Below are 576,716 nucleotides of genomic sequence, written 5' to 3'. Positions count from 1 at the left end.
AGGGCTTAGTAGGTAATTTTTGAAGGATGCAGGAAGGAGTCAATGGGGGATGGGAGATGGGGGGATAAAAACCTGCTAACAGTTTAATTGATATGCTTTCTTGAAAAAGTGAGTTTTCATTGATTTTTTGAATGAGTGGAAACTGGGTGAAAGTCTTACAGAGAAGGGAAGGGAGTTCAACAGAAGAGGTGCAGCCCTGGAGATAATAATGTAATCTCTGCCATCAATGGCCATCCTCTCTTGCCTCTTCAGCACTTGTATAGAGGACTTCATTCTAGTCTTCTGGCACTCTAAATTTTGCCTACATTCCTCTATCCATATATCATCTCACAAAACTTGTAACCCCATTATCTATTTTAACTCTTCCACCTACACTTACAGCTGCTTTAACATAACTTCATTAAGATAAGGGATCTATATTCTTACATATACTTTGTGTAGCTGGCAATTTATCTTGCCTACTTGACACATCATATTTTTTAAATTTGACATATTGTAATAATCACACAAGTTAGCTTTGAAGAAATCATTTATATGGTACATTTTAAGAAAAATGAAAGAAAAGAAAATAAAAAAATTGCCCACGAGTGAACAAAGGAAAATATATATATATATATATATGTATATATGAAAATAGAAAAGTAAAACCCAGTGAAATATGTAGATTGTCTGTCTTGAAAATTGTATACCAAATATTCCCAAAAGCACAATTTACCTACACAAGAATCATAATAACAAAAATATTCACAGCCATTTTATAAGAATTAGTTTTATTATGAAAGTCCACCACACCAGTGTCCTCTCAAGAACTGATGTGGCTAGTCACTTACATATTACCACAAGTATCCTGGACGTGTACCCTTGTTCTCATACAACGAATGAGTTCTATACTAAGAACTCTCCAGTCTGGTATATCACAGTTACTACACAACTTGGCTAACAATCACTCACTCTTGACTACACTAACCGTGATCCCACAATATAAAATAGTAATAACAGAGCCATAACAGCAGGTACTATGCAAAATATTCAGTAAAGAGAAAGAAAGGTTGCGCCAAAAAATAAAATAAATAAAAATAAAAATAAAAAATAAAAATAAAAAATATAAAATAAGTTAAAATAAAATAAAATGCAAAATAATGGGTAAGTTCCAATGAGTGTCAGGAGATAAGATGAGTAAAGTCACTAATTCCACTGTGGGGGTAAGTTTTCTTGTTGTAGTAGTTCACACCGTCTCGTGATATGGAAAACACAGAGAGAAAGAGGAAATAAAAGTCTGGCACCTGTAATGGCCAAAGTAAATTCAGTCAGATGACTGACGGATTGTATGGACAATAGTCCCACATCATGTAGTAAGTGAATGTGACATGCTAGCCTCCCAGACAGACAATTTGACAGGCCTCATGGCACTTGTAGCCAACCAACATATGCTGTACCATGGGGGTGTGCCAATAGGTGGAGGAGAGTGCAATGCCCTATGGGTCAGGGTAATGCCTAGAAGTTCAAGCAGGCATCTTTCTCGGCTACTGGACATGCCACCTCCTCCACCCCTATTTTGTATATTTTTATATCCCTTGTCTCGATATTTTAATTCTAGTCCAGTAATATGTTGTTATTTTTTCTCCTTGCTACATGTTTGCCCTCGGTTTACTTGTTTGGGTATATTAGCTTAAACAATAAGAGAGCAGTTACTCACCTGCTCTATCCTCTATTCCCTGCATACTGGACTAGAGGATTTACATTAATTCATCTTGAGTCCAGGGGACCCACTTATGCCCAGAAGTAAGGACCAGCCTAATGTTTCTCCAACTACTCATGTACAGTAGATGAGAGGTTGACTATAGGACTCCTTATTCAACCAAACCAAACTTCTTCTGTGACATTATAGCAAATCCAGCAATCACATTAGCGTTTTACATCAATCTACTAGAGGGTTTCAAAATGTGCACAGTAGAGCATAGTGAAGTTACCTGGATCTATATTGTTATTTGCACTCAAAATTTTGTTTTTTTTGTGTGGGTTTATGTTTGTTAATCACTACTGGTTTTCAAAGAATTTTCATTCTAGAGATTACTAGAAGGATGGGAGAGCAGAAAATTTAGAGTGATAACATTAGATTAGGTGAGCACACTGTCTTTGTTTTTACAGCAGGAGTAGCTAAAAGGTGGCCCCCTAGCTGTTGAAGAATTGCAACTATGTTTGTGCTTTGCAGGATTGAAATGTGATATGTGTTATAGACTAAATAGTGCCATACAACTGGACATCCATTATCACTATGGAGAATGGGAAGGGTACTATATGTGCAGCGAATCGGTGACCGCATATTTTTTTTTGGAAGGGGGACTATTTCATTGCACAGTATGTGAGAACTAGTCATCTACTAAACAGTGGGATGGAGTATTAATCATAATGAAATGAGATAGACCTGTCTCTAGTCCAAGTTAATTTCCCCACCTACGCCTGACTGGAGGAAAATTAAATAAACAAAATATGGTCTGGTCTCTATTACCCCATTCCTGTAGTTGTTGGACAGAGCTATCATTAATGTTCTGGATGGGACTGCCAGATAATGATAAAGAACTGTATTGTTGTGGAGAGTTGCCAAGCATGGGACAAGGTAGCACCCCATATCAGGAGGCTGAGATGATTAAATATTTACAATGGAGCAGCTTTTTTTCAGGAAACTTAGTATTTCCCAGGATCGAGATTTTTTTATCAACACAATTCTTTTTCAAATACTTGCGAACTGGGCATTCACTGGCACTGTATATACAGGGTCATATATTTAGCCACTGGAAATTATTAAAAGCCCTATGGAAATTATTTAAAAAGTCTGTCTGCTCACAAATGCAATGAGAGAGGAGAAGAATGATAATTATTTTAGAGGCAGTGGCGTAGCAAGGGGGGTAGTGGGGGAGGTCCACCCCGGGCAGCACTTATTTTGGGGCTGAAAGTTCCAGAAAGAAAAATAATTCCTCCTTCTGGGTGAGACCTGGCAGCGAGTCTGCACTGCTTGCCAGGTCTCCTCCGTGCGGTGCTCAGTATGAGGGGAAGAGGTGGGGCAGGAGGGATAGGAAGTGAGGTCACTTCCTGTGCTCTCCTGTCCTGTGAGTGCTCGGGAGAGAAGATGGAGAGCTGCCTTGTAGATACACCAGGTATGCTCTCCCCTGCACAGCCCCCTTCCTCCCTTCTGACAGCCTCCCTCCCGTCACAGACCCTCTCCCTCCCTGCACCCTGACAGCCCTCCCTCCCTTTTCACAGGCCTCCCTCCCTGCTCAGCCCTCTTCCCTTCACAGATCCTCTCTCTTCCTGTTCAGCACCCCCACCCTTCACAGACCCTCTCCCAACCTGCTCAGCCCCCCTCCCTTCACAGATCCCCTCCCTTCACCGATCCTCTCCCTTCCTGCTCAGCCCCCCTTTTCTTCACAGACCCTCTCCTTCCCTGCACAGCCCCTCCCACCTTCACAGATCCCCTCTCTCCTTTCCTTCACAGTCCACCCCTACCTTCACAGATCCCCCTCTCTCCCTGTCTGCGCCTTAGACACCTCACACTTGTCCTACAGGCCTTTCCATCTCGCTCATCTAATGAAGTTTTCCCAACGCCATCAGGTGTGGTCTCCAACCCTCAGAAGGTGCACTTCCAGCAGTGAAGACCACGTCGGCACAACTCAAGCCAGGCTGTGAACAGGCCTGCTCCGAAGCTCAGAGAGGCAAGCGCTGTTATTTCCAATCAGCCACCAAAGAGAAGAGGCGCACACAGGGAGTTGGTTAGACTGCTAACTTATCCTGTCACCATATCGACAGCTTTCTGGCCTGGCAGAACTACACCATCATGGAATCCAAGCAGTCTTGCCTTATTTCCCCTATGCATTGCATAGCTGGAGCCCTAGCATAATGATTCTCTACTCTGTTTATTTTTACTTGTGCCTTTCTCCCTATTCTTTTTTTTTTCTGATACTTGCTCTGGTCGATTATAATTCTCTTCTGGAGCTCTCGCTGGTTAAAAGTCACACAGGTCTCTGGATTGTTCTTTATTCTCTAGTTTCTCTTTGACAATGTTCGTGCATTTCTGATTCCTGCCACCAAGCTCAGACATTTTTGTCACTCTGTATTTTCATCCTGATAATGCCCCTCCTTTTCCAGGCTGTGTTTATTTATTGCTTTCATTGCTCAGTTTGAGGACAATTCCAGCTGAAAATTGAAGATTATATTAGCTTTAGTGTACTAATAATCTTAATTTTAGTAATGACAGGAGGCGAATATTTGCATATCTTTCTTTACTGAAAACTCCAGCAGCATAGAAACAGTAACAACCAATCAGAGAAAAGATATGCTGCCCATAAAAGGCCCTGTCTATGACATCACTTCCTCTTTCTTTGAAGCGAAACAATAAACAGCAACAATAAACATAATCATATTACGTCAACAGTTCAAAAAACATATTAGAATATCCAACTCCAGTAGTTCCGTGATGCAGAGGTATGGAAGGTGAATCTTTGTCTCGATGAGAAGACGTTCACGCTGCAAGAAGAAGAAAAAGGTGAAAGGTTTCTGGCGTGATAACTTGTCCGCATACAATAAGCATTAAGCATCTGACATACCAACGAACATTAGAGTGTGAAAACATATCAACATATATTAATACTAAAGCAATGGTATTTAAGAATCTATGAACACCACATAATTCAAGGTTCATGTCTAATATTCAACCTATACAAGACCCTCAAGATACGGGTCTAATTAACAAACATACAAACCATAACGTACTTACCTTCCTGAACATAAAGGGCATATTCTGTTCCACACGAGAAACATGGGAGGGATCCTATAGGGTGGGAAATATTCGCCTCCTGTCATTACTAAAATTAAGATTATTAGTACACTAAAGCTAATATAATCTTCAATTTTACCACATGACAGGAGGCTTCATATTTGCATTTTTAAAGCTTTGAATTGACCAATGTGAAGGAAGCATGAGATGTTGTCGGAATAGAACGTTCTAAACGTACTTTCTCGCGCCCAGACCGCGCAGCGTATAATGCCGGCTAGGGGAGTGTCAGCCCGAAAAGGCTTGTGAGGCCGCCGCTCCCCTGACCGAGTGGGCTCCGAAACCAGGTTCGACGCCCGCGAAAGACAATAGCCAGCAGACCCATCTGGTCAGTGTTGCGGTAGTCACCGGTCCATGAGGGTTCACGTAAGACGTCAGGAGGTGACCCGTCGAATGAGTTTGAAGGGGGATATTGATATCGGCATACCCATTAGCGTTCTGACCACGCATAGTGTGGTGTCTGACACCGAAGACGAATCGGACTTAGTTCGTCTCGACATGGTAAAGGCAACCCCGTCTGGTGTGAGAGAGAAACCATCCATATCGCAAGCCCTAACGTCCGCCAGACATCTAAATGACTCGAGGCATAATAGGAGGGCTAGTTTGGCTGAAGGTTGTTTCAGTGACAAACAAGGATTGTCCGATCATTCCCTAAGGGATCTCAGCACCACATCCACCTGTCAGAGGTGTGAGTACTTGGGTGCCAGGGGTCTCGATAATTCGGCACCCCGTAGTAGTCGACAAAACCAGTGGATATTGATCTACTGACCTGCCCTGTACCGGAACGTGCGCCGCCGATATGGTGGGTCAGATCACGTTGAGGGATCGATATGACCGACCCACGAGACCAGGTGTGACAGATAGTAAGGATCAGCGTGACAGGTGCGGTAAAGGGGTCGGAATCCCTTTCCACCCACCAATCACTCCAGGCCGACCAGGCAGAAATATAGCATTTCCTGGTGCCGGGAGTCTACGAGTCCCATAGAAGGACTTAGGTGATGCAATAGGTCGTGGACTGATCAGGAGCCCCTGAAACCGTCCAGGTCACTAGTGCCAGTAGTCCTTCCCTGACAAGGGAGTGAGCTTCCCCTCGCGGTCCCGTCGGAAGTAGAGGAAAGTCAGGGAGTAGTAGAGGGTCTTCGCACGACATCTCCAGGCGATACGGAAAACCGCGGTTGATCTGTCCGAGGGGTGTCATGAGCAGGAGCGATATCTTGTGGGTACGTGTGTATCGAAGCACCCTTGCTATTGTGGAGAACGGCTGGGGCACGTTTGTAGGGTACATCCACCGCTTCGCATCCGGAGGAAGAGTCAAGGATCGTTCAGCCAATTCAAGTTTGTATGTGAAGTAATCACTATCGAAATTCCGTCCTCATTTCTGCGGATAGTGAGATCCAGTGGTTGTAAGAGTGGCCGGTGCGTACGTATCTCGCCATCAGCTGTTGCATGGCCCTGAAGTGTAGTGGGCCAGGGAATATCGATTGTATGGAGGAGGAGAGGAATCCCGCAATCCGGCGAGTATCCTGGGAGGAATCGTATCCAACCTTAGGGTGTGTCTGACCTCTATCCTTATAGAGGTGATCTTTGCCCTAGACCGACGCGGAACGTGGTTCTCCAAGCCGATGTCGAAAAAACCGAGGAATTGGCCCAACTCAGATGGAGAAGCGATCATTGTTTGTGTACTACCAAAGGAGCAAACCAGTCGTTATCGCTTAGGAGGTCTTGTAGAAGATGCATTTTCTCTATCTTGAAGTGTTTGTGACATAGCCTTGTAGGGTCTGGAGAACCCCGGTGACTTAGGTAATAGTCTCCCAATTCCGTAAAACAGAGAGGGCTGCCGGTCGTAAAATTGGAAACAGTTAACTATGTAGGTCGACTCACTAGTAGAGAAGCGAGTAAGAAAATATATGAGGACTGTGTATACGACCTGGAACCTGTCGCCCAGAAGCGGCTGGCGGCTCGGTTCCGCTACCGACCAGTCCTCCCAAAAACATCCTTCCCCGTAGGGGAGACTTGAATAGATTTACGTGCTCCTTGAGTTCTGCCATGAACGCTACGTCAAATAGTAGGCCTTGTGCTTTTGGGCCGAATTCTTGTCTTTCCGAAGTCCCATAATGTGTTGTTGATGTGCACCAGAACAGAATTGCGTCTGTCGGTGTATAGTACGCCAGCTATTGGGCTCGGGCGCAACTACCACTTTGTCTGGGCATTTGGCCTTGAGGCGTGCGCATGCTTCCATCCCCAGAGGGTTGCGCAGCCAATAGCGTTCATCCAGGAACGGTCCGTCTACGGTCACTCTGGTTTAGTGCCGCTATTGCTACCTCTGCCTCGGCCGCTGTCACCGAGTCAGGTTTCCCTAACGTACTTCGAGGAAGTGTCCTCCATCAAGCGGTGTGTGGCAGAGCCCATAACAGAACCTTCTCCACTGAGGCCGCTAGAGCGGCGTTTGTCATTGCCTAAAAATCTTGGGAAGGTTGAGAGTGTCCACCATGACTCATTCCCATCCTGTTTGGAGACAGTGGTAGTCAGTGGGAGTAGTGGTTGAGGATCAGCACGTAGGAGTGCTAGACTCCTGGCAGAACTGGGGATCACCCGGGTAAAATGGTTTGAATTGCCTGTTTAGTTTGTCTGAGAGTATGAATACCTGTGGCAGGTGTAGAGGGGTCACCTCTATTAGTTTAATCTGGCTACTGAGAGCCGCGGTGCAGGCACGACTGACAGGTAGTGGTGTCTGGTCAGGTTAGCCGGGTCCACCACAAATGTACGCCAGAGCTGTATGTACGGTATTAAATTATACAGGCTGATTATAGAGGCGCGTGGGGCCTGTCTCCATAAGGTCTGCAACCGCAGGACCCACGTCTGTTCGGTTGGGTTCATCCCAGGTGGTGTGCCATGGTAACCCAGAGGACACCCACAGCAAAGGTAATGGTCTGTCAGTGACCTCGCATGCATATCTGGGGGGTCACCCCAGGTGGTGTGCCATGAAAAGTACCCCGTGGACACCCACATTATAATTATTGGTACCTTGCAAATATTGCATGCATATCTGGGGGTCACCCCAGGTGGTGTGCCATGTAAAAATAACCCAGAGGACACCCACGTTCAATATGTACACTAGGCACCGTAAATATACATATATGTATCCCTGTGAAGGGTACTACGCAGTACACTCAGTTTTCTTAGTGGTCCTGCCGTCAAACCGTATCCTGCATGGTACTGTTGCTTTAAAGTAACTGACAGGCCATGAGAGGGCTGTATATGCACGTAGTCAGTGAAATCAGGGCTGTATGTGTTTATCTCTTGAAAATACAGGCCCTTGTGCATATCATCGGGGTTCACCCCGGGTGGTGTGCCGTGGCAATCAGAGGACACCCACATCAATTGAAATGGGCCGTCAGCGCCCTTGCATGCATATCTGGGGGGTCACCCCAGGTGGTGTGCCATGAAAAAATACCCAGAGGACACCCACATAAATTTTGCACCCTTGGGTACAGTAATGTAATATAACCCTGTGCCGGGTAATCAGTATAATATTCCCTTTTGAAGGGTATAGCAGCATTTGAACCCCTGAGGGGAAATATAGTTGCATCCGTCCCTGCAGGGACCAGTGAGGCAGTATGTCAGTTAAGGTATGTATATCATATATAGTACAGCCTTCATACCAAGAAAACTCAATTGTGCCAGCATAGACTATCTTGTACCGAACAATAAAAAACAGGACCACCATCAGAATGTGATCATACCTACTGCCAGTAAAAAGACCTTGTTGGTTATGGGAACCGGTGATATATAAAAATTGTTTCACTTAATCCCATGTAAAACATTTTAATGAAAATCATTGAGTTTTTCATAGGTGCCCATATTGGGGCTCAAACATGCCTATAGCTAGAATAGCAGTCTGTTTGTTTGCAGGCAAACAGCATGACACCTAAACTGTGTGTGGTAGCTTTAAGTCAATAGCAGTGAGTGTTTAACCCCTTAAGGACACATGACATGTGTGACATGTCATGATTCCCTATTATTCCAGAAGTTTGGTCATTAAGGGGTTAAAGCCATCTTGCAAACATGGATTTTTAACCGATCTATACATAGCATGTGACAAGGGTTGAAAATGTGAAATAGTCCATATATTTTACTAGCATACTATTTAGCTGGTGGTCATATATTTATTAAATGGGTAACTTACTAAAAGGAACTAAGTAGTTTAGTTCCTCTGGAAGTAAAGGGGGGGTTGGGGGGTCCCTGAGGGGGGTCCCCCAACTCCGTTGCGGCGATCGGGTGATTCCCGAAGCGCCGAGTGAAGAGAGAGAAGGGCCGTCGCGGGTCTCGCGAGCCGCGAGAACCAAGATGGCCGCCGGCCGCGTGTGTGGGTGAGAGCTACCCGCTCGCGGCTGCGAGCGGGAAGGGAAAAAGAGCGGCAAGAGACAATTCTAACCCCGGCTACCCTCCACCCGTCCCTACCCAGCCCCCTGTGTCAGTCAGGGCAGGTCCGCGCGGCGAACGCGGCACGGACAGCCGTGACGCCCGCGGACCGTCAGCCCGAAAGAAGCGAGGTAACAGAGGCACAGAAACAAGCAGGGCGACTGAGTAAGTGAAAACAGGAGGGGGACAGGTATAGGTAGATAGGGGTGAATAAGGAAAAAAAAACAGTCATAATGCATTAAGAAAAATAAGAAAAACCAGTAATAATACATTGAGAAAATAAGAAAAAACAGTAATAATACATTGAGAAAATAAGAAAAACCAGTAATAATACATTAAGAAAAATAAGAAAAAACTGTAATAATACAATAATAAAAGTAAGAAAACGGGAATAGTGCAATATAAAAAGACAATATAAGTACATAAACCAGAGAGGTAAAATTACTCTGACCTGTTGAGGGCTGGAGCAGCAAAGAAAGAGGAAGTGATGTCATAGACAGGGCCTTTTATGGGCAGCATATCTTTTCTCTGATTGGTTGTTACTGTTTCTATGCTGCTGGAGTTTTCAGTAAAGAAAGATATGCAAATATGAAGCCTCCTGTCATGTGGTAAAATCCTAATATGCTCCAACTGTGCTTATCCAAAACATATATTGTGTTTGTGTTGTAGAAATGTACTCCAAGTTGGAGTTATATGTTTACATGTGGAAGAGCCTGAGTAGATGTTCTTGCTTTCAAACTTCTCATTTCAAAGTCTCCTGGAAAGAAAGGTAATTTCGCAACTGCTTGTGATTAGCAATATTTATTCAAACATCCAATGAGAGATTGTTTACATTCTGACCCCTTTGTCAAGTCTGGGTCATTAGTGCTACTTGCAATTAGTTGTAGTGAGACAAGGGAAGGATGTGACAGGAACTGTCATACAGTCTTATTCACTAAAGCGTGAAATGCTGGGGATTCAAAATGATGAGTTTCAAAAAATTGCTAAGCTCAACACAGCTAGCTTTGAGAATTGTTCCATTGTAGTTAGATAAGTATGCTATTTAAAATGAACTTAACTTTGACTTCACATCGACCCATACTTTAGTAAATAAATCTGATAATATGGAATTCATAAATTGCAAGCACAATAAATACAACAATTATAATACTACATAGAGACATTGGTTTTTAACCCCTTAAGGACCAAACTTCTGGAATAAAAGGGAATCATGACATGTCACACATGTCATGTGTTCTTAAGGGGTTAAAGTGCGTTTTTTTAAATGGACAGCATAAGGCTGCAAGATTGAACCTGAGACGATGTTTTGTAATTTGTGGCACCCTTGCTTGGCGCAGTTGTATAAGAAATGGGGACTCTGTCAAATGATCCTCACCTTTTACTGCATATCTGAATTGCAGAACATTGTGTTGGGCTGTTCACAATCTTTGATGCTTTTTTGTTACTGTGAAAAGTCTGGTTATGTGTCTTATAAGAGCAACCCACGTTTTGCATCAGAAATTTGTGAAACGTGCGTGGAAGAAATCTTTTTCGATCATGTGACAGTTATTCTGTGACTGACTGACTCGAAATGAGATTTTACATGCTAAAATATACACTTAGCTTTCGGATTCTCCGTACGCAATCTGACCCCAAGGTGGCCTGAGAGTTGTTTTGCTTAGGAAAAGAAAAAAGTTGAGAAGAATCTTCAGGTATATTGTACACATAAACCACCATTGATGCTCTTTCAGTCATTAATGGCCGTCGATAAGCAGAGGCTGAGGAAGATAGAAGCTTCTATTTTAAGTTACTGTCTTTAATGAAAATGTTATTTTATACATCCTAGTGATTTACATTGTATACTGAGATAAACAAAACAATTTAAGTAAACTCAGATAGGAATTTAGGTCTGTAATTACATTTAATCATTTGGATTACTTTTCTTGCACTCCAACATTTTTAAAAAACAAATTAAGAAACAAAGAAAACTGTTTTTATTTACAAGTAAAATCCCAAGACAACTTACAGCAAATGAAATTGTACATATATGTCACAGACACTTACTACCTAAATATGTGAAACAGGACAATCAACAATTAACTTGTGTGAGTATTTTTTGTATATTATGACTATATTAGGGGATGTGGGTTTTTTGTTTGTTTTGTTTTCCATTTTATCTGCATTACTCTAAAAAAAAAGATGAAACTATATCTGGAGCAGCTGAGAATAATCTGTGAGTCGGTATGTATACAAAATAAAAAAAAGTAAATAAACAGATATTTCATTTCGATTGGAATCCGCACATTTGCATTTTTTTTATTTGTCTTGTCATGTTCGTTCCATTGTTTCCAGATTTTCCATTTCAAAGTAACAATAGATGACACTTGTTAAAGATCAAAGATTCGTAAAATGATTTTGCAAGCCCTGGAATAGTAGATATTTCAAGCTAGCCCTAAAGCACTGGAGAATATATTTCTACGGCATATAAAGGGATGCTCCAGGCAATGTTTGATTTGTGTTGTTATTTGTAAAATACTTTGATTTTTGGCCATGGATGGCCCTGAGTGATTATATTAGATTATATAGTTTTAATTATAAAAACATGTTAGCATTTTATTTTTTATTTTTTTTAAAAACACAGGGTCTCAGGGAAAATATATTTTTTTTGTCTTAAATAAAACACTACACGCAGTATTCATGAATAATGTTGTAGAAAGGTTGTCAGGTTTTAACGTGATAAGGATATTTTATAGCATTTTCCTAAAATGCCAAAGGGTGTACATACATAAAGTAGATATTATCTTTTGAGCTATTATAATCTCAGTTACTGAAGTTTTGCTGTTAAATGCACATAAGACAGCAAGCAATTAAGATCTCTACCACGTTCCACAGTATGTAATTCTGGTAATTACGCTAACCCACAAATAAGTACAGCACTTGATAATAAATACAAAATTAATTACAGGCAAAGCTAATTCTCATATCAAATAACATTAACAAGATCGTGAAGGATTATATTGTTCTGATGTCACTACATTTTACACCTGTCATTATAATTTCTACAAGCACTTTTTATATTAAGTATTAAAATCATTAAAATAAAATTTCTATTTCACTGTTTGCTAGCGTTGCCTAATTATTTTCAGTTGCATTGTTGAATACCTTCATCATTATCTCAACAACTGATAAAAAAGATGTTAAAAAAAAACATTAAATAATAAAAACAAAAATAGAATGAATGCAAATTTATTGAACAACAAACACGTTTTGCTATATGAAATATATAACCATTATTGCGAGGATTGCTTATGACATAAGTGACCGAGTCTGGAAATTGGATTATAGAATGTGCATGCTTAGAAGGTATACTGTCAGAGCAGCAATATAGACTCATGGCAGTATACTGATGTACACATGCCTACCTAAACTATCTAACAGTCAGACCTTAGTCTAACATCCAGCTTCTCAACCCATAGTACGCATACCCTGAAGGTACATGCACCAAAGACAGGAGGTGCACCAAGAAGTGGCTGGGGGAGAATGGAGGCGAAGGCAGTGAGGACGCTGTAGTCTTCATGATCTTCTAGCACTACTCCCTTGCATGCCGAGTGCAGCTGGGTTATGACATCACTCCAGCCCCAGCTTCAGTAAACAGCGCATGAGTGAGCAGTACTGGAAGAGCACAAGCCCTACACTTGACCATTGGAAAGGATCCCCACTGTACCCAAGGGTAAGGATCCACTTCAGCTCTCCCATTTTAGGGAAGCTGGCTAGACTAAAAAAAAAAATAATAATAATAATAAAAAGATTATAATAATTTGTGAGTGTGCGTGAGAGAATGTGTATGTGTCTGTCAGTAATTGTGTATATGTCAGTGAATGTGTGTGTGTGTGTGTGTGTTTGTTAGTGTGTGTGTGTGTTTGTTAGTGTGTGTCTGTCAGTGAATGTGTGCGTCTGTCACTGTAAGAGGGTGTCTGTCAGTGCGTGTCAAATCAGCGAGTGTTTCCATCAGTGAGTGTGTTTGGGTCTGTCAGTGAATATGTGTGTGTGCCAGAAAGTGTGTTTGTCAGTGTGACTCAAGTCAGTGACAGTGTGTCTGTCAGAGTGTGTGTGTGTGTCAGTGTCCTCTGTGTGTAAATGTGTGTATGTGGTGTTAGAGAACTCTGTGTGTATGTGTGACAGTATCCTCTGTGTGCAAATGTGTGTGTGTGTCAGCTTCCTCTGTGTGTATATGTGTGTTTGTCAGATTAATAGTTCATGCACACCTCTTTAAATACAAAATATTCACCTTATGTCCATGGGCGTCCGCAGGGGCGGGCAAGGGGGGGCACTTGCCCCCCCCCCCTGGATTTTTCAGCTTGTTTGCTAATTTTCGTGTAAGATTTAAAATGGACTGCAATACCGGCGCCGGCCAGTAGGTGCTGTGTATGGAGAGAGACAGGGATAGGAAGCTGCATCTATCCCTGCTTCTCTCTGACTGACTGAAACCGCAGGGGAGCAACACATGCAGCCAGAGACAGCCTACAGATCAGGTAAGTGAGGGATGGGGGGTTTAAAATAGCCTATCGATTAGGGGAGTGAGGGATGGGGGGATATAGCCTATATATTAGGGGAGTAAGGCATGGGGGGGCAGCAGCCTATATATTAGGGGAGTAAGGCATGGGGGGCAGCAGCCTATATATTAGGGGAGTAAGGCATGGGGGCAGCCTATATATTAGGGGAGTAAGGCATGGGGGGGCAGCCTATATATTAGGGGAGTAAGGCATGGGGGGCAGCCTATATATTAGGGGAGTAAGGCATGGGGGGCAGCCTATATATTAGGGGAGAAAGGCATGGGGGGCAGCCTATATATTAGGGGAGTGAGGCATGGGGGGCAGCCTATGTATTAGGGGAGTGAGGCATGGGGGGCAGCCTATATATTAGGGGAGTGAGGCATGGGGGGCAGCCTATGTATTAGGGGGGTAAGGCATGGGGGCAGCCTATATATTAGGGGAGTAAGGCATGGGGGCAGCCTATATATTAGGGGAGTAAGGCGTGGGGGCAGCCTATATATTAGGGGAGTAAGGCATGAATGGGACAGCCTATATATTAGGGGAGTAAGGCATGGGGGGCAGCCTATATATTAGGGGAGTAAAGCATGGGGGGCAGCCTATATATTAGGGGAGTAAGGCATGGGGGGCAGCCTATATATTAGGGGAGTAAGGCATTGGGGGGGCAGCCTAAAGAGTAGGCCAGTGAGGCATGGGGGGCAGCCTATAGATTAGGCCAATGAAGCATGTGGGGGAGGCTATAGATTAGGCCAGTGAGGCATGGGGGGGAGGCTATTGATTAGGCAAGTGAGGCATGGGGGGTATAGACTAGGCAAGTGAGGCATGGTGGGGGGGGCAGCCTATAGATTAGGCAAGTGAGGCATGGGGGTGGAGGGGGGGGCTAAATGAAGAGATAGCAAGGAGCCGGAAGGGTCTGCAAGGAGCAGGGGCAGCAAGGAGCCGGAAGGGTCTGCAAGGAGCAGGAAGGGTCTGCAAGGAGCAGGGGCAGCAAGGGACAGAAGGAGCACAAAGGTAAAGGAGCAGAAAGAATCAGAAGGAGCACAAAGGTAAAGCTGAAGAAGGAGCAGAAAGGGACAGCAAGGAGCACAAAGCTAAAGTAGGAAAAGGAGCAGAACGGGTCTGCAAGGAGCAGAAAGGGCCTAGAAGGAGCAGAAAGGAATCAGAATGAGAAAGGAGCAGAAGGGCACAAAACAAGCAGAAAGGTAAAAGAGCAGAAGAAGCCAAATATAGAAGTGAACCCTCCACTTTATTCTGGACACCACATCATAAGGCTTTGGTACCTGGGCCTGGCAGGGAAACTCTGGACCTTCTCTTCTCCCCAGGTAAAAAAAAAATATTAGTGTTAATGTGTTCACTTTTATTTACTGAGTGTCAGGAAGCACAGAGTGCCGCTGGGTAGGGGTGTTGCTGATTGGCTAGAGAGGTCAGCTGGCACTCTAAGCCAATCAGTAGCTCCCCATTCATAAAAAAGTAAAAAAAAAAATATGAACCGGGAACTAGCGATTGGCTTAGAGCGTCAACTGTCAACTCTAGCCAATCAGCGGCACCCATGCCTGACGTAAGTCTGCACTTCCTGACACTCCGTTTCAGATGCCGAATACCACTGAGGGACCTAGAGCTGGAGGAAGCCTTTGGGGTTAAGCCATTTGAGAGCGTTTTAACCCCTTAAACAAAAGAGCACCCAGGGGCTTCCTGGCATCATAGCATTTTCATTTAGATGAAGTTGTTATGGTGACCAGAATGTTCCTTTAATTTGCTTAAAGGAACCCTATAGTGTCAGGAATACAAACATGTATTCCTGACACCATAGTTGTGAAAACGCTATTCACCCTGGCTTTATGTGATAATGACTATGCTCCTCCCCTTTATGACACTGTCAAAAAGGGGCCAAGCATAGATGTCATTACAATTATGCCCCCCCCCCTGGAAAAATTTCTGCGGACACCCATGCTTATGTCATGTTTATTTAAAAAAAAATACTCTTTTCTACCTTTAAACAGGTTTATACTCCAATATGGCAACAACTTGAATATCGGTGCCTACACATTTAATTTGGAATGTAAACCAATAGAAATTACTTTCTGGAAAAAGACCACTTAATTTTTTCAGACCTCCATAAAAGGTTGAGAAACACTGGTCTAACACAATCAAATAGGCACTCTGGTATAGGCTTTGAAAGTTTTTCATTTTATATGTATCTCTCATTATTCTAAAAATATGGGAGATAAAGGATATGGGAAAAAATATTGGAAATAATAAAGAGGTGCATATAATGGATCTGATTCTGTTTACATTTAATAGCATCTGTTTTCTCCTTGATAAATCTAGCCCTTAGTGAGAACTGTGTTTTTGCCAGTTGTTATATTACCTCGTTCAGCCTTTGCACATGTATTCAATGTAGAAGGAATGCACCTGGAAATACCACCAGTGCAGCTGCACCAGGACCTAAAAGCTCAGGGTCTATTGGGAGGCCCATTCAATTAGGGCAAACCAAAGGCCATCTATGATTAGGGGCCTGGTCAGGCACTGCATCCCTTTAACAGTGTGACCAGGTCCCTGCTTGCTCTGAAGGTGAGGTATATATAATTACCTGTCTATTACAGGTAATTTGCGGGTTTTATTCGATTACATTGACCAACACATTACTTAAGAAGCCCTATCACTAACAAAAAGCTGTTGACTGTCATTTCTACCGAGGACTATGGAGAGAATGGACAGATGGAATTGTGATGGGTCATGATGGTAATCAAATTCACAAAATAAATCGATATATTGGTCAATGGTAGAAACGAATAAATCTAGTTGTACCATTACAATGGGATGGTGAGTGAAAGCAACAAGTCTGAACAATGTATTTAATTTCCATTTATGTCGCTATATAATCCCTCCAACTCCTAGTTACCTTTGAACCTAGCACTTTGTGTTCTCGGAGTTTCTTGTTGGTGCCAGTTTTAAAAAAACAAACAAAAACAATTCATTAAAATATCTCTTTTTGATGTTCTGCAGCAGATTTAATCCTATTTTATTTTTTTATGAGTTGTATTTAATTTGTTCTTCTGAAAGAAATAATTGCTAATAATTGCTAATACCATCACAAACGAGCTTTTATCTCAGAGCTCATTAAAACACTTTCAGATGATGTTTCCCATCATGAAAAGTACCGATTTAGCGCTTTTCTTGACAGATAAAACAATTTGGTTATTATATTTTCCCTAGAACTGAAATAATCTGCAATAAAAGGTATTCCAAACAGAGAGAAAAAAAATTAATGCCTCTCATAACGTACCTAAGGCTGATAGGCTTTAAACTATTATTTGTGTTTTTCCTTTCTGTTCATAACATACACTGTAGTAAAAATGTCTTAAAGTTCTACTTCCATCAGGCAGACCAGATACAACTTATAATAGTAATAAAAAAATGGGTCATGTCAGGCTCTATACAACAACTCTTTTTATGGAGAGAGAATCATTCAAAATACTCAGTCACAGAGTCCTCCTTGCTAAATGACAGAGATTAACATTAAATTCTGATACTTTACTTTACCAACTATTGGATTCATTTACTGTTCCATCAATACTTATGGAAGTCTGCCAGTTTGTGGTCTGTGATAGATACTGCGAGCATCATTCATTTAAGTAAGATACATATAAAAATAAAATTCTCTGTATGGAATAAAAAACAAACAAACAAAAAAAAACAGTGTGATAATGCCAAGCACACTCCAATACACCAATATACTAAACAGCCAATTGAAAATACCATACGGCAATTCATATGATATGGGTAGATTTGAGTATAATATGAGCTCACTTAAAATAAAAGAATAAAAAAACAGAATAAGAAAAAGAAAAAGAAAATGGAACGCCAGCGCAATAATCTTCTATACAACATCTTGGAGTCTCTAATTTCATCCTACTTCTTGTCTCCCTATTTTTAAACAATCTAACCAAGGTTTTTAGTGCTTTTACTGTGCATATGCCGATAGGAGATACTGTAATGCGGCGTAAAGAACAAAAACATACCAAAAATTGTAGTCAGTATTACAGAAGGAATTCTCAGAGGCAGGGAGGTGGATCTACGCAAACAAACTGTTCTAAATTCTGACAAATCTGTCTCAACTGTGTTTAGAACAAAGGCCTAAAACATAGCAATCGCCAGTTAAACATCAAAACAATGTCAAAATTGTAACTTGGCCCCAGCTAACTTATATAAATATCTTGGTACGTCTGAAGACAAATCTGTTATTTTGATTTCATTTTGATAAACAGTCAAGAAAATGTTAACCATAAATAAGGGATACTGCTAGAAGTAAATCAGATTTAAATCCCGTGGTAAAGAATTAAATCATGCAACAATGGCTAATGCCAGTCAGCTACGTATATTACAAAGCATTGTTATGAAATGTGACAGCACAAATCATTGTAAAATGTTAAAGTATCTGAACTTATCAAGATGTGTGCTTCATCTTTCATGACTGTTACATTATACCTTTATTGGAAGGTTTCAGCACTACCTGAACTGCACGTTTACTTCGACTGCCCACAACTCCCACAATCTCTGGCGAACAGCTAGCAATTTACTCACTACTCCATATTTAGAAAATAAAAGTAGGTTGAAAAGCTTTCTCCTGCAAGAAATAACATCTCTCTCCAGCTATAACTGCCTGCTAACATCTGCCTCTTAAAAAGTTAACTTTTGTTTTGTAAGTTTATTCAAATATATATATCTTTTTTTTTTAAATAGCTTTTTTTCCCTCCTGAGCAGATACATAATAACAATACAATAAATAAAATAATTTGTAAAAATAGATAAATTAATTATGTATATCATTTTCTTACAATTGAAGCTGTGATTGGACTCCCTCTATGATGCCCAGGCGGTATTTTAAATATCACAGGAGGTTAAGTGAATAGATTTATCTACATAAGCAATAAATGGAGGAGACATAAAGAATAGTGCCAATTGGTTGAAGGAACCCTTTAAATGTAATAGTTTGATTCATTAAAGGGAAACAATAGTGCCAGGAACTATAGTGTCCCCCTCTGTCGCAAACTCCCCCCCCTCCCCCCCCCATCTGGTAGACAGCCACTAGAGGTGGAGGTAGCCACCAATTATTACCTTTACCTTTTACCTTTGAAGGGTTAAGGGACCTGGGGCTATGCACCCAGAGCACTTCAATGAGCTGAAGTGGTCTGGGTGCCTATAGTGTCTCTTTAACCAATTTTAATAGGTAACATTAATATGATTATTCTTTTAAGAACATAATATTGTATTGGATACTAAAAACTGGCTTAATTTAAAAGCCATTTTTATTTAGATCCAATACATTTAATAAGCCTTAGATTAGGTTGTTAGTTGTGAATTAAGCAATTAATATATAGATAAAGAGGTTTAAAGGAACACTCCACACACAAAAAGCAATTTAGCTTGCTTCTTACTAGTTTAGGTCAGTGAGGTCAAGCTAAGGGCAACTACCTACAGTACCTGCCTTGCAGAGACTTCTTATTGAGCAGCATTGGGTAGTCTGTGATTGGACAGTCACAGAAAGTCTGGGCGGGGTTAGAATGGGAGGGCTTGCAAAGGCTTCAGTGAAGAGATCAGCAGCCATTGCAAGTTGTTTTTAGATATACTCCCAATTTTTTTTAAAAATGCATGTATGTTTTCATTGGGGGTACATCTACTAAATTGTGATTTAAAAAAGAAAATGTGAGACTTCATATGTAATGGTAGAAGAGGTGCACCCTACCAATGCTCCATAGTCTTTATTATCGGTTAATTGCCTAGCCATAATATCTAATGGAACTTATATGTGCAATTAAAATGCTATATCATTGATGTTCCTGTCTATCGCATATCATATATAAATAAAGAATAAGAAAAAATGTGTGTGTGTGTTTGGGCAGTGGACTATCTCCAAATCAACTATAGTCACAGCTTGGCTGTTTAAGCCTGGATTATGCAAGTCTGGTTTCAAATCACTCATCTTACTGTTTTGTGAATAACCCCTATGGAGTGTTGAGGCAAAGTAACATCTCTGAAGGACAGCAATTTCCAGACATGTCCCTGCAGAGTAATATCTACCTATAAACATTTGTGGTTTCATTCTGTGAGTTTTATGTTAGTGGCAGTATGCTAAATATAGAATTATATTTGGTTATTCTGCAGAATGGTTGGCCCTGTATATTCTTCCCTTTTTGTGTGCTACAGTGAAGGAAAAAAGTATTTCTTCCCTTGCTGATTTTGAATGTTTGCCCACTGACAAAGAAATGATCAGTCTATAATTTTAATGGTAGGTGCATTGTAACAGTGAGAGACAGAGTAACAAAAGTCCAGAAAAACGCATGTCAAAAAGTTATAAATTGATTTGCATGCCAATGAGTGAAATAAGTATTTGATCCCTTCGACCTAGCACTTGGTGGCAAAACCCTTGTTGGCAATCACAGAGGTCTGACATTTCTTGTAGTTAGCCACCAGGTTTGCACACATCTCAGGAGGGATTTTGTCTCACTCCTCTTAGCAGATCCTCCTCAAGTCATCAAGGTTTCGAGGCAAATCGAACCTTCAGCTCCCTCCACAGATTTTTTATGGGATTAAATCCTGGAGACTGGTTAGGCCACTCCAGGACCTAAACGTGCTTCTTCTTGAGCCACTCCTTGGCTGTGTGTTTGGGTCATTGTCATGCTGGAATACCCATCCACGGCCCATTTTCAATGCCCTGGCTGAGGGAAGGAAGTTCTCAACCAAGATTTGACGGTACATGGCCACGTCCATCGTCCCCTTGATGCGGTGCAGTTGTCCTGTCCCCTTAGCAGAAAAACACCCCCAACGCATAATGTTTCCACCTCCATGTTTGACGGTGGGGATGGTGTTCTTGGGGTCATAGGCAGCATTCCTCGTCCTCCAAACACGCCGAGTTGAGCTGATACCAAAGAGCTCGATATTGGTTTCATCTGACCACAACATTTTCACCCAGTTCTCCTCTGAATCATTTAAATGTACATTGGGAAACCTGAGACGGGCCTGTACATGTGTTTTCTTGAGCAGGGTGACCTTACGTGTGCTGCAGGATTTCAGTCCTTCACAGTGTAGTGTGCCTTGAGATCATTAACAAGATCCTCCTGTGTAGTTCTGGGCTGATTCCTCACTGTTCTTATGATCATTGAAACTGTACAAGAAGAGATCTTGCATGGAGCACCAGACAGAGGGAGACTGACAGTTATTTTGTGTTTCTTCCATTTGCGAATAATCGCACCAACTGTTTTTACCTTCTCACCAAGCTGCTTGGCGATGGTTTTGTAGCCCATTCCAGCCTTGTTTAGGTCTACAGTCTTGTCCCTGGCATCCTTGGACAGCTCTTTGGTCTTCGCCATGGTGGAGAGTCTGGAATCTGATTGATTGATTGATTACTTCTGTGGACAGGTGTCTTTTATACAGGTTACAAGCTGACAAACGGAGCACTAAGCGAGTGCTATTAATCTCAGATTGTTAACTGTATAAAAGACACATGGGAGCCAGAATCTTGCTGATTGATAGGAGATCAAATACTTATTTCACTCATTGACATGTAAATCAATTTATAACTTTTTTGACATACGTTTTTCTTGATTTTTTTTTAATTCTGTCTCTCAAATACTTTTTTCCCTCACTGTACATTTTGCCTTCATCTAAAAGCAATAGTTGTCCGTGCTATCTCTAATAAGCTGTTTTCTCAGTGTTCTCTTGGAACAGCTGATGCATCCAATTCAGCGCAATTCTTATAAATGTATGTGTATATGTATGTGTATATGTGTATATATACATACCAATACAGTTGTTGTGGGGAAAAAAGTGTGGATAAAAACCCTTCCACCTGAAGTAAGTGAATGGTTAATACATTGCTAAACACACATACACATACAAGTCAAGCCATAAGACTTGCTTTTCCCACAGAAAGCTCACTTTAACAGTGCTCTCACTACTGCAAGGGATTCTGGGTAGGTGTATGCAAATGAGCTCAACAAAAAAAAAACATTTTTTGCCTCATAATTCCACTTTATACATGGATTCCTTGGAGTATGTGCCTGTTGTATACAACAGCTTTGAATATATATAACATTTTAACCCCTTAAGGACACATGACATGTGTGACATGTCATGATTCCCTTTTATTCCAGAAGTTTGGTCCTTAAGGGGTTAATTAGAAAAATATTTTAGTTTTTACATTGTTGCTTTTTTCTTATTTTGAGTTACTTTAACTCTTAACTGTGTCTGTTTATTTTGCCTTAGCTTGAACCTAACCTCAGAACTCAATATGCCACATCATATTCTATATCTTCCTGCTGTAACCCAATTTTTAAAGGAACACTCTGGACACCATAACAGCTTCATCTTAATTAAGTTGTTATGGTACCAGGAGGTCAGTGATGCTGGCGCACCTCAAGGGGTTAAACCCTTCTCTAACGATTTAACCCCTAACTGTGTTCCAGCACCAAATCTCCTTGTCTCTCTGTTCTTATGTTTTCTCAAAATTGGGAAATAGGAAGGCTCTTGCAGAATCGGGCAGTGGTGCCGCTGATCAGCTCAGAGCGGTCAGCTGATACTCTCAACCAATCAATGACTACCCATTCATAAAATTGGCTTGAAAATGTATCAATTGTAGTGCTCTAAAGAGAATTTTTCCTTATATGAATTAAGTCATTAGCTATATTTCTTAAATAGGAAGACATTGTCCACATTCTCGTGAAGTACAGCTGCCACCTGCATTTAAAATTCCTATTCCAAAAAGTATATAAGCAATGAAGCAATGGTTTATGTCTTGCCTTTGTTGTGTCTTAGTGAAATCTGATCTTTACAGCTGTAATATCATAACATGTGTTGGGGTCAAACTGGAATATTTAGCAATGATGCTGTATAAAGATAAATACTTTTATCTAGGTTTGAAGTGTAACCTTCAAACTCTGTGCAAGTTAATAGTTGTTAGATTTTGAAATCCTTTGGTTCTTCGGCTATACATCTCAGAGGGAACAATTACAAAAGTATCTAGGACTTTTAGTCTTATGATGTAGACAAGGTAAAGAATATACATTTATCAACAGAATATGAAGAATGGCTTGGTATATCCCTTCCAGCTGTAGAGATTGTCTTGTTCTGAGATGTACTCATATCCACTGGATGGACCTGGATACACCTGGTACTATTTTTGTAACTCAGAGGTGCATAGGATGGTCAGACTGGAAAGTTTTTGAGTGCAACCAGATCATCAGGTTTCTCTTCAAAAGAAAACTGGGTAAGTATGGACACTTTTATTTGTGCTTGTGCTAGCATTGTCTCTCTGATATCTATTTCCTGTTGGGTTTGGACAGAAGAATGAATCCTTCATCCATTGTTTTGATGGGATCATGTAATTACTTTCATAAGGTTATAATCCTAGAAGTAAACATGCAATATTCAGAACAACCAACATTACAACGAACAGTTGAACACTCTTGCAGTTTATTCACTAAGCACCAAATTTTGTCCGAATGTTCAAGATTCTATCAACATGACTGCTTCAAGACAATTTCAGTCAAAATGTGGTCGCTCTGACCGAATGAGATGATACAAAGGTTTCTAAAGCCTGAGGTCAGAATTATCTTTAGTGAAAGGGCAAAGTGTTAAGCACATATTACATCTGTATATATGCAAGCCTTTCCTTGCAATTATTCCTCCAAGGTTTACTCGTTATTTATTTTAACTTTGTTTGAATTTAACTTTAGACAATCTTAAGAATTTTATTTTTTCCAGTCAAAACTTTACATTTATTTTGTTGACAAGTCACTTGATCTTATTAAAGGGAGTGAATGTCTAACAAATAACTTCACATCGAGTATTTTTCTTTTAACTTTATTAAAGAGTTGATGATGTGGTAGAATAAATTAAGTCATTTGTAAAACATGGCTGGATATAATCCAAAAACGTATTTAAAGACTTATTTAAGATTGATATTGTTCACTGTGCACATGGGTGGTAGACCCACCATTAGCATGTACACAAGAGCAAATCAGTCTCTTTTTTTTCATCTCTTTTTCTTTCATTCCAAATCATAAATATGCCATTTTGTAATCTCAATTTTTAATATTGAGTTTTGCGAATTTTCTGTATAAAATAATTAAAACTCGAAAGTGATTCCTTTGGCTTAATTCATCTTAAGACTATCCAGTGTGGAACTGCGTTAACATTTTGATATAAGTAGGTTTTACAGATTCTGCTACTTATTGTTCTTGCATCAAGAATTTAAAATAAAATAAATGAATAACCAGTTGTCAAATATTAAAGTATGCCTTTGGGGTGGAAATTGGCATGTCTCCTACCCTCGTTAAATTATTAATGTATTACTATGAACAAATACTTTTTTTATGAACTTAGAGCCAAAACAAGTAAGCATTAAATTCCTACCAACATTAGCTCATATGAGCATTTTTTTTCATTTTCATCATTAGGTCTGTTCTACTGTACTGTACTTACTTAAGTAGTAAGTTGACAACCAACAAGCAAAATTAATGAGATGGAAAACAAAATGACGGTCTTTTTTCCATATGGGATGATTTCCAATCTATTATTACATATTAAACACATTTATGACTGCCAATGAGCCATTAATGGCATTTTGATTAAAATCTTTGTTTTGATATTTTTTTACAACAATTTTACCATTATCCTTTTGACTTAAAAGTGACCTAAACCTTACATTAAACACTTAAAGGAACATGTTACTCTTGTCAAGTATATTCTTTTTCAAATATGTTTTCACATTATATTAATATTTAATATCAGTTCCACCTATGTAATTAGTTTAATGTTTAATTTTAAAACACATACTTACCTTTATTTCATTAGCGTTTGAAGTCTTCCTGTGGGAGTTTGCTCTGCCCCCTTGCTCGTCATCATTTCTTTTCAGTCTGGTCCAATCAATGGCTTCTCATAGATAAGAAGTGCGGACTGTAGGGGAATGCATGGCACATACCTTGAACCGCCAATCAAATAATATTCATAAGGAATCAATTAATTTAATGATTGTCTATGAGAAATCACAAATGCTACACCTTGCATGTGCCCAGTGCGCATGTTCATGAGCGATGAGCTGAATGTCAGCTGAGCTCAACAATGTCCATATTTGTGAATCACATGCAAGTGCACTGGAGGAGGAAATTAAGGATCCCTCTGTGTTGGGGACAGAGCTTGCCTTAGAGGGGAGTGACATAAGATCTAGCAGCGCACACTACAGAGAACAAAAGCTCAGGGTTTAGGGGAGTGCTACCAGCTGCAGATTCAACCCCTATAACAAAATACCTGATTCAATTTTACCAAAAAGAAAAACATGAGCTGAAATGTTGACCTATAACAACTTCAATAAGATGAAGTTACTATAGTCAATAGAATGTTCATTTAACTTTCAGTGATTAGAATTCTTCTGAAGAAAAGTTAGCAATATGTTAACAAAACCATTGAACCATTGATTTGAATGAGCAGAACAAACACTACAAACAACTACCTTTGATATGTGGAAGCAACATTAACATTATCTAACTATTCCTTAAAGGACAAATAAGTACCGTATCTACAATATAACAATATAACTTAAATCGATAATATAGAAAAATAAATTTCAGCAACTGAAATTTCAATTCCTCAAAAAAATAATAATAATTGCAGTGTACATATTGAACATTATAGATTAATTACACACCTGCCACCATTAATGCACTTGGCTGTACATGACCTTTAACAAGTAATATAATTGAAAAGCCAATGAAGGTGCTGCTATTTTTATTACCCTCACATTATTGATCGATTGAGCTCCACATTACAAGCAACGCAAATCACGTGCCAATGAGGCATGAACACGATTTGATATCTTTTAACTTTGGCAGCAATACAGGTAGTGAAATGGTCTGTGAATTTTGATTGTGATCATTTTTTGTCACAATCCACCCTCAGTAACCAATATAATATTTTATGATTTTTTTTAATGGAGGCGTTTGATATACCTATTTTATCAAATCTCTAACTATTCTTTATTTAGTGAATTGACTCCAAAAGTTCCTCTTTTTGATATACCCTCAACAACATTTCCATCACAGTTAAACCAGTTTACTTATAGTAAATGATATGTTCATAGAAGAATTAAAATCATGTATTTACTTTAGAAAAATTATTCCTAATTCCGAAATTGCTAACTTTTCATTTAGCATAAGATTCAGAGTTAAGGGAATACTTCACCTTAAATAACTTATTTGGATCATCTATTTTTTTTTTTTTTTTTATGTATTGGCCCAAAATCATTCACTAATCTTAAGTTTCCTCCTAATAAGACAGAGATATATGCACACAAAGCAGGAAGTGTCCAAGGAATCATCCAACGTTTTCCGTATCAGACATCTGACATTTGGCAGCAAAGTTTTCCATAAAAAAATGACATTATCCTCCTATTATTACATTGATTTTCTCATGGTAAAAAAATCATGCAAACGCAGGTGGACAGCAAAGTTTCTTGAATACATTCTCACATTTACGCACAACGGAGAGACTCTTAACATATGCTTTTATTTTAGTGACAGTGAAGAGTTTTTATCGTATGTGCCCAGATTTCTGCAGAAATCAGTTAACTGATATGAAACTGCCCAAACTCATTTTTTGCTCACGTTGTCCTCATTTTAACATTCACTTCCCTATTATTTTTGGGGGTTTTTTTTGGTTCACCTTTCAACTTATTTAAGTTCCATTTTTTTGTCTATCCAACCTTTCATATTTCACCTGTCATCTGCACCTCCATCCCAGCATCCATTGCCCCATATATGTTGCTCCTTCTCTCCCATATATGTTGCTCCTATACCCACTCTTATTATTTTTTTTAATTCTTTATTTTTGCATGACACGTGAGAAAGCCCAACAGCAATGGTACATAATTATACCTTCCACATAGTAACAGATGTTTTTATAGGCGAAGGTATTTACAGGCTACAAACACAGTAAACATCCATATGTTACCATTAAGGTTTGCAAAATAGTAGTCATTGTTTTTAATATTAATTCCCTTAAGATAAAGGGAGATAGTAAGAAAGAAAATGAGAAAGTAGAGAGAGGGAGGGGAGGGAGGAGGTCCGCAGAGCTTAATATGCTGTGTCAGGTGTACCTTGATGATGAGGGGGATCAAGGGGTAGGGCTGTGTGTCCCGGGGGTGAAGGAAGTCATCAGGGTCAGCATTGAAAGTGTAGGAAAGCCATAAATGTGGTCATGTGATCTATTCACTCTGCTCTCATTGAGTTCCCAAAATACTCTTCTCCCAAGGTTCCCACATTTTTTGAAAAGCTTTAGTGGTTTCCTTCACTCTAGCTTACCCACTCTTATTATATTAGAGTCTCTAAAACAGATTCCCTCCCACCTGAAGCTCACTCCATCCGAACACCATTTTATTCACAATTCCCTTTACCTCAACTCAGTTTATCTATTTTTTTAATTCTGTCTCCTTCTTCCTTACCAGCTCCTAAATTAATTCTCCCAGTTCTTTTCAGAACTACTTCAGTATTCATTCCATACCAACTCTATATTAATCTTCTTCTCCCCCTACTATGTCCCTTCCCTTTCCACCGTCCCAGGCCCTTTTTCCCGTTGTTCAATCATTCGTTGTGTTGAGATATTTCAAATGCTTTTGTTTGATTTCTTCATTGCAAACAGCTGAAAGTCTGACAATAAACCTGATTTTCAGTGGGTGTTGAATAATTTTGATTACAACTGTAATGTTTAATATTTTTTAAACTATACATTTTCCCCTTTTCCCCATTACCTTGAGCCCATGCTAGCGATCAAACTGTCTTTTGGCCAGATTCTTATATATGTGTTAATCAACCAAAATAATCAAGCAAATACACTGAATCTCTCTATTTTACTGAACTGTGAAATCTATCCACTTAATGTTCCAATTCCGTAAATTAATGCCTCCAATTTTTTTTTTTCTGTTAGAAAATGACAAGAAAATGTGTAGCCGCCCCTCCATCCTGGTTTCATATGTACCAATTTTATAAGTTATGTACCACTTTAAAAAATAGTCATAGAGAATAATGACACTTATATTTGTTGAATTACTTAATATTTTCAAGTGTCTCGTGATATGCCTATTTTTCATGCAAATCAAAAATTAATATTAGCAGTAAAAAATACTATTCAGAGACCTTGACAAATACTTTTTGCTTAGCTTACAGTCAGCTTCTAATCAGAGGTGCTCATACATTATTTGGCATAAACCGAATTTGTAAACTGATTTGTGTGTCACTTCATTCCCCTTTGTGTTTCTCTGCACCCCTCACCCCTTGTGTGTCTCTCCTAACCCTTCTTAACCACTTATGTGTCTCTCCTAATCATCCTTAACCCCTTGTGTGTTTATCCTAACAGTTCTCACCCCCGTGTGTGTTTATCCTATCAATCCATACCCCCTTGTGTGTTTATCCGAACAATCCTTACCCCCTTGTGTGACTCTCAATACCCTCCTGTTTTGCTCTTATTCTCCCTAACTCGCTTGTGTGTCTCTCTTAAGTCTTTTTTACCTCACCTACCAATACTGTAGAGAGGACAAGTTGGACCACAGCAGTGACATTGCATGCGTCTCTGCCCAGTCTGTCATTAGAGCTCAGAGCAGAATACAGAGAGTGTGGCTACGACTGCAGGAAATTATGTTCAGTCATATCTCTCATAGATCTGCATTGACCAGACAACCTGCACTGATAGACATGCAGAGTCCCAGTTGCAATCCTGCTCAGCCACACTACAATCTAGCAACTGGGAGGGAGTGAAGTGTGAATCCCATTCTGGTTTTGTGTGCTGTGTATCAACAATAATTGCTTCCTTCAAGGATTTCAACAAAATCAAATAGAAGAAATAAAGATTTTTCCAGTAAACCTATTTGGATGAATTTAAACCTTAATGGCAACATTTAGCCTACCAAAGATGTGTCTATAGACAAGTATCACAATTTTTCGAAGTCAGGTATTTTGCCCAAATTTTGCAAATCATTTTTCAATGTAACCCAATACAGTTCAGTGTTTAGTGGATAAACCCAGCGTTTATCTTACGTTTGCATTGTTTAAGTTATAGGAAATAAGTACCTGTAATTCAAGTATGTAAGAAGAACAAGAATAAAATATATTACACGGTTGCTAGGAGTCCATAAAATTGATATAAATATACATAAACACTTTTTTTTATTTTATTTGTAAGTGTAATATGTGACAGTAAAATATATTGTGCCTTATAATGCATGTTCTACATAGCTTGCTGATAGAGCTAGTACATTTCTTATACATGCCAAGTAAAACACATTATTGACTTTGTCGTATGACTCATTTGGCTTCTTCTCTGTGTAAGATTATATTTACAGACCTTTATCCTCTTTTTATATTATGCAAAAATCGTATAGGTCCCCGAAGCACTCTAAATATGTAAAATTGTGAGGCTGGGGCACAAGTGTAAAGTAAGCCGGGAATAAAAGGAAATCAAAATACTGTGCCCTATACTAGATGAGGTTTCACTACAAAGATGCATAATTAAATTGAATGAAAAAACTTGTAGACCTGGCCCCTAATGTGGTGCCCGTAGGAAGAGATCCTTTCAAGGGCAAAGTATTGTTTTCGTATGAGAAATCTGGTTCTATCCAGCTCATTTTATTATAGAATTATATTACTCAAAGCTAGATATTCCAACTGCCCAATATCTTATCTTGTGTCATGAAAAGCTGGCCCCACAATGCTCAGTGGGAGCACACAATTAAACACACAGAGGGGCTGGCTGGTAGAACTAAAGATGGGCTGACACCCTCTTTCAAGACATGCCAGACATTGCATTTCACCAATGAAACAGATTTTGGCAATGACACAACCCTTGTTGGCTCTGCCCACACTTGCCCCCCATCCATCACTGTTTATTACCTCCCAGTGCAGGTATGTGACGACAGCCACCAAAACTGTAAAACAAAGAGGTATAGTGTACTGAGAAAAAAAAACCTGCATTTGCAAACATATGGCTGATTATTAGAAGATTAAGAATTGACCATCTATGCAAGAGAATGCCACTTTCAACTGCATGTATTTTATACAAAAACATCAGTCTATGATTGTGAGTATGCTACCCCTTTAAAGGCCATTTGTCCAATGTTACTTTAGGTTATGTCACATTATTATTCCTAATTCAGAGAAACTTTGTCAAACTACTCCATAGAGAGGAACACTGTCAATACTTAGTAGCCTTGAATGCTCCCTTCTTCAGCTTTGAGACCATAATTTTACACCTCTGGGAACAACGTGTCATGTGTGATTGATGACTAAAGAAAATCACAGCTGGAAGCTCGCACCGAGGGTCAGATTTTTTTGCCCAATTGCCAGATTTAAAGTACATTGTGATCTATTCATCAATAACATTAGCAAAATTTTCTGTGCCAGCAAAATTTACTGATAGTGATCTTTGGAAAAAAATGGAATTTTTTTGAATAGATAACGTGTATAATAAAAAGAGATAATGGTTAGTAAAAATGTATAGTGCTTTCCAATTGTATCATTCAGCACATATCACTCAGATTACAACTTACTGATAACATAATACTCCTCATTAGCCATGAACGCTGAGATGTATGACTGAATGCTGGGATAATTAGTTTGGGCAAATAAATGTCCCTTAGAACATTAGTTTTAGAAAATAAAAATTCTGTGCTAATGAATATTTCTTTGAATGTTTGCTGCATGGTTGTTTTTTTTATTTTATATAATATTTTCACTCTATGCAACATCTGATATTATTTAAAGGAATTCTACAAAAAACAAATAGATCTAAACAGAAAGCCAGCTATAATAGCACCAAATAACTGTAAGCTACCAATAATCATTACTTTATGATCTGTATATTGCTCTACCAAGTATGCCGCCTTTAGGGGACACTCTACTGCACAAATACATAGATAAATAAAATAAAAATCACTGTTTAGTAGATATATTACAATGAATACATGCATGCATTAATGACACAATTTTTACAGGGGTATAAAGAACTTGCGAAAGCTACATCTCTCTTTTATGCAGCCTTTGCAATCCCTCCCCTTCTAACCCCTCCCAGACTTTCTGTGGCTGTCCAATCATAGACTTCACAATGCAGCTCAATGAGAAGTCTTTACATCACTTCTTTATATAATTGGACACTATATTTGTAATCTCTATATTCTAACCAAAGTCATACATAAATGTTTGAAAATTAATATTAACTAAAGTATATCAATTTAAGGATACAGTCTGTTGGTGCTTTAAAATGAACAGACTGTCCATTATCTAGTACACGGTTCTGCAAACTCTGGCCCTTCAACTCCTACAACTCCTATGGCCCTCTGGCTATCTGTCTCATTCAAATAATCATGGGAGTTGTTGTTCAGCAACATCTGGAGGGTCAGAGTTTTGAAAACAATGATCAAGTATAAATATTACTGAATACATTGTATTTCTCTGCAGTTGCTTTCAGTACACCTCTACCATTGGCGATCTGGGTGCTAAGTGTCACCAATTGTTCATCAGAATAAATGGAATCCATTCAACCAGGAAAAAAAATGCTTTTGCAAGTACACCTGTTCCTGTTGCCTGGAATCATGCTATTCTGAAAAAGAAAATAGACGACTTTGTGAAAGCTGAATATCTTGCGATTTGACTTTCAGCCTGTGCATATCTGTAGAAATTAATATTAAAGGGACACTATAGTCACCTGAATAACTTTAGCTTAATGAAGCAGTTTTGGTGTATAGAACATGCCCCTGCAGCCTCACTGCTCAATCCTCTGCCATTTAGGAGTTAAATCCCTTTGTTTATGAACCCTAGTCACACCTCCCTGCATGTGACTTGCACAGCCTTCCATAAACACTTCCTGTAAAGAGAGCCATATTTAGGCTTTCTTCATTGCAAGTTCTTTTTAATTAAGATTTTCTTATCCCTTGCTATGTTAATAGCTTGCTAGAGCCTACAAGAGCCCCCTGTATGTGATTAAAGTTCAATTTAGAGATTGAGATACAATTATTTAAGGTAAATTACATCTGTTTGAAAGTGAAACCAGTTGTTTTTTTTCATGCAGGCTCTGTCAATCATAGCCAGGGGAGGTGTGGCTAGGGCTGCAGAAACAGAAACAAAGTGATTTAACTCCTAAATGACAGTGAATTGAGCAGTGAAATTGCAGGGGAATGATTGCAGGGGAATGATCTATACACTAAAACTGCTTTATTTAGCTAAAGTAATTTAGGTGACTATAGTGTTCCTTTAAACTAATTCATATCTGAAGGCCTGCAGGGAGAACAAACTCAGACGAAAAATATTTTTGTATGGTGATTGCGACCTAATGCTCAAGGTCATGCTCAATGTTTAATAGAAAAAAAAAAGTGTTTTACATTTTGGATTAACTGCAGAAATGTACCTGTTTAACGTTTCCATACAATACGATTTATATATACAAAACCTTTTTATACATCAGTATTAAAAATTAGTTTCACTAATGAACAGCAAAATATTTTTTTTCTGCTATAACTTTATCTGTCTCTCCAATCACAAGCTTTTTATTTCACATATTTTTTTTGTCCCTGAAATAATTAGAATCTAATTTAAAAATGATATGCAAGAGAGATCATAAAGGAACACTATAGTCACCTAAATTACCTTAGCTAAATAAAGCAGTTTTAGTGTATAGATCATTCCCCTGCAATTTCACTGCTCAATTCACTGTCATTTAGGAGTTAAATCACTTTGTTTCTGTTTATGCAGCCCTAGCCACACCTCCCCTGGCTATGATTGACAGAGCCCGCATAAAAAAAAAAACTGATTTCACTTTCAAACAGATGTAATTTACCTTAAATAATTGTATCTCAATCTCTAAATTGAACTTTAATCACATACAGGAGGCTCTTGCAGGGTCTAGCAAGCTATTAACATAGCAGGGGATAAAAAAAATCTTAATTAAACAGAACTTGCAATAAAGAAAGCCTAAATAGGGCTCTCTTTACAGGAAGTGTTTATGGAAGGCTATGCAAGTCAGGTGTGGCTAGGGTTCATAAACAAAGGGATTTAACTCCTAAATGGCAAAGAATTGAGCAGTGAGGCTGCAGGGGCATGAGCTATACACCAAAACTGCTTCATAAAGCTAAAGTTGTTCAGGTGACTATAGTGTCCCTTTAAAGTCTACTATAAAAATAGTATACATAACTATGAGAGAGGACAAAAGCATAACACCAGGGCCGGTGCAAGGATTTCTGCGACCCTAGGCAAAGATTTATTTTGCTGCCCCCTCATGAAAGCAAATACAATCTCACAGAAGTTTATTCACTAAACTCTGAATTGCAGTGAGATGAAAACCAAATTGCAAAGTTTAAGCAAAAACAGCTGAATTGTGACTGTAGCCGAATTGGAGAATTCTTCTAGATCAGCTATTTTGGCCTAAATTTTGCCACATGGTTTTCAATTAGGTCTGCCTAATACACACATACTGCTTAATACCTAAATCCATACACACATACTGCAAGAACCAGAATTTTAAATTGAGCTCTATATTTTATAGGAAGCCAATGTAGGGACTGACAGAAGGGTGAGGCATGGGAGGTGCGGGCGGACAGGAAGATGAGCCTCGCTGCCGCATTCATTATGGACTGTAACGGCACAAGTTGGGAGCACGTAAGACCACTGAGAAGCGGATTACAGTAGTCAAGGCGAGAAAGGATAGTGGAATGGACCAACACTTTAGTCGCATCTGGTGTTAAGTAGGGGCGGATGCGCGCAATGTTTTTGAGATGGAAATGACAGGATTTGGCGATAGATTGAACATGAGGCATGAAGGAGAGGTCGGAGTCAAAGAGAACACCTAGGCAGCGAGCCTGCGTGGTGGAGCTGATGGTAGCACCATTTACTTGGAGGGAGACAGACACAGGAGTAACAACACTTGAGGGAGGAAAGACCAGATTTTCAGTTTTGGTCAAGTTTAGTTTAAGGAAGTGGGCAGCCATCCAGTTAGAAACAGCAGAGAGGCAGTCAGAGACACTAGTCAAGAGGGATGGGGAGTGATCAGGGGATGTATGTAATGTGGGGTTTTATGTAATGTTAGGGTAGTTTTGGGGTGTATTAAAAAAAAGTATGTTTTTTCTGTGCTTGGAGATAATTGGATTAGATTAGTACAGTTCCTGATTCAATCCCAGAGGGGAGGGATTGTGTGTTTGTATATGGGAGTGCCATGCATTTAACCATTGTTGTTATTGGTCTGTGACTTGGTGCTGCAGTTCCCCACAAGGTCCAGGTGGGAGTGCCCCTTGCATGGGGACTTGCATATAAGGCCAGTGGTGGCTGCCATTAAAAAGAATGCTTTACCCCTTCATGAAGTCTTGGCTCATGTTTGGGGGATTGGAGAACTACATATTGCTATTGCTATATCACAATACTCCACTGAGTATAATCACTAGCTCTTCTATGAGCAGTTCCTGCTATGCTCTCTGGACTAGGAGAGATCTACCCACTGGAAGCTGGATCCTGGTCTTGGGTGCAGGGTCGGTGGAGGACGGCGAGACCCCAACCAAGCTGCAGCGGTTCGTGGGGTTACGGTAGTTATGGTGTTTCAGACAAGCCAAAGTTCGGTAATCAATTCATCAGAGAGAGTATAATGCGCTATTGGGTTAAACAAAGACCACAACAGGGCACTGAGACAAGGCAGAGGTTAACTTATATACACACAGGGTGTGTCTGATTTGCTAACCTCCTAGTTTCTTCCCTCTCTTGTGGTCTCTGAGGTCATCACTGTGTGCCGGGTCACATGACTGGGTCATGGATGCTGCTCTGGAACATGCAGCGTCAGAAACACTGTCAGTCCTGAGCACGGCGGCGGCGCTTGTGGTGACAGGGTAAGCAAGGCCGCTGCGAGCGGCGCGGAGACAGGAGACCTGACACCTAAGAAGTTGGGTCACATTCCTTCTCCTCCAATGTCAGCTGATAGGGGAACTAATGAATATGTGAGGTGCCTGCCACGCATGCATTGGGCGTTCCCCACATGAAAGCATTGACTTACTGCTTTTCTATGTGGTTTTCCTTGATGTGGAATGTCCTCATGCAGAGCATGAGATCATCCAGCATTGTTTCAAGTAGTAAAACTCTGTAGTACTGTGGGAAGCGCCTCTAGTGGCTGCCTGGTAAACAGGCACTAGAGGCAGTCTTAGTCCTGCAAGGTAATTGTTGCAATCTCTCTCAATGAGATGAAGTGGTTTGGGTGCCTGTAGTGTCCCTTTAAAAATTTGCATAATGGTCTTCTGTAAGCCATTTATGAGCTTACAGGCATTGGTTAACCAGAAAGCAAAGGTTGAAGAATATTTCTTCTGAACCAAAATGGCAGCTGAAGACTGGGCTTCACTTTCTTCTTTAGCGGGATACAGCACCATATTCTCTTTTGTCACATGACTTCCTACCTGACCTAGACTGAATGTAATTACAGCACACAATCACTAGATGGGGTGCAAACATATTAACTATATTGCATACAGTGCAATAACAGTTACCATTTGCTAATGTGCCTTCACATTACCTGTTAGTTACTAGGCACCTTCTCTGCATCCCTTTGCCACCTCCCTATGCTCTGCTGCTTCCATGTGCCTTTTTATTACACCACCGGTACTTCATCAATTTTGATGCAAGCATCTCTGCACCATACTTGCAACGCCTTAATTGTGCATTCTGGTGTTACAGTTCTGATCTAGCCTGGGCTTGAATGATCTAGAATCACTGAATTCTATTTGGAATTTTGAACTGACTATTAGACATCTGTCAAGCAAGGATTTTCCTTGAGGCTTTCAGACTTTTTCGCATGATCACATCCTACATGGATGAATATGCTTCCTAGATTGTATATGGCTTATAGGGATAATATGTGATGAATTGTATTTCGACTAGGAAACAAATAATACTTTTAAAACAGGTGTAGGCATATTTTTTCCCCAGTGGAGTAGGTTGGTTTGTGAATAGAATGGCACAAAAGTCCCATAAATGGGGATTAATAGAAACCATGATAAATGATGTAAACCTTGTTTTACCAGTTATACACGAGGAAAGACATACTGTAAAACATGTACAGGCTATGACTGTATTAGCAGCCATTAGATATCTAAGTATACAAATGTGTTGTACATCTGCAATAGAAATATCAGTTAAACATAACCAAGTCCTTGTGAGGATACATTATACTTGAATAACCTTAAATCGATAATTCAGTACATCCACTATAGCAGGACTGGACTTGGACACAAATATGGGCTGGGCATATAAAGCAAAAGCTGTCCTATAAGATGGGTTGGTTTGGAGGGGGGCATGTTATGCCATCATTTATGACTAGCACGCCCCCTCCCCAAATGAGTATGTTAGCTTGATGTACCTCCAGGGCAGCCCATGTGCAGAGCCCTGATTAAGTACTCTCAGATGGGGAAATAGCTTGCTCCACAAGTGCATTGTTGTACGCAGCGCACACTAATTTAATGACATGCATGCACTGCGTTTGATGGAGATTTGTGTTCCCATAAGTGGGATACCAGAGAATGAAAAGGACACGGCTGGTAAATAGTGCTGTGCATGTGTGCCTGTTGTGTTTGATGTGATTGGATGCTGCCTGTAGGATTGCATGTGTGTAGATGTGGCTGTTTGTAGTATAATGTGTGTAAAGGGTATGTTTGTGGTGTGTTTTGTATGGCTAGGAGCTGCAATGTGTGCATGTGCGCATGTACTGGGGCTGCAGAGATTTTGTGTACATTGTGTATTGTGTATTTAGGAGCTGTAGTGTGTGCATGTGTATATGACCTATAGTGTTTGTGTATAGATGTAGAGCGTGTGCGCATGTTTGTATAGGGACTATAGTGTGCATAATCCTTGGTTCTTACATTCCAGGCAGTTTACAGCTATCTACAGTACTGGCTGCATCACTGACAGTAATAAATGTATAAACTCATTTTGGAGACACCAGCTAAAAAGCTCCGCCTTCACTACCAGTCATTTCTGATTAATTGAATTGTTTTCTGTTCAAAACTGATTATCATTCTGCTTTGTTTGTATTTGTCTTTGATCATTTCTGTAACAGCAATGTATGCACAGTTGCCACTGTCTGTGTTTTGTTGCATTGCTATCCCCATATGTTTACTTAGAGCCATATGTGAGATCAAAAATAAATAAACATTATAAATAAATGGATTGTTAAAAAATATATATATGCTATCCGAATTTAATTTGTCTCCGAGGGGATATTTTCGAACTTTAAAAACTTGTAAAATGATGGTAGACATGCAGAATTGAAAACATAAAGAAATAAAAATAGTTGCCATTTAGAAATCTTTGTTTAAGAGGTTTTTGCTCAATATTTGCAGTAGGTAGGTTAAATAAAAAAGCTACTTTGTTATCTTTAATTGGATACCAACAGCAGATAGGGAGTAAGTCAATGTCTCTTATCTCGCCCATTACTGGTTTATATTTCTCACAGTTTTCAAGCTCCCTCTCTTTTTTTATTCGAGTTCTTTTTTTTTTTCTGGTTTAGTACCTTATCTGCTTTTCCCATTCCTACCTACAAACGCTTTGCATCTCCAAGCAACAGCAGTTAAGTAGCCTTTTTTGAAGCACGCAGGAGCTCTATAGGAGAACATGTGCCAAAAGTCACAGCCAGGAAGAAATACGGCAAAGCCTTTTTAATATTTTAAGAACGTGGTCATTTTTTATTGTAAAATATAGATCTAAAAAAAAATGTAAAAACATTACAAAATCGCTACCCTGTAAAATATACTAATAAATACTATTAAAAAAAAATGCATAGGAAACTGTGCATTAAATGTTTAGCTCATGGTACTGTCCAAATAGTTTACTTTAAAGTAAGTTTCTGTAAAGTTTGCCAAAAAAGGGAAGATGCTGTAAAAGATTCATAATGCCATCCTGTTCCAATTTCGACAAGTATGCTTCTGAGAAGTTTATGAATTGAGTTTTTATAGATTCGACACAGACCATAACCAAGCATTTTACTCAGCTGGAGTTCTGGAATGGGATTAAATTATAAATGCTCATAGCTACTTTGATCATAAAGAATGCAGTATACTTCTATTACTAAGAATAAATATTACCATGCATATTATCCCTCAAATAATATTGATACTATTAACTTATATAGTGCATTTCTTCTGCACATATTCAAAGAGTTTACCACGCTATATTTGCATGAGCTAATAACCTTGATACTATGTTTCACAATATAATTTAGACTTGTGCAAGGATAAAGATTTTAGTTCTTACAAAGCACTTCAGCAACAACAAAAAATAAACAAAAAAATAATAATTTTTTGTAGTTGACAGAATTCAGTTTTTGTTGCTGTTCGTTTTAGCAGGATTTTGGTAATTACAAATATTCAGCAAGGTCATTCGTACAGCCAGAAAAGCAGGAAAAAAGAGGACTATGACTATGCTGACATCCGAAAATGGCTACGGTATATTGCTTGGCCTGAAGGCTACTAAATATGAGCCATTGATGAAATTGTGATTCTGAGTTGCCAGAATTATATTATTAAGTATCTATATTAAAAAAAAAAATAGGAATGATCTTTACAATGATTGATTGCAATCGTTTTTTTTCTGCTATCTTTTATTATAAAAAAAAATGGGGAACAAGAGTCTTTTCAAGTTCAAAATTGAGGATATCAAAAAAGGGGAAAAAAGGTCAATATGAAATTGACCACTCACCCCTTCCACCTTGGCAAGAAGAAATCTTTCCAACACATCCAAAAAGAGGGTTTTCAAAAAATAAAAATCCCCTGCTTTCAAAAAAGCAGGGTCTCCCCTTTTTCAAATGTCTTTAATTGTAGTTTTTTTTTTTTTTATCACCCTGCCTGTCAAAGTCTCCGCAGATGCAGTCAGTATAGGGTGATAGGGCACCTTTGTATACACTGAAGGAAGATGGTCACTAATGTGACAGGACATGGATGGGGTGCTCAGGTGGTCAACTGCCAGTGTTTCCTCACTTTTTTTTACTCAGAAAACTGTCAGCTTTTCCCAAATGCATCTCTGGAGGTATCAAACGAGCACTGCAAGACCAACCAGGCAGAGCAAAACTACAAGGAAAGGTGTTTGTAAAAACATTGCAGCAGCCACAAGAGTAAGTTCATTTGTATTTAAAAAAAAAATGCGGGGTCGAGAATGAACAAGTGGATGACGACAAGAACTAACACCACGTTTTAGAATTCTAGAAAAAGTATTTTTTAAAAAAGGGATGTCACACTCGGTGCAGGCAGAGTTCACTTGTACAATAAAAGAAGCTTGTAATTTCCATAGCATGAGCAGGGTCACAGAAGCACACTGAGTTCTAAGTCAGTGAATGAAAGTGGGAGTACATGCCACTGGCAGTAGCAGCAAGACAAGAGGAACTTCTGTTTTTCTTTTTGAATTCTCTGGATAATGAGGGGTGCAGCTCCTCCTTTCCAACGTGCCTCTATCAGCTACTGGCACTATTCTCTCCATTCCTCCTGCTATAAGTAAGGGTGGTGGTAGTAGTAACGAAGGATGTACCACTGGCTGTAGCTTGTGACAAACGTACAGAATCAGATACGGCACAATGGACCTGCTGCCTGCCCTAGTACATTTTTCTTCCGCTTCTTCCTCAAGTACTTAAGACTAGTGGTATCTTTGCAGATGTTGCTTCATGTTGGAACTAGTTAGATGACCCTTCATTTAACCCTTACTCACTTTCTTGCCACACCATTTGCACTTTGCAACATGGCCTACTTGTAGGCCCTCAACGTGATCCCAAAGTTTGCTTTGTTGGTGCAAATCAGTACCCTCAATCCTTGCCTTGCATCTGCTGAAGATATGGTGGATATGCATTTGTGGCAGTGGGAGCTGGCACAACACTAACCTGTACACCAGCACTTAGTTGAGTAATGTTAATGGAAATGTTGATGGTGTATATGTGATGGTGATGTTGGTAGTATTGTTGGTTGTCACGGTGCTAGTAGCGGTGGTGGTGCTGGTAATGGTCATATTGACAGTGGGAGAACTACTTGCGTCAATGACAGAAGGTGCAGCTGATGTTTCAACTGTCTCCATTGGATGAGACAATTCTACAGATGATACAGATGGACGTGGAGAGGGTGGATAAGATGCAGGAGTTAAGTGCACATTGGCGGCCACAGAAATAATAAGCTGTCCTCTCCAGACTCTTCTCTACTAATTCCTCTGGCTCATCATACTTATTGCCAAGTAGCCCCTAGGTCAGAGATAAAAGTGCCGTGTCTGCAGTGTTGGGGAAGACAGAATTATCATCACTGTATTTATCACCACCACTACCACAAACACCAGACATTGAGGACTCTACTCCACTGTAAGTCCTCACTAAAGAGTGACTCTGATGACCTCTACAAAGTAGACTCTGCTGTGCTCTCCTTTAGTTGCTTCTTGGGGGGCACTAATAAGGTATAATACTTGAACTAGCTGTGGTAGAAAGAGCTGCAGTGCCATTGGAAGTGACTGCACAAGTTATTACAGCATAAAAAGGGTTGAAAAATATATATTTCCTCCTGGGTGGAATTGGATGTAAAAGACCTGCTGCTAAACCCACTATTCTAAGGCTAAATAGTGGTGGTGAAGGTGGTGGCGGAGGCAGCAGAGGTGTCAGAAGTTTTTGTGACCAAGGTCTTCCCACTGTCAGAAGCCATGGCACTTCTGCTCAGGGTGGATTAGGAAACAGGACATCTTTCCCTACCTTTCTTCAGTTTTGGCGTGGGAGTAGTAGGTGACATTGATGGTGGAGGGTTTGTTTTTCTAATTTAAGTAAATTAGGTATACAACTTATTGTGTACTCAGCAAAATAGGTGATTTACCACTGTGTAGCGTGTTAAGAAAAACTATTGCTCGTACACTTGCACAGTACACACTGTATGGAAAAAAGTAAGAAAAAAAATACAGTAAAATAGGATTTTCTCTCTACAAACAGTTAATAAAAAAAAGTTTAACATCTGACACTAGAATCGATGAACCAGACTAAGTAATAGAGAGCAAAAAAACATGTTGCAAGAGTAGCCTGCCCTTCGGTGGGTCCCCGCTCAGAACTCAAGCTGATTTTTGCTCATTTTGTGCCATTACAGAGAGAACATCTCTGAAACATATCAGACTGGTCTCACCCATACGGGCAGTCCAGATCTGAAATGCCAGCAAGTACCCTCTGCACGAGAGACACAGCAATCCCAGACGATCATGTCAGCTTTGTTAGGCATCATGATTTAGTTGCTGTCCGTTCGCAGAATACTCTTGCAACCCGTTTTTTTTTTTTTGCAGACTAAGTAATAGGACCTTTTTCTCCTACTACCACAGTGCCCAAGAGAAGGATTTTCTTTCCTACAAACAACAACAAAAATAACTTACCAACTGTAGATTAGTCTCACACTAGTATGAAAGACAAAATTCTTGTCAACCCAAGTGACAACCTCATATCTTCCACTCAAAATGTTCTCTAGTGCTTCTGGCAGGTCTACCTGCTAGATACACCATACAGCTAAAGTTAGCCTCCCACTAGAATCAATGACCAAGGCTATCTCCCACTCCCACATAGTCTTATCATTGATAAAAACACACTTTATAAATGCTGGTCTCCTTCAATAGCTGAAGTCAAATTATCTAGAATAGTCAAGCTTGGAGATATAGTCATTAGAAAAATATTATTAAATTGAAGCCAATACCCTACACTGATCATAGGCTTTAATTTAATAAGCTTCCCAAATGATTGTATACTGATAGAAACATTTTCAAATGATTTATCTGCAAAGATTCATAGACTTTAAAGGTGCCTGCTGTAGAAAAATCACATGGCAACTTTTCTAACAGTGTCAAAGCATTCTGAAAGCTTATTACATCGTGGTCATAATTAGATGCAATCCTCGGAGTTACGTTATGGTAGGTTATAGACTATAGAGTTTCTCCTAAGGTACCATGCTGTCCTTTATTTTGTTGGTTTTTTTTTTGAGGAACCGAACATTGAGTATTTTCTCAATGTAAGAAAGTACATGCACCTTTATTCATCCAGGAAATGACATAATAAATTAAGTAAAGTATAATATTTTCTTTGCTTCACAACAAAAGGTAGCACATTCATTCAATAAATCTAAATTAATTCACATCAAGAAACACGGTTCTTTACAGGAACTCAATGAGCAATTGAACTTGACATTTACTTGAAAGAACATATTTACAATATTTATACAGAACTTTTTGTGCAAAGTATTGTGAGATAAGAACAGTAACCATGAACCAGAATATTTTTTCTGGTTGGAGCCTCTCATCCTGGTGTGGGAGGGAGTCTGCCTGTAATTGCAGGCCAACTCACCAAGCAGTGCACTATAGGAACCTTTAATAAGTAATGTTATTAGATTTTTTGGCAATTTTTTTAATGCACCATAAAGTATATAATGCATTTAAAATAAAGGGTCACATTATACTTGTACAATGCCTTTAAGTGTGCACAAACCATGTATTTACTTTTATTTATTAAAGGTATTTATAATGCGCCAAACATATTCCGCAGCGCTGTACAATTGGGAAAAAGACAATACAATAAGTACAGACCATCATCAACTTTAGCGCAAAAATATTTTAAGACGTAACAAAGTGTCAACATCAATTTTGCATTTAATTATATATTTTTTTAAATCGCCTTTTTTTGAGTCTGATGGATTTTTTCATCTGTTGCTTTTTTTTGCACCGCAGAATTGGCAGAATTTTCTATAAAGAAAATTGTCACTTTTAAAACACATTCATAAATATGATCAAAATAATGGTGAAATTGAATTGGTTCTTTTCAGAACACTTATATAAATATCCTCTATATATTCCATAGTTATGTAGCTGAAAAGAGACATGCACCAAGTTCAGCCTTTCTCACATTTGTTTTTGATCCAAAAGAAGGCAAAAAAAAAAAAATCCTTCCTGACCCCAAAATGGCAGTGAGATATCTCCTTCGATCAAGAAGCTATTACCCCACTAATTAAAAATCATATCCCTGTGTATTATGTTTTTGCAAGTATTTATCCAATTGCTGTTTAAACATCTGTATAGTCTGATAAAACCACCTCTTCAGGCACATAATCCACATCCTTATAGTACTTTCTACTGTAAAAATAAAATGCCCTTATATTATTTAAATTAGCCTTTCTAAAATTATATGTTTTAGTATACCCTATGTGCTTTTGGAGTTTGTTTCAAAAGACACCATGTTGTGATGACTATTTTTCAAGTGCTCCCCTACTTGAATGTTTGTCAAAAGATCAACATTGTTTGTTATAACCAGATCCAGGCAAGCATCATGTCTAGTTGGTGCTTGTACCAATTTTTACATGAAAGTGAAATTTAACATATTCAAAAACCTGATTCCCCTTGCTGAACTACTAGTCCCTCTATCCCAATTTATGTCTGGGTAATTAAAATCTCCAATAATTAACGTGTTACCCAGATTTGCATCTTTCCCAATTTGCAGCTGTTCTTCCTCGTCAATATTAACATTAGGTGGTTTATGACATATCCCAACCAATACTTGATTCGCTTCTTTTGCCCCAAGGAGATATCTACCCATAAAGCTTTCACATTTTTAACGTCACCTTCCACTTGCTTAATATTTGGCTTTAAAACATGGTTGAACTACAAACATAGCCCACCACCTTTCCTGTTTTTCCTATCCTTCATAAATAATGTGTAGCCACTTAAGTAATTATATATTAAATTGCAAAAGGTGAAATTACCAGATCATATAATTTTGTTAGAGACGTATTTTTCAGAAAATTTGCTTTTTTTTTATTCTACACCGATGAGTGTTCACATTGCTACTACGAAAAGGTCAAGTTTAATACCTGATTGAGATGCAGATATCACACTTTTCTGGCGTCACAAATGTTTATACAAGGAGGAAAGTATAAATACAGTTTGAAACAAAAGAAAAAAGGTTTCTCTCTGAAGTGAACACAAATCATGCAGACAGCAATAGCTCACATTGCCTGTCACCTCCTTCACAGTTCCAGAAGTACCACTGGGAAATACAAAGTTAAAAAAAAATAATGAAAGAAAGAAACTTGTGTAAACCGTTATAAAAACCCATAGGTATTACTTACGTGCAAGGAATTATTCTTATGAATAAAATTAAGCTGCATGTTGGAAGAAAAAAAAACCTAAACTTTAAGATTCAGTAGATAAGTTACTGGCCACTAAAAAAAATCATAATATATGCGTGTGTACATAAAATCGTATTTTTTATTTGTTTAACTAGACTAGTTGAGATTGTTGGCTATTACATAGTACCTCGTCTTACATGTATTTCAAACTATTTCAAATAATTGAAGATAATTACAAAGATTACTTAAAGAAATATTAAGCTAAATATACAAAATGTTCAGATTCTGATTAATAATTTTATGCAAAAAGTTAGGTATATTTCTTCCCATAAAATAACTTCAAAATAGGTCTGTGTATGTGCTGCCCAATTGGGTACCTGGAAGTCAGAGTATCAGCACCAGATCTGGAACTGCACTTTGCTAGTATACATATCCTGTCTAAGTGAGTAGTTTTACCAATGATAAGAATTACCAATCTTCTAGACATTCCAGACCCCTAAAATATTTCAGCTTGATAAAGTGCATTATTTCTGAATAATAAGTCCTCTTTATTTAATTTTACAAAAAAGTGCAGATTTCAATTGAAATTGGCACTTTTTAAAATTAAACTTATACACCCATGGCTTTCAATTAGACATCAGACCCTGTTACTTCCTGGTTGTTTAGCTGAGTTGAGCTAAACCCACGAAGTAGGCAATTTCCCAAGGCAAAGACTTCACATCAAGCTTCATTGGGTAGTCTGTGATTGGACAGCCACAAAAAGTCTGGGCAGGGCTAGAAGGGGTGGGCTTGAATAAACCTCAGACAAGAAATCTGTTGTAAACTATTTTAGATGTACCACCAATTTAAAAAAAAATGCATAAGTAAATGCATGCATTTTCCATTGGGTTTATATCTACTAAACAGTAATTATTTGTATTTTATTTTAACTGAGCAGTGGAGTGTCCTTTTAAATACGATACAAACCCTGCACTGGATGTTTCTACATTTGAAGGTACCCAGGTAATGCAGACAGGCGTGTTTGTCCTCTTTATTTGACATTATCAAACTAGAAGACAATGTGCAAGATACATTATTTTCCTAACTACTGTTTTTTTTATAAATGTTTGAGCAACATGTTTAATACCAGGGTAATTAAAGGGAACTAGCAGGTTGTTTCTTTCACAAATCATGGTACTGAAAACAATAATCATTAATAAAAAATGAGGGTATCATTGTGATTACTCAAAGAGGAACCCACCAGGAGAGAGGATCATTCACAAACAACAAATGATACTGGTAAACCATATTGAAAAACCTGTCTCTTAGCAAACATGACAAGGAAACAAAATCATCCAAAATTTGAACAAATGCCTCTTAATACAAAATACTGCCTTGTTGGAATATCTCTGGTATGATGGTATGGATGACAAGAAGATGCACAAGATAAATTATTGCCCGAGCATTGTTTGCAGTATAATGACATTTGTATAGATTGTCCTTTAGCCGTAAGCAACCAATCGAGAAACTTTATTGTAACATAGAGCTGCACAGATGCAAATCTAATTTTGTCCTCATTGCTGTTACAATATTGAAAAAGAATCCTTAAGATGTGCAATGGAGCCATTCCATATGACAAATAAATTATCAATATAATGCTTAAATAATATAATATCTCCAAAGATGTGGGATTTGGTATACAATGTCGAAAATTTTGCTAAATCACAGACCTGTATCTTTAGAGGTAGAATTTCTATAACCAGCCAATAGTTATTCAAGATAAAACAGCTAAAACAAGTTTTATTTTTATATACGAAGATAAGAGAGTAAACAGAACACTTACCAAACATTATAGGTATAATAGTGTATTGATAGGTACATCACCTTTGTGTGCATCTTATGAAATGTTGGAAAGGAAGAGAGATCAATATTAGGGGGCAATAAACCTAAAAGGTATATTTCGGTCTCTAAACAAACAACACCATTGTGCAGAGCAGAGTCAATCAGACAAAACATTATTCTAAAATTTAGTGGTAGGGTCCATTTTTAGAATTATATAGGTATTAGTATCTGTAAGTTGATAATATGTTTCAGAATAGACTTGTGCACGACAAACAAAAATGTTTAGACTGAACCAGTTTCGTGCATGAGGTGGTTAGGCTCGTTAGAATTGTAGAATTGCATCCGCCCAAAAATACTTGGGAAAATAAATCAACAGAGATGATGTAAAACAAGATAATTGTCTAGGGTACAGCCACTAAATGTTTATTTTTTTCAACAGATCAAATTAGATGTAATCAATACACACAACTCTTTTTCTTTGTTATGCCATCTTGGGGCATGCTAGCTGCAGTTAATGAGGCACTGCCCAGAATCTCAACCTTCACAGAGACCAACAGGCTCATATATGTCACAGCATTAGTGATCCTCCAGTTGCTTGACTACAAGATCAGGCTCAAAGTGAAGCAATGCCCACCATAAGACTATGACTGGAAGCCAAGGTAAATACAACACAGAAGGAAGTTTGTACACTGGATGAACTTCATAGATGTGTAAAGATCACAGATAGATCCTGGTTACTGAGGAAGTACAAGGACAGGGCCGCCATCAGGGCATGACAACCGCAACGGTTGTCATGGGCCCGGCGGTCCTGGGGGGCCCGGACTGCTCAGGTCGTCCGGGCCTCACATTCAGTGGGAACATACCGGGTCGCAGGGGGCCCTGCGACCCCGGTATGTTCCCACTGGGCCAGCCTCTTCTCCTGGGGGGCCCAGCAGCCGGTCACCTCAGGGCCCCCCAGAGGCTGGCCCTGCTGACACCCGGCGGGCATGCGAGGGAGCACTCTCCTCTGAGTGCTTCCTCTTCAGCTCCCTCGCGCACCGTACTGATGCCGGAGCCGGAAGATGACGTCATCTTCCGGCTCCGGCATCAGTACGCGGCGCGCGAGGGAGCTGAAGAGGAAGCACTCAGAGGAGAGTGCTCCCTCGCGCGCCCGCCGGGTCACCGGGTGTCAGGAAATTTGAGTGGGTGGGGGTGGGGGGGGATTTGAATGAGTGGGGGGAGAGGGAAGGCAGGAAATTTGAGGGAGGGGGGGAGGGAGGAAATATGAATGAGTGGGGGGGAGAGGGAGGGGGGGAGGGAGGAAATATGAATGAGTGGGGGGGGAGAGGGAGGAAATTTGAATGAGTGGGGGGAGAGGGAGGGAAGGGAGGAAATTTGAGGAGTGGGGGGGGAGAGGGAGGGAGGAAATTTGGGGGGAGAGGAAGGAAATTTTGGGGGGGAGAGGAAGGTAGGAAATTTTGGGGGGAGAGGAAGGAAATTTGGGGGGGAGAGGAAGGAAATTTGGGGGGGAGAGGAAGGAAATTTGAGGGAGGGGAGGGAGAGGTAGGAATTTGAGGGAGAGGAGGGAGAGGTAGGAATTTGAGGGGGGAGAGGAAGGGAGGAAATTTGAGGGAGGGGGGAGAGGAAGGGAGGAAATTTGAGGGAGGGGGAGAGGAAGGGAGGAAATTTGAGGGAGGGGGAGAGGAAGGGAGGAAATTTGAGGGAGGGGGAGAGGAAGGGAGGACATTTGAGGGGGGAGAGGAAGGGAGGACATTTGAGGGGGGAGAGGAAGGGAGGAAATTTGAGGGGGGGAGGAAGGAAATTTGAGGGAGGGGGAGAGGAAGGAAATTTGAGGGATGGGGGAGAGGAAGGAAATTTGAGGGGGGGGAGAGGAAGGAAATTTGAGGGGGGGGAGGAAGGAAGGAAATTTGAGGGGGGAGGGAGGAAGGAAATTTGAGGGGGGAGGGAGGAAGGAAATTGGAGGGGGGAGGGAGGAAGTAAATTTGAGGGGGGAGGGAGGAAGGAAATTGGAGGGGGGAGAGGAAGGAAATTGGAGGGGGGAGAAGGAAGGAAATTGGAGGGGGGAGAAGGAAGGAAATTGGAGGGGGGAGAAGGAAGGAAATTAGAGGGGGGGAGAAGGAAGGAAATTGGAGGGGGGGAGAAGGAAGGAAATTGGAGGGGGAGAAGGAAGGAAATTGGAGGGGGGAGAAGGAAGGAAATTGGAGAGGGGGAGAAGGAAATGAGAGGGAGGGGGAGAAGAATGAAATGAGAGGGAGGGGGGGAAGAAGGAAATGAGAGGGAGGGGGAGAAGAAGGAAATGAGAGGGAGGGGGAGAAGAAGGAAATGAGAGGGGGAGAAGAAGGAAATGAGAGGGAGGGGGAGAAGAAGGAAATGAGAGGGAGGGGGAGAAGAAGGAAATTGGAGGGGGGGGAGAAGAAGGAAATTGACGGGGGTAGGGGGAGAGATTGACATCCATCACACACACACACACAATGCACCCCTTGCACACAGAAAAACACACAATGCATTACACACAGACACACATACACAAGCAATGCATCCCTTACACACAGCAACACACAATGCACCCCTTACACACACTCAGTGCATCCCTTACAGACACACACACTGCATCCCATACATACACAAACTCACCTTGCAACCCTTACACATACAAACACAATGCATTCCTTACACACATCAGGACACCCCCCCCCCCCACACACACACACACACACCCCTGTGAACAAACTCATTGGTGGAACATGAAGGGACCCAGACCTTGAGCTGTGTAAAGGGCCCTCAAAAAATGGAGCTGCTTCTCGTTCTCCCAGAACATTGATTTTTGTGACCACAGTTACAAACCGCCTCCAGAGAGCCTGTTCTACACCAGACCAGTGGAGCCAGACGGCAGCTGAAGCCCATCATCATCCTCATCTGGTTGTAAGTAGGCAATCTAGTATATTATTCGTGGCACTAATCTTTAATTTACCTCACATTAAAGGGACACTATAGTCCCCAGAACCACTGCAGCTTAATGTAGTGGTTCTGGTGTCTATAGCCTGTCCCTGCAGGCCTTTTATTGTAAACACGGCGGCACTGCAGCACTGTGTTAGTTAACATGGCAGATCATATGGGTGGGGCACTGTGATGTCACATGGGGGGGCGGCAAACTTTACTTTTGCCTAGGGTGGCAAAAATCCTTGCACCGGCCCTGCAGACACTGCATCCCTGTGGGCGGACTCAGGGGGGGGGGGGACTCGGGTGCAGGCCCCGGGGGGCCCAGACCTTGAGCTGTGTCAGGGGCCCCAAAATTTCTGATGGCAGCCCTGTACAAGGATATGCCCATAACAGCTAAGCAAAGATTGACAGCACTGGCAACTAGACTGGGCAGATACACTAGAGAAGCAGAGGCTAACAGAATCAATGCCCTGTTTAGCAAAGAGCCATCCAATGTGCATGCACAGCTGCAGGATAGCCAACAATTATCCACCCAAGATCCACCCAGAGCAGTGATTGAATAGGAGTAGAAAAATATCTAGGAGATAGAAGCATTGGATAACACCAAGGCCCTGTAATCAGACCACTGTATGCTGCCAGAACAGGAACTGGTCACTATCACAGTGGGATATATCCAGCAAAGAGTAGCCCACATAAAAAGTTGGTCAGCCCCAGGACCTGACATGATCCACACCTACTAGATACAGAAATTATCAATGCTGCATGGACGCCTAGCTCCCAGCCTGACCCAGAACAATACTGGTCATGAAGGACCCTCACAAGGGAGCAACACCATCTAACTACTGACCAATAATTACCTGCCTCCCCACAACATGGATGGTCCTGTCAGGCATCATATCCTCCAAGCTCAATCTGCATATAAATCAGAATATGAGCAATGCTCAGATTTGGATTGGAAACAACACCAGAGAATCAAAACACCAACCACTGATAGATCAAGCAGTCACACAGGATTCTAAGACCAGACAGACCAATCTGTGCACAGCCTGGATTGACTACAAGAAAGCTTATGACACATTGTCACACACATGGATACTGCAATGCTTGGCTCTCTACAAGGTCAACAAGACAATTAGAGCCTTCACCAAGAACTCAATGGACAAGTGGAAAACAGCTCTAAAAGCCAATTCCAGGACAATAACACAAGTAAACGCTATCTCCAATGCTGTTCTGCATAGGCCTTGGCCCTCTTAGCCAGATCATCATGAAGAGTAGATAGGGACACAGATTCAAGAGTGGTGCTACCATCAGCCACCTAACCTATATGACGACATAAAACTGTGCGCCAAAAATGAGGGGGACATTGACACACTAATCCACCTAACTAGGATATGCAGCAAGAACATCAAAATTTCATTTGGTCTAGATAAGTGTGGGCCGATGATAGCAAAAAGAAGGAAGATGATCAGGACAGAAGGAAGTCAAGTTCCAGAAGGCCAAATAGTAGATGTAAAGAACATGTACAAGTACTTGGTGGTACCCCAAAAACATGGCAACCATGTCATTATCTGCTTAGCCATCTGGACTTAGCCAGGAAGAGGCAAGGAGGAAGAGGCAAGGAGGATAGCAACATTCAAGTACCTCCAGAGAGTCACACAGGTCCTGAAGCCCCAGTTAAATGGCAAGAACAAGATCCAAGCCATCAACACATATGCCCTACCAGTCATCAGCTGGAATAATAACCTGCCAAGAGGAAAACTGGTGAACCATAGATGTTAAGACTAGAAAGTACTCACTATGAATTCAGGATTCCACATGAAATCCAGCACTCAGAGACTGTACACCAGCAGGAAGGAAGGAGGTCGAGGCCTGATGAGTGACCTGGCTAAGTCCAGTTGGGTAGTTGAGAATGACATGGCTAAGCTCCTATGGGACTTTCAGACAGATAAGCAAGTACTGGCCAACCAACTTGACATTATGGTGGTTGACAAACAACGGAAGACTGCAGTTATGGTGGTTATGGCATTACCCAGTGACTATAACATCAGGAAGAAGGATCAAGAAAAGATGGACACATACCAAGGGTTGAAAGAAGAGCTAGAAAGGATGTGGAAAGTGAAGGCAGTAGTCACTCCAGGAGGAGTGAGAAAATACATTTCTTTTTTCATATTTATATTAAAAAAATAAGATAGATAGAAACCTATACTACAAAAATGTAGCTCTGCACTTTCTCACACATGAATGTTGAGGGTTTCCCATACTTTCTTCCGGCAGATCTTGAGGCAAGGCTTGTGCATCATCGTCTCATTTGTTTCCCATTTTGCCATTTATATATCCGTCCAGCAGGCTTCCCTTAAGGATTCTTTTACTCTCTTTATTCTAGAGTCAAGCATAGAAGCGATTGATGAAACCGCCTCAGCACTCAAATCCAAACCAACAACATATGTGTCACTAAAATTTACACTTTTAGATTGTGATTGTCTTAAAATTGGTTCTATAGGAGACCGAGCTTTCCAGGAAACTTTATGTGACACCGTGACCTGCTGATAATGCGCATTTATTTAACTGAATATGCAATTTAAAACAATTCTAAAGTAGCTGATTTTCACACACTAATCTAGAAAGATATTCTAAAAAATAGATATATAAGACTGTCATAGGTATTTGGATAAAAATAGTGACCATCCCTCCTAAACAGGGATGTTTGAAAAGTATGTGCTAGTTATTCCACAAGATGTATATAAGTGGTAATTTAACTGTATATGTTAAGAAGCATAACAAATCTCAAGTTAAACGTTGTAATAGTTGTAAAGTTGAATCACAGCATTATATAAGCAGTGAGAAGGAACACACTTTGCATATAATGAGATGAATGTATATAAATCTTAGCATTAAAAATAATCGCTGCACTGCATTTTTCAAAAGATTCTCGCTATAAAAATGTCATGCATAAGAAGGATTTGATTAGGCTGATTGCATTCACATGGTTTTGATATGATAAGGGTTAGATTTTACAACAGCCATAAAGCATAACCCCCAGAGCTGCTACAACAGAAGCTAGCCAGTTTTCTTAGAATTTTCTTTAATAAAAGACAACAATAAAATGAGATACAATCATTCAAATTGACCATGTGCAATTTCCAATTAAAGGAACAATCCAAAACCCTTAAAAAAAAAAGTGTTTTTTGTTTCTTTATATAAGTAGAGTTTTCAAGAGATTGGCTTTTTTGTACAGTTTTTATTTTGCACCCTCCAGACTGTCAAACAGACAGTTGCTAAAATGTTTTCCTCACTTAACTTGAATGTCTAATCAGGTTAGAAGTGAGAGTTTCTCGTGGAGAAAAACAGGTTACAAAGAGAAGCAGTGCAGTCTCAGTGCATATATGTAGCTTCTCTATGAGTGGAGTGATGCTATTGTGAGGAGACCCTTTTGTCGCTTAATTAGAGGTAAGTAAACCTTTTTTAGTAGTCGTGCTGAAATCAAGAAATCTAAACAGACTTGCCAACAATCCAGCTCAGTAAATAAATGTACTTATTTATAAGACTGGAGTGTTTCTTTAAAGGACCACTATAGGCACCCAGACCACTTCAGCTCAATGAAGTGGTCTGGGTGCCAGGTGCCTCAAGTTTTAACCCTGCAGCTGAAAACATAGCAGTTTCAGATAAACTGCTATGTTTCACTGAGGGTTAATCCAGCCTCTAGTGGCTGTCTCCTGGACAGCCACTAGAGGCCGCTTCCGCGATTCTCACTGTGAAAATCACAGTGAGACGACGCTGACGTCCATAGGAAAGCATTGAGTAATGCTTTCCTATGGGCGGTTTGAATGCGCGCGTGGCTCTTGCCACGCATGCGCATTCGGTGATGACGCCGGCAGGAGGAGGAGAGTTCCCCAGCGCCGAGTTCCCCAAAAGAGCACTGGGGAACTCTCCTCCTCCTGCTGGCGTCATCACCGAATGCGCATGCGCGGCAAGAGCCACGCGCGCATTCAAACCGCCCATGCGCATTCGGTGATGACGCCGGCAGGAGGAGGAGAGTTCCCCAGCGCAGAGGAAGCCTGGCGTGGTAGAGAGGTAAGTGGCTGAAGGGGTTTTAACCCCTTCAGACCAGCGGGAGGGTGGCCCTGAGGGTGGGGGGACCTAAGGTCTACATAGTGCCAGGAAAACGTGTTTGTTTTCCTGGCACTATAGTTGTCCTTTAACATGTTTCTCTATTCTCTTTACCCATTGTAAGCAAACTTCCTGGCTTCTTCTAGCATTAAAATGTATAACAGCAGCAAAATGGTTACGTATTGGACTGTTCTTATACAGACTAACCGTGGAATTGTTACATAATGCACCTACATACTATAAATGGATTTCTTTCATTGTGCTATTTGTTACATGACATTGATAATACTATGACTAGTATTCTTTCACACATCATACAATGCTTTCTGTCGTCAACCAAACTCACATCCTATTAAATGATAGATAACATACTGGAGATAGCATTAAAAAAAATCCCTTAAAAAATATCTACATTCAAATATTAAGTGTCATTATATAGAAATCTACAAAGGACAAAGGATTTCTGAACTAAATAGTGTTGGCATTATTATTATTACAATTATTATTACTATGTAATGCACAAATTGATGACCTTTTCAGGTTTTGACGATCTTCATAAAACTGTACAATTTAAACCAATGGAATTGGCAGCAAAAATAAAATTGTTTGTCTGAGTTTTTGTGCTGTTGGTACAACTTGCATTGCTTTGACTTGCAAGATGCAACTCTTACAAAAATTAAAAGATTTGCTTTAGCAAGTGCGAAAATATTGACAGCTTTAATATATATCAGAGAATATTAGTTAAAGTATGTTTGATAAATTGCTTCACTAGAAGTAAAACAGAGCTTAACATTCAAGGAAGAAAACACTCAACAGCAGAGATTCCCCGATAATTTAGAAATTAGCAGCTAAAAAGGGTTACAGGTGAATACATACAGTTACCAAATGGCAATAATGATACACAAGTTTAAGAGTTAAGAATACAAACATATTCTTAATGCTATAGTATATTCTTCCCTATTTGGATTAGAGACCCCCTCCTGATATAATTAAAAGAAAGAGGAAAAGGTTACTTACCATTTTTCCCGTGCGCCTCCCACGATGTCATCCAGCAGACGTCACTATCATTATTATTATTTTTTTCAATCCAATGCTTCTCACATAGGGAAGCATTAGGGAGAAGATGTGCGTTGAATACAATGCTTCCTGTGCTGAGCATTTGATGGCATTCAATGCCTTAATGCAATACATGAGGACATCGAACGTCACATGACCAATTCAAACTTGGTCAGGAAGACAACTACTTGAGACATGTTTAACCTACTAAACAACAATGCTTTAGAGTTCAGGTCTAAAACTCCAGAGGCTCTGTACTCAGACCAAATCATTAAGATATTGTTTCTAGCAATTCCAATGTAGACCATAATGTGAGATCACACATATTTTAATAGCACACACAGCACTAAAGATTCTTCCCTGATATAAAAGCATTATTAACATACATTTCACCTGACATGATCAGCACCATTTTTGCTTTGATTATTAAGCATGGTGGAGACTAGGGGTCTTTAGTATGTCCCCCATTTTTTTTACACAGCCAAAATGCATGCTGGCCTCATTTGTGGCCATGGTGGTGAACAGTTTAATTTTAATCCCCCACCCAATGCCCATGGGTGGGAATGGATGGTTCTTGTGGCATCCATTTTTGGTATTACAAACTAGTTAGTCACTAGTTTTCAATTACAGTTAACAGTCACTGGCTACTCACTGTTTGCTAGACATGCCCCACCCATGGCAAGGCTGGTGGAGCTGTAAGGGTTTTTTATACCATTTTATACTATGTGGATCATATTGCTCTACACAGGTGGGTTTTCTGTGTTTAAGTGTGAACTTTCATGGTTGTATGCATGAAAATTAATTTACCAACAACTGTTACCTAACAAATTCAATAAGTCCATCTCTCGGTTGATAATGCATCTGATAAGTGGAATTGAATCACTGAAGTCTGATATTTTCAATGAAAAGCATATGTATCAACATTTACAAACTTCTGATATTCAAACCAATATTTAGCTAATCCTGATAAGCCTTTAGCGGCACTTATTTAATTAATTTGTGCTGGTATATGTTCTATGTTCTAAACAAGATTGGCTCTAGTTAAATCTAGTCCTTAGTAGAATAACTCCAGAATTATATAGAAAGATAGTGGTGTATTTTTAATATGCATTATAGCATCAAAATAAATGAAAATAAAGTGCTTACTCCTCATTCTTCACGCACTATGAGATTGTATTCTTATTTCCAATGGATGATAATTAATTATGTTTCCCATATTACATCTACATCTGTATATTGCCTTTAAAAAACCTGGTTACTGCTTATTTTCTGCTTTTATTGAAGTATCTACATTAGAATGCCATTTGGAGACCAAGCAAGCCAGATCCCTTTGAAGCTGTTTGTAAAGAAATTAAACAGATTTCCCATTAAATGTGATGAACATTTTATGAGCAGTAGACTGTCTCATTCAGTCTAATTAATACACAGTGAAAATGTGCTAGTCTAGGAGGTATCATAATAGCCTATTTGGACCATCGTGAGTTTAAGAATTTCATATCCTCCATATGATAAAAAAGAGTCCATGTATGTCTCTACATATAACTTCACTCTGAGAATAGCCAGTGAAGGACAACATCCTCAGACAGTCTAATAAATCAAGATTGCACTCTTCAAAATCTACTGAGATTCAAAACCAGTATGACAGTAAATCACTTGTTGGCACTTTATAAGTGTTCCAGTATATCTATGACATGTCAACAAGTATCAATTTATCATGTTGACTCCCCTGCCTGAACCAGAAATCCAGCTTTCATTCATATTTGAGTACATTCTACCACTATGTATAAGATGCACATTTATATGTTCTAGAGAACATTTCCATGTCATAAAAGATTATATATTGAAGAATATTTTAATGTTTCTTAATTGGTTTGATACTTTTAAAGCAAATTGAGAAATGTCAGGTTCTCTCCAATATGGTGGTATGTGATATAGAATATTCCCAAGTAAAATATAAAGTTTGTGTATATTTTTGTGAGAATTATATATACGGCGTCCACTAAACTAAGTAATTCCGATTGGCTAACGACTTGCTTCCACTATTGTTGACACTTTTTACAGCCAGTCCTACTCACCAGAATTCCTGTCGCTACTTTTAGCAAGTAGTGATTGTTTACCACCGGTAAAATGTTATCAGTAGCGACAGGGGATTACTGGATATTGCTATCTAAAGAAATTTGCTAAGTAGGACCTAAAAGCTCAGATTATTCTCTATGGCGGCAACTAACCGCTCCATAGTGGCTAGTTTCCAGCCCTATCATTACTGTTTAATGGCTGCCACTAACGCTCAAAACATCAGCCTCTTTCCTGGTGCAAAGAAGTGAATGACAGCTAATTCCTTAAACATTTGTAGGTAAAATACCTGCTCGCTATATGGCATTGCATTGAATCCCTAAAGCATATGTCAAAGCATATTCCATCATATAATACTGCAAAAACTAAATTAAGAAATGTTACCGACATGATATATGAAGATAAAATTATTTTATAAAACTTAAATCTCACACAGTGGGATAACATACATTACCTGTGAGCAGCATATCTGTGAGTGGTCACTAAATTTGTAAGCAGACGTCATTGGCAGACATAGTTACATAGTTACATAGTTACATAGGCTAAAAAGATATATGTGTCCATCAATTTTAGCCTTACTCACATCTGCTTTTGTTGTTGATCCAAAAGAAGGCAAAATACCCAGTTTGAAGCACTTGCAATCCTGCAACAAACTAGGAAAAAATCCTTCTTGACCTCAGATTGGCTTATTGGATCAATATTCTCTTACCCCATTAATTACAAATCACATCCCTGTATATTATGTTTTTGCAGGTATGCATCCAGTTGCTGTTTAAACATTTGTACAGACTCTGATAAAACCACCTCTTCAGGCAGAGAATTCCACATCCTTATTGTTCTTACTGTAAAAAAAAAAAAATTCTTTTGCCTTAGACTAAATCTCCTTTCTTCCAGTCTAAACATGTGACCTCGTGTCCTATGTATAGTCCTGCTTATGAATAGATTTCCAGATAACCGGTTAAAAATAGCTACAAGTTTGTAATTCTGTCTGTAAATACTAGCTGCTGGCTGTGGTTAATAGTAATGGCTTGCAGTAGCTAATTATCAACAAAGATGTATCAAAAACAGTGATATGACTTATGTGTCATGCTTTCCAAGAAATATATGTTTGATTAATTGTGATACATGTCAAGGAAAACACAAAACAATATTCAAAAAAAAAAAATACATTCATAAGATTATATTGTCTGCAATTGCTATAGTAAGTAATCACTAGCTCACTATACATTGCTATTAAAATATATATGCACAATGAGTATATAGTCATCTGGAGAAATCTGTAGACATGTGAATAATTTGGATCCTGGACTGAGTGCTGACTCTTGTAGAAACATAGAATGTGACGGCAGATAAGAATCATTCGGCCCATCTAGTCTGCCCAGTTTTCTAAATACTTTCATTAGTCCCTGGCCTTATCTTAGATCTAGGATAGCCTTATGCCTATCCCACGCATGCTTAAACCTCCTCACTGTGTTACCCTCTACCACTTCAGTTGGTCGGCTATTCCATGCGTCCACTACCCTCTCTGTAAAGTAATACTTCCCGAAATTATTTTTAAACCTTTGTAGCCTTCTGCATGGCTCACTAGATCTCTTATCGATTATTTGTGTTTAGAAGATTTTGAAGAATTTGTGGGATCTTCGTCATAAAATGTATTTAATAAAACAAATTGTAACATCTTAAGAGCAAGAGTTGCTATGAATAGTCAAGTTTGAGGGTAGAGTATTTAATTATAGCAATTATTAACGGACCTTAAACAAACTATTTTATTATCCTCATAAATACTTTTGTATTAGACTAGCAGTAAACTAGTACTAATATTTTCTCTTCATATATACTGCATGTTCTTCAAAAGCTCTTCCACACTGTAACAACAACCTAATTAATGTTTAGTGAATTCACAGCTACTTTACCAGGCTCAGATTACCCATAAACTGCATGTTTAACTTTCCTAAAGTATCTCTTTTTAAGACAGCTGCAGGAGTTAAATAGGTGCAGCTCATTCTTGACATTTAAGCCAATATTCCTCGTTTCATTTATTTTTAAAGCCTGGGTTGTATCTGTATATACGTCAACCACAGAACTCACCAAGGAGAAAAAAAGTTAAATATATAGAATTGAATTTAAAAAAAATGCTACTTTAAAAAAAAGTAAATGCAGAAGAGTTTCTTGAGATTGCGAAACACTCTCAAAACTTTCCATTCTGGATTTTGACAATTCATCTGATTTCCATCAAAAGCCTCTATAAAAGTTTTCATTAAACTCTTACCAATTTCAATTTGACTTCGTCACAACACGTTCTAGACTAAATGATGGATTTCATTCAGTCCCAAACAGATTATAAGCCTTTTTATCTGCATGAGTTCTTAAAAATAATATCTATACAATCCTAAATCAAGATGCATATCCATATCTCACTATATAACGTGCTCATAGGTAAAACTGTCATAGAAACAAGGTAAAACTGTCATAGAAACAAACTTTGGAGTAGTCTAGAATGACTCTTTGCTGGAGATATGGTAGTTTTCATTGTCATAGTAATGATTAAGATTCTGACAGCTGGCAATCTATTTTCGAAGGGATTTTATTCAAATTCCTCTTGTTTGATCTAACTGCTGTGGCTGTTTCTTTGGCACTCCGAAAATCTCCTTAGACTGTTATCTTATCTATTGAGTACCGACTAGTAAAACCCGTACATTTTATGAGTATCTTGTGTAGGACAGGAATATGCACTTATAAGCCCATAAAGATGATTTACTCATTTTATATTCATTTCACATATTATGGCACCTATTTAAATAATAATGTCTTTTTGGCACGTACGCTATCCTGGTACCATTATTCATAGTGTTTCCCATTATAATGATGTCTCTATACTGACAACAATCTGTTTTTTAAACAGTATTTTTAACGTATATTTTTAACTAGCTCAACTCAAAAAAATTATATAAAATATAAAGCAGGGCATTTGCTCATTAATACATTTATTAACATGCTATTTCCCTATTAAATTATAGCATAATATTCAATTATGTGGGTCAGGGCTTGACCTCCATTTGAGCTGGTCGCGTTTTGTGAAAGCTCCTTGTATGATCTTTATATATTTATTATATATGAGGATTAATAATTGCATTTACCGCTCCAAGCGAGTTTTACAGTGACCTAACTAACCCTAAGCAAGCTGATCCACCGTGGAGTGGCTGCCAACGATATTTTGGGTCAGTTCGACAGCTTTAGCAGTTTGGCCTGGGAGGCATACAGGATGTTAGAGGAGTCCGATCTTCTGATCTAGAGCAATCCGAGCCCCAACAAATCCACTTTTTGCCTATTTCCCCCCTCCCCTTTGAACTGGTGGGGGTGATCCCAGTCTGCACCTGATGGGAGGCTACTCGGCAGTGATGGGCCAAAGACGTGTTGCCGAGCAAGCAGGCAGCTGGCATTGAGACATGAAGCTTGACATCATGCACAAGCTGGACAGCATATTTGCAGATATTTGAAGAAAATTGGAACTCAGAGTGTAGCAGGCCACTCATCTATGGTGTTCTCGTCATTAGTGATGTCCCGAACAGTTCGCCGGGAACCGTTCGCCGGCGAACATAGCGTGTTTGCGGTCGTGAACACGCGCGATGTTCGGTCCGCCCCCTATTCGTCATGGAGGTGGGAGGGTCTGGGAGGGAGGGTCTGCTGCTGATTGGCTGGAATGTGTCTGCTGACTATGAGATACAGGGTCAAAGTTTACTCAATGATGACGAATAGGGGGCGGACCGAACATCGCGCGTGTTCGCAACCGCGAACACGCTATGTTCACTGGCGAACGGTTCCCGGTGAACTGTTCGGGACATCACTACTCGTCATGCTTCCATCGAAGGCCTGCAGTTAATGCCTTAATAGAAATATACATTGCCAAAACCAGGACCGGCTAGAACCCACCACAAGAGATTGTTACCCATCCAGTATCCTGCTAACTACTATTGCCCAAATGGAGAACTGTGGTACCTACAGGAAAACCGGTGGTGACATGGATTATCTGCAAGCGCCTGCACTGGGCTGGTCTGAATTACCTCTCCAAAATGTCAACCTCTCCTTGAGATCATAGACTGAGATGGGCTTTGTGGTATGACTCTTTGGGATTCATGGCCAATTATCTTTTCCTCATGTCTTGGATATAATTTCTAAACTCTTGAGAACTTTTCCCTTTTGAATATTTTTTTTTCTTATCCATGGTCCTGATGGTCTTCATACTATTTTCCTGCCCTCAATTCATAGTGTCTATTTATGCCTTGTCAGGGAGCCTTCTGGGAGGATAACACTTATAGTTACTCGACAATATATATCTTGTTTTTTATATTACCTTTCTAAACGGGAATCAACTCATTTAAGCATGTTTTATTATAGTATTACTTGTCTACTATTATTCCTATTATTACTTGTCTGCTATTATTACTATTATTCCTTAATCATGTCTTGATTGTCTTATATGCATATTAGCTTAGCTCCTGTCCAGCAATGGTGCACTACTCTTGAAAGCCACATGTCTGTTATACTGTGTACTTTGAAGTGCTTGCTTAAGCTCTTGGGGCATTGCAGTCTTATATGTACCTCTATGCACTGCAAAAATAAGGATTTATATAAAAATAAATATCCAATCCCATCAAAGCACTGTCAATGCACAAAAAGGCTGCTACAATAAACAAAGAATAAATAAGGAGTGACCATTAGAGATATAAAAAAAATCTTCTTAGTATAGTAAAATAGATTCATATGAAATTGATCATTTCAAATATCCAACCCCAGTCAACCCGATTAAAGCTTAATGTGCGTCAAAGGCATATTTCAAGCAGCACTGGACCATTTTTCCAATAGGTTCAAATAACCTTCCTTTAATCTTATGTTTAAACATATGTGATAAAGTCATGGTGAGTTGTTTTATAAACAGCAAAGCTGTATCTAAGTTAAGTGCAGTAATCAGTACAATACATCAATCACCATGGAGATTACTTGCAAATAATACAAAACAAGACAACATAATCAAATCTGATCAAGATGTTTCTTCACTTCAGAGAAATTTGTATTAATTAGGGGATTGAATAGACATGTGGCTGATGAAGCCCAATATAAATAAATGCAAAGTTATGCATTTTGGGATGAGGGTTAAACATGCAAATACAATTCTAAAATTGGACGAGTTAAGATTATTATTAAACCAGAAAGACTTGAGAATATTTTTATAAAACAGACGAACCATTAGACTTCTGCAGGGAAATTTTATTCTTATGTGAAAAATTGTCCGAACAAAACATTTTGCTCAGTGCCTCTAATGTATGTAGAGGTGTCTGTTCAGTTCGGCAGAAAAGATTTTGAAAAATTGAAAATCAACTGAACTGGACACCTCCACGGAGCTGTGAGAGTAAATTATGTGGCAACTGGCCATTGTTTGCTAGCCAGCTAACACATTAAATAGTTAAAAAAAAATGTTTAAAGAATAAGTCTATGGGGGTCTTATACCTAATCATACCCCCACTCGCCGCAAGCGAAGTCATGTCTGCTAAACAGGGAGCAGACAGTAGCTCCTTGTTGTAGTAAAAGAATAGTGACTGGGCAGCTAATGATGACCAATTCATAGTAATCTACCCCCATGCCCCCATGCTTCAAATTAAATAATGGGGAGGGCAGACCACAGTCCACCCCCAAACCTACATGGTAGGGCTTTAAATAAAATGATGAAGTTGGAGTTATACAGTGTCTCCCCTGTCACCCCGAGGTGGTGCTACTATTTAATAATAATGTCACCTCTGTGCCTCATCCATGGCCAGCAAGTAGAGACTAAAATGAAAATGAATTGGGGGCTTAGTGTCTTTACAGTTCCCACTCGGTTTGGGGATCTACTAAATAAACAGGGGGACCTAATATCTCCCATCAATAGCTGCCCATCTATTGATAAATAGCGTTATTACAGCGACCAGCTTTTGTCTCAGGTAGAGTTAAATTATTTTTTAAGAAAGAACAATAAATATGTGGAATTCCCTGCTTAGTGAGACCAGTCTATTAGAGGTAGCAGACATATCATAGCTTTAGATGGTTTTTGACAAAGTAAGATACTTAGAGCTACTGCATCAGACTCAAGAAAAAACAGGGAGTTCCTTATGAACCCTGACAAACACTGATACATATTGCATACGTTCTAACTGACCCTATTTAACAGGGACAGTTTTTGGCTCAAATCCCTCTATTCTCTTTTCTAGGAGCTCCATATTGTTAGTGTGTTTACTGTATGACTTTAAGTAAGCCTGTGTGTCTTACTTTGTGGTTTTGCTCATGTCTGTGTTTTGATTTGTGGTTTTCAGTGGATCTATTTTTTTCCCTGTGAGATTGTCTTTTACTATTGGTAGATCTGTATGTTTAAAATATCTGCATAAGCATGAATAACAGTCATATTCAACAGGAATTATATACATAAAAAGATACACACCATACTCAGCATATTAAATGATAGCCATGCTTGACAAGGTGCATAGAGTAACCTTTTTTGGTATCGAATACCACCTAGTATACATATATTTTACTCAGCAGGTAGGCCTATAAAATAGGCCGATTGAATAAAAAAATAATATATATATATTTTTTTTTGCTACTCTTCACATGCTCTTGCTTAAGTATGGAAACTTAAGAGGGACGAGGGGAACAAAACTTGGGTAAACTGACTGATAATGAAATTAGTTAAGGTAAATCTGACTTTGCGCACTATGCATATACTCTTGCTGCTTCGGTCTCTCTAACATTGTGGTATATTTCCTTCTACACTGACTAGATACACTTTTCCTCTGTTCCAGACTATATACTAGGAGCTTCTGCCTGGTAGTAAGATGGTAAGGAAAGGAGTAAATAAGTGATTGCTAGGGTGCAGACCTCAGAAAGTGTGGAGTGAGTGCATCATTAAACTCATTTATGCCAAGCTCAGGGTGTTGTCTGCATAGTAGGCCCTTAGTTGGTAAACCTGAATGATTGGAAGGCAACATTTATGCCAGGCTGACCTTCCTTTTTTTGGGCATGTTCACCCCTTTGGGCTGTTCTGGTAACAGGATTCAGTGGCCCACCCTTTTACCACGGCCATCGACATCCTGCCATCGACACTGCTGTTAGGGGGTATGGATTTGCTTGAAAGATGAAAGCGGGAGGTTAGCATCACCAGATACATGCCGCTTGGAAGGTATGACTGTTTTAGTGTATTCTGTTGATAAGATTCTGTAATTAGGCCCATCAGAATTGTCAGCACCAGACCCAATGGACTCATAATCTGGCCCTGTCAGCAGGCAGAGATACACATATTACAGTATTAAAGGGACACATCTTACCAGCTTAATGAAGCAATTTGGTGTATAGACTGTGCCCCTGCAGTATCACTTCTCAATTATCTGCAATTTAGGAATTAAACCACTTTTATTTCTGTGCAAGCAGCCCAAGCCACACCTCAAATGGCGGTGACTCACACAGCCTGCATGAACCAAATGGTTTCATTTTCAATCAGATGTTAACTTGCTTTAGAAGTTTATATCTCCTGCTCTGTACATTGAACTTTAATCACACACAGGAGGCTCCTGCAGGGTCTAGACGGCCATTAACAGGCAAGAGATGAGAAAATCTAAATTAAACAGAGTGTGCAATGAAGAGAGTTTAAACATTGGATCTCTCTTTCAAGGAAGTGGTTTGGAAGGCTGTTTAAGTCACATATAGGGAGGTGTGATTAGGGCTGCATAAACAAAGTGATTTAACTCCTCAAAGGCAGCGAATTGAGCAGTGAGACTACAGGGGCATGATTTATACACCAAAACCACTCCATTAAGCTAAAGTTGTTTTGATGCCTATAATATCCCTTTAACAATTCTCTCCCTATAAATGTCGATAATTTATTATGTTACATCATTGTTTGAGATATGACTGGGCCACCACAAAGCCTATCTAAAATATCAGGTTTACTGCCCACCCAAGGAAATATATGTGCAGGCATGCTCTACAATAGCTACAGATAAGTGTTCTTTGTGTTTCTTTTGTTTTGTGTTTACATTTTTTGAATTCTCGTTGCTATAGTTGACTGTTTAAAATAAGCATTTTTTTCCAGGATTTCAAAGACCCCGCTTGGTTCCGTAGATCCAGATGTGCTCGTATGAAAATAAGGACAGAGTTAGTATTGTTGTTCTGAATGCCAGCCTTTCAGCTGATGTCTATTCTGTCTTTTGTAAACCCGGGCACGCTGCCATTGGAATCGTGTTTGTTTCAGTGGGCTTTTCACTGTGAAATTATGGGTAAGAAAAACAGAAGGAGCAAAAAACAAAAAAAAAATAAGCTAATCCGATCAAAGCATGAAACATGAGAGAAAAACGGAATAATGAAATAACCAAGAAAGGGACTTCCACGCACATCTGTTTTGTTTTTTGGAATAATACCAAACAGTACACTAGTGGGGATATATCTCTATAAGAAACAAATAAGTGCATACAGTTTGTGGTCCAGCCTTCAAACGCTAATTAGCCTGTGATTTATTATGTAGAGAAGCATTTACACATCATACGCGTTCCTCTTTGTAATACAGTCATTCCTTACAAAGTGCTATTGAATCTTGAAATATGCTGAAGCTGGGTTTTGTGAATGCCTATATGTTGAAATCGAGCTTTGCTTGCATACATTAAATTAATAATCCATACAATTTAATGTTTCTCCTCTCAATTTCAATCAATGCAAAAGTATTTTTGCAGTGAGGGTTTTGTGTAAAGAGTAATTCTGGGGCAAAGTTTCAACAGTGGAGAAATCAACTGAAACATTCCTTTTGTTTCACTTATTTTAAAGCTTTGCTCCAGAATTGCCCTTCATACATATAGCAGGTTTGATGGAAATGAAAAATACAATTTGACGCATCTGTGCTAAACCAGGAATATCATGAAATTCTGACCTGTTTTTGGATTCTGACTGGTGTAAAAAAAAAAAAAACTCCAGAATCTCCATGACTTGTGTTAAATTAACGTTCTCATCTTGTTCCCTCTGAGGATAAAGGAAGAAGTTGGGGCAGCTTGCTAGTGCCTGTCTTTGCTACTTTCAAACCCTTGCACACTCAATAGGACAAGACGTGCAGAATATGTATGGTTTTCAATGTGGAGTTAATTGTTTAGATTTTTGTACAACCCAATAGTGAACTAAAAGTGGATTGTGCTATTGACCATTCACAGAGGCGGAATGGGATTCCATCTGCTACTTCACACACCACTGCTTGACACACAGCAGAACCCAAGAGACAGTCTATAAACTATTGACACATTGGTATAAAACATCACACCTAATGCACAAAATCGACACAGACCACACAGAGATGTGCTGGAGATGTGAGAGAGAGGTGGGCACCATACTACACATTTGGTGGGAATGTGACATGATCAAACCCTACTGGACAAGGATACATGAGATATTAGAGAAGTTTTCTGACGCCCCCCCCCCCCCCCCCCCCCTCCTGGGACCGGCCGAAATTCTATTACACCATATACCCATCCCGAGATCAAAGTATAAGAAATCCATTACGGTTAGAATACTAAACTTGGCTAACAACTCCTCCACCAATTTTGGAAACAAAAGATAACCCCCCCCCCCCTCTTAAAGCCTGGTTCGACCAGATGGAGGAGCTCAGATCTATAGAGGAGCTGAATATGACAGCCTCGGCAACTCCCACGAAATACACAGACATATGGACACACTGAATCCTAGAGACGGCAAAGGAAGACTTTCAATAGAGACTCCGACAGAACAACTAGACGATAGATACTGACCACCCACTACCACCACTCCCCCCTCCCACCCCACCCCCCCGCAATACTACCCGTCCCTACTATCCCCAAGGTTAACGCTTAACAAATGCAATAGGACACAACAGAGACCATACATTCACACTGCACTGTCAACAGACGAATTACAGGAAAATAAAATGGAGAAACCCAAAACAGACAACAGAGCCAGGGAAGTCAATGGAAATAAGACCCAAATGGCATAGACCATCCAACCAAAGGAACCGGTTAGCCCTACTATACCCCAGAAGGTGACAGACCGACAGGGTCACGTAAGTGCCCAAACAACATGCGCAGATACAGACTGGAAGAAGGGAATGAGACCGAACACAATAGAATAACACACAAGTACCACAGCAATAGCAGCACTGATAAACCCTACAAACACAGACCTAAGTGAGCCTAGCGGCCACAGGGCCCGTGAAACCAAAATAAAAGACAGGGAACAGATGGGGAGGGCTATATCCCAGTAGAGTAATGAGGAAAGAAAGAAAGAAAGAGAGATCCCTGGAAGGGAACACGTAGATAGAGACCCAGACCAAAGGTCGTGACACAAAGGTTTACACCCCTGAAAACAAAATGTAAGGACCTGCATGTCCATCAAACATGTGGGCCTGCGAGCCCGAACATATCTATGCATAAACGTAACCTACTGCAACCCAAAGTAATATGAATACATGCGAAAATGTGGCCTGCGAGCCACGTTATACACTGCTGAAAGAAAAACGAATAAAAAAATTATATTTACAAAAAACAAATATGTATATAAATAATACATTTACATTGGAAGCTTGGTTTTCCTGGCACAGCCAGGGCATACAATGCTAATTAACTTAGGGGAAGGCGTATATATGCCAGTGTTATATATGGCATTTTTTGCTGCAGATGCCCATGTGCGCATAAACATTTCCAAAGCCTAAGCAACATTATGTATAGAGCAATGATAAGTACCTGTGAAACAATTCAAACTTTTCGGAGCGTTTAGTATGGACCGTGATTCAGTGGTCAGTGGCGCAAGTCTAGGATACAGTTGTCCAGGAGGCAAGTACCGTATATATAATACAAATGCCTAAAAATAAAATATAGAAAATCGCAGGTCCAGCACATACAAGAAGGTATCCGATATAAAATTTATAATAAAAAAAAATCCTTCCTCTTTTTTAAACCCTTAGGGCTTTAAAATTAATATGAATTGCACTCAGCACCTCTCCAAGTGCAGCAGATAGTGTAGAGGTCTCACTGCTTGTCTCTTAGTATATTACATAATGCAAATGCAAAGAGATGACAGAGAGGTAAAAAATCTAGAATACAGGTTTTCTTAGTTGGCAATGGATGTTAGTGAATGTTTGAGCTATTGAAAATGTACATGGGCAACAGATATGTCATGCTTGTTTAAAAAAAAAAAAAAAGCAATACATTTCTGGAGAAGGGTTGGAAAAAATTTGTGCAAATTGAAAAATGTCCTGTTATATTAAATAAAGCTGTGTAAGTGAACACATGTATACATATAAACATATGAGAGCTATTTTTCAGTCCACTGTTTTTATCCCACAATGTTTTGATAAATTGTTTTAAAATATTCTAGTGCTACATAAATGTAAAACAGAAAAGAGCAAAAGTGCAGCCTACAGTGGATGAAGGACAAAGAGTGTTGATTTGCACGCAAGGTTTATGATCAAATAAATAACATGGTCGACACATGTAGACTTGCCAACATTTGCCCACCTCGATAGCAAACATTGGCAAACCAGCCAATTCCTGTGATGTTCAATTGAATTGCTGTGACATCACAGTGAACTATAATCACAGAATGCCATCACCCTCGACTTTTTGCATTTGCGCAAAAGCCTATTTCAGTGGAAACTGAAATATTTTAGTGGATATATTATTTGGGATGACAGATCGAATTGATCTAATTGTCCATCTAAATAGGGACGCTTGGATATTAGGCAAATTAAAGCCATGGTTCTTGCTTGACTGAAGTCTGCCAAAAAATATTTTTCAAAAGGGTTAATAAACAATTAATAAGGAAAATGTATTCAAAACTTACCGTAATTTTCTTTTGTTGGCTATATTTGATAGCAGCATGACTTATGGGTAGCTCCTCCCCAATTATCACACGACAGATAGCACAGATCAGACTATTAGGGATAAAAGGGTTCCTCCTTCCTTTACCCCACAGTCAAATTATCAAACTAAAGTGCACTATGGGTGGGATCCTGATGTTGTCAGGAAAAATAGCCAGGAAAAGATTTTCCTTATTCCTGGCTAATCATGGCAGCCTCACTTATGGATAATACCCAAGCTATACATTTACAGTAAGGGTAATGCTAGGAAGTAATGCTGCATATCAAAATTTTAATGCATTTTAATGAATACCAAAGACAAAACACCTCTGCCAAAAGAGGTGGCAGGAGAGGCCACATCGAGCGTATAATGTTTAATAAAGGTCATAGGAGCAAACAAGGTTGCAGCCCTGCAGATTTCATCGTATGGAACCAAGGCTGGATTAACATAGGGGCTGATAGAGCTGCAGCTCCAGGCCCATGCTTATAGAACAGGCCCATAATATATAAACAAAAAGAGAGAGGAATACCGCACACTTATTAAAATCCTAGTGCAACCAGACCTGGGGTTGACTACCCTTCCTATGATACTTGAACAAAAATTGTAGTCCAGGCATTCAAGGGTCAATTCAGCAGGTTTATTGGAACAGAGTGCAATGTGTTGATCCCACAGGGGATCTTTCTCAAGCCTGCTAGTGAGAAGGTTAGGAGAGGAGTGGACCAGCAAGTGCTAGGGGACAGACCTTAGAAAGCATATTTATGCCAAGCTCAGGGTGCTGTCTGCACAGTATGCCCTTGGTTAGTCATCCTGCATGATTGGCAGGAAGCCTGACCTGCATTCACGCCAGGCTGACCATCTAATTCTTTGTTTAGACACACACCCTTTTAGGATATAATTGCCCCTTTGGGAGGTTCTGTTACTTGATTCGTGTCAGTGGCCCACCCTTTTATCCCACCCACTGAAAATCTGCTTAACTGGACACTGCTGATAGGGGGTATGGATTTACTTGAACGATGAAAGTGAGAGATTAGAGTAGGGTATGTGTTTTCTGATAGTCCCGCAGAGTTTTAGTGTTTTCTGACACTGGACAGAATTTTAGAATTCTTAAAGCAATAAAAAAACGAATAAAAGCTCCAGCCAAACCTTAAAGGAGCATTATAGTGCCAAGAAAACAAACGCATTTTACTGGCACTGTAGGGTTATTAAGTCCACCCCCTCTCCCTCAGGGTCCCCCTACCGCTGGGCTGAAGGGGTTAAAACCACTTCAGCCACTTACCTTAATCCAGCGCCGGGCTCCCTTGGCGCTGGTGACCTCTCCTCCCACTGCCGAAGTACGCTCCAAACGAGCATGCGTGGCAAGAGCTGCACGCACATTCAAACCGCCCATAGGAAAGCATTACTCAATGCTTTCCTATGGACGTCCAGTGTGCCCTCAATGCGATTTTCGCATTGAGGATTGCGGAAGCGGCTTCTAGTGGTTGTCACGGAGACAGCCACTAGAGGCTGGATTAACCCTCAATGTAAACTGCTATGTTTACATCTGCAGGGTTAAAACTAGGGGGACGGCCACACAGACCACTTCATTGAGCTGAAGTGCTCTGGGTGCCTATAGTGGTCCTTTGACCAAATAATAATAGAATCCAAACTTTAGATTTAAAAAATTGCTATTGCTTCTCCAAAATACTACCACATTTTAAGGGAATACAACCCATACTATAGAGGTAAATAATAAAGGGGATATTTAAGGTAATCATCAACCCCTGGATAGTCTCAGTAATTCATTGTAGATTGATATTTCCTATGCTGCAGTTCAGTTCCCAAACTGAACCTAATTCAGTTAGTCCTGCTCCTGCAGGCTGTTTACGGAATTCTTCAAATGAAGAGAGGCTTGAACTTTGTTTGGTAAACCTATGGTAAATGCGGGAGGCAGCCAAAATATTTTTTATTTATTTATTTATTAGGAAATAAAATTCTTGTTTGTTCGACTGAGGACAGGAAAAAATACTGTGGGGTGAAGGGAGGAGGGACCTTTAATCTCTAATTAATTAAACTAATCCATTCCTGTCCTGTGACGACTGGGGAGTAGCTACCCATAAGTAATGCTGCCATGATTAGCCAGGAATACCTCTTTGGAAATTACACAATTGAATAAAACACTGAAAATCACCCATAACGTGTGGTACCCTCTATTTTATGTAATTCTCTCTTTTCTTTTAATCTGTAGTAAAGATTTTGCAAAATTATCTCTAAGTATTTCATAAAGATAAAATCTACATTTACCTTAAAGCGGCACTGTCATGCCGAACTTACCTTTCCTCAATCTCTTCCTCTTCTCCCCCTCTCTCAGGATCTTTTCTTCCTGTCTTCTTTAGTTTTCTTTAAAATCATAAGACAAAGTAGGGACTCTTTGCCTTATGGAGGATTCCTCCGCTTGACCAGCTCTGACCAGCGGAGGAGCAAAGTGTGCTTCATTTCCGCTGGTCAGAGCAATTTTCCCATAATCCTTACCTTTCCTCTGTGTTCCCGCGATGCTTCCTGTCATTTTAGACGAAACTGAACTGAATGAGAACAGTATGTTCGTTTCTTTTAGAACGCAATTCGGCACTTTGTTCGTATCGGAATTTCATTCTAATGAATGAAACTCCAATCCTATTCATTGCCGCGGCTGCATCTTGCAGCCGCTTAGTAGATAACTCCCTAATTCCCACGGTATTAGGGAGCTATCTACTAAAAGGCTGAAAGACCTAAATTGGTCTTTCAGCCACATTTACTAATACTAAGTAAAGATTACTTAGTATTAGTAAATAATATGCCCCTACTCGCTATATCGCGAGTAGGGGCATGTGTAGTAAGCAGTGAGCAGCTGCTCACTGTAAAAAAAAAACAAAAAAAAACTAATAAACTCCCCCCCCCACGCGGCTGGTGACCTGCCCCCACCCCTGCCCTAAATAAAGATGGGGGGACCTACCGCCCTCCCCCTCGGCCCCCACCCCTAAACGGTGGGTGGGGGCCCTAAAAAAACAATAAGGGGGGACCTACTGTCCTCCCCCCCGGCCTCCACCCCTGCGCGGTGGGTGGGGTCCCTAATAAAACAATAAGGGGGGACCTACTGTCCTCCCCCCCTGGCCCCCACCCCTGAATGGTGGGTGGGGGCCCTAAATAAAGATATGGGGGAGACCTACTGTCCTCCCCCCGGCCCCCACCCCTGAGCGGTGGGTGGGGGCCCTAAAAAAACAATAAGGGGGGAGACCTACTGTCCTCCCCCCTGGCCCCCACCCCTGCGCGGTGGGTGGGGGCCCTAATAAAACAATAAGGGGGGGACCTACTGTCCTCCCCCCCTGGGCCCCACCCCTGAGCGGTGGGTGGGGGCCCTAAATAAAGATAGGGGGGACCTACCGCCTTCCCCCCGGCCCCTACCCCTGAGCGGTGGGTGGGGGCCCTAAAAAAACAATAAGGGGGGACCTGCTGTCCCCCCCTGGCCCCCACCCCTGTGCAGTGGGTGGGGTCCCTAATAAAACAATAAGGGGGGGACCTACTGTCCTCCCCCCTGGCCCCCACCCCTGAGCAGTGGGTGGGGGCCCTAAATAAAGATAGGGGGGACCTACTGTCCTCCCCCCGGCCCCCACCCCTGAGCGGTGGGTGGGGGCCCTAAAAAAACAATAAGGGGGGGACCTACTGACCTCCCCCACCCGGCCCCCACCCCTGAGCGGTGGGTGGGGGCACTAAAGAAAGATAGGGGGATAGGGGGTCCAAAACTTTATTGGACACAAGAATTGGAGCGGACTTAATCTTCTCCTTTGATCAAGGAAAGTCAAGCATAGGAAAAATACATAAGACAAAATAGTCCCTTCTTTGTTTTATGTGGTCAAGAAAACTACATGAGAAATAATTAAAAATAAAAGAATAAATGATTCTGAGAAAGGAAGAGAAAATGAAACAGGAGACGGGTACGTTCGGCATGACAGTGCCGCTTTAATTACTTGAAACGGCTCAAATGCTCTTCTACTGCCTTTTTTTAATCAGCTTGACAACAGTTAGGGAGATATTAAGTAGAATTTTTGCACATGATGAAATTTATGCTGTTTTATGATAGGTGAGAGACATTGTTTTCTTTTTACAAATGCAGATTAATTGTAGGTTGTTATATTTGCAGTAAAGTCCCTTGCAGAAAAAAAATTATAGGATACAGCAAATTCTAAAACTTACGTAGAGATGTCCCGAACAGTTCGCCGGGAACTGTTCGCCAGCGAACATAGCTTGTTCGCAGTCGCCGCGATGGGCGAACATATGCGATGTTCGGTCCACCCCCTATTCGTCATGTAGGTGGGAGGGTATGGGAGGGAGGGTCTGCTGCTGATTGGCTGGAATGTGTCTGCTGACTGTGAGGTACAGGGTCAAAGTTTACTCAATGATGACGAATAGGGGGCGGACCGAACATCGCATATGTTTGCCCGCCGCGGCGAACGCGAACAAGCTATGTTCGCTGGCGAATAGTTCCCGTCGAACTGTTCGGGACATCTCTAAGCTTACGTATTTTTCTTTATATATGCTGTCAATTACAGGATGGTTTAGAAAAGTGTAGAACGCAAGATTACCGTAAAAACTTCTACTTTGGAGAATGAAGTAGATAAATAAGTAGAGTTCTGTTGCTATAAAAATGGCTTGTGCATCTGTCATATCAACTCACAGAAACAATCAATGAAAATGTAGGATAACATTGTAGAATTTAAGTTTTTTATGTTTTATTTGAATAAATGAAGCATATCTGTATTAGGGATTGTTATAAAAATAGTGAACTCTTCAGATGTATTTTTACAGTAAACCTCAAATGCTGAAAACCAGGATTAATTTTTTTCAAGATCCTACACCCCTACCCAAACCACAGTAGATGGATGGACATGCTAGGAAAAATAGTCAAACCTGCTTGGCTGAGATCATCGAAATTGGTAATAACCAATCCAATGCTTTCCCTTCGAAAAGTATTGGGAGCAACAGAATGTTGCACTGCCCCAATAAGATGGTGTTGTGAGATGTTCTACTCTGCTATGTCCTTGAAAGCATCTCTTGTGGATGTCTGAGTGAGAGCTACTACAGTCTCTTTAACCCTGTAGTAAAAACATTGCGTTCTGCAGAGCAGGAATGTTTTCGGGAGGGCCGAGGGAGGGGGAGTATATGGCACCCTGACCTCTTAATTAAGCTGAACTTGTCTTGGTGCCTATAATGTCCCTTTCAGCCAATCAAAAAATACATTGCAGTCTACATATTACGTCTTCTTATGGCTCCTGCAGTTAGAGACACATAAAATCATTAGCAAAACTACAAGGTAGGGATCAGTAAAAAGTAAAATGTTTAGGGTTATTTACTAGTGTGATAGGTCGGCCATTCAAAAAATTAACTTCACATTGTTCAGAATTGTAAAACAAAATCAGCTATGTTTCATTTTGCCTATTTATACCTGTTTATCATACTAAAAATCCCATGAGATATATTAAGTAGGGGTACTGTGAAATATACTCTCCCTAAAATGTGTGCGATTCTCAGGCAGCCTCTGGTACTGGCTACAGACAGGAACTAGCTACTGGCTAATAATGAGAGAAGCCTCCGAATTATCAGTTCCAGTCCATAGTGTACATTAACCTAATGTAGTGACGAAATGTGTTTCTAATGATTTTATGCTATTACTAAATTCCAATAGCTACTCCTTAAAGAGGAACTGTTACTTCTTCAATTTAAAAAAAAAAAAGAAAAGTCTAAAAGTTATGCTAACTTTTTAAAATACATTTTTGGAGATTGACAAGAGGTTAGGGGAGATGAGAGACAGAGAGAGAGAGAGAGGGAGATTGTGAACCAGAGAGGCACACAATGAGGTTAGGGAGATGGAGAGAGAGACAAGGGGTTAGGATAGATATATGGAAAGCGTTAAATACAAGGACCGTTATCCAGGGCCAATACAAACCATTGTGTGGAAATCTATTCACAAACCAGACTATACATAGGACACAAAGTCATGCGTTTACACTGGAAGGCAGAAAATTTGGTCTAAGGCAAAGAAAAGTTTTGTTTTCCGTGAGAACAATAAGAATGTGGAATTATCTGCCTGAAGAAGTGGTTTTGTCAGAGTCCGTACAAATGTTAAACAGCTACTAGATGCATACTTGCAAAAACAGAATATTCAATGATGTAATTTTTCAACTGTAGAGTAATAGCTTCTTGATCCAAGGATAAATCTGACTGCCATTCTAGGGTCAAGAGGGAATTTTATTCCTTGTTTGTTGCACAATTGCAAGTGCTTCAAACTGGGTTTTTTTTTACCTTCTTTTGGATCAACAGCAAAAAAACAAATGTGAGGAAGACTGAACTTGATGGACACATGTCTCATTTAACTATGTAACTATGTAACTATGTTGGGGTAGAAGAGGAGTGTGAGAGACAAAGGTGGTTGGAGATAGACAGATACAAAGCTTATGAAGATTGGGGCACAAGAAGGGTGATTTCGGTGCGGAATTTAGAGAGGGGACATTGTGTTGTGCTTTGTTAAAAGTCCCAGGGAGTTTTGGTACTTAGAAAAGCTCCTGTCCACCAGTGAGACAATGGAGTAATCTTCTTCATTGGTGAAATAAATATAATAATAAATAAAATAATAACCCATCTGCTGAAATTTGAAATACCAGTGTGTACTCCTTCATGTCCATCAACCCCAGGGTGTTCAGTCGGTTCAGAATTAAATTGAAATTAATAAGCAAGGTTTGCACAATTTTAAGATTTTTTAAAATGTATATTTAGTTGGAAAGTGCTAGCAGATTTAGTAGTTCTATACAATAGAATATCTTGGAATTATAAAAGCATTACAAAGCATTGCATGACATATGGCATAAAATTAATTTAGAATAATAGAAAATGATGTATTGTCCGAGTTTGAGATTTACAAGTGAAAATACAGTGTGATAATATCTAATTAAAGAAGGTCAAAAGATCAGATATTTTGGAGAACAATTATATTGAAAAGATTGTCACTTTGAGAAATCTGTATAGGAAACTAGTAATTATACGTTTTAAGCTAAAAACAGGGGGCAGGGAAGGACTTTGTCAGGAACAAATTCCTCAGGTCAATAACTAATTCTCAGAAGCATCATGACCAGACTAGTTCTGTGGGTATTACTGCATTGCTGTATTAGTCATTGGGTAATCCTGTTCCTAGGATTACATTCTGATGGTGTCTAACATTAAGCATTCACTGGGGGAATTGACAACACCCATTTTATCCTGCTGTGAACTTTCTGTAGTCAGCCTGTGCAAACCCTAGGTGGACATGATCTTCTATCTAGAAAGTGAGTGTATAAGAAGTAATTTTTGTACTGATCACATGCTATGTATAATCATTACTTTTATCTCTAGTAAAACATTCCTGCCACTGTACTTGACTGATGAATGCTATCTGCCTTATTTTCTTTAGATTCAGATATTTGATTTTGCTTATGCATTTGTGACTTTATTCGGTTTATGGTCTCCAGGATCGAGCTGTACAGCTATGTGCCCAGAATACTGGTCAACCATCGTGATGTGGATTGATGCCATCAGCTTCTGTATTCCATTCATCTCCAGAGGAAATAAGGATCAAGCTGCAAGTCATCATAATCTTGCTTTGCCAGCTCCGTGACTCCAGAGATCACACATTGTGAATTTCCTGGAACTTGTTACACTTCAATAGGCAACAAGCCAAGGTGATTACTGGTTGAATCAAACATTCACACCTTTGTCCCTAGGATACTTATTTTATATTATAACCTTCCTGTGCATTTTAAGATACCTTGTTTATGGGTGACTGCTACATTTCAGTGTGTGTTACACTTCAACAATATAAAGACCTGCATTTTCTACACAACTAAAATGCAGTAACAAAGTTTAAAGTCCTTGCCCAAGAATTCATAACTGTTCTACTGTCCATTTATGAATGTTTCAGCATAGAGATATTTGAATTTGCCATGTTAGTTTTGTTTTGTTTTTGTTTAAGCTGATTTTCTTCCAGCGTATGTACATGTTGAATCTATTTTCTACTACCAAAAATCTTCTGTTTTATCCTCTTCTACTGTATTTGTTTTATAACATAGTATTTCATTGAATACCTTTCAGCGATCTCTAACTACTCTGCTGATATTTATTTATTTGCCAACTTCATCTAGATTAGTTGTACATACTGTGTTTCAATTGGCTATCATTCATTGGTTCAAACGTCTTTGGACTGTTAATCCAAAAGTTCAAAATAAAAAAAACAAAAATAACCCAACACAACTTTGTAAAACTAGTGACTCTGAAATGTTTATTTACCCTTTTAAGTCTGTGTTGGGTCCTTAACATATTATAGTTTAGATTTTAAGAGTCAAGTGCATCACATGATTTACCAGTTCAGTCCCATTTTCTAGAATGCAGTCTTCTCACAATGATTTACGGAACTGTAGCCTGACGGGCTTACACAAGTCATGACAAAATTTCAGAGGACAGATACAACATAATGCAAGGTGATGAGAAAAGAAGAGAGTCACAAGTCATAGGGGAACAAAAAAATCTATTTTGGATGGAATTTTGGAAAATATTTAGAAGCAACTGTCACGAACGCACCCTACTCCAAGAGTGTGCGTGACGTAGTTGTGGTGGTGAAAGGGTTAAAGTACACTATTTGTCTTCACTGGACCGGAAATAATGACAAAACCCCCCTTTTTAACACCACCATAATATAAACATAATAATATAACCATTACTAATTTAACGCTGCCACCACCAAGACAATTTATAAATGGGGTGCCTTGGTCAACAATAAAACCCACCAAATATTACTTAGTACAATATTTAAGGAATTACAAAAATATTAACTAGTCTCTTCAGGTAACGTCAATCTTAACCAGACAAAGGCAGAACTTAATAAATTAATGTTTATTATGAACAAAGAATAGTCACAGTGCATATAACAATATATGATAAACAAGTTATTTATACCAAAAACAGATAAAAACAAAAAGGATAAAATACATAAGTCCTAATTACTCACTGTAGCGGAGTAGCAGTATAATCACAGTATCTCCGCTGGTAGTCAGGATAAAAAACAGGTAAAACACAGGCAGCGTAATAATAATCCCTCTTCCCCAAGGACTAGACGACACCAAGTCTGGGAGCCAACTGTCAACTGTCAACTGTCAACTTCTGTGGGGGTCCCAGCTTCAAAAGATGTAACCCCTGTTGACCTCAGCAATAACATCTCTGTAATTTGTGCCATTTACTACACAAATTACATTAAAGGATAATATTCCAAGGGTGTAATAATAAATTATACACCCTTGCCGTGACACCTCCCCCAAATAAGAGAAGCAATGGGAGGAGGCTCCTATGCCTTGACCTTGCGCATTAGGTGGAGTCTTCCCCCTGGCGGGACAAACCATCAGCATTGCCATGTGTACTTCCCTTCTTGTGCTGTATGGTAAACTCATATTTACGTGATACACCTTTTTCCTCCTTCCCCCCTCATCCAGGGATACCACACAGTTTACATAATTGATCCGCTGCAGAATAGTAAATGGACCACCCCACGCTGCCTGCACTTTGATCTGCTTTGTGGGTATCAGCACAAGAACCTTTTGACCCACTCCATAAACTCTTTCTCGGGCATCACGATCATACCAACCCTTCTGCTTGGTTTGGGCAGCTCTCAGATTCTCACACATCTCCCCCATGAAAGTCTGCATTTTGTCCCTAAACCGGAGTACATAATCTACAATAGAGGTCTTTGGGGCCCCCAACTCTCCTTCCCACCCCCCTCGGATCAGAGCTAGGGGGCCGCGCACTCTACGTCCATAGAGGAGCTCAAATGGGGAAAAGCCTGTGGATTCCTGCGGCACCTCCCTGTAAGTGAAGAGGAGATGTGGCAGGTATCGCTCCCAATCCTTCCCCTGTGACTCTACAAAGGTCCTCAGCATCTGCTTGAGGGTCCCATTAAACCTCTCACACAAGCCATTTGTTTGGGGGTGGTAGGGGCTGGTCACTAGATGTTTTACCTGCACAATTTTGCAGAGGGACTGCATCAGATCAGAGGTGAACTGGGGGCCTTGATCGGTTAGCATTTCTCTGGGAAATCCCACACGGGAGAATATGCTTAACAGAGCATCAGCCACCTTGTCAGCCCTGATGGATGATAGGGCTACTGCCTCTGGGTAGCGAGTGGTGTAATCTACCACGGTTAATATATATTGCTTGCCCGAACTACTGGGAATGGCAAGGGGACCGACAATATCCACAGGTATTCTCTCAAATGGTTCCCCAACTATAGGAAGGGGTATTAGGGGGCCTTACCCACTTCCCCAGGCTTTCCCACCCTCTGACACTCAGGGCAGGAACGGCAATAATTTGCCACATCTGTGCCTATACCAGGCCAATAAAAATGGTGGGACAAGCGAGACTTAGTCCGCGCTACCCCTAGGTGCCCAGCCATGGGGATGGCGTGAGCCACATTCAGCAGCTGGTCCCGGTACCTCTGAGGTACCACCAGCTGCCTTTCTGTTACCCAAGGCTCTTGCCCCATAGTAGGAATGGTTTCTCTGTATAACCTCTCATTATCCCAGTACACTCTCTCCCTATCCCTGTCTGTGAGTGGCTGCCTAGCACGTTCCCTCAATACCTCTAACGTGGGATCTGTCCGTTGGGCCTGCTGGAATTCAGGACACCGCGCCTCAGTCTCACAGTCAATAGGGGGCTCAGACACAGATTCCTGTGCCTGGACTACAGGAGGGGATTATAACAAGGTGCAAGACTCCCTGGTTCCCCCATCTGGGTGCTCTCCTGTTGACATATGCTTTGAGTCTGCAGGCTGCGGCAGGACCTGCTCCCTACTCGGGTAAGACTGCTGCCGGGTTACCACAGCTACAGTGGAAACCTCTGTCTCCCCCGACCCGTGATTTGCACTTGGCACATCCTCACATCGTATTGCAGACATATCTGGTTCTGGCACAGACTGGCACACATGCTCGCTCTGCCCTCCCTCCCAGCACAATTGTCTACACACCTTGTTACACGATTCCACAGACACCCTGGGCTCTGGCACAGACTGACATACATTCTGACCTCCCTCCAAGCACAGTAATTTACATAAACATTTGCACCCTGTCCTTTCCACAGCAGGGCCCCTACAGGGCTTTGGTTGATAACACATATCACTCTCAGGCACATACTGGGATAACAACCTACCTACGTCGGTACCAAGCAATACATTTGTAGGAATATTATCTGATACCCCCACATCCCTCAGACCCCTGCCCGCTCCCCAATCCAAATACACACGTGCCATTGGCACTGCAGGACGTATTCCCCCAATCCCTTTTACAGCTAAAGTCCTACCAGGAATGAAGTCCTCAGAGCGCACTAGCTCTGGACGCACAAGAGTCACATCTGCCCCAGTGTCCCTGAGTCCCACAGTTTCCTTCTCTCCCACTGTAACAGGCTGCAGGTTCACATTGTTGTTGCCCTCTGACTTGGTCACGAACAACACAGAAGATGGGGCTCTTGCAGGTTGAACTCCTCCGGATGAGGGTGCTGGCCTCCTTTTCTCTGGGCAGGTATTACTCAAGTGCCCCATTCGGTTGCAAATAAAACATCTGCGACTATCTCCTTGCGCAGACATGGCACTAGCTCCCCCTCTCCCTGAGGTAGGAGCTGAAACAAAAGATGGCCCGCTAGGCCTGGTGATGGGGAGTCATGGTGGTGTGATCCTCCAGCTGGATGTTCCCTTGGCAAAACCTCTGCTCCGGTACACTGTTGCTCGATTGGCAGTGTGGAAATCTGCCAGCTCACCCGCCTCCAATGCCGTTTGGGGGTTCTGGTCCAGCAACAATTCCTGTACATCGGCTGGGCAGAGCTGCAAAAACTGTTCTTTTATTAACAAGTCTTGCAAACTTTCCAAAGTGGTAATCTCCAGCCCTGTAGTCCACTGTCGGAATGCTGTCGCCGGGTGCCCCACAACTGCTGCATAACTTTCTGTGGGATGCTTTTGCAAAGTCCTGAATTTCTTTCGGTACACCTCAGGAGTAAGGTTGTACCGTTTTTGCAAGGCCTTAATCACATCATAGTCCTGGTCAAATTCTGCTGGAAGCGCAGCAAATGCCTTCAGTGCAGGACCTCTGAGACCAGGGGTGAGGTATTTTGCCCACTGGTCCTTTGGTAGCTGGTACTGCCTGCAAACTTTTTTCAAAACTGTGCAGGAAAACATCCAAATCACCATCTTTGTCCAAAGTTGGAAAATTCTCTGCACGTGGTTTGGGTGCAGAAGAGTCTCTGGAATTAATACTTATAAGGGAGGCAGTCAACTTTTTTTAGCTCATGCTCTCTGGCAGCTTGTCGCTCCGCGGCCTCTCTCTCAGCCTGCCGCTCTGCAGCCTCTCTCTCCCTCTCAGCGGCCTCTCTCTCCCTCTCAGCAGCCTCTCTCTCCCTCTCAGATTGGCGCTCAGCAGCCTCTCTCTCTCAGCCTCCTGATATTGAAGGATAAGCTGTAGTCTTTGCGTCTGCTGAGTCCACATATTTTAACACCGTTTGTAAGTAACAATCCAAAGGATCTCCAGATCTCGGTACATCACGGACAAAAGCTACAGGTATCTCCTGTGCAGAGTTTGAGGCATCACTTTGCACCGCTTGTTGCATATCATAGTCCACCAGTGCTTGCAATAGTTCCTCTTTTGTTTTTCCCCGACAGGGAATAGATCTCTCCCGGCAAAGCTGATCTAGCGCTGCCTTGGATTGCGCCTGGTACTCCATTTGGTAAATAAAAGATAGCAAAGAAAAAACAGAGATGGGGGGGGGGGGGGGTACTGTTGAGGTGTAAATATATTATATATACACTGAGTTCAGCCTTGTACAAAAAGATGAAAAATCTTTTTAATTATCCCAGCACTGCCACCAATTTATCATGAACGCACCCTACTCCAAGAGTGTGCATGACGTAGTTGTGGTGGTGAAAGGGTTAGTACACTATTTGTCTTCACTAGACCGGAAATAATGATAAAATCCCCCTTTTTAACACCACCCACACTTAAACATAATAATATAACCATTGCTATTTTAACGCTGCCACCACCCAGACAATTTATAAATGGGGTGCCTTGGTCCCCCAGGTAAATCAACAATAAAACCCACCAAATATTACTTAGTACAATATTTAAGGAATTACAAAAATATTAACTAGTCTCTTCAGGTAACGTCATTCTTAACCAGACAAAGGCAGAACTTAATAAATTAATGTTTATTATGAACAAAGAATAGTCACAGTGCATATAACAATATATGATAAACAAGTTATTTATACCAAAAACAGATAAAAACAAAAAGGATAAAATACAGAGTAGCGGAGTAGCAGTATAATCACAGTATCTCTGCTGGTAGTCAGGATAAAAAACAGGTAAAACACAGGCAGCGTAATAATAATCCCTCTTCCCCAAGGACTAGATGACACCAAGTCTGGGAGCCAACTGTCAACTGTCAACTGTCAACTGTCAACCTCTGTGGGGGTCCCAGCTTCAAAAGATGTAACCCCTGTTGACCTCAGCATTAACATCTCTGTAATTTGTGCCATTTACTACACAAATTAAATTAAAGGATAATATTCCAAGGGTGTAATAATAAATTATACACCCTTGCCGTGACAGCAACAGTAGAGAAAAATGTTCTCTCTTAAAGTTGGGTTCTGTAAGTAATATGCTTTATTAAGTTGTTGGGGTGGTGGCTCAGCAAACGAAAGAGCAAGCTGGCTATAACTCAGGAGCAAGCTTGAGATGTTGTGGAGGACATAGCTATCAACTACGAAGGAAACATATAATCATTGAGGTTGAAGATTAAGTGGGAGAAACACAAGACATTTGGGATAAACACTTTCTAGTGCAAGTTAATAAAAAGTAGGTTAAGTCTGGGGAAGAATAGTAGTGTATTTTCAGCATATAAATTGCGACAATACACATAGAACATGGCATTTTTGCCATTAGAAAATAAGTAGATCTACGAAAAAAGATAGGGATGGTAGGGATGGGGCCCGAGCCCAACCACCCCCCCACCCAAAAAACAAAAGGGACATTTCTTTATAACAGGACAGTTTAATTGTACTTATACAATAACTATAGGTCCTTTAAGAGTAGCGAGGTTCTATTAACATTAATAAATAATCCTAGATGACCAAAGCTGCAGGTGGTGTTAGAGAGGAGCTTTATGGGTTAACATTTTTCCCTATATCATATTATTTAAAGATGAACATGATATTGGAAAGTTGTGTCATATTTTGCTAAACGTATCTGTATGTTCACTTCATTTTTAGGTAATATATATTGAGGACAAAAAAAAAATGCGAGCATGGATTACGGAAAAAAACACGTCAGCAGACATGCAATCATATACAGTGTATGTGTAATATTGTTTTGATGGCAAGTAAGTGTTTTTATGACAAGTGGACTTTGGGATCATTCACAGGTCATTGCAGATTTCCACTACAGAGAAACTGGAGAATTTAATATGGGGCCAAACCACATGCTTCATTTTTGTTTTCAAGCCGTGTTAAAGTCAAGAGATGCTTATTACGCTGAGAGTCTGGAAAGTCTATTAAGCCTACAACATTGGTGATAACGTATTTGTATCATTCCCCAGTTCCTGTCTGACTAAGACGGATAATTATAAGTACAATCTAAGTACAAATGAAGAGTGAATGGAAATTATAAATATTATGTAGGGGAGAGAGACTGGTTTTATGACTATCGTATATATATATATATATATACGTTTTTACATTGTGTTTGTTGTAGCAGAAAAATTTATAAAGAGCTCAATAATGAAAATAGAGCAGCAATGTGGATAATTTAGAAGTTAGGTAACTGCGAAATCAGAGGAACAAAAATTATGGATGGCTGGCCACTTGATGGGTTTTCGTGTTTGCTGGTTTGTTTGTTACATTAGCCATGCAACTTAGAGTCATTAAATATGGATTTCTGTTTTATGTGTTTTGCGAGACAAAGCAACTCTGGATTTCCACTCTGCACCTATAAAGCACTTAGGCTGAGGAGTATCCCATTAAAAAGGCACTTAATAAAAATGTGGACTTCGATGAGAAAGCTGTGTTTTTAATATTAAGTAAAACACCCCCTGGATGTCAAACAAACAGCCAAGGAGGTCTGCTCTCTACTTGAGCACACTTTAGTTTGCCTCCTCCCTGCATACCTACTCCTCAGACCAGTGTTCTTCCTGAATGCCGTTTAGTGTGTGCATGCGCATGTGTGCACATGACACAGCTTCAGAGGTTTCTCAATCAGAAGGCTGTTTCCCCATGAAGAGACTATCAGTCTCTTTTGGGGGAAAGAGGAGAGGGCTTGCAAAGGCCCATTGTTAAAAAAATAATATATTTTTTTTTTTTTTTTTTACTTTTTTTCACATGTGGATGTAGGGAAACAAAACTGGTGTGGACTGGCTGATAATGAAATTAGTTAAGGTAAAGTTGACTTTGCGCACTATGCAAATACTCTCGCTGCTTCAATCTCTCTAACACTGTGGCATGTTCCCTTTCTTCTACACACACACTACATACACTTTTTCTCTGTCCCAGACTGTGTAACAGGAGCTTCTGCCTGCTAGTTAGAAGGCTAGGAGAGGAAGTGACAGGTGAGTGTTATGGGACAGTCCTTGGAAACCGTGCAGCAAGTGCATTATTAGACGCATTTATGCCGAGCTTAGGGTGCTGTCTGCGTAGTATGCCCTTAGTTGGTCATCCTGCATGACTTGCAGGCAGCCTGACATGCATTCACACCAGGCTGTCCTAATTCCTCTGCAGATTTTTTTCTGGTTATGTGATTCGCGTCAGTGGCCCACCCTTATATCCCGCCCACCGAAATCCTGCTTCACCGGACACTGCTGTTAGGGGGGTGTAGATTTACTTGAAAGATGAAAGAGAGAGATTAGCATAGGGTATGTGTTTTTTTAAAGCTATATCCTATGAATTTCCCTACAGCACCACCTCCAGTAGATACATGACATATACGATTCTATAATTATGCCCATCATTATTGTCAGCACCAGGCCCAATAAACTGTGAATCTGGCCCTGTTATTATTATTATTATTTATAAAGCGCCAACAAATTCCGTAGCGCTGTACAATGGGTGGACTAACAGACACGTATTTGTAACCAGATAAGTTTGACGCAGGAACAGGGATTGAGGGGCCTGCTCAATGAGCTTATATGCTAGAGGGAGTGGGGTATAGTGACACAAAAGGTAAGGGTAGGGCAGAAAAGTAGGTTGCTAGGATAGTATTCATTGAACGCTTAGTGTTTTGTTATGACGGCAGTTTCAGGAGAGAAATCAGGGTGTGGGGACGGAAAGCTGTTCACAATTTAATTAATATGTCTAACAGAGAGGGGAAGGGCATTCCATAGGAACGGTGCAGCCCTAGAGAAGTCTTTAAGGTGAGCATCAGAGGTAGGAGTATGAACAGAGGTTAGTTGTAGGTCTCCGGCAGAGCGTAGGGGCCTAGAGGGGACATATTTGTGTATTAGTGAGGATAAGTAGGTCAGAGGAGCATTGTGTAGAGATTATGTACATAATAATAAATAATAATAAATACCATAATAATAATAGTTTGTAAGCAAGTGTCAGGATCTCAAATTGAGTCCTATGTCTTACGGGAAGCCAATGGAGGGACTGACAAAGGGTGGAGGCGTGGGAGGTGTGGGCAGACAGGAAGATGAGCCTCGCCGTCGCATTCATTATAGACTGTAACGGGGCAAACTGGGAACATGTAAGATCACTGAGAAGCAGATTACAGTAGTCAAGATGAGAGAGGACAGCAGCAGAGACAAGCACCTTTGCCGTATCAGGTGTTAAATAGGGTCGGATGCGCGCAATGTTTTTGAGATGGAAGCGACAGGATTTGGCGATTGATTGGACATAATGGGTGAAGGAGAGGTCCGAGTCAAAGAGAACATCTAGGCAGCGAGCCTTACAGGTAGAGCGGATGGTAGCGCCATTGACTTGGAGGGACACAGACAAGGGAGTAGCAACACTTGAGGGAGAGAAGACAAGAAGTTCTGTTTTGGACAGGTTCAGTTTAAGGAAATGAGCAACCATTCAGTTGGAAATAGCAGAGAGGCAATCAGAGACATGAGTCAAGAGGGGTGGTGAGAAATCTGGGGAGGACAGATACATTTGTGTGTCATCCGCAAAGAAATAATACTGGAAGCAAAAATTGCTGATGAGTTTACCAAGGGAGGCAGTGTAGAACAATAGGGGACCATGCATAAAGCACTTCAGCAATTAATGAGACCACAGCATGTAGGTTTAGTCTTATACCCACTGCTCCAACGGCTGCCTCACGTTAAGGATAGATATTGTGTGACATATGTGTTTACATTTGTAAATGGTGTGCATTTGTGGGGAAAGTATACTGGAAAGTATGAGCATCAAATAAAATTAGCGAGACTGTAATTTAGTTCCATAATGTCACAAAAAATATGCAAAGATATGTATGGGGGATATATTTATGCACTCAGAAGATATACTGTTTACGAAATAGACAGTAAAATTCCAAACAGCAAAAAAAAAGGTAACAAATTAGCCCTTCTATAAAGCTCTAAATACATCATCTCGATTGTGTTCTCATGGGAATAGGGTGCTCAGATCCTCCTGTATTAGTTTGTCAAGTTTTGTATTGTCTCTTAGATGTATTGTACCTTTGGCTTTTTACTTGTACCCATTGAACTTATAAAAAAAAGTATTATAGTACTAACCCTGGAAAAAAGTCTACATGTATGGATTAATTGAATGTGTGAACAGCTAATGTGATCCAACATCAATATTTAAGTGTTTTTGCATAGCAAGACCATTTACTATTATCTCACATATATATTATTCTTATTATAGCCAAATTTACCACCCTAACTCCTCCCACAGTTTTTACACTAGTTAGACAGTAATATACCGAAACGTGCAGATTGTTCCCGATTGGTGTGCTATTACTTTGTGGAAATGTTCAAAACTAGAGGGGGAGCTGACAAAAGCTAGAGAGTGAGCTGAAAAATCAGGACATGATTTCTAAACTGCCACCACTCCCTCATTTTCAAGCCCACCTACACAAATCTTATATCAATACGTTCAGCTATCCCTGCTGCCACTAAACATGTCCACGGCTAAGCCATAGTCCTGATAGTTTTCACAATATGACCATTTGTTTGCAACTCACGCCATCCATTGACATTCATTGAAACTCCACTCTAGCCACCTCAAATTTGAAGGGCAATATCTAAACTGCGACTGTGCCTTCATTTTTAATATTTCAGAGACATACTATGCATCAAAGTGTAGGTCTGGGTCTTGTGATTCTCACAATATAAAGCTCTTCGCTGATGTATAGTTTTTAAAATACGACCGTTTGAAGATGGCAACCGCCAGTGAAGTGAGCAATTTGGAGCAGTTTGTTTTTAACCGCTCTTCTCTGCCCTATTTGAAATCTATTAGTTCCTGTTGGCAGTTGGTGGAATGTTCGAGGGATTTGAAAGATTTGAAAGCTCTTATCTGCCTATTTGAAATCTATTAGTCCCTGTTGGCAGTTGGTGGAATGTTCAAGGGATTTGAAAGATTTGAAAGCTCTTCTCTGCCCTATTTAAAATGTATTAGTTCCTGTTGGCAGTTGATGGAATGTTCGAGGGATTTGAAAGATTTGAAAGCTCTTCTCTGCCCTTGCTGTAGAGTGAGTGAACCACACTCCAACCTTTCCACAGTTACTCCAGCCACTCCAACCACAAAACAGTTACTCAAGCCACTCCACCCAGTTACTCCGCCCACTCCAGTTGTAGACAACTGGTGGAGGCAAGAACACTTCACACAATTTCCCCAGAAATTGTAGCTTTTCTGGTCTATTTTGCTATTGTAATATCAAATATGCTCGACTTTGGACATAATTTATTAGCTGAGTGTTAGCCAACCTCTCAGCCAATTGATTAAGAAAATTGACATAGCGAAAGCAGAATAGGAACTTATAATTAAATTTATTTATATTGAAGAAAAAAGAATCTTCATTAACAGGTTTATGCAGGGGATTCACTGTGTGTCTGTGTGTGCTAGGGATGCTGTTTGTCTGTGATTGCACTGGGGATGCAATTTGTGTGTGCTGGGATGCAGTGTGTGTGTGTGTGTGTGTGTGTGTTGGGGATGCAGTGTCTGTGTATGTGCATGGGATTCAGTGTATCTGTGCGTGTGCTGGGGATGCAGTGTATCAGTGTGTGTGTGCAGGGGATGCAGTGTGTATGTGTGTGTGCTGGTGATGCAATATATCAGTGTCTGTGCTCGAGATGCAGCGTGTCTGTGTTTGTGCTGAGGATGCAGTGTGTTTGTGCTGAGGATGCAGTGTGTTTGTGCTGAGGATGCAGTGTGTTTGTGCTGGGGATGCAGTGTGCATCTGTGTGTGTTCTAGGGATGCAGGGGATTGCTTCCTATGTCAGCACGCTGTGTGTGCACTGCAAGGTACTTACTTGTGATATCCGCGGTGGTTTGGCTTTTGTCTGGAGACTGAACTGACTCCTAGCAGCTCTGTTCTTTTACCCACCGCTGCTTGCTCCTACCCTGCTCCTGGCTGCTGACTGAATCAGGGAGATCTGTGTATGTGACGCCTGTGCTGCCCTTTGGGTGACCAGTTTGCACATCGCCAGATAAGGAGGTGGACTTTGCCACTCTGACCTGTGCCCTGTGTGCCGCAAAGTGCTGTAAGTAATGTACAGCTGAAGTTCCGGCAGTGCAAGTGATGTCAGAGCGCCAGAACTTCGGTGGAAAAAATGAGCACAACAAGTCCACGGCCAACTTTAGCTCAGCCTCCTTCCTCCTCTCTTGACGCCCAGGATTATTTTGAATTTATAGCCAACATTCCAGCCTACACCAGCGGAGGTGCCGATCAGGGAAAACGAGGGCACTTACATGAAGGACTTCCTCTTGCAGGCATTGCTTTCCGTTGAATTCAATTAGGAGGTACCATTTTAGACTGGTTTAACTTCTTACTGGGGTTTGCTGTGCACCACTTCCCACTTCCACTACACTCAACAGAGAGTTTGATGTGCCTGCTTAGGAACTTCCCTTAGGTCTCGACAGCTGATCGCTCTCAGCCAATCTGCTAAGCCCTCCTCTGCTCTGTAGTGCTGCCATGGAACAGCGACCAGTGGACCACAGGTGGCAAGTCAAACTATTGGGGTTCCTAGTACAATAACCATGCTGTAGTGGCTCTGGTGTTTGAAATATGTAGTGAATGGGCCATGGAGTTGTTTTGCAATGAGAGAACATGAGAGACAAAACAAATATTTTCTTTTAATTTTATTTATTTATTTATAGTGAAGAAAATAAATCTTCATGAACGGTTTATTCATTAAATTCTGATTTGTAGCAAATTAAAGTCTGATGTCAAAATGTGGGCAAAATAACAAGTCACAAATTGCCTGTTTTTGCTTGAATTTGAATATTCACAGAGTTATTCATAACATATGCAGACCAGCTTATAGGACCTATCTGTGATAAAAGAGGTGTTTACAAGAAAATAATGAATAATAGAAAGATACATCTAATAAGCTTCTACAACACTTTGGTTTGTTCTTTCCTTACACCACACCAGAAATGTACAAAAAGATCTTATACTGTGTGACCTGATAACTAGACTCTAACACCAGTAAACGAGTGGAGTGCTTGCTGGTTAGTATATGTTATCATTCAAAAAATCATTGAAAACTCACTTCTTCAAGAAAGCATATCAATTAAACTGTTAGCAGGTTTTCATCCCCCACCCTCCATGACTCCTCTCCTGCAACTGTCAAAAATTACCTATTAAGCCCTACTAAGCCCTCAGCGAATACTTTTCTAACATCTTACTTCGTACCCCTACTTTTACCCTTTTTTTTCACTATACCACACTCCCTCTAGAATGTAAGCTCATTGAGCAGGGCCCTCCACCTCTCTGTTCCTGTACGTCCAGTTGTCTGGTTACAATTAAATGTCTGTTAGTCCACCCTTTGTACAGCGCTATGGAATCTAATGGCGCTATATAAATAATAAAATAATAATATTATTATCACTATGCAATTAATCACCCTTTATCACCCTTCACCCAGGGAAGCTTTCTATTACCATGGCCTCTTTGGCCTCTTTTCTGTCTCTAGGACTGTGGTATTCAGGCAGACTTTATGTAGCCAGGATATCCATTATAAGCACTCTTTTGTGAAATGCATCATTGCATTATTAGCACTCTTTTTGTAAACTGCATCATTGCATTATCAGCACTCTTTTTGTAAATTGCATCATTGCATTATAAGCACTCTTTTTGTAAATTGCATCATTGCATTATCAGCACTCTTTTTGTAAAATGCATCATTGCATTATAAGCACTCTTTTGTAAAATGCATCATTGCATTATTAGCACTCTTTTTGTATAATGCATCATTAACAGATTCACGAGGAAGTTATGTTTAAAAAGGTTTTTTAATAAAAATGACACATTAGAAAATATCACAGAGAATAATGAAAACTTGGAACTAGTGGACAATAATGTAATTAGGCATACTAATTTTAAGAAAAAAATCTACGTTTTACCCCCAACATCTCAAATCACAGAGTATGCGGGTATTCGAAAAGGCGTGCCTTGAAGAGTTATATAAAATAAAACCCCTCACAAAATATCAACAAAATGGGGGCGGAGCCAGCGCCTGAGCGAGCAAGTCGCCATACACGACAGCTCCGAGTTCGGGACCCGCTAAACCTTGCATTTCTGCGGTCAGAACAAACTCTGGGACCTGCAAACTGGTCCCCCGGTCCCCTACACCATGGGGAAGAAGGCAAAGAAAAGCCGAGCCAATCCGGGCCCCGGTTCCCAAGATATTGGCACTTTTCTGCGTCAGGCACAACGGCAAGTGCCTGCCAAGATGGCGCCGAGAGAGGCCTATGCCTCCCAATCCTCGGATGAGGATAGCGTACCTGACTCTGTTCCCGCTCCCGGGATGACACAAATCATATCCCTGCCGCCTCACGAGCTAGGGGACGCGGCTCCAGCTACAAAGGCCGACATCAAGGCGCTAATGCAGGATATTAAGGCGAAGTTCGACGCGGACATGGCACAAGTTCGAGGTGAGGTCTCGACGCTCACTGGCCGCGTAGGGTCAATCGAAGAGTCCCTTAAGGGCACCAGGGTGGTGCAAGCGGCCAAGGATGCCACACTGGGATCCTTGCAAAAGCAGTGTGCAACGCTGTCGACCCAAATAGCCAGCATGGAAGACAAGGCTAAAGCTAGGAATTTGCGGATCAGAGGTGTTCCCGAAACGATCACCAACATGGAACTGACACATTATTGCAGGAGGCTCATAGCCACGTTACTGGTCCCAAAGCAGGCAAAGCAAGTAGGGATGGACTCCTGCTTTCGTCTCCCCAAAGCGACCAAGGCACACCAGGAAGCTCCAAGGGACGTGCTCATTAAATTTATTCGGGACTCAGACCGAGGGGCCCTAATGGGAGATGCAAAAGGCTCACCTACAGTTACCTTTGAGGGTGATACCCTAATGTTATACAGAGACCTATCCAGACAGACCCTCACGTGGCGTAGGTCCCTCCGTCCCGTTACCCTGCAACTAAGGGAGAACTCCATCACTTATAAATGGGGCCCGCACCGCCTCACGACGGAACATGCCGGGAAGCAGATCTCCATGTCTCATGTCTCTGAGGCATCTACCTTCTTACAGTCGTTGGGACTTTCACTGCCGGCAGCATCTATGGGCACCCGCCCGATATGGAACGTGGAAGACATCACCCCGTTTGCACCCAGAGACATGGCACGGAAGGCAACAGGCTCCCTGACCTGAGACTCACCTAGTGGACATGTTACCTACAATTGGCCTTCGCTAACCATCAATGCAGGCCTACGAATAGGACTTTTAGTACAAACTCATGTACCTGGTATATCCGTTGATTTTATGTGTGTCTATTGTGTTTTTAGTTTAGTTCACTTTTACAGTTTACTTTCATAACATAATTCCTAAAAATACTTGTATATTGCTGATAGCTTGCAAAGTTTTTAGCTTATGTAAACTATTGCATCTGGCTCCATAAGCAAATAGCCTGCAATTCTGTTTAAGACGACCTCCCCCTCCCCCTCCTCACCCCCTACTCAACTGTCTAAGCGGCCACAGGCCACGTACCCATGTACTCCCATAACATCAACCAAGAGCTTGCGCGCATTATTAGTCCCCACATCCTTAAGCTGAGCTCAAATAGCTGGTCACAAGCGCCCTCCAAATACGCAGCATCGAATAAATATGCCTAGCAAGTGGGGGTTTTGAGGCGAATCTCTAAATAAAACCGGGTGGATTGGCAAGGGTGCAAATATCTCCAACATGTGAAGTCTCTGTTAAATGTATTGTATACATCTGTTCCTCTATATGCACCTGATGTAAAACAAGTTTGAATTCTGCATACCCACAAAAATAAAGAATAAAAAAAAAAAATGTCAACAAAATATGGCTCTGAAAGAGAAACAAATGTTAAAAGGCTTGAAACAAGACCCAATGATTGTAATTAAAGCAGCCGATAAAGGGGGTGGGGTAGTAATACTTGATAAAGAAGCTTACTTAAATGAGATAAGAAGACAACTTCAAGACACTACTACCTATAAAAAGCTGAATAAAAATCCTACTACTGAAATTAAAATAAAATATGAGTACCTTCTGGCAGAAGGTCTCAATAATGAGGTATTAGACAAATATGAGTTTGCATTTCTTCAGACAAAATATCCCAAAATACCAGTTTTATATGTCTTGCCTAAAATACATAAAAGTTTGGAGAATCCACCAGGCAGACCGATTGTCTCTGGGATAGATTCCATTTTATCTGTTTTATCTCAATTTATTGATTATTTTCTTCAACCTTTGGTTAAAACATGTCCCTCACATTTGCAGGACTCTATGAGCCTTTTAAAAATTTTAGAACAACAAAAATGGGAAGAAGACCTTTTATTAATTACTTGTGATGTTACAAGCTTATATACAATAATTGAACATACAAAATGAATAGAGGCAGTCACTTTTTTCTTAAATCAGTCTAATGAATTTTTAGATATTCAAATTGATTTTATTATCAAAGGAATACAGATGATTTTAACCAATAATTTTTTTGGGTTTGATGGCGATTTTTATTTGCAAACTCGAGGCAGTGCCATGGGGACCAGGTTTGCCCCTAGTTATGCTAATTTGTTTATGTCCCATTGGGAACATTCATTCATATACCAGGGACATAGCTGGGGAGCAAACCTGGTCCTATATAGATTATATTTTTATTTGTTTTTACAGAAAGGCTACTGTGAAAAGAATCTTCAGAAAGACATAGATAATATAAAAGATCTAGACAGGCCACAACTATTAAACTATAAAAAGAGAAATCAAAATATACAAGCGGAACAAATTCCATTGATTTTTAACTATTGTAGTGATATTGGGACATTAAAAATAATTATAAACAAAAATTGGAATATTTTAAAACAAGATCATGATATCCATAATTTTATTGGTGATAACCCTAAGTTCATTTTTAGAGGGGCAAAAAAATGTAAACAGATTTTAACGTCCAACTATGTAGAAAAACAAAAAGAGAGTAGCAATTTTCTAACAAATTGGACGAAAACAGTGAAGGGATTCCATCATTGTGGTAATTGTTACGCTTGCAAAAATTCAAATGTAAGCACTAAAAAGAAAGAAGATTTTGTATCTAACATAACTTAAAAAAGGTTCAACATCACTAGTTTTATTACATGTGACTCTAGTAATGTCATATATTTGCTACAATGTACATGTGGATTGCAGTACATAGGGAAAACGTCTAGACCCCTGAAAACTAGAATATACGAACATGTTAGAAACATAAAGAATGGTTTTATAAATCACAGTGTGTCCAATCACTTTTTAGTTAAACATAATTCTAATCCTAGAGACTTAGAATTTATAGCAATCCAACAAGTCCAAACCCATTGGAGAGGGGGGAATTGTAACGAATATATACCCCAACTCGCAGGATTCAACTCTACAAAAGACAACACAGAGGAGAGATACGTCTACCAGACCTTAGAATGGCCGGACTCGACGTATATGAGAGGAGACAGAGTCAGGAACGATCTGAGGTCAAGGGCACAGAGAGACAGCATAAACTAAGACTAGCCGGGGTCTGGTACACAGTAAACAGCAAGCCGGCAAACAAAACAGATAAGGATAAAGAGATAACGTAGTCAGAAACAAAGCCAAGGTCAATACGAAGGAACACAACTGAACACAACAAGCGCTAAAGGGAACTGAAACAGAAACCACGATAGGGCAGGGAGTAAAGGCAGAGGTAAGTTTAAATAGCTTCTAAACTAATGTGATTGGCTCCTGTCATATCCATACCCCCAACAGGTAAGTGTATGGGGAGTGTGGCATGACAGGGGCCAATGGGAGCCTTTTGACAATTTAGGCTCCCACTGCCTCTTTAAGAGCGCGCCCGAGACCCGCGGCGCGCTCTTAGATTCAGGCAGGACACGTGACTGCTTCTCGCGGTCACTGCCCGCCTTCCTAGTGAAGCCGTCGCATGAGCCGTGCGCGGCTCGTGCAGCAGGACCGAGCACGGCTCGAAGAGAGGACTGCAACCGGCCCCTGGATAAGGTAACTAACGCTACAGGAATACAGCACTTAATCTGAATAAAAAAGAATCTAGTTGGATTTTTGAGCTGCAAACATTATGCCCCAAAGGGATGAACATTGATTTCGAGATAGGTCCCATATTATAATATGTCTTTTTATTAGATTAAAATTATATAGTGTGTTTTAACCTAATATGTTTTTTATGTATAATGAATACATCTGTTACCTTTTATTGACAAATATAGGATTTTAACATTTGAACCTTTTTATTCTAGATTATAATTAATTTTCTATCTTTCACTGTGTTATTTCTTACTGCCCTTATGTTTTCCCTTTTCCAATATGGCTCCCACATGGACTTAATACTATTATGGAGCTGCTCGGACTTGCCCCTCCTTCCCTGATGAATTGCAGAAATGAAAAACACGCCCCCGTTCGGCCGCTGAAAATGGCGCCTAAATGACGAAACCGGAAATGACGATTTTCGGCAATGATGAAAAAACGGAAAATGACGTATCGGAATTAGCCGGTACGCACGACCATGTTGAAAAGGTCAAGACGAATACACAGCAATGAAGGACAACAACGGACATATTGGAGGAGGCGGAAACAAGTCGGAAACACTCCATATAAGGAGAATAAGGAGGGATTATTGTCACACACTGTTGCGGTCACCGGCCCGCCGAGCCTCACGGTCGTGCCCGACCGGCACGACCGCTCCGACTACACGAGCTTACCTGCTCGTCGGCGAGCCGGGAACCGCACACGTAGTTCTTCCGGGCATCACGCCCGAATCCAATATGGCGCCGACCACGTGGTCGCGTCTATGGATAGCCCCGCCCCCGAGAATTATACTAACGTGTGCGTGGTCGCCCTCTGACCAATCATAGCTTAGAGAGGGGTATTTAAACCCCTAATTCACCCTAGTACTTTGCCATGTCGTGGTTTCAGTTTCCTGGTTCCCTGAAAGTGCTATTCTCGTGTTTCTGATTTCCTGGTATCCTGATCCTTGGCGTTTCCCTGGTTATTCTGATCTCTGGTTTCCCTGACTTGGCTTGTCTTATCGGTATTGAGTATTTTCTGGCTTCCTTGACCTCGGCTTTCCCTTTGACCATTCTCTGTCTCTAGCGTATTAGTCCGGCCATTCTAAGGTCCGGTTTACGCTCTATCCTGTTATTTTCCTTTTCTTTCTTATGTATATATTTACATAGTTTCTGCGTGCTGGACCACATTACTAGTCGTGACATTACGACATGGCCATGGATCCTGCAGAACTATGCAAACATATGATCGCCTGTGAAAATAGGGTGGAGGATATGGACCACAGGTTAGACCAATTTGCCCAGGCATTTCAGACCTTGCTCCAGAGGACTGCCTATTTAGAGGTCCCTCCTGTACCACCTGTGGTTCCGCCACCTGTAGTGGTTCCCGTACCACATAAACCACCGTCCATAACCTTGTCACCGCCCCCTCGTTATGGAGGTGATTCTAAGGAATTCAGAGGTTTTTTAAACCAAATAGAATACCACTTTGAGGCCTCCCCAGGTTCATTCCCAACAGATAGATCTAAAATAGGCTATCTGATGAACCAATTAACTGGAAAAGCCTTGACTTGGGCTAACCCCTTATGGGTAAGTGGTGACGCAGTAGCCCGTGATTACAGTACCTTTCTTACGGCCTTTAAGGCTACATTTGAACCTAAAGGCAGGGAGAAGAACGCTGCCAAAGCCCTTATGAGAATCAAGCAAGGCAGTCGTTCTGTATCCGATTATGCAATAGAGTTCAGGACATTAGCGTCTGAGGTTGATTGGACCAATAGCGGTCTGGTGGCTGCTTTCTCTGAAGGTTTAGCTGAGAATATACAAGATGAGACTGCAGCTAGAGACCTTCCGGTTAATCTTAATGAGTTTATTGCCTACATGATAGACATTGATAACCGGCTCAGAGAGAGAGAGAAAAACAAACAACGTAATAGACGTTCTAATTTGTCCATAGCTCCTCGTTTCTCTAACCCAGTGGTGAGTAGCCAAACGCCTCTTCCAGAACCTGAACCCATGCAATTGGGTAGTGCTAAACTCACTGAGGCAGAGAGACAACACAGACGTAACAAGGGGTTATGTATGTATTGTGGCAAGAAGGGACATCTAAGATCGTCATGCCCGGTTCGGCCGGAAAACTTGCACACCTAAGGCACGTACGGGGACCGACCTTAGGTGTGATGTATATGTCCCCTAAATTGACTAAGAACCGTTTCCTTATCAAAGTAACCTTATCTTTCGAGAACACTGCTGTTCAGTGTGAGGCTATGATTGACTCTGGGGCAGCGGAGAATTTCCTAGACAAAGAATTCTCTGCAAAACATCTCCTGCCCTTAAGACATAAAGAGAAACCTATAGCAGTCAAGGCCATTGATGGAAGGCCTCTTACCCAGCCTTTCATCACACACGAAACTCTGCCAATCACTGTTTCAGTGGGTATTCTCCACTCTGAAGAAATGACCTTTCAAATCATATCTTCACCTACAGTTCCGATAATACTCGGTTTCTCTTGGCTCCTGAAACACAATCCACGTTTGGATTGGATTGAAGGAGAGATTGTGAGTTGGGGTGAGAGATGCAAAGGTGTTTGCTTTAAGCAAATCCCACAACCTATTGGCACCATTAATGTTCCTGTTACACCTCCCTTGACCACACAAATTCCACAGCAGTATATGGATTTGAAAGAGGTATTTAACAAGGTCCAGTCAGAAGGGTTACCTCCTCATAGACCTTATGACTGTACTATAAACTTATTACCAGGGACTATGCCTCCCAAGGGAGGAGTCTATGCCTTGTCCCCCCAGGAAAATCTTTGTTTGGAGGAATATATTAAGGATGCTCTCAGAAAGGGTCATATCCGTAGGTCCTCCTCACCAGCCGGGGCTGGATTCTTCTTTGTCTCTAAAAAAGAAGGAGACCTACGCCCTTGTATTGATTATAGGGGTTTGAATAGGATTACCATAAAAAATGCCTACCCTATTCCCCTTATATCAGAGCTATTTGACAGATTGAAGGGAGCTCGAGTCTTTACCAAGCTCGATCTCCGAAGTGCATACAATCTAGTCAGGATTAAGGATGGTCACGAATGGAAGACCGCATTTAACACCAGAATGGGACATTACGAATACCTGGTTATGCCGTTTGGATTATGTAACGCTCCAGCGGTATTCCAGGATTTTATTAACGATGTCCTAAGAGAGTACCTTCACATGTTCGTTCTAGTGTATTTGGACGACATTCTCATCTATTCCCCAGACCTAGAGACACATCACGAACATGTGAGAATTGTACTGAAAACCCTGTTACAGAACGGCCTTTACTGTAAACTGGAGAAATGCCAGTTTGACCAAACGGAGATACAATTCCTTGGATACGTTATATCTCCGTCTGGTTTCCAGATGGATCCTCGCAAACTGGAGGCAGTCTTACAGTGGCCATTACTCAAGGGCCTTAAAGCTACTCAACGCTTTATAGGTTTTGCGAATTACTACCGCAAATTCATAAGGGGATTTTCCTCCGTGATTTCCCCTATAACCAATTTAACAAAAAAAGGAGCAAATTGTATATCTTGGCCCAAAGAAGCAAGAGAGGCATTTGAACGATTAAAATCTTTATTTTCCTCAGCACCTGTCCTGACCCATCCTGATCCATCCAAACCATTTATCCTAGAGGTGGATGCATCAGAGACAGGAGTTGGAGCCATTCTGTCTCAAAGAGAAAGTCCTGATACGCCTTTACATCCCTGTGGATTTTACTCTCGCAAACTCACACCTGCAGAGAGGAATTACGACATAGGGAATAGGGAACTTTTGGCCATTGTACTTGCCCTTAAGGAATGGAGGCATCTCTTGGAAGGTTCCAAAGAGCCACTTTTGATCTTTACTGATCATAAGAATTTGGCTTATATTGGGGACGCTAAGAGACTGTCCTCTCGTCAGGCTAGGTGGTCATTGTTCCTCTCCCGATTCAATTTCGTAATTACATACAGACCTGGTACTAAAAACACCAAGGCAGATGCACTTTCTCGGCAGTTTGAGACAGATGAAGTTCCGGAACAGGTGATATATCCTATTGTACCTCCTGAATGCCTCATTGCCACTACAGTTTCCGAAGTGTCTTCTCCACTCTTCTGTGCCATAATAGCAGATCAAACTCAGGCACCTGTGAGAAAACCTCCGGACAAACTGTATGTGTCACCTCAGTTTCGAAAGAAGGTACTAGATTTGTTCCATGACAACCTCACAGCAGGCCATCCTGGAGTCCATAAAACTCTCTCTGCCGTCTCCAGGAGATTTTGGTGGCCTGCTCTTAGAAACGATATCAAAGATTATGTTGGGGCATGTCAAATATGTGCCGTTTCTAAAGTTCCTCCTAGGTCACCTCCTGGACTGTTACAACCACTGCCCATACCTAGTGCTCCATGGACCCACTTGGCCATGGATTTCATTGTGGATCTACCCAGTTCAAACGGGTTTAACCCCTTAAGGACCAAACTTCTGGAATAAAAGGGAATCATGACATGTCACACACGTCATGTGTCCTTAAGGGGTTAATACAGTCCTTATGGTTATTGATAGATTCACGAAGATGGCACATTTCGTCCCACTTAAAAAATTACCATCTGCTCAAGATCTAGTTCAAATATTCTTGAGAGAGATCTTTCGGTTGCACGGTGTACCCAAAAGCATAGTATCTGACAGAGGTACCCAGTTTGTTTCTAGGTTTTGGCGTTCCTTTTGCAAACAATTGGGCGTCGAACTCTCCTTTTCGTCAGCATATCACCCTCAAACAAATGGAGCAGCAGAGAGGGCGAATCAGTCTTTAGAAGCCTATTTACGTTGCTTTATAAATGCCAATCAATCTAACTGGTATGAGCTCTTACCCATGGCTGAGTTCACCAGAAACAACGCTACTCATGAATCTTCTAATCACAGTCCATTCTTTGTTAATCAGGGTTATCACCCCACTGTTTTACCTTCTGCATTCTCAGACACAGAAATCCCTGCTTTGAACACCCGTTTAGAATCGATTCATGATACCTGGGATTCCGTCCATTCAGCTCTGCAAAAAGCCTCATTACGAGCAAAGGTCCAAGCTGACAAGAAACGGGGCGCTAATCCTGTCTATCTTCCAGGTGACAGGGTGTGGCTCTCCACAAGACATATCAAGCTTAAGGTCCCGTCCATGAAATTTGCCCCTCGGTACATTGGCCCCTTTTCGAGTTACCCAACGTATTAATCCAGTGACCTATACTTTAGCACTACCGGCTCATATGAGAATAGCGAATACTTTCCATGTGTCTCTGCTCAAGCCCCTTACTTGCAATCGCTACACCAGGGTATCCACTCCTCCTCCGCCCTTGGTAGTGGGTGATCAAGAAGAATACGAAGTCCGTTCTATCATGGACTCCAAATTATCCAGAGGTGTCTTGTCCTATCTCGTTGACTGGAAGGGTTATGGTCCCGAGGAACGTTGTTGGGTTCCTGCTGACCGGGTCCATGCGCCCCGTCTTATCCGATCATTTCACAACCGCTTTCCTCTTAAGCCGGGTCCTTCCCGCCCGGTGCGCGGTCTTCGAGTGGGGGGTACTGTTGCGGTCACCGGCCCGCCGAGCCTCACGGTCGTGCCCGACCGGCACGACCGCTCCGACTACACGAGCTTACCTGCTCGTCGGCGAGCCGGGAACCGCGCACGTAGTTCTTCCGGGCATCACGCCCGAATCCAATATGGCGCCGACCACGTGGTCGCGTCTATGAATAGCCCCGCCCCCTAGAATTATACTAACGTGTGCGTGACGTCACGACGTTAACGCACACGCACGTTCTGGGGTCAGAGGTCGCCCTCTGACCAATCATAGCTTAGAGAGGGGTATTTAAACCCCTAATTCACCCTAGTACTTTGCCATGTCGTGGTTTCAGTTTCCTGGTTCCCTGAAAGTGCTATTCTCGTGTTTCTGATTTCCTGGTATCCTGATCCTTGGCGTTTCCCTGGTTATTCTGATCTCTGGTTTCCCTGACTTGGCTTGTCTTATCGGTATTGAGTATTTTCTGGCTTCCTTGACCTCGGCTTTCCCTTTGACCATTCTCTGTCTCTAGCGTATTAGTCCGGCCATTCTAAGGTCCGGTTTAAGCTCTATCCTGTTATTTTCCTTTTCTTTCTTATGTATATATTTACATAGTTTCTGCGTGCTGGACCACATTACTAGTCGTGACACACACCTGTAATTGTTTGTTAAATTGTTTGCCATATATAAATGCCCACTGATGCAGTTGTAACTATACATGCACCTGAGGAAGACCCATTGCATTGGGTCGAAACGCGTTGTGCTACTTAGTATTTTATTATCTTTTTATTTTCAATAAAAGTATTTTACTTTAATTTTATCTGGTTACCTGGTTACTCTACAGAGGACTGCAAACACCTCCTGAGGGGACCAAGTACAGATACCTGCACATCTGATTGATGTATCCTGCCTTCATAGTTTAGAGCAAACTCAGAAATGCTCTAAATATTGTGAGTTTTTCTAAGTCTCTCACTTACATTACTTAGTGTCAAAACGTATTACCCTATGTTGGTTTTCTGTATTCACAGAGCCTAGAGATTATCTACAAAATCTGGGTATTATACAAAAATTGCGCAATCACCTTTCCTTCCATTTTATTGCATCATAGCATGTATAAACTTATCTAAACCTCACCACACAAACTTCCTAAATGTGACATATTTGTTATAAGGAAGTCTAATGAAGTCATGGAGTTTGGCGCTGCAGCCCTTCGACTTCACCATACATTACCACCCAGGGAAACAAAACGGTAACGCCGACGGGTTATCCAGACAAACTGAACTTGAGAAGTGATCTGTGAGTACTCTCCCGGACATCCCCAAGCCGATCCGTTGGGATCAGACTGTGTATGCCGGCTTGGTTCTGGGGGAGCATTGTGGCAAACCTAGCCACTTCTGGACTATACTGTATAAAGGTTGTCCGTGGGCTGTATGGGGTACTGAGTATATTTTGTGTTGTATGTATTATATTATGGCCGTTCGCATGCTGGCAGCCGTAAGCTACCAGCATGCAAACACTTCGTTTGACGAACCGCGGCTATCCGGGCCGTTCGCCAAACGAATACGGGCTCCCCAGGTGGACCACACACTTAGAGTCGTGTGGCGCTCATTAACCGATTGCAACAATGTTGCAATCGGTAATTAAAGGCTCTCCTAGGTGGCCGTCGTTCGACTACCGACCATGCGGCGGTCGCCCATCTTGGATCCTTTGTCTCTGCAGCGGTGTTCGGTCGTCGAGAGCCTGGAACTGAAAACGGCTACTCGATGATACGAACACCGCTGAACTTCCAGAGCGTTTGGGAGTTCCGCTCTCATCACATTTTGTTCCCCATCGATGTTCGGTAGATTCAAACCGAACTCGATGGTTAAATGTATTTTGTGCGGCGTTCGGTTAGTTTAGCTGGGATCTGAGCGGTATTCTCACTAAATGTGCCCGCGGACCCCAGCTATCTACCGAACGGTTGTTCGTATAAAAGTGAGGAATATTATGCGAAATATGGATTTTCATGTGAATTGGCAGTTTGGCTGCACGAGGGGATAATCCACTTAATCGTCCATTTTAGTGGGAGTATCCCTCTCGTGCAGCAATGCCTGTTGGGATAATTACACTGCCTGATGGGAGAAATCCCCTGTAACATCTGTACGGAAACCCCTTGCAAGGGGAACTGCATAAATATGGAAGTCTGTGAATAAAGCAAGTTAGTTGACTCCCAAACTGTGTTTCGTCCGGTTATTGGGAGGATTGGGATATTGCCATACTTTTCAGCGCTGACTGTGGATTTACCTGTTATACCAGCGGATATCGTGGATTTTAATATTGCAGTCCGCTACACCATCTACTAGCCCAGGTACCCAGCGGTGATCACATAAGGAGGAACCTTAACCCCCCTTCAACATCGTGGGGAGGCACCTATAAAACGCTCTGATCATCTGGAATTTGTGAGTGTAACATCTTCTGTACATCTTCAGGGCTTAGAGGCTGAACCCTGGCTGACTCTCATATATGCCGTGGATCCCTCTCATCCCCTGAGGGAGAGAGTCAGGTCAGACCCTCGATCACTAAAGTAGGTACCAAGGCTGGCAACTCATAAAGATGTGCTGTTGCTGTGTCTTTAGGGATTAGAGGCTGAACCCTGGCAGGGCTACAAAAATATTGGCATGCTTAAGCAGACTCCTTCCAAACTGCTGTGAAAGACAGGAAATAAGACTGCCTGATGGGGAGAAGGTGGATCTATTTCAGAGTTCTATTTCCTGCCCTTCCTGCTGTGAAGGGAGGAGCTAAGTCATGAGTAAATGGTGCCATGTTTGATCAGGAAAAATATGTGGTTTAACCCCTTCAGGACGGAGTCAATAGTGCACGTTCTGATCAAAACAAAACGTAAACAAAAACTGGAATTTGCGCTACATGTCTGTTAAACCGTAATTCACCGCTGTCACATTAAGTGCACCCACACTTATTATATATCATTTTGTTCAGGAGAAACAGGGCTTTTTTCTCAATTTTGTTCATTTTGTTCAGGAGAAACAGGGCTTTAATTTATCAGTAACTATTCATATATGGAGCATAATTTATTATGAATACAATTTTAAAAAATGTGAGAAAATAAGATTTAAAAAAAAAAATTTAGCTGTAAATGTCATAATACTGTTTTACTGCAAAAAAATGCACATATTTGTAATTAGCAATGTCTCACGAGTACAACAGTACCCCCTATTAACAGGTTTTATGGTGTTTTGTAAAGTTACAGGGTCAAATATAGAACGTTCCATTTTCAAATTGAAATTTACCAGATTAGTAATGTTACCTTTGAGACGGTGTGATAGCCCAGGAATGAGAATTACCCCCATAATGGCATACCATTTGAAAAAGTAGACAACCCAAGGTATTGAAAGTCGGGTATGTTTAGTCTTTTTTAGTAGCCACTTAGTCACAAACACTGGCCAAAGTTAGCGTGGGGGTAATTCTCATTCCTGGGCTACCACACCGTCTCAAAGGTAAGATTACTAATCTGGCAAATTTCAATTTGAAAATGGAACGTTCTATATTTGACCCTGTAACTTTACAAAACACCATAAAACCTGTTAATAGGGGGTACTGTTGTACTCGTGAAACATTGCTAATTACAAATATGTGCATTTTTTTTTCATTTTTGTTTTTGTGTGAAAAAAGCAAAAAACTAATATTTGGCCAGTGTTTGTGACTAAGTGGCTACTAAGAAAGACTGGACATACCCCACTTGCAATACCTTGGGTTGTCTACTTTTGCAAATGGTATGCCATCATGGGGGTAATTCTCATTCCTGAGCTACCATATGCTCTCAAAGGCAATATAACCAATCTGGCAAATTTCAATGTCAAAAAATGGAATGCAAGCCTTATATGTGACTCTCTAACTTTCCAAAACACCATAAAACCTGTACATAGGGGGTACTGTTATTCTCGGGAGACTTCACTAAACACAAATATTGGTGTTTTAAAACACTATAACATATTACAACAATATTATAGTCCATAAAAGTCCTGTTTGTTTGTAAAAAAAATGCAAAAAAACTCACTTTTACTTAAAATATCATCGTTGTAATACAATTTACCAGTTTGAAACACTAATATTTGAGTTCATCGAGGTCTCCCGAGTAGTGATGTCGCGAACACAACATTTTCGGTTTGCGCACGGCGAACGGGAACTTCCGCAAACGTTCGCGAACCGGCGAACCGGGCGAACCGCCATTGACTTCAATGGGCAGGCGAATTTTAAGACCCACAGGGACTGTTTCTGGCCACAAAAGTGATGGAAAAGTTGTTTCAAGGGGACTAACACCTGGACTGTGGCATGCCGGAGGGGGATCCATGGCAAAACTCCCATGGAAAATTACACAGTTGATGCAGAGTCTGGTTTTAATACATAAAGGGCAGAAATCACCTAACATTCCTAAATCACAATGGATATGGATTGACACCTGACATATGACATATTGACAGTTTCACATATGGATTGACACCTGTCCTCAGAGACCCTGATACACACTGACACAGAGCAGAATAGGGACTGTTCCCCCTACATAGGATCACTTGGCAGGTATGGATTGACAGCTGTCCTCAGAGACCATGATACACACTGACACAGAGCAGAATAGAGACTGTTCCCCCTACATAGGGTCACTTGGCAGATATGGCGTGGTCGTGGGAGGAGGAGGATGACTTTCACCTCTTCCCCTGTTAGATTCCCGTTGTGCTGTGACATCACCCTTATACGCTGTGTAAAGCATACTTTTTAATTTATTTTGCAAATGCTGCATCCTTTCCGACTTGTAATTCGGTAACATTTCCGCCACTGTCTGCTTATACCGGGGGTCTAGTAGCGTGGACACCCAGCACAGGTCGTTCTCCTTCAGCCGTTTTATACGAGGGTCCCTCAACAGGCACGACAGCATGAAAGACCCCATTTGCACAAGGTTGGATGCCAAGCTACTCATTTCCTGTTCCTCCTCCTCACACAGAGCAGAATAGGGACTGTTCCCCCTACATAGGGTCACTTGGCAGATATGGATTGACACCTGTCCTCAGAGACCATGATACACACTGACACAGAGCAGAATAGAGACTGTTCCCCCTACATAGGGTCACTTGGCAGATATGGATTGACACCTGTCCTCAGAGACCATGATACACACTGACACAGAGCAGAATAGAGACTGTCCCCCCTACATAGGGTCACTTGGCAGATATGGATTGACACCTGTCCTACGGATCCCTGATACACACTGACAAAGAGCAGAATAGGGACTGTTCCTCCTACCTAGGGTCACTTGGCAGATATGGATTGACACCTGTCCTCAGAGCCCCTGATACACACTGACACAGATCAGAATAGGGACTGTTCCCCCTACATAGGGTCACTTGGCAGATATGGATTGACACCTATCCTAAGGATCCCTGATACACACTGACACAGAGCAGAATATAGACTGTTCCCCCTACATAGGGTCACTTGGCAGATATGGATTGACACCTATCCTAAGGATCCCTGATACACACTGACAAAGAGCAGAATAGAGACTGTTCCCCCTACATAGGGTCACTTGGCAGGTATGGATTGACGCCTGTCCTCAGAGACCATGATACACACTGACACAGAGCAGAATAGAGACTGTTACCCCTACATAGGGTCACTTGGCAGGTATGGATTGACACCTGTCCTCAAAACCCCTGATACACACTGACACAGAGCAGAATAGGGACTGTTCCCCCTATATAGGGTCACTTGGCAGATATGGATTGACACCTATCCTGAGGATCCCTGATACACACTGACACAGAGCAGAATAGAGACTGTTCCTCCTACATAGGGTCACTTTGCAGATATGGCGTGGTCAGTGGGAGGAGGAGGGTGATTTTCACCTCTTCCCCAGTTAGATTCCCGTTGTGCTGTGACATCACCCTTATACGCTGTGTAAAGCATACTTTTTTATTTATTTTGCAAATGCTGCATCCTTTCCGACTTGTAATTCCGTAACATTTCCGCCACTGTCTGGTTATACCGGGGGTCTAGTAGCATGGACACCCAGCACAGGTCGTTCTCTTCAGCCTTTTTATACGAGGGTCCCTCAACAGGCACGACAGCATGAAAGACCCCATTTGCACAAGGTTGGATGCCGAGCTACTCATTTCCCGTTCCTCCTCCTCACACAGAGCAGAATAGGGACTGTTCCCCCTACATAGGGTCACTTGGCAGGTATGGATTGACACCTGTCCTCAGAGACCATGATACACACTGACACAGAGCAGAATAGAGACTGTTACCCCTACATAGGGTCACTTGGCAGATATGGATTGACACCTGTCCTCAAAGCCCCTGATACACACTGACACAGAGCAGAATAGGGACTGTTCCCCCTACATAGGGTCACTTGGCTGATATGGATTGACACCTATCCTAAGGATCCCTGATACACACTGACACAGAGCAGAATAGAGACTGTTCCCCCTACATAAGGTCACTTGGCAGATATGGATTGACACCTGTCCTAAGGATCCCTGATACACACTGACACAGAGCAGAATAGGGACTGTTCCTTCTACATAGGGTCACTTGGCAGATATGGATTGACACCTGTCCTCAAAGCACCTGATACACACTGACACAGAGCAGAATAGGGACTGTTCCACCTACATAGGGTCACTTGGCAGGTATGGATTGACACCTGTCCTCAAAGCCCCTGATACACACTGACACCGAGCAGAATAGAGACTGTTCCCCCTACATAGGGTCACTTGACAGATATGGCGTGGTCGTGGGATGAGGAGGATGACTTTCACCTCTTCCCCTGTTAGATTCCCGTTGTGCTGTGACATCACCCTTATACGCTGTGTAAAGCATACTTTTTAATTTATTTTGCAAATGCTGCATCCTTTCCGACTTGTAATTCGATAACATTTCCGCCACTGTCTGCTTATACCGGGGGTCTAGTAGCGTGGACACCCAGCACAGGTTGTTCTCCTTCAGCCTTTTTATACGAGGGTCCCTCAACAGACACGACAGCATGAAAGACCACATTTGCACAAGGTTGGATGCCGAGCTACTCATTTCCCGTTCCTCCTCCTCACACAGAGCAGAATAGGGACTGTTCCCCCTACATAGAGTCACTTGGCAGATATGGATTGACACCTGTCCTCAGAGACCATGATACACACTGACACAGAGCAGAATAGAGACTGTTCCCCCTACATAGGGTCACTTGGAAGATATGGATTGACACCTGTCCTCAAAGCCCCTGATACACACTGACACAGAGCAGAATAGAGACTGTTCCCCCTACATAGAGTCACTTGGCAGATATGGATTGACACCTGTCCTCAGAGACCATGATACACACTGACACAGAGCAGAATAGAGACTGTTCCCCCTACATAGGGTCACTTGGCAGGTATGGATTGACACCTGTCCTAAGGATCCCTGATACACACTGACACAGAGCAGAATAGGGACTGTTCCTCCTACATAGGGTCACTTGGCAGATATGGATTGACACCTGTCCTCAAAGCCCCTGATACACACTGACACAGAGCAGAATAGAGACTGTTCCCCCTACATAGGGTCACTTGATAGATATGGATTGACACCTATCCTAAGAATCCCTGATACACACTGACAAAGAGCAGAATAGAGACTGTTCCCCCTACATAGGGTCACTTGGCAGATATGGATTGACACCTATTCTAAGGATCCCTGATACACACTGACACAGAGCAGAATAGAGACTGTTTCCCCTACATAGGGTCACCTGGCAGATATGGATTGACACCTATCCTAAGGATCCCTGATACACACGGACAAAGAGCAGAATAGAGACTGTTCCCCCTACATAGGGTCACTTGACAGGTATGGATTGACACCTGTCCTCAGATACCATGATACACACTGACACAGAGCAGAATAGAGACTGTTACCCCTATATAGGGTCACTTGGCAGGTATGGATTGACACCTGTCCTCAAAGCCCCTGATACACACTGACACAGAGCAGAATAGAGACTGTTCCCCCTACATAGGGTCACTTGGAAGATATGGATTGACACCTGTCCTCAAAGCCCCTGATACACACTGACACAGAGCAGAATAAGGTCTGTTCCCCCTACATAGGGTCACTTGGAAGGTATGGATTGACACCTGTCCTCAAAGCCCCTGATACACACTGACACCGAGCAGAATAGAGACTGTTCCCCTTACATAGGGTCACTTGGCAGATATGGATTGACACCTTTCCTCAAAGCCCCTGATACACACTGACACAGAGCAGAATAGGGACTGTTCCCCCTACATAGGGTCACTTGGCAGGTATGGATTGACACCTATCCTAAGGATCCCTGATACAAACTGACACAGAGCAGAATAGGGATGTGGAATAGTACCTGGGGAGCTGGGGGGGGCGGTTGATGTGGAGCAAGATGCAGCAGCAGAAGAGGACTCAGCCGAGGAGGTTATGGAAGAGGATGGAGTAGGAGGAGTAGAGGAGGTGGCAGCAGGCCTGCCTGCAAGTCGTGGCGGTGTCACCAACTCCTCTGCAGAGCCACGCATTCCATGCTTGGCAGCCGTCAACGGGTTTACCCAATGTGCAGTGTAGGTGATATACAGGAAAAAAGGGGAGAAAAGGCTGCGCCAAGAGATACAATAAAATAAGTCCCAATAAAAATATAAAAAGGATATATATAAATATATATAAAAGTCAATATAAAAAACAGTATAAAAATCAAAAGAGGATAAATGTCTATGTTGCGCTGGTGTTCTCTCTTCTTATGATGCTTTAGATCCTCCCGTGATATGTAAAATATAAAAGGGAAAAGGACCAATGGTGCAGATTGTGGGGTACGTGGAAAATGAAGAATAAAGATGTAATAAACTCACATTTGTATGAGCTATAACCAGCTCAGGTGGAATGGGCGTTCTGCAGTATAATCCCTGCTAGTAGGATATCAGGAAATTCTGATCCACTGATGCTGTCCAATTCTCAGGAGAAGGGAGAAAAATATATAACAGATAGTGCTCTCTGAAGATAAGATGTGGTATATATAAAACAAAATAAATATTCTCACAGTATACAGTGCAGATGACACTGCACTTGAGATATGGCGTGGGTGGTATAATCCCCACCTTAGGATATATAAAATGCCAGGAAAGGATAATATAAAATTGGAGTGATAAAAATATATATAATAAAAATATGAATGGCACAAAGATAAAGCCAAACGTAATTTATTATTAAAAGTATACAATAAAATCCATTAACGCGTTTCACCTCAAGGGTTTTATCATTTTGATAAAACCCTTGAGGTGAAACGCGTTAATGGATTTTATTGTATACTTTTAATAATAAATTACGTTTGGCTTTATCTTTGTGCCATTCATATTTTTATTATATATATTTTTATCACTCCAATTTTATATTATCCTTTCCTGGCATTTTATATATCCTAAGGTGGGGATTATACCACCCACGCCATATCTCAAGTGCAGTGTCATCTGCACTGTATACTGTGAGTATATTTATTTTGTTTTATATATACCACATCTTATCTTCAGAGAGCACTATCTGTTATATATTTTTCTCCCTTCTCCTGAGAATTGGACAGCATCAGTGGATCAGAATTTCCTGATATCCTACTAGCAGGGATTATACTGCAGAACGCCCATTCCACCTGAGCTGGTTATAGCTCATACAAATGTGAGTTTATTACATCTTTATTCTTCATTTTCCACGTACCCCACAATCTGCACCATTGGTCCTTTTCCCTTTTATATTTTACATATCACGGGAGGATCTAAAGCATCATAAGAAGAGAGAACACCAGCGCAACATAGACATTTATCCTCTTTTGATTTTTATACTGTTTTTTATATTGACTTTTATATATATTTATATATATCCTTTTTATATTTTTATTGGGACTTATTTTATTGTATCTCTTGGCGCAGCCTTTTCTCCCCTTTTTTCCTGTATATCCTTACCCCAGAGGGTTAGAGGGTGACCCTCTGTAAGGTTGCTGCCTCCTTTGTATATTATTAGCGCTAACCTACTCCACACTTTTTTTAGTGTAGGTGATATACCTGCCCTGAACATGCTTTGCAGACCAAGTATCAGTGGTCAGATGGACCCTTGCCCCAACACTGTGTGCCAGACATGCCATTACTTCCTTTTGCACAGTCGAGTACAGGTTGGGGATTGCCTTTTGTGCAAAGAAATTTTGGCCGGGTACCTTCCACTGCGGTGTCCCAATAGCTTCAAATTTTTTAAACGCCTCTGACTCCACCAGCTTGTATGGTAAAAGCTGGCAGGCTAATAGTTCAGACAAGCCAGGTGTCAGACGCCGGGCAAGGGGGTTAGTTTCTGACGCTTGCAGACAACTAACTGCTATTCAATCTATAACAGTGAAAAAAGTTTTTGGGTTTTAATTGCACGCTATTGTGACACCAGATATGAGTGGCAATGTGCACTGGCAGAGGTCTGCAGAGTACACGCTGTAGGCCTGACACCCGCTTGAAGACAACTAACTGCTATTCAATCTATAACAGTGAAAAAAGTTTTTGGGTTTTAAATGCACGCTATTGTGACACCAGATATGAGTGGCAATGTGCACTGGCAGAGGTCTGCAGAGTACACGCTGTAGGCCTGACACCCGCTTGAAGACAACTAACTGCTATTCAATCTATAACAGTGAAAAAAGTTTTTGGGTTTTAAATGCACGCTATTGTGACACCAGATATGAGTGGCAAAGTACACTTGTTGAGGTTGGCACAGCACACGCTGAAGGCCTGACACGCGCTTTAACCCCTTAAGGACACATGACATGTGTGGCATGCCATGATTCCCTTTTATTCCAGAAGTTTGGTCCTCAAGGGGTTAAGGACACTGACTGCTATTAGCTTACACTGAAAAACTTTTTTTTCTTTGTAAAGGCACGCTGTAGAGACACCAGATATGATTGGCAAAGTACACTTGCTGAGTTTGGCAGAGCACACGCTGAAGGCCTGACACCCGCTTTAAGGACACTGACTGCTATTAGCTTACACTCAAAAACTTTTTTTCTTTGTAAAAGCACGCTATACAGACACCAGATATAAGTGGCAAATTACACTTGCTGAGGTTGGCAGAGCACACGCTGAAGGCCTGACACCCGCTTTAAGGACACTGACTGCTATTAGCTTACACTCAAAAACTTTTTTTCTTTGTAAAAGCACGCTATACAGACACCAGATATGAGTGGCAAATTACACTTGCTGAGGTTGGCAGAGCACACGCTGAAGGCCTGACACCCGCTTTAAGGACACTGACTGCTATTAGCTTACACTCAAAAACTTTTTTTCTTTGTAAAAGCACGCTATAGAGACACCAGATATGAGTGGCAAAGTAAACTTGCTGAGGTTGGCAGAGCACACGCTGAAGGCCTGACACCCGCTTTAAGGACACTGACTGCTATTAGCTTACACTCAAAAACTTTTTTTCTTTGTAAAAGCACGCTATACAGACACCAGATATGAGTGGCAAATTACACTTGCTGAGGTTGGCAGAGCACACGCTGAAGGCCTGACACCCGCTTTAAGGACACTGACTGCTATTAGCTTACACTCAGAAACTTTTTTCTTTGTAAAAGCACGCTATACAGACACCAGATATGAGTGGCAAAGTAAACTTGCTGAGGTTGGCAGAGCACACGCTGAAGGCCTGACACCCGCTTTAAGGACACTGACTGCTATTAGCTTACACTCAGAAACTTTTTTCTTTGTAAAAGCACGCTATACAGACACCAGATATGAGTGGCAAATTACACTTGCTGAGGTTGGCAGAGCACACGCTGAAGGCCTGACACCCGCTTTAAGGACACTGACTGCTATTAGCTTACACTGAAAAACTTTTTTTCTTTGTAAAAGCACGCTATACAGACACCAGATATGAGTGGCAAATTACACTTGCTGAGGTTGGCAGAGCCCACGCTGAAGGCCTGACACCCGCTTTAAGGACACTGACTGCTATTAGCTTACACTCAGAAACTTTTTTCTTTGTAAAAGCACGCTGTAGAGACACCAGATATGATTGGCAAAGTAAACTTGCTGAGGTTGGCAGAGCACACGCTGAAGGCCTGACACCCGCTTTAAGGACACTGACTGCTATTAGCTTACACTCAAAAACTTTTTTTCTTTGTAAAAGCACGCTATACAGACACCAGATATAAGTGGCAAATTACACTTGCTGAGGTTGGCAGAGCACACGCTGAAGGCCTGACACCCGCTTTAAGGACACTGACTGCTATTAGCTTACACTGAAAACTTTTTTTCTTTGTAAAAGCACGCTATACAGACACCAGATATGAGTGGCAAATTACATTTGCTGAGGTTGGCAGAGCACACGCTGAAGGCCTGACACTCGCTTTAAGGACACTGACTGCTATTAGCTTACAGTGAAAAACTTTTTTTGTTTTTAAAGACACGCTATAGTCACACCAGATATGAGTGGTGGCACTGGGCAAGTAGGCACAGTATCCACTGTGAGCCTTACACAGAAGCTGGCAGACAACTAACTGCTCTTCAATCTATTACAGTGAAAAAAAATATTTTGCTTTTTAAATGCAAGCTTTAGCTATTGTGACACCAGATATGAGTGGTGTCACTGGGCAAGTGGGCACAGTATCCACTGTGAGCCTGACACAGAAGCTGGCAGGCAGGCAACTGCAATTACATTACACAGAGAAAAAACAATGCAGACTGATGTTCTAGCCCTAAAAAGGGCTTTTTGGGGTGCTGTTCTTACAGCAGAGATCAGATGAGTCCTTCAGGACTGTAGTGGACACTGAATACCCTAGCCTAGCTATCAATTTCCCTATACAATGAGCAGCAGCTACACTTTCCCTCCTCTCACTAAGAATGCAGCTTCAGAATGAATCTAAAATGGATGCTGGGAGGGAGGTGGGAGGGTCTGGAAGGGAGGGTCTGCTGCTAATTTGCTGGAATGTGTCTGCTGACCGTGAGGCACAGGGTCAAAGTTTGCTCAATGATGACGAATAGGGGGCGGATTGAACCGCGCATGTGTTCGCCAGCGGCGGCGAACGCGAACACGCTATGTTCGCCAGGAACTATTCGCCAGTGAACAGTTCGGTACATCACTACTCCCGAGTAAAACAGTACCCCCTACAGGTTTTATGGTGTCTTGGAGAGTTACAGGGTCAAATATAGTGCTTGTGAATTAAATTCTCTGCACTTTCTCCCTGTGTTGTCAGGCATGTCAATAAAATTTTAATTAATCAAATCACATAATTATGTTAAAAGAAGACTTAAATATACATGTAGAATTTTAATATATATGCATTTATAGGTATTTAAATTCTATGTGTATACTAATGTGATCTTTTATGTAATTATATGTATTTATCTATATATATTTGCGGTTATTTTTATTTTATATATAGATATATATATATATATATATATATATATAGAATGTCATTCTTAGTGTGTTTTGTTACCAATATATATAGATATTAATAACAAAATACAGTTAGAATGAAATGACATATGAATATATAATTTATATTAAATTTTGTTTATATATATATAAAATATATATATATATATATTGTATGTATTGTATATATTGTATTATATATATAATATATATTGTATTATATATATAATATATATACATATTATATATAGGTAACGTCATTCTAAGAGTATTTTAATACTAATATATGTATTTATATTAGTATTAAAATACACTTTGTATGACGTTACATATATATACAGTGCTACGGAATTTGTTGGCGCTATATAAATAATAAAATAATAATAATAATAATATATATATACATATATTATATATATATATATATATATATAAAGTAACTTGGACCTCCAGGGGCTGCAAGCAGTTACGGCGTTCTATGCTGCCGCAACGGCTTTAAAGCCCTTTAACCCCTTAAGGACCAAACTTCTGGAATAAAAGGGAATCATGACATGTCACACATGTCATGTGTCCTTAAGGGGTTAAATGCGGGACGGCATAGAACGCTGTAACGGCGTTAAGGGGTTAAAATGTGATGAGATGTAGTCAGAATGGACTTATTAGTTGTTTTCTCTATTATAAGTTATAATATGCTTTCCCCCTAAAATTGGCACTCTATTTGTGACTACATACTTATTAAAGAAGAAAGAGTAGAATATATATTTAGTGTCAGTTATATATGGTAATTCCTCAATTACATTTTATTTAACCTTTTTTAGTTGTTTCGAATTAATCTTAAGGAACAATATCTGTAAGATATTCTTTATCTTTGTAGTTTTATATCCTGCATAATTAGAGTATTTATCTTTTATAAATTTGTACCAAGTGAATAACCCGGTCAGACTGTAATTTACTTCAAAATTTCAATATTTAGTGAATAAGTGATCCAGAGGAAGGCGAAAAAACTTGGACATGCCATGGATAATATGTCCAAGTAAAAAATTCCTCCCTGACCCCATATTAAGGCGATCGGTTACAATACTGTCCCTGGATCTGAATTAAATGTATTTTATATGAATCTTGCTCATTTACCCCATACATTACCATCCTCTTCAGATCCTGTTTAGGTCCATGCAGCAGATTATCCAGAAGGTTTTGGTTTGTTCTGATGAGTTCCTGTTTACCCTGTAGTCCCAGCTCCACACTGACTGGCTTCAGATTGTTCAAGCTCTTTTTACAAACTCTGATCTTATTATGATGCATGATGACATCACTGTTTAGTTGTCACCTTATAAGGTAAATAGGCATATCAAATGTTTTGGGTTTATTTATCCTTAAAGGATGTCAATTGCTACAGATTGTATATAAAAATAAGTCTGTACAATATTTTTTTATTGTTGTTTTTTTTTTTATTTTAGTTTTATTTCTCAGTGACAATTTAATTAAAATTACTCTAATTGTTTTAAATGGTTTGGGAGAGGAGCACTGCTATACGTATTCAAAGACAAATAGCTTTACCAATCACAACTGCTGTGAGACCTATATAGAGTAAAATCATGTCTTTATTAAGATGCCCTATGTGAATCTGTCCTAATTTTGATTGACAGCTTATCTAATTCACAAGACATTCAGCTAATATCATGTGAAATAGTATATATTTGTTACATAGATTTTCAGCATTATTCACTAAAGCAAGAACCATTACACCATTAAAAAAACATTGAAAGCACCCGTTACTTGTTTTAAACCTTTTGTTACATTTATAACAATGATATACAGGGTGTTAGGATGGAGGCGCCTAGTTTTAAGTTAGATTCAAAAACATTTAATGCTATTTCTCCTAACACTTTTTTTTTGTATGGTGTGCCCACATCTGTGAATGTAGATGTATTGTGTGCTATGTGAATGTAGATGTATTGTGTACTGTATGTGAATGTAGAGGGACTATACACTGTGTGTGAATGTAGACAGACTGTGTACTGTGTGTGAATGTAGACAGACTGTGTACTGTGTGTGAATGTAGACAGACTGTGTACTGTGTGTGATGTAGATGTATTGTGTACTGTGTATGAATGTAGATGGACTATACACTGTGTGTGAATGTAGACAGACTGTGTACTGTGTGTGAATGTAGACAGACTGTGTACTGTGTGTGATGTAGATGTATTGTGTACTGTGTATGAATGTAGATGGACTATACACTGTGTGTGAATGTAGACAGACTGTGTACTGTGTGTGAATGTAGACAGACTGTGTACTGTATGTGAATGCAGATGGATTGCGTAATGTATGCTATATATCTGCCACGTTCCCCAAAACATTTGTCCTTTATAACATAATAGGAGTACCTCCCCTAATATGCCCACTTCCCGTGTGTCACTTCATCCCCGAACCTGATAATGTATCTGTGCAACTCCCCTTGTCCCTCGTGTGTGTCTGCAGTCCCTTATGTATCTCTGAAATTTCATGTCACTCACCCATCTTATCACCCCCATCCTTATGTCTCCCTTTTGTATCTGTGCAGAGTTTGGTTCAGTTAAACCAAATAAAGCCCGACCTATAAGCTTCTGATTCCAGAGGAGGCGGCGAAAATTGCTCAGAAGACACAAGGTAAGTTAACAAACTGTTCTTAAATGATTTCCCTACACACTATCGGAGGTACTGTATTGATTATGGTGCTTGTAATGTTCCTTTAACACACACTATAAATGTATGCCTTTACATGTACACATTCACATAATCCCACACTTTTAAAATCACAATCAGTAATACTGACTGCCCGTATTTGTTTAGTTAGTATAGGGGACCATCCGGAACAAGATGTAACTGCAAATGTTACACTTCACGCAAGAGCACATAGGGTGCATTTTAGAATGATTCCATTCTGAATTCATACAATATAGACACAACATGAGCTACTTGCCCTAGTTTCAGTCTCGCTCCACTCTGGCATTAATAAAACAATTTAACTTCTATTTTAATAACTATAAATCACTGGCATCTTCTCAGATGTCATCTGCAGTCCAGCTTGAAGCACACTTCCTTTTTATGATGTGAATATCATTTTATCTCCAGGAGAGAAATCAGAATAAGTAAGGGATACACAAAGTAGCCGTGTGCCTTGACTTTCCTCTCTCCATTACTGCCGAAGCCTGGTTCCGTGGTGAAATAATTCTAAATCTGGGATCTTCTCTCATAAGGCCTGGCAATTCAGTATTTAAAAAAATAAATAAAAAAAAAGTATAGTCTTTTTTTTTTTAACTGTGCTGGAAAGGCTCCATGCATCCATCTTCTCTTTCCTTTGAACACGATGCACTTGTGTCACTTTGAGATTGTTAAAAATGATATGTACTATAAAAGCCATACATCAAAGTCACCCTTGTGAAAGCAAACAAAAAATGGTTCAGTGTTTGTACTCCTTCCCAGTTGTAGTGGGTATCCCAGTTTTAGTAGCTACAACAAATAAACAAATAACCCTGCGTTCGTAATTTCTTGGTTTTTCATTCTATTTTGAAAGTGTCTCTTTATACTGACTATTTACATTATAGTGGCGATAGTTCAAAAAATTCTTTAGGGGTGACTTTTAATGTTAGACACCCCAGTGAGTTCAAACAATGGACTAACAATTATATATACTTCAGTTACTGAATTTTTCTCAACTCAAATTGAAATTTGAGAATTTATTTATTTTCTTTAAAAAGACACATTATTGTGTAAAAAAAACAAACAAACTTATATAAAGTGTTTCGCATGGCCACCATATAGTATTTTTTCACAAAAAATCCCAGTAAATCTAAAGATAAAAAAAAGAGGTGCAGAGAAAGCAGACTCCCAAAAAATAAAAAATAAAAATGTGCGATTATGAATTCGTGGAAGAAATGCCACCAAAATCAAATAGGTGAAAGAAGTTGTGGTCCGGGCACTCAAGGGTTAATTTTCCAGCAGACTTTATTGAAAAAAGTTCAACGTTTCGTTCTCAATGAGATCTTTCTCAAGCTTTCTTAAAAATTAACCCTTGGCTGCCTGGACCACAACGTCTTACAACTATTGCAGTGGGGGTAGCCAGCCCCAAGTCAGTAAGAGTGCGGTATTCCCTTTCTTTTTGATACCAAAATCAAATAGTGAAAAGTAATACCGCATAGTTGTCAAAGCAGATCTCATTTTAGCTTCCAAAACGTCTGTCATATAGAATCAATCATAGAAAAATTGAAAAACGATATAGTGCAGTAATGTATTACAATAATAAAGGCATAAAAGGCAAGATTTAATTAAAACTCACTAACACATATGCACACTAAAACAGTATCTGTGCCATAGCGCACGTGTCTGTTAGTCCACCCATTGTACAGCGCTACGGAATTTGCTAGTGCTATATACATAATATAATAATAATGTGCCATTAACTGGCCGTTTAAGTCTGACAATTAGTCTGTCAATGTGAAGTTGAGATGTCCAGGATCCCTCCGGTCGTGACTCCAGATAATCATCCATTCCTTTTTCAGTAGAGGATCACGTATGAACACAATACTTCCAGTTTACTTGTCAACGCGTTTCATCCACTTCTACATGCCAACATGTATTCATTTATTTCATACACATTTAAATTATATAAATACAATTAAAAAAAAAAAAAAAAAAAAAACAACTGAATAATATTTTTATTTTAATCAAAAGAAAAAAACTGTTAACATTTTTCGAAGTATAAACCTGTTGGAGCACCAAGCATAGTTTACTCTTTTATTTTTTATTTTTTATTATTACTGTTTGCATTGACCCTCACATATATCTTCTATATCATATGTCACTTACTGCTTTAAACCTGTTTATTGATGCTTGCTCATGCTGCTGTGGCATAGTAAGTTTGACTGTACTCTTTCCTTTATGCACAACCAAAATAAAGAATATTAAAAAAAAAAATAGATTTGTAATGTTAATAATCTATTTAACTGTATAAGCACTAACTTGGTACATCTATTTCGATCTCAAGGAGATCTTTCTCAAGTTTGAGAATAATTCAGACAATAAGAAAATTGCATGAATGGCTCTTGGGACATCAATATAGTATTAGAAAAAGAGTGTAAAGCATCATGCCCCGAGACATTGTTGCATTTTGTGTATTTTGTGATCTTGAACTTTTCGATAGGTATTGATAAAGTGGACACAGATTGGAGAGGAATAGATTTAACACAATCCCTCTCTAAACGAGAAACATGGTGGATCCACAGATTAAAAACAGATTAAAAACTCTGATACCATATGGATTAAACACAGAGCTAGATGTTTTGGCTTTGTAAATGAATTGGAAATATATCCCTCCACTCTTTTTTTGTTTTTGTAAGTGCATCATTTTATCAAACAAAAAGTGTCTCTGGTGCAAACGTGTGTGTGCAAAACACAATGTAGTGAACCATGAATAACCCAAACTGGGTACACTGTTAACCTTAAAGGGACACTATAGTCACCAGAACAACTACAGCTTATTGAATTTGTTCTGGTGAGTAGAATAATTCCCTTCAGGCTTTTTGCTGTAAACACTGTCTTTTCAGAGAAAATGCAGTGTTTACATTACAGCCTAGTGATAACTTCACTGGCCACTCCTCAGATAGCTGTTAGAGATCCTTCCTGGGTCATGGCTGTCCAAAATGCATCCAAACATTCAGTATCTCCTCCCTCTGCATGCAGACACTGAACTTTCCTCATAGAGATTCATTGATTCAATGCATCTCTATGAGGAGATGCTGATTGGCCAGGGCTGTGTTTGAATCATGTTGGCTCTGCCCCTGATCCAGACAAAAGAAATTAGCTTACTATATAATACACTAGAAAGACCCCCAAAAAGTGTACCTCACACACACTATATAAAATATGCACAAAAGCGTGTATAAAACCCCAAGGGTGATATACACAGGTAGAGGGTGGTCCAAAACAATACAACCTGTCCCTGATCTGCCTCTTTGTCAGCCTCAGCCAATCCTATGGGGATGCATTGTGATTGGTCAGGCTACCACTTCTGACGATGTCAGCAGACTGCTTGTTTTTCCGAGTCTAACAGCATGCAGATTTACAGCTTCAGGCTTGAATACAGTAAGATTTTGCTATATTTATAGAGGCATGATGGGTCCAGGGGGGGCTAGATGGTGGTTTTAACACTATAGGGCCAGGAATATATGCTTGTGTTCCTGACCCTATAGTGATCCTTTAAGTTTCAGCAAATTATCATAGAAATAAAAGAGGGAGAAAAATGCATATATAATTTAGTATGTTGATACAAATCAATAATAACAAAAGCACAATAAACACTCACAAAAAACACTCACAACAAAAGTGTGCTAATAGTATTTTGCCACCAGAGCCTCTTAGCCCCCAATTAGTCCCTCAATATGCTGTACTGCTACCCTACCGGATCCTCCACCTAGAAGATCTGGGTCCTGGCTTGAGAAAGTTGGAAACAACAAGAGTATAAGATTCAGATGTTTCGTCTATTATACTTCCTCAGCAGATGCCAGACGCTAAATTAAAAAGGTTAAATAAATAAGCAAAAAAAAAACCCTATTGGGGTTAATATATCTTATATTATATATTTAAAACCTCCCTATGCAATACAGCAGGTGAGGGCATATTTAACCCTCATAGTTTTAACTATTTGCCTGCTGGATTTTTGCCTGGATTTTAAGTATTCAAGCCTGGATTTCAGCCGTCCGTCAGTTTTCGGGTCCAGCTAAAAACCGGACCAAATTCAAGCTCAATTTGAGGCATGAATTGCAAAATCTGGACATTGTTAAATAGTATAAACAATTCCTGGATTTGCAGTCCAAGTGGTTTTGCTTCATTTGGCATGCACCATATGGACTTTGGTGAATAATTCACAAAACTGTTTTAGAGTGCATATGTGTTTGTGAATGTTTTCAAATAGTTTTCATTGAAAGATTTAGCATTTTTATAATAAAATGAACAATCAATATGGAACAAGTGAAATTTTGATACAACAAACCGGGGTGAATGTAATAGATAATTATCCAGTAATAGTAAATTATTAATAAATCAATAATAGGATATTATGGTACAAATAATCACCTTATAAATAATATTTTGGTCAGGTGGGGTCAATAATATAAGTTATACCGCTGTCTGATGTCTTTTTCTCTGATATCCCAATCGTGTTTAAGAAGGTCGATTGTAGGATGGTAATCTGAGCACAATTTCACATCTCATACTTTCAAACAATTTATTAATAACGTCTTTAATATCCAGAACTACAGCAGACTTAAAGTGACGCGGAGGAGACATAGTGGCTGAGATTAGAATATGGCCTAAAATTATGCGTATGTGCTTAGGTGAATTATCAGGAATCTTTTTGAACAAACACAATCCAAGTGTTAGTATGATTATGGAGTTGCCAATAAGTCTAATCAAAGAATGTAATCCCAGGTTTAGGGCATGTCCACAGCGTGGTGGCACAGGAAACCCACCTGACCACACTCTTTCCAACACTTGTTGGTAGGTGACAATTGTAGCTTATAAAAGCCTGGAGGGAGTGTAATACCATCTGTATAGAATCTTGTAGTGGGATTCCAAATGTCACACACACTGTGTGATTCCCCTTAAAGCAGATGTCAAATCTAACCATTCATTCAGCTCATATTCCTTACCTAATTCACTTACCCATTTAGTCAGTTCAAACTTGTGTGTCAGCATTCCAGCCAACAAACCATAGCATATGTAAATTGTCCTATTCTGAGCAGGGTCCGAGAAATAGACTCTTTCAATGAGAGACATGTCTAGTTTATAAACACTGGGACCCTGTCCAGAAATGCCACACTTATCAATCACAGAGTCAATCATTCTCTCATGAATTAATTTGTCTGAACTGTCCAAATCATACTTAGTTTTCAATTGAGAAAAGGAAAGAAGTGTTAGAGGTAAATGAATGTTCAATATGCGTTAATGAATGAGATAATCAATAGTCTATGTTAAAATTGGGAATATCTGTTTTCAACACTGATATGGGAGATGCTCTGGACCATAATGAAGAGTGTCTAATTTTCCTGTACGTAGTATCCCAAGCTTTGATTGCAGTTTTTGTGGACAGAAACGTGTTTGCAAAATGCGGTCTTTGAGGTGAGGGCAGCCACAGCACCTCTTTCATAAGATGTTGAAAAATCTTGGCTGCCTCCATCTCAAGTCAATGTGGTTGTTCAGAATCTAGATTAAATTTGATGGCAGCTGCGGTATTGGTAGCATGGAAGTAATGAATGAAGTCTGGCAAACCCTGGGCTTTTGCAATATAGGCAGCTTGATTCTGCTTGGTTGCTTCTTCCAAACAAACGTTAAATGGGCAGAATGAACCTTTCTAAAAAAAAAGATAAAGGAATATTGAGGAGGATAGCTCTGATAAAATACAAGATTTTCGGAAATACATACAATTTTAACAGAATTTATTCTTCCTATCCAGGAGATTTCGAGATCACACCACCACTCCAAGTCATTTGTAAAAGTAGAGCAGAACTCAGGTTATAATCATGCATCTTAGACAGGTTCTTGCATAAGTCGATACCTAAGTAAGACATGTAAGAGTCCCTCCAGTCAAACTTCAAATAATTTTTTAGAGTGTCCAATTCAAACCACGGGACAAAGAAAGCAAGGGCTTGAGTTTTACTTAATTTTTTTAAATTTAATTTATAGTATGGCATTTCACTGAATTTGTGCAGGATTGACATTAGAGGCAAACTTGAGGACATGGGATTTTTCAAAGACAGCATAATGTCATCCGCAAAAAGACCAATACGCAAAAAAACCCAACTGCAATGCCCTCTATCTCTGTACAATTGCTTATCATTTCAGCTAAGGGTTCCATTGCCAGCACAAAGAGAAGCGGCGATAATGGACACCTCTGTCTGGTCCTGTTAGACAATGCGAAACTATCCAATGTAAAACCTGTAGCAGAGACCTTTGCTGTTGGAGAGCAATAAAGAGCAAACACTGATCTGATGTAGGGTTCTAGTAAGCCAAATTGCAACATAACTTCTTTTAAGAAGTCCCAATGGATTCTATCAAATGCCTTCTCCGCATCCAAAGAAAGGAGCAGATAAGGCATTCTATTAAGCTTAATGTTTTTGTGAATGTTAATAATTTTTTTTTTTATGGCAGTATTATAATAATAGGGTACTACACTATAATGCTTTTTTCATATTTCTCATTGTAATTTCATATGAGAGACCTGTTTGGAACCCACAAATAGATTTGCTTGAAGGTCTATTTAATGTAAGTTTGTATCATTATTTGGTTTTGGTGGTATTTATTTCATAAGTTTTATAAGCACATATATTTATTTCACTTCTGGGAGTGTGTTTTTTCTGTGCCTCTTGTTTTATTTTAACCTAAATTTCTGACATGCATGGTTTGGACACAGTAGCCATTTGATGAAATTTCCTTTTTTTATGAAATATTAAAAAAAAAAACTGTTAGTCACCAAACTAACTTTCCCAAATTCCAGTTCCTATCTCACAGCACTAAGTCAACAATTATTATTAAAAAGGTAGCTATTATACATATATATATATATATATATATATATAGAGAGAGAGAGAGAGAGAGAGAGAGATGATAACAAGACACAAACACTTTATCAGTTCACATAAAATATCAAAAATGCCCCAGCTTTAAATTAAAAATTCAACTTTTCTTGATTGCAGTATACAAACTAATGTAAATGTGGAACTGGTACACTCAGAGTATTAAAGGGGCACTATAGTGTCAGGAACACAAATGTGTATTCTTGACACTATAGTTCTAAAACCACCTTACCTCGAGTTAGAAAGGTAGCCCCGCCACTGATCCGCCTCCTTGGCTGACATAATCAGAATTGCAATCCCAATGCATTCCCCATAAAGCATACTTGGTGAAAATATGTCCTAAACGAGATCATTGAAACATAGAATGTGATGGCAGATAAGAACCAGTCGGCCCATCTAGTCTGCCCAATTTTCTTATAGTTATGATAGCCTTATGCCTATCCCAAACATGCATAAACTCTTTTACTGTGTTAACCTCTACCACTTGAGCTGGAAGGCCCATGCATCCACTACCCTCTCAGTAAAGTAATACTTCCTGATATTATTTTTAAACCTGTGCCCCTCTAATTTAAGACTATGTCTTCTTGTTGTGGTAGTTTTTCTTCTTTTAAATATAGTCTCCTTATTTATTGTGTGGATTCCCTTTATGTATTTACATGTTTCTATCATATCCCCCCGTCTTGTCTTTTCTTCAATTAATACATGTTAAGTTTCTTTAACCTTTCCTTGTAAGTTTTATCCTGCAATCCATGAACCAGTTTAGAAGCCCTTCTGTGTACTCTCTCTAAAGTATCAATATCCTTCTGAAGATACGGTCTCCAGTACTGTGCACAATACTCCAAGTGAGGTCTCACCAGTGTTCTGTACAATGGCATGAGCACTTCCCTCTTTCTACTTCTAATACCTCTCCCTATACAACCAAGAATTCTGCTAGCATTCTCTGCTGCTCTATTACATTGTCTGCCTACATTTAAGTCCTCAGAAATAATCAACCCTAAATCCTTTTCCTCAGATGTTGAGGTTAGGACTCTATCAAATATTCTGTACTCTGCCTTTGGATTTTACATTCGAGATGCATTATCTTGCATTTATCCACATTAAATGTCAGTTGCCACAACTCTGACCATTTTTCTAGTTTACCTAAATCATTTGCCATTTTGCTTATCCCTCCTAGAACATCAACCATGTTACATATTTCTGTATCATCAGCAAAAAGACATACCTTACCATCAAGACCTTCTGCAATATCACTAATAAAAATATTAAAGAGAATGGATCCAAGTACAGATCCCTGAGGTACCCCACTAGTGACAAGCCCATGCTTCAAATATACTCCATTGACTCTGTTGCCTGTCACTCAGCCACTGCCTTACCTATTCAACAATATTGGAATCCAAACTTAAAGATTGCAGTTTATTGATAAGTCTTCTATCTGCAACAATGTCAAAAGCCTTACTGAAATCCAGGTAAGCAATGTCTACTGCACCACCCTGATCTATTATTTTAGTTACCCAATCAAAAAAATCAATAAGATTAGTTTGGCATGATCTCCCTGAAGTAAACCCATGTTGTCTCTGATCTTGAAATCCATGTGATTTTAGATGTTCAACAATCCTATCCTTTAACATGGTTTCCATTACTTTCCCCACTACTGAAGTAAGGATTACCGGCCTATAGTTGCCTGACTCCTCCCTGCTACCTTTCTTGTGAATGGGCACAACATTCGCTAACTTCCAATCTTCTGGGACTACTCCTGTTAACAATGATTGGTTAAATAAATCTGTTAATGGTTTTGCTAGTACACCACTAAGCTCTTTTAATAACTTTGGGTGTATTCCATCAGGTCCAATTGACTTATTTGTCTTTACTTTAGACAGTTGAAATAGAATCTCTTCTTCTCTAAACTCGCATGTAACAAATTACTCCTTTTTCCTAACTGAGGCCCCTTTCCTTCATTTTCATTTGTAAATACGGAACAAAAATATTCATTGAGGTAGTCAGCTAGAAATGTATCCTCTTCTACATACCTTCCTTCTTTTGTTTTTAATCTTACTAATCCTTGTTTTACTTCCCTTTTTCTCATTTATGTATCTAAAAAATGTGTTGTCCCTTTTTTTTTACTGACTGTGCTATTTTCTCTTCTGTGTGTAATTTGGACGCTCTTATAACCTGCTTAGCCTCTTTCTGCCTAATCTTATAGATCATTCTGTCTCCCTCACTCTGTTTATGTTTTATAATTACTAAATGTTATCTTTTTGTTTTTTTACTATTTTGGCCACATCTGCGGAGTACCACAGTGGTTTCTTGAATGTTTTGCTTTTACTGACAAGCCTAATGCAATTTTCTGTTTCCTTCAGAAGTGCAACTTTTAAATAATCTCCTTTCTCTTGGACTCCATTTAAATTGCTCCAGTCTGATAATGACTCCTTTACCTATATTCTAATTTTAGAAAAGTCTGTTCTTCTAAAGTCTGAAACTTTTGTTTTTGAGTGGTGTGACTCAGTCACTATTCTTATATTAAACCACACTGACTGATGATCACTGGATCCTAAACTTTCACCTACAGTATTATCTGATACTAAATCTCCATTTGTTAAAACTTAATCTAGTATGGCCTCTTTACGAGTTGGATCCCCAACGACTTGTTTTAGAGACAATCCCAGTAGGGAGTTTAGAATATGTGTGCTCATGGCACAAGCATCTATTTGGGTTTTCCAGTTCACATCAGGAAGATTAAAGTCACCCATGATGATAACTTCCCCCTTCATTGTCATTTTTGCTATTTCCTTAACTAGTAGGGGGCCTCTAAATCACACCTACACGAGTTAAGGTGTGAATACCAAATTGTAACGTTACCCAAACGGACTCTATATTCGCCTCACTAACATTTATTAGGTTAGATTTTATGCTATCCTTCACATACAGTGCCACACCTCCCCCTTTCTTGCCTCCCCTGTCTTTTCTATATAAAGAGTACCCTGGTATTGCTATGTCCCAGTCATTTTCTCATTATACCATGTCTCAGTAACAGCGACTAAATCTACATTATCAGTTGCCATTATTGCCACAAGTTCATGGATCTCATTCCCTAAACTGTGAGCATTTGTAGACATGACTTTAAGCTTATAATTTTTTAACACATTTTCTACAGGCAACTTCTGTCCTTGTTTTGGGGGGCAATTGGATTGATGTTTTATCACCCTTTTGCCCCCCTCCTAGTTTTAACACTTTCTAGCAAAACCTCTGAACTGCTCACTGAGAATATTTGTTCCCTTTTGAGAAAGATGCAAACCATTCCAAACAGAGCTACCATGAGAAATGAAGCCAAATCCTTGCTCCCGACACCATTCACCAAGCCACAAGTTTAAGTCCCTAATACGCATCTGCCTGTCATTCTGAGTGTTATGCACAGGCAGAACTTCAGAGAATGACAGTGTGGAAGCAACCTACCATATATCATTGGCAAAAACACAAAAAACTTCCTTTACCTCTGAAACCTCATTGCAAGCCAAGTAATTTGTCCCTAGATGGACAAGTACATACAATTCCCCTTCCTGCTTTGCTCACTTAACAATATTACAAATACGTCTCCTGTCTCTGTGAGCAGTAGCTGCCATATATCATTGGCAAAAACACAAAAAACTTCCTTTACCTCTGAAACCTCATTGCAAGCCAAGTCATTTGTCCCTAGATGGACAAGTACATCCAATTCCCCTTCCTGCTTTGCTCACTTAACAATATTACAAATACGTCTCCTGTCTCTGTGAGCAGTAGCTCCAGGAAGACATCTCACAAGACCACTATTGTCCAGCTCCACACCTTTATGATAGAATCCCCAACAACAATTGCTTTCTATCAGGCCTCAACATAGTCTCCAAGCCTGTCTCCATAATACCACTGCACTTGGTGCCTGAGCCTGTCTCAACAACATCACAACCCCCAGTGCCTGAGCCTGTCTCAACAACATCACAACCCCCAGTGCCTGAGCCTGTCTCAACAACATCACAACCCCCAGTGCCTGAGCCTGTCTCCATAACACCACTACACTTGGTGCCGGAGCCTGTCTCCATAACACCATTACACTCAGAAAGTGCTGAAAATTAATTATGTAGAGCAACAGACTGTGCAATATGCCTTTTATCCACAACTCTACGTCTACCAGAACCTACAGTAATCATCTGCCATTCCTAGTACGTCTCTGCGGCAGTGGCTTTGCAGCAGTTCCAGCCTGAGTTTGTTTACCAGATAATTTACAAATCTCAAACTTCAAAAATACAATCTCCTGCCGCAATATAGAGAACTGTCTACGGATTAGACAGCATCCAAACCTCCAAAAAGTGGAACGTGAAACAAATGTATAACAACTATTACACCGAACTAAGTCTGCCATTTTAATGAGGTTAATAATTTAAAGGACCACTTTAGTGCCAGGAAAACATACTCGTTTTTTTTGCACTATAGTGCCCTGAGGGTGCCCCCACCCTCAGGGACCCCCTCCCGCCGGGCTCTGGGGTGAGGAAGGGGTTAAAATCTTACCTTTCTCCAGCGCCGGGCGGGGAGCTCTCCTCCTCCTCTCCGCCTCTTCTCCTCCTCTTCGGCTGAATGCGCATGCGTGGCAGGAGCTGCGCGCGCATTCAGCCAGTCTCATAGGCCAGTCTCGTGAGAAGCACGCAAGCGCCTCTAGCGGCTGTCAAGAGACAGCCACTGGAGGCTGGATTAACCCTAACATAAACATAGCAGTTTCTCTGAAACTGCTACGTTTATAGAAAAATGGGTTAATCCTAGATGGACCTGGCACCCAGACCACTTCATTAAGCTGAAGTGGTCTGGGCACCTAGAGTGGAAAAAACTTATAGAAAACGGTACATGCAGTGATAACTCCACAAATAAATCAGTAAATGAATAAAAAAGAAGAGTAGCAGCTACACACCCACTCTAGCGACTTGATGAGTTATATACTCAGAAATGGAAAATAGGGTGTGTGCGCTTAAGATTATAAAACTAGATAAATAGTATAAAAATTATCAAAAATAATTTATTAATTAAGTAAAAAATAAATCAGCAAAGGACTAATTCCGATCACCACTGTTATACCTTAACCGGACAATTAAATACAAAAATCTCATAAAACAGAATAACAAAAAAAAAAAAAAAAAAAAAATAAATTAAATGACACCAAATGTATCCACAAACTAACTGCACTGAATGGCCAAAAAGATGGAATAACCTCAATATAAAGAATATATATATAGAGGTCCGATCACTAAGTGAAGGTAGGGTGGATACAAAAAAAAAAAAAAAAAAAGCAAAAAAATTATATACCAATAAACACAATAGTAATAATAAAAGGGAAAAAATATATATCTGTCCTCGGTGTGGGCTCCCACCTGAGGTAGATATAACCAGAAGATGAATAAATGAGATATATAAAAATAAAAGACAAGAGACAAGAAACAATAATACTAAGTGAAATAAAATAAAATGAAAAAAACCAGTCCGGAAGTCCTCCCTGGGTAGGCAGAATAAAGGTGATGTTGGGCGGATCAAAGAGCAACCAGATAAACCCTCGTTATGGGAACTCCAACTCTCTCACACTGCGGTCGGGATCTTCAAAAAAGACCACAGTGGAGGTGAAGCCGTGAAGATGGACAAAGTAGGTGCAGAGTGGTACAGCAACCGCCCAGACAGCAACCAGCAGATAGAAACCGCGGTCGGTATTTTCAAAAAAGACTGCGGTATTCAGCCAAAGATGAAGACAGGACGTCAAACCCAGGGGAAATGGAAAGAAAGGAACAGCCAGCAGCCCACAGATCAACGCGTTTCGTCCCAAACTGTGGGACTTTATCAAGATCAGTACTTGTGCCTAGATCACCACCCAGGGTTTAAATACCTGCTCAAGATAAAACCAGCAGGTGAACCCCGGAGTGGATAATTATCAGTAATCAAGCTACATCAGTGAAACCTGTTAAACATAGAACAGGTGCTAATGATACATACACTAAACTGACAGTTTAACACACAGGTAAACAGTTTAACAAATTAGTTCCACACAATCTGATTTAACATTAGCATATAAACAAAAAAATTTTTAGCGAATTATTTCCACACAATCTGATTTAATATTAACATATAAAGCTCCATTAAAACTATACACATAATATAAAAGAAATTTATAATAAATTCTATTAGACAGCAAAAATCTAGGTCAGGGGAAAAAAACATCTCCATACAAAGAGAATGCAGTGCAGATGCCCCCTATATTATTGTTACATCTCAATAATATAGCTATATAATTTTCCTCAATGAACCAACTAGATATAGAAAAGGGACCTCAAACTAAAAAAGTTCTATCTCCTCGTTTAGGCCATTGGGTGTGAGGGAGTCTAACCTAAAAATCCATAAGGACTCAGCCCTGATCAGGTGTCTTTTCCTAATAGCAAAATCCCTAGTGGGAGGTATAAACTCTATTCCCATCACTTTAATAGATGCCGGGTCACTATTATGAAACAACTCAAAATGTCGAGCAACCGAAGATCTCCTATCTTTGTTCAATATAGCCAGTCTATGCTCTCTAAATCTAGATTTCAGGGGTCTGGTGGTCTGTCCCACATAATGCTGATTACACGGACAAATCAAAAGGTATACAACAAAGGGGGTACTACATGTAATCCTATGGTTAACCACAAAAGTTTCTTCTCCCCTATATGATTTAAAGGTGGACGTATTATGACAAATAAACCCACAGGTCAGGCATCTGCTCCGCCCGCAACGTAAATTGTTGACACCATTCTTACTAGTAGCTGGCCCCTCCACATTGTCCCTTAGTTTAGAGGGGGCTAATATATTTTTCAGGTTTGGGGCTCTCCTAAAGGTAATCTTCGGGAGTTCTGGAATACTAAAACAAAGTAAAGGGTCCTTTCTAAGGATAGGCCAGTATTTATAAACGACACTAATAATATCATCATAACATTTGTTGAAAACCGTAGTAAAGACAGGAGAAATCCCCACCCCCACATCCTTAGTACTGATATTGTATTTAGCTCTCCTCTTTTGTGGACAGTTATATTCATCCAAAAGGTTAAGGATAAGTTCGTGATTGTTACTGTGTGACACCCTAATCAAGTGTGACTCTTTTTGGCCATTCAGTGCAGTTAGTTTGTGGATACATTTGGTGTCATTTAATTTATTTATTTATTTATTTATTTTGTTATTCTGTTTTATGAGATTTTTGCACCTAGAGTGGTCCTTTAAATCAAACAACTCTTAACTGTTTTTTTTTGTCCTCCTGTATACCTCCCACTACCTCCAGTTTATCTCCATAATATCTACAATTACACTCTTAGAAGCAGCACTTAGATGTAGCAACCAAGCTATATCTGTCACATTTTCTAATCGTACTTAATTAGAAGGCAGTGATTGATGGACATCCCTGTGCAGGATACGGTATTTACTCTGAGGTATAAACAATGTAAACTGACTTTATGGAGTATGAATCCAGGTGTGAGGCATTTGTCAAATCAGTGTCTATTGTATTTGTAACATTTTAAAAGTAGATTATCATAAAGCTTTGGCATTACATGCAATTTTCCAAACTGGCTTTCTAGATAATTATTATATTTCTATTTTTCCACAATTGTTCTGCTCTCTTTGGACTTGTTTTTTCTCATGGTCATTAAACTAAACAGTAGAATGCCAAGAATAAAAGATTTTTGGCCAAAAAAAAAAGATATCAAATTTGAGAATGTCTCCAACTGTTTTTTTTTTTTTTAGCTAAGTGATTTCAGTCCCTTATTTACAGACATTGGTTTTTAGGATATAATATACCTGAACGTTCCCATTGACAATTTCTCCTTCACAAGTGTAATTATTATGTTTGCATTTCCAATAGTGTATTTAATTTATTGTTACATTTATTCAAAAGTCACTCTTAGCTTTTAACCCTATTTGCATGTAAAGTTAAATAAAAGAAAATGAGTAAACTTGTGACAGCAGGGTGCTCATTGTCACTTGTTGCCATTTTAATAAACTTGTCATTAAATTTATATAATTCGTTCACCAGCTATTACGACCTGATTAATAATTTAAAGATTCAAAAAACTATTGACAAAAATGAACAGGAAATACCACTTCCCTAAATTTTTAATCTTATTTTTAGTGTTTTTTGTATAACAAATATATATTTGGAAAGTGTAAAATATTAAATTAAATGTAGAAATCGGCATACTGTTATGAGCTCCATCCCTTGCACCTTGCACCTTGTAGTGAACATAAAGCATACAGACAAGAGAAGAAATGAAACAATGTCTGTTTCATCTAATTTGCAATGCGTACTCTGACTTTGTCTTGTCTAAACTGCAATATAAAATATTTAGCTACATTTTTATTATAAAATTAAAAGAAAACAGAGCATTTTGTAAAAACAAGGTTAACACAGGTTCCAGGTGATTTCCAGTCTTTTATTCAATGCTATAAATTCCAGAGAAATGACAGTTCCCCTTTAACCCCTTAACGCCGTTACGGCGTTCTATGCCGTCCCGCATTAAATGGGCTTTAAAGCCGCTGCGGCGGCATAGAATGCCGTAACGGCTTTGAGCCCTGGAGCCGCTGGGATACTTACCTCCGCCATGATCCTCTTTGGGAAGACTTCTTGACAGCCCAGTGAAGTCTCCCAAGAACAACAGTACCCCCTATGTACAGGTTTTATGGTGTTTTGGAATGTTAGAGAGTCAAATATAAGGCTTGCATTTCATTTTTTTCACATTGAAATTTGCCAGTTTGGTAATGTTGCCGTTGAGACCGTATGGTAGCCCAGGAATGAGAATTACCCCCACGCTAACTTTGGCCAGTGTTTGTGACTAAGTGGCTACTAAAAAAGACTGGACATACCCCACTTGCAATACCTTGGGATGTGTACTTTTACAAATGGTATGCCATCATGGGGGTAATTCTCATTCCCGGGCTACCACACGGTCTCAAAGGTAACATTACTAATCTGGCAAATTTTTAAGTGAAAAAAACGAAAAATAGAATGTGCTATATTTGACCCTGTAACTTTCCAAAACATCGTAAAATCTGTTAATGGGGGGTACTGTTTTACACGTGAGACTTTGCTGAATACAAATATATGCATTTTATTGCAGCAAAAGCAAACAGTATCATGACATTTACAGCTAAAATGTCAGGCAGAACTACAATTTTTTTTTTTAAATCTTAATTTCTCACAGTTTTTATTTTATTTTATTCATAATAAGTTATGTTTCATATATGAATAGCTCATGATAAGTTAAAGCCCTGTTTCTTGATATATAATAAGTGTCGGTGCACTTAATATGAAAGAGGTGAATTACGGTTGAACAGACATATAGCGCAAATTCCAGTTTTTGTTTACATTTTGTTTTGATCAGAATGTGTACTATTGACTCCGTCCTGGAGGGGTTAATAAGATCATTATAGCGCTGTATTAAAAGTAAATAAAAAATAGGGTTGCCATTCTAGTATGACTTATCTGAGGTGGATTTCTTAACTTCAAATTAATCCCATTTTCATTCAGCCACTAGTTCAAGTTACAACAGATAGTGTGGGTATTAGGGGAGGTTTGTAGTGGTGAGAAGGTTACTTATTTGTAACTGCTGATGTCACCCAACTATTTATGTATATAAAACACCATAGAAGGGGTAAGACTGAAAACAAACAATATACAACATAAATGTAAACATCTGGAGATGGTTAATAGATTGTGATTGTTATATGTCAAGGAGATTTGGAGTCTGTCAATGAATTTCCGATTCAGAATAAAGTGGAATAAAGTTTATAATAAAGTAATCAATTTTTTTTAGATATTACTTTTTTCATTACGACAGGGAGAGTAAAATGAAAGGCTTTCTTTAATAAGGTAGATTCCAATATATATATATATATATCTATGAAAAAGTCACCATAAACGACAGTGGATTGCATGTACTAAAAAGTTAATTTGGCCGTGTTCATAGAAAATGTACTGGCGTTAAAGATTTTATCGGGCAATGGCATATTGGACATATTCATAGACAAGACGTAAGACCAAAATTTATTAAGGAAAACACAGGATGACATTCTACATTTTCAAAGTTTACCTATTTTAATGGATGAGAGGAAGGAGGTAAGACAGGGTTGTTCAGATGTTAGAAGCAAACTCCTACCTTTTGGGTGCAGGAGGGTGGCTTCCCTTAAATTCTGTTGGCAGGCTGACATTCTCCCAGTCGGCACTCCCCTCCAATGTGCCTGCTCCTCCAATGTGCTCAGTGCTGGCTGGCAGGAATTGACCGGTTGCATCATGCCAACTGCACGGGCGTTAGTTCCGCAGCTGGTCCCTTTGTATTTGCATTTGTGTTTTAAGGGGTTGCTCGCTTACATCTTTTGGGGTTTTAGAGTCGTGTTACACATAGTAGTTTTACATTATTTAGCTATTGCTGACCCTACTGATTTTTTTTGGGGGGGGGTGGGGGGTATGACATAACCTTCCTTTCTACATCACACTTGAAGAAGCCCTTGTGGTGAAACGCATTCTGTTTTAATCTAAATAAAAGTATATTTTTTCTGACTACCTAATATTTTGGTTAGTCTCTTTAATTTTAAATACTTTTATATTTATCCTAATTTTTTTACCTGGCATATCCGAACATCTGAAGCTTTTATACCATCCAAAGAATCCATGGTGGGGATTGTTCCACCCAGGCGCTTTACACAGAGCGGTTTGTCTGCTCTGTAAATTGTAAGTACATCTCCTATTTTATCCAGCACTTTTTTTAATATAGAGAGCACTATGGGCCTTCTCTTGGGTTTTTATTTCATATGACCTGCACTGAAAATATCGTCAGAGGAATATCCTACATGTGGGGATTTGAAATACCACTGTATGCTGTTTTAACTCGAGCTGGTTATAGCTCCCATAAATGTGTGTTGGCATTTCTTAACCTCAGTGTTGTCTGTGGCCATACTCCTTTAAGTTACTTCACCATTGGTCCCCTCTGTGTGTTTTTTTCTTTCATATATGCTGATGAGGATTTGACCCAAGACGTCTTGAGAATTTCTATTATTTATTTTATTTATTCACTTTGTTCTTGGCGCACCCTGTACTTGTTGTTTTCTGTTTTTCCAGTCCTTTGAAGGGTTTTGAGGGTTACCCTTCCTTTCAGGTGTGCAGCGTCCCCCTCCCCGTTGTGTTCAGTTTCGATAGCGCTGTTCCATCCCTCTTTTTTCTTTATTTTTATATTTTAATATATGCCTCTCAATATATTCTGTTCTTGAATTATTATGCCGTACACGTTAATTGAATTTTACAATATGGATTGAAGAAAGAACATCCAATGCATATAAATTGTGCAAAGATAGGGAGATATTTGAATATAACTATCTCACTGGTTCAGCAGCAAGGTATAGTTAACCTTCACAGCCAGTCTAAGATAGTTTTAAAAGTCTTGTTTTTAGCAATGTTTATCAAAGAACAGAGCTTCCTAGTTAACTGAAAATATTGTCTGTATCATCATTTAAAAACTGCCTTGTGTATAAAGTATCCTAAAATATCTTTCTAAGGACAGTGGGACAAATGCAGAGAGACCAACAGTGCAGTTGGGAACAGATTCTATACTCTGAACGGGCCAACGTATGTGTGATAAAGCTCTTATACTCAGAATAGATACCTCTGCCGGGTCCAGAGGCAGATATACGGCCAGCTGCACCAGAGCCCGCAGGCTTTACGGGCCCATTGGGTAGTCTATGCACTAAGGGTAAAACTGATAGGCAGGCAGGCCCGGTCGGATGCTTTGGCCCTCTAGTACTGTGACTGGGCCCTTTTAATGTTGGCACCCAGTGCTTGGAGGAAGTGATTGCATGTAATTTCCTTCCCGCTTACATACCACACAGAGACAGCCTCAGACTCCTATCATCCAAAGCCAGACCAGGAAGGATGCTTTCCAATAGTATTAGTGTTGTCCCTATAAATATATGCCTCTTTCTTAGGATCATTGCCCTATCGAGGTTTATTTTTACCCAAGATTGCATACTTATTACTTTGTGTTGCTTGTTATTGATGCAACTTCGTATTGACCATTGTGATTTTCTATCTCCTTGTCCCTGGCTTGTTTAATTGTGTTTTGAGTACCTCTGGAATCCTTGACCTTGGCTTATATACTGACTCTGTATTTTCATCTGTCTAGTGCACATGTTAAGCCCAGCCACTATAAGGTCCAATATATAACTTGACAGGAGTCTTTGAGACCTTCTTCCACCCTGGACCAGCTCTCTTCTTCCAAGCAAGTATCATCCCCTCTGCCTTTGCCTCTTCAGCTCCTCTACCAGGCAGGTATCCACACCTCAGTCTAGACTGTGTTAAGCTACTGTCTTTACAAAGGCACTTAAGGGCTCTCAGGCCTAGCTCTCTTTTTAACTTTTCTTGGGATACAGGGACCAAGCAGCAAGCCAACAGGTCCGAAGACTCTGTTACAGGGATCCCTGAATAAATCAACCAGGACACAGAGTTCTAAAAGGAAGTGACATGCAATTCTTTATTTTGGACAAGGACTAACTAGCCTTTGGGGACTCGTCCTTGAACACGTGGTGACAAGCATTTAAAATACAAATATACAGACAAAGCTATTACAATTAATACATTAACTATTTAATACTAGTAAGATTTTCAAACACAATAAAAAACAACAATCTATGCATTTAACTATGTATTTGGTTGCCCTGGTTTGCATATCAACATTATGTACATGTCTCACTTCCATTCAGTTATCTTTGCAGAGGGGATCATAGCCCTTTCCTTCAAACCATTAGCCAAGGCTTAATTAAAGGGTAAAACAGAACAGCTTTATTGAGCACATACGTATTTATAAACCTAAGATTAAAATTCACCCTGCGGGTGGTGGTCCATACAAGCAAATACGATTCCACGCTGTCCAGAGTTAATTAAATCCCACCCTGCTTTGTACTTCCTTCCCAGAGAGGGCAACAAGGAATCAGAGCCCCAAAACTCCTTTTCCATTTCAATCTTTTAGAGGGTCCTGGGACAGTGTCCATAGTCTGTGGGCAGTAGGTTGGCTGCCCCTCCATGAGCCAGGGGCACAGAGGATAATGGTCATTGTATGTTAAGTAGCATGTTAAGGTTTATTTACTAAACAGTGAATTCTAAATAATTGAACTGCAAATTCTATGTTAATTTATCTTGAACTTCAGAAGACTGTAGAATTGAAGAAGACTGCAATGTTAATGCTATGCTCACCTACCGTCTATCTCACCTACCTTATGCTGAGCTAACCTATCTTCTATCTCACCTACTTGCCATCAGTCCAGGATTTTCCATAGCACGAACAGCCACCCAATATTTCTTACCTCCATAGCAAGCAGAGACTTCCATGAATCAAGTACTGAATTCAATGGCTGCCATCTTCCGCCTCATTGATGTAACATCCATCACAGCACTTCTCTTCCTTTGGCAGTTTCTGTTACCAGTACTACCACCCAACTCTCTGTCAATGCAATATGCTGCAGAGACTTTACAATATGATATATTACACATTAAAGGATCACTATAGGGTCAGGAACCCAAACATCTTTCCTGACCCTATAGTGTTAAAACCACCATCTAGCCCCCCTGGGCCCCTCATGCCTCCCTAAATATAGGGAATATATGTATTCAAGCCTGAAGCTGTAGATCTGCATGCTGTTTGCCTCAGAAAAACAAGCAGTCTGCTGACATCATCAGAAGTGGTAGCCTGATCCAATCACAATGCTTCCCCATAGGATTGGCTGAGACTGACAAAGAGGCAGATCAGGAGCAGAGCCAGCATGATTCAAACACAGCCCTGGCCAATCAGCATCTCCTCATATAGATGAATTGTCATTGTCATTGTCTGCATGCAGAGGGAGGAGATACTGAATGTTTGGATGCATTTTAGGCAGCCATGACCCAGGAAGGATCTCTAACAGCCATCTAAGGAGTGGCCAACCCCTGGAGCGTATAGAGCGTATTTGGTTGATGACGAAGGACAGGCTGAAGAGGCTCTGGAAGAAGTTTAAAGTGTACCTGTCTGCTGGGTAAAACCAGCAGCTGACAGTATTTGGTTATGCTGGTTTAAATAAAGCTGTGGCCGTTGCCCTTACCCACTTAACATGGTGTTGCGTTACTTATTGGGAATGGAAGGGTAAAGGGATTTGGTGATGGAAGGAGTCAGCAGTCAAGTGTTTACAGCAAAAAGCCTGAATGTAATGATTCTACTCACCAGAACAAATTCAATAAGCTGTAGTTGTTCTGGTGACTACAGTGTCCCTTTAAGCTACTCCAGAAAACATGAGTTAGCACATAAATATTTACTATCTTTATATTCTAACTCAACTCTCTCACATCCAGATGAACTGAGAATATCAGACAAAACTGCTTCTGTATCTCTCCAAGCCAAGATTTCTCTGTGACTGCCAGAGACAGTGGCGGACCTATCATGGTCGCAGGAGGCCCATGTGACCGTGGACTGCCAACATACATTCAGGGCCAGTGCACAGCCCTGGGACACATAAAGGGGCTGTGGATGGGGTGTGGGGGGAGGAATGAGACACATGGGGGTGTTCGAAGGCGATGAGACATATGGAGGGGGGGCAGGGCAATTTGGTGGTTTCTAGTCACGGTGGTGGCCAGAGAAGCTACTTTTCTTTATTTTCCTTAATCTGAGAAAAAGCCCCAAGAATGGCTCCTCAGGTACAGCCAAATACAACAAAATGTTTACTATTGAAACAACCAAACAATCCCAGACTGATACTAATCTTCTTTTTAAGCAAAACTCTCAACTTAAAAACGACTGACAGCTATCCTTCAGGACAATATAGAAAATGTAAAGAACAGAAGTCAAAAGGAACAACCCTCATCTAACAGGATTTACTGAATCTGTCAGAGCCGGTGCTATACTTCAAAACACTTCAATAGTGGTTTACAGGCACAATACTGCTACTGACCACTTCTGACACTTCCATTCTGATTGAATGAGCACATCAGGTGGGCACTGACAAATCCACTTAGAAGACAAGTCTATGATATTGAAAGCCTATAGACAAAAGAAAAGAGTTCAATTTCAAAAACATCACACCCTCATCTTCCAGAATCAGGACTATTCCTTAATCTCACAGAAACACACAGCATTTAGTCTGATGTGCACAAGGCATAGGCAGGATAATATTCTCCATACTGTATCCAGCAAAATGGCAGTTCACCGCAGGTGATAAATGCCTTATGTAGTCTTTGCAAGCTACCGTTTATTTATATTCATTATTCGTGAGTGATTTAAATAGTATGTTTAAACCCAACAGTGTGAGTGTAGCTTAAAAGTCAATATGTATAAGTGACCAGATGTGATGATCTAAAATACATAAAAACAGTGAGAAATCTAGTGCGGCATTGAAGTACACAGAAATTATATATAAAACCCTGTTGAAAATAAACTCACAAATTTGGTCACTTAAGTATTGACTTTTAATCTACACTCACGCTGTTTGGTTTACATTTCGATTGTGCACCTATAAATTAGATTTACTTGTTGTTGGGAATTTTTATATCAGGGTTCCATATAGCCTGCTGCACGTGTCTATAAGTTAAGACTTCGTTTGGGTGTTGTTAATTGCACTTTATAAGTTATTAAATAAAATATGCTATTTTTATTCATTTTAAGATTATTGTTTTAAATAGTATATTGTTTACTACATTTTGCATTATTGGTTTATTTTTCTACTCAATGGTGGATTTTTTTAAATTTTTTTTTGTCAATCTTTATTTTATTTGTGCATAAAGAGAACAAACACGTTTGCACTGCCACGACAACTGGTGCAAACAATTATGCAGTCATAGTTTAACATTGGTATGGCATTTAGAAACTTTGCACATTTTTTGTTTTTGAGAATCAGAATATGGAACAAGTTGAGTATTAAACAATAAGCATAACCAGACTGATCTATGTTCCGCTTATAAGGGTTAAAGAGAACTTATGTAGAGTCAAAGGGTAAGTTGTGTGTGTTAGAGTAGTTAACCTGCCTAAGCAAGTCTTGTCAGAGGTGGAGATGTCAGTAAGCACAGCATATACATATTGATTAGTCTGACAGTAACGTCCACATAGGAGAAAACTTGTAATATGTTGATCTAGGAGTATTTCCGTAGCTTAGTAGTCGTTAGGTGCTAGCCATAAGGTTAAGGCACAGTTTGCTTTTTTATATTATTTAAACATTGTCATACATGCTAGGTTCAGCTGTAGCGTATTAGTACGTATATTAACATATATTAACATATTGCTTAAACTGCACTTGTTTGTACACCCGTAATGAGGGGTAAGCGTGGTAGCTGGGGGCACAGGTCTACGCTGTACATCCAACCGAAAAGCTGTGCCTAAAAAAAAACCCCCCCAAAAAAAACCATGCTATTCTGTAGTGTCACATCTATGTACATACTATTAAAAGTGAGTGCCTTAGGTCAGCTGATTAATATTATATGCAAACAGACATAAACAGTAAGTGCTCAGGAAAGCCGGATCAGAACAGTTATGTCCTTACAACTATTTGCCTGCTGTATTGTCCACCAAGAGTCCATAACTGCGGGCGGCCTGTGGTGGGGCTGCGGGCTTACAGGCCATCTATCAGCCAATACCCCTGCTGGGAAGGTCTGAGCCATGTGCCGGACGGGTTAGTGTTTCGCAGTCCCGGTTAGGAGCTTCTGCCTCTTTTCCACTGCTTGGGTACAGGCTTGGTAGGTGAGCTCGGTCCCTGGGGCCCTGTGAAGCAGCAGTGTCGCTCCCCTCCTGTTGTGGCCCTGGCGTTGTGCTTGCATGGAGTCGGTGTTCGTGGCGGACCCCTGTACCTCTTATCTTGTACGGGTGTCGATAATTGGTGGGGGTCGTATGGCGTTGTGGTGGTGGGTGGTCCCCTCTGCCCCGGGGCTGTGTTGGAGCTAGCGTCTTCTTGCCACTGACCTGGGATCCGTAATGGCCCATGGTCGTCCCTGTCGGGAACTGGCGGAGAGTTGCAGATCTTTGCGTGTGTCTTCGGGTGGCATCTTTCCGCTGGTGTGGTCGACGCTTGCGGGGTATGCCCCTGGTTGCTCCCAGCCCGGGAGGGTCTCTTTTGTGGGAGATCGCTTTTGGCCTTTTCTTCGTGCCCTGAGGAGGAGGCTCCATTTCCCCCCCGCCATAGTCTTTCGCCTGTGAAGACGGCGTGGGTTGGGCTGTCCCTGCTTGTAAACGCTTCAGCCACTTTGCCCAGAAGCGGTCAAACAGCACATCGATGGGGTCATCAGCAGTGGCAGTGGTGTCTGGGGTTGGATCTGGTCGTCGCTGACCTCGCTTATCTGGTTCTAGCAGAGCTGCCATCTTGGGGGCCCTCACTACCGCGTTGCTTGGAAGGCTGGCGGGAACCGTTGTTCGGTGCGGCGTGTGGGGTTGACCCCCACCGGTCCATAGGGGGGGGGAAAGCGATTTTCGAACGCTTGGGGGCCTTTGAGTAGGGCGGGAAGGCGGCCGTCCTTCCCCCTCACCTCCTCCAGTAGGCCCTAGCCAGCTGTAGCGGTTCCCGGGCATGTCGGGGTTCGATATGGGTATCGTTGTTTGCACAAGCTCAGTGTGAGTCCAATTGTCTTGGTTGCTCGTTTCTCTTGTTGCCTTGTCTCGATTTGGCAATGTTATGGAGCCCAGAAAGCTGGAGCCCATGCGATGTGCGACCAGCCAGCTTGCTTGCTCGGCTCCGCCCCCCAATGGTGGATTTTTGACCCCTTAAGGACTGAGGCAATTATCCAAGTTCTGAATCAAAACAAAACCTCAAATTTGAGCTATATGTCTGTTCAACCATAATTTACCTCTTTCAAAATTTACCTCTTTGCACCCACACTTATTATTTCTAATTTTTTTCAGGAGAATTAAGGCTTTCATTCCATCACATTTAATATATGGAAAACTATTTTATTTAAATAAAATCTAAAAAAAAGCTTGAGAAATTAAGAATTGTTATTTTCCACACATATTTGTATGCTGTTATGTTCCACGAGTACAACGATGCTCCCCCCCCCCCCCCCCCACCCCTGTGTACAAGTTTCATGGTGTTTTGGAAAGTTATAGGGTCAAATATAGAGCTTATCCAATTTGCCAGATTGGTTTGCTGAGCTTATGTTGCCTTTGAGACCATATGGAAGCCCTAGGAATGAAACTTACCCCCCTAATTTGCACACCTGGACAACCCAGGGTATTTAACATGGGATATATCCTGTCTTTTTTAGTAGCCACAAACCCTGGCCAAATTAAGTGTTCCACTGGTGATATCATTGTCACTATACGTTTTCCTGCTGTAAAACACTCATATTTGTGATCAGCAAAGTCTCACGAGTACAACAGTACCCCCATGTACAGGTTTTATGCAGTTTTGGAAAGTTATAGGGACAAATATCGGGCTTGCTAATTAAATTCTCTGGTACTTCTGTTTAAATATATATATATAATTTTCTCTAATTGTACTTTCATATTAAAATATTATTATTAATATTATTGGCATTTATATAGCGCCAACTTATTCCACTGCCCTTTACAATATTATAAAGGGGGAAAATTAATAATAAATAAGACCATTTCAAAATTTTACAGGAACAATAGTTTGATGAGGACTCCCAGAATCCTTTGCGGTAGTAACATCACTGCAGATTTGTGATTTCTGTGGGAAAAGCAAGTCTTATGGCTTGACTGGTGTGCAGATTTTTGTTTAACATTGTATTAACTATTTATATATAAAACTATATATATTAATATCACAATACATTTCTTTATGTATTCATATATCATATGTGTGGTGTCATTGGGATCACATGACTCGGATCGGTTGGTTTGACTGCAGACGGACTGCCTGGGTTGTCAGACAGTCCCCCCAATCAGATCTAGTGATGAGGGTGAGTATTCAGGCCGCAGTGAGGGGCTGATAGGGCGAGCTATGCCGCACTAAGGCATTACAGACCTCCTTTTGCAGAATGGCATAGCACGCATTAACATTGGGAAAGTGTTAAGATTGTCTACCACTCATCGTACCAACTTATTTCTACAATTACATATACCACTCTGCTGCAATTGGAGCAGGTGTTGTTCCCTCTTAATTTCTACCAGCTGCCCATTATAACCCCAAGGGGAATAAGCTGAAAAATGTCTGCCCCACCAAATTCTATGACTTCTCCTAAATCAGATCATCGAGGTTTCAACACAACTGCTAAACAAAAGAGGTATCTAAACCACCTCAAATTGTTCTAACCCCATATTCTACTTCACGAAACTGGACCGGGACAAAAATTCCCTCCTTTACCATGCATGCCCCTTGGATCCAAGATTTAATTTCTGCTCCATCTTCTAAAGTAATGGGTGAAGCTTTAGTCTCACACTGTTCCCTAAAATACACTCTTCACTTTCAAATGTTTTGGCTAGAAAGAGTGATATATTCTTTTAGACTTCACTATACATAACCAATAGTATTAGCTCATAAACATCTATGCTCCTGATAAGTCCAATGCCAGACAATTTTTTACCACGATTACTGAATTTCACATCCTTATTGGATGAGATTTACTCACTATTATGGACCCTATTATGAGCAGATCTCCATTGGACTTGTGCACAAATTCCTTTCAGCTGTTACAAATAAATCAAATGCCTTTTAAACAGCACCCAAATGATTCAATCCATTTGGGCTGTATCTCTGAAGTCTCACTCACTGAATAAGACTCCACAGGCAAATCCCTTATGGAGCAATTCATTCGGGCAAAGATCAAAATGCATTTGTTTTATTCATCTCGGCTGAAACACATTTGTGCCTAAGTCTAATCTCCACATATTAACCTATTATCTCTATCACCCAGACACTGGTCTTCACCTCCTGGTATATATACATTTAACCGGCTCGATATTTCGCATATCCAACATTGTGAAGAGAAGGACTATTCCTTTTATTTAGGCTATATAACCATATTAACTTAAATTAATATAATTAGGCCTTACATATGCATATGTTATAATTAATACTTTTCTTTTTTTTTATATAAAGACACTATGGGATGGAAAAGATTTAAAAAACTGAATTGTTCCAATGTTATAGGTCATTTGTATAAAGAACCCTAATATTATATAGAATTACTGGTGATGTAACAAATAAAACGGTTATAGGTTTAAAATATACTGTTAAAGGGAGATATTATTGTTCATCTATGTCTAGTGGATGAATGGGTTAAGTATGATATTAAATCTAACATCAGTTATGAATCGTCTAATTAATAAGAGCTATCAATGGTACTATAATGTTTCTTTCCCCCCCTTTTTTACTGCATTGCAGAGTTGATGCACCAGGCAAAGTGGGACTCAAATCGGAAAATAAAATAGGCAACTCAGTGGAATGCATGTTGCGGCCGCCATGTTCGATGGCTGAACGCAAATGGTGGCTGCATGGAACGCAGGGGTCACTTCTGGCAGACGAGAAGGATCACACCAAAGTGATGCTTTAGACAAGACGAAAAACTGAATTTACTCGGGAAATACAAGGATTAAGAGAAGCCAGCTGGAAATACGGTTCCATCCACAGAACCACCGACTTATATATACCTGAACTTGGGGAGAGGGAGAACATGCGGATATTCCCTTTGGGCGGTATTAATGTGATTTTATTGGATTTCATTTTATGTTTTGATTCATTTTATTTTGTGGACCCTGAAGAAGTCCCATGTTGGAATGAAAAATGTAGGACCTGAGAGAGCTATCCCTGATGTGGTACCTACGAGAGGGAGCAGAAGTAGGAGGAGATCTTTGGAAATACCCCCAAGGGCAGGCACCCAAAGGCAATTATATTACCATCTATTTTCGAGCTTTGCAGTGTTTTACTTTTATTTCAACTATACTACACTGTTATCTTAATTTTCTCTTGTAGATCAGTCAGCTGTATTCCCATTCTATTGTATAATATTCTTTTTATGAGCTAGTACATTCTCACACAAGAATTTATTTATTTCTCTGGTGCCTTTTTTGTTTCTTATCTGGTCTGAAAATATCTTAAGTTCTGGTCCTGCACCCATGTGGTTTAAACTGAACTCCCATCTTGTATGGACTTACACATCGTATGGGTCTTTTCCAGACACTTTTCATAATGATAAATAACACCACTATATGGAAAGGAACTGAGCAGATTTGGTCAAAAACAGACTACATTTTGGGAAACCTCAACGCAGTCTCCTGACTGGATGGGAAAGTATTCTTGGATCTACACCTCTCAACCTCTCATGCAACATTCCTTCAAACTCCGACAAAGTCCAACAGAAAAGTCTACCTTCAGGATAAATATGTCCTAGAAACCTTTCTCTGAAAAGGTTCATAAATATCCTGAATGTATGCATCACAAATAGTGATGTACCGAACTGTTCGCCGGTGAATAGTTCCTGGTGAACATAGCGTGTTCGCGTTCGCCACGGCGGGCGAACACATGCGCGGTTCGATCCGCCCCCTATTCGGCATCATTGAGTAAACTTTGACCCTGTGCCTCACAGTCAGCAGACACATTCCAGCCAATCAGCAGCAGACCCTCCCTTCCAGACCCTCCCACCTCCAGTACAGCATCCATTTTAGATTCATTCTGAAGCTGCATTCTTAGATAGAGGAGGGAAAGTGTAGCTGCTGCTCATTTGATAGGGAAATGTATAGCTAGGCTAGTGTATTCAGTGTTCAATACAGTCCTGAAGGACTCATCTGATCTCTGCTGTAAGGACAGCATCCCAAAAAGCCCTTTTTAGGGCTAGAACATCAGTCTGCTTTTTTTCCTGTGTGATCTAAATGCAGTTGCCTGCCTGCCAGCTTCTGTGTCAGGCTCAGAGTGGATACTGTGCCCACTTGCCCAGTGCCACCACTCATATCTGGTGTCACAATAGCTTGCATTAAAAAAAACAAAAAAAATGTTTTCACTGTAATAGATTGAATAGCAGTTAGTTGTCTGCAAGCGTCTGTGTGTCAGGCCTACAGCGTGTACTCTGCCAACCTCTGCCAGTGCACAGTGCCACTCATATCTGGTGTCACAATAGCGTGCATTTAAAAACAAAAAAAATGTTTTCACTGTTATAGATTGAATAGCAGTTAGTTGTCTGCAAGCGTCTGTGTTTCAGGCCAACAGCGTGTACTCTGCCAACCTCTGCCAGTGCACATTGCCACTCATATCTGGTGTCACAATAGCGTGCATTTAAAACCAAAAAACTTTTTTCACTGTTATAGATTGAATAGCAGTTAGTTGTCTGCAAGCGGGTGTCAGGCCTACAGCGTGTACTCTGCCAACATCTGCCAGTGCACATTGCCACTCATATCTGGTGTCACAATAGCGTGCATTTAAAACCCCAAAACCTTTTTCACTGTTATAGATTGAATAGCAGTTACTTGTCTTCAAGCGGGTGTGTCAGGCCTACAGCGTGTACTCTGCCAACCTCTGCCAGTGCACATTGCCACTCATATCTGGTGTCACAATAGTGTGCATTTAAAACCCCCAAACTTTTTTCACTGTTATAGATTGAATAGCAGTTAGTTGTCTTCAAGCGGGTGTGTCAGGCCTACAGCGTGTACTCTGCCAACCTCTGCCAGTGCACATTGCCACTCATATCTGGTGTCACAATAGCGTGCATTTAAAACCAAAAAACTGTTTTCACTGTTATAGATTGAATAGCAGTTAGTTGTCTTCAAGCGGGTGTCAGGCCTACAGCGTGTACTCTGCCAACCTCTGCCAGTGCACAATCCATATCTGCCAAGTGACCCTATGTAGGGGAACAGTCCCTATTCTGCTCTGTGTCAGTGTGTATCAGGGATCCTTAGGATAGGTGTCAATCCATATCTGCCAAGTGACCCTATGTAGGGGGAACAGTCCCTATTCTGCTCTGTGTCAGTGTGTTTCAGGGTCCCTGAGGACAGATGTCAATCCATATCTGCCAAGTGACCCTATGTAGGGGGAACAGTCCCTATTCTGCTCTGTGTCACTGTGTATCAGGGTCCCTGAGGACAGGTGTCAATCCATATCTGCCAAGTGACCCTATGTAGGGGGAACAGTCCCTATTCTGCTCTGTGTCAGTGTGTATCAGGGTCTCTGAGGACAGGTGTCAATCCATATGTCAAGGTGTAAATCCATATGTCAAGGTGTCAATATGTCATATGTCAGGCGTCAATCCATATCCATTGTGATTTAGGAATGTTAGGTGATTTATGCCCTTTATGGATTAAAACCAGACTCTGCATCAACTGTGTAATTTTCCATGGGAGTTTTGCCATGGATCCCCCTCTGGCATGCCACAGTCCAGGTGTTAGTCCCGTTGAAACAACTTTTCCATCACTATTGTGGCCAGAAAGGGTCCCAGTGGGTTTTAAAATTCGCCTGCCCATTGAAGTCTATGGTGGTTCGCCCGGTTCGCCGGTTCGCGAACGTTTGCGGAAGTTCGCGTTCGCCGTTCGCGAACCGAAAATGTTATGTTTGCGACATCACTAATCACAAATATTACTATTGGAGCGACAGCTACCTAGCTCTAGAGAAAGTGTATTTTTACACCTGAAACACAACCAGCATATTTTTTCCTATTCATTATAAACATAAATATATGAGATAAAGCTAGATTTGTTTATATTATACAACAATCTAGGAATTTCAGTTCCAGATTGAGTGCAGCAACACATCTTTTCATTTCTACATATACAACAAACTACTGACAATACTAACAGCGGCAGCGAGAAAAAATATTTTGCATATCTGAATTAAACTAGCCCCCCTTGCTTACAACTTTTTAAAAAAGAAACTAGCACATGTGTTCCATTCGGGCTAGTTAGAGATACACTGAAACATTTTTCAAGCCATGGGAGCCATATACATAGCATCTCTTGACATTTCCACACAGCAAAACTACTTGTGAATGTAGCTTCTGGTATAGGCTCCAAATTTTATTACAAACGTCCCCAAGGCTTATTCTCACAACATAGTAGTGATGGTTGTTGTGCAAACTTTGCTACTACTGAATCCCCATTTCCTCCCATAGGACTTGTCCACTCCTTGTCTGAACTTGAGAGTTCCAAAAAAAACGAAAGAAAAGAAAATAGTCTGGTTTCATAAAAAGGAAAACTAAATGTTTAACCCCTAAAGGACCAAACTTCTGGAATAAAAGGGAATCATGACATGTCACACATGTCATGTGTCCTTAAGGGGTTAAACAGATTTTTTTTTTTTATCATTGCGTAAATATGCAGTATGGGTGTTTTTGACGTTTGTCATGTCGTTGCTACTCTGTAATGTCTAAATTGATGTATTTACTTTTCTTTGAAGAAAAAAATCCCCAAACAAAAAAGATACCTTGGAATAATGCTTCAATTCAGTTTGTTTTTTTTAATCCTGCGGAATTCACCACTTAGTTAATAAACCCCTTGGAGTATTCGCTAGCCATTTAGAAAGTACAATGTATAAAATGCAAACCATACGTGGGTTATCAGGTAATTGTAGTGAATCGGAATGCAAATTGCAAAATGTAGTCCAAAATAGCAGACTTGGAAAAATGCTATAGTTACAACTATTTTAGCCTCAATTTTGCTATTCCCTTTTTAGTTCTCTACAACCCATAGTTTGGTGAATGAAGCCTATAGAATTTAAATGGAACTTTATAATTTGTTGCATTACAGACTAATTCTGTTTCCCACGTTAGTCTAAACAAAATCTTCGGGTTTGCATGCTATAACATATGGAAAATATGTGTCCAAAAATTGCACGTTTATAAATCCAGATGGCATTGTGAAAGCCGTAACAAGTACTTTTGACACAATGCAAACATAATATAAATATTTGTCAAGATTTTATCAAGTGTATTTGCTTTGTATACAATGTTGACCTCGAGTTTCTCTGTTTTAGGTTATTTCTAGTCAGTAGTATGGAGAAACAAGAAATTGTCACTGCGATCATATACTAAATATTTAATTTCATTTTACTTATAAATTTCAGATCTGGCGTCTTAGCCTAGCATTTCCTTATATATTTCCAGTCTCAATGCCCATCAAATACTAAGCTAGGGGCTTAGAGTAGACAGGACAAGTGCTCTGAGCCAGTAGGTGAGATAGGTTGTTCACAGCAGCGCGGAGAACAGGCTCTGAGTATCCAGGTCCACATACACAGCACAAACCTATTCCTATATCTCTGTAGCTGGGAGGGTGTACTGTAAGTACTATAGGATATGGGTAAAGGCACATTGACACTGAGGACAAAAGATTGACAAAATTGATATTGTAAGCCAAAACAAAATAATTCTGGCTGGCTGACGATAGTATAAAGGACAACTCTACACAGAGAGGAAAAAAATATAAAAACTTTTTCCCTCGTAATTTAAAAATTTTTGGAAGGAAAGACTGAAAAACAGGGTTCTTGCACCGTAACCAAGTAAGAAAGTTGAAGTGGTTTTGTTGCTTAGAGTGACCTCTTATAGGGACATCAAGCACAAAAATCACTTCATCCCATTGAAGCAGTTTTGTTGAATTAACACTGACCTTTCTCTGATGATGTAGAATGTGCAGTTTAATTTTCAGCTTAATGTAGTTGTTCTGGTGAGTATTGTCAGTCCCTGCAGACATTTTCATGTAAATACTGCCTTTTCATAGAAAAGATAGTGGTTACATTGCTCCCAAGGGACACCTCCAGTGGCAGTCATTCATATAGCCACTAGAGGTGCTTCCTGGTCAGTGCTGCACAACATGCAGTACTTAAAGGGACACTATAGTCACCAGAACAACTACTGCTTAATGTAGTTGTTCTGGTGAGTATAATAGCTCACTTCAGGCTTTTTTCATGCAAACACTGCCTTTTCAGAGATAAGGCAGTGTTTACATTGCCCCTAGGGACACCTCCAAGTGGCCACTCATCAGATGGCTACGGGAAGTGCTTCTTGGCTCAGGGCTGCACAGTAAGCAGCCCTGACGTTCAGTGTCCCCACGCTCAGCATGGAGACGCTGAATTTTCCTCATAGAGATGCCTTGATTCAATGCATCTCTATGAGGAGGTCCTGATTGGCCAAAACTGCATTTGGCCCCGCCCCATGCCGATATTAGCCAATCCAATGCTTTCCCTTTTTTTTACAAAGTAGTATTTATCATATAATTATACCAGGTAATCTAATTGTTATTTTTTACTATGTTTGGAGGATACGTTTTTACATTTTATTTTAGTTTCTATTGAATTTACAAGGATGTAATGCAGCAGCAGAACTGATCCTACTATTAATCGAACCAACAAAACAGTTTAAGAAGGTTCTGCAGCTAACATTCAATTCACATCACAGATGTAGCCTATGATTAAAGGGACACTTTCGTCACTAAAACAACTTTAGCTTAATGTAGCATTTTTTGTGTATAGATCATGCCCATGCTGTCTCACTGCTAAATGTTCTGCCATTTAGAAGTTAAATCACTTTGTTTATACAGCACTAGTCACCCCTCCCTGCATGTGACTTGCACAGTCTTCCTAAAAACTTCCTGTAAAGGGTCATCTAATGTTTACACTTCCTTTATTGCAAATTCTGTTTGATTTAGAATTTCTTATCTCATGCTCTGTTAGCAGCATGCTAGACCCTGCGGCAGCCTCCTTCATGTAATAAAAGTTAAATTTACAGAGCAGGAGATAAAAACTTTCAATGTATGCTACATCTGATAGATTCATTAAGCTGTTTTGGTGACTATATTGTCTCTTTAATGTTTACTGCAGGCGTACCAGTATGTTTAAATGCACATAAAACATAGTAAATAACAAATTAAACACATATTGTGAAAATCCCTACATTCCCTTTTCTTAAAAACTGTGGCTAAACACCTACACGAGCAAGGTTAGATCATTTACATCATCATGACAGTCTAGACATATTATTGTTCCTAGGAGCCAGGACCTAGCAAGAAAACAAATTTGTTATACAGATTCTAGAATTACTATACCAAACAAATGTACTCAATGTACCAATATAGTTCAATACTGTACATAAAATAATGTTTTGCAGAGGTGCACCAGTATGTGTAAAAGCATGTAAAATATAATCATAAAGTACTTAAATGGAGACTCCAGGTATCTAAAGTGCTGAATTAATTCCAAACCCCCTCTGACTTATTTTATTAAAGTACTATGTTTAAGAGAAAGCAGCACTTCTATAAGTCTCCATAGTATCAGGGTTTCCTGCCTTGCATGATTTGAACTATAGTTCAAAGAGGAAGTGAGTTCTTAAAAAAAAAAAAAAAGGGGGGGGGGGGGGGGACTTAACAGAAGGATAATATGAGCTGCATTGAGGAGACTCTTTCAGCACTGAAGTAATGGAGAGTTTTTTTTAAAATTTTAAAAAGTTTAACCCCTTCAGGACCATGGTTTGTCAATTATTTTTATTACAATTCACCTTGCTGGTTTCGGCTAAAAGGCAAAAGCTCCAATTAGACATAAAGGGGTATTTTATGAACCCCTACACACTTATTAACGCTTAATAGGACACACACGGTGTCAGTTACAGCACAGTAACATGGTTATGTAACACAAAATCAAACAAAAACACACAGAAATAAGCTGTGCGCTCAAACTCAATGTATGCAGGTCATTTTTTTGTTTGTTTGTTTTGTTCTATATATTTGGGCTGTTAAATGATATAACCATTGCTGCTGACCAGAAGAAGTGGGAGTTTGAGCACAGGGCTTTGTTCTGTGTGGTTTTAAATTGATATTATTACAGTCTATACGTGTCATTGATAATTAAGGAGTTAAACCTGGTACAAAAGCCTGGGTACGAGTCTAGTGAGAAATGAACATCACCAATGGACTGTTTCTGTATTTCAAAGGCAGCTGGTGGATGTAATTAATGATGTCAATCGTAATGTTGAATTCTGAACAATTGCTAGACATTAATCTCATAATTTCATGTTTCGGATCAAAGATTTCTCGCTAAATAGGATGCTACCCACTAAATCACAGAAAATCCATTTTGCTTTTAAATATAAATATGAGGAGATCTCTGTCCTCTTGTTATTTAATTTCACAAATGAGTCTCATAGAGTTTATTTACATTTGAGTATTAGACCATGGCTTAAAAAGACTATTGAAAGAATGATATAGCAAAACAAACTGTGGAATGTCAAAAGTATTATAAATTTCATCGCCAGTATGAAGAACATCAAATAAAATCAGTGATACTCATATAAATATTTATAATATTTTAGAATCCATAAAAACAAACGATTCTGATGGAATCGCCCTGCAATCATCTAGTGGAATTTTACCCTCACTGTTAAGTAGTTTCCATTGTTTAAGTCGTTTATTGGAATGATTGATGCTATTATAATGAATTAAAAAAATAAAACCTCCTGTTCAGCTATAATCAAAGCTTGGCCAGTTTAGCCTGCATTTTGCAGGTCAGATTTCAATGCACTATAATTCAGAGATTAATGAAGAAAACCCTTTATTATAAAATCTTATGGATTTTCTCTCTGAATAGATCAATTTGTAACACTGTTGGCAAAGCAGGGGTACCCACCATCTGTAACTCCAGCTGTTGTGGACTTCATATCCCATGATGCTGAGCCCAGCACATGGAATCCTAGCCTAGAATAAGGAGCTGACTAAGGCTAGCTGTCACTGATCTGGTTAATGTAGTGGCAATGAGAGACTAGGATGGATAAGAAGAATAGAAGGAGGGGAGGTGCAGATGAGGAGGGGAGTAAGTGTACACCTGCGTACTGGGGGGGGGGGGGGGGGGGCAACCACTAGCCCCACGCGGCTGCTGCCAGTGTGCTTTTGGCCATTGCCTGTGATCCTTGTCAGTGCTGACAGTGTGCAGGCTGGGGCAGTAGGGTGTCATCGGTCAGTGAGTGAATAAGTCATTATGTTCCCCATTCTCAGCTGCAGCATTCTCATAGTGAACAATAGGAAAGTCATCTTTGTATTGCTGCAGCTCCAGCCTCCTCTCTGCCATGTGTTAGTACATCTCTCGGGAACGCGCAGGAAGGCTGTGTTTGGAGGGAGGGAGGCGAGGGAGGCTGAGTGTGGCTGCTAAAAGTCCTGAAAGGTCAATAAATCATTCCTGCATCTTATCATCCCTGCACCTAAAATCCTTAACTCCTGCTGCACAAAGCAGGCAGTCCCTTTAATGGCCATTACAATTAATAAAAAGCAAGTTTATATGTTTCTTCTCAACTCAATATTATTATCAGGCTGCTCTCTTTCACAATTTTTTGTATATTTTTAAACTATTTTTTAATATGTATTTATTTTTTGTTCTCTTTTACTATTTTTCTGTATATTGATTAACCCTTTCAGCCTCAGAAATAACACCACAGTTTGTCATTCCTATGGTACTGGAAGGGTTAATACATGAATTGATACATGACATTTCTGGGACCGATAGGGGTTAATATAAACACACTTTCCTGTGTTACATGCATGCTTTTATTAACAATTTTAGTCCTGCAGGAATCATCACATATTCTCCATGGGGCAGGCAGAATTAATACTGGAAATATGAATTTGAACTTATTTACATATGCCCACCCTTGAATCCCTTGCATTAGTAAGACCCCTGCAAATGTGAGATTTGTGTGGGAAAATCAGGTCTTAGGTCTTGTTTGACGTGTGCAGATCTGTGCTTAATAATGTATTTACTATCCACTGATTTTCAAGTGGACGGGCTTTCAATCACCTTTTAGCTCACCGTAAGTCAGCAGGTTTATCTATCTATCTATCTATCTATCTATCCTTCCATCTATCCATCTATCCATCTATCCATCTATCCATCTATCCATCTATCCATCCATCCATCCATCCATCCATCTCCTGCTCGTGAAAGTTTAAAGGACCACTATGGTGCCAGGAAAACAAACTCTCTCGCCAGGTTGAAGAGGGAAGAAGGGGTTAATCACTTACCTTTCTCCAGTGCCGGGCTCCCTCGGTGCTGGCGACTCTCATCCCTCTTCCGACGTCATCTGCCGAATGTGCATGCACGGCAAGAGCCGCTCGCGAATTCAATCAGGACGCAGGCGTCTTCTCACTGGGAAAATCACAGTGAGAAGCGCGGAAGTGCCTTTAGTGGCTGTCAATGAGACAGCCACTAGAGGCTGGATTAATCCTATTGTAAACATTGCAGTTTCTCTGAAACAGCTATGTTTACAGCTTCACGGGTAACCCCATTGAGCTGAAGTGGTCTGGGTGCCTATAGTGGTCCTTTAAGTAACACAAAATTACAGGTAATGCATTATTACAGTAATTTGTGAACGGCTTTTCTTCTAATCATATTCCACACATTTATACACATATTGCAAAAAACACAGTGTATGTATAGCATAGAAGGATGGCTTGCTCTTGGGAACTCAGGCAACCCAAAATTACAGGTAAATCCCAAAGGGACTGAAAGGATAATCCTTACAGTCTCAAACATGGCATGCATTAACCCTTCCATTATGGATGATAAAAAATAATGGTGATAGCTGTGGGGTTGAACGGGTTAGTCAAGACACACATGAGTAAAAGAGAGAGAGAAATAGAGTGTGTGTGTGTGTGTGTATATATATATATATATATATCACAGAAAGTTTATGCCATGTATTAACCTTTTCATTCCTGTATGGATGTTAAAAGGTGGTGATTTCTGTGAAACTGAAAGAGCTACTGAATACATTATCAGATAAGAATAAATTGGGGTGAGGGGGAAGACATGTTTTATTTGCAGATGGTGCTAAAAGAATAGTAAAAGGGAGCAGATTAATATTAATAATTATTATATTGTTTGGATATAATGCAGAATTGATTTTGCTTGATGGCAAGGGTCAGTAAAAGGACAGCTTGTTTTTTTGTTTTGTTTTTCCAGAAGGAAAGGGTAACTAAGGATTTAGGAAAGGCTGAGGATTTTAGTTGCAGAGAGGATAGTGATTTATTGACCTTTCAGGACTTCTAGCAGCCACACTCCTCCTCCCCTCCCTCCCTCCCTCCTCACTCCTCACTCAGCCTGCGTGCGCGTTCCCTCGGAGATGTGCTAACACATCTTTCCAGGGAACCAAGTTTATCACGGCTCCGGCACTGACAGAGCACCAGGGGCAGGGCAAGGAGCGCTCTGCCAGCCTTCCTCCATGGGCTGCGGGCGCTGATCCTGCCTGGGAGAGCCACACACAGAGCTGGGGGAGAGGAGCCCAGCCTGGGCGACACTGGAGGGGCTGCAGCAGGAGAGATGATTGCAGAGGTGCTGAGCAGCGCCCTGGGGCTTGTCCTGTATCTCAACACCCTGGGAGCTGATTTCTGCTATGATGACAGGTAAGAGGAATTCTTGGACCATCCTCACTGTGTGCGCGGAGTGTGCTGTCCTGGATACTGCATCCTTCCTGGTTACTTTGTATCCCTCGCCTCCAACTTTCCTGCTACCTGGTACCCTTTCTTTTTATGAATGAATGGAGGATGTCCATGCTGCATGCTGGGGATGTGCAGTGTGACAGACCATTCATTCACTGTTTTAGCAATCTGCCTGTGTGCAAGGCAGTAGGACTTACCTTGACATCCCTGGTGGCCAGGTGTGAGGGGAAGTTAAGTTCAGAAACATCTGGTGAGGTCATGATTAGTGGTCTCTGGTATAACGTATAATATGCCAACGTTCCATCCATCGAATGCTAAGCAGACTCTCATCAGTGTTTAGGATGAGGGGGGCATGCCCATAAAATAGAATTGTTTAATTGAATATACAAAATACACCACTGAGCAGCTCTTCATATTGTGTTCCAACTACAAATGAATGGGGATCATTTCAAATCTTCTGTCAGTTTAGAATTAGCTGCCAGCTTGGCAGCACTGGGAGTAGAGAGGAAGTTTGCAAACTTTGTCCTTGGAGCTAGTGATATTCTTACCTTTGGGACTTTGATATCTGTGTGTGTGCACATACCTACTGAATAGGTGAACTTTATAAACACACAGTGAACACCTATTTAAAGCTGTTTCTTTGCTGGTAGACTCGTTTTCTTGCTTTAGATAATAGTTTGGCTCTAGGTTAAACTGCTATTTTATTAATTTTTTTGTTTGTAATTTACATTAGTGACATTAGTTGCCACTACTGAGAAAATAACAAGCCATTAGGGAGAATCCCAGTCTGTGCCCATTTAGAGATTTTTAATCTGATCACAATTAAGACTGATGCATAATTAAAATATATTAGGGAGAACGGCACGCCTGGCTAAGCCTATTAACCGTCCTAGGGAGCTTCATGCTCCATTGAAATTAAACCATCCAAAAAGTGAGCATAGATTTAGTTTGGCAGCTTTCATCACACTTTTTTTTTTTTTCTATGGTGTGAATAGATCCCCTGGGTTTGTTTGTGTAGGTTACTGCCTTGTTCTTGCGGCTATTTGTGGCAAGCATATAAATGCGGGCTTCTGAGGGTAACATTTGTCACACATATTTCACTATTTTAATATTGCTCAGCATGAAAATAGAAAATAATGCACTCACTGCTGTGGGGACACTGGGTGACATCATGCAGTTTGAAGGTGTTTTCTTAACTATTCATGCTACAGACTGGGAGAGACTTGAAATTCAACAGATTGAAGTCCAATTCACACCCAGCTCCGAAGAAGACTGTTAGGCGCATTCACTAAACACCAAACTGTAGAGAATTGAAGACCAAATTGTAAAATTCAGGTTAAAAAAAAGTCTAAATGTGTCTATAGCTAAACTGAAGAATTTTTCCAAACTTGCACTTTGTCTAAATTTGCACTTCGGTTTAGAATGCACAAAAATTCTGCGTCTTGTTAATTTACCGTCTAAATAAATTACTTGGATAGATCCTTATGGAAAGGAAGTGTGCAGGAAAGGATCCAAGTAACCGCTTATCTTGGGACCTGCATCATCAATTACTGCTCAGTTTACACTGTCCTTGTAATCTTATATATTCCTTACAGCAGTTCTCAATAAAATCTATATTCAGGGATTTTCAAGGTGCCCTCAGCCCGTTGAGGACTAAGGTCACTTTAATAGGCAACCCCCCCCCCCCTTTTCCCTCCTCTTTGTTGGGGGGGGGGGGTGTAAGTTGAAATCTTATCGTATTGAATATTCCATTAGGGAACCCATTTCAATTATGTCATATTTAGCTCAGATTATTTTTATTTCCCATGGTCCTTTGGGTGTTTAAAACATATTAATATACTTTATTGTTCTTTATTATTGTTACAAAAATGTTCTTACATAGAACTCTTTATGCCAGAATTTAAAATAAACTTAGATTCCCAAAGCAGGATTCTGTCACTTAAACATTTGCTTCAATCTAATATGTGCATGCTGTTGGATTTAACTGTGCACTAGGGGGTTATCAGCTTAACCAGGGATTGCTGAGATTTTGTAAAACAAACAAAATTGCACATTTTAGACTAAAATAACTTAATTGGAAATGCTCTCAACTTCTAGATCTCAAATGCCAATTCCTGGTTCACTTAATAAATTCTTTAAAGACTGGTGGTAATATATTTGCTAAACTTCAAAATATTAGAATCTTAATCCAAATGACTTAGTTTAATATAGCCTATCTGTGACTGTAGATGACTTAAACAATTTTTCTACATCCGCCATTTTCATCTAAATTGTGCCATCCAAATTTCAATTCGTAATTTAGTGAATAAACCACTGATGTTATGTTCAGAAAGTATTTTAGTGTTTCGTTTTGCTATTGCTGCACCTAACTGGCATTGTAGATATGTAACTTATTTTATTTCAAATTTTTGCTCATTCCAATAGACTTCTAGTTGGCTCCCTCTTCAAACTGTAGTGTGTACAATATTTTGTGAAGTTCTTCTAAATCTTCGCAAGTTAAGCAAAGTGCCCTCTAAGGGTCGATTTTGTACAGATTTAAATCTAGTGCACACTAGCAGTGAGAACCCATGGCTTTGGCCATGTCAACACACACCCAATGATCCAAAAAGGCATGGAATCAAATATTTAATTGTGCATTATGTGTCGTAAAAATATTAGTAATTGAGAATTTCTGTAAAGTCGGTGGATGGTGGTCGGTCTCGGATTTAATGCGTAAACATTCTGCGGTTTAGCTTTTTGTACCTTCTAATTGATCTTTATTTAGAAGTTAGCGTTCATAATTAACCATTTGAGTGCTGTAAAGAGTGACAACAGGTGTAGCTGATTCTAAACGAGACGATTATAAATAATTTTGTGTGTCTACCAGTACAGTACTCACTGGAATTCTCGTATTATTTGGTCTTCCCTAAATCTTTAATATTTCTGCAATGAGTGTATTCTAGGGGGTTAACGTTTTATTATTTTCACTTGCTAATGTATTCTAGTAAGATTTTCTAAGAGTTCTGTTTTTGTACTTGTCATAAACAGTCATCCAGGTCAGCGAGAAATTCTGCGTTTTTGAAGAGTTCACAGACACTACTAGACACTTCATTGTAATCTAATTCAGAATGGTGGCAATCCATTTCTCCTGATTCATTCATAGTCACATTAGAAAAGCGCTTTGCTAAGGTCTTTTGACCTCACAAGTGCAGGTTCTACAGAGACTCTCAGAACATTACAGATTAACTGTTTGGTTGCAGAGTCTTGCATTGCACTTGCCTTTGGGTACAGAACAATACATTGCACACTTTCTGGGACTTGAAGTGTTAAACAATAAAACTGAAGGTGCTGTGGTTTTTGATGGAAGGGCTTATTTAGAAATGACTTTTCTATATTAGCACACATTGGACCAGTGAAACACTGACATGTTTTGCAGAAGAGAGCTGGCTTGCCTAAATGCATCTGAGTGCAGCCCCCTGTGGCAGCTTAAGTTATACAATCAAATGCACAGGGGCGTTCTAGTTTTACAAAATACTGAAACGGAATTTAAATTGTAACTTTGCTTCTTTTACCAATTTCATATTATGAAATTTTTTTTTTGGGGGGGGGGGGGGGATATAATTTAATATAAGTTTAAAAAAAATGGAAATTCTATTGGTTATGTTAATTTGATTTGTTTTTAAACCTGGGAATCATGTTACTATGGGGTCTGAATGAGTTCCATAATGGAAGTGCAATTGTTTCAGGATTTGGTATGGTTAATGCATGATGAATTAATTATTTCATCATAAATGAAGTGATTTTTTTATATTTTGATTTTAATTCCGGTATACTAATGTGTTTTTTATTTTGTGGTTTTTGTGGGATTTTTTTTTTTTTATTGAGAAAACTTAACTTAAAGCGCGTGTGTGGTGGAGGTGGGCTGAGGATAACACAACCCTTTTTTCATATTTTTCAAACTTTTCTGCAAAAAATTTTTATATAGAGGCAGAAATAAACCAAGCATCACATGAGAAATTGCCAATAGTTCAGAAGTCAGTAAATGAAAAAAAAAAAATAAATGTGATGAGCTTTGGGTGTGGGTGACATAAACATAGCACTCAAGTCAATTTGAAGGATACTGCAGGCAGCCCCCATTGAAATGACAACATTGAAATTAAATTACAGTTCATTATTTTCTACTTTCCATTATTTAAGGGCCATTACAGGTAGTTTTACTTGGTGAGTTAACATTATTTAAGATGCAATGAATGCATCGACACAGGGGCAACCTGTATGTTAGTTTGTAGTTGGAGATGCTTGGTGGAGTTGTTAATTCTATCTATTTTTTTTAATATAATATAGTTTATAGAATTAACTCAGCAGTTCTACTGTAGATTAGGTGTATAACAGTTTTCAATTACTGGTTTGCTACAATCTCACTACAGATGCTGTAAAGTTAGGCAAAACAGGAATAATTACTTTTGAGTACTATTTAGTCATGAGTTTTATTGCATAAGGGTATGTTCTCTATATTAGTGGTTTTCAACCCAGTTCTCATAGCACACTAACGGTTGTTGACAGGCATTTTCCAGTTCTGTTCCAGGAGGGATAATGAGAATACCTGAACTGAAGGGGAACTTTGAGGACTGGGCTAGCAACCTTTGATTTAAAAAAAATAAGAATGCATCTTCTCAATCTTACAATAATTGCAGCACCCAGCTGCTCCTCCTCCGGTGATGTCAGCGTCCAAGCTGGTGTCACCCACGATCTCCTCCAATAGATTTCTTCTGATAAAGGATCAATGAATTTTAACTAGGAATGTGTCGATGTGCTCCTCCAATCAAATGCTGCTATCAACAGTGTTTGATTCCAGGACTGTTTCATTCAGTTCTGGAGGAGAATGCACCTCTATTGGCTGTTAGGAAGGCCGCCTCCAGGCAGATATGTAGTCTTTGCAGGCAGACAGCCACACACGCACACGCAGGCAGACAGCCACACACGCACACGCAGGCAGACAGCCACACACGCACACGCAGGCAGACAGCCACACACGCACACACAGGCAGACAGCCACACACGCACACACAGGCAGACAGCCACACACGCACACGCAGGCAGACAGCCACACAGGCAGACAGCCACACACGCACACGCAGACAGCCACACACGCACACGCAGACAGCCACACACACACACACACACACACACACAAGCAGACAGCCACACACACACACACACACACACACAGGCAGACAGCCACACACACACACACACACACAAGCAGACAGCCACACACACACACACACAAGCAGACAGCCACACACACACACACACACACACACAGGCAGACAGACACACACACACACACACACACACACAGGCAGACAGCCACACACACACACACACAGGCAGACAGACACACACACACACACACACACACACAGGCAGACAGCCACACACACACACACACAGGCAGACAGCCACACACACACACACACAGGCAGACAGCCACACACACACACACACAGGCAGACAGCCACACACACACACACACACACACAGGCAGACAGCCACACACACACACACACAGGCAGACAGCCACACACACACACACACACACACAGGCAGACAGCCACACACACACACACACACACACACAGGCAGACATCCACACACACACACACACACAGGCAGACAGCCACACACACACACGCACGCAGGCAGACAGCCACACACACACACGCACGCAGGCAGACAGCCACACACACACACGCAGGCAGACAGGCACACACACACACACACACACACAGGCAGACAGCCACACACACACACACACACAGGCAGACAGCCACACACACACACACACACGCAGGCAGACAGCCACACACACACACACGCAGGCAGACAGCCACACACACACACACGCAGGCAGACAGCCACACACACACACACACGCAGGCAGACAGCCACACACACACACACACGCAGGCAGACAGCCACACACACACGCAGGCAGACAGCCACACACACACACACAGGCAGACAGCCACACACACACACACAGGCAGACAGCCACACACACACACACAGGCAGACAGCCACACACACACACACAGGCAGACAGCCACACACACACACAGGCAGACAGCCACACACACACAGACAGGCAGACAGCCACACACACACAGACAGGCAGACAGCCACACACACACAGACAGGCAGACAGCCACACACACACAGACAGGCAGACAGCCACACACACACAGACAGGCAGACAGCCACACACACACAGACAGGCAGACAGCCACACACACACACAGACAGACAGGCAGACAGCCACACACACACACACACACACACACACAGGCAGACAGCCACACACACACACACACACACACACACACACAGACAGGCAGACAGCCACACACACACACACACAGACAGGCAGACAGCCACACACACACACACACAGACAGGCAGACAGCCACACACACACACACACACACACACAGGCAGACAGCCACACACACACACACACACACACACACAGGCAGACAGCCACACACACACACACACACAGGCAGACAGCCACACACACACACACACACACACACAGGCAGACAGCCACACACACACACACACACACACACACAGGCAGACAGCCACACACACACACACACACAGACAGGCAGACAGCCACACACACACACACACACACACAGACAGGCAGACAGCCACACACACACACACACACACACACACACACAGACAGGCAGACAGCCACACACACACACACACACACACACAGGCAGACAGCCACACACACACACACACACACACACAGGCAGACAGCCACACACACACACACACACACACAGGCAGACAGCCACACACACACACACACACACACAGGCAGACAGCCACACACACACACACACACACGCAGACAGACACTCACAGGCAGTTACACACAGACACACTGACCTGCTTGGAGCTCCTGGAGGCTGGGTGTTGGGGAAGCAGGGACTCCTTCCTGCTTCCCATGCTGCATTAACCAGGCCCCCGCTGCACAGCAAGCCCCGCCTCGCCGCACAGCAAGCCCCGCCCCCGCCGCATGCTAAGTTCCGCCCCCGCCACATTTTTTATTTTTATTTTTTTAAATAATCACGGCCGGCCATGTGTGAGCTGTGCCGGCCGCCTGGCTCCCCCTACTCCCATGGGACCCTGTGCGGCCGCACAGCTCACACATGGCTGGCCAGGATCACAGGAGCCTGATCTTTGAATGGGGCTGTCAGCCCAGCCCCAGGTGCCGCGGCCCACCGGGAAATTTCCCGGTATCCCGGTGGGCCAGTCCGGCCCTGCGCACTGTACAATGTTTGTCACTATTGGTGTTATTCAGTTTGCCTGGAATTCAAAGTAAACTTCAAAATAAAAGCCAAAATAGCTAAATGTGGAAAATGATCCTACACAATTCTCTGTTCAATTTTGCTATTCGCTTTACCATCAAAGTGACTGCCAATGTTGTGTGTGTGTGTTTTTTTTTTTATTTATTTCCCCCCCTCCTCCCACTGTACACCCTGTAAGCACTCGGGCACCTAACATTCATAAATTAAAATTATTATATGGTACAGAAATAAATTTGTATTTTTCCCAGCTGCTTTCCAGGTCCACAATATGTGACAAAAATCTACTTTTTCATCTTAGATAGATGGTATTTGCATATATAGATCATTGCGTGTGTATGCAGGTATTTATCAAATACATGTAACAGAAGCCGTGTCCTTTTTAAAAGTTAACTCCCTACCAGTAAACAGAGTGACAAAACATGCCACATGCTGATTTGATTAAGCTCTGGTTGGAGGGAGGAATGTCACTGCAACTCTAAGGTTGTAAAGAGTCATGCTGCAGATCTTAGGAAATGCACCCATATAGGAAACTACTGGAATTCATTCAGTTACTGACCTCTGCATCGCACAGGGCAGAGCTGATGCCATGAACTGCTCTGAACTTCAAGCATGGCTTGATCATTATACGATAAAAGAAATTAGCACATGATGAGACTTCATCAGCAATTCTCTATACACTGTAATGTGGCTAAATAGGCTTAATTCATTCTGGGGCCTGTAATTACAGAGCTGATAACTGGATAACCTACAGAAAGCAATACAGTGGAAATTGCATTTAATTTTTTTAAACTTCTGCCTTTAATTCCAACCTGTGTAATATTTCTTTATTTTAATTTATTGAGGTGCACACCATTGGCATCAAAAAGTACAAGAGAATAAATGGCAATATAGTCGAAGCCTTGAATGCCGGGCAACATCATTAAAATAATAAAATAAATGCTTTATTTTTTGTAGGAATATTATCATTAAAATACACCTGTCAAAAGTTGTTTTGACTAATTTACATTTGAATATGTCATTATCTGAATTTCTTTGCAATGTGTGGATAGTGATTATTTTTTTTTTTCTATAATATTTTTAGACGCTACTGTTTTATCTCCACTTCATTAGAGAAGATGAATAGAGATTTTACAGCTTTTGCAAGTGCATGTACCAATTTACCTTTTGTTTATCATTTCAATTTCTGATGCTTTTTCGACGGAGGTTATTGTTATTCTTTTGATACCGGAGAAACTGACGGAAGCCAAGCACAGAGAGATGGACACAGGTTTCTTCAGGAAGGAAGAGATTCTTTATTGGATCACCGATCGGGACTCAGAGGGACTAGCGTCACCAAAATACAGCAAAGTCTGAGTACTGAATACATAGAGTACATTCCTTATATAGCACTGTAGCTCCTCCCACAATTAACTACACCCACACATACCCTTAACCTATTTAATGAATAGAGTCTAAACTCATCCATCCGGTCTAACCACGTGGCTCATCTGATACAAAGGAGAGGGACGCGTAATTCCAGTTCTTACATTCCTGCACCTGGTCAGTACAGTGATGACAGTATCTTAGCTACGTGTAATTAACTAACTGATACTACAAACACATATACATACATATGCCTTGTGGCAATCTTAGCCTGCTAAACTTGTATTTTACTGGAATTACATCACATTCCCCCCTTTGATGCCTCTGATATTTCACAATTACTTGAGGCATCACTTAACCTTGGTTTGCATATACCTCAGGTTACCATGAACCAGACCAGACTTTTCTTATGATGTGAATCTTTTCAACACTCATCTTCCTGCATAGTTTCTCCCTGATCTAAAGCCTTATACTTATATATGGCCATTATCTGTGCAGCAGCCTTCCTCTCTGCTATAGTTCCTATCAGGCTTTGCACAGACCTAACTACTAAGGGTATAAGACACGGCAGGAGTAGACACAACATTAAAATTAGTAGGACTCCACCTACCACTGCCTTAAGCCCTCCAAACCACTCATACCAGCTACCAAACCAACTACTTGGATTATACCCTTTCCATACCTGAGTAGGCACATGCGCTAGTTTAACCATATGGCTAGTAAGCTCAGCTATTGCTTGCCCTTCGTCATCTATTTGAAGACAGCAATTGCTTAGGTTAAACTTCCCACATACACCTCCCTCTACTGCCAAAAGGTAATCCAAGGCTAATCTATTTTGGTATACTGCTGTCCTCATCCTGGTGTTATGCTTCGCTAGAAGATTGAGTGCTTGTGAGGTCTCATTAGTAATAATCTCAACCACCGCCTGTAATCTTATAATACGGTTGAGCATATAAATTGGGGTTCTATAACCAAAGGTACCATCTTCCGCCCACGTGGCTGGCCCATAATAATCCATGATACGCTGGGGAGGCCATTCATTATCTTCCCAGGTGCCTATCTCTATGGGTCCCCTTTTCTTCCTATGATTCACATCATACACTTTAACACCTAAAGTCTCACCTGTTTCAATCGGTAACAAGAAGAAGGATGGTTTGAGCATACCTAACACACATGCCCCTTCCCAGTCCTGTGGCAACTCCGAATAGGCTTTCTTACCACAGATCCAGTACAAATTTGCTGGGGCTCTCCAGGTAGATGTGATGGATAGATCAAACCACACGTCCTTTAAATTGGCATATCTAGCAAACGGGTTAGATGGTTCTGAGACATTTGAAGCCGACCACCAAGTTGTATTCTTTGTATCATCATCATAAGCTTTTTGCCCTAGACAAGTTAATTCTCCTACAGAAGTATTATACATCATTCCTTTCCTTGCTATGCAAACATAACCTATGATGGAGGTCTTTAATCTCCACTCAGATTTACCTCTAACACTCATCTGATAATCGGCTTGTGAAGATATTAATTGTTGAACTGCCTCAGAACCGGACATTACCTCCTTTGCTTCCTAAGGCCATTGGTCTCCCATGTTAGTACCTCCACACACATAGCAGTTGGTAACATTAAGACTACCGGCAATACTTTCAGCTAGATCAATGAACAGGTTTTTAGCATTATGGGGGATCTTATTATCTATACTCATCTCTTCGTAAAAGGAATGGTATACTTGATGAGTCTGGGAGGATACCGTATCAGTCTCTATCCCTATAAATAATATTGTCCCAGGGTCTAAACCCGTCCCGTATATTTGAAACCCAAATAAATTACCATATTTATCTAAGAACTTGTCGGGGTTATTTATAAGAATATGGACTGGATTGCATTCCATAGACTTACAATAAGGGCTAGTCGGCAACTTAGTCACTATCATGTCTTTATCTACTGTCTGTCCCCAAGTCGCCCACCCCACACAAGACCAATATGGACAAAAGTTATAGTCTTTATTTGGGCATCTAGGACTCACATATTTATTTTTACCACTGGGACAAATATATTTATCATTAGACCCATACGTCCTCTCCCATCTAAGATCCCCACATACATTCCACGGTTTTCTACCACTTGATATCGCCTTACATGCATCAAATAGCAGAACACCCGAAGAATGTACGGATTCTAACACCGTCTTATTAATTAGGGTCCCCTGAGGATCTCCATTCCTGAGAGTCAACCAAATTGTACGAGGTTGATACTCTGGACTGAAGCACTTAGGTTCTCCTACTCCTAAATGGCACACACTATAATCTATATTTAAGTATCTACATCTCGATACATCTCCTTTACACTCGTATTGTGAATGCCAAATTAGGGTTTGGGAAATATGGTTACCTGTTCTCGTAGTCTTAATGCATACCTCACAGCTAGGAGTGTCGGTACCTCTACCTTCCTGAATATAAAAACACATGTAAATAAACACAATCAAAAGCACATCTTTCGCCGTCATCCTCAGTCTTCGTCCGTGCGATGGAACCTCAGCTTCCAGGATGTGAGGGCTGCAGGGAATGGAGTTCTGCTCGTCTTCACAGGTGTCCCTTCGAGACTTTCCTGGCTTATACACTATGTGATGGTAAGCGGACAGGCTTTATTATGGCCTTCTCACTCACACCTGTAACAATAAAATTTGTAATCCACAATAATTCCTCGTTACTCCGACTGAGTAGTACGTTTTAACCGGATCTTGCAGGGATTCTCTGGATCTGCTGTAATTTGCCAAGAATCGACTGCTGCTGGTTTAACCCTGGAGTGATGTATCCACGGAGTTACTTCGGCTACTTTTATCGCTGTAGGGGTAGACAAAAGAACAACATAAGGACCTCTCCACTTGGGCCCTAACGGTACATTATTCCACTCTTTAATCCACACTTGGTCTCCTGGATGATAACTATGAACAGGGGGATAAATATTCACAGGTAATCTATCTTGTACCCATTTCTGTACCTCCTCCATAGTCTTACCCAACTCTACAACCTGCTGCCGGGTAATTCCTTCTCCCAACTGACTCAAGTCCCCCCTTAAGTTACCAAGTACGGGAGGTGGTCGCCCATACATGATTTCAAAAGGAGAGAGGCCCATCCTTCTGGTAGGGGTACTGCGGATTCGCAATAAAGCTATGGGTAAGAGAACGTTCCACTTAAGTTGGGTTTCCTGACACATTTTAGCCAACTGGTTCTTTATAGTTCTATTCATTCTCTCTACCTTACCAGAACTCTGGGGTCTATATGCAGTATGAAGCCTCCACTTTATACCAAGCATATGAGTCAGTTGTTGTAGGCACTGATGAACAAAAGCTGGACCATTGTCCGATCCTATAGAACAGGGTAGTCCATATCGGGGTATTATTTCTCGTAGCAGGAATCTCACAACTTCTCCTGCTTTCTCTGTACGAGTAGGACATGCTTCTACCCAGCCTGAATAGGTGCACACAATTACCAGCAGGTAACGATGTCCACCCGACTTAGGCATCACTGTAAAGTCTATTTGTAGATCGGACATGGGGAGTCCCCCCATAAACTGGACTCCTGGTGGCTTTACTGGTCCTTGTCTTGCATTATTTTTAGCACACGTTACACATCTACGTACAATGGCCTGAGTCAAGTTGGACAATCTTGGTATGTAGAAATGTTTTCTAAGAGATTCTTCAGTACTGTCTCTCCCAGAATGTGTCCCGTTATGATAGTTTTGGACAATTTCTACTGCTAGTGATGCTGGTATAACTATTCTTCCATCTTCTAGCTGATACCACTTGTTCTCCAAATACTTTCCCGGTTCAGTCTTTAACCACTCCTCTTCTTGAGCTGTATAAACTGGAGTCCATTGGGACAGTGGAGTTGGTATAAGAGCAGCTATATGCCCCACATACTCCTGTCTTCCTGATTCAGCAGCACGCTTAGCTGCACTATCTGCCATCCGATTTCCCTTGGTTACATCACCATCTCCTCTCAGATGCGCTCGACAATGTATGATACCGACTTCTTTCGGCTCCCACACTGCTTCCAATAGTTGTAGGATTTCAGCTGCGTACTTGATTTCTTTGCCTTCTGAATTCAGTAGTCCTCTTTCTTTATACAAAGCTCCGTGGGCATGAGTGGTTAAAAACGCATACTTAGAGTCCGTATAGATATTCACTTTTAAACCTTCAGCCAATTGTAACGCTCGTGTCAGTGCTATCAATTCTGCCTTTTGTGCTGATGTTCCTTTCGCCAGTGGCCGAGCTTCTATCACCTTGTCTATGGTTGTTACTGCATATCCTGCATAGCGGATCCCTTCTTTCACATAACTACTGCCGTCTGTATAATATTGAACATCGGGGTTCTGGATGGAAAAATCACGAAGATCTGGTCTACTTGAGAATACTTCATCCATTACTTCCAGACAATCATGTTGACTTTCAGTAGGTTGTGGCAAAAGGGTAGCTGGATTTAGGGTGTTTACAGTCTCTAAATGCACTCTTGGGTTTTCACACAACATTGCTTGATACTTGGTCATACGGCTGTTACTAAACCAATGATTTCCTTTGTAATCCAACAACGTCTGTACTGCATGTGGGACTCGTACATAAAGTTCTTGACCCAGAGTGAGTTTATCGGCTTCAGCTACTAGCAGGGCGGCTGCAGCTACGGCTCTTAGACAAGGTGGAAGTCCGCTGGCCACTGCATCCAATTGTTTAGACATGTAGGCAACAGGTCTTTGCCATGATCCCAAGTACTGTGTCAATACTCCCACAGCCATTCTTCTTTGCTCGTGTACATACAGGTAGAATGGTCGTGTGTGATCAGGTAGACCTAATGCTGGGGCACTCATCAAAGCCTTCTTCACATCTTCAAATGCCGTTTGCTGTTCTTGGGTCCATAGGAAGGGGTCGTGCTCTGTACCTTTGATAGCTGCGTACAGAGGTTTTGCCAGTATCGCATAGCTGGGAATCCATATCCTACAGAAGCCTGCTGCCCCCAAGAATTCTCGCACTTGTCTTCTATTCTTGGGTATTGGTATTTGGCAGACAGCCTCTTTTCTCTCTGGCCCCATAATTCTTTGACCTTCAGAGATATGGAACCCCAGATACTTGACAGTTGGCAAACACAACTGAGCCTTCTTTCTAGACACCTTGTATCCTGCCTTCCAGAGAATGTGTAGTAGATCGTGCGTTGCTTGCTGACAGATTTCTTTTGTAACTGCTGCTATCAACAAGTCATCTACATATTGTAACAATACACACTCTCCTGGGATGGACTCGAAATCCAATAGATCTTGACTTAGGGCTGAACCAAATAGGGTAGGTGAATTTTTAAACCCTTGGGGCAGTCTTGTCCAAGTCATTTGGCGTTTTGAGCCCGTTACAGCGTTCTCCCATTGGAAAGCAAAAATACATTGACTTTCTGCGGCAATTCGGAGGCAAAAGAAGGCATCTTTGAGGTCTAAGACTGTGAAGTAAGTAGCCCCGCCCGGAATTAAAGCAAGCAGGTTATATGGATTGGGTACACTGGATGTATGCTAACAACCGCATCATTGACTGCTCTTAAGTCCTGTACAGGTCGATACTCATCTGTACCGGGCTTTTGAACAGGCAGCAATGGGGTGTTCCAGGGGGAAGTACAGAATTTTAGGATACCATACCGTATGAACTTATCCAGATAGGATTGGATGTTCTTCTTAGCCTTCTGCGGAATGTGATATTGTCTTAGGCTCACTGGATAAACCCCATGTTTCAGTTCAATTTTTATTGGTGGAATATTGCGGGCCAGTCCTGGTGGGTTGTTCTCTGCCCAAACTCCTGGTATGTTAAATAATGTCTCATCACTCCTAGGGTTTTGGCTAGTCAACACTGTATAAAGTCGCCACTCTTCTTCCTTTGGTACGGATAAAGTCATAATACCTGAAGGTCCATTAAACTTTAAAGATGTTGTTCCATCTGGTAGGAACGTAATCTGCGCTTGTAATTTGGATAGCATATCACGTCCCAGCAATTGGACTGGACATTCAGGCATATAAAGGAATTGGTGTTTTACTACGTGGCCTCCCAATGTACAGAGTCGACTTTTAAGAACCGGTTTTTCAGCACTTCTTCCAGTTGCTCCTATCACAGTAATAGTCCTTCCAGATGGAGGAGCAACTAGATTAGTCACCACTGAATGTTCAGCACCAGTGTCGATCATGAACGCACTCCTTTTCCCCCCTATTGATACATCGACCATAGGCTCCGCTCGACCAAGGGGGATGGAGCCCGGTCGGTATCAATAGTCCTCCATGACCGTGTCAGCCAATCCTACGAAGTCCCTACCTTCTCTATCGCGGGACCTTTGCGCTGCTGGAATATATCTGTCTTCCCTAACACTTCCTCTGTTCCCATTACTCCCTCTATAACCATTACTCCCTCCGGGGCCTCCTCTACCTCTCGCTCTGCCTCTAAAGTTTCCGTAGCCTGCCCTGGGTAGGACCCTCTCGTACTGCTCTCTTTGCGGACATTCGTTCCTCCAATGCCCTTCTTCCTTGCAATACGCGCATTGATCCCTACTCAAAGGCTCCCTACTCCATCTATTATTGCCTCTATCTGGGCCCCGTTTATCTACGCCTGCGATCGCTACCGCTAGCATATCAGCCTTTTTACGCATCTTGCGCTCTTCCTCTTTCTTACTTTCTGTATCCCTGTTCATATAGACCTTATTTGCTACCTCCATTAGTTGGGTGATGGACATACCTGCAAACCCTTCTAACTTTTGTAGCTTGCGCTTAATATCTCCGTATGCTTGGCTGACAAAGGCGGAGTTAACCATTCGGGAATTGTCTGCGTCTTCCGGATTAAAGGGGGTATACAAGCGGTATGCCTCCAATAATCGGTCATAAAAGACACTGGGCGCTTCATCGCTTTTCTGGATCACCTCAACTGTCTTTGACATATTAATAGCCTTCTTTCCTCCGGCTTTCATGCCAGCAATTATAGCGTCTCTATAGGCTCTGAGTTGAACCATATCAGCACCATTTACGTTCCAATCGGGATCAGTGTTGGGATAATGTGTTGCGGCCCATGCTGCTGGATTGGCTTGGTTCAAAGCACGGGCTCTATCCTCTAATGCTTTAATGGCTGCTTGATTTATTCTTGTCCTTTCCTCATTGTTAAATAAAGTCATTAGTAACTGCTGGCAATCAGCCCATGTCGGATTATGCGTCTGTACTATTGAGGTGAACAGATCAGTCATAGCTTGTGGTTTCTCAGTATACGAGGAATTATGGGTCTTCCAGTTTAAAAGATCGGTTGTGGTAAATGGGACATATACGAAGACTGGGTCAGCGTGTGCCATTTGACCTGCGGCATCGATATAAGCTGACCCGGGATTTAAGCGAAGAGGCATCTGATAGTGCTTTAATTGTTGGGCACCAGTCAACTGTCGGGTTTGGATGGGGCTACGTAGGGAAGCGTCAGTCATGGGTTCCGGTCGGGGAGAGATAGGGTATGGGGATGTGGGAGGTTGGTTTTGGGAAAAGGTAGTGAATAGAACACTTCGGGCCGAGCTAGATGAAGCTTGACCGGAAGTCTGAAGTGGCGCCAAATCAGGATATTCGTTTCTAATGGGGGTGGATTCTGGTTCCGGAAGGGGAGATTTAGTACGAGGGGGGGTGGATCCTGTACTGGAGGAGGAAGCGGAAGTGGATGAGGGTAATGAGGGGAGGGGTGCAGGACTTCCTGCGTTTGCGTCACTTCTTCTTAACGGAAAGTAAGGGGGCGGCAAAGGGATCTCGGACTCAGGGGGCGTGTCCAAAATGGGCCTAACACCAGTCCTAGTGGACGAACAAGTCCTAGCTACCATGAGGCGACACTGCTCCTCGTGGCATGTCCGGAGCCATTTTGGCGAGTCATTTACGGCCTGTCTCCAACAATCAATATAAGGAAACTGGCCGTAAAGTTCAGGCCTACCTGATACAGCCACGTGTAAGCGCTGTACCAGAGTTGGATCCAAACTGCCACGTGGCGGCCATGCCGCAACCAAAGTAGGCCACTCCCTAGTGCACAAAGTGACCAAACGTACAGGAGACATCTTTACCCCAAAATCACAAACTTTGAATCCCTTTTTAAAATTCTTAACCATACATCCTAAGGGATCCGGAATCGTTGACTGCGACGCACCCATACTTAACAATGGAACGTCGTCGACAACGAATACTATACACGCGTACTATTCAACAGTCACACCCGTTTCCTCTGGCAACAGCACCACGTGGTACGGTTACCAAGTGAAACGTACACAATAACAATAAACACTCAGGGAATTCCCGTACACACACAGCTGTTACACCAGTCACTATATAATCAATATTATGCCCTTTGGCGTAACTATACAGTCACCCACGCTATAATTCTCTATATACGAATTACCCGTCTATAACACACCCCAGTAACATCGTCTTTTACAAATAGCGGTTACAGTACGGTTAGCATAGGTCAAAGCACAAGTTAAGGTCACAATACAATTATTAGTGGTTATGGTGTTAAACATGCAATGGACGACAATGATTAGTACTTATTATATAATGTCAGTAAATATACAGGGTTATGGTACCGTGCACTATAATACAGCAACACACTATTAACACTCTCGCTAGACGGCTGAGCTCGCGCTATCTAACAAGATATACACTTTACTAAAACAATCGTTAACACATTTACAATTCCCAACTAAACTATTGGCCAGTACCTTGAATGGACTACCTAAAACTATATACACCCGTTTTGGTTAGCCACACTGCCCAATCACCACATATATAGCGAGCTAGAGAACCGAATTTACACAGGCGCCTCTTAGTCGCACTATCAAAAGTCTAGTGGGTTCCAAATTTACACGCCTTCCCACTTAGCCCAGATAGGATGAGAACTAGCGAACCGAATTTACACAGGCGCCGCTTAGTCTCCCGGTCCCTCCGACCTAGCGAACGTAATATACACCCTAGAACGCTAGTCTAGACAAGACACCGGTGTCCGGCTAGGGCTATCTTACACCAGGACCCCGCCTGACTAACCAAATCAAACGGTCTGACTAAAGAGCGTTCGATCGAGCGGTGCGCCTTCGCTCCTTCCCTCCGACAGAGGGGGCAGATACAGATTCAAAAACCCCTTTGGGCCTACCGCACAATCGGTATACCCCTAGCGGGTCCTGCCGTCTAAAACAGCAGTTATCTTACCTCCTCGTTCCTGAACCTGAGTTCACACTCATCGACGGGGACACCCCAGCACTTCTTACGTAGAGGCCGATGATCTCCTGGACAACAGACCAGTGGCGCCGAGACGAAGGGAGGTCCACGCAGAAGTTCAGGGGTGCAGCCGTAGAGAACGTGGGCAAAGATAGACCGTCTCACGCCTCTGCCTCTCAGCTACCGTTGAACGATGAGCTTCCCGGCCAATGCACCAAATGATACCGGAGAAACTGACGGAAGCCAAGCACAGAGAGATGGACACAGGTTTCTTCAGGAAGGAAGAGATTCTTTATTGGATCACCGATCGGGACTCAGAGGGACTAGCGTCACCAAAATACAGCAAAGTCTGAGTACTGAATACATAGAGTACATTCCTTATATAGCACTGTAGCTCCTCCCACAATTAACTACACCCACACATACCCTTAACCTATTTAATGAATAGAGTCTAAACTCATCCATCCGGTCTAACCACGTGGCTCATCTGATACAAAGGAGAGGGACGCGTAATTCCAGTTCTTACATTCCTGCACCTGGTCAGTACAGTGATGACAGTATCTTAGCTACGTGTAATTAACTAACTGATACTACAAACACATATACATACATATGCCTTGTGGCAATCTTAGCCTGCTAAACTTGTATTTTACTGGAATTACATCACACTTTAACGTACCAACTGTCTCTGCAGCACTGCATAATCAAACACAGGAGCCAGTACTGCTCAGCTGTTAAAATAACTAGTTGAGTTCATAAATGAATTATGTCATCTCGGTGGAACTTAAATGCCAAGAAAGACCCATTGCTTTTATCTCTGAATTTTAAAAAAAATTAGTGGTGTACGTTACTACTGAGGTTACCGGCACAGTCTATCCCTCTCGTGATTAATATTAATATCACCACTTTCTACCTGTTCCGCAAGCAAATCAAGTTATTGATTAAGGAAAGGAATTGCTCATTCTCTCCTTTAAGCGTGTAGGATTTGGTTAAAATCTCACCACCCAATCCATCAGAAATTAATTTTCATTAATATTATTTGGAATTATTTATTTCTTTTTTTTAGTACATGAAACAAATGTGATAAAAGTAGAACAAGCCTGCAACTATATTTGGATAGACTAAGGGTTTTATATTTTTTTTATTTTTTTTGTGTGTGTGTGTTTTTTTTCTTCCATCACTTTGTTTTCTCAATTATACCAAGTTATTTATAAAAGCACTTTTTTTTTTCATGCGCAATAAAATGTACATTTTATAATGCATATAAAACTGGGTACAATGTGCAAAGAAGGGTGGCTTCTACCACTGTATCTTGAACACAGATCGTGTTTTTGTTTTTTTTCACAATTGATTCCTTACATATTGCGAGCTGGAATGTTTGTGGCTGTCCTCCTTTGCAATGTTTTTGTTCTTTCTTTCCACCCATAAATTTAATTTTATGTGTAAAATTTACCAAAAAAAAAAAAATGTAGCCTCAGCCCACACCTGTTTTCACAACAATTTTTATTAAGGAACTATTTCAGACGTTTTACCGAAAGTTATATTAAAACGTTTCTGAACTGTTTTTTTAAAATCTAATGAAATATATAGCCTGTTAATTACTGAAACATATTCGACAGGTGAAATACCGGTAAGCCAAGGTATTTCTGTAACTTATATAAAGTTTTGAGTAATTCCAGAATGCTAATGACTTGTATGGCTTTCTGTAAACCACATAGAGATTTATCAGTAGAATGCTCTGCTAGCTGGTTATATTGTAACTAGAGTTTATTATACACTGTGTGCATATTAACCCTTTCACAGGCAAGGAGACTTGTAATGCACTCCTTTTGTATTCAATTTCTCTCAACATTAATGGAAACTATATAATTTTGCATACTTTAAAGAGACATTTTGGTCATACGGTATGATTTTTTTTTTGGCTCTTACAGAAGGATACTACCATCTTAATGGATGCATCATTCAATAATTCATGACAGGACAAGTGATATGTCTGAAAAATGTATTGAGGATTAACTGCAACAAAGATATTTGTTTTATAGCAACATATTTGTCTCCATCCATTACCATCAAAATGTGGACAATCCTTCTGCCGGTGAATTAGCAAATGCCACACATGCTATGCTATTTCTGCCACACCCATTGATTTTAGGTAGATCAAAAATGTTTTAGAATGACTAATAAAGCAGTTTTGATGTATCATGCGCCTGCATTCTCACTGTTCAATTCTCTGCCATTTAGGAGTTAAATTACTTTGTTTATGAAGCCTTGGCAACACCTCCAATGGCTCCATTGGAAAAAAAAATGAATTTTTCGGTTAGGTCTTACAGTACAATATATATTTCTTGTCAGAAATGTTTATTTCGTGCTCTGTTAAGTGATCTTTATTCATACACAAGAGGCTGTTGCGGGCCCTAGCAGGAGATAGGTAAGAGCTTCTAAATTAAACTCACAGAGCAATAAGGGATAATTTATACACATGAAAAAGGTACCTTCTTTATGAATGGGGAGCTACTCATTGGTTCAGAGCATCAGCGTACTGCTCTAGTCAATCAGCGGAGACCCTGCCCGGTGGCACTTCTTTGCATCCTGTAACTCAGATTCAGAAGCCGAATATCGCCTGGAGGACTTTGAGATCAGCGCTTGAGGCAACATTTTGGGTTAAAACATTTGAGAACGGTTTATTCCATTAGGAAAAGAGTACACTTGGGGGCCTCCTTGCACTATAACAACTTATTTTAGATTAAGTTGTTATGGTGTATGGAGTGTTGTTTTTTTGTTTTTTTTAAATACAATTTAGTTCATTGAGCAGTAGCACTATTTTTAATTTGCCTCCCACAATAAAATTAGTGAAGGACCCACCGATATTAATGTACTATAGAGTAGTGGTGGGCTTAACACTCTATGGCATATGGTGGAACTGAATCCCCATATTTGTTTGCTGAGAAGTGATTTTAAGTAACTTTTGTAAGATTTAAAACTGCGTTGTTCTTAATCTGTATGGTGTATAAATGTTGGTCCCTACAGCAGCACCATTGCAGAGAAATGCATGTTCCGGCTGTGCACCTGATTTATTTATATATTTGAATTCAATTAATTTTTTCATTATTTTACTTGTCCAGCGCTTGTTGACTTTCAATGTCTGTATATCCTGCCTATCACACATCATCCTTTTTGACATATCAGAGTTGCTCTTGCAAACTGGAAGTAGTGTTATTATGTGCTTTTAAATGAGCATCAACATCTGATTTGGAAAGTTATAGGCTGTACAAGGGGATTACTGTGTGCAGAAAAATTGTATGTCATTTTCGGCAACATGAAACAGGGGGGGAGGCTGCACTCACCTGAACATGCATAAATGGGGTGCTGCTCGGGGCCAAAATATACAATACATACACAAGATCCAGTGCACTCACCTATCCACTAAACAGCAACTTCAATGTTGACAGATTTTATTAGTTTTTATTTATTTATTTATTTATTTTTAAACACCTAATCTAGGCAAAAATAATGGGGATATTCGGCAACATGCACACGTAAATTGCAAAGTGCATCTGGAAGCAACAGGAGCCACACACACTTTTGACCAATGTGTGTGATGCCAAGAGTTACCAAGAGTTGTACAAAGCTTGCTGATATTGGTTTCTAGACAAGTAGAAAATTGTTCTCTGGATTATTGAATCTCACTTCACCATCTGGAAGCCAGATAGATTAAAATTATAGAGAATGCCAGGTGAGAATGAATTGTGCCAACTGTAAATGTGGTGGGGGAGAATAGTAGTATGAGGCTATGTTGCATAGGTTGTAGACATGTGCATTCGTTTTCGTACAAGTACGATTTCTTCTGAAATTTCAGACATTTTTGTATTCGTTTACTAAAACGTAAACGAAAGTCCTACATACGAAATATAAACTAAACAAAAGGGGCAAATGCCGAATGCATTACCTTTTCGTTTCAGTTCTTTTGTTTAATAGACTCGTGCTGCAGGGGAATAAACTGCTGGTTCTCCCTGCAGCCTGACACTTAACCTATGCAGGGCTGCAAGGAGACTCTTACAAGCACAGGTTAAGTGACTTAAGCTTGATGAAAATACCACTGCGCATGCGCAAAAAAAAATGACCATAAGGGGGGACCTATTGTCTTCCCTCCGGCCCCCACCCACAAGCGGCGGGTGGGGACTAAATATAAAAATACCTCCCCCACCTACAAGTGACTAGGGGTCCCCAAACCCCTAGTCACCCTGCTCCCCAATACAATTAAACCCTACCTACCCCCTCACCCTGAAAATAGTGAGGGGGAATAAAAAACACCTTGTAAAATAAAATAAAATTCTTACCATTAGATGTCCAAAAAAGGACAAATAAAAATCCATAATTGTCCCGTCGCAACTGTTAAAATAAAAAAGAAAACCCGAGCGCAAAAAAAATGCAGAGAAAAGGAAAACACAGTGTGGGAAATTCATTTACCTGTCAGCACTCAGATTGGTTGGCTTTGAATCAATCAATCAGAGTGCTCTGAGTCAAATTGCAGGCCATGGGAAGGCTTTATAAGCCTTTCCCCACCCTGCGGAGCTCAGTCTGCGCGGTGCCCTCGCTAAGTGAAGATGGATTTTTTTGAGGGGAGGATGATGGGTCGCCCCCCCCCCCATTGTCTGCTAAGGTCCCCACCGCTCATGGGTGGGGACCTGGGGGGACATTAGGTCCCCCTCATTAGTTATTTAATTAAAGTCCCCACCTGCCGGTTATGAGTGGGGACCTGGGGGGTACATTAGGTTCCCCCCATTATTTATTTAATTAAGGTCCCCACCCGCCGGTCATGGGTGGTGGCCTGGGGGGTCGGGCAACATTTCTTCTTAACCCCTTAAGGACCAAACTTCTGGAATAAAAGGGAATCATGACATGTCACACATGTCATGTTTCCTTAACCCCTTAACGACGCAGGACGGTTCAGGACCGTCATCGGCATTTTTCCCTTGCCGACCGACGACGGTCCTGAACCGTCCTAAATTTAAGAGGTACTTACCCGATCGCCGTCGTTCCCCCGGCGGCGATCGGCGGTGCTCCCGGTGTGGGGAGACTGCCTGCAGCCCAGACAGTCTCCCCATGGCGGATTAGGACCCCTGTGGCCATGTGATCGCCCAACAGGGCGACCACATGGTCACAATAGGTGTCCATGTGTCTGCCTGCAGGGGGACTGTCTGTGCTGACAGGCAGTCTCCCTGCAAGTGTAAAATCAAAAAAAAATTAAAGTTATAGTTAATAAAAAAAATGATTATTATATATGTGTATATATATATATATGATATATAGACATATATTATACCTATATAATGTCTATATATCATATATATATATATAATGTCATACTAAGTGTATTTTTATATTAATATGTACATATATTAATATAAAAATACACTTATAATTAAATTACACACGTGTGTGTGTGTATATATATATATATATATATATATATATATATATATATAATATATATAATATATATAATAACTATATATATTGTGTATATATATTAATATAAAATACAAATAAAAAGTAATTTAAATTAAACATGTAAAAATAATAATAAAAAATTTAAAAAAATTATATATCTATACGAAATTTTATTCTAACTGTATTTTGATATTAATATATATATTTATATCAAAATACACTTAGAATGAAATTGTATATATATCTGTATATATATAAATAAATAAAAAGAATACGAACTATTCATATGTCCATATACAAAATTACATAAATAATTATATAAATATACACGTAGACTTCAAATATATAAATATGCATATATATTTAAATTCTATGTGCGTATTTATGTAATATTTTTACATAATTAAGTTATTTTATTTGATTGCAATTTAAGGGACCTGCCTGCCAACCCAAGCCGAAAGTCCAGAGAATTTAATTTGCCGTAACTGTATTTTACCCTGTAACGTTCTACGACACCCTAAAACCTGTACATTGGGGGTACTGTTTTACTCGGGAGACTTTGCTGAACACAAATATTAGTGATTCAAAACAGTAAAACATATCACAGCGATGATATTGTCAGTGAAAGTGACTTTTTTTGCATTTTTCACACACAAACAGCACTTTTACTGATGATATAATTGTTGTGATACATTTTCCAGTTTTGAAACACTAATATTTGTGTTCAGCAAAGTCTCCTGAGTATAAAAGTACCCCCCATGTACAGGTTTTATAGCGTTTTTGAAAGTTACAGGGTCAAATATATGGGTCAAATATTTTTACATTGAAAATGGCCAGGTTGGTTACGTTGCCTTTGAGAGCGTATGGTAGCCCAGGAATGAGAATTACCCGCATGATGGCATACCATTTGCAAAAGAAGATAACCCAAGGTATTACAAATGGGGTATGTCCAGTCTTTTTTAGTAACCACTTAGTCACAAACACTGGCCAAAATTAGCGTTCAATTTAGTTTTTTTACTTTTTTCACACACAAACAAATATGAACGCTAACTTTGGCCAGTGTTTGCGACTAAGTGGCTACTAAAAAAGTCTGGACATACCCCATATTGAATACCCTGGGTTGTCTACTTTTAAAAAAATATGTACATGTGGGGTGTTATTCAGAGATTTATGACAGATAATAGTGTTACAATGTCACTATTGATACATTTTAAAAATGTATGTTTTGAAACCGCAATATCCTACTTGTACTTATAGCCCTATAACATGCAAAAAAGTAGCAAAAAGCATGTAAACACTGGGTATTTTTAAACTCAGGACAACATTTTGAATCTATTTAGCAGTTTTTTTCATTCGCTTTTGTAGATGAGTAAAAGATTTTTCACATAAAAGTAAAAAAAAACCATGTATTTTTTTCAATTTTTCATCATATTTTTTCATTTTTTAAAAATTAAATTACATGAGATTATATAAATAATGGTATGTAAAGAAAGTCCCTTTTGTCCTGAAAAAACCCAATATATAATTTGTATGGGAACAGTAAATGAGAGAGCGGAAAATTACAGCTAAACACAAACACCACAAAAGTGTAAAAAGATGCCTGGTCGCAAATGTACAACATCACAAAAACAGTCCGGTCCTTAAGGGGTTAAATTACTCTTTATCTGTTTTGTTTTTTTTCTAGCAGTTTGTGTTGCACAATATATAGATCTAGTTAGGATCACATTATGTCTGGATTACTGCAGTCCAGTATTGGGTGCATTTGTAACTTATCAGCCTTTTTCTGTAAGTTAATTGATAAGTTCTCTTGTAATGGACAATAATTTAAATAATGTAAAGACTGCAGGCACATTACTTTGTAGTATGATAATGGACTTCGGGAGAATAAAGGTGTGTTAAAAACCAGAAGGAAAAAAAAAAAACAACCGTTAATGATGTTTCTCCTTTAAATAGTGGTTCTGCTGGAACTATAAAAAAAACATCATTGCTTTTAAATTGTCCCTTTTAAACTCAATTTGTGAATACGTTTCTAGTATAAATATGTGTCCATCTCTATTATTATGTATAGTTTTTGTAATCCGTTCCCAGTGAATAATTGTTTGCACACCATCTGACAGCACTGTGATGTGACCGGTCTTAGTCCTACATTTGGCAATTGTATTATATGGCATGTTTTACATACCAAACCGTGAAGAAATGCACTGTATAAAAACAATATAATGCAATGCGTTAGTCCAGTTAACCTGTTTTTTACTTGAGAGCTGCCGATAGATTGCGTGTTTGCTGAAGCTTGGAATGATTCTTTGCTTTCTGTCCTAGTTGGCTGGTTAAGGTGAATTCCAACCGCATTATGTTTTGGCTGGAAACTAATGAAAATAAACACGTTATAATGGGATTCTCCTTATTGCAAGCCACAGGCACATTTTGTGTACTCTACTGCTGTTGGGTTATTTATTTCAGAACAGCAATCCTACTACCATAATCTCATTCTCCGTACAAAAAAACGTGTTTGTGTTTTTTTTTTTTTTGTTTTTTTTTTTTTTTATTATTATTATTTAGTTGTTGTGAGAGCAGTCTGGAATAATGTTCTTCTTTTAAAATGCAATTTGTGGATTTTTTTTTAACTTTTTACTGTAAGTCAGTTTGCAAGCGAGCAACTTTAAAATTCCATTTCCCTAAACAATAATGAACTTGATGCATGAATTAACAGTAGGACAGGCATCTAAGCCAAGGCATTTTTTGCATCAGAAGTCCCTTTTGGTTTGCCACTTGAGATCTAATCAAGCAAGTGACCCACATACACAAAGCCAAAGGAAAAGCAGACACACATTTGGGAAAAGGGTTTGCACCATCTGCCTGTGAATTGATGTATACATTTACATACCATTTATTCACTTACATGTTTGATTCATAAGGTGCTTGCTTTGCCAACTCCTTATAATCTTGATGGCAGTGAAGTCTCCTGGGCCCAGAAACTGCATCCTTACGGAAGTTTTTTTTTTTTTTCTTTTCTTCTTCTAATTTTTATGTGTTTCTTGAGTTTTGTTAAATCTTAATGAAGTTTTATATCCAAAATAAAGGTAACCCTTTCTATCACTATCTTGGTGTTATACTCGCAGAACACATTAAACCTTTCAGGTCATTGTGCTGAGATTTTTTTTTTTTTTCTTTCTTGCTAATGTGATCAGGTCATTATTTTAGTTAAAGGGACACTCCAGGCACCCAGACCACTTCTGCTTATTGGAGTGGTCTGGGTGCCAACTCCCACTACCCTTAACCCTGCAAGTGTAATTATTGCAGTTTTTCATAAACTGCAATAATTACATTGCAGGGTTAACTCCACCTCTAGTGGCTGTCTACTAGACAACCACTAGAGGTCACTTCCTAGTTTCTAGCACAGTAAACCTGTGCTAGAGCGTTGCTGGACGTCCTCACGCTGTGTGAGGACCTCCAGCGTCGCTCAAAACCCCATAGGAAAGCATTGAAATGATTTTTCAATGCTTTCCTGTGGGGAGAGGTAATGCGCATGCGCGGCATTTCCGCGCATGCGCATTAGGTCTCCTCGGCCGGTGGGCGAGATCAGTCTCGCCCACCGACCGACGCAATCACAAGGAGGAGCGTCACGGAGGCGGAGACAGCGGCGAGGGACATCGCCGCTGCCTCAGGTAAGTGACTGAAGGGGTTTTCACCCCTTCAGTAACCGGGGATTGGTGGGTGGGAGGGAGAGGGACCCTCCAGTGCCAGAAAAACGGATCGTTTTTCTGGCACTGGAGTTTCCCTTTAATTTTGGAGGGGGATATTTATTATAATTTATATTGCCAGTTGAGAGAGATAAAACAGAAGCAGAGGTTTTTCTATGGGTCCCAAGATACTCGGACAGCTTTTTTCTACATCCTGGGAAGTGTAGTCCATGGACACTGAAGTGCTGCGAAAGCTTTAATTTTTCCCCTTTTCAAATGTTTTATTTAATGGATTGTTGACTTTCTCCCAGTTTCCTACTTATACTCGGATGTAGCAAAGACCATGGGATAAGAAATAACTTGGCTTTCCATTCTGTATTTAATTATGCTTAATTAATGCGACCGATTATAGAATTCAAGTTTCATTAAAACTGCTACACATGAAGTACAGTGATAGTGAGCAATTGTCTGTACTTTGTGGCCTTATTTATTAATTATTAGAATCACACAATAAATTAAATGTTTCTTTTTCCTCGTATGCAACAGTGGGTCTGGATCAATACAATTCTGCATTCGCATTGTAAGAAACTTCTGCCCAATTAGAATGACCTACCACCTTTTATATTAACTTCTGTGTAATAATAATTATTACACACATATATATATTTTCTTTTTCTTTTATTATATATATATATTTTTATATGCATGTATATGTGTGTAGGTATTTAGTTAGTTTATGACTGTACTTGAAAGACTTGCAGTTAGTAAGCTAAACTTTTCTTTATCAGGATATGAGCTGTAATAACCCAACCTTTTGTAAATTCAGAGGGTTCCCAGTTAGACAGTACTTAAAGGACCACTCTAGTGCCAGGAAAACATACTCGTTTTCCTGGCACTAGAGTGCCCTGAGGGTGCCCCCACCCTCAGGGACCCCCTCCCGCCCGGCTCTGGAAAGGGGAAAGTGTTTAAAACGTACCTTTTTCCAGCGCTGGGCGGGGAGCTCTCCTCCTGCTCTCCTCCTCCGATCCTCCTCTTCTCCTCCCCGTCGGCTGAATGCGCACGCGCGGCAAGAGCTGCGCGCGCATTCAGCCGGTCACATAGGAAAGCATTCATAATGCTTTCCTATGGACGCTTGCGTGCTCTCACTGTGATTTTCACAGTGAGAATCACGCAAGCGCCTCTAGCGGCTGTCAATGAGACAGCCACTAGAGGAAATAGGGGAAGGCTTAACCCATTCACAAACATAGCAGTTTCTCTAAAACTGCTATGTTTATGAAAAAATGGGTTAACCCTAGCTGGACCTGGCACCCAGACCACTTCATTAAGCTGAAGTGGTCTGGGTGCCTAGAGTGGTCCTTTAAGCATTCTTAAAGGGAAACTATAGTGCTAGGAAAACAAAGTTGTTTTACTGGTACTATAGCTCCCTGTAGTGCCCCCTAGGTCATGGCCTCCCCCTTGTGATGCAGAAAAGGTGACTTACCCGAATCCAGCGCCTACGTCCCTCGGCTCTGGCTCGTGCTCGTGCTCCGCCAACGCAATGGCTGGGCTCACTTTAGTTCTATACAATGCTTTACTATGTGGTTTAGGGTGACGCTGGATGTCCTCATGCATAGCGTGAGTGTCCCTTTAATACAGAGCTGCTTAATGTTGGTAGACAGCCACTAGAGGTGGCGTTAACCCTCAAAGCAAATTATTGCAGTTTATTAAAAACTGCAATAATTACCTTTGCACAGTTAAAGGACCTGGGAATATGCACTCAGACCACTTCAATATGCTGAAGTGGTCTGGGTGCCTATAGTGTCCCTTTAATACAGAGCTGCTTAATGCGTTAGTTGAGAAGACATATATGTAGTGCTGAAACATGCTCTTATTTTAACCGCTTACTCATTATTCCTCTCAAACCTGGAAGAATTTGGCCTATCAAAATGAATACCTCACTTCTAAATGTCTTGCGGTGGCTCTGTCATCGGACATTTTCTTTGATATATTTATAAAGTGTGTTAATTAGGGGGTGCATACGTTATAAAATGGGACTATTTGGTAAAACATCTAGAATAAAGAGCACTGACAACTGCAAACTATCACAGTTGTATTAAAACCTTATTTAGGCAAATATCATGGGGATTTAGTGACAGTATCTGATCATACAGTGCATGAACCTGCCACAAAGCCTAATGCAGGCATAGGCAACCTTCGGTACTCCGGATGTTTTGGACTACACCTCCCATGATGCTTTGCCAGCATTATGGGTGTTAGAGCATTATGGGTTGTAGTCCACAACATCTGGAGTGCCGAAGATTGCCTATCCCTGGCCTAATGCCTGCTCTGTAGAGATTAACCCATTTACGTGAGATTATCTAAGTAAGTGGGTTAATCTCATAAGAACAAGCATTAAGATGCTAGAGAAGAACCTGCCAAAAATGGGGTGCATTGGCATTGTGGTAGGCTTATGTCATGTCTGATCATATGCTGCAATTAAATTCCATTTATTTTTGCCTTTTGTCATGTTTTTTTGTAAAAAAATAAAAATCTAACGATTATAACTAAGGACCAAACTTCTGGAATAAAAGGGAATCATGACATGTCACACATGTCATGTGTCCTTAAAGAAAATGTCTAGCTGTGGGGGTGACGTTTAAACGTTTAAAAATTGTTTAAAACGTTTAAAAACCTGTTACTACACTCTTTATACATTGGTGACTTTATTTGTCTTTTTTTATTGTAAAGCACCAAACTAATTAATCTTTCTGCCAGGTTTTCTCCCTCTTTGAAATTTAAATAAAAAAAAAATCAGTCAAATTAGTAATCTTACAGGGGGGGGGGGGGAGCTGCAACTCATTTTTATAATTTACACCCGCTGTGTTCTATCGACTAGTTTTTACTAACTAAATCCCCATTACTTTTGCCTAAGTTGGGTGTTTTTACAACCTGTGGGCTCTAAAGCTATTTTATAGTTACAGGAAAACTATAGTGTTAGAACACAGGCAAACCTGTATTCCTGACACTGTAGTGCTGGAGTGGCTATTTAGATTCCCTGCTCATCCTTCACTGTGTAGTGAAAATATTGTTTTACTTACCTTTTACCCGTCGCCTACCCGTGGTCACTGTGGCTGGCCCTGCCTCCTTGGTTGAGATCATCAATCTTAAGGTACTCAGCCAGTCCAATGCTTTCCCACAGTAAAGCATTCGGAGGTTATTGCACATGCGTGGGAAAACACAGCGCTGCGCCAATCCGCATCTCCTAGTAGAGGTGTATTGAATAAATGTATCTCTATGGGGAATGATGGCACCACCATGCAGAGCGTGGACATGTTGAACGTACATTCTCCACACTGTGCAGCACTGGACTAGGACGCACCTCTAGTGGTCGTCTGAGTGACTGCACCTTGAAGTGTTACTTGCCAGCAGTGTAAATGCTGCCTTTTCTGTTAAAAGGCAGTGTTTACAGTGCTAAGGTTGCAGCTGCAGTCTGCATGCAGTGGTTATGGTGTCTATATTGTCCCATTAAGTGAGCGCACTGGATTCTGTATGCTACTTATATATTTGTGTTTATTGTATTCCTTGCCAAGATGCTGGAGTGATCGTTTATTCTGCTAGGAATATTGTTTTGAGCTGATTAATATAAATAACATTTCAGGTGATAGAGCTGCATTAAATCAAACCTACTGCTCTCATAGAGCTGGTGAAATGTACAAATGAATGAGAGGGTCTGTAAGTGTATGAATTGGGTTTATGCCGAAATGTGTCCTGTAAATCCTTACATTGCAACCCTAGCTTCCAAACCTTCTTTTTTTATAAAAATGGTTTAGACAAGCACAGACTAATTCCACTGCTGTATATGGAATAAAAATAAATAATAAAAAAAAAAACTAGCATTCGCATTGACCTTTTTAAAAAATAAAATGTATATCCATTAAGATGCATTACCATAGTAATCAAGTGATATTTTTTGTTTTTATATAAAATGCTCTATTTCTTGCTGTTGGTTTTTATGGTCATTTGGTTCCTTTTATTACCCCTACTTATACCCTTTGTGTCACTATACCCCACTCCCTCTAGAATGTAAGCTCATTGAGCGGGGCCCTCCACCTCTGTCCCTGTGCGTCCATTTGTCTGGTTACAATTACGTGTCTGTTAGTCCACCCATTGTACAGCGCTACGGAATTTTGCTGGCGCTATATAAATAATAAAATTAATAATAGTAGTATCATTTTTTTTTCCTAAACTACTACGTTAAGTGTTTATGCATGTAGGGGCTTTTGTTATATAACCTTTTTATATGGTTGCAAATATTGTGATGGGGCACAGTATGAGTAAGGCATGTTTTTTTTTTGTACAGCCTGGAATGTGACTAAGCATGCTGGCTTCCTATTTGTCACAGTTAGAAACCTTAAACTCACTGTGCTTGTTTTGGTGCGTGATACATTATTGCTAATCATTTTCAAATCAAACAAATCAGGCCCTGTGATTCATTTGGTAATATTTCTGCATATTTATTCCAAATGTAGTAGAGCGGTGAGTGTTGGCAGCAGATGGATATCAAATTTAACCCCTTAAGGACCAAACTTCTGGAATAAAAGGGAATCATGACATGTCACACATGTCATGTGTCCTTAAAGAAAATGTCTAGCTGTGGGGGTGACGTTTAAACGTTTAAAAATTGTTTAAAACGTTTAAAAACCTGTTACTACACTCTTTATACATTGGTGACTTTATTTGTCTTTTTTTATTGTAAAGCACCAAACTAATTAATCTTTCTGCCAGGTTTTCTCCCTCTTTGAAATTTAAATAAAAAAAAAAATCAGTCAAATTAGTAATCTTACAGGGGGGGGGGGGGAGCTGCAACTCATTTTTATAATTTACACCCGCTGTGTTCTATCGACTAGTTTTTACTAACTAAATCCCCATTACTTTTGCCTAAGTTGGGTGTTTTTACAACCTGTGGGCTCTAAAGCTATTTTATAGTTACAGGAAAACTATAGTGTTAGAACACAGGCAAAGGGCCATAATATTATGGGGGGGGGGGGGGGGGGGGGTTAAAGGGCCATAATATGCAACATGAAAAGTACTCAAATGTTCTTCAGAAATGTCACCATCTGTAAAATATCTTGGGATCATAAATCCTAAAATTAGTGTCTAAACTAGTGCTTCCCTTGAAACAGTCTATTTGTTTTTTCAAGCTTCTTGAAATAAACCCTAAATCATATAAATTTCCCCCATAGAATGGAAAGCTATAGCGACTTCCTATTCAAATTCAACCCCTCCCCACCCTAAATCATAAATTAAAAATGTGAGTTTTTACTTACCTTAACTCTCTAACGACACTGGTCTTGACATGATGGACACCCTGCTTCCCTGTCTGAGATCTTTAAGAATGATGATCTCAGCCAATCCTATGCTTCCCTATAGGGTAGAATCGGAAGGCTAGTATGCATGCACTGTCAATGAGAATCATTTGATCTATTACAGAGTTTGGCACCAAGACTCCCTAGAATTTCAGTTAGTTGACAAAGTAAGATATCTGATCTTCATTGTATAAATTTAAAGGCATACAAGGTGTGTGTGTGTGTGTGTGTGTGTGTATGTATGTATGTATGTGTATACGGTATATATTTTTCTAAAAAATTTAGCACCCTTTTTATATTTTACATTTTCATCGGACAAGTCAATTTAAGAAAATCGGCAAATAAACGAGACAACGCCGAAAAAGCATCGAGCAATTTATCATACAGTAAGAGTATAACCTTGAACTGTCATCCCTTTATTTGGAAAGAAAGATTGAACTAAAATAGCCTGCAGTGTGGTGCTTAGGAGATGTTTAGAATAGGCAAATGTAGTTTTGAATACACAAGGAAAGGGATCAATGGATATTAGAAGAAAATGTACATTTAAAAAAAGAGGCAGAATGAAGACATTGGGGGCATATGAAAAGTTGGTCAATTAGTGCTTTAAGAAGATTGAATTATAGTAGAACATTAAAGGACCACTCTAGGCACCCAGACCACTTCAGCTTAATGAAGTGGTCTGGGTGCCAGGTCCAGCTAGGGTTAACCCATTTTTTTTCAGAGAAACTGCTATGTTTATAAATGGGTTAATCCAGCCTCCAAATCCTCTAGTGGCTGTCTCATTGACAGCCGCTAGAGGCGCTTGCGTGATTCTCACTGTGAAAATCCTATGACCATTCAGCCGTATGGGAGGAGAGGAGGTGGATCAGAGGAGAAGAGCTCCCCGCCCGGCGCTGGAGAAAGGCAAGTTTTAACCCCTTTCCTCTCCCCAGAGCCCGGCGGGAGGGGGTCCCTGAGGGTGGGGGCACCCCCAGTGCACTATAGTGCCAGGAAAACGAGTGTTTTCCTGGCATTATAGTGGTCCTTTAAGGTGCCCCAATAAGGACAATGTTTTCAAAAGATAAATAACTGGCCTATGAAGTTTGAAAAAATATCAAGTGACATAAGAAAGCAGCATTTAGTAGAAGTATAAAAGAAGAAAAAATCAATATTTGAAGGCTATATTAAAAGAGAGAATAGGAAGCATTGAAATGCTATTAAACATCTTGTATATTGAGTGGTAAAAGAACGGTTAAAAGGAAAAATTAATTATTAGAAAAATGTGTTGTTCGCTGTAATTTTTGTTTTTATATAAAACAAATTAAACACACATTCCGTGAATTAATTTTTTTATTTTTGAGTGCCCACACTAAACCAACTAATTAATACATTAAAATGTATTTTGTGGGCGGAGCCTGAACGCCGATGAAGACGGACATGTGATTCCTGAGCTCCCTCACCCCGAGCACTCAATCAGCCAGCATCAGCGGTAAAATTTAACCATCCGACCCTAAAACCGAGCATTGTACAACGCATACACTGCCCCCACAACATCTACACCATGGGAGGCACTAAAAAAAGAAAGGAACAAACCCCACGCTGTTCCGCGCCTCGGAGCAGGGGCGGCCATCTTTGACCCAATCTGCACAGCAATCCGACTCAGAATCGGACGACAGCGATGTCCCTGGAGATACCGCGGCCCCCATCACGATGGGCAACCTACGACGACTCCTTAAAGAAACGTCCGAAGACATCAAGGCCCACACAGCAGCGGAACTCGAAAAGCAAATGGCGGGCCTCAGAACAGACATAGACGCACTGGCAGAACGCACCGCGCAGGCTGAAACCGACATCTCAGACCTAACTGTGGCAACTAAATCACACGACCATGAACTATTACTCATGCAGGACAGAATAGTCCAATTGGAAGATGGCCTAGAGGATCTCAACAACAGATCCCGCCGGAGTAACATACGAATCCGGGGCCTACCAGAAACGGTCACCACGGATGCTATCCTCCCAGCCGTCAAAGAAATTTTCTCTAATCTTTGGCCAGAAGCCTCTGCCAACGACCTCCAGATAGAGAGAGCACACCGAGCACTTCGGCCTCCCACACCAACCCTAACTAGGGATGTAATCGTAAAACTGCTCCTATTCACCACGAAAGAGAAACTAATGGCTGCGGCCCGCACAAATCCACCAATGTACCAGGGACACCAGCTACAACTATTCCAGGATCTAACGCCAGTAACCCTGCGCAAACGGAGGGAACTTAAACCCCTCAAAACGGCCCTGGCACAAAATGGTTGGAAATATATGTGGGGCCACCCCTTCAAGTTAATGGTCCGAAAAGAAAATCACTCCTACACCCTCCACTACCCAGCAGACATGCTGGACTTCGCCAAGCATATCGGGGTGCAACTTACCCATGCAGCAGCTCCTACTACCAGAGCCGCCTCACAACAAGCCCGCCAAGCAACCGGAGACGACACTACAGCACATCGCCAGTCCCAGAGAAGCCGGTCGATGCAGACGCCCAGGAAGTGAGCAGGACGGGACTCATGAAGACACAGACCGGGGACACCGGTAACCTTACCTGGACTAACCTCCACACAGGACTGCAATACAGGTTTAAACCCCACTGAACTATATCCCCAACACATGGTCCCCCCCCCCCTCATTCCCGCTTCCCTGAACATCCAACCCCGTTGGAGACAATCGCCGACACAGGGGAACCAACCCTCCACCCAACAGAGACCACTCATGGGGGCCCAACAATCCTAGCCCTACACACCACCAGCCTAGCCTGGCAAACAATAGGCCGAAAACAAGATCCCCTGGACGAGCCCGAGAAGCAACGAGACCCCCCCCCCCACCCTCCCTCTCCACCCTCTTAGGCAACCAGTGGGCCTACTCGAGAGACGACCGAACACCCCCCCCCCCCCAGTTACCCCTCAAATCTTGGGGGACCCCCCCCCCCCCACTTACACCCAAACAGGACTGTCCCAGGAACCCGCCAGAACCCTGTACGCTATCATCCATGACACCCGGCCCTTGGTCTAACCACAGGCCGCATGCCAAACCTTCGTTTTGGGTAAAAGTATGTTAATGTATTCTGCATGAAATGTAAAAGGTTAACAGGGATTTACCGACATCCGACTCATAGCCTGGGTAATATTAGACAGGGGACGGAAGGCCTGACACAAACAGAAATTGCAGACACACAGGGGACTAGACATGGGTGGTTTCCCCCCGACAACATCAATCAACACCATAGCCTTACACAGAGCACCTACCTCACCCCAATGACCCACAGATGAGTACACATAAGATGGGCCCACAAACTATGCACCCAGGAACCAGGGACACACACTTAAAGGTATACGAGCCCCACGCCTACAAACCAACGACCTATTATCCCGACAGACCCCTAGGCAACACCCCCGAACCCGGGAGTTGGCACACACCCAAAACGAACGAAAATAGTGACCACCCGCACTTACTTGATGGGACAGGATCTCTCCCTTTACCCACGCTAGAGACCAAGAAACAGTCAGACCAAGGGGACACAGTTTGGAATGTATTATTTAATGTTGAAATGTTAATCTGTTAATACGTTACAATGTTGAATTGTCATATTGTTCTTTTGCACATGTACCATAACACAGAGATCGGCGCTGCCACTCACCTTCCACAGGCCGACTACCCACTACACCAAGGGAACCACAGGTCCTCCCGCACAAGGCGCTAGACAGGGAAACCCATCCTCACAGGAGGGGAGCACCGAACAGAGACGCAACACAAATGTAACAAGTAAGCACTACCAATGTCCCCCCCCATGATCAAAACACCCGACAACCAGAGGTACATCCCTAACTGCATCACCCCCTCCTTTTCCTAGAGAAAGAACAGAAAATCACCCTTGAGGTTAAGACCCGCTCCCCCACCCGACTCGCAACCCCCCTCAAAGACTGCACAGGCAGAATCCTACGACCCAAACAGAAACAAACACCGCACTATCATGATAACACCCAACGACCCCATCCCCACCCGTGACCAACACAGTTCACTTAGGCTCACAACTAGGGCGAACATAGACCTCCAGGAAGTCTTACCACGGACGGAACACATACAGACCCAACACAAATATGACAACCAGCAACCGAGGAACACGACTGGCACACATGGACCCATGACAAATCCAATAGGAGACGATTAAACAACCAAACTCCACCTAATATTATAAGCATAACGACCACAATTACACACCAATGCTCATTAACACTGCACAAGCAAACAATCAAACTCACCGTACACTTATGAGCTCGGGGGAAGGCTCGTGATCCACCGACCTTCTTGACCCCCACCACTTCCAAACCAGGCTCCAACACCCCATCCTTGACTTCCCGTTCCCTCAGCGAGTCAAGGAGACTAGCTCCGCTCCCAACACTCCTGGCCGGCGAACTGTAAGACCAGGAATCCCACACTACCCTCCATACTCACGCACTCCTGAACAACACCTCCACCCACACCAGACACATCACTACACCCCAACACTACACTACCCATCCCAATCCCCCCCACCCCAACTACCTGTACAGCTCACCCGCCTGGTCCTCATACACATAAATCAGGAACGTTAGACTCCTAATAAAACTAAGAGAGAGGAAGACCTAAAAATGACACCTCCGTTATCATGCATCTCAATCAATTGTAAGGGCCTCAATAACCCACTCAAAAGGCACCAAACGATGCGCTGGGCAAGCAGAACCCACGCACAAAGCATCCTACTACAAGAAACACACTTCCAACACAACAAGACGTTCCCGCTGCTAAATCGGAACTTTAATAGATATTTTTTAGCAAACTCACCGACTGGAAAGCAAAATGGGGTGGCAATCCTACTCCACAAAGCATGCCCCCTCACAGTCGACAAGACAATTGCTGACCCCCAGGGGACATATATAACGGTTGCAGGAAACATGGGCCCCCAGAAATTCGCATTCACATCGATCTATGCCCCCACGGTCCCCTCAGCCTCTTTTTTGCAAACACTACAGGCACACCTAGCGCTATTCTCCTCACACCACCACATCGTAGGGGGAGATTGCAACGCCACGCCTTCCCCGGCGATAGATAGGCACAGAAGGGACGCACACCCTCGAAATCGCGGACAGACTCCACAATCCGACAAACTGCTTCAAAGCTTCCTCGCACGTACTCGCCTAGTCGACGTGTGGAGGACCCAAAACCCGACCACACGGGACTATACTTTCTACTCCCATCCTCACCGATCCCACTCACGTATAGATCTATTCCTGACATCCCCATCCACTCTACCTCTAATCATAAACACCTCGATTGGATCAATCACATGGTCAGACCACGCTGAAATCTCACTCACACTGACCCCACCACTCACCACCCGCCAATGGTCCTGGCGCTTAAACCCTAAACTACTCCACGACCCCACAATTAGAAACACCACGTCTAAAGCCATCACAGACTACTTTACCCTAAATACGCACTCGGTCACCTCACCGGGCATCCTATGGGCAGCACATAAAACAGTGATTAGGGGCACCCTAATAAGTCAAGCCGCCCATCACAAAAAGCAACGTTTAGCAAAACTAGAACAAAATCTAAAAGAACTCCGCCAATTAGAAGGTGACTTCAAAATCCAACCCACACCGGACCTAGCGGCTAAAATACACCAACTCCAGACCGCGATAAAAGACTTCATGTCTACAGACACCACCAAAGCTCTCCAATGGACACGCCAACTTTTCTACGAAAAATCCAATAAAGCGGATACACTACTCACCCGCAAACTCAAATGTAGAACAGCCCGTAAAAATATCACTAAACTCAACGCAAAAGACGGGACACCACAAGAATCACCAGATAAAATAGCCACTATATTCCAAGAATACTTTACGGACCTATATGACCATAGCCCCCAACACAGACGCGACCCCACCCTCTTGACTACTAAAATTAACAAATACCTAGACGCACTTACCCTACCCTCACTAACACCCGAAGGAGCTCACCGACTGTCAACAGAAATCACAGCGGAAGAAATTGCAAACGCACTCAAAACTCTCAAACCCAACAAATGCCCAGGCCCAGACGGGTTCACAGGCCTTTACTATAAAACCTTTGCGACAGCACTCATCCCACAACTAAGTAAACTCTTCAACTCACTCATGCGAGGAGATCCCCTCCCTCCCGACATGCTACGAGCAAACATATGCCTTCTACCAAAACCTGGTAAGTCCCACCTTGACCCCGGACACTTTAGACCAATCTCCCTACTAAATGTCGACGTAAAACTATTCACAAAGGTAATGGCCGAGAGACTAAACCCCCTGCTTCCCCTCCTCATACATCCTGATCAAGTGGGATTTATCCCACACAGACAAGCCAGTGATAACACCCGACGCACCTTCGACCTCATCTGGTACGCTGACTACAGACGCCTCCCAACCCTCCTCTTATCCCTCGACGCAGAAAAAACCTTTGACAGATTACTCTGGCCCTTCCTTTTTGCAACATTACGAAAATTCGGCTTCCCAACACCCTTCATTGACGCACTAGGATCCCTTTACTCATCACCCACAGCCACCCTCCTCCTACACTCTACCACACCCCCCACCTTTCCCATTAAGAACGGCACGAGACAAGGATGCCCACTATCCCCAATACTATTCGCCCTCTCGCTCGAACCCCTCCTCCAGACCCTCAGACACCACCAAGAAATTCAAGGACTTAACATCAGGGGGGAAACATATAAAATCGCAGCATACGCAGATGATGTTCTCCTCACAATCACGGACCCACTACACTCCCTCCCACCCCTATCAATGGAACTAACGAACTACGCTGAAGTCTCGGGCTACAAACTCAATCTGGAGAAAACGGAGGCCCTTCCGATCCAAGTAGACAAACCTACACTCCAGAAACTCAAATCACGACACCCTTTCACTTACCAACACACAGCCATTAAATACCTGGGCATCACACTCCCAACAGACCTCGCACAAACCTACGACCTTAATTATACGCCCCTGATAGAAACCGCCTCACAAGAACTAGAAAAGTGGAACACCATGGCAATCTCATGGATAGGCAGAATGACGTCCATTAAAATGAACCTACTTCCTCGGTTCTTATACCTATTTCAAACACTTCCAATCCCGATCAACATCCCAGACTTCAAAAAATTGCAAACCAAGATAGATAAATTTATATGGGCAGGAAAAAGGGCAAGGATAGCTCGCAAGACTCTGTACATCCCAAACAAACAGGGAGGACTCGGACTCCCCAATCTCACCCAGTACTTCCAATCAACCCAACTGTCACAAACAATCCAAATCCACGCCAACCCAGGCAACAAGAGATGGGTAGACTTGGAACACATCATATTCGGATCAGATTTCCCCTCCCTACAAATATGGCTCCCAAAGGATGCCAGACCACCGATCCCCCCCACCTCCCCAGCGATAATAACCATGATCAAAACATGGGACAAAATCACTGAAAAGCACAAACTCATCTCACACCCCTCCCCATTAATGCCCATCCTCAGGAACACGAACTTCGCACCAGGTATGTCCCCGAGGGACTTCGCCCATTTCGAAGACAATAACCTGACACGCATCCACCACTTTTATAAAAACCAAACCATCGTACCCTTCGCAGACCTCCCCCGGCAAACCCCCCTCACAACTAAAGACCTGTTCCGATATCTACAAATCCGCACCGATGTAGAAACCCCACACATACGACAAGCAAGCATTACCCCACTCACGCCACTAGAAAATGCATGCATAAACCACCCACTCCAAAAGGGAAAATATACTCCTTACTGAGTAGACACACACGAGAAAGCTCTATGCCTTACGTTGCAGCCTGGGAAAGAGACCTGGGCCCCACAAGAGAACAAAGCGACTGGACAGACATATGGGAAGCCACTGCAACAATATCAATATGTGTCAATCACAAAGAACAAGCCTATAAAACCCTTTTTAGATGGTACCTCACCCCACTACGCTTAAAGCAAATGAAACAAACAAACTCAGACCTATGCTGGAAAGGCTGTGGGAGTAAAGGTACATACCTACACACATGGTGGGAATGCCCCAAGGTAACCATACTATGGCAGCAAATAGCACAAAAGGCGACACAAGCACTTCACACAACCATTCCGATGGACCCATGGCTTTGGCTATTATCCAGACCCCTAAGCGATATCCCTAGAGCACAGAATAAACTCATAGCCAAATTGGCACTAGCCACCAGGAGGGCAATAGCCGAAACGTGGGGAAGCCCAGACACCCCTACCATGACACAGATTGCACGGAAAATAAATGAAGCCATGACTATGGATAAACTCACAGCCCTCATACATGACACTACTAAATACTTCAACAAAATCTGGGATCCATGGTTATACGAATTTCCACCTAACTGAAACAACTCAACACAGTAATGGTGGACCAGGCGGGTGAGCCCACCCGAGGTGCATAACCCGGTATAAACCAAACCCCCCCCCCTACCTATGACCCGCAACGACTCACCCCTGACCCCACCCCATACCAAACCCCCCACCCTCTCACTTACATACACTATACTCACATCACACCCAACCTACCTCACTCCAGCACACTAGCTGCACACCTCCTGAAAAATCAATTCGACCACCTTAACTCGCAAATACACGTACCACATAACAGAAAAATCCCGAGACAACATGTCTAGGGAATCCCGGAGACAAACCTACACCCACGTCTCTCGACACACACACACACCCAGTCGGACATAGGATAATCACAACCCATATAAAACCATCAAACCCGACGAGGACGAAATTATCACCATGAACCCATAATCTCGACCAATAGAAACCACAAAGCACAAGGCTCACTTACTCAACACAAAGACTATCTAACCACACTGACCACCCCACCCCACTCCCTATACCCTTGTTCCACCCCTATTGGTACTCCCCCCCTCACGTTCTTCGTAGAGGAACACTACGAACCAAGACTGAGACAAAGCCCAGAAGACAAGAACCCTAGGGATACCCTAGAGCTCAATTTATGATTCATCTATCATACCAATAAGCTGACAAGTCACCACTAGAAGACATACACTACGAACTTGCCCACAACCAGAACAACAAAGTGGACTCACTCCCCCATAAAAACACTAGGACCTACCACACAAACAACAGACCAAGCAGACAGCAAAGTCACAAGTTATACAACTAAATACCTCACAAAACTCTTAGACTCAATTCAGGCTGAAGAGCTTATAACAACGGGGAGAAGTCCGAATATTGTCACGAAAGCAATATGGGTATGATAACAACTGTTAAAGTCGAACAATGGAATGGATGACTACCAAGTTTATATATGATGTCTGACTTATATAACTGTATATGTATATCCTGCAAACACAGTATTACGAACTAATCCCCAATATTTTTTTTTCTGTACCCCCACCCCCTATTACAAAACCTTTCAAAATAAAGAATTTATTTAAAAAAAAAAAATGTATTTTGTGGACACCATTTGCTGTCAGAATAATCCACTGCAATGCTTAATTTACAATTTTTAGACCTGGAGAATGTCTAAATTACCAGTAGAGATAAGGTATGGCGAGACTAGACAAGGTAGAGTCACTATAGACACAGGTTGAAATTAGACTAGAGTAGACAAAGACATTGGAACAAGACCACTGGACGTTGTCAGGTCATCATCCATGCAACAGCAACAACAGGTGGCTGGACAATGGATTCACCATTTAGAAGAGTGAACTTTCCACTTCATTTAAACTTAGGTTTCAAACCTCTCTTTCTTGAAAGACGAGAGGGATGTGATACCAAGCAGCATATGTCTACTACTAAGAGGGTTCTTCTATTAAAATCAGTCCGTCTACAGGTGATGGCTACATAGCAAAACACGCATGTGAAGGAACTGTTAACTCCCATTAATGTCCATTGTTTTAAAATGAATTTTAATGTTCCAACGGGAAATATACAGGTAAAAAGGACCTCTGAAGAATCCGACAGAATTTGCCTGCCCTAGCATCATGGGAGTTGCAATTTACAACTATTGAAAAGCTGAACATTTTAGATCGCCATTAAATTGCAATGTGTTGTCGATTTTCTTTAGCAATAAAATATTTATACATTTATTTAGTTAGTTGCATTTGGTATGACCCATACGGCAGTTGCATTTGATATGACCCATTCTGTGACTCATGAAGTACACAAGCTCCGTATATCTTTCTTGAGAAAACATTTACATGGACGTCTGAAAAAGATCAACTTGTACATGCTTTACTTTTCACTGTTAAAAAGCATACCATCCTCATTTCCTAATGTTCAGATTCGGTAATCTCTTTTCATTCAGTATTGTGAATGGAAGCTGCATGACAAGAATTCTTTTGTGAGTGGTCTTATCGACATTTTTGTTTAACTTGTTTTTTGTTTTCTTTTTTGCACAAGGGTAGGGACATGTGAAACAGGAGTTTCAATTGTCATAGAGCAGGCACTAAAACAATCGCCTCTCTGTTTCCACCTCTTGAAAAATGCACTTGCGGAATACAGTAGCTTACCACGCGGTAGCATTTTTACATTGATTTTCTTCCAGTGTCTTGGCCACAAGAATAATTGCGTTTTTAAATCCGAAGCATTGATTCATGGAAACAATGCTATTTTGCTAATGAAAAATTCAAAAAAGAATTTACAGCAGTCTATTTAAATTTGAATCTTTTAAAAAAAAAAAAATTCTCAAAACCGTTACATATTTATTGAAGCAATATTTTCCACCCTTCCTCTTACATTGCATCATTGTATTTTGTTTCCTTGGAATTTTGGTAAATGTTTTACAATAAAAAAAAAATAATTAATATATACAATATATTTTATTTATAAATTCAGTCCAACCTTATTTTGTGCACGTATTTTGTTCTTCTTAGCTTTCTTAGCTTTGTTGTTTTTCCATATACCCATTCAGTAGAGCTGTGGACCGTGTGCTGTATTGGTTATTATGCCAGTATTGTCCTGGCACCCCACTATGGTAAGTCTTCAAATTGTTTTCTAAAGACTTATCACATGGGGTCCAAAGAGAGCCATTCCCTGCCTTTATTCTTCAGGTCTAAGAGTCAGAAACTCTTGCAGTCAGCTGATTGCTCTCAATCAATGCTATGCTCTGCACCGTAGGGTTTAGCTCAAATCGAGAGCTTCTGGCTCTCTGATAGGTAGGGTAACCGAATTTGGTGGACATAAGGTAAGAAGTTAAACTATTGGAAACTTCACTGACCACTAACATTGGGGAGGTGCTTGAGCACTCTTGTTATCATAACAACTACAGTACACTGTAGTGGTTATGGTGCTTGGAGTGTGTTTTTTTTTGTTTTTTAAATGGAATCAGTTGCGTCCCAGAATTTGCAATATTATTAAGGTTAATAAAAAGTGATAATGCGGTTTTCCCACCAACTTTTAATATTTTCCTTCGTCTGTGTCACATCTTTCATATTCACATTCTTCGTGACCATTTTGTCCAATAGTTTTTCCCCACCTAACTATTCTGCCACATTTTTTTCCCCCATTAAGGAATGATAAAAATCCTTCCAACTGCAAAAGCAGGTAAGAAAAAATTAAGGAAAAAAGAGGAGCTAAACATCTGTAAGAGAAATAAAAATGGACATGGATAATTTTGTTACATTATAGAAAAGACAAAACAAATATCCATGATGTATAAAGCAAATGCAATAATTATTTATACATAACCTCCTCTATTTCTTATCTCTTTTGAAATGTTGGCCTTGACTTTGACTTTTCTGAGCAGGATTATGATGCAATTTTTAAAATCATTTAACATACTTTGTTTTTATTTTATATGGAGTATTTTATAGTAAAAAATAAATAAAAAAATGTTAACACAAGTTTTAGGACATTTTCAATGTTGCAATGTTTTATTGAATGGTGTAATGTCCAGAACAAAAGAACACTACCCCTTTAAGATTAATTTGAATTTAAGATTCTGTAACTTGTCCTGGCTCAGAAAATGACATGCAGAATATTGTACAAACTGATGTGTTTTTATTAATCACCTGCATTTTGTTTTCTAGCAATAGTATTTTGCTACACTAACTTCTATGAGCATCACTATAATATAATTTCTATTTTATTCTATTTATATGTGTGTGTGTGTGTGTGTGTGTGTGTGTGTGTATATATATATATATATATATATATATATATATATTTTACAAAATAAAAGGAATTCTACATCCTGACAGTTATCTTTTCAAGATCAATCTGTATGTACTGCAAAGCATGTGCAGTGCTACCTTGGGATCTTGTTACCATGCAAACACAATAAGTATGTAGAATATCTTATGATGTCACTGGAATGTATTCCAGGTGGAGAGGTAAGAAAAACTTTCACTTAATCGGCCCATGTGCTCGGATAGGTAACTAAGCAACACCACAGCCAGCTGTGTGTAAAGATAAACACTTGGCTAATAAGTAGGCAAGAAATCAGGCAGGGTTTTCTCCGACTTCTTTTTTTATTAGACCAAGCAGTGTTGGCCAGAGTGCTGAAAATAAATCTGTGCGGCATTTTATAAAACTTAAAGGAGCACTATAGTGTCAGGAATACAAACTTGTATTCCTGACACTCTAGTCCTGAAATGGCTGTTTAGGTGTCCGTCCCCCTCAGATCTTAGTAAACAAGGTTATTTTACTCACCTTTTCTTCCATGACAATCTTTAATGATCTCGGCCAATTCAATGCTTTTCCATATGAAGGCATTGGGAGGTTATTGCGCATGCACAGCAAAACGCCGCTGAGAATCAATGTCTCTCTATGGGGAAAGTTCAGCATCTCCATGCAGAGCGTGTAGATGCTGAATGTCAGTGTTGCCTGCTGTGCAGCACTGACACAGGAAGCACCTCTAGTGGCCATATGAGTGACTGCCACTAGAGGTGTTACTAGTAAGTAAAACATACAGGGACAGGCTGTAGATACCAGAACCACTGCATTAAGCTGTAGTTGTTCTGGTGACTATAGTGTCCCTTTAAGTCTAAAATTAAGATGCATTCAATAAACATGTTACACAACTTGTTTGTTTTTTTAAAGTTTTTTTTTTTAGTTTTTCTCTTTCTTTCATCATATCATGGGTATATTAGTAGATGTCCCCCGTAAAACATGTGTTGGTTCAAAACTGGCCTGACCCACATAAGTTGCTATCTAGGCACCCACCTATTTGCAGAGAACTGTAGCATTGTCTGAGCTTGCTGCAGGTGTTCTCAAGTAGCTACAAGCACGCTTATGGTTATACTTGATCTGTGAGAATATGAGGCACCTGTGGCATAACTTGGCACATTGAGACACTGGCCCCAAACTGGAACTTTACTGCCTTATCTGGAGTCTTTCATAGTTTGAGTGATCAAAATGGATGAGATAATAGCTGATTTTTCCTACTGTAAGAATGGTTTTGCATAGTATTTAACAAAGATCTCTATTATTACTTGTCATAAGACAAATCAAGTAATAGATGTAAACGGAAAACTGGGAGCCCTTTATGTATTAGTATTTTTGTCAATATGATTGTCATCCAGACATAATTCTATGTAATTTTCAAAAATTACTGTTTTTATAGCATTAGAACATCCTTCAGAAGTAGATTATAATTCTCTTACGTATAATACTTTCTAATAGTGTTCGTAATTTGTTATAGGACCAGGATTCACATTATTTTAAAGCATGCATTTGTTGCTTCTGTTTTCATATGCATCAAAATAAACAGACTTTGATTTTACGGCTCGATTTGTTTTCAAACATCTTACAAGAAAACTCCATCTGTTTCATTTGATCTTTAATGTTTGTTTTTGCAGTGTCTTATTTTTTTTGTCACAAGCTGTTCTTACAAATGTTTTAGTTTTTTTTTTTTGTGTGTGAAATAAACACTTTTAAATATTACTTGCATGAAAACATTCTATCATAGACATTTACACTAAGAATTGCATCAAGAGCCAGAACAAAATTCCATTCAATGAGCAAAAAATAGGGGTGGTATAAAGGTGTGACTTAAAAGGGACCCTTCAAATATCATAACCAGTTATGTTCGGTATAGCAGGAGTGATCTGGAAGTACCTCACCTACTTTTAGTTAGCCCAGTCTTCCACAATGCTTTACCACAATGCTTTACCAATCAAGGTCCTGATAAAGCAACATTGATGTTGTAATTCTGAAACAGCTGTTGAGCGATCACATGGCCACAGGGGTCTTAATCTGCCATGGGGAGACTGTCTGGGCTGCAGGCGGTCTCCCCACACCGGGACCAACGCCGATCACCGCCGGGGGAACGACGGCGATCGGGTAAGTAACTAAGACCGTTAGGACGGTTCAGGACCGTCAACGGTCGGCAAGGCAAAAATGCCGATGACGGTCCTGAACCGTCCTCGGTCCTTAAGGGGTTAAAAGAAGAAATAAATCCAAAACAGGACATAGTCTTAAATTGGAGAGACAAAGGTTTAAAAATAATATCAGGAAGTATTCCTTTACTGAGAGGGTAGTGGATGCATGGAATAGCCTTCCAGCAAGTGGTAGAAGTTAAAACCGTGAAGGAGCATGCTTGGGATAGGCATAAAGCTGTCCTAGATATAAGATAATGTCAGCGACTAATGAAATTATTCTCAAATTGTCACTTAACACAGTTGTAGTTTCATGTGGTATTGTAGGCATTGTGGCACCTTAATAAATAAACACATTCATTGCAAAACTTTCCTTATCAAAATTCCAGCATCTTTAGCTTTAATTGTATTTATTTAGGCCAAAGTTGGATTCCCCCCCCCTTGATTTAACCCCTTAAGGACACATGACCTGTCTGACATGTCATGATTCCCTTTTATTGCAGACATTTGATCCTTAAGGGGTTAAGCTAATCTGAAAATCCAGGCCTTAAATTCACTAACCATTATTCTTGCTTTTCAGTTTACATTACATTAGTTTTTTTAATGTTATTCTTCAATATTTGGATATACATTTACCGATGGTGCTCTGTTAAATTATTTAGCCGGGTGCAGGGAATTATGGGTTTAATTTACATTAGATGTCTGGCTGTTGTAGAAAAGCCTTGCATTTAATGAAAGTAAAATAATATTTCTAACGAACAGGTTATTGTTGCTATGCGTTGGGCACACCTGTGGGAATCAAAAGGTTAACAGAAAAGGAAATAAGAATACTATCAGACATTAACTGTTGGTTATTAGAATGAGCCATTATCTTCAAGGTGACAACTCCTAGTTTTAATGCAAATTCCACTGGTGGGAGTGGCAGGGAGAGGCACTATACCGTTGTTTACATTGTTCTTTGGAAAGTCCAAATCACTTATCTGTAAATGTGTTTTTTTTTTTAAAATAATGTGGCTTGTTGGACAGAATATTTAAATTTAAAAAAAAAAAAAAAGGCAGTTGACCGTTCGTAGTTTTGGTGGCCACACCCTCATAACATACAGTTTTAGAATATACAGCAGACTGTACGCATAACCTGTATACTATTTTATTTTCATTGAATGCAAAGCTTTTACTGGCACGTCCAGATATTTAACCAGTGTGGTGCATTGACAGAAGTGTGATTGAAAATGTATGGAGGTATGATTGGTCAATATTTATTGTCTAATTATGAAGTTTCCGGTTTGATATAAAATGTATTTTTATTGTGAAGATCATTATAATATTTTGCCTCTCTCTTTCAGCATCAGTGATCCTTAGCTGTGAAATCTGTGATCTCAATCTATGATGTCATAATGTTAGCTAGTGCTATAGCTGCTTAAACATTCTATTTTCTCAAAGAAACGTTTAAGGCTCTGAGATAATTATTCAACACAGGACTTGGAGATTTATGCTTTAACTGCTTGTGTCTGGCCTTGTAAATTGAAGGTTCTAATTAGTGATGTTATGTGTTTAGCTACTTGTATGCCGTTTACCAAATATTGGTGCTGCTTCAATGCGGATAGATTTATATAGTGTGTGTGTGTGCTGACTTGGCAGGTTCACAAGAGGTGAGGTGGAAGAAAACGTACCAAGCATGCTATTTATGTAAATGTATGTTTGTCTACTTGTTTAATTTTCTATCAATCTGATTTGAAATAATCCATCTATCATGCAAACATTTGCCATTTCCATTCTCACCTGTGTTCATTTCTTAATACCCAGAGAGAAGGGCAGCCTTTTAGTCTGGGTTTTCAAGAGGTTTCCACCACAGGTGCATTTTTATGAGCCCAAAGTTGCTGACATATTGGCTGGCTGGATGCCTGCCTGCCTGCCTGCCTGCCTGCCTCGCCAAATGTACAGTTATACCCAAACTTTATTTTGCCTCATATGTTGCCCTACATACTTGGCACAGAGTATACATATAATGCAGGGGTATTGCTAGGTAGTAAAAATACCAGGAGTTTGATAACCCTCTTACATTAAACATTAAACCTGTCCAATGCCCCACCAAAGCTGCACCCAATGCCTCGCCCCAATTTCTGCTGTAAAAAACAAACCAAACATTTTAGTATATAAAAGTGCACACTAAACTGACACACAATAATGCACAATCTTTTACGGGCTCACACACACACCGTTACACATATACAAATGATCATATAACTATTACACATACTCACAGATGAGCACAGGCACACACACACACTGTACCACACCTCTGCTTTTACAATGTCCCCTGCTCCTCTTTCTGTCCTTCATTTGTTAGTCTTCTCTCTTGTTGTTTTCTTTTCTAATTTTCGTCCCTCGTTACCTGGCGTCACACTCTGTTCTGTTCCCTTATCCATGGGGTGCCTGAGGTTCTGGATCACAGAGCAGCACAGCCATACTTCCACATGCTCTAAGCACAGCTTCTGTGACATCACACATAACTACGGTGGGAGAGCAAGCGGCTGGGATCTGTGCACAGTATGGAGCTACCCATGGCTGTGAGTAGGGGGGCAGAAAGGGCAGGGCGGCATTTTGTGGTATTTGTCATTCATTACTGCTAGTCCACTGTTCTGGCCAGGCATATAACAGGGACTCGGTGGTCACAGTAATATATGGCAATATTTAGACCTCGGGGCTTTTTGGGAGTCCACTCGAGGCTTTAGCCCACGGGTGCCCAGAGAGTACCGTAGATCCCCAGATGTTTTAAAACTGCAGCTTCCATGATGCTTTGTCCTTTCAAAGGCATGCAAAGCATCGTGGGTGTTGATCTACCTTTTGGGCACCCCTGCTCTAGCTATCGCAGCTCCTTGTGCCAATACCCCTATTATAATGTATATTATAATGTATGTGTTTTAGAAACAGTGGATCTGGAGGTAATGTAAAGGGCTTTTAAATCCTTCCAAAGGATTTGTGCAGGTAAGCAAGATTTGAAAATAATTTTAGACGCATAATGAAAAAAGTCCTCATATGATGCTTGAAGCCACGGGTGGTCTTTGTTGTGTGTGTATATATATATAAATAATAATAATAAAAAAATATATATATATATATTTTTTATTATTATTATTTTTTTTTTATTATTATTATTATTTTTGGTCAAACCAATGGTTTGACAAAATATGAAGAAAACGCACCGATAGCTGCTACAATAAGCTGTAGTGGGTATGATACTTTGTGTTCCCTTAACTTATTTGACAGCTTATTCTATTTCTTTAATACGAAAGAAGACACTGCAGTGGAAAACAAAAGTAAAGGATATGTTAATGAGACTAATTTCCACTTCTATACTCTCACACCTTCACGGTTAAAATGTTTCCGTTTGCAAGGACACATTTATTTTGACATCGGAAATATATATTAAAATATTTTTGCAGTTCTGAATACTAATGAATTATCATTTAATATTGAACTGCACACTACTATTTATAGTGCAAATTGATGTTATTTATTACATATTTATGTCATTTTTTTTATTTTATTTTTTTCATGAAAGCATTAGCCTGAAAGATTTCATGAATATATATATATATATATATATATATATATATATATATATATATATATATATATATATATTTCTGTTTAAAACCTGCAGGTTTGTTTTGTGGTTTTTAAACTAGTAATTATGTTTCCTATTCTCCAGAATAGCCTATTTATATCTGTCATTCGCTGCCATGTAATTAAAATAAGGGAACTTGCTGTAGATTTTCAGGTCACTGATTTCATGAGAACAATTGTTTGTTGAATAAAGCACCGAGTGTCTCTCTTGTCCATTTTTCCCTTAAACTGGGAATTGTGCAGAAGATTTGCATGTTTTATTCCAAAATAGCTGCATTTGACACATTCTCAATCTCTGCCATTCTTTTGTATTTTAGGTCTTCTGACAAATAATTTGCAGTTTTGTTGTTAGTTTCATTAAAGGGACACTATAGTCACTAGGCCAACTACAGCTTAATGTAGTTGTTCTGGTGTAAATAGCCTGTCCTTTCAGAGAAAAGGTGTGTTTACCTCCTCCAGTGGTAGTCATTCAGACAGCCATAAGAGGTGCTTCCTGGGTCAGTGCTGCACTGATGTTCAGCATCTCGGCTCTGCTGGAGGCGCTGAATTCTCCCCATAGAGATGTATTGTGTGATAGCCTCCCAAAGCTTTCCTATGGGAAATCATTGGATTGGCTTAGATCATCCAGTTTGATGATCTCAGCCAAGGGGGTGGAGCGTGGATGGAGCCAGCTGTAACCAGACCCACATGGTGCTGGAAAAAGGTGAGTAAAACACCTCTTTAACCTGAGGTAATGAAGAGCTTGGGGACTAAATGGTCATTTAGAACTATAGTGTTAGGAATACACATTTGTATTCCTGATGCTATAGTGTTCCTTTAAAGTGGCTGTCACCCCATATAAATAATTATTTCAAAAAGATACTCACATTAACGGTTTTGGGATTTTACTGAAAGAAATACTAAGACGCAGTCAGTGAGCGTTCAGCGCTGATGTTGACTCCTAGGAGCTGAAGAGGACCGGATGGAATAGAAAGGCGGCACAGTACCCACGAGGAAAAGGTCCAGGTATGTATAACTTGCTTTCCCCTGCCCTCCATGGTTGGTTACCTGATTCCAAGTGGCAATGTCACCGTTGGCAATGTCACCGTTTAGTGAATCTGCGAGTTTATAAAATACTATACGTTTTCTGAAACTTCTTTATCAAAACTCTCCATTCAAATGCAGCATGTTTGGTGACATATTTTGCTAAATGTTCATCTCGGTTACTTGAGATTTAATATTACATTACAGAGAATTCCCATCATTTGTATAATGCTGCAGCTTTTATTTAACATGATAAAGGTTTGGTTATGGTGCTGGGAGGTCCCTGACGCCAGCTTACATTTAGGGGTTAACTGTTCATAAACTGTTAACCCCAAAGTTCAGTATCCAGCACCCGATCACTCTCCCACTGCAGAATTGGACAGGGGCTCTGCTGATTTCGCCGAGGGCGTAAGACGATGCTCTAAACCAGGGATGTCGAACATGCGGCCCCCTAGATGTTGCTGAACTACAACTCCCATGATTCCCTGGCTATCTGTTTCATTGAAACAATCATGGGAGTTGTAGTTCAGCAACATCTGGGGGGCCGCATGTTCGACATCCCTGCTCTAAACCAATCAGTAGCTCCCCTTTCACATAACCAGTTGATAAAAATCTGTATGTTCCTTTTATGCTCGTCTGTAGGAAGGCATTCTTATTGGGGGTGGTCGGGTAATATAAGGTTTATACGTGAATGCCAGTCAGTTGATGTCTATGGTTACTATGTATTTTTTTTTTACCAGTTTCAACACTCAACCTCAATGGTTCATGATTTAAGAATCTTTGCAAACGTGTCCATTTGGAGAGTTTCAGAAGACTCTGTTCGCTGTATGATAAATCATGGAAAACTGAATGGCAAAATTAACACTAAAATAGTCAAAGTGTGATGCTATTGGGATTAGAGAATTTTTTCCAAAGCCGCTATTTTGGTCTAAATTATGCAATCTAGTATAAAGTTAAGGTTGAGTTAATAAACCACAAGGACTCTTAAAAAGCTCTGATTATCTGTATGGTATATTTAGCTCTCCACTGATACTGGCACTTGGTTGAGTTTATTCATTAAAAAAAGACACATGACGCATTGAGAAGGAAATTAAACATTTGAAAAATCTGAAAGCTCAAAAATAAACCCAGTTGAATTTTTTTTATTTTTTTTTTTTACAATCTCAATGTTTTGGCCTAAAATTTGCAATTTAATGTTATCTGCAAATTCTGACTTAATACATAATTCCAAAAGTGGCGCAGGGGGAATAGGAGAAAATCTTACTGTTGTATCACTGAAATTCTCTTAAACCACAGCTATTGAGGCTTATGATCACTTTACAAAATCCTATCCTATCCTCTCACTGACTCCCTCATTATCTTCCACAATAATTGCACATTTGATATATAGCAGGCAGTTGAAACATACTTATCTGGCATCATCACTTTCCTGTCTTCCAAACTTAAAAAAAAAAAAAGAGAGAAGTGTGCAGCTCAGCATCTGTAAATTGCTGAGTCAATACTTGGCAACAACACCTGACATTTGTCCACCGCAGTGTTTATGCTATTTAAAAAAAAAAAAAAAAAATTCAGTTCTCTAATTCATTAAGGATTTGGAAACTTTGACTTTCACTCAATCTAACCAGCAATGATGCAGACGATTTTTATTGATGTCTTTTTTACTGTTAAAGGAACACTATAGTCACCAGAACAACTACAGTTTTATGCAGTTGTTCTGGTGAGTAAAGACTGTCCCTGCAGGCATTTTAATGTAAGCACTGCTTTTTCAGAGAAGAGGCAGTGCTTACATTGCTTCCTAGGGATACTGGCTTAGACAGTCACGCAGCCAGCCACTGGAGGTGCTTCCTGGGTCAGTGCTGAACAATGTGCAGCACGGCCGTTCAGCATGTCCACAGTCTGCATGGTGGCGCTAAACGTTTCCCATAGAGATGAATTGAGAAAGCATCATTTTGGCTGATATTGTCAATTCTGATGATCTCGGCAACAAAGGTGGAGCAGGGGTGGAGCCAACGTCAGCAGCCCTGTGTGGCTCTGGAATAAAGGTGAGTTTTACACTCATCTAAGTGGGACAAGGGGGGTCTGGCGACCTGAATGGTGTTTTTAACACTATAGAGTCAGAAATACATGTTTGTATTCCAGACACTATTTTTATGAATTTTATATTTATTTTTGCCTTACTGACCAGTGCCACAATACCTTCCTTTTTCTCTTCACCATCAAAAGCACAAAGTATTGGTATAAAAGACTTCGATACCACAGACATGTTGGTCGTCTTTACCAGCCCCAATTTATTGATGGAGTTTTATAGGATAAGAGAGATGCTAACTTAGACTAATGATGCCTATATAACTAAGTTAAGAAAATGGATTGAGATTCATAGTTCCATAGTAATCTAGATTTTGAAAGAAAAAAAAAAAAACGACTCAAGGTCGTGGAGTTCCACCTTTAAAACACATCTTTTTTTATGCTGTTAATAAAAAATAATGTTAATAAAAAATAAGGCAAAAACAAACAAACAAAAAAAAAATCTAAAGCAATGCTCAATTATTATGCCACATAAAAGGGATGTGAGGGCTGATGACAGATACCAAATATACACAGAACTGAACTCTTGTTCTGGGCTGACTAATGACGCCTCAGATATACCACTGGAGGTGGAGTTACAACAGAGGGTTATTATTTTATTATTATTGCCATTTATATAGCGCCAACAGAGGGGTTAAACGCTGCACATACAGACTTTAACCACAATGACTACTTCAAATCCGTGACGTGGTCATGCTGTTTGGAGTAACCCTTTAAATATCTAATTGTTAGGAATAAACCATGACACCTCAACTTAAAAGTTAAACTAGCCGCACAACCCGCTGAGTGTTACACAGTATACATAACCATATCTCCGCTTTTGCAAGATCAACGTTGAGTTTAAGACCGATAATAAGACAATTTTTTTTTTCTTTATTTTCTGTATATCTTCGATGCCTAGCTCTGTGTTACTGGGCGTAAAATATGAATGGAATTGTAATTTGTGTTCTGCAAATGTTCTAGACACTATCCTATTGTTATTCATAGTCTATACTTGGCGTGCTCTTTTGCATATTTCCACATTTGTCCCAATTTTGTCCACTATTAATTTTGTGTTAGACATGCTAGAGAGAGAGTCCCCCTTACTTTTGCTCTTCTTTTTAGCTGGATTTACATTTTCAGCTTTTGCCACTCTCTGCGTCTTAGGCTAGTGATATAGTAAAGGAAATGTAACATTTATGGTTCTTTATTCATGGGCTATTTTAGGAAGAGCCCCGATACAAGTCTCTGCTTAAAGCTCTGCAATTAATTTTATTTAATGGAAATCATGTTGATGTATCTTTTTGCATAAATGGTCCCAGATCCTACTCTCATATGAATAATAATGCAGTCATTGCTAACACATAATGTGAAATACATGGTGTGTGTATAATGCATTATGATTTCTGTTCAGTTCATTATGTTGTTTTTTTTGTTGTTATCCCTGGCATCTCCTCCTTGCTTATTAGGTTTTAATGTCATCTCAGATATCTGCTTGGTTGGTGTAAGGGACATTGGTTATGCCAGGCTCGTATTTTATTTTTGGCCCCAATAAAATATATTTGTATATTTGCTGTTGACAGATAAGGTAGACAGATGGGCAATATTTATTTATTTTTTTAAGTTTTATTTTTTACCTCCTACAAACCATTGTACTTTTTTTGTGTTTTTTTTTTGTATGTAAAACCTCCTACCTGTCTATTTATTTATTTATTTGTCCTTACATGTTGTCATTCAGTTGAGAACATCTGTAGCGTGTACCAAACCAGGTACAGGCACTATTTTGGGCCCCTGTCCAATGATAAAGTACATTTAGCACTTTAGTATTTATGGAATTTATTACATTTTGTAGTTCAGTTAGGCAGTTCCAGGATATTTTTGCACATAAGCTCATTAGTGATTTTCTTTGCAAATGCAGTCCTGGATAGCTCCATGCTAGGCAACAAGTCAACCTGTCATGTATTGCTGGGAGTGCTTCTTTTAATGAAAATATCTTTGGATACCTTGCCAAATAAATCCAGTTATATGTTTACGATAATGCACCCAAGACCTTATTGACACATTCAAAACTTATGAGAGATCCTGTAAAGAGGTATGTTTGCTGGAGAGAGAAGGTTATTATGAAGCTCTGACTGTATTTGCCGACAAAATATAGTATAGGTCTTTATAATACCTTGTGTGTCCCTTTAATAGAAGTGGTTGTGTTTTTTTGTTTTTTTTTTTATTCTGTGCCTTCCAGATCCCAACACTGTTAATGTAAAATGTTAATAATTTTAAATAAATACAGCATGCAATACTTGCTAGAGAAGTTTTTTTTTTATTTGAATGCAGTTTGGCGATTTATTGCATAATAAATCATTTTGCTTGTGGCCATAACCACTTATGCTAATAGCATTTGATACCACCATAAAACACATAATGGCTCTTTACTGTTCCTTCAAAAGCAAACCGCCGTCTGTGTGTGCATTAACTTGTTGTACTTATTGGATCTGCAACTTGATCTTGGAACTCGGAACACATAATCAGAGACTTGTAAGGGGTCATTTCCAATAACCGGACATGCGTTATAAACCACTGCTTTGCATGTGAATGGCACTTTCTCCATACCTATATTACCTTCTACTGAATACAATAATTTATTTGGACTTGCATTATACATCTTTGTATGAAGTAATTAATTAAAATTTGGGAACAGAAAATAAGCACATATTTTTCACTGCTTTGTAAGTTTATTTAAATGTTGCCGTAAAAGACTTAAATAGTATTGCCATGCCTGAAGGAAGGATACGCTTTAGCCAGTTAATTCAAAAAAATTGGAATTGAGTCTGTAAAACTTTATTAAAAATGTGCTGAAAAAAACCCTGTATTCTGATTTGTTACAGAATTGGCCTCATATAACAGTCCAGCTAGAATATGCATTTTTTTGCAAACAAAAAATATTTCTATACTGATATTTTTATTTAATTTAATATTTTGATTTGTGATTAGATAAATGTTTAGCAAGTTGTGGTTGGAGAGTAATATCCTCATGGGATTGGATTGTGGCTTCGTATGAAACTCTATAACGGAGGACGTAACCCACAAACCACCCAGATAACTCTTGCCTTCTATTTATATTAATCATCTTCTTGTAGTATCTTCTTGGATTAAAGGTGACTATATGAGTTTAGTACATATGAGATAATACCACAAAATAAAATCAGAGGCTCCTACTGTCGACTGAATTTGTATTGATAAACATTACACTGTCCAGCGGGTGTATAAAGTGCCTCTGCCACCCTAGTGGGTTAGAAATTCAGCGTTGTGTGGATCCTGGCATAAACGTAAAGGGGTTAAAATGAGCAATGTCATAAAAACCCATTGTGCATCACATATTTATATTATGTTTTCTAAGCTGTCCTGTTCGATATTGATTTCCCATTCACAAAACATATGCTGATTATGTTACATGTTTGAGTAGTGGAGGTTTTTTCAAGGTTTGACATTAGAAATAGTGGTCATATTACATATCCAATGTGATGGTTAAGAGGCATATTTACACATCTTATAGAGAGTAAATACATGGTGAAATAAATGAAGCAAATTATTAGTAGCCAAGTCTGCATTAAAGAAACATTATAGAGTTATAAATACAGGTTAGTGTCTTGAGAGCGTTCTAGGCACCCCCCATGAGAGTGTTTGAAAGGCAAGTATAGCTTACCTTTCAGCCACCACCATGATGCTCTCTTTGCTGTAGTTCTACCTCTTTGGCTGTGATCAACAATGTTGACTATCTCAGCCAGGCCAATGCTTCCCTGGAGTCTTGTGCGCATGCCCAAAAAATGCTGTGCAGTGATAATGAAATGCTGCTCTAAGAACAGCATTTGGTCTATAACTGTTTTGCGCAGTGTGGTGGACCGCCTGACACCCTGACTGGGTGCTTATGCTAATCGATGCTTCCTAGTGCTCACGAGTACTCCCAAGCACTCCACCAGACACCATCAGAACTGTAGACCCTTAGCCGCAGCAGCTTGGCTGAGGTCTCGCTGTCCACCACTCACCCTGGACCCAAGTCAGGGATCCAGCTTCCAGTGGGTAGACCTCTCCTCCTCCAGAGAGTATAGCAGGATAGCTCTTACAAGAGCTAGTGATATAGCTGGTATAGCTGTCCCTACAATCACGAGACGAGGCTCTGTGTTGAGGGTAAAGTTGGACTCGTTAAAATGGCAGCCACAACTGGTCTTATATGCAGGTCCCCATGCAAGGGGATTTCCGGTTACATTTTCCAGGGGCATTCCCCACTGGACCTGAGAGTATACTACAGCAAAAACATACACATGATTACATTGGCTTATTACAAACATATGATTTCTATGGTACCCTTCCAGTTTTAATCCATTTGTTGCTAATAACATAATAGTTATTATAAATAACATAATCCCTCCCCTGTGTCTGGAAGATAATAGAGTCAGGAACTATGCTATATTCAATTATCTCCAGGCACAGAAAACATACATTTTACAATTCCCCAAAAGTACCCCCAAACCACAAGGAAACCCCACAAAAGTCATATCCTCTGATAGCGCCGATCTGGGGGATCAACATATCCAAAAATCACCCAGATCTGTTCAGGATTTCCATGGAAGTCATAATTTGACCAACTGCACATGAGGCTCCTGTCCAAAACACTTCCAGAGAATCAGAGCTTGCGGTCGGTCTAGTTTGGTAGTTTACAAACCGAACAAACTACCGAACATTGTCAATGGTTTTACCCTGGAGCTTTTTCCGCTCATCCAGATGAACGATTCCACCGAACAGTGCCCTTCTAAGTTGTGTACAACCGAACGCAGGCAATAATGGAAGTCCAGGGAGTTTCCATGTCTGATTTTAGTTCCAGGAACTCGACGACCAAACAATGCTGCCTGCGTTTGTGCGAACAAGATGGCCGCCACCTCGTGGTCATTCATGCGAACAGTGAACCCAGACAAACAATTAGAAAACTGCACTTAGAATCATTACCAAGTGTTAATGGGGTTTAACAGGCTCCTGGATCGTCTCTGGTTTGTGCGGCTGTTCGGTTCCCGAACCACATAAACCCAATTGCACAAACAGAGCCTTTTAAATCCTTTTAAAGTATTGTTAGAAAGGTCTATTGCAGGGGCCATAGTCTTGAGGCAGGAAGCAGGCCCCTCCAAGAACACATGGCAGAGGCATTTCTGCCACATGCAGTTATGGCAGAGAAAAATCCTCTACTGTCTGTCTTCCTGACATGCGCTAGAGGCGTGTAAACCTTGCAATATAAACATGACTGTTCCTACAGAGCGGCAGTGCTTTACATTGCAGGTTTAAAAAAAGAAAAAAGGGACACTGCACCCAGACCACTTCAATTTGTCATTGCCAGGTATATGTATGTGGTTCTCCACAACTACTATAATAAAGGCCAGAAAGGCATTGTAAAATGGGTTGACCTAGACGTTTTGACCACATCTTGCAATATAATTGCACAATTCTTGTTGATTGTATGTTTGTTTTTTGTTTAGGACATTCAGATGTCCAATGCGGATGAGATTATTCTTTGAGTATATGTTTATAGCCAATTTTCTGGATGCGAAAAATGCTGACTGTTGCAAATACCTAAATCTTTATAAATGTAGAAATTTCACTGTTGAAATGAAGGAGACAAAAAGATTATAGTGCCCCTGCCCCCACTACAACCTGGCTATCAGCAAGTGAGTATGTTCATTCAAATAACTGATGTTCTGTTTTGGATCATCCATTTGGAACAGACCGTTTATAGATAAGATATTTCATTCGGGATCAAAGGTACACAAGACCATTCTCATATTCCTGAACCTGCTGTAAATTGGATGAGTGATGTGTAACTATAAAAAAATAAACCAGTATAAATATGTTGGCAGTGCCGAGAGAAGATCACAATCAATCTTATCTTTCTCATTCAACCCAAAACACTGTTGGGGTTATTAAGTAAACGGGGGTTTGCAATTTTAAGACTAAAATAGCCAAAAAGGAAAATTGGTAAATTATTTCTCCAATTTGCTGTTATGGTCTAAAATGCAATGGTCGATTCTCCTCAGTCCTTGATTTGTGGATAACCAGTTTTGTTATTATTTTATTTGGTAAAATCACATCTCTTGGATGTTTTCGGTTTTGTAGTATAAATAACAGTGATGTGTCACCATTTGGGATTTGTAAGATTTTTTTATTTCTTGACTATTGACCTGTAGTTGAATTAGAAGAACAAAATTGAATTTACTTAACTAAACTAAACACAGTTTTTAAAATATACTTTTTACCAGCTATATGCTCCAAAATATCTTGACAAAGGGTAATATGTTAGATGGTACAATATTTAGATTGTCACCATGCACTAATTTGTAGTATATTTTAATGGTAAGTGTAGGTTAATAACACAGCAATAAATGCATTGTGATGTCCAATAAAATGCTTCTCAAATAGAAGCATTGTGGACACGGTGAGCAAATTTGGAGGCTTTAAAACATAGATGAAATGTCCTGCCATTTAGGAGTAAAATTAATAAGATGGGGAAAAAAATGAAATAATTGAATAATCGTAAAAGTAAAAAATGAAGGTTGTTTTTTTTGTTTGTTTTTTTGGAGGCTGTGAATGGAGGCTGGGTGAGCCACAGTCGGGGGAAGCAAGGCAAGAATTGCATAAATAAAGTAATTTAACTCCAACATGGAAAATAAATGAGCCTTGTAAGGGGTTGATCTACACACCAAAACCACTTTGTTAAGCTAAGACTGACAAATTAACTATTTAAAAATCACATTTTATAAATTATAGAATTTTAGATTGTATCTTTACATAAGTTTCTAAGTATGTGTGACATAAGCAAATCCACTTTTCAATTGTTTAACAAAGGCTTTGGTTTTCTTCTATTCAAATGCATTAGAGAACGATACTCCCAAGTGAATTTTATATCCTGGAACTGCTTTTGCTTGGACTGTTACTGTATTGATTTACACTGATTGCTGCTTCTTTTTGTGTCATCGAAAGTTATTTCATGGAAACAAAAGAGCTTACAAACTTGCAAGGGACAGACGTTAATTCCGGAGAATGGAAAGACCATTTTATCATTCAACATGCTGTCTGGTTTTACAAATCAATACCATTTAACAGCCATCAACTTCCACTTTAATTAGACATGTGTTTTCAGCTGGCACCATTTCTGTATTGTAACAATTTTTTTTCATTTTTTTGCTATAGTTGCAAAAGTCACAGCACTTATGACATTCCTCAATTTCTCAAAAAAATAAATAAAGTGTATACATGGCGTTGGAATTCCCAAAACAATATAAATATGAACTACGGGCACCAGCACAACTTAACTGCATTTGATAGGGTTTGGCCTCACATGCCACATTCATACTGTATTTTTCCCCACTGTCAAATGTCTTCAGTTTTTATTTTTTACTCTGTTAGTTGAAATGTAATTGTACAAACACATTTAATTGTTGCAGGCTCTAGCAGGTAATGTACAGAGCAGAGGATGAGATATTCTACGTTCAAACACACTGCAATAAGAGAAGCTAAAAACTGCTCGTGGAAAGTCTGTTACACTACCTAATATAGTTGTATATTCTGATTGTAAGATTATGTAGGATTTGTTCGATACTTCTATAAGTGTCACATATGGCCGTTTAGCAATCTAACAACTATCATTTCCAATCTAAGTGACCAGTGATCCTAGTTACATTTTATACTTAGCGGACTCAAGCTAAGTTAATTTATTTTCTGTAGCTATCAGAATTGACCTATCATGATTAAAGTCTATTATCTGTAGCTAATCAGTTACAAATTACTAGGATATTTAGAGGTGTGCCATTAAGGCCAGTATTTATACCCAATTCAGGTTTTTTGACAACCAATTTTGGTTATCTTTGCTATATTACCATTTCATCCTATCCTATTGAATTAATTTGGAATATCTTAATTCTACAATTCCAGCACATACTTTTGACATCTGGGTATTTTATCCAGATAGTCTAAGTATTTATTCATTTTTTTTGTTCTCTAAACAAGGGGTTAAGCCCCAGGACACCTCTGGAATGTCCATTTAGGTGTATTTCTACCAGTGGAGAGGGGTTCCAAGTTTTGGACCCACCGACAAGTGTAGAGAATTTTCTTATCTCGATACATTTTAAGCTTAGCCCAGAAGCAGACTGTTTCGAGATCTCTGTAGACTCATTCTCAGCATTGCACATGCAGGATGCTCTATATTAAAAATGTAATATTGAAATAAGTTGGAAATCCTATTGGCTTACATGAACTTTTCTATCAATCCCCCTGCCTTCCTTAATTTAAAAAGTGTTACAGACCTAACTGGCGATGAACTCCATTGCTATATATTTGTTTAGAATGAATGCTAAAGGAACACAATAGGAATACAATCATGTATTCCTAACGCTATAGTTTTGATCTATTGCTAGTAGTATCCTTCCTCCTCCCTCCACCCATGCCTCCTTGGCTGAGATTATCACAGTTAATGATCTCAGCGAATCCAATAATTTCCAAAACACAGTGAGGCAATGTAAATATTGCTTCAGAACAGCAATGCTTTCACTTCCAAGGTTAAACTTGAGAAGACATGGTCTGGGTTCCTATAGTGTTCCTTTAAAAAATAAAAATGATATATATATTCATGTTGAAGAATAAGCAGTGCTGCATATCCTGTCCCTATTTCCATGTATTTTATACACCATTATTTGTGTTAAAAAACCCAAACCGTTCTACTTCCCTCTTTATGTGACATATTATAAGTGGTACATTTTGGGGCTTTTAAATGACTGCTGTTAAAAAGTAATTGTTACTGTTAAAAAGTAATTGATAATGGAATCCCATGTCTCTGAATTAGTTTTACTTCATTTGTAGAATCTGTAAAAATGTATAATAGCTCGATATATCGGAAAATGTTTTGTACATTTTGACGGAGATTTCTTACAGCTCTTTAAAACTCAACAATTTTGTAAAAATGCTACAATACAATGAAACCTTGGGAACAGTAATACGTCTGCAGTGATTGAGTCTGATTAGTGAATTTATATTTGACAATGCTGTTAACTAGTTGGCAATAATTGAGTGACCACTGATGAAAACCTCTCGTGTGAAGCCATTCATCAGCTCTCCATTATTGCATTTTTTGATTAGCAAGGCACAGCAACTGTGAAATGTAGTCTTGCTCGTAGTACAGTATTTTTCTTCACTGAAATTTCCCAGTGTATTTAAAGGGGATATTTACAAAGTATTTTGAGGATGGCACACATAAAAAGGCAAGTGAGCACTCTTCTGGTTATACAGAGACATACCTAGGTCACTTGTCATCCATTGCCAAAATGTATGTTTCTCTCCTCTTTGAATTTTAAACTTTTGCATGTCTCTCCTGACCCTATTATGTGATTCTCCTACCCCACCTCCCACACCAACCCCCCCCCCATCCCCAAACACTTTACCTCATGTCTGTTTTCTGTTTCTTAACCTCTTTTTTGTCCCTCTAACATAAGTACACATAGACAAAAATGCATGCAAACATAGACATGCAGTCCTACACGCACACACATACAGACATGGTCATGCAGACATATACACACATAATCACAAACAGCATGCAGAATTGCACAATCATACACAGACAGTAATTTACGCATATGTATACCTAGACACAGTTGCATTAATGCACACAAATGCAAACAGTCATATGCACCCCTATAGTGACACACATACACAATCACTGGCACACAGTGACATAGTCACATACATTCAGTGACTCATCCAGGTGTAGAGTGGGGCAGTGATATGCACCAAGTCATACATACATTTGTCTCTTACAGCCACACGTGCAAACACACACCGCCAATGACACACAGGTACACTGTCACACATGCAGAAGCACATGTCCAGACACAGGCCCATAGTCACACACACAGTCACAGTTGGGGGATAGGGGGGCTGGAGATCAGTCCTTGGTGTATAGTGGTTGGGGTAGCAAGGACTCCTTCCTGCTTCCTCATTGACATCTAGCTATTACCAAGCAGTGGCGGCATATAACTTTGCCCCACTGCATGTATCAGTACTACAGCTCTGTCCTGGCTAGAACTAGTTACTGGAGGATGAAATATTCTACCCAGGTGACCATGCTACAAAGAGTGTCAAGCGGGGTGGGGTGGACGGCCACCCCGCACCCTTCTTTGTACACTACTGGGTTAATGCACCATCTACAAAACTTGTTTTTAATTGAGGGTTGCAGGATCAATTTAGCCTTGCACCCAGTAATATCAATATAGTGTGTTAAATTAAATTCTGTTTCTTGTCTATTAACCATTTGCCAGTTTGGCTTAATCTGAGAGCATGAGTTCATCTTGGTTCTAAAAAGAAAAGGGTAAATGTTAAAGGGGCACTCCATTGTCCAACATCCCAAACCATAAAAATCACTGTTTAGGCAGACACCCGAGCAGAGCAGACGCATGCCTTGCGAGCTCCTGCTCCAAGCAGTGATTTCAAGCATTAAACGCCCGCAAATCTGCAGATCAGACCTCACAAACAAAATCGCATAAACAGTGGCATCCTGGTGAACCTACCAACGTTAAAATCGTGTCGCTACCCACCGGATTGCCCGACCCCTGAATTTGCGGCCTACAGCCGGACCTGGCCTGGGAGAAACGGCCGCTCTCCTGACGTCCTGGTCGACTAAGCAGATTAAGCAGATTGGGCCCCCTCTGGACCGGTGGGGGATATCCCGGTCCCCTCCAGAGACCGGTACTACATCTCCCAGGCATACCAGCCTCTATTCACCTCAAGGATAAGAGGAGGGTGGCAAAGCCAAGATGGCCGCCGCACCAACCGAGCATATGCTACACTGGGAACTAAAGTTTCAGGCGGCTTTCGATGCCCTGTGTGCAGCATTCTGGACCCGGATTGAGTCCCGCCAGCAACAACTCACACTCACTGCAGCCGAGAACACGGAGGCCTCCAGCTCTGTACAGACAGCCTGTACCTCTCCTAGACTGAGAGCAAAAAAGAGCACGCAGCCTGCACCAGTGAAGAAGCCAACTCACAGGGCTCACACACGGAGAAACCCTGCCAGACGAAGATTTTGCCGACCTCACCTACCTGCATGCGGCTCCAGCACCCAGGCGGTCCAGCGCTCTATGGAACCTTGAAAACTCAGTCTGAACGCAGTGAGGAGAGTATATAACGGTGGGAGCTGGTGGACAGCTACAAGATATACAGCCCGTGATGGTCCTGAAGACCCCGATCACCCGCCTCAGCATGGCCCGCTGGCAACAGGCATTGGATGACCACAGGACTCAGTATAAACCATGGAGAGTAATGGGCTCTGTTTCCCTGTTCTCCTTAAATAATGCTAAGCACACTATTAAGCATACATAGTCTGTAGCCAGTAGAACTCCTATAGGTGCTACTACTCACTCATCAGCATGTCTCAATCTCAAATGTTTTTGTCTTCGTTATCTTTACCCTTTATTTTGATAGCTAGCTTTAAAGCTTTTCATGCAAGCACACAATGATTATCTTTTATTCGTGCACAAAAGCATACTGTTTTTACTATTCATGCTAGCCTAGCAACTGTTTAGCTTTGTATATTAGCCTGTATTTTTGCAAGCTCTACCAATGAGCATTATGTCTGCTTCACATAACATGCAGCAGCCTACTCCAAAGAACCCCACACCTGATATGCCTGGTCTCAGATACTTATGCTAACACAATCTTGTATATTGAGATATAACCTTGTTCACAGGTGTGAAGTAACAGTTAACCATGTATACGACACTAATATAGCAACAGGGATCTCAGCACTAGCGAGTTTCACATTTCATGTATAGGCTGTAATGGACCAGGTCTAAATAACCCTTGCATGTAAAATCTTGAATGATACCACCCTTTCATATACTAAAAATGTGCCAATTATCCTACTGCTCCTATTGTTAAGCTTACAAAGATGCTTGAGGATTGCTATTGGGGCACCACAAGCTTGTATGTATTTATCACTATGCACAATAAAAATACAGAATTTAAAATCACTGTTTAGTAGATATACCAATGGAAAAAATGCATGCATTTATTTATGCATTTTTAATTCTGAGTATATCTATAAACCACTTGAAAATAACGCGTATCCCTTGACTGAAGCCTTTGCAAGCATTTCCATTCTAACCCTGCCTAGACTTCCTGTGTCTGTCCAATCACACATTTCCCAATGCAGCTCAATGAGACGTGTGGGCAAGGCTCTAGGCATTGTCTGACTCTTGAGTTTAGCTTCTCAAATTTGACTTCCTAAGCAGTCAGGAAGTAACAGGACAGGTTGTCTGACAGCCTGGGGATGTAAATATGTCAATTTATAAAAGTGCCCATTTCTGTTGACATCTGCACTTTTTATAATGCGTGTCCCTTTAAATCTGCTTGAGACCCAATTATGGGCCGCTCTTAAAACAAGCGACCTTTACCGGGGACAGGGGTACGTAACTTTTTATAGTCATTTGATGTGGATCAACATTGTGCACTTTGTTTTGAAACATTAGAAGTTCAATTTCCTCACTAGAGCGCTCCTTTAAAAACGTTTTTTCTAAATCTAATCTAAGATTTGTAAATGTTATACAATAGTAAATAGATAGCAAATCTGATGAATAATGGTGAGTCATTCTTTTCAAAGTTCATTGACATCCACAGGGTATACGTTGGTAAAGGGCAAATCGTCTAATAGACATGGCCTGATATGCTTAAAGTCTTAGCCAGGATGTGCATGCTTCATTCACTGCTCCACACGGAGTAAATAATTCCCTTGCTTAAAAACTAGTTGTTCTTATTAGTATATTTGAAATATTGATCTTCTTAATGGATGGTGTGTGTGTGTGTTTTACTGTGTCTTTGAACGTCTAGAAATTGTAATTTGGAAGTTTAGAATATGAATTATTTTCTTAACTGTAGATAAATGCCTCTCTGAGATATTTTGCAAATACTTAAAGGAACACTTGGTGTTAAATGTTCGGCATACATCTTTGAATCCTAACACTAAAGTGTCCCCCTCGGTCCCCATGAAAGGGTTAAAAAAAACAACCAAAAGGGGGGGCGGGGCCTAACCGCCGACCAGACTGGTTGCACTAAGCCAGGGCTCTGTGCGAGAACCGGCAATCAAACTACGTATACCTCAAAATACTCCACCGAGCCCACCGAAACGACACAGCAGAGAAGCGGTGAGACCCCCGAGGCTCAATTTGCCGGATCGCCGGACTCGGAGAGGCGACCTGACGCAGAGATAGGGTTGCGGCCTACCAACGGGTGCAGGCGCGGGAGAGGCGGCCGACCTCCCCGCCAGCGGCTCAGCGGAAAACGCTGCAATCCCCAAGACCCCGTTCACCCCCCCTGGCCGGTGAGGGATATCCCGGCACAACCACACGACTGAACCAAGCACACTAAAACTGCGAGCAAGCTATACCGACCACACTACTCGCAATCCCACGAAGCACCAAAGGCCCAGCCAAAATGGCTGACCAGCTAGGACCAAGGAAAAAGAAGGAGGCCAGCTCTACCCCATCCCATCCTCTGGAAGCCCTAGATCAGCTATGCCTGAAATTCTGCACAACACTTTTGGACAGGGGGCTGACCTACCAGGGAGCAGCACAACTAGTGGCCTCGTGGATTAGGCCAACCACCCGCCGACGCCACTATGAGCACCCATCTCTGGCTTTCCAGGCGGCCGTGCAGACATTGAATGCCGGCATGGCAGGCCACGAGGCCAAACGAACTGGGTGCACACACCCGCCCCCGCTCACAATGGAGCGAGACAACCAGGCAGGCCGCCCTAAGACCCAGCACAAATCCCCACACCAGCAAGACCCCAAGCGTCACTCCAGGGCCACAACGGCAAGCCACGTCGGTACCCAGGAAATATTCCCACAGACCTGGGCCGGAGCGGGATCGGGACCCAGAAACCCACGCCGCTCGGGCATTAGTGAAGGCTCCCACGCACACGATACCTCTGGCGATCCACATAAGGACCCGTATTCCAGCAACACCATCCACGCACTTGGCATAGGATTACAACCGGGAAACCAGCAGCATGGACGCTACTATGCACCTCGACCACGGAGCTCCAGACGCCCACAGCAGGGGCAAAAACCTCCTGAAGCGATCTCCTTAAGCAGCCTGGCACACAAATCTGACAACCCTTGGAGGTCACAATCTTCCCCGGCTCCACACCGCACATGGAAAGTGCAAATAGGGAGAGCAGAGGTCCTTTCATCCAGATGGGGCTGTGAAATACCTTTGGAGGGAGTCGGCTGAACGGGACACTTGTACCAGCAGATGAGTCATTCATCTCAGGCCGCCCTTAGCAGCTATATACACCCGTTGAGGACTTGCCACTCTCCTGTGACTTTTGGCATTTTGCATTAATCATATGTACACTCCCTCACGAGCAATTACTTAGCCTGACCTCACCACTCATTCATTGTACATAACTTCTCTCACACTCCCCATTACCACACGTCCATATATCTATAAAATGTCATTGTTAACTCATGCCTGATGGGCCATACACTTTACGCTTCAAACAAAGCCTTTACATTTGCATACACACGTTGCCTATGTACTGTACATCAACAATGCACCATAATATGTACAATCTCACACTATCTGTGAATGCTCAGCGTGAATCACAGCATCTATTCAGCATAAGCTTTATGCCTTTACTTTCCATGTTCTGCTGTCGCTCTACTCATATCTCGCTATCACCCTCTGGTATAGACATAGATGATCTGCAGTGCCAATCTGCATTTATCAGACTAACATACACGGAACATAGGCCTAACTGTAAGACCACAACGGTATGATCCACCCGAATACCACTGTAACGTGTATTAATTGTTAGTTGGCTATAACTTCGCTAAACTGTTTATTGAGCCTTATGCATACGGAATTTAGGCTTATCTATCGGTCTATAGCTGTAGGACCTCTCTGAAGGCCTTTCCAAAGTGTTTTAAATGTTTGTTAACGAAACAGTTTACTCACTACTTTGTCACTCCTCTGAATACCCCTGACATACGCCTTCTACTAACCTACTTAACAAAACGAGTCACCAATCTGTTGTACTAATGATACCCTTTTAAAAAAAAATGTGCCTGACTAATCTGTGCCACAACCTGTAATACAACTGTTTGCTGTTTTACCCTGATGCCGCTGTCGTGGCGCATTGAGGTTACTTGTTATTTCTGCGCACAACTAAAATAAAGAATAAAAAAAAAAACAACCAAAAGCATCCTCAATCCGCCAAGGTCAAACTATGAGGGAGGGTGCACTAAATCGCATGCACGGTGAGAGCCATGTGCACCTTAGGCCTTCACCATAGGAAAACATTGAATCAAAACCACGAGCCCAGCACATCAAGGGAAAAAATATTTAATTATAATTTCAATGCGATCTGAGGGGAGCTAGTCACCTAAACAGCCACTCTAGGACTATAGTTTCAGGAATTCATGTTTGTATTCTTAACGCTATAGTGGTCCTTTAATCATTCTTGCACCGTACTTTTAATCATATTCATGATGCAGCCATTTGGAGTATGGCTTGCCCTGATCATCTTCATCGGCAATACTTGCCGGGATGACGCACCTCCTTTCTGGACGGCTGCATTTTATTTGTGTCATCAAAGAAGTGACAGCATACTGTATATTGTGTTTTGTGTTGGATTTTACTATAGAGGTTTTTTATTTTATTTTTTTGATAAGAAAATAATTTATAATGTCATTTTTGAATGAACTGTAATGGTACTGACAGGCTAGATATATTGTATTGAGTACGAATATCATAAATTATTTAGCACGTGAAAAATAGTTAATACAATTAATAGTTTGAAGAGCTCTGCTGCCTTCGTTGAGTGGGATGTCCACTTTAATTAGCTGAAGTGAATCTGTCAAATTCACTGAGATACTGAGTGATCAGCTTGTACCCTGGAGGATATCCTGACAATCTGTACTATAATTAGGGCATGCAGAGTGCAAGCTTTAAGTGCCTATGCATTACTATATATGAGAATATGTAGAATTACTCCTGTGGCTCCTTCCACATTTTCTCACCGAGAATAGATCGAAGTCTCATATCATGCATTAATAATAAACTTTTAGTATGTGGAAAACACCTATAAATTACCACTGGGAGCCCATGCTATAATTACATAGCTTGCTCTTTCTGCTCGCCGAGCTATGATTTCCTGAATGTAGTGATACATTGTTAGCAACATACTGCCCTTTTCTGTCCGTTCTGGGAAACTCACAACATTAAATCAGTTTCTTTTATTTTGTTCGATGCATGCCTGAATTTAGGAGCTTGAACTACTAGTAACATAAGAAAATATTAATTAAGGCTAAACCGATACAATGCTAGAGACAAAACGGCAAATATGGAGCAGACATTGAGGAAGCAAGTACAGTCTTTCTCAAGGCTTCTTGCCTTGATATGAATGGCCTATAACATACCTTCCCACAGTACTGAATTGATAGACAGGAAGACACATTCAGGACTATCTTAGTCTATACTGAGATTGATCCATTCTGTTCCAAGTGCGCGTGTAGCATGAAACTTAGGGCTTAGGGCTTGCGATCCGTATGAGAGTGCTTCATTGTACATGATTCTAGTGTGGCAAGCCAAATTGGATGCCAATCGGTCAGGTATTCATGCATGCCTGGCTGAATGCCCTTATTCTGGTTAGGACCCTCCCCGATTTTGAACAGGCCTGCTTCCTACCCAATCAGTAATGGCGGGCTCAATGTGATTGGCATGCCACCTGCCTGAATTGCCAGATTAAATAGATATTTTTGAAGATAGCGTGTGAATGTCAGCGTTAGGGCTATGAATAAAAATTCTTGTATTTGTTTATAGAATTCAAATGCTGGAGTGACATGACGTTCATAGTTCACAGCTGAAATCCCATAGCAATGGAATTAGGAATGCTATATAATCAGTCAACAGATCATTTAAACTGACCAAATTATTATTATTTTTTTTGTTTATTTGCCCACCATTCAATGATGGCTCAAATTGCTAATCTCCAAATTGAGTCAACAGATGGGGAATATGCAATGAGAGGAGTGCAATATAAGCAAAAGAAATCATATCTGTCAAATTTCCAAATGGAGCGTGGCTGTTACAAGACATTTCATGTGAATTACTGATATTGCTAATTACTAATAACCATTTATGCAACTAAAATGTAATTTAGAGCAAGAACAGTGTATCTTATTTAAGCCAACTGATTTTGAAACAGATTTATTGTTTTGTTTTTTGTTTTTGATTCTTTAAAGACACATTACTGTGAGTATTATTGCTGTAGAGCTCTGGTATACTCTGACACAGGATAGAAATTGTACAGCGCTACAGAATTTGTTGTCGCTATATAAATAAGAAATAAGAAATACGGAGGGACTTGGGTCCAAAATAGGGACTGCCCCTCTTAAATAGGGGCAATTGCTTTCTGCATATCTGAATCAATTAAGGGTAATTCCCATGTTTATTACTGTTTCATCCTCTACCAGGGGTTTGTAAGGTGATATATTGTTGCAACCTTTCTAAAAATATTGAAGAAACTCTGAAAGTTTAATTAGGTTCTTTGTTAACAGTAATGTGCATTGTGAGTTTCTTCCAGCAACAGACACAACCTGATTTTCTCGGAGCCGGCTTTCTGTACACATTCTAATATACATTACAATAGAATGGAGTTTTAACATTTACCAAGTACAGTTGTTTAAGCTTTCTATACTAGTTTGCTGATTTCTTACATAGATAAAACTAAATAGTGGAAATTATATAATTAACAAATTATGGTTTTAGCTAAAACTTCCCAAGGCTATGGACCTTAAAAAAAAAAAAAATAAAAAAAAAAAATATATATATATATATATATATATATATATATGTGTGTGTGTGTGTGTGTGTGTGTGTGTGTGTGTGTGTGTGTGTGTGTGTGTATATAGACATGCACTGTCATCATGCAAGCACCCCACCCCACTCCCTCCCCAAAGACAGACTGTAATTAACCCCATAATTGGCTTGTTCCATCAAAAAAACTAAATGGAAGAACTAAACATGGGTGCCACAGTCTCTTGTTTCAGTCTCTTGATTTTAACATATACACAGTATATTGTATTACATGGAGTCCCTACCAGTCCATATATTACAAGACCATGTAATGGCCAGGGTTCCTAAGACTCCTGACACTAATATTAGGAAGCTCTTCACTTATAAAGTACCAGGAGATGTCCCCAGTCCACTGGTCCTAATAACCTCACATTCATTCCTAGGGAATAGCCGCAGTGGGATATTTGGATTTTAGATTGTAAAGCACTGCGTAATATGTTGGCGCTATATAAACACCAATAATAATTATTTAAAGCCTTTTTCTAGAGATGGAAGATGAGAGATCTCATGGGCATTTACAGCATGTGCAGATAGCATCCTATAGGACTAGCAAGATAGCTTGCTTATCTATAAACTCAGCATTTGTATATACCACCCCACACGCCCATTTCATATGCCACTCACCCTGCTTGTCTACACCAATGTCAAATCTGCTACATATCAGATACTTGTATCTGAGCAACCACTTTTCTTTTCCGCATGCTAATTTATTCTTCATAAAGAAATAACTGTGACTTATTTGGGCCACTAGAATGGTCCCGAGTTTACAAAAAGAGAATTATTTTTTATTTTTTTCTCTCTTAATTCAAGATTTATTTTAATCTGTTCATGACGAAATGGTTTCTAGCAAGCTTTTGTTTCATAGTTTTCTATAAATTCCTCTCTCAGCACTAGGATTATTGCCTGTCAGACGTGTTTGTGAGAATGTTGACCTGTTATTGTAACCGTGCCCTGATTCCTCGCTGCTCTTGCTCCTTGCTGTTAAGGAATTAGAGAACATTAGGCAAATAGCTGCCTTCTTAAATTAATTCTAAATGATCTAACACTCCCAGTTTCAGCATCCACTCTCCCAGATATGCCCTGCAGTATGCAAGTGTTTTAGACTCCAGAGATATTCCGAACAGCTACAGCTAAGATGGTGCCTTCTACATGTGAATTGCAGAGACTAAAAGGGAGTCGTGTGCAAAATATTGGTATTCTGTTTTAAAAGGATGCCCCAGGCTTTATTTACCCTGCCCCCTCTTTTTAAAGCACTACATAAATAGTCATACAAAACAAACGGGAAAAAAAGTGTGCATTTAAGTTTCTATGTGTATTTTCTGTGATTTATATCCTCTGTAGTGGTTTATTACCAAATCGGTGGCTTTGGCGCTTCTATATCTTTATTTGGTTATCATGGGTTTCGTTCATGAAAACTGTCACAACATGAGGCTTATTGGCACAAAGAGGGATAACAGCAGGACCGGTGCTAGGATTTTTAGTTACACAGGCGAAGATGCATTTTGGTGCCCCCCACCCTAGTTTAAAATAAGGTTCATACAAACACAGAAATAATCATACAGAGACATACAGACACAGACAGAGACATACATGCAGGCATATAGACATACATACAGAGGCATACCGTCATACAGACACATACATACATAGACAGACATACAGAAACATACATACAGAGACATCCAGGCATACAGACACATACACGCATACAGAGACATACAGACACATACATATATACAGGTATACAGAGACATACAGGCATACAGACACATACGTACAAAGACATACAGGCATACAGACACATACATTTGTACATACAGAGACATACAGGCATACGGACACATACATTTGTATATACAGAGACATACAGGCATACAGAAACATACAGACACATACATGCATACAGAAACATACATACAAAGACATACAGGCATACAGAGACCTACATACATACATACAGAGACATACACAATTACATACTAGTTCAATCTTGTCCCCTGGATGCATGCTGTCTGGCTCCTTGGAGTCCTGTCCTGCAGCCCAGCCCCATCACAGGGCGCCAGCCGCGCTGTGTGGTACACAGGGAGCAGGGATATGATGTCATTCATATCCTCGCCCCCTCCAACACATGGCGGCGGGCACCTGGTCGCAGGGGTTGCAGGGCTGTGACCCCTGCGACCGCGGTATTTACGCCAGTGCATGCAGATGCACACACAATTAAAGGACCACTACAGACACCCAGATCACATCAGCTCAATGAAGTGGTCTGGGTGTCAGGTCCCTCTAGTTTTAACCCTGCAGCTGAAAACATAGCAGTTTCAGAGAAACTGCTATGTTTCACCGAGGGTTAATCCAGCCTCTAGTGGATGTCTCACTGACAGCCGCTAGAGGAGCTTCCGCTATTCGAAAACACTGAACGTCCATAGGAAAGCATTGAGTAATGCTTTCCTATGGGCGGTTTGAATGCATGCGCGGCAAGAGCATTCGGAGCTGAGAGGCGGAGGGATCCCCAGCGCCAAGGGAGTCCGGCGCTAGAGAAAGGTAAGTGCTGAAGACACACACACACTCTCACGAACAGATGCATACACACCAGCTAACAGACACACACATTTACTGACAGACACACTCAGCGACAGACATACATACACACTCACTTACAAAACATACACTCTCACTGACAAACCCTCACTAACAGACATCAAACAGACTCACTAATACACACACAAACACACTCAGTAAGAGACACAGTAACACACTGACACTCACTAGCAGACACACTCACTGACACTCACTAGCAGACACACTCACTGACACTCACTAGCAGACACACTCACTGACACTCACTAGCAGACACACTCACTGACACTCACTAGCAGACACACACACTGACACTCACTAGCAAACACACACACTGACACTCACTAGCAGACACACACACTGACACTAGCAGACACACTCACTGACACTAGCAGACACACTCACTGACACTAGCAGACACACTCACTGACACTAGCAGACACACTCACTGACACTAGCAGACACACTCACTGACACTAGCAGACACACTCACTGACACTAGCAGACACACTCACTGACACTAGCAGACACACTCACTGACACTCACTAGCAGACACACTCACTGACACTCACTAGCAGACACACACACTGACACTCACTAGCAGACACACACACTGACACTCACTAGCAGACACACACACTGACACTCACTAGCAGACACACACACTGACACTCACTAGCAGACACACACACTGACACTCACACTAACACATGTTTTTTTTTTTTTTTTATTTAATCCCTCCGCCTCCTTACCTTTTTGGAGTGCTGAAGGGATTCCCTGGGGTCCAGTGGTGCTGCTGGGCTCCTTGGCTGGCTGGCTGGCTGGCTTTTTACCTTGCTGGCTGGCTGGCTGGCTCCCGGGCGGGCGCGAGGGAGCACTCTCCCATGTGTGCTTCCTCTTCAGCTCCCTCGCGCACCGCGTAGGGATGCCGGCGCCGGAAGATGACGTCATCTTCCGGCTCCGGTATCAGTATGCGGCGCGCGAGGGAGCTGAAGAGGAAGCACACATGGGAGAGTGCTCCCTCGCGCGCCCGCAGAACCGGGCGCTCGGCCATGCTACAACAGGTCGTCGGTTGGAGGGGAGCGCAGTGCGCTTCCCTCCTTCCGGTCAGCCTGATTTTGCGCCCCCACGGCCGGTGCGCCCTAAGGCGGCCGCCTGGGCCGCCTTATGGTAGCGCCGGCCCTGGATAACAGGAATTGTAGTTGATCTGTCTGCTTTAATTGAAAACTGTCCAGCCTGTAATTGGCTTTAATTAAAGAAATCATGAATACAGATATTTGCATGGAGTATTACATTTAATGAATTAAGCTACTTGCTGATCTACTGAATTTCAACTTGCTCAGTCATAATGCTGTGCAGCCTCTCAGCAGTGTATCTATGTGCAACTCTACTATTAGAATAAAATGCTACAAACAAACGACATGGGTTTACGGAAAGAAACAACAGCAACAATGTGTAAATGCATGCGATGTTCTTGTAAGGAGACTCTAAGGTTGAAACTAGACTTTGTACCTAATGCCTCGTTTCCACTGAGCGGATCGGTTCGGGTCGGTACAGTTTGGAAGGTTTAGAATGGTCCAGCCTATTCTGGTGAGCGTTTCCACTGCAAGTCAGACCTTCAGGGGCCATGCAGGGTTTTGAAAAAATGCTCTTCCTGTCCACCAATCAATGGATTGTATAGTAGCTCTGCCCTAACCAAACCGTACCATTTCCTATGGCCCTACATCTGAAGCAGGACCCTGAATGGTGCGGTATGGCTCGGTTGTATGGGCCACTTTCATAATGGAAACACTCAAAATAGCGAACCGATCCGCTTAGTGGAAACGAGTGTTAGTGTCCCTATAAAGTAGACTATCTGCCCCTCCCCTTTTACAATAAAAAGCCATTAAGTCTGCTTGCAGCAGCTGCTCCTCCTCTTGAGATTATGATGACCAGAATAATCTCAGTCTAATCCATTGCTCTTATGGAAAAGCATCGGGGATGGGGGACCTATGGCGCATGAACGGCAATCACTGCACCCTGCCAGTCATAGGCCATGAATGCACGCCAGGCTGACTGTCTACCATATAGATTGGTCCAGTAAGGGCAGGCCCTGTAGGGAGCATTGTTTCAGACGGGTTCTAATATCCTAAGCATAGCATGAGTGAAGGACCCTAGTGAACCAAGTTGGCTCAACTGAACAGGATCTGTAGAGTGTGATGTGACTGTATCCCATGTGGGTTTAAAAATTGTAGTAACCAAATCCGCATTTTCATACGTTTCCACTGTCCAAAGCAGAATTAATGATCGGGTCAGTGAACTTGTTACGTTTTAGAACCGGCTGAATTCCACCATGCATAAACTCCTCTCCAGCAAGGATCAGCTATATGGTATTTCTGAGAAAGCCATGCAGTGACTATCAGATCAGCTCAGTTTTGTTACAGGTGTTTTACACGGGCTTAACCAGGAGCAGCCCAGCTAAAGGCTCTCTCAGAGGGGGGGCAGGTGAAGTGGGGGTACTGCAGGTGCATAACAATTTGAAAGCTGTAGACATTTTAGCAAAAAGTAAATATACTGAAAAATGACAGGAACAAAGCTCCTCATTTTAATCAATTGAGTGTAGATTGTATGGTGCTCGGAGTGGTGCTTTTAAACTGTACACATTGTGCTGTTACTGCCTATTATTCTGACACTGCAGTCAGGAACCGAAAAACTCTTCATTTTTAAATAGACTCATAATCGCATATTTTCAAATCGGTATAAGCAGATTACAGTAAAGAATCTAATGTTAGAAAGAAAACGTAATATGCATACTTCAACTTAAAAAAACCAAACCAAACTAGATGAAAAATACCAGGCCAATGGCTCGAGTACAGATATTATCACTGGTTCTTTAATAAAAAGACGATAACTGGCATAGGGAAACATAAAAGGGTTACTTTAACCCTTTGGAGCAGGCTAAAATGCCCTATTGTGTTTGTTTGTTTTTTTTGTTTTTTTTTACTTGCCTTGAATCCAGTGACAGGCGACACTCCGACCACTGACTCTTACCCCAACTGACATCACAGGGGCTGCGCGCAGTCTAATCACCGGCTTCTGATAGAAAAGGCTGGACCAATTGCCGGCTCGGAGTCCATATGCTCGGCCCAGGCCAGCAAGGGGAAGGAGGAAGTGGGGAAGCGGAGGGAGGAAGGGGAGAGCATGTTTCCTTCTGCGGGCACTCTGCCTGCAAGGGGAAGATTTTAAAGTAAAATGTGCCCAAACAGAGTGTGTTCTGGGCTGCCAATGTCAGGTGTGTTGGGGCTGCAACTAGCACCCTGCACACAGTTACTAATATCTCTGTATGTGCTGTGTTTCAAACCGAAACACTGCACATACTGACTCCTATCAACATGACCAACTGAAATTACTGAAGTGGTCATGGTGATTGGAGTAACCCTTTAAAAACTGTTTTACTTAATTTTTATATAAAAATCACTCACACACCGCTATCAGTAGTTTGTAACTGTTAGTGAATAGGGCAAGTCGATAAAATGACATATCTTATAAGTGTTTCCATCTCCCATCATAAATGGGTTCCTTTAATTTAAAAGATTTAAAAAAAACCCAAAAAAAAACATTGGTTGGCCTTTACAAAAATTAAATAAATAAAAACTCAGCGGGGTACTGCTCGCCAAATCATTTTGAGCCGTAATGGAATATGCTACTAGAAAGGGGTCTTGGATTCGTTTTGTGTTTAGCTAAGAGATCAGCCGCAGCACTGGGTAAATAACGATATTTCTCAGTTTGCTTATCAGCCATTAGAAAGCCTTCATTCTCGCCTCAGTGAAAGGTCAGTGATGGGAACTGCATGCAGAGAAGTTTCCTATTTAACTTTGCAGGATGTCTGTTTCCTTTACTCAGTCACTTTGACTTCCTGTTCGCTCTCTGGAAGGATAGCAAAGTGCCGGGGAATGTTAGCACTTGTTCTTAAGAACAGAAATAAATCTTAAATGTGCGTAGTGCGTTTGCATAATAGGACTTGCATCCTAGAGGAACACGTTATCAATGCTTTTAGCAGGTTGTAATTAGCAGTAAGCAGATATTAAATGGTATCTCTCAATTTGTTTACTGAAATACAGGTTTCCTCTGCCAATGTAATTATTATTATTATTATTTTTTATTTAATGTGAAGAAGACAGAAGGCTTTCTTTTTATATACATATATTTCTGAAACAAAATAGATGTTAAAAACCGATAAAGTCGCTCCAAACTACTTCTGTATATTATGTAAATTATGAGCAAATCTCCCAAGTATCCCTATTTAGGAGGGACAGTTCCTATCTTAGGCCCAAATCACTCTGTCCCTCTTTTCTATCATAATGTCCCTCTTTTCTAAGAGTTCCATATTGCTGGTGTGTCTGAGTATTGAACACATTATTGTGAGCAATAGTACCCACAATAATGTGTCTGGAAATCAGTTAAGCAAGATACATTGTTATTGTTCTAAATTACATTTTAGCTTCATACATTTTTATTAGTAAGTCACCTAAAATTTCCCAGAACAGCCCCGCTCCTGGCCTGCCCTAACTCACATTTCTAAAATGAAAGTGTCCCTCTTTGTCCATTTGAAATGTTGGGAAGCATATTTGGGGCTTATTAACTAAATAGTTAATTGGTAACAGACATGTAATATATGGACCAAAGTCATATTTTTTTTTTGGGGGGGGGGGGGAATTGCAGATTTTTTATATTTTCCCCCCTACATTTTCCAAGCCCATTGTCAACTCACCAGATCTTACAGTATAATGTTTATGTTCCCGATTCCACCGTGCTAACAGAAGAAGCAGATGGGCTTTGCTAGAGTGCGCCTGCCTTTGCCTCCAAATCACAGTGTGTCTGTGAGAGTGCGTATTTTACCTGCGTGTTTTTGGTTGGCTCATGCGTCCTTCCTGGCTCATTGCTTGCATGCTCTCAAGGGAATGCGCACACTTGCGGCTCAAAAGAGGAAGCTTCTCAATGAGAAGCCTCCGATTGGTCATTTCCCTGTCGCAGGCTAAATCTGGGATAGATCTACTAAATAGTGATTTTTCATTTTTTCCCTGTGCGTTCCTTTAAATATCTGTAGACATAAATTTCACAGCACCACTTTTCACTTTGTTGACTTCTATTTTAGACGCGCGTTTTATTCTTTCTTGTTTAAACCAAATCCGTAAAAAATGGTCTAAATGTTAATCAAAGAAAAAGTTAATTTGTTAATGCAATACATTTTTTTTGTTTAGAGTGTGAAAAAACGATTCTGTTAGGCCTAAGGCTATGCTTAAGAAAGGCAAAATGAAATTGAATCTACTTTGTTCCCTTTAAATGCTTTAATAGCTGGAAAATGACCACGTGTTTATGTAGCATGACTTTATAGCGGCACTTGTTTGTTACGGAAAGTGGGTAACAATCATGGTGTCTGCAAGCACATCAGATTTTTATTTGAGTAATAATAATCCGTACATTGGGTTGAGATAAACAATCAGCTTGGAATTGATTACATGTTAATTAGAAACTTCTAAGAGTCCGGCAGGATTATATCTTTAGAGCATAGAGTTTGCCAAGTGGTTATCTTTGTCAAAAAAGTGGACCCTTTGACATTGAAAAAGTCTGACACCAAATAAAATTGGCATTTAATTGTAAATTTTGAATCACATCTTGTACTGAACAGGTGAATTTCATATGTTGATTCTAGTTTTGCAATGTGTGCAGAAGAGGGGCTATTCATTAAATAGCGAAGATCAAGTTGTTCCATTTTTATATGGTAAATTCTGGAACATTTTCATTTTCTGCTGTTTGTTTTGTACCACAGTAGCCCCTAAAGATCTGATGCTTGTGTGCGTTTCTGAGTGGGTGTGAGACGAGGGATGGCAAAGAAAGATTAAAATAATCGCCTCCCACCTGAGCTTTAAAAATATGCAATGGTTTTACAAGTCAAAAAGATGAATAGGTTGTGACAGGTGATAAAACCTGTATATGTATGCTTACTTTACTGCTGAAGAGTTCTGGAAACAACTGCCTATGCATTCATCTGGAATCCCAGCGAAATAGCAATGCATATAAAAGTTATTTATAATACATTTTGTTGATGTTCCAGCTGCTTTGTATACAGTATATTTCCCATCAGCCTTCACAAAGGGTAGCTTGTGTCCTGGTCTTTTTCTCTTATAATGCACATTAGATTCCTGTGACATTTTCCTGTGCACGAGCAGGAATATTGTATGAAGAAACAACTGATACAATAAAAATAAAAAAGTGGGTGTGTATACATGTATGTATATGTGTTAACACTATATATATTTTTTTTTAATATAATTTTTTTTTAAATTTTAGAATTTTTTTTTTAAAAAATAAAAAAAATTTTTTAAGAAAATGACATTACAAATCTCTTGACCAGTTATCTGGAAGTTTGGGAGTATTGAAGGATATTCCTTCTTAAAAGGTTACTCCACTTCAGTGATTTGAAGTGGTCGTGGTGGTAGGGGTATACATGTGCAGTGTTTCACATTAAAACACAGCACATACTGTGTAATCTGCACTTTTTTTGTGCTGTAGGCTAGTTACGCCCTTGGCACACGTGACTTAGGCAGCCCAGAAGTGGCTTCTGTTCTTTCTAATATTGATTAACAATGTCAGTAGGGCATTTTACGTGAAAAATACAGAGCTCTGAAAAAAGAATGTGAGTAACCCTTTAAAGCAGGTGTTGGCAATCTTTAGCACTCAATGTTGACTACATCTCCCTAAGTGCTCTAACAATCATAATACTGGCAAAGCATCAGGGGAGAAGTAATCAACATCTGAAGTCCTGAAAGTTGCCTACCCTATCGTTAAAGGGACACACCAGTGCTAAGGCACTTAGTCTTGCTCAGGTTTTATATTGCCCTTGTTGACTACTCATTCACTGGTATAATAAAATGTCATATGGCATAGAAATATACATCTGTGCAATATATAGATTAATAGGATGCATATTTTGAAGCTTTAACGTATCTTTTGATTGGCAGAATCTATTTAAACAGCTCACGGTGTAGATTAAAGAAGGAATGTCCATGTCAAAGTGCAGTCAGGTAATGGTCGCTAAAAAATATGTGTAAGTTGAATAACATACTTAAAAGATAAAATGATCTAATTCCTGTAATTTTGACATTTTCACACGGTGTGTTTAACGAATATCTTTAAGCTGTGTCTGTGTATATTCAAAGGTGAATGTAGTATTCAGATATTTTCCGGTCAAATTGTTCCAAATATTGATGAAAAGTACAGCTAGATGGATGTTACCATAAACCAGTGAAATGTGTAATAGACAGCGCTAATTCGTTTGTCACCAGAGGGGTAATAATAATTATTCAATGACATTTAAAAAGGCACTTTGTCTTCTGATTATTGTGTAGATATATACTTTTTATGAAAACCTCATTTGTGGTGGGATTGCATTGAATTTCCAACACTATCAAATTATAAGACAAAGCATGGCCCAATGTGTCTTATGTACATGTAAAATACAACTAAAGAAAAATAAATCATTTTAAGCCACTTGCGTTTGCTGAATCGGGCTATGCACCATCATCTTTGATATCTCATTGCGCATGAAGACTCTCTATATATAGAATGCTGCTGTCTGGTGCACTTTTCTATAGGTCAACACTCAATAAATATTCAGCCCCTGATGTTTTCAGCTATTTGGGAATGGTAGAGGGTGGCACAAAGAGGGGGGACTCTCTTCTCTCCCTCAGGTACTAACAACTATGTAGACATGGGACTTGGGGGTGATCTACATAGGCATATCTAAGACCCACAATTCAGTTTCATTTTAACTTTATTTTAGGAAAATTATATATTTTTTATTACTGTGAATCATTGTGGAATCCTTACACATATAATTTTGGATTTCCATGCTATAGAGGTCTGTAATTGTGTGTGTGTTTTTTTTTGTTTTTGCTGACATTTACCCACACAGCACACATGACTGAGAGTTTTATTGCTGCGGAGTTCGGAGATGTTGAACTCTGTGACCTCACATTAACATTGTTGGAGAGTTCTGTGATATTGTCATGAAAAACCGCAAATAGCCACAAGTCACATTACTGGTAAGCCCCAAGAAATACCAATACACGCAACACATTTCTGTGAGATGTATGGCACCAGGCCCTGCAGTGATATTATTCACACTACACACTACACACTAGAAACATAGAATATAGAATGTGACGGCAGAGAAGAACCATTTGGTCCATCTAGTCTGCCAAATTTTTGAAACACACTCATTAGTCCCTGGCCTTATCTTCTAGTTAGGATAGCCTTATGCCCATCCCACGCATGCTTAAACTCTGTCACTGTGTTAACCTCTACCACTTCAGCTGGAAGGCTATTCCATGCATCCACTACCCTCTCAGTAAAGTAATACTTTCGGATATTATTTTTAAACCTTTGCCCCTCTAATTTAAGACTGTCCTCTTGTTGTGGTAGTTTTTCTTCTTTTAAATATAGTCTCCTCCTTTACCTGATTCCCTTTATGTATTTAAATGTTTCTATCATATCCCCCCTGTCTCATCTTTCCTCCAAGCTATACATGTTAAGATCCTTTAACCTTTCCTGGTAAGTTTTGTCCTGCAATCCATGAACCAGCTTAGTAGCTCTTCTCTGAACTCAACTCAAAGTATCACTATTCACTATTGTGAATTTTATTGACGTGGAGCTACGTGATATCTTTAAGGAAACCACTTAGTTATAACGGTGTAAGAAGATAATATAGACTATGTTCAACATACAGAATTAAAACATTGATACACTTAGAATGAGATAAAATGGAGGTAGCCTGATAGACAAAAAAAAATGTTAATATTAATTTTTTTTAAAATTATTTTTCTTATGTACCTTTCACTTTCTACAGTGTGTCATCTTACAGCAAATATGTTAGACACCCTGTCTGGTATTCTGTGTTCACTATATTGCTATATTGCTCTCACTTATACTAATGTAAACAGTGTCTCCCAGTGTAATTTGCGTAGAAGCATTTATAATTGTGTGTACACTTACTAGCGCTAACAGGGAAATGTAATCTGACAAATTGGTTTAAGATTTCAGGGTATTATCTTATTGCTCTGTGCCATTATGCATGCTTCAGCAGGCAACAGATTGTTCCTTTAGAAAAGGATATGCTTATTCCATTAAAATAAATTGTTTCAGTCCAGGTTTTTCTCATTGGTTTGATTTTCCATCACTATATGCCCATATCATTTATCTAAGCTTGGTGACTAGTAAACAAGTGGAAATAAGGTTGTAAAACGTACTAAAAAGAAATGGATGCTATAGAACATGTGCATTAGTTTTAGACATTTTTTTTTTATACATATGATCGTCATGTGTTCAGAAATTTTACTTTTATGTTAGTCCCCCCCCCCCCCCCCCACACACAAACAAAATTCCTGCTTATAATGAGTGAACCCCTGCTGCTGGCTGACCACCACTTTTCATATGTTTTGGATTTGGAAGTGTAGATGAGAGGCAGGAACCCATGCGGTCTTATAAAATGCAGGAGAGCCCTCTACTCTTTTCTAGGTTGGGGATGATGTGTTTTGACTTTTTTATCACAGTGCCCTCTGTCTACTACAATTGGAGGTGGAACAGGAGAGAACATGAAAGACATGTGTCTTCCCACTTTGCCTGAGATAACATCATGGAGAGAATAGATCACCGAGGTGTTAAATAGTGGAATCCTCCAAGATCCATTCGTAATTCCAACTTAATGTAGTGATTATGGTGCAAAGAGCCTCTGGGTGCAGTCATTCTGGTTTTTGTCAAAGCTGCGATCTCAGGGCTATCACCTTCTGTGGCTGTGAGCACTGGTGATTTGGCTATTCCAAACCTCCACAGCTCTTTTCAACACAGCCACATCACTATTAACAGTTTAAGCACCACGAAAGGCTAACGGAACATCGTTGTTAGACTTTTCTAATAGGGTTCTGTTATAGTTTATCAACTTCATTTTAGGCATTGCTGTCCTTTTAAGGTTTACCCATTCCTTTTGTTTATTTCTTGAGCGCACAAGCCTAGGATTGAGCTGTTGTCGACTAATCTCTTTTGATTACCATAGCGTGTATTTTTCTATGAGTGCATTGTGTGAAGCTGCATGCTTCTTTTTACTGATAATTAAAAGGATTTGTGCTGAAGTGAATCCAACTCGGTGCATTAGGAGGAAATCCCAGAACTACCCATTTGTTACACTTTATTTGATAGTTGGAAGGTTTCAATTACAAACATCTCCGGTTAGGTTGGTTCAACTCCTGGAAAAGGGCAACATTTGTGTCGTCTTGCAACAAAGACGTGCTGAAATATGGCACATGTTTTGGCAGCTTATGCTGTCATTTTTGTAAATTTTGTGATTAATAAAAAGGTGCGGGAACCAGTATGAGTAAAAAGTAACTGGCACACTTACAATGGTAATCTTCACATTAGTCAAGTCCTCAAATTGTCCTCCTTGTGTTAGTCAGACCTGCAGAAATGGAACCACTGTAGACTGCAAGACGATCAGAAGGGGAAAACTACTATTGGGACGTGCCAGCTTTAATAGTGACTAATGCACTTGCATCAACTGGTCCCTGTTATGGATTAAGTAAACTTGCATCATGTGAATTTTGTTTTTGATCTGTTTCCCTTCCTGGATATTAGTCACCAAAATAAAACACTTCATGATACTAAGCAGTACCGTCTGTATGGAATTATCGTGCTCTTGTTTTGAATACAAGGCTTGTCGGAAATCAGACTGAATATTCCAGCTCTCATTTATTTATTTTTTTTCCTCTCTATTTATTAATCCATATTTTTGCATAGAATGGTTCTTATAATTTTTTTTACCCGGTTTCACAAGGCTCTGGAGTCTGCCATCAATCCATTTGCCTGTCTGTCCATTTAGTTCTGCATGCTAAAGGGCCATTTTTGCTTTACTGAGTGGTCTTTCTCATCTGCTGGTAAATGGTACATCTACAGGGAAGGGACATGAAAGCAAAGTGCATGTAGTTGTAAACCGGTATACACTCTATAATCCTGCTTCCTGTGATCTCTCAAAATAACATGAGCCATACTCTGCTTAAAGGACCACTATAGTCACTCACACCACTTCATCTCAATGAAGGTGCATTGGTCTTGTCAATTTCACCATTCATGGTAAAACATTGCCCTTTAGCAGAAATGGCAGTGTTTACCTTGATGGATTAATCACACCTCTGATAACTGTTACACTGACAACCACTGGAGGCACATCTGCTGCACTGACAGAATAAAACTGTCACGCGATGCAGAATTTCAGTATCTTGGATGTGCGTGATGAGCATCAGATCCCAAATTCTCCTATATGAGGAGCATCTGGTCACTATGGAGAAGGAAGTTGTGTGATCAGCAGAGGTAAGCAAGTAAGAGGGAGCTTCCGCATTGGAAAAGCTAAGTCAAAAGTTTATTTTCATTATTTTTATGGGACACATGGGGGGAGAGACCTATATAACTAGGTACCGGGTCACTAAAACATGAGGAATACAGGTTTCTAGTCCTAACACTTTAGTGTTACTTTTAACACATCTTTGTTTTCATGAGAAGTTCCATGTAGAGTCTTTATTAACTTGAGTATTTATTAATTTAATCTTGTTTTTGATGAGGTTTTCCCAAGATGAGCGGCTGAGCAGAGTTGCTAACAAGTGTCTTTGAATTTTTCCATGTTAGACGGCTGACAATAGAATTTCCTTTGAACTAGGTCAAAATGTCCGTGGCAAGTTTACCCCACTAAATAGACTATAAAGTGAGGGTTGACACATTCTTGTAAAATTAAGTAGAAAACAGTCCCATTGTAAAGCCAGGCAGCTATGTTTATGAGCCTACCCAATTTATTTTTCTGAATGTAAGGTAGTCAACGTGAGTAAAACTTTATATAAAACACTCAGGAGCCAGTACCTGTGAGATTTGTGATTGCCTGGCTCCTATACGCTGAGATAATTATTCTCACAGTACATAATCTCAATAGTATACTCTGGACAAGTGCACTTAGTTAAGTAAAAACCTCTCTACGTTTTTAAAAAGCACTACAAATTTTTGTATAATACTAAAAATTGATAAAAATAAAATAGATAAAAAAACTCTCTCTATTGGTAAGTCACCATACATATGCACAAAACAGTCATAACTGCATGTGTTTCTGTGTACAAGCAGCATATGTCCTGGCCATTGCCCTTCACATGTAGCATTGCAAGAAAAAAACAAAACACTGCATACTTTTAGAAAATGTTTTCTGGTGAAGGGCAACTGTTACAGCTCTGATGGTAAGATCCAATTTTTATAGATCTATTTGAGGTTGCTAAAGGGTTATTCTGCAGCAAAGGTACATCCTTTTGCAGGGACATATTTAATTGGTTTCCTTGGTGACCGTACCACCTTTGCAAACGTTGCCCTGGAATCTGTATTGCTAGGATGTGTGTTTTCTTACACAATATTGCCCTTGTAGCATGGCAAGCATCACATAAAAGATACCATAAAAACAACAGACATTGCAACATTCTGCATGATGCTACAACTTCTTGGGGAATGATTTACAATAGTCCATATTTATATAGTCACCGTTAATGAAAATTAATAATAGTAATATTGTTTCTAGTTATGCGGTTGTAATTGTATAGTAAATTGTTTACTCATGAAATAACTCGTAAAAGGTTTTAGCAGAACATGAAATTCTTAGTCGCTTGGTCTTCATCACTATGGAAACAAATGCAACTGGAACATTGCTTGGCTAAATATAATAGAAGTCACAGACCGTTTTCTTTATATAAATTGATGTAATAAATTGATACTTACATGCTTTAACAAGCTACACTGTTTATTTGATCTTGTATTTTAACTGAGATTGCTTTAATATGGATTTTAGGCAGGCTTGGTATAGTCTTGTTTTTTCAAAGAGTTTTGAAACAGATTTCAGAAACCTGCTCTTTGCCAAACGTCAAGCCATTTTAAAAAAAACAAAAAGACTATTTAATTTAATATTTCTCAGTAGCATTTGACCTACATGAAGAGACTTTAGTGCATGAATGTTGTTAATGAGAAGTGTGCATAGAAAGCAAAGATTAAGCACTAAAGGATGGTATAAAATCAATATGAAATTTGCAATGTTATGCGTTTGTAAATTGTTATATGGGGCAAATGTTTATCTGAGCATACACTTTTATAAACTATAAGTATTTTTTTTTTTTGCTAAACAGATGGCTTTATTTTAAAGGAACATTATAGGTTTAGGAATAAAAACATGTGCTTTTATGTTCTCCTCAATTATTAGATGCAGGCCCTCCCAAAAACCGAGTGAAAAATAATTTTAACTTGTTTTTTTATAGCCTGCTTCTCCCCTCTGACATAATCCTGGAGTTGTCACTTCCCTGTTTCTTGTCCAATCCAATGAGTGCTGCATATGTCCAATCATGTGCTTCTCATAAGGATTCCAGTGCTTCTCTATGAGCTGTATTTGATGACTTTCGATTTTCCTATGGACAACAAAATCACATGACAGAGTCAAACTAGATAGTTGCAGAGGAAGCTCCCCTAGAGGCTGTCTGGAAGACAAAACTGCAATTTTTACACACTTCATTGAGACCAAGTGGTCTGGGTGCCTTAATGGTCCTTTTTATTAAATGAATTCCCCAGTGCCAGGAAAACAAACTTGTTTTCCTGGCACTAGAGAATCCTGGAGTGCCCCCCATCCCATGTTGCTGAAGGGGTTAAAACCCCTTCAGACACTTACCTGAATCAAGCATCAATGTCCCTCAGTGCTGGGTCAGGCTCTGCCCACGCTCCTCCCCCACCGATGTCCGCCGGCGGGGGAGACCTAATGCGAATGCTTTCCTATGAAGATTTCGACGACGCTGGAGGTCCTCATGCAAGACGGAAGTCCCTCTAGTGGCTGTATGATAGACAGCCACTAGAGGAGGACTTAACCCTGCAAGGTAATTATTGTAGTTTATAAAAACTGCAATAATTACACTTGCAGGCTTAAGGGTGATGGGAGTTGGCACCCAGACCACTTCAATGGTCTGGGTGCCTATAGTGTCCCTTTAATATTAATTTTTAGATTGTGGGAAACAGAATATGCAGGGTAGAAACATTATTTTAAGGTATATACTTTCATACAATTATAAATTATTTGTTAATTACATTGTTTCTTAAAAATACTATTACCATGTTATTCTCCTGTCTGAATGCGACAGCTAACAAACATTCATGGAATATCCCATGCCAGGGGGGTTGTACTGTACTTCCGACTTCAATTTCAATTGACGCCCCTGCTCATAGAAAGTTATGACCAAAAATATCTAAATATTACCCTATAACTTGCATGGGTATTTCACTGGTGCATGTGGTGTGCCTTTAATCACGTATTCCTGAGGTTTTCGCTAGCCTTGACAGTGTTGCCACTGTTTCCAAATGAAAAGTATTGACAATGTAACTGCTTGATCAGGAATGTTATTCAAGAGAGGAAAGCGCTGCATCCACCATTGATGAATGCACTTTGCACTGAGATGCCAGGAAGTCTGTGAGCTGCAATTTTCAAGCCTGGGAGAGGTAGATTACTGGTGAGATTCCGTTTGAGAATGGAGTTGCTTGACCTCCTCTTCAGTGTGCTGACCCTTGATGCCTTCCTATTCTTGAAGTGACTTGTCTAATGCTAATTAGGCTTGCAGACCACATGTTGTTTACAAGGGTGCGCATGTGGAATCAAAATCACAGCCAGTGCATCATTGGTGGTCCTGAATTCTGCCAAAAGAATACATAAAAGGCCCTACGTAAGATATAGAATGTAATCGGTGAAGTATTCTGAATAACTAGGAAGGATAAACTACATGAAGCATGAGACTGTTCTTTCAGTTGTTATATTGGGCCAGTTTACTGCTGCAGAATGGGTAATTGGCATTTGCAAATTTCTCCACTAAAACACATTAGACAGTTTATGCGAAATAAAGTATTCATGCCAAAGTGGCTGTATGAGATGAAAGTTCTAGTCTATATTGAAATAGATTGTAATGGTGACAGTGCTGCTCTTTTCACAGCTGAGCTATATATCTATTCATCTGTAGAAGGAATTAGAGCAGCATACTGTGTGTTACATGACTGAAGCAAAAAGGGCTACACCTATGAATGCACAAGGCCAAGGGGAATTGAATGATTAAAAGGACACCGTAGGCACTGTATCTGCTTCATCTCATTAAACTGGTTATTATGTCTGGAGTCCACATTTGCTTTAATTTAATTCCGCATTAAACAGTTTTTAATATTTTTATGTTACGAGTCTCCAGCAGCCCCTCCCCTCTGTTCTGCTTAGGCTATTGAGGAAGTATTAGCCTGAGCAGCAGTGGGTTGCTGTGATTGGCTGAGAGTGTCAGCTGACATCGGTATGACTCCAAGGAAGTGTGTAATCTCTGCCTTAGTCACACCTCCAGAAGGGGCCGGACTGTGTGTTGCGAAGGACACTTATTTATTGTTAAACTGCTATAACATGGTTTAACGCTGAATGGAGGGACGGTCCCAGTAGACTCCAGGCACCATAACCTATTCAAAAAGATGAAATGGTTATAGTGACTACAGTGTTCTTTAAGATGTGCTTATATCATGTGAGCAGGGCGGTTGTGCATCAAATTGTTATACTGCTGTCTCCAACAAAATATAATATCAACCCATGTGAATAGTTCCTACCTTTTAAGGATATTGGCACTCGAGTTCTTTTCCAGAACAAGGTATCCCAATTATGGTTTTACCAACTGTTCACAATGCACTCTATCCATGATAGAACATAGTAATGTTAACTCGTGGTGATTCTTTTAAACCCAGTAATGTAAATTGATGACTCTTAAGTGTAACTGCCAGCAAACAGCACTGAACTATTATATAGAGGATGCAGTGTCAGAGTTAGTACCCTAACAAGATAGGTCTAATTACAAGCATATGCTGATTTTTCACACTGTCTTGAAATTTTAGCTTAGCCTTTGACATTAAGCATCCACAACATTCTCTGCCACTTGGTGTACTAATTCTCCAGCCCTAGCACCACCTGGAATCAAGGATATCTCGCTTATGTATCACTGCATCCAATATATCTAACTTTAGTACCACATGGATTCTAGGATTTTAATTCTCCCATTTAAATGCTTGGAAGTAAGTCGCTGTAGGCCCTCACCTCTTAATACCATGTACCTGCAGGGATTCTAGCACCCGGCGTATCTTATATCATCGAGAGCTGGTTATATCAGTGTGATAAAGCGCTGACTGTCAAAAGCAATATATGATAGTATAAATATTGGATCGCAAGCATTACTGGATGGCAGGAGCAGAGGACCCACATGGACTCTTACAACAATACATTACTTTTGGATATTGTTGGAACACACTCCTATATGATCACCAGACCTCTGCCATGAACTTATAATGTACAGTTCTATCCAGACCGAACCATGACACGAGTACTTGTGGAACAATCAATTATTCCCATTGTACAGCGCTACGGAATTTGCTATATAAATAATAATAATAATTATACCACACAACGAAGTCAATGGAAAGGAAAGTATGTTCAATGTTTATTAAACAGAATAAAGGTTTTATAATAACATGCAATAAAGGGGGGTCTAGGGGGAGTATCATTAATTACAAATCAAATATTGTCAGCTATTAAACGTCATGAACAAGCTTGTGCATACAACATTGGTGAATGCATTTAACAATCATTAATATAAAACTTATCTAGGGGGGCATTATTAGGTAGGGTCTTCTTAGAATAAGAGGGTGTCCAGGTAGTGACGTCTTAGAAAAGGAGCGAACAAAGATGGTCATGTGTCAAGACTATGTATGTGACGTTCTGGCATTGTCAGGTACAAAAATGTGGAAAAGTGAAGTCCTTGCAGTTTACAAGGATGTTAGGGTTAATTTCTGTGTGTCTGAATGATAAGACACAATAAAGAGTAAAAAATACTTAAGTCACCAACTTAAAGCTACGGTTCTGGCATTTCCTACTGAACTCAAGTAACCAGTACAATCAGTAATCTGCTGTTTGTCATTACATGGGCATTCCAACATTCTCTTATTTGACTTGGCAACTGTGCTTTGCTCTTTGTAATGGTGGTAATAGAAGGGACACACACACACACACACACACTAGCCATCTGTTACCTCCATAGAATATCCACATTGAAATTCAGCCCTCACATTCCTACTTCATGGAGGGAAACAGACGACCCACCACAGAATGCTAGGCAGTAACAAAGCCTTATGAGAATTTCCAAAGACCATAGACAATGAGAGCATGACTGGTTGGTGTTTGCCTTTACAGGTGTTATCAATAAAACAATCCCTTTACCTGGTTATAACAGAACCATAATATCTGGTTTCTTTTTCTGTTAGAAGAAAAGAATTTGCCAGACGCTTTTAAGAATTTATGACTCTTCTAAACTCTGCATATATTTTCTGAAGTAAATTATAAGCAAAAAAAAAAAAACATGTCTCTTGAGTTTCTTTGTAGTAAAAAAATACATCTCAAGGAGATCAAGGATAGCGTTACAGTCCAGCCTCCCAAATTCATGTTTTGTCTTTGCTGGAAGTCTGTTTACAAGGTGGGATTTCCGACCAGAGAAATTGATTCCTTTTTAGATGTGGGCTTTTAAAAATGTCTGTTTCCAATCTTTGTTTTTTGTTTTGTATTTTTTTTTTCTTTCCGATGTGCTTTTGTGGTAGTATCCTGTTTATTTCTACAGATAAATACGACTGTGCATTGTCTGCCTTGTGAACATCCTCTTTAGTACATATACAAATATAGTACAAATAAAAATATGTAAGTTACTATCATAAATGTAACTCACCCTCTAATTCTGATGCCAGAGGAGCAGTCACTATTTGTAACACATGTTCTTTCTCTTTATTTATAGCGGTTCTCGGGTACTTCTTCTAAATCCCTAAATAGTGCAATGCAAGAATATTGCCCAATGCAGGGCATTTCTACTCGTGAGCCTTTGGTTGCTCTTAGTGTGTATTTGGCAACATTGAGTGGGTGGCTTGCTGTCAGGACTACCTGTCAACCGTGCAAGGGTGGCCTTTCCTCTTTATGACTGCCATGTAGAATCAATGGGACACTCTGTATTATTCTTTGGCTATATTGTTCACAATATGTGTGCTTTTTCAATACTTTTAAAAGACCCTGATATAGGACTCTACCGCTCCTGCATCCTCATTCCAAATTTGCCCATGACTTTTAAGAAGATAAAATGTGTTGAATTCTGTTTCACCTGAGTGTGATTTATTCATGTGCATCCATTTAAAAAAAATTGTAAAATTTTAAAAATTGTGGAACATTAGGAGCTGATGATCTCTATGATGGTATCTGGGAGTAAGCAAGTAGATTAATGTCCTTTTAAAACTGCCACCAATATGGAGTTGGCAAATGCTAAACTTTATAATTGTCAAAACAAAAAATAAAAACATGCCTTTGGGTAGTAGCTAGCTCCGGAGTAAAACCAGTAATTATGCAACTGAAGCTTTGTACGTTATTGTTTTTTTAATTTTTATGCTTTTAAAACAAACCTGAAGACTTTTATGTCACTACACCAGAATATTTATTTTTTTTTTTTACTAATTCTCTTGTGAATTATATTGGACTATGTCTCTGTATTTTCTTGCTGTACATTTAGTTAGTGTGCTGTTCTCCACTGACCGAGGAAAAAAATAAAATAATAATTAGAGCTATTTTTTTTAGACTATAGCTATAGCAACCATTGGAATTTTACATTTAAAAAGCTCTCAGAATAGGCATTCTGTCACTTTGCCCTATTCTGTGTATGTGAATGTCTTTTGCTCTGCACTGTCAAAAGTTGATTGCCGTTTTTGCAGGAGGAAAGTGTTTATCTCCTCTGGTGTTAGAAAAGAGGCCGTTGACGGATGATAATTAAGTTCACGTGGCTTGTACTTGGTGGTTTCCCATCAGAATTAGTTGCTGAGTGTGGGACAGGGCACAGTTGGCCTTGTTTGTACAGCTATTACCAGTTCTGAGTGGACCACTAAACTCAAGCTTTTGTTCCCTCTCTTTCTTTTCCTGTCACTTTGAAATTCAGCTTGTCCTTTGTGTGTTGGGTTACGAATGAGTCTCGTATTTTTTTTTTCCACCTTCCAACTTGCCATGCAATGAATTCTGCCCATTCACCAAGGAAATGACAAGCATTCAGGAGATATCTGTGAGAAAGAAGCGACATCCTAAACAAGGAGTTCTTACCACCTCCGTCCAATGTGATGGGAAAAAAGGATGTCCTGGGCTGCAGTTTTTGTTGAGCCTCATCTTCCTGTTCTTCGTTGTCTCTATAGAAACTGGACTCTGTACTATAAAGAACAATAGTAGGTTGCCACGGTGACTCGATGCTGCATGTGCTAAGGGGCATTCTTAAGTGAAGTTAAGTTTCTGGTTCCTTTTAAGAGAACTACAGAGGACCCTTTTTATTTTTCAGCATTTTGTTAAATTTGATTTGATAAATTGGAGCCATTTTTCATTTTATTCATGGTTTATATGCTGCTTGCCATCATAATCTGAGTCATAATAAATCCATTTTCTAATTTGGGTAATGCATAATGCTTTCATTTATAATGTATAATAAATAATTATGAGCTTTCGGTTATTGTGAATTCCTCTCAGGGTTCATGTTACCCATTACACTAATTGTTACTTATAAATTACGGAAAATCAAGTGTGTTTTGTTGTTTTCCCCCTCATTTGTCTACATTAGTATGGCGCTAGACAACCCATTTAGCCTGTCATTTGCATGGCTTTTGACTGTCACATTTTAACGGGAAGGCTTTAGTGCTTATGCATACATTAGAATTCAATTAGAGACATGTGGCAGATTTTATCTTTGCAGTATGTAGTCTTAACTCTAATTTTTTTTTTATATAAAATATATATATATATATATATATATATATATATATATATATTCCTTAGACCAGCATTTGATGGTTCTCAGATGTCAATGTTTTTTTTAGAAACATAAATAATAAAGATAGAAAAAAAATAAATTCACAGTCATCATTTTATTTGTGATCCACACACTGCTCAATAAATCTTATTGGTGATGATATACCAAAGGGCAGAACACAATCTGTGTTTGGTCCTAGAGTGCTATGAAACATATGTGGAGATCAAACAGGGCTACAAAGATTAATTGACATTTAGAATAATTCTGCTTGCTTGTGTGTTCAATACTTTGCCAGAGTTCCATTGCAGTTTAGACAATTTTATCATTGAGTACCTGGTTACAGGTCAAATATATGTTCAATCATTTGAGCCATATAAGTACACAATTTTTGATATGAGATGACTGATAAAGTGCAACTTAGTGGGTTATGTTATGTTGATAAAGTAAGACAGGTGTAAACGCAGGTACATATCTCAGATGTGCTACACCTACCATGATGCTATATTTAGCCTTAAGGCTTGCAGAGCATCATGGGTGTTTAATGCCTCCCAACACTCCTACTTTCAGTGGGACAGTCCTGACTTCGTGGTCCTTTATAATTTCCTGATGTCCCTCATCAGGGATCATTAGATGTGGTTGCATTAGGCACTATAACCATGTAGGGAGCGCTTCAGCAGTGCTCCTTGGTCCAAAAAGCTGGGCAATGGCCAGGCTGTCTATCAGTGGGTGAATCTGCCCCTTTTTTTTTTTTTTCAGGCTTGGTCATTATGGACATCTTTAGTGACACGGTATGTTACTGGCGATACCCCCTTGAGGCTCTGCTCACTTCATTCTGATTCCCCAGTTCAGATTGTTTGGAGGTATTTAAGTAAAGAAAAAGCTCTGCTTAAATCATGCTATTTCTATACAGTGAGGACAGTTTAGCCGTGGTACATATAACCAGAAAATGTAACGTCAGTTATAATAAGAATTTTAACAAAGAGGCTTATACATGTGTACATCATTGGTTAATTGACAACTATCATTTAGAGGTTTTTTTTTTCCCTGAGACATTATGACGAGAGGGCTTACAAGATATACAGCCTGGGGGACAAGTAGAAACAAATAGCCTTTTTACTGTACTTGTATTACCTAGATGCTAGGGGTATATCCCTGTTGGTCAGTACAGAGTGAAGAATTTGAATTCATGGGTTACCGGCCCAAGCACAAATCAACACCATTTTTATTGATTAAATGCCTTGCACAATTTCTGCCCGGTTCCTCACTCATGCAGTCTTCTTAAGAGACATCTTAATGCATCTCCAATTGCTTTTACCCTAAGAATGGTGCTATGATGCTGCAGCTCACAACTCGTCTATGCCAGTGCCTTACCTCCCCCCCCCCCCCTCGCCTCGTTACTTCGTTACACCCTCACCTGACCTCCTGTGCTAGCATTGCCAGCTCTCCCCCTGCTATTATTGCCAGCTCTTCCCTGCATTCTGAATGTACATTCCCATATTGCTTTAACATGTGCAGATCACTGTGGATTTCTTGTTTATTTTGAGTTCATCCTATTGAGAATCCGTCCAATTTATTCCTTCATCCAAATCGTAAAGCACTGGTTCTTGCTAGAAAAAAATTGGCAGCAAGTATAGTGATTCATCCTGGGGATAACTGGTACTCGTGGCATTCATGTGCAATATTCATCACATAATGTGTTGGCACAATGTCCTAAATAAACTTTTTTTTTAGTAACGTCTAAGATGGTTAATCGATTTCTATACTTTAGTGCAAATGTAAGTTTTACCTTTTCTATAGAACGGGAGTGTTTCATGTGAGTTTTTTTTGGGGGGGGGGAGGGGGGGGATTTGTGTAGAGATGTGTTGAGTAGTCTGCGATTTTAGAGCATATGTTTGTTTTGTAATATTCATATCCAGCTTTGCTTAGCAGAGCACAGAGTGAACAAGACCAAATTATCTTTTCTAATGTGAGTAGTGATGGTCTCCTGCCAACAAGCACACAGAGTGATTTGCTTCTCATCTGTCACTGCAGTGAGTTGGGCACCAAAAGCTTAACTCGGACCGGATTCACAATCACTTCTTTTTTGTTACTTCCTTTCATATTAAAAATCACTGTTTTATTGGAATTTTTACTTTGTTACACTTTGCATAAACTGGATTTTTTTGAGATGCATTATGCACCGTATCTAACAGATATTTCGGGTTTCCTTCCTGGCTAAAGTAACAGATGACAACCTGGGCTATTTAATATAGGCTATTTTATGTGGAGACTATCTGATCGTTTTTTTTGTTTTTTTTTATTGCCCTCTCATTTTCCAATTTTTGCCAGATGCAGTTATAAATTAAAAAAAAAATTCGCTTACAGATTGAACATTAATGGTTAGTTTAACAGACATTTAATTCTATTTAATCATATACTCCGTATTCTGTTGCATCTCCTGAGTACAGCAATACCCCATTACCATTGTCAAGATTTTGGAAAACCTATAGGGTCACATTACTGACATACCCTAAGTTTACCCTATTTTTAACCCTGTCAACGCTAGTTAACTCCAGCTGACACTGACTAATCCTAAGTAACCCTCATACCGACACTATTTATGATGCGGAAGGATTCTTTTAATTGATGTCAGTGTTGACATCAGCATAGAGAGATCCCCTGGTTGCAAAGTGCTCTGTGAGTATTGCATAATGTGTGATCACAACATCAGAGGGATGTCTTCTCCGCCATTGATCTTCATGCTTTCCCTGCTGAATAAATGGTGATTGGCATTGGGCAACAGACAGAGTCCAGTGCTAATCCGTTTCATGAGGGATGGTTGCAGGGTGACTTATCTGGTTCTTTTCGGACCTCCCTCTCTTCAAGGGAATCAGATCATCAATCACAATCACCAGTCCAAGGCTGACTGCCACCAGTCACCTATGGTAATTTAAATGCCTGTGTGCAGAGCTCACGTTGCGCATCAGTCAGTGTGGATCAACAAGCTTTCAATCTAATATCTACCAAGTAAACTTATAGAATGTAAGTTACATGATTGTAGAAAACCCAAATCCGAGTAATTGGCTAGTCAGCATATCTCAAAACAGAATGCACCGCTAATCATGGTTGATTACATTTCTTACCTGTTCTGTGCTAAGTTTATATGTGTATATTAATATTATTTAGTATTTTTAATTATATTGTAACAACTGAATGTTTGTGGGCCCAGGATATACTTGAAAATGAGAGAATCTCAATGAATCCTTCCTGGTAAAATATTTTATAAATAAAAAAAAATATTCTACTATAATGGGTGACAAAATGTGGATAGAGAGAAATTAAGATTTAATTAGAAGCCCTGGCCTCTGACCTGGCTGATCTAGTGTCTTTGGGGTAACAATTCATTAATATATGCCAGCAGGTTAATGATGTAAGAGTGAAATTAAGGCTATGAGTTCGAGACCTTTTTTTCTCCTGAGCTGTTGTGCCAAATTATTACTTACTTTTTTTTTCTCAAATCTAAGTATTTACACTTCTGCTAGTATAAGTTGAACATTGGACTCACTTTCCTCTAAATGGTCATTGAAATCAGGCCCCAGTGAAGACTAATGTCTGTTACGTTTATTTTTGCTTATCCGCTAGATTAGCTTTTCAGCGGCTGACATCATGAAGGGCCCACTAAAGAACAGGAATGATTTTTAACAGGTGTTTTCCGAAATTAACATGTCTTCAGTCAACATTCGCACAAAGCTTGAAAAAAGCCAGGTGCTACAATCAGTGAGGAATATCCGGAGGCAATTGTTTGAAGTGATTGGCCCCATTCAGCTACAGTGCCTTTGCCAAAAATATTCCTGTAGAACTGAAATGTGCATTTAACACTAAAGAAAACTTAGTTTATTGGATCTGTGGATTATAAACTCTGTTTTTCTTATGTATACTACCTAGAGTAGCAAAACTAGTGCCCAGGTATACATATTTATACTAAGTCGGGAATAGTGGAGAATTGATGAGGAATTTTCAAATTGGGGGTGGTATCTGATACCAGATACAAGCCAGTAGTTAATCGCAGTTAAGGTTAAACTCACTAATTATTTTTAAAGCTTTTTATTTTCTGTTTAAACCTGTGCTTTCTTCACTACACTTTCATCACTACCCTTTCCTTCCTTTTTGTCTCAATCCTAAACTTTGATCATGTGATCTGCTTATATGATGCAAAACATACATTATTCGTCCATAATGCATGCTCCTATGTTGTATCATCTCCCCGTCTGTCTGTCTATTACACATACCTGTTTATGGGGCACATTCATTTCATGCTGTTCGCAAATTTTTTTGATTAATAATTCACAGGAAGTGTGATTTTAGAACCTCATTCTATATAAATGGACACTTCCAGGAAAGGATCCTACTGGGAGCCTCTTAGTGATTTCAGACAGAAACAAACAGCAGTGTTAAAGGTCAACGTGATGGGGGATTTATTAAAAGCCAAGTAGTGGAACTAGATGGCCCCGGGCTTCCAGAGCTATTAATCCCGTAGACTTGCGTTGTCAGTGTTCCAGTGAGGCAGAAGGATACAGTATGATTAAACCTTTCATGATACAATTTGTCAATTTCTTTCAGTTACTATTATTTGTGCTTGTGTCGATAAATGGAATTTCAGAAGTAGAATGCTGTGTGAATACTGTAGAGGGCTGTAAATAAAAAAAAACTGCTCAAACCTGGTGTTAAAGGAGTATTTTTAAAGGAACACTGTAGTGTTAGGAATGCAAACATGTTCCTAACACTATAGTGCTTGGTTGGTTGTTTAGGTGACCGGCCCCCCTTTCTGTGAAATAAAGTTATTAAAACGTATCTTTTCTCCATCACCTCACTAGTCTAGCTGCAGCTGGCCCTGCCTCCATGGCTGAGATGATCACTCTTGGTTTTAGCTAATTCTATTGCGCATGCGCAGCAAAACTCACCTCTGCGCCAATCCGCATCTGCATTGAATCAATGCATCTCTATGGGGTGCGTTAAGCATCTCCATGTAGAGCATAGAGACTTTGAATGCAGGTCCTGCACACTGTACAGCACTGATACAGGAAGCACCTCTAGTGTCCGTCTGTGTGAAACTGTTCCGAGCAGGTGTTGTACTTCACCTCCAATAATTCTCTACCAGCTCGGGAGTGATGGGGGCTTGGGTGCACAATTAAGCACCTCTAATTTAAGATTGGATAAGGGTGGAACATGTTCCACTTGGCAAGTAACCAAGTGTTTTAACATTTTACACATTCCTTTTCATTGAAAGGTGTGAAATCGGAACTTGAGGAATTGTGCCAGTGCCTTGCCGCAGAAAGTGAGCCAGAGAAGGGAGTCCCTATTCTTGTGTGACAAACTAAAGGGTAATGGCTGCTAATGTTTTAGGTTGGTGGGGTTCCAGACTACGAATATGAAATTTGACACCAGACCCTCCCTCTCACCTACCTCCTGATCTGTTGAACTCAAATGTAATGAAAAATGGCTGTGGTGTATAAAACTTTTTTTTTTTTTTTTTCCTTGTGATTGCCAGAGATATATTTAGCCCTTTGCAAAGCAATGTATGTGGACACCGATTATACTAACAGGGTTTAAAACCTTTAGCAAATTATGTATTACTCAGTTTGCAGAAAAACGCTTTGTCTGAACAACACTATTTCTGCTGACACAATTAAGTGTGATGACATATAAAATTATTATAACTGTCAGCAAAGAAAAGTCCAATAAAATAAGAATTCGGGATATAGTACAAGACTATATTTGAATTGTTGAATTGTACCTGGGATCGTTTGGGAGTACTCTAAACACACATAGTTTATTATGTCACATGCCGTTAGTATATTAGTTTACTGTACTTGAGTCTAAACGAGTGAGTAAACCTATTTACTATTGCATGTTTACCTCAGTAAGTGAAGTTAATTTAGTTTGTCCAAGCATTAATAAGACCTTAAAAATAAATTGTTATGGTGCCTTCAGACCCTGGGCGTCAACTTGCTTTAAGGGGTTAAATGTTATAACCACAAAGTTGTTTAACTTGTGCCCATCTGCTCGGCCCCTCATTCCTCACCACAGTCTCCAGCTTTAATGAGAAGAGTTGGACTGGGGGACCTGTTATTAGGCTGAGAATGTCAGCTGACACTCTTGGCTTATCAATATCTCCACTAATCAACAGTATCACTTCAAAAATCCCCTCTAGATGCAGACTGGGCACGTCCTGCCTTGGCTGAGAGCACCGCAAATGACATAAGTTCTACACATTCCCTGCTGTTCTCAACAGCTGATCTATACATCCATCATTCATTACCAGTGAGTCAAAAGGAGAATGGAAATGATTTTACTGTACGGTGCCCCTATGGACGAGCAATCACAGGGCAGTAAATGGGTTCCTTGGACACCACCATACTATCCCTTGGTCAATAACTCCGCATTTAGTTACTTGATACCCGGGCAAAACTGATGCCATCTGATGGCAGTGAGAGAGTACAGAGCAGGATCTCTTATTGCTGGCACTTGTTATAAGAAGTATGTTTTATGGTAGAAAGGCACCATTGGGGCTTTCTGCTTGCAACTTTTCTTTTACAGCGAATGTGTTGATAGACGTTCTGTAAAGTAGCATCATAGCTCATTGCATCTTGGTAATCCCTAGCTTCAAATTGTGAATTCTTACAATACCACTTCTCTTTTTATTATGGGGGGGGGGGGGGGGGAAAGCACACAATAGGAAAAATAAAGCCGTTTCGCTGCAAAGGGTTTTAGAACTTGGAAGCCGTTCTATGCTAGTGGTTTTCAAAGAATATGCAATCCACTTATGCAATCAAGAGCAATAATTGTATTACTCAGAAAGCATTTAGTCTGTTTGTGTCTAGGTGCCATAGAAGGAGGCATGGAATAAAAAAGAATCAAGCGATAAAATAGCATCTGAGGTTTAAAATTGGAAAAGAAAATGAGAGACAAATTGTATTTCCTATCATAGCAATAACCACTTAAAACTCTGCAATTTCTGAGCAGAAGGTTAGAATCTTATTTGAAGAATAATTTACATCCTACCGCAAAACCTTTTTAAAGAAGTCTTTCTGGTTGGTCCGGATTTTTTTTTTTTTAACACATGGTTTGTACTTCAAAGAGACGCAGGCTCTTTAAATAGTCTGGTATATTTTGAGAGAACACATTCTTGCCTGCAGTCCATTGAAACCCTTTTTTTCACTTAGCTTGGTAGTGGAGAAGCGTACTTACAAGAATAAGTGTCAGGATTTGTTTTAGCTAAGCTGTAAAATCTGCACTGGCAGCTATCATTGCCATCTCAAATATAAACTGGTTGCCCGCCATAGTAATTAGTGACCTTTACCCTTATAGACATTTCATCTAGACTTTGGCCAACAGTCTTTGGCCTTGAGAAAGCATTATTTTTAATTGGATTATGACCCTATGTTTGTGAGAATAGTGCGTTCAAGATATTATAAAAAGAAGTTAGGAACCTCGTTCTTTTTATTATGTTTTCCTACTGCTTGAAAAAAGTAACTCTTGATACGTTAAAGCATTATTAATTTGCAGGTTTTTAATGGATGTCAATTTCAGATTACAATATACTGGGGATTTGGTAGTGGTTAATTATCCTACAGGAGATGACCTAACTACTTGGCGTACATTAACATAGCTGTCAACACTCCCAATTTTTGCCTGGACAGCCCAAAGATTTGGGCTCCTGTTCTGACTAAAAACGACTCCTTACTCATGACCCGCTTTCATAAATCTATTCAGCAGTTATTGTTTTTCCCTAGAAACATAGAATGTGACGGCAGATAAGAACCATTCGGTACATCTAATCTGCCCAATTTTCTAAATACTTTCATTAGTCCCTGGCCTTATCTTATATCTAGGATAGCCTTATGCCTATCCCACGCATGCTCAAACTCCTTTACTGTGTTAACCTCTACCACTTCAACTGGAAGGTTATTCCATACATCCACTACCCTCTCAGTAAAGTAATACTTCCTGATGTTATTTTTAAACCTTTGCCCCTCTAATTTAAGACTATGTACTCTTGTTGTGGTAGTTTTTCTTCTTTTAAATATAGTCTCCTCCTTTACTGTGTTGATTCCCTCTATGTATTTTAATGTTTTTATCGTATCCCCCCTGTCTCGCCTTCCCTCCAAGCTATACATGTTCCAGTCGATATTTCTAAATAATACCAGTTGCAACCTTAACAGTTAGACTTTAGTATTATGAACTCAATATAATGCTGGCTATAAGCGTCATTTTTGTGACATGACCCCAGAGCTGGCTCTGTTTGCCTACATCTGTCTCATTTTTATATTTTATACCAAAGGTGACGAGAATACATCAATATGTAGTATTTGTAGAGTTTTAATGGATATAGAATTCTATAATATTATATATTTTTTCTTCTTCTACAAACTCACTTGAGGACATTTCAGGGGAAAGAAAAATATCTATCAGTGAGCAGGCCAACCTCTGACCAGTGCAAAATACTCCGAAAACACAGTAGCTGAGACTGGAGGATGGAGAAGTAGCCTATCCCAAAACACCAATATCTTTTTAAACGAAAAAGCTACGGTTATTGCAACTTTGCTAAATATTTATTAACATACTGTCAAACATATAAACATTGTATTTTTATCCATCATAACTAAAGTAAAATTTGCTATGTTGACTGCACAAACCAGTTTGGTGTGAAGTTTGTGCTGCAAGTGTATGAAACTGCTTTAGGGCACAGTGAAACGTAGCTTATCTGTCAACATTTTCACTCTTCTTATGCGTTCAGAATATAGAATTTAACAGTAAGAGACCCTTCTGAATAGAGAGCCATTGTTTAGTTAGAATAAACATTTCTTGGAGTTTTGCTGTTTTGGTGCCTTGGGGTTAAAAAATAAAAATAAAAAATCTTTATGGATTGCTCTCTCCTATGGTTAATTTCTATTGGTATACATTGTGTGAATATGTAGTGTAGAGAAGGGAAATTACTTAGACCAGTGATCCTAGTCAATACTTCACTTCGCAACCTGAAGCTAAGCTTATCTACTGTCTGTAGCTATCAGAATTGACCTACCATGATTAAAGTCTAATATCTGTAGCTTTTTAAAGACTAATCTATAGGTACCCCATTGACTAAGACATTTTGAGGTGAGCCATTGAGGCTAGATTTTTTTACCCAATTCGGGTATTTGACCATCTATTTTGTTATACTTGCTAAATGACTCTTTATGTTCATATTATTAATTAATTTGGAAATCCCATCTCTCCTACTCCAGTACTTACTGTAGACTTCTGGGTTTGGTATCCAGATGGTCTAAGTAATTTCCCTTCTCTATTTTCTGTATAGGGGTTAAGCCCCAGGACACTTCTGGAGTGTCCAATCTAGGTGAATTTCTGCCAGTGTTGAGGAGTTCCATTAGCTGGACCCACCAACAAGGGTAGAGATCTATTTCATGATAGAATATGTAGTGGAACATGTTCTGCTTAGATACATAGCAAAAATTTACTATTTGAAGTTAAATGACCACGTTATCTATATCAACATAACTATTATAATTAATATACCTATTATAATTATATATATATATATATATGTGTTTATTATAGTGCATGCATAGGATTGTGCATGTTTGTGTATACATAGAATTTTCTCAAATATCTATTTGTGCGAATATTTTTGGACTTGTCATTATGTTCTGGATGTATCCATCTCATTGTATTTCTTTCTGCTGGGAATACCCGATACATGCTTGTGCCAGCATAACCAGATGTGCCATCTTAAAGGCTTATATTGGCTTAGAGCAATAGTCCGAGATCATGTTTAAAAACACTGTATCCACAGATCATGTATAAAGCATGCTATAAAACCTGATCCAGAATCGTATAATTTAACATGATTTTAATCGTTTTCACATGCATTTCGGCAACCACAAAAATTGTGTTAACTGAACCACAAGCTCAGAACACACTGGCTCCATGTTGATTATGTTTATGGTCCATTTATATCTGAAATGTAATTTTGTATTGAATATCATTTATATAACTAGTCACATGAGCCATTGCTTGAGTTTTCGGCTAATTTGTCGTTTGTTTTTTATTAAAGTTCTAATTGCAACCTGTTTGATATGACGTTGATGTTTATGTTAAGCTGAAAACATCAGAGAATTTGTAAAGGGATCATAGTACCAAAAATGTGTGTGAAACATGTCTCCAAGAAGGCATGCATTATATAGAGGATTATAAAATACATAACCAGCAACAGTGAGTAGAGTACTAAAAAAGGGGCCGTCACCAAGGCAACACATTTAATGTTCCTGCTGATCACTTCACTTTAAGATCTCTTACCATAATTCCTTTTTATACGCAAACCCTCATATTTCCAACTGATTAGTCAACAAATGTGTAGATGAAGGAATTAAAAAGGGCTTTACATATTTAATCTGTGCAGCATTTCTACATCGCCCAGCATTTTGCAAGATCTAGAAATTATCGGTTTTGAAAACTTTGAACTATAAGGATGATGTCAAAAAGACTAAATATAAACCACTGTTGGATTGACTGATTTGCAAATTTGTTTGGAAAAAAAATAAAAAAATGTATAATGCAAAAATCCTTAAAAGGGGGGAACACTTCCTGTAGTGTGCTCCAGAAAGAGAGGGCCAATCACTAAAGACATCAAATGTAAGAAAATAAATATCCAGGCACACCTGAAGTTACTTCTAAAAGGCAGTCTTTTTATTTGAAACAAAAAAGTGGAGAGAACGTTTCGGCTCCTCTCTGAGCTTATATCAAGTCTGTTAACCGACTTAATAAAAACACAGAGAGGAGCTGAAACGTTGTCTCTACTACCTTGTTTCAATAAAAAAAAATCTGCCTTTTAGAAGAAACTTCAACCTGGTTATTTCTTTTCTTCCACTTGATTTGCAAATTTGATGAGGTTCCGAGCAGTATTTCCAGATGTTTTGTTTTTTAGGCAAGTTTGATGTTTCAGTGGTTGAGGTAACGGTTCTCTTGATTTAACAGTGGACTATACTATGCTTTGTGGATTAAAGACAAAAGTTTATGGATTAAAGACAAAAGTTTAGTTATCATACATGATGTACAACAATGGCGGCTAAACTACATATCTGATCTAAAGTCTGTTTCTTGTTTTCTTTTTTAGCCGAGCCATCAAAACAAACCAAGATCTCCTTCCAGAAACTCCTTGGACCCAAATCTTCTTCAACGATTTCTGGGGAACTTTGCTGACTCACAGCGGCAGCCATAAATCATATCGACCACTATGCACTTTGTCTTTTCGCCTTAACTATACCTTTGGAGGTCTAGACCCATGGGGCTACCACCTTGTCAATGTCCTGTTGCACTCTGCAGTCACGGGTCTGTTCACAAACCTTTGTAAAGTACTATTTGGCAGTGGATGCTGGACTCTCATTGCTGGATTTTTATTTGCTTGCCATCCGATACACACAGAAGCTGTTGCAGGGATTGTTGGACGGGCTGACGTGGGAGCTGGACTCTTCTTTCTGCTTTCGTTACTGTGTTACGTGAAGCATTGTTCCACCAGAGGATATTCAATCAGGAGCTGGTGCTGGATCTTCTGTGCAGGACTATGTGCGATGTGTAGCATGCTATGGAAGGAGCAGGGAGTCACCGTTCTAGCAGTGTTAGCGGTGTACGATATATTTGTATTTCACAAGCTAAAAATTAAGGAGATTATCCTGGCATTGAATAAGGTGAGACTCATTTGGCTGAAGCAATGCATTATAAAAAATATGTTTTGCATGAAATCCTTATCCTGAAATACATGGTCACTATTTTTACCTCCCCACATTTTAGAAGATCGAAGAGGTACACTTTTGTTTTAGTAAAATTAGCTGGAGGTGAGGACAGAAAATGAAGATATTCCTGAACGGTTTAGGGGAACCATGGCCTACCATTAGCCATTTATGTAACTGGAAAAAAAAAAAAGACAGGAATATTTACTTACACAAGCTCATTCCTAACCAGATTTATTAGTTGTATTTCATTGGAGTTATGTGCATACATTCTACAATAGAAAATTAATATAAATTTGTGTTCCAAAGAAACTGTCTTTCCTAAAGAGGAAGTCATAATTCCAGAATAAATGTGTATACATACATCCAAACAGTTTAAATGGGCAAAGAGGGGCACTTTAATTTTAGGGGAGTGAGTGGGCCAGGGGCAGGCTGTTATGAGAAATTCTAGTTGTCTTCATAAAATAATGTATGCAGCTAAAATGTAATTTAGAATAATAACAATGTATCTTATTTAAAGAGACCCCTTTCTTAAAGAATTATTCTAGTTTGAATACATGTTATTGTTAGTATTGTTGCTGTGTGTGGACCTCTCTGTACAGCCAGACACCAACAATATGGAGCTCCCAGAAAAAAGGGACAAGAGTATTTGGGCCTAAAATAGAGACTGTCCTTCCTAAATAGGGACACTTGAGAGGTATATGCATATCTATTACATTGTATCGTTTAGAGATCACAGCTATGTTGTGGCCTAGAACAACTGAAAGCTCTACATAGGAGAATCTCAGACTAAACCATTCATAATATGGGACAGCATTACATTACTCTAAGCCTTGTTTTATATGCATTTGCTGTTACATTATAATGACTGTATTGTATACACTCAGATTTGGGTCTACATTCTGCATATGTTTGACTCACTCAGAGAAAACTTTAAGAATGTTTGGTGGCCATATACCTTTAAACAAAATTAAAACATTTCACTATAATTACTGGGATGGTCATTAATGCCTACTCTAAGTTATTTTGCAGAGGTTAGAGCCATTTGTATTTGTATTTGAGCACAGGGGTTGATAGTTTTCAGCATGCTTTTAAATACTCTCCCCTTCTCCAATTTATTTTGTCCTTTTTTTTCTTTTTTTTTTTTTTTCTTGAATTCTAGCGAAAAACAAAAAAAATATTAGAGGGATTGAAACAATTTATTTTCCTCCAAAATTGTGCATATTTAAAATTGATATATTTGTTATTAATATGATTTTTCTCTGGGCCTGTATTATTATTAATATGATAATTATAGAGCGTCGTCAAATTCCGCAGCGCTTTACAATGGGTGGACGAACAGACATGTAGTTGTAACCAGACAAGTTGGACACACAGGAACAGAGGGGTTGAGGGCCCTGCTCAATGAGCTTACATGCTAGAGGGAGTGGGGTAAAATGACACAAAAGGTAAGGATAGTATTAGACTAGTGACAGTTGCAGAAGAGGAATCAGTTGGGAGCTGTTAACAGTATTAGAAGTACTCTGTTGCATGGCATTTGTTTCTGTGCATGAGTTGGCGTATATTTTCTAAATGTGTTACGAAGCACCAACAAGTTGCAATTTATTTTTTAGTCATTGCACAAGGCTTCCATAAAACCTTAATTTCTATCTCTGTGACGAGCTTTAGATTTCTCCTGAAAGAACATGTCATGAAATAAATATATATATAATTAAAAACACAAGGATTATTCCCAAAATTATAAAAGCTTTGTTGCAATGCGCATGTTAACGTGTAAAACTGATTTTCACGCTGTCCTTGATGAGTTCTGAATAAAAAGGACAGTGCATTACTGGTTTAAAATAAACACATGTCCTTGTCCCATCACTAACCGTTCTGGCCATTAATTACTGAAGTATATAGCTTGCGGCCTCTTTGGAGATCATGGCTGAATAGTTTACTTTCATTTTAATTCTCCCTTGACCTTAATTCTCCTCCATCCCTGTGACCTGTTCAATAATCTCCTTTTATTTGTCCAGTCTTATCCAGCCTTGGATCAATCCCAGTTTTCTCCATTATACGCACAGCCAAAAACAATTCGAACATCTGGTTAAAAGTATGATTTGTTTGCTTTTGTTTGTTTTGTTTTAATAATGTTAAAGCATGTGCTAGGACATCATGCTTACCTAAGGTCTTAAGATTTCATAAGGTTTTGATGGGACCACTGTCTTTGTGCATGAGCATTTGGACTTTGTTACTCTTGAGTAATGTCACGAAGACACAATGTTCAGTTCTGATGATTGTATCTCATTGTCTACAAGGAAAAAAAATTGTGGTCGATCCTACTGAACGTGCTATTTGTGGCTTTTTAGAATGTTTTTTTTTTTTCTTCATTTCTGAAAAGGGCAGCAATGTAATTAGCAATGGCAAGTCCCACTGTGCATTAATTACTTGGTGTCAGCGCTTGTCACGTGCCAGTTGTTAGAAAGGGTAAAATGCCCTTGCTTTTTTGTAATGATTTGTCTCCAAAGCTTTATGTTACGCAGATGGCTACTGTGCGCTCTACTGGTTTGATTGCAGCTGTCATCTTTGAAAAAGTCAAATGTTTCTCTGTCATAGTTCTCCGATACTGGCTTTTATTATTCATTGGTAAAGGGACTAACACGTTCTGCGTTACTGCACAATAGAGTCACCAGTAATTTTATAAGCTGCAAAAAGTTGCTGAAGCAAAATTGCTAAGTGCTACGTTAATCAGAGATAAGCTCTCAAGAGCTTTGGTAAATCACTCTGTTGATGGAAACATGAGTGTACTGTTTGTAAATTAGATCTTAAAGGGACAGTAAATGTGACATGTGTACCCTTTATTACATTAATACCAATATGCATGTCTACGATCACCTTTATCTTTGTGAAAATCCCACGTTGTTTCTATTTCCACATAGGAAACGTATTATCAGTGCTCAATTTAAGAGACCCAGTCCCATACCCCCTTTTTATTATACAGTGATCATACATAAAGAAAAGAAAAAAAAAGTTGAAATTCTGAAAAGTTCTAAAAGAGTCTGCACAGACAACCCACCCCTCCCAGACCTGGAAGAGATTCTACTAGACTCTATCAGTCAGGAGCCACTTTAACCCCAGTCCAGCAGGTGTGTGGGTTTTTATCTTATTTTTTGGTTTTATTTACCAATGATTGCAACAGATGTGTGCAGGTTTAGTTTAAGAGCAATGGTCTCAAATCAAAACCTACAATTTGTTCCACCGTAATTTAAAGGTATCTTTTTTAAGTGTCCCCAGACACTTTTAAATATACAAAGGACTTTCTTGTTATATCCTATTTGTATACCTAACAAAACATTAAGTGTCAATAACATTTTAAAAACGGGGACATCTTTCCCCATTTTTGCTTATAATGTTTACATAACTAGTAATACATTTTTTTTTAAATATATTCACGTTGCAGACCTAATTGTTAAATGCCTTATTTGTCTATGATCTAATTTAGAATTTAAAAGAAAAAAGACCATAACAAGAGGACATAGTCTTAATTTAGAGGGGCAAAAATATCTTTACTGAGAGGGCTGTGTGTGCATGGAATAGCCTTCCAGCTGAAGTGGTAGAAATTAAAGGGACACTATAGTCACCTGAACAACTTTAGCTTAATGAAGCAGTTTTGGTGTATAGAACATGCCCCTGCAGCCTCACTGCTCAATCCTCTGCCATTTAGGTGTTAAATCCCTTTGTTTATGAACCCTAGTCACCCCTCCCCGCATGTGACTTGCACAGGCTTTCTTTATTGCAAGCTCTGTTTAATTAAGATTTCCTTATCCCCTGCTATGTTCATAGCTTGCTAGACCCTGCAAGAGCCTCCTGTATGTGATTAAAGTTCAATTTAGAGATTGAGATACCATTATTTAAGGTAAATTACATCTGTTTGAAAGTGAAACCAGTTTTGTTTTTTTTCATGCAGGCTGTGTCAATCATAGCCAGGGGAGGTGTGGCTAGGGCTGCATAAACAGAAACAAAGTGATTTAACTCCTAAATGACAGTGAATTGAGCAGTGAAATTGCAGGGGAATGATCTATACACTAAAACTGCTTTATTTAGCTAAAGTAATTTAGGTGACTATAGTGTTCCTTTAACACAGTGTGGGAGTTTAAGGGGACACTCTAGGCACCCATATCACTTTAGCTCATTGAAGTGGTCTGCGTGCAGTGTCACTATTGCACTTAGTGCTGCAATATTGAAGTTCCAGAGAAACTGCACTGTTTACATTGCAGCACTAAGCTTGCCTCCAGTGGCTGTCTCCTAGACAGCCACTTGAGGAGCTTCCTGGATCTAAACGGACCTTTGGTCCGCTAACTGTTGCTTCCTTGACACTTATAGTATCCCTTTAAGCATGCGTGGGATAGGCATAAGGCTATATTGATATACGATAAGGACATGGACTAATGAAAGTATTTTGAAAATTGGGCATACTTGATGGGCCGAATGGTTATTTGCCATCACATCCTATATTTCTATATTTCCGAGACCTAAGCCTCTGTTTACACGACTTCTAACTTAAATGACACACTACTCCTATCCCTAAAACTGCATTCATTCTAACCCAGCATTAATCTTTACCCTACATTGATGCTATCAACAGAGGAATTTCACTGCTAAAATAGTCCAAAGTAGTATGTGATCATCCACTGGCTGTTTTAAGCATGACAGGGAGAGCACCCTGTAATGCTGAAGCTCTGGCATGCTGTCCTTGAAAATTACACTGTGATTGGTGCCGAGACCCTGTCAAGGTCTTTTCAGATATGGAAAGTCTCCCTCAGACTGCGGGCAGTATATGACTCACAGTAGCTGAGCCAGGTAACTCAGTAAGTGCAGGGTTGCAAGCTGAAACATTGTACATACATACTCCTGCCACAATGGCCACTTCAGATCAATGAAGTGGTCATGGCAGTTAGAGTAACCCTTTGAAGCCTACTTTGATAGCATGGAACATCCTAATGTCGTTAAGGTGTTAATTTAGCATAGTCTAAAAGTTCCGAATTACAGGTTAAAGTGTATTGGATCAACAACAGGCTATATAGTACTAGAGAAATATTTTAATAATTTATGAAGAATCGATTAAAGGACCACTATAGGCACCCAGACAACTTCAGCTCTCTGACGTGGTCTGGGTGCCAGGTCCATCTAGTTTTAACCCTGCTATGTTTCACTGAGGGTTAATGCAGCCACTAGTGGTTGTCTCACTGACAGCTGCTAGAGGCGCTTCTGCGATTCTTACTGTGAAAATCACAGTGAGAAGACGCTGGACGTCCATAGGAAAGCATTGCGTAATGCTTTCAAATGGGCTGTATGAATGCGCGCACGGCTCTTGCCGCGCATGCGCATTCGAATCTGATGTTGGCAGGGGGTGGAGAGTTCCCCAGCACAGAGGGAGCCTGGCACTGGATAAAGGCAAGTGGCTGAAGGGGTTTTAACCCCTTCAACCCAGCGGGAGGGGGGCCCTGAGGGTGGGGGGACCTAATGACCTAATGACCCTATAGTGCCAGGAAAACTGGTGCTATAGTTCTCCTTTAAGTAATCTGATTTGCATAGATAAATGTCTTTATAATTTACATTGTTTTACAGGCAATTTGTTTTTTTCTTTTCAATTAATTATGTCCAGTTATTCTGCTTTTGGGCTCTCTGATTCTTTGAGAAGCAGCTGTGCGATACCATACTCTGAAAAAGAATTAACATTAGTTTTGGTCATATCTTATTTGATTGTAATTTGTTTTATTAACTGGACAGGTTGAGTTTTGAGGTTTTGAGGTCTGAAGGTAAAATGTAACACGTGAAGGTTCAAAGTGCTCTTCCGCTCTGTTTCTCTCATTGCACAGTACTACATAGGAAATTACCGAATTAAAATTACATCAGGCATCTCCGCAACACTGCAGTTATTACCTGATGCATGGCACCTTGGCTTACACCAGCGAATATGCCTGTTTGCTATTTGACGTAGCTGTGCTCGGCTTCGGGAGATGGACTCTGACGTGTTGCTAGTGTTATTCTCTGATGATCACCTACCTGCTGTATTCAGTTGTTTGCCACCTGTAACAACATATGATGTGTTGTATTATGCTGCCTTTCTTCGGTCTGTCTGTTTTTCAATCTACCTAGAAATGTGGATTCCACCTTAATCCTGTCTTGCTACTATTTACACTATGAGAGATAGACACTGTGTGATGTACCTATACATTTTGGGAGCCATGGTGATCATGCATCTGGAGTTAGTCAAGTGTTCTGCTATGCAGTTGGAATGTGGAGACCATTTCCAAAGGACCGTGAGAGAGACTGGGACTGCTTTTTATATATTTTTTATTATTATTAATTATATTGTTTACATTGTTCAGATCATCAACATGAGATTACCATGAATCATCCCAGAACCAACACTGAGTGGAAGCACCACTTTAAAGAAATTTGAGCACCCCTAGTGTCTTAAAGGGAAACTTTAGTGTTAGGAGTACAAAACCGTATTCCTATACTATTTCTTTAGGTCCCCCCACTATCTAGCGATTTCAAAGGTTAAAAACCCTTTTTTACACTTACCTCTTGCCAGCGCCTAGGTCCCTAGAAAATGTTTTTGGGGAAAAACAAAACATAAAAAAGGACATATATATATAACTCGCTGAACTTTTGCTGATCGTTCATTAGCTGGATGAAAATGTCCAATTACTGTTTAAGTGTTTTGAAAATGAAAGTGTGTGATTACTGCTTATGATAAAATGAGTTACACATGTAGATTTTTGAGCTGGGCAATGTCCAATCAACTAAATAGACCTTTCTATATCTGTTTTATTGTTTTATCTGTCTGAAGAGATGTGAGTAATGAGATATATATATATATATATATTTTTTTGTTGTCGTTTTTTTTTGTTTATCTATGAATGGAAGTGTAGGTTAGTACACATTAGTCTTTTTTTAATTTTTTTAATGCTAAAAGGACTTGCTGTCGCTGCTTCCCTTTAGCTAATCTGCCTCCACTTTCCACTAACTGACAGCTATTAGATGTGTGTTGCTAGTGTTAATTAATAAAATGAGCTAATTGGTACCTTTAGCCTATTCTCTCCAGCATCGCTGCACTGTTCTCGTATTGCTTACACAGTCTGTTGATATTTTATCTATGTAAAAGGCTATCTTATTTTAAATTAAGTGATGCCCGTTGGTGTTTTCTTGTAGACAAATGTACCTATTTCAATGATCAGCCTCAAGATTAAAACTACTGACCGCTGAAGTGAATAACATTGATTATATAGTTACAATGGGCGGAATATATTAGGCAGCAAGTGAACAGTCAGCTCTTGAATTTTATGTGTTGAAAGCAGGAAATATGAGCAAAGATCAAAATCAATGGTTAAAAGTCAAATAAAAAGTACCTTATTTTATAAAAAGTAAAAAAAAAAAAAAAACAATAAAAAGTCAGCCGTATAAAAGACACTTAACGCGTTTCACCACTGTAGAGCTTGATCAAAAGTGTAATACCTATTTACAGCCTTTCAATGTGTGTTTGAACATCAAGCTAAATTTTTTATTGTCCTCAAATTGTATAGCAAACCTTGTTGTAACTGGACTATCTAAACTGCTAGTCATTTTCACCAGATTGACTCTGGGAAGAAATGCATAGCTCCACACCCAACTGTCTGTGCATACTACAAGTTCTTATGAATTCCTTAATTGTAGTTGCTTTTAAAACTTACCACACTATCCTTTAAATGCGATTCCAGGTAATCATTAACCTTTTCATAAAGTCACACTTTCTCACGTTAACTCTAAGTCTTTCAGTCTTCCTTCCAAAATTAATCCATGCCCTTCGATAGCGCCTAGCAATGTGTGTCAAAGTCACAAGACTTGGTGTGCCCTCTAGTGGGGTTTGTCAGCAAGCATGTGCAGAAAAGCAAAGATGATAGTAAATTCTGTACTGACACTACATGTGTGGCTGGCTAGTTACTGTTCTTAATTAACTGCTTTGTTAAAGCACCATTCCAAACGCCATAACCACTACAACCCACTGTTGTGATTATGCTGCTAGGAATTTCCTTGCATCCAATATTAAGTAGCCAAATTGATTAAGAATTCTTTGACAACCTACCTTAGACCACCAGGCGCCCATACTACACCCAGCATCTCCTGCATGCATCCACTAAGCGGAGTATGGCCTGGCATAAGGCTGATGTTATTGGATGAGAACACTCCGCCAAAGCTCTCAGACAATAAGAGTGACCATTCACAGTCAAGCATTGTTTAGCAGAGATAACTTTTTAAATGGTGTAACCACTTTCTCTGGGTAGGTGCCAGAGCACTACTCACACTATAACTTTACAGTGTGCTCTAGTGGTTATGGTGCTTGGCTCCATATCCTGGCTCCACTTTCTCACTATGCTGGTATACACAAGTATCTGTTTAAATATCATCTTTTCCTGCAGTGTCCCAGAGTGGGCTACCTAGAAGTGGATTGTGGGATAGGATAACAAAATAAGGACTGTCCTACAGAAAGAGTGATACATGGGGGACACATGCTCTTTATTCTTTTATAAAATGTGTGTTAAGTTTGAAGCGTTGGCTTTCATTTTGTAATTCTGCATGTGACAGAAAATGAGCTGTGTTAATAGCTATTTATTATGGTTTCAATGAGAAAAGCTCTAAATTGTCGTCATCAATAGAGATGAAAGGAAGCCAAGCCAGTAAGCCCTAATTTGGTTTTATATCTGGATAACATGTATTTGTGATTTTGAATAATGCATCTCATGACTTAGCTTGTGGCTTGGCTACGGTTTTCCTTAAGCTAGCCAAGAAGTTTGAACATTTGCCACAAGTGACTTGTGAAGATATCCAACGACAAAAGTAAAATCTGCTATGGCATGTATGGCAAGTACTTTAAGGCATTACGTAAATGTTGGCTTAAAGTGAGTCTAGGTTAAAAAAAAAAAATGCTTATTTCGTATGTACTTGAACAAGGCAGTTAAAATATAGTTTAACTAAAGTGATATTGAAAAGTTAATTCAAAGTGATTTTTAAATTCAAGATAAAAAAATCCAAGGTGGAAACATCCTAAGCTAGCTATGCTTCCATGTCAGCTACTTTGGCCTTAAAGGGTACTCCAACCACCATGGCCACTTTTTGTTTTAGAAGTGGTCATGGTGCCAAGAGTCTGCATGGTCAAAGTTTCTGCTTGAAACGCTGTATACTGAGATATATTAGATATATTTTGTTACACCCCTAGCACACGTGACTTAGGCAGCCCGAAGCTCTGTTCCTGCTCGTTCCAATGCTAGTTTTTTTGGGGGGGGGGTTTGTCATTCCCCTCTCCACCCCCCTAATACACACCAAATCTCTCTACCTCACTCCCATGCACTCTGAGCTAGAAAAAGCTCCAAATAAGAGGCTTCTCTATGAGATGTCTTTGACTGGACTACGAGAGGCCCTGACTGATATCAGGTGGAGGCTTGGAAGGTAGTGCCAGGAGCTTAGCCAGGTGCTGGATTCCATCAATGTAAAATACGGATTTTGCAGGTTTATATATGGTGGGGGTGTAATTAATATAATTAATAGTGACCAATAAGGCATTTTACAGATTTTTTAAAAATAAAAAATAAAGTTGTTGTAACCCTTTAAAAAGTAAAATTCACTTTCAATTCTCACTCTGTAAAAACTTTATTTCCCTAAGTCCCTTTAAATACTACCTCTTACGCTAGTTCTGCTGCTGACCTGCCCTCTTTTAGAAACCTTCCTCGTTCATGTTGGGCAGTTTCCAAACAAATGCTTCTTAAGAAAGCAGAAAAATTGTAAACACAAATCTCAAATTTGAAAGCTCTAAAAAAACTTACATCAATATAGATTCTATTAAAAAAAAAAAATATTGCGGTATGTAATGATACCTTTTTCTACTGGACTAAGATATGTAAAATAATAATAAAGAGATTTCCTCTGTTCTTCAGGTCTGAAGAATTAGAGAAGGCCTTCTCCTTCTGTATGAACATATAATTGCTAATAATAGTTGGATACTTTTCAGCCCGCTATCAAGGCAGTGCTTGTAACTGTGGCAGATCCATTCTGTGCTACTTCTCTAGACTTGCTGTTCAGTTCATTCCGAGGGTAGAGTGTCTCCAGTTGTTTTGACTTGACTAAATAACTCTCGTAGTTGAATTTCTATTCAGGCTTCAATTTTCACCATCTTGCATTGTGTCAACATAGATTGTGTATATAATGCACAGAAATAGGTGGTAAAATCCACAGTGTTGTGTTTTCCAAGGTTCTAAGAAAATTAGTTTTCCTCTGAAGAAAGGAGGAAAACTCTTGAAATAAATATTTAAAATATAAATATATATAAAAAGAAAGAGAAATAATTTAACAATATATATATCAAATTACGTTTTTCGTTTAATAGATACATGGTGTTCCATTATATGTTTTTCTAGAATACAGCTTTGACTCATGGCCTGTGTAAAAAAAAGTATCTTAAATTAGTTTGGCATAGCTTGTTAAGGCTATTTAAAATCTGCATCCTTCACCTTCCCTTAAGCTAATTTGACAGGTGCATTAGTTCATTTTAGCAGTTATATGTTCATACTGGTAGAGCAGGCCTGCTCTAATTTGTTCTTCTAAGATTAGAAAAAGAAAAAAATAGAGCTCTAAATTGCACAAATGATACGGTCGAGCATTATGTGTGGTTTTAAAATATTTGCATTTGTCTCAACCATATGTGCTTTTTGGCTTCCTGTGAGTCAGAATAAAATCATGCTTTGTATCCACATTTAGGTGATTCATATTATACCCATTATTAAAAACAGAATCACTTGACTTACTAAAATTGCTTGCACTTCATGGTGTTAGCCACATACGTGCATTCTATAACAGCTCATCCTATAGACTGTAACCTCGTTTGAGCAGGGTCCTCTTCAATCTATTATTTCTGTAAGTTTTCTTGCAATTGTCCTATTTATAGCTAAATCCCCCCTCTTATAATATTGTAAAGCGCTGTGGAATCTGTTGCCGCTATATAAATGGCAATAATAATAATAATAACCCCTTATAACCCTTATGATTCGGATTTAACAGAGGATGCAATTTTGAGTTTTTCATTGAAATTCGGCTCTGGTCACTCTTTGGAAGTGGCTATTATTGAAACTACCTACTTTCTTTAAAACCACTGCTGCTTTGTTAAAGGACCAGTTTGAGCACCATAAAAACTTCATCAAAATGAAGTTATGGTGCCAGGAGGTTCCTGGCGCAGGCTCTCCTTAAGGGGTTTAACTGTTCTCGAGTGGTTTAACCCAAACATCTATGTTCCAGCACTGTATCTCCATGGTTATCTGCCCTTTCATTCTCTCAACATCTTTAAACCGGAAGGCTCTTGCAGAATTGTGCAGTGACACCGCTGATTGGCTGAGAGTGTTCAGCTGTCGCTCTCAACCAATCAGCGACTCCCTGGCTTAAAAAAGTATGTTTCTTTTCTAGCTAGTTTTATGAATGGGGAGTCACTGATTGATTGGCTGACAGGGTTTGACCACCAGGGGCGGGCTGGGCCAGGGGGCAGGGAGGCAATTGCCCCCCAGGCCGCCCTAAATAATTTTAAAACCGGCCGCTGCAGGGCCGGTCCTAATGCTGCAGCTGCCTGAGCGCTCTGTAAGGAGCCTCAGGCGGCTTCATCACAGCTTCTCCGTGTGCACTTGTGCACTTCCTGTCAGTCTGGCCGGGTACAGGAAACGGAAACTCCTGTTCCGCGCGGAGTTTCTGTTTCCTGTAACCGGCCGGACTGACAGGAAGTGCACACTGAGTGTGCACCTTCCTATCACTCTGGCCGGGAACCGCGGATCGGAGAGGAGCTCGGCCACGCTACAGGGGAGGGGAAGGATAAAGAATAAGGGGGTGGAGTAAAAAGAAGGGGGTGGAGTAAAAAGAAGGGGGTGGAGTAAAAAGAAGGGGGTGGGGTAAAAAAGAAGGGGGGTGGTAAAAAGAGGGGGGGTGGTAAAAAGAGGGGGGTGGTAAAAAGAGGGGGGTGGTAAAAAGATGGGGGGAGTAAGAAGAACAGGTGAGGGGTAAGAAGAACAGGTGAGGGGTAAGAAGAACAGGTGAGGGGTAAGAAGAACAGGTGAGGGGTAAGAAGAACAGGTGAGGGGTAAGAAGAACAGGTGAGGGGTAAGAAGAACAGGTGAGGGGTAAGAAGAACAGGTGAGGGGTAAGAAGAACAGGTGAGGGGTAAGAAGAACAGGTGAGGGGTAAGAAGAACAGGTGAGGGGTAAGAAGAACAGGTGAGGGGTAAGAAGAACAGGTGAGGGGTAAGAAGAACAGGTGAGGGGTAAGAAGAATAAAGGGGGGAAGTAAGAAGAATAAGGGGGGGAAGTAAGAAGAATAAGGGGGGGAAGTAAGAAGAATAAGGGGGGGAAGTAAGAAGAATAAGGGGGGGAAGTAAGAAGAATAAGGGGGGGAAGTAAGAAGAATAAGGGGGGGAAGTAAGAAGAATAAGGGGGGGAAGTAAGAAGAATAAGGGGGGAAGTAAGAAGAATAAGGGGGGGGAGTAAGAAGAATAAGGGGGGGAGTAAGAAGAATAAGGGGGGGGGAGTAAGAAGAATAAGGGGGGGGGAGTAAGAAGAATAAGGGGGGGAAGTAAGAAGAATAAGGGGGGGAAGTAAGAAGAATAAGGGGGGGAAGTAAGAAGAATAAGGGGGGGGAAGTAAGAAGAATAAGGGGGGGGAAGTAAGAAGAATAAGGGGGGGGAAGTAAGAAGAATAAGGGGGGGGGAAGTAAGAAGAACAAGGGGGGAGGGGGGGGAGTCATGGGGAGGAGAAGGGGAGATGAGGAGAACGGGGGGGACTGAGAAGAACACAGGGAGGGGAGAGGTGAGGAGAACACAGGGAGGGGGGAGGTGAAGAGAACACAGGGAGGGGGGAGGTGAAGAGAACACAGGGAGGGGGGAGGTGAAGAGAACACAGGGAGGGGGGAGGTGAAGAGAACACAGGGAGGAAACACACAATACATCCCTTATACACAAATGCACACTGCTTCCACTACACACAAACACACTGCATCACCTACACAAACTGGTATCCCTATACACTACATACCATAAGCACACATATTATATCCTCTACAATAACACATCCTCTACACACTCCACTCCCTGTGAGCGAACTCATGGGTGGGTGGAACATATAAGTGGACTTATGAGTGGGCCTTATGGGCATACTCACCGTCAGGCCCTGGGGCTCAAACCTTGAGCTGTGTAAGGGGCCCCCCAAAAATGGAGCTGCTTCAAATTCTCCCAGAACATGGAATTTTGTGACCACAGTTGCAAACAGCCTCCAGAGATCCTGTTCTACACCAGACAAGTGGAGCCAAACTGCAGCCCATCATCATCCTCATCTGGTTGTAAGTAGGCAATCTAGTATGATATTAGTGACACTAATCTATAATTTACCTCACATTAAAGGGACACTTAATGAAGGGAGCTTAATGAAGTGGTTCTGGTGTCTATAGCCGGTCCCTGCAGGCTTTTTAATGTAAACACACACTGTGTGCAGCACTGGTGTTAGTTCATATGGCAGATCATATGGGTGGGGCATTGTGATGTCACATGGGGGGCGGCAAATTTTGTATCTTGCCTAGGGCAAAAATCCTTGCACCGGCTCTGATCCTGGGCAGGTGCACCAGTCTACTATAAAGATTGCACTGCACTCTCCTCCTGCCCAGACCCATCTTTACTGCAGTGCAAGTGCCCTCTGCCCCTAATTTACAGTCGTTCACACTCACAACAAGTAGTGCCTGGAGCCCTTTGCAGAGACTGGAACAAAGAGGTTTTTGCGGCAGCTGGCCGTCCTGCAAGCATTACATTAACCAGCTGTTTCCCATGCAGCCACAGGTGGCGCTGTGCTGGGAGAATGTGATTACGCTTCACTTCCTCCCAGCCTACAGAGCAGCGCATGGGGGAGAGAGAGGAGGAAGCATGGTTTAATCTTACAACAAATCCACTAAGCAAATCTTTATAAATTTGGGGGGGATCAGCTCTGTTTCCATAGTTTATTGGTGTTTACTCTGATGTCTGTATTAATATTGAGGGATGTCTAAGTAGTAACGGCAGTGTGTGTCAGCAGGGCCAGCCGTTGGTGTGTGCAAGCTGTGCGGTCACGCAGGGTGCCATGACAACAGAGGCGCCCTGGCGGACAACACAGCTCACAAGTTGGGGACACCAGCATATTCAATTTAAACGATTCGCTGGTGGTCCACTGGTGTGCACCAGCAGTAGGTGCAGTCATATTATATCCTCTCCCTCGTGGTTCCAGGGCTCAGTTAGTGAGTCAGAGCACAGGCTCAGAGATTCTCAGCCTGTGCTCTGACAACATTGAAAGTCAGAGCCGTGAAGGAGCGGGTATTCGCATAACATCAATAACCATTCTAAAACCAGGAAAAGGTGGGCATGGATGGTAAACTGATTTGGTGGTGCGATGGGCCACTTGACTGGTTTTGTCCCCCAGGCCCAAGGCTGCCAGCCCTCCCCTGTTGACCACACAGGACGTGGCACATTGGAAAACATTGGAATTGCTATTATCTGGCTTTTATTTATTTCTACTTGAAATTGAACATTATCCTTAAAATCAAGGCAGTGTTTACAACTGCGGTGGATCCATGTTGTGCCCCTTCTCAAGGCTTTCTGTTCAGTTCAGTTATGCTATCTCCAATTTGTAAGTGCTAAGGAATATGTTGCAGAAGGTGTGGGGATTGTAGGAAATTGTATATCTGCCTAATGCACCACTGAAAACAATGCCTATATCAGATGCAGATTTCCCTGAGTACTTACAAAGTTGGGTACTTCATTTAAGACATTTATACACAGGCCATGAGCCAAAGCTGTATTCTAGAAACTGTACAGCACATATAATAGAACACCATGTATATAATATTTTTTCTTTTGTGTTTTAACATTTTCTTTTTTATTCTGTGGAACCTGAAATCACTTGATACTGGACGTTACGGTTTTAGTAAAAGTTTTTACAGCTGATGGCCTGGAGCTGTCCAATTTTTCATTTTATATGGTCCAATGTCTGCCTGAAAAATCTCTACGTACTATAGTTTTAAATCATTGTTTTCATTAGCCTGTGGATCCCATGCATGTGAGTTAAATGATGCATGGGGCTCTATTAAAATGCTGGGCAATGCCTTGTAAAAAAAAATGTAAAAAAAAGTGCAGCAAATCTTATAAATACCTATATGCTGTCATGATTTATATCACATCATGTGTCATTACTTATGTGTCTATCGCTGCGCTTCAAAAATAAAGAATGTTAAAAAATAAAATGCTGGGCAACAAAAAATATTTACATAATTTACCAGTTAAGTGTTCATAGGTAGAAAATGTGCAGTTTCAGAATTTTTTTTTATTTGTTTTTATCACAATTTATAGATACAATTGTATAGTTTTGGGTTTTATTCTGTCTTTTTGATGTGCTAAGACTGTCTGACAGGAAGAGATTAATCTCATTTTTTTTTTCTCTAATAAGATTACAGCTGAAGCAAGCTTTCGGTAGCATTTATTGTAATGAGACACGTGTTCTGGCAAACCCATTGCTGTTTCAGCATTCTTCAGGGATATCCAAGCATAAAGTCTCTAGTTACCTTGCTAAAATAACTGGATTTGCTTTCATCAGGCTGGTAAATGGAACGACTACATCACCTGAGATTGAGTGTTAATGTTAACTATGTGATTAGGTGGCAATTTGTATTGAATTTCACAGAAGTACTTTAGCATCCACCAAGTCATATTTTTAGAATGGGGGAAAGTATAATACTTGATAGACTCTTCCCCAGAATTTTTTTTTTTTCTCTACACAGATTATGCAGGAATAATTGCATTAAGTAATTGTAAATAGCCCCTTTATTGAAGGAATATAACCGCTGCAGATTTTTTGGGGGTTCTGGGCTCTTAAACGACTATTGGAATTCCAATAATGGGTGCCCAAACATCGGCACGTCATCTCTTATGTCATGCCAGAAGTTGTAGTGGTTGTATTGTTTGGAGTTTTAAGTATGGCTGTTTCAAGTACAATGTCCAACAAAGTAATTTGTGTATTAGTTTTTTTAAGGACAATTTAAGGATTTCAAGTTACCTGGTACAATAAGGGGTTGATTTGGGCCTTGTTAATCTTGTAATTATCTATTCTCACTCACATTCACACTCAGTCAGTAGACAAATATCTAAGAATAATAAAGTATTAAAATGGCCAAGCAGAGGGAGATTGTGTCTTTGTCACTGGGGCAGTTGATGGCCAGTGGGAGATTCGAACTGCTGGAGGTCTAAAAAATGGTATAGATATAAACTATTTTAACTTTTCATATTAACGTTCTATCCTACGAAAATAGGTTGGATAAACAAAAACTTTCTGTTAATAAATTAAGTACACTTCATTTTTATCTCTGGTGAATGGTGGATTAATGAAATATGAAGCCATCTCAGTAGATATTTATAAACCTTTTAACCTCCTGCATATAATAAAACCAAAATATTGGCATCTGTATCCAATTATACTCAACCAAACAAAAAGCTTAACCTAGCATATACAGTCACATTTCATACTTCTCATCATTGGGAGGTATGTAGTCAGGTAAGATGGACAGGTGTTCTGGGGGGTCTCACCAGTGACACAACTTGTGTTCCTGGCCACACCCAAAATAAGCAGACCTGCCCTTCAGTAGACGTGCACACCAATTAAGGGTAGCGTGACAGCTGGTGTTAAGCACAACAGGTCAATAGACAACCTCAAAACTGGTCACCTACCAGCAGGACCTACTCCCTACTTGCACGGTGATGCTGAAGCACTCTCTGAATTTTCCTAGTGCCTGCTTCCCAGCGTGAGCAAGTCTAATAAGGGCCGGATTTACCCTCTCTGTTCCTCCATGTTCAGTGTCCTCAATGCGCCTTAGCCCGTCATCTAAATGAAGCTTGGTGTGTGATTGGAAGGATGAATGTGACTAGTTTGAATTATGACTGTATGGTGATTATGACTTGGTAGGTAGCTGGATGGCAACAAGTGCAAGATGGGTGGGAGTAAATGACATGTTATGTGGCCAAGTGTGTGAATGTGATAGTGTGAGAGGGTGCGACAGGGAGGTAAGATGGGATTTATCTGACTGCGTGGATAGGGAATATGATAATTTTAGAGTATGCTGCTGCTTAATTCTTTGAATGGCAATGTGTGCGTAAGAGCATATGTGTGTGGAGTGTAAGTGAGTGCATGTGAATAACAGGTGTATTTGTGTAGAGTGCTAGTGTGTGAATTTAGTTGTGTGTTTTTAAAGATTGCCAGTGTGTGCATGCATGAGCATATTTGTGTGAAGTTTTAGTGTATGTATATAGGTGTGTTAGTGCACTATATTTCCAATTCCCATCTTTTATCACGTTTCTCTCCCTTACATGTGTTCCTCTACCCCTTTCATTAATTATGCCCCTCTCCCCATAACCCTCCCTTTTCCAAGTATTCCCCTCTTCTTGTCACTGCTTTCTTCCTTTTTTTCCAATAATTCCCCTCTTCTTTCTCCCCTTCACTTACTTGTCCCCACCCTTCTTTCTTCCATTCCCTCACTTGTTCCCCTCCCCTCACTTGTTCTCCTCTTCTTTATCCCTTAAAATATGTTCTGTTCTTCTGTCCCCCGGCTCACACAAATCTTCATCTATTGTTCTTCCCCACAGACAGCCAAAAGTACAGGAGGTTGTGCAGGTATATGATACTGACTTAATCTCCGCACACTCTCCTGCAGTTCCTTCGGTTGCCTGCTGTGGACAGAGGACCTGCTGTCACGGATGCCAGGCGAGAAGAGGAAACCTTCTCACCCGAGCACTCCTGCTGTACCACCACCGATACAGGGTCCAACAGTGCTTCTCCACTTACATGTGCCACTTTGAGGCCATATCCTCAGCTACCTTATGGAAATCTAGTCCTGCTGCCCCTAATGATGTGCTTACGTTGTGCTACCCAAGGACAGTTCCTGGTGTCCAGGGTGCTGATGCGGGACACCAGGGAACTATGACCTCAATTAATATTTTTGGATACGTTTTTTACAATGAATTAATATCGATAAATATTTTAATATTGATTTTAAGTTTTTGCTATATTGATATTTTTTCATTTATTGATATTTTTCATATAATATATTTATTATTTTTTTAATATTTAATATAGCTAAAACTATGAAGTCTTAAATGCTAAATTAGAGGCCTAAATCGGGACAACGGCACAGGACGCTGAAATCAGGAATGTCCCGCCAGAAGCAAGACTGTTGAGAGCCCTGAAGTTTGCTTTGAAAAATTGAAAAAGCATCTTGTGAAAAACAGTATTTCATTTCTTAATACTCTCTGTAGACTTGCTAACCGTTAAACAGTGCTTGAATAGACAAGCATTTGTGAATAATGCCAGCAGGGTATGAGAACATGGGTTTTAATGCTGAGCTTCTTGTAGTGTAGGATACTGCTGTTAGAAAAGTAAATTATATGTTCAAATAGAGTGCTCTGAAATGTATTTATTGAAGCATGGCAGTTTGTAGTTATTTTTAACTGACTGATATGTAGGTCACCTAGAATCTGTATAATGAAAAAAATAGAATTTCAGAAACCACTGTTTGATGTCTGCAGTAACAATTTAGCTGAGAAAGTGTTGGCTTATTCCCTGCTGCATGGTTATAGGGCAAAGATACCACACACATGGAGAGGAGATAGTCCTCTGCTGAACCTATGATACATACTGATTTCAAAGTGAATTTAGGTTTTGAAAGTTACGAGAAAGTAAAAGGTCTTTCACTAGTGCTGTAGTGCTCCGTGCCTCTTTGTGTATATACTTGTCAAAATTAAAGTTATGATGCCGGGAAGGACGGACTGGTATACATCCAAAGCAGTAGTAGTTTAGTAACCATTACGACTTTTCATATTTTTCCAACTCCACCGGACCCACCTCCAGTCACACACTCACTCACAAGCACATCGATACAGTCACACACATATGCCATGGGGCGTCAAGGGAATGCTATGAATGTATAAAATGCATAAACCTATTTAAAGTGAGTGTGCAGTAAACCCATAAACCTTGTATACCATGCCAATGATCAGTAAATACAAAAATTAGGTATACCATGCCAATGAAGCAATAAATACATAAACCAGGTATACCATGCCAATAAAAAATAAATGCAAAAACTCGGTATATCATGCCAATGAAGCAATAAATAGATAAACTAGGTATATCATGACAATGAGCAGTAAATACATAAATCCTGAATATCATGATCGTAAATTTGTGTGTGTGAGGGGGAATTGGGGCAGCAGATTATGTGTGAGGGGAACATGGGGCAGCAGTGTGCATGTGAGGGAGATATGGGGCAGTAGGGTGATTGTGAGAGGGACATGGTGTGGCAGTGTGTGTGAGGGGGCATGGGGTGACAGTATGTGTGAGGGGGACATGGTGTGGCAGTGTGTGTGAGGGGGCATGGGGTGACAGTATGTGTGAGGGGGACATGGTGTGGCAGTGTGTGTGAGGGGGCATGGGGTGACAGTATGTGTGAGGGGGACATGGTGTGGCAGTGTGTGTGAGGGGGCATGGGGTGACAGTATGTGTGAGGGGGACATGGTGTGGCAGTGTGTGTGAGGGGGCATGGGGTGGCAGTGTGTGTGAGGGGGCATGGGGTGACAGTATGTGTGAGGGGGACATGGTGTGGCAGTGTGTGTGAGGGTGCATGGGGTGACAGTATGTGTGAGGGGGACATGGTGTGGCAGGTGGCGTGCAGAGCAGGTGCAAGGATTTTAGTCTACACAGACGAAGATGCCTTTTGCCGACCACAAATTTCGTCTTCACCTGTCTGCCTAATATCCCCCTTTTGCCCCTTTTAGCCATACTTTTGTGCATCTTGCCACCTTTTTCTTTCTATTTTCCATTTTTGCATATTGTATCTCCTGTTTGTCATTCTTTTAACCCCTTAAGGACCAAATTTCTGGAATAAAAGGGAATCATGACATGTCACACATGTCATGTGTCCTTAAGGGGTTAAAGGACCACTATAGGCACCCAGACCACTTCAGCTTAATGAAGTGGTCTGGGTGCCAGGTCCATCTAGGGTTAACCCTGTCTGCTGTAAACATAGCAGTTTCAGAGAAACTGCTATGTTTACATATGGGTTAATTCAGCCTCTAGCGGCTGTCTCATTGACAGCCGCTAGAGGCGCTTCCGCGCTTCTCACTGTGATTTTCACAGTGAGAAGACGCCAGCGTCCATAGGAAACATTGGGAATGCTTTCCTATGGAACGGATGAATGTGTGCGCAGCTCCAGCCGCGCATGCGCATTCAGCCGGTGACGGCGATATGGAGAAGATGCCCGGCGGGAGGGGGGACCTGAGGGTGGGGGGGACCTAGAGACCCTATAGTGCCAGGAAAACAAGTATGTTTTCCAGGCACTATAGTGGTCCTTAAATGCATCTGTGTCTTTATCCCAATTTTGTGGTCTCTTAACCCCTTGGTGTCACACTCTCACTCACTCAGTGGCTAACACACAAAAACATTTACTCGTGTACACACACACACACACACACAAACATTTACTGACTTTTAAACACACACACACTTACTGGCACTTACACAAACACACACTGGCTCTAACGCATGATCCCTGGCTCCTACGCACACACACAAACTCACACACTGGCTCTTACACACTGGCTTTTACACACACACTCATGGCCAGTCCCAACACTAATAATTTTCTATTCTTACTCCCTTCTTTTATTCCCAATTGTCTAAACCCTTCATGTCCACTCTCTCCTTGGTTCTCAATCTCTGGCAGTGTTTCATATCTTTATATTTTAATTCCTATTTTTCCTGCTCTTTGTTTCCCAACATGGCTGGGGTCTGCATCCTGCTGCCAACTGCCAGGAATGCCTAGGGCCACCGAGGGGCCAGTCTGATAGCATACACATTCATTGCAGAGATCATGGGCAGCAGCAGGGTTAGTGGCTGAGGCACAGAGAGACACCTGTACGTTTCTAGAGTCTCAGTCTCAGTAACTCCCTGCCTAAGAGTAATGACTATTTAGAAGGAACAGTCCCAAATCCTTCTGTCCTTTTCTATTCTAATGTTCCTCTTTTCAAGGAGCTCCATGATGTTGGTGTGTCTGACTGTATAACAGAGCTCCAAAGATCAAAATAATACTCACAGTAATATGTCCTTAAATTAAAAAATATATGTTTAGTAACCAGTCTGTGTATATAAGTTACATTGCTCTTGTACTACATTACATTTAAGTTGCATAAAGTGTATTTAGAAATGTTTCTAATATACCTCAGAGCGTCCCAAACCTTGACCTCACCCCTAAAACGAGTGTCCCTCATTTGCTCATTGAAATGTTTGGAGGTATAAGGACAGGTATAGGCAGTTCAGCATTGGGGCAGTGACTCGATTAGAAAAATTGTCATTTTGTCCCAGTCAGTGCACATGCATTCCAAAATGATGGAGTAATGGTGACCTTGCAACGCAGCAGTATCGAAATGCTTCCTTATGACCACAAATACAATTCTGCAAGAACAATGATTAATTAATTAGAACATACCACTGCTTAGGTTACTTAAGAATAAAAATAAAGATATACACACTCCTGTTAAAAAAAATAAAAATATATATATAGGATGTAGTCTCTCCATAGAACCAGTGGTGTATCTTGATTTTGTGCTGCCCTAGGCAGGACAAAACTCAGGCGCCCCCCACCCAACTCTTCCCCCCCTGCTCCGCATTCTAAATACACACACACATTCACTGACTGAAACACATACTCACTAACAGACACACACTCACTCACTAACAGACACACTCACTAACAGACACACTCACTAACAGACTCACTCACTAACAGGCTCACTCACTAACAGACAAACTCACTCACTAACAGGCAAACACACTCACACACACTCACACGGACACACACACACACTAACAGACAGACACACTCACTCACATTAACACACTCACTTTTTTAAATTTATTTTTTTATTTAACCCCCCCAGCCTCCCTACCTTGCTGGGGTGGGGGGTTCTCCCTCTCCCTGGGGCTGATGGGCGGGCTGCTGGGCGGGCGAGGGAGCACTTTTCCCTGAGCTCTCTGCTCAGCTCCCTCGCTCGCCGCCCGCAGAGTGAGGCTGGGAGCCGGAATATGACGTCATATTCCGGCTCCCAGCTTCACTCTGCAGGCGGCACATGAGGGAGCTGAGCAGAGAGCTCAGGGGAAAGTGCTCTCTCGCCAGCGCCGCCCGACCGACCGACCGACCAGCAGCGAGCCCATCAGCCCGCCCAACATTTGCCCTGGGCATTTGGGGCGGCTTTTTTTGCCGCCCCCTGGAAAATGCCGCCCAAGGCAAATGCCTTGTTTGCCTCGCGGCTAAAGGTCCCTGCATACAACATTCTAGTGTTATCTACCTAAATGAACACCCAGTTTGTCCAACTGAATTTGTATTATTGTCTATAAGCTATTTAGAGCACAAAAATGTGACGTGTCCTATTAATGTTTTTCTCTTATCATTTAAAGTATATTTATTCATGTGCGCTACGGTTTATTTAAGCAAAAAACGCAATTCTCCTTTCATTGAGTCCTCTACTACTGCCATTTTTTTCAGCCTCCCTTTTACTTTCAAACCTGCTATGTCACATGATATCCTCTAAAATCCGATTTTAGATACAAATAAGCAAAGGTTTAACCCCTTAAGGACACATGACATGTGTGACATGTCATGATTCCCTTTTATTCCAGAAGTTTGGTCCTTAAGGGGTTAAATACTAGCAGTTTTAGTGGGTCCGTGTATTATGGCTGCACAGAAAGAAAAAAAAAAAAATGAACGAAAACATATTTTTGTTGATATAAATTTAGAATCTGATTCATGACCTGTATTGTTCTCCCTTGGTCCCCCTGTTTCTCCACTAATCGAGTTACAAGCTGATGCAGAAAAAAAAAAAAAATCCCAAAATTAGGACAAAATGCTTTCATGGTTTGAAGAAGAGAACGACCTCGACATGTTATTAAATGTTGGTCGTCCTATTCATCAGCTTTATTCACTGTGCAGGCACACGGTACATTTGTCTTCCTGCCGCCGTGACTCAGTGAACTTTTACAAATATGTTTTGAACATTATGCTTTCAACAACGTAATTGAACTTTCACATTACACTTACTAAAGACGAGCACAGATTCCATATACTGAAGATATTTATTTGCTTGGACTATTGATGACCAGTAACAAATGTTGACTTAAGAAAAATGGCTTATATTTGTATTATCCTGGACTTTTAATACAAAAATAATATGTTTAGCCAAATGTGAGTGGCCTTAAATTAACCCTGATGTAAAAACAAACGAATTAGAATAAAATAATTTCCTTGAACATATCGGGATCACTGCCTGTGTGGTAGGCCCAGAAATAGAAAGTAATCAGGTTTAATTCAGTATTTGTTTTCTTTTCTTATTCTCTCCTATGAGAGTCTTGATGAAGCCAGATCAAGGATGTAAAACATCTGTTTTTCTTAACCCTGTGTAGCTACTTATACGAGTTAAATTCCAGATTTGCCATGCCTGCCCATTCCACCCCATAGATCATTTTTTCTATAAAATAGTTGAAAAAAAAATATTTGATCTTTGCCATTTTTATTGCACACCATACAGTGCTTTAATTTGTAAGGATGTACATTCTATGTTTTGTTTTTGAATGGGGAGGGAATATAAAAAAAAAAGTTAGAACATACTTATAAAATTGTTATTTTTCGTGCTCTCCCCCCCCCCCCCCCCCCTTTTTTTTCTTGGCTATTTATATGTTCCTTATGTCCGCAGTGGCTCTAAAATGATCAGGATTTCCAGATAATCACTGGCACATTTCTAATATATATGGTTTTTCTGTTTTAAACGTGCACTAAATCAATGGTGAGGTTATTATCCTTTCGGACATATCGTTTGCTGCTTGTTGATTCTCATATTTACTTAGCTAGGCTAGTGATATTCTCCTGGGATTAACTTCCAGTCTCCGTAGTTAGCAGGAGAGACATTTATTTTATTTTAAATTTCATTTTGCAAGACATCCATTTTTAATTTTGTATTATATTACATAAAGTGTTTATGTTAAATTGTATGTAAATATAGTAGTTTGAGTGTAATATGTCGGTTTTTTTTATGCTTTAGGATATGTTGGCACTATAAATTATGATATTAATAAGTGGGCGTTCCAAATACATTATCTAGTTGTAATAAACTTCCCACTACATTTCTTAACTTTGTTGCAGTAATTTTAATTCACATACTGACACTACATATAAAACCCTCATATTCACACACTGACACCAAGCATAAATACAGTTACAGACTGCAGAAGAATACCCCCACACTTACACACTTACAGGTCACTGAAATGCACCAGCACATTTACACAATGACTCTCCAAATAAATATATTCCAGCATTAACACACTTATGCTCCAAAGAAAAACACCACCACATTTTGCAGAAATAGATCCCCAAATTCACACACTAATACTCTGCATAAATACATTTCCTTATTTATACACTGAAACTCCATAGAAATACTCCAGACATTAACACACACAGACAGGGCCCAAAACACACTCCACAAACACACAATGACACACTGTAGAAACACACCCTTACATATACACACACTCCACAGTAATATACCCACACAATAAAAAAATCGACACTTTACTCCTCCGAATTCATACTAGTACTCAGCAGAATTATACCTGTACTCTTACACACTGTCACTCCACAGAAATACATGTGTACACTACGTGTATGTATGTATATATGTTTGTGTGTGTGTGTGTGTGTGTGTGTGTGTGTATGTATGTATATATGTTTGTGTGTGTGTGTGTGTGTGTGTGTGTGTATGTATGTATGTATGTATGTGTATATATACAAGGAATCCATGTATAAAGTGGAATTATGAGGCAAAATGTAGTTCTTTGTTGAGCTCATTTGCATACGCCTACCCAGAATCCCTTGCAGTAGTGAGAGCACTGTTAAAGTAAGATTTCTGTGGGAAAAGCAAGTCTTATGGCTTGATTGGTGTCCGTATTTGTGTTTAGCAATGTATTAACTATCCACTTACTTCAGGTGGAAGGGGTTTTCATCCACACTTCTTTCTCCACCACAGCTCTGCTGGTATGTACTTTACAAGTAACACCAAGCCTCCATAGCAAGCTCATGCTGATGAGTTGCATTAACGACGAAACAGCTGTCCATGAGTGGTTTACTGTCTTTGCTCCTCTTCCTAAATTGTGTTTCAAAGCTGTTGTATACAGAAGACACATACTCCAAGGAATCCATGTAAAAAGTGGAATTATGAGGCCAAAATTTTGTTCTTTTTGAGCTACCGTATATACTCGAGTATAAGCCGAGTTTTTCAGCCCATTTTTTGGGCTGAAAAACCCCAACTCGGCTTATACTCGAGTCAGAGTCTGTATTATGGCAATTTGCATTGCCATAATACAGACTGGGGGGAGAGGGGGGCTGGCAGAGCTGTAATTACCTTTCCTGCAGCTCCTGTCAGCTCTCTCCTCCTCCGCGCCGTCCGTTCAGCACCTCGGTCAGCTCCCAGTGTAAGTCTCGCGAGAGCCGCGGCTCTCGCGAGACTTACACTGGGAGCTGACAGAGGGAGCTGCACAGACCGCGCGGAGGAGGAGAGAGCTGACAGGAGCTGCAGGAAAGGTAAGTACAGCTCTGCCAGCCCCCCTCTCCCCCCCACTGAACTGCCACTGGACCACCAGGGAAGGAGAGCCCCCCCCTCCCTGCCATATATCAAGCAGGGAGGGGGGACGAAAAAAAAAAAATATAAATAAAATAAGAAATAAAATAATAAAAAAAAATTAATAATAAAAAAAGGGGTATAAGGACCACTATGGGAGGGGGGGGGGTATAAGGACCACTATGGGAGGGAGGGGGTGGGTTAAGGACCACTATGGGAGGGAGGGGGGTATAAGGACCGCTATGGGAGGGAGGGGGGGGTATAAGGACCACTATGGGAGGGAGGGGGGGGATAAGGACCACTATGGGAGGGAGGGGAGTATAAGGACCACTATGGGAGGGAGGGGGGGGGATAAGGACCACTATTGGAGGGAGGGGGGTATAAGGACCACTATGGGAGGGAGGGGGTGGGATAAGGACCACTATGGGAGGGGGTGGGATAAGGACCACTATGGGAGGGAGGGGGGGTATAAGGACCACTATGGGAGGGGGTGGGATAAGGACCACTATGGGAGGGAGGGGGTATAAGGACCATTATGGGAGGGAGGGGGGGGGTATATGGACCACTATGGGAGGGATGGGGGGGGATAAGGAACACTATGGGAGGGAGAAGGGGGATAAGGACCACTATGGGAGGGATGGGGGGGGATAAGGAACACTATGGGAGGGAGGGGGTGGGATAAGGACCAATATGGGAGGGGAGGGGGAAGTAAGGACCACTAGGGGAGGGGAGGGTAAGGACCACTAGGGGAGGGGTGAGTCAGGACCACTGGGGGGGGGGAGTGAAGGAACACGGGGGTGGGGAGGTAAGGACCACTGAGGGAGGAGGAGGGGAAGTCAGGACATATGGGGGGGGGAGGGGGCGGCAAAAATTTTTTTGCCTACGGCGGCAAATATCCTTGCACCGGCCCTGCACACACTGCATTCACACACTGCATTCATGCACACACACACTGCATTCATGCACACACACACTGCATTCATGCACACACACACTGCACTCATACACACACGCTGCACTCATACACACACACATACACACACACTGCATTCATTATACACACACTGTAAATAAATATTCAATTAATATATTTTTTTTAGGATCTAATTTTATTTAGAAATTTACCAGTAGCTGCTGCATTTCCCACCCTAGTCTTATACTCGAGTCAATAAGTTTTCCCAGTTTTTTGGGATAAAATTAGGGGCCTCGGCTTATATTCGGGTCGGCTTATACTCGAGTATATACGGTAATTTGCATATGCCTACCCAGAACCCCTTGCAGTAGTGAGAGCACTGTTAAAGTGAGATTTCTGTGGGGAAAGCAAGTCTGATGGCTTGACTGATATATGATAAAAGTTGTTACAAGTTGTTACGCATCTTAAGCCCACCCCCTAGTCCGCCCACAAGGGTAAGTAAAGTGAATGCAATATGTGTTTGGGGTGTTAGATATGGGCTGTGGGGAGAGTATGAGCAGTTTTTGTTTTTCAAATTTTAATTTGTTTTTCATTTTTTAAATTTTAATCATTAATTATGTTCTCTGAAACTGCTATGTTTACAGCTGCAGGGTTAACCCTAGATGGACCTGGCACCCAGACCACTTCATCGAGCTGAAGTGGTCTGGGTGCCTATAGTGGTCCTTTAATCATAAGAATTGTCCTCATGAACACCTGTTTGACTGTGAAAATCCATTATATGAAGCTCCCAATGAACATTCGAGATGCAACTTCGATACTCTGTAGTTAGTGTTTAAAGCGATGCCAGATCATTTTAGTGTTGTTTATGTCAGCCCAATTCTGTGAGCTTTTGTGGCCAATCATTTTGAAGCTGACATCTACTTTACAAAATTAACACTTGCAAATGGGTTCAGGGCAAACATTTGGCAAACTGACTTGTCGGAAAGGTAATGTGTTTTTTTGGCAGTGCCATGCTATTAATCGCTGAGCTATACAATATGAGCCATTCTGCTGTCAGTGTTTGTAGAGACTACATTGTTTGAATTACACCCATTAGCAATGGATGTCAATGAGATGGCCTAAACCATTAATTAATAATTAGGACATCTACATATGTGTGGCCATGAAGGGTAGTTGAGGTGAGTGTGGTTGTAGTAGCTGAGGTAAATTCAGCTTCATCTCTGGAGACATGGCTTCTATTAATAAAATTATTCTGCATTTCTCCAGAGTATTTTCAGGAATCATTCATTGGGGCTGCTAATCATGCACAAAGCAGGAGCATAGGAAGGAAACTGTATAGCTTTTTAGTAAAACATGAATCAAATTATATTTCTCATTTTACTTTTCCAATTATTGTAATTGTTTTTGCTGTTGGGTATTGTAAGTGACAGTAATGATAATGAAAAAGCTACAGATTTATTGAAATAAATTGAGTCCGCCATTGCCAGTTCACCTTTTTTTGTTTTTTGTTTGGCATGTTTGGTATTTGTTTTCTGTTCTAGGTAAATTAACATTTTATTAGTTAATTAAGGTATGTTCTTTGTTTTTTTTTCCAGCAATTTATATAAAACAGCATATTTTTTTACATTTATTTATTTTCAGTCTTACTTTCAACATTATAATCTGGCTTTGATTAGAAATAAATATTTAAGGAAATCCATGTTCCAAAAATGCTAGGCTGGCCATTCAATTGCAGAAATCATTTAGTTTTTAAAAGAATATCACACTAGAAATAGTATTGCTAGGTCATTTTATTTGATTAGGTAATTAATATGTTTGCTTTATTTTTTAAAGGTTCAGAATTATTTGGACTGGATCACAATAATTTTTGTTAAATTCACATTGCATGCTATATGTGTTTTTTTGTGAGTATTTCATTATTCTTTTGTTTGATTTCAGAGAAAGAATGTGTCCTTCTTCTTCAGTGTTGGATTGCTTGTCGCCTGGGGAGTTTTTTTGCTGGGGGCTCGGTTTTACTGGATGGGGAATAGACCGCCAAGTTTCTCGAACTCTGACAACCCAGCTGCAGACTGCGACGTTCTTCTCACACGTACCCTGACCTTTCTGTACTTGCCAACTAAAAACCTGTGGCTGCTTTTTTGCCCGGACACACTCAGCTTTGATTGGTCGATGGATGCTGTGCCTCTCATTAAATCAGTCATTGACTGGAGGAATATACACACCGTGGCCTTTTACATTTTGCTCTTCCTCCTTGCCTACTCAAGTCTGAAGAGTCCGTCTACAAAAAGAGAAAGCAATGGGAAACTGTTCATGAATGGCAAGCAGAATACTAATGGTCATAGCTGTCAATCAGATGTAGATTACAAAAACTCAGAGCAAAGACCTACCATTGTCTCAAAACTTGAAAATGGTGTAAAAAACCATATTTCCCAAGAACTGCAACTTCCTTCAACAGAAAACATTGTTGTTTTAGCTTTATCCTTATTGATAGTACCCTTTGTGCCCGCTAGTAATCTATTTTTCTATGTTGGCTTTGTTATTGCAGAGCGTGTATTATATATACCCAGTATGGGTTTTTGTTTACTAATAACCGCAGGGCTAAGAGCCCTTTATATCAAGTCGCAAACAAGCTTTCTCAAAAGCCTAATTTTTTATGCTACTGCTGCGTTAATAGTTTTTTATGGACTAAAGACTGTTGTCAGGAACGAGGATTGGAAGAATGAAGAAATGCTTTATAGATCTGGAATACAAGTAAATCCAGCTAAAGGTAATAAATACATTTTGTCTGTTTGTGTGTGTCACTTATGTTGCTTGTCGTATATTATTCCAGCATCAACATGGCAACCCTTCTTCTTACTTCTGTTTATCTTTTCAAGGAAACAATATATTTTCTGCCGGGCCTCTCTGTATTCAGTAAGCATGAACACCTAGTCAAATTAGATGCACACATGTGCAATTCTGTGTTCAGTCTCTTTTGTCTGCATGGAAAATTTAGCCTGTCCTTGTAGCCTCGTTAAATTTGTTTAAACAAACTTATTCAAAGATGACTGGCATGTTTAGTGCTTGTTTGTGAAGCTCTTCACGCTTTTTTGCTCGTAAAATATGGTACAGCGCTCTCCGTTGTCATGATTCAGAATGTCACACTCACAGTTACGATTTGCAATGTCACGTACTTAATGGAGCTTTTTTTTTTTTTTCTTTTAAAAAAGTTTCTGTATAGCTAATGTTTTACTTTAATTCATTCTATAGAAAATAATTTGAACAAAAAAAGTTAAGTGAAAACGGGAAAAAAAACAAAAAACTTTTAATGCGCATTGTCAAAGAAACCTTGTTTTCCTTTATGCTGAGACTATTTGAGAACCTGGTGTTGGAAACTGTAATTATAAAATACTTTTATGTATCCCTCACTCCTTTGATGCAAAATATTAGTATGGAAATCTACGTATGAACTATTATACATAGAATTATTTTTTACAAAATATCATTAATAATTTCACATTTGATCTCTCCATCCTTTAGGTTCTATATTCCTTATCCACTTTATTAGTATGAAATTATATAGGCATACAACATCTAACATCTCAATATATGGATTAATAATACATATTGATCCCCATTTTAAGTATTAAATAATGTTAGTGATCAAAACATCAACAAAATGCAGATAAATAATATACATTCAATCTTTTCACTTAAAGAGCTTTATAGTCATCAAAACACTTTTAGCTTGTGCAGGTGGCATGCCTGGTGGTATGCCAGGTGGCTTTCCAGGTGCTGGTGAATACGCCAGTGGACCATCTGGTCCCACTATTAAAGAGGTTGACTAATCCTAACACTTTGTATTGGCTGTTAATAAGTAATTCCCATAAGCTGCCGTAAAGTTATTTTCTGGGGCATTAATACTTGCAGTCACTCCATAATGTAGGCAAAAAGAACACCATTGCACTTATTGTACTGTAACTTTATGGAACTAGACTAGGAGTGGGGAACATCCATCCCGTGGGCTGTATAAGGCCCGAAAAATCATTTGGTCTGGCCAGTGGAGAGCCGACTCTGCTGTGTGCCTTATTCAGGCCGGTAGGGAGTTCAAAGATCTCCCTCACCAGCCTCCTGGTGGTTTGTTAAGGGAGACGGAGGGAGCTAGGACCCGGGAGCCTGCTGGACAGGAGGAGGACCCGGGAGGCTGTGATCCTCCCGCGAGCAGGCAAGTCGGAGCGGTGCTGCGCGTTACCATGGCAATGCTCCGACAGTGCTGTTCTCGCGGGAAGAAAAGAGTAAAGTTGGCCTGCAGCCTGAGGAGTTACAGGCTAAGGTGCACGCGAACCCACTGGACTACCATGGCTTTCAGCAATAAGTCCCCTCCTTCCAGGCCAGAGGTAAAGAGTGGGGGACTGCATAAAGTTTCCCCTCCCCTCTTTTTTAAGTTAAAAAAATATACATTATATTTTCTCCCTGATCCCCCCATCACAATAGACCCTTCACACACAGCACTCCTCACACAAACACACTGTAACCCACCCACACAGAACCCCTTACACAAACACACACAGAGCACCCCTCACACAAACAGCATCCCTCACAAACACACTGCATCCCTCACACACTCACACTCTGCACTCCTCTCACACACGCACACACACTGTGAGTAGCAACATAATCAATATCAGCTAACATCACACCAAAGAGAAGCAGTTCCAGCCATCACATTAGGAGTGAGTTAATAAAATGTTTGACCAAATACAGCAGGCTAATTTTTAAGTTGATTATTTTGTATGTCCCGCGAATGATGTTTTAAATATGCAAATGGCCCTTGGCAGATAAAAGGTTCCCACCCCTAATATAGACAGATAAAGTCTTCTTAACTAGCAAATAAAAAGCAACTTTAGCTTAATGAAGCAGTTTTGGTGCACAGATCTTGCCCCTGCATTCTCACTGCTCAGTTCTCTGCCATTTTTTCTTTTGGAGAGGTGGGGGGAAGAGGGGGGCGGGGGGTCATATTAGTTTATCATGAAGAAGTACCTCTTGCGTTATTGGCATTCATACAGCGCCAACTTTATTTAGTGCCAACATGACTATAGTTGTTGGCATTTATACAGCGCCAACTTTATACAGTGCCAACTTGACTATATATAGATATATAATCTCCTGTAAAATAAACGTTCAACTTTCCTGGAGTCCAGCGCTGGGCGAAGCTCTTTTAAAGTAAATTTATTTATTAAATCTCCCCAAATTACATCAAGCTTTGCCAAGTCCAGAACATAGCATGCCAATCAGGATCATCTCATGCTAACCTATGGAACCTGACCCATTTGGTAGATTTAAACCACCACTGTAAGGTTTAAAATGTTGGATGGAATGAAAGAGCAACATTTCCATTCGGCTCAGTTCTGTTACACAGAAGTATATGGGACTCTTTGTATCAACTTTAAAACGTATCAGAACTGTTAGGTGAACTCCCAGTACTGTCTCCTGCTGATGTACAATTGTGTTATTGGACACTGGAGGTCATGATCGAGGCTCAGAGAGAAGGTGTAGGAACCAGCATGAAGGAAGTACTTTAGAATAAGAGGCAAAGGGGCAGAGGAGGCAAAGATCAGATTAAAAAAATGTGTAAAATACTTTGATTTTTCCAAAAATTTTACAAAATTGGGAATTCAGAAATGCCATAAAATGTATAAAAGTTGTGTTCTGCTTGGATTGTCCCTTTTAAAATGTGCTTTATTGGTTAGCAAGTTGTATTGTGTCTATAAGAGAAAACTGAGCCCCAGGGATTTTATGGCATTTCACTCAGAACCAATTTTCATATATTCTTTTCCAAAAAAAAAAAAAAAGAAGAAAAAAGTAATTTTATGTTCCTTTACTGTAACATGTGAACTTTAATTAAGATCTTCAATTAAATATATTAAATCTGAGCACTTCTAAACTGGAGTGAAAATAAATTGCATTTTTTTTAAAACATATAATACTCTATCAAACTTGAAATTAAAATCTATATTAAATATCTTAAACAAAATCAGCTGGGGAATACAATGACTTTTAAGTACATAAAGCTTAACAGATATTTTAATAATTTAACATGAAATGTATATTCGTTCCTATGCTTTACGATACTTTTAGGTGATCCGTGCAAGAGGTGGAGAAAAAAAGATAAGTTGTTATTGAATATCTTTATATAGTCTGGAATAAAAATATTTTTATATTTCCAAAAGTTTATGTATAAATACGAAGTAAAAACTAATCTGTTGGTAGTGCTGATCGAGAGCCAAGTTTTGAGCGTACAGAGTTTGAGAATTACTTTAAGCTTCTATGCATCCAACCATTTTATTCAGCATTTCACAGACTAATAACATGTACATATATTTTTAGTATGGTAACTCTAGACAACGATAGTAACATCTTGTTATTTCCAAGGCTGGGTTCATTTTCCAGTGGTATAAAACCAGAATTTAATCCAGGTTTTGTCCAGTAGAGAGACATTGCCTTCAACATCTGGAAGCCTGCTAAGTTCACTGGATGTTTAACCATCAGCCACTTGAGTTCATCACGAAGTGGGTTATGGTGACATTCTTTAATTTAGCTGTTTTACTCTGTTTCCATTGAAGTCAAACATGTGACTTTATGAGCAGTTTCTGGAGAATAAATTCACATTCTTATTGCATTTAAAAAACTATATAAATTATAGGTGATTTCAGCGATAGTTTTCCTTTAAGTAAAATTCAAGTTGCTCGGAGTTTCTTATAGCGAGCCTAAGTTAATATTCATGGATTAGTAAATGAGCCTTTGTGTTTTTATTGATTGCACTTAAGGTTGGTATTTTCAGACGTTATGCAATAGTAGACCTTGAGTTTGAAAACACAAAAAGCATTATTTGTATAGACAACTTTATGTCATTAAAAAAGCATTTCAAATTTAGATTAGAAATTCTTGAGCATTAACTGTGGCGCACAGACAGGATTTATCAGCCTGCTGAGTAAATCTTGTCTGACGAAAAATCTGCACTTCCTCGCACAGCCAGTATATGTGAGAACATTTTATTTAATGATGTTCATCTATCTCAACACATTTTTCTAATGATTTGTAGGAGGTAAAACGGCAAATCCATTAAAAGAAATCTCCGGAGAGATGAGAATTGTGATTTTACACTTTTCTTTAAATAGTTTAAAAAAAAAAAAAGTCATTTTCTATGTATTTATTATCATTAGATCTTTGAACTCATGCTGTGAAGCAGGATCAGTTTAAGAAAGACGTGAATATTGCAAACAATTAAGAAAAGCAGAGTTTGAGAAGTTTTCAAATTAATCTGTAGTAGGCCACCATTTGGAGTTTCATTGTGGATTGTTCACAATCTCCAGTTTAGTGAATAAGGACCGTAGTGCTTTATTCCCCTCAAACAAACATTTGTTCATCAGATAAACCGCTTTCATTTGAGATTAGATGTTATCAAAAAAAAGAGAAGTAATTTGAATTGCAAATCCCAGCGCCATGGCTTCTCAGAGCAGAGGCCTTTCTGGATATTATATTTATGAATGGCGGAAAGTATAATGTTTCATTATTTCAGTTCAAATTATTTCCTGTATTTTGTATGTGGTGTCAAGTTTTCATTACCACAAAAAAAAAATAAAAAAAAAATAAATCTGTAAATAGAAACTAACAAAATCCAGATGAATGAAACAATTAAAGAAGACTGGGAAAAAAAAAAAGTTTTGTGCATAACCCTTGGATATTAAAACATTGTTTTTCAATTTATTTTTCCACAAACCGTGCCAAAAACACTGTGTACAACAATTGAGTTAATCAGATATCCGTAGCCCATCAGACTCCTTAAAACAAAAAAAAAATATTAAAAGCCTTAAGGCAAGCCATGTCACCACCCACAAAGATAACTCGTTTTAAGATGATATGGTATTTTATAGTTGGGATAGCTGAGCAAGTCAGTAAACTGTTACTAATATCTTAGTGCTTAAAGGGCTTGGAACGCTTTTCTTAACAAAACCATAACTTTCCATTCGATTTAGAATGTAAGCCAGCAATGTTCCCGTCCAATTTGCATTTCCTTTGTAAAATAATGCTTCATTATTCACTGCAGATATTCAAAAGACATGCACTGTTGTTCACAGCGATCGTTGGGTTGACTTGCAAATTAGAAATATCTAGATATAAATGGATTAATTTATTCAGCCATAGGTTTAATTATATACCAGATATATAATACAGCACCGCTCTAATTGTGGAAGATGTCAAGAGCTGCTCTGCTTTTTCTCTCTGTTGAATAGAGCAACAAACACGTAAGAAAATTCAGTTGATGCTTGATCATGTATTGTTCAATATCATACACCATTTCATCAAAGTAAGCCTTTCGACTGAAAAATTCCGTTACTAATGAGTTGTAGACCAATCTACAAGATTGGTCGCGCCAAGTGTACTGAGGTCATTTATCTGCTCTCCTTTTAAATAGTAGTATAATCAAATGTTTGCTAGAAGTTGATACGTTTTATTCTTTAGTTTAGTCTGTGTTCACTTTTACATACAGTCAGATTTTTTTTTTTTTTATTGAAAAGTGAAAATGTGCTAATCATAATGGAATGAAAAAGTACAGACCCACATATAAACGAACGCTTGACATACATGTTCACATACAGAAATATGTTCATACATATAGATATATGTATGTCTGTGTGTGTCCTTCTATCTCTCTGTTTATGATATGTAAGTGTTAACTGATCTGCTCATTTCAACAGGCAGACAGAATTATGCTACCAGGCAACCACTGATATACTCTCTCCCCAGTGTCTATGCCAACTTATCACTATCTTTGGACATTATAGGAGCTGCAATGGTGCTTGGAGTCCTCTGACGCTATTCCTCCATTCAGCCATTTTTGAATGGTTTAATGTTAAACGAGTGTCTCCAGCAACTCAAACTCTAGTGAAGAAGCGTTCGCTCAAGCAGCTGTGGGTGGTTGTGATTGGCTGAAAGTTTCATCTGACCACTCTCCCTAGCGCAGCTGCCCATTGCTGGTATGAATTGGTACATACTGATATGGCTAAGGAAGAGTGTAATGCCTGCCTTAGACTTACCTCCAGTGAGAAGTGGACTGTGGGCCGCCAGAAACCCTCATTCAGCATTTAAACAATTTAGCACCAGGGGACTGTCGGTGCTGTGACCACTTCGTTGAGGTGAAATTGTTATAGTGCCTAGGGTGACCCTTTAATGGCAGAAGCTACAAATAATCATAGAGTATCACTAGAGGAACCCTGTTCCTAACCCTTAAAAATTGTATTTATCAAAATATATGAAGGGGAAGCATGTTTTAATGAGAAAATAATTACATATCTGAATCCTAGATATTTGTAAACCTCTTGACTTTTTGTCTCATGGCGTATTCTGTCTTTAGAACTACCATATTGGCAGTATTTCTCATTGTACCCACCGTGATAGCATTGTTTTCCCATCACAATTCTGAATTTACATGCTAATTTTTAAAAATTGTTTTACAAGATTTTATTTAGAAATTTGCCATGCTCCACCAGCTGCCGTGAAATGCAGTGCCGTGAGCATTTTAGAATCACATCTAGATCCTGAACTATGCACCACTTAGCTGCAGCAATAACATTAGTCACTTTAATTAAAAAAGATATGTTGCACCGATCTGCCTGTTCTTTTAACTGGCGATTAGTTTATAATTTTTTTATGAAACTGATAGCGTTTGGATAAAGTGTCATATCTGATCATTTTTGGTTTGGAAACCATGATCTGCCTGATAATCACTGCAGATTATTATGTGGTTGCGAGAAGACAGAAGCCAGGAATACCGTATTTCACCAGACTATTATGCGGTGGCGACTATTATGCGGTGAAATACGGTATTCTCTTCGTCTATCTTCTCGCAACCACATAATGGTCTCACCCCCATTTTTAAGGAAAGGAATTGGACATCAAATCTGCAACCATTATGCGGTGAAATACGGTATGGTTGGTAGGAGTAGATACAGTTTTTTAGGACTCGGGCATGGGATGATGTATAAAAGCGGGGTATAATGCGGGCATCTTGCAGACATAAGAGTGCTTGGAAAGTGCTCAAAAGTGCTCAAAGAAAGTGGTAGATTAAAGGTACAGGAATTACCCAAACTTTTGCCTTTTATTAACACCTTTTATGTGCCACGCAGTAAATCATTACATTTGCCTGGTCTACAGTTGTACGCAGTGTAATAACAGAGCTTTGGCATATGTTTGCAGGAGTGCCTTTACGTTTCGGGATTTTTTTTTTATATATATATATATATATATTCTCAGAATTTCCAAAGAGATATGACCCCTTTGAAGAAACCTGGGATGTCGGGACACAGGTTTAAAATCCAGACTCTCTCACCAGATCTGGGACAGTTCAGGGATGTACGCAGAGTGTGGGGCAAGACACCAAGAGTCCAGGAGAGCACACAGATGTTGAAGGCTGACTCTAATAATATATACTTGGAGTGCAAAAGTGCTAGAACACAGATGCTCTGCTTTTTCGAAAAGCTAGTTTATTTTTATTAGCCTTTTTCACATGTTCATCTCACATGAAATTAGTAATACGGTTTGTTTCAGCACTAGCTATTTTCAATAAACATCGCCAACCCTTTCTAATTCCTAAGGATGGAGCAATGCCTGTAACGGTAGGACAGATGTGGTTCATGACATGATCTATTTATCCCGCCTCTCCTACTGCCTGATTCAGAGTAGCTATTGTTTGAACTGCTCCGTTTGTTTAGACTTAAAGAAAAGCCCTTCCTGATTCAGCAGACACTTCCTGTGCTAAGGTAATTACAGTACCAGGCACATTTGTCACGATTAGTTGATCTTTGCAATACTGCATTATTCTTTGACAGCAGGGTAGCTGCGAAGTAACATTCTGTAATAAATGCTTACTGTGCAGATGGCTTGTACGTATACGAATGCATGTAACAATGAAAAGGCTTGTATCAAACCCATTCCTTTGTTCCCTTGCAAATCTATATTGCGAGGCAGTCGTACAAACAATTGTTGGGTTATAATGCTCTACAATGTATTAAATAGCAGGATAATTATCTCTTGTGTAAAAGTTGGTACTGCAGGGTTAATTTTCCAGGGAATAGACTGCAACTCCTATCATACCCAGCCTTCATTGGCTAAAAATATCTCGACCCTCGCTAGAAACCATGGGAATAGAACACTTTTCATTAAGGAGTTTTTTTGATGTGATTTTTGTGCATTACAATGAATGTGAAGAAATACAGACTATTTTTTCATTGACTAAACTGGGAATTGTCTGGTATTGACAAGGGAGTTGCATATTTCAGGATAAAAATAGCTGGATGGGAACTAATATATATTTTTTCCCCATCTTGGCTATTTTGGACGAAAATGACCAATTCCCTTGTTGGTTCTCCACAATTCCCATTTAAATGCATATAATTGAAATAATAAATTATACATATATTACTGTAGATCTCTGCGCCGTTGAGGTCAGAGAATGATAAACGGTATTACAATGAACTGAAGGTCACCTTGAATAAAACCAATCAGCTTTGAATATTTAAGGAGTGATTTACTTTGGACTCCCATATGTCATCATCTACCTAGGTTGCTGTCTCCTATTAATTAAAGTATTGTTAGGTCTTATTATGGTTTATCATGTTTTCTCTTTAGTTCATTCATTGACCAGTTTGAAAACATCTGTTTATTCTTATTGAGTATTTTCGCACAATCGTTTTATGTATGTGTTATTTTACACAATTATGTTTGGTCATAAAATAAAAAAAATGTGTACGGGTGACTAATGTTGAATATAAGTGACTAATTCATATATGTAGATCAATATGTTTCTATGTGCAAATTAATGTATCTGTTTATTTTCTCGGCAGCTTGGGGGAATCTTGGGAACGTCCTGAAGAGCCAGGGCAAAATTGCGGAAGCTGAGACTGCTTATAGAAATGCTTTGTACTACCGTAGCAACATGGCCGATATGCTGTATAATTTGTAAGTATATTCGATTAATTTGAGCTGATGTTCATGCATATTAAATTTTTGTCTCCTTGATCTTTATGGAGCTTTGTAATATTTTTATGAACAAAGATGAAAAATGTTTTTTTTTTTTTTTTTTTACATTTATTATTACTATTATTGTTATTATTTATTTATTTTTATGGAATCTATCACGGAATCCGGGCCGGTCTTAGGGGTGTGCGAGCTGTGCGGCCGCACAGGGCACCATGCCAGTAGGGGGTGCCATGCGGCTGACACAGCTCTCATACTCTCCCAGTGACAGCTGTGAAGGAGTGCTCAGAATTCTCCCATAATGCTGGTCGCGCAGCACAGCACAACCAGCATTATAGGAGTGCTCTGAGCACCCCTCAAACGGCACCCGGGTGGAGGATTTTATTATCCTCCACTCGGATCTATCAGAGATCCAGGGGCGGAGCTACGTCACAGGCAGGGGCGGGGCTACGCACGCTGAACCTTATGCCTGGTAAGTGAGAGGGGAAGCAGGAAGGAGTTCCTGCTCCCTCACTTGGCATCACACTGCCTCTTCTCCCCCCCACACAAAACTTTGTAAAATAAGAAAATGTGAGCAGAATATTGCTTTGCTGCAGAGAGATTTGGATAGATTGGGAGACTGCGCACTACAATGGTAGATGAAATTTAACGTAGAGAAATTAAAAGTTATGCACTTTCGTGGGTCAAGAATGCACAAACAACTTACACCCTAAATGGTAGTGAATGACGGATAACCACACACAAGAAGGATTTGGGAATTGTTATAGACAACAAATTAGGCAACAATATGCAATGCCAATCTGCAGTTGCTAAGGCCAGTAAGGTTTTGTCATGTATAAATAGGGGCATAAATTCTCGGGATGAAAATATTATTTTGCCGCTTTATAAATCACTGCTAAGACCACACCTTGAATAGGATATCACTATAAAAGTGCAGATATGTGCTACAAAATTGATCAAAGGAATGGAGCATTTTAGTTACGAATAAAGGTTAAAAAATATAAATCTCTTTAGTTTGGAAAAACAGTGCCTGAGAGGGGATATGATAACATTATACAAATATATTCGGGGCCAGTACAAACCATTCTCTGGAAATCTATTCATAAACATGGCTATACATAGGACACAAGGTCCTTTAGGCTGGAAGAAAAAGAAAGGCAAAGTAAAGTTTTTTTTACAGTAAGAACAATAAGGATATGGAATTCTCTGCCTGAAGAGGTGGTTTTATCAGAGTGAATACAGATGTTTAAACTGCATTTGGATAAATACTTAAAAACATAACATACAGGGATATAATTTCTAATTAGTGGGGTAATAGCTGCTTGATCCAAGGAGACATCTGACTGCTATTTTGGGGTCAAGAAGGATTTTTTTCCTAGTTTGTTACAAAATTGGAAGCGCTTCAGATTGATTTTCTTTTTGCCTTCTTTTGGATCAACAGCAAAAACATATGTGAGGAAGGCTGAACTTGATGGACGCAAGTCTCTTTTCAGCTATGTAACCTCCTCACTGTGCCCTTGCTCCCCCCACCTACCCACTGTGCCTCTGCTCCCTCAACTACCCACTGTGCCCCTGCTCCCCCCACCTACTGTGCTGTGATAATTTTTCGCACAGGGCGCCTAAAGGCCTAAGGCTGGCCCTGCAGGGAATGACTTAAGCACAGAATAAATATTTAAATGTGAGCATTCTGCTGCCTTGCTGTTAACCACTGTGGCAGTCTTTACTGTCCTGTTTTTTTTCTCATTGTTTGAGAACCTATTGTTTATCATAATGTACATTGTACACCGTGTCTTTAATATGGTTGAACCCTCCAATCAGGATTTAAACCCAGATACGAGAGCGGTGGAGAGTTGAACTGGCATGGGGGCATACAGTAGTTTAAAACATGTTAAGTTCAAGAATCCCTATAGACAATAGTTTTTTTTTTTTCCTCACAGTTGTCACTAGTGAAGGCTGGGGGAATTGTCAAAACGTGATGGCCATTGCTCAGCCTTTTATCAAGAGGAGGGAACATATATAGGAGGGGACAAAGAAGTCCCTATTTTGCATTATGATCTATTTCGACTTATTTGAAATATCAGTGACATTCCAACAAAGTCAATGTTTAACTATTTCATAAGGATTTTATTAATATGAGATACTCACTTTTTGGGGGTGTGGGATGGGTGACACTGACATTGTAAATAATAGAATCTTTTCCTAAAAAAAAATAAAAATTTGGAAAATAGACTTTCCATTATTGTTTAACAGTACCCATGTCTGTGTGATTTAAATAAACCAAAAGAATAATAAAAAAAAGCATATGACGTATGTTCAAAGTCCACCAGGGTGAACCTCTGTTGAGGAGAAAAGGTAGACCAAATATTTTGGAATATAACCTCATTCTCAGTGTGCAGTACCAACAAACACTTTTACTCAGTGATTGTACTCAAAATATTTGTATTTCCCCTTACACTTAAATGATAAATGTTTAAACGTGCTCTTACACCGTGTGCTCTCATTTTTCATTTTCTCTTGAGGGTGATCGGTTTTAAGAGACAACAATAAAGTGTAAATAGGAAATAGACAACAGTAATGGGAACTATTTCTAAATTTTTTTTTAGTGGTACGTTTTTTGTATTATTACCTCATGATGCTTCTTTAGTTCATGGTAGACATTTCCCCACAAAAGTTATTGTAGATCTGATTAAATGGTCTGGAATAGAGTGAGAATGGCTTGTAGCTTTTCAGATGCTTGCCTGACTGTCCGCAGTTTACAGAACATTTAGCAATTTTTGAAGTAGCACTGCTTTTTATTTGGAAATCAATCAGTACTTACAGGTGTGCTTATTATAAATAAGGAAAAGTTTCTCAGCAAGTGGAACATATATATAAAATACACATATCTAAGGGTCTACATACATATTTTTCGGCTACATAGAAGTTTTTTTCAAATATTTATTCAATTAAATAAAATATTTATTTTCATTTTTTTTGTCACAAAAACTGCATAATCTTGATCAAAAGTTGAAATCCAGTTTGGTAATATGCTATTGATTAGTTGAAATGAGCACTTAACCTTCTGTGTCCATAGCATTAGGTCACTATCAATTCATTGCATAATTTGTTCCATGTGAAAACACACAAAAATAATATGACATTTTTTCATGTGACCTTGTGGAACTGAAGATCAATACAAGTAAAGCAATCCTAGACTTAATTGCCTCCAGTTTTAGTCTAAATAGATTGTTCATTTGTGGCAGGTCTGTCTTTAGTTCTGTGATTATTTGTATGTTCAATTGATTAGTCAATATTCAAAATAACAAGATATAAATGGCTAATGCATTGACTTGACTAATTTTTCATTTCCTGCAATCAGCGGGTTCGAAAAAAATTCTACTTTCAAATGGTTGCACACCTCTATAGTCATGTACACATTCTATGACCCCCTTACGCAGATCATGGCAAATGCAATTTAAATGAAAAATAAAGGATGTATCTATAATTTATATCCACATATATTTATAAGAGGTGCAAGGAATAATGAATATGTTAAATATTTAATTTTAAAAAAAGAAGGCCAATATAAATTGTTATTATGGTCTAGAAGTGGAAACGTACCGTAAATGTGGAGAAGATAAATATATATGAGGTCTGTTTTTAGAGCAGTGTAAAAACAGCTTCTAGTTTAGGACATAGTAGACAATAACAGGCTCGCCCTGGATATAGCAGCTTATATGATTATTGCTGTGTTTATGTTTTATATTTCATCACACAGTTTTCTCATAGCGAAGAGCTCAGTTTGGGAGAATTATACAGGCTTCAATAAAAAAAGTAGGACAGAGTACTAAAAGTGGAGTAATCACTTTAGAAAATAATGGAACCAACGGCTAAATATTCTAGGATGTTCTAGGATGTACATGTTGCCTCATTTTCTATTTTTTTTCTTTTTTAATTTTTTTATATTTAAACTTTTACAATATGTCTGATTTGATAGTGTTGTCTGGTTGTCTGTGTTATTTAATCTCTTATGGACATATGGTGGAATAATGCCAACCTTTATTATCCTGTATCAAAATTTAATGTTCCGTTCTTTTCACAATGACCAGACTGAATAGTTCTGTAAATAATAAGTAGGACATCCGGTAATGGAATATGGCCTTTAAGGATCATAGTGTGACTACATCATGAAATTATATTGGTCATTTAGGGGTCAACATAGGCTTGGGTTTGAGTGGTGAAATAAATATTCCTGGGGTATATCTGCCATGTTATTATTTTTCTAATTTTCAAAAAAGGTCAGACATGTTTGTTTAGAGTTAGTGTTTTACAACCAGATCAATAATTTGTATGACATTTGGCTAGTGGTGAAGGACTATTGTGGAGTTGAGAATGTTAAGTATACCTTTGGTAGACCTATCCGGAAAAGTGAACATCTTTCTTCAACCTCCAAGCTCTAGCGACTGGGACGCAAGACAATTTCTTCAGAGAAACGCGAACAGACTGGAAGGAGGCAAGGAAGGTCGGGGAGTGTGCCAATGAGAACATATTTGACGTATTGCAAAGCTCCCCAGTAATAAACCTCAAGATAATGTGCATAATGCATGATAATATAAGAAACATGCACGTCCATATTAAAACAAAGTAATGCATGTGTAGATAGGATAACCCTTGATCTATTAGTGTATTTGCACATGCACAGCTAAACTGAGCTTCATATATGCATTCACACATTTTGGATTTTTTTTTTCTCTCATTTTGCTTTCTGACTTTTTGTATTGTATTTTTTCTTTTGTCCGGTTTTACCTGTGATTTTTATCTCCCTGGTTCATCTTGCTATTTTCTCTCTTTGATAGGTGGTTTGCAGCTCTTGTCTTTACTAAATGTTGCTGTGAGTGGAATTTGGGGCTGGCTTGAGTGTGTGTGTGTGTGTGTGCGCGCATCGATATCTGCTTAGTTACTGATGTGGAACAATCAATGGCAGACGGACAAATTATTCTGTTAGACTACCTTTAGCTCCCTCCATCCTAGTATTGCAAATTATTGTGTGTTTGTCTATCTCAGTGGTAGTCAACCTTTTTCTAACTACCGCCCACTAATGCATCTTTTTGGTTGAAAAATTTTCCTTACCGCCCACCACCTGTTTTCGCGCAAGTGCGGAATGTTTTTCGAAAGGAGCGTGTACGTTCATTTATCTTTTTATTTCCAATTAATGCATGTTTATAATGTTTTTAACTTTATAAAGTTTAATGATAAAACAATAAAGTAAATTGAAATTACCTTTACTAGTGATTAATGAGATCCTTGAGGTTGATGCTGCAAGACTAAATATTTGATATCTGGTTCGATTTTCGTAAGGAACAAACAAAGGTCTCCTCTTTCGGTGATATTCAGACGACTTCTCTGTTTGCGCATAATAGGATTTCTCATCTGTACGTCATCTCCCCTCTTATCCCTCCTCAATTCCCCTCCCCACCTTTTTTTTCCCCCTTTTTTAACCTTCCTTATAGCAATGCCCAGAAGGAAGGCTGAGCTAGGTATCCCAGTATAACAGATTGGCACACAGGGCCGCCATCAGGGCATGACAACCGTGACAATTGTCACGGGCCTGGCGGCCCTGGGGGCCCCACGTGTATCAGCGGAACTGCCGCCGGTGCATCTGCACCGGGGCCCACACGCTTATGGGGCCCATCAGGTGGCCCAAGCATTTAGGGCCACCAAATGGGCCCTATTATCTTCAGGGGCCCGGTCAGCGCGACCGGGCCCCTTTAAAAAAAAAAAAATGCAGCCGGAAGCAAGTGCTGCTGGGAGGAAGTGACGTCCGGTCACTTCCTCCCAGTTTACTCCGCGCGGGAAGGAGGAGAGAAAGGCCGCGAGGAGAGGCAGCCGACTCGCATCATCCCCAGCCTCCCTCCTGCGACGGTAAGGGGAGAGGAGGGTGGCTGAAAATGAGGTGTATGCCAGTGTGTGTGTATGCCAGTGTGTGTGTATGCCAGTGTGTGTGTATGCCAGTGTGTGTGTATGCCAGTGTGTGTGTATGCCAGTGTGTGTGTATGCCAGTGTATGTGTATGCCAGTGTATGCCAGTGTATGTGTGTGTGTATGTATGCCAGTGTATGTGTATATGCCAGTGTATGCGTATGCACTGTGTGTATGCCAGTGTGTATGCATGTGTGTATGTCTGTTTCAGTATTTGTATCTGTTAGTGTGTGTGTGTGTATTCCTGTGGACAGGATTTGGAGGCGGGCTTGAAGGGGGGCTAAGACCTTGAGCTGTGTTAGGGGCCCCAAAATTTCTGATGGCGGCCCTGCTGGCATACATACATACATACATACATACATACAGACAGACAGACAGACAGACAGACAGACAGACAGACAGGCGCACACACACATACAGACAGACACAAGAAACATATACATACAAAGACAAGACACACATACATACACACATATATACAGACAGACACACACACAAGACATACATACAAAAACAAGACACATACAAAGACACATACACACACAAGACATACATACAAAAACAAGACACATATATACAGACACATACACACACAAGACATACATACAAAAACAAGACACATATATACAGACACATACAAAGACACATACACACACAAGACATACATACAAAAACAAGACACATATATACAGACACATACAAGACATACATACAAAGACACATACACAAACAAACACACATTATATTTAAGTCACCCTCCTGTTTCCTACCTTTAAGGTGCAGGAGGGTGACTTTCCCTGGGGTCCAGTGGTGGCTCAGGTGGATGGGAGTCAGAGTTCCCACTCTGACTCCCTCCTCTTCCTTCCTCCCGCGCGGGCTCTCAGTATGCTGGGAGGAGTGACCGGGGAATCACTTCCTCCCAGCAGAGATGATGTCATCACAGGGGGCCGGTCGCGCTGTTAAAGCGCCCAGCGCTGACCGGGCCCCCTCACAATCCACATCCATCGGGTGGCCCTGACAGCATGGGCCACCCGATGGACCCCTCTATATGCGGCCCCGGCGGATTGCCGCCCGGGCCGGGGCCGCAAGTGGTGATGGCGGTACCCGATCGCAGGGGTACCGCCGTTTCACACCCGCCCGCCCGCTCACCCAATCCATAAAAAAATGTGAAAATCCCTACCGCCCACCTGGAATCCCGAAACGCCCACTAGTGGGCGGTAGGGACCAGGTTGACGACCCATGGTCTATCTAAACATATTGTGTGTATATATATGTAGTGTGTGCACGTGTATATATAGCACTGTATTGCCATCGTGATTAAGACCCTTAGGTCGAAATGTTGATGCTTATTGACAACATTTAATACATTTACTTATTTTGGAAATCCACTGAGTGCTCTCATCTTTATTATCTGTTTTCATAAATCCAGCGCAGAGCTGCACCTTGGTGTAAGTTTGTCTTATTACTTTATGGGCAGAGTACCAGACTTATTGCTTTTATATATATATATATATATATATATATATATATATATATATATACATACATACACATGTACAATGGGGTGTCAGTGTACAACTGACTCCATCCATAATCCAGTGCCAAGCCACCATGTGTGGGAATCACTGCACTTAGCCAAAATGTTATAAGATCGCGAACACTTTAAATTATTGAAAGCCTTCACAGGGACGTGCCTTTTATAACTGTGTGCTAGGCATAGTGACTGACAAATGTGAACATTGCTGTTTCTCACAGATGGCAAAGTTTACATCTGTCAGACTGCAGGGACAATGTAGTTGTTTTGGTGCTTAAAGTGTCACCTTAAGATAGAAAATCTATGCAATCTGTATAAAATGAATAAGAGTTACACAAAGATAGAAAGCATCCACATACCCTGCAGTTTATCCTTCTTTACCAACATTTAGTGTGCATTCTGGAACGCTCGTTCAGTCAGTAGTAATATTAAATCAATAGCTATACACGACCTTGTTATCTCTAACTTACTTAAGATATTGCCACTCACTGAGACCTGGCTGTCCCCCTCTGATACCGCTACTCCCGCTTCCTTGTTTCAGGGGACTAAAATTCTCCCACACTCCCATACTCGACTGCAGTGGCGTACACACAACCCATGGGGCCCCGGTGCGAAAACTGATCTGTGGGCCCCCCCCCCCCCGCTTACTCTGCGCGGGCTGGGGCCGCAACACATGGCGGGCGGGCACCTGGTCGCAGGGCTGCGACCCGTGCGACCGCGGTATGTACGCCAGTGCATGCATAAACACATACACTTAAAGGACCACTACAGACACCCAGATCAAATCAGCTCAATGAAGTGGTCTGGGTGCCAGGTCTCTCTAGTTTTAACCCTGCAGCTGAAAACAGCAGTTTCAGAGAAACTGCTATGTTTCACTGAGGGTTAATCCATCTCTAGTGGCTGTCTCATTGACAGCCGCTAGAGGATTTTCTGCGATTCTCACTGTGAAAATCACAGTGAGAAGACGCTGATCGTCCATAGGAAAGCATTGAGTAATGCTTTCCTATATGGGCGGTTTGAATGCGCGCGTGGCTCTTGCCACGCATGTGCATTCGGAGCTGAGAGGCGGATCGGGACGGAGAGATCCCCAGCGCCAAGGGAGCCCGGCGCTGGAGAAAGGTAAGTGCTTTAGACACACACACACACACTCTCATGAACAGACGCACACATTTACTGACAAACACACACTCAGTGACAGACGCACACAAACATACTCAGTAACAGACACACACACTAACACTAACACACTCTAAAACTAACACACTCACTAACACAATCACTAACTCACACTCACTAACTCACACTCACTAACTCACACTCACTAACTCACACTCACTAACTCACACTCACTCACTCACACTCACTCACTCACTCACACTCACTCACTCACACTCACTCACTCACTCACACTCACTCACTCACACTCACTCACTCACACTCACTCACTAACACACTCACACTAACACACTCACACTAACGCACTCACACTAACGCACTCACACTAACGCACTCACACTAACGCACTCACACTAACGCACTCACACTAACGCACTCACACTAACGCACTCACACTAACGCACTCACACTAACGCACTCACACTAACGCACTCACACTAACGCACTCACTAACACGCACTCACACTAACGCACTCACACTAACGCACTCACTAACACACTCTCTCACTAACACACACTAACACACTCTCTCACTAACACACACTAACACACTCTCTCACTAACACACACTAACACACTCTCTCACTAACACACACTAACACACTCACTAACACTAACACACTCACATTAACACACTCACTAACACACACACTCACTCACTTACTAACATTCACACACTCACATTAACACACTCACATTAACACACTCACATTAACACACTCACATTAACACACTCACTAACACACTCACTAACATTAACACACTCACTAACACACACACTCACTCACTAACACTCACACACTCACATTAACACACTCACATTAACACACTCACTAACACACTCACTCACTAACACGAACACACTCACATTAACACACTCACTCACTAACACACACACAAACTAACACTAACACACACTAACACACTCACTAACACACTCACTAACACTAACACACTCACATTAACACACTCACTAACACACACACTCACTCACTCACTAACACTCACACACTCACTAACACACGCACATTAACACACTCACTAACACTAACACACTCACTAACACACTCACTAACACTAACACACTCACACACACTCTCACTAACACACTCACTAACACTAACACACTCACATTAACACTCTCACTAACACTCTCACTAACACTCTCACTAACACTCTCACTAACACTCTCACTAACACACTCACTAACACACTCACTAACACTAACACACTCACTAACACACACTCACACACACACTAAACACACACACACGTTTTTTCTGTTTTTTTTTTTTTATTTAATCCCCCCAGCCTCCTTACCTGTGTGAGAGCTGGGGGGATTCCCTGGGGTCCAGTGGTGTTGCTGGTCACCCGGCTGGCTGGCGGGCGCGCGAGGGAGCACTGTCCCCTGGGTGCTCACTCTTCAGCTCCCTCGCGCGCCGCGTACTGATACCGGAGCCGGAAGATGACGTCATCTTCCGGCTCCGGTTTCAGTGCGGCGCGCGAGGGAGCTGAAGAGGGAGCACCCAGGGGACAGTGCTCCCTCGCGCGCCCGCCAGCCGGGTGACAGCAGGGCCAGCCTCGGGGGGCCCGGAGGTGGCCGGCTCCTGGGCCCCCCAGCAGAAGAGGCTGGCCCTGTGGGTACATACCGGGTCGCAGGGGCGGCCGGGCCCCCTGGTGGGCCGGGCCCGGTCGCAGCCGCGACCCCTGCGACCCTGGTATGTACGCCACTGCTCGACTGTAAATGAGGCGGTGTAGGCATCCTTCTGTCCCCTCAATGTACCTTTCAACCTATCCTCCCTGCCCTTTCATTTACTTCCTTTGAAGTTCACACTGTCCGCATTTTTAAGCCCACTACTTTAAGAATTGCCATTATGTATTGCCCTCCCACCGGTCATGCTAGACTATTCATTGAACACTTTTCTTCTTGGCTACCCCACTTTCTCTCCTCTAGCACTCCCTCCCTCATACTTGGGGACTTTAACATCCAAATTAACAACCTCAACTGCCCTAATGCCTCCCGCTTGCTCTCTGCAACCTTGTCCTTTGGCCTCAGGCAGTTGTCTTCTTCAGCACCTCATACAGCAGGAAACAATCTTGGCATCATCTTAACCAATCTCTGTATCACCTCTAATCTCTCCACTGTTCCATTTCCTTTGTCTGACCACCATCTGCTAACATTTGACATCAGCATACCCCGTACCCAAATTTCACCACCCTCAGCTCTCGAATCTCACAGAAACCTCAACTGCTTTGATCTCCAGGATTTCTCCACCAAACTCCAAACTCTCCTTTTACCCATCTCAAATCCAACTTGCCCTAACTCTGCAACCTCACTCTACAACTCAACTCTCTCCTCTCCTCTCAACATCATGGCACCTCCTACGATTAAACACAGCAAACGCCCCCAATTACAACCCAATTACACACAAAGCTGACCTGTTACTTCCAAAAATGTTCCAGAACTGCTGAACGCTGTTGGAGAAAGTCTCACTTTGCATCTGACTTCCTCCACTCTAAATTTATGCTGCGCTCTTACAGCCTGGCTCTTTCTGCTGCAAAAGTAAATTACTTTAACACCCTCATAAGTACACTGTCCCATCAACCCAAACACCTATTTCACACTTTTGATGCTCTTCTTTGCCCTTTTACTCCCCCTCCTTCTACCACCTTGTTCGCCACAAACTTTGCATCTCACTTCACTGAGAAGATCTGACTTCTCTAATTTCTTTCCTTCCCCTACCAATATATCCCCCATCCTACACTCATTCGCACCTGCTACAGCAGAAGAGGTTTCTGTTCTGCTTCGGTCCTCCCGCCTCACCACCTATTCCCTCGATCCTATTCCCTCGTATCTCATCCGCACTTTATCTCCCTCTCTTGCTCTTCCTCTCACTAAAATTTGTAATCTCTCCCTTTCCTCTGGTACATTTCCCTCACCCTTCAAACATGCAACTGTAACCCGATTCTGAAAAGGCCGAACCTTGACCCCAACTCCCCATCCAACTACTGCCCTATCTCGCTACTGCCATTTGCCTCCAAGATCCGAGAGAGAGTTGTGTACACCAGATTGACTGACTTTCTCGAATCCAACTTTCTGCTTGACTCCCTTCAGTCTGGATTCCGCGCTGGTCATTCTGTCAAAACTGCTGTGACCAAAGTATCCAACAATTTAATTGCTGCTAAATCTCATGGCCATTACTCTATCCTAATTTTCCTTGATCTTCTGCTGCCTTTGACACTGTTGATCATCAACAACTTCTTTGCGTTTGTAACGGACACCTTCCGTTGACGGATGCTCCTAGCTCTTCCTGAGGACTCCAAGCACTGCAGCAGACACCACAACCACCGCAGACTCCACAACCGCCCTAGCTTAACTGGAGTCTCGCCGTCTTCCTTCCACCTTGTATGAACCTCCAGCATCCAGGACCGTGTGGGAAAGACCTCTTCCTTCCACCCTGTATGAACCTCCAGCATCAAGGAATGTGTGGGGAAGACCTCTCCTCCAAGGAGAGCGTAACAGGAACAGCTCTTAAAAGAGCTAAGTGATTAAAGCCCAAGGGAGTATGCAGAGCATAGCAATCCCCAGTGTGAATATAGCTGTCCCCTCCAATCACGAAACAAGACTACGTGTTGAGGGTCAAGAAGAACTCTGTTTACTTGGCACCAAAGGGCCTTCTTTTATGCAGGTTTAACACATACAGGACCGCCCACAGGGGTTTACAGAACAACCAATAAACATGTAGTATACAGTACAAGCACTCCCATACATCTCCTCCCCTCTGCTTGGGAGATAATTGAGTTTCTTACTGTATCTACTCAATTATCTCCAAGCTGAAAAATCATACTTTGTATACATTTTTATAACTCCCTGATTTTACATCACATACAAATAAAACGTATATTTCTGTGATCAGCATAACTTGGGGAGCAACATATGTAAAAATCACATAAATCCGTCCAGGGGTTAAAAAGTTAGGTTGAGGTCCCTTTATTATCACTTGCAAGCATGGCTTTTCCTGCCCAAACCAGTTCCCACTGGTCTGGCAGTGTCCCTGGGACAACGCCCTGCTGGAGAACAATAGAGCTGGGGGAGAGGAAGAGCCTCACCTTCCCAGGGATTCAAAGGGGAAGAAAAAGTGTCCAAAAAGTTTCCATGTGTCCATACACTGTTTCTAAAAGGGCCAGCACTGTTCAATAAAAGTCCATAAGCCCAAATCAGTTCTTAAAGGGCAATACACCCCAGGGCCATAGTCGCAGGGCAGGAGGCTAGCAATCACTCCTCTCCAATGCCCAGTGGGAAATGGCAGTTTGTCACAGCGTTCTCTGTAATTTTGGTCTACGGGATGCTGCTCTCTCCTGGTGCTCCTCCTATCTCCCCCAGCACTCTTTCAGTGCTTCTTTCTCTGACTCTGCCTCTTCTCCCCCCCCCCCTACCACTCTCTGTAGGCGTCCCCCAAGGTTCTGTCCTTGGTCCCCTACTGTTCTCTATCTATACTGCCTCCCATGGTAAACTCATCAGCTCCTTTGGCTTATGTTATTATTTCTATGCAGATGACACGCAAATCTACCTGTCCTCTCCTGATCTCTCTCCGCCCATCTTGACTCATGTCTCTGGCTGCCTCTCTGCGATTTCCATCTGGATGGCTGCTCACTTCCTTAAACTCAACCTGTCCAAAACAAAACTTCTGGTCTTTCCTCCCTCAAGTGTTGCTACTTCAGTGTCTGTCTCCATCCAAGTCAATGGCGCCACCAGCACCTCTACCTCGCAGGCTCGCTGCCTGGGTGTTCTTTTTTACTCCAACCTCTCCTTCACCCCTCATGTACAATCAATCGCCAAATCCTGTCGCACCCATCTCAAAAACATAGCGCGTATCCGCCCCTATTTAATGCCAGGTGTGGCTAAGGTGCTGGTCCATGCTGTTGTTCTCTCTCGCCTTGACTACTGCATCCCCTTCTCAGTGGTCTTACGTGTTCCCAGATTGCACCGCTGCGATCTATAATAAGACGTGCCTCCCTGCTCTGTTAGTCCCTGCATTGGCTTCCAGTTAGATTTAGGGTTCAATTTAAAATTCTGGTGCTTGCTTACAAGTCCCTACATAATTGTGCTCCAACCTACCTATCCTCCCTAATACACAAGTATGTCCCGTCGAGACCCTTCGCTCTGCAAAAGACCTACGTCTATCTTCTGTCCGTATTCCCACCTCTGATGCTTGCCTCCAAGATTTCTCCAGGGCTGCACCTCTTCTGTGGAACTCCCTACCCTTCTCCGTAAGACTTTCACCCAGTCTCCACTCATTCAAAAAAATCATTGAAAACTCACTTCAAGAAAGCATATCAATTAAACTGTTAGCAGGTTTTTATCCCCCACCCCCCATGACTCCTCTCCTGCAACTGTCAAAATTACCTACTTTTACCCTTTGTGTCACTATTCCCCACTCCCTATAGAATATAAGCTCATTGAGCAGAGCCCTCCAACCCCTCTGTTCCTGTACGTCCAGTTGTCTGGTTACATTTACATGTCTGTTAGTCCACCCATTGTACAGCACTACGGAATCTGATGGTGCTATATAAATAATAAAATAATAATAATAATCGTTCAGTAGATTCCTTAATCTAACTTTCTCAATACAATGTTAAACTGTCATCACACTTTGCTATAGAAATGTGGTCTATTAAATCTATTAGTAATATAGTCATTATTTTATTTCGGCTTTTATCATATCTGCATGCTCTCTCTAGATGTGATACTTTGGTTCAATTCACATAGTTACTACCGGTCTGTGTGGTTGTGAAAGCATTGTTACTGACTGTTTTTCCATCTGTATAAATTAATGACTAGATTCTGAATGTCTATCAGGAAATTCATTTATAGATAGAAGCAGATGGAGTCATTTTACAATTGGAAAAATAATGTACACCACATGTTAATGCACACTTTGTCTTTATATCCCCTTTTAACTTGCAAGAATAAACCATAGAGAAAAAAATAATAATATGAAAAGTGTTCATAATGGCAAAATACTTTTTTCCTATTGCTGGGAACAATAATTGACTTTGGGGACAAAGTCTCCAAGTTGTTTTTTCACTTAAAGCAGTTAGCTGCAAACTCTTTTTGCATTTGATTTAAAGGAACACTACACAAAACTGTATTCCCAATATTATAATTCCCCCTGCCTCTGCACCTCTTCGGTAAAGAAAAGGTTAATAACCTCTCGTTCACTTGTCTTATTCTAGCGCCAAAGTCACTTGACACCGGATCCATCTCCTCTACTTGCGATGTCACAGGGCGAACGTTGCGTGCATTTGGAATCCCCTATAGGAAAGCATTGAATCAAGATGCCGAACGTCCTCATGCAAAGCGTGCGGACATGCAGCGTCATTTCCCGGAGTTAAACTCTTTGTGAATTGAAGTGCCTCTAGTGGGTGTCTGGAATACAGTTACTAGAGGCGGTGGTAACCATGAAATGTAAACATGACATGTTTTACATTAAATGGTCAAGGAGACAGGAACACTACACCCGCACCACTTCATGGATATGAAGTTGTCTGGGTGCCTGTAGTGCCTCTTTAAAGGGACACCCTAAGCACCAAAACAACTTTAGCTTAAGGAAGTGGTTTAAGAGTATAGCTTATGCTCCTTTAGTCTCAAGGCTGTTTAGGAGTTAACAAAAACTGAGAACACGAGAACTTACTCAGAAGGGAAAAAAGCTTAGAGAATCTCTGTATCTTGCCATTCAGTTAGTTCCGACTCAGGTCTCAGAAATGTTTTTGTTTACTTGTGCCATTACAAAGAGAACCTATAGCAGTTGCATTTCAGACTAATACCATCCATAAGGGCAGTCAAGAACTGAAATGCAGAAGTTCCCTCTGCAAGAGTGATACAGTTACCTTGGATGATCATTTCGGCCTTCTTTGGGACACTTCTTTGGGTCAGTGAGGTGTACTTCATACCCCTGTAGGCACAGTGAGCACTGTTTCCTCGTCTGGGTTAACTCTTTTAATTTAGGAATAACCAAAGCAAATGCATTGTAACAAAAACTGAGAATATGAGAACTCTAAGAATGGACACAATGTAGATTAAATCAGTGGCTTGCCCTTTAGTTAGTCCCCACTCAAGTCTCAAAAATGTGTTTGCTCACTGGTGCCATTAAAAAGAGAACAAATACCATTACACATCAGACTGATTCCACTCATAAGGGCAGTCCTCGTATTCTCAATTTTTGTTGCAATGCATTAGTTTGGCTCTCCCCAAGTTAAAAGGTAATCCGGATGTGGTCCCCTGCTCACTGTGCCTAAAGGGGTATCAGATACACCTCACTGACCAGGCCAAAAAAAGGCCAAAATGATTGGTCAGGTTTGCTGTATGTCTTGTGCAGAGAGAACTTGCTGGCATTTCAGTACTGGACTACCCTTATGGGTGGAGTGGTTCTGATATGCAACTGGTATAGGTTGCTGAGTGGAGATTTACCAAAAGGCAAACTTATGAGTCTCTAAGCTCTTGTCCACTCTCAGAGTTCTCATATTCTCTGTTTTTGTGGAGAAGTTAAATCAACTTAAAAATAATTTTAAAAATCACTTTTTAGGAGTATCTAATTGATCCTGTAAAACATGCATGTCAAACACCGGCCAAATAAACAAGGTTTAATTTTATGTGGGCCGCAAATTATAATTTTTTATAGAAATGTAGGTTTATTTTGAAAAGTACAGTATTAAAAACCCTACTAAACTACAGCACCCCCCTCTACTAAATCCCAGCACCACCCTCTAGCCAACAAGCAGACTCCGCTCACATTGCTGCTGCCGGAATGCAACTCTGGAGTCCGGCCTCTGGTATACCCCAAATGACGCCGTCTGCACCCTGTGCCAAAGCGGTTCCTCACGCTACTTCTTGAAGCCCTGTGAAGGTGGAGCACGTTGACGTCACTTCAGAATGTGATGTGGCGTTGCGTACCTCTGTGCACCTCCAGGTACTCCATTGTTCAGCCACGTTCGGCGCAAAACTGACCCCCCCCCACACACACACACACTGACTGACAGAGACACACACACTCACTGACAGACACACACACACACTGACAGACACACACACACACACACACACAGACATACTCACTGACAGACACACAGACACAGACACATATTTACACATTCTTGCATGCACTCACATCATCTTTACCTGGGGTCCAGTGGGGATCTTCTGTCTGGAGATCTCCTTCCTGCTCCTCACTGCTCCCTCGCGTGCAGTTTAGTTATGTCGGAATGAGGGAGCAGTGAGGAGCAGGAAGAATGAGCTCCCTTGCTGCCACCAGCGTCCTGCTTCCTCTCCGCCCGGGTAAATGTAAGCAGAGTAGACACCTGCAATGTGGAGAAAGCAGGTGCCTACTCTGTTTTAACACCAAGCATGTACTTGCGACTCGCCGGGCCACAAAGATGTTAATTGTGGGCTGAGAGTTTGACATGCTTGCTGTAAAAGGCTAAGGTTCATTACTATTCAACATTATGTTGCATATCTTCATATATTTTGCCTAATGTATAATTTGGCTGGCCAGGCAGATGTCTAACCAATTTCCTAGCCCTTGTAAAGGTTAATGCACAGCAGAATGCAATAAAGGAAAGGACACAATGTAAATTACATATTTGTTCTAATTTTGCAAATGCCTGGTTGGCACTTTCCTACAATTTATTACACAGGGAATTGCTGTGGAATTGACCTACAGATTGTAAGCGTGTTTGTAGATGCTGTAGACGGGGTACTAGGTTTTTTTTTTTGTTTTTTTGTTTTTTTTCAGTGATCCTTAACTGTGTAAATAAGGTACTCATTCGCCATGAGGGCAGCAATTATACTAGTACTTCCAATGTAATCTATTTCATACACGTCTCATTTTAATAGAACCTATAGGCTAGGAATAAAATTGTGTATTCAGAGTTTATAGTTTCCCTTTAAGTCAGCTGTCCTCAGCAGTTTATATCTAAAAAAGACATAAAGTTAATCGGCAAGCTTATAGATGTTAACTGTGGCAATGTGTGTGTGGCTGCAGTCTAATTTATATCCTAGGAAGCTAGAGAGAGTCTGTAATAGTTTAATATGATTTGTATTACTTGCAATACATACCCATTCCCCTATGATATTACAGGGGGAGCATTCAGTGACTTTATAATTCATCAAATAGATGGAAGCTGGGACAGGTTTGTGTCATGCTTCATAAACCATATGACAAGCTTAGGTAGCCATTTTGTTTCTAGTGTCCCTTTTAAATAAAACATATTTCTGAATGTGTGTCTTGGTGTTTACAAGAGCAATAATGCTGAGATTGCTATAATAAAGTTAAACCTACCAGTTGGCATTATAACTTACTAGTCGATTGTATGCAATTATGTATAAGTTTTCTGCACCAATAATACACTGATCAGCCACAACATTACAATACCACTGACAAGTGAATAACCTTGATTATATTGTTGTTATAGCACCTGTCAAGGGTTGAGATATATTAGGAAGCAAGTGAACTGGCAGTTCTTGAATTTCATGTGTTGGAAGCAGTAAAAATGTGCAAGCGAAAAAGATCTGAATGCCTTTGACAAGTGCCAAATAGTTATGGGTAGATGATTGGGTCACAGCATCTCCAAAATGACAAGTCTTGTGGGGTGTTCCGGTATGCAACGGTTAGTACCTACAAAAAATGGTGGAAAGGACAACTGGTGAACGGGCGCCAGGGTCATGGGTGTCTAAGGCTTATTGATGCACATGGGGAACGAAGACTAGCCCATTTTATCTGATCACATAGAAAAGCTACTGTAGCTCAATGTGCTGAAAAACTTAACGCTGGCCATGTTAGAAAGATGTCTGAACGCACAGTGCATCACAATTTGCTGCAGACCAATCAGAATGCCCATGATGACCCATGTCCACCACTGAAAGCTCCTTCAAAGGGGATGTGATTAGCAGAACTGGACCATGGAGCAATGGAAGAGGGTTGCCTGGTCTGATTAATTACTTTGTTTCCTTTAGATCAGGTGGATGGTCAGGTGCGTGTGTGTTGTTTACCTTGGGCTGAGATAGCAGCAGGATGCACTACGGGAAGATGGCAGTCCGGTGGAGGCAGTGTTATACTCTGGGCAATTTTCTGCTGGGAAACCTTGGGTTCTGTCATTCATGTGGATGTTACTTTGACACGTACCACCTCCCTAGAGATTGTTGCTTGCTACGTAAACCCCTTCATGGCAATGGTGTTCCCTGATGGCAGTGGCCCTTTTTCAAAAGGATAGTGCACGCTGTCACACTGCAAAAATGCTTGGGAATGGTTTAAGGAACATGACAAAGAGTTCAAGGTGTTGCCTAGGCCTCCAAATTTCTGTTATCTCAATCTGATTGAGCAGCTGTGGGATGTGCTAGAAGAAAAAGAAAATAATCCAATCCAAAAGAAAATAATCCAATCCATGGAAGTCTCACCTTGCAACTTGCAGGACTTAAAGTATCTCCTGGGAATATCTTGGTGCTAGATACAAACACATTCAGAGGTCTTGTGAAGTCCATGCCTCGCTGCATTAGAACTGTTTTGGCAGCACGAGAGGAACATGCAGGATATGATGCATGTGATTTTAAAGGACCACTATAGTGCCAGGAAATCACTTGTTTTCCTCAGGGCCGGATTAAGAGCACAGTGGGCCTGGTGCTGACAATTATGATGGGCCTAATTATGGAATCTTATCGACCAAAAACACTAAAACAGTAATACCTCCCAAGCGTCATGTATCTGATGGAGATGGTGCTGGAGGGAAACTCATAGGATGCAGCTATAAGAAAAGACATACTCTATGCTAATCTCTCTCTAACTTATGCTTTCATCTTTCAAGTAAATCCATAACCCCTAACAGCAGTGTCCAGTGAAGCAGGAAGTCAATGGGTGGGGTAAAAGGGTGTGCCACTGGCGCGAATCACGTTACCAGACCCGCCAAAAGGGGGGTGAACATGCCCAAAAAAGGGGCATGTTTGTCCAAAGAATTGGAAGGTCAGCCTGGCATGAATGCATGTCAGGCTGCCTGCCAATCCTGCAGGCTGTCTAACTAAGGGCATACTATGCAGGCAGCACCCTGAGCTTGACATAAATGCGTCTAATGATGCACTCACTCCATGCTTTCTAAGGACTGTACCCTAGCACTCGCTGGTCCACTTTTCTCCTTACCTTCTTACTAGCAGGCAGAAGTTCCTGGTATATTGTCTGAGACAGAGAAAAGGTGTATGTAGTGAGTATAGAAGAAAGGGGACATGCCACAGTGTTAGAGAGACCAACGTCGGCATTACCTAAACTAATTTTATTGTCAGCCAGTCCACACAAGTTTTGTTCCCATACATCCCTCTTAAGCTTCCAAACTTAAAGGGACACTATAGTCACCAGAACAACTACAGCTTATTGTATTTGTTCTGGTAAGTAGAATCATTCCATTCAGGCCTTTTGCAGTAAACACTGTCTTTTCAGAGAAAATAACTCCACTGTTATAATAACTCCACTTAGATGGCTGCTAGAGGTGCTTCCTGGGGCAGTACTGCCTAGTGTGCAGCACTGTCATTCAGTGTCTCCACCCTCTGCATGCAGACACTGAACTTTCCTCATAGAGATGCATTGATTCAATGTATCTTGATGAGGAGATGTTGATTGGCCAGGGCTATGTTGGACTTGTGCTGGCTCTGCCCCTGATCTGCCTAGTTGACAGTCTCAGACAATCCTATGGGGAAGTATTGTAATTTGCTCAGACCACCACTTCTGATGATGTCAGCAGACAGTCAGTTCAGAGGCAGAGCCAGCAGCTGCAGACTTGAATAAAAGTAATATTTTGCTATATTTAGGGAGGCAAGAAGGGGCCAGGGTGGTGGTTTTAACATAATAGGGTCAGAAATACATGATTGTGTTCCTGACCCTATAGTGCTCCTTTAAGCAAGAGTATGTGAAGAGTAGTTAAGGTTGCCACCTTTCTTGGAAAAAAAATACCAGCCTTAATCATTTGTATAATTAATTAGTTATGCGTGACATCACATGGTGTAAATCACAAGGAGTGACATCAGAGAAAATTCTGTAAAATCACCAAGAAACTACTCACAGTTTGATTCTGCTGTATAGATGGATTGCTCCCACTGTCTCCCTGTCTCCCAGTGTCTCAGTCTCGCAAGTCACCCAGTGTCTCAGTGTCCCTATGTATCACAGTGTCAGTGTCCTCATGTCGCCCAGTCCCCTAGTCTCCCAGTGTCTCAGTGTCCCCATTTCTCCCAGTGTCCTAATGTCTCAGTGTATCCCCATGTCACTAGGATACTGGGAACACAGTGAGACATGGGGACACTGATACATAGGGACACTGAGACATTTAGGGAAACTGGGAGAAATGGGGTCACTGAGACACTAGGGAAACAGACACTGGGAGACTAGGGGACACTGGGGACACTGGCTGGGAGACATACACTTGGGGACACTGGGAGACATGGGGACAGTTGTGGACATAGACATGGGGACACTGGGACATATAGGGACACTGGGAGACATGGGGACACTAGGCACACTGAGACACTAGGAACACAGACACTGGGAGGCATGGGGACACTGAAACATTTGGGGACACTAAGACACTAGGGACACAGAGACATTGGAACACAGACACTGGGAGACTAGGGGACAATGGGAGACTAGGGACACTGGCTGGGAGACCAACACTTGGGGACACTGGGAGACATGGGGACAGTTGTGGACATAGACATTGGGACACTGGGTCATATAGGGACACTGGGACACATGGGGACACTAGGCACACTGAGAGACATGGGACACAGACACTGGGAGACTTGGGGACACTAGGGACACTGGCTGGGGGACATGGGGACACTGGGAGACATGAGTGTCTCCGTGTCCCAATGTCTCAGTGTCTCCCAATGTCCCTATGTCTCACAGCATCCCCATGTGTCTCAGCATCCCCATGTGTCCCAGTGTCTCCATGTGTCTCAGTGTCCCCATGTTTTCCAGTGTCACCAAGTGTCTCAGTGTTCCCAGGTCTCCCAGTGTCTGTGTTCCCATGTGTCCTAGTGTCTCAGTGTCCCCTAGTGTCTGTGTCCCCATGTGTCCCCTAGTGTCTGTGTCCTCTAGTGTCTCAGTGTCCCCATATGTCCCCTAGTGTCTCAGTGTCACCTAGTGTCTCAGTGTCCCCATGTTTTCCAGTGTCCCCAAGTGTCTCATTGTTCCCAGGTCTCCCAGTGTCTGTGTCCCCATGTGTCCTAGTGTCTCAGTGTCCCCTAGTGTCTGTGTCCCCTAGTGTCTGTGTCCCCTAGTGTCTGTGTCCCCTAGTGTCTGTGTCCCCTAGTGTCTGTGTCCCCTAGGGCCTGTGTCCCCTAGTGTCTCAGTGTCCCCTAGTGTCTCAGTGTCCCCATATGTCCCCTAGTGTCTCAATGTCCCCTAGTGTTTCAGTGTCCCCATGTGTCCCCTAGTGTCTGTGTCCCCATGTGTCCCCTAGTGTCTCAGTGTCCCCATGTGTCCCTGCTGCCTTTTCCCCCTCTCTCACTTACCTGAGCTGTAGAGCTGCTGTCTGGACTCTGTGCTGTGTTGCTGCTCCCCCACGGATCAGTGGGTAGTAGAGAAAGGCTGGGATATGCTGTAACTTCCTATCCTTGCCTCTCTCCACACACAGTGACCCCTACTGGCTGGTGCTGGTATTGCAGAGTAATCTCCATTTATTCTGAGAAAAATACCTGCATTTGTATTGCCGGTATTACTGCAATACCGGCATGGCCAGGCAGCTTCAAATACCGGCTGTGACAGTAAAATACCAGTCAGGTGGCAAACCTAAGAGTAGTGTGTAAAAAAACAAAAAAACAATTTTTTATTTTTTTTTATTTTTTTAAATGGGCCTATTCCATGGGCCTGGAGCTGCAGCTCCATCAGCCCCTATGTTAATCCGGCCTTGGTTTTCCTGCCCCCACCCTCAGGGTCCCACTCCCACCGGACTGGATGGAGAGGAAGGGGTTAAACTTACCTCTTTTTCCAGCGCCTGGCAGGGAGCTCTCCTCCTCCACTCCTCCTCCTCTTCGGCTGAATGCGCATATATGCGCCTCGATATCTAAATTATTTTGCCAAATAAATTTGCATAACTAGGTGAGAACTTTGTCCCCATTGCCGTTCCACAAACCAGTTAATAAAAATCCCTGTTGAAGATAATAATTATTTAAATTACTTGCATTACTTCTATTACTTCTAATTAATCTAGTCTTATAAGTGCCAAAAGGGTTTTTTTTTTTCCGATATCATAAGTATAACTACTCTGTTATTGTTACTGTGTTAAACCAGATTTAGGGTGTGTGTGTGTGAGGAAGCTTGAGTGCAGCCTTGCTCCGTTGCCACATTGCACCATTCCAGAGTGCTGAGTGAGGCACAAATTGTCACTGAGGCTCCTTAAAAACATAGTCTCAATAAGGGTGCATGGTTCTATAATGAACCCCGATTATATGTATGGTTATGTATAATATATAATTTGGTTATTTATTGCATAGCATGAGAGATATATCAACTATATGCTTATACATATATTTTGAATGATTTATTTATTTTTAAAACTTCAGTATTGTTAAGCCTATCTACAAGAATTCAAAGCATCCATCAGCATTATCAGGAAATATAATGGCAGTATTCATAATACTTTTGATCAACAATTGGTCATAGAACTAGTTGTCCAGAGTTACCAGACTCTAAAAGATTGGGGGTGTTATTTTTTTTATTTATTGAAATGTAAGCCTTTTTTTCCCTGCATAAAAATAAGTCTCTATTGTGAAAGCACTTTTAAAGTTATATTTGTTCTGAGTCTGCATTAACATGCATATACTGGGGTGGCATAATCTGAAACTAAATACTTTCCCGGGCAGCTGCTCTGGCTGGTCATGGTGAGTGAAATTGCAATGTTTAAGCCACTGATGTTACTGATTACCGTGTAGGCAGGCATAATCTGCCTGTAATTTTAATTGTAGGGAAAACATCAAGCCATTTCTTAGAACAAATGTTTTTTTACCTACATCATAAGTCCCCAGGCTGCCCCATTTCCCTGTGTAGCTCTAGTCTAAACAGTAAAATACTCGATCTCTTTATTACAATGTATGTGTATATGTATAAGCAAATTGTAATCTTGTCCATGTAAACCAGTTTGCATCCCATCGAGAAAAACTTGTAATTGCCTCATTTATGTTGGCAGAACTTGCAGGAATATTTAGCAGTATTCTTCTGCGGGGTTCATTTGAAACGACGTATTGCACTATAATTGCGCGTGCTTGCCAAATTAAATATACTTGTCTTGGCTAGTAATTTATTTTTCTAATGAATGATTTTGGAACAGTGTATATAGATCGTAAATTAGCATGTTTTTACTATGTAATTGTTATACCTTCTTCCATCGTTTTTGCCTTGTCCCATTACCTATGTTTATAAAGTCCTGAACAGGTGGGGGAGATACTTATGACTGTGAAACATGCAAACATCTTAAAACCAGCTAAAATATGTTAACACATCCTATGGATGTTTGATTTCCTTTTTTTTTATGGTTTCCATGATACAATTCATTTTAGGCTTATGGCACTTATGGATATTTCTTTTATAATTTTGAAGCTACGATAAGATGTCAAAATGCCCGTGTAAAGATCACCTTTCATCTCTAGGAAATCAGGTGCCAATGGAGACCATTTATAACAAGAACGTATTATCTCCCCTTGCATTGCAATTCACCCTGCACTCCTATACTGCTCTACATACTGTGCGTGTACTTTTTAGCTCAGCTATGATAGCATCATTTTTGGTAGCACATATACATTCTTCGACAGAAATCTGAGAAGACAAGAGAACTGTCCACCAACTGGATGCATTCATGATGTGCAGCCGGCACTAGGACCATGTATGGAGCGTTTCAGCAGCACTCCCTGTATTGTCCTGGAGGCAGGTCAGAAACCCTTTCCCCATTAGATATCTCCCATTGTTGAGAGGAGTGTTGAGAGGTATATACAGGCCTCAATAGCAAGCCAGTAACCAACCTCATGCTGATGAGTTGCATTAACAATGAAACAGCTGTCCATGAGATGTTCACTGGCTTTGCATTGTTTCCCGAGTTGTGTTTCAAAGCTGTTATATACAGCAAACACAAACTCCAAGGAATCCATGTTTAAAACAGAATAATGAGGCAAAAATGTGATTATTTGTTGAACTAATTTGCATATACCCACTCAGAATCCGATATTGCAGTAATACCTGCAATACAAATGCCGGTATTTTTCTTAGTATAAACTGAGATTAGATGCAATATCGGCGCCGGCCAGCAGGTGTCGCTGTGTGTGTGGAGAGAGGCAGGGATAGGAAGTTACAGCATCTCCCTCCCTACCTCTCTTGACTCACTGATTTGTGGGGGGCAGCTCTGCCCATATAATCCAGCCTGCTGCTCAGGTAAGTGAGGGATGTAAGGGCAGTCTGTAACAGGTAACACAGGAGGCAGATGGAGACATGGGGACACAGGGGGATCAGAGACACATAGACTGGGGGACACAGAGACTGAGGGAGACACAGAGATATGTGGACACTGGGGGGGACACATAGACAATGGGGACACTGGGGGAGACACAGGGACATGGGGACACTGGGGGAGACACAGGGACATGGGGAGACATAGGGACATGGGGACACTGGGGGAGACACAGAGATATGGGGCACTAGGGGACACAGACAATAGGGACACAGGGGGATCCTGGGAGACATGGGGGACATGGGGACACGGGAGAATCCTGGGAGACATGGGGACACGGGAGAATCCTGGGAGACATGGGGACACGGGAAAATCCTGGGAGACATGGGGACACGGGAGAATCCTGGGAGACATGGGGACACGGGAGAATCCTGGGAGACATGGGGACACGGGAGAATCCTGGGAGACATGGGGACACGGGAGAATCCTGGGAGACATGGGGACACGGGAGAATCCTGGGAGACATGGGGACACGGGAGAATCCTGGGAGACATGGGGACACGGGAGAATCCTGGGAGACATGGGGACACGGGAGAATCCTGGGAGACATGGGGACACGGGAGAATCCTGGGAGACATCGGGACACGGGAGAATCCTGGGAGGCATGGGGATCCTGGGAGACATGGGGACACATTGGGATCCTGGGAGACATGGGGACACAGGGGGATCCTGTGGGACACAGAGACATGGGGATACAGGGGGTTCCTGGGAAACACATAGACATGGGAACACTGGGGGGACACTGTGGTATCCTCAGAGACATGGGGATACTGGGGTATCCTCAGAGACATGGGGACACTGGGGACAAAGAGACATGGAGGCACTGAAACACTAGGGGACACTGGAAGACATGGGGACAATAGGGGGCACTGAGACACTAGTGGAGACATGGGGACACTGTGGCACACAGAGAAATAGGGACACTGAGACACTTGGGGAACTGAGACACTTGAGGACACTGACACTTGGGATACTGAGACACTGGGAGACATGGGGATACTGAGACATTAGGGGACACTGGGAGACACAGGGACACTGAGACATTAGGGGACACTGGGAGACATCGTGATATTGAGACATTAGGGGACACTGGGAGACTAGGGGACATGGGGATACTGGAGTACACAGACATAGGGACACTGGGGGATCCTGGGAGACTTGGTGATAGAAACAAAGAATGTGATGGCAGGTAAGTACCATTCGACCCATCTAGTCTGCCCGATTTTCTAAATACTTTCATTAGTCCCTGGTCTTATCTTATAGCTACGATAGCCTTATGCCTATCCCATGCATGCTTAACCCCTTAAGGACCAAACTTCTGAAATAAAAGGGAATCATGACATGTCACACATGTCATGTGTCCTTAAGGGGTTAAGGGGTTAAACTCCTTCACTGTGTCCACCTCTACCACCTCAGCTGGAAGACTATTCCATGCATCCACTACCCTCTCCGTAAAAAAACACTCCCTGATATTATTTTTAAACCTTTTCCCTCTAATTAAAGACTATGTCCTCTTGTTGTGATAGTTTTTCTTCTTTTAAATATAGTCGCCTCCTTTACTATGTTGATTCCCTTTATGTATTAAAATGTTTATATCATATTTCCCCTGTCTCGTCTTTCCTCCAAGCTATACATATTAAGTTCCTTTAACCTTTCCTTGCAAGTTTTATCCTGCAATCCATGAACCCGTTTAGTAGCCCTTCTCTGAACGCTCTCTTTAAAGTATCAACATCCTTATTGTACTGCATACAATACTCCAAGTGAGGTCTCATTGGTGTTCTGTACAATGGCATGAGCACTTCGCTCTTTCTACTGCTAATACCTCTCCCTATACAACCAAGCATTCTGCTAGCATTTTCTGCTGCTGTAGTACATTGTCTGCCTACCTTTAAGAAGTCATCTGAAATGTAATTACCCCTAATTTTCTTTCCACGGATGTTGAGGTTAGGACTCTAGCAAATATAATATACTCTGCCCTTGGGTTTTTGCGTCCAAGATGCATTATCTTGCACTTATCCACATTAAATGTCAGCTGCCACAACTCTGATCATTTTTCTAGTTTACCTAAATAATTTGTCATTTGGCTTATCCTGGAACATCAACCCTGTTACATATCTTAGTATCATCAGCAAAAAGACATACCTTACCACCACCTTCTGCAATGTCACTAATAAAAATATTAAAGAGAATGGATCCAAGTACAGATCCCTGAAGTACCCCACTAGTGACAAGACCATGCTTAGAATATACTCCATTGACTAAAACCCTCTGTTGCCTGTCACTCAGCCACTGCCTTACCCATTCAACAATATAGGAATCAAAACTTAAAGATTGCAGTTTATTGATAAGCCTTCTATGTGCAACAGTGTCAAAAGCCTTACTGAAATCTAGGTAAGCAATGTCTACTGCACCACCCTGATCTATTATTTTAGTTGCCCAATCAAAAAAAGTCAATAAGATTAGTTTGGCATGATATCCCTGAAGTAAACCAATGTTGTCTCTAATCTTGAAATCCATGTAATTTTAGATGTTCAACAATCCTTTAACATGGTTTCCGTTACTTTACCCACTACTGAAGTAAGGCTTACTGGCCTGTAGTTGCCTGACTCCTCCCTACTACCTTTCTCTTGAATGGGCACAACATTTGCTAACTTCCATTCTTCTGGGACTACTCCTTGTAACAATGATTGGTTAAATAAATCTGTTAATGATTTTGCTAGTACACCACTAAGCTCTTTTAATAACTTTGGGTGTATTCCATCAGGTCCCATTGACTTATTTGTCTTTACTTTTGACAGTTAAAATAGAACCTCTTCCTCTGTAAACTCACATGTAATAAATTACTAATTTGTCCTTTTTCCTAACTGTCCATTTCCATTCATTTTCATATGTAAAAATCGAACAAAAATATTCACTAAGGCAGTCAGCTAGACCTGTATCCTCTTCTACATACCTTCCTTCTTTTGTTTTTAATCTAAGTAATCCTTGTTTTACTTTCCTTTTCTCATTTATGTATCTAAAAAATGTGTTGTCCCCTTTTTTTTACTGACTGTGCTATTTTCTCTTCTGTGTGTGATTTGGAAGCTCTTATAACTTGCTTAGCCTCTTTCTGCCTAATCGTATAGATCTGTCTATCTTCCTCACTCTGTTTTTTTTATAATTTACTAAATGCTACCTTTTTTTTTTTTTTTTTTTTTACTATTTTAGCCACATCTGCGGAGTACCACAGTGATTTCTTAAATTTTTTGCTTTTACTGACAAGCCTAATGCAATTTTCTGTTGCCTTCAGCAGTGCAGGTTTTAAATAATCCCATTTCTCTTGGACTCCATTTAAACTGCTCCAGTCTCGTAATGACTCCTTTACACATATTCTAATTTTATAAAAGTCTAAAACTTTAGTTTTTTTTGTGGTGTGACTCAGTCACTGTTCTTATATTGAACCACACTAACTGATGATCACTGGATCCAAAACCTTCACCTGCAGTAATATCTGACACCAAATCTCCATTTGTTAAGACTAAATCTAGTATGGCCTCTTTACGAGTTGGCTCCTCAATGACTTGTTTTAGAGACAATCCCAGTAGGGATTTTAGAATATGTGTGCTCCTGGCACAAGCAGCAATTTTGGTTTTCAAAAAAGTCACCCATGATGATAACGTCCACCTTTATTATCATTTTAATTATTTCCTCAACTAGTAGATTATCTAACTCTATTTGTCCTTTGGGCCTATAAATCACACCTACACGAATTACTGTGTGATTACCAAATTGTAATGTAACCCAAACGGACTCTATGTTCGCCACACTAACTTTTATTAGGCTAGATTTTATGCTATCCTTCACATACAGGGCCACCACTCCCCCTTTATTGCCTTCCCTGTCTTTTCTATATAAAGAGTACCCTGGTATTGCTATGTCTCAGTCATTTTACTCATTATACCATGTCTCAGTAATCGCGACTAAATGTACATTATCAGTTGCCATTATTGCCACAAGTTCATGGATCTTATGCCTTAAACTGCGAGCATTTGTAGACAGGACTCTAAGCTTGTCATTTTTTAACACACTTGCTGCAGGCACCTTTTGTCCTTGTTTTGGGAGGCAATTAGATTGATGTTTTATCACCCTTTTGCACCCCTCCTAGTTTAAATACATCCTAGCAAAACCTCTGAACTGCTCTCTGAGATCATTTGTTCCCTTTTGAGAAAGATGCAAACCATCTTTTTTGTACAGTTTATTTCCATTCCAAACAGAGCTACCATGAGATACTGGTGGACACAAAAACATGGGGACACAGACACTGAGAGACTAGGGTACACTGAGAGACTAGGGTACACTGAGAGACTAGGGTACACTGGGAGACTAGGGTACACTGGGAGACTAGGGTACACTGGGAGACTAGGGTACACTGGGAGACTAGGGTACACTGGGAGACTAGGGTACACTGGGAGACTAGGGTACACTGGGAGACTAGGGTACACTGGGAGACTAGGGTACACTGGGAGACTAGGGTACACTGGGAGACTAGGGTACACTGGGAGACAGAGAGACAGTGGGAGCAATCACTCTATACAGCAGAATCAAACTGTAAGTAGTTTTTTGGTGATTTTAAAGAATTTTCTGTTAGGTCACTCCTCGTAATTTACTTCTTGTGATGTCACGCATGCATAATTAATTATGCAAATGTGTATGGCCGGTATTTTTTTCCAAGAAAGTTGGCAACCCTAGACAAATACACCCACCACCCAAAAAAAAAAAAAAAAAGCAACATGATATTTTAATGGAGAGATCTTTTACATTTTCGCTAGGAAAATATATTGGTTAACTTTATATGGCTGCTAGTAGTACTCTGTAATCTTTGAAGAACATGTTTACTTTAAACTTGGCAAGTCAAAGCGCCTGGTTGTGTGATATTAGGACGATTCATGAGTTTCTATTTAAATGTTCTTTTACTAAATTGCTTTGCCAATAATCTCTGTGCCTGTAGAACCTGTACGGGGCTGAAAGTCTGATAAATTATTTTGCTTCTGATAGTTTTAACATCAGTACCTAGATCACGCTCATGCACAACGCACAAATGAAATGACTTTAAGTATTCCAAGGTTGCTGGACAGTGAAATGTGTTACAATATAACTTTGCTTCACTGGTTTCCCGTATCAACGTTTATTAGTAACTTGCTTCATCGGGCACATCACTATGAGTAAATGCCAGCATGAGGTTGTTATACAATCACTTTTGTCTGAAGATTATGTACCGTAATTACATGAAAAGGATTGCTGGCGATCTGGAGGTGGAAAAGAACTAAAGAAAACAAATAATTTCAGAAGGTCTTTGGAAGGCTAAGCAATTTATTGAATGTGTAGTCCTCACACTTGTGGCTTTCACTGTTGATAAAGAGCTAAATAGTTACACATCTCTATATATTAGAACTTTTTTTTTATTTTTTACATGCTTACACATACACATTTTGTTCTTTATGGTGGGTATGTGTTTTATGAATTCACATTTTTCTATATATGCAATATATTTTTCTATACATTTTTCATACAATGAACGTCCCACATTATCATGAATATTGATTTGTAACATTGCAAATGTTTCATGTGGATTATAACCAAAATTAAATAAATTACAATTTTGTAATCCATAAATAGAAATATGAAAATATAAATGTTTTGAAATTGTTTTACTAAAAAGAATCCTACCTTACAATATAAACGTATAAGTAGTTGTAAGTTCTTATCTCTTTCTCTGTTAATTGCACTTTAATCAAACTCAGAAAGCTGATGTAGGCTCTATCAGACAATTAACAGAGCAGGAGATATGAGATTCTAAATTAAACACATTGTGCAATAGGGAAAGTTTTAAAAAAAATATCTCTTTATTTACAGGAAGAGTGTAGAGAGGTTGTGAGATTCAGTCAGGGAGGTGTGGCTAGGGCTGCATAAACAAAGCATTAACTCCTTAATGGCAGATAATTCAGCAGTGACTTCATTATCTTTGCACCAAGACTACTTTGTTAAGCTAAAATTGTTTTGGTGCTTTGAGATTCCCTTTTTAAAGCTTTTTTGCGTCATGGTTTACTTTCCATTTTTTATTTTATTTTTTCGTTTTGTTATGAATTGCATTTTGTACGAACTGGGCCAACCTGGTGATAGTTCAAACCCCCGAACTCAATGCCAAAATGTGCCAAATCACAAACCAAATGAAACACACAATGACAGATCATTTTTGTTTTTATTCATGATTAGTGATGTCCCGAACGGTTCACTGGCGAATAGTTCCCGGTGAACACAGTGTGTTCGCGTTCGCCACAGATGGCGAACATATGCGATGTTCGGTCCGCCCCCTATTATTTTTTTGTGGTCTTTCAGCCAAATTTACTAATACTAAGTAAAAATTACTTAGTATTAGTAAATTGTGCCCCTACTCGCAATACCGCGAGTAGGGGCACGTCTATTAAACAGTGAGCAGCCTGAGCGGGTGGGGGCCCTAAAGTATAAAAAGGGGGAGGACTTATTGTCCTGGCCTCCACCCCTGAGTGGCGGGTGGGGGCCCTAAATACCAATTAGGGGGGACCTATTGTCCTCCCCCCAGGCCCCCACCCCTGAGCGGCAGGTGGGGGCCCTAAATACCAATAGGGGGGGACCTATTGTCCTCCCCCCAGGCCCCACCCCTGAGCGGCCGGTGGGGGCCCTAAATACCATAAGGAGGGGGACCTATTTTCCTCCCCCCCGGCCCCCACCCCTGAGCGGTGGGTGGGGGCCCTAAAAAAAAATGTCCCCCCAGGTGACTAGGGGTCCCCAAACCCCTAGTCACACCCTCCCCCCCCCCAAAAAAAATGATCCCCCTACCTACCCCCCTCACCCTAAAAATAATGAGGGGGGGACATTTAACTAAGAACCTGTAAAAAAAAAAAAATAATAACTTACCATTCTATGTTTTCTTTATTCTAAAATCTTCTTTTTTCAGCCCCAAAAAAGGGCAAATAAATATCCATAACAACCGACGCAATAAAAAAAAAAAACGAGCGCAAAAAAAAATCCATCTTCACCTGGCGAGGGCTCCGCACAGACTGAGCTCTGCAGGGCGGGGGAAGGCTTATAAAGCCTTGCCCCGCCCTGCAATTAGGCTCAGAGCACTCTGATTGGTGGGTTTAAGCCATCCAATCAGAATGCTCTGACAGGTAAATGAAGAGATTGACCGGATTGACCGGACAATCAGAGTGCTCTGTGTCATTTTACACAGCGTGGGAAAGTTCTGTGGAATTTTCCCACGCTGTGTAATTTGACTCATAACACTCTGGTGGATTAAGTACAGGGGAATATTCACTAAATACCAAACATTGTTATACAGGGGAATATTCACTAAATGCCAAACATTGTTATATAGGGGAATATTCATTACAATACACATACATACAATTGTTATACAATGGCTGGTTTAAGCCAATCAGAGTGCTCTTTGTCATTTTACACAGCGTGGGAAAATTCCAAAGAACCTTCCCACGCTGTGTAAAATGACAAAAAGCACTCTGATTGGGTGGCTTGAAATCCATCCAATCACAGTACTCTGTGTAATTTTACACAGCATGGGAGAATTCCACAGAACTTTACCACGATGTGTAAAATTACACAGAGCACTGTGATTGGATGGTTTTCAAGCCATCCAATCACAGTGCTCTGTGTCATTTTACACAGCGTGGGAAAATTCCAAAGAACTTTCCCACGCTGTGTAAAATGACAAAGAGCACTCTGATTGGCTTAAACCCACCAATCAGTGTTCTTAGCCTAATTGCAGGGTGGGGCAAGGCTTTATAAGCCTTCCCCCGCCCTGCGTAGCTCAGTCTGCGCGGAGCCCTCCATGGGTGAAGATGGATTATTTTTTTGCGCTCGGGTTTTTTCTTATTCGTCAGGTTTTTTTTTGCGTTCGTCGGGTATGATGGCTTTTTATTTGGCCTTTTTTGGGGCTGAAAAATGAAGATTTAAGAAAAAAGAAGACGTCAAATGGTAAGTTTAATTTTTTTTACAGGTTAGTTATTTTATTCCCCCCTCACTATTTTTACGGTGAGGGGGGTAGGTAAGGGATAGGTTGTATTTGGGTGGGGGGGGGGGGGGGTGACTAGGGGCTTGGGACCCCAAGTCACCTTGATTTGGGGGGGGGATTTTCATTTAGGGCCCCCTCAGGGGTGGGGGCCGGGGGGAGGACGGTAGGTCCCCCCCCACCATTATTATCTAGGGCCCCCACCCACCGCTCAGGGGTGGGGGACGGGGGGTCAGTAGGTCCCCCCTTATTGTTTTTTTAGGGCCCCCACCCACCGCTCAGGGCTGGGGGCCAGGGGGGTAGGCCCCCACCATTATTATCTAGGGCCCCCACCCACTGCTCAGGGGTGGGGGCTGGGGGGAGGACAGTAGGTCCCCCCCCTTATTGTTTTTTTTTTAGAGCCCCCACCCACCGCTCAGGTGTGGGGGCCAGGGGGGAGGACGGTAGATCCCCCCCCATTATTATCTAGGGCCCCCACCCACTGCTCAGGGGTGGGGGCCGGGGGGAGGACAGTAGGTCCCCCCTTTATTTAGGGCCCCCACCCACCACTAAGGGGTGGGGGCCTTTAGGGCTTTTTTGTAGGTTTTAAAATTCGCCTGCCTATTGAAGTCTATGGCGGTTCGCCAGGTTCAACCGATGGCGAACATTTGCAGAAGTTCGCGTTCGCCATTCGCAAACCAAAAATTTTATGTTCGCGACATCACTATTCATGATTCTAAATTCCGCCTATGATGCAAAGACACTGTATATATTGTGCAGTAAACTGGCCTTTTCACGCCTTTTGGTTCCTCTGATTATTTTCCTGAATCTTTTTCGTTAACTAAATGTTGCTGAGTCAAACCTCCATATGGCTGATTGTTTATTCTTGGCAGAAGTGATTTTGACCAAAACAAGTTTTTCTGCCGTGGAGAAGTCTAGTGTTGAGAAATTTTAAGATGTTGCTACTGTAGGTGAATTCAAATGAATGAATGAACAATTTCAAAGACCATCGGTAGATATAATCTAAGTGGCTTAAACATATAACCACAGTTAATGAGAAAATCATCAAATCAAACTGTGGTATTTTTCACTATATTGGAGTTTTGGTGCCCATTAAACCATCGTATTTTATTCTTGTCATTTAAGACCTTTAGTGCTTTCAGAATGTTCAACTCATTGGTATCTTTGCAACTTAGATTGTCCGTTTTAAAATAATCCGTGTCTCTGTTTTTCTGTTTATATTCTAGAGGATTGTTGCTTCAGGAAAACAACAAGTTTTCAGAGGCCCTACATTACTACACACTAGCAATTGGTAGCAGGCCTACGCTAGCATGTAAGTATTACATTTACATTTTTTATCTTCTACATCCACATCTGTAAACCATTATAATTAGAGTACTTTTTTTGAAATAAGATGAAGGTTCAAGTCCTCACCACAAAACCGTCATCAAAATGGGCACCTTAATTGGCAGTATTTGTAGAGATGAAAGGTTTTAAACAAGCATGTAGTCTGAACTGCCATTCGTCGATGGTGGTCCCTTTTTATGAAGAAATAAGAAATAGTTTGATAAACCATATGAGTTTGAAGAATTCCGTAAAGCTTTGGTTTTATTGCTGCTACAAATTAAGTTATCCACTACTTTTTTTTTTGTGTGTGGTTATTTTCCATAAATACTTATTGATCGCTATGATTATACCGTTACATTTTAATTGCATTTTCTTTCCATTCGTCCAGCTGCTTACTTGAATACAGGGATAATCCTCATGAATCAGGGAAGGACAGAAGATGCCAGGAAGACTTTTCTAAAGTGTTCAGAGATCCCAGATGAAAATCTAAAAGATCCAAATGCTCATAAAAGCTCTGTGACCAGTTGTCTTTACAACTTGGGAAAATTAATGCATGAACAAGGGCAGTATGAAGTAAGTTCATTCTTCTTTGTAGAATGCTGAATGTCAAGGTGTGTTAATGGAGCTTATAAAATAAGTTAGACTTTTTTGTCTTTAAAATCCCTAAGCACACTTTTTACCATGAAAAGTAGAGGAAATGTTTTTCACATTTGAAAAAAAACAAAACAAAAAAAATAGTTCAACCATGGTCAATAAAATAAAGCTAAAAAAATATTTGTAATTATGCAGCTTTCATTATTGCACATGGCTAGAGATTTATTTTCAAATATTTTTATTGAGTTTTTTTTAAATATATGTATACAGTAAAGTTTTCTAAACTTTGCTAGTTGAGATCAGTTGGATCTGCTTATGAAGGTCCAGTGTAACTGCAGTTGATTTCCATTCTTGTAAATGTGGTGTGCAGTGTGTTTGTTTAGTGTTGTATATTCTGTTGAGATCAATGGGAGATCAGAGATTGGCTGGGTTTTTCCAGGTACTTTCTGGTTGCTCTATCTATCTGGATTCGTTGGAAAACTTGCGTGACACATCTTGGTAACCAAATATTTCCTTTATAAAGTAAATGGCATTAGAGCATATTTTATTACATTATGTCATTAAGATAAAATAAACCAGAAAAATCCACCATGGAAGGTTGGATATTGTTTTTTTTTTTTTTTTTTTTATGACAAATCACAAGTAATGACGGCACTTGTTTTTTGCTGTCTAATGTTGGTTCATGATTCTTTTTCTTGTCACTGTTTATTGGACTTTCATAGATAATAATAAACACAGTAACCTCACTGCTTTCTTTTTAATGACAGGATGCTCTTGATGTATATAAAGAGGCAATGCAGAAAATGCCAAGACAATTTGCACCGCAGAGCTTATACAACATGATGGGTAAGAGCAGAAGCAACTCAATCAATTGACGTTGTTAATAGAGAACTTGTAATTCTGTACCAAACCTGATATGCTCTTTATAGGATATGGCTAGGATTTCTTTATCCATGATGTATTACTGAAACTAGGCCCTATTTTGCACATAGAGATGGTGCTGCTTCGTACTCTCCAACCTCACTCCATGGAATGCCAGTAAGCTGGATAAATAGATACGGGCCAGTGATGCAAATTGAGTCACTGGCACCACCCAAGGGGGCTGCACCTGGATGCCTGTCAATCGTGCAGACCAGCCCAATAAGGGCAGACCATGCAGAGAGCGCTGTTTCAGTGCATAGTGTGAGCATGTGTAATGATGCGGTTTTGCTATGCTCTCTGGGGATAGTTCACTGGTGTCCTGCTTTTTTTTGGGGGGGGGGGAGGGGATGGGATGCTCTCTTTTTGCTTGTGAACAAACCCAGCACAGTGGGACGGGACCCTAAAATAGGATTCTGTTGCATAAATGGGGCTGTTCGGGGACCTGCTGTTTAAATATTTACAGAAAAGTAGCCATATACGTTTAAATTAAATTTTTAAGACGAAAGAAAGACAAGGAAATCTAAGCAAAAATGTTATTCCACTTTCACTTCATATGTGAATGGACGATATAATCCCCATCAATCACCTCTACATCCTAGACAGTAAGTAAAAGTGCAAATTCAGCGATGCCATAAACACTCATTAACAGCTGACAAGACAAGAATCTTGGGGGAGTTTTATTAGAGTGTGTTTATTTGCAGTTTTTCAAAACTCTGTTTCGGTTTATTAAAGTATTTTAAAAGTAGTCTGAATACCGTATATACTCATCTATAAGTCAGTCTCGTCTACAAGTCGAGTGCAGTTTTTTGACCAACAATTGTGAAATATGCTATGACTTGTGGTTAAGTCGAGGGTACGTGCTCCCTTATTTGTACCTTGTTTTGTCTGATATCCCCCTGCTTTTAAATGGAATTGTTCCCCTTCTGTTCGGTTACCGGACAGACCCTTGTTAACACCTCGTAACCACCGACCACCCCTGGCTGTTAACCAGAAACAAGCATTCCCTGGGTGAACGCCATTCGTATATACGAATGCACGTGTTCAAACAATTGGCGGCCATCTTGTCTCCCAAACGCAGGCAGCGGTACATGGTCTTCGACGACATGGATCTCTGAGTTGGCTACGTAAGCCCGCGAACCCCGCTGAAACTTGTACACCTGCCCGTTCAACTTCCCGACCAGCTAGGAGAACGGCGATCGGGAGTCGACATAGCACCACATTCAATGTACAAAATTCTATCGAAACTAGCACTGACCCGTGGATAAGTCGACTCTGCGTTTTAAAATGAAGTTTACGACTAACATTTCTTGACCTATACACGAGTATAGACGATAGTTTCACCTTTTGCACTGTACTAATATTCTGCATTTCTCGCTATGTCAACATAAAAGTATTGTAAAAGTATCTTTATTTACATTTAAAAAATAAAAAAAATGTACACATTATTTTTAACGCTTTATGACGCAGTAAAATTAGTAAGTGGTCACTTTAACTATATTGTGTCTCTTTTAAGCTTTCATTGCTGCTATCTAGAATAAATTCAAAACCTGCTAATACTATTTCCAAATGTCTTCTATTCCTGCTATATGCATGAGAATTAATAGCCTGCTTATTGCTAAGCTTACTGCTAGCTTTACTTGAATTTTATTAACTTTGTAAAAACTCAGAATTTGAATTTCATTATGCTATGCAGCACTTTTTAAAATAATATTTTGCACCTTTGAAGTGTTAATCCTTAACATCATTCTTTTTCCATTGTTATTTTGTGTTTCCATTTTATTCCTCACTTTGCATTTATCGGATGGCTTATTTAATTGGCAAGCAAATTAATTCTGCTGCTTATGAGTTTTTCAAGACCTACATCTGTATTCCTTTATTAACCTTTTTGAATGATCAGAATTGCATTGCACATATCTATGGAATGCAGAGGACGTCACCAGAATACAGATTTTTCATATCCTTGTCCAAAGACCTCATGCTTGCCTTATATACGCATTATTTTCCATGAGTTCTTATATGGTTTGTCAAGGTCATGAATTCTTCACCTGTAGCATGAGGTTAAGACGGAGAAAGGGAGGGTGGCTTTAATAAAAAGGTTAAAAAAAAAAATGGCCAGTGGGCAAGTAAAGATTCTAGAGGATGTTAATAAGGTAAAGCCAGATTAAAAACAATTTATTATGAAAAGAATGTGAGAGTTGAAGTGTTTTAAAAAGTTGTAAATAAATAAAATTATATTCATATTCTCTACAACTCCTAAGGAGCATCAAACTAACCCCAAGGGACGTAATCTGTTCAGCACTCAGATCATTTCTCTAGGACTGGAATAAATTTACCATCTTGCCTTATACTCCCATAAAATACTTATTAAAGGATACACTGGTATATTCTCAATATTGTTTCCGTTTTTTTTCTTTAAACCATTACATCATACTCCCAGTACACAGATTGTTCATCCATATTTGTGTGCCTGATTCAATCAACACAAATATTGTTAAAAAAAAAAGTTGTTCACTATTACTAGAATTCATATAGCGCCAGCATATACCAGAGCGCTTTACAGTTTAGAAAGGGGAAGGCCCTGCTCAAATGAGTTTACAATCTGAGGATTTGAGATAGATGGATACACTGAACAAAATTATAAACGCAACACTTGTTTTTGCCCCCATTTTTCATGAGCTGAACTCAAAAATCTAAGACTTTTTCTATGTACACAAAAGGCCTATTTCTCTCAAATATTGTTCACAAATCTGTCTAAATCTGTGTTAGTAAGCACTTCTCCTTTGCCGAGATAATCCATCCACCTCACAGGTGTGGCATATCAAGATGCTGATTAGACAGCATGATTATTGCACAGGTGTGCCTTAGGCTGGCCACATTAAATGGCCATTCTAAAATTGATGAGATGTTCTGACTGGGTTTCCCAGCACTAAAGGATGTGATATTACCACTGCTTTAACAAGCAATGTTTATTCAGCACAGCTCGGTATCATTTACTGCCTTAAATTATAATAAGAGCAGGGTTCAGATACCATTGACCCCTAAGCTTGCTTAAAAACCACAACTTATATGTATGTTATCTGGATCTTACAACAGATATACTTGGGCACAGTACATCACTGTACTGTGTTACCCCAGGTATATTAACTTAAGTATCCTGTTTAGCATGACACATATGACTGGACCGATGTGCATCGTCTCTAACCCCGATAGTAATTCTATACAAAAGTGAATAATGATTTTACTAGTTGTAACTATGAGACTTAATTGTGACAGATAAGATTATTCCCATAATTTTGTCTAATCAACGAAAGACTGGGGTTGACTTTATCATGTTTTTTCTTTTTTTTTTTTCTTTGGGATCATTGTGGGGTAGCCGAGTGTTGTTGTTGTTGTTGTGTTTGATAAACTATATTTATGTTTGCCCATTCTGAATCTTTTTTATGCAAATCGTACCTGCAAAGCTTCAAAACCTACCATTTAGATAAATACCATTTAGATAAATGAACGTATTATCCCTAGAAAGGGGTGTTTAAATAAAAAAATAAAATGCTAGTAGATTTGGTGGGTTAAATACTTGAGGAATATTAAATATATAGTTTTCAAGTGTAACATAGTAACATTTTTATAAATAATAGCTATAATAACAGAGATCAAAATTAAATAGTTTAATATGGAGACTGATCCAAACAAATAAATCATCTAATCTTCGCATGCGTTCTATATTTAATTTTTCCTCCTTTAAAAGACAAAAATGAAATCCCCTGTCTGAAATGGGGGGATTTTACATTAAGATAAGCAATGCATTTGTGATCATGCTAGGAACATTTGGAAAAGATAGAAACATAGATGTCTGCTAAACAATATTGGAAATGAGGAAACAATTATCAAAATTAGAACAATGTCTGGAGCTACCCAGTACGCTATTTGTATTCTTTCGCTCAGTAGAAAACAATCCTATGTCGGTGAAGAAATGCCCTGGTTTCTGTGACATTAATCTTTAGAGTATAAATTAGACTCCGAACACTGAGGTTAGAGAGATTAATTTGTCTGGCATTACGACTTGTTACTACAAAGGTTAGACCCAGCTCTGCTGTAGTAGGAAAGAAATATATTTTGTTTAAAGTTTCAATTAAAACTTTTGAGTCAAAAGATATAATGATCCCTTTGGGAACTTGGATGCTTTAATGCCAAAATTAAGATTGCTTAAGGATCAAGTTCTGGTTTAGATGTATTTTCCTTCCCTGGAAATGTGATATTGTACAGTTTATTGTATTACATTGCTGTTAAAACCACATAGGCCCACCTGTTACAGTAATTTGTTCTCCAAAGAGTTTAGTGGTGTGAAACGTAAGCCTAATAGCAAAATTCTGAGATTTTACTTGTGGAATGTTAGATTGAATTTAAATACTGTTTCTTATATACACAATGTTGTTGTTTATATATACCCATTTCCAATGTCACAATGATTTGGCCAAATCTCTGCTGTAATTTGTTTGTCATATTTTTTCTTATTTTACTCATAGCAATTGGATTGACAATGCAACTTTAGGCTCTGTGTTATTCTCCCCATAAAAGCTGCAACATCATTTTTTGGGGCCCTAGTAAGGTCTTTGCTTTAATTTTTTGGGTTCTCTTGTTTGGGTACCAGTTTTGGTATTTTGTGATTCTTTGACCTGGCTTGTTACACTTTTATGATTTGAGGCTCCTTGTCTGACATATGATCTTTAAACACATACAAGTTATCATGACTCTAAGTTTACTCTCCTGATGGGGAACAGATAATGGGTTTAGATCTCTTATATGCTCAATTCATGTTCTGAACCAGTGGGAGGATCTTGTGAGTAGATCAACCCGTGAGCTCCTGTGCTGTATACAAACCTATTTTGTACCAAATCTGAATGTTCCCTTTGTTTTTGTTTCAGCAATTGTCACCCATTTTTTATGTTAATAGTATTTTTCTTTCTTTCTTTCAGTAGGTTTTTTTTTTTTTTAATTAATTTACTTTTGTTTAACACACTATAGCTAACTCTACCTGGATTTAACCCTATGAGTGTCCTTTGATAGGTTTCCCATCTCCCGGTATTTAAAAGACTTCAACTTATAATTAATATTAACCATTATTTTTGTTATGTATAAACATCAATCAAAAGGTCTTGCTTCAGAATGTATCTTTAAATTAAAAGGAACAGTTGAAATTAAGTTGTTATGGTGCCAGGACGTCCTTGGTGCTGGTTCAACTTAAGGGGTTAAACTGTTCTTGAACGATTTAACCCCTAAATCTTTTTAAAGTCAGCTATATGACTAGGGTTTCACTGATTGTCCGAGAGACTTTCAGGTTTATATATCTTTAGAAATCTTAAGGATGGAGAGGCAGGGAGATTCGGCGCTGGAACAAAGACTTCGGGGTTAATCCGCTTAAGAATGCTTTAACCCCTTAAGGCGAGCCAACTCAAGGGACCTGCTGGCACCATAACCACTTAATTTTTATGAAGTTGTTATGGGGTGCAAAGGGTTCCTTTAAATGTTAAACACAATACACAACTCTTTGTTGGGAAGCTATTTATAAGGAAAAAATGCATGGATGTTCCACCAAGTTTACAATGGCAGTCGTCCCTATTCATGTCTTGATGAAAAAATCGTATGGTACACGATCATGACCTCGGATTAAATAAGAACATTCCGTGGCATGGAGTAATGAAATTAATTACTGATGCCTGAAAATCACTGGGCTGATACGCGTTTTGTGTTTCGATTCATTATCCAGCTCCACGAAAATAAACAAGTCACTGTCAGACCCTAATTAACTTGTCTGGCTTTATATGACCACATGCCGCAACACTCAAAGATGATGCCCTGTAGGTATATTAGAGTTTCAATAGAACTAATTATAATGAGTTCGGTTTGATTGTACGTCAAACGTTATGCATCGTTTTGTGTAACTCGCTTTCAACCTCCGTGAAAAGCTGGGCTTCAGGTTTTTTTTGGCTATTTGTTCCTAGAGGGATTTCTGTTTTTGGAATTCTAGTTATTTAAACTTAGCACACTGCAGAGAGCAGCCAAAGTGTTGTGGCTGTACGACTTAAACAGAAAAGTTTTATCCAAGTTCATTGGTTTTCCAACTGTAGTTTTTCCACTTATTACATCGAAGTAACATTTTTCCATAAATCAATTACAACTGAGCCACTAGATGATTAAGCTAACTCTACGAGATATGGGACAATACTTGTAGGCTACTCGTATCAACGAGGTTTCCAGCCGCTGAAGCAGGGACAATGTGGTCATAAATTCTATGAGGAAGCAAATCTGACAAATCTGTCTAGTGGTTAATATTGCTATAGACCGTGGTTTCAGCCTTCACACGATTCAATATGTTGTTTTTTTGTACTCTCAGCATGAGCAGAGCTGTCTTAGCAAGAGAAAGATGCATTATGCTTTTTTATTTTTATACGTATTTAGATTTACAGGCTGTCACTATATATATCTGAGGGATTATTTTTCACAATAAGTTTTCAAAGAAACTCGAAGGAAAAGAAACTTGCGTTCTTGAACATGTTGAAATGTATTCCCATAAAAATAAATAAAATGTCTAGTATAAATTAAATTGGGAAGTATTATTATTATTTTTTTGAGCATTAAGTATGTTGTGGTATGTAGAACTATTGCATTTTTATTACTATGTTAATATTGTTTGCAACATAGAAATTACTTTTGCAAACCAAAAAAATGCATTAAATAATTTGCAGTTTCACAGATGATCTGCTTATCCATAATTCAAAATTCATAGGCAAAAGGGAAATGTATCTTATCTGCAAAGGCCTGTTTTACCGTTTATTACAGATTACAGTCGGCCTCCAGTGTGTCTGCAAATCCTCTCCCACACTCCAAAGCTCAGTCCCCCCCCCCCCTATGATTAAAGGAACACAAACCTGTATTCCTGACCCAATGTTTAACCCACCCTTTAGTTGGCTTGCCCCCCCCCCCTCCCCCTTAGCCTCCCTATAAAAGTTGAAAACTCACCTTATTTCCAGCGCCGTGTGGATCCGCCCCCTTTGTGACATCATCAAAATGACCGATTTTTAGCCAATCCAATGCTTTTCTCTATGAGGAAAATTCAGAGTCTCCATGCAGAGCGTGGGGACGCTGAACGGCAGGGCTGCTTACTGTGCAGCACTGAGCCAGGAAGCACCTCCCGTGGCCATCTGATGAGTGGCCACTTGGAGGTGTCCCTAGGGGCAATGTAAACACTGCCTTTTCTCTGAAAAGGCAGTGTTTACATAAAAAAATCCTGAAGGGAGCTATTATACTCACCAGAACAACTACATTAAGCTGTAGTTGTTCTGGTGACTATAGTGTCCCTTTAATAGTTTATGTCCCCAAGATATCTTCTTGATTAGTCCTTCTCATTATATCCGTTTCAGAGTGTGATTTGGAGAGCGGAGAAGTTATCTTGTATTTTTGTTGTTGTTTACTTTTTCCCCACCACTAGTTTGTATGTTTCCTATTTACATATTACGTTTTGTATGCATATGACTCATCTGTGGAGCTTTAAAGTATTTCTTACATAAAAACATGTTTATCGGCACTGTGTGTTTGATTTAATGTTATCTCAGTCTTTATGCTAATAGTAATTTCTCTGTAGCATATCGTTACCTTGGGATCTTAATCAAAATTCACAAAATCATTTGTCTATAGCTTCTAAACAATACACTATGTACCATAATGCATAAATATAAAGGTTCGGCCAGTTTATTTAGCTTGGTCAACGGTCAAAAAGAAGAAAAAAAGAGGTCTCTTAGAAGGGTAAATTCTCTCAAAAAATGCCTAACACTGGTGAATTTATGTACAAGGATGAGCCCCTCACTAAGGGACCGGAAAAATAGGAGAATCCCTTAATGTAAAGAGTATAATAGGAAGAAAATAAACCTGTGCTTTAAAGTAATAAGTTTAAACTAAATTGAAATTAAGCAAAACCCCATATGTTAAAATACATGCTATACGTAATATATCAAATGGTACAAGGTAATGCCACTTAAACACTTCCAATGCTATAAGTATTGGGAAAATTCCTTTTTTGTTGGCTCAGATATATGTACAGTTGCATGTCTACTAAATGGGAATGGAAGTGTTTGAATGGCATTACCTTATACCATTTGATATATTACATATAGGCTGTATTTAACACAAGGGTTTTGTTTAATTTAAAGCACAGATTTATTTTCTTCGTATTATACTCTTTATATTAAGGGATTCTCCCAATTTATTGGTCCCTTAGTGAGCGGTTCATTATTGTACATTACTCAAAGAGATACTCCCTAAAAACATATAAAAAATAAGCAAACAGAATGTATTCAGTTACACAACTTGATCAAAATTTATAGTGTTTCTGAATTAGATAGTTATGTTATTTGTCATAAATATTACCAAAGAGTGGAACCAATGGAAATATTTAATTCTGCCAACAGTCTAGTGAAAAACGTTTATTCTGATAAACTGCTAATAATATTTCTTGTTTTTAAAAACTGGTTCCAACTGTTTTCTGTTTGGAGGACGCATTAGTACATTAGATATTTTTTCAGATGGGTTCAGTGATGAAATGTTTATTCTTATGTTTAAATATTTTATTGAAAAAATAAGTAATCATCAGCAAATAATAAAATATTACAACTTGATTTTTTTTTTCCTGCTGAAATCTACAGTACTACGTTCAAAATAAGAATACGAATAATAAAATAACAAATCATACCTTATTTACAATAATTCCTTTCCCGTCTCTCTTACTGGACCCCCACTTCTCCCATTTAAAGTTTTTGATGCGGATCATGTTTATCCAAATGCAGTAATGACTTTACGAAATTGATAGTATCTTGAGATTCTGTCCTATTTATCTATGGGGAAATTGCAGTTTCAACAATCGAAAGTTAGTTGTGATTCCACGATTTCAATTTTCCTCATAATCATTCTATTGAAAATGAAATGTAATTCCAATTGTATTCTTTTGCTTCCCTATGAAAAAAAAGAAGAGGGAAAAAAAACCCCATACATGCCATTATTAGCGGATTAGTGTTAAACCGTTTACATATTCTAAAACTGTGTAGATGTAAAAGGTATATACGGTTAAATTTCATTTCTCTTAATTGGTGTCGTGTTTTTTTGCTTAATTTAATAGACCCAACGTGTAACACGTTCTTAAACGTAAATTTGTCTTGTTTTTTTCCTTTTTGTTTTTAGCCCTTGGGATATATGAATTTATAGCAAAAGCATGCTTTGCATTGTAAATCTCCCACGTGAAATTGGCTGAATTGAGGCTCTGTGAAGTTCAGTGTATCCGTTTTCAGATTAACTGCACTCACATCCACGTACAGAATGTTCCTCACCCTCCCTTCCAAGAGCCAACTTTTTATGTTCTTCCTTACTAACCAGAATGAATTACGGTTTAACTTATTCTTCAGCTACTATTTTTGTCCTTGGCAAATATTATGCCTTTTTAACTTCTATAAATTTGGAACAAGTCATTCTGAACCCTTATCTGATCTCTCTACAGGAGAAGCTTACATGAGGTTAAACAAGGTGCATGAAGCAGAACACTGGTACGTGGAGTCACTGAGATCAAAACCAGATCATATCCCAGCACATCTCACATATGGAAAGCTACTGGCCTTAACGGTGAGTGGAGATCCAATTACATTACAATTCTGCACATTGTCATTTCTATATATGATTACCAAGCAAGGATTTATTCGCTAAAACTTAGAAGATCTAGACGCTTTCCCTGCAGTGTGACAAATATAAACACTGCCGTTTGCGAGAAACAGCATTGTTTACATTTGCCATTCTGTGTTTTTCTTGTGGTTGTCATCAGATACTAACTGAAGGAACTTCCTTGTAAACACTGTAGAATATTTACAGTCTTCACAATGATTAAAGAATTCCGTTGGCATAGCGTGATAATTGCCAAGAACATACACCCCGATGATCTCAGATGGAGCGGCAGCCATGGCTAGACCGGACACCCTTGGACAAGAGATTAAGTAAAAGTTTTTTGGGGGGTTTTTAATACTTACAGGACGCCCAACAATCAAAATGGCACCAGAGACAGTCTAACGTTATAAACACCTTAGTTTATTTAAAATGTTAGTGCTCCTTTAACCCCTTAAGGACACATGACATGTGTGACATGTCATGATTCCCTTTTATTCCAGAAGTTTGGTCCTTAAGGGGTTAAGTTATTTTGTTCTTGTAATTCTACTGAGATAACATTAGATTTATCAACAACAGTATTTATTAAAACCTACTAAGGAAAATAACTCCAGGCTGGTGTTCCTAGTTAGTCAATGCACAAGGTATTAATGGCCCTAGCTCCTGAGCTCCTGTATCCATAATGTTATGTTTAAATATTGTGAAGACATTTGACTGAAGGCACAGCTGTCCAGTTTTCTCATTGATAAAAGGTTGATATAATAATTTATATGAAGTTTCCATCAAATAGAGGAGGGGAATCCTTGGTCAGTTAGAAAGTGATAGAGTTATCCAGTGGCGTCATCCCCATTTCTAATAACACTAGCCCAGAGCACTAAAAAACGTACAAACGTTTTAGGCCATTTGTGACATTTCTTTTTCTTCTAATACCATGTGCACCTTCTAATGCCAGTCTTGGTAATAAAGCTAGATGTGTATATTGCCCTTTCTTGAAACTCGAGTATAAAGTAAAAATATCACAAAGTATAAAATAAAAATCTCTGCAGGTTTAGCCCAATCTGCCAATACTTCATTATATATATATATATATATATATATATATATATATGTGTATGTGTACAAATGAAAACAAACAGAAAACATATTTGTACACTAGTAATTGTGGTGCATTGACCTTAGTGAATTATGATATTTAGCTCAGTATTTTCCTTATCATTGGAAATACACATATATCTGAAAAAAACTATAACAAGTCAATCTATGCCAAGCGCTCCTATAGTAGCTCTAAGTCTGCCCACAGTGGCTGTCTACCAGACATCCACCAGAGGGCTACCTGAGTCGAACCTTTGGTCCAGTATCTGACGCTGGGCGTCCTCACGCTCAACATGAGGTAATCCAGCATCAGATATTTCCCCATAGGAAATCATTGATTCAATGCTTTCCTATGGGGAGGTCTAATGTAACTGCTCGTCGCTGGCCATCGGAGGGGACAGAGTATTGACCCAGTGCCCAGGGACATCAGTGCCGGGCAGGGGATGTATAAATATACCATTTAGATTTTTTCATTGTATATGGAATGGAATTATTGGCTTTAAGACAAATTACTGTTTGATACATAATTAGTAATTACTAACAACCTCATATAGTTCATACATTTTGACCCTCTGTTTCTCTTCCATATAGTAAAATAATGATTCTTTACATAGTCCTTCTCAATCACAATCCTATACTTTATCAAGAAACAATCACTGCTGTTACCATTTGACTGAAAATGGTAGTGCTATTATTTGTGGAGGATAATTAAAAAAAATATATAAAAAATAATTATGGTAACTGTGGATATCCTTTCATTGAGAGATGATAAATGGCAAAATAAACATAAAACTAAATGTATTCAAGACTCATCAAAAATACTATCTTTTTGTGAACATAAAAAATGTAAAGCTCAAAATACGAGCCTTGGAACATCTAATAATGTTTCCATGTCTACTTGGCCTATGGTATCACCAGATGTGGGACACCAGAGGGCAAATCTCGAATGTGATGTTGGACCCTGAATTTGGGACAGTCTTGTTAAATACAAACTTTTGAAAGTTATGCATGAAGTACATCTTATCTTTTACATCCTAAGTTTATATGATAGTGTCTTCATAATATCATAAATGTTAGGTCATACCTTTTTAATGAAATAATATAGATAAAACATTTTAAAGATAAATGTATTAACATTAGAACATTATCTGTTACACAAACTTTCAAATTGATTAATCTACAGAGGCCACCATTAAAGAGTATGGGAATTTTTGCAGATAAATAGTTTGAAAAGTTTATCCAAAAATATTAAATCAAGTCCTAAGTGTTTCTTAAGCCTCTTATACATACATAAATAATACTCTACGGATGAAATATACTTAGACAATTAAGGGTTTCTCCAGCCCTAACAGCTAATCAGATGTTTTTACTTCATAATGCCCTATAGGGTATACCTATCCCTACCCCCACCCCCATTAAATGACTAAAAACGATTGTATTTAAAATAAATTTTATTTGTTTTTTACTAACCCGAAGCTTTGGTTGTGAATTCCTTAATCCATCCGGTATCACAGGGGGCCTTGCGTGGTCCAATCACAGGCTTCTCATAAAGTTTGCACCTTTTCATTGGCACCGAGAGCATGTGCACAATCTGAGCCGAAGTGGGTAGGTACAGAATAAGGGAGGGAAGGATTGGGGAGAAATAAAAACAGCTTTAGTGGAGGGAGACAGAGGGAGCATGGGCAGGAAGGGGGTGTACAAGGGAGGTGTGAGCAAATCTGGGCGCTAATAACAGATCCAACATATGCACAGAATTAGCATTTGGTAGCTGCATATCTCTAGATTTCTTCAAGCAGGCATGCTACACATCCTGACTCCTTTCACCATGCCCACTTCAAAGCACTGAAGTAGTCATGGTGGTTGGAGTAACATTTTAAGGTAAATTTACCTTGATTTCTCACTTTAGGGAATAACCCTGCAAATAACGAATTAAAAACCAAGAAGAAAGAAAACCTTATTTATTTTACAAGAACTGGTATGAAACACGCCTCCACCCAAACATGGTGTGGAGTACCAATGTCTCTTTACAGCTTTGCATAATTGGAAGTTAATTCAGCTTCCACATAAAGTTGTTTATATCCAAATATTTAAAGTCTGCAAGTTGTAATTTGGGCTCGAAGTGTGGTATGAAAATCCCAAGATTTAAAAATAAAATGAAATATAGTGACTTAATATAATATGCAAAGAATTAAAAAAATAAAAATAAGAGTTTGTGCGTTTACTTTTGAAAACATTTTTAACTTGGCTGCATTTGAATTTACAATGTTTTCTGTTACCATGACGAGACTCGAGATATCTTTCCATTTTGGAATTGCTCACTCAGTAGTTCTCCATGTTTTAGCCCACGTTTTGCACTTTCACACAATGTTTGCACTGGGTGGCCTGCTCGTCAAACCACCGAACCACAAACCGCCTTCAATATTTAACATTTTTTAGCACTTTATTTTTTATTTTTTTTAAATCAGGATTTGTTTTACCATACACAGAAAATCACTAGGTAGAGAAAATTGCATGAGTCGGTGGAATTGAAACTTTTAATATAGCCTTTTTTTTTTTTTTCTTTGGTAATTTCTCATACCAAAACGACTATGTGCCCAATAGATATACTTAGATTGCTTACCCAGGACATACTTGAAAATGAGAGAAATATCAATGTATCTTTCCTGGTAAAATATTTTGTAAATAATCTCTTGTCTGGAAAAAAAAAAATCAATTTTTTTTCAGGTAATGTGAGAATCCTAACAGCTTTCCTTATTCAAAACATGTTACCCAATAAAAAAAAAAAGGTTTCTTGCTATGTGTCAAACACTGTGGAAATCATAAAAGTGCAGCTCATAAGCCATTTTTTATTCCTCAAACTTTAATGCTATAATGTAGGTGTAACAGAAATCATTTACTAATCTGGAGTGAAAATGTTATACTACTCTTTGAAATTAATTCTGTAGTTTTTAATCATTTTGACCCTTAAAGATGGCTGTGACTATTCCATGTTTAATGTCTAAAAAAGTTAACAACTGATAGTCCATATCTCTTCTTGTACATATATTACACTGTAAAGTGTGACCCAATATTACTGCAGAGTGGCTGACAAGATATACACTCTATTATCTGAGTCATTTACTTATATAAAACACACCAGACTTAAAATGTGAATTCTGGAGAAATTAGCAATATGTTCATAAACTCATCTTAAGGGAACACTATAGGGTGAGGGAGACAAACCTGTATTCCTGAGCCTGTAGAGTTAAAAACACCATATAGCCCCCTATTGCCCTCCTCCTCCCACCCCCTCCCTCGTCCCCTAAATATAGTAAAATGTTACCTTTAGTGGCTGAGATTGAGGGGTAGGGGGAAAATGCCACACTCTGGCCAAAAGCATTCACTCGTAGAGATGCATTTAATCGATGCATCTCTGAGGAAAGTTCAGTGTCTCTGCAGAGGAAGCACTTCTAGTAGCCATCTGAGTAGTGGTCACTGGGGCTATGCCTAGACTGTAATGTAAACACTGCCTTTTCTCTAAAAAAAAAACTGTGTTTACAGCAAAAAGCCTGAAGGGAATGATACTCACCAGAACAAATACAATAAGGTGTAGTTGTTCTGGTGACTATAGTGTCCCTTTAAATAATTTTCTGAACATTTCGGGGCATGGTAATCTTTAAAAGATAATGCTTTTTATATTAATAATAAATGGTTTCTCACCTGTTACACCATGTAAAGCACTACAGAATGTGTTGGCACTTTGTAAATAAAGTATAATAATATATATATATATAATAATAATAATATATAAATTCTAATTCAGTGGTAACCAATTTTGTCTTCATCTGCTTCAAAATCTCCAACATTCTTAAACATCATGACAAGTATTTTAATTTTTGCTCCACTGTCTGAATTAAAGTTGAGCTAATACTGAAGCCTTAGCTGCGTAAAATATACTTTTTTTTTTTTTTCACCAGATATATGCTGTTTTACAATCCCTGTTGCTCGTCACTGTCTGAAAGCTAAGCAGACTGGGAGAGGAAGCCTTTTACATTAGTATGAGCCATAGCCAATTAGCAACTGCTCTCTTTGTTGAAGAGACACATTGCACATGCAACAGAAATAGAGGAACACTTAGAATTCTCGCTGCCTATTGGATGTGAAAATAAACACACTCACACTGGGACAGATTGCATACTTCCATGACAAGGAGTGATGCTGCCTACATAGGATAAAATGGCATGTATCTTAAATAGTATATCTCCATACTAAACGCAATGGTTTCATTTTTTTAAATTAAATAGGCAAATATTGAAAGTAAAAAGATTCAACGGCTCTTTAGATGAATACACTCTCTGTAACATTTGAAGTCCACTTAAGTGAATACATACAATCAGGGGCGGACTGAGAACCCTCAGGGCCCCCGGGCAAAATAAATCAAGGGCCCCCTTACAGGCCCCACCCATACTCCGCAGCAAGCGCCACCCATGTCCCGCCTCCATGCACCGCCTCCAGCCACACCCTACACAATCTTTAGACACAAGGAACAAAAGTGCAATAATCCCTTCAAGGCCCCAGTAGAGACTACAATTGAGGGCTAATGGGCCATGGAGGGGGGTCTTTCTAGCAGAGGCTATCTCAGTGTCCTTTAGAGAGTGTGTTAGAAAGAATCCCCTCCAGGCCCTATTAGAGACTACAATGGAGTCTAATAGGCTTGGAAGGGGGTCTTTCTAACAGAGGCCATCTCAGTGTCGCTGCTGGAAACAGTCGCCTCCAGGCCCCAGTAGAGACTACAATTGAGGGCTAATGGGCCATGGAGGGGGGGAGCATTCTAGCAGAGGCTATCTCAGTGTCCTTTAGAGAGTGTGTTAGAAAGAATTTCCTCCAGGTCCCATTAGAGACTACAATGGAGTCTAATGGGGCCTGGAGGGGGGTCTCTCCAACACTCTGGTTCCTATTCACAATATAGCAACACAACATAGCTGATACCTAGGCCAAGTTGGCTCCTCTTACCTTAATTACTGTTGCTGGCTGGCAGTCTGTGGGCTTGCTGGAAGGCTGTGGGCTTACTGGCTGCGGCTGGCAGGCTGTGGGCTTGCTGGCAGGCTGTGGGCTAGCTGGCTACTGCCGGCAGGCTGTGGGCTTGCTGGCTGCGGCTGGCAGGCTGAGGGCTTGCTGGAAGGCTGTGGGCTTACTGGCTGCGGCTGGCAGGCTGTGGGCTTGCTGGCAGGCTGTGGGCTTACTGGCTACTGCCGGCAGGCTGTGGGCTTGCTGGCTACTGCCGGCAGGCTGTGTGCTTGCTGGCTGCGGCTGGCAGGCTGTGGCTTGCTGGCTGGCAGGCTGTGGCTTGCTGGCTGCGGTTGGCAGGCTGTGGGGTTGCTGGCTTTAAGCCTAACTGGTGGCCTGTAGGCTGGCTGGCTGTCTACTGGCCAGCCTGTGGGCTGGCTGGCCTGTGGGTTGGCTGGCTTGCTGGCTACTGGGGCACTCGTAGATTATTTAAAGAAATAATCCATGCACAATAACCACTACTACTCTGTGTAGTCGTTATGGTGCCAGGAGGGCCGGGCCCCCCTCTCAGAGTAAGTAGTCAAACCGTTTAAGAACAGTTTGACAACTTACCTGGGGTCTGCTGGGATATGAGGCTGTAGTAGGGTATAGGAGCAGTGGTGCAATGTGTAAGGGGTGCAGTCTGTGTGAAAGGTTCAGTGTGTGTGAGGGGGTGTAGTGTGTGAATGTGTAGGGTGTGTGGGGCAATGTGTGTACGAGGGGGCTGTGTATGTGTGTGGCAATGTTAGTATGGGGGGCTGTGTGTGTATGGGTGGGCAGTGTATGTGTGTGTGTGTGAGGCAATGTGTGTAAATGTGTATGGTGTGTGTGGGGGCAGTGTGTGTGTATGGTGTGTGTGGGGGCAGTGTGTGTGTATGGGGGGCAGTGTGTGAATGTGTATGGTGTGGGGGCAGTGTGTTTATGGGGCTAAAGTTCACTCTCACCACTGCGACCACCAGGAATACCTGGTGGTCACAGTGTTGAGAGTGAACTCTAGCCCGTAGCTCCAGGGCTAGAGTTTACTCTTGCAAGAGCCGTAATGTTGCCGTGGTAACCGCGGCAACGATCTGTGCTCGCGCAAGAAGGACCCAGAGGAGCTGCAGGCTGAGCTCCCGGGTCCTCTCTTCCTCCCTCCCCTGCCGGCTGCCCGCACGGTGCCTGCGAACAGGGGAGGGGGCAATTGCCCTCCTCTTACTCCCCCCTCCCCCTCTTCTTACCCCCTTCTTACTCCCACTCTCTTCTTACCCCCATTCTTACTCTCCCCTCTTCTTACTCCCCCCTCCCCCTCTCCTTACTCCCCCTTCTTACTCTCCCCATCTTCTTACTCCCCCTCCCCCTCTTCTTACTCCCACCTCTTCTTACTCCTGCCTCTTCTTACCCCCTCCCCGCTCTTCTTACCCCCCTCCCCCCTCTTCTTACTCCCCCTTCCTCTTTTTACTCCCCCCTCCCCTCTTCTTACCCCCTTTACTCCCCCCTCTCTTCTTAATCTCCCCTCTTCTTACTCTCCCCTCCCCCTCTTCTTACTCCCCCCTTCCTCTTTTACTCCCCCTCCCCCTCTTCTTACTCCCCCCTCCCTCTTCTTACCCCCCCCTCCCTCTTCTTACCCCCTCCCTCTCTCTTTTTACCCCCCCTACTCCCCTCTCTCTTTTTACCCCCCTCCCTCTCTCTTTTTACCCTCCCTCCCTCTCTCTTTTAACCCCCTCTCTCTTTTAACCTCCCCTCTCTCTTTTAACCTCCCCTCCCTCTCTCTTTTAACCCCCCTCCCTCTCTCTTTTAACCCCCTCCCTCTTTTAAACCCCCTCCCTCTCTCTTTTAACAACCCCCCCTCTCTTTTAACCCCCCCTCCCTCTCTCTTTTAATCCCCCTCCCTCTTTTTTTTTACCCCCCTCCCTCTCTCTTTTTACCCCCCTCCCTCTCTCTTTTAACCCCCCCTCCCTCTCTCTTTTAACCCCCCTCCCTCTCTCTTTTTACCCCCCCCTCCCTCTCTCTTTTTACCCCCCTCCCTCTCTCTTTTAACCCCCCCTCCCTCTCTCTTTTAACCCCCCCTCCCTCTCTCTTTTAACCCCCCCTCTCTCTTTTAACTCCCCCACCCCCTCCCCGTAGCGTGGCCGAGAGGCTCTGCGTCCGCGGTGCCGACCGGATTGATAGGAAGGTGCACACACACTGAGTGTGCACCTTCCTGTCAGTCCGGCCGGGTACAGGAAACAGAAACTCCTGTTCCGCGCGGAACAGGAGTTTCTGTTTCCTGTACCCGGCCGGACTGACAGGAAGGTGCACACTCAGTGTGTGTGCACCTTCCTATGACTCCGGCCGGCACCGCGGACGCAGAGCAGCTCGGCCACGCTACGGGGAGGGGAGGTGAGAAGCTGCAGCCGCCTGAGCGCTCTTAAGAGAGCGCTCAGGCGGCTGCAGCATTTAAAGGGGCGGCCGGGCCCCCTGATGGCGGGCCCCCCTCCCGGCCGGGCCCTCGGACCATGTCCGAAGTGCCCGACCGGTCAGTCCGCCCCTGCATACAATTATCTCTGTGTTATATCTTCAATCTCTCACTTACACCAACACCATAAATGCCAAATAGAAAGAGCATGTCAGATATGTGATTGATGAGTTCTAACCAAAGATTGAGTCATTGTTGGTCAGTAATGGTTTGCTAAATTAGTATTGGAGTTATCGATTTCTCCTGACATCTGCGCCAAAGTTTATCATTCTCTAGCTAGAAATGTATAAAAGCATTTAGCATGGAATGAAATAGGTGATTTATATTGTTCTCGGTCTTGATTCTTCATTGAAATGCATTGTTTATTTTAGAAAGTGGTTGAGTTGTGCTCTCACATTTTTATTTTTTTTAAACCTCCTTTATTCTCCACTCCCTCCTGAGTGCATGCACTGTGAGCAGCCTATGATTAAACTGCAAAAGGCTCCTGTGATCAGCGCTGTACCTAGCGCGAGGCTGACAAGGCATTTGCCTTGGGTGACACTTGGGGCGGCAAAAAAAGCCACCCCCTAAACACCCTGGCAATTACCTTGCCAGCCTCTTGTCCTGGGGGACCCAAGAGCTGGCCGGCTGGCATCTCTTCAGGAGGAGGCAGGCGGTGACTAATATGACGTCACTCTGGCCCCGGCATCACTAAGAGGCGCACAAGGGAGCTGAACAGGGAAGAGCTCAGGGGACAGTGCTCCCTTGCCGCCCGCCTCCTCTGTTCACCTGCCTGCCCGACCACCCGCGCTTGCTGAGTATGCCCACCTGTGCCTGCCGAGTCAGCCCCACTAGACCTAATGGTACACTCTAGCAACTTAAAAAGCGAGTAAAAAAAATTGTGAGTGCGTTTGTGTTAGTTAGTGTGTTATTGTGTCTGTTAGTGAGAGTGTATACGTGTCTCACTGATTATGAATGTAAGCGTGTGTAACTAAATGAGTGAGTGTGAATGTCTGTGAATGTGTATGTTTTAGTGTATGTTGAAAGTGTGTGTTGGTTAAACAGTGTGTGTGTGACAATGATGGTGTATCTGTAAGTTAGTGTATGTCAGTGCATGTATCAGCGAGGGCGTGTCTGTCAGGAAGAGAAATTTGGAGGGGGAAGGGGGGTGCTCGAGTTTTGTCATGCCTAGGGCAGCACTAAACCAGAATACACCACTGCCTGTGTTGTTGCAGTGGGAGTGGAAGATCAGTGCTGGGAGCTATGCCCCTGCACTGGATTCTATTCCAAGTACATTTTATTATGCAGGTTATATTGCATATCGGTTAGGGGGGGGGGCTTCTCCATAGTGCCCAATAGGGCATATTATGCCTAAAAGGTCCCCCTTATCAAAAGGCGTGTAGCAACCTTTTAACAATTAAATGCTTCCTTTTACTAAAGGCACACTGTGGATTGGAGTTTATCCACCTTTTGTGAATGCTTCACATAAATGATGCATAAAATATGTTGCAAAAAAAATACCTCTTTTGATGTCCCCGCATTTTTGTCAAATTTAAAGACACAATTCAGAGGCAGATGTCCTCTTTGAACGTGCAAGTACATTGACTGCAAGTCCCTCTTCGGCAGCATTGATGTACCAGCTGACTGGTATGAGTTGGTATGGGAGCAATCTTCCCTGCCTACCTTCTGGAACAGGGATGGGCAGGGATTAGAGCTGGCTGCATAGAGCACAGTGTAGGGGTCTGGAGGACACATCAAGGGGATGGACCCACCAGTCAGCCTATTTACTGAAATATGCTGTGTATGGGCCTAGTGCCAAGTCCCAGCCTGCATCTCAAAATTGGTTTGCAGATTTGAAAATGCAGGCAAGGATTTATTTTTGCTGGGACAAAACCCCCAAAATATGGGACTGTCCCAACAAATGTGAGACTGTTGGCACTTATGACAAGTGTTATTTCTGCCTCTTTAATTGGCCGGGCTTCTAGGCAGTTTTGCGTGCTCCACTTTATAATTCTGTTCTGCCAAAATTAAATTGTAAGGTTGCAGGGATAGTGTCTTAGCACCATAACTACTTAAACTCAAATGTTTACTCTGTATAGAGTACCCCTGTTATTGGGCAGTCAAAGCACTACAATCATTACATACTGCTATAATTGGTGTTCTAGTACAACCAAATTGATATACCTAATACTGAAGTGAAACTTCTTGAGCAGAGATAATTCTATAAGTGCCTTGGGCATAACCCACATATTGGAAGGTACCTACAGCCTGCTAGCACCATAACCACTACTATGGCATGTAGTTGTTATGGTATTTAGACTGCCCCTTTAAGGAATGTTTTTTAATGGAGCTTGATTTTTTATTTTTTTTTAAGTGTCAATAAAGCAGGGTGCAGTCTTGTAGCAATGATATTCAATTAATATTTTCTATCTACTGATTTAAATATACAATATACTATTTGAGGAAATAGCAATATTCTAAATAATACAAAGCCTTTTATTAACTAAGCAAACAATTGTGTATTTAGTGATTTACATATAAAACATGTAGATCGTGGGATTATGACTGGGAATCTGACTGTTTTTACTTACAGGTATAAACATTGTACCAAGTGTAATAAAACCTCCTGATGACAGATTATGCAGGGATAAGTTGCTGTTGTTAAGAACACTGTGGTGTTCACCAAACAAGGGAATTTTACATTTCAGACTAAATTTACCAAATTGGGAAATGTCTCTGGCACACTTATATTTCTAATTCCACTATTTTCACTGAAATAATCTGTTCTTTGTTAAATGTCTATATTTACCTGTTAAGTAAATACATACCTTTATTAATAAATTAAAAGAAATTATGATTGATGACCATTTCTCTATAGCCAAAATGCAAAGTGTGCTGGTGTAGTGCACGATATGTATACAAAGTATAACAACCACATGCAGAAACAAAGTAAAATAATAACAGTAAAAAAAAAAAAGTATAGTAAGCTATATTGTTCTGTTTGGATATACATGTAAGTCCTAATAGTATTTTATTTAAAAGAACACTCTAAGCACTATAACCACTACAGCACACTTTAGGGTTGATGGTGCCAGGAGGACCGAGGCATCCCCCGAATGTAAGAAGTTAACCGTTTTCTAATGACTTGACTTCTCACCTGCCTCTATGAAAGCCGGCAGCTCTCCGCTCTGAACTAAGTCAGCATAGATCATTGGCTGAGTGTGATTGGCTGATGCTCTCCGTCAACGAGTTGGCCCTGCACAGCAAGGTTTAGCTCAATAGAGCTAACTGAAGCTCCTAGCAGTCAGTTCCAGCTCTTCTTGGCAGAGGTAACCGGCACAAGGTGTAAGTAGTCAAACCTTTAGCAAACAGCTTGACTACTTACCCCATGTAAGAAGTCAAACCTTTAGCAAACAGTTTGACTACTTAGACTGGAGGAGGGGTGTGCCAGGGCACTCCTGGTACCATAACCACTTTGAGTGCTCCACAACAGAGTTAAATATTGTTAATTTTTTTATTACTATTATTTCAAAGAAGTTATGTATAGAGGACAAAAAAGTACATGGTGAAAACTAGATGACCGCTAGTTTGGTTTAATTCAGCTATTTCTATACACACAAACTGTAAAATTGCAGATTATAGGTTATGTACAAAGTGAGGGTGGCAACAAAAGAAAAAAAAAAACAACTAAAAATATTCTTCTGTTTTCAGAGCCGCAAAAACAAAGCTGAGCGTTACTTTCTGAAGGCAATTGAACTGGATTCCACCAAAGGAAACTGTTATATGCATTACGGTGAGTATCTAAAAACCTGATTCCTACTAAATAATTTGGTATTTATATATTTTTTTTTTTATTTCTCAAAAAGCTCAAAATAACTTTTTATTTCTCATTTACTTCAGTGAATATTTTTTTGGGGCGGGGAGATAACTTTTCTATTTAGCATTTTTTCATATTTTTTGAATATTGCTATTTCAGTTTTGGTATTTTACATATTTATGATTTGCATTAATGGTGACTTTACTGGGAGTGATGCTTCCAACAGAGGGGAACTGATTCCAACAGAGGGGAACATCATGGAACATCAGAGGTATAAAGAAGTTACATTCATTCTGAGATCTGGTTGATTTCAGTCATTTAATTTAAAGTATCATGAATACCGTTCTTGCTGATTACTTCTTTGAAGATTGTTTTCCTTGTTATTGGAAAGCAATGTTGGCTCATGTCAGGTGATAAGTTCAAAGTGGTTTCTTACAGGAAAGTGTGAGAAAGCAGTAGTTTGTCTTGGGGCACTTGGAGGAGAGGGGTGCATAATTTTGTATAGTATGTTAGCATGCTGTGCTGAGGATCAAAACCTTTCAAGTGATTTGCAGTTAAAAAAACATCCTTTCAGTGTCACATAAGAGGTCTTCTGTAGACCTAACCTTGTCTGTGATGTCTGCTCTTTTTCACTGTGGGGTGTGTGGTGCCAAATGGGGAAAAAAAAAAACACCACCAGTTTCAGTTTTGCTCTCTCTGACATCTCTCTGACATTACCCTTCAAGATATTGGAGACTAATTCCGATCACACTCAGCCATTCTGTGTTTTCAACACAATTTACTGCTTTTGCTATAATCCTAGACTGTTTGCCATCATTCTGGAGTTTAGTATCTAAGGGTGGTTGGTGCTAAATCAAACTTTAATATTGAGGAAATGTAATCAATACATTATGGTAGCACAATGGGGAGATGAAATTGTATTATCTGAAAGGTGCCAACATGTCATTTTGACAAGTGCACATTAAGGGGTGCGTTAGTTAAAGGGGAACTGTCAATTATAGCATAATATATGAAACATTAAAAATCACCTATAACGTGTCTTAACCTTTGTTTTCCAATTTCTCTTTAATTTATATGGAAGACTTAGCAGTTACTAGCCAGTTCTGTCTAGGCACAGCCAGGGCACACATGGGTTTGGATGAAGAGAAACAGAAACACAAGGTGGGATTTATCAAAGTGTCATGTTCTTAAACATGGTGCAAACATGTAAGAAAGGGAAATAGTTTCCAATGGAATGTGCCTCCTAGTTCCATTAGTTCCCATGATGTAGTACTAGTTCTCTGCTTCATTTTTCAGAACACAATACTTTGATGAATCTCCCCCCATGCTTTCTGTATCTCACATGTTTTTTTTTTTTTTTTTTACTCCTCTTTGCTAAACGAGTAGAACAGAGGACAGAATTTCTAACCATGATTATCAAGATGGAAGCACTCTGCCCTTGGATAGAGCAGTGTCAATATCTACATTTAATTTTATTTCACAGACTTGGCAAACATACATATTGTTAGGGGGACCTTACTATGGATTCAGTTTCATTCTGTTGGTCGATAACAGTTGATAATTATGAAGAGACAATTATGGCCAATATATTTTATTGCTTTTTTTTTCTGTATTTAATGCCAATCAATATTGTAAGTATAACTAAATAGCTCAATTGGTTGGCTGACCGAAATAAAACCGTCAATACAATTACATGAAAGAAAGTCTTTAATGAAACCCTAATAGTGTTCTTTATAATAAAAAAAACCCTATGGGGGGAGGTGGGTCAATAAGACCCCCATAATAGTATAAAGTTATAAGGTTTCCCTTATGCCTCCACCTGACATGCTGTGGGTGGGGGCCTGTATACTAAACAGTGAACAGCAAACAGTGGATTGGACCTGCAAGAAGTAAAATGCAGAAAGGGGTGGGGGAAGGAGTCACATAACTAGTTGCAAGGGTGCTATTGCATTCAGAATACACGTTTGTAATCCTAGTTCTATAGTGTTTTTTTGAACAAGATCAGCTCTCCCAAGCAAGTATAAAGACAGATTCTCAGAGGCAGAAACACCACAGATTTAAAAAAAAGTGTGTAAATGACAAGAGATATGCAAAAACATTTCTGTATAAGCTGAAAATATCCCCAAAAACATTTCCATCATATTATCAAAAAAATAAAAAAAAATAAAAAAAATGGATATTTAAAGTAACATACACTGGGACATACACATAGAAATATTATAATCTGAATAATTTCTAGGTTTAAATGTAACAAACTAGTTCTCAAGGTACTGTATTACAATGAGAGACAACATATCTGCTTGTTGCTTCATTACCTTAGGAACATTAAAGGGTTATTTTCATAAAACACTGGTTTTGGTTAGAGCAAGCCTTGTTGTGATGGTACATCTGTTCCTCATCCTCCCGAGGAATGTAAAAAAATAAATACAGCTAAATATTAATTGATCCAGCACTGAGGCCTGTTCTCCCTGCAGCCCTATTATGCACGGTTAATGTCACACCCCCTCGCTGAAGAGGGAGGGAGCTGAGGCAGGGTAGGCTGAGGGAGGGACATGGGTGGCACTGAGGGAGACCGTGCCTTCTTTGGCTGGCTGGCACCGCGTGCTGGCGTCAGACACGAAATTTGTATCAAGCTCACATTGGCAACCGAAAACTCTGGTTTCCAGCAGGCTAATGATTCCCCAATAAAAATGGCCAGAAGTTGAGTTTCATCTCCCACAGATGTGGGGTTAAACTCTGTGCAACGTTACATAGTGAAATGCTGCCCACAGAGAATCCAGGTACCATCACTACTTCAAATCACTGAAGTTGTCATTGTTCTTGGTGTAAACCTTTAGCATCAGACAAGTACAGCTTATTGTTGTGCTTATGGTGTTAGGAAGCAGTTCCTGAAAATCTACCTTTTTAAAATAGTGTTGTTTTTGTACACAGCAAAATTACCAGCCTGGCCCTGTGAGTATCACTTTAAGGTGAGCAGGGAACTCTTATTTGTGTGCATGGTTTCAACATAGCTCCTGCAAGTAAAGGATGTAGTAGTAAAGGGACACTATGGTCACTAAAACAACTTTAACGTAATGAAGCAATGTTGGTGTATAGAGCATGCCCCAGAAGTCTAACTGCTCAATTATTTGCCATTTAGGAGTCAAATCACAATATGTATGCATCCCTGGGCCCACCTCACTGCATGTGACTTGCACAGCCTTTCTAAACACTTCCTGTAAAGGGTCTTCTAATGTTTACACTTCCTTTATTTCAAAATCTGTTTGCTTTAGAATGTCTTATCACGTGCTCTGTTAATAGCTTCCTAGACCCTTCAGGAGCCTCCTGTATGAAATTAAAATTCAATTTACAGAGAAGGAGATTAAAACCATTTATATTAAGTTTCACCTGATTGAAATTGAAACAGTGTTTTTCATGCAGGCTGTGTCAGCCAGGGGAGGTGTGGCTAGGGCTGCATAAAAAGTGAGGGCTGTGGGGTGTGTGGTGCCATCACAAAAGTGATTTAACTCCTAAATGGCAGAAAATTGAGTTGTAAGACTGCAGGGGCATGGTCTACACACAAAAACTGCTTGATTCAGCTAAAGTTGTTTTGGTGACTATAGTGTCTCTTTAAACAGTGCGAGTAAGCTGTGCATGCAACTTTTACTTTACTGAGAGGGTAGTGGATGCATGGAATAGCCTTCCAGCTGAAGTGGTAGAGGTTAACACAGTAAAGGAGTTTAAGCATGCGTGGGATAGGCATAAGGCTATCCTAACTATGAGATAAGGCCAGGGACTAATGAAAGTATTTAGAAAATTGGGCAGACTAGATGGGCCGAATGGTTCTTATCTGCCATCACATTCTATGTTTCTTTTTTTTTTTTTTTTATTCTTTATTTTTGTTGTGCATAAGCTTTTAACAATCGGTTGTGAGGTACCCCAACGGCATTCCTCCAACGCATAGTAGACAGTTTAACAGAGAGGTACATGCAATATCTAGCACAAATTTTGTGTTTAAAGGTAGTTGAGTATGGACATGGTAGGAGGCAAGCTTAGTTAACATTAAACTTTGTGTCGCTATTGTGTTCAGGCCTCTGAGTGCATATCTGTGGAGTGTATGAGTAAAGTGAGGTGAGATGCTATGCTGGGATGCACAATGTGTAATTATGCTAGGTCTAGACGATTTTCTTTAAAAGTGATTAGAGTTAAAAACAACAAAAAACTACAAAGGGTCATCCGGCCAGGTGCGCTCGGTACAGTGAGTAGGCTCGCTGTGCTACTGCCTGAGCTATACATGAGCAGTTGCCTTTTCCCCTTTTTTCTTTTTTAAGAGATTAAACATTTATCGCAATACAGTAACCTATCCATTAGTATGTGCGTTCGGGTGCTGAGTAATACAAAGGTCTAATCATGCGAGGCAAACTTCTCAGAACAATATATGCTGGCTATCAGCGATACTGTCTATACCTGAGGAGGATTAAGTATACATATGGAAAGCACAGTGCATATAAAAACAGAAAGAAAAAAGATTAAACAAAAATAGGGTATATGCATCAGGAGTAACTATAACTGAGAGTGACCCCTCGGAGGTCCCTAAGACTCTTCATTTGTGAGTCCAACTCATGCAAGACACAAAAAAAAAACCAGAAAGCTTCTGAGTCTGTTGCGGGTGCCTTTGGAACAACTTGCCAGGAGTGGGACAGTCCCCAGCTCTTCTTTGGAGCTAGCCAATTCCCTGTTGGAGCCAGACGAAGTTTTGCCATGAGAGTCCCGGTGTCAGGCCTAGCAGCCTGCAGGAGTGGAAGCAGGTAAGCTCAGAGTAGCATTCCGGCAAGGTGTTCGACGTCTGTCTGATCTTTGCTAGTGGCAGCAGTGACTTACTTGGTTTGTGGTGCAGCGCAGTTGTGCTGCGCCTTGATGGGTCACCAACCCTTCGCTCCACCTTGGGTCTCCTCCTGCATTGTTGTGCCACTCTAGCTTGATGGGCAACATCTGCAGCTTGGGAAGCTTCTCTGCACTGTTGTCCCGCAGCCGGCAATCTGCTTGGTGCAACGGGTCTCATACGCGCTTGTAACTGCGTCCCCCTCAATGGCTCCTTCTTCCGTGCTGCCTTGCACTGATGTTTAGATGGGGGATGCCACGCGCCTCTCCGCCATTTTGGGGCCTGTTCCACCGTATTTGACTCTGTCTTGGTATTCCTTCTAGGGGCTCTCTGCCCAGGTGGGCTTGTAGCGCATGGGTGATTCGCTTGTGGTGTCCGGTGGAAAGAAGACCTGGGTGGCCTCTGGGTTTGTTTCCGCGCTGCCCCGCACTTGGATGGGGTTTGCCTCCCGAGTGCCCCTGCTGCTTGTGGGGTTACGGGCTTTGGCAGAAAGCTATCCTGTGTTTGTGGCGGTGCCAATGGTCGGAGCCTGTATTCAAGTTGCTGCCAGAAATTATAGAAGTGCCTGTCCAGCCGGGTGAGTATGTCGCTGGGGTCGCTGTTTGCAGATGGGAGCCATGCTTCCTCCGCCATCTTGAGTGGGTCGTGTGTCGGTAGGCCCGAGTTTGTGGTTTGTCCACCTTAGCGTGTGCAAATCAGCTCACCGGTGGGGACCGGGATAACCCCCTCCGGTCCTATGGGGGGGGGACGGAGTTGCGGTAAGGTTTCTTGCCAGGTGTGCTCTCCGGATTGGGAGATTGGCCGTCTCCCCCACTTGCCGGGCACGCTAGGCCGCAGGTTTCTGTCGAGGTTAGTGCGTGTCAGACTGTTACGCTCCGGGCCCAGAACGGTACCAGGGGTGAGAGTGTCGGTCTGCAGCTGCAATAAGATTATTTCTGCGTTGCTTTTAGGCTATTTAGCACAGATTTCAGGCCTGAAGGGCCGGAGCTATTTGAAAGTGCGTCCAGCCATGGTGAGTGTCAGGCCCCGCCCCCCACATTCTATGTTTCTATGCTCATACTATAGAATACTTAGTTGGCTGAATGAGGAAGAGATGCCTGCCCATATGCCATCCATGGAAGGTGGTGAAGCCTCTCCATCATGCTTAAAAATAAATACCATGAAAACTATGAGGATTAAAAAAAATACATTTTCAGTGACCCATTTTTGGCACCACAGACAATACAATAAGCTGTAGTGGTTATAGGTTACAGAATGTATATTCAAATGTAAATATATTTTCCTTCTTTGCTTGCTAACCAAATCAGTTTTGCTTTTTTACCTCTGCAGTTCGCGATAAAGGTCTGAAAGCCTTTTTTTTTTTAACTGCACTGTCTTCCTTTCTATTGATGTGAACTTCTCAACTCCACCGCACCTGATATGAATTTTCTCCTTGTGCCTTAGGCTTATCTCTTCAGTCTATTAGCTGAATATATTTTTTTTCTTTTCTTTTTATATTTATAATGTATATTTTTATAGTGATGCATTTTTCATGTTTTTGATTATTAATATTTATAAAAAATACAATCACATGTACGGGGGAGATCAGCGTGTGAAGTGGCACCTTATCACCTTAGAGTGCAGATAATATACAAAATAAAACTATTAGAATATTTCAGAGGTGTCCAAGCCGTTTTTTTTTTTTTTTTTTTTTTTTTTACTTTATTTCCCAGCATTTTCTACCAGCCTTTTGTCTTTGAGCTATGCTTATTTTATTTTCCAGCAGAGGTGTTTTTGATCACTCACAGGGTATTTCACTAAAGTAGGAATTCAAAATGAATTTAAAATCTAAGGCCAGCGTTGCCTCACTGAAAACATAACTGACTTAGAGAATTTATCCAGTTCAGGTATTTTGACATTACATTTTAGATTCACTTTGAATTCTCACTAGTGAATAACCCTGTGACGTTTTATTATGTTTAGTTGTATATCTACATCATTATACATTTACGCCTAGTATGTAAACATTTCACCTGTGTTTGCTCTTTGCCATGCTATCTATAAGGAGGATTTATAATTCATTTAATTGGATTAAAACCGATTGTCCTAGAGTCACAGGAACACTCCAAACACCTAATGCACTCTAGCTTTATGAAGTGCTTTATGTATTGAGTGTGTCCTTTTTTCTTTGCACATTTCAATTGTAATTTGTGTCGTTTTATAAATTAACCTTGTAACATTGTTACAACCCCCTGGCTGTCAATCAGACTTTTACTGTTACTTCCTGATAGTTTAGCTCAGTGGGGTTAAACTGAAGAGGCAGCAATTGCTCAGAGCACCTGCCTTGCAAAGACTTCTCATTGAGCTGCATTGTGAAGTCTGTGATTGAACAGCCACAGTCTTGGTTGGGGAAGTAGCAGAGGGCTTGAAAAGACTCCATACAAGCGATCGGCAGCTTTTTCAATGAGAACATGTATAATTAAAGGCAAGCGTGTCTTCATTGGGGTGTATCTACTAAATAGTGACATATTTATTTGTATTTGGGCCGTGGGGTGTCAGTTTAAAAAAATAGAAGACAGTCTGCAAATTTAAGTTTTCTTTTCTATATTTTTCTTTGCATATGCTCAAGCTGTTTTCTTTTCTTCTATAGTGGTTATGGTGCCAGATGTCCATTGGTGCCATCTTACAGTAATTAGTAAAACAATTTATTAACACTTTGACACTTACCTGGGTCCACTGGGTGTCTATGGTCCTTCCAGCCTTCCCAATATTTCTAAGAGGAATTTCTCATTCAACTTTAGAGACATCAGTTTTATAAAATTATTTACTTTATACATTGGCTGAGAGTGTCCGTCTCATGTTCTACTTGATACACGTGTTATTTTTACAAAGTACAATATTAAAGCACACCTCTAAGTGATTGGTTTATGTAAGACATGTTTCCATTCCTTAGCACGTTGGTTCAAATGCTAGCATGAGTTCAGAATTATACTTTCCACGTTGCTTTGATGTATACTTTGTCCACTGACAGAACATGCTAATTAAGAGGGCACACCAGGTTGGATTTTAGAAATTTTTTTTTTTTTTAAAGCTTTATATCGAAATGCTTTTAAAAATATGCAAAACTCCAGGCTTTGCAGCTTCTGCATGATCAAGAGCCTCCCAGTTCAGGAAGTGACTCATCCAACCACAGTGCTACCTTAAGTTTTTCTTATAAGTGCTGAGCTTAACTCACGTATACTGGTACTTTATCAGTACGGTGGAGATTTGGGAGTTGTTGTAGAAAACAGCTTATAAAAAAACAAAACAAAGAGTAAACATAATTAACTGTAACTTAACCTATATGTTGAACTTAATGTGTGTGTATGGACTGGCTTTTTAATTAAATCATAAAGTTCTTTTGGGGATTATAGCACTGAGAAGCCAAATTTAAACCCCTGACTTCCCCCCCCCCCCTCAAAAAAAAAAAAGGATTTACAAAATAACAACCTTACATGCTTCAACATTATCGACTCCGTGTGTAATATTGGAAAGTAATCTGTGTTCATCTTTGGCATAGTAGCTGTAGCATTTTTTAGATTACATTTTCCATTATTTTGTCTATATGGTGTCTATAAAATGTCTATATGGTGAGACTAAACTTAAACACGAACGCATCCAGATCCAGCATGCTACATCCATATATCCATATTCTGTACAAAATTATTTCTTCTTCCATGCAAAAAATAACTAAAAATCTGTGAGTATTTTGAGTGGAATTTGACAGAACCATCAATCACATTTATATCTAAATGTGCCATAGGACATGCCAGCAATTTTCTGAGAATTTCAAATACCATGCAGTGTTTTTTTGTGCTTTCTGCTTTTCGTGCCGACATTTCCTCAGGAATGTTAACCTCCGGCATCGATTTAACCTTATTCCACTCATCTCAGGCCGTTTAATCTCAGAGAATTGTTTTCTTTATTTAAAGGTGATTGAACAATGTCCATTATTACAAAGAGACTGAGAAGAGATACTGGCTTTTATTTCAAGCTTAAATATAAATGTAATATTGCCAAAACTAACACAGAACATGAAACATTCTTAAATCAGCAGGAACGTAAGGAACTAGATCATTGACCACATGTTTGAGAGGAATTAATTCTACATAAGTTCATTGGACCGACCATTTACCTTACTCTGCAGTCTGTTGCCCATACAGCATGGAAATTCTTTGCATGGCACTTGTTTGAGACCACCCATAACTTCCTTGGAAGATGAACACAGTGCTTCAAATTCTCCACCATTTCAAAATCTAGTTAATTTGCAGGCTATTGTTCGGAAAAATGCAGACTTTTTGTTCAGGAGTATTGGGTATTGAGTATTGTGTGTGTGTGTGTGTGTGTAAATCCTGCAATATAATTTGTGTAGTGCCAGATAATATAATGCAGGCGTGTATGCAGCGTAAATGCATTGTTCTATGAGTGAGTAGAGCAGATATTTGTAAAAGCAGAAGTGTATTTGTATGCAATGTTTATGTGTGAATGTAAGGGTGTTATATGTTGAATGTGAATGCAGGAGTGTATTTTTGTGGAGGACTTGTGTGTGAACAAAGGGGAGTTTTGGTGTATAAATGCCAGTGTGTATTAGTGTGGTAAGTCTGCATATGAATGCCAGGATAGATTTATATGGAGTGTCAGCATGTGAACGCAGTATGTTTGAGCAGTGTGCATGTGAATGCTGGAGTGTATTTGTATGTGTGCAGAGTGTGAGCAGTGTGTATGTGAATGAGGGGTGTATCTAAAATCTGTGTCGGAGTATGCTGTTGTATTTGAAACTTGTATCAGTGTGTATGTGAATGAGGAGTACATCTGAAATCAGTGTCAGCATGTGTGTAATGAGGTATATTTAAATGCTCCAAGTGTTTTTGTTGTCTTTTGACTCTCCATCTTCTTCTGAGTTTGACTCTCTCGATCTTCACCAATCTGTATGTGTGTCTTCCCACTGACTCCCTCTTTTATATGTCACTCCTTGCCTCCCCTTTTGTTACTCTCTAACAGCAGTTGTCACCCATCTGATCAATTTCTGTCCCCCTCACAACCCACTCAGTTGTGCCTGTGCTGTACCTAACACTTCTTCCCAAATAACCCACATTTGTCTTCCATCTCAATTAAAGGGACACTATAGGCACCCAGACCACTTCAGCTTATATAAGTGGTCTGGGTGCACTGTCCCAGGTCCCTTAAAGGAATCCTATAGTGCCAGGAAAACAAACCCGTTTTCCTAGCACTATAGGTCCCTACAGTGCCCCCCCTCAGGCTCTGCCCACGCTTCTGACGTTGGCAGGGGAGACCTAATGTGCATGGTCGCACGCGCATTAAACCTCCCCTCAGGAAAACATGCAATGGGGAAAATCTGACACTGGAGGTCTGTGAGGATGTCCAGCGTCAGATAATGGACCAAAAGTCCGTTTGGATTCCAGAAGCCCTCTAGTGGCTGGTAGACAGCCACTGAGGGCAGACTTAGAGCTGCAATGTAAACATTTCAGTTCTATGGAACTGCGGTGTTTTACATTGCAGCACTAAGTGCAATAGGGAGACAGCACCCAGACCACTTTAATGAGCTATAGTGGTCTTGGTGCCTACAGTGTCCCTTTAAACCTGTAAAGGTAATTATTGCAGTATTTAGGAAACTGCAATAATTACCTTTGAGGGTTAACTCCACCTGTAGTGTCTGTCTACTAGATAGCCACTAGAGGGACTTCCGGGTTGTCAGGCGTCTTTTGGTCGCCTGACACTGGACGTCCTTACTCTATGCATGAGGACATCCAGCAACATGTAAAACCCTATAGAAAAGCATTATACATGCTTTCCTATGGGGAAAGTACTAATGCGAGCGCAGCCATTGCTGCACATGTGCCTTAGGTCTCAAGAGTGGAGGCGGAGCCTGAACTAGCGTCGAGTGACATAGGTGCTGGAATCAGGAAATTACAGGGTTGGAAACCCGACACTAAAGTTTCCCTTTAAATTTTTAACCCACCCCATTAATTTTTTATTTTTTTTATATTTTTTTTATTTCATCTTGATTGCATTTTATACAAAAAAAAATACATTCATGACACATTTAAATATTTATAAGCATAGGGAATACACTTAAACAGCAAAATAAGGAATATATAAAGGCTTGTACAAAAAATATTCTGTAAGCAGGCAAGCAATCAATATTAGGTAATGACACCTTAGTTAAATAATAAAATAAAATCCCCTATAAGTGGAAAACTTATGATAAAAACACACACAGCACAAAAAAATACAAAAACATTAAGAAAAACAACAACAAAATAAATAAACAAAAACAAACAAACCCCTGAGGTGTCTCACCAACATCTTACCCACACCTCTATAAACCCCTGTGTGCCTCTGCCCTGTCTCACCCCTACATCCTACATATGTTTCTGCACTTTTAACCCTTAGCCTGCTTACCTGCACCAGCTTGGGAGGATCTGCTGTGCCAGGCTCCTGTTCTCACTCTCCATCCATGCTGTGAGTGCTCCGTGTGAGAGGGGAGCAGGGGGTGTGATGTCACTTCCTGCCCCCTCCCATCCTCACACGGAGCACTGTGCAGCAGCTGCAGGGACAGAGCGAAGACCTAGCAGTGAGAGCAGGTATGCTGCCAGGTCTCACACTGAGTGGGGGGATTAATTTGCTGAGCGAAATGTTGCAGAGCCCCAGTGTACGATCCTGGGCCCCTGCAACCTTCTTTCTCACAGAAAGGTGAATATAGCCGGGCCCCTGACTGCCTCAGGCCCTCGGTCCATGACCGATCTGCCCGAGTGGTCAGTCCGCCCCTGTCTGTGTATAGGTTCTGTCTATGTAGGAGGATGTAGTGAGCGTGTACATACAGGCTGTAGTGTATGTGTGTGTTTATAGGGGATGTAGTGAATGTGTAGGGGTTGTAGAGAGTAAGGGAGTCTGTATAGGAGATCTAGTGTCTGTGTAGGGGTTACATAGTGTGTATCAGGGATGTACTGTATGTTTTAGGAATGTTGTGTTTGTAGGTGGTGCAGTGTGCATCTATAGGGGACCTAGTGTGTGTATGGAATGCATTGTGTAAATGGGATGTACACTGTGTGTCAGGTTGTTTGTGTGTGTGTGTGTAGGTGATGTAGTTTATGTCTGTAGGGGATCCAGTGTTTTGGAGGGGTGTGTGTGTGTTAGGCCTGTATTGTTTGTGTTGGGAGAGTTGGGGAGGGATGAGAGGGGAGCAATTTAAAAAATATATAAATATCTTTTTTTTTATTTTTTATAAGACTTTTTTTCCCCCTCTCCCTTCCTTTGGCTAGGGAGGGTGGACTTTGAAAGGCCTGGTGGTCCAGTGGTACGTGGTTACTGTAGACCTGCACTTTCATTAGGTGCAGGTCAAGATACCTCTTCTCACGAACTCTTGCTCTGGTCTGTGTCGGAACATTGCCAATGTATACTGCAGCAACACTCCAATCCACGCAGCTCACTGGAGGGATACTCTGCATGCACCTGTCTGAGGTACAGGTTAAAACCTACCTGGTCCTCCCTCTTTTCCATTATCCTGCCGATCAGCGCCGGCCCACCATGGGCTGGTAAGGAAGATCCTTTCATCTTGTAACGGTGTAATACACCAACAGGTAGAGTTTAGGATAGCAAGGGGCAAGACTAGGATATAATGTATTACTAGGCCTTAGAATTGCCGGACTAAACGTCAGACCGAGATAAAGCGTAATTAGAGACGAGCCAAGGTCAGGGTAAAGGAGAGACAGTGAAAACGAGAACTAGCCAGAATCAGGTACACGGTAATCAATCAGACGAGCAAACAAGACAGGAAAGGGTTAAAGATAAACTCAGAGTCAGGAACAAAGCCAAGGTCAATACCAGAACAAACACAATAGATCAAGGAATGCACTAAAGGGTACTGAAACCATGATAGGGCAAAGTGGATAGGGAAGTTTAAATATCCTTTAACTAACATTTGATTGGCCTATGTCCTCAAAACGTACATGTGGGGGTGCCGGAATGACGTGGGCCAAGGGGAGCCTGAATCCACTTGTGGCTCGCTCGTGATGCTAGCCGCACTCCTGGTGCCAGGCGGGCCGTGTGACCACTCACTGCGGTCAGCGCACGTGGCCTGCTCAGAAGAGGAGTTCGAGCTTGTGTGGAGGCAGGAGTGCTTGAGCCGCGCACCCCGGCCAGCCCCCGGATAAGGTAAGTACCACCACAGATCTCCCCTGTCTGCCTCTGCTCATGGCCATCATGCCCCACTAGACATTTGCCCAGTTTGCCCGATGACCAGTCCATGTTTGGTTATAGGTGCAAATCCCCTGGTCTTTATCTGGGGAATTGGAGCAACCAAATGTTTTTAATGTTTGTGAATGATGAGGTAACCCAAGTTATATGGAGATTCAACCAATTTAAACAGACAACTGAACTGCAGCTGTAGAGAAGTCAGAATTATTATTATTATTATTATTGCCATTTATATAGCGCCAACAGATTCCGTAGCGCTTTACAATATTTTGAGAGGGGGGGTGTAACAATAAATAAGACAATTACAAGAAAACTTACAGGAATAATAGGTTGAAGATGACCCTGCTGAAATGAGCTTACAGTCTATAGGAGGTGGGGTATTAGAAACATTAGGATAGGAAATATCAAGTAGGAGTGAAGCAGAGCTGGAGGAGAGAGCAAAGCGACAGGTATGTAAGGGAGAGATTACTCTGGGAGGCCATACACTTTCCTGAAGAGATGGGTTTTAAGGCCCTTCTTAAATGATTGAAGACTAATAACTGAATGCATGGCTAAATAGGTTAAAACAGGCAAATTGTGACAATTAAAAAGCATTTGTTGGGTTGACATTTTGATATTTTAAACAAAGAATCGCACAGCTAGTATTTAAATCTTTTTCAGTGATCAGAAAATATTAAGATGAGATAAAAAAACAAAGCAAAAACACTAAATGGCAGCATCCATAGGAGTACAAAGAGACATTGGGAAACTCTTGTTTCAGAGTTAAGTGTAGGGATGAATTACAATCTTATTCTGCCAGCTCTTGGGTTCAGGAAATGTGTGCAGCTGCACGTCGTTATAGCCATTCATTTTGACTTATTTAAAATTCAAAGTATGTTTTTTTTCCCATCATCGGTCTAATAGAAACAGCTCTTTAGACTCTTATAAAAACATTCTGTGAGACACTGTGAGTTTAGTCATTACAAGTTATCATTAAAAGGATGGGTGGCTTAAAATTTTTGATCTCATTCACTACTGAAACAATAGGACTACTTCCTAATATTCCGTGATTAAACAGTAACATTTTTTTTTTTGTTTATGAATCTTAAATGTAGTTAAAATTGATTTATGTTCTTTCACATCAAAGCCAAACTGTAGTATGATCAATTGCTGTTATTCCGAAAACATATAAAGTGGCCACTTAGCAAATTTGTTGCAAGTCATTTTCTCTGTAATCAGCTGCAAAGTGTTTGCATTTTCAGTGTTATAAACCACTACTAAGCTTTAAAAGCAACAGTTGCATTGTATGTTCTTTTAAAAAAAAATTTGACCAACGGTAGACGAATGCACCATTAACTAATGAAAACAATTGTTTACAATCCAAAATAAACTCAAAATCATTTTACATTGTATTCCTGTCTATTACTTTCAAGTGCTATATGATGTTTCTGAGACAAATACCAAATAGTTGTTGGTTTCACTCTTTTTGTATGCTTACAGCACCCCTGCAACATACAAATTGTTGGCTAGGATATGAGCTCAAATAACTCAACAAAAAAAGTTAGAGTGTTATAGTACAATGAATCTGATGTGTACACAAATGCATTGAACACGATAATATGGCATAAAATGCTATACAGGACGCTCTTCAGCAGCATATCTGATGTGTACGTGGAAAAATTACTTGATTGTCCTTTTTATTTTATTTTTTTATAACTGTTAAAGGGACACTCTAGGCATATACCGTTTCATCTCATTGAAGTGGTTATAGTGTGTGACGCCCTCCTTCCATTCAGTGTTTTCTATCAGTTTCCTAATTAATTATTGTCCCTGGCTGCTCCTAACCTACAATATAGAGTGTATTTAGAATTAAATGTGGGTGATTGATGACCTGAAAAAATAAGTAGGTTAAATAGAAATAGTTGAACATTTTTTTTAAGCACCAATGTAAATCTATAAATAGCAAACAAATATATCACCAAAGAATACAAATAGTGCAAAAGAATAAAATATAATAAACAATGTTACTTAGCTTTAAATGACGTATAACAGCCTCCCCAGGTCGTTACCCAAAAAATGACCTATATCATATATAGGAAACCACAACAAAAGCAATTCGGGAAATAGCTGTGTAAATCTACAGAGAAAACATCAAACAAAAACAAAACATAGTGTAATATTGTAACAAATATGTTATACTGTGCGCAGCAATCAGTTGCACTCACTAGAGGAGGTGAACAAAAGGATTGCTTGACCCCCCATTATACCTGGGGAGGCACCCTAAGAGCGTTTATACCTACTTCTATCTAGTGAGTGCAACTGATTGCTGCGCACAGTATAACATATTTGTTACAATATTACACTATGTTTTGTTTTTGTTTTATTTTTTCTCTGTAGATTTGCACAGCTATTTCCCGAATTGCTTTTGTTGTGGTAAACCTATAAATGTATTGAAGAAATGTAGTTTTGGTGGATTGAAATTTTTATGCACTTCTAAGACTATATCTACTTTCAAATAATGCAGATGTAACATAATTCACTCTATTTGGTTAAATCTGTACATTTCTGTATTGTCTTGCAGCTAAAGTGCGTTGTTGTTGTGCATTCTTATATATTTACATTATTTGGAGATTTAGCTTTTTCTATGATGATTCGCTTTTAAAGTTTTTGGAAACTACAATCTCATCTAGTAGTATTGGATTTTAAACTTGGAGTACCTTGCTTGAAGATTAATCAAGAATGGGAAAAAGAAGAGTGAAATTTGAACTACATTAAAAAATAATTTAGAATGTTCACAAGTGGCTCAATAAATGCATCATATGTAATCACACACTGAGTTTTAACCTATAATTTGTGGCATTTGGTATTACAAGGTGCTGAATGATGGTGCCAAACTGGAAATTCTTTAAGTCTTTTATTAACTTATTTACATGTATTATTGTTCCTAAGCAGGTATCGAATGACTGCAAATTACCGTTATTTCTGAGATGCTATTATTGTGCATATGGTTTTCATTGGTAAATGTGAGCTTTTACTGACTTAAAATAAATATATTTTAAATTGCACTATTGGCATTTGGATTTTTAAAAATAATTGTATTGATTGGTTTAATGGGCATCTAGGTTTTTGTACATAAACAAGTGGCCCAATACTAGATTTTTGATGAGTGCTTAATATCTGTTTCAGGTCAGTTCTTGCTTGAAGAAGGACGCCTCCTAGAAGCTGCAGAGATGGCAAAAAAAGCAGCAGAACTTGACCACTCTGAATTTGATGTTGTCTTCAATGCTGCTCACATGTTAAGGTATGTATATATTTATATTAGTTCTTATGGTGTTTATATAAATTATCTTGATGTAGAGCAGTAGTAGGTAACCTTAAGCACTCCCTCCGGGTGTTGTGGACTACATCAGTGTTTCTCAACCTTTTACAGATAGACAGCCACTAGAGGTGGAGTTAACCCCCTCCGAGTTGAAGTTTACCCTCAGAGGTGGAGTTAACCCTTAGAGGTAATTATTGCAGTTTTTCAGAGTGAGTGTGTATGTCTGTCAGAGAGTGTGTGTGTGTGTGTCTGTGTCTGTCATAGTGTGTGTTGGTCAGTGTTGCGATGGCTGCGGCTGGGCAGTGGAGGAACTGGAGCCACGGAGGCATGCAAGGCCACGTCATATTCCTACGTGACGTCAACGTGCTCCACCTTCACAGGGATTTAAGGAATAGCAGGAGGATCCGCTTTGGCACAGGGTGTGAACGGCACCATTGGGGGTATACCAGAGGCTGAACTCCGGAGTCGCATACTGGCAGAGTCAACGTGAGTGGAGTCTGCTTGTTGGCTAATATTTCTTTTTTTTTTTTTTTTTTTTTTAAACAAGGGGGTTTAGTAGAGGGGGGTGCTGGGACTTAGTAGGGGGGGTGGGAGGGGAGTGGGATTTAGTATAGAGAGGGGGACTCAGAATTAATATAGAGGGGGGCTGGGCTTTAGTATAGAGGGAGGGACTTGGGTTTAGTTGAGGGGATGCTTTTTTTTTTTCAATACAAACCTACGTTTCTATGAAAATGTAAGTTTTTTTTCTTTTTCTTTTTTTTTTGCGGCCCACATAAACATAAGCCTTGTTTTTTTGTCCCGTGCTAGCCTTTGAGTTTGACATGCTTGCTCTAGAATATTCATTCAAGAGAACTCAATTAACAAACATTTCATGAGACAAAAGATGTAGAGAGGGTCATGCTTTCTACAGTTTAGAGCTTAGCTAGATTGGTTGTGACTGGTGGTAGACAGCCTTCTGGTTGGATGCAATCTAGAATCCAGCTGGCTAGACATCTTAATCTACATGTAATCTAGAATCCAATTGAAGCCTGGAGAAGCTGCTGTAGAATTGTGAGTAAAAGCCAAAATGCAAAGTTATTTAACAAATTTCTGTTTGATGTACTAGATTTATCTCGCTTTCTTCTTCAGAATGGGCAACTGCTTCTTAAGGGAGTGATTTGCAAGTCAGAGGCTAGGCTGGCAAAATGTAATATATGTAATGTAATAAAGTATATAATCTAATCTAACATGTACAGCCATCTAACACCATTATGGCTTTGTGATGGCTGTAGGTTTAAATATTGACAATATGTGACATTGCCTCATGAATAGTTATTCCCTCATCTTTCATTATATTGATTTCCTGATGGATGAATAGCAGAGTCTTGTATAAATAGAAAAAAATACACATTTGGAATATTTGCATTGAGTACCAGTCTGAAATTTGCATACACCTGCATGTAACCTAGTCTTCTTGATTAAGTTTAAACTTGATTAAAAACATTTAAAGGGACACTCCGGGTCCATACATTGTAGGAATTATAGAGCATCATATAAATGAATAAAAAAGTCAGTTTGATATTTTATTTAATATCTTCCACCCTCCAAAGCCCCATTGGCTCCATTTTTTATGCTTTCAGCACCGCAACTCTGCAGTGAGTGATACTAAAACTTTTAGTACTACTAGATCGCTTTTGCTTGTTACCATGCGTAGCAGACCAGTTTGGGAGTAGAAAAATATGTTTGTTAATAGAAGCAGCCATCCGCTTTAATTTCAGGCACAACAGACCAGTTAGAGAGCATAAAAGAATTCATCCAAGTTCTCTGGAGGTCACTAAAAAAGAAAGGATTAAAGGTCTCCTGATGAATTAGATTTTTTTCTCCCTGTCCTATTAGCTATGAATGACAAGAACTACCCAACTGCGTATGCCCCTCTGGTTATCCAGGACTTAATTGATTGATTCTCATTGTGCAATTGATTACTAGTTAAATAATGCAGAATGCAGAAAAGTGATTTTATTTTTTGGGGGCTTTATGCCTTCATGTCACAAGTACACAAGTACACTAATGCTGCATTTTTTTTTTTATTCATTTTATTTATTTATTTTTAAATTTTATTTATTTTATAAAACGGACACACCAGCACTCCAGCTTGCTAAAGTACTTTGTGTGAAAAGTGTTTTTTTTGTTTTTGTTTTTGTTTTTTTAAACAAAAAGTGCAGATATAATGGGAAAACTGCACTTTTTTTCATCTGACCTTGTTACACCTTCCTGGTGGTCAATCTGGGATTTTTTTTTTTAGTCCAGCTATTTGTTTTAATTACTACTTACAGCAGCCCATTGAAAAAGGGGAGGTACTGGGAGAGGGGTGGGGGTGGGGGAGGGAGGGGGGATAGGGGTTAGAGGGTTGTCGTCACCAATAACAAGCACACCCCTTCCTAAATTGAGCATGTTGGTTCACTATTTTTCCAGAGCAGCCCATGTTCTGAGTCCTCCTGAAGAGTTCTTGCATGAGATAAAGGCTCTGTATTTGTTCTGCACAGCACCAGAAAATGTAAGGCATACTTGCACTGCATTTGCTTGTGACTTGTCTCTGGTGTTTCCATAAGTGGGAAACTAGAGATCAAATGGGCTAGGAAAATATATTGTGCCAGTAGAGAGTGAGTGTGTGTAGGTGCTGTAGTGTGTGTGTGTGTGCAGGGGTGCAGAGCGAAGTGGGGTGTGTGTGTGTGTGTGTGTGTAAAGGTTGCAGTGTGTGTCGTGCAAATTGTGACAGTGTTGATAAGTATAGGCCTATATTTTATGTGTGTGTGGGGGTGGGGGGGGAGAGGTGGAGCCAAATGGGATATCAAATATATTTCATATATATATAATTTAATATAGTTTACTTTAAACAAACTTTATATCCCATTTCAAGCACTGGTGGTAGGTACTAAGGTAGTTGCTGCAATGCTCTGAGCTCACAAGAGGCCATTCAGAAGCTGGTGGGGCTGCAGGTTAGAACCCAGTTTGCCCAAAGCCAGTCTGAGCCTGTCCCCAAGTTAAAAACTGCATAATTACATTTTAGAAATATGTTTTCATTGTCTATTTTTTTTATTTTATTTTTTTAAACAGTGGAGTGACCTTTCAATAAGAAAATAACTTCTTTTTTTCTAAGTGGTGGCTGCTGCTAAATTTGAAAGGGCAATGTTCAAAGATAGAAACATTCTACTTATCACGCATTCTGTGTCTATTCTATCAGCATAGAAAGTGTATACAAGCACTTCTTGGGTTAGAGCAATAGAGACGAATGCTATACCATCATTATCAGCAATGCCCAGATCTGTAATAATAGCTAATTGGTGGTGATTGGCAAGTATGTACTGTCCACACATAACCAAAGAGCTTAACAGGTAAAAAATAATATTCTGAGTGCTTTTGCAGAACGTCTTACAGGAAACCACAGTAAGGAAAAACTTATTGAAAGGAATATAATTGCACACTCATTTTTTTTCTGATTTCCATCTTCATTCTACTAAAAACATCTTGAACTTTTCCTATGTGTGCCTCTAAATAATACAACTGTGGATTTCATGTCACCAGCTAGCTGCGATCTTGCAACAGAATCAATATATTCTCTAGTGCCTTGTTTTTTAGCCTCCAAAGTGTTTTTTGTTTTTTTAAGTTGGTCTACAAAGACTTTATACAGAATTCCTTCACTGCTTTTCAAATGTTCTGTTCATTTCCACTGTGGCACATTGCTTTCATTGTCTGAAGTAAGGAAATTATTTCGGACAGATGAATGAGTTCAAATTTGGTGTGAATCACTATATGTGGTCAGTGGCTGTAAAAACATTACCTTAAGTGATGACTCCGATCACTGTGGTTCAAGAGGAAATATTTTGTCTCACAATATTATTTTTGGTCTGTGATATATGAACTACAACATATTTGTGATTTTTGGGGTATTTTAAAGGGCAAAAATCTCACCGCTATTTTATAGAACACTTTATCATTACTTGACAAACACATATGTATTATCAAGATCAGTTTAAATATTAGGCCTCCTTGTAATTTTCATAGACAGGATTAATTCTTAGTTTTGATCTCTTCATTAATGAGTTTCGCCCCCCCCCCCCCATGTTTAATGACAATGTTTTTCATTTTTTATTGTTATGTTAAAAACATACATTTCTCCTCTCTCTACCTCGCATACTGTAAGTATTTTTCCTGAAAGAATGTAGAATATTATATATTTTACAATATTTTATGAAATACAAAATTCAAAAAGTTATTCCTCCTTAAATTTAGAATTGCATTTAACAATGTCTGCTTATTTCTTTTTTCTTTTAACTTTAGTATTCACTTTATTCGAAACCATCAAATGTAAATGGTATAATACTTTCTCTCTTTTTTAAACACAAGAGAAAGAATGTAATATACAAACACACGCACACATTTTTTTTTTTTATTTGCCCTTCCGCACATCCTTTGCCATTTTTAAGTAACACTTTCAGTAAATGCTACAATTGTGAATGCTATCCTGAAATTCATAAATGAAATATTGAAGAAAAAAAAATGGGGGATATGAAAAATCAATATAACACCAGGAAAGGCTTTTTGTTTCTGTGTTTATCGTAATTGCACTGAACCATTCAGTCCGTGTCCAACTTCCTTAGGAGCTGAAAAGGGTGAGGGCTCATCAAACCCATTGACCCATTCACAAGACCCTTGTGGCTTGTAGAACTAACAAGAGGTCACTTTGTTTCTTGGATTTAGTTTTGAGCTCTACTCTTCTCTAAATGTAAATCAATAATATGTATAACTAACCATCATCCAAAGGGACAAAATAAACCCCATAATACCCAACATATATATATATATATATATATATTTTTTTTTTTTTTTTTTTTTTTTAAACATTTATAGTATAGCAATAAATTCTCATCCAGTGGTAGACTGAATATGGTAGACTGGATGGAATAAAAGTGTGTCAAAGATAGGGGAAGTTTACAATCTTGTTGCTACTTTATTTTATATATGAAATACATGCTTTTTGAAGTCACTTCCGCGCCAGTGTGCATTTTAAATAGTGAATTGTTCAAGGATTCCGATCAGAAATGTGTGACCTCACTAGGGAAAGTACAGTTTATTTTTAATTTATTATTTATGAATAGAATGAAATACATTTTAAATATGGTATTCTTGAAATTACGTAACTTATTGTTTAATGTCCAGTTCTAGTTTGTTACCTCTTAAATGGGTTATTCAATAAGACATATGTATCTTTCTAAAATAGGCCGAATAGATAGAATTGGTATAAAAATGTGTTAGTAGGTGCTTCGACATAACTGAAAAAAATTAACATTTACATTTATAAAGGAATTTTTCACTAACAGATTTGTCGCTGTTCACTTTTTTAGGCAGGCCAGTCTCAATGAAGCAGCAGAAGCGTATTACAAAATGGCAGCAGGGCTGAGACCCAATGTAAGTGTTTGTTTGTTTCTTGATTCCTAACTGCTCAGATTAATGTAATTAGTTTCTTTTATTAAAAAAGATATCACATCATAACTATGCTAAAGTGATTTTAAATCTAGAAGGGTTGATTTTAAAAAGCGGAGTGTCTCTCTGTCCATCCGTCCATTCATCTCCTTTACAATATTTTAAAGAAGCACTCAAAGCATCATAACTGTACGGTGTGCTATAGTGGTTGTGGTGCCAGGATTCCCTTAGCAACTTACAATGTAAGTTGTCATCTTGTTTGCTAATGGTTTGACTTCTTACCTGGGGTACTGCTGCCTGCCTCTCCTCTTCCACTATAGAGAGCAGGAAGCTCCTGTTTGGAGCATGCATTAGCTCTTCTGAGCGAAGTAGTTCAGTGCAAGTCCAGCTCACTGCCTTAGACCAGGGACATGGTGGGTTGAGCCCCAAGTCCCCAGGCTTACGCCACGAGTGGGCTTTTGAAAAGCCTTGGGATTCCTTTTAGTTAATGTAAATTCCTAGCCCTGAATTCCTTACCAGCTAACTAACAGGATAATGCAGTAGTGCATGAAATCACTGACGTTCCAGCAAAATATGAAACTGCTGAGTGACAGAGTTTTAAAGGGACACTATAGTCACCAGAACAACTACAGCGTAATGTTGTTGTTCTGGTGTCTATAGTCTGTCCCTGTTGGCATTTTTATGTATGCTCACATGTTTATGTATGCTCACATGCTCACATGTCCTCCTATGGACACAGTCCCTCAGACAGCCACTAGAGGTGCTTCCTGGGTCACTGCTTCACAATGTGCAGCACTGAAGTTCAGCATCTCCATGCTCTGTAAGGAGAGGCTGTACTTTCCCCACAGAGATGCATTGATTCAATGCATTTCCCTGAGGAGATGCTGATTGGCCAGTGCGGCATTTAGCTCTGCCCCTGACCTTGCTCCTTGGCTGAGATCATCTATTCTGACAATGTCAGCCAAGGTGACAAGTCATGGGTGTGGCCAGCGCCTGCAGTCTTGCGCGGCACTGGAAATAGTGTGAGTTTTAACACAATTTTAGGGAAGCAGGAGGCCTAAATAGTGTTAACGCTAAAGTGAAGGAAATAGTGTTTCTGGGAGAACATATATAGTTGGGAGAAAATATATATTTTTATTATTATGCTCTGTGCTGCCCCTAGCTAAGAATGGGCTGGGAAGGGGTGTGTGTGTGTGAGGGAGCTGGGAAGGGGTGTGTGTGAGGGAGATGGGCAGGGGTGTGTGTGTGAGGGAACTGTGGAAGGGGAATGTGTATGGTGTTGGGTGTGGACCTGATGCACGTGGAGGAGATATTGGACTCAGTGGTGGGAGTATGTGCAGATATGTGTATGGGGGCTGTGGAGAATTAATGTGTATGGGGCTTTGGGCGGGTTATGTATATTTGATTTGTTTAGGGCGAATGAGTATGGGGCTGTGGAGGGAGAATGTGTATGGCGGCATTTTGTCAAGGAAGACCATATGAACAGTGTGGGAGTGATAATCTGGGGACTTGACTAATGACATGAAAAAGGCAGAGAGCAGGAAACGGATATATTATTTTTATAGGGAGAGAGCATGGGGAAGATGAGACCGCTATTTTCTTTTTCATTTTGCACTATATCCTACATGTACCTCTGTATCTTGTACAGATGTGTATATCTGTGTGTGCGACTGTGTATGTATGCATCTGTGTGTGTCTCTTTATGTGTTTGTGTGTGCATCTGTGAGTGCATGTGTCTTTATTCACATATCTATATTTGTATAGGTGGCTGTGTGCATCTGACTCAAGGGTATATTGCAGGTGTCAAGGGGTTTGGGAGGGGCGGGGGGGACTGTAGTGATGGGCCGAAACAAATAGATTTGGGCTCAAGCCCCAGGTATTTCTCAATTCTAGCAATGCCCCTGGCTGAGAGGGTCAGCTGATCACGCTCAGCCAATAAGCTAATTCCTCTCTGGCTTAGCTCAGACCTGAGAGCCTCTGGATCTCATTGAGGTAGAAAGTAGTGTCCAGCAGACCCTACTGATTTGTTTTATATGGTAACGTTGGTAACTCTGCAACAAAATGTAAAATCCTATTTACAAAATGTCTAATTCTTTCATTTAATTTTATAACCCTTTCCAAGCAAATATTATCGATTGAAGTCATGCTTGTTGTTGCTGAAATACCTCTAAAACTCTCAAAATACATTTTGTGTGCAGTTCCAATTACAAATGTATAATCGTCCATGTTTTACAGAGCATAGAGCTATATAAAGAAAAACACTTTACCCTAAAATACTGTAGTCTGATAAAAATGCTATTATAGTTCAATAAATAAATAACTTTTTAAAGGGTTACTCCAGGCACCTTGTCCACTTCAGTGATTTAAAGTGGGCATGGTACTTGGAGTCTGTATGTGCAGTGTTTAACTGAGAGACTCTGCACATAAGGAGTTAAAGCCCTTTCTTGCCAGAGGTGTAACTACGCCCCTGGAAGCATCATTAGCCAGCCTGAAATGAGAGAATTATGTGCATATTTGGCATCTGTTGTTAGCACAGATATACATATACATAGCGTGTATATCTCCCTGCTGCCGCCCAAGTTCTCCCCAAATTATGTCCTTTGGGAGAGCTCTTCCTCTACAGTGAGGGGCATGGACATTAACAGAGGAGGATTGGGCTGAAGGAAAATGCACTTGACCTTGGCTTGGGATAGATAGGTGAGTGTATTGTTTCTTTCTTCTTCTTGTTTTTTTTCCCAAGAAGAGGAAGAGTTACTTTATTAAACCACTGTTTTTGTTTTTTTTGTTTAGATTAACCCTTTAAGTAATTTAGTACTTAAAGGTTTATTTATGCATTTATTTGAGCATTTCTTTTTGCATAGTATTACCTAAAAATACTTGGGTGAGAGAAAAATGGTTACATTTGGGTGAAATAATGCACGATATCTAGTTGTATATCAATTTTGAGTATCTAGGAGTAAAATCCACCTGTATAATTTACAGTTCTGTTGTTAACCGTGCATTTTCCATTTCTCCATTCCCCGTGTCTCTTAAAAGTAAAATAACCATTGTAAAAAATCCAGTTAAATCGAATCAGGAGATCTTCCAGTGAATTTAAAACGTTAAATATTCCTAATAAAACATTTTAATAAAAATATCAGATCTAAAGATCAGAACTTTATCTTAAACCCAAGCATTTGTTTAAAATAATAAATGCATGCTAGCCGTTTACTTTTCGTCTACAAAATAATTTGTGACAATAATTTTACAAATACCAGCATGAACTGTTTTACCAGAGATTTTTCAGCATTCGTCGAAATAGCACTAGAGTTGAAATGAACTGTTCAGGATTCCCTGTGGTGCTTTTATCTCCGACTTTGTATACACCAGACTATATTTAATGCTCCTGAAGGACACTTGTGGTGACCTCTGTGAGGAAGTGTCTCTGAAAATGTGTATTACTGCATTTTTCAGTTCAGGCATAATTTATTTAACGTGTTCAAACTTCTTAATTCTAAAGAGATCAGCAGCATACTGTATTACAAAGCCAATAATACTGTAGTATCAAGCCAAGCAGGCAAGTGTAGCCATGAAATAGTCCATAAAGATGTGTTATGACATCACTAGGTCAGGGATGACTGCATCACCCTGTGTTACTGTATTAATTTTGAACCATGTTTTTGCAGTTCCAATTCTCATTACTTTTAGAACTCTGTGCTTATTTGTCTTTTCTCTTTGTTCATTTGCTTTCACCAACATATAAATATACAGGCACATGGTATATTGTTTATATATGCTAATCTAGTGTGTAGTTGTAATTATTCAGACATTTTGCTCTGACATAATATAAGGCAACCAGTTGCATATAAATGTGCGAACTGTTTCCCAATTTTATTATAGTATAGAATCTCTGAAACTGAAGTTGAAATATGCGAAGCACATTTATATTTCAGATTTTATTTTTTTTATACCATCTGTTTGTCCGTTGTATTAATTTAATTTTGCTTCAGGTGTAAAATGTTCATAAAGTTTCCAAAAGAAAATAAAAACTCGGAATTAAACAATCTTTGACAAAAATAGCTTTGTGTGTCTCACATCTGGCTATGAACTAACAAAGAGAAGATACTTTGAAGTTTGGCCTTAAATATATTCAATAAAATCCCACAAAATCCTCGGTACGTGAACCACCATCTTGAGTTAGTTGACTCTTATATGTATTCGTCTAATAAAAATCTTGTGACCTGAAAGGCCTAAGTGTCTGACCTGGTAACAGCTCTGCTTATTTTCCTTAGTCTTTGTTAGGCATCACGATTACCTCAACTCGACCATCTGTATCCATTGTGCAACTTCAAAAGGATGTCATTGAATATTATATTGTAAAGGCTCTGTAAATGTTGTAGCAGCAAATCAGGGGGACTGCTGTATAAGTGTATTAGATTTATCATAAAATATTTGAAAATACACAAACTGAAACCTGAGTGTATGAAAGCAAAAGATGAATAATTACAAAAAAAAAAGTCTATACATTGTGTTTTGCCTAAAGAAACTTAAATGAAAGAGAGTTTGCACTTTTTCGTTACCAAATTGCAGATACCCAAAGTCTACGTTGGTAAATTATAAAAAAATAAAACAATATTTAGTTGTTCACAGTACATGCATTTTTAAAGTAGAATTATTCTGTAAGCAGGACATTTAACAAATGACAATAGAACATACTCTTTCTCAAGTAACACATTTATATGTGTTAATGTCCAGTGAAACCACATTAAACTAACTCTGATCAGTTGCACTAAACTCTGAACTGTAGTGACGTAAAATCCAAATGGCAAAATTTAGGCTCACTGAAGCGGCTGTTGAGAATTCCACAGGATTCCACCATGCAAAATCCGTATGACCCAACTAATGTTGGCCTTCTAAAACTGCCATTACCATATTCAACACCACTAAATTGAAACAGGGAGTTTGCGACAAGTCCGCAGCAGTAAAAGAGTTATTGGGATTTTCGCTCAGCTATGTCCTGCTGTATTTAAACAGATATTATAGATAAATAATTACGCTTCCTAATTAGGACACCACCAGCTGAGAGGGTGTGCTTTAAATGCAAGGGAAATCTCAAGATTTTATAAAAATATTTGAAAATTATCACAAAAGTAGTGGTAACTCCACCGACATCTTCCTTGCCCCATAACCGCTGCTGGTGGTTAAAAAGCTTAGAGTGTCCCTTACTACAAGGTTTATTCCTGTCTGATTCTCTTTACCAACTGTTATTTTTCATAATTGAGATTAAAACCTTAATTTATAGCTGTGTTTTCAAATAAAGATTAAAATAAACTTTCAGTGTACATCGTAGTCATTCAGAGACAATGCAGATCTCTAAAGAGATTCCATATCAGCAAGGCTTTTCTAATCCAGGTTTAAATGCTATATTTATTCAGCAATGCAGCTATTAGAAAAAGACGAGCTGCAATTGACAATGATGAGATGATGAACATCTGCCAAGCACAGAGTTTTTCCATGTATTGATTTATATTGGACGTAAACAGAGCAAGCACTGAGAGCATGAGCCAAGGCAGGCACCGTTTTCATAAATTCACATACAATCCACGTTCATTGCTAGGGTCAACAAATGTGGATGCAATCTAAGGTCAGAAAAGATTCCACGAGGACAAGTAAGAAATGTGTAAAAGAAATCGAATTTGCGAAATTGTGTAGAAAAAAAAAAGAAAAAAAAATTGGATGGATTTTTGAATCTTAAAGCGGCACTGTCAAGATAACGTTTACTCATACGGACGGTGTTGGAATTTCACTGAAATTACAACCCAGTCAAAAGTTTTACTTAGACAAAGTAGGACAACTTCCTAAGTGGGGATCTGGCTAGTTTAGGGCCTGCAGCTATGGTTTTTTCTCCTCACCTGCTGCTTGGCACAGACCGGGGGGGGCTGGTACAGAGCTTGCTGCTCACTTCCCACCCGACTTCCCCTTCTTGAGGGCCGAGAGGAAGTGAATTGATATAATTTAGTCCCAGTGCTGCCACACAGGATGGAAGAAGGTACTGTCAGTGCAGTCTATTAAAAGGCAATGTGATGAGATGCATGTGGGCCCTATGCTTGTACGGACCTTTTAGTAGAGTGGAAGTCTTAAAGCTGACTGAGCATGGGAAATATTCAGATTTTCTGGAGGTGTCCTCAAAGTTAACCATCACAGCTCTAAACATGTTTTTTTTTCTTCCAATAAATGTGTTCATTTTCTTTAATATCCTATTGTTGTTATCCACATACTATGGCGTAACCAGATAGTCCTTTGAATATGTTTGATTTATTTGATCTGCAATGCACTTTTTTATAGTTCCATCTGATTTTCCATTTATTTAAGATCCAGGATTGTGTAACACATGTAGACTTTACCAACAAATGCAACATCTACATCCAATTTATCTCCTGCACTTTATACACGTAAACTCAAGTGTTCTGAACTTTTGTACCTATTTTAATCTTTTATTATTTTATAACTTATGTACAATTTATGTATTAATTTATTATGTGATATAAAGCCAGCGAGTAGTTCTTAGAATTAAAATAAATCACCACTATGTTTTTCTATTATCTTTTCTTTTTCACGTTTATCTTACATTTGTTATATCATAAAGACAAAGATATGTATATGTAATTAGATAGTTGGGATCAAGGCAATGATATAAAAAAGCATTGCATAATGATGTTAGTGGTTTTTGAATGAAGCCCGTCTAGCAGCTGTTTTTCCAGAAATTACCTACAGTGTGTGTAATCCAGGTTTTAGCACAATCTCTTTTGCATTCAAGTAAATATAACTGTGGTTAGCACATGTTAAATGTACGTGATAATTATTAAAATATTTCACACTATTGTATGCTTTCACAGTATGCAATTGGCACCTCATCAATACTTGCTTACTCTCCTGATGAGTTGAGAAGTTTGGCTGGGTATATAGTATCCCCCAGACTGCATCCTTGTCAATCCAAATATACATTTTTGGGAGGAAACGAAGTGCAACTGCACCATATGCTAAGCTATTTTCCAAATACAATAAATCAGCAGAAACAAAGAAAAAAACAAAAAAAAACATGTATGATCTTGTATTGTGCTACATCGGCACGAGTTGAATTTTTATGAATTAGGTCATGCCATTAATTTGGTAACTTATAGCTTTAAAAAACATCATTTTTATCAGCAATATTCAGTTTAGAATGAAGATGAAATAATGTAAACATGCAATAATAATAAATGAAATATACTATTTCCACTATTTTTTGATTATCAAATGTTTCTTCAAGAGTAATCCCAATAGAATTTTGAGTTTTTTTTCCAACAGGTAATGAATTAAAATAGCATGCTGGTCTGTTACACAAAGTGTATTCCTTTGTCTCACCTGCTATGTTTCAAATCTTTTTATTTTTTATTTTTTTATTTTTTTAATATCAATTATATAATTAGAGGTAAAGTTAGTTTGACATTTGTTTGACCTACACCATTCTTGACTAGCCTCACAAGCAAATTAAAAGAAATAAAAAAGACAATCAGGGCAAACAATGGCCTAGAACAGGCATAGACAACCTTCGGCACTCCAGATGTTTTGGACCACATCTCCCATGATGCTTTGCCAGCATTACGGGTGTAAGAGCATTATGGGGGATAGGCAACCTTCAGAACATCTAGAGTTCTGAAGGTTGCCTATCCCTGGCCTAGAATCTAATATTTTTGGATAAGCTTTTCACATGATCACAGTCTATTAGAAAAACTTTAAAATGATTTATCTACAAACTTTTCATACACTTTAATGGTGGCATATGTAAATAAATCATTTGAAAAGTTTCTCAAACAGATTGTGATCATGTGAAAAGCTTATTCAAAAATACTAAATTGAGGCCAATTTGTCAAAAGCTGAATTGCATGCACAAATTTTCTTCCACCTGCCTTTAACCTTCTTTTCTTCGTGGCCTCCCTATAATGAGTTTAGCAGCCCTCTACATCATGTGATGTTATGTAGCATATCTAACCCTAAGGATCTAATATCTAACTCTAAGGATGAACTAATATATGACAGTTATCTCAACAGTCTTTAATTTTATTCCACATTTAAATCACAATGTATTGGCTGGATTTGATCAGCCTTATTGAGAATCAAATGCATTCTATTATTTACAGAAAGCAACAGTGGGATATACATAACTAAAAATCATATTATAACTCCCACTAATTGTGGGGAGACCAGGATATTATTATTTATATAGCGCCAACCTATTCCGCAGTGCTTTACAATGTTATAAAGGAGGATTTTGCAATAAATATATGCAAAATTTTACTTGTACAATAGGTTGATGAGAAACCAGCTCAAACGAGCTCACAATCTAGAGAATATGTATATGTCGGTTCTGCCCAGGTTTAGAGCCCATTAAAAAAATATATATTTTCTACTTACCCGGTCGCCGGCGATCCCACGCCGGCGATCGCGGTATGGGGGACTTACCTGGGAGCCCAGGGAGTCCCCCTCCGTCCTCTTCAGCCCCCAGGGCCATGTGATCGTGAGGTCCTTGCGAGGACCCCGCGATCACATGGACGGCATAGCCTGTAATGACAAGTACTCCCCCTGCTGCCCGAAAAAAATAATGTTAAAACAGTGTAAAAATAAGATTATATATGCTTAGATCATATATATATTTATTATATATGATCTAAGTATATAGATACACATACACATAAATATACATACTGTCTACGTGTATTTTAATATTAATATATACATAATTATATATATATATTTATATCAAAATACACGTACAATGATATTGATTAAATATATATATAATTTTCTTTATATATATATTTATATATAATAAAAAATAAATAAATATATAAATACATTAAAAAATAAAATTAAATAAATAGATAAAAAAAATATATAAACATGCGTAATTTCGTTCTAACTGTATTTTAAAGTTATATATATATATATTGATATCAAAATACATGTAGAACGACAACCCAAGCCGAAAGTTCAGGGAATTAAATTTTCTAGCACTATATTTAACCATGTAACTTTCCAAGACACCATAAAACCTGTACATGCGGGGTACTGTTTTGCTCGGAAGACTTAGCTGAACACAAATATTAGTGTTTCAAAACAGTAAAATATATTACAAAGACGATATGTCAGTGACCGTGACATTTTTTTAATTTTTCACACACAAATGGCTCTTACACTGACGATATAATTGTTGTGATACGTTTTACTGTTTTGAAACACTAATATTTGTGTTCAGCGAAGTCTCCTGAGTATAACAGTACCCCTCATGTACAGGTTTTATGGTGTTTTCAAAGGTTACAGAGTCAAATATAAGGTTTGTGTTTCAGTTTTATCACATTAAAATTTGCCAGGTTGCCTTTGAGACCGTATGGTAGCCCAGGAATGAAAATTATCCCCATGATGGCATACCATTTGCAATAGTAGACAACCCAGGGTATTGCAAATAGGGTATGTTCAGTTTTTTTAGTAGCCACTTAGTCACAAACACTGGCCAAAATTTGCGTTCAAATTAGTTTTTTGCATTTTCAAATATTAACACTAACTTTGGCCAGTGTTTGTGACCAAGTGGCTACTAAAAAAGACTGGACATACTCCATTTGCAATACCTTGGGTTGTCTACTTTTGCAAAGGCAACATAACCAATCTGGCAAATTTCAATGTGAAAAAAATGAACTATGTAACACGCTATATTTGACCCTGTAACTTCCCAAAACACCATAAAACCTGTACGTAGGGGGTACTGATTTACACGTGAGACATCGCTGAATACAAATATGTGTATTGTATTGCAGTAAAAGCAAACAGTATTTTGACATTCACAGTTAAAATGTCACATAGATCTAAAAAAATTAAAACAATTCTTATTTTCTCCCATTTTTTTATATTTTTTTCATATTAAATTATGTTCCATACCTAAATATTTGATGTTAAACGAAAGCCCTGTTTCCCCTGAATAAAATGATATATAATAAGTGTAGGTGCATTTAATATGAAAGAGGTGAATTACGGTTGGACAGACATATAGCGCAAATGCCAGGTTTTGTTTACAGTTTTTTTGGATCACAACTTGTACATTTGGCTGCGGTCTTAAGGGGTTAAAGGGATACTGTAGTGCCAGGAATACAAAGCTGTATTCCTTGCACTACTGATCCCTCTGCCTCCCTTGCCCCCCCCCTCCCAGTAAATAAAGGGTTAAAAACCCTTAATTTACTTACCTGATCCGCCCCCTCCTCCGTCCCGTGTTGAGCGGGGTCTTATGCGCATGCACGGCAAATGCTGCGCGCGCATTAGACATCCTCATAGGAATCAATGCTTTCCTATGGGAAAAATCTGACGCTGGAGGTCCTCATGCAGGGCGTGAGGATGTCCAGCTTCCGATAACGGACCAATAGTCAGTTTGGATTCTGGAAGCCCTCTAGTGGGGTTCTAGTAGACAGCCACTGAAAGCAGACTTAGAGCTGCAATGTGAACAACTGCCAAAGGAACACAGCACCCAGACCACTTCAATGAGCTGAAGTGGTCTGGGTGCCTACAGTGTCCTTTTAACTAATTTAATTAAAATATAAAGGACACATGCACACATCATCAAATGTGCTTATTTGCCCAAATAATTTTTATGGAGTTGTATATGTTCCTCTGTTAATTGATGATATGTTTAAGTCTTATTTTTTTAGACCGTTAAAATATTTTATTTTTACACCGTTCATATGTTGCGAACTGATTTATTAAGTGAAAAGTCTAACTACCAATAACAACTTTTTCATAATGAAGTGGGTATTATGCATACATTATGCACCTGTAATTGGCCTACTTAATTCTGTCATTTAGAAGCTAAAACCACTTTATTTATGCAGGCCAAGCCACACTTCCCCTGGCTGTTTCTCACACAGCCTCCCTACATACTTCTTGCAAAAAGGTTTCATTTGCCAACTCATGTCAGCAGAGCGTGTTTACTTTAGAAGTTTTAGTGCTAAGTTAAATTCCTGCTAGTGCATAGCAGCCATCTGATTATATGAAGAAAAAAAATAAGAAACAAACCTTTTTTTTTTTATTTACATAATATTTCAAATGTGCTGTATTTGATGATTTGCTTAGTTTTACTTATGCCCCTTTTCATGTATAGGTTTTATAGTTTCCAAAGGTGTTCATTGTTTCTACAATGTTTCTCTAGGACATTACCCTACATATATAAGTGAAGTAGTGCTGGTGGATTAGTTTAGTTACCAAACTTGCAGAAGTAGGATTTAACCATTTTTGAAAAAACAATGAATATATATGATTTTTTTTTGAAACCTTTAATAGATGATTTTTTTTTTCTCTTTAATGACATAGGAATACAAGTCCTCTGGGTATTGGTAGTTTAATTTAAGTGCCTCTCAAGTAGACCTTAACTTCCTAACTTGTAATCACTGTGTTATGTTTACATGTGATTGGTTTACAGGCATTTAAACAGATTGCTTTTACATAAACAGAAATTAGATTTCTTGATGATTTATGTGTGTGTGATTGCCGAAAAAATTAAACATAAATGAAAACTGGCTGTTATTGTAAAAACCTTTTAAAACTGCACTGCTAGACTTTTTTGTTGGCAAAATGTAAACATCATCAAATGTGCCAACTTCTTTAAATAATTTTTATGGAATTTTATATTTTTATTTTTCTCTTTTAATTGTGTTTTTCTTACTTTTTAGATAGTTATTTTATTTTTACACCTTTTTATATTTTGTGAAAATAATTTATTAAGTGAAAATTCCTTTTTCAAGAAAAAATACGCAATCTACAAAGAAGGAAATGAGAAGATATGGTGTTAGGAGACTGATGATGTGTTCTTAGATCAATTACAACTCATAGAGCTGAGGTGCTCACAGATTTGTATTAAATATACATTTTCTAAAGACCAGCAGTGATATTGGTAGAAGCATTTCACGTTTTGTCCTTGATTGTGAACCAAAACTTACATCTCACCATCATCACACAGCATATTTTGTTGCTATTGGTTTTGTTAACTATCCATTCATTTAATCCTAAGGGGTTTATTTAGTAAAGTGAGTTTGTCGTCAAATGGGCCAGGAGCGTAAATTGCTTGTCTGTGATAGAGTGAATAAGAAAGTTTCAAATCTGAAGAATAATGGTACCTTGTGAAGGAAAATAATTGTGTTTTTACATATCACAAATAACCTGCGAAGATTAAAAAATTATTTAATGTCTGAAGTATTAAAAAAAACAAAAAAACTGTAGTAATGATATTACTGTGAGGTTTGAAAGTTACATTTTTATTTTTGTAATATTTAAATACATTATTATTTAATATTTTCAGATATTTCTTAAAATAATCAAAACAGTATGAAATGTTTGGGTATCACCCCAAATTGCCCAAAGCCTTTTCCTTGTTTTTTTTTTTTTCTTCTATTCTTATGATCTGACCGTAAAACGATATTGTATGTGCATTTTTAAAGAGGATACATGCTTTGTAGTTGTAGCTTATATTTGTTGTATTTTTTATTTGTTGTATTTTTTTTGTATTTAGTATTTTTAAAGTACTGCAAATATTGTATTCTACATGGACACACGTTTGCTTGTTGAGCATCTTTTAAATCATTGGCACATACTTCCCAAGAGTACCAGATCTTTTGGAACAGTAATATTTTGGTAGGCATGCCGTATCATGATTTTTTTCTTGTAATGTTCCCGGTGTGGGAGAAGTAGGGCTCCACATGGCTGGAAATCTATTCTGGGCTTTTTTTTGCCAACGTAGGGCACACATCAGGTTGTGTGTCAAAAGTGATGCAATTTATGCCACTAAATCTTTTTAATTCTGACATTGTTATCCATTTAGCATTCCAGATCACCCTAAATGTGTTCTTCCACACAGCTAAAGACAGAAGACTCTTTTATAACATCAACACAATCTTGAAAAGATTTAACATTTCAATTCATGCTAAATGTATTCCTCCCTCATAGCTGAAGTCAGAACACTCTGCATGCCTTCGACTCCATCTTCAAAAGTCATTGAAACCATTTTTGCACAGAATGTTTTTGCACACATTGACATTTTCATGAAAAAATATGAAAGTACCTTACCTAAACTAATACTGAAAATGGAACTTTGCAGTCATCTAGAGCAGTGGTTCCCAACCCAGTCTTCAAGTACCCCCTACCAGTCCAGGATTTAGGGATTACCCTGTTGTGTCTAAAGTGTTTTTTTCTAAAAATACCTTAGACACAACTGGGTGATCCCTAAATCCTGTACTGTTAGGGGGTACTTGAGGACTGGGTTGGGAACTACTGATTTAGAGTATATTGTGTGATAACATTCCCCTGGAATTAAAGGAACACACTGGGCATCATAAGAACAGCATCAAAATGAAGTTGTTATGGTGCCATGGGGTCCTTAGTGCTGGCTCACCTTTAAGGGTTAAACTGTTCTCAAGGTTTGATAAATACGGTGGAGTTGGGATCAAACGCTGCTGTTTCCTACATGTGTAACGAATATCTGTTTTTGATGTTGTGGCTCCTTTCTTGTTTTATTTTTTTTCTCATATGTCGGGCGATTGGAGTTAATCTTGGACTTTGCACCAAAATCCTAACTAGTGGAGTTTTGGTCCTCCTTATTGTCTACATAGCTGAAGCAGCAGCGTACTACTCATTAAACATAACGTGTGCTTTTAGTGGCTCAATGGTCCCACATTTTCTAAGTCATCTACAACAAACAGACAAAGGAGAGGGCAACATAAATTAGAACAGCAAATTTATTACACAGTAAGAAGAAATTACACCATTAATTTGCAAATTCTATTTTTTTCTGGTTTGGTAGATAAAACTACCGAACACCGACCACCCACCTGGTTTATTAACTATAAAGAAAACTGCAAGATTATGTGCTCTCTCTGTTCATATGGCCGTACGCCACTTGTTGGAGAAAACGGCAGCCATCTTGTCGCACGAAAAGAGGCAGCGGGACTTGTTCGTGGAGTCTGGAACTCCAAATTGGACACTCAACTTCCCAAACGCCGGTCAACTTCACGAACGCCTGCTTCTTTTCACCGACCAGCCAGGAGAGCGCTGTTCAGTAGGTTTGTTCACACGAACAAGGTGAACAAATGCTACTCATGAGCCAGGGGAACCGTGGATTTGTTCAGTTTGAAACCCCAAAATAGACCTACCGCTACCTCTGAAACTGTGAAACTGTTTTGGGCACAGGACCATGTCCACGGCTGGTCAAATAAGTGCCTTCCAGGAAAATCCCGAACCTCTGAACTGATCTGGGTGAGTTTTGGATATGTTGGCCACCCAGATCGGTGTTATCAGGGGATGCGACTTGTGTAGGTTTTTTTGTGTATATCGGGGGTACTTGTGGGATGTTTTACATTGTAAATGTTCTTTACTGAGATTTAATTTTATTTGTTTGCTTGTAACTAGTCTCTTCTCAGGTCCAGCAGGGAATGTCCCTGTAATGTGATTTGGGAAACCCCTTTAATATGGGGAGTTGCATATAAGCCGGCCATTTGGCCTGAATAAAGCTATTTGTGTTTTACCCTTCATCTAGTCTAGGCTGATGCTTGGGTATGCGTCTGATTACTCGGTGGGTTTATTAGTATGCAGTACTTTTACTCTGAAGAACGTTCGAATCAACACCCGAACTGCTATAATCACTCCGCCTCTGTCAGTTCGGGAGAAAGCGAACGAACGGGTATCTGAAATACCAGCATTTGTAACACACCGCAAATATAAATGCTTAGACTTAGATGTTGTTCTTGAGCACACATGGCTGACTTGCCACTACCCACGCTGATTTCCGTGACACTGCTGTCGCCAATTAACAGAATATAATTGGATGTTTGTGTGATTACAGGATGGCACACTCACAATCCTTAATGCACAGATTTTGTACAGTAAGCCCATTATTTTGTTTATGTACAACTCATGTACAATTATCTCTGTATGCTTACACAAGTTACTGAAATTCTGTTGTATAAATTACAACAGATATATGTATATAAATGTATCCTGCTCTGGTCTATAGTTGCTTTTAGAGTAATGATGGTTTACTCATGTTTAGCTGTGTCTGCCAGAAAATCACAGATTGTATTACACTGGTGCTAGAGTCTCGGCATCTCTTAGTATGATATACAGCAACTAGACTGTCAGAAGGGAAAACAAACAACTGGAAATGTATTACATCACCTTTTCCTTCTCTTAATGCAATTCCAGAAACCTTAAATTGAGATGCATCTAGAGTGCAGTCTGGTTTTCAACATTTTGTTCATTCCTTACATTACCAAGTAATTGTATTTTCTCCATCTGTACACAAAAGGAACAAATACCAGTTTTAAGATGATTAACTAGAACAAATGTTAAATTGTTGTTGGCTTTGGCTTAGGTGCAAAAATGTCCTATATTTATTTATTTTTTCTGATTTAACATGGAAGATTTTTTTATTTTTTTTTAGTATCCACATTATCTGGAAATAAATAAAGATGGTTGCTATATACCTCAGCTGGCGTAGCGTCACTGGAAATAAAAGTAACGACAATTATGGTAATGTGTTGTACATAGTGGCGCCAGACTAATGTTATAGTATTTCAGAAATAATTTATGAGGTAAACAGAGCTAGGGCTGTTGCCTTAGTAATTACAGATCCGGAGCTGTACTCCTGTGTCTAGTCTTCACAAGGAACCTACAATTTTGTTCATTGTAGCTATGGTTGTTTGAATGCTTGATTGTACACTTGCGTTTAGTCCCATTTAAAGCCCAGAAGGTTAATTCTTAAATTACGTTATTCAGATGTTTAGAAGCAAAAGATCTAAATGGTAGACTTGTGCATTAGGTTTCAGACAGATTGCGTTCTGTCCAAATTTTGGGAGATCAGCGATTCCTCCTAAAACCCAAACTCCGAAACGGCATATGGACAAATCATGAAACACACGAAAAAATGGACAATGGAAGAACAGTCTTGTTTCACAGTTCCTTTCAGGGCACCCAAAAAAAAAGAAAGCAGATGATTGTTGGTTATCCGGGAACAAGTAAGAACAGTCTATTAGAAGAAATAAAAGGAGAAACCTCAAAAAAAATAAAAATCACTAATCTCAGAATATATTTAATATATAAATATTGTTTTTTCAGATCTCTTGAAACTGTGCGAAATGTACTGCAAAATATATGCATAATATTTATATTGTGTATATATTTTGCAGTACACTGATTGTTCAATTTTCATACCAATTTGGTTTGCCCGTATTTTTTTTTCCCCCAATACAATCACATGTACAAAATATGTCCGAACCAAATTTCCACATGGATGAAACCCTGATCATCCCAAAAACGTTTTTTTTTTTTTTGGACAAGGTTATCTGGACAAAACTGTTTTTTTCACAGTGCACAACTCTGCTAATTGTGAGCAAACCTACTTATTCTGTGAGCAAGTCTACTATTTAGCGTTGACTGCTTTTGGTAAAATTGCATATTTTAGCATTTCATCATTACATGAATAATATACCTTGTTCTAAAGCACAAATACAGGTATCCTGTTTCTCAGGCGGTTTAATCAAGGTGTACAGCTTTTTTTTGGGGGGTGGGGGGGGGGGTAGGAGGCAAGCGATTTCTACATACCGGAGCCTGTTCCTTGCAGGCACCGCCATCATCTTCCTCTTCTGCTCCTGGTGCTTCAGCTGATAGAAGCCAGCGTCACTGCTGTACTCTTGCGTATAGGCGAGAGTAGAAAATTTAAGACTATGGGTAGGGGGGCAGGGGTTATAGTGCCTCTTTAGGTATTTTTAAATTAACAATTTCTTCAATCAACATTAGTACCCTCAACTTAGCCTTTGGGCTAACCAAAGTGAGTGACATCTTTGAAGGCAATTGGGCCACAAGAAGAACTTGAGCTCAGCGTCTGATCCTAGGGAACTTTTATTCCTTCCTTCCTTGGTCACTACAACCAAAAATAGTGATTTAATAAAACACAATTTTTGGTTGAAGAAACCGTTTAATTTGAAGTGTTATCAATATTTTAAATTTATCTTTGTTTTATTACTTCCAAGTCCCAAAAGCTCACATTTCTGGTGGGGAGTGGAGAACCGCACTCTGTTTATTGTATGGTGGTATGTGTTAGCAGCATTTATAGCTCACAGCGTCGGAGCTGATATGATTGACATAGTGTTTGTCTTCTCTGAGTGTATGCCAGAGGGGCGAGACCTACACTAAATCTGAAAGCAGATAATCTTAAAACTCCCATCTTTGCCATGGATTGCAAGATATTTCATTACGTGCAGACGTAACCTGATGACATCTTATTTCAAAAAAGGAAGTGAGAACAATTTAATTTAAATCATTAAGGGGGGTAAGTGCATGTCTATTTTCTTTCTTTTTTTGTATATAATACATTTTTTCCCATTTAAAGTGGAGGATTGGCAGTGTTTTGATTGCTTATAAAACAAAACATTGTAAGCTTGATTTTCCAGAACTCATACCAATACCCTAGTTTATAAGTCAGATTTAAATGAAAAATAAAACTTAAATTATATATATTTTAATGCTTGATCTTTTTAATAAGCCTAATTGTGAACTCCCACAGCTCCTGTAAATTCCAGATCAGCTTGAACATGTGATTATTTTGGACAGTAATTCTTTGAAGGATTGAGCATTTCATTGTAGGACAATGGCTTCAGGCCATAACTGAAAAAAAAATAGTCAATTTTAAATGGAGAGAAGGCCGTTAAACCTGCAAGTAAATATCTAAAGAAAGATCACGTTTTACTTTGATGCTATGGAGGCTGATATTTGGTTACATGTTTGTTTAAAAAATAGTAACCTATATGAGCATTCAAAAACCCAACAATCTTAAATAGAATTTTTTTTTCTTCTTTTTTTTCTTCTTTAACCCCTTAAGGACCAAACTTCTGGAATAAAAGGGAATCATGACGTGTCAGACATGTCATGTGTCCTTAAGGGGTTAAAGCAAACCTCTGATTAAACATATTCTGTCCGTTATACACAACATGCTGTCAATTCTCATATATTACACTTGTTGTGCTCTTTCTTTTGGCGTTAATGGGGACGGTTTTCCTTCAACCTTCTGATTGTAGACTCTATTCCTCCTTCTGTTTACATGGATCTAAACGACACTTAATCCCATAGCGCTCCAAAATTAACAGTTTTTATATGAAATATAGAGATTTTTTTTGTATCTCTTTAATATGTGTAGTTTGTAATGTGTTTGACTATAGATGTGAATGAATTTACTTACTTGCACCTTCCTAGCTGCCTTTGAGTTTGCATTCTTTGATTGCAACTTGTTGTAGAGTTGAACTTTAAAGCATGGTTCGAGGTACCGGTAGACTATCCCTAAAGCATACAAACTATAGTTGTCTACTTCCCCATATCATCCCTATCCTTTTAGATATGTATATACATACATACACACAAATCAAGAGTTAAAAGCATAAGATCATAGCATAAGTGTGCCTTTAAATAAATCAAGTTCAGAAAGTCACAGGGTGTGTGAGCTAGATTCAGGAATTGCCAAAAGAGCTTTCCTATCAGTCAAAACAATTGATCACTTTGGGTGATTAGGCATTGTGACAAAATATCTTGAATGGAGGAGTTGGCGTTATGTTCTAATGCACCCTAATGACAGAATTTGGCTTTGCACAAACGCAATGTTTTAAGTATGATATCATGCTTAAAAGAGAAATTGACTGTTTTATGTTTCTTCAAATTTAAATGTCCCAAAATTACTGTCAGTCTTGTATCTTTTAGAATACTAATTATATAGGCTGGATGTACTACAAACACTTTAAAATATACAGCTTGCAGTTGCTTTGGAATTATTTTGTTATTGTTGCCAATTTAGTGAAATTAGAAAATATATCGTTTTAGACATGTAAACAAGTTTATTTTCCTTGACGTATATCATGGTTTGCATACCAGAGTGGCATAAGCTGTTTATTCTTTTTTAATGTTGTATTCTTATTTTTACCAGTATCCTGCTGCCTTGATGAATCTAGGAGCCATTCTTCATCTGAACGGGAAATTAGAAGAGGCAGAAGCAAACTATCTCCGGGCACTTCAGTTTAAACCAGACGATGTGATCACACAGTCGAACCTTCGCAAGTTGTGGAATATCATGGAGAAGCAAGGCCTAAAGACATCAAAAACGTGACACTAAAGTATTAGAGACTTTTGACCAAATGTCAGATTCTAAAATTGGACATGCGGGAAGCTGAATGTTGAGAGCTGGAAGCTAGGTTTCCTGCTAGTGTCTAGGAAGGTTTTAGTGCTGCTGTGAGAGGTCGACGCTTACTGGCATTGTAGTTCTATGTTTTAAAAAAAAGAAAAAAAAAAAGGGAATTGATGAATGGGGGTTAGAAAATCTCCGAAAGGGAATGTGCTTGCATTAGCCCTGGTAAAGAAAGGCACTTAAATGAAAGATCTGTCTGTATAGAACACACCATAATCGGTTGTGCACAACGCTTGAACAGGCTGAAATAAATAACAGCCTCTAAAACTATATAAAAAAGACTTATTGTCTTAAATAATTTCTTAATTATTACTAAAATAATTCATTTGAAATGAGTGGGTCTAGTCCGTTTCTCAAAGATAATTAACAAAATAAGATACATTAAGAAAATGTATTTCTTGAGAATGTAGCTCGGTAATCAGGCACCAAACCACTTTCTAGAATATTTCTTAATCTGATTGCGGTCAGTCTTAAGGAAGTAAACAAATGCATTTTAAATATAATTTATTTATAATTTTTACTAAATATTGTAACTTTTTTTAAAATGAACACTTTTAGTTTCAGGTGCCCTGGTAAAAAAAAGAAACAAATGAAACAAATATCTAAAAATAAAGTAATCCGTAGGAACCTTACTTTACCTTGGTTCCTCTGTAATTGCTAAATTGTAGCATTTTGCTCCAGATTTGTTTTTCTTCATGTTAAAACAGTGGTGCCTTAACCCCTTAAGGACACATGATATGTCTGACACGTCATGATTCCCTTTTATTCCAGAAGTTTGGTCCTTAAGGGGTTAAAGGTAGATCCACAGATGTTGTAGAACTACATTTACTATGACGCGTTGCATGCTTTTAGAATAACTCCAGAATGACAAAGCATCATGGAAGCTGAAGTTGTTTTTAAAACATCTGGGGATCTACCTTTTGGGCACCCATGTGTTAAAGAAACATTCCATGCACCATAACCACTACAGCATGTCCCGAGTGCACTGGTGTCTTACCTCAATGAAGTCATTGAAACAGTTTTAGAATGGTTTGAGTTCTTACCTAAGGTCCTCAAGGTTCTACTCCCTGCTTCTGAGCTGAGCCCAGGGGTGAAGGGTTTTGCTTACTGGCCGAGAGCAGTTACCCAAGAGCTGGCCCTTCACAGCAGGGTTTAGCTCAGAAGAAATAACGTTTAGTTAAGTCCACATTATTCGTAAAGCTTACATTTGCCATAAGAAGGGTTAGTGATAAACACCGAGATGTTTAATATGACTGCTCTTGAGGCCAAGCAAAATGCCAAAATTGTCAAATAATATGAATTAAATATATTAGTGCAGATCGTGCAGTCCTGGGTAGTAGATTTTTGTAAAAGGGCTATTATATGCAAAATATACAGTACTTTATAGATGCATTTTTATTTATTATTGCTGTTTTTAATATATATTTCCATTGATCAAGAGGACATTCCTTTTTAAAGGAAAATGTAACCGTGGAAAAAGGCTTTCATTCGATTATAAGTATCGATCTTTGTCTGAGGAATTGTGGTCAGTAATGTTGGTATTGGAGAAAAAAATTATGCAGGTGCCTATTTTAATGAAGAAAAAAAAGGAAAAAGCAAGACTTTTTATGGGCTTGGAAAAAATATGATTCTGTGTGAACCACTTTTTTTAACCTATAGAGTGGTACAATCATGACAAAATGACTTTAAATAAGTTATAGCATATACAATGTATGTTTGGTAGTAATGGTCATAGCCCTTTAGCTTAGATATTTGAGTTTTGGAATTAACTCCAATCTGACTTGATGTCTACTGACACTAGTGATCATGTCTCACTGTTTGGAACACTGTCAGAAGAGCCAGTTGTGTACTGCTTAGTGGTGGGCAAAGGTCCTTCCTCATCAGTTTCTTCAGTGTTCTCACCATGAATGATGAGAGGAGGAAGAAAAATTGGTAATTTTAAACTAGACAATGTAAAAGGCAAAGGAAAGTTTTTTTTTACTGTAAGAACAATCAGGATGTGGAATTCTCTGCCTGAAGAAGTGGTTTTATCAGAGTCCATACAGATGTTCAAACAGCTACTAGATGCATACTTGCAAAGACAGAATATTCAAGGATATAATCTTTCAATGTAGGGTAATAACTGCTTGATTCAAGGATAAATCTGACTGCCATTCTGGGGTCAAGAAGGAATTTTTTGTCCTAGCTTGTTGCAAAATTGTGCTTCAAACTGTTTTTTTTTTTTTTTTTGCCTTTTGGATCAACAGCAAAAAACAGGTGTGAGGAAGGCTGAACTTGATGGACGCAAGTCTCTTTTCAGCTATCTAACTATGTAACTATGTAACTATGTAAGAATATATACATATAATATACAATATACATGCTACAGCATTTGAACAGTTCATATTTTAACATTATACATTAAAGGACCAGTAATGATCTATTCCATCATCACAAGTCCAATTCCAGCAGTGAATGTCTTACTTATCCACTATTAGTTCCCCTACATCCCTACTACTACATGAAGAGAAAAAGTCATTTTTATAATAGTATCTTAAAGGACCTTGTTGTTTGGATTGGCTTCATAATGAGTTAAATACATTTGAATGTAGTCCCCGTGTGCTTATTTTGTAGCAGATTGTGAAGGTAAAAATAGCACAATTTGAAATATCTTATTGGCAAGCATGAGAAACTAACCGTGGATATATTGATATATGCCAATGTGCCCTAATGCATTGAATAAGGCAGCTGGCAAGCTTACAAAACCTAGCTTTACGTTGTGTTTTTAGGATTCCGGTTCATCCTTTTGCATCCTGTGGAGTGCCGTTGAGCTGTTGTCTTGCCATCTGTTGTATGGTTTTGCAGGCTTCTTATTTTTACAGCCAAAAGAAAATACAATAAGCTGCTCAAAACAAGACAAAGTACACAAGGCAACCTGCCAACTGCATCATTCACAATTTAATTTTGTTTGTTTATTCGAAAGCATTTCCCTTTATAAATCCTTAGCACTTTTTTGCATGTAATTAAATAAAACACACATGCCACGAAGCCAGATAAACATTCACCTTCTGTTTTTAAGACATTTTAAATGACTGCAATCTATTCATTAAAGGTTAAGTATCATTGATTATGTGAAACACATATTTCATTTCGTTCTGCCTGCCAAATAAAAAAAAATACTTTAATTATCCCCAAATCCTCTATTTCGATTGCACACTTAATGTGTTCATAAACCATTTTTTCCTTCTTCACTATAGAACATATAATATATTACATTAGTTTATAACAGTATATCATCTAAAGCCAGTATTATTTAGACATTTATTTTCAAATATTGTGATATTTATGTCCATACATTTATGCGGTTTTAAATGGGGGGATACAATCTATGACCGGATTCCACATTCAACACATTAATATATGGAAAATGTCATAGCAAACATTTGCACTACTGAGGACTAGAGCGTCTGCTGCAATTAGCATTATGTCAGTCATAATAATTATGCAGATTTTTCCATAAACATGTTCAATTTGGACTCGCATTAACTGGGTTATCATATATATTAACAGGGTTGTTTAAATCAAAGCAATTAGTAGGAAATGTAACACATATCAACTCACGCTGTTCATGTCATCATGTCATCGGTACAAACAAAACATATTACATGGCCCAATGCTTGGATGTTTTTATTTAGTATATTAAAATTGGATCTGATTAAACATTTCATTCTTAGCTGGATCAGCAAGATAATACAAAGCCCACTCAGACCCCAGATAAAGTATTTGGACATGATATTGTTTCAAAATCATCTATTACCGGGTGAGTTGTTAGAAGGTTGCTGACCTGGTCTGGAGTCCTGGTGGAGATCCTGAAAAGCCCAAGGTCTAACTGTGACACAAATTCACTGTTAGTCTCAAGTCCCCTGTAATACTGACAAATAACCTCTCCAATTGTATAATTTGTCACATTATTGGAGTTATTCTAGTGCGCAGTGTGGGTATACTGCTGTATTTTCATGTGTGAAGGTAGTTGGGATAGTGTAGGAAGAAACCCCTTTTACGTATAACAACTTACCCAGAATAACTTGACTCAAGACGTAAATGGTGACAAAACAGGCCACAGCTTTATTTAAAACAATACCATTATTAACAAAACACATGACATTCATTAACCGCAACTTGAATTACCAGATCCTTGCCAACCATTTAACATAACCTGGGCGCTTGCCTCCCCCCTCGTCCATACACCACAATTGGCCTTCCAACTGGCCTTCCAATACCACCCATGCTAACCACTGGCTTTTGCTCAGTGGGCACGTCCTTCACCATGACTTAACCATACCATCCATGCTAACCACTGGCTTTGGCTTAGTGGGCACATCCTTCATCATATCTTAATCCTGAGGCTAGGGGAGGGATCAGCCCTGAACCATTTCCACTGGAAAGCTGGTCCCATCCTGACTGGCAAGGACCTCTATCCGCCTGCTGTGACAAGAAAACACAATTGGCCCAACACAGAACTCCATCACAGAACATAACAAAGGGAGGGTTGGTGCGAAGCTGTTCCCAAACCGGATAATTAAGATAGCTGAGGGTAACAGAAAATGGCTCCCTACATATACATATATATATTTATATATATATATATATATATATATATATATATATATATATATATAGCCACTCCCCTTAACTTAGGCCTCTCCCTTTACCTAAAGCACCACCTTTCTTTGAACTTATTACACTCCCCCCCCACTCACACATGTCCCTGTTCCCAGCTAGCCCTTTGGTCTGCCTCCTCAGGGTCTGGATGTAATACAATAGGTTGAAGGGTTAATATAACAGAGCTTGGGGTAAATACAGCATTCATGTAGTTTCAGATTCAGTCAAAGATTTGATATCAAAATGTGATTTGGAAAACAGTTTAGGGTTGGGCTCAGGGTGTGATATAGTACTTGTTTTAGGAGAGGCTTAAGTTAATCTATGTGGGAAAGGCCATAAAACTTACCCTTGGGCTGAAGCCGCTTGTCTTTTTGCTAGCAATGCCTCTTATCTATTAGGTAATGTTTTAACATTGTATGATAAAGGATGATTATCCCCACCCCAATCAATTTACCAGGTTATATTACATACACATATAGACTTACATTTCTACCTATAGAATTATTTCTCCATTTTGTTAATGTTTCTATTTATTTGATGAAACCCTGACATTTTATTTTAATGTATCATTTTAATTTTAAAGCTATATAGCTGAATAATGTGACAATATCATTGATTTATAATCGTTTATGTGCGTTGAGGAACCTTCCATTATATTGATTTCATATCAAGACAGCGATGATCAATCTTTCTTGAAGGAATCTTAGTGTAGAATCAGGGATAGGCAACCTTCGGCACTCCAGATGTTGTGGACTACATCCCCCATAAATGCTCTTACACCCATAATACTGGCAAAGCATCATGGAAGGTGTAGTCCAAAACATCCGGAGTGCCAAATGTTGCCTTTGCCTGGTGTAGCTCATCTTCAATTCTACTGAATCACTGGAACTAAAAATGATTCCAGTCATTTTACCACTGTCAATAGACCACATCAGTACAATACTGTGACTTTTTCAGATTGTAGAGATCTAAATTGCAAATCAACTTGTACAATTAGTGTTAATAAAGGCTTCTTCGCGCTCCACCTGCAGTGTATAGTGAAACACATAATAGTCACAATAGGAACCAACCATAAATCCTATTTCACCAATATGCACCAAATTACACCAAATAACTTATACAAAAAAGAGGAAATGTGATAACACCTGCATCCCCAGATGTTTGATGTAATTTTAAGTAGCATGGACTTGCTGTGTAAGTTCTGTACTCCTGTACAATATTTTTGAAAAGAAAATGTCTAAATGTGTAATGTGCAGATTCTCATCTGTAAAAACCCCTTTCACACATCGTACCTCTATTTAAGGCAACCAAAAGTAATTGGACAAGGTAAAATTATATTTAAGATGATCACTATATTTTTCTTATTTGGTTGGATATCTTTTTAATTCAATGACTTCCTGAAATCTACAACCCATGTACCTGGTGTCCGACACCATCCCTAGTGTTAGTCTGCCAGATATTCACTGTAGTACAGACTATGTTCTGTGCAGTTTTCCATTTCTTCAGCAAGCATAAGGCATACTTGATTCCATATTGGATGATGACGGTGAGTCAAGAACAGTATGATTGTAGCTCTAAAACTTATTGTTTGGTTATTGTCCTGCTGCTGTGTAAGATGCCCTGTAATGGGGGCCATCACTAATATTGGTATAGTACGTTTGCTAATACATTGTTGAATTGTTCACCAGTGCATTGATCATTCTTCACATAGTGCTGCATGGTAAACCATGTATCACATTTTAAATATAATCATTAATATATATATATATATGTTTGACCTATTTATGCTGATTGTTCATACCTAAGCTTGCCTGCTCTATTAACTTTGATAGTTCTTTGCTACTCCTTGGCTCCAGATGCAAATACCACCTGGAATGCAAAATATAATGCATGGACACGCACCTGGCCAAAAAATAAATAGATAGATGTGCAGCAAATTGTCCATTTAATTCTAGTCTACAAAATTCTATGGACTTGGTCTAAAAAGAACTGTCAATCCTACACCGTTTATAGTTTACGGATGTTAAACAAATCCTTCAGTCTCCAGTCTCCCCTTAAATCCCATATGCTGGAGTACAGAGCCAAAAAAGTGTCCCTGTTTATATTCTAGTGGACAGCATTCTAAAACCACTTTCATCTCTACTGCAATGTTACTACAAAGTTATTTTTTTTCTAACTTAATATTTTTGTACATTTTGTTAAACTGACCTAGTTAAAACGCTTTAAAATTTGGAATTTCTCCTTTTGTTTTGAAAACCATCACCATATGTACTATATGATGTATTGTATGTCCACTACAGCCAAAAGTAAATACAGGCATGTCTTTGTAGGGTTAACACCATCACTACTGTCATAACACCTTTCTGTACTGTACACTATCAATATTCATATGTAATCACAGATATTAATGCCATTACTTTGTGTGTTTATACAGGGTATGTGTATATATAATTTATGTATGTGTGTATATATATTATATATAAATACACGCACGCATTTTGGACTATCCCTAAACATGGAATGTATAATGCTCTTTGTATGTATATTACATTGTTTTTTTTTCCTAGAGTTGCCTAGCAACAGCTAATGTAATAGAAGAAAAGTTGTCAATAGTGTGTATTTTAATTCTGTATATATGTCAATACCCCCAAACAAATGCATTATAATTACTTTTCTGTATATTAATGTTTTTTTGTAACTAATTTTAACATATACCAAATATAACGAATGATGGGAGATTTATCAAAGCACAAGTGGTGCTGTTCTGTGTGCAAAGTGATACATGATATGCTACTGATTTCAGTGGTGATTGGCCCTTATTTATCTTGTTACCCCAGAATAGAACGATTTGCCTTGATAAATCCCCTATGGTGTCAATGTTTATATAGATTAGCAGTGCGTTTCAACCAACAGGAAGAAATATTTACTAATCCCCCTTAACTGTCAGATCAACTTGGATTTTTAGTATGTGTAAGAATTTATATGGGCACGTTAAAGATTAAAGTAATACTAATCACATAGTCATATTGATAATTCTGCCTTTACTCATTGAACTGGTATGGAATTTTATGCACTAATCTTGCTCCCTAAGTATAACAGTACCAACAAAGGGGGATTGGGGTTTTGTTTTTTTGTTTTTTGTTTGTTTGTTTTTTATTGTAATATGTACAAAGCAGTGCATTAGATATATGCCTGTGCTCAGGGATTTATAGTTGATGAATGCAGACAGCATCAGCCAGTTTAACAATTTTTTGTATAAATTATCAATATTTTGTAGAACCTTTTATTATATTCAAATTTGTTTTATTTTAGAGATCTTCCTCTTTATTAAAGCAATGAAAACTACTCGTTGTTGTTGATGCTGTACCGTGGTTTATGATATTCTACTCTAAATCGAGATTTTTATTGTATGACTTAATATTAAAATGAACTTGGGACTACGTCATTGTTTGGGGCAGCAAAAATGGGAGACATAAATAGAAATGTATATGTCAAGTTAAATATTTAAATTATACAGACTGTCCTTTCTATATTTCTCTGCAATAATCAAATGGGTCTCTTATGCAAATTAGCTCCTCCAAAACATGATCATTAATTTTCGGATAACACTGGAAGGACCTCTCGGCATTTTAAATATTGTCTGGCTATCCTTTAGAAGCAATTAATTTTTTTCCTTGAAAACAGTCAGTCAATCACAACAGTCAATCAGGCACATCATGATATAGGGGCATAGGAATACCTAGTCTGCAAAGGCTCAAATGTTTTTATTCTGAGATAATGCTTTTATTTTCTGTCCCAGGAGTAACCTGGATAATGGTGTGTAGGTGTGTAATGTAGAAACATCAGTAATTAAGTTATAGTTCCTTTAAAACCGTTCAGAATGACCACCATTGTTGTGTGTTTTATAAATATCAGCACTTGAACAGAATAATTCCTGAGATCAGGGGTAGGCAATCTTCGGCATTCCATATGTTGTGGTCTACATCTCCCCTGATGCTTTGCCAGCTTTATGACTGTATGAGCTTCAAGGGCAGGGATAGGCAACTTTTGATTCTCAGCAACATCTGGAGTGTTGAAAGTTGTCTACCCCTGCCCTTGATCCTGGACTTCCGTATCCACTCAGAATTTCCTCCAGCAATGCTGGATGTGCACATGGATAGTGGGTAAGCCACTATGTGAATTAACTAAAATACACACCTTACCCGGGATCGGCTAAAAAAATATGTAAGTAAAGTAGAGAATTAAAAAAAGAAAAAAAAAAGTAGCACAACCGCTTGCTATTTAGTTGTGTTAAAATCAGCCAAGTGGCAGTCCCTAGAGCCTCCAGAGACCCAGCCATTAACTTGTGTCCTCTGTACGGGACATTTCATCCACATGGATCTCCTTTTATTCTTTTGAGCTACTCTATCAATCCCTGCTGTGTTGTAAAGAGGATATGTCCAGTGATATGTCATGTAATAGGCTGTGATGCTGGGAACTTCCACTTCCTTTATATCAAAAATGGAAAGAAATTAGAAGAATAATTTTTTCCTCGGTTCCCAGGAGGGAATGTTCTGAAAACAACAACAACAAAAAAAACCACAACAAGATTTCTACTTTAAATGAAGACACAGCAACACATTCAATTATACATTTTTAAGACAGTGCAAAAACGGTTTATTTTCAGAAATTTCAAATTCAGTAAGATGGTTAAAGTCATTTACACAATGCTGAGTCGTTGATAGTCTAAAACAGTTTGATTGTTTTTTTGTTTTGTTTTTTTTCTATAATTTTTAGTTCTACAATCTGATTCTTAACACTACAGTTGTGCTGGAGTAAAGAGTTCACTTGACTTTGAATTATATGGCAAAGCTGATATTACTAAGGTTTAGGAAAAATGTAAATTTTATGGACACAACAGTCCATAAATAGGCACTTTTGTTGCTCTGATTTTTTACTCCAGCACTTGATATGAAACAATGACTAAGTGAATAAAATACTAATACATTTAGTTTGACATTTTTTTTGTACATCCATGTGCAGTGGAATTCTCAAATAATTCTTAGTTTTCGGATACCAAAAGTTACTGGACCAGTCCACAGCCAGCTTTGTACAATTACATTGCTTTCTTTCGCCGGTGCCTCAGAACGTAACGGACAAAGAATTGTCAATGTCGGAAAAAGTAGTGATGCTGAAATATCTGAATAAAGTGATTATAATATAGACAAAATTGGATCTATGTGTTTTTTTTGTTTTTGCAAGGATTTATATAAGCTCAGTAAAAGCTAATAATCTGGATCAGAAGTCTACTATAGAAAGACACCCCTTTGCATTGTCTTACTCTAAAGATCATGGACACTCTCCAGAATGTCTTGTCTTATTGAGTCTTTTATGCCCTAATCATTTCTAAGATTTTTAAGCACTTTGAAAAGAGGTATACATACACACAATCAAAGAAAATACAGAATCTTCATTTCGAGGTATCCAAAAGCTAACTGAAGAGATCTGCAATCTTGTTAATCCAATGTTTAGGAGCATTTTTTGCATGTTTTCGGAATAAAACCAAATTAGTAGGTGATGTTCATAATCTAAGAACCCTTAAGAGTTATTAAAATTAGAATTGTTGAAAATGTAAAGTGAATTTCAAAACTAAGGTCAAAATAGCTAAACTGGAAAAGTTACCCAAGTCCGCAAAGCTTCCAATTCAGCTTTTCCTTAAATTTGAAATTGAATTTAAGTTTAATTTTAATAGACTGAACTGATCGGAAAAGTATCAATCGTTCTTTTACATATTGCACACTTATTTTTGGAAATTATATTTTTAGAACTCTATGTGCTTTATTCTGTTCTGCAGATGTCCTTCCAGCTACCAAATCCGTGTTGCATAATACTTACACGCTGTACGCAGTACTCTTTGAATGTCAGCTGCAAAAATAGACATAAATTACAACAGCAATAAAATGTCAACAGCCTGATAAAGAGTTAGACTTATCATGTTCCTTGGATTTAATGATATATTGTGTGGCTCCCATGGTGTGTTTTCTTTCTCATCACCACTGAAAAGAAATACGATTATTAATCATGTCGGTCTACTGTTTTCCACGCTAATTAATTGACCTTAAAATCAGAGCAAGATTTACTTTTCCAAATATTAAATGATGTAGTCGATCAAATAGATATTTTGTTTTCATCCTTGAAACTTTGCCGACTATTCTTGTAACACGAACAAGCTGCTTCTATATTATAGAATTGTGTTTTGTGGAAGCGCTTTTTTTCCTCTTTTTTTATTTTCAGTAGGTGAAAGGGCTAACACTAATGCATGAATGAAAATATAATCATTTAAAATACTATGATAATCTTTAGAAAAGTGTATCCGTGTTTTTTGAGATACAAAACTTTTTGAAATCACCTACGTTCTTAATTGGGCCCGGGACAAGTATCTGCTTCTGACCTTTCAAAATATTTTCTCCAAACCCCTTTCTCTTAATTGTCTACGCATCACAACTGCCATTTCTGCTATCTTCATGGCTCAAGGTAGCCATTTGTGATGAAACTCTTCCTGCGTGTATCAAAGTGGGCTAAAATCAAAGTTTGTCACTAGACATTAAAATTCCACTAGAAAGTCAAGTTCAGAATCAATAGTGATAATGAATAGGTAATTGATCAATGAGGTAACAGGGAATTGATCAGATAGGTTAAAACGGATTGCCCTTTTGCTTCTTTCTATTTAATAAAATCATTCAAGTTGCCCTCTCAAGAGTTTTATTTTAGATAGGATATTTATTAAAAACTCCTAAACACATTTTATTTCTGTGGCATTCAATAACTGAAATAAAATGCATTGACTGCTTCTGCAATAAATCTGATGTAGAAGTATTTAAAAAAACTGTGCTAGCGACACACCAAGGGACAAGATTTGTCTTTTGACATGACAACAGCACACTTGCTATTCAGACCAGAGTTGTTTACATCTGAGGGCCTTGTATGCGGAGGACACACATTAACCATTTGTATCTCTCAAAAGAACCATTGCATCTCAGCTAGAGTTCTAAAAATATTGATAGATACTATTGGTAAATGCAGTTCAATTTTCAGTGAGTGCTAAAAAAAACACGTAAGGCATCAGGAATGCATTTAAAGAGTATTATTTTGAGTATAAATTAAGGTGGTTTTGGCCAAAAGATAAACATTTAGCTGTTGAACTACAGCTCTCATCATGCTTTGCCAGTGTTTAATTTGCCAAAGCTTTACCGATATTATAGTTTGACAAGAGCGGAGTTCTGCCTTCTGGCTATCTTTGGATTAAGGGGCATAATTGAAGATTATGCTCGCTTTAGTGTACCTATAATCTTAATTTTAATAATGACAGGAGGTAAATATTTGCAGTAACTTTCTTTACTAACTCCATAGCAGCAAAAAAAGAATGACCAAGAAATAAAAATTGATTGATTGAGGGTACATAATGGAACACCTATGCGGAGCACTTCCTCTTGACAACTGCAACCTCACAAGTCTATAGGAAGCAGGAAGCATAGAACAACAGTCCAAAATCAGGCTTGAAACCAACAAGGCGAACAAATTCTTCCCATAATCCATGACGAGAACTTAAACTTTTTCCAAGCTTGAGCTCCAGAAACAATTCAAACTGAAATGAGAGAGAGTGTGATAGGTTGTTAGTCCAACAGTAGGCAACTTCTGAAGCATGTAACCTGGCTGAGCTATGCTAGGCATGTAAATGTACAATAAGCGATAATCCAGAAGAAAAAAACCCCACATAATGTAACTAAATAAATACGGCAATAAATCAGAATTCCACCATATAATGATTTAGCCAAACATTGGAGACTGATAACCCAGTCCCAGAGTATGAGGGACACACAGAGGACACCACCACTGAGTGCCATGCCCACTCAGTATTCATATGTTTGGTTTTATATTTTGTGTCCCCAATGTATATTGTGATGATTTTCCCTTGTTGGATATGTGTTTACCCTTGAACTGTACTTTTCAGCTATGCGGGGGTACACAAGGCCCCATGCACCGGACCACCCCGATACTACATTTAGAATGTGTGGTTAGAATGTTCACACCTCGCTAACGAAAAAAGGGCGGACCACAAGGGAACAAGCGGCGCATGCTTTCCCAGGGTGGCCGCGGGTTTGTATAGCTGAACACCACCAGGGGGCAGCATTCATATCCCGAACCGGCCTGTGCACCCTGTCTTCGGTCCCCATGTCGGGGACCGTCCTACCTGCTCCCCAATGGAACTATAGTCACTAGTCCCTTTGCCTTACCTGGGAGCTACGAGGCAAGGCTCGTGGCTGCCCAGGGAAGCGCTCTCTCCGGTGGATGCCTGCGTGGGGATATCCACCTGAGAGAGGGACGTGCGCCAGCAGGGAGTCTTTGGAGCTGTGAGTCGGTCTCACAGCGGCAGAGTTCCCACTGGCCGTATGGAAGTCCGTGCCAACCAATCGGAAACAGAACGCTTGTTCAAACTGGGTTTCGCGCCCTTTCTTCTGATTGGGCGGCGAAACCCCTCTCATCCCTGTGCACTGATTGGCGCGAATTGGTTTTGTGCCTTTCAGCGGATTGGTGCAATCTGTTTTCGCGCCCTTTCCCCTGATTGGGCAGCGAAACCCCTCTACTCCCCGAGCACCGATTGGTGCAGCCGAGTTTCGTGCCCTTTCTTTGGCTTGGGCGGCGACACTCCTTCCTCTCCTGAATGCTGATTGGTGCGATTTAGTTTGCGCCCATTCAGCTGATTGGTTGTTGCTTGGTTTAGGCGCGAAGTTTGAATTCGCCGGACGAAACCAAGCAACGCCATGGAACTAATTTCGGGGATGTACAGAGCCTCGAGCCCCAGACTTTTGACGCTGATGTCCTGGGCTCTGTACATCCGATCACCCTACTTTTTGCAGGTATCCCAGATGGGACCCAGGGCTATCTGTTGGTTTCAACCCTGCCTCTTCCCTTCCAGGGGTGCCGAGCCCCTGAATGTAATATGCTGTAATGTGTATCCCTGTGTACCAGTGGGGTACCTCAGGGATCTGTACTTGGAGCCATGCTCTTTAATATTTTTATTAGTGATATTGCAGAAGGTCTTGATGGTAAGGTATGTCTTTTTGCTGATGATACTAAGATATGTAACAGGTTGATGTTCCAGGAGGGATAAGCCAAATGGCTAATGATTTAGGTAAACTAGAAAAATTGTCAGAGTTGTGGCAACTGACATTTAATGTGGATAAGTGCAAGATAATGCATCTTGGACGTAAAAACCCAAGGGCAGAGTACAGAATATTTGATAGAGTCCTAACCTCAACATCTGAGGCAACTGATTTAGGGGTGATTATTTCTGATGACTTAAAGGTAGGCAGACAATGTAATAGAGCAGCAGGAAATGCTAGCAGAATGCTTTGTTGTATAGGGAGAGGCATTAGCAGTAGAAAGAGGGAAGTGCTCATGCCATTGTACAGAGCACTGGTGAGACCTCACTTGGAGTATTGTACGCAGTACTGGAGACCGTATCTTCAGAAGGATATTGATACCTTAGAGAGAGTTCAGAGAAGGGCTACTAAACTGGTTCATGGATTGCAGGATAAAACTTACCAGGAAAGGTTAAAGGATCTTAACGTGTATAGCTTGGAGGAAAGACAAGACAGGGGGAATATGATAGAAACATTTAAATACATAAAGGGAATCAATACAGTAAAGGAGGAGACTATATTTAAAAGAAGAAAAACTACCACAACAAGAGGACATAGTCTTAAATTAGAGGGACCAAGGTTTAAAAATATCAGGAAGTATTACTTTACTGAGAGGGTAGTGGATGCATGGAATAGTCTTCAAGCTGAAGTGGTAGAGGTTAACACAGTGAGGAGGTTTAAGCATGCGTGGGATAGGCATAAGGCTATCCTAACTATAAGATAAGGCCAGGGACTAATGAAAGTATTTAGAAAATTGGGCAGATTAGATGGGCCGAATGGTTCTTATCTGCTGTCACATTCTATGTTTCTATGTATCTCCCAGGGCCGGAGATGGCTCTCTGAAACCCAGCCCCCTCCTGCCATGTACTAAGGGAAGTGTATTGTGTAGAATGGAGACCCCCTGTGGGGGTCTGTGCATAAAAACAGCCTGTGTTCAATAAAGATTGTCAGAAGTCAGCCTGGCAGAGCTCAGTGCTTAAACCTCCAAGACTGTGTGTCGTCCTGTTATTGGAGGGAAGGAAGATTTAACCCCAGTGTCTGCTGTTCCAGCTTGCAGGGGAGGCATCTTTGTAAGGACTAAGAGCCTCCAGGGCTTAGTGTCGTCTCGGCCTGGGAGCGCGTTGAGCTAAGTCCCCTAACCATGCAAGAGTTCCTGACTGGCTGAAGGAAGGGAACTAACGGGAGGAAACCGAGTGGGTGAACCAGGAATAGTGACATCCCGTTACAAAGGGTAAGAATACAATGGAAAACATAGAACAAAGGGTGGGAAATATTCGCCTGTTGAGCGAAGCACCTTGACGACTCAGAGTTGTGGGTCAGCAGGGATAAACGGGTTGAAGACTGAGACCGAATCCGACTTAGTGCGGTGGGAAACACGAAAGGTAACTCCTTCGGGAGAAAAAGAGTGTGCATCCACATCGAAAGCACGCACATCTGAAACTCTCCGAAAGGAGTCCAAGCAAAGAAGGATGTAAACTTTGCCGCGAGTTGATGCAGCGAGAGTTAACCTATTGAAAGGACTGTGCCCTCAGAATGATGAAAAATCCTGAACCCCCCTCAAAATACCCCAACGAACAACCCCCCATGTCTAACAATTGGTAAAAGAGAGCCCAGGGAGCAGATGGAAGGGGAGGGGATGGACCACAACACCCCAAAAGGAAACTGAGAAAAAATGTTGAATGAAAGGGCACAGCAAAGAAACAAGGAAGATAGAACAAAGTAGGGAGAGAAACCCCACAAATATAGATGGAAAAAACACACAAAACCACAGTTGGCTAAACAAGTAGCTTGTAGGTAGTTAACTTGTGATGGAGCAGCAAAGAAAGAGGAAGTGCACCGCATATGTGTTCCATTATATACCCTCAGACTAATTCTAATTGGTTCGTTATTTCTTGGTCTTTTTTTCTTTGCTGCTATGGAGTTAGAAAAGAAAGTTAATGCAAATATGTAGCCTCCTGTCATGTTGTAAAAGTATGAATATTGCACAGTTTGATGCATGTACTAGAAATTTCTGCTCTTTTGCTTACATATGCAACAACAATGCTTTTTATCATCACTCTGTCATTGGTTTCTGCTGGAGAAGTATTATTCATTGTTGACTTACTGCTATCTGACCTGCGTCGAGATTAAGCTCTGCCACTGGAAGGAAGAAACTGCTGATAAGAAAGTTATCATGTGGATTGCCATTTAATCATACCAACAAAGACACCATACCGCTGACTAAAACTGCAAAATGTTTAAATTATAAGGAAGCAATGGGACAGAAAATCAAAATATCCTGTGCGAAGGGCGTGTTACAAAAAATAAAATATAACATTCAAAGAAAATAAACAAACATAATTTTGACCACTCATTTATTTCTTCTGAGAGCACGATGACTTAATTTAAACATAAAACTTAAAAGAGCACTCTAGCGTAAGGAATACAAAGCTATATTCCTAACAGAAGGGGTATCCAAAATGTAGGGCCCAAGATTTTTTTTTTTTTTTTTTAAACTACAGCTTCCATGATGTTTTGTCATTCTAAAGGCATGCTAATTGCATGCAAAGCATCATGGGAGTTGTAGTTTTACAACATCTGGTATGATTTACTACATAGGGATTCGTTTTATCACTGCCCCCACTTAATTTTCAGTAAGAAAAACTCCCACAGTGTCACCTGTCTCTCGCAGATGGTCTAATACAGGCTTCCCCAAACTCTGGCCCTCCAGATGTTGCTGAACTACAACTCCCATGATTCTCAGCCTACCTATTTAATTCATAGAATCATAGGAGTTGCAGTTCAGCAATATATGGAGGGCCGGAGTTTGAGGAAGCCTGGTCTAATACAATGCTCCTCGTAGAGACTGATGTGCATGAATGGAGAGTGTGTGCACATCCAAACGCTTCTCCTAGGAAAGCACTAAATTCAGTGATTTCCCATGGGCGGCAACGTCACATGACCAAGTTTTATTTTGTTGTTTCTCAGAAAGTGCCTCTAGTGCCTACAACAAAAATGACTACCTACAATGTCCAACAGGTTGTGTTATTAGAGTCCCTTCAATAGGGATATAACACTGACTCCATTTTAAAGCACTATCCCCAAATAAAAGCGAGAAATGGAAGAAACCAATAAATGTATTTTAACCCCTTAAGGACCAAACTTCTGGAATAAAAGGGAATCATGACGTGTCACACACGTCATGTGTCCTTAAGGGGTTAAAAAAAAAATGGGTTGAAGACTTTGTTGCAGTAACTACACCATGCAATAAGAAAAAATATCAAAACCCACTCTGTGTTCACTTATCTCAGAACTAAGTTGCAAAAAATCATTGTGTCCTATTAGTTAAACGACCGATATCATAGTGATACACTTTGTTCCAATTGTAGATTATTAAATGTTGTGTAAATCTCCTCGATTGGTATCAGAGACTGCATAACAGACAAAAAAAAAACACGAACTACAAAGCAGCCCAATTGTTTAACCAATTCTGCCTGCTCAGGCTGTTAAATAAAATAAAATAAACTGAGTGGGTGTCTCGCATCTTCCCCCAGGGTCACAGAAATGGCATTACAGCAGATTTGCCATGAATATGTGACTAGTAGGAAGGTGCCATGTCTGACACTGAAAAGCTACCTTCTATACCAAGGAACTCTGTTGCACATCTCATTGGAGTCCTGCAAAACCCAATAAACAGGTCCATCTATGTCCACAACTGGCTGAGCTAGTCTGGAAATAAGCAAAACTATATGCGTTACCTCAAAACTCGGTGAGATAGCCCAGTAGAATTCCTAATTTACCCAGTCTATTTGATTTCACTCATGATCTAGCTCCCTGCAAAAGCTCTCTCTCTACGAGCTGTTGCCATAAGTGGTTGAACTAGTTACCTCGAAACTCCATGAAGTAGCTCGCCAGAGTTCCTACATTAGCACTGCTTTCCATGACCCATCTAATTTTACAGTCTCCTCTTCCATGGTCCAATCATATGCTTCTCAGCTGGGAGTGGGGAGGGAGGGGATTTAAAAAAAATAAAGATCATTACATCTTATACCAGTGCACTGTGAACACTGAAAACGGACATCATTTTTGCACAGAATTGATATTAGCAGTCTGGAACAGAGGCTGCCCAAGTCACGTGTGCCGGGGCGCCACTAATCGCCAGTACAAAAGAATCTCTCAATACAGACACCGACCACCATGACCAAAGTGATCATAGTGGTTGTACTAACCATTCAAAGAAGTAACATGACTAAAAGCAAAAGTAATATAGTGTCACATCCCCCATGTGAAGTCCAAAACTATGTTTTACTCAAACTGCCAGTCAGAAGACAGCCTTTAAAGGTGTGTGTAGCCCTTTCTATAAAACTACAATGCTTTGCATTGAAGGGTTAAAACCACACGACCACTGCATTGAGATGACGTGGGATGGGTGACTTCTGGGGTTCTTTAAGCAGAACACGTCTGAGTCACCGGTTACTATGGGATATTTGGGGTCCATTATGAAGTTACCAGAGGCTGTGTGGATATCTGAACTATTTGTTAATAAAGTTTTTTTTATTTGTATGTGTAGGTTCTGTGTCACAGTGTATAGAGCTGTACATTGTTGTCCTTTTTAGCAACATTGAAATTCAATGCCAGTGATTACTTTTTTGATTTACAGGGGGGGTTGGAGGGTCCTTTTTATCTCCCTGCTGTGAAACTGCAAATGCTAGAAAAAAAGCACCTATCCCTAACAGTAGCTTCCTGTGTGAAATAAGATAGGTATTTTGTGTTAAACTGAAGAAATGTCTGTGTACACTTTTTTGTCCTTATTGCAGCCATACTGCTCTCCTGCCCGACCTCTTCAGTGTGTCTCGGCCGGGAGCCCAAGCAGAGCAAAATGCATTTTTATTTATAATGTGCTAATGTACTGCTTTCATTCCAGGGTGGATACTTTACAAGGAGACTCTGTAGGAGAGCAGCATCATCTAACTCTCCAAATTAGTAGTTCTACTTCTTGCCAGTAAGATGTGCTCGCCAGAAATGTTGTTGTAATTTAGTATATTGCCAAATCAGTAAATAAAGGTTTTGTAATTGGGGCTTGCAGGCTTTCCAGTGCCCCCCTTGACAGGTGGTACTCCAAGGTCCAGTCAACTTGGTAGTTCCACCACTGGTCAGGAACTAGATTCAACTCTAAGTCTCCTCCATACTCATGATCGTAGAGAAACGGTTTGAGACCTGAGCATTCTTGTAAGTACTGTATTTAGTTTTGTTTTCCAATGTGTTTCTGCTATATTCACGAATCTGTTATTTTTGAGCAAATGTTTATTATATATTGTATTATGCTTCCTGTGTCCACAATGCTTCTCCACGAGAATTTGACTGGTCACTGCCCAGCAGAAACACAGACATTTGTTTTGGGCAAAAGAGGGCACATTAGCACAGCTGTCGAGGAAAGTTCTGAATCTAAGAAAAGGTAAAAGAAAAGGATTTTAGGCAGTTTGGAAAGAAAAATTGAAATGTGCATAAATGCGTATTTTTGTAACTGAATTTTTCAAATGCATTAACAAATATAACCCTAATTAAACATACTTACCCAGTAATAAAGTAAAACATATATTCATGGAACCCACATATATATCACCTGCTGCTGTAAAACATCAACTCCTACCAGCTCCAATGCTCCCTGTGCATCAAATGAGTAGACCTATTAGAACAACTGGACATGTACAGTTAGGTAGCATTGCACAATAATGGTTCAAAGAACATTAAGAATTCCAACGGAAGCTTGGTTATATCCAATGTGAGTTTGAAGGCAATACGCTGGGAGATCATTTATGCCAGAGCTGAGAGGTTATGTGTTTTTTATTTTTTCATTAAAAGCAAGTCTCACTAGTGAACCATACAGATCTTGTAGAAGAAATACCCACACGTTTTTTGTTTTTACTTATGTTGCTTTGCTCCAACACTAGTAAAGACTTTCTTTTCTGTCCATAGAATTATATTAACAAATATTTAGCACTTTGTCAGTGGCACGAAATAAAATAATTCATGGTAATTTTTTATGGCTTTTTTTATGCTGATAGCAGAGTTGTAGCTGCTTTTCTTTCTTTTTTTCAGACTACCGTGTAAAATATTTTATCTTGTCTTTGCGATAGTCTATCAAAATCTTTATACATGAGTATCTTTCTAGGATTCATTAATGTGCAGCCTTTCTTCAAAACTCATGCTAAAATCATCCACTGTAAGAAATTGTTAGGCGCTAAGTAATGTAGATTTATTCACTAGGGAACTGAAAGTTTAACCCCTTCCCGACCGCGGACGTACTAGGTACGTCTGAAAAAAATAGTCCTTAATGACCTCGGACGTACCTAGTACATAGTAATCCTACCTACTTACCCGATTGCCGCCGTTCCACCACTGGCGATCAGTGTTCCTCTCCGTCTGGGGGGACTGTCTGAAAGGCGTCCATAGTGCTGTCTGCAGGGGGACTGCCTGAACTGACAGGCAGTCCCCCTGCTGGTGAAAAAGTAAAATAAAAATGTTAATAATAATAAAAAATACACTTAAAGTAAAATTACACATGTATATATAATATAATAACTATATATATTGTATATTTATATTATTATATAAAATAATTAATAAATAAAAAAATATATACATATATAATATATGGAAGGATGGGCCTATAGTTGTGGGAAGGGCATAATTCCCCTACTTAAGGATCGCCAGACCCCTCCTCATCACCGTTGTTGGTCTGGTGATTTGCATACCTGGACTTCCGGCTGCAGCAGATTGCCATTTTGCTTACCTTTCCTCGTGGATACCTCACCTGCTCTTAGAGTGTATTCCCGTTCCTGGTTTCAAGATTTTCAGCTGTCAAAGACCTCCGGGATATTTCCCCTCTCCTCCGGTCTGTCTCGAAGCTGCAGTAACAGTGAGTTGGTTGACCTTCGCAACCCTGTCGCAGGCGCACAGCGTCATCACGGGCCAACTCTATTCTCATACTTACCTCTATTTTGTATGCCTTTCGTGTAGTCTTTCGTTAACTTCCATACGAACATACGGTTCGGTAGTTTGTTTCATTATTTTACTGCTTGTCGGTTCGTAAACATTGGCTTCCATGAGGTTGCATTTACCTGCACCACCTGGATTGGTTACTCCAGAACCTACTGGTCTCTCAGGCACCCTGACTGGTAAGCTCATTGGTCCACTACAGAACCCTAATATTATCAACCCAGCACACATGGTACCAGCTAATATTAAGAATGATATCTTGGAAGGCAAGGATGTCAATCTAGTTTCGCTACTGATTGCCTCCCAAGATATTCTGGAGAACAAGACATATTCCTATGGCGATGTCTCCGCTGTACTGAAGGAAAGGCACCCCTGGTTGAATAGGAAGTTGTCAATTCCTGAGTTCGCCCTGGCCTTTGGTATTTATAGGGATGTGGTGTGCTCAGTTTATCCCGAGCACAGAGAGAAATTTGATCTGTATTTAAACAAGCTGGTGGACCTGGGGCATAAGTATGGAGATACATAATTTTATGATTACCACAGATCATTGTCTGCAAAGGCGTCTGCAGCTCTGGCTCAGTTCAATTTTTAGACAGACTGGAGCCAGTTGGACACGGAGCTGTTTTGCAGACACTTCGCGGGCCTCAGGTCCCCAGCTTGTGGTATTTGCTCTTCATCCTCATATACCACAAACCTATGTCCTAATACCCCAGAGCTGGGTGCTACCATTCCTTTCCCGACCTCCTCAGCTAAACCTGAGAAAGTGATTAAGGACAAGTTTGGTCATGATATTGTTTTTCTGGGTATATCCCAGATTTGCAATAACTTTAAGACAGGTTCCTGTGGATTTAGTGCTTCCCGGTTATTGAATGTATGTGTTCTCTTTGTTTTAGGGCACATGCCAAGACAATGTGTCCAAATAAATTGTTTCCCAAACCCTACATGGTCTCAATCAATGTGACTTGTTTTGCCGTCTTATTTAATAACCATCCCTCACCCCACTTGGTGGAGTTTTTGGTGACTGGATTCATGGAAGGGTTCCATACGCAAATCATTTACATGTCATTCGGCATTGTAGAATGTAATAACCTACTGTCGCCAATCCAATAGTGGTTAACAATCTGTTGCAGATTGAATTGCATCAAGGTTTCCTATTTGGGCCGTTCAGTTCCCCACCTTTCTCAGTATGGAGAACTAACCCTATAGGGGTGGTCTCTGGTAAAAGTTCAGCCAAGCAAAGGTTGATTGTCGACCTCTCTGCTCCCCACTCTTCCACGACCCCCAGCCTGAACTCTCTCATTCCTTTAGAGGAATTCTCCTTTCAGTATGCTACCATTGATATCCCAATTGACGCAATTATGACAGCAGGGAAGGGGGCATGACTCAGTAAGACTGACATCATTAACGCCTTCAAGCTCCTCCCAATCCATCCTTCTTTGTGGCATCTACACGATGTTAAGTGGCAGGTTTCTCACTATATTTTCTTGGTGCAAAAAGTTGCCCCAGGATTTCCAATACCTTCGCTGAGACTTTATGCTGGCTACTGCTCAATGTCTGTAGATGCCCCACAGTTATTCACTATCTAGATGACTTCTTGACTATTGAGAATGTCAATGTCCCCCCATTGGTATTTAGGGCCCCCACCCGCCGCTCAGAGGTGGGAGCCAGGGGGGAGGACAATAGGTCCCCCTATTGGTATTTATGGCCCCCATCCGCCGCTCAGGGGTGGGGGCCGGGGGGAGGACAATAGGTCCCCCCTATTGGTATTTAGGGCCCCCACCCGCCGCTCAGGGGTGGGGGCCGGGGGTGAGGACCATAGCCCCCCCATTGGTATTTAGGGGTGGGGGCCGCTCAGGGTTGGGGCCTAGGGGGAGGACAATAGGTCCCACCCTATTGGTATTTAGGGCCCCCACCCGCTGCTCAGGGGTGGGGGCCGGGGGAGGACAATAGGTCCCCCCTATTGGTATTTAGGGCCCCCACCCACCGCTCAGAGGTGGGGGCCAGGGGGGAGGACAATAGGTCCCCCTATTGGTATTTATGGCCCCCATCCGCCGCTCAGGGGTGGGGGCCGGGGGGAGGACAATAGGTCCCCCCTATTGGTATTTAGGGCCCCCACCCGCCGCTCAGGGGTGGGGGCCGGGGGGGAGGACCATAGCCCCCCCATTGGTATTTAGGGGTGGGGGCCACTCAGGGTTTGGGCCTAGGGGGAGGACAATAGGTCCCACCCTATTGGTATTTAGGGCCCCCACCCGCCGCTCAGGGGTGGAGGCCGGGGGGAGGACAATAGGTCCCCCCTATTGGTATTTAGGGCCCCCACCCACCGACAATAGGTCCTCCCCCCTTTTTTTACTTTAGGGCCCCCACCTGCTCAGGGAGGGGGGACCCCTTTTTTTTAACTGTGATTTAACTGCTCACTGTTTTATAGACATGCCCCTACTCGCGGTATTGCGAATAGGGGCACAATTTACTAATACTAAGTCATTTTTACTAAGTAGTAGTAAATTTGGCTGAAAGACCAAAAAAAATAAATAGGGGGCGGACCAAATATCGCATATGTTCGCCGTCCGTGGCGAACGCGAACATGCTATGGTCACCAGGAACTATTCGCCGGCGAACCGTTCGGGACATCACTATTGAGAATAACTCATTTCCACCCAGTAGCCAGAGAACCACGATCCAGCTTTTCCAATACCTGGGAGTCCCTTGCTACCCTAAAAAGACAGAAGGACCAGACACGTTTGTTAATTTCTTGGGTATCACGCTAGATTTGGTTAATATGCATGCCAGTTTGCCTAGAGATATGATTGAGCGCATCCTATCCAACATCGATCTATATCTCTCTGCGGGATCTTGTAATCGTACAGAATTACAGTCTCTACTAGGCTACCTTAACTTTGCCATGAAAATTATCCCTCAAAGCTTTTATATCTAGACTGCTCAATCTGTTTCCCCGCTTTCAGTCTGATATTTTCCCGCTTTTCAGTGGACGTTCCGGCTACCTCGGATTTACGCATATGGCAGGAATTTCTCATGAGATGGAATGGGAAAAGCATTTTTATCCCTTTACTTGCCTCTGACTCCCTTACTATTTTTACAGTCGCAGCTGCCACCCAAATGCTTTGCGGCTATTTTTGGTTATAATTGGCTTTGGGGGGTTTTGCCTATTGAAGTGTACAATGTACCTGTTTTTTCTACTACTTCTAACCTGTTTGAGCTTGATCCTATTGTAGCTGCTGCAGAAAGGTGGGGAACAGCATTGTCAGGTCAGGCGGTGAGATTTTTTTCAGACAACTTAGCCACCTGCCATATAATTAACAAAGGTCGTTCTAAATATCTGATCATCATGAGCTTTCTGAGGAAATTAACTTGGCTGGCAGCTAACTATAATTTCTTCTTGGTATGTGTGCATATTCCTGGCATTCAGAACATAGCAGTTGATCATTTGTCTCGCTCTCAATTTCAGGAATTCCATAAAGCGTTACCGACAGCAGCCCTAGTGGCTACCCTGGCTCCGTCATGGCAGGACATGACATTGGATTCGGAGATCTGTTAACTCATGGCAGACTACTTTCACACCTATACTTGTTAAGAACAGGGGTAATTGTCAGGAGGCTGTTGCCAGAAACTCCTGCCACAGTGCTAAGCCCCACCATGTAGAGCCTTGACCATTAGTTAAGAGCTTCAGGTAAGTGCTGTTAGCCAATGAGCCAGTCAGACAGGCATAGCTCAGTTGCATTAACCAGAATTTTCTTGCAGCAGGTGAGGTGGCAATGCATGTCTATCAGTACCTATGTGTGTAGTTTGCGTAGGGGGGGGGGGGAGGGGGAGGCAAAATGCATTTTTGCCTGTGCAGTCTAAGATCTTTGCACCGGCCCTGTTCAGGTTGTAAATAAATATTAAATGTAAACTATTCTAGTTTTCACTTATTTTTGCCACCTTAAATTAAAATTCTCTTACAACACCATCAAATTATATCTGACAACACCATATACTTACACATTGGCCAAACAACCACAGTTTCCTATCATCTTATCAAATCAAAACCATACTAAAAGGCATTAAGAATTCAAACCCCACATCACCATCTTCTAGATCACCTATTCATAGTCAACTCTTCCAATCATTATTGGACCTCATGGATGCAACCCCTTTCGAATCACACACTAATAATGTCATTAAAACCTATATCTACTAAGCTTTCTATGGGTTTCTCAGACCCGGAGAGTTTACCACTACAAACATCACATCCAAAGACGTCATTAAGAGATCCCAGATTGTAAAATACAAAATCACTACACACTACACGACACTAAAATCACACCAAAAAATTCAACTGGTAAAGATCCTCTATTACCCTATCGGCAACAAATGGTGCCCGGTACAAGTACTAGATAAATTCCTAACCATTGTTCCCCTGACCAACTTTTGTTTACCCTACGTGGCAATGCTCTCACCACTCGAAAATTCATGCTCTATATTAGAGTATTATTGGCAAGGTTAGGCCTTAATCAATCCCACTACTCAGGACACTCGTTCTGCATTGGAGCAGCCACCTCTGCTTCCAGGAGAAACATACCGGTACATATTATCAAGACATTGGGACGGTGGAATTCATCGGCATATACCAGTTACATACCCCAACCAATACAGGAAATACGTGAAGCTTTTTGTAACATGAACATGTGATATATGCTTTATGATTGTCACATTATAGGCTGAAATAAATCTTGTATGGCATACTCTTTTTGCCCTCTTTTATTACAGGCCTACCCTATCGTCGGTTTCGGCACACCACAACCAACTGTTCATATTTTTTGTTATATGGTAAAAGTTATACAACTTATTTACTGACATTATGGCTTTCTATGCCCTGAACACAAATGGAAGGCTGGGCCTGTAGTTTTGGGAGGGGCATGATTTCCCTACTTAAGGATCGCCAGACCCCTCCTCATTACCGTTGTTGGTCTGGCGATTTATCCCTCCCACCGCTCCCTTTACTAACAATAATACTTAGGGTGGGCCCTCTTTTATTACAGGCCTACTGCATCGTCGGTTTCGGCACACCACAACTGACTATTCATATTTTCTATTTTGTTATATGGTAAGTTATATACTGTCATTAGGGCTTTCTATGCCCTGAACACACACAAAAAATGAAAAATATTTATATATATATATATATATATATATATATATATTTATACACACACATATATTTATGTAACATGTTTACATAATTAAGTTAATTTATTGATTGCAATTTGAGGGACCTGCTTGACAAACCAGGCCGAAAGTCCAGAGAATTTAATTTGCTAGCACTGTATTTAACCTTGTAACTTGCCATGACACCCTAAAACCTGTACATGGGGGGGGTTACTGTTTTACTCGGGAGAATTAGCTGAACACAAATATTAGTGTTTCAAAAGAGTAAAACCTATCACAGCGATGATAAGCACTTTCAATGATGATATCATTGTTGTGATAAGCTTTATTGTTTTGAAACACTAATATTTGTGTTCAGCGAAGTCTCCCGAGTATAACTGAACCCCCCTTGTACAGGATTTATAGTGTTTTTGAAAGTTACAGGGTCAAATATAAGGCTTGATTTTCCGTTTTTTCACATTGAAGTTTGCCAGGTTATGTTGCCTTAGAGAGCTTATGGTAGCCCAGGAATGAGAATTACCCCCATGATGGCATATCATTTGCAAAAGAAAACAACCCAAGGTATTGCAAATGGGGTAGGTTCAGTCTTTTTTAGTAGCAATTAAGTCACAAACACTGGCCAAAGTTAGCGTTCATAATAGTTTTTTTGCATTTTTAACACACAAACAAATGTAAATGCTAACTTTGACCATTGTTTGTGACTAAGTGGCTACTAAAAAAGACTGGGCATACCCCATATTGAATACCCTGGCTGTCTACTGGAAAAAAAATATGTACATGTGAGGTGTGATTCAGAGATTTATGACAGATAACAGTGTTACAATGTCACTATTGATACATTTTAAAAATATATATCTTGAAACAGCAATGTCCTTCTTGTACTTATAGCCCTATAACTAGCAAAAAAAAAAAGCTAAGAACATGTTAACATTGGGTATTTCTAAACTCAGGGCAAAATTTAGAAATTATTTAGCAGGAGTGCTTTTTGGTGGTTGTAGATGTGTAACAGGGTTTAGGGATTAAAGTTATAAAAAGTGTGTTTTAAAAAAAATATTTCATCATATTTTATAATATTTAATATAGTAAATTATAGGATATGATGAAAATAATGGTATCTTTAGAAAGACCATTTAATGGTGATAAGAGCGGTATATAATATGTGTGGGAACATTAAATAAGTAATAGAAAAAGTACAACTAAACACAAAACACTGAAATATAAAAACAGCACTGGTCCTTAACAGTAAGAAAATTGAAAAATGGTCTGGTCACTAAGGGGTTAAATTATAGGTCAAAGCAGCCGATTTTTTTTTACATTCTCTTTATTTCAAGTTCAATTAACTTGTCCATAATTTTAAAATTCAGTTCGCATTCATGTCAATCCTCATTTTTAATGGCCTTACCTTAAACTATATTGCAATTGTTGACCCTCTCTCCTCTCCTCTCCTCTCTTCTTCCCTCTAATCTCCTCCCAATTTTCTTTACTCCTCTACCCTCGCCCTCTGTTCTCTGTTCTTCTCCCTCTTTTCTCCCTTTTCCTAATTATTTTACGTGTTTACAGAATTTTGGTCAGAAATTCAAAAACACAACTCACATTTCCTTTGGTATACAAATAACCCCCTTATTTGCTACTATAAACGTTTTCATCTTGAAAATTAATCTTCTAACTTAATTAAAGTCTGTTTAAAAAGCACATTGAACATACTCTAATTGCCTAAATCTTTTGATTAAATCCCACCCAGAATGTTTACCATATAAATGTAAATCTACAAGCTGGAATTTGTCTAATTTTATATAATATTGTTTGTAAGAGACCAACTGATGGTCCTAAGAAGAAACATTTGAAATTTGAGATAGCTTGTGGCCTGTGTCATGGTTTAATTAGTACTTTTTTTTTTTTTTTTTTTTTAACTAGGAAAAGAACCTTATAATAAAGCAAAGTAGACAACAAATTAATTATTGAATGTCTGTGTGGTTTAAATGGGACAGATCAGGGCAAACTAACCTTGTATTCTATTTTAAATGCATTAAAATATAAACTTAAGAAAATATAGTAGTTTCTGTTTATTTATAGCTTGCTAAATCCTTTGATTCTCTGCCATACAGAAAGTTTCGGAACAAATCAAAGAACATAAGAACAATATTTCAACAAGTCAGTTGAATGAGGTTTAGAAGGCTGTTTCAAATGGAGCCTTTGAAATGTGACTGATTTTATAACATGTGTACCCTAGCTGAACATTCGAAATTCAGGTCACTTTTCTGCTCAGCCTTTGGCGAAAAAAGTTAGATTGTCATTTCTTTGAAGCTAGTTGTAATGGTGCCTGAACCTTGGTTTTGGGTTTTATTTTGAATGTTATCTAGTATGCTCATCCAAATTTAACCAATTTATATGTATTAAGGCAATTTGGCCTGTATTTGTGAGAGGTGCTTGGTATCCACTCCTAGCCTACTTAAGGCACACCCCTTACCTTGCTCCTTACCGTTCGAGGTCAGCGTTGAATGAGGATCCACTTCCGGGTTCTCTCAGACACCTTCTTGGTTTTCATTATCCACAAGTTTTTTCCGTGGCAAGCTGTGTCCAGGAATCCTGTTTCAGGCCTTTCCGTCTGTCCAGCTTCTTCTGACCCCGGTCATCGTCGTAGATCGTGTCCCAGGGACTCCTAAACCGTAAGTTAGACCTACCTGTCATGCCAGGATCGGTTCCCATGGCGTCCGGTACAGCACGGGTCCTCGCTTTACGTTTTTTTCCCTGTTATGTCGCAAATTGAACAAGCCGTTCGCGGGTTTTCATTTCGTACGGTATTCGGCTAATCAGTATATTACTTAAAGGTTGTCATTTTGCATATAACTGTTCCGTGTTACAGTGATACAAGTTATCCTTTTGGTTGTTTCGCCGTTTGGAACTTATTCATGATATGCTTAAACACGCTTGCTTGTTCGCATATAAATTCAGTCGCCTCAGAGGAATTGTAGTGAGAAAAGGTGGGAGGGGAACAGCGCTACAGTACTGATCACAAGGGGGAAAAAAAGCTGCACACCTGAAAGTAAGGGCTACCCTCAAACCCTTCAGAAAATGGAGAAAACAAAAAACAACAAATACAGGGTGCGCTGGATAAAATAAACGAAAACGATAACACAAAAAGGAAAGTCTCTATAGGTACAGTGTAGACCTTGAGTAACTGTTCTTCTGTTCTCGCTTTGGAATCGCAGTGGTTGGATATGAAACACAAAAGCAGAGAAGGGGGGGACCAATAGTGCAAAACCATATGGTAGAGAGGATCACGAACAACACAGACGTAGAGAAATGCCAACTTACAATTTTTAGAGCTAAGCCCAGCTCTAGGTAAAACAGCTTACAGTGGTATTTGATACTCCCCACATATAGGATATAACTGGGCAATTGGGGTCTCCACACGATTCTTTAAAACTTCTGAGACAGACGTCAGCATATAAAATATATAAAAGAAAAAAAACCAATGGTGCAATAACTTAGGTAGTACTGCAACAACAGACAACACAGAGGTCCTAAGAGTGCCAACTTACAATTTAGAGAGCTATAACCAGCTCTGAGTAAAACAGCATACAGTGGTATTTAAACTCCCCACGTGTAGGATATTCCTCTAGTGATGCTTGTAGTGCCGGTCTTATGAAAAATAAAATCACAAGAGAGGGCCCATAGTGTTTTCCATATGTAAAAATGACAAAGTGATAAAAAGAAACGTACTTACAGTGTTCAGAGCAGCCACACTGCTCTATGAACCAAGCGTAGGTGGAATAATCCCCACCAGGGATTTCTTTTGCAGTACTGGATCTTGTTAAAAATGATGATAAAAAGATCAGCCAGGATAAAACAGCAGCATATAAAGTAAATTAACTAACCCAAAGTAAAAGGTAGTAACAAAATACTTTAATATAAAACAGAGTAAAAATACACAACGCGTTTCGCCAAACAGTAGGCTTTTTGAGAAATCCACCCAGCTATCCCAAACGTAGGGAGGCTGGGTGGATTTTAATACAAAAATTATAATAATAATTGTGAGTGTGGGGAAATGTGTGTGTCAGTGAGTGTGTGTTAGTGAATGTTAGTGTGTGTGTGTCAGTGAATGTGAGTGTGTGTGTCTGTCAGTGAGTGTGTGTGTCTGTCAGTGACTGTGTGTGTTTCAGTGAATGTGTGTGTCTGTCAGTGAGTGTATGTGTTTCAGTGAGTGTGTGTGTGTGTCTGTCAGTGAGTGTGTGTATTTCAGTGAATGTGTGTGTCTGTCAGTGAGTGTGTGTGTTTCAGTGAATGTGTGTGTGTCTGTCAGTGAGTGTGTGTGTTTCAGTGAATGTGTGTGTCAGTGAATTTGAGTGTGTGTGTCTGTCAGTGAATGTGTGTGTGTGTCAGTCAGTCAGTGTGAATGTGTCGGTCAGTCAGTGCCTGCGTCTGTCAGGCAGTGTGTATGTGTCGGTAAGTCAGTGTGTGCATCTGTCAGTCAGTGCGTGCATCTGTCAGTGAGACTGTGCGTCTGTCAGTGAGTCTGTCAGTGAGTGTGTGTCCGAGTAAGTGTATGTCTGTCTATCAGTGTGTCAAATCAGTAAGTGTGTGTCTGTCATTGTTTGTCAGTGTATATGAGAGTGTGTGTCTGTCAATGAGTGTATGCATCTATCAGTGAGTGTGTGCGTCTGTCAGTGAGTGTGCGTCTGTCAGTCAAAGTGCGGCCTTGACAGGAAGGGGTGGGGAAAATTTAACTTAGGGGTGGGGGGTTGCCCGAGCACCATCCTGCCTAGGGCAGCACAAAACCTAAATACACCACTGTTCCCAGTTCTTTATTGTTATTTTTAACCATGTAACTTGAAACCAAAGATCCACTTACTTGTGGCCCCGAGGCAGTAGGACTGCACCCTCTTAAAGCCAAGCTCCATACATCTGTCTGATCTCTTGTGTATGCTCCCCCTCTGCCCCCCGCCGCAGCCCCCTTGGTTAGGGGGTACTCTCACACGCAAGATGCTAGAAAAGTACAGACTTAGTGGCTTAAACCTGGCACTAGCCAACTTAAAGATGGCCAAAACATTTCGTCCTTAGGACAGCCTCGATGGCATGTTTAAGGGAGACAGTCACATCACCATGACAAGCTATTACCTAAATAGCTATTGCGACATGCACCTCAGAAGGACGTTTTTATCTTTTATTTTTCTCTTTCTTTATTTCATTGACCTCAAACAGCCGCGCTCCTCAGCTAAACTTTATTTCACAAGGTTACACGGTCACCCTATTTAAATACTGCCATACAGTCTTATGCCGCACATCACAGCCCACAGCAGTCAGACTGACCTTAAAGGTGCACGCTAGACTTCACTCAGCAGGTAAAGCAAAGCATACATACATTTTATACATAATACCAGCTGACTGACCACATTACCTGCAAGTTTGTAGACCACTTGACCTATGATAATTGTTATTGATTTTGTCTTATAAAAAAAAAAAAGTGCTAATGTTAATTAACCTATGCCAGTGTTCCAGGAGGGCAGATGCTGTTGTGGCTCTGCTCGCTCAGTTGTAAACTATATTTTGCATACCCAAAATAAAGAATTTATAAAAAAATAAAATAAATCTAATTATATTTGCTGAACAAGCTGGGTATGGGAGCTGCCATTTTGAAAAATAATGTTGAAATTTTGCCTTAGAGGGAAATTAATATAGTCTTCCTTGATTTTGTCTGTTCCTACAAACTATGGCATTCATTTAATATCAGCCAATAGATGATAATGGTGGCTTTTTGACTCTCCTTTTAATGGCTTGGAGCAAATTAATATACAATTTTAGGCTTATCAGGAAACAATACATTTAATTTCACATGCCTTTAACTTTTGGAAAATTTGGAAAACTTTTAAAACCATTCTGATAATTTCCATTCACCAACCCTGAAATGCGGTTATTGAATTTGACAGCAAAAGTTAATAAATGGGTTTTCATGCATAAAAACTCAGCTGAACAGTGTAAGCATGTCCTCTAAACAGTGAGTGCATATCTACCATTCAGTAAAAGCATGTTTGCGAAACAGTAAGGACATGCATACTAAATAGTGTGTACATGTCTACTAAACAGTGACATGTCTATGAAACAGTGAGGTCATGTCTACTACAAGTGAGCCGCCAGCATCTGCTCAATGTAATTAAAAACTAGTGACTGGGCAGCTTTTTCTGTAGAGAACCCCCCATGCTCAGTAATGAAACTATATATGGTGCAGACCATGGCAAGGGCAATAGTGACATCTTATTGTTGCCAATTCCATAACTATAATTAATGCATCATTAATCATCTATGCATGCACCAACATACTCCACAATGCTTTACAATTTTGTATAGTACTGGCTGGTGAGGTGGTCTGACTGGAACTTGAAACTTAGTTTCCCAGGTCTAAGGCAGTGACATCTAAGGTGTATCTAGGCATGGTTGTTGAGACCCAAGCCAATGCTTCAACGTAACATTTTGGCTCCCTATTTGAGACTTTATAAAGCTGCTTGATAAAGGCTTTCGTAGGGAGCCGAAACGTTGTTTTAAGCTGTAATATTGTCTGTGCACCATAACCTCTTCGTGTGCTCAGGCTTTCTTTTTCAGAAATAATGTGATGCCAAAGCTAGCTAATAATTTTCAAGTGGGTTTATCAAATAAAATATGTCAGTTCACTAGGATTTTGAAAGTTTCATGAGAAAATTTGCTCAAAGTCATGAAGCAACAATAATGCTATTCTTTTAGAAGTCAAAGGCTAAAACGATCGTCTGGGATTGCTGTGTCTCTCGTGCAGAGGGAACTTGCTGGCATTTCGGATCTGGACTGCCCGTATGGGTGAGACCAGTCTGATGTGTTTCAGAGTTGAGCTAAAACCAGCTTGAGATCTGAGCGGGGACCCACTGAAGGGTAGGCTATTTCAGCTGCTGCCCGTTCTCAGTGTACTCTTGCACCCCGTTTTTTTGCTCTCCACAAGTTTAAAGGGTAATCCAGACGTGGACCTCTTGCTCACAGTGCCTAGAGAGATATCAGCTATGCCTCACTGATGATGCCTAACAAGGCTGAAATGATCGTCTGGGGTTGCTGTGTCTCTCATGCAGAGGAACTTGCTGGCATTTGGATCTGGATTGCCCGTATGGGTGGGAGCAGTCTGATATGTTTCAGATATGTTCTCTCTGTAATGTCACAAGATGAGCTAAAATCAGCTTGAGATCTGAGCAGGGACCCACCGAAGGGCATGCTATTTCAGCTGCTGCTCGTTCTCAGTATACTCTTGTTCTTTTAGAAGTCAAATTTAATGTATAATATTAACTTAATAACTAAGAAAAAAATACTTGTAAAGAATGCAAAATAGAATACAAACAACCAACTGTCCTCATTCTAAACTAAGGTGTCATTCCACCATGTTACTCTGGACGCATCATTCTGCCCTGCCAGGAAATGAATGTTGCTGCATACCAAATACTAGCACTTTTCATGTACCACAGACTCTACAAGAGAAAAGTAGTTTGTGGTAAGCAATATGGCGGATTTAACATGCCAGTTTGCAAATCCGCTGCCTTAACTGTGGCACAATTTACTTTTAAATAAATACAGATCATATTATGTTCAGACAAAGTCCATGTACATATTTATAAAGAAATATATATTACATTTCTCTGCAAATAAAATTTCTGAATTAAATCAGCTTTATCCTTCAATCATTGTTGCTCGCTTTTAGTATAAAAATAAAATATGTCAATATTTCATGCATCAAAAGACCATGAATGCTTGTTAGTTTTTCTTCATCATCTCTGTGTTCCACGTCCTGTGGTGAGTAGCCTCTAAAACACTCTTTAGAATATAGATAAGAAAATTATGCTAAACGTTTTCATTATGTAAGTGAAATTGCTTTGAAAACACACAGCAAACATGTGATTCTCATCTATTTCGCATTCCTTGTGCTCATGTTTTAGAAAATGTTTCCTTTTATTTTTATATATACACAATATCATATCCTGCGTGCCAAGATGTATACTTCAGTGGAAACAATTTCATTAGTCTACCGTCTTCGTTTACGCCATCATAATCATGCAGATCTGGGAGCATTGAGGGATTTAAAGATCACTGGATTCATCATACTGCAGTGGGTGGTAAGGACCTGGAGAACATTTGTTCACGTGCAAAATGGGGTGCAAAATCAGGTCCAGTAATTATCCCTGTGAATCACCTGGAAGACCAGAGAAGTTGGGGAGTCTTATTCCAATGATATGGCATCAGCTGCACGCAGTAATATCTCAGGCTCAAAAATCATTTTATTGCATTGGTACAATAAAAATTATTTGGAATGGGATTAAAAATGCAATCTCTCCACCAGACAAATGTTAGATAAGAAATTGCTATTATGCATCCTTTTCGAGAGTCTTCAAAGCAAACACACCACTTTATGTGCAGAAAAACTACTATATACTTGTAAGGAAACCTATTAAGGATAATGCTACATAAAGTTTTATCTCCACTAAAGCTACTCATAGTACAGTTAGTGGAAGCAAATTTCAAATTCCTCACCCGTTGGTTTCTTACATCAATGATTCTTCACAAAATGTTTCCTAACTTGCCTGCAATATGGTGGTGTTGTCAACATGATCAAGGTTCCTTTAATCATATCTGGTGGTCATGCCCAGTATGCGTTCATTCTGGATAGCGATCCATACCAAGGTGGAATCGATAATGTCTGTTAAAAGTAATGCACATCAGAAAATATGATTTTACACCATACTGACATTCAATTCCATAGATATAAACACTCCTTAATGTTTAATTTACTGACTGCTGCTAAATCCCTTCTGGCACTTTATTGGAAACAATCATATGCTCCCCCAACAGAAGATTGGTATACATTTTTCAAAAAATTAATAGATATGAACAACTCAAATGGAAAAGGAATAGGACAAATACCTCTTATTTGGGAATACTGGGTCACCCATATCTCTAATCTAATTAATAGTCCAACCTATTAGGACTACCCCTCCCACTGAGGCATCACATTGATTACCCATTTTGTTGCAGATTCCTTTCACATTCATTATGCTACATTCATCCCCATTGATCACTTGCTCCCTAATCTGATGAATCATGACAAACTGCATGAAGTCTTGCTTTGGTCACTACCACATACGGGGCAGGTTACTTACTTTAGTTCCACATATTGGTTGTTTTTATATATTGGTTCTTTTTCAAATGATTTACATGTACTCAGCGACTATGTACCTACATAATATCTCAACACCTTTTATTCCATGCCTACTGATATATACACTGATCAACTTTCATGTGTTGGAAGTAGGAAAAATAGGCAAGCAAAAAGATATGAGTCACTTTGACATGGGCCAAATGGTGATGGATAGTTGACTAGGTCAGAGCATCTAAAAAAATGGAAAGTCTTGTGGGGTCCCCAAGCTCATTTACATGAGGAGTGAAGGCTAGCCCATCTGGTCCAGTCACACAGAAGAGCTACTGTAGCTCAAATAGCTGAAAACATAAAAAGGTGTCAGAACACACAGTTTATCATAGGTTGCTGCGTATGGGGCATAAGCGAAGACTTGTCCATGAGGACCCTTGTCCAGCGCCAAAAGCACCTTCATTGGGGATGTGAGTGTCAGAACTGGACCATGTAACAATGGAAGAAGATTGCCTGGTCTGATGAATTGCATTTTCTTTTAGATCATGAATGACTGGGTGCCTGAGCGTCATTTACCTGGGGAAGAGAGGGCAGCGGATGCACTATGGGAACAAAGTTATGCTCTGGTCATTATTCTGCTGGGATACCTAGGGTCCTGGCATTCCTGTGGATGTTACTTTGACACATAGCACGTGCCTAGAGAACTTTGCAGACTGGTTGTTCCTAATGGCAGTGGCCTCTCAAAGCAGGATAATGCTACACTGCAAGAAATGTTTAGAAAAAATTTGAGGAACATGACAAAGGGTTCAAAGTGTTTCCTTGGTCTCCTAATTCCCTAGATCTCAATCTAATTGAACATCTGTGAGATGTACTTGAATAAGAAATCTGATCCATGGAGCCCCCACCTTGCAACTTGCACGACATAAAGAATCTGTGGCTTGGTGCCAGACACCACAGGACACGTTCCGGGGTCATATGAAGTCCAAGCCATGCACCAGAGCTATTTTGGCAGCATGAGGGGAACCCACACAAAATTAGGCAGGTGGTTTTAATGTTTGGGCTGACCAGTGTACATAAATTGATTGTTGCTTTGCCATTATATATTGGAAACCCCTCAATGAAAAATATCATATACAAAAAAATAATAAAGTTTTAATATCTGGAGATTGGTCAGACATATGGAAACCAGACTGCAAGAAAAATCATATTATCAGATCTAGCTAAACTTCAAAATTGTGCAGATAACAGTCATCTAAGATGTACCTAAGATGCTAGGCTTATGCATATATTTGTTTCAGTCATATAACACTTAATCAGTTACATACAGACTTGTGCAAAATGTGTTTTAACCCCTTAAGGACACATGGCATGTGTGACATGTCATGATTCCCTTTTATTACAGAAGTTTTATCCTTAAGGGGTTAAACAGTTTGTCCAAATAGAAATCCACATCCAAACAATATAATTCACCTGATTTACCTTTAGAGTTAGGTCCTATTCATTGAACCTAACTCTAAAGGTAAATCTCAGACATATCAGTTTGTTTGGATGTAGTTTAAAATTAATTTGATTTGGACATTACAGATTAAGTGCTATCGCACCACATTAGATGTCTATATGAATGAGTACAACTACAAACTTTTTTGGTAAGATGCTATAAAACACTTGCTACACTTCATAAAACTAATCAATTGACTCATAACATGTGGAGGGAGTGCAGAGCAACAGATGGCTCATACGTCTCACCATGCTTAGCAACATCATCAAATATAACCAAACACCTTTTTCACCCAAAATACTTCAGTTTCATAAATCCCCCACTTCGTATCTTTAAAAATGAATCATAACATTACATCTCCTTAAGGCAGTGCAATTCCACATACACCTAAACTGGAAAAATACCTCCTTGCTTTGACTCAATGGTTTGAAAGAGTGGAAGGGGTCAGTTGCTTTGAAGAACCGTCATACTCGGATGACAAAAATACCTTAGTAAATGGTCCCCTTGGATTGTCTGTACACAAAACGTAAAATGTCTTTAACTTTACATTACTCTGTTCCTCTTGCCATACTTGGCTTATTTAACTGTATATATGACCTATTGCCACTTTTTGTTATATCTATGGTTAACATTATTTGGCTTATATCACAAAATAAACTACTTGAATGACTCCACACTCATGCCACTATCTGAAGTTATTGTTTGGACTTTTTTTTGCTACCTTTTTACTTCTCTTTATGTACAGAATGGTATTCGTGCATGGAATGCTTCTCGATTGAAATTCTCTACTGACACTATATACATAATATAGCATTATACAAATTTTTCAGGGCCAATACAAACCATTGTGTGGAAATCTATTCACAAACCGGACTTTACATATTACACGAGGCCATGCGTTTAGACTGGAAGAAAGAAGATTTCGTCTAAGGCAAAGGAAAGGTTTTTTTACTGTAAGAACAATCAGGATGTGGAATTATCTGCCTGGAGAAGTGGTTTTATCAGAGTCCATACAGATGTTCAAACAGCTACTAGATGCATACTTGCAAAAACAGAATATTCAAGGATATAATCTTTCAATGTAGGGTAATAACTGCTTGATCCAAGGATAAATCTGACTGCCATTCTGCGGTCAAGAAGGAATATTTTTCCTAGCTTGTTGCAAAATTGTGCTTCAAACTGTTTTTTTTTTTTTGCCTTCTTTTGGATTAACAGCAAAAAACAAATGTGAGGAAGGCTGAACTTGATGGACGCAAGTCTCTATTCAGGTATGTAATTGTGTAACTATGTTACTATATTTAAATCTATTTGTACCATTGCATGATTCATATGTGTAAGTTGGAAAGGCTTAACACTATAGTCAGTCAGTAACACTCAAGAAACTTTATATAGTTATACTTCATTTTATATTGATCAGTATCAACACATATTAAATTACATTTAGGTTATCAAGGTCTTAGTCAACATAACCTGTTCAAATTCTTGAATAAAGTGAGTTAAGCTGGGCAGACTGTTTGTGGAATCTCTTTGTTCCATTAGTTACTACCACTGCCTCAAGTTCTGCTGCAGGGACAGCTTATTTCTGTGTCTCAGAAAAAATACACTATTGTCACTTCTGACAAATCTTATAGCTGGTCAGCTCATTAAGCCAAAATATTGTATTTTGCTGGTTCCAAAGTTACAAACTTAATCAAGGCAAGTATTTCAACTAATGAAGCCTTTTATAGAAATTGCTTTTGCTATATAAATTTCTGTAACAAAAGAAGAAATAGATTACTGAAAAGATTTTTTTTCTCCAGTTGATATTCTTTTATTACAAAATCGATAAAACTCACAAACACATATACTTTGTTTTCATATACATGATATTAAACACACAGAGCCAAACATCTATGCTGCATGCATACGTGATGGTTCAAAGAGATCCCTTTAGAATTAAAGTGACTCTGTCACCTTCTATGGTCTTTGCATATTGCGATGGCCTAGGAGGGGGTAGTGGTGGATAGATATACTTACCTGTGAATGACCACCATCTTCTTTCTTCAGCTTCTAGCACTTTGTCCAATAAGAGACCAGGTCCATGCTGCACTCGTGTATGTACAAGAGTACAGCACTAATGGCAATGGAGGATCCCACAAGACCCTCCATATATATATTGTCTCACAATGAGCAAGAGAATGCCGTATTCCCCAGCCAACACTAGTGACTGAGGTAGCTACACTTTTTGTTAAGTTTCATCAAGCGGAGGAAAATACAAAGGAAATAAGCCCCTGCTTTCTAGTTTGAGTTAGGAAGAGAAGAGGAATACATTTAATCAAGGTACGTAGAGGGTCACAGATGCTTTAAATCAGTAGAGTATTTACCACTACCTTTCTGGGCATTATATCAAGAATTTTTGTTTCCCAGTTTTCTGTACTGAGCGGTTTGAGTCAATGCCATTAACTCCAATGATAATACACATGTGAATTACTTAATTTTGCATTGCACTGGCCCTCCTTAACAACCTCCAAGGAAAAGGAGGTTAGAAGACACATCAGTGCAAGAGCATTAGTGGTGGCAAAAGGTCAGGGCCTTTAGCCCAAGAGTAAATTTTATGACATCTTTTGCATATATTAAATTAAAAACTCACACCCTTTGTCCAGCATTAAACCCTAACATGTTCAATGAATCAATTACATTATAATACCAAATCTTTAAATGAATTCACAGTATTATAGAAAACCTATATATGTTAAAAAAAACACACACAAAACCCCCCCACACTTGATGTATTTACCCATCACCATGCTATATGAGTTCAACACCCACAACATTAACCCAGGCCTCCCAACAATCCCCATTTCTGTGAGACAGTCCCACCGTCCTGATTTTGTTCTCTGGTATCCCGGGATAACACATCACAAGCGAATACATGATGAGATGTACTTGCTCTGTCTTGCGGGGACTAGGACCATGCAGAGAGTACTTTACTATGGTCTTCTATGTTACTGTCATGACTTACCTCTACTCCCTTGCTGCTCCCACAGAGGTACGTGGGTCGCAGCAACCCGCGCGCATGCGGGAATGCAGGAGACAGACCGCGGCCCATGAACTCTGATCATGTCACGTCTCCTAGGCAACGATAGACGTCTGAGAGATGTGCATGATCGTTCCACGCTGCAAGACAGCGCAACTAGATCTAGTTAAAGCAACACTCACCTCCAGGACAACTCCAGGAGATTGACAGCTAAATAAACCAGTATGGTGCTATGGAGGCTTGTAAAGTAGGTGTGTCTTTTGTGTAGCACCCTATTTAAACCTGGAACAGCTGAGCGTTCATTGCTGATGAATTGTTCTTTGCTACCTCTCTGTTATTACCTGTGTTCCTGATCTCCTGAATACCTGTTTTACCTGACCTTGGACTGCCTATTCGTTATTGAACCTCTGCTGCCTGGATTTCGACCTTTGGATTGTCTGAGCTTGTTTCTGCCTTGCCCCTACTGTATTGTTTGCATCAGACTTTGCTTTATATTTTTTTCTGCAAGTACAAGTATTGCATCCTGAGTTTCATACAGGTTATACCTGACAGCTACGATGTAATCTGACCGTAGGCAGGGCTGCCAGTTATGGGCATTACCAGTTATGCATGTTGCACTACTGGCGATGACCCTCCAGTGGCCCACGCACCTGTTGCAATCTTATACTTCCTAATGTTGAGACACACATCAATACTCCCACACTGTGTTGTGTACACTACTCCAAATAAGGAACATTAAAATGACTGTCACAAATTATGTAACAAATTATTATTTATCTCTCAATGTTACAGGGTACTAAAGGCTAACAATGAATAAATGCTAAAATCCGATCCAGGGCTTTTTCATGACCTCACTTGGGGTACCACCCCTGCCAGACCCCTCTAAAGCAACATGCTTTCATTAATTTAAACAATTCATGTATTGTTAATGTATTTTGCTGGTGCCTATAGGTTTTTCTTTTAAAGACACTTGTAAATATGGTATTTGACTTTTGTTTCGTTCTGCATGCTTCAAAAATAGAATTTGTATTATTACACAAATTGTGGACTTCATCACAAGACACTACCTAAAAAGGCATAAGTCGGAACAGAATCCATGCTGGGACTGAAAAATGTTACCAGATACAAATGCAGAGAGCTTCTTATAAGATTCATCAAATAACTCAATCCAGTCTATTATATTATTATTATTGGTATTTATATAATGCCCACTTATTCCGCAGTACTTTACAATATTATAAAAGGGGAAATGTAACAAAACAATTACAAAATGTTATAGGAACAAGAGATTGATGAGGACCCTGCTCAAGCGTGTTTGTAGACTTGAGGCGGTGGAGTTTAAAATCACAATATGGCATCAAGGGAACAGCAAACAAGCAAGGTGGGAAAGTAGCAGAACTAGAGGGAAGAGTGGAGAGTCTCCCTTTAGGAGAGTGCAAGAGATAGGTTTGTAAGTTGAAGTTTGTAAGTAGAAGTTAAGGTTTGTAAGAAGAATTCTGGAAGGCTTTAAGCTTTTTTGAATAGATGGGTTTTGAGGGACTTCTTAAATAATTGAAGACTAGTGTAGAGTTTAATTTGGGTAGGCAGGCTGTTCCAAAAGAAAGGAGCCACCTGCGAGAAGTTCTGCAAACGTGAGTTAGCAGTAAAGGTGCGAGCAGCAGACAGAAGAAGGTCACCGGCAGAGCGGAGAGACTGAGAAGGGGCAAAGCTACAAATCAGTAAAGAAATATAACAGAGGCTAGAGTTGTTTATAAATAAAATAGTTTACCCTGTGGTACCATTGCTATGCAATAAAACAGATAAGACCCTATTACAGATATTTCGGAGATGTTAATACTGGGATGTTATTTACAATTTGGTTTCCCATCTGAATCCATGTAGGTGTGTTCATGCACAGGATGATGGCACTCTCTAGACATGACATGGCCATATGGACGATGCTGTTAAAACATGTCACAGCCCTCTATATGCCTCTGAGATAGTGGAGTACAGGAAGGACGTCTTGACGCAAATATGGGTGCCAGTAGGCCATGCCTACAGAGACTGTGAAGCCAGGATTTGAATGAGGGGTTCCTTTTTATAATATTGCATGCCTGCAGAGACAGTCTCACAGACAATAAGTTTTAGCTATTTTGGGGTTAGAGGGAGCAGTAACATCTGTGCACTACTAATCTTGTACCCGATCTTCTGTGTTTTTGTATTCATTTTAAGGTTTCATAGAAATTACCTGTCTATCCGTCGTGTCCTTATAAACTCTAAAATAAAGGTGGTTTTTTGAATCACCCATTATTCTACACTGACAGTTTGAGAACATTCAATTTGTGTTTGTAATCTCCAATGTCCTACGAAAGAATTGAACAAGACATCCAAACCCTAGCCTGTAATAAAGAATATTGCTTATAGCCAGTATTTCATTTTTAGTATAACAACTTCACCATATTTCCAAGCCTCCACTGGTTCCTTTTCTTTATTAGAAGATTTACTATCAGACCTAGGGACTCGAATCACAGGATTTTCCAGAACTAGCATAAAAAAATTACTACTGCTGTGAAAGGAACCTTTAGTGATATGATATGATATTCAACTGGTATCATAAAAAACACTCATGGGAGACATGTCTTGTTCTTAAAACAATTCAAGAAAATTGTATTTTACTGAATAGACAGTCAGATGTTTTATATGGATACGTCGAAGACTCATTAGGTAGGATCGGAAATAAAGAAGCAAATCTTGTAATTCTTCAATAGAATTTAGTGTTAGTGGTGATTGCAATTTTTGTACTCAGCACTATAAAATTGTTCTTAATGTTTTATTTTTGCATATTGTCTTTATGAATATGCTATTTATCCCTTTTTAGAATCATTTTTTTAATCCTTTCATTTTAAATATATTTTTTTTAGAGCATCGTTTCCTATCATTCTTTTTTTTCTTCCTTTTTTAAATTTATATCTACAAAGATTTTTGGAGCTTTTTGAATATTACCAATGCTATTTGAAAACGTGCTTATATTTTTATAGCAAATAGTCTATGATTTACAGAAGATAATTCCCCTCTAGCAGTAGCAAAGTTGCATTTGCAGACTAAAAATAAAAGGATGGATTATATTACAAAATAGACCTTTTTTAACGCATTGATCTCTATTTTATTTTTTTGTGCAACCAATATAAAACAAAGATTTGATCTGTATATACAGTATGTAGTTATACTGAAGACATTTTGCTTTAGCCAATATGAGCTAATATCAGCCTTATCTTATCTCCATATAATAAAATATTGACATTGAAAAGATATTTTACTTTGGATGACAGACACAATTCTGAATGTCATCCATTTAAAGCCTAGGTTTTAAATTGTAAATAACACTGAGACTGCTGGGTAAGGAATTAGCCACCTTTTTTAAGGCACCGTTATCATAACCCACCACCTTTCTATCTGCTCAGTGAGCTTCATGGGAATTTTAGCCAATAGCAATAATAATTACCGATAGCACTGAAAATATTTGTAGACTATTATACTAAACTAGCAAAAGCCTGTTAAAAAATGTAGCCCACAAACACCTTTTTAATCTATACATGTATCTAAGCTCCCACCATGTCTCTGCCTCTTGTGTTACAGCGTATATGTAATGCATATCACTTCTATGGGGGTTTATTGGCTAAACATTGTAATTGTAGTGAATTGGAAATTGATTTGTAAAATCTAGCTTATTTGGACAATGCTCTGATGTGAAAATATTCTCCAACCTAACTCATCTTACTGTAACAATTTTAATTTAATTTTGGGCTTATTGTATACTCCTATCTGTGTAGTTTGTGTATTTGACGCTGAGTCTGAATGTGTATGTAATTTATGAATGGGAGTCTTTGTGTATGTGACTGGGTTTAGCTGGCAGTGGTAGGTTACTTGGTTTGTGACTGGGTGTGTAGGAAAGTGTGAATGGATGGGTAGAAGTGTGTATATACAAATACAAAAAGAGAAGTCATGCGCTCACTTCCATTACTACTGGGCCGGCAGGAAGGACTACAATACACATCAGCCCCAATATATAGTAAAAACCAAAGAAAATAAAAAGTTACCTGTGCTCTCTCCTTAATCCCTATGTATATTTAGACAAATGGAGGTCATTTAGTTGTTCCAATGGCCATTGGAGGGAATGTCCGCCTGCCAACGTCAAGGCAGACCCCCCTAAGCGGGTCCTAACACTGACCCTTCAGCCTGCTTCCTTGAGCTTCTGGCAAAGATATCTCTAATGAGACAGAGAGGGGTATTTTTTTTATATACACCCCTATATACTTATTAACCCTTAATAGGGAACACATGGGATGAGCGGCAGCATTGTAACCAGGCTGTGTGATACAAAGTAAATACAAATACAAAAAGAGATGTCCTGCGCTCACTCCCATTACTACTGGGCCGGCAGCAAGGACTACAATACACATCAGCCCCAATATATAGTAAAAACCAAAGAAAAGAAAAAGTTACCTGCGCTCTCTCCTTAATCCCTATGTATATTTAGACAAATGGAGGTCATTTAGTTAATAAGTATATAGGGGTGTATATAAAAAATACCCCTCTCTGTCTCATTAGAAATATCTTTGCCAGAAGCTCAAGGAAGCAGGCTGAAGGGTCAGTGTTAGGACCCGCTTAGGGGGGTCTGCCTTGACGTTGGCAGGCGGGCATTCCCTCCAATGGCCATTGGAGCAACTGAATGACCTCCATTTGTCTAAATATACATAGGGATTAAGGAGAGAGGGCATGTAACTTTTTCTTTTCTTTGGTTTTTACTATATATTGGGGCTGATGTGTATTGTAGTCCTTGCTGCCGGCCCAGTAGTAATGGGAGTGAGCGCAGGACATCTCTTTTTGTATTTGTATTTACTTTGTATCACACAGCCTGGTTACAATGCTGCCGCCCATCCCATGTGTTCCCTATTAAGGGTTAATAAGTATATAGGGGTGCATATAAAAAATACCCCTCTCTGTCTCATTAGAGATATCTTTGCCAGAAGCTCAAGGAAGCAGGCTGAAGGGTCAGTGTTAGGACCCGCTTAGGAGGGTCTGCCTTGACGTTGGCAGGCGGACATTCCCTCCAATGGCCATTGGAGCAACTAAATGACCTCCATTTGTCTAAATATACATAGGGATTAAGGAGAGAGTGCAGGTAACTTTTTATTTTCTTTAGAAGTGTGTATATGATGGATAGGAATGTAACTGGATGAGTGTAAATGAGTTGTTAAGTGGGACTGGGTATGTGACGGGATCAATGAATGTTACCAGGTTGGGGTAAGTGATGACATGGGTGAATGTGACATGAATTTATGATTGGATATGCTTGGAAGGATGACTGGATGGGTGGATAAGAGTGTGACAACGTTTCAAGTTAGTTTATCACTTCTTCTGCAGGTTTATGAAAGGGGACCTAATTAATAATGCCCAGTAGGGCATTTTAGAGTAAAATAAAAAGTTCTCTTTTAAAAAGGGTTAGAGTAACCCTTTAAATCTACCATCCTATAAGTTATCTTTCATAATTAAAAAATATTTGCTTACCTATTTCTTTTTCATTCTCTTCTATTTTATTGATGAACTGATCACCCTCAAAGATCTAATTACATCTCTTTCTGCTCTTCATTTCTAATTCTAGAATAGAATAGCTCAGTTTCTGTTATAAATTAAATACCACTAAAACTCACGCATTAGTGATTTACAGTACAGCGTACCACACTAACTACCCTTTCAATGGATATCCTCCTTGACTGGAGCAGATGACTTTCTGTGCAAATAATTGAATCTGCAGAGCTCCCATTTGAAACTAACTTCCCACTCCTGTAGAGGACAATTCAATTCAATCATCAAGCCTGTTCAAACTTAGGCCTTAATTTAATAAGCTTTCCAAATAATCCAATGCAGTTATAAAAAATTCCAAATGATTTATATACCGAAATTCCTATAGACTTTAATGGTGACTTCTGCATGTACTGTAAAGTATTAGGAAGCTTTTCTAACAGTATTGAATCATTTGGAGAGCTCATTAGATAGAGGCCTTAATTCTCACAATGATGGAGATAAACATAGCAATTTAGAGGACAGTCATTCTGAAGCTTTTAAATCTATTTAGTTCTAACATGACCTATCCCGATACCTTTGCACTTCGTTAGAATAATCCAGGGTGATAAAAAGAAATACAAAAGATAGTATGATATACTGACACTCCTCACTTACCGACCGGGTTCCGTTCCTAAGACCCAGTCGTAGAACAAATTGGTCGGTAAGCGGGGAGTTAAGGGATTCCCTGCTTTGCTGCATTCTTCTATGTTCGGGGAAATGTCCCCGAACATAGACAAATGCAGCAGAGCAGGGAATCCCTCTAATCTATGTTAGGGGAAATGTCCCCGAACATAGATTAAGGGATTCCCCACTCTGGTGCGCATGTCTGTGTTCAGGGACATTTCCCTGAACATAGAAGAACACACAAGAGCAGGGAATCCCTCTAATCTATGCTCCGGGAAATTTCCCCGAACATAGATTAGAGGGATTCCTTGCACTGTTGCATTCGTCTATGTTCGGGGAAATATCCCCGAACATAGAAGAATGCAGTAGATCACGAAATCCCTCTAATTCCCACGACAGCTCGCACTTACCACCCGAGAGAGAGCTGGTCGTAAGTGCGAGCCATTGTAAAGCAGGTACGTCGTAAAACGAGGACCACCTGTAGTGCTTTGTGTAGGGGCAGGCAGCTAACAAATGCAAAAAAATTCCTTTTTGACTTTGTCACAGAGATACAAGTCTAGAATATCAAATTTTGTTGCTCCATAAAATTATGTAGCAAAGAAATCTTCCAGCAGGCAGACACAATTTTGGATACAAATAATATACAATGTTGAAATGTTAAAAAATGTGTTTAGTAGTCACTATCAGGAAATGCAGAGCTGTTATATATGCACCAGCGCTGTTATATAGGCACCAGCGTTTTTAAGTCTCTGATTTAGTTGAAAATATGACTTAAATTCACTAATGAAATGCAGCTTCCCATTCTGTAGCAGCAAGATTGAAATGCTTTGCAATGTCCTGCAGTTTGATTTCCCAGAGCCGTGCTGTACAATGACTTGCTGGACTACTGCAAACTCAGAAAGAAAGGGGGGGGGGGGGGGGGGGGAAACAGCCATAGTATACTGCAATGATTTGAAAAGTATATATTAGAAACAGCATATACTCACAGATTATTGAGCAAATAACCTTGCTCAAAGTTGAACAGCTTTAGGTGGTTTCTGCCCCCACCAAATGGATATAGATCCATGAGTTTGTATATCTTCACCACAGGAAAATAACAAAAACCGATGTCCCCACAATGTTGGCTATATAAACGGCGAACTGGTAATTTGGTCCATTTGTGATAATCCTGCCCAATTTTGACTCCCTTATGTACTCGGAGCAGTGTGGAACCAGGAGCGTTGCTGGAGGGGGCTCAGATGAGGTGGAGCCCTGAGTGGGGTCCTAAAAAACACCTGGTCTAATTGTGGCCCCATTGTATTGCTGGCCCCAATTCCCCTGTAATACTAAGAGAGAAAAAACTCCTCCGATTACACAATTATTGACAGTGCCACCTTAATGCACCATATTTGGAATTAATTATTCAGCACAGTGTGTGGTTCTTGCTGTCTAAGTTGATATAATATTCCAAATGAATTAAAATATTTGGTATCATAATGTGGATGGGGGTCAATATATGCAGGAAGGGCCATCAAATTTACCGTTGGTCTAGATCTTTCTGCCGAGCAACGCTCCTAGAACAAACAAACAAAAGGAGCAACCCGCACTCTTATACTGGTCCTGGTGCATCCAGATATGGGGCATTTAAGCAACACGACTAGGACTTATCTGTCAAATACTGTCTGCATATCTCTCAAATGTATGCTCATATACAGCCTGATAGCACTTCCACACTGATGACTGTGATTTCTAACTGCTGGAATAACCTGTTCTTCTTCCTCGATAGAATGATTTAGTTGAAAATATGACTTAAATTCACTAATGAAATGCAGCTTCCCATTCTGTAGCAGCAAGATTGAAATGCTTTGCAATGTCCTGCACTTTGATTTCCCAGAGCCGTGCTGTACAATGACTTGCTGGACTACTGCAAACTCAGAAAGAAAGGGGGGGGGGGAACAGCCATAGTATACTGCAATGATTTGAAAAGTATATATTAGAAACAGCATATACTCACAGATTATTGAGCAAATAACCTTGCTCAAAGTTGAACAGCTTTAGGTGGTTTCTGCCCCCACCAAATGGATATAGATCCATGAGTTTGTATATCTTCACCACAGGAAAATAACAAAAACCGATGTCCCCACAATGTTGGCTATATAAACGGCGAACTGGTAATTTGGTCCATTTGTGATAATCCTGCCCAATTTTGACTCCCTTATGTACTCGGAGCAGTGTGGAACCAGGAGCGTTTCTGGAGGGGGCTCAGATGAGGTGGAGCCCTGAGTGGGGTCCTAAAAAACACCTGGTCTAATTGTGGCCCCATTGTATTGCTGGCCCCAATTCCCCTGTAATACTAAGAGAGAAAAAACTCCTCCGATTACATAATTATTGACAGTGCCACCTTAATGCACCATATTTGGAATTAATTATTCAGCACAGTGTGTGGTTCTTGCTGTTTAAGTTGATATAATATTCCAAATGAATTAAAATATTTGGTATCATAATGTGGATGGGGGTCAATATATGCAGGAAGGGCCATCAAATTTACCGTTGGTCTAGATCTTTCTGCCGAGCAACGCTCCTAGAACAAACAAACAAAAGGAGCAACCCGCACTCTTATACTGGTCCTGGTGCATCCAGATATGGGGCATTTAAGCAACACGACTAGGACTTATCTGTCAAATACTGTCTGCATATCTCTCAAATGTATGCTCATATACAGCCTGATAGCACTTCCACACTGATGACTGTGATTTCTAACTGCTGGAATAACCTGTTCTTCTTCCTCGATAGAATGTATTGTTTCTCTGTTTTTCTATTGTGTTTGTAGATTACATTTTTGTGTCTCTGAAGCATATACACAGCTTACATCTTGCTAAACAATATATTTATTTGGAAACCTTACACATTCTTGATCCTGGAAAGAATAGCTGACTTAGAGATTTTTTTCGGTTTAGCTCTTTTAACCTTATATCTGAAATTCACTTTACTTCAAATTCTCACTGTAGTCCATAATCATGCATGTTTTATCACTTTCTATTTACTTCTAAAAGATTTCCTTTATATTACTTTTCATATGTTTTTGCTTATTATTTGTATTTACACGTAGCCATACATTTTTTAATGAGATTTAGATTGCCTTCCATTTCACGTTAATTTTCATAAAAATACACTATAAAAGTGATTTACCTTTTTACATTTTTAAAAAATATTCCAGTATACAAGTAGAAAATGGACATTCTGTAAATAGTCCCACCAAAATATAGTGTTTTTCCGGAGAGGCTATTGTCCCTGTTTCTCCACTCTTCTGTGCTTCTTTCTATTCCAGTCTTTATTTTCTTGTTTAAACAAACCCCCGAAGTCTCAGCTGGTAATTCGAATGCATATATTCTAAAAGCAAAAGCCTCTTATGAGACGAGAATTGTTTCTTGAAAGATAGAGGACAAAAAGGCAGATTGTTTCTTATTTGCAATGTGTACACATTAAAAAGCTGGCACCGATGGCATCGACCAGAATTACAAACAACATACGAAGAAAACAAACCCTGCTCTACAGAAAAATTGAAAGAGACCTTGAAGAAAAAGAATTATTCTTAGCTCGTGACTCACGGTTTCTGAATGGCATAATTCTCCCGATGACTTTGTATAAAATGGAACCACAGCTGCTCATACCAAGTGTATGAAACATCCAAGCATGAATTTGCAAAAACTATTTATGAAGAATAAGCTAATTATTTTTGATTAAAAACAAATGTAAGCATTACATAAAAAAAAAACAAATAAAACAAACGCGAGAATATAAGCATCTAAAAAAATACTCAGTCATAAATGTTCGTGTATCCATATTATTTTTCTTATTTTGAAAAAGTAAATGTTTCATTTTGCACAAGCTCTTGTTTAAGTTTATTTTAAATTGAAGTCTGCGTTTCAAATTTCTCTGAACAAGCAAGCCATTGGGTTGTCATCTGTCCCTTGACTTAAGGGTTTACTCTAATCATCATAACCATTACAGCCCATAATCACTATAATCACTACATTTTCTGGTAATGGCAGAAACATAGTACAATGGTTTTCCCTTTTACCCGGGTCACCGCTGGGCTCCTTTTCTCCTCTGTGATGACATCCGGTTTCTGCAGAGTGGTAAAAGCCTGAAGTTGATCCTACTGACCATCCATTGGCTGAGAGCAACAGCTGATCGCTCTCAGTCAAAGAGTGCAATTCTGTGTTTGGAAACATGCACATACACTGAATAAAATTCTAAATGCAACACTTTTGTTTTTGTTCCATTTTTCATGAGCTGAACTCCACTAACAGTTTAAACGATATGCTTTCCTGAAGAAGTGTGTTTTCAAAGGTTTTTTTTAAAGGAGTCAAGACTGGGTGAAACTCTAACGGATAAGGAAAGGGAGTTCCACAGAAAAAGTGCAACCCTCGAGAAGTCTTGGAGGTGAGCATTAGATGTGGGAGTACGAACAGAGGATCGACTGGACATACTTGTGTATTAGGGAGAATAGATAGGTTGGGGCAGCATTATTCAGGCACTTGTAAACAAGCACCAGAATCTAAAATTGAGCCCTATATCTAACTGGAAGCCAATGTAGGGGAGGGGGTGTGGGAGGTGCGGGCGGGCAGGAAAATGAGCCTTGCCGCCGCATTCAGAATAGATTGCAGAGGTGCAATCTAGGAACACCTAAGACCACTGAGAAGGGGATTGCAGTAGTCAAGACAAGAAATAACAGCATGGACCAGCACCTTAGCCATGGGCGTCCGCAGGAATTCTTCCAGGGAGGGGCATAAATGTAATGACATCTATGCTTGGCCCCTTTTTGACAGTGTCATGAAGGGGAGGAGCATAGTCATTATCACATAAAGCCAGGGTGAATAGCGTTTTCACAACTATGGTGTCAGGAATACATGTTTGTATTCCTGTCACTATAGTGTTCCTTTAAGTTCCTTTAAGCAAATTAAAGGAACATTCTGGTCACCATAACAACTTCATCTAAATGAAAATGCTATGATGCCTTCTGATTATTTCTGCTCCTTTACCTTTGTGCTCCTTCTGTCCCTTCCTGCTCCTTGCAGACCCTTCCTGCCCCTTGCTGCCCCTGCTCCTTGCAGACCCTTCATGCTCCATGCTGCCCCTGCTCCTTGCAGACCCTTCCTGCTCCTTGCTTCCTCTGCTCCTTGCAGACCCTTCCTGCTCCTTGCTGCCCCTGCTCCTTGCAGACCCTTCCTGCTCCTTGCTGACTCTTCATTTAGGCCCACCCCATCCCCCATGCCTCACTTGCCTAATCAATAGGCTGCCCCCCCATGCCTCACTTGCCTAATCTACAGGCTGCCCCCCACCCCCATGCCTCACTGGCCTAATCTATAGGCTGCCCCCCTTTGCCTCATCCCCGCCCCATGCCTCACTCCCCTAATATATGGGCTGCCCCCCCATGCCTCCCCTAATATATAGGCTGCCCCCCATGCCTTACTCCCCTAATATATAGGCTGCCCCCCCATGCCTCACTCCCCTAATATATAGGCTGCCCCCGATGCCTTACTCCCCTAATATATAGGCTGCCCCCCCATGCCTCACTCCCCTAATATATAGGCTGCCCCCCCCTTGCCTTATTCCCCTAATATATAGGCTGCCCCCATGCCTTACTCCCCTAATATACAGGCTGCCCCCATGCCTTACTCCCCTAATATATAGGTTGCCCCATGCCTTACTCCCCTAATATATAGGCTGCCCCCCCCATGCCTTACTCCCCTAATATATAGGCTGCCCCCCATGCCTTACTCCCCTAATATATAGGCTGCTACCCCCATGCCTTACGCCCCTAATATATAGGCTGCCCCCATGCCTTACTCCCCTAATATATAGGCTGCCCCCATGCCTTACTCCCCTAATATATAGGCTGCCTCCCATGCCTTACGCCCCTAATATATAGGCTGCTACCCCATGCCTTACACCACTAATATATAGGCTGCCCCCCATGCCTTACTCCCCTAATATATAGGCTGCCCCCCATGCCTTACTCCCCTAATATATAGGCTGCCCCCCCATGCCTCACTCCCCTAATATATAGGCTGCCCCCCATGCCTCACTCCCCTAATATATAGGCTGCCCCCCATGCCTCACTCCCCTAATATATAGGATGCCCCCCCATGCCTCACTCCCCTAATATATAGGCTGCCCCCCATGCCTTACTCCCCTAATATATAGGCTGCCCCCCAAGCCTCACTCCCCTAATATATAGGATGCCCCACCATGCCTTACTTCCCTAATATATAGGCTGCCCCCCCATGCCTCACTCCCCTAATATATAGGCTGCCCCCATGCCTTACTCCCCTAATATATAGGCTGCCCCCATGCCTTACTCCCCTAATATATAGGCTGCCCCCATGCATTACTCCCCTAATATATAGGCTGCCCCCCATGCCTTACGCCCCTAATATATAGGCTGCCCCCCATGCCTTACTCTCCCTAATATATAGGCTACCCCCATGCCTTACTCCCCTAATATATAGGCTGCCCCTACCATGCCTTACTCCCCTAATATATAGGCTGCCCCCCCATGCCTTACTCCCCTAATATATAGGCTGCCCCTACCATGCCTTACTCCCCTAATATATAGGCTGCCCCTCCATGCCTTACTCCCCTAATATATAGGCTGCCCACCCATGCCTTACTCCCCTAATATATAGGGTGCCCACCCATGCCTTACTCCCCTAATATATAGGCTGCCCACCCATGCCTTACTCCCCTAATATATAGGCTGCCCCCCCATGCCTTACTCCCCTAATATATAGGCTGCCCACCCATGCCTTACTCCCCTAATATAGAGGCTGCCCACCCATTTTAGTGAATAATCCCCTTGCTCTATTGAGTATGTACGATAAAGTTTGACTATTAGAAATGCTAATGAGTTGGTCAGAGTAACCAACCAAAGGACAGCATTTTCGGACTGTTTTGGGCAAACACGCCCTGTGTAAAAGCTTTAAAAGAGACTGTGATGGATTAGTGGGCAGATCTGATGAAGCCGAGCACGTCGGCGAAACGCGTCATCACGCCCTGACGTCATTACGTCCAACGGCCGTAAGCCCCGCCTCCCGGAACAAGTGTGAGAGATAGCAGCCCTGAGAGCCTGGAAAGGACCCACGGAATTGTTTGGGACTATATCACACCGGTGAGGAGAAGGACATACAGCCAGACAACTACTTTTAATGATTGGAGTGTCTAATAAAGGATTTTAACTACCATCACAGCCTCAAGCCTCTATATACCGAAATGCCTATACAGTTCAGAGCAGACTAAATTGCTCTACTCTTGTGAGTGTTTTGATTTATAATTTCAATATTTTAAATTTTATGCATATTGCCCTATGAGTTTTTTTCTGTTTTCTTTGAGCATATCACTGAATTATCAACAGAAGCAACTTTTAATAGTGAGTTTATTTTTTCAATTAGCACTTATGTGTTCTGACACTAATGCACTTTTAAGATATCACATATGTATGTGATATTCATATCACTTAAATTCATTTATAGAATTTAAACACAGTGCACGTTATATAACCTTTGAAAAGTCATTATTGTTAATTAATATTTGTGTGAATTATTCACTAATATTGGTCTTAAAGGCACAGCGCACTTTATTTTTGGTTCTTTGTATGTTATGTGAGAGGAGCTTTTTCACGATATATAGTGCTGCTTTATTTTTATATTGTACTGTACACATTAATTTTAGCGCCATTTTTACTTGTCTTTTTGTACTTTTGCCCACCCATGCCTCACTCCCCTAATATATAGGCTGACCCCCCCATGCCTTACTCCCCTAATATATAGGCTGCCTCTCCCCCCATGCCTCACTCCCCTAATATATAGGCTGCCTCTCCCCCATGCCTTACTCTCCTAATATATAGGCTGCCCCTACCATGCCTTACTCCCCTAATATATAGGCTGCCCCCCATGCCTTACTCCCCTAATATATAGGCTGCCCACCCATGCCTTACTCCCCTAATATATAGGCTGCCCCCCATGCCTTACTCCCCTAATATATAGGCTGCCCCCCATGCCTTACTCCCCTAATAAATAGGCTGCCCCCCATGCCTTACTCCCCTAATATATAGGCTGCCCCCATGCCTTACTCCCCTAATATATAGGCTGCCCCCCATGCCTTACTCCCCTAATATATAGGCTGCCCCCCATGCCTTACTCCCCTAATATATAGGCTGCCCCCCATGCCTTACTCCCCTAATATATAGGCTGCCCCCCATGCCTTACTCCCCTAATATATAGGCTGCCCCATGCCTTACTCCCCTAATATATAGGCTGCCCCCCCATGCCTTACTCCCCTAATATATAGGCTGCCCCCCCATGCCTTACTCCCCTAATATATAGGCTGCCCCTACCATGCCTTACTCCCCTAATATATAGGCTGCCCCCCATGCCTTACTCTCCCTAATATATAGGCTGCCCCCCATGCCTTACTCCCCTAATATATAGGCTGCCCCTACCATGCCTTACTCCCCTAATATATAGGCTGCTCCCATGCCTTGCTCCCCTAATATATAGGCTGCCCCTACCATGCCTTACTCCCCTAATATATAGGCTGCCCCTCCATGCCTTACTCCCCTAATATAGAGGCTGCCCACCCATGCCTTACTCCCCTAATATATAGGCTGCCCACCCATGCCTTACTCCCCTAATATATAGGCTGCCCACCCATGCCTTACTCCCCTAATATATAGGCTGCCCCCCATGCCTTACTCCCCTAATATATAGGCTGCCCACCCATGCCTTACTCCCCTAATATATAGGCTGCCCACCCATGCCTCACTCCCCTAATATATAGGCTGACCCCCCATGCCTTACTCCCCTAATATATAGGCTGCCTCTCCCCCCATGCCTCACTCCCCTAATATATAGGCTGCCTCTCCCCCATGCCTTACTCCCCTAATATATAGGCTGCCCGTACCATGCCTTACTCCCCTAATATATAGGCTGCCCCCCCCATGCCTCACTCCCCTAATATATAGGCTGCCTCTCCTCCATGCCTTACTCTCCTAATATATAGGCTTCCCCTACCATGCCTTACTCCCCTAATATATAGGCTGCCCCCCATGCCTTACTCCCCTAATATATAGGCTGCCCACCCATGCCTTACTCCCCTAATATATAGGCTGCCCCCCATGCCTTACTCCCCTAATATATAGGCTGCCCCCCATGCCTTACTCCCCTAATATATAGGCTGCCCCCATGCCTTACTCCCCTAATATACAGGCTGCCCCCCATGCCTTACTCCCCTAATATATAGGCTGCCCCCCATGCCTTACTCCCCTAATATATAGGCTGCCCCCCATGCCTTACTCCCCTAATATATAGGCTGCCCCCCATGCCTTACTCCCCTAATATATAGGCTGCCCCCATGCCTTACTCCCCTAATATATAGGCTGCCCCCCCATGCCTTACTCCCCTAATATATAGGCTGCCCCTACCATGCCTTACTCCCCTAATATATAGGCTGCCCCCCATGCCTTACTCTCCCTAATATATAGGCTGCCCCCCATGCCTTACTCCCCTAATATATAGGCTGCCCCTACCATGCCTTACTCCCCTAATATATAGGCTGCTCCCATGCCTTGCTCCCCTAATATATAGGCTGCCCCTACCATGCCTTACTCCCCTAATATATAGGCTGCCCCTCCATGCCTTACTCCCCTAATATATAGGCTGCCCACCCATGCCTTACTCCCCTAATATATAGGTTGCCCACCCATGCCTTACTTCCCTAATATATAGGCTGCCCACCCATGCCTTACTCCCCTAATATATAGGCTGCCCCCCATGCCTTACTCCCCTAATATATAGGCTGCCCACCCATGCCTTACTCCCCTAATATATAGGCTGCCCACCCATGCCTCACTCCCCTAATATATAGGCTGACCCCATGCCTTACTCCCCTAATATATAGGCTGCCTCTCCCCCCATGCCTCACTCCCCTAATATATAGGCTGCCTCTCCCCCATGCCTTACTCCCCTAATATATAGGCTGCCCGTACCATGCCTTACTCCCCTAATATATAGGCTGCCCCCCCATGCCTTACTCCCCTAATATATAGGCTGCCCACCCATGCCTTACTCCCCTAATATATAGGCTGCCTCTCCCCCATGCCTTACTCCCCTAATATATAGGCTGCCCCCCCATTCCTTACTCCCCTAATAAATAGGCTGCCCCCCCATGCCTTACTCCCCTAATATATAGGCTGCCCCCCATGCCTTACTCCCCTAATATATAGGCTGCCCCCCATGCCTTACTACCCTAATATATAGGCTGCCCCCCATGCCTTACTCCCCTAATATATAGTCTGCCCCCCCATGCCTTACTCCCCTAATATATAGGCTGCCCCATGCCTTACTCCCCTAATATATAGGCTGCCCCCCCATGCCTTACTCCCCTAATATATAGGCTGCCCCCCCCATCCCTCACTCCCCTAATCTATAGGCTATTTTAACCCCTCCCTCCCCCCCATCCCTCACTTACCTTATCTGTAGGCTGTCTCTGGCTGCATGTGTTGCTCCCCTGAGGTTTCACTCAGCAGAGAGAAGCAGGGATAGATGCAGCTTCCTATCCCTGTCTCTCTCCACCTACTGGCCGGCGTCGGTATTGCAGTCATTTTAAATCTCACACGAAAATTAGCAGAACAAGCTGAAAAATCCAGGGGGGTCCCCCCCCCCTGCCCCTCCCCCCCTGCAGACGCCCATGACCTTAGCCATGTCTGGTGTTAAATAGGGGCAGATGCAAGCTATGTTTTTGAGATGGAAACGGCATTATTTGACGATCGACTGGACATTAAGGGGTGAAGGAGAGGTAGGAGAACACCTAAGCAGTGGAGCCTATGAGGTAAAGGTGATGGTGGCATAGATTACTTGGAAGGAGACAGACATGGGAGTAGCATCACTTAAGGGAGGAAAGACCAGAAGTTCTGTTTTGGACAGGTTGAGTTTAAGGAAGTGAGCAACCTCCTAATTGGAAATCGCGGAGAGGCAGTCAGAGACACGAGTCAAGATGGGCGGAGAGAGATCAGAAGAGGACAGGTAGATTTTCGTGTAATCTCCATATAAATGATAATGAAAGCCAAAGTAGCTGATGAGTTTAACAAGGGAGGCAGTATAGATGGAGAACAGTAGGGGACCAAGGACTGAACCTTTGGGGACACCAACAGAGAGGGCTTGGGAAAAAGAGGCAGAGCCAGAGAAAGAAACACTGAAAAAGCGCTGGGAGAGGTAGGAGGAGTACCAGGGGAGAGCAGTGTCTCGTAGACCAAGATTATGGAGAATGAGAAGAAGCTGTTGATGATCAACAGTGTCAAAGGCAGCAGAAAAATCAAGTAGAATTAAGACAGAGTAATGGCCGCAAGATTTAGCAGCGATTAAATTGTTGGATACTTTGGTCATGCTGTTTCAACAGAGTGACGAGCGCGGAATCCAGACTGAAGCGGGTCAAGCAGAGAGTTGGGTTTTGAGGAAGTCTGTCAATCTCGCATACAGAAGTCTCTCAAGGATCTTGGAGGCAAATGGCAGTAGCGATATAGGGCGGTAGTTGGATGGGGAGTGGGGGTCAAGGTTGGACTTTTTCAGAATTGTCATTATGGTTGCATGCTTGAAGGTTGAAGGAAATGTGCAGGAGGAAAGGGAGAGATTAAAAACTTTTGTGAGAGGAAAAGCAAGAGAGGGAGACAGAGTGCTGATGAGATTTGAGGGAATTGGATCGAGGGAACAGGTGATGGGGCGGGAGGACCAGAGCAGAGCAGAAACCTCTTCTGTTGTAGTAGGTGCGAATGAGCATAGAACAGTGGAGTGAGTGGAGTTGGGTGATGTATTGGAATGGGAGGGAGAGAGATTAGATATATAGTGGGCATTGTTTCTCTTTGAGCCTGATTTTATAGTCAAGCACCTGGAGGATCACTAATGCTGTGACATATATGAGCCTGTTTGTCTCTGTGATGGTGCGGGCTGGATTTGCATTTATTAGCTAGCATACTGCTATTTAATTAATAATACTGTCTGGTGGCAGAGTACAGTGATCTTTGTTAGTCATGTCTGCTGGTCAATGATTGCTAACTTTTCTAGGATCATCTTTCATATATCTGTTGTTATGCATACTACCCAATATTGGGGCAGGGATTAAGGTTGGCAACACCTCTGTAAGTATGGATGTGGGTATGGAAAGTTCTTCCTCCTCATGGTGGATCCTTTGTGTAGACCATCTAATTCCAACTGTGACACTAGCTTCCTCGTGACAATGCTCAAACATTGTGCAACCAGCTGTTTTACCCATGCCATTGTTCCATCAAGCCATACTTCTAAAATGGATACTATAGCTTGTTAAAGTGGTCTGGGTGCATAGTCCTAGGTTCGTTAACCCTGCAAAGGCAATCATTTCCAATACAATGTATAGTACTATTTTAACACTATAACTCATATCCTTTAAATATATATGAAAATTGTAAATCCAACAAGATGCTAGTTATGTTAAGCAAATTTTGTCATTCTGCTTCTATTGTTCATCTCTATAATGTTAAAACTTACTTCATTTATAGACTGAAAATTTAGAGACAGCAGCTGCAGAGAATTATTAAGGTTGCATGTTTATTCATTTGACAGAACAGGCAATCCCAGATTCCTCTCATCGTGATGTCAGTCTTACTCTAGAGCCTCGAGAAACTGCACTTTGAAGATCGTAGGTTCGTTTAGTGTTGAGCGCCGTGACCTGGAGTTTGAGTTCATCAGTTAAGTTCTTGCTCAGATTAAATCAGAAATATTCACAAAATTCCAGGAAACAGTCACTGGATTGGTTTCAAAAGTGAAACAACTGTTTGACCTCATTCTACCGATTGCACTTAAAATGTATTTAAAAACGAGATGACGAAAAACAAGAACATTTTAATAAATAAATGCTGTTAACTCTGAAACTATTTGATGGCTGTACATTGTCAAACGGCTGTAGGGTTTAAACAAGCAATACTATTTATAGAACTGTTCCGTACAGAAATATATTCACATGCAAATTTAGAACTGAAACCACTAACAAAAGTATGGTTAACCACACAATTAAACGGTGATGTGAACTTGACGGAGGTGATTTATCAAAGTTTCTGGCTGCAAGAAGAAAGCGAACACACTGCAATAATGCTATTAATTCAGACAATCCCACTGACTGATTAATTGCTGTCATAATCCAGTGAGAAGCTGGCCCATTATCTTATCTGCGTAAAAGGCTAGCGCTTTGTTTAGTTGTATGAGCAATGGTGCCATACCATTTTTTTTTTAGGTTTTAATATGTAACTCAAAGAAAAGCTTTCACGAAAAATACATTTTTGTTGTAGTAGAATATGTTAATTTATGCAGTTGCAATGGTCGTAGCCCTTTAGTTTTCACTGTATTTAAATATCTTGCACTGGGTGATTGTCCTCCAGCCCATATAAGATGTGGTGTTTCTTGAATATTCCTCAGACAGAAGTCTGTCTAATTGATAAGAACACCGGTGGCAGCATGAGATGAGCTGTGTAGAGGAAAGAACATATTGCGAAATATTGAAATTAGTTTTTCATTATAGTTTCTCATTATTATTATTATTATTATTATTATTATTACTGGTATTTATATAGCGCCAGCATATTAAGTAGCGTTTTACAATATTATAAAAGAGGGAGATTTAACAATAAATGAGACAATTACAAAAACTTACAGGAACAATAGGTTGATGGGGGCCCTGCTCGAACGAGCTTACACCCTTTTAGGTATAGGTGAATAAAAAATTAATTTCAGTGAATACCTTTCCTAACAATCTTTTCATAACTAACATTATTTATTTATTTATTTATTTTTACAGCTAATCTAGTTTTAATATTAAATTGTAACGGTTTGATGGAATGTGCAGATAGAACATTCCATCACTTTTTAATGCACATATAAGCCATCTTCTACAACAAGAACTCTATCTGATAACTCATCTGAAAAGAATCTTACCTTTTTCAGGGAACATTATCAGTGCCAGACAGAGACAGTGTCTATGACTTTAGAGAAGGTCATATTAAATTGTATAATAAATAATATGGTTTTGCCAAATAGAGAAATACTGGTAAGAGGATAATACTGGTTATAGCCAATGTGCACACAGTTAACTATTATTATTATTTTATTATTTATATAACGCCATCAGATTCCATAGCGCTGTACAATGGGTGGGATAACAGACACGTAATTATAACCAGACAACTGGACATACAGGAACAGAGAGGTGGAGGGCCCTGCTCAATGAGCTTACATTCTGGAGGTAGTGGGGTATAGTGATACAAAGGGTAAAAGTAGGGATAAGAAATAGGTTGTTAGAAAAGTATTCATTGAGGGCTTAGTAGGTCATTTTTGGCAGTTGCAGGAGAGGAGTCATGGGTATGGGTGGATAAAAACCTGCTAACAGTTTAGTTGATATGCTTTCTTGAAGAAGTAAGTTTTCAGAGATTTTTTGAATGAGTGGAGACTGGGTGAAATTCTTACTGAGAAGGGAAGAGAGTTCCACAGAAGAGGTGCAGCACAGGAGAAATCTTGGAGGCGAGCATTAGAGGTGGGAGTATGGACAGAGGATATATGTAGGTCTTGGGCAGACTACAGGGTAGGTGTGCATCTCTAGACATCCATAAACTTTTTGAAGGTTGTAAGCGAAAATCTGTGTAGGTCTTAAGCTTAATAGAAGAATGGAAACTGCAGATATAATCATGACAGACAGATGGTTGTTTTTCTAACACACATAAATAAACAAACACAAACTAGGTGGCACAATGGACCAACCTTCACTGGTCTAATGATCTAATTTGACATATAATTTCACACTTCACCCTAGGATCCTATACACAAAAATAAATTTTAAATTCACATGACACTTTATAATACACACTTCTTATTCCTATTATGAGATCATATGCCATACCATTTCATATTTTACCACATGATATGCCACATTTTACCACATGATCATGTTATGTAATCCCATGTGCCATGTTTCAATTGCATACCTTCCCACATTGGGAAGTATCAACTCAGTACAAGGGGCAGGACAGGGCTGTAAAACAATTAGGAGGTATATCCACCTAAAAAGGATGCAATGGGCATCTTAGCTTAGTGTAATTCTAAGACAGCCTTTAAATCAAAGGAAATGTAATTTCCAGGAGGAGAACTTGCCCTATGTCTTTACATTACAGATCTATGATAACTGCCATGCTCTCTTCTATATCAGTGGCACAATCATTTTTGGGACCGAGGCCCACTTGATAAGGGAAACATTTCCTAGACACACATTTTTGTGTCTGAACCTTTAGAAGTATTTTCATAATTATCATATTTTCTTACAATCTTATCAGAGAGGGATACATACTTGTGTCTATATTGATTTGCTATTCCACAATAATTTTCAGGTGGCAATCACAATTTTAATGCATACACTTATTAAAAAAACACATAGTTAACGATTAACTTCATGTGATGTGTCTTCAGGCACACCAGTACTACAGACCACTTGCTGACAACCACTGTTCTATGATTATTTACATTAACACACTAAACAAGTACAAACATCAACACACTAAACAAATACTGGTTTATACAAAAAGGTCTTTTATTGAGCCTGTTCCAAACTTGAAGTAATTAAAACATTTGGATAATCTAAACACTGACTGCAAATAATTATGTTATTCTCATTTAATCTGAACACCTGGCAATATACTATAATTATTTATTTCTGGTTCCCTACAACAAGCATTTGCTTATATCCTCTATGCATCTAATGCTGAAGTACGTTATTTGCGTTTTTTGCTGTTCATGACTCAGAACAACCATACTGAACCTCACAAAGTCCCACTTTAGCACTCAAATTATGTCTCATTTGGTTTTTTTTTTGGTTTTTTTACTTGGAATTCAGAATTCTTTAATGTATTATATTTGCAGGTGATTTTTTTATTATTCTTTATTTTTGCAATGACATTAAATGTGATTTTTCAACATTATAAGGCTTGTGCAAAAGCCGTTTTATGGTATACACAGCTTTGTACATGTAATACAGAAAGGAGAAAAATATGTGGTTAATACATGCTGTACGTTATGTAATATTGGTTGGGTTGTTCACAGAGTGGTTGATAAAGGAAAAAAACCATAATTCAAAGCGTGTCATACTTTCTTGTGTGGGTTTGTTACAGTCTGTCAAAGTGTTTTGATTTTTAAGAAAAGAAAATTAACATGCAATAATACATAAAAGAGAAGATTGCTTAAGGTCAGCGTGGTTGCGCTTCTTTTAGCTTACAAAGGAAAATTAGTAGACCAGAAATCTCAGTCTAGTAGAGAGAGAGAGTTAGATAGTAGGGGTGTAGGAGGGTTTAGAAAGGTGGTGGAGAAGGGGGGGGAGGGGGGTTAGGATAGTGCCTTGGTCGGTGAGTCGTCTATTGGTGAGTTTTTCAGTACTAGTGTTCCGTTTGTTTTGTGTCAATGTAGTTTTCCCATGGTTCCCATGTCTTGGTGAATGTCTTCATGGAGCCTCATATTTGAGCCATCATTTTGTCCATGATATTGCATTCTTTCATTTTGTGGAGTACCGTGGTCATGGGGGTGTAGTGGGTTGTAGCCAGATTTGGGCTAAGGCCCGTCTAGCTGCTAGGGCAATTTTATTAAATAATTGTAGTTCTGGCCTAGACCAGTTATCAAAGGGTTTTGCCAGTAGGAATGCCCATGGGTCCAGTTCGACCGGTCAGGATAGTATCTGGGACGCTAGTGCCTGGATGTCCCCCTCAGAATTTTGTCACTCTGGGGCAGGTCCACCACATATGCACGTAGGTACCCTTGGCCCCGCAGTTTCGCCAGCAGAGATCTGTGAGTGTTTTTTTCATGTGATATAGTTGAACTGGTGTGGTGTACCACCTAAACATGGTTTTGTAAGATTGTTCTTGCATCGTGACACATATAGAGGTTTTTAAATTGGCCTCCCAGATATTTTGCCAGTCGATACCCTCTAGTGTTTCGCCTAGGTCTGATTTCCATTTATTAGTGTAGTGTAGGTCACCCCAGTCATTTGTGGTGGAACAGAGGTGGGAGTAGAGCATGGTAATCATGCCCTCTCAGTAGGTCTTCGTGTGGCAGATTTGTTCAAAGAACGTTGGTTTAGTTTTGGCGGCTGTTTTTACAGACTCTAGGTTAGCGTAGTTTCGAAGTTGGAGATATCAGAAAACATCCGAGGGGGTAAGATTCATTCTGCTTTGTAATTCTGGGAAGGAGACCACAGAGTCTCCTATGTATAGTTTGTGGACTCTCTGGAGGCCCGCATTCTCTAGTCCTCTAAAATCCCTGGGTCTCATGCCTGGAATAAAGGCTCTATTACAGTATATCCGGGTGAGGGTGAGGACATGAGTTTGTATTTCTGGGCGTATTTGTCCCATAGGTGGATCGAGTTGGTGATGAATGGGCATGCTGCTCGAGGTAGTGCTCTGTGTTCTCTCGGGGTCCAGATGTAGAATTGTGGAAGGTCTGATTTCATGAGTAGAGATTCTAGATCAACCCACAGTCTAGTTTCAGGTGGAATGTGCCATAGGGCGTTTTGTGTCATTTGGGCGGCTAGGTAGCAAAGGTGTAAGTGGGGTTTTCCCAGGTCCCCCTCGCTTTGGGGCGATAAAGGATTTTGCGCGACACTCTACGTCGCTTGTTCTGCCATATGAACCGGTCTATAGCCCGTTGTAAGGGGATGAGGTCCTGTTTTGTAATGGGGATGTGTAGGGCTTGAAATAGGAATAAAATACGGGGGAGTATGTTCATCTTAACGGAGTGTGTTCTCCCGATCCAGGATATTGGTTTATCTGCCCAGGTTTCCATGTCCAATATGAGCGTGTTTATCATTGGTGTGTAGTTTAGTTGATGTAGTGCATTGGGATCTGCTGGTAATATGTGATATATGTAGGCGAGACATGGATGTGGTAGTTCGTTTTGATTTGGGCGATGTCCGCCTCTGGGAGATTTCTGGGAAGTGCACTGGATTTCCCCATGTTGACTTTATATCCGGAGATATCGCCATAGGTCTTGAGGAGTAGGATCAATGCTCGCATGGATGGGACAGGGTTAGTTATGGCGAGAAGGACATCATCAGCATATCCTGAGACCAAGAATTCCTGGTCTTCTACTCTTACTCCTGAGATCATGAGGTGTTCTCTTATCGCCTTTAGATGTGGTTCGAGGGTCAAAACAAAGAATAAGGGGTATAGCGGACATCCTTGTCGGGTGCCGTTTCCTATAGTGAATAGTGGGCAGGTCGCTTCCATTATTTTTACTTGGTGCAGGTGATATTTTTAACACAACCTTTTTTCAGCCTATGAATTGTATTCACTACATTAGAAATAGTGGAAAACTATTAACAATTGATTAGGAAATTTTAGGTTATAATAGCCAGGCTACATAATAACTGAGCTGAAAAGGTTTTCTGCTTCATCTATTTTGTCCCAGATTTCACAGTTATCTTCTCAATTCTTGGTTTAGAGGAAAACAGTATTTTTTTAAATTAATACAGGAAAAAGATAATTTACAATATAGCCTCTTAGTGTATTAGTTTGCAATTAATGTATATATAAGTTTTCAATGCATTGACTAGTTAACAATTACTTTAATTCTCCTAGGTCAGATGCACCACTTAGCTTAGTATTGTAAAATGTAAAGGTCTGAAACCAAGCCGCAGTACATCTTTAATATGGCCTGTGCTTGTGCATATTAGGATTCATGAATGAACACTAGCTCTTGATTATCAACACGGTTTTGCTAAGAAGAACAATGCTTCAAAGAGGACTAAAGATGGCCATCATCAAATAACAAGGATAAACCACCTGAAAAGATGCTGTAACTAATATGTACGTATTTCAAAAAAATGCTATAACACATGTGATGTGCTTTTTTTGCATTTTAAATATTAAAAAAAAAGCTATTTAATTTGTCAAATTACTGTACTTTATTTACACTTTTCCCCCTTAGACTAGATCAGGCGTAGGCAACCTTCGGCACTCCAGATGTTTTGGACTATACCTACCATGATGCTTTACCAGCATTATAGGTGTAAGAGCATTATGGGGGATGTAGTCCACAACATCTGGAGTGCCAAGGGTTGCCTATCCCTGGACTAGATGATTCCTGAACTTTTTATAAGATTAAATATTTAGAAAATGAAAAATGTTAATATTTCTTGACATATACATTATCTTAAAAAAATACCATAAAATATTGAAGATTCATGATGAGAATTTCTATCTTGTAAGTTACTTTAAGTAATTCTGTAATGACTTCGTATTTCTGCGTGAATATGGAGTATTTCTCACAATGTATTTTATCGTTATTTTTGCAAAAGAAAAGAATAATATTAATAAACATAAACCATTAGATTTACAAGTAACACAACATTTTACTTCCTGCATTTGAACTAATTTATACGATACTATTTAATTTCATAATTTGCTAACTTTATTTTTAACACACATTTCTGTTTCTAGTCTTCCATCGTATTGTCATCGCGATAATGCTGTGTGCATCAACTAAAAAAATACACTTTACATATTATTATTACACAATATCATTGTGAAACGCATGTCTCTTTACACCTCCTGCTTTTGTATGTTTCATGCAGTTATTTTAATGAAAAGTTTAGTATAATTTTTTATTATTATTATTTAGTTATGTAAGCATATACTTAACTTTAAGTATACAACAAACAAAACCAGATAAAGTGAATACAATTTAAGAAACCTATATTGACCACATTTCTTATACTATATTTCATTGATATATGCTCTGTAATAAATATCAAACACAGCCGTGCTCTCTTTAAAAGAAATGTCTCTATGCCATAAGCTCTAGTAAGATTGCTGATGGTTTGTGGAATGTATTTTGTTATACAAGATTGATGCACATTAACAAACACTCTGGCTATAATTTAGGATTCAAAGTCCATGTTTATGCAAGTTTCACACTGTGCTGTAATTGTATCTTTATACTATCTTGTTTAAAGACATTCAGATTATTTCATATTCATCTAATATTTTACCTTATGTGACAGTAAAACACTGTTGCAAGATGTTCTTTTTAAAGTATTAATCAAATAGTCTGCCAGAATTAAAATTTTCCAATATGTTTTTCCAAATCCAATATGTTTCACCAGTAACATTATGATGTAAAATTAAATTAAAAGGACACTATATACACCATAATCACTTTTAACTTAATGAAGTAGGTTTGGTGTATAGATTATGGCCCTGCTCAATTCCATTTAGGAGTCAAATCACTTTATATATATATGCAACCCTAGTCACACCTCCCTGCATGTGACTTGCACAGATTTCCTAAACTCTTTCTGTAAATATCCTTTTTTGCACAGTCTGTTTAATTTAGAATTTATTATCTCCTGCTCTGTTAATAGTCTGCTTGACCCTGCAGAAGCCTCCTGTGTGTGATTAAAGTTCAATTTATAGAGCAGGAGATAAAAGATGCTAAAGCAAGTTTACATCTGTATGAAATTGGGGGTGGGGGTGGGGAGAAGGTGAGGGCATGGCTAGAGCCTCATGGCTGCTGGTCGTGTTTTTCAGGAGCTCCCGACTCGACACTCACTCTCAGCTGACTTTTCTGACTACCTGCTTATCTAAACGACTGAAACTGGGACTCACCTGTTTCTGGAGCCGCTAGAGGTGCCTGGAGCTGACTGATCCGACATTACCTTATCTTATGCAGCACTTGCCACACATGCGCATTCGGATCCTGTGACGTTGGATGGCTCTGCTGACGTCTGTGGGGGAGGAGAGGTCACCAGCGCCGAGGGAACCCGGCGCTGGAATAGGGTAAGCTGCTGAAGGGGTTTAAACCCCTTCATCGCCACGGGAGGGGACCCTGAGGGTTGGGGGGCACCCTCAGGGCACTATAGTGTTAGGAAAACGGCTTTGTTTTCCTGGCACTATAGTGATCATTTAAGTGAGAATACATAAAAAAATAGAGGGAAAAAGAGTAGTTGCAGTAAAAAATATCTATAGTTATAAATATAAAATCTGAATATGCAATATATAAATATAGATATTTTACTGCTCCTCCTTTTTTCCCCTGTATTGCTTATTTCTCACTTGATCCGTGAAGAAAAGCAACATTTAGTGGCTGTCTCTTAGCCATCAATCATCCTTTTTTACCCATCAATAATTTAATTTTTTGGCGCCACAAGCAGAATTGAGATTATTGCCCGTATTCTAAACATGTTCGGCATTGCATTGTTCATTTAGTATGACATTCGGTTAAAAATTTTAAAGTTTGACAGAATACCTGATCGGCCCAAATTTGGATATATCTCTAATGGAATTGTCTTAACCAAATTAGGTGAATCTGGTTGTAATTTAGCTATAGTTTGTCTGCTTGTGACTTAACCAAGTTACTTGGGGATTTTGCTGATTTTTATAAAAAACTGAACAGTACCCAATGAAATAAACATTTGAATGAAAGAACCAAAATTGTAATTTATTAATAGCCAAATGGGTTACAGTTTGTTATATAAGTAGAATTGTGAAAACTGATTGGCAATTGGCTGCCTTTTGTTTGTCGTTCAGCTTTTTGTGACTCAATGGATGAGTAAAACTGATGGTATCTTAGAGAATAGCAGTGAATATCAGAAATCACAATAATTTTTTGATGTTGTTTTGTAGCTCGCCAGCAGTTTAGTAGCTGCCCCATATCTTTTATTTCCATGCAGACTTTTCAAAGCATTATTCATCAACTAACATTCAAAGGTTTACAAAACGTATTTAAAATCTGCATTGTTTCTTGAATTTGAATTGTCACTGAAAAATAGTATTTGACCACGTTTATTGGAACATGAGGAAATCTGCAATGTTTGGACCCGAGGATTGGGTCTTTGTCAAAGACCCAATCTTTGGTCGAAACGTTGCACTGTTCCTCATTTTCCAATAAACATGTCTAAAGTTATAGGAGCGCCTTGACCTCTTCTATGTTACGGATATTTATTTTGGGCTTGTGCTGGCCCATGGTCTAGTATTAGCACCCTTAGCTTATGTGGATTGGGTGCAGTTCCTATTTGTATATTGTGAAAAATTGTATTTATCACTTTTCTAGCACATACAAATATACACAAGCTTCTATATTAAGTGGAAAATCCAGTATATTGAATCTGTTATACAAACCTATAATTAGATTGATATAGTCAAACCTCATTTATACAAAGTACTTTCAGCTCTTCTTACAATGTTACAGAACACTGGTGAGACCTCACTTGGAGTAATGTACACAGTACTGGAGACCATATCTTCTGAAGGATATTGATACCTTAGAGAGAGTTCAGAGAAGGGCTACTAAACTGGTTCATGGATTGCAGGATAAAACTTACCAGGAAAGGTTAAAGGATCTTAACATGTATAGCTTGGAGGAAAGACGAGACAAGGGGGATATGATAGAAACATTTAAATACATAAAGGGAATCAACACAGTAAAGGAGGAGACTATATTTAAAAGAAGAAAAACTACCACAACAAGGGGACATAGTCTTAAATTAGAGGGACAAAGGTTTAAAAATAACATCAGAAAGTATTACTTTACTGAGAGGGTAGTGGATGCATGGAATAGCCTTTCAGCTGAAGTGGTAGAGGGTAACACAGTGAGGAGGTTTAAGCATGCGTGGGATAGGCATAAGGCTATCCTAGATATAAGATAAGGCCAGGGACTAATGAAAGTATTTAGAAAACTGGGCAGACTAGATAGGCCGAATGGTTCTTATCTGACGTCACATTCTATGTTTCTATGTTTCTATGTTTCTATGTTATGAAGACCAACATTTTTAACATATTCACATGTAGAATAACTCTGTAGTGAAGGCTTTAATTCAAGGCTGCACCATGAATACATTTAATAAAAACATAGAGTTTCTATTGATTTATGTTTTATAATAAATTCAATAGATCTATTAAACATATAGAAACGTTTCTCAGCATCTATTTGATATTTAAATTGAAGATATATTTTTTTCCAGCATGAATATCTTCAGAGCAAACTCTCTAGTTCTTTATTCACAAAGGTGTGTTTGCTTAGTTGTACCAAGACTAATTCTCAGGGATGATAAAGGCCATATGTTATCAGTGATAACTGAGCACTATAGGTTTGAAAACAAAAAAAAATCAGGGTAAGTGAAGATTCAGGAGCCACCAAAAATTCCATCACTTTACTAAATCATTGCATTACATTGTATCCACATTATAAACTGTTATCATTATTCTTTAAACTTTTTTTTTTTTTTTTTGTGGCTCCTAATACGGAACTGACATTTTCCAGGATTTGTATTACTATGATTCCTCACCCTCAATATTTCCAAAGAAATGACTGGCCCCCTTAAATGAATTCCATTATATCTAATGGTCACCTTATCGGTTGATTTTTGACTTAGTCCTAGTACATATCACCTGAACGGCCATCTTACCACCTACATGCATGTGTCTGGATGTAACATTAACGATTAATGCTTTCTTTGCAAGTAAATTGTTATACTCTATTGGGACTTCCTGATAAAGATGACTACAAGCGTACAAGGTTTAAGTTTTATTCCAGATCTTGGTATCTAGTCTGCCAATTTTCTCACCTACTCTAAATCGTATTGTATGGCTCATGATATGTACTGCTTAGCCATAACTCTTTCCCAAACATGTCTATATTTGATTAATTCATTTTAACCCCTTCAGTACCAAGCAGTTAAAAAAAAACCCAAGAAAGTCATTCTTAAATGTATTGTTCGTTTCGCATGCATATATAGCATATTATTCAATGGAAACACAAACACAAATTTGGATGGGACAAAACATATGTACATATAACAAAATAGATTTTTTTTCCCCATACAGCCTATTATTTTTGGCATTTATATAGCGCCAACAAATTCCAATATTATAGGAGGGGGAGATTTAACAATAATGAGACAATTACAAAAACTTAAGGTTGAAGAGGACCCTGCTCAAACGAGCTTACATTATTTAATCATATATAGTATACACATACAGTAAAAAAAAAGCACAATAAATAAATATATATATATAAACAATATTAATCACTTGCATGGCTCTCAAGTTGGGGAAATCAAGTCTTGTCTTTCACAAGCAAATGAGCACAGACAGACATCGTGTTTCAGACTTCATACTTGATTTCTACAATAAATAATTGCTGGATATGGCTGCATACCTTTGGAATATGTGTACACGCGATTAACTGCATGAAGAGGTTAACCACTTCAGCTGAAAGTTTATTTCAAGTGGATATCTGCTATTCTTCTCTGCTCACAAAGGTGGGCAGGCAAGAAAAAAGTCTGCACAGGGCACAGTTCAAAGTTGGTTAAAGGGGCATGTCCACCCTCTCTGCATGGTTCTCGTGCCCAATTCCTTCTTGTATCTTAAAATCTGCCTCGTAATACCCCACAATGTAAGACTGTCCTTGCAAATTCAATACCCCAAGATGCAGGACTGTCCTGGCAAATTCAGGACTGTTAGCAGCTATAAGTATTATTGTAAACCATCCTTATGTAAAATCTAAGCCTCTTGACCTCCCATTTTAGACTGTGAACTTTGACTGTATTCACGGTAAAGAACATCCTGTACTTTGCTTAATCCCGTAATGTAAGTTAATGTTCCTATTATATTAAATCAAAACCATGCCTAGTATTAACAGCACTTGCCATATGCACATACCTTTGTTTGGCAAATATTACAAACACAGTTATTTAATTCATCGGGGCATTAACAGGGCATTGCAAATTGTCAGCCATAATTCCACTAGAAAAATAACTGATTTGGGATTTTCTTCTGTTAGCTATTTTGACCTAACGTTTTACATTTCTTGGTCAATTTCCAACAATCCCTGGTTGAGTAAATATCCATGACATTTTGTTTCACATCCCTGAAGCACAAATGGTACATACACATTTTGTTTTATATAATATTTTAACACATGGAACCTTAAAAACAATTCATTTTAAGTGACATTAGTTGGCTGTTGAGATTTTATTTAAAAGGGTATAAGGCAACCATACATGTCTGGTGCAATGTATAGATGCGGTTACATTCGTTATAATTCATTTTCCTCCCTTTTGACCTCTCCCTCCCAACCTATGGTGTTTCCATATTTGCTCCACAAATACTGCTGTACATAATGTTATGACTTCTACAGTAGAAAGACGATGCTTGATCTGTCCCTTGAGCATTACAAACCATGTAATGTCCATTAAAACTCAGCACTGCTTTAGAAAATTAAAGGGACCCTCCACTACCCCTCTCATCCCCCCCCAAAAAACTTGCTGTTTAGTAGATATAGCCTCAATTAAAATATGCATGCATTTAATTAAGTACTTTTTTCATTGCAGGTATATCTAAAAACATCTGGCAAATGCTGCAGTTCTCTGGTCTGCAGTCTTTGCACACCCTCCCCTTCTAACCCTGCCCAGACTTTCTGTGGCTATCCAATCATATACTTCCCAATGCAGCTCAATGATGTGACTTTGCAAAGTAGTCGCTCTGGGCAATTGTTGCCTCTTGAGTTTAGCTTTACTGAGCTGAACAACCAGGAAATAACAGGACCTTTTGTCTTATTGACAGCCAGGGGGTTGTAACAAGGTTAATGTATTAAAGTGTCAATTTCTATTGAAATCCGCATTTTTTGTAAAATGAGTTATACATTGAAAATGGGGAACATCGTTAATACAATAAAAAAACACTAACATTCTGCATATAGGTTAACTAAATGAATATTAATATACCAAAAATGTGTCTATATAGAACTATAAAAGATGGGTAAATGCCCTAATAACCCTACAAATCCCAGTATCAGTCTACTAATACATTTATCAGGAAAAGCCTAACAGTGTTCTTATGACAAATGTTGCAATAAAACATTGAGACCAGGAATAATAATCATTGCTAACTGAGAAAGCTTAATAAGCGAAACACATTTTTGCAGTTTGTATTGCTGGACTTTTGCTTTTAGCAAACTGTTATTGTTTTTATACTGTATGTTTTGTTTATAATACATTTTAAAGCTGCAGCACTGGTTCCAGCTGTTCTGTTATAGGATCCAGCCTTGTAGTAGGGGAGGTGTTGCCCCAGAATCTGACACCAGGCCTAACCTTAACTTTAGAGCCAAGAAATGTAGGCTCTAAATAAGGTGAACTTGCACTTTATAAATTATAAAGTTGATCCAGGAGGAACAAAAGGGAGTGTTGTCCCACCCAATGGGATATCCTAGGGTGAAACAAGATGTTTAGGTCACTCCCCCTGCACCTCCCAGATCAAAAGAAAAGTCACCTAAATAGTGCTTCCAATTAGGGGATAACCCTAAAGCTAAACTACTGACAATGAGAACAAAAATCCCAGTGTCACCCAAAATTGTGGGATACACTGAGAGGAAGCACAAAAGTATTATAAGTAGCCAAAAAAAAACAACCTTAAACTTTATTCTCAATGATACAAAAATAATGGTCCACTTAAAAAGAAAATATAAACAGTATTAAAACAGGGGTATAAGAGGTGGGTGGTGTCCACCTCTGGACAGGTAGGGAAGAGGGTATTTACAAAGAGAGATAGAAGGCCTGCATCCTTAAACTAGACTCATCCAAACCTCCCCTGTACACTGTGTCTTCCTCCCAGTGTATCCCACAATTCTGGGTGACACTGGGATTCTTTGTTCTCATTGTCAGGAATTTGCACTTTATCCTTTTCTATATTCATTGGATTTCTACTAGATGTACTGCTCTATGTTTCTGTCATTGATTTATCTCTGAGTTGGAAATCTCCAGGCAAGAAGAAAGGTGGGGTACCACCTTGTTAAGCACCACTGCACAATTTAAGGAGCCTATTCTGATTGGCTCTATACAATGTGAGTGAGCATATACCACATTATTTTCGTTATATATTTTTGGGTTGCTACCATCTACACTATTGTTTCTTTATTTGTATTTTTACATGCATTGCTGTTGCTACCCTTTATTGGCAAGAAGGTGAGAAATAATTTTATGTACATAGCACTCCACTTGAATTTCTACTAGATGTACTGCTCTATGTTGCTGTAATTTTTCTTTCTGAGTTGGAAGTCTCCACGTAAGTAGAAAGGTGGGGTGCCACATTAAGCACCACTGCACAATTTAAGGAGCCTATTCTGATTGGCTCTACTCAATGTGAGTGAGTATATACCACATTATTTTAGTTATATATTTTTTGGGTTGCTACCATCTATATTTGTAGGAGGGTTGCTACCTTCTTTATTTGTAGGAGGGTAAAAAATAATTTTATGCAGACTGCGTTCCCCTTTTATGGTATAAGTTTGTGCACTTGTAATATATTTTAATCATATATTGTTGTTTGGTGAGGCGAGTAAGGTACCCTTCACGAGTGTTTAGAGTCGATTTAATTTTTCCCTTTTGTTGCAAACTACTTGCTTTATTACAGTGGCTGATACATTGTTGACAGTGTCTCTGGACAAAGGGTGCAAGCTACTCGTCAGCTACAGTTTAATCTATTTTATGGACATTTAATCCATGGACTTTATTGGACATTGCTGGTGTAAATATCACTACCACTATCAGAGCACTTGTTTTACAACTACTCGTGATCTATTTCTTTGCACCTACATTTTTGTGTACCGCTTGCCCCCTTTTTTGCTTATTTTTTTTTTTTTTTTTTTTTTATAATTCTTTATTTTTGGTGCAAATATGATTAACAAACATTCCTGTGGTGCCACGACAGCAGACACAGGTGGAATAATGCTTACAGGGTCATGGCGATATACAGTTGCACATTTTTGTTATGAAGTAGGATAACATGCTAGTAACACTTATTGTAATACAAGAAACATGCGTATGGAAAGTTAACAAGAATCATCACTAAGAATATCATGTCGCTCAACGCTAGAGTGCTTAACATCTAATAGGTGGGCCTGCGCAGTACGTAACCAAAGAACAAGATGGTGGCTTGCATTGTGTGGGTAAAACACTAACGGCAGTCTATGTACTATGCAAGTACGTGCGCTATGTACTACCACTACATCGCGCTTAATAAAGTGATTAGTCTCAGCATTAGCAAAGTGCATTGCGTTAGTTATAGTGCCCCATCAACAGCTACCAGTTATAGGAGCTACGTCTACGAAAAACAATATGTCAGTTTTGGCAATATTATGCGCGGTTGATCTAATATCTGCAAGGCTGGTTGCAAACATGACTTAGGTATTTCTATTTAGGCTCAGACCATCCAATAGTTTAGGCACTGTGTCTGTAATTCCCTGAGGGAGGCTCCCAACTGACAGTTAAACATTAAAAGGGTGTATACTGGAGACACATAAACATTAAAGGAAAATAAACTAAATATAATGCATGCAGACACTAATAAGGCCTGTGGTAGGTGAGTTGCTTAGCCTTGTGGTGGTGGTCACTGAGTCCCAAGTGGGTGCGATTCACAGTTCGCGGGTCAACCTGTAGGTTACTGAGCTACAGCACTTCCCTGCCAGTCTATGGGACAGGTTGATCAGCCTATGCCCACGGCTGGTAGACCGCCGCTTCTGGGTGCCGGAGATGCCATGTTTTGGCAGGTGGATCCAAGGGGTTGGTAGAGTGGGTGCCCGTCTCCTGGGGTGGCTCTCTGTCCGTGTCGGTCCCCTGTAGAGGACTGTGATGTTTGGTAGGTCGCTTTTGTGTTCCCCACACCCTTCTGCATATCGGGTCTGTGTGGGTCTTGTGCCGTCTCCTGTCGACTGGATATCGGCGCGTGGGGTCTCCATCCCCCATGTCCTCGGCCCAAGGCCTTTTGGGGGGCCCGTGCCTGGTGTCCATTGATCCTTTCCGCGGGATCATGGGCCCATGGGTTCTCCGGGTGTCGGATGGCCCTCTGGGTATATGGACGGCTGTGAGGGGTTACCTCCGTTTGAGCCCCCGGCTCGGAAGAAGAGCAGGTGTGGGAGGCCCCAGTATCCTCAATCTGCACCGCAGGAGGCGTATATACATGTGTGCCGTTTCCCTTTTCAGTCTTCTGCTTGGGTGAGGGGTATGCTTCAACGATTTTGTTCTGGGACCGTTGTTTTGAGCGGGAGGGTTGCCTCTGAGCTCGGTCTTGGATCCGACTCCAGAATTTGTGACAGATGTCATCAAATCTCCGGTTGAATGCGGTGAGCCAGTCTTGTGTTGTTAGGCCTGGCAATGAGTGCTGGGTCGCTGAGGCGGCGGCCATGTTGCGTGCGCCGTGTGGGTCTTTAATGGGCCCCTTGCTTGATGCTGGAGAGCGAAAGTTCCACAGCCAGGACCGGGATATCCCCCCCGGTCCAGAGGGGGGGGGGGAACGGGGTGAGTGATCAAGTGGTAGATGTGTTGCAGCTGCTTATGGGTCGGGTGATCGGCCGTTTCACTCGCCCGGCAGCTGTGGTAGGCCGCAGTGTGGTCTCCGCTGGAGAGTCGAGTGGGTAAGTCCGCAAGGTGGCAGGAACTTCTCCCGGGATCATATATAGATGTGTGTATCTTTGTAGGGTGTCGGCGGCTGGCTGGGTGCCCGATATCAGGCAGATTGTGTGATCCAAGTCTGGAGCTCATGCGATGTGCAGCCAGCCGCCATGCTGCCCAGGCCCCGCCCCCCTTTTTTGCTTACTTTTAAACACCAACTGTGAATATATTGCAAACGTTTTCTCTTTCTTTTTTGCTTAGTTTCCAAATCTAATTTTAGAGGTGTGAATGGTAGCTCTTTTAGGAGGAGTAGAGAGGATTTGTGTGTTTTTTTCCATTTCTCATTGAGTTCATCATTTAAGTGTTCAGTTACCTTCTGATTTGGCGATATCTCAATTTAGAAGCTGTGAATGCTGGAGTTTTGCACCAAATACAGCAACTACTAATTTTTTATTTTTTTTTGTATTTAATCTTTATTGTTTTGCATATGTATTTCAAAGTATCATCTAAAGTAGGGCTGCCTAAAAGGTAGATCCTCAGATGTTTTCAAACTACAGCTTCCATGTTGCATTGTCATTTTAAAGGCATGCTAAATGCAGGCAAAGCATCATGGGAGTTATCATGGGAGTTATAGTTTTACAACATCTGTGATCTACCTTTTGAGCAGCCCTGACCTACAGGTATATAGCACATAAAATAGGGGTCACTGTCATTCTAGTGAATTCTAGAAAATTATTCACATGAATGATTTATTTCTGGTGGTAAAAATGATACTGCATATATGACCAGTCTGATAAAAAAGCAGATCATAGAATAGTGTAATCTGCATACAATAACATTATTATAATCATTTATGTAGTGCCAACTCATTCCCCAGCACTTTGCAATTATAGAAATGTATTAAGAAGCAAAGAAAGCCCTGCTTAAATAAGTTTACAATCTCTGAGGATTTGAGGTTGGAAAATATTTATCATTAGGTGTCTTGACCAAGGACGCTGGTGAGGTTCCTGGACCAGGATTTAAACCATAGTCTGTCAGTTCTAAGGTAGAGAAATTACTATTGCTTTAACCACACATAAATTATACTATGCCTCTGTTTATTTTACAGTGTGATAGAAATCATATTGTGAAAAATAGTATTATCGCTAATACTCAATGAAATAAGTATAAGATAAGTAATGCGGATGAATAAAAAAAAAAAAAATCTATATATATATATATATATATATATATATATTGTATGAGACATTTTTATTTGCAGCCAGCAACCTGCTCTCAGGCATTAAATTGCAATCAATTCTGCCAAATTACTGATGATGGAATAAAAGAATGAAATGAAAATTCCTTCCTTAATTTGTTGTAACACAAATCATTATTTATTTAAATTCTTGGCTGTACGTGTAGTATAACCCTTTACCTCTGGATAAACTTGCATGTTGGCCTGTAATGCTGCGGCTGGGAAGTATTTCTACTGAGGCAGTAGGATATTCAATGACAGGAGTGTATTTACCGCAATACATACTATTAGCTTTAAAGAAATCAATATGTCATAGTAACTAAAACTCCCCTATTCTACAAGAACTTGGGTTGATACATAGGTTCTTACTTTTCTATATATCTACTGAAAATACATCTTAATTCACCAATCATTCTGACAATGTAAATTTGTATTTAGCATTTTGCTATTTTTGTACATTCTTTATTTGGGTGATAGAGTTAGGACAACCTTTGTTCAAGAAACACTTTGTATAATAAATACATAATAATCATAATACACACTATCATGAATAATATACTAACCATTTCCTAGTTGTATGGTAATTTAGGTTGAGCAAAAGACTCCTGTCCAACCATCTCTACCTGTTACACATTGTTTTACATGTGATTTATGTTGTTGATTCTGATATAGAAAACCTTACGATAACCCAACATTGAAGCAGTTTCTAATACATTTCATAAAAACTAAAAATGTTCCTTCAGTCCTAAAAGCAGGAGCTGGAGTTCTCCCTATATCTATCCATTGAGTATCCATCGAAAACACTCTGGACAATGTGGGAAGAAGACATAATAATAAAAAAGTACAGTCTAGGGTGATACCCCCAGTCGACCAACATGATTTTTTTTAATGTATTGTTATTTTTATTATATAGCATTTCTATCTATTTCTATTATCTTCTGTACATATACTATGATATCCTACTAGTCTTTATATTTTATGTAAAAACACATATATATATATATATAACTGAAAAAAGAGTTGCACTCTGCGTTCTTCAATAAGTGAAATAGTATTTAATCCATAAAAGGTTTACATGTGTCCGATTGATGTTTCGACACATTCGGGTCTTCTTCAAGATCAATGTGTTACCCATTCGGGTCTTGAGAAAAAACGTCAATCGGACACATGTAAACCTTTTTATGGATTAAATTCAATTTCACTTATTGAAGACCGCAGAGTGCTTCTCTTTTTTCAGTATTATATTTTTTCAACGTGAGATTGCACCAGGGCAATAATCTTTATTTTTGTATGGGCAGAAAGGGTGAGTGCCAAGCCATCTATATATATATATATATATATATATATATATATATATATATTACAATATGGGGAAATAATTATAATATTATATTGAATATAGATTACAATATGGGGGAAATAATAAATATATACATCCATAATACTTAAGAGAAAAGATAAAATATATATATATATATATATATATATATATAATTTCCTATAATTTATTTATTTCTTTATTTATTATCTTTTCTCTTAAGTTTTATGGATGTATATATTATTATTATTTCCCCCATATTGTAATATATATTCAAATGAATTTACCATTTCTGTAACTTATGTCTTTTAAAACTCAATAAAAAAATATTTGAAAGGAAAACACTGTGGGCATTTTGCCACCATGGACATCTGTAGAAACAAATTCCATGAGTGAAAGTAAAATGTTAAACATATTCCCAAACCATTATTTCAGAGTGGTAATGGGGGAATATTAGGGTTATTTTCTAAAGTGAAAATTAAAAGTGAATTTCAAATTTAAGTCTAGAGGCACCAAACTAAGAGTATAGCTGTACAGCTATTTTGACCTTAAAGTTTAAATTCTCTTTGAATTTACTTTGAAACCTCACTTTAGTAAATACGCCCTTCTTTCAGGGTTATTCTCTAAAGTGTGAATTGCTGGGAGTCCAAACCCAAATTTAAAATTCAAACATATGTCAAAATAGCTTGCAGCTAAACTAGAAGCATATCTGACTTGAAGAATACCTCCAGTTGAGCTATTTTGACCTTACATTTGGAATTCACTTTTAATTCACTTTCATTTCACAACAATTCTTACTGTATTAAGGTTTTCCAGACCTTTTCCAGACCTTTGTTAAAGCAAACTACTTAATACTGCATTTATTCTATTACCTTAAATTATATACTTTACCTAAACCAAACCTTGTTATACTCATTTGTGATGACAAGTCTATTTTAAGCTCGCCTACCACCTAGCCCTTCTAGAAGAAGAATGCAAACAAGGAATCATGTTACATATTAAATTAATGTCTGTGAGTCAAAGAGAGAAAAAAAAATAATGTTGCACAATAAAATATTTAACCTTGAAAAACCACTTGATTGACTTCCCAGGTATAATGATGAGGAGATGGAATGTTCTTACAGACGCATCTTGCATCTTGACCGGTCATTTCTTCACAGAGTACAGAGTTAGCTATGGATAAATCTATACTGCAGGTGGTGTAGTAAAAAAAGAATACTTACAACACATAAAATTATACATAGTAATAGCTCTACGTTGCAGTAAAAAGCTACATTTGGGAGCTCTGATTTTATTGTATAGTCGCTATCCATCAGCATGAATAATGGAGTACCATAAATTTTCATAGGAAAGTCCATCTAGAATTGAGCTTTATGTTTGTTCAATTATAATTTACCTCTTTCATATTAAGTTCACTCACATTTATTATATATCATTTATTTTTCAGGAGCAATAGGGCTTTTATTTCACACCAAATATATATATAGGAAACATTATTTAATATAAATAAGCTTAAAAAGTGTGATAAATTAAGAAAAACTGTTATTTTCCAAGTTTTGCATGGCGTTTTATCTGTGAATGTCATAATACTGTTACTGCAATACAATACACATATTTGTATGCTGTGACGTCCCACGATTACAACGATGCCCCCATGTACAGATTTTATGGTGTTTTGCAAAGTTACAATATAAGGCTTGCCTATTTCAGTTTTTACACATTGACATTTGCCTTTGACAACAGGAATGAAAATTAACCTCATTTTATAGCATACCATTTGAAAAAGTAGACAACCCAAGGTATTGAAAACAGGGAATGTCCAGTCTTTAATAGCCACCTGACCAAAGTAAGTACTTATATTTATTTTTTCACATTTTTCACACAACAATTGCACTTTCACTGATGTTATCATAGTCATTATATGTTTTACTGCTCTAAAACGATATTTGTGTTCAGTGTTGTCACAAGTAAAACAGAACCCTCCATGTACAGGTTTTGTGGGGCTTTGGAAAATAACAGGGTCAAATATAGAACATGACATTTCAGTCTGTACACCTGAAAATTTGTCAAACTGATTTTCTGGGTCTTTGTTGCATGGGAGGCAGCCTAGGTAATACTATTTTCACCATTATGGCATACCATTTTCAAAAGTAGGCAACCCAGTACTTTGAGATTTTTGATCTAGCCACTTTATCACAAATACCCATTTAGTGGTTATACTTTTATTTGTCCCTTATCACACACACATGAATTCCATTTTCACTGGACATTTCATGATCCTGATGTGCGTTAGTGTAATAAAGTCTCAAGATTTTTATTTGGGACCAACAGTTCCCTCCATGTACTGGTTTGCTATTTTTTTAGGGGAAGTCACAAGGCCCAACATATTTGATGCCCTTTTTAGATTGGAAATGTGAAATTATTTTCTGGGCCTATGTCACCTTTGCGGCCGTGTGGCAGCCAAGGAAAGAAAATTAACTCCATGATGGCATATCATTTTTAAAAGTAGGCAACTCAGAGCATTTCAAATGGCATAATTTAAGTTGTTTTGTCTAGCCACTGTATCACAAATGCTGGCCACATTCAGTGGTTATATTTTCTTGTGTTTTTTTCACACATATGAATTCAATTTTCACAGGAAATTTCATAACTCTGATGTAAGTTAGTTCAATAAAGTGTCAGTTTTATTTAACATTGTTTCACAAATAAAAGAATGACACCATGTACTGTCTTTTCAGACTTTTACGGTAAGTCACACAGCAAAATATACTAGTTGCCCTTTTTAACTTGTAAAATTGACAATGTGATTTTTTGGGCCAAAGATAGAGCATGGCACCCGAGGAACAAGATTACCCTCATGACAGCATACAGTTTTAACAAGTATTCTAAATGTAGTATTTTGATTGTTTGGTATAGCCACTTTATAATGGCCAAGGTCAGGGGAATCCAGAAGTCAGTATACCAAACCAATAAATTGGAACAGGTAGCTAATGAAGAGCAATCAGGACAAGTTGAGGTCAGGAATCCAGAAGATGTACCTAAACAAATTTTCTTTTAAAAGGATTTACACATTTCAGGTTTATGAAATACACATGGTATTACACTATCTCTCCATTTCGGGATTTTACTATTTCCAAGAAATTTAACACTGAATAATGGTCAATGGCCACCGAGCACAGAGGAGATGGGAGGCTGTGGGCTCTCATTTAGAATTAAATCATAGAAAACAGTTTTACACTAAATGGAAATGTTGCCAGGGGACCCAGACACTATAACCACTTCAATAAGACTGTCATGGGCATGAAGGGGTGCTGCCCAGAGACAGCACTATCCCTTTAAATGTAGGAACCATTTAGCAAATAATAAATGCAAAAAGACACAATAAATAGTGCAAAAAAAAGAAAGATAACAAAACAACATAAATATATACAAAGTCACAGAACAAATGTATATAACAATATAGGATAAGCATGAATAGTGCTGGCAGTGAATACTTAAATAGTCCTTTGGTATGAAGGCAGGATTGTGCAGGCACCACTAGTAATAGGTAGGGCACAGATCCAAAGATCACAAGGCAGATATACCAGGAAGCAAGACCAGAGGCAAAATAAATGAACCAGGCTGCAGGGTCAGGATCACTGGAAATAAAGCAGAGATCACGGAACCAGAACACAGGAGCGTAGGGCACAGCAACGAAGGACCAGGAGGACACAGGACGAAGACCAGGAGGCACAGGAAACAGGACCAAGGAACAGTATGGAGGATCAAGGAGCCAGGAGCCAGAATCACAGGAAACCAGGAACCAGGGAAACAGGAGACAAGAAACAATGATCTGGCAAGGAGTGAGGGGAGAAACCAAACTATATAGGTGCTAAACAAGGACCAGGTGAAGTGCTAATGAAAATAAATTAGAAACAGTGCCAAACAGATAGTGGTGTGAATGCATACTGCACGAGGGAATATCAACTAAGGAGTGTGTCGTGACAGTACCCCCCTTTAAGGAGCGACTCCTGGCACTTTAAACCCCCAAGACCCCCAAGCCAGGTAACAGAAGAAAACCCAGGTCACCCAACCAGGTGGGGAAGACAAGGAGGAGGCTTAGGAGGAATGACAGGTGGAAAGTCCCAGGGGAGAAATCAACGAGGCAGAGTAGGAGTATAGAAAAAGCAAGGACCGTAGAGTAGCATGGAACACTAGGAGGGCAGACACATAAACAGGAATCAAGGACACATATGATAAGGAACTATCATTACCAGTGATTGACAAATGTGCCATCCAACTAGACCTGGGGCTATTGCTGAAAACAGAAGCATTACTCAGAAGTCCTGGGTCTGACTTGGTTTGTGGCCTGTATGATCCTCGGAATAAAGACTGCGATGCAACTTCTTCCTCTCCAAGATGCAGGAAAGTATTAAGGGACGGTTCTCTTGATTTCTCAGAATATGTGGTCTTGAGCATGTGGTCATCATTAACTGTAGAGAGTTCCATTTGTGGAGTTGCAGAAGAACATGATTCGGGTTCTCTTTCCCTTTCTTGTCCTTCCTGCACTTCAGCCTTTGTGAGGCACAAGTCGTCTTCCTGAGGTAAAGGTGAAGTGACAGACATCATGGCAACTGATGAGCCATAGAAGGAACTTCCCTCAGCAAGGGAACAGGTAACAGATATGGGAATGCTACCTTCTTGTCTGGTTTCACTCACTTCATTTGGAGTTTGGTTAAGCGGCTAATTGGAAGAATCTTCGATGCTTTGTTCAGGTACAAGTGTGGTAGTTTGTGTTTCCTCTTGCAGCAGAGAAATTGTTCTAACAGAGCATGTAATTTGAAGAACGGTATTAGACTTACATAGAACTATAGAGTCTTCTTCAGACTGTGGGTTCTGAACAAGCCCGGTCTCATTTAGATCCTTTTCTTGGGCTTGATCCCTCACGAGTTTGTCACATTGTACCAAGTCTGACTCTTTGTATTCCACTTGAGGATGACAGTCTTTACTTGGTGACAACTCGTCACAGTTGCAGTTGTAAGAGGGGTGCCAATCTTTGAACCCCCAAAGGCAGAAGGGTTAAATCGGAATCAAACCTCTCCACATCAAAGTCGTGAGCTGCCTTTGGCACATTCACTTCCTTTTCCACTGGTTGCTCTGAAGCTTTCACCTTGGGTTTTTCAGCATTTTCAGACAGTGTTTTGGAAGAACTAAGAGTAGGTCGTTTTCCACGTTTCCTCTTCTGGTGGTCTTTTGACAGGAGAATCACCTTCAACGAGATTGGTTTCTAACTTCAGTGGTCCAGCCTTGTCTTCACTTGCATCGCCTGGAGCAGAGTTTATAGGTGCCTCTTCCAGTTTAGAGTTTCCAGTATTAGATGACTCAAACATGTCTAGTTGATCTGAGTCAAATTTGTAGGATGACTGGGGAAGAGGATGTAAAATCTGGTTTGGACTCGATCGGTGTTAAAACTTCTTAATTTCTTCTTGTCTTCAGTTGATTGATATTTATACGTCTTTTGTATATATAGTCTTGGGCCAAAGGCTCGCCACAATAATATATGTCTGTTTTATTGAAAAGTACTTATACACAATCTGACTTACGGTTTCTTCAGGTTTATTCTTAGTTACGGATACATAATAAAACAACAAATGATGCTACAGGATAGTGGACATTCAACAGCAGATGGTAATTGCTGGACTTCTTTATATCCTTACATCGAGAGAGAGCCAAGAGCCAAGAGACAGAGACCACAAGAGACCTCGTGTCCCTCTGTTACTATATATATATATATATATATATATATGTGCCCATACTGACATCAGACTATAACTCTAGCCATATAAGGACAAGACCCCTAAATCCACATTCCAGAGCTCTCAGACAAAGAAAGCCTTGTGACTTATACCATCTGTTACTTATGCCAATCCAGACATCCATAAATAATCAATAGAAACATAGAATATGCAATATTCTACAGAGGAGGAGAACTTGAAACCTATAATTTGATAGATTCAGTATTAGGGTTGACACTTACAGTATCGACTGTATTGTCCTTTGTGGGGCAGACATCCAGATCAGATCCAGACACCTGGTCAAGGTTACTGGTGGTTGTCTCAGGTGAGTCTGTTTCTGCTTCATGGCTGGGCAGACTTTGCTTGAGACACTTTCTAACCTGACTTGTACCCTCCTGAACAGTGTCGAGAGCATTCCTCTTGATAGTCTGTATCCTCACCCTGGGAATAGGCGAGTGGATCTTGCAGAACAGAGACGGTGGTACAAGAGCATAGTGGGTCTCTTGTACTGAGATACTATAACCCCTCAATATCGTCTTCTGGAAAGCATTCAGCTTTAATTTCGTGAGGAACCTCGGTGGGAGGATCAACAAGCCATTTGCCCAAGTTAGAGTCAGGAGGATTAGGGATGCTGTGCAAATTAGGAAAGGAAACATAATCATCATTAGCAGACTTAAAGACACTCATCCTTTCCTGTACTAGATCAATAAGGAATTGAATTTCGGGTAACAAGGTAGTGAAATTATTGTACATTACTCTTAACTGCTTCTGTAAATTTGATAAGGATTTTTTACGTGATGTTTCTTTAAAATACACTCTGAGAAGTTCATACATCCTATTTATGACAGGAGGCTTTCTTTCAATTCTTTCAACAATCTTTCACAAATAGGTAACTGAGAAAGCAAAGAGTCACATATTTGTTTGTGGTAAGTTTGTTGTTCAGTCATAAGTCCAAATAATACAGATTTCTGGACTTGGCAAGAAACATCTATAGTGGATAAGCATAATGTAGATGCCTTTTCTATCTGCTGCTGAATTCTGTTTAACAGCTTATAACAGTGCTTAATAAGACCATACTCTTGCTGTGAAACATAATTATCAATAGCATTATTCATAGTGATCTTAGACATTTTTTCTGCTGGTTCCAAAAATGGCCAGATCATTCTGTCATGGGCATGAGGCGGTACTGCCCAGAGACAGCACTATCCCTTTAAATGTAGGAACCAATTTAGCAAAGAATAAATGCAAAAGACACAATGAATAGTGCAAATAAATAAATATATATTAAAGAGAATCAAAGTACAAAAAGATAACAAAACAACATTATAAATACATACACAGTCACAGAACAAATGTATATAACAATATAGGATAAGCATGAATAGTGCTGGCAGTGAATACTTAAATAGTCCTTTGGTATGAAGGCAGATAATAGGTAGGGCACAGATCCAAAGATCACAAAGCAGATATACCAGGAAGCAAGACCAGAGGCAAAATAAATGAACCAGGCTGCAGGGTCAGGATCACTGGAAATAAAGCAGAGATCACGGAACCAGAACATAGGAGCGTAGGGCACAGCAACGAAGGACCAGGAGGACACAGGACGAAGACCAGGAGGCACAGGAAACAGGACCAAGGAACAGTATGGAGGATCAAGGAGCCAGGAGCCAGAATCACAGGAAACCAGGAACCAGGGAAACAGGAGACAAGAAACAATGATCTGGCAAGGAGTGAGGGGAGAAACCAAACTATATAGGTGCTAAACAAGGACCAGGTGAAGTGCTAATGAAAATAAATTAGAAACAGTGCCAAACAGATAGTGGTGTGAATGCATACTGCACGAGGGAATATCAACTAAGGAGTGTGTCGTGACAAAGATAAACCAGTTACAGTGCCTACAGTGTCCCCGTGAGTACAAAACAAGCAAACTATATATATATATATATATATATATATATATATATATATATATATATTTGTGTGTTTCTGTGTGAATGTGCATGTAAATTTGTATTTACACACACACATTTATACATAATATTCATGCCCCATTCTCTCATGTTTCCTCATTCCTTCTCCTTATCCCCAACCCTATATCCATGATCACATTTTTGATTCTATTATACTGAACCTTAGTCCCCGACTAGCAACAAGCCCCTTCCCACATCCAATCGACCATGTCTCTCTTATTTCTTCATAAACTTTGAAAGACACAAAAGTCAGACATAAAAGCTATCCTTCATACTGTATAACCCAATCCCCATACTGCCTCCTCTCAGCCAACATCTAATATCACTTGCTTCCCAATATTCCCTGCTCTCTTCCTGTGTATCCATCACTCTGATCACTTTTTGTCCCCAGCTGCAACATCACCAGTTTTTATGATAATAGACATATGCTATTTCCATGTACTATATAACCATATTTTGTATAATTTATATATATATATATGTATATATATATATATATATATATATATATATATATATATATATATATATATATATATATATTCAGTCATATATATATATTCAGTCATAGAATAAATTATAAAAAATATGGTTATATAGTACATGGAAATAGTACATGGAAATATATATGTGTGTGTGTGTGTGTGTGTGTATGTGTGTGTGAAAGAGTTTATTCATGTGTACACATTTCTGAGAATATGCATGTGTCTGTGAATTTGTGTCTGTGTGCATATGTGTGAGTGTGTGCTGTGGGGGTACTGCTAAATGAGTTAAAAGAGGCCCATTGGTTTCAGATGGCAGCCCTAATCTCACTGTTTGCTGTCCAAGGTGCTACAGCCTGACCTTAGCATAAACAATGCAAATATGCCATTGCTGTCCATTCAGTTCTTTATATGATCCAAGCTCTTATAAATAAAAGGTAAATATTAAGGGTTTATACACAATGGACACATGTGCAAAACATTAGCATATGAACAGATTAGCCCTACTAGTATGATGCAGAGGTGAATAGTAAAACAGGCAGACAAATGTCAAGATCCCTCTCAATGTAATATCTCTCAACTTTTCTCAAATAGGGTTTGATATATTCCAGCTCTTCAAAAGAAATATACAGCACAGGAATACTAAGAAGAGACATTCACTAAATTGTCAAAAAAATATATATTCGTTATTTAGTTGATTAACATTACAAAGGGCTTCACAGCCTCAGATTTTACAAATACGAGAACCAGTAAAAATTAAAACATGATAAACCTTTAAGCTAGAATTATTTGTGATACATGTCAATAGGCACTACTGTGTTTAGATAATCTCTGCTTTTGGGTGACTTTTCTCCCCTTCTCTCTTACAGGGAGTGCAGAATTATTAGGCAAATTAGTATTTTGACCACATCATCCTCTTTATGCATGTTGTCTTACTCCAAGCTGTATAGGCTCGAAAGCCTACTACCAATTAAGCATATTAGGTGATGTGCATCTCTGTAATGAGAAGGGGTGTGGTCTAATGACATCAACACCCTATATCAGGTGTGCATAATTATTAGGCAACTTCCTTTCCTTTGGCAAAATGGGTCAAAAGAAGGACTTGACAGGCTCAGAAAAGTCAAAAATAGTGAGATATCTTGCAGAGGGATGCAGCACTCTTAAAATTGCAAAGCTTCTGAAGCGTGATCATCGAACAATCAAGCGTTTCATTCAAAATAGTCAACAGGGTCGCAAGAAGCGTGTGGAGAAACCAAGGCGCAAAATAACTGCCCATGAACTGAGAAAAGTCAAGCGTGCAGCTGCCAAGATGCCACTTGCCACCAGTTTGGCCATATTTGAGAGCTGCAACATCACTGGAGTGCCCAAAAGCACAAGGTGTGCAATACTCAGAGACATGGCCAAGGTAAGAAAGGCTGAAAGACGACCACCACTGAACAAGACACACAAGCTGAAACGTCAAGACTGGGCCAAGAAATATCTCAAGACTGATTTTTCTAAGGTTTTATGGACTGATGAAATGAGAGTGAGTCTTGATGGGCCAGATGGATGGATTGGTAAAGGGCAGAGAGCTCCAGTCCGACTCAGACGCCAGCAAGGTGGAGGTGAAGTACTGGTTTGGGCTGGTATCATCAAAGATGAGCTTGTGGGGCCTTTTCAGGTTGAGGATGGAGTCAAGCTCAACTCCCAGTCCTACTGCCAGTTTCTGGAAGACACCTTCTTCAAGCAGTGGTACAGGAAGAAGTCTGCATCCTTCAAGAAAAACATGATTTTCATGCAGGACAATGCTCCATCACATGCGTCCAAGTACTCCACAGCATGGCTGGCAAGAAAGGGTATAAAAGAAGAAAATCTAATGACATGGCCTCCTTGTTCACCTGATCTGAACCCCATTGAGAACCTGTGGTCCATCATAAAATGTGATATTTACAAGGAGGGAAAACAGTACACCTCTCTGAACAGTGTCTGGGAGGCTGTGGTTGCTGCTGCACGCAATGTTGATGGTGAACAGATCAAAACACTGACAGAATCCATGGATGGCAGGCTTTTGAGTGTCCTTGCAAAGAAAGGTGGCTATATTGGTCACTGATTTGTTTTGTTATGTTTTTGAATGTCAGAAATGTATATTTGTGAATGTTGAGATGTTATATTGGTTTCACTGGTAAAAATAAATAATTGAAATGGGTATATATTTGTTTTTTGTTAAGTTGCCTAATAATTATGCACAGTAATAGTCACCTGCACACACAGATATCCCCCTAAAATAGCTATAACTAAAAACAAACTAAAAACTACTTCCAAAAATATTCAGCTTTGATATTAATGAGTTTTTTGGGTTCATTGAGAACATGGTTGTTGTTCAATAATAAAATTAATCCTCAAAAATACAACTTGCCTAATAATTCTGCACTCCCTGTAGATCAAACTAGACAGTCCTCCCAAGGCCCCCACAATTTTTGATACTTGTTCATTGAATTACAAACCATCACTGTGAGCTTATCCATCAAATGCTTGTCCTCTATTTTAACTTTTATCTCTAATAAAGTTGGTGTCAATCTTTCAGTCATCACACTGCTAAAACTCTCTGGGCTGCTAGCACTATCATATTGATTTTTTTTTGTGAATGGGGGAGACCCTCAATAAGTTTAGACAGGAAGTATGCCCAGTTATCTAGGTTAAATTGTTGGAGAAATAGTCAGTCTAGTAACGACTGAACCATTTCCCAAAACCTCACGCGTGGGCATCCCCACCACATATGCTGGTATATCCCTTGTGTCCCACATCCCATCCAGCATTCGTCTGTTGGTATCCTATACACTTTCATTGGTGTTGTATAACACCACATGATGACTTTAAATATTTGCGCTTGTAGGTTCACACATATTGACACCTTTCTAGCATATGCCCACCCTCCCTCTTCTATCTCCTCTCCTAGATCTTTTTCCCACTGCTTCACATAGTTTAGGTTGCCCCAAATCTTTGAAGTGCAACAAAGGGTCAAGTAAATCTCTGAGATAAGGTCCTTGCGCCCTCCTGTGGATTCACATAGTCTCTCGAAGGTCAGGCCTCTAAAGACAACTACTCTTACCTTCTTGCTAGGTCATGGACCTGTATGTATCTAAAAAATCTTTTGGGTGAAGACAAGATTCCCTCTCTAGATCTATTTAAAATTCCTGGTATTGATAAAAATCTTTGTATCTTTGTAGATCTGCTGTCATCCCTGTCGGAAAACCTCTATTTCTCAAAATGGGAGTCATGGGTGTGGGGAAGGATATTAGCCCATACTTCACTGCTACTCTACCTCAAAGGCCAGAGAGTGTATGGTTGCTGTGCATTGGGTTCTCCAAAGGTCCCTATATTGCTTAGGTAAGTATGTAAAATTCTGGTAAGTCCAAAACCATTACCCCTACCTCCAAGTCTGCCCATCTTCGAGTCCCAGCAAGGACGTATCACAACACCACCTGGGTAAATTGTGCAGCCACATAGTGTAAATATAATTGTCGTAGACCCCCTGCCTGCCTAGGTCAGTACAATAGTTTATAGTTTCATGGAGATCCTATGTCTCCCCACCACACATAAATGAGTCAACTGCAAGTTGTAGACCATCCAGGTCCCACTGGGAATGGAAAGGCCTGGAATCAGAACAGCAGGACATTCACTTTTACAATTTGTCTTCTGCCCAGCCATGATATGGGCTTAGCATACTAATTCTCCAGATTGCACATCAGTGGTCTGTAAATTCCAAGGCCCATCCTCAATGGGTCTGCTGTAAGGCGCACACCCAAATATATAAATTAAGTTGTTTGTAGGCAAATACCAGATCACTTCTGATGCTGTGCCGTGTCCTGTCCCATCATATTAAGTAGAACAGCAATAGTTTTTTCAAAGTTTATCATTTAACCTGATATGGCTTCAAACCGTGACAGTAGGTCAAATACCACTGGTAATGTGAGGGTCAAAAGAATATTGTCTGCAGGGCTGTTTTGTAATCCCAGTCCTGACCTGTCAATCCCCCCTGTCAACTCGCTCCGAATGAGGAATGCTGGACCACCAAAATCTCTTGTCGGTTTTCCCGTTCAATTAAATAGAGAGAGAATCCATAGGAGGTAGTCTCTAAGAAAGCTTTTCGTATATTCTGGTTCCATTTAGAAAATGTTCCCACCTCCACACACTCCCTGGGGAGGTGTTGCAAAGTAGGGGTCCTAAGGTGGAATAATGTCTAGGGGTCTACGGAATCTTCTCATGTCTGATGTGGGCTGTAGTGTGATATTTTTTTCCTCCACAGAATGACAACATTTTCAAATAGTGACCACATGCAAATACTATATTGTGGCAATGTATGAAATCTGCATTGTAGTGGACGATGGTGCTGTGACTCATTTTCATTATAGCTTCTTTGGTATTTAAGCAGTGAAATCAGACAATTATGTTCCTTGGTTACTCCCCTTCTGACCTTCAGGCTTATTGTGCTCTGTGTGTCCTGTCTATGACCCACATATGGTCCGGAATGTCTGGAACTAAGGGCCAGATCTGCTCCAAAATCAGGGAGTTTAGCTGGCCCTCACCTGCCTTCTCAGGAAAGCTCCTGATGCACAAATAGTTTCTTCTTGAGTGATTGGAGAGATCTTCTAAGGTGTTTTCCACTTCATCAATGTAAGTCTGTAGGGCTTTAGATTAATCCACCACAGTGCTGTGGTTCTCCACCATGCTTTCCACTCTGGTTTCCAGTCCTGCAGTTCTCTGCCCCAGGGCCCGTATCTCGTGCCTTATCTCCTGTGATAGGTGGGTTTGCAGTTCCCCTATCAGAGTCAGTATGCGATCTGTATCTGTAGGGGAAAAAACAGAGCAAACAGAGCACCCAGCCTCCACCTCTCCGGAGCTCATGGGGATGTTCCGCTCCTCATTTTAAGTGCCATCTTGGCTCACCTCGTGGGTCCTCCACATCAAGTCAAAGAGATAGTCCACTGAGTCCTTTGCTTTCCTCTTTTGAGGACTGCTCATGTTGAACTTACTGTGCCTTTTCACACCCTCCAGGTCTGGAAAGTTACTCTTCTTTGGGTTATTTGTGCTTTTTACTGGGTGCCTGGAGTGGAACTACTCAGCCATTTCAGCTTCCACACTGCACCCCCTATTTTTCAGAATTTTAAAGTGAATTTAACCCCTTAAGGAGCAAACTTCTGGAATAAAAGGGAATCATGACATGTCACACATGTCATGTGTCCTTAAGGGGTTAAAATTACCTGTATTGTCAAATGCAACACATAACTGAGATGTATTACAATTTAACTATTTTGGCCTAAAACTTTAAATTTGCTCTGAATCCACTTTGAGCTCACATCTAAGTCATTGAAATGTCATTTATAATTGGAATTGCTTTTTAGTTCTCAATGAGTATATTATTTCTATTTTCAGTATTCTAAAAAGGACATTTTACATGATTAAAGCATTTTTTTTAGTCACAAACAAATGATTAGTTGCTGGATTAACTATGGTTTGTGCTGGGCTGCAAAAAATGTAATGTTTCTATGAAATAAATGTGCACAAAACAAAAACACATTCATTTTATTCACCTTGTGTGTGGTCTCATTTCTAAGCTAGAGATTTGTGTTTCACGGTTTGGAGATAATATTGAATGCAATCTGCCCTGTACAGGCTATCATTTTTATTTTCACAGGCTCAGAATCCAGTAGCTGTGTGCTCTCCGAAGGTGGCAAAATCTAGCCAGTGTATGTCACAATCACAAATGCCAGCCAACAGTAATTACGCATGCAGCTCATTTCTACCTGTAAGAAAATGTATGCTTCCTTTATCATGTTGCATAACTGTATCCCATCTGTTTAGATTGAAACCTTTTGTTCCTCTGAGTCAAACTTGTGAGTTGAACTTATGTATATGTTTTGCTAATCCATTTAATAGTTTTTTGGAAAAAATACTCTCTTTATAAATAATAATAACGATAATAATGTCCCACTATAACCCTACCCATCTTCTCTGTTTCCTCATTACTCACACTTTCTACCAAGCCTATATCCATGTTCTCCTTCTTGCTTCCTTTCTACTGAATCCTAGTTCCATAATTGCAACAAGCTCCCTCCACAAATCCAATCAACCACTTCTCACTTATTATTTCGTAAAGTTTTGAAGACACAAACATCAGACTTAAAAGCTACTCTTGATACGTCATAATTCAATCCCTATAATGCCTCCAACCAGTCAACATGTTCTAATCTCACACCTTTCCCAATATTCCCTTCCCACTCAGCTATCACTCCACCAGTTCTGATGATAGTAAGCACACAATATTTTCGTGTACTATGTAACGATAGATAGATAGATAGATAGATATTGTACTCAATCACATCACTGAATAAATACCAAACTTGGAATTGTTAGGTGTTGACCAGGGGACAATAGCTGAATTGAAAACAAAGCCTACAATTTAATATCTCTGATCAATTCTTGCTCATTCCAATTTAGGTCTTATTTCAATGATTGTTTCAATAATTTACTGACCATCTATTGCTAAAACTATTACTGAACATCCATGGCTAAGACCATTAATGACCATCCATTGTTAAAATGGCTGTTGATTACCAGATATTTCCAGACTACAAGACGTATAGTTTACAACTGATAATTTGCAGCTATCAACAGTTTTAACTTCTCTAACAGAGATTATTAGGACATATTAAACATAACACAATATAAAAACACTAAAAAGCACAACCTAAAAAGTACAAAGGGAGCCCAATAGTGCAGACTGTAAAATAAAAAACATACAATAAAAGAAAACTAAAATGCACTCACAAACAAAGGTATAAATAGGTAGGGTATAGTCAGTCTTCTTAAAATGCTTCTTCTCTTCTCAGTGTAGAGATGGATGCTTAAAACAAAGCACAGAGATAGACCATAGTGTATAGCTGTATAGTATTAAAAATGAAGCTTTATTGGATACACTTACAAAATAACAGTAGTAAAAGGGCTCTTCAAATCAAACTCGATGTCTTCCACCAAAGAAAAATATAACCATCAGGATATAGAGAGATATGGAGACAAGGGAGATGGAGAGATCCACAATAAAAAATATAAATATGAAACAAAGCTTGCCACCCTACACGTTTCGTCTCAATGACTTCATCAGGGGCTTGTGGCAGCAATATACACATAATACAAACATATAAACACTTAAATACCCTGCCTTAAAAACATTCAGCCAGTCCTGGAAGTTTCTTCAATCAGAAACATCTGCAGATAATCTCCTCCGTCGGGTTTCATTATCCTTTCGCGCTTCAAAAGGCGTGTGCGCTCCAAGCCTCATTTTCGCAATACCGGAAGTCCCAGTTCGTCTATGTCTGAAACGCAAATGCGTTCCACTCCGTCCGGAAACAGGAAAGAAAGGTCTAAATTGGGGCGCGGATGCGTATCAATTCCTCCAAAACCGGCAACAGAGTCAGAAATGGAACGCAAATGCGTTCCACTTCTTCTACAAAGGATGATGTCCAATTCTATAAATATGGAACGCAAATGCGCTCCGAAGGAAGAGAATATGTCACAGAAAAAATTTAAATGAATATGAATAAAAGTAAAATTAAAATAAATATAAGATAAGATAAAGTTGAAAATAAGTAGATCATATAAAAACTTGATCACAATCAATAAAAGTAATGATAATAACGAAAAAAGATAATCAAAATCATCATAAAAAATGTAAAATACAAAAACTAATTACAAAAAACATGCCATATCAAAATCTACATTCATACCTTCTGGTTGCATTGTTTTCAAAGTATGAATCCAAAAACCTTCTCTTTGTCTTAATTTAAGTACCAGATCTCCACCTCTCGCATCTAAAGACACCTTTTCAAATTATTTTTAGAAAAGGGAAAAGTTTTACAAATGTTTTGGCACCAAGCACCTTTAGAAATGGAGATAAACAAGAAGCTCAAAAACATGTGTGTTTCTACACATGTGAAAACAAGAAGAGAACGGAGTCTGTCCTATTTGTTATGGGGATATACCCCATATGTCAAAAGAAAACAGTTAAAAAGTTAATCTTTATTCGGTAACATAAACTGATTTATGTACACAGGGGGAGGGGGGAGGAGAAGGGAGACGATGAGGTGCTCAGCACCTTAATCAAACAATTTGAGTTAAAAATAACAATAACACTACCTAACCTTAAGGTGGTGTATAGTGAGATACTCAGTACTGGCCAGCGTTAGTGCTGGTTTTTGATGGTAACCGTGGTCACCTCTCGAAAAATAATAGAAAATGAGATAAATGGTAGCAAATCAATGGTCGTGATTTAAATGAAAAATGAAAAAGCCACCCGGTCTTAGGTAACCTGACCTGTCGGAGTTAGCAATAGATACCGCAAGCTCGTACAGCCCACTGTCAGCTGTAGGCTGGACTGTCCAGGGTTTTACTCGTAGGATCAGTGTATGTGTCAATTACTGTCCAAAGGGTGCTAACAACATCTCGTGTACAGGTTGGTGATACTCGTCGAGGGATATATGCCCCTAATTAGAGCCCACCGTGACCAGAGTGCTATGCCGCTTTGGTCAGAGTCGATTATAGCAGAGCGGGGTTTAGGGAGTACTGTAATTGCTTAAGGGCTAAGATATACGTGTACGGGGGTGTTGCTGAAAGGATCGATGAGATGAACACCCTTCAAATATGCAAACAAATCCCAGTACATAAATTAGCCAATTTAGCAAATACTGACTCACAATACGATATGGCTATTTAGGGAGTTCTGCGATTATCTCAGGGCTAAAGTGTATATGTCCGGGGAAGTTGCTAATAGGATCAGAGTAATGGACACTATTAGAATATACAACCAGAACCCAGTATACAAATTAACGGTGCTCGTGGAGAGAGATATCTCCTTAGTGAGAGCCTTAGGTTGAGAGAATGTAACAGAACTCGCCTGCCAGTCTGCATGTGGGAAGTACAATGCAGTGTGCTGTAACCCCTAATCTGTGCCTGTAAGGATTGAGTATCCTAGATATGCAAAATAGAGAGTAAGAAGGAATGGTGCCTTCGTGGGTACCGGTGATAGGAAAGAGAGAGGTAAGAAAAAAATAATAACGGAGAGGGTACAGTGCTGAGTGCACACGTAACCCGTCTGGGTAGTCAAAACACTGAGTTAAATGAATAACTTTGTAATAGTCGCCCAAAGGGCATCAGTGTAGGTTCTAGGTAATGGGAAGCCCAGCTGTATGGTCCAGTGGGGCGGGTGAGGGTCTCACCCGAGGTAAAGCCTAGGTCGGTTTGAGTGTCGGCAGAGTGGATATGATCTCCCGGTTGTCTTAGCCCGACGCGCGTTTCGCCTGAGTGTCACAGGCTCGTCAGGGGAAAAAAGACTCCCCAGATTGAGGAGTCTTAAATAGCCCTCTCCGAGACCTCATTGGTTGCGCGAGGCCTAAGGGGGAGGGGTTAGGGGACGGTGGCCGAAAAGGCTCAAAATGGATTGCCGGTACTCATTCAGAAATTCCGGAATGAGGTTTAAACAATAACATTGTGGAAATCAGGAAAAGAAAAGAAAGAGATTGAGAGTGGGTGCAAGTGTCTGCCCAGATGTATAAAGGTTATTTCCGGTTCTGGAAAGAAACAGATTCCAGTGTCAAGGTAGGATATTAGTAGGAATAATACTTATGACAACAATGACAGTAACCGTGTAGGTCACCTGTCAGAATGTTGCACGTTGGTGAGTTGGAGTGACAGAAAGTCATTCGGTTGGAGTGAGTTTGTCCATCGATTTAGGAGGACACTCTTGTAGGGGTACCCTACTGGGAGAATTAATGAGAGAAAATAAAGACTAGTGCATATAGTACCGGGAGTCTCCGAGGATAGGGGACATACAGTCGTATATAGGCACCAGAAATATGTACAGGATTCCAGGTGCGGAGGTCCTGGCAGTGAAGGGGATCCTCTCAGGGAGATTATTAGGTGTCTGATAGTTAGCTCGGATGGTACCTCAATGGATGAAGGGGGTATAGTTGAATTCCTCGTTCAAGCCCAATGGGGATAGGGTCTTGAATGAGAAAATCCATTGGGACTCCTTACGCAACAGGACCTTGTTAAAATCACCCTTTCTCGGATTTGGAGATAGTTTCTCGATGGCTTGGAAGGTTAAATTCTCAGGGTTGCCTCCATGGAATTTCTGGATATGCCGTGCTACCGGGGTGGGTGTAATCAAATTCTTAACTGACGTTACATGTTGGAGAATTCTACGTTTGAATTGTTGAAAAGTTTTTCCTATGTACTGCGTCCCGCAACTACAGGTGATCAGGTAAATAATTCTTGTAGTGCTGCAATTTACAAGTGCATTGGTTTCAACGGAGATGTGGGTTTGTGTAGATGTAACGTATTTAGATGGTCGAATGTAGCGACAGGCTTTACAGTGTCCACACCTGTATGTCCCTTTTGTGCCTGTTAGCCAGTTCGTGGCAGGTGGAGTGGTTGCCAAATGACTACGGACCAATTGGTCTTGGAGATTCCTAGGCCTTCGAGCTGTCAGTGGTGGGTAGTCCGGTAGTACCTTGGAGAGTACTGGATTATGTAGGAGAATCGGCCAGTTGTTCTTGAGGATCTTTGACATGGGTGACCAACCTTGGTCGAATGTAGCTATGCAGCGAGGGGCCACTTGTTCTTGTGATGGTCTGTGAGATGTCAGTGTGGATTTCCTGTCTAGTAGGCACACACGGTGGAAAGCGTTTTTCAGCACTCTGTTAGGGTATCCAAGTTGCCTGAAGCGTAATCTCAGCGTTTGGCATTCGTCAAGGAATCTCTGGTCCACCGAGCAGTTCCGTCTTGCGCGTAGGTACTGACCATACGGGATGGAGGCTTTTAATTTGAATGGATGGTGGCTGTCCCAGTGGAGTAAACTATTCGTTGAGGTGGATTTTCTGAATAGTTCCGTTTGTATTGTGCCATCCAATGTTAGCAGGATTTTGAGATCTAGGAAGACAAGTTCATGTTCGTCAATGACATAAGTTAGTTTCAAGTTAATGTCATTGTCATTAAGTCGCTTGACGAACTCCTGGAACAAGGGGACAGATCCTGACCACATTAGTAGCATATCGTCAATATACCTATGCCAACTGATGATATACTCATGGAAGTGGCAGAACTGTGGTGTCATGACAACACACTGTTCCCACCACCCCAGAAATAGGTTGGCATAGGTAGGTGCACAGGCCGTCCCCATCGCAGTTCCGGAGACCTGTAAGAAGAATTGCCCATTAAACATGAAATAATTATGAGTTAGGACGAATTCAAGGATGTTGATGATAAAGTTGGTCTGCCGGACGGTGTATGCCGTGTTTTCCAAGAAGTGCCTGCAGGCCCTTAGGCCTTTGTCGTGAGGAATATTAGTGTATAGTGCCACCACGTCTAAGCTTGCTAACTGCGTATAAGGTGGAACTGTTAGATCCTGGAGTTTCAACAGAGTGGATTTAGTGTCCTGTAGGTAAGATGGTAGGGTTACTACTAGGGGATGGAGGATCTTCTCAATGAACCTGCTTGGTGCTTCAGTCAAGCAATTGTTGCCGGAGACAATCGGTCTGCCTGGAGGAGGGCGGATGCCCTTGTGGATCTTTGGCAAACAATAAAACGTTGCGATGGTTGGGTTTCTGTGTGGTAAAAGGAAGCGGAACTCATCTTTATTAATTATTTGGGCATCCAAAGCGTCATTGAGGAGTTTATCCAGCTCGTTTGTAAAGATCTTAGTGGGGTCAGAGGGTAGGGCCCTGTAGTGGAGTGAGTCATCAAGGTGTGCCATACACATCCCAACGTATTCTGGTCTGTTCATGAGGACTATATTGCCCCCTTTATCTGCGGGTTTGATGACCACTGTAGTGAGTTGTTTGAGGTCTTTTAATGCTTTGCGTTCCATAAAGTTCAGGTTGTAGAAAGCTGGAGCTTGGTATGGTGTGGCCTCTAGTTCCTTTAATGACATTTGGATGAACAGATCCACGTGGGGTGTATCCCCGAAATTTGGGGTAAAGTAGCTTGAGGGTTTGAAGTCCGTCAGAGGTCTTGAAAGGTCGTTCTCAGCCAGGAGAGAGTCTAAGGTTTTTGAAAGTTCAAAGTCCTCCAGGGTAAGGCCCATTTCATTGGCCAGCAGTTGGTCCTTTTTCGCATGGAGAATATTCAGAGCTAATTTACGGCCAAATAGATTGACATCCTTGGACCAGTTAAATTTGTCACAGCTGGGGGTGGGTACAAAAGAAAGACCTCTGTTGAGTAGTGTGAGGTGGTGTTGTTCGAGGTGGAAGTCAGATAGGTTAATAACTTTGTTGGATACTACTGTCTTTGGGACCGATTCTGGTTCTTGTATCCCCATCGATCCCTGTCCCTCAGTCGGCCCCGTTGTTGGCGGTACTGATCCTGGTCTAAAAAAGGATTGAGTGAGGAGTTCGTAGTTGTCTGAGGGTTGCTGGTATCCGTAGGTATGGGGATATCCAGGAAAGAAACTACCTTATCTGTAGCCTTAAGGATGCTTTTATTGGTAGGGTTCTTATGGGTACTGGTATCTCTGGGACGGTCCGTATTCCGATTGGACGGGGATTTCCGTCTTTGTTGAGGTTGCTGGTCCTGGTCGGACCAGTCGGTTTCACCTGAGGAGGAACCGCGTTGATTGTATTGGCGTCTTTGGTACTTCGTGGACTGTCTAAATATTCTGCCGCTCTTGAAATCCTTGAAGTCTCTCTGGAATGTGTTGTGTTTTTTTACTTTCAGGTGATGTCGAAAATTACTGATATTCTGCTGTAACTTGTTCTCCATCTGGGTGTATAGAGTGTCAGTTTTGTAGTTTTTGATTACTACAATATCGTTTTTAAGTTTGGAATTGATTGTTTCAAAATTCATAGATTCAAGTCTGACCAGAAAGTCCATTAATCTGGAGGAACAGTCAAGTAAAATGGAGTTCCATTCACTCAACTGTTCCTCCGTCTGGACCTTATCTGGTAGTAAAATCTCAGGGCGAAGACCTCTGGGAACTAGTTTCTGTTCCAGATATTGTTTTAGACTGGTAATTTCCCAGAGGCTTCTAATCTGATCCTGATATGTTTTTTGGATACTGAAAAATGCAGTATTAATGTTATCACTAGTGACCTCATTGGATGTTAATGGGTTAGTTGAAAAGACATTAGTGATCTCGTCATGACCTAGGTTATGGTCACCTAATTGGTCCAAGAGGTCAGTCATTCAGGAGTGTATGGCAACACCGTAGTGTCAGTAGATGTTGGTAAACTGTTGAGGAATCGGAATGGTATCCGGAGGATAGATTGCGGCCGAGTGGTATTAAAACCTGGAGAACAAGTTACAGCAGAATATCAGTAATTTTCGACATCACCTGAAAGTAAAAAAACACAACACATTCCAGAGAGACTTCAAGGATTTCAAGAGCGGCAGAATATTTAGACAGTCCACGAAGTACCAAAGACGCCAATACAATCAACGCGGTTCCTCCTCAGGTGAAACCGACTGGTCCGACCAGGACCAGCAACCTCAACAAAGACGGAAATCCCCGTCCAATCGGAATACGGACCGTCCCAGAGATACCAGTACCCATAAGAACCCTACCAATAAAAGCATCCTTAAGGCTACAGATAAGGTAGTTTCTTTCCTGGATATCCCCATACCTACGGATACCAGCAACCCTCAGACAACTACGAACTCCTCACTCAATCCTTTTTTAGACCAGGATCAGTACCGCCAACAACGGGGCCGACTGAGGGACAGGGATCGATGGGGATACAAGAACCAGAATCGGTCCCAAAGACAGTAGTATCCAACAAAGTTATTAACCTATCTGACTTCCACCTCGAACAACACCACCTCACACTACTCAACAGAGGTCTTTCTTTTGTACCCACCCCCAGCTGTGACAAATTTAACTGGTCCAAGGATGTCAATCTATTTGGCCGTAAATTAGCTCTGAATATTCTCCATGCGAAAAAGGACCAACTGCTGGCCAATGAAATGGGCCTTACCCTGGAGGACTTTGAACTTTCAAAAACCTTAGACTCTCTCCTGGCTGAGAACGACCTTTCAAGACCTCTGACGGACTTCAAACCCTCAAGCTACTTTACCCCAAATTTCGGGGATACACCCCACGTGGATCTGTTCATCCAAATGTCATTAAAGGAACTAGAGGCCACACCATACCAAGCTCCAGCTTTCTACAACCTGAACTTTATGGAACGCAAAGCATTAAAAGACCTCAAACAACTCACTACAGTGGTCATCAAACCCGCAGATAAAGGGGGCAATATAGTCCTCATGAACAGACCAGAATACGTTGGGATGTGTATGGCACACCTTGATGACTCACTCCACTACAGGGCCCTACCCTCTGACCCCACTAAGATCTTTACAAACGAGCTGGATAAACTCCTCAATGACGCTTTGGATGCCCAAATAATTAATAAAGATGAGTTCCGCTTCCTTTTACCACACAGAAACCCAACCATCGCAACGTTTTATTGTTTGCCAAAGATCCACAAGGGCATCCGCCCTCCTCCAGGCAGACCGATTGTCTCCGGCAACAATTGCTTGACTGAAGCACCAAGCAGGTTCATTGAGAAGATCCTCCATCCCCTAGTAGTAACCCTACCATCTTACCTACAGGACACTAAATCCACTCTGTTGAAACTCCAGGATCTAACAGTTCCACCTTATACGCAGTTAGCAAGCTTAGACGTGGTGGCACTATACACTAATATTCCTCACGACAAAGGCCTAAGGGCCTGCAGGCACTTCTTGGAAAACACGGCATACACCGTCCGGCAGACCAACTTTATCATCAACATCCTTGAATTCGTCCTAACTCATAATTATTTCATGTTTAATGGGCAATTCTTCTTACAGGTCTCCGGAACTGCGATGGGGACGGCCTGTGCACCTACCTATGCCAACCTATTTCTGGGGTGGTGGGAACAGTGTGTTGTCATGACACCACAGTTCTGCCACTTCCATGAGTATATCATCAGTTGGCATAGGTATATTGACGATATGCTACTAATGTGGTCAGGATCTGTCCCCTTGTTCCAGGAGTTCGTCAAGCGACTTAATGACAATGACATTAACTTGAAACTAACTTATGTCATTGACGAACATGAACTTGTCTTCCTAGATCTCAAAATCCTGCTAACATTGGATGGCACAATACAAACGGAACTATTCAGAAAATCCACCTCAACGAATAGTTTACTCCACTGGGACAGCCACCATCCATTCAAATTAAAAGCCTCCATCCCGTATGGTCAGTACCTACGCGCAAGACGGAACTGCTCGGTGGACCAGAGATTCCTTGACGAATGCCAAACGCTGAGATTACGCTTCAGGCAACTTGGATACCCTAACAGAGTGCTGAAAAACGCTTTCCACCGTGTGTGCCTACTAGACAGGAAATCCACACTGACATCTCACAGACCATCACAAGAACAAGTGGCCCCTCGCTGCATAGCTACATTCGACCAAGGTTGGTCACCCATGTCAAAGATCCTCAAGAACAACTGGCCGATTCTCCTACATAATCCAGTACTCTCCAAGGTACTACCGGACTACCCACCACTGACAGCTCGAAGGCCTAGGAATCTCCAAGACCAATTGGTCCGTAGTCATTTGGCAACCACTCCACCTGCCACGAACTGGCTAACAGGCACAAAAGGGACATACAGGTGTGGACACTGTAAAGCCTGTCGCTACATTCGACCATCTAAATACGTTACATCTACACAAACCCACATCTCCGTTGAAACCAATGCACTTGTAAATTGCAGCACTACAAGAATTATTTACCTGATCACCTGTAGTTGCGGGACGCAGTACATAGGAAAAACTTTTCAACAATTCAAACGTAGAATTCTCCAACATGTAACGTCAGTTAAGAATTTGATTACACCCACCCCGGTAGCACGGCATATCCAGAAATTCCATGGAGGCAACCCTGAGAATTTAACCTTCCAAGCCATCGAGAAACTATCTCCAAATCCGAGAAAGGGTGATTTTAACAAGGTCCTGTTGCGTAAGGAGTCCCAATGGATTTTCTCATTCAAGACCCTATCCCCATTGGGCTTGAACGAGGAATTCAACTATACCCCCTTCATCCATTGAGGTACCATCCGAGCTAACTATCAGACACCTAATAATCTCCCTGAGAGGATCCCCTTCACTGCCAGGACCTCCGCACCTGGAATCCTGTACATATTTCTGGTGCCTATATACGACTGTATGTCCCCTATCCTCGGAGACTCCCGGTACTATATGCACTAGTCTTTATTTTCTCTCATTAATTCTCCCAGTAGGGTACCCCTACAAGAGTGTCCTCCTAAATCGATGGACAAACTCACTCCAACCGAATGACTTTCTGTCACTCCAACTCACCAACGTGCAACATTCTGACAGGTGACCTACACGGTTACTGTCATTGTTGTCATAAGTATTATTCCTACTAATATCCTACCTTGACACTGGAATCTGTTTCTTTCCAGAACCGGAAATAACCTTTATACATCTGGGCAGACACTTGCACCCACTCTCAATCTCTTTCTTTTCTTTTCCTGATTTCCACAATGTTATTGTTTAAACCTCATTCCGGAATTTCTGAATGAGTACCGGCAATCCATTTTGAGCCTTTTCGGCCACCGTCCCCTAACCCCTCCCCCTTAGGCCTCGCGCAACCAATGAGGTCTCGGAGAGGGCTATTTAAGACTCCTCAATCTGGGGAGTCTTTTTTCCCCTGACGAGCCTGTGACACTCAGGCGAAACGCGCGTCGGGCTAAGACAACCGGGAGATCATATCCACTCTGCCGACACTCAAACCGACCTAGGCTTTACCTCGGGTGAGACCCTCACCCGCCCCACTGGACCATACAGCTGGGCTTCCCATTACCTAGAACCTACACTGATGCCCTTTGGGCGACTATTACAAAGTTATTCATTTAACTCAGTGTTTTGACTACCCAGACGGGTTACGTGTGCACTCAGCACTGTACCCTCTCCGTTATTATTTTTTTCTTACCTCTCTCTTTCCTATCACCGGTACCCACGAAGGCACCATTCCTTCTTACTCTCTATTTTGCATATCTAGGATACTCAATCCTTACAGGCACAGATTAGGGGTTACAGCACACTGCATTGTACTTCCCACATGCAGACTGGCAGGCGAGTTCTGTTACATTCTCTCAACCTAAGGCTCTCACTAAGGAGATATCTCTCTCCACGAGCACCGTTAATTTGTATACTGGGTTCTGGTTGTATATTCTAATAGTGTCCATTACTCTGATCCTATTAGCAACTTCCCCGGACATATACACTTTAGCCCTGAGATAATCGCAGAACTCCCTAAATAGCCATATCGTATTGTGAGTCAGTATTTGCTAAATTGGCTAATTTATGTACTGGGATTTGTTTGCATATTTGAAGGGTGTTCATCTCATCGATCCTTTCAGCAACACCCCCGTACACGTATATCTTAGCCCTTAAGCAATTACAGTACTCCCTAAACCCCGCTCTGCTATAATCGACTCTGACCAAAGCGGCATAGCACTCTGGTCACGGTGGGCTCTAATTAGGGGCATATATCCCTCGACGAGTATCACCAACCTGTACACGAGATGTTGTTAGCACCCTTTGGACAGTAATTGACACATACACTGATCCTACGAGTAAAACCCTGGACAGTCCAGCCTACAGCTGACAGTGGGCTGTACGAGCTTGCGGTATCTATTGCTAACTCCGACAGGTCAGGTTACCTAAGACCGGGTGGCTTTTTCATTTTTCATTTAAATCACGACCATTGATTTACTACCATTTATCTCATTTTCTATTATTTTTCGAGAGGTGACCACGGTTACCATCAAAAACCAGCACTAACGCTGGCCAGTACTGAGTATCTCACTATACACCACCTTAAGGTTAGGTAGTGTTATTGTTATTTTTAACTCAAATTGTTTGATTAAGGTGCTGAGCACCTCATCGTCTCCCTTCTCCTCCCCCCTCCCCCTGTGTACATAAATCAGTTTATGTTACCGAATAAAGATTAACTTTTTAACTGTTTTCTTTTGACATATGGGGTATATCCCCATAACAAATAGGACAGACTCCGTTCTCTTCTTGTTTTCATTCCAATTACGTAGGGTTACCCCCTGTTCTGTCCTTTGGGACACACTATCCGGCCACCCCTCTTTATATTTCTACACATGTGGTTCATGCAAAAGCTGTCATTATAAGAACCAAAAATCCCACTATTTTTGTAGTTCAAGAACTAAAAAGAATTTTAAAATTAAAGAACATATTACATGTAATTCCACACATGTGGTTTATCTCCTAACATGTGGTTGTGGAATTCAATATGTTGGACGGACAATTAGACCAGTGAAAAAATGATTTTTAGAACATTTTAATAATATTAAAAATAAATTATTAACCCATTCAGTTCTCGTTCATTGCAATAGGTGTCAGAATTTCAATCCAAATACTTTTTCGTGTATTGGGATTGAAAAGGTGTCTTTAGATGCGAGAGGTGAAGATCTGGTACTTAAATTAAGACAAAGAGAAGGTTTTTGGATTCATACTTTGAAAACAATGCAACCAGAAGGTATGAATGTAGATTTTGATATGGCATGTTTTTTGTAATTAGTTTTTGTATTTTACATTTTTTATGATGATTTTGATTATCTTTTTTCGTTATTATCATTACTTTTATTGATTGTGATCAAGTTTTTATATGATCTACTTATTTTCAACTTTGTCTTATCTTATATTTATTTTAATTTTACTTTTATTCATATTCATTTAAATTTTTTCTGTGACATATTCTCTTCCTTCGGAGCGCATTTGCGTTCCATATTTATAGAATTGGACATCATCCTTTGTAGAAGAAGTGGAACGCATTTGCGTTCTTTCTTTCCTGTTTCCGGACGGAGTGGAACGCATTTGCGTTTCAGACATAGACGAACTGGGACTTCCGGTATTGCGAAAATGAGGCTTGGAGCGCACATGCCTTTTGAAGCGCGAAAGGATAATGAAACCCGACGGAGGAGATTATCTGCAGATGTTTCTGATTGAAGAAACTTCCAGGACTGGCTGAATGTTTTTAAGGCAGGGTATTTAAGTGTTTATATGTTTGTATTATGTGTATATTGTTGCCACAAGCCCCTGATGAAGTCATTGAGACGAAATGCGTAGGGTGGCAAGCTTTGTTATATATTTATATTTTTTATTGTGGATCTCTACATCTCCCTTGTCTCCATATATCTCTATATCCTGATGGTTATATTTTTCTTTGGTGGAAGACATTGAGTTTGATTTGAAGAGCCCTTTTACTACTGTTATTTTGTAAGTGTATCCAATAAAGCTTCATTTTTAATACTATACCGCTATACACTATGGTCTATCTCTGTGCTTTGTTTTAAGCATCCATCTCTACACTGAGAAGAGAAGAAGCATTTTAAGAAGACTGACTATACCCTGCCTATTTATACCTTTGTTTGTGAGTGCATTTTAGTTTTCTTTTTTTGTATGTTTTTTATTTTACAGTCTGCACTATTGGTCTCCCTTTGTACTTTTTAGGTTGTGCTTTTTAGTGTTTTTATATTTACGATATTGAAGACATTGAGGAGTCTTTGCACCTCCTAATTTGGGGTATTTATATTTTATATCTTTTCCCCATTTGATAGCCACAAGGGTTGTTTTGCATTGTTTGCAAATCACTATATTTTGTAAACATAACACAATGCCTGGATTCCATCCATTCAGTAAAAATTACCAAATGTTGCTATATGACTAAAAATGATGCCTGCCTCTTCTAGGTGTAAAGTTACATTAACATTGCAACAGCAAATTCGTAATACATCATACATTGAAACTTGTTTATTCTGTATTTACGTACTATAGCCTAGTTATGACTACAGTATGTAGTTTACAGTAAATGCCTGTGAAATTTGGCAAGTCAGGTATATGGATTAACAATGGTTAATGGCTGATTTTTATCGACAAGCATTATAGTCTGTAGTCAATAAGGCTAGTCTTAAGATGCAGTATTTGTTAAATGTATATATTGTTTACAGAAAACACAATTCATCATGATAACTTTTACTCTATTCATAGAGATTTTTTGCTTTTTCTCTGTTTATAGAAACTGCAAACTGTTTTCGTTTATGAGATTGTGTCCAAAGATGCATCATATGTAAACGTTTTTGAGAATTGAGAAGTGATAGGGATTTTAATGTTTTATGTACAGCAGTGGTTCTTAACTATTGAGTCAAGACCCAGATCTTGGTCCCATATTATTACAATTGGTTCACAGTGGTTTAATTGTTATAATAATTTGGTTTCTCTTTCATTTGCTCACAGTAACATGTTTACTGTCAGCAGTACCTCATTCAGAGTAACAAAGAACTTTACAATCAAATAAATATTCTTCTTTAACCCCTTAAGGACCAAACTTCTGGAATAAAAGGGAATCATGACATGTCACACATGTCATGTGTCCTTAAGGGGTTAAGTCTGACACTTTAAAAGGAAGTAAAATAACTTAAATTTTCTATACCCAAACTGATTTTCTTTTGGCAGGCCAGTCAATTGTGCGTACTCGTGAATATTGCTCTAGAAGATTTTATTACAAATGAATGTTTCAGTCATTTTACATTTTTGCTCACCCATTCAATCCTGCTTAATTTACCAAAGCCATTTGTATTTGCCTAACTCGGCAATCCCGTTCATTTTCGTAACATCAGCAGAATCTGGGTAATTGTATCATGTTAGAATAAAAATTGACAGAACTTCAGGACGCAGCAAAGAAAGTACATCGTGTTCAAGATTGTTTGGAACACTATCTTAAGCAGATGTGTAAACCCTGGCAAATATTCTGTATACTAGACTATGGAACTAAAACAGAAATATTAAAAGAGTGAGCCTAAATAAACCAAAATTCATAGTTTACTTTCCAAAAAATCCTCTACTTTGTGTGACCTTGTAAAGAAACTAAAAAAGAAAAGTAATCTAAACAACAGTAGAAAGGATTAGAGAGACAGATAGAATGTCCACTTGTTGGGAAATAGTACAACAACTTAATCTTTACTTATTATTCTTTGAGAAATTATTTATTTAACAGATTTTAGGTTTGTCATACACATGGTAATCAAATATTTACTTAACTGTGTGCATAGTAGCATTAAATATCTAAAAGAAGACATATAACAAAAGATGTCCATACCTATTTGTGGCAGCAACTGCATATTTGTTACAGGCGTTGAAGTAAAATAAGCTGATAAATGTCACAAATCTTTGTTGGTAATGGTAATGCTGAATTCAGCATACTATTATAATATTATTCATAGTTTAAAAAAAAAAATATTTACTAACTAAGATAACCTATTTGTTAGGAATGTAACCAGTATACAGTACGAATTCTATAAAATATACCAATTTAAATTCAGCACTATCGTAAGGCAGCATGGGCGGCCACCTTAGGATGCACGGGCCCTGGGGTGCAAAAGCCAGGTTACTGGCTGGAGGGGAACACAGTGGAACAAAAGGGCTAGGGGGTTAAAAAGACACAAAAGTATAGGGGGAGGGACATACAAAGGGGCAGTGAGGTTAAAGAGACAAAAAAAGGGGCTGGGGTGAAAAAGTCGAAGAAAAGGGGCTGAGGGAAGAAAAAGCCATACAAAGGGGCTGCGGAAGGGAGAAAGAACCACACAATGAGGCTTGTAAGGAGAAAGAGCCACACCAAGGGGCTGGTGGGCGGAGAAAGAGTCACACATAGAGGCTTAGAGGAGAAAGTGCTGCACAAAGGGACTGGGAGGGTTAAATAGGCAAACAAAGAGGATGGGGAGTGGAGAAAGAGACACACAATAGGGCTTCGGGGATAAAGAGTCATGTAAAGGAGCTGCAGGGGGAGTAAGAGCATCACAAAATGCCTGGGAGTGAGAAAGAGTCACACAAAAGGGGCTGGATAGGGGAGAACAAGCCACACAAAGGGGATGGTGGGGATTAAAAAAAGAGCCACACAAAGGGGCATGGGAGTGAGAAAGAGTCACACAAAGGGGCTGGAGAAGGGAGAAAGAGACACAAAAAGGGAATGAGTGGGGAAAGAGTGACACAAAGAGCCGTGGGGGAGGAACAGCAACATAAAGGAGCTGGTGGAGCAGTAAGAGCCACACGAAGGAGCTAGGGGGGGGGAGAAAGAGACACTCAAAGGGGCTGGTGGGAAGAAAGAGTCACACAAAAGGACTGGTGGGGAAAAAGAGCCACACAAAGCAGCTGGTGGGGAGAAAGAGTCACACAAAGTGGGTGCAGGGGGAGGGAAAGCCACAAATCCTTGCACCAGCTCTATAGGAATATGATAATTATCTTTTCTTTCCAAAAATATAAACTTGTACTGTAAAATGTGTAGGTGTTGCACAAGAATAATTCTTATTAATCAATATGCATTATCACAACATTCTAGATATGAGGTGAAAACCATGAATTATAGAGTTTATTCTCTGTAAACTCAGTTAGTCCCTAGGGGAACAGCAATGAACTTGACTGTGGTCATGTATTTATGAGTTAAGTAGTGCTAGGGATAGATAATAGTAAAAGGCTGAAAAGGAGGACTGCTAGTTTATTGCCCTCTTGGCCAATAACATACAGTATGTGCAGGCTGTAGACTAAAAGCACTATTTGTTTTCTTGTGAAATTAAATTGGAGGTGTGTTGGGATGCCTATTGTATTCTCATCTGTAGCCTTTACAAGCCCTGCCCCTGAAAGTCTGTGCTGGGGATTAGTCCAGTCAGGAGCCGTGAGTGTGCACTCAAGTGATCATAACTTTCCAGTGCTTTTCAATGAGCTGTAGAACAAAATAAAGAAATACATTGTGGGAATAAAAGAGCTCCGAAGAATACTGTAGAAACTACAAGGGTATTTACCATTCAATAATAACAACATTTTTTGGCTAATCGTACCAGGTCAAACTACAACACGTTCATGGGCATAAAAATTCTGATTCCTTAAGATGAAGAAGAGAAAACTATTATAGTTTAAATACTTAAGGAACAATGAGGCAAAAAAATTATTTCAAAAATATAGTCTTTTAAAATCCTTTATTGCAATGTAAGGTAGTACTCATTCAAGAATAGAAAAACTGGATAGAGCTCTAGGGGTGCGAAATAAGCCGGTCGATCTCATGTTGGCTTCAGTGCTTTATAGAACAGATTGTGAAGACAGTTTAAAATATCGCTGGACTTTAATGGGTTAATTTCATAATGTGATTTATATTTATAGCTATTAATATCAACACAATTTTATTTTTTGTGTGCTATGTTACTGATTTTCCTTTATCACAAACTGAATTTTAAATCGACACATGGATGCATCCTGCAAAGAACCCATCAAGTATTTTCTGAACAATGTGGAATCAAAATGATTTGTGATAATGTGCAAGGAAAAATCAGACATCCAACATGGTTGTTGAATACATTAGAAAATAATTGACACGCATCTTATGGCTGTTTTGAGCAGATAATGACAGGATGGTCTCACCAGGTGTATTATGAAAATGACACTGCAGGAAATCATTCTGAATTATGGTTCTAGAAGAACAGTTCAGAGATGCCCGTAGGTAATTTTAAATTATGCCAAAGGTTTTATGTCATAGTAAAAATGTTAATAGGATCTAATAATAGATAGCATTATATTATTTTTAACTGTGCTCAAACTGTCTGGAATACATTTAACAGTGGAAATGGATAGTATTTGTTCTAAAATTCATATTTATTAAACTTTGAAACTTTTTACATTGATTATTAGGGTACTAATTTAAATGTAAGAATATTTAACAACTTCTCATAGCAGTCGCTCATACTGTTGCTAATCCAATAAATCATTCTTCTTTATCGTTTTCTTTTAAAAATATTCCATTCTTTAGCTGAAAAATAGGATATTGGCACATAGACTTACACAAAATTATGAAGGACTCAGCACACTACTATCAATGTGTTTTGTACATACAAACGTACTTCCTCAAGTTTATTTACTGGTTGAAAATGGGATCTGATAGGAAGGAAAGTGTAACTTAGCATGTGAAATGTTTTCTCCTGTTGGCTACTTATTGATCTGTGAATAAAATCAATGTTTAGGGATTGTTCGCTGTCCATTAATCATTGGCATCATTGAATTCCAAATCACGAAACATTGTGCAAGTTGTTTGGTTCCTGATTCGGCTACATTTTGGCTTGGAGTTTGGGGATTCGAACAATTCCCTGATTGGCTCAAATTCAAATGAATTGTAGTTCGTAGCGAGACAAATCTCTAAGTCTACTTTAATCAAATGTATATAATATATACTATAAAGTGGCTCTGACAACCCCTGCAATGGATTTTCAATGAAATTTCAGCATACTCAAAAGATATTATAAGGCAAGGGAGTAACGACTTTGTCTTATGCTAAATTCTAAAGTTGATGCAACTAGACAAAAGACAGCTACCACTGTCAGGTTTTGTCTCTTCCCCCAACCATCGCTAGTGACGGCTCTGAGAATAAGTTTTTATCTTGCTCATCGAAAGATAATATTTATAAAGGCTCCTGTGGACTTGTGGACCCTCCGTAGACATTGGTGTTGTTTTCTCACTAATGTGTAACAGTACAGCACTGATGTGGGCTCCAGGTGGATGAAGTACTACAAACTAAAGTTTGACAAAGGCGGCGCCCACAGGGATAATATAAGGTAAGTACAACTCACCTCTGCTGTAACCCAGCAAAGACCCCAGAGGGTCACAGAGCCACTTTAACTTTTTGAATTGAAAAGCTAAATATAATTTTGATGTACGAATATGTCCCCCAACATGAATATGGGTAAGGAACCCCCCCTCCCCCACAAAATGTGGTTGTATATAGAGTGATAATACTAGAATTGGTACATTTTCTCTAAAAGTAGAAAAACTTTGATGCTTGATTGTCAATGCAATGTACCAAACACTGTGTTTAAATGTATACCCAGTAATTACTTACTTTTAATTTCCATTTATTGTAATGATGCTAACAATAGCATACTGATTAGCATATGTAATTGGCAGCTACTACAAGCTTTATCATAGAGACAATTGCTGTCAGTGGAGGAAAAAAATCTAGCCCATTCTGAGTTCATATATATATATATTTAAATTATTACTGTGCCAATCTGGCATATATCTCTCAACTTTAGAAGCAAACATTAAAATGTTAATGTGAGAAAAGTCAGTGAACATGTCTGATTCGATTTGACTGAATCTGTATCATTTGGTTGGAGGCGATTAATATCTGATTTAAAATCAATGCTTTAGTATCTGAACCCTATACAATGTATAGGATTCAAAATATGTGCAAAGCACCACTAAAATTGAGTCAGGACTAGATTTGGAGATTTTGTGCCAAATCAAAATTCATCAGCTGATCAGGATAATCAGCTGTTAAACAAAAAAATAAATTCTGAACCCTTCATTAACCTAATCCCGAGGCAACCAAAATAACCAATGGATGACCCCCATAGACTTTTTATTTATTTACCTTAAAAATAAAGTTCAAAAAGGGAGCCTATTGAGGTCAATATGAACACCATATTAGTATAAGAGAAGTGGGGTCATAACTACTACAAAATAACAGAGGTTAACTGTTCCCTCCTTGCTCCCACCTATGGATCAGTATGGGTGGCTAATTGTGGGCCTAGTCTGCTTTCCTGCCCCCACTTATAGGTGGAGAGTGTCTATTAATTTAATAACCAAGGAATGGCCTCAGGGCCGGTGCTAGGAATTTTAGTTACACAGGCAAAGATGCATTTTGGCGCCCCCAACCCTCATTTAAAAAAAAAAAATGCATCTTCACCTGTGTGTCTTTCCTCCCAAGCCACAGGCACACAGGCATTATTTTTCAGTCACACAGTCATACAGGTACACTGCCATACAAATACAGAAATAATCATACAGAGACATACAGACACATACAGTCAGAGACATACAAGCAGAGACATACATGCATACAGAGAGACGCAGGCATATAAAGACATACATGCATACCATCATACAGACACATACATACAGACAGGCATACAGAAACATACATACAGAGACATACAGGCATGCAGACACATACATACATACATACATACAGGCATACAAAGACATACACACATACAGATACATGCATGCATACAGAGACATAACGTCATACAGACACATACATATATACAGGCATACAGAGACATATAGGCATACAGACACATACATACATACAGAGGCATACCGTCATACAGACACATACATACATACAGAAACATGCATACAAAGACATACAGGCATACAGAGACACACAGACACACACATACGTACATGCAGAGACATAAAGGCATACAGTTACACACATGCATACAGAGACATATATACAGACATTCAGAGACAAACATACATCCAGTTACATACATGCATACAGAGACATACAGAAACATACGTACAAGACATACAGGCATACAGACACATACATACATACAGAGGCATACCGTCATACAGATACATACATACAGACAGGCATATAGAAACATACATACAAAGACATTCAGGCATATACATACAGAGACATACAGGCATGAAGAAACATACATACAGAGACATACAGGCATGCAGACACATACATACATACATGCATACATACAGGCATACAAAGACATACACACATACAGATACATGCATGCATACAGAGACATAACGTCATACAGATACATACATATATACAGGCATACAGAGTCATACATACAAAGACATTCAGGCACATACATACAAAGACATACAGACACATACATAGAAAGACATACAGACACATACATACAAAGACATACAGACACACACATACGTACATACAGAGACATAAAGGCATACAGTTACATACATGAATACAGAGACATATATACAGACATTCAGAGACAAACATACATCCAGTTACATACATGCATACAGAGACATACAGAAACATACGTACAAGACATACAGGCATACAGACACATACATACATACAGAGGCATACCGTCATACAGATACATACATACAGACAGGCATACATAAACATACATACAAAGACATTCAGGCACATACATACATACATACATACATACATACAGAGACATACAGGCATAAAGAAACATACATACAAAGACATTCAGGCACATACATACATACATACAGAGGCAACTGCCCCGGGCCCTGTCATTCCTAGGGGGCCCAAAGCAGCTGCCCCTTGAGCCCGCCGGTCGCTGTGGTACGTGTGGGCAGACCACTGCGGGCCGCACGATGATGGGCCCCATCGGGTGGCCCATGCTCTAAGGGCCACCCGATGGCAATGAGTCTGCAGGGGCCCGGTCAGTGCTGCAGCGCTTTAACAGCGCGACCGGGCCCCCAGTGATGAGGTCAGCGCTAGGAGAAAGTGCAGTCACTTCCTCCTAGCTAACACAGAGAATGCCGCGCGGGAGGGAGGAAGAGAGGAGGAGCGCGGACTGGGAGAGAGCTCAACACCCAACAGCCTCAGACAGCCACTGGACCACAGGTAAGTCACCCTCCTGCAGCCAAAAGGTAGGAAACAGGAGGGTGACTGAATTGTATATTTTCCATGTATGTCTGTTTGTGTGTGTATATCTCTCTGTATGTGGATGCGTCTGTTTGTTTGTGTATCTGTCTGTATGTGTATATGCATGTGGGTCTGTGTGTGTGTGTCTGTGTGTGTGTATCTGTCTGCATGTTTATTAGTCTGTGTGTGTATCTGACTGTATGTATATCTGTGTGTTTCTGTGTGTATATCTGTCTGTGCATGTGTCTGTTTGTGTGTGTATCTTTCTGTATGTGTAAATGCATGTGGGTCTGTGTGTCTGTGTGTGTATATCTGTTTGCATGTGTATCAGTCTTTGTGTATCTGACTGTATGTGTATCTGTGTGTTTGTGTGTGTTTATCTGTCTGTGCATGTGTCTGTTTGTGTGTTTATCTGTCTGTATGTGTATATGCATGCGGGTCTCTGTGTCTGTGTGTATATCTATCTGTATGTATATCTGTGTATCTGTTTGTGTGTTTCTGTGTTTATAGCTGTCTTTATGTGTGTATGCATGTGTCTGTGTATCTGTGTGTATTGGTCTATATGTGTATCTGTGTGTCTGTATGAGTCTCTGTATGCGTATTTGTGTATGTGTACCTGCATGTGTGCCAGTGTGTCTGTATGTGTGTCTGTGTATCTGCATGTGTGTCAGTGTGTGCCCCTGTGTATCTGTCTCTGTATCTGAATATGTGTCACTATGTGTGTCTGTATGTCTTAGTGTGTGTTTGTGTAACTGCATGTGTGTCCGTGTATGTATCTGTATATGTGTTATTGTGTGTATCTGCATATATGTCAGGGTGTTTTGTCTGTTTATCTGTGTTTTAGTGTGTGTCTGCATGTTTGTCAGTGAGTGTCTGTATATCTGTATGTGTGCCAGTGTGTATCTGTGTATGCACCTGTGTGTCTGTGTATCTGTCTGTGTATTTAGATGTATGTACCTGTGTATGTCTAAGCCTGTGCATGTGTGAGTCTGCATTTGTGTCAGTGTTTGCATCTGCATGTGTGTCTGTGTGTGTATTTTCACTAGGTAAAAAATAAGTGTGGCTAAGTCTACGATCTATGTGTGTGTTTTTTTTGTGTGTGTGTCTTTGGGTGGAAGGCTTGTTTTCATGCTAGAAGGTGGGCGGGAGGGGACCAGGGGGCCCAAGCTAATTCTTGCCCAGGGTCCAGTCAGCATTAAAGACGGCCATGCATACAGGCATGCAGACACATACATACATACATACAGGCATACAAAGACATACACACATACAGATACATGCATGCATACAGAGACATAACGTCATACAGACACATACATATATACAGGCATACAGAGACATACATACAAAGACATTCAGGCACATACATACAAAGACATACAGACACATACATACAAAGACATACAGACACACACATACCTACATACAGAGATATAAAGGCAGACAGTTACATACATGAATACAGAGACATATATACAGACATTCAGTGACAAACATACATCCAGTTACATACATGCATACAGAGACATACAAAATTACATACTTACATCTGTTAAAGCGTGTCCCTGGGGAGCTTGCTGTCCGGCACCTTGGAGTACTGTCCTGCAGCCCAGCCTCATCACTGTGCGCCAGCCGCACTGTGTGATACACAGGGAGCAGGGATATGATGTCATATCCCCGCCCCCTCCACACAGCCTGCGGCAGACAGCAGGGTAGGAGGTGGGCGGGCGGAGGCTGGGATCCGCAGGTGGAATGATAAGGGCAGCGCTCGGCCACGCTACAAATAGTAACAGGCGGGGAGTGCAGTGCATTTCCCTCCTTCCGGTCAGCCTGATTTTGCGCCCCCAGGGCCGGTGCGCCCTAAGGCGGCTGCTATTTGAAGCATCTAGGCACAGTGCTTAACAATCATTGTCCATATTTCAGCCATCCAGCAGCATTTGGTCTGAAATCCAGGCCAGATTTATTCAAAGCCTGTTCTGCAAAATGTGGACATTGTTAAATAGTGTGGACTATGTCCAGATTTTGCAGTCTGAACGCAGTCCATAATACATTAGATGATTTTTCCCTATTCAGTACTTTGATTAGGCTAAGCCAATGTAACTTCATGAGTATAATGGAAATCAGAAAGAATTTATAAAAACCTTGTTGCTTTGGGAAAAATCAAATCCTGGTGCTGATCCTTTCTGTAAATTCAAAATAACTTCGGCCTTACATATTCTCTCTTTAATCACATTATCTATCTATCTATCTATCTATCTATCTATCTATCTATCTATCTATCTATCTATCTATCTATCTATCTATCTATCTAACTGTCTGTCTGTCTGTCTGTCTGTCTGTTTGTCTGTCTGTCTGTCTGTCTGCCTGCCTGTCTGTCTGTCTATCTGTCTGTCTGTCTGTCTGTCTACCTATCTATCTAAGTGACCCGCAACAAATTAGCAAAACCATCTAGTGACATACATAACCTTTCTAACCTTTCTAGGGAATGGCAACGATGGCTGCCCATTCGCTAGTTTTAAAATTTAAGTAGGCATGCAGGTGGGGACATAGGGAGGTGAAATACCTCTCTTATGGAAATATAGGGATATACTGACACCCCGCCCCTACCCCCACCTCACCATAGGCTTTTAAAAAATATATATACATTCCATATAGTAATGAATCACCACATAATGAACCCTTGAGCTGCTGAGAGTTATTTAACTATTTGCCAGCTGGCTGCTACCACTATCAAAGGGCAAATAGTACTTAAAGGGACACTATTGTCACCTGATCAACTTCAGCTTAATGAGGTTGTTCAGGCGAGAACTATAGCTCCCTGCAGCCTTTCTCTTGTAAACACTGTATTTTCTGAGAAAATACAGTGTTACATTGAAAGCTAGGAACACCTCCAGTTGCAGTCACTCAGAGGGAACCAGAGGGACTTCGGAGTTGATGGAGGCATAATAATCAGCAGAGCACAGGACAGCACTGTGGTCAGCATCCTGTGATTCAGTATCTCCTCCCTCTGCATGCAGGCACTGAACGTTCCTCATAGAGATACATTGATTCAATTCATCTCTATGAGGAGATGCTGATTGGCCAGGGCTGTGTTTAAATCATGCTGGCTCTGCCCCTGATCTGTCTCTTTGTCAGTCTCAGCCAATCCTATGGGGAAGCACTGTGATTGGATCAGGCTACCACATGTCAGCAGACTGCTTGTTTTTCTGAGTCTAACAGCATGCAGATTTACAGGTTTAGGCTTGAATACAGTAAGATTTTTTACTATATGTATGGAGGCATGAGGGGTCCAGGGGGATGGGATGGTGGTGTTAACACTATAGGGTCAGGAATACATGTTTGTGTTCCTGACCCTATAGTGATCCTTTAAAATTCTCATTCACTTGCAAAAATCAAGAGAATCATAATTTATGAATGCATATTTTACAGAATGAAAACTTCTACTACTTTCTATAGGATTCAGATGCAAAAGCACCAATTTTATTCTGGACACATGCATCTGGGCGTATTATTCAAATGCAATTAGACCGACAGATTTCTGACAAGAATTGGCTTTAGTAAAGCTGCGAATTGCAAATGCGTTTGTAATTTTGAAATATATTTGTATTTTGTCCATATGGTGTTAAGCGAATAACCGAGTGTTTAGTGAATAACTCTGTGAGTAGAATAAGTCAAACCTCAAAGATAATGAATCTTCAAACGTAAATCTTAAATTATAGACAGCCAATACTTTTTTTACAAGAAGCCCCAAATGGGCTTAGTTTAGGGAAAGAAACAAAGTTAAAAGATGAGTGAGTGTAAATATGTTTATTAACACATTTCTAAAGTCATTGGTTATGATGTTAAATTATTAACGGACAGGGCATTTTATCTGACCTTTATCTGACATTCCACACTGTAAAAGCATGTTTCACTTCTACAATTCAGTCCTCTATCTTGTCGAATAAGCAAACGTCATCCTGATCACTACCTTCTCTCACGATTCACAAGGGTCCCTTGAATCTTTAAATAGCTACATTATGCTTACTTACTTGACAAGACAGAGGATTGCATTGTAGAATTGAAACATGCATTTACAGTGTGGAAAGTCAGATACAGTGTATTTCTCTGGTTAACCTCCGGAAACCTACATTTTTATTATATTACTTATTATTATGAACTAAGATGATATTAAAAATGGGCTTGCTTTGCTCACTGTCACTTTTTTCTTTAAGCACATTATGGGTAGCATGTTTTTTTTTATTTTGATTTAGTGTGTTTTATTGAATGTCTGAGGAACAGTAGGTTCAGGTAGGCACTAGTAAAGTTTCTACGGTGTTGAAGTACTTAGGGACAGTATGTTGGTTCAATTACCTCTCTCTACATCTTTCAGCTCAAAATAGGTTCCACAGTGTTTTCATCTTTTTGAGTAGCCTACTACTAAGGCATTTATATCCCCTCCTATTTTTCAAATTTTTCAAAAGATATATCCACTTCATCAGTAATTATTGGTGGACCTGGGGTACATGCCATCTTCCATTAAGGGGACTTTGTCAACCCCCGTTTTTTCCCTTTTTCTACCTTTTGAACCCTGTCATTTTGACTAGTCACCTTGTCAAGTTATACTCTGTTAGTGGTCCATGGCTTTTTCTTTCCACCTTAAATTAGAGTTGAATACCACAGAGACCTCTGGGGTCTTGTTAGGCTCTGTCTTTCACATTTTTACTGAAAATGTTATATGAGACCGTTTTTAATATCATTTTAGTTCATAAGAAAAGTTAGGGTTCTCCTTTCTTACCTACTGTTATTCCCACTATAGGTTCCTTCAATTTTAGGAGTCCTTGTTTTTAGCATTATTTGGAATTTCTGGTCAGGGTTACCCCCTGTTTAGGGGAGTGCAGTTACAGGTGACCTTGTGGTGGTTGTCCATCAGTCCTTGGCAAACTCCCAGGCTGAGGGACAGTGTCCCATACTTTTTTTCCTTTTTCATATGTAATTAGTTAATTATAAGTTCAAGTGTTGGAGTCCACAGTGAAGAGCACGTTGTTGTTGATTCATTATCCAGGATAGAGAACCAAGAGAAGCAGGTTGGTACCAACCTAGAAAACCATTTCAAAGGATCCAGTATAGTAAAGCAAGCTTTATAATCAAGTTTTACATACTTAAAAATACAGAGATATATATAATCACTCAGTTAAACCTACTGTATTCTGTGTGTTTTGGTAATTATTGTAAATGTGAATATTCTGAGCTTCCCATCACTTAGAGTGGAATATTCTCTGGTTCATTCTGTCAAGGTGCCATCTGCTGGTTTTTATTATGAAATAGTCTGTTGGCCAGACATTGGAGACCTCTTAATTAGTTCTTCTGCTCCTCGCAATGTGGTTACATATTTTCAATTCTCACCATAAATATTCCCTACCATCTGTTTTTACTTCAACACTAAACAATTGGAAAAGGTCCCTGAAGTACATTGTTATCCCAAGATTGGGTTTTTGGTAATTTAGTGTTCTTTCCATTGTACCAAAATTCTTCACTTTAATATCCTGCAGATTAAGCACAATGACAATTTAGCATTTTAAATAAGTTAATTTAATTTGAAATTGCTCCTCTACAAAATTATAACATTCAATGTGTACCACATGATGTGTAAGAAGTTGCATACTGACAAACAAAAAAGAAATGAATTTGTTTGGGTGCGAAGTGTGAATTCTGTGATTGATCTTTCCATCTGGATATCAACTGTTACATCTGGATAACACATATTCCTACTTTCAGCTGTATTTGCTCTTACAAGTTATGTGTCTTGGCTGTAACATCTGTTTTAAAAGTGACAGACTAATTAGGACAATTTTTTTTCTTCGACTGAGTGCACTCATAACGAGAAAATTAATGGTCACATATATGATCAAGAATATTATAACCGTTACTTTAGAATCACATAGAAATCTATGAGCTGCTGACTATTTTATTCTGTAATATATTACATATCTGTAAATTACATTACTGAATATATCATTGAAAGTTGCCTAAAACTTGTGTTAACCTATATGTGATGCTCTACGTTTTGCTATAATCATTCTGTTCTAAGATTTAGATGTTGACATCACATTTAAGTCATTTCATTAGCAGGGTACACATTGCACTTACCATGTTCATAGACAAAGAAAGACAGAACTTATAACAATGATTGATGAGCCACGACACAGGCACACCTTACGAACAAATACTTGTTACATTTAGTAGATAACAAAGCATAATTTTTCATATTCCAGGAAGTGATATTTGCCTTATAAGAAACCAAAAAGCAAAGCAGCAATAATTTTATGTTCTGTTTATGGATCGCTCACAGCAACTGATGGAGATATCTAGGAGACCTAAAAACCCATCAAGGTGTATCACGAATTGGAGAGGAGATTTTTAAATAATAAAGGCGTAGATCAAAATTTAACAGACCACTTTCCTTCCTGAACTCATAAATATTTATAACAATAAGTAATGTATCAAGAGTTGTCCAAATTGTTACTGCTGTGTAAATAAATTATAAGTTAAAAAATATGTCACCGAGGGTTTTAGGGATATGTACTGAGAAATGTATTTCAATAAAAGCCATGGAAGGCACTCAGAAGTCAAGAACAGGAAAATCAGACAGGTGCTTTGATCCAAAAGACATAATAGTAGAAGAGAGACAGCAGCACAGCATTACTCATGGAAAATGGCAATTCCACACTCTGTACATCACAACTGCTTCATCTTAATAAAGTGGTTGTGGTACCTGAAGTTCTTTGGTGCTATCTTGCCTTCCAGTGCCTGTCACACTGCCTCTCCCCTAATGCATAGTTAATGCAGAAGCATTCCCTCAAGCAATGAAAGCAAGACAGGGATAGACTGAGAGCCTCACTGATGCACTTAGCCCATCACTGGCCACCCATTGTGAGTAATCGTACATATGTTTTTTTAAGCTATAATAGGCAAGCAGAGTGAATGCTTCACGTTGATCAAGCACCAGAGAAGAAGAAGTATGATGCGTGCGTAGGAAGTGTATGTCAGTGTCAAACCATGTCGATAAAGCTTAAACATTGGAAGGTAATACTGTGATGGGGACTCCAGGCACCACAACACTGGCATACATACCGCGGTCGTAGGGGTTGCACTTTTAGGGCGGGCGGGCGGACGAGGGAGCATTCTCCCCTGAGCTCTCTCTGCTCAGCTCCCTCGCACACACTGCAGTGATGCCGGAGCGGGAATATGACATCACTCCGGCTCCAGCATCAGTGAACGGCGCACAAGGGAGCTGAACAGGAGGAGCAGTACTCCCTCGCCGCCTGCAGTGACCGGCGGCCCAGCAGCCCCACTGGACCCCAGGGAAAGCAAAGGTTGGGAGGCTGGGAGATTAAATAAAAAAATAATTACAACTAGAGGGACCTGGCACCCAGACCACTACATTGAGCTGAAGTGATCTGGGTGCCTATAGTGGTCCTTTAAGTGTATGTGTATCTGCATGCACTGGTGTACATACCACGGTCACAAGGGTCACAGCCCTGCGACCCCTGTGACCAGGTGCCCGCCATGTGTTGCGGCCCCGGCCTGCGCATTGTAAGCACCAAGACGGCCCACAAATCAGTTTTCGCACCGGGGCCCCATGGATTGTGTGTACGCCTCTGCATCATAACCTCTCCTTTGAGATGAAGTAGTAACGGTGCCCATAGTGTTAATTAGTCTGAGATGGGTCTATATCAATATGCATGCATGTAAAGTTCATCTAAGGAGCAAATTGGGTAGAAACAGTCAATGGGGGGTACAAGTGAAACAAAAATATTTTATAACAATTGTAAAGAGAATCAAGATAGAAGTGATAAAAACTCATTATGCAAAACTGACCAACATAAAATCAAATAGCATAATAGAATAGCAAGTATAATTGGTAATGAAATGGTGAACATCACACAATTTCAATTTAAAAAAAAGCAAAGATTATTATAGTAAAATGAATGTGTACATATCACATAAGTGGAAATCTTTGATTAAATGATTCTTCTTTTATCACCATTACTGTTAAAATCATTGTAAAGTTTGATGAAAGTGATTTTATGCTGTTTGAAACAAGAATAAAAACGTATAATGTGTAACAACAGCTGCACTCTTTTGAAGCAGAAACACAGAAAGTGATTATATTTCTGGCATATTACATCAAGCTGGATGAAAACAGAATGAAATAAAGAAATGCACATAATTAATTCAGTAATACAGAGATACGAAAGCAATACAATGAATCATATCATATAAAAATAAAATAGTAAAATTAATCTAGCAACCTGCCAAACTATCGTTCACTGGCTTTTTTAAAGGAACTATCCATTTGCTGATTGAGACTAAAACACCAAAGGAGCATCTGTCACTGGTCTTCCTTATCCTCTTATTTGTGGGCATCTGGTGTGGCTGAAATTAAGTAATATGGGTTGGATGGATCACTGTCTATGCACATGCACTCAACCATGGATTCTACAAAGCACTTTGGATCTCTATAATAAAACATTGGGAGGACTTGCTATATTCCCAAGTGGGGGTAGTAATATAATTGAGAAAAAAAGGAAGTTAAGTAGATATGTCTTGACAAGACAGTAGATAGACTTGACAAGACAGAGGATTGCATTGTAGAATTGAAACATGCATTTACAGTGTGGAAAGTCAGATACAGTGTATTTCTCTGGTTAACCTCTGGAAACCTAAATTTGTATTATATTACTTATTATTATGAACTAAGATGATATTAAAAATGGGCTTGCTTTGCTCACTGTCACTTTTTTCTTTAAGCACATTATGGGTAGCATGTTTTTTTTAATTTTGATTTAGTGTGTTTTATTGAATGTCTGAGGAGCAGTAGGTTCGGGTAGGCACTAGTAAAGTTTCTACGGTGTTGAAGTGCTTAGGGACAGTATGTTGGTTCAATTACCTCTCTCCACATCTTTCAGCTCAAAATAGGTTTCACAGTTTTTTCATCTTTTTGAGTAGCCTACTACTAAGGCATTTATATCCCCTCCTATTTTTCAAATTTTTCAAAAGATATATCCACTTCATCAGTAATTACCCATGGACTTGGGGAGGGGGTATTGAAACAAAGCGGGTGGTGGATATTCTATTGTCCAATGCCCCCATGCACACACCGATGGGCTTCAGGTGGGAGGGTCTTAAAACAACCCTCCTGCCCAACACCCAATACAAAAATATTCCAACTTAATCTCCTAACTATAATAATAGGGAGGGGGGGGGACAAAAAACGTCATACTTCCTGTCAGAAGTCTTCTTTCTTGTTAAGACTTCTTTTCTTCAGCCCCCAAAAAAGGCCTGCCTCTACTTGCCTGACAAAATGTTTTGAGTGGTTGATTACAACCCAAACAATCAGAGTGCTCTGGCTGAGATTTCAAGGCATGTGAAGTCCTTTATAAAGGTTTTTCCCAACTGGTAAATCCCAATCAACATACAGCCATCGCAGATCACACTTGGCAGCATGGTATTGTTTATTTTGTTGCTTATTTATTTTAATAGTAGGGTTGGGATTATTAAAATATTTGGGATTTTTTTTTTACCATTACTATAGGGTTAAAGACACTAGTTGACATTATATCATGGAATTTCCTTTTCTCTGTTGCATGTAGACTCCAAACACCATGACCACTTCAAATCAGTAAAGTGATCACGGTACTCTACTAGGGTCGCTATTAGAGATCTTTCAATGTCACTGATAATGTTGCAAGATCATCCAGTCGCGCAAATGCTTTTCCAGGAATCCAAGGGTTAAGACACTTATTGAGTAGCTCAGTGTCCACCCTGCGGTGAGCATATAAAACGCAAGGCAGAAGAAGCAGGTAAATGTAAAAAATATATATATTGCTTTTTAAGCCTGCAGAATGGGACTATTGTCCCATCAAAGCGAAAGCTTTTAAATAAGACAGTTATCTCAAAGTGATGGATGTACCTCTAAAGTTATACCTTTTAAAATTATGAAAATTATATTTAAATGTATTATTTACCCTGGTTTGAACTAGCAATGTGTCAGTATCTAGAAGTGTCTGGTAAATAACAGGTCAGTCAGCTTTTCTGGATAAAGCTATTATAATATTTAGCATTCAGTATCCATCTTCATGTATAACTCAATGTTATTTCTAATTTGATTCAGTTGTTAACAGGAAGGGTACTGAGGATTCTGATTACAGTGTGCTCCTATAAAATGTATTTCTTCAAGCTAATGTTTGCTGGACCATTTAATTCATCAAACGGTATTTAGTTTCTCTTTTTTCTTGGCTCAGCAAATTGTATTTTAGCTAAATGCACAAAACTCCCACTCAATTTAGGTTCCGATGAATTTTCACCATTTACACATCAACAATCTTATTTTTTATTAAATAATTATGATCTCCTTTAAGATATCACTATTTTTAAAATAATTTTATTCAAGATCAAGTATCGTAAGAGCCTTAAAATCTATGAAAATGTTGCACTTTAAAATGAGCCTTGGGTTTCAAAACGAAGTTGATAGAGATTTTTAAACATAATTACTAAAACTTGCTTATATTTATGGAAACAGAAATATCAACAACAAATATGTATTATGTATTAAAACGAAAAAAAAATGTAAAGCTATTTGCATTGCTAGCATTTCTATAAAGTGATTAAAAGCTAACGAATTCTGAAATTCCGTACAATGAGGAATGTCTCCAGTGCACCAGTGTTGTCTTTCTGCCAGTAATTCAGACTTTTCAACTTTGTGCTTGACCTCAGCTGCCTTGAGTCTTTTCAAAAAGCAACAGCATTTGAATATATTGAGTTCTTGATGTTGCTCCAAAATGACATCAATTTCATTGTCAGAAAAATTTATTTCCAAAACAAAGTGCAAGACCAGGTATGGGTGAGCCCAAACGGGAGCTGAGTTAGCAGATTTTTTGAAATGTTCAACATATTTCTGTAACAAGGTTGACCAGATGAATAACGCATATATTAGAGCTATGAGAATAAGACAAATGGAAACATTTATGATTAATTACCGACCATAAATGGCACAGCCAACAAAATATCTTTGGATACTTTTTTAGGCGTTTGGCACTGGACATTTCCAAATTGATTTTTCCTTAATCCATGTGGAGACCATCTGGAAAAGTAACATTCCAGTAATTGGGCTTAACTCGATGAAAACTCAATATATGGCTTGCTGAAGGTGTCACTGATGGTTTAGGCATAATGAGCTCCATTCACCTGCTCTAGCATTGTTTATATGGGAACTTACACCGGTTAGAATTAGTTAATCCAGTATGAAAAGGGATCATAGAAAGTTGGCCATGTATGTATTACTAATCATGACATGCATAATTATTTCATTCATTGTTTCCATTCGTTATGTTTCTTTGTACCAGGACTGGTTTACAAAAATGTACTTAAAACAAATGGTTAAGAAGACAATGAAGAATCTAGCACTTTTTCACAGCTCAAGGAGTTAAATAACAAAATGTGTAGATTGGATTGTTGGCTGCCATTTTCCTCAGTAACCAAAATTTGAATTAAACTATGGACATTTCAATTCTCAAGTAGCTCATAGTCATAGCAGAAGGTAAATTAGGCCAAAACAATCTATTTTTTGTTTTGTTCTTCAATCTAAATAAACTCTACCATTATTTGTATCGCACTGTATAGCCCATGCATTTTTGAATTATGATGTAACTTCTCTACAGAGGGATTTGGATAATTTAGGGTATTGGGAAGATAAGAAGCAAATTATATTCTAACAAGATAATGCAAAGTCATGCATTTTGGAATAATGAACCCACAAGCCACTTATAAATTAATATGGAGTTTTTCAGAAGGTTTGTCTGCAAATAATATCACACAGGATAATCATCACCAGCAGGTATATAATTTATGTTAGTCATAGTAGACTCAGTTGTTTTGGTGGGCTCCTGATTCCTGACAACTAGAGATGTCCCGAACAGTTCGCCGGGAACTATTCGCTGGCGAACATAGCTTGTTCGCGGTCGCCGCGGCGGGCGAACATATGCGATGTTCGGTCCGCCCCCTATTCTTCATAATTGAGTAAACTTTGACCCTGTACCTCACAGTCAGCAGACACATTACAGCCAATCAGCAGCAGACACTCCCTCCCAGACCCTCCCGCCTCCATGACGAATAGGGGGTGGACCATACATCGCATATGTTCACCCGCCGCGGCGACCGCGAACAAGCTATGTTCGCCGGCAAACAGTTCCCGGCGAACTGTTCGGGACATCTCTACTGACAACTATGAGTAACCAAAATACTGTGCTTATTGGACTTGGAGTGGGTTGTTTTTAATTTTGCATGGATAGTTCGTTACTCAAATACAGTATATCGATGTATGCATGTCAGTGTTTACCTGTGTAATGTCAGTGTAAGTCCCTCAAACAAACGTATAACTTTGTTATTTCTTTTTAAAATATTCTTTATTTAGTGTTTTCAAAAACATAGATATACAAATACATATCGATTCATACAAAATACATACATAAATACAATTACACATACACATGAGAGGACTATTGACTGAGCTCTCTGAGATGAGAGTTTATCTATCTGTTATTAAAAGAAGAAAACCAAAAAATGGATTAAAGAAGTAAATTCTACTTATCTATTTTACTAATAAAAGTGTTAGTGCTTTTTGAAGGCAACATTCTCTTAATTTGTTGATAATCTTACCCATTCCATTTTCCATTTTTAATTGGAAAATAATTTGTTCTTTCCATTGAATGAATTGTATTTCCTGTTGTCGTTTCCAATCTCTTGCTATTAGAATTTTAACTGCCGTGAAAACATGAACAGCGAAATAGTATTGTGATATACTTAGTCATCCAGAACAGATGAAGAAGGGCCATTTGAGGGTGTCTTTCTATTTTAATCTTGTCAATATCAATATTGTTATTTGAACAATATCAACTTACTCACATCCACACATGCACCCCTGCTACATATTTTTTTTTTTTCAATTCTTTAATTTTGTAGTGCATGGTAATTGTTGAAGAAGAACAAAGACATTGTGAATGGTAGCATTAGAAAGTGGTAACAGGAAAAGTATGATGCATGTCTGAATTACTGCACAATTTTAAAACAATAATAGGCATGTATTGCCGTGTAACTGGAAATAGTATCCCTCCAGAAGGCCTCCTAACAAGGTATTTATAGCCATCCATAATTTAGGGCAGATAGGCAGCATGAGGACAGCAGATAGGAAAACAGAAAGTATTCTAAAGGCAAAGGCTGTCAAGAGACTAGGAATCAATCAGATGCACGGTCCCCTTAGATGTAAGGCATTAGGAAACAATAATACTATTTGGCCATGAACCCCAATTACTCTCACAGATAACTCATCTTAAGTGGACGAACGTATTCCGCAATGTGGAGATATGCTTCAGGCCCCACAGTACAGGTGTGTGCAGGAGATGTAGGAGCCATGTCACCACCGGATTTTCTGCAGGTATCACAGTCCTCAAAGGGGCATACCATATGTGCCAAAGCGGGTATCAGGACACTGGTCAAGAAATCAGGTGCTTGCAGTGGAGTCCATCTGTGCCCAAAGTCGGCAGTGTAGACTTGGATTCAGGCAGAAGATGGCACCTGAAGTGCCGCCATTTTCAGGCCGTTCCTGCATCAAGAACCGTAGACCTGTGGTGGTAGTGTGGCTGTGTCATCATAGGTAAGTGGTCACTTGATTCTGGTACAGCAGCCTGCCGCAATCAGAGCTCCAATTTGCTCCAGAAGTTGGATACTGACCAGCTTGGACACAATGTCAGGTTGCTGATTGTTGCGGTTTGGGGAGCACTTGGTGTCCACCATTATGCGTGTCTCCATGCCAGTCACCTGCTCACTTGGCAACACCTCTTGGGCATGTCACAGCCGGGTAGCTTCTCGGGAGCTGACCGGGATCACGCCCGCTGGTCCAAAGGGGGGCCAGGTGCAGAGTGGATTTGCTGGAGCTCAGGATGCAATAGGCCAGGAGATCGGTCACCTTTCCTGTCCGGTACGCCTCCCAGGCTGCGCTGCTGTGGGTGCCGAGATGGCCCAAAATGTTGTTATCAGCCACTCACGGGGGATCAGCTTTGTCAGATGGATCACGGGAAAAAAAAATTTGAGAGAGACATGTAGCAATTACCCCCCTTTAATAGAGGTCAAGCCGCTTTGCCCCTGCTAAATATTAGTCACCAGACTGTGTTTACAAACCCTTTTCTTACATAATATACCTGAAACTAAAGCCCATAAATATATAAAAGCCAACCATGGCACCCAACAACTAAAATATGCACCTACAGACTGGCTGAGCACCATTGGAAATGTACATCACAAACATCTTGTGATGTATATTTCTATCACTTCCATAAATGATGAATCTATCCTGGCCTCCTTGAAATGTGACTTTCTCTGCAAGGGAGGGAGAAGTAAATAAAAGTGATTTGCACTAGACTTGGAGATTCATCTTGATCCCGACCGCAATTCATTCAAATTTAGGCTGGTTGGGTAATCAGTCAAATTCCACGCAATGTGAGAACATGTTAACTTTGATATATGATTTTGAATTCTGCCCATGGAGCCAAAAAAAGAGATAACTGATGGGGAAAAATTATGATTGATGGCTTGGGGTCAGTCACAAAATATTGACTTTATTAACAGATAAGTGAGATGTTACTGTTAAAGTGCAGAAATCAGTTAATGTGCACATTACCTAGTTAATCTGCAGAATTACTAGTTAAAGTGCTGAAAATTGTTTCATTTCTCAAATATTTCTCACATTACCTAGGTAATCTGCAAATTACCTAGATAATCTGCACATTACCTACTAAGCACTCGTTAAAGTGCAAAAATCTTTCTGTCCTCCATCTCTCTGAGGGGCTCACAGCTCTGGACACTATGGTGTGCACAGGCTTCTGTTCTTGTGTGGACCACATAGTCACATACCTCTTCAAACAGTTATCCCGAACTGGTAAGAAACGAGGAGTCCCACCACCACAAGAGAGCGAGCGCTTCCTGCCCATTATGCAGAAAATTATGCCCTGAAATGATCCAGTAGATGCTCTCCACTGTTCTCAATATCATCATATATTTGAAGACTGTCGAAATCAGTGGTCCATGAGCAGACCTCTCCTTGGTCTCATTCTCCTCAATGAGAAGTATTTCTTGGACTTACGGAGCAGCATTGTTAGTAGCCAGCCCCCTGAGAAGCAACAAGCCATGCATCTATGCTTTGAGAATTTGATGGAGGGCATTGAAAGGAACTTGCTCACAAAGAATCGAGACAGGTTCATTCACACAGAATCTTTCTTCCTTCAGACAAGAAGTGAACAACTCTGCAGAGACTGCACTGAAAGGGGGAAACAGGTTCTGCAAGGGCGTTTTTTAATAAATAATTCCTCTTTACCGAGAGAAAGAAACAAACTTTTGCACTGAAAGGGTGAGACAGGTTTTGCAAGTACATTTTGTAATAAATAATTCCCAGATTTTACTATTAACATGACGTAAAGTCATGATTTTATTAAAGACACGGAGGCGAGTATTATGCATAACTCTTTCTTTATTTCCTCAGCAGCAAAGATAGAGGAATATGAATATTGTAAAAAATGAAAGAAAAAACAGTATAGATACACAGGCAACCAATCACACAACAGAGGAAGTGAGTATATAAGGCCTGTGTTTCCCACAATCCCCCTCTTTCTTGCGAAAACCGAAGATCAGGTAAGAAGAACGAAATCCAACTTGTCCAGAACAGTAAACGGTAACCAACCGATAACATCAAGCTAAAAGAGAGAGAGAAATATGGTAATATCCAGACTTCAAACTGTAGACTTACCAAAACAAACTGTAGGCAATTCAATGAGAGAAAAACTTTAATCAAAAACATAATGTCGATAGCTCCAATCATAGAAAAACTGGAATCTGAAAAACATAACGAAAATCATTAATATAACATATAAATGACATGCGTAAACCATAACAAAAGACAGACCGAATTGAACTTACCCGAAGAATCCAATAGCATCTCATCCCAAAAACCCACCTCGGGAGGGTGGGAGGGAATAATACTCGCCTCCGTGTCTTTAATAAAATCATGACTTTACGTCATGTTAATAGTAAAATCTGGGAATTTTATTAAAGACACGGAGGCTCCTATTATGCAAGTTTAAAGCTGCGCTATCACCTGAGATGCGATATGTTCAATAGGTCTGAAATAGAAGTCGCGGAAGGTCGATTCCCTAGACCAGTCCGCTGCACGCATGATGTCCTCCAGTCGACAGCCGACCGCGGACGCTTTTGAAGCCATGGCGCCCCGAACAGAGTGAGGTGTAAAAACCGAAGTGTCAATACCTGCTGAAGACAAAAGCCAGCGTACCCAACGCGCCAGAGTCGGAGTTGACACAGGTCGGTGAGGCGCTTTAAAAGACACGAATAAAGGATGTAGGTCCAAGAAGCGGATAGATTGAGTAGCGTCCAGATAAGCCTTCAAGCAGTCAACCGGACATAGAGCCGGACATTCTGGGAACCTAGGATACACAAACGATTTGGATGCCGATTTTGTCCTTCTGGATATGTTGAAAGCGACACCTTCCGGGGTAAAAGCAATAGCGTCCCAATCAAGGGCCCTAACATCAGACACTCTTTTACACGAAACCAAACAAAGAAGCATCACCAGTTTGGAGGACAATTGCTTGAGACTCAGTTCATGATTAGGGTACCATGAAGATAGGAACTGTAACATGATGTTGACGTCCCAGAAGACAGAGAAACGGGATCTAGGAGGGCGAGCGAGACGGATACCCTTGAGAAGACGACATACAAAAGGGTGTCTGCCGACTGGTGAACCATCCAGACCACTATGCCCGGCCGAAATCGCCGAGCGGAAAAGGTTGATCGTGCGGTATGCCTTGCCCGCATCAAATAACAAAGTGAGGAACTCCAGGATCAGATGGAGAGGTGCAGATATGGGATCCACTGCCCGTTCCATGCACCAATTAGACCAAGATTTCCATGAGGCCCGGTAGGCTGATCTTGTACCGGGAGCCCAGGCGTTATCGAGGAGCAGGAGAGTTGACCTCGGAACATCTGGGACAGACCAGGTTCCCCTGAAAGGAGCCACGCTACCAGAGGCAGTTGCTGCAGGAGCACTAGACCGTGCGAGTTCCCGTCCGGATCCAGAAGTAGGTCCGGGAAGCTCGGGATCAATCGGGGGTAGTCTATTGACAACTCCAACAGGCGTGGGAACCAAGGCCGGGATCTCCACAGGGGAGTGACCAACGTCAGGCAACAATCGTGATGAACCAACTTCGAGATCGTTCGGGCGATCATGTTGAATGGGGGAAACGCATACAGGCATCCCGATGGCCATTCCTGGAGAAATGCGTCTGTCGCCACAGCCGCCGGGTCCGGCCTCCAACTGTAAAACTCCGGTAGTTGAGTGTTCAGACGGGACGCGAACAAGTCCATCCTGAACCGTCCCCATAGCTTGTCTAGGCTTTTGAATACCGAAACGTGCAAGTGCCAGTCTCCCGAGTCTCTCAAATGTCTGGAGTTCCAATCCGCGTCCGAATTGTCTAGGCCCGGAATGTGTTCCGCCGTCACTGAGACATTGTTGGAAAGGCAGAACTGCCAAAAATCCTTTGCCAACAGGGCTAACATCCTGGACTTGGTGCCCCCGAGATGGTTGATATAGCGTACCGCCGAAACGTTGTCCATCTTGAGGAGAACGCAGCAGTTCGCTCGTCTTGGGGTGAGGCTGCGAATCGCGAATGCCCCAGCTAAGAGTTCCAGGCAATTGATGTGTAGGGACTTCTCGATCTCGGACCATCTGCCTCCGGTGGAAACGTCGCCACAGCGAGCACCCCAGCCGTGTAAGCTGGCATCTGATTCGATCACCACGTCCGGGACAGAACCAAAGATGGCCCTTCCGTTCCAGGCTTCCATGTGTGCCAGCCACCACGCCAGCTCGTCCCTGGATTCCTCGTCCAGTCGTACTCGGGATTCGTATGAATGACCCGACCGGAGGTGTGAACCTTTGAGCCTCTGGAGGGCACGATAGTGCAGCGGGCCCGGGAATATCGCTTGTATGGAGGCCGCAAGGAGGCCAATAATTCGTGCCAATTGTCTGATGGACAGGTCTGATACGCGAAGAGCCCTTCGCAACTCCTTCCTGATGGCCTTCACCTTTGAGTCCGGCAGGTATAGAAACTGGCGGACGGAGTCCACCTTGAAACCCAAGAATTCCATCGACTGAGCGGGTTCCAGGACCGATTTGTCCCAGTTGACCATGAAACCCAGGTTCTGAAGCAGATCGATCGTCCACCTCAAATGTACTAGGAGGTGGTCTCTGGACTGGGACATGATTAGAATGTCGTCCAGGTAAATGATCAATCGCACTCCACGGGTGCGGAGGAACTCCATTACAGGTTTCATGATCTTGGTGAAACACCAAGGAGCCGAGGAAAGGCCGAATGGTAGGCAGGTAAAGCGCCAACGCCTTCCGTGCCAGGTGAAGTGTAAGTAGTCTCTGTAGGCCACCGCTATCGGGACCGTGAAATATGCGTCTTTCAGGTCCAACTTGGCTAGCCAGTCTGACTGCCGAAGGAGGTCCCTGAGGCAGTGGATACCTTCCATCTGAAAATGTTGGTAGCGGAGGAACGCGTTGAGAGGGCGGAGGTTTATCACTGGACGGACTCCGCCCCCTTTTTTCGGTACCAGGAAGAGATTGCTCGTAAAGCCCGGAGCGGCGAACGGCAATTCTTCTATGGCGCCTTTGGACAACATCTCTTCGACCTCCGCGGAGATCATCCTGTCCTGATCTGGGGGAAGAGACAGGTCTCTGGGGACATAAGATTGGACAGGCAGAGAGACAAAGTCTAGGTGATAACCTTTCACACATTGGAGGACCCAAGCGTCCGAAGTAATACATGCCCACCCTTGGTGGAACAGAGCCAGCCTCCCCGCTACCCGCCCGTGAGCGACAGGGGAAGAAGGGGTACTCACCATAAGGGCGTCTGCCCGAAGCGGCACTGCGGGGGTATCTGGAGCCCCAAGATCTCCCTCTGGCCGGGAAGAAAGGAGGCGTCTTTGAGTCCTGAAATCCCCGGGACGGGAAAAAGGAACCTCTGGAGGCACGGAATGAGCCTCGGAAACCACGGCCGGGTGGACGGTTCCTGCTACGCCCGGCCCCTCCAAAAACCTTGGGCGCGAACATGCGCTTCATGTTCGCCTGAGCCTTGTCTATGGCCGTAAAGGTTTTAACGTAAGACCCCAGGTCCTTAACGAAAGAATTACCGAACAGGACCCCTTCTTCGGAAGGGCCCGGCTCCGCTACCGTCATGGCAGCCAATTTCGGGTCAATTTTGAGGAGAATTGCCTTGCGCCTCTCAGAGGACATGGCGGTATTTGCGTTCCCCACTAGGCATATAGCCCTTTGTACCCAACCGATGGCTACATCGATGTCCAAATTCGAATCGCCAGTTCTAGTGGCGTCAAGCAGCTCGTAGAGCTTCGAAAGTGGGCCCAGGGTATCCAAGATCTTGTCCTGACAGCCCTTAAGGGAGTAGTCTAGGCCCTTTTTGGACTTCCAGCCAGATTTATTCAGGAACTGGGCAATTTGGGGGTCAATATCGGGAGTCTTGCAGGCCGAGCCCGGGAGGGAAGGCCTGGGGCACTCCGCCCGCAGCTTATTGCGACCTTCCTTAGACAGGGGGGTACGCATGCGTCTGGCCACATATTGGGCTATGTGTTCTGGGGGAACCCATTCAGCTGACCGGGGATGGCGGAGGTCGTCAGGGTCAAACAGGGGGTTACCCTGAGGGTCAAATAACACTTTACTATCCCCAGCGGGGTCCTGAACAAGGCCCTTGGTAACGGTAGAGGAACCCGAGGGGGTTACACCCGTAGGGGGCAAATCCTCGTCCGAACCATCCTCATCATAGGAGTCATACTCCATAGCGTCAGACTCATTCTCCACACTCCGGTCGGAATCCGACACATCATTGAGGGCTCTAGCCCGTTTCCATAATCTAGCCTTTTTAGCCCGGCCAGGGGCTCTTTTGCGCGTGGGATGCGCGCTGTCTGTGACCGCGTCAAGCGAGTCCATCATGGCAGGCATAGCCCGCATCGGGGAGTGGGAGCTGACGTGTTTTGCCTTAGCCCTTGCCTTACGGGCCCCAGGCATGGCGGGGGCCGGCGGGGGGGTCCCATCACCCAGGGGGGAGGGAGCCGCCAACGAGGGCAAAAGCATATTCTGCAGAGATTGGGAAAACGATGTGGACACCGCTCCCATGGCAGAGGCAAAGGCCTTCTGCAAGGATGAAGCCATAGTGGCGTCCAAGAGGGCATGGAATTCCTGAGAAGCTATATTACCCTCTGGAGCATCCTGAGAAAAAGTGCCAGTAGGGCCTTCCTGCCCTTCATCCTTGTCTTGCATAATGGAAGGGACAATTACTCACAGATTACGTTGGAAAGGGTGTGTAGAGCAACAGGGTTGATTAACCCACGAGAACAGGGAAAAAGATGCAGTTAGGTGTGCCAGGGGACCCAGGGAACAGCAGAGGCGGACAGCAGGCGGACCGCGAGCCGCAGAAAGACAGTGGAACCGGCCGCGAGTAAGCTCCGCCTCCAAAATGGCCGCCGCACGAGGAGGCCGGCGGATAGCTCCTGCGGTCCGGACCTACTGGGGGAAGGGGCGCGTGCACCTTATCCCCGCGGCACGTATGCCGAGAGGGCGAGAGACATGCAGCCGCGGTCGGAACAAACAGACCGCGGCAAACAGCCGCCCACGGAAAGATTGCGAGCGAGCACCCAGCGGGGAAAAAACAAACCGCAGGGGAGGCAAGGGGAAAATCTCCTCCGCGGAGAAAAAACAGTAATAGAGGGATGGGAAACCCACTAGGCACACCAGGAGAGTAAACATAAAATACACAATCAAACGAGCAAAGTGTAAACAGCAGTAAAATTCAATAAATTCAATAAATGCTGAGAACATGTAGAGCAAGATAAAATACTTAGCTGATCTGAGGAAGCAGCAAAGAAAGAGGAGGATTGTGGGAAACACAGGCCTTATATACTCACTTCCTCTGTTGTGTGATTGGTTGCCTGTGTATCTATACTGTTTTTTCTTTCATTTTTTACAATATTCATATTCCTCTATCTTTGCTGCTGAGGAAATAAAGAAAGAGTTATGCATAATAGGAGCCTCCGTGTCTTTAATAAAATCCTCTTTGCCGAGGGAAAGAAACAAACATTTTGCACTTTAACGATATGGAAGCAGTTTATGTGCACATTACCTAGGTAAAGTGCGGAAAACTCTTGATTCCACACATTAACTGAGCAAATCAGTTAATCTGCAGATTAACCAGGTAATGTGCACATTAACAGATTTCTCACTTTAGCTATAACATATATATATATATTTCTATAGTTATGTATTATATATTTAATAAATCCCTTATGGTTCATCAGCATTCTTCTGACCTGAAAAAAACACATTCTATTTTCGAATGATGGTTTGGCTGAACTAAATTTCTTTCTGTGCAGAAGTCTAATTTGCACCATAGTTAATGTTTAGGCAATGACTGAGAAACATAATTGGAATAATTAAAATCATATAACAATGCTGTGGGTCATAGTTGTCTTGTCTAAGGGCAGGTTTTCCAATGTCTGTATCTCCTTTCCCTTCATGTTTAGTGCACATTTTTTTTAGCTTCCTTGTTGTCATTGCCACTGTGGTGAACAGAAGTGGTCTTGTGAGGAGAGGTCAGGAACATGGCTGAGAGAACACGACTGGTGGACCTCCACTGTGATATTGCCCAGATTCTATACAGAAGTAACCAAGAAAAGACAGGTATTTTAGTTTGTGGGTTCCTACCCGAGTAAGTGATGGGGCTATGAACTAATAGACTCAAATGTTAACATATTGGACTTTCTGGCCCTATATATGGAGCTTCAATCCTTAAAGCCCCCTTCTAGCAACTCCACTGCAAATTACTGTTTTCAGTGAAACATGAAATATACAGTTTTGAAACAATTAATTTGTTCTGTTATCTTGAATAATCTTTTCCTTATAATGTGAACTTATTAACTCGATACCTCATGAGAACTTATGGAAATACATAATCTTGATTGAGCCCATTTTTTTCTCTCCAATCACAGAAACAAACATTGTCTTTGCTAAACAGATACGTTTAAGTAAATTTATGCTGAGTACAAAATAACACAAAAATTAGTACAACTTAATGCAAAAAATAAGTTAATAACAAAGACAACTGTTTTAGGAAAGATGTATCTGTGTACCAAAAGATGTGTTTGACATCTGTTTTTACTGGTTTCCTATTTAATATAAAATAATGAGAGATGGGAAAATTGAGTCATTTTTGCAAGAATCACAAGAGTACATGAATTATCTTTAGCCCTTATCAGCATGCATGAAAAATAGTTGAGAGATTCCAAACAAGATATAGATATTAACATGTAGACATGTAGCTTATTTAACACATCTGTTAAAAATTAAGCATTTAAAAAAATAATGTTCAGAGATTCTTCAATAATTTTGTTATTATGTTATTTAGCTGATGTCTTCATTTGTTGATTATTTAATCACACACACACAAACCTTTTTGATCTGTGTGCTTGTTATACTATAATCCCAATCTCTCCACTGTAAATTACTTCTCCCTAACGATATCCCCCTATCACCACAAGATTATAGATTATCTTCAATGATTTTATTGTTTATCAACAGGTATTTTGGAACAGCACTACTTTTAATAGGAGCATTTTAGCTGAGATGTCCCTTTATTTTTTACAATTTCCCACATTCATTCATCTTATAGATTTATTCAGAAACTACAAATTATTGTTCTGGTTATCTTCACTTTCCAAATTTGGGAAGAACGATAGTTACCCTCATATACTAGATCTTGGAGGTGATTGAGCAACAGATAAAATGTGGTTCCTACACATTTCAGGAGCAACATTTAATCATCACTTATCTAAGTTCACTGCAACCTCAGGTCGGACAGTTTTTCACTGATACAATTTATCACGCACTTTCATCAACAATTACCCAAATGAAAATTCTGGTAACCTCACAGTAGCCATCAAAGCAACTTTTTGTGTGGGTTACTGGAGTATTTGTTACTGTGGTAATCAAAACTGCTGAGGAATAATATATGTGAAAATGAATGCACATTTAAAGGGGGATTTATTAAAAATCATTACGTGCATTTAATGTGCCATAATCAATATGTTTTGCCTTTGGGCTTTGTTTTATTTATATTAGATCATTTAAATAAAAGGACCCGATAAAACCAAACTAAAGAAGCTGCTTGGATCTACGAACATACACGCTCCAATAAAATATTTTTCTTCATGCTGCCAAATGTATTAGTTGTTGGAAACCAGAATAAAATAATAAACAGGTGTAGCTTAATATTTCTAAAACAGTCATGCATGAATGCACAATGTACAAATATATGCACTCCCTTTCTTGTATGTGTACTGTCGCCGAACTGCAAAGTATTAAATATTTATATACTTCACAGCAGTCCACTAACTTGAAAATGCACCAATCCTCTTGGGGATATAGACAAGTCAAGTTATATATTATTATTATTCTCGTTAATTCATCTTTCTTTTAAAAGGGTCTACAGTGACTGACAAACAAACCAACAGTTAAAATGTCATGCTGACACAATGATAGGTAGATTAATAGGTAGGTAGATAGATAGACAGACAAACAGATAAGACAGACAGATGCAGACAGAAAGCTATTTTTAAACTTATGCTTGGATGCAATTTTTATATTTATACTTTGAAGGACTTATTTAATTTTTTTATTTATTTTGAGTTAAAGCTATTTTGTAGTTTATAAAACAGATTTTATGTCTCAAAGGGGAGACCGGAACAAAAGAATCCTTCAATCAAGTAAAAAGTTGAGTTCCTTACTGAAAGTTTTGAAATTAAATATTTATTTGTGTGGGGTACTAGGTGAATCTCAATGGACTGTGATTTGGAAAAAAATCTGAGAAATAAATATATGGGCTCAAAAGTTGAACATTTTATTTTTGTTTCAGCATTAACATATAGCCTGCATGTTTACTGTGTAAACTGTAGGAATGTAACCACAAAGATGTTAAATAAGATGAGAATGATACAGTGCATAGGTGAACCTTTAACATTTTCTGAAGGGCTTTTGAATTTCTTAACCCCTTTTGCAACTTTTACATTTATTGTTCCCTCTTTTGAATTTATTATCCCCTTTAGTGTATTTTCTCCCCCTTTAATGTATCTTATCCCGCTTTTGTGTGTGTGACACCCCCATTGTGTATCTTTTACCTCCCCACCAGCCCCTTTGTGTGGCTCTTTCTTCCCCCCAAACACTTTGTGTGGCTCTTTCTCCCTCAAGCCCCTTTGTGTGATTCTTTCTCCCCAAGCTCATTTGTGTGGCTCTTTCCCTTATCTAGCCCCTTTTTCTTTTCCCCCAATCCATTTGCATCTATTTCACTCCCCAACTCCTTTCTTTGTTCTTCCAAGTTATACAGACACTAATATATAGCCAGAAAAGATATACAGGCACAAAGACTCAAACATGCAGACACACAATCACATAGGCACACAGGCACAGTTATTTAGACACACAGTCACAAAAATATAAAGACACCAAGTCATAAAAGGTACACAATCATACGCAGTCATACAATCTACACATACAGGTACATTGTCATACAGACACATGCATGCAGTAAGTCATAAATACACGGTCACCCGGCCTTTGCATCCCTGGGCAAGTACATACTAAAGCATTTACCTGTTCCGTCTTGTGGTAGCGCCAGTCCTCGACACATAACACCTATTATAGAAACATTCTAGGCACCATAATGGCTACAGGCCTGGCAAGATGTCAAACTGTTTTAGCAGGGCTTTCCTGACAGATGCCTGCACACATCACCTGTATCCACCCTTCAAACGGAAGGAGAACCACGATGTATAATCTGTAGATTAAAGTAACCTTAATGCAGAACCATGCTCATTGACTGAAAGCACTTTGCTGATGTTCTTAGCCAATAAGCTGAGCACTGGAGCCCTGCTTTGTTTAATAAAGCACTCCAGATTCTCCTGCTGGAGAAGACTGGACGTAGGGGATCCTGGTAGGACCCAAGCTAGTTGAGAAACCATAACAATATAATGAGAAGTTTAAAATCTTAGTGTGGGACAGTGCAAGGGCACTCCTGCAACCTTAACCACTACAGCAGACTTCCTAACATTGTTATTTTTTGTGTGCGAGATCCAAGCCTGTATGGCACCCTTTTTTGCAATGCTACCAAGTGAATATTTGAATTTTTGCTCAGAAGCATAATGTTTGTTTTTATTCCATCAGTTTTTAGATGTTTTTTTAATAATCACCTTTTCTTTCCTTATGGCAATTGTAACGGATCACCTGGCACCCCGACTGGGCACCTCCATTGATGGATGCTTCCTAGCTGACGCTGAGGACCATAAGCACCGCACCGGACACCACAACCACCGCAGACTCCACAACCGCTGTAGCTTAACTGGAATCTCGCCGTCTTCCTTCCACCCTGGATCAACCTCTGACATCCAGGACCATGTGGGAAAGACCTCTCCTCCAGGAGAGCGTATCAGGAACAGCTCTTAAAAGAGCTAAGTGATTAGAGCTATGGGGAGTATACAAAGTAAAGCAATCCCCAGTGTGAATATATCAGTTTCCTACAATAACGAGATGAGGCTACGTTAAGAAGATCAGAATGAACTGAGGGTATATTGTTTCTTTTGTACAAGTTTTTCCACAAGGTTACCACCCATGTGGACCTTGTGGAGCACCGAAATGTACATTTAACAGCCAATAATATTCAGTCACAAAGTTAAACACTCCCATTCATTACTGTAAATTCCTCCCTTCTGCTTGGGAGATATTTGAGTTAATTACTGTATCATCTCAATTATCTCCAAGCGAAAAAATACACTTTTTTACACATTTCTCGTAACATTAAAAGTAAACATCCAATTCCCATAAAACTCATATTTTCTGAACGAGCATAATTAAGGGAACAACATATTGCATGGCTTTCCTGCCCAAAATAGTTCCCAGATTTAGGCTGTACGGCCGGTCTATTTACCATAGTTCAAATACTATTCAAATGCACAAACGGGGGCCGTTTGTGCAAATAGGCAATGTTAAGGTGGAGTTTTAGGCCTCATTCCTCATTGTCTTTGATAGTGAGTGACAGTTTCTCATTCCCAAAAATTATATTGATGTGTTTACTGCTTACTTGGTTTGAAGTGCGGTAGTGGTACATATAAGACACACTTATCTGCTCAAAACTTGTGGATGAGAGTAAGGTCTTCATTTCGTGATGCATGGATTGCGTTAATTAAATTCATTTGCATTGCATGTTCTGCTTTTAGTTAGTCATTGGCTTGACAGTAAACTCTATATGACAGTCCCACTTTAAATTTACAGGCTTCATTACTTCATTGCTGACTGAGGTCTTTGTACAATGCAGAACTTTCAAAAAATAGATCTGTGCACATATAACCTGCTGTTGCACTGTCAATGACAGGATCAGAGAATTAAAGAAATTACTTTATTTTAATGACAGTGTGTGAGCAGCTTAAAGGAAAACTCCAGTGCCAGGAAAACAATCCGTTTTCCTGACACTGCAGGTACCCTCTCCCTCCCACCTCCCATCCCAGGTAGCTGAAGGGGTGAAAACCCCTTCAGGTCACTTACCTGAGACCCCGCCGATGTCCATCGGTGGTGGTTTCGGGTCGGCGTCGCTCCTATCAGTAATCACGTCAGCCGGTGGGTGAGACTGATCCCGCCCGCCGGCTGAGGAAACCTAATGCGCATGCTTGGCAATGCCGCGCATTAGGTCTCTCCATAGGAAAGCATTAAAAAAGATTTTCAATGCTTTCCTATGGGTAATTGAGCGACGCTGGAGGTCCTCACACAGCGTGAGGATGTTCAGCAACGCTCTAGCATAGAAAATCTTTGCTATGAATCAGGAAGTGCCCTCTAGTGGCTGTCTAGTAGACAGCCACTAGAGGTGGAGTTAACCCTGCAATGTAATTATTGCAGTTTATAAAAAACTGCAATAATTACAGTTGCAGGGTTAAGAGTAGTGGGAGTTGGCACCCAGACCACTCCAATGGGCAGAAATGGTCTGGGTGCCTGGAGTGTCCCTTTAATGATACATTCTTAGGGTGGAATTAAAAAAGAAAAAATACAAGATTGCAAAAGTTAATAACTTCAGAACAAAGTCCGAAAAACTTTTAAATTGCTACAGGAGAAAATGGGATGATATTTTGTTTCCGTTTTTTTTTTTTTTACTGGTCCTTTCCATTATCCCTAAAATATTGTTTTCAAGCACTAAGTGAGATTGAATGCTCTTGGTGCCACTGCAGACACAGCAAAATGTTACAGCGCTTGCTGTTTACGTATATTAGTCTTGATTGCAATGTATATGACCCCTTAACCCCTTAACACCGCAGCCAAATGTACAAGTTGTGAACAGAACAAAACGTAAACAAAACCTGGCATTTACGCTATATGTCTGTCCAACCGTAATTCACCTCTTTCATATTAAATGCACCCCCCCTTATTATATATCATTTTATTCAGGGGAAACAGGGATTTCATTTAACATCAAATATTTAGGTATTGAACATAATTTAATATAAAAAATTTATAAAAAAATGGGAGAAAAAAATAATTTTTTAATTTTTTTTGTTCTATGTGACATTTTAACTGTGGATGTCAAAATACTGTTTGCTTTTACTGCAATACAATACACATATTTGTATTCAGCGATGTCTCACGTGTAAAACAGTACCCCCTATGTACAGGTTTTATGGTGTTTTGGGAAGTTACAGGGTCAAATATAGCACGTTACATTTGAAATTGAAATTCGCCAGATTGGTTACATTGCCTTTGAGACTGTATAGTAGCCCAGGAATTAAATTTACACCCATAATGGCATACCATTTGCAATAGTAGACAACCCAAGGTATTGCAAATGGGGTATGTCCAGTCTTTTTTAGTAGCCATTTGGTCACAAACACTGGCCAAAGTTAGCGTTAGTATTTGTTTGTGTGTGAAAAATGCAAAAAACGCGTGACTAAGTGGCTACTAAAAAAGTCTGGACAAACCCCATTTGCAATACCTTGGGTTGTCTACTATTGCAAATGGTATGCCATCATAGGGGTAATTTTCATTCTTGGGCTACCATAGGGTCACAAAGGCAACGTAAGCAATCTGGCGAATTTTAATGTGAAAAAAATGAAACACAAGCCTTATATTTGACGCTGTAACTTTTGAAAACACCATAAAACCTGTACATGTGGGGTACTGTTGTACTCGGGAGACTTCGCTCAACACAAATATTTGTATTTCAAAACAGTAAAAAGTATTGCAGCAATATGATCGTCCGTGTAAGTGCTGTTTGTGCGTGAAAAATGCAGAAAACGTCACTTTTACTGGCGATATCATCGTTGTAATACATTTTACTGTTTTGAAACACTAATATCTGTGTTCAGCAAAGTCTCCCGAGTAAAACAGTACCCCCCATGTAAAGGTTTTATGGTGTCTTGGAAAGTTATAGGGTTAAATATAGTGCTAGCAAATTAAATTCCCTATACTTTCGGCATGGGTTGTCAGGCAGGTCCCGCTAATTGTAATTAATTAGGATACCTAATTATGTAAAATTATTACATAAATATATGTGTAGAATTAATATATGTATATATATATACATATGTGTATATATACGTATATATATATAATTTTTTTTTAATATTTTTATTTATATATAGGTATATATATAGTGATATATACGTATATATTTATGTATATAGATATATATATATATTATGATATATATATTATTTTGTTCTACGTGTATTTTGATATAAATATATATATTAATATCACAATACAGTTAGAACGAAATAACACATCTATATATTTTTTAATTATTTATTTTTAAATATTTTTTTAATTTAATTTTTTTACGTATTTACATATATATTTTTTTATATTATATATAAATATATATATAACAATAATTATATATATATTTAATCAGTATCAGTCTACGTGTAATTTGATATTAATATATATATATATATATATATTTATTAATATTTAAATACACGTCGTGTATGTGTAAATGTGTGTGTGTGTGTGTGTGTGTGTGTATGTGTATATATATATACTTAGATCATATATATATAATATATATGATCTAAGTATATTTTATTTGTAACTGTAATTTTTTTAATTTATTTTTTGAACTAATATTTTTTTTTTTTTACAGGACAGGGGTCAGAGACAGTGTCAGCCAGATTTCACATCACTGGCTGACACACAGGATCAGTGATCACAGTGACTGCCTGTCACTGTGATCACCTCCTGCAGATTGGGTAATTGACCACAGGGGGGAGTGCCTGGGTGGTACAAGCACTCCCCCCTTCCAATCTGCAGGGGGATCACTGTGCCAGTTACATGTGTCAGCCAATAGGCTGACACATGTAACACTGATCGCAGTGACAGGCTGTCACTGCGATCAGAGTGCTTTGAGATCGCAGTGACAGCCTGTCACTGCGATCAGACTTTGCAGATCGCGGTCACTGACCCCAGGGGGACTGCCTGGGGGGCCAGGTAAGTCCCCCGACCGCGATCTGCAGAAGGGGAAAGCCGCCGGCCGCATGTGTCAGCCGATTTGAAATCGGCTGACACATGCTTAATACTGGTCGCAGTGACAGCCTGTCACTGCGATCAGAGACTGCAGATCGCGGTCACCGGCCACAGGGGGGGTTGCCTGGGGGGCCAGGCATCCCCCCTGACCGCGATCTGCAGCGGGCGATTAGCGCCGGCCACGTGGGCGGCCATTATGGCGAGGACGTAATATTACGCCCGCCGGCGTTTAGAGCCGGTTCCTGCAGGACGTAATATTACGTCCTCCGGACTTAAGGGGTTAAAGATGGAGACGATTGTATACATTTTTAACCAAAACAAAACCTTGAAATTGAGCTATGTGTTTGTCCAACCATTATTTAATTGTTTCAATTCCAGTGCCCCCATACATAAACAGTTTTTTTTTTTTCCAATGGCAAAATTTACTTTTTCTTAATATCTTATATGGTTACCTTATGCCACACAAGTGTGAAAAAAGGTAAAAATGTGAAAGAAAAAAAAAGAGAGAACATTTTTGCAGCCATTGCAACTAAAGAAAAATAATTTAAAATAGATTAATGTATCAGTCCTGATTACTAAATTCCTCATATGTCTATGAACTAAATTAATTTTGGTAGTTTAAGCTCACCTTATACCAATCCACCAAACACCTTACTAACCCTTCCCCTAACCATATACCTATAACTGTATACCTACCCTAACTTTACCCCTAACCTTTACCCTGCACCATCCCTAACCCTAAAGCACCAGTGACCCTAGCCCAATATTAACCCCCTTACCTTACTGTCGCAGTTTTCACACCCTGTTTGTGGCCCTGACATTATATCTCAGCCACAATTTTCTCAATGCATTTAAATGGCTGTATGCAGCGCTCACTTTAAGCATTGCATACAGCTCATCAGTCAGCATGGGGCCACTGAATGATATTAATTGATAGGATATAACTCTGCTCACATCCCACTTTCAAGCGAGGCATTTAAATGCTAGATTAAATGGCTGTATGCAGCGCTCAGTTTGAGCACAATTGGGCTAAGTTGTGAAAAATACTATTTTGCATTCCTGCACTGCAGGAACAGGCCTCTCCCACCTCTTCAATAATTGAAATTGTTCCAAGCATTAAGTACAATTAGATGCACCAGGTCATATACTGACCCCTTTGTAGTATGTAATTTATGCTGAACATGTAGCCTTACATGCCTGATTTGAGCATTGCCAGACCTATAGCCTTTACTAAGTTGTACTTTGCCTTTAACTAGCTGATATTTGATTTTAGATTCACCTTATCTTAACATATTTCAACTCTATGACGTAAGCTGTACTAAGGTTTTAGACATTTCCTTTTAATGCCAGCTGATCCAGGCATTTAGACTCTAGTTGCCACCTGCATTGGACCTTAAGCCAACCCCTGTTTATTGCTTACTATACTGGATCTTGAATCATGTCTGCTCTATGTTCCCACCTTCCCACCATAATGATGGTAGTTAAAATAGGCCATGCTCCATGTGGCCTTATGCCCATCACTTTTGCCTATATACCTTAATTATTATGGCACGACTGATACATCGTTGTAGTGTCCTAACTGTAAGACATTCAGTCTTATTTCCAGCTGTATTGGGTAATAAGTTAATAACTAAGTTATTGGTAGCTGAGTGATTATGAGTGATTGATGAATGAATGTGGATAGAGATTTTTCTCCCTTGTTTTTATTTCCTTTTGTTCCTTCTTTCTCTCTTTTTTTTTTATCTTTTCTCTTCTTCTAAAAATGGAGATGTTAACTACCTCCCATTATTTAATTTGTCAATATAGATACAGTCTCCTATAAGATCTAAATGTAGAATGTTAAGAATCAGGTGATAACTTAAGGAAGAAGAGGAAAGAGAAAGATAGTAGAAGAAAGGGAGGGAGAAGAGAAGGGAAGGGAAGATAAGGAGGAGAGGGAGGAGAGGAAAGAAAAGAAAGACAATGCTAAAGTAGGAAGAAGTCAAAAGAGATAGGAGGAGGGAATATAATATTTATGATGACTTTTTACCAAAGCCTTAAACAATGATGTATCTGAAAAATCTCTTGGCTGGTAAAAAAAAAAAAAAGTTATTGGTAGCTGGACTTGTGCTTCATCTGTTTCTTAATCTATACCTTCAGCAAAAACTTGTCTCCACTTATACTTCTCAGCTGCAGTCTGCTTTAATGTGATGAAAATGGTTGGGTACCAACAATGTAGGATGATCATTTTGGAAAAGTAAATAGATCTGTTTAATAAGCTTTATATGTTAAGGAAATAAATTGTGGCATTATTTACTGTGATCTGCATTTATACTAAATGACAGCATTTGAGCAAGAGTTTGTTTTTTTTCAACTTCACATTTTGTTTGTCATTTATGTGACTATTTATGCGTTATTATTGTTATAATTTTTCAAACTTGCAAAAATCTTTGGAATATTTTTGTGCACCATAAACAATGATTGTCTGGTTTAGATTGACAGGTAGTGCGCGTTAGTAGTTGATCTGTTTGTAAAAGATTTTTTTTCTTAGTTGTTTGTGCATGTGTACTATGCTACTAAAATAATTAGCTGTGCAACAGGACAAATTATTTCTTATTAAACAGAATATCCTTAATCATTCCATTTTTTATTAATATTATGCCATTGGTATGGTAATGTAAATTAGATAGAAAACACTATGACAAAAGATGACAAAGAAAACAATTATAGTGGCATCTCAAAATTTTTCTATGATTAAAGATTTAGGGCATGAAAAAAAAAAGTCATGTAAACAGATTTTCAATGTTTCTGTGAATAATAATAAAAAAAAGAAATAAATGTTTAGAGTTACTATGATTAGTTTTTCATTTACATATTTTATTCATTTTTGTTTATTACGTTATATATGTGCTATTATGTGCAAATATTTTGAACTTTTTTTTAAAGGTTTTCATTGCATTCAAAATGTTACCAAATAAAATGTGTTTTTTCCCCTCACGTTTACTCTGCATGTCACTTGATAATGTTGTCCCTTTAATTAGAAATAAAGTATTATATTGAAAATAGTTTAGGTTTCACATTTATTAGGGTGGGGTGTAGGTTGTTTTTTTTTCATTGGGGTGGGAGATGACCCCTGGAAAGATCCCACCTCTCAAAACCCTTTCATTTTAAGTCCCCACCCGGTGTCCGTGGGTGGGGGAGCAGAGTTAGTCTGTACCAGATTCCCTTGTAGGTTGAAAGATATTGGGCATCATTAGCTTAGCTGCCCAGTGGCAAGTCTTTTATGACAATGAGCAGCCACTGGCTGCTTGTAGTTTTGCAGACATGCCTCCACTCACAGCATAGTGATTGGGAGCATGAGGGATGTGTTTGAGCTCCCTTGTACTATGTGGTGGCCATATTGCCCCGTAGGCTTTTTAAAACTATTTTCCCTCTGTCTGCTAGGGCTGCCAGCAGGAATATATTCAAAAGAAGCGTTTAATAACTGCTTTTATTTATAGATATGTTCAAGGCCACTCACTGAGGTTAAGTTGTCTAATAAATGGCACTGAATCACAGAAACCAATAATTGATATTTTTTTAACATCTATAATATTCGATATGATATATATATCGGCTCTCGATAATCCTTGAAGGGACACTCATCTGCCCAAATACGAAATGCATAAAAGAAAATCACTATTTAGTAGATATACCCGAAATGAAAGATTGCATGCATTTAATAATGCATTTTTTTCATTGGGGGTTTATCTAAAAACAGCTTGCAAAAGGTGCAGCTCTCCTGTCTGCTGCCTTTACAAGCCCTCCCCTTCTAACCCCGCCCAGACTTTCTGTGGCTGTCCAATCACAGACTTTCCAATGCAGCTCAATGAGATGTCCTTGCAAGGCAAGTGCTCTGGGCAATTACTGCCTCTTAGGTTTAGCTACACTGAGCTAACCAAATCAGGAAGTATGAGGAACTGTTGTCTGATTGACAGTCTGGGGTGTAACCAGGTAAATTTATAAAAGTGTACATTTTTATTCAAAGCTGCACTTTTTATAAGATGAGAAAAAAGAGCACACATACATTTCACATATAAAGCTTTTCAGCAAACTAAAGTGCTTTATGGGGTTTGGAGTACCCCTTTAAATGGTGGGTATTAAATAGATTTGCTTTGATAAAAGCTCATTTGGATCAATAAACTGCTGATACACACGAAAGGCTGACATGTAATCAAGGCCATTGTATTATGTAGTTTCCTTAATAATGTACAGTATCACAACCAAAAATATTTGTGCCTTACTTTAACCAATAAAATCAGTGATGTGGTATAGATATGATCTTCATTTTTATCACAATATGTATCAAAATAATCAACATTTTGCTTAGTCCAAACAACTGTTATTATTTTGGAAAATACATCTGGAATCATAACGTGAAATAATCATCTCCATCTGGTGATACATTAGATGTGGCTCAAATCTGATTAATAATTGTATTTCAAAGTTGTATTTAGAAAATCATAATTGGTGATATTTACATTGTGTGTCAGTGGAAAACAAGCATATTAATATTCTGCATACCTGAGGCAGTTATTGTAAATGATAGCATAAACAACTATACATGAAAAAATATTCCAATGCACCGATGGCACATTTATTTTTTATCGGTAGAATGAACATGTGGCCAGTGTCCATATTCTTTATAATTGAAAAATTATTTTATGTTTATATTTAGACGTTGATGATAGAAAGGAAAATCGGTATTATTGGAAGAGAAAATAAATCATGTTTTGTATTAAATTATGGTAATGTTTTTGAAGGATGCGGGGGGGGGGGGGGGGGGGGAATCGTGAATTCCAGAAATTGCAAAAAAAAAGCTTCAGGCACAACATTTTAAATATCAACTCTAAAATGGAGTGAAAAATATTTGGTTTAACTGCTGACATTCAGCAAAAGACAGAAATAATTGCTTTTGTGCAGAAATTTTCGAGGAATATTATTTCAAGTAAAAAGAGAACTAAAGGTAACAACATGGACAACAAAGCATGTATAAAATGCACAAAGAGAGAACAGTGTCCACACAAAATACTGTGACAAATCTGCCAAGCTACTTTAAATTACCTATTTGAAGAAAACTATTTAGCCTTGATTTATTTTGTCATCTCATATCAAAATCCGTCATGTATATCATTTGCTAACATAGCACATAATATATCCCCTTGGACCATGGGCTGAACTAAAGGTACTTCCGGTGGGTCACATAAATGGGAATTGTCAGATAGGTGTCCAGATGACAGGACCCATCCCGTTTGCAAAGCAGATCCTAAAGGAGACAAATTTGCTCTATTTTGAAGTGGCAGTGTTGATGTTTGAGATTGATAATGGGGAGGAAGTAATCTGTCTTCTTATTGACTAAAAAAATGTTACTGATGAAGCCAGGAAGACTTCTTACAAGTTGAATGGCACCCTTGCACCTGAATTTCCCCAGCTCTCCATGAATTAGGAGGGTGTCTGCATGCCACTTGACTCTGGGCATGGGCATAGATGATTGAAGTAGATTAGTCACAAAGTTGATGAGGAAACCAGATACTGTCTGGAGGATCCAGGTGCCCTACCTAATAAGCGTCCACTGTGGAAAAAAATAATCAGTCTGGGAACTAGAGAAGAATGAAGGGGACTAACCAGAGGAGTATCTTCCCCACTAATATGCTTGACCCCCGTAGAAGACCCTCGTGAAGAAGGGTCATTGGTTGTAGTACATCGTCGCCAACTTTTATGGGTCTGAGAAGCAAGGCCTTGAACCTGTGAAGATGGAGTGACTGACGAGATGGCCTCTTTGTCAACCAGCCCTGAAGTAAAATACCACTGAAATTCTTTCAACGGTTGAACTGGCGTTGCCCAGAAGGCAGATCGCTCACTAGGCCCATTTGCTGAGGGGGGGAGGGTCAGGTCTGAGCAGTTATTAAGGGCATCAACTGCTAACATGAAGATCTGCATATGTGCTCCTGACACATCTAGTAGTTTATCCTATGCATTGTGAAGGCCCTGTTCCTTATGAGGATCTCATCCTGATTTATTCAGGTAATGAGCATCAGGTTGAACTCTGGGGTCATAGCCAACTTGTCCTGGACAATAGGGTGAGGGCAATCTGCTTGCATTTTATTACTGGCGTCTTTGTCTAACAAGCGCTTAAGCCAGTACCTGAGGAATTTATTGATGTGGCATGGTGGAGCCCAATCTGCCGACTGTGGGTGTATAAGGAGCTTTTGATCAAAGAAAGTTTGTCGAGTACCATCTAAGATCTCACGAGAGGTCTTGTTAAGTGAGACTTACTTGGCAGCAGTTGATGAGGGGCAGAATTAATGTCTACGCCTGTTTCCATTCCATTCCTACAAACTTCCTCATCGAATTAACCAGCATAGTATGCATCCACCATAGTGTAGTCCTGAATTAGGACCAAATTGTGGAATGCATGAGAGATGGAAAAGAACAGGTTGGGGAAAATAGGTGTTTAGTCAGTATAAAAGATGCCTTTGTAGCTTCTGGCGGTGATACTGGAGCACGTCCAGCTCGCTCCTCGGTCAGACCACGCCCTGTCGATTAACAATTTTGTAATGAAAAAGTATATCTAAAGTTGTTGAAGATTACATTTGAATAGAAAAAAAAAAGTAGAAAAAAACTTGACTTTATAAATTACTTGAAAGTAAAAAAAAAAATAATGGGATTAAACTTTAAGAACCCTTGGAGGGACCTGAGGTGAAATGTATACAGGTATTAGTAAATACATTTTCAGCTATATATTTGTATGTTTAAATATTGACGTAAATAACAATTTGCTTGTGTTATTTTCCCATAATGCATTATATTTTATACATTTAAAACGGCGCTGTCATCCCCCCACCTGAAAAAGAGTATTTCATAAAGATACAATCTTTATGAAATACTCATATTGACTGTGCTGGTATTTTACTGAAATTCCAACCCAGTATAAAAATATACTGAGACAAATTAAGGAATACTTTGTTTCAGTATTTTTCCTATGCCTGACACTTTTAGACACTGGGGGATGCTACTGCCATCTAGACCTTTCAGCTGTCAACAGTGATGGCTGCTGGAATATTAGCTGTATCTATGGTGGCTTTTCCTGTGGTCTCGTAGAATCCCCCATAGGCCTCAATCCTGTACTCTCACGCATGTGCAAGAGCTCAGCAGTGGTGTTGGCTCCTGGCACTGGTGCAGGTCATATGATCAAGGTTCAAGGCCCAGCTTAAATTCATATCTAAATCATGGCGGGAAACCATATGTAACCATGGATACAAAACAGGATAATAAAATTACAGTAAATCTGAATACATTTTCAATTTTTCTAGTTATCCATGGTAGCACATACTAATGGGAATATCAAATATTTGAAGGGAGGGTAAATACTCCAAAAAATAATGTATGCCATAAAAAAAAATCAATTATATAACGTAATAAATTAGTTGCAGTGGACTGATGAACTGATTGCAAGACTTGGTAAACAAATTGTGCCTCATTACCTGCTTGCACATCTAATTTATAGTGTCTAATCAAGGTGTTATATGAAGATCAAATGCAAGCTTTACATATGCTTTTTGCAGAAGCATTTGCAACAGTAGACCATGAAGATGAAACATGCTTAATGTGCTTGTGATCCATCTGGTACAGGAAAGGACTGTGACTGGTATGTCTTTGAAATAGTTGATACAACCTATCGTCTTATGGCTGACATTGATCCTGCTTCTCACTTTCTATGTTTGAGAGACAAGAAAAAAAGCCTTGAAGTTCCTGCGAAAAGTCGTGGTTCTTGCAACGTAAATTGATAGGGTACATACCATGTCTAGTGTATGCAGAAGAATGTAAAGTAAAGAGAGCAGGTAAGACCATTTCTTGATGGAATTCTGACAACACTTTAGGTAAAAATTCTGGCATTAGTCTGGGGACTACTTTATCCAGATAGAAGATGGTTAAAAGGGATTCTCAGGATAAAGTCTGAATAAAGTCTGAATTTCACACATCCTCCTGACAGAGGCCAAACTCAACAAAAATAAGTACCTTCTGAGACAGAATGAACAAAATAATAGATTTCAAGGGAGAATATGTTAATACTATCACAAGCAGCAAACCCAAGTAAGCATAAAAAACACATATAGGAGATTTATTCTTTATTACAGCCCTTAAGAACCCAAAGACCAAAGGTCCCAGTGTCCAGTGAATCCCAGTTAATGAAGATATCTGGACCTTTAATATGTTGTAACTGAAGCAAAATTGAAAATATGATTACTGTGAGAACAGACAGAAGCTTAGATAAACTCAATAGCTTGCCATTTGGTAAATCCTTGCTCTGGTTTCATAATAGTTTTTGTTTACTTCTGCCATCATTGATTTACATATAAAACTGATAATGTCCACAAGGGCAGCCCAGATCCAAGACGATGGCAAGTATCTGATATACCTCAAGCCTTCTAGACCGAGTGAGCACAGGGTCCATGTCTGCATTACCCTTTTAATTTAGGGAGAGTCTAAGCAAATACTTTGAAGCAAAAAACGAGAATATGAGAGCTCAGAATTGTTGTAGCTTAAGCCTCTAGCCTATACTTTTGGAGAAGTTTAGATGCATCTTCCTTTAAATGATATAGCCTAAAAGGTTTACCCTTGAATTAAAATCTTTTTTCTGGCTTTTTCCATTCGATCACATTGATATCCTAGGGCTCTACAAAGCAGAAAGGAGACCAGAAAGGAGGTCTGCAAGGTGACTGTCTGAAACCTCTGCTATTAGGTCTTCCGAACCATCTGGATGAGTTTGTCAGCTGCTTTACCATCTAGAGATTAAGGAACCAAATTAGTTTTGCCTTCAATCTATAATTTTAAATTCTGCCAAAGGGTCCAGGACATCAGGTTCCGATGAACCAGAAGAACCGTCTCTATGTCTTGGTCTCTTTTCTGATTTCTTTCTCATAGTCATGGCTTCTGAGATGCCTTGTGCCACTTATTTCCTTATCCAAGATAAAATATCTGCATAATTACAGAGGCTGATGCTGCCATCTGGAGGTAGTCTGAGCTTAGGCATTTTTCTTCTGCCACCTTCCCATCACATCCTGTACATAAAGCAAACTTCTCTTTATTTTCCTAAAGGGGAAAGACCATCATCCCCTCTTCATTACTGAAATAATAGTAATCAGAAACGTATTATAATATCCTAACTAGTTAAAAGTGAATACATCTTTAAATATGCCCAAATTCATCTTGAAACTGAGTGACATTTTTGGGATCTTGATGAAGAAGCCATCTGGGTTAGTAAAATAAAGCACATTAATATTTAAAAAGTTTAATGATATACTCATAGTTTAACTACACTCTGCTGATAAAAATATTTGGGAAAACAAATTAATCTACGTGGCAAGGTAAAATTATTCAGACTGGTAATAATGGTCATAGAACAGCTAGTATACTTAAAATATCCCTCCTTCACCACTAAATATACATGGGAATAATATAAAAAGGTTTTCCAGCTTGCATATTATCTCAGGCATTGTAGCTCTTCACCGGTAGGTGGCCTCCTTTTGCCTACCTCGGTTGTTGAAATAAATAGTCTTTACAACCTTATTGTCCTAAATATCCTTGTCCTATGCCCTTGAAAATGGGATCTTTTAAGATAAAAAAAAAAGACTCACCAAAGTTATAAAAAAAATATTTACTGTAGAAAACAAAATTAAAATACACAAGCCTGATGGTTCTTTCTGCTAATGATTTATACGCTTGCACCCAATTATAAAAGAGTCATACATTTATACATCACCAAATATTTGAGAGGTACTTCCTGAGTTATTATTGAACAAATTAATAAACTTTTAGGGTAACTTTTAGTTTTTATCAGTACTCATGTCGATCTATTCTGAGGTACTTTGGCAAATTATAGAGTATAGTAAAGTTAATGGACTACCTCTATAATATATCCTCCAGATTGCCATGGTGTAAGCCAAAGGTCTCCTTTAAATCTGCCCTAGAATATTCTGGGTTAAGTGAATAAAACTGTGTGTTGACCGAATGTGTATAATTTCAGAAAGATCTTGATGTATAAACAAAGATTAAAAGATAAACAACAAATGTTATCAAGGACATGGAGTGTCATGGTGAGTATTTAATCTAGAAGAGGTGAGGAATTCAAACAAAAGCAAAATTACAAAGTTTCGAAAGGGCGCTGAGATCACTGATTTAAAAGCCTGTATCGAGTACTGTATATTAGAAAGTAGAAAGGTTAGGGGCTAGAATGGACTGAGTAGCCACGAAAAAAGGACAGATTGGTATAAAGTAAGCAATAGGCATACATAAAGATATGGGCTTTGAGGGACTTCTTATAGCAATTAACACTAGGGAAACATCTGTATGAATACAGCTGCCTTTGAAAAATCCTGTAGTTGATGTAGCCGTGTGTGTATGAATAGAGGACTAGAGAAGGTAGTTGGCAGAGGGGTCAGTAAGACATGTTCTCTTTTTAGTAAAAAAATATAAGGAAGGGAAATATTATACGAAATTTGTAGGTTAATGCTAGCATTTTGAATTGAACATGTACGGAACAGTGGGCCAATGTAATGATTGGCAAAGGGGTGAACTGTGTGAGGAGTAGAAACCACTGTTGTTCCATGTTTGTGATAAGTTTACAATAGCAGGAAATCCTTACTTCTTTATACCAATGTTTGATTAAATAATAGTTTAACTTCTCCAGGGCTGCACTTTTTCCTTTGGATTTTCTACCTCATCTTTTTAGAATCTCCCTTAACCTAAAGTCCTCCATGAAGGGGCTTAATCCCTACGACTTCAGGGAAGTCTACCATATCTGAAGGGGAATTTAATCTCACTAAAAGATACTTTCCATCCTTCCACACTTCACTTGTTTCCACAGTTCTTTTACCTTTCTCACCTTTCATTATTTGATTCTTTCACACATCAAACTTGACTCTACACTGGCATCTTATCTACTGCCATCTTATCTACTACTCTTATCTACTGCTATGCCTTCAGTCATGCTGTCCTTCATTTTTTTGCTCCTTTATCCTTTTCTCCTAACCTGTAAGTTCTTTTAAGTATATTGTATAATTGCAAGTTGCTATGGAAAATGGTGGGGCTATATAAAGGCTTATGATAATATAAACAATAATAATAATTTTTGCTATTGATCTGTTTGACTACATTATGTAATTGCAGCACAAACAAAATAGACATATTTTAACACTAAACTTTAAATTTGAAATGCTTCTGTGGGAAATGTGTTATTTTTTTTTAGCAAAACCTCAGTGGAGTGCATTAAAGTTTTTGATTATAAATTATTTTGTTTATGGAAAAAAAGAAACATTAAATTTGGTTAGAAAACATGTCCATTCTCTCAAAAAAATGTTTTGCCTAAAACCGCCAAAAGGCCCATTAAAACCCACAAATGTAATATATCATTTACATCATAGTTTAATGTTTCTCTACTTTTTTCTAACAAAATACCACAAACAACAGTTTTTACTAGACTAGTACCAATAATATGTTCATTCTAGAAGTACCTCTGATATCTCATTTCCCATCAAATAATGTTAACTTTATAATCTATGGATATTAAGGAAGATTATTTCAGAGGTGCTAAGGTTGAGAATGTGCTCTAGAGGTAATATCACAAAGACATTCTATGAGCAAAGTAGTGTTTTCACTGTAGAACTAACACAAAAATCAGGCATCAAAGAACTAACACAAAAATCGTTACCACATATATTTTCAGTTTTCTTAAATGATGATATATGCCACCTTATTCAATGGGCATCTATACAAAGGAGAGCACTTTCAAATACAAAATAAAGTAAATTACTTTTTATCTATTTGCAGCAATAAAGTTGTGCCTACACTGACATCATGAAAATGGACTTTTACTACCTAAAGGAATTCAGACTTGGAACCTCCTACATACTTGTTATTTATATCATGAAACTCCCAGTTTTGGGACAAATAATGTATGCAGAATAGTGCCAGGCTCTCTTTTAGTTTACTCTCTTTAGTCGACTTTCTCTCCCCTCCAATTGGATATTTTTTGTAAATTTCTCATTCTCAGGTCCTCTTCCAGAGGCTTTGGAGCATGTGGGTTCTGTGCAATATCTTAGCTGTTCCTATAACCGCACTCTTTTGAACAGATATCTCATATATCCCACATGAAATCTGCTGAAACCACTCAAGCAACTTGGGGGTTACGGCTCTGAGTGTGCCACAACTGAAATCACTTTTCATAGTCTTTCTAGCTCCTCTTTTATCCCTTGGTATTTGCCCACCTTCTTATGTTGCTTCTTGTTATGGTGACTGGGTATTAATGTTATGGTCACTGGGTTTTGCCACATCCACCACCACTGTAGTCTTCGATTCCTTGTCTACCACTATGATATCGGATTGGTTGGAAAGCCTTGTTTGTCTGTATGGATCTGGAAGTTCCATAGCCCTTTCATTCTCAACCCTTTGTGAAATTTTCTTATGTGGATTTAGGCAGGTTTTTTTAGTCCTGCTTTTTTCAATCCCTCGTATGGTTTTGTAACATGAACCACTATCTGCTGGTGGGACAACCGATTGAGAGGTTTGTCTTGCCATGAAGTGTTCACTTTTTCTGCATTATCTATCTGTTGTTGTCTCACACAATCCCTTAGCAATTGATCTCGGCCGTTTTCATGATGTACTTGTGGTTGCTCTGTGTTTCATCTGGGACTGTGGTCTTGACACTCATCAGGTGCAGACCTCCCTCCTTCAGGCTGGTTTATAGTATCTGGGTGCTGGATTTTGGGAAGAACCCTCCATTCATCGTGAGTAGTTTCCAGGTGTTGAGATCCATATTATTTTTCCAGCTAGGTACATGATGACTGTATTTGACAATATCCATTGAGCTGGGACTTCAGAACCTGTCTTACTCTCTGGACGTACTTGGATGACTAAGGACTCTTGTGACAGTCAAGATGAAGGGATTTATTAACTCCTTATCCTGATATATATCCTATTTCTAGAGAGATAGATATTCTAAATACATAATATGTTTTAAGGATAGTCAAGGGTATTACTATCACCTATGTGTTCACCCCAAAGACACAAATAAAGTGCAAATAGTTGTCACGTTTACATAGATTGATATGGAGCGCAACTGCAGATTTCTTAGGACTTAATTGATGATTAGGAAAATTAGAGAATAATATAGGAATCGTATTTTTTAATATAGGAAAATACAGGTACTGTATCTTTAATTACTTCACTGTTGGTTTAATTGGAGTAAGCAGCTTCCTGTATACATGCAATCTAGCACATTGTTGTTTGCAAGTTTTAGGGAAATGTAGAAAGCTATAATTGGAGTTGTAACAAGAGAGATTTGTTTTGGAGTTAGAAATAGCAGGCCAGGGAGCAGCTGGTGCCTGAATGCTTAACGGACTTAAGAGCAGACTATGGAAGGAATGCTCAGCAGGCTTGAGAGAGGGAAAGCTCTTATCACAGATGAAACAATTGACTTAGCTTCCAGAGGGTTGAAATCAGGTTCCCGGAGTTCTCCCCCGGGGAGGTTCTTTCTGAGACAGGATGAGAGAAGTCCAGATACTAGCCGAGGTCGTGGAGAGGAGAAGGAGGTTAGTTCCAGTTCCAGTCCGGTTCGGTACACAGGTATGGTTGTAGAGAAACTTTTAGCCGGTTTGATATCGCGGTAACGCTGTTCATTAATCCAGCGTCTTGTATCTGGCGTGGTCGCATTATGTAGCGTGGCGAGACCGCGTCAGAGAGGGGGTGTGGCTAAACTCCGTCAACCCGGAAGAGACAAGGAATTACCAGTAGTTGGGGCATGACAATAGTAATCAATATAGTAGTGAGAACACACAAATGTAACAAATAAAAAAAAATTATCAAATGTTGTACATTAAAAAACATAAAAAAGACCATAGGGTAATACAGTACATCACCAATATTTAAAAAAAAAAAACAAATTGGTCACACTCACATGGTACTGAGCCACTCAAAATAGCTGTCTCAGACTTAAAGCCTTCTACCAAAAATACAGTAGAATTCCTTTTATCTGGCCTTGATAAAGGTCCATGTGTCAGCTCTGTCGCTCCTTACAAACCATAAATGGGATTTTGATATGGATGTGGCAAGATTTTTAAAGATTAATCTCCAATTAAGCAATTTTCTCCACTTTGGGATTTATCTCTGGTCTTAAAGGCCCTAACATTTTAATCCTTTGAACCACTGGAATCTATCTTTCCCCACTTGCTCACCATAAAAGTGACTTAATATTTTCATATTAATGAGGAAATAGTGCTTACAGCCTTACATCTGGAGTTTAAAGAAAATGGCGAAGAAGTGGATCTCTCTTCTCTGGACTTGGTGTGATGTCTTAGAATATATCTGGACAGAACTGCTTCCTGGCATAGTAAGATACCCTTATCTCCGCACCATAAAGATAAGCTTTGGAAGAGTTTGAGGACCCAGATCTAGGAGTGGGGAGTTCCATGAGTGTTCATGATGAGTGCGTTATCTACTTACACACTTACTCTTTACAAGGTCATCACATACTCACTTGGTTAAGGGAATCCTGTTCTTATATTGCTCAGTAGAGGTCTTTACCTACAATAAATCTTTCATATTCTATGAATACATTTAAAAGTTCACTCAATTAACTGTAATTACTATATCTAATTGGTAATGCACCATGGCCACTACAACATGAAGTAGTGGTTATGGCGCATTATATATAGTCTATTAACCTTGCTTACTGAAAACAAATCATGATTATTATATCGTATTGAAGCAAAATATAAAATAAAAAATTAGATTCCCAAAGTAGGCATTTTAACACTATACCTGTGACCTACTGCTCCATTCTGTTTGTTTTGGTTTTCATCGAATTCCCAATAGTGTGAAGCACACACACATATATATATATATATATATATATATATATATATATATATGTATTCAGTGGTGTATCCTGGTTTTGTGCTGCCCTAGGCAGGACAAAACTCAGGCGCCCCCCTCTCCCCCCGCGCTACCCCCACCCAACCTTTCCCCCCACCCCGCATTCTAAATACACACACACACACTCGCTAACAGAAACACACACACACTAACAGACACACTCACACTCACTAACAGACAAACACACTCACTAACAGACACACACTCACTCACTAGCAGACACAAACTAGCAGACACACACTCACTGACATACACACACACTCACAGGCAAACACACACTAACAGACACACACAGTCACACACTAACAGACACACACACACTAACAGACACACGCACACACACTAACAGACACACACACACAAACACACTAACAGACACACACTAACAGACACACACACTAACAGACACACACACTGACACACACACACTAACAGACACAGACACACAAACTAACAGACACACACACTGACACACACTAACAGACACACACACTGACACACACTAACAGACACACACACACTAACAGACACACACACTGACACACACACACTAACAGACACACACTAACAGACACAAACACTGACACACACACACACACTAACAGACACACACACTAACAGACACAGACACACACTCACCCACCCACATTAACACATTTTTTTTAAATGTATTTTTAACACTTTATTTTTTTAACACATTTTTTTTAATTTTTTTTTTAACACATTTTTTTTTAACACGTTTTTTTTTTATTTATTTTTCACACATTTTTTTAAAATTTATTTTTCACACATTTTTTTTTATTTAACACCCCCCCCCCAGCCTCCTTACCTTTGGGAATGCTGGGGAGGGGGGTGTCTCTTCCTCCCTGGTGGTCCAGTGGCTGCTGGGCGATCGGGCGGGCGGCCGGCCGGCGAGGGAGCACTTCCCCTGAGCTGTCTGCTCAGCTCCCTCGCGCGCCTCAGAGTGAGGCTGGGAGCCGGAATATGACGTCATATTCCGGCTCCGCCTCCCAGCCTCACTCTGCGGCTGGCGAGGGAGCTGAGCAGACAGCTCAGGGGAAGTGCTCCCTCGCCGGCCGGCCACCCGCCCGATCGCCCAGCAGCCCGCCGGCATGTCTGTTAGCCGCAAGGCTATCAAGGCATTTGCCCTGGGCATTTGGGGGCGGCTTTTTTTGCCGCCCCCTGGAAAATGCCGCCCAAGGCAAATGCCTTGTTTGCCTCGCGGCTAATACACCCCTGTATGTATTAATGAAAAATAAACAGCAACTCTAATAAAAAGAGCCTAAAAGTGTGAACACTGAACAATTACAAAGCCAGAAGGTGCTAAAGTGTGAAATATAAAGATTTTTTTTAAAAATGTGTGAATCTATGAATCCTTCAAATTAAGAAACACAAATTATGCAAATTCAATTAAATAAATGAATATAAAATATAACGTTAATCTTAAAATATAATCACACACTAAATTTAGTCACTAAATGCCAAAAATTGCTAGTAGTGAATAATTTGATAATAGCAACTGTTTATAACAACTAGATAAACCATGTATTGGGGGTACTAAATAGCATAAATACAAATAAACACAGTAAAAGCTTAAAAGGCAGCTGTAAGAAGAGAATAAACCCGAAAGGCCATCAAGCATCGAGAATCACTCAGCTCCAGCACAGCCAGATTGAGAAAATGTCCACAGCCCTTCTGATCTTTCTAACTAATGGAGATGTGCAAACTGAATAGTGTGGCTGCAAAGTCCAATTTTCTCCTAGAGTTTAATAAAGTCAGAAGGCTAAGTGGTACAACTGCATTATCCTGAGTGGAACAAAATACTGGTCGATGAGTTTCGTCCTATCAGTGGACCGTATTAAAACCTAGATAGAAACCTAGATAGATTAAACCAACAGATAGGTACTCATGGTGGGAAAAACCTTGTAATTAGCAGAGTCATAACAATGGCCTTAAAGGGGAACAAGCTAAAAGCCTGATTGTTCAATTGAAAGGATCTGCTACAGGAGAATGTTGTGTTCTTATTTTCTGTAATCTTTTTGGTATTTGACCTCATTTGGCGGGGTTTGCTTTGTTATTTGGCTCCCCTTGACTATAATCAACGTATTGTTTTTATAATTTCTTTATTCCTTACCTTGACTTGTTTACTGACCACTATTTTGTCTTTTAAGCCAACTATAAGCACAATGTTAAGCCAGGCCTTCCTAAGGACCAGTAATGTGAATTTATCTTGTTATTCTACTTTACAATGGATAGCTATAGATTCAAGTTCTGCTTGCTGAGCTGTCTACACATCTTGATACATTCTTTCACTCAACCTAAATTACGTCCTGCTGAATAAATATATCCTGATTGATTATTTTTTATTTATCTTGAGGATAATTGCATCACTTTATCTAATTTTCCATTTTCCTTTTCTTTATACATCTATCTAGAAAAAAAATCACCAAATAAAATATGTAGAGCATGACAGATTATTCAAGGATTTTCCAGAATTTAACAGCATGTAAAATCTTTCATTGGTTAACTTGACATTGTTTGGTAAAAATGATATCTCAGTCAGCACGATAAAACAATGGTCTTGACCGATTGCCATTTTCATAGAGAAAACCACTAGACACTAATAACTTAAGCAAACTACAATGTGAATTCTGATATTTCTTTTGATATTTATACTTTACATCTTACTAATAGAAACCAGAAAGTGGCAATAAGGAATGTTCTATAAAATATTCAGTGAGTTGCTCTGTTATTAGGAGGATTCCTTGGAGCCCAATACTGGCAGTGGTTGCATTCAAAAATTCTTTAGCTACACAATGATTGTCATTGGTTATTTTAGTTCTTTTACAGTCAGGGCATTAAGAAAGCTCACGTTTATTTTCTATTCATGACTTTTATGCATCCAAGAAGGTGTAAGATCCATATGCTGATGTGTCATTTTTATAGCTTTTGACATTTTTTTTCCATTAAGATAAGGATATGTTTTATATCTCATTTGAACAATTATGCTGCTTTGTAGAGTATTTTCACTCTACAGATTGTTTTTTGACTGACATCCAAACTAGCCATTAACATGGTGATATAAGATCTCCTTTTGTAAAAAGTCCAATAAAATCTACATTCTTACTTTGAATGCAGAAATCTTCATTTCTAAATGAAGCTATATTTATTCTAACCTTTGCCTTTATTTTATTTCTTACATCCCTTGTACTTCCAGGAAATATCATGTATATATACAAACATACATAAAACAACAACAAAGAAATAGAAAGTAAATATCTTATAAGATAGAACTGTGTATAACTAATAAAATGAACTATACATGTTCTTACCCTTTGTGATGGTGACGCAAGATAGTATTTGTCCATAAATCCAAAATGTTATTGCTACTTTGAATAATGTTAACTATATTTAAATGGACACTATAGTCACCAAAACAACTTTAGCTTTAAATGTAGTTTTGATGTATAGATCATGCCTCTGAAGTTTCACTGCTCAACTCACTGCCATTTAGGAGTTAAATCACATTTGTTTATGTTTATACAGCCCATGCCAAACCTTTCCTGGTTGTGACTCACACAAACTACAAAAAAAAAGGGTTTACCATCAATCAGATGTAACTTACTTTAAAAGATTTTTTTCCTGCTGTGTAAATTAAACTTTTATTACATACAAGAGGCTCCTGCGGGGTCTAGGAAACGTTTAACATAGATAAGAAATTTTAGATTAAAAATAATTTGCAATAAAGGAAGTGTAAACATTAGATTACTCTTTACAGGAAGTATTTAGAAAAGCTGTGCAAGTCACATGCAGGGAGGTAGGACTAGAGCTGCATAAACAAAGTGATTTAACACCTAAATGGCAGAGAATTGAGCAGTAAGACTGCAGAGGCATGATCTATACATCAAAAGTGCTTAATTAAGCTAATTAAGCTGTTTTGGTGACTATAGTGTCCCTTCAAATAATACATAAATATAAAAAATATACATGTATACAAATATATATAAACAAAAATATTCATACATCTCAAACTGTCTGTCTGTCTACCTATCTACATTTCTCACTATGTGCCTGTCTGTCTATCTATCCATCTAATTGAACTGTGCACAACAAAGATTCCACTTGGCCGAACCATTTTTACCGAATTATTCTGCCACATGTTGGTTCTGCTCAGCAGAATTTCAGTACCAAAAAACTGATTTGGGAAGTGAATCAGACTAACCAAAAGGGTGCAAAATGGTGCAATCTGTGTACTGCAAAATATATATAAGATATAATAACACGTGTACTTTTTCAGATCATGTATGTTATCTGTTTCAAATTAGATCAAAGTGACCAAAAGAGGGGAAAAGAGGAAGAATATATAAATGCAGAATTATACAATAAAATCAACATTTAATGACTGTTCCATAGACATCAATCTTCTTTTTTCCCATCAACCATTTTTTTTTTTTTTTGGTGCCACTGAAAAAAAGATGATTCAGAGTCATGAACCAAAATAAACATGCAACACAGTTACACATTTTGATTGGTTTATGATTCAGGTACATTTTGGCTAGGAGGTCAGGAATTCAGTCGATCACTCAGTATGGCCAAATTTGAAAGAACTGCACTTTGTACCGAAAATAATCTCTGTAAATAGGACTAGAGAATATAAAAAACTAGCATAATAGTAATCCACAAACTAAGAGATAAAAGAAACTAGGGAAAAATGAGAATCTAATAATTAACTGATTGGTAATATGTCTGACATTAACCTGTGTTGCATTGCCATTTTCAAAATGAACATAATTCACCGTTAACCTTTTAAATGTGAACCTTTTTCCGCTAGTACTGCACCTAAAGTTGAAAAAATTTTATCATCTAAAAACCAGGCCTAAACCAATATTTAATTGTTAATCATGTGATTAGGTATATACAATATATCCAAAGGACAACTATAGGTAGCAGATTAACTCTTGTGAGAAGGTAATTACTCACTCTACATTTTAGATGGATTATATAGATAATGATTACAAATATGAAAAAATTTAAGTCACAATAATAAATTTAAAAAAAAGTTCAGAATTTCATAAACTGCAGCACTTGCATAGGTGAGTGTTGTAGAAGGCAAAACCCTCCCTGACCAAGATGAAGATCCAACAATCAGGAATCTCTCATTGTGATCTATGCTTCTTTTCATAGTCTCTTGTACAGAAGGAATTTATGGGATATGCAGCTTACCACCCATCTGCTTGTCCACTAACCTACTCGGGTAGGTTACGGAAAATGCTTATTAGGTTGATAGCAATCATTGCCCCTTATTTTAATTTATATACAGCTCCATTCGCATTACTGTAAGCTAGGTTGTGTATAATAATATTCCGACCCACTGATGGGGCATGCACACAATCACAGTTCGTCTCCAGGGGATGGGGGAGATATGTGTCCTTATTTGGTGGCACACTCAAGGTGGATGCATCTTGGACTCAGACCGCAAAGATCCAGGAAGCAGAATTATAGCTGCATCATTTTGTGCATAATCCTGATTTGATAGACAATGCTCAGCAGAGAGAAAAAGTCCAGGGTAATCTCTTTTCAACTTTTGCATTTTACTTTTTCTAATATATCTGTTTTGTAAACTCTATTGATGTTTGGGAACTATCATTCTGTTTAGCTATGTACTTTAAAAAAAACATTGTATATGAAGTGTCGCTTTTTTTTTGATTTTGAAAATTAAAAAAATCTGACATTTAATTCACTAAAATAGCAGTTAATTATATTACTGAAGAACCACTCTCAAGCACTCAACCATATGGCTATGCCTCACTACATTATAATTATTAAACAATGTTGTAGATTATGTGGTAAAATGATTGTCTATTTTCTTCCACCACAGAATATAACCTAATGATGATTATTACGACTGAGTGTAAATACATTGCTAATATTATCCAGGATCCCATCAAGCCAGTTTATTACAAATTGTATTCTTACCATTATTTCAGTTCTATTTATGTTTAAATGTTGTGATATTGTATTTTCTACTAACACAACCAATAGTTTTTATAACCAAAAACATAACACACGACAGTTGCGTGACTTTTATAATTCTAGATTATTCATGCCAGAATATTTTGTCCAATTTTAATCACAACCAACATATAAAGGATAATGAAACATTGCAATGAAATCCAGATGTCAGACAGGATTGATTTAATTATAGATATGTAACCTTCTGTAATGGCCCATATAGATTTTCCATTTTTTATAACTTCCTTCCAACCACCACAGAAAGGAAAAAAAAAAAACTATTTTGAAGAAAAGAATCTTCAATTTAAACACAAAGAAATAGAAAAGGAAATGGATTTCAAACTTAAAAAGTATCCCATTAAGAGATATTCTATACAGAAAGGGCATATTCTGAATGAATTAACCAGTGTGTATGCAGACAAGGAGACGACAGAAGGTCAGAGCCAAAACCTTTAAGAGTACCTTATGGACTTAATTAGCACAGTACAAAAAGTTTTCAAAAACCAATTAGAGTTCATATTTGTAACAGTTAGAACAATTAATATGGAAATACAGTAAGTAGAATCGTTTATGCGTTGAGATTTGATACTTTTTGTTTCTGAATTTGAAACGTAATCCTTAAATCTACAAAAAGAGACTTGTATTGCAAATGGTTTAAACACAAATACCGACAGTGTCGATATATACATTAACTGTTTGATCAGAAGCTAAAATGCCTCTAAGGATATTTGTATCAAGGCAAAAACAGGTGCTACTCACAGTAAAGTGGAAAAAATAACTAATTACCATCTAAATTAATAGAATATCACAGCATTTAGCATTTTGTATTCAAAAAAAGGTTGTTTTGCCATTGTTAATGCGGTATCAATGCTGTGTAGACAAAACTGTACTGCCAATATGTTACTTTTTTACAAAATTGATGCTTAGACATATCGCTGGAAAATAAAAAATAAAAAACACTACAATTACATCTGAATCCTGTTTATTCAAACAATTTCCAGAAACTACTAGTAAGGTCGATAGGATTATAATAAGCCATACTTTCAAAGCCGCCACATCCTCTTTTTATGTTACTGGGAATCTCCCATTATACCATCTGTCAGAGAGGTTCTTTATTTAACTTTTAAAAAGCAAAACATACAAGATGACTCTTAGACAGCCTTCACCATTGTTAGACCAGCTTAAACATCATTGGACTGTGTGGGAAGACACCGTGAGAAAAACATACCGCCTGTAAAGTTAAATTATTTATCCATACCATGTTACCTGTTGTTACATCATCTTGTTACAATTATTTCTATAACTATATCCTAAATGATTATTTTACGTATTAGTAAACAATCATATATATAACGTGTGATTATTTGGATGGATTCCCCACTCTCTTTTTTCTTTCCTCTCTTTTTCTCAATTTTTTCAAATTTTTATTGTTATTATTGTTTGTAGAATTGTAAAACTTTTTGAATAAAAACTATTTAAAAGGAAACAAAAATAAAAACCAGAATTCTCATTTTTAATGGACTATTGCAAAGCCCCTTTACACTTCTGTATATAAATTGGACGGTGTAAATTCTCAAACAAATGTAATTACAAGAGTCCATCATGTTCCCTTTGATATATAATTTGAGTAACTGTCATACTATGTGAGGGCAAAACTGCTCTGTGATGCATTAAAGTATGCCTGTCATCCAGAAATGTAAGAATGACAAGTTCTGCTTCAGATAAATCTTATAATATATTATATTCATGATGCAGGCAACTTGCCCTCTTATGTAGAGTATTATATTTGTAATTTACTTATTTGAAGACTTCTTCGTTCGTTCAGTGACAGTGATGAAATGCTTGAAGGATAAGTCCCTGAAAGCTGTACACTTGTCTAGATCCATTGCATCTTGATATTGTTAGCTGATCATTTTGGGAGATGTGAAGGTACTGAGTATTTCACTAAGTGGCAAAGATGTAGCTTATGACTGTGCGATACTGGCTTTGAGATTTAAGATTCCGTATTTCTAATGACTGTACCACTGATACAGCTCTATGTGCTATCCTGTTTTTTGGTATCCTCACGTTAAAGTGTTGCAATTATTATCTGCTATCCTTACGAGCCTTTACATTTTTTTAAATGTATTGCTTTTATTGGTTTCTTTTCTTTTTTTGTTACATAGAAAAAAAAAACACTTTCAAACACAAATACAAATACAAGATGTACATTGTCGTATGGCTTATATAAGTTAGCGGGTCAGTCAGTGCAACATCCGGTATGCGATTGGGAGTGGTGGTACAGTTACAGTCATAAATAAGTAACAATGTTCATTAGGAGGAAAGACGAGACATGGGGGGATATGATAGAAACATTTAAATACATAAAGGGAATCAACACAGTAAAGGAGGAGACTATATTTAAAAGAAGAAAAACTACCACAACAAGAGGACATAGTCTTAAATTAGAGGGGCAAAGGTTTAAAAATAATATCAGGAAGTATTACTTTACTGAGAGGGTAGTGGATGCATGGAATAGCCTTCCAGCTGAAGTGGTAGAGGTTAACACAGTGAGGGAGTTTAAGCATGCGTGGGATAAGGCCAGGGACTAATTATTATTATTATTATTATTGCCATTTATATAGCGCCAACAGATTCCGTAGCGCTTTACAATATTATGAGAGGGGATTTAACTATAAATAGGACAATTACAAATAAACTTACAGGAACAATAGGTGACTAATGAAAGTATTTAGAACATTGGGCAGACTAGATGGGCCGAATGGTTCTTATCTGCCGTCACATTCTATGTTTCTCTGTTTCTATTACTTGTAACACTGGAGCAAGGTGCAGTATAGTGATTTGATACAAGATTTTTGTGAAGCATTGCTCAGGGTATACATCAAGATAGCAGAATAAACACTTGGCTGTGGTGTAACAGTGTGACATTAAATTTACAATGATACATTAAAGACAGAACTTCTAGCAATCAGATTGAAACAGTCGTATTTCTTTGTCTGTGGATTGGTATTCATAACACCACCGAATCATACAATCGATGCTCGAAGTTCGAAGAGTGATAATGTCATCTTAGACTTCCATTATTGGTTACATATCTGCATTATCCCAATTTTAGGTATGGACATGCATGAGGGATATCTCTTCACGAAGTTCGCACACTGTAACTCATTTCAGCGTCACTGAATTTGTCTCAAACTAGCAGGTAGCTTTAAGAGAGGAACAGAAAGAAACGTGAAAGGAAGTAGAGCAAGGGCCAGCCTGCACTTTTTATAGGACCATTTAGCTCTTTGGCATCTTGATCTAACCTAATTTCTGGCTATTCTCTCCCTCTTCACCCCTGGTATTCTTTATGTTAGTCCCAGCCAAAGAGCTGTTAATACACTTTCTTTACCTTTGCTCTTTAACTCATCTCTGCACTTCAAGATACACCTGTCTTTTTTAACAGGAATATTATAATAAACATTTTCTGTTCTAACTGACGCCCAGTAGAAAAATGGAAGACAGTCACTTATCTTGTTATCTAATATTAGAGATAGCATTATTTAAGCTAAATATCAACACCTGCTCATTGTAAATATGGGCAAAGGTACAGTTTGGAACGATAGACTTGATAGAAAGGAGGAAAGAACAATATTTTTTGGTGAATAAATAAACAGAGAGTAGTTACAAACCTTGTTTTGAGCAGACATCCTGCCGGAAATAATACATTTAACATTCATTTTAATCACTCCCTACGCTAAATGTCTTCTTAGACTTTATTTTAATTATTAATAATTGGTTCATCATCAAGCATGACTGGATACTTGTAAACTAATGGATTACTGAATATCAAAGATCAGACCCTAATTACTGTAGTTTTGTTAAAGCAAATCGCGAAATTGATAAGAGCCATTCTTAAACTTACAATATAGATGTATGATATAAAAACATTGGCAGATTTCTTCATTAAACCACAAATGGAGGTGAATTGAAATGAAAACTGAACATTTGAAGCCAAAATAGTTGAGCTGAAATATTAGCTATTGGATATGTCTGGGCTACCATTTGGAATTCTCATGTCAATTCTCTACAATTGTAGGTAGAGAATACACCTAAAATAAACAATCTAGAGCAAAGGATATATTTCCAAATGTGATGTCTGCATGTAATTATGCTGTAGAACCAGTGGTGTCTCCTGGTTTTGTGCTGCCCTAGGCAGACCTCCCCCACCCCTGCGCCACCCCACCCTCCCCCCCTGCCCCGCCTTCTAAATACACACACATTCACTGACAGACACGCATACACTAGCTAACAGACATACACACTCACTAACAGACACATAAAGTCACTAGCAGACACACATATTCACTAACAGACACACATATTCACTAACAGACACACATACACTCTCACTAACAGACACACACATGGTAACACACTAACACATACATACACACTAACAGACACACACACACACACACTCACACACTAACAGACACACACACACACACACTAACACACACACACACTCACATTAACACTCACTTTTTCTTTTATTCAACTCCCCCAGCCTCCTTACCTCTGCGAATGCTGGGGGGGGGGGGGGTTCTTCCTTTCTCTGGGGGTCCAGTGACTCCAGTGACTGCTGGGCGGGCTGGCTAGGTGCTGGGCGGGCGGCGGTGGCGAGGGAGCACTTTCCCCTGAGCTCTCTGCTCAGCTCCCTCGCGCGCCGCAGAGTGATGCCGGGAGCCAGAAAATGACATCATATTCCGGCTCCTGGCCTCACTCTGCGGCGCGCGAGGGAGCTGAGCAGAGCGCTCAGAGGAAAGTGCTCCCTCGCTTGTTTATCCAGAAGTACAATATGCCTTTTGCTAGTTGCTGATAGTTGTATGTCTGTCTAAACAAAAGGATCAGTTTAGATTTAAACAATGAGATTCAATACAGTGTTTATTGTTAAACATATTAAAATTCTGGAAACATGAAAATAGTGAACTGGATAATGGTGATTTAAAATAAAGGGTGGTATTGCAATGACGAGATGAAATACATGTAGTTTGAGATGGAGAGCAATTGCAAGTCTAACCATGATGCAGGTCAGTGAACTGTACCAGCAAAAAATCAGGTAATGAAGGCATGTTTTGCTGAAACCCAGGCTAATGCAGGAGAAAAGGAATAACACATAGGAAAAAATGAGGACAATCAGGTCAAAGGAGATCTAGTGCAAATAAATACCTTAATCTGTGTATCCTGAGTTCAAAGTCGCCCAGAGGTCAGATCTAACCTTAGCAAAGGCAGGGATGGTTGTGCCATTTTCTGTTTCTGTTACACTACAAACATCCATATGTGTGATTGAAGAATTGGATACTTGGAGAGCACAAGCAGTCCTAGCAACTTTAGCATGTAAAAATGTTTGGAAATCTGGTGTTAAATTACACAAATGAATGCTGAAGTCAAGACTGACAAAGCTCCTTTGTGACTCAGAGAAAATAGAGCCAATTATCATAAAACCATCTTTTCAGATTCAGAGATTCAGATCAGAATGAAATGATAGATGTACCTCGACACAAATGTATTCACCCGAGCAAGAGGTGATAAAAGTAAAGGAGAGAAATAAAGAATGTTTTGGTGTAAACTGTGTAATTGTATTCTTGATTGGTGACTTAATTCTCTTTATTAGTTGATGTGGTCCAGGTCCAGCCCAATGTGACCCTTGGTATTAGCCTTGCTAGTGACCTCTCAAAGTACGCATCGGGATTCAGTCCATATAAGTATAAATTAGCTGATGGAGGCCGAGTAACTGTTTAAAGTTACACCTTGCTCTTTTCTACAGAATGTGGAGGGCCTCAGCTGCCTCCTTATTCACTCATAATAATTTGATTGATACTCAGTGGTCTGACCTCTGTGGTCTGACCTCCGTGGTCTGACCTTTGTGGCCTGCCTCAGTTTCTGAACCATATGCTTATATAAAAATATGTATTTTAAAACAGCAGGTCATTTTGGAACATGTCAGTAAAGATATTTAAGTGCTGTGTTTTTACATCCCTGAAACCTGTTCACCCAGGTTGGAAAGTTTTTAAAACAATACATTCGATTAGAATTACATTTCACTGCATGTTTTAAAGCATTACATGGCAAATGTATAATATTGCACTAAACTAAATTGTGAAATAATTAAAAAGAAAGTATGTATTTCAAGTACTCACATTAAGTTGTAATTTATAATAAAAAGATACACATATACCACACACACACACACACAAACGCATGCACGCGCACGCACACACACACACACACACTCTCTCTCTTTCATTGATAACTAATTTATCGTTTTTCTTAGATTATTATTCTTCATTCCCCTTTCCATTCCTTTTATTGCATATACAATAATATTATCTTAAATGCTTTAATTACACCAAGAAATTATCCGGACTCCAAAAATTAAACATTCTTACAGGTTTACTTTGCCTCCATATTTGTCATATTGCCCCTTATACAGAGTATTGTCCTGTATGTACTAACAATACCTCATGTTATGCTCATTACTTATTGGAATACATGCACAAAGGACATTTAAAACATTAACAATCTAGATGTCAATGCTTGCCTAAAATAATATATAAAAAGAGAGTGAAGAAGAGAGAGAGAGAGATAGTTTTGTTTCATTCATCACTGAAATAAATGTTGTATTGCTAAATAACTCCGGTTATGTAACCACAAACACAACTCTAGTCTCCATTCAAAATATGTTTAGAGAATCAGTGTTTATTTTGTTCCCTTCTTCTTTAAAACTTTTGAGCAATCCTCAAAATATATTTCTAACTTTTATAAATAAAAGAATAGTACAATAAAGTACTTGGCGTGGCTTACATTTTAGTGCCTGTGGAGATTTTGGATGGTGTGCATTAAGGAAAATTTGTTTTTCCTTCTGGTAGTTTGATATGCACATCAAGACATCAAACATATAACATGTGCCAGAAACCTTATTGAATACCATGGGTGGTACGGAGAATGGTAATGTGTCTAGTCAGGAAACCTAGGAGACACTGACAGTACAGTGTAGTCAGAATGCAGCAACAGTTACTCATCTCTAGCTAGAGAAGAAATTTCATCTACTACAACACATCAAAGAAACAGCAGCTAGCTGTAGAATATAGAGGATTCAGAAGGAGCAGGAGGCACAAGCGAAAACAACAATTGAAGCAGGGGATCAAATTGCTTTCTTGCCAATCAGTAAGTCAGTTGTACAGAATGTTATATGCTCACAGTGTGATAGAGAAAAGGTAAATGTAAAAAAAAATAAAAAATAAAACCTGCTGGTCGAGGCTCAAACTGAAAGTAAATATTGAAGTTGATTCAGTAGAAAGTGAATTTTAGAATAGTGTTACTCTTATCATTCTTAATGTTGCCTCTTGCTATTACAGCAAGTCCTAAAAAGTGTGGAAAGTTAGAAAACCCATTGGCTTCAGCCTTCTATTTTTCAACTTTTATGTGCGTTTTTATACTACAATATATCACTGAGGTAAATTGGTGTGAAATGTAATAATTAGTTAAAAGGTTAATTGATTTTTCTGGAAATTACACCATGGAATAAAAGATGAATATCAACTATTAATATATGTAATGTTTTTTTTCATGTTAAGCTCCATTTAAAAAAAACAACAAACAATTAACCTGTGTATTAAAGATGTATCAATTGATATCACAATTCAGTTCGGACAGATGATATCAAGGGCATACAGTGCTTGGAGGAGGGAAGACAGAATTTTTTTTCTGTTTCTCCTCCTCTCCCCATGCTCTCTCTATGCTTACCGACAGATAGGGTAAAGCTTATGGTAATGACTGACAGGAAGATGGAGTTCCAAGACTGAGTGATGTGCATTTCTCACTAATAAATCAGGGGAGGTGCCACTAAGGCATGTGAACCCACCCTTCCCGAGATACCAGTTGGACAAACAGGAGAGGTCTTTTAATGCTTCAATTTATTTCAAAAGCATTTTTTTGTTTACTGTGTGAACACATCTGCAACTGCACTACTAAGAGGTTACTGCCTGCACCTGCACAAAGAGTATAAGGAGTGGTGTACTAAGGGGCGGCGGGGGAGGCAACCCGCTCCGGGTGCCACTCACTAGGGGGGTGCCATGACTGCCAATGTCATGAGTCACCCCCCCATCAATTCTTATAGTGCGCGCCACGGCACCTTTGCGTCCGCATCTGTGGCTGGCCACAGTATACTGCACTGACTGCAGTAATATGGAGGAGCAGGGGGAGGAATTTTGCGGCTTCGCGCTACGTGATGCCGACATCACGCCGTGCGCCGCTGCCGACTGTCCGCCTTCACGAATCTCCAGGAGCGGAAGGATCCATCATCCTGTGTGGCACCAGTGGTCAGAGGCTCGGAGCAGAGCAGGTCAGCACAGAGGCATCATCAAATGTGAGTAGAGTCGGGGCTACATATACATAAAAATAAACTCTTTGTGCCAGAGCTCTGTTTAGCTCTTTAAATAAATAAATATCAACATATTCATTTTGAATAAACGTTAATTTGTCTAAATATAATGAACAGTCCATACGCCATAAGCTTTGTGCCAGTAAGATCTTAAAGTAAGCCTCCTGACCCCACTATGTATAGAATTTACACCAAGCAGTGAAACCGCGATGCCATTTTGTAGAAAGGAAATGGCATTATGCTTTCTGTAGTTTTCTATGAAGCACTCTCAATTTGGTTGGAACCTTTTATCGAAATAGTCAAAGTTATGCCGGTTACTTAATTACATTTTTGCAGCAACACTGATTAACACAGTGTCAGGTTCTAGAAAATCTACCTAATTAGAATGGATTACATATATAATACAATTATAAATTAATTCAGACTGGTGGGAGATTTTATTTTCTTCAGCAAATTATTTTTTTTAAGGAGGAATCTGACTGACCAACTTCTGTTTCAGATGGGGGAAGAATAGTATGGACATGAAACTGAATGGAGGACAGAAAACGTGGAAGCAGCAAGACGTAGCATACAGTTCAAGTTAATGTGTGGGTTTACCAGAGAGGTGCTCATGAGCCAGAACGGAATGGTGAATAGCAAGTCTAGATTAAAAATCCAGCCAATGAATGAATTCAACATTTTACAATAATGGGTTCTAGAGTTACAGTGAACAACAAAACGATACGACAAAGTGGACAGAGTGTCAGATGTGTTTGCAGTACAGATTTATATAATACTACATCCCCATACACAGCCTTTGACTGACTTTATGCATGGAGACACGTGATAATAGGCATCTATAAAGGGCGATACTCCTAAACGAGTGTACCAGTGACAGCAAAGGCTACAGTAAGTCCGGATGCCACAAATTGTTACAAAATAAAGTTAATATACATAGTAACAAATCATAGAGTAGATAGAAGAAGCAAATAATAGTTGGCAGCGGAGATACTGTGATACTAAATGGGAATACAGTGTGACTAAATAAATTGATACAGCAATGCTGTCTAAAGAGTACCTCTGTGGTAACACAGTCCACCTGCAGGGGTGTATAATTACGCTCAATGCCGCTATCACGGAGCAATAAACAATAAGTTGCTGCCTCAAAAAGGAAGAGACACACGTGATGATTGGTATCAATAAGGAGCGATACTAATGAACGGGTGTACCCGAAGCAGCCAAAGCTATAGTAAATGCCACAAATTTAACAAAACTCTTACAGTATATGGTAACACATCATAGAGTAAAAGGAGCAAGTACAAATGTAACAAAAACTCTTACTGTATATGGTAACACATCATAGAGTAAAAGGAGCAAGTAATCGGAGATACTGAAATGCTAAATGAAAATGCCGTAATATACCAAAAAAGGCATCAAACTAGAGCCGGGTTCCCCCAAAGGACATAAACTCAAAGCTAGTGTACATAATAGTCTGTCCTGCTCGCCCTACTGATTGCTAAAAGAGTCAAGCTGTACCCTGAATTCCTTACGTGGTATACACCTAATCACAGAGATCCGTGTTAACCATCCAGATATACCACGCAAGACAGGATAACAATAGAAAGGAATGGTGCCTTTGTGGGTACCAGGTATAGTAAAGTGGTGTAAGAGGAGGACGAAAAAAGGTTTAACACTACGAACAATATTATAGTCATCAGTATGTATTAAGCCTTATAGTAGTAGTATGGGGGATGACCCAGGGAGTTTTAAAATTCCCATTAGAATCTATAGGAGGCCCTGGTCGGCAATAAAGGATCCTGTTCCAAACAGAGGGCTATCTGGCGACTTTAGTAGATTTTAGGTTAGACTTGCTGTATAATAACGCAAATCAGGTAGAATATGATAATAGTCGACATAGATATAGTAACATCTGAGGAACCGGATAACTCAAGTAGGTTGGGTAAGTATCTAACCCGAAACAGGTGTCTGCAACCGAGATTGGATAAATGTCTCCCAACTGTCTCCCAACTGTCTAGCCCAACAGGGCTAGACAGTTGGGAGACATTTATCCAATCTCGGTTGCAGACACCTATTTCGGGTTTGATGCCTTTTTTGGTATATTACAGCATTTTCATTTAGCATTTCAGTATCTCCAATTACTTGCTCCTTTTACTCTATGATGTGTTACCATATACAGTAAGAGTTTTTGTTACATTTGTACTTGCTCCTTTTACTCTATGATGTGTTACCATATACAGTAAGAGTTTTGTTAAATTTGTGGCATTTACTATAGCTTTGGCTGCTTCGGGTACACCCGTTCATTAGTATCGCTCCTTATTGATACCAATCATCACGTGTGTCTCTTCCTTTTTGAGGCAGCAACTTATTGTTTATTGCTCCGTGATAGCGGCATTGAGCGTGATTATACACCCCTGCAGGTGGACTGTGTTACCACAGAGGTACTCTTTAGACAGCATTGCTGTATCAATTTATTTAGTCACACTGTATTCCCATTTAGTATCACAGTATCTCCGCTGCCAACTATTATTTGCTTCTTCTATCTACTCTATGATTTGTTACTATGTATATTAACTTTATTTTGTAACAATTTGTGGCATCCGGACTTACTGTAGCCTTTGCTGTCACTGGTACACTCGTTTAGGAGTATCGCCCTTTATAGATGCCTATTATCACGTGTCTCTCTTCTTTTTGAGGTAGCAACTTATTGTGGATTGCTCCCATTAGAGACATACCCAGTGATTCCGGCATCCAGCGCGATTTTACACTCCTATGGGTGGACTGTGTTACCACTGACGTACCCAGTAGTCAGCATTTCTTTATCTACTCACCCAGTTAGGGTTCTGTATATATTTCACTTAGGTGCGTCGCACCTTACTCCCCCCTTCCCTTTATATATGGTTAAGTTTTTGTTTTTCTATTTAATAAAGTTTATTCTTTTAACTGTTTGTTCATTTATATTGCGAATATTTATATGCGCCAAAGGACAGATTTCGCTCCTTTTGTCTCTCTCTTCATTTATTTAGGGTTACCCCCTTTCTGTCCTTCCGGATCTATTTTGGCCTTCTTTCTTTGTATGGCAATACAACAGTTTTGCCAGTATTTGAAGAAAGCCTATTTTTTTTTTTTTTAACAATTTATCTTTAAGTCCTTCAGAAATCATACTTTAACATAGCCTCATGTTATGATAAGCTTGTTTTAATTGCGTAGATGATGGTATAATTTATATGCATGTGCACAGCTGGTATTTTGCATGCAGTGGAGAGGTCATTAGTAAATACGTTGTACAGATAGAAACCTAGAAATGAACCTTGGTGGAGTGGGAGACTTTGCTGGCAATGGACTCATTGAGCCCAGTCAGATAAGAATCATTGAAATCAGCAGCTTATCGTCTATTTTGGAGGATTCATGTTAAAGGGTAACTCTAAGCACCATATCCACTTCAGCGATTTGAAGTAATCATGTTGCCTGTAATTGTTTTGTGCAGTGTTTTGCTTTGAAACGTTCCACGTACTGAATTTACTCCTTTATTGTTGGAGGTGTAACAGCATCATTGGGACATCATTAGTGAGCCCGGAACTAGTGTTTAGGCTAGCTAATGTCAATTATTTGCAAAGTTGTTTGCAAATGTGCCATTCATTATTTGAGAGTAGTCAGATGTCCTGCAGGAGTGCAACTCATAAAAATCTCAGGCAGGCAGAGACATGTATGACTTGGTTTTGCCTCAGATTAGAGGCCCTGAACTGCACCCCTGAGGTGTACCATTAATTATTCACTGTTGATTGCCAGAAATAATCGCATGGATAACATCATAAGTGTCATGGTAATAAAACCCAACACACAGACTGTAACTCTTTTTGAATAAATAACAAACGTATTACCTAACCTTACAGTGACTGGGCTTAACGTGGCTGAATAGGAATAGTCAGAGAATTGCCAAAAATCAGCGTTAGACAAAAAGCCGAATCAAGGGATAACAGAGGACAGAATAGTTCATCAACAAGCTGAGCCAGGCACCAAATATACCCCAAATATAACCACAATAGCAGTGTGACCAGCTCCACCATGTTTACTGGGGCACATATAATTTTGTCATATTTATGAAAACAAATAAAAAATGTTGCCCTACAGTATGTATAATGCATATTCTGCAGGATTTTTAATTGCCTAATTGCTTAATTGCAGGAATCTCCATTGCCTAATTGCTTAGTCTTATACACCTTCTTCTGAATTCTACATATTACAGTGCTACCCTTTTCATTTGCTGCCCGTCAATATGTATGTATAATAGTGTCCCAGAAAACATGGTGGATCTAATCACAATAGGCACAATAGGGCACTGAGTAAAGCATAAAGCAGTCTATAATGAGATTTAGTTTTAAAACCATGCCCCCAAAAAGTTAGAGAGCAGTGGAAGTTACTCAAATCTACATAATTTGCATAATGGCATTGACGCGCATGCATCGCATCATAAAGATAGGCTGGGCCGAAGCGCACCTGGGGAGAGTGTAGATGTAGTTCCCCATCGTTACAATAGCCTATGACGTAGTACAACACTGTAAAACATGATCTGCTCATTGATATAATACTTGTGTGTCTTTGTTTCTGTGCATTTCTGTGTGTGTGTTCTCGTTGCAGTAATAATTCTCCTAAGTGAATATATTAGTTGAACAATATAAGAATCTTCAGTATGTTTGGAATTCTAACTTGCAAGACCACATGACCACACCATTTAAATAAACACAATTCACAAGTAGCTTTGACAGGGTTGTCTGCTGTAGGCAGTATACATTCACACAATATCCCTGTAGGGTTTGACTGATCTATGTGAATATTTTCTCCATATCAAGAGGAAGCGATCAATCTAATCTACAGTTGTAAGTAATGTACAAAATGTGAAGTATTGTTTTTTTTGCTTCTTGAAGAGTAATTAGATCTCTGATTGATTCATATTTTTACTTCAGGTTCAATGTAATGTGATCTGAGCAAATCATGTCAGCATTTTATTTTAAAGTAAAAAAAAATGTATAATGACATTCCCTGCTTTTCCTGTATTCATTTATTTAAGTTGTTGTAGTACAGTTCCTATTATACAATGAGTCTGGTACAAATCACGTTTGAGTCTGACCCTGTATGCATTCCAATTTCTTTAGCATAGAAATTTACTGATACAATAGAAAAGGCACAAATGCAAATTTGCAAAAAAAAAACAACAATAATGTAAAACAAAGTGAAAAAGAAAACAATATATATTCTTTTTCTGCTGAGCTTACGTATATTCACTAAGACATCTGTAATACATTTTACTTGCTTGATAGAATCTATGAATACATATTTTTTTTTACTTCCATCAAAATTGAAAGCCTCACGCAGCATACAATAATAAAACTGCCTAAAAAATAAATTACTTATACTAAAACGTTTTTGTTGGTTCATTATAAAAAAAAGTGTAAGCTGGTATTCTCATTGTATCCATTTATGTTTTTGTAACCTCTGTAACCTCATTATTTCAATTGCAGATTTACTTTAAAAAGTAAAAAATGTGAAAAAAAAAAATTTGCTCTCAAGTACGTAAAAAAATTCTAAGCAATTTACCTTCCATTACAACTGATTCAACGTTTTAATGTAAAAGTTTCAAAATGATCAGCTTTAAAAAAAAAAATGCATTTGTATTAATCTTGTTTACTTTTACATTCATCTGTAGTATGTTAATAAATGTAAGAATTAAAGGATTGAATTTTTTTAAAATAAAGTGCTATCAGAAAGCCAGTACTCTTACTGATCTTTTGCCAAACATTCAAGTAAGGGAGCAATTGAGAAATAGTGATCACAATAAGGTGTCTTTTGAAATAAACTAAAAAAAAATGCACATGGGAACACTTAAACACATACTTTTAAAAAGGCCGATTGCAATGAAATTAGAACAGTACCTTTTCATTAAAAAACAAACAAAAACAAAAACAAAAACAGAGGATAAATGGATTATCTTCACAAAGTATTAGAAATGTGCACTTCTCAGTTGGGTAATATATATATAAAAAAACAAATTTAAACCAATGTGGATTAGTAGAAAGGTAAGCTAAGAAATGAAAAATAAGAAAAAGACATTTAAATCCGATAAATCAGAGGCATCCTATTAGTTGAGAAGAGACATATGTCCAAGTTCAGTCTTTCTCATGGAGGAACCTATGGCAAACGATAAGCAGATGATTGTTACAAAGATATTGTGATTGGAAGACTCAACACAATGTGCCACAGCACATTGTGTTAAATTAAATTAAATACATTTAATATAGACAAAAAAACAAAGGTTCAACCATGATTATTTAAGGGGCTAAGTTTGTAAATTAGTGAACCTCTGTTTTTAATTTTTCATGATTCATTACCTGAGTTTGGATAATACCTGATAATACCTGAGTTTGGAGAAAGGCAGAAGTGGTCCCTTTTAAAATCTCTGCTTAGAAATGATAGGCCTGTGTAATTTCTGTGGCTTGGAAAGTATTTGGAGGGTAATTAAGGCATTGTTTTCAGGAATTAATTGGTAACAGAAATCAGCATATTTTATAAACATACATCATGTAAAACTTAATTGTATTAAA

At 39.9% G+C, this 576,716-nt stretch overlaps 1 protein-coding gene and 1 pseudogene across 1 annotated transcript; one reads left to right on the top strand and one right to left on the bottom strand.

Annotated features, from left to right (window-relative positions):
• Positions 1-75,300: 75,300 nt before the first annotated feature.
• Positions 75,301-80,616, bottom strand: LOC134601621 (uncharacterized; annotated as a pseudogene).
• Positions 80,617-153,223: 72,607 nt separating this feature from the next.
• Positions 153,224-397,889, top strand: TMTC2 (transmembrane O-mannosyltransferase targeting cadherins 2). The gene is made up of 12 exons (XM_063445170.1): positions 153,224-153,502; positions 258,744-259,314; positions 287,988-288,816; positions 297,932-298,046; positions 332,532-332,617; positions 333,020-333,204; positions 333,993-334,071; positions 343,688-343,809; positions 356,084-356,165; positions 372,451-372,565; positions 377,965-378,028; positions 397,059-397,889. Exons 1-12 carry the CDS (start codon positions 153,420-153,422, stop codon positions 397,236-397,238), a joined length of 2,511 nt encoding a protein of 836 aa, XP_063301240.1. The 5' UTR covers positions 153,224-153,419; the 3' UTR covers positions 397,239-397,889.
• Positions 397,890-576,716: the final 178,827 nt, after the last annotated feature.

This window comes from Pelobates fuscus, chromosome 3 (genome assembly GCF_036172605.1).
Source record: "Pelobates fuscus isolate aPelFus1 chromosome 3, aPelFus1.pri, whole genome shotgun sequence".
Taxonomy (NCBI): domain Eukaryota; kingdom Metazoa; phylum Chordata; class Amphibia; order Anura; family Pelobatidae; genus Pelobates; species Pelobates fuscus.
This window is presented reverse-complemented; position numbering and strand designations above follow the sequence as displayed.

Bases quoted from the DNA above. Each gene is read 5' to 3' on its own strand.
- TMTC2 (XM_063445170.1), top strand. From the start codon at position 153,420: ATGATTGCAGAGGTGCTGAGCAGCGCCCTGGGGCTTGTCCTGTATCTC. The intron at 334,072-343,687 runs GTAAGAGCAGAA...ATCTCTCTACAG, and splicing joins GAGCTTATACAACATGATGG to GAGAAGCTTACATGAGGTTA. The intron at 356,166-372,450 runs GTGAGTATCTAA...TATCTGTTTCAG, and splicing joins AAACTGTTATATGCATTACG to GTCAGTTCTTGCTTGAAGAA.